Consider the following 547,218-nt stretch of genomic DNA (forward strand, 5'->3'; position numbering starts at 1 on the left):
TTTACCTTTGCCATTATTGACAAAATACTCACACTTACAAAGTAGTAGCTTTTGAACAAGTTGTTTCTTTGTGTGGTTCCCAGTCCCCCTCCACAATGTGGCAAATTAAGAATGTCTGTACGGTAAAAAGGTAAAGGACCTCTGGAGAGTTAAGTCCAGTCAAAGGCGACTATGGGGTTGCGGCGCTCATCTTGCTTTCAGGCCAAGGGAGCCGGCGTTTGTCCACAGACAGCCTTCTGGGTCATGTGGCCAGCAGGACTAAACCGCTTCTGGTGCAAGAGAACACTGTAACAGAAACCAGAGCGCACGGAAATGCCGTTTACTTCCTGCCGCAGCGGTACCTATTTATCTACTCACACTGGCGTGCTTTCAAACTGCTAGGTTGGCAGGAGCAGGGACTGAGCAATGGGAGCTCACCTGTCGCGGGGATTTGAATCTCCAACCTGATCGGCAAGCCCAAGAGGCTCAGTGGGTTAGACCACAGCGCCACCCTGTGCATAAGGTGGAGATCACAGAATTGTAGAGTTGGCAGGGACCACGAGAGTCATCTAGTCCAGCCCCCTGCAATGCATGAATTTTTCACCCAACATGGGGCTTGAACCCACAACTCACTTAAGTGTTATTTGGAAGTATGGGAAGCTGGCTTGAAACACAAACATGAGGTTGGGGGATAGGTCTTGTGAGTTATTCTTGCTTGTATATACCGTATGTGCACATTTTAAGTATTGGGTCTGTCAGAACGTGGCAGATCATTTTTCATTTTTAGCTGGGAGGGCAAAATATCTGCCCCCTTCGGCTTGGTTTTTCTTACTCACTAGAATGCAAAAGTGTTCAATATTGAGAAGCAATTACAGTGGTGCCTCGCTAGACGAAATTAATTCGTTCCATGGGTCAATTCGTGTAATGAATTTTTCGTCTAGCGAGTCCCAGTTTCCCATAGGAATGCATTGAAACTTAATCAATGCGTTCCTATAGGCTCTGGGGGACTGGCAGCGGCATGCAACGGGGCTTCAGAGAAGGTCTCCTAAGCCCTGTCCGATGCCGGCTGTGTGCAAGGCGGCGGCGGGAGAAGCTCTCTTCTCCCAGCCACCGCCTTGCCTGCCTCCCCCGACATGGAGCGCAGCTTCGGAGGTCTCCGAAGTTGCGCTCCGTGCCGGCGAAGCGGCGGTCATAGAAAATTTTTTTTCTAGCGAGTTTTTCGTTGTGCGAGGCATTTGTAAAGCGAGGCACCACTGTATCTATTCCCATTGCAACATTGTGAACCTGTAGTTCACTAAACGAAACAGAACCCTGCTTGCCGTCTCTCATCCCATGCTGCTTAACTGAGCATCTGTTTCTTTAGGATTTCATATCTCGTATTTTAAAAATGATGTGAATTCTGTGCTTCTAAGGTAAAGTGCAACAGACTTGGGCATACTTTCCCGCCTCCCGCCCCCACATACACAAACACCAGAATCCTTGCCTGTGAAATTGTGTTTTGAAGTCAACAACAAACATGTTGCCATGGGTTTTAATAGGATCAAGGTCTCATCCGAAGTGTCTCTGCCTGCTTACCAACACACTCTGCTTTAATACTCAGGAGGGTTAAGGGAGCTTTGCATTGATCCAGTTTATACTCAGTAGTGTTAAACAAGTGCCTAATGAGGTAAACAATGCAGAAATTGAAGGCGTCGATGCAAATGGGCTGGAAGCAAGTTCTAGACAAGCAAAACGAAGTATTCATCCTAAATACCTTGCTAGTGTGGAATTTTACCACTGCAGCTGGATGCATCTGTCCATTTGGGTTCTCCAAGTTTGTTTACCCAAACTTAACTCGAGCTTGCCATTTTTGTTGCGATTTGCAGGCCACGAAAATTTGTCAGCGTTGTAATGCAACATTTCTCCCAATAAACAGTTTTTGTATGCAGTTTTGCCTAACAAAACATTTTTGCAAGCGATTTCCCCAAAGATAATGAATTACTGTGTGTTATTTTCACCGTTACATGCATATTTGAGCACGCTTTCCCTAGTACGCATTTATTGGCTAGAGAGACACGTTGCAAAATCGTACAAATTTCGAGGGATCACTCTTTTGATTTGCGTATTGTTTTGGAAAGTGAGACTTTAGTAAGTTCTCCTTTAAATGCAAACTGATTGGATTTCTCCCCCATGTCTTAAGTACCACAAGATGTAGCAATGGATAATGGCTTGTTGTTGTTGTTCAGTTGTTTAGTCGTTTAGTCGTGTCTGACTCTTCGTGACCCCATGGACCAGAGCACGCCAGGCACTCCTGTCTTGCACTGCCTCCTGCAGTTTGGTCAGACTCATGGTAGCTTCGAGAACACTGTCCAACCATCTCATCCTCTGTCGTCCCCTTCTCCTAGTGCCCTCCATCTTTCCCAACATCAGGGTCTTTTCCAGGGAGTCTTCTCTTCTCATGAGGTGGCTTAGCTAGTTCATAAACTGAAGTACAGGCAACTCCCTGCTTGCGCAGGGCTTGCGTTTCGGGTAATTGTGTGCGTCAGTGGTTATGCATAAGCCTGTGCTGTCTGTTGTGCCCTGTTCCATCTCTGTTCTGCCCTCTCACAGGGCCAAAAGTCCTGCTAATGTCAAGGTTGCAGGTTCGATCCCCTTCCAACTCTGTGATTCTCTGTGTGTCCTCTGTTATAGTGAGAGGTATGGTTGCTCTGTTTAAACCACGGGGGTTCTCTCTGATGGGTGCGAGCATTGTCGTAATTGCACAATGTGGCTTTTCCTTCGCCTCCCTGCCCCCTTTCCCCAGATCTGCTTCGGAGTGTTCCCAAACACTCTGGGGCAGAGTTTGATGTTGCACTACTAGGGGCTTCAGGAGAGAGAAGCAAAAAAAAGGGGGGGAGTTCTGTTGCACAAGTAGAAGTCTGTTGTGTGAGCAGAACAGCTGCACAGGTTGCAACCCAGTGTCATTAGGTCTAAAACTGCATTGATTTAAGTATACATTGGTATATGCATTTTTAAATGCAAATCTGTGTCCTCTTTTATCTTCATTGGGGTTTGTGTGTGCATAAGTGCTCACAATGGTTCCTCTAGAAAGGATAGGGGGGGGGCTTACGCTCATGGTTTTTAATGTTAAGGAAGGGTTAAGGAATGGTTTTGATCATGTAGATGGACACATGATGTGCTACATTTTACGTTCATAGTGTGTTATTTACCTTGTATTTTTTTAAAAATAAATTGCTCTTTTCAAGTTTATACATTTTAATAATTCCATTAATTTTACAATCATTTTGACATTTCAAAACTTCCTTCTCCCTCTTTCTGCAGCTCCTTAAATTTATTTTTAATATCTTCTGCATATCCAAATTAACCTAATTTGCTCTTTTATTCATCTTTAAATATATATTCTTATGAAACTGCAGGTTATTACAATAATCTTGCCAGTGTTTTTATCTGTTTACAATTTGTCTGTAAATATTCAATAAACCATTTCCATTCTTTTATAAAAAAAAAGTTTGTTATCTTGATTTCTTATTCTTCTGGTAAGTTTTACCATTTCTGCATATTCCATAAGTTTTTGTATCCATTCTTCCTTTACTGGGATGACTTCTTCTTTCCATTTTGGGGCAAGTAACATTCTTGCCGCAGTAGTAGCATGCATTAATAAGTTTCTATACAGTTTAGGTATTTCTCTCCCTATAATTCCCAAAATCACCTTGTTATTACCTTGTCTTTTTTATCCCTTCATTTTTAATCATTTTATGCTGCTATATTGGTGAAACACTTCTCATATGTTCCTATGTAGCATTTTAGCTTCTTCTTTTTTACTGCATTCAAACTCCGACCCACATTTAGTGGTATTCAAGGGGGCAGATAACAAAGAACAGGGAGGGAGGGAGAGCAATGAGCGGCCGGCAGCCAGGAGAGAAACAGCACTTTGGAAATTGGTGTGGTTGGGAATGACTTTCATTTGTCGGGGGCGGGGGGGGGGGGGAAACCAAGGTAAAAAGCCTTTTAATTTACAAGTATGCCCTGTGGCGTTTTAGAATGACATATCTAATAGCGTTCTAATGGGAAATAACATTAAACAGGTCAGTGTAGATCAGGCCTGTCCAAAGTCTGTTTTAGGGGCCTAATCCAGCCCAACGGTTGGTTTAATCTGGCCCCTGTGGCAGTCTCTTTCCTGGGGTAAAATCCTTAAAACAAGCAAACAAACAAAAGACACCTCAACAACTTCAATCCTTAAAGAAGCTCAATAACTTAAATCCTAAAAAGTCAGCAGCTTTGGTTGGCCCCCACGACCCTTCACTTCCTCAAATCTGTCCCTCTTCGAAAAAAGTTTGGACAGATCCAGCCCAGGTATGGTGTGTCAAATGTTGCTGAACTACAACTCCCATCAACCCTGGCAGTCATGCCCAATGGTCAGGGATATGGATGAGGGAATATGCCAGTTTGGGTTTCTCTCAATGTCTAATTTTTCCACTTTTAAGTTAAATTCTCCACATTTCTGCATCTGCTTGCATCAGCAAGTGCGTTTTGGAATGCATTTCCCCATAACACACCTTTTCCTAATGCAATGCATATTTTTTTGGGGGGGCGTGACTGTCGCCAATACAAGCATTTATATGCACCTTTTACACTGGTACATGAAATTCCTACGCATTACTTGGTTAGAGAACTGCGTTGCAAAATTCGGTGGCGAGCGGATTCTGAATGGCAGCTGCATGTTGGCTCTCATATTGTTTTGGAAAGTGAGACGTAGGTGAGTTCACTTTTCAATGTGAACTGAATTGAATTTCTCTCCTCTCTCACCCCACCCCCCGCCATCCCTAGTTAGGGATGCTGGGAGTTGTAGTTCAGCAACACCTGGAAGGCCAACGACAGAGGGTTTTTCAAAAACCAAAGGGGCGTCCAGAGGTGTGCATGATCAGGTCCTCAGACGAGAAGGGCCAACGGACTATGTCCTTTGTTCCTAATCCTCCTGCAAGTAATCCTAATCCGTTTCAGTTTGGTGTCTTCCCTTGTCACGTGGGAAGGCTCTTAAGACCTCTCAGAGCAACATCGAGTAAATAAACCAGACGCTTCACATCCAGAGGGCAAAAAAGGGGGGGTTGCCCTTTCTCCCCACAGTGACTGTATCTGGAAGAGAATGCTCATCTTGTTAAACCTCCGGAGATCCATTTATTCAGTCTGGAGTGTAAAAAGCTGTCTTGGAAGCACTTGAGAATTAAAAGCTGTCTTATAAATGCATAAGGCTAGCAGGAAAAACCAACCTCTGAAGTCAAGTAGACGTTCCGTCAAGGCTTCAAAGCCAGAAGCACCCCTCTCTATAGCAGGCATCGGGATTAAGGTATGTCCCCCCCCCCTTCTTAATTATCATGAATTTCTATTTACGTACAGGCATATTGGCCAAAACATCTCCTCTTCAGCCTGTATGTAAGAAGATCACTCAGAAGTCAGTCATGAATGGGCACCGTTTATCATGGTAATTTGTTAGATTTCATGCTCTCTATTCACCATAAGACCCCCAGGGCAGGGTATGTAAGGAAGAGGTACAAAAATCAGTTAAAACAATTTACAATCAGAAGATCAGGATGGGTCCTAAACTTATATACCTTAGGCAAAGAGGTGTATTTCCAGACCCTCCAAGTGCCCCTATTTTCCAGGGACAGTTCCAGATTTACAGAAGCCATCCCAGTTTCTGCTTTGATCCCAGAATGTCCCGTTTTCCCTTAGGGTGTCCCTGTTTTCTTCAGAGAAATGTTGGAGGGTATGGTAGGATGTCCAGTTTTTCGCTGGAGAAATGTTGAAGGGTATGCAATACCTAGAATTATTTGAGAGAAAGAATGTAATTCAAATGTGCCCTAAAGGAATAGTGTGCGTGCAGCCATGGTGGTTTTTACATCCCACAATGGACCTTTCTTCCTCTGGCAGTTTGAAAGTAATGTCACAGCAGTTCAGCCTAGGATGGAGGGAGAGAAGACAAATTTATCCATTTCAATTTCTCATTTTCCCAATCTTAAATTCAATTCTCTATATTTCTGCATCAGCTTTTTGAAGTTCTCACAAACATTCCTAAGCATTTTAGTACAAATTTCTCCTGATATGCACATTTTTGTATGCCATTTCTCCTAACACAATTTTTTCAAAGCAATTTCCCCTCATTTTTATGTTGTTGTCATTAATATATGCATTCTTATGCACACTTCACCCCAGTGCAGTCTTTTTGTCCACATTACCGGAGTCAACCGCATCTCAGAATCTGGAGATATACGTAGTTCAAATTAGGTCAGTACATCTTAATGGAACTGAATCAAATTTCCTCCCCATCCCTAGAGGAGAGCAATTGCTCACAGATTGGGGACCACCGGCATGTAGCCTTTGTACATTTAAGATACTGTGTTTAATTGCAATCCGATAGGTGCGTTGCTCGAAGACTATGGGATGTGGTAGTTCTGCACACAGCACCTTTGTGTGCAAGGCAAACGGAGGTAAGTCATTTATTTCCTGTCTGAAACTTTCAGTGTTGTTTTCTGATGTCCTTTCTGAGTAAAAATCTGTATGTTCCTCTTTTCTCACTAGGCAATGAATCGCCAGATGCATCACATCTCTGTAAGTTAATGTTATATAATCTCTCCAGTAGGAAATTTGGTGGCCTTGTGAAATTTGACAACGCACGGGCAAGGGAGGGGTTTCGTCATATTCAGGGGACACACCAGTCATGCAGAAATGGATTACTTTGTAGATCTGAGTGGCTCATATGGTGTCTGGATGTTGCTAAACTACAACTCCCTGACTGCCTTGGCTACGCTGGCTTGGGCCGATGGGAGATGTAGTTCCAAAAACATCTGCAGAGCTACAGGTTAGCCACCCCTGTTGTTGACAGTCAAATCCTGTTTCTCCCTTTGTTGTTGTTGTCGTCGTTTAGTCATTTAGTCGTGTCCGACTCTTCGTGACCCCATGGACCATAGCACGCCAGGCACTCCTGTCTTCCACTGCCTCCCGCAGTTTGGTCAAGCTCATGTTTGTAGCTTTGAGAACACTGTCCAACCATCTCGTCCTCTGTCGTCCCCTTACTCCCTATAAATTAAAATTGTCATTGATGCAAAATACATTTTCCTGACGGTCAACAATCTAAGCACACACATTATTATACATCATTTCATATCTAATAATTATGCTATATAGATATTGACACAACTTTGTTATTGTATTCAGAAACGTTTAATGGAACATTCTGCATACTGTTGTTTTATTTTTATTTTTTTAGAATAATTTTAATTGATTTTTCCATACAAAAAGCAAAACAAAAACCAAACAGCAGCAAAAATACAAAAATACAGAAAAGATTTAAAAGAAAAAAAGAAGAAAAAAGAAAAAAGAAAAACATCTTATTTATGATCTTAACAATATCATCTTGGACTTCCCCGACTCCCCCCACTCTGGGTCCCTTATAATAACCATATAGGCAATGTTCTCTAACTCTGCTAATTTCCTTTACACATTACAATTTTATCCTTTTTATTACTCCACTATCCATATCTAATCTTACCGATTTTCCTTTATCTTAAATTTCTTCCCTTAGCTTAATATTTTACCAGAAATGCAATTATTATTCAAATCTTAAAATTCTATTCTACTTTCTTGATTATCTATATTTAGAACCATCCCCCCTTTTGCTGGAAACAAATTTCCCAGACATTTCAGCAAATTCCTAATGTCAAGCCAGTTTCAGACCATTTAAATCCATCCAATCCAATATCCCTTTATAAATCACCCCATTCCCACCCTTTCCCACCAAACCCCTCAAATTTGTTTCCCGATCTTCAGCCGTCTCTTCCACTGCATACTGTTGTTTTATTTTATTTTTCAATTATATATTTTTAAGTTTCAACATTTTTAACATAATGCAGTCAAAACACAATTTCATCTTTTATTTTTGTCGACTTCCCACCCCGTTTTCCATGGAGTTTTTGTTTCTGCCCTTTTGCTACATCCTATCTTCTACCCCATCAAATCATAAACACAGTATTATTTACTTTAATTCTCGTTTTATATAACTGTGTATCTTGTATGTCTGAATTTAATAAATCAAAATTATTATTAAACAAGGTCTATGGAAGAGCAGCATGTCAGAAAATTTGAGTGAAGGGAAAAACCAATGAAGGAGCATGTGAAGAATGTTCATTCTCCTGTGGCAAACATGGAAGGAAAGAAGTTCTTCCCTTCCCACTATTGTTGATACTAGCTGGGGTTGGTGGAAACTGGAGTCCAACAATATCAGGAGAGCCACTGGCTCCCCATCTCTTTCGAAAGCACAAACCCTCACTATATGTCAGGCTTCCGGGAAGTGGTTTCTTCCCTCCCTTTGGCCGTGGATAAGCAGAACAAAGCAAAAATAGTTCCTCACCATTTAAAGAGTCTGTAATAATCACAGGAAAAGAACAAAGCATCCATTCTCAGAATGAAGGTGCTCCCAATTAAGGTTTCCACCCACTCCCCCCCGTCACCCCATCACTTCCGCGCCTTGCAACCTGATCTCGCAACCACCGTGCTTTTTGTGTAGCCACCTTATCTGCTCTACATGACCTTGGACTGATAGGCTGGACAGTCTCCAGTGAGAGAGAGTCTGTTAGCTCTCTCTCTTCCCGTTCTTCTTCACCTTGCTGTTCACCCCACAGTTCGCCCCAACTTTTGTCTTCAGAACTATGCCCCTCTGCAAACCACTGTTCCAAATCTATACTGCTCCACTGCTCCTGGGCAGCTTCAGGATCCTGCTCAGGGGAGGGGGAGGCTCCCACCATTCCTCACCAGAGAAGTACTTCTCAGCCTGGTCTCTGACATTATATGACAATTCCGCTGAATTTTCTCTGGCAGGAGAGAAGCTTCAGGTTGGAACTTTACTCCTACTTAAGGTTCTAGCCAATGAGGTCAGGACTTGTTCTTCCTGCTTTGCATCAGATTTTCCCATTGGATGGTTTCAGACAATGAACCCGTCTAGCTCAAAATGGGTTGATTGGCTTGTTTTGGAAGCCAGGAAAAGCCCTAGAACACACTAGCATTCTTGCTGAATCAGTCGTACAGTTGGGAGGGATGGACAAGAAAAAAAGTGGCAAGAGTTTGTGTGAAGAAAAGAAACAACCCGCTAAGCGCTCCCCCTTTTCGGGTGAGTGCCATACCTTCCAGGTGCCCCAATTTTCCAGGGACGGTCCGGGAAATACAGAAGCCATCCTGTCCCGATTTCCCCTGCAAGTGCTATTGGTGTGTGTTTAAGAGGTTTTCTCAGTATGGTGGAATGTGTGTGTGCTATTGTCCCATCGGTGTGGAGGTGGTGCCAGCACTCGCCCTTCTTCTGATATGAAATACTTGGGGGGGGGCAGGCTGGGAAGGAGGAGGTCAGCCGGTGGGGAGTGAGAAATGTCCCCATTTTCATCTGAGAAATGTTGGAGGGTATGGAGTGCTAGGGAGAATGGAAAACACGAGACTGTTGAACATGACGTGTGAACATGTTTATGTGCTGCTACTTCCTTCACCTAGTGCAGCCAAATAGCCTTTGTTGGGGGGCGGTAGAGGGCTTTGAGGTGTGTCAGAGATCGCCCTCATTTGGGCGAGATGAGACTAATCCAATGGCTGGAACTGTTCAACAGTTGAATGGACTACTTCAGAAGGAGGTGGGCTCCCCTTCATTGGGGTTTTATAAACAGAGGTTGGCTAGCCAGAGATTCCTGAATCCTGAATTGTGTTCCCTTGTGGCCCTACAATTCTATGAACAGCAAGAATCTCTCCTACCATATCTTAATTTCTTCAAAGTGCAGCGTTGAATCCCTCTCCCATTTCTCAGTGGCGTAGTGTGGGTTGCCAGTGCCCGGGGCTGTTCCACCCATCTGAGAAGCTCCTAATGTTTCTTTCCTTCCCCAAAGAGCTTCCTGGACAATTGGAAATGACAGTGTTGTGAGCTGCCTTCCATTTTACTTACCCACAATGCCCCAGTGGTGCATTGCTATCGCACAATGGGGGCCATTTAAAATGGCAGGCTGCTTCCTTGGTCCAGTCCCTACTACCAGTTAAGCCCATGGCTGAAGAAAATGGATGGGTGGCAGGGCCAAACTTCTGTGTCATGTGGACTCTGCCATGATACCTGGCCCCAACAGTTGCCCAAGGTTGCTAGCTGCTGATGCCAGCTGTTTAATGGGCTTCATGTTTCTTTACTCCAAAAAGCAAGCCTTTGGTGGGGTTGTGCCAATATAGCAAGAGGCTATATCACACGTCTCTCTTTCTGCACCTCAGCCTTCAGAGGAATTATCCTGATCCAAGCGTGGTATCGACGCTATGTGGCCCGGCTTGAAATGCGCCGAAGATGCACATGGCGCATATTTCAGTCCATAGAGTATGCGGGAGAGCTGGATCATCTCAAGGTATGATGGCAAAGGAGGAAGGCAATCCTTCCTTCGGTCTGTTCTAGTTTTGCTGTTGGTAGCAGTAAACGGAATTTAGCGCTCAGAATTATTCTCCTGATTCTCATCTGCCCCTAACACAGCCCAGACTTGGCTGGAAGTAGGGAGCGTTCCGTTTGGAACCTAAGGGTTAATTCTGTTGATAATTAGTAGGTGGTGCGGGGTGGAGGTGTTGCCTAGCAACCAGTCAGGCTGGCATGATCCATGCTGAGGTAACTTGTGCTGGTGGGCTGGTTAGTTCTAAGGGAGTTTTCCTCTGTACGCATAGCTGAACATTTTTCCTGATATGTACAAAGCCCAAAGTAAGAGAAACAAAATCTTTCCCCCCTCAAATTATACACTGTTTTGGTTCAGTTTTCCACAGTCAAGTGTTAGCAGGGTTTCGTTTCTCCCTGGTCTCCATCTGTGTTAAGTGACTTTGCTAACAGAATCCAGTGATCCAAATGCAATCTAAACCCTCTGCCTAAGTACTTTGATGCAAGCATAACCTCAGTCCGACAGTGGTCTCATTCAGTCTCTGCCATCCTCGTTTTGGGCTGCAACTTCCATTAGTAATATATGTATATGTATGCATGTATGAGGGACAGAGGAGGCAGAGACTCCAAACAAACCCAAATAACACACTGAGCACCCTCGGTGGCTGCCCAATGATGCAGAGTGTGTGTTGGACTTGGAAGAAGAAGCACTGCAAACTCCAAAATTACATGGTATGTGCCAGTTTTGCACATCTTCTGAATCACATGCAGCTCCGTGTGGCAGAGTGACCTAGCGTGGGGGGAGGGCGGCACAGGGTCAGTTGCCCCAGGCACAAAATCGTCAGGGGCACAAAATTTCTTTTCTTTTTTTTGAAATCAATTTTATTTGATTTTTACAAATGCAAGTTAGTTACAATGCCAAAGACACATCCATAAAATGAGATTTCTCTGAATCTCACAACTTCCGCCCCATTCCCTCCATTGTCAACATTTCCAACTGCATATTATTTCATAGTCTGTGTTTTGTATCCATCCATGTTGTCCGTAATATTTGTTACATTACAAGTGGGATTAAAATCCTACTAATGTTTTCATCTGCTCACAGTGGTCTCCTAAATAAATTACAAACTGTCCCCATTCTTTCTTGAATTTCTTGTTTTCTTGGTCTCTGAGTTTCCCAATTCATTATATATCATTTCCCAGAAGGCCTTTATTACCTTACAAGGCCACCACATATGATAAAAGATACCTTCTTTTTCTTTACATTTCCAGCAGGTATTTGTACCTGTTCTGTACATTTTTGCTAATTTACTAGGAGTTAAATACCACTGGTACATCATTTTCATATAGTTTTCTTTCAGCGTACAACATGCCGTGAATTTCAATTTCTTAATCTCTGCGGTTGCGATCTCCTGGGTGACACAGACGCCGATCGGCAACTGAGTGCAAATGTGTACTCTGTCCATTTCTCTCCCTTCCAGCCCAGCCTCTCCACATGGCCCCGGGCTCTGGCAACCCTACGCTACGCCACTGGTGTGGCATGAGAAATGGGAGAGGGAACAGTATGGGAGGGAGAGGCTATGGCAGGGGAAGAGAGTACAAAGATGGCTTAATGATGAAAGTTGACAGCATTCTTCTTGTCTTCTGCAGCTCAACCACTTCTTTGACTATCTTATGACCTACTTCACGCCAAACAACAACAAAGATAGTAAGCTCAAAAATGGGGAACTACAGTTCGTGTTATATGTCTGTCTGTCTGTCTGTCTGTCTGTCTGTCTGTCTGTCTGTCTGTCTGTCTGTCTGTCTGTGTCTCTCTTTCATCAGGGCAACTAAATTTTGTGACCTTGTATGCGTTTTGCTAACCGATCAAATGTGGAAATGTTGGTACCGTGGTACCTCGGTTCTCAAACATCTCTGTTGATGAACGTTTTGGAACCCGAATGCCGAAAACCCAGAAGTAAATGCTTCTGTTTCCAAATGCGCCTTGGAAATCGAACAGCTTCCACTGCGTGATTTTCAGTTTTATCAGTTGAATTTGCAGACAGCCCTTTGTGCCTCAGTTTTCGAACGTTTCGGAACTCGAATGGCCTTCCGGAACTGATGAAGTTCGAGAACCGAGGTACCCCTGTACCTACAAATCCTGGATGAATAGCTCTGGAATATGGGTCAGCAAACTCTTTCAGCAGGTGGCTGGTCCACTGTCCCTCAAACCTTGGGGGGGGGGGCTGGGCTATATTTTGAAGGGGGGGGAGAACAAATTCCTATGCCCCACAAATAACCCAGAGATGCATTTTAAATAAAAGCACACATTCTACTCATGTAAAAACATGCTGATTCCCGGACCACCCACGGGTCGGATTTAGAAGGCGATTGGGCCAGATCCAGCCCCTGGGCCTTAGTTTGCCTACCCATGCTCTGGAGTATACAATCTAGATTTATATTTCGGAAAGCTGCACCCTTTAAGAACCGTTGGGTTTAACCAAATTGTACACAATGTTGAAGAGCAGGCTTTTTTGTCTGTGTTTGGGTACCATCACATCAAGATGGTTGACTGAACCTTTCAAAATGGCACTGACTTGAACCACGGGCTCTGATTGGTTGATTTCTTAGGATTCTTGAGCCAATACAAGGCCAACTACCTTGTAGCTAACTGAACAGCACTCGTGTGTGTTAAAATCCATGGTGTGCTCACCTCTTTAACTGTCAGCAGGTGGTCTTTAGAATTGTTTCATTGCCTTCAGGCTATTCCGATGCTTTCAATTGGCATTACCGTCTGGTTTGTTTCTATTATTCTTGTGTTTTTTTGGCTGTGGCGTTGTTTTTATTTCTCTGGCTTTTACGTGATGCTCATAAGATACCTGCGAGACTGCATGTGAAGGGGGTTGGCAAGAAATGTCATCAAAGAAACCGACACGCTTATATTCCATCATAGAATCTTAAGAGTTGGAAGGGACCCAAAGGTAATCTAGTCCAACCCCCTGCAATGCAGGAATCTCAGCTAAAACCTATGCCGCTGCTGCTGCTGGCCATGGAGAGAAGCAAAGAGCCACATTCTAGGAGCCAACCGTGTTGGTTTTCATTCCACCCTAGGAGATTTCCTTAACCGCATATTGTCAGAACCTGAAATCACTTTTGACCCCAAGCTCGAAAAATCCGTTGAAACTTTTGAAACCATTGTGGTGCCGGACACCTATGTGGGGCCTCACCTTTCCTTCCCGCTCGTACCTGAGGATGCCACTAACTTGCTGGAAGCATACCAACACGAGCAAGTAAGTATCTTCACAGTAGCCGTCTACGTTTACCTCAGTTTTCGCTTCCAGAAGCTCCTGCTAGGTAAAGAATGGAACTGAAGGGGAATTTCTTTAGCTCAGTGATACAGCATTTGTGAGGTCCAGGCTGGGAAAGGCTCATCACCTTAAATCCCTGGAGAACCACTGCCAACCATTGTAGGCCCGGGATGAGGGATTTGTGGTCCGCCACTTGTTTGTGTTCCTTCTGGGATCGTTTCTCCACCTTTGGTCCTATGCTGAAAACGTACTTATTTACCTTGGCCTTTGACACCTGAGCAGGTGCCGTAACTCACCCTAACTTTGCCTGGCGCAAACCATAGGTTGCTATTTGTATAAACCAGGGGTCAGCAAAATTTTTCAGCAGGGGGCTGGTCCACTGTCCCTCAGAACTTGTCGGGGGCCGGGCTATATTTTGGAAAAACGTGAACAAATTCCTATGCCCCACAAATAACCCAGAGATGCACTTTAAATAAAAGCACACATTCTGCTCATATAAAAACACCAGGCAGGCCCCACAAATAACCCAGAGATACATTTTAAATAAAAGCACACATTCTACTCATGTAAAAACATGCTGATTCCCGGACTGTCCGTGGGCTGGATTTAGAAGGCAATTGGGCCGCATCCGGCCCCCGGGCCTTAGTTTGCCTAGCCATGGTATAAATGATAAGCAACCCAACCCCAAAATGCTTTGCTAATTTGGCTTCCCAGTTAGCCAGCTGCAGGGCCATGTGTCTGAAGGCTCTCAGACCCCGGCCTTAGCAATAGCTGCGGGAATAGACTATTCCAGAAAGCGTGATCTGGTTTAGAGAAGGGACATCACTTTCTCTGCCTTTACTGAGGATGTTATAATCATGCCCTGTCTGTGTGAAGTCATGGCTATTGGGAGAAAGACCAACTTTAGCCCTGGGAGCATCTTGGTGACTGTACTCATAGGTGTCCGAAACGGGAGCAGCGAGTTTAGGGACTTCTGCTGTAGTGTTAAAGAAGCACCTGCTCCTAGGCTAAACTTTGATGTTTGCAAACGAATGCAAATGCTGCAAAAAGCCGTAGGCCACCGGAGGACACCAAATCTGGCCGAAGCCCTCTGCCCCAGAAATCTCTCACCATGGGGCTTGCATAACACTGTGTTGTTGTTTTAAATTGTGAACTGCCTAGTTTCTGTAGAAAGGCGGAATACAAATCAGCACAAGTAAACAGTTAATTGTTTCTCCCCGAAGGATCCTGGGAATTGTCGTTTGAGAGGAGCGACAATGCTCTCCTCGATGGCTTTCTGTAATTTCCTCACTTTCTCCCAGTAGCATCTTCACGCTTACTATGTCCTAAGACTCTTGCATGAGACTGAAAAGCATCTTACCCAGCTTCCAAACATCACCTGCATCTCCACCTGCTACGGTGAGGAGATCACTGTATGTGGTAAGTGCTGTTGTTTATCAACGCTGCTGAGGTACCTGCCTCAAGCACCCGCCTCACCCCATGTGGTCTAATCCAGACCCTGAGGTCATTATTTGAGGCGCTTCTTCATGCGCCAGCTCGATGAGAGGTACGGAGGGTGGCAACGCAAACAGGCCTTTTCTGTGGTGGCTCCCCACTTGTGGAATACTCTCCCCAGGGAGGTTCGCCATAATGATATATTTCTAGGCACTAGGCAAAAAGCTTTCACTCTCACCAGGCCTTTTGCCTTTGACTACCCGTGGCTTTTTAGAAGTGGCTGGGATGTGTTTAATGTATTGTTATGGGTTTGTAGGTGCTAGAATTTAATTAAGGCTTGGGGCATCAAAAGCCAATTAGGACAAGCTAGTCTCCTGTGTGAGGTGATGGCTGGACCCATGGGTGTATTTCACCTGTGTATTTCCAAACCCTCTGAAATTAGCATGTGTGAAAAGCTGGTTTTGTTAGGCAAGCTTCCTAAACTGTGTATTAGGCACCTCTAAAGCCTAGGAAATCAGCTTGTGTTAAAAGCTCATTAGCTCAGCCTAATTTCCTTGGAGGTGTTATCCTGTGGGGGTATTGATCCATTAGCACTCTGTGAGATGACAATCTGCCCTAAATCTTCCAACACACAAACAAACTGGAGATAAGAGGGACTGGTGTGTAACTGAAACTGAAAAAAATAATAATGAAACAGATCTGGAGAAGGGAGACAGGTGAGGGAGACAGGTTGAGCATCTACAACAGAGTGCCCTTTGCTAGGATACTAGTACCTGCCCTTTCCCCACTCTTAACATGAAAGAGCAGTGTGCCTCTAAGAATGTACAAAGTGCATTTTCTTCCAAATATTAATGACCAACTGTAGTCTGTACCTTTCTTCCACATTTAAACATAAGGAGCAGGGCTAATGAACATCGTTTCCATTCAGATAAGCTCCAACATCTCTGTCTTTAGAAACCAGGCACTGCCCCTCCCACCTTAAGTAATGCGATTAAAAAAACCCCCAATAGAGCAGAAACAACTCTTCCTGGTCCAGAAAGGAAACCTATGATGGTGTCGTGGACTGCTTGGACTTAGAGGAATGGTGGGAGGAACCAGCTGGGGAATCCCCAAGGGAAGAAGGCTCAGAACCAGGAGAGGCATGATAAGGGCAGAGGAGAGATTGACTATGTGAAGGGGCACAGTCCCCGATTGCTTGGGGGAAAACCTGGAGAGGAATAGGCTTAGGCAGCTGTAGGGAGGCAAGGACCTTCTGTCTCAGCAACTGCTTCATGGGGGCAAGACCTGCCAGAGAAGAAGAAGAAGAGTTTGGATTTGATATCCCGCTTTATCACTGCCCGAAGGAGTCTCAAAGCGGCTCACATTCTCCTTTCCCTTCCTCCCCCACAACAAACACTCTGTGAGGTGAGTGGGGCTGAGAGACTTCAAAGAAGTGTGACTAGCCCAAGGTCACCCAGCAGCTGCAGGTGGAGGAGCGGAGACGCGAACCCGGTTCCCCAGATTACGAGTCTACCGCTCTTAACCACTACACCACACTGGCTCACAGAGACAGGTCGCCGTGCTCATTAGACCCGACACTCCTGTGCAGATCGTGTTTTTGCTAATAAAGAGTTAACTCCAGCTTGCTCAGTGCGATTTACTGCTGGCTCGCTTCTGGCAGATCTCAATGGGGAGAAAAGCCACGATTCCCTGGGAAATATAACCACAGTTCCCAAGTCCAATGGTATGGTCCAAAAGCACATGGCACCACCAGCTTGCTGAAGCTAAGCAGGTTTGGGGCTGGTCAGTGCAGGGAAGGGAGACTACCTGAGAACTACCAAGTAACACATTGGGTTTTGCAGCAGAAGGAATGTGGGATATAGAGCGTGAGAGGGGGGTGGGAATGTGAATAAACCAGCACCATGAACGGAACACACTGCTTGATGTGAAATGCTTATAACTTTAAACCACTTCACAAAGCCAACTTTTTGCCCTCTTCATTAATTAGGAGATTTGCACGGGCAGCTGAGTGACTTGTTCCTCATATTCTACAAGGTACGTATAGAATACATGTTCGCATTACATGTACGGCCGCATGCCAAAATGCAACATTTTGGTTTTTATTTGATTTTACATATATAAATTTATAACAGTCCAAATGCGAATCCATGTATAGAAGTTACTCTGAATTTTGAGACTTTACCCCCCCCCAATCCCCTTCATAGGTCCTATTGTCAACATTTACAATTGCATATTATTCCATAATCCATATTATCCTTAGTATTTGTTGCATTACAAGTGGGATTAAAATCCTGCTAATGTTTTCATCTGCTTACAGTGGTCTCTTCAATAAATTATAATTTTCCCCCACCCATTCTTTTTTTTAAAAAAATTGTTTCGGCATAGTCCATCAGCTTAGTTTGTCATTCCTCTATAATAGGGACTCTTTCTTCTTTCTATCTCTGAGCTAGTAGCATCCGTGCAGCTGTTATCACATACATGAAAAGTCTTTTCTGCTCCTTTGGAATGTTGGTACCTTTAATTCCTAATAGAAAGGCTTCTGGTTGTTTTTTTTAAACAAAAGTTATCTTAAACATTTTTTTCATTTCATTATATATCATCTCCCAGAAAGCTTTTATAACCTTACACAACCACCGCATATGATACCGGTAAAAGTTATCTTCTTTTTCTTTACATTTCCAGCAGGTATTTGTACTTGTTCTACACATTTTTGCTAACTTACTAGGAATCAAATACCACCGGTACATCATTTTCATATAATTTTCTTTCAGTGTACAACATGCTGTGAATTTCAGATCTGTTTTCCATAACCTTTCCCAGTCTGCCTCCCAAAAGCAACATGAATCTGTTCCCAGAGCTCACAAAATGGCAGTGGGGCACGTTGTGGGGCTTTACAGTGCAAAGCTAACCCCCAGGTAGGCTAGCTGGGAGAAGTAACAGGGCATATCTCTGCATCTTCTGGCTGAGCTGGTGTGAAGCAGGCTCTGCGTATCATTCGTTTATTTATTCCATTCATATCCCACCATTTTCCTCTAAGGAGCTCAAGGTGGCGAATGTGGTTTTCACCTTCCTCATTTAATCCCTACAACAACTTTGTGAGGTAGGTTAGGCTGAGAGGCAGTGACTGGCCCCCAGTCTCCCTGTGAGCTTTCATGGCTGAGTGGAGGATTCGAACCTTGGTCTCCAAGAGTGACCAAGTCTGACACTCTAAACCGGGGTTCTCAAACTTTTTTCTCTGGGCCACACTTTCAGAATAAAAATGTGCTTGCACCACACCAACATTTTTATCGATAAGAAATAAATTGGAAGACCAACAACAACAACAACAACAACAACAACAAAAGAATTCCTCACAGAGCTGGATTTATAACACAGCACAACTGCTTTACAATACAATCATGAGATGCCCAGAAAATATAAAACAATTCAGCCGCGTAAGAACAGGCAACATTCCCAACATATAATATTGATTGTTCTTGGACCTTCCCGCCACACTTGGCATCCTCTCCAGTCACACCAATGTAGCGTGCTACACCTCTTGAGAACCGCTGCTCTAAACCACTACACCTTGCCAGCTCAGAGCTTGGAATAACGTCCACTACGAATAATGCAGGTATAACTCAATCTGTCCTATAGGAGTCAATGGAAGGAACAAAAATGAAGGTTTACTTCACCTACCCAGTACCCCCTGGCCAGAACCAGTTAGGATGATGCTTCCCTTACAAAAGAGTGTATCTGCCCCCTGACCTATCTGCCTGGGTAGGATTGCTCTGCCTGTGTTGTTGGGTAAAGGTGTCAGCTTGTCCCCTTGCCTTTAAATTTACAGCTGAATTGGGAGACGAGGCAGGTGTGGTTTCTCCCCTTCTTCCCCTTCTTCTGTGTCCTCCTGTCAAGCCTATTCCCCTCACCTGTGGCTTGTGGAGTTCCTGGTTGGAGACCTTCTCAAAGCATTCCAAAACGTGGTAGAAACATCCAACCATTTTGTCTCCAGATTTAGCATTTGGTAAGCACTTCCTGGATGACTGTTGCTGTTTTTCCATTGCAGAATGGTATTCCCTCTCCACAAAAGGTTTACGTCTTCAACGGTGACTTTGTGGACCGAGGCAAGTCGTCCATAGAAGTCCTGATCATCCTCTTCGTCTTCCTTTTGGTTTACCCGAAGGAGGTCCACCTGAACAGAGGGAACCACGAGGACTATATGATCAACTTACGGTATGGCCACTGAAAACATGTTCCAGGAATTAAGAAATGCATGGGTTCTGTTAATGGGCATCTATTTACAAGTCCTCTCTTCTCTTGATCTCTAGCTATGGTTTCAACAAGGAGGTCATGCGCAAATATAAGGTAAGCTTGTTTGTGGACCTTAGACTCACAGACATTGCCCAAACTCGTCTAGTCCAATCTGCACTGTCAACACAAGAAATCCACTGCTACAATCCTGCTGAGATGTAGCCACCCAGCGCTCTGCTTAAGAACAGAGGACAATCTACCAGTTTCTAATCCCCACCTGATTATGCCATGTTTTAGTTCTTGCTATTTTGGTTAAAGTATCAATTCCTTCCAGTGATTGCTTAGTTTGCAGTTTAAGGTTCCTGAACCTGTGTTGCAAATGTTTATGGTATACTGCCCTCCACTGATGGGTTAATACTCTCAATGCTGCCAAAGAAGCATTTATCGTAACGTATTTGAGAAGGAACATTCAGAATCAATTTGTTGGATGTTGTATCACAGCTGTTTACAGCTGGACTCTTCTCTTGCAAAAGAAGATTGTGTTCTTGGTCCCTGTTCCTCTTGTTTGCCTCTTGCCAGTGTGGTGTAGTGGTTAAGAGCAGTGGACTTGTAATCTGGTGAACCGGGTTCGATTCCCCGCTCCTTCACATGCAGCTGCTGGGTGACCTTGAGCTAGTCACACTTCTCTCAGCCTCACTCACCTCAGAGAGTGTTGTTGTGGGGAGGAAGGGAAAGGAGATTGTTAGCTGCATTGAGACTCCTTAAAGGTAAAGGGATCCCTGACCGTTAGGTCCAGTCGTGACCGAATCTGGGGTTGCGCGCTCATCTCGCATTATTGGCTGAGGGAGCCGGCATACAGCTTCCAGGTCATGTGGCCAGCATGACAAAGCCGCTTCTGGCGAACCAGAGCAGCACACGGAAACACCGTTTACCTTCCCGCTGTAGTGGTCCCTATTTATCTACTTGCACTTTGAGGTGCTTTCGAACTGCTAGGTTGGCAGGAGCTGGGACCGAGCAACGGGAGCTCACCCCATCACGGGGATTCGAACCGCTGACCTTCTGATCAGCAAGCCCTAGGCTCTGTGGTTTGACCCACAGTGCCACCTGTGTTGAGACTCCTTAAGGGGAGTGAAAGGTGGGATATCATGTCCAAACTCCTCTTCTTCTCCTCTTCTTGTTTTGATTCCCTTGTCCCTTGGAATTTTGTTGCTTAAATGAAAGGAATTTTGCTCGTTTGTGGGCTTTGCAAAATTTGGATATACAGTATGCCCTTCTTTGTTACATCTGAAACGAGTAACTCTTTTTGCTGGAGCCTTGGCTTTTCTCTTAGAGTCAGACATATAATGGCTCAAGGCCTCAATACCTCAAGGATCACCCCCCTCTGTATGAACCGACCCAGACCCTGAGATCACTTTCTGAGGCCCTTCTTTGTGTGCCTCCTCCATGAGAGGTCCGGAGTGTGGCAACACAAGAACGGGGCCTTTTCTGTAGTGGCTCCCCATTTGTGGAATGCTCTCCTCAGGGAGGTTCACCTGGCACCTTCATTATACACCTTTAGGCACCAGGCAAAAACTTTCTTCTTTAACCAGGCCTTTGGCTGATTGATATTCTATGGCCTTTAAAATGTGTATTATAGGGGGTATTGTTTTGTACTTATATTGTGTTCTTATGTTGTGACCCACCCTGAGAACTTTAGATGAAGTGTGGTAATATTATTATTATTATTATTATTATTATTATTATTATTATTATTATTAAAGCTCTATCTCCCCAGTGATGTCCTAGTACAGAAAAACAAGCACCGCCTGTATTCTCACACTGTTAAATCGTCTGACACCCTGGTTAAGACTCCCAGCATCTAGTAATTCTGAATATTTAGTAATCTCTGGCATTTGTTAACTCTAGGAATTAAGGGTGCCTTTGCACACACAAACTCTGGGATCCGGATACATACATACATACCCTGGTAATTTCTCTCATTCTCCTTTACTGTTCCTGCCCTCTGCCTAGGAGCACGGCAGCAAAATCCTGAAAGAGCTCAAGACGGTCTTCAGCAGCTTGCCTCTGGCCACCCTGATCGATCAGAAGGTCTTGATTGTACACGGAGGAATCTCGAACATAACTGATTTGGAACGGATAGACATGATCGACCGGTTCAAGGTACAGAGCCCTCCAGATCTGTAGATCTCTCAGGGCAGGTCCTCGGAAGGTTCCCTATGAGCAGTGGCAGAGGAAGGCACTCGGGCACCCGGAGCGGCAAACATGCTGTGCACCCAGGGGTACCCTGCATGCGCCGCACGTAGCGGTGCTGCAGAAGCAACCTACGTAGCGGTTTGTCGGTGGCGTGGTGCCGGGACCCTCTGCTCGCAGCTGCAGCCGCGAACGGAGGATCACCCACATGCAGCTGCTGCGGCGTGATGGCTGCTTGCACCGCAGCGGTGGGGCTCCGCCTTGTCACCCCTGGAGACGTGGCACCGGGGGGCCCCCGCACCCCCCGTTGCGACGCCACTGCCTATGAGCAGAGAAAGCCCACCCATGAGGCATGGGGAGGCAACTGCCTCGAGCGGCAGGATCCACAGGGGCAGCAGACTCCCCTCCAAGGAATACAATGCCTGCTGCCACCCCCGTGGCAGCGACGATAGCTGCGGCTTGCTCCTTGGAGGCTGGACCTGCCAGCACCTCGGCAGCCCCCCAGCCCCAAATTCTTCCTCTGCAGCAGCTTCTTGGCAAATAGGGGGCACTGTTGTTCTCCTCCCACCTATAGAGAGGAAATGGCGGGGGCTGCCTTCTGGGGTTTGAGCTTTGCACTTGCCCAGCGTTTCTCAGAGTGGCCCCCTGCCTTGATTCCCACTTCAACTGTTGTTGGATAAGATTGATTTGATGCCCCCCCCCCGTTGTTCCTGATGTAGATCTTCATTTCTGCTTTCTTCCCTGGCTGGAGGGGGAGGGGTGAGCATTTTGTGGTTGACCCCAGGTGCCAAAATATATTATGCAGGGCCTGCCTATGGAAAGTGGTCCTTGGGATGGGAAAGCTTCCTTATCACTGCTCTCAACCCAGTTTCCCCTCATATCCTCAATAGGATTGGGTGGAGAGTTTGCAGGTCAAATCCCCTCTTCCCCTCCTGCTTCGGCCTATCTGTGGGATGTACAGTGGTACCTTGCAAGACGAATGCCTCGCGCAATGAAAAACTCGTTAGACGAAAGCGTCTTGCGATGTTTTTGGTGACTCGCAAGACGAAGTTTTCAATGGCCGCGCTTCGCAAGACGAAGTTTTCCGGCGTTTTTTACATTTTTGGTGTGTGTTTGGGTTTTTTTTGCCGTGGCAACCCGCGCTTCGCAAGACCAAATTATCGCTAGATGAAGCGACTCGCGGCACAAACTAATTTCGTCTTGCGAGGCACCACTGTAATCCATTGGAGCAGTCAAGTCCAACATTACTTGTTTGCCTAGAGTGGACACAGACAGGGGGGTGTTGGTCCAGCCAGCTGAACTTCCTCTTACACCTGGTCTGGAGCATCCTCCTCCTGCATGTGACCAGGTAGGTGGGTGTGACCCTTGCAGACCCCACAAAAGGTCCAGTCACGCAGCCACCTCCCTATTTTGATGCCATTTCTTCTCTTGGACTGCACTGCCGGCTCTCTGCCAGCAGCACATGGGCCCATCCTTGCAAGGATGTAAGCCACACTGTACCTGTAACTAAATAAAAATAAAAAAATCCTTCCAGTAGCACCTTAGAGACCAACTAAGTACCTGTAACTACAAGCTAAAGCCTGCCTTCAGGGATCCAGCTGTGAACTGGATGTGAGTAAACTTGTTATACTTCTAAAAGAAGACGGTTTTGTCTTTATTCTTATTAGGAGGGAATTAAAGGGGTCTTACCAGGAATATACTCCAATCTAGGCAAGCCAGATCGGATTGCTTAAATAAAGAGATTCAAATGAATCTACAAACTACCGGTAGCTTCCTGCTATATATTGGGGAATGTCGCTCTGCTGCTGACTCACAAGCGTGAGTTAGGAAGGATACTATTAAATCAATCTATCCTCTCCTAGTATCTACAACATTCCCACGTTATCATCAGCCTCCAGAGTGAATCTGGGGGGCGTGGGGTGTGTGTATGATGAAGCAAACCCACCCCTCTGGCCCTGACCCCATCACCTAATCTTGAGTGCAGCTTGAAGCCCATTAACTTGATCTGGGTGATCCAAAAACCGGAATAAATTTTTGTTTGGGCGTGGGGTGGGGGACAGCACCAGTCCCACAGTCCTGTATTCGGAATATCTGACTCCCTGCCTTGCTTTTCTTAGCTTCTCTCTGTATTAACCCAGAAGAGAAAGCTGGCAAGAGTTGGCACCCGTGATTCAAAGGCATCCCGGTGTGGCAGGAGCAGTTTAACAAGCAGGACTCAGTTGCCCCACTCAGTTGTACAGGAGAATGTCCTGGAAGAGCGCCGGACATTCCGCAGGATGGCGGGAATGTCGCTCACCTCTGTGACTACCGGATCCAGCGACTCATCAGTCCTTGAAGCAGAGGATGTTCAGCAGGTGGGTTGATTCGGAAAATGAATGTAGCGGAATAAAAAAACAAAACCCCGATGAACCTTCATTAGTATTATTATTATTTAATTGCAAAGTGTGAATTCTAGACTGGAAAAATGAGAAACGGGGGGAAGATCCATCAATTCATCGTCATTTAGGGTTAGAAGAGCTTGGATTTGATATCCCGCTTTATCACTACCCAAAGGAGTCTGAAAGCGGCTAACATTCTCCTTTCTCTTCCTCCCCCACAACAAACACTCTGTGAGGTGAGTGGGGCTGAGAGACTTCAGAGAAGTGTGACTAGCCCAAGGTCACCCAGCAGCTGCATGTGGAGGAGCGGAGACGCGAACCCGGTTCTCCAGATTATGAGTCTACCGCTCTTAACCACTACACCGCACTAGCTCTCAACAGGTTCCTCAGCTCTGAATTCAAACTTCTCCAGGATTTCAGCACTCTGGTTTCCTTTTTATACAGGTGAAACTCGGAAAATTAGAATATCGTCGAAAAGTGCATTTATTTTTCTTTTAATTTTTACAAATACTTTCTTTTGGAAATTCCACAGCAATAAAACAAATAGTTACAATAATAGAAAAATAAACATCGCTATTACATTTCATTAATTACATTCCATTTATAATTGACCTGCCTAACGACAAATAATTACAATTACAACAAATAAAGGCTTGACATATCTTGCTTTGAATGTCATGTATCTTTCTCATAGATTGGTTTCACCTTTTAAATTGTGTTACTGAAATAAATGCACTTTTCAACGATATTCTAATTTTCCGAGTTTCACCTGTATATATATATATATAAAAAAATATTTGATTTTCAAAAATGAAGGGAAAAGAAAGAAAACCAAAAAAGAAAAAAGAATAAAGTTACATCAAAATGTCATACACATTCACACATCAAGATTACTCTGAATCTCCTGACTCCCCCCCCCCCCCAATCCCATCTATGGGTCTTCTCAATTCTGTTTTCATCTGCATATCAATATGTCTCTAAAATTTTCATCTTCCTAAATTATCTGTAGTTTCTATCACATTGCAAGAGTATTTAAAGTCCTGCTAATGCTTTAACCTGTTTGCAATGATTTTATATACATTATAAACATTTCCCTTAAAAAATAAATAAAAATTCTTGTCTTCCTGGTTCCGGAGCCTCCCAGTTAATTTTGCCATTTCGGCATAGTCAATCAACTTGATCTGCCAATCTTCTTTGGGTCGGGGCTGTCTCTTCCGTCCATCTCTGGGCTAGCAGCATCTGGGTGGCTGTTGTAGCATGATCTTTTGGAATTTCGGTACCTATATAATTCCTACTAAAAAAAGCTTCTGGTTTTCAAAAATAAAAGTTAATTTAAACTTTTTTTTCATTTTTTAAAATCCTTTATAGAAATTCATAGATATAATACAGTATCTTAAATCCACACATACAAATAAAATAAAATAAAATAAATACCCTTACATAAATTTACAGTTAAATATTAAATTACTCTTTCCACATATTTTCTAATATTATTTCTTAATATTTACTTTACACAAGGTTCATTCGAACGCTGCCATAGATGTTATATCACTGTTACATTTTTGTAAATATCTCTTGAACACATCCCATTTTTGAATAAATGTTTGTTTAGTATTACGCCTCAGTTTATTTGTCAATAGAGCCATTTCTGCGTCATCTAATAATTTTTTCATTTCATTTTATATCATTTCCCAGAGTTTTTAAATTACATTACACTTCCACCACATGTGATAAAAGGTACCCTCTTTTTCTTTGCATTTACAGCATATATTGGTACTTGTTCTATACATTTTTGCTAATTCTGCTGGGGTTAAGTACCACTGATACATCATTTTCATACAGTTTTCTTTCAGTGAAGATCAGCACTCTGGTTTCCAAAGCTGCTGCTGATCTGGGTGGGTGCCAAAGCGGTGCTTAACAACTCAGCTCCCCCTCTCTCCATTTTTAGGTGACGGATATATTGTGGAGCGACCCCGTTCCTCAAAATGGCTGCAGAGTGAATCACGACCGAGGAGGAGGCTGCTACTTTGGCCCCGATGTGACGAAGGAGATTCTGGAAAAGTACAACCTGCAGTTCATCATCCGTTCCCACGAGTGCAAGCCGGAAGGTTATGAGTTCTGCCACGACCAAAAGGTAGCTCAGTAGAGCATCAGTAAAGGCTTTGGGCAGAGCTGGGAGTGGGAGGATATGTCTTGATATATTTCCTGATTGCGCTTCATAATACAGGGTGAAGCATCTCTGTAACTTTCCAGCCAGGGGTGCATGCAGGCATCTTTGCAGGAGTCCTCAGTCCCAGATTCACATTACTTCCATCCAGTTGCATTAGTGGGAGTTATAGGGGGAAATGAGAGGTGGTGCGGAGGTTGGAGTAGTGCAAATGAACTGGCAGGGGCACCAGATTGGCTCTGCCAGTGTGTTTGCACTGCGCCAACCTTGCGGGGCCCTCCTTCCCTTCCTTTCTGCCTCCACAGTAAGCAGCGGCCATGTGACTGACCGGAAGAAGCGTTCAATGAATATTTGGCATATGTTAGGGTCTAATTTAATATCTGGCAGAAAATGGAGGTAGAAAAATTAATATGAATGAGAAATACTGCGAACAGACAAAAGGAGAATGTGGCATTTAATGATAATCCAGTGGAACCTCGGTTTTCAAACATAATCCATTCCGGAAGACCCGTTCGACTTCCAGAATGTTCAAAAACCAAGGAACAATGGGCCGGCTGCAAAGTCAATGAGGGAAAATGAGAAACACGCCTCGGAAGCTGTCCGACTTCTGAGGAGTGTTCAAAAATGGAAGCAATTACTTTTTGACATTCGGGTTCCAAATTGTTCGGCTTCCGAGACACTCAAAAACCGAGGTTCCACTGTAGGTTTAAACGGATGAGTTTCTGGGGTCTTAGGCAAGAAAGAGCCTCTCAGAGGACTTTATTATTGGTTTTGAAAATACTGCAATGTGCATTTTGTTGCATGGTAAATGCAGTTTTCGTGGGGAAGGGAGGGCATGGAAATGCTTTTGCAAAGTACCGGTATTTATATCCTGCCCAAACACTCAAGGAGGGGACAGAGTAAGGCTGGGGATGTTGTGTATCTCTGGGAAGGAAAAGTAACCTAGAGAGAGTCCTGAGGGCCAATTAGAAAGGTCTGGAGGGCCACATATGACCTCAGGGCCAGAGGTCATGTTAATGATGAGACTGTATAGCTGGGGAAGAAGGGAATTGACCGTAAAGTAACATGTGCTTCTTATCGATTTGAAATTGCTGGTTTGTTTTTGTTTACTTGCTTAGGTAATCACTGTATTTTCCGCTTCGAACTATTATGCGGTTGGCAGTAACAGGGGTGCCATTCTCAAACTGGGGCCTGACCTGATCCCTCACATCATCCAATATCAAGCCAGCAAGGATGCGCATAAACTGACAATGACTCAAAGGCAAGCATCTCCCTCGTCCTCTTCATCTCTTCCCCTTCCCATCAGTTAGGCCATTGGAGAAAGTTTTGGGACCTATCTTGGCCCATTAGCTTTTATTTACATGCTTGTTTATATCTGCCCCTTCCTGCAGATAACACCATTTCGAAACAAAAGCAAAGCAAAACATTCTAAAACAGATGAAAACATATGGCATAATGGGGGTTGTTCAGCAACAACTGGAGGACTAGAGCAGGCATACCCAAACTGTGGCCCTCCAGATGTTTTGGCCTACAACTCCCATGATCCCTAGTTAACAGGACCAGTGGTTGGGGAAGATGGGAATTGTAGTCCAAAACATCTGGAGGGCCGAAGTTTGGGGATGCCTGGACTAGAGCTTCCCCATGTCCTGATTTAGACAAAAGCCCTATGCAGGTGTGGGATCCAGTTAAGAATGCATAAATTTCTGTTCCCATCTGTACTTGTTAGTTTCATTCATCTGCAGTTCATCTTCTGCCACATACTACATTGCTCATCTCACTGACCACTATTTAACTTAAGTTACATATCTATTCGCGTAACTTAAGGTCATTTTAGTATAAAGGAAATGGCAAAACAATATTTAAAAGGTCATAAATTAGGTATTATTTCCTTTCTGTGGTCCTTTCACCCAAAGCCCAGAAGAGCTCTCTGTTTCTCAGAAGGGGCAGAGACGTGTGTGTGTGTGTGTGTTTTGTATTTTCAACCCTCCTGCATGATGTTACATGGCAGAAATGCTTCTCTAATCCCCTCAGGATCAGCCGGGTGGAGGAATCAGCATACCAGGTTTTAAGGGAGCAATTGTTTGCTCACAGGTCAGAGCTTGCGTCCGCCTTCAGCGAATGTGAACAGACTTCAGGTAAGGTTAAGGGTAAACACCTAACAGAAGGGTATTTAGAATGAATATATATAAGGAATTTATTTAGAAGGAATATAAGTACCTGACAAAAAGGAGAGATTTCTGACAGCCAGCAGTGCAAGCTCCCTGCTGGATATAAGAAAACAAGGTTTGCCCTACAGAGAAGTGCGCCCCCCCCAAAAAAAGTGAACTTGTCTTCGCAGGCTCTGCAAACCATTGCTGCCTCTGCCAATTTTTCATGTGCAATGAATGTTGCTGTTCGTGAACCCAGCATACATCGACCATTGGTAGTGAAACAGGTGCAGGGGCGCCACAGGTAGTGTAGCCTTATTGGCTTAATAAGGGTCCTTAAGTTGCGCCCAGGCAGGGACAGAGACAGTCAATAACGACACTGAGGGTTGAATCCAGAGAAAGAGTTTAATCTCTAATTAGAGAGACTCTTGGTGATCCATATATTTCACGACAAGAGTAAAGAAAGACAAATTTGCAAAGATTCTTCTACAGTTCTTGGGCTCCTTCCCCCCTCCTCAGGAATCCACTCTGTAAGAGTGCGCATGCAAGAGGGTCCTAGGTTACAAATACATATAAGGATCTTCCTGTGTCCTGTCCTTCTCATAAACACATGCTGACTCAACAAAGCCTTCAGCCTTCAGTAAGGCTAGTTTGTGCATCAAGCTAGCAACTTCCAGCGTCAAGCTCATCCGCTGATAAGCCCCTCTATGCCTCTCGTTCTGTCTTCCAGACAAGGCCAGCTATTCGGCCTTGATAGCAAGCTGGGCATCCTGTCTCACTGTTGAATGTTTTCATTACACTTTGACACAGAGGCAAAGAGAAAAGCATTTTAAGGAGGAAAAAGCATCCCAGGAATATGGGGGGGGGGGCCTAAGCCATACAATCAGAATTATACAATGCAAACTATATGATCAGATTTAGCCCAATAATACAATTAGCAAATCTCTCTCCTCCAGTAGCACATCAAGAAAGGGATGGGAAGACCCCCATGCTTGGCTATGACACAGCCAGGTGTGCACTTCTGTCTGCCATTCCCACACTGACTGCCCTATTTGGGTGCTTCCAGATGACCATTCAACCACATCTACACCATATTGTTATGAGTTTGGGGGTGCCGGACCCCACCCCCGCCGCGCTAAATTCCTGTGTCCAGTAGGGGTGATAATTTAATCAATGCTTGGAGTCTTAATCTAGGTGCCAGACAGATTTAGTGTGTGTTAAAAGGTAAGACAGGGCAACTTCTTGTGTTCAGGAGATTGCCTGAGAGATGGGCCATTGAAAGAGGGGAAAAGAAAATGTGATGAGCCATTATTATTTTTAAAAAAGACATTTTATTAAATTTTCCAATTAAACACATTTAAACAATAACAAAACAAACAACAACAAACACAACATAAACATAATAAACACAAAATTTTTCTTCTAAAATTCTTATCAATGATTACAATTTTCTTTGCTCTGCCAAGCTTTGACTTCCCTCCCTCCCTCCCCCCAATCGGTTTTTTCCCCCATCCATCCTGTCTCGCAGTTTCTTTATTCCTTCTATTTAAAGTCAGTTCGTAGGATTTATTTCAATCCTGCAAGTGTCTTTAAACTTCTACAGTTCTTCTCCATATAGTCCACAGATTTACTCCAGTCCTTTTGGAAATTTGACTCTCCCTGGTTTCGGATCCTGCTAGTCAGTCTTGCTAGTTCCGCATAGTCCATCATTTTTGTCTGCCACTCTTCAATCGTCGGTAACTCCTGAGTTTTCCGTTTTTGGGCTAACAAAGTCCTGGCCGCGGTTGTTGCATACATAAACAATACTTGATCTTCTTTCCCAATCTCCTGTCCTATAAGTCCTAATAAAAAAGATTCAGGTTTTTTGGGAAAGGTATATTTAAGAATCTTTTTCAGTTCATTGTATATCATTTCCCAAAATCTTTTAACTTTTTCGCATGTCCACCACATATGATAAAATTCACCATCCTTCTCTTTAAATTTCCAACATGTTTTACTGCTCATCCTATACATCTTAGCTAATTTTACTGGTGTTAAATAACATCTATACATCATCTTCAAGACATTCTCTTTCAGGGCAGTACATGCAGTGAATTTCAATGAAAATGTGATGAGCCATTAAGGGAAATAAAGGAGTTCTAAGTGTTTTGTATGGATTAAACCTTATTCCTTTTTTTATTTCTGCATGGTTGCTGCCTTCCCCCTTTATGTTTCTGATCTATGGTCCTAAATAATCCACACTGGATTTGTGGGAGAGACTCTTTCCCTTGTGTCTCTCTTCTCATCACCCCCCATACTGATTTGAGGAGGTGATCTATGGCTTAGTTTTAGCAGTCATTTCCTGTGTGTTGGTTTTAGGCCTGAGTGTCACATTCCCTGGTGAGCAAACCTTTCCTGGAGGGGTGCATAGAGGTGGGTGGGGCCAAGGGCAAAACCAGGAATGTGACTCTGCACAGTCAGCTAACTCCAGTTACACAAAAGCAATCTTTTTAGGTTTGTGCTCACTGCAATTTTGGCAGCCCATTGTCCTTAAAACACCTTGTGGCTTCCCTTTCCTGATAGGAATGATCACAATAAATGACTGGGCACAGGTGGTGGAGTCCGTTCTCAATCTAGGGTTGCCCTGGAGGATGCTGAGACCACACCTTGTTTCCAACGCTGTCGACGGGATGCTGGATTACAATTTGTGGCTCAAAGACCTTGTGACGGAGCAGTGCCCAGCCTCTCAAGAGGTAACATGGACTTTGTAGTACATTGGTAAATCCGAACTTGAATGCTGCCTCCAGTGGTTATGGGCTGGAGCTGAGATTTCACCTTTTATCTTGTTCCGACGTTTCCTGTAGCAGCAAATGAACTAAGGGGATGTAATAAATTATAGCGCCAGCTCCTATGGGAATAATATTGTTCTCAGGCTCGGTTGGTTGGGGGGCAGCAATTTGACAGGAGCACCTCAACGAAGCCAGAATGACAAATATTTTTAAATATTCAGGAGCCAAGTTGCTAGGCACATACTTCGTTAGGGAGGTTTCTGATGAAATGGCCAGTGGATACATTTTGAATTACTTATTACTCATTACTTATTATTCATGCATGTGCAGAAGTGCCGCTCTGGTTGCGGACTTTTTGGGGTGCCAACAGCACCCCAGAACAGATCGTGTCCACAACCAGAGGTACCACTGTATTATTTATAAAAATAATTCATGTAGTGGTGGTATGCCATTTAAAAAACAAAAACAAAGCTGTTACAGCAATAAAACTTTAAAACAGGCTAGCCATTTTTGTGGTTTTTTAAATCTGTGAGGTTGTTAAGCCGTAGTCTTGCTTCTTTCAGAGCCTGCAGTCAGGTTTGCTGGAAAACATTTACCGAAACTTATCCAACCTGGAGACTCTCTTCAATATTATAGACAGTGATCATTCAGGTAAGTGCATTAATTCCCTATTGTTTTTAGTTTTGACTTTCCGATAGCTCAAGGCCATTGTGCATTGCTTTCAAAGGGATTTTGCTAGTGTTGAAAAAGGAATAAATATCACATAGGAGGGGCAATGGATGCCCCACTTTTTTATATTAAACCCCCCCTGAAAGGAGTAATCAGTAGAGAGAGGAGCACCACACAAATCCAGAGGGGAGTCCCTTAGATGGTTGTATGGCGTCTTGCAGCAACTCCTGCAGCGAAGCTAATACCAAATGTACCGTAAATGTAAAGGACCCCTGGATGGTTAAGTCCAGTCAAAGGCGACTATGGGGTGTGGCGCTCATCTCACTTTTAGACTGAGGGAGCTGGCGTTTGTCCACAGACATCTTTATGGGCCATGCGGCCAGCATGACTAAACCACTTCTGGTGCGACGGAACACCGTGACGGAAACCAGAGCGCACAGAAATGCCGTTTACCTTCCCCTATTTATCTACTTGCACCGGCATGCTTTCAAACTGCTAGGTTGGCAGGAGCTGGGGCAAAGCAACGGGAGCTCATCCCATTGCGGGGATTCAAACCGCCGACCTTCTGATTGGCAAGCTCAAGAGGCTCAGTGGTTTAGACCACAGTGCCACCTGTATTGCTTTCCTTTCCTTTGGATCACATCAGTGAGATTGCCTGGGCAATCTGAGGCCTACATACACACTGCAGTTTGAATGCAGCCCCGGAGGTGCACTTCTCTGCCTCTCGAGACAACAGAGGCCAACGGCAACAACAAAAAGATATCCCGTAAGTAATGTGCACACATGTGGCTGGTAAATCGTGTTCTGTCCTTTTGCAGTTGGTGATTTGGAAGCTTGGTGGCAGAAAGTGGTTTCCCCTAACATTTCTGAAGTTTGCTGTCATCTTTGCTGTTAAAGGCCTGGGGTTGAATTGTGAGAGGGCGAGACAGCAGTCAAGGACTGGGCGGTTATATTCTTAGATCTGCCAGAAGATGAAGGCGACGAACTTGAGACAGCTTTAAGAGGCCTTTGGAAGTTTACCTGTAGTTAGGGGCAAGGAGGGAGGGTCTGTTGTCTTCACGCTTGTTCCGAGAGACATCTGGTGACTGCCAGATGGATGCTTTAGCTGAGATTCTTGCATTGCGGGGGGTGGACTAGATGACCCTTGGGACCCTTCCAACTCTATGATTCTATGCTCTGGCAAGCAGGATGCTGAAATTCCTGTTCCAGAAGAGTAGGAGGGAAATAGAGGGTTCCACTGTGAATAATGAGAATTTGTGAGTTTGAATTGTTATCTGCTATGCATCTCAGAGATGCAGCAGGCTACAAATCAGACATGGGGGAACCAGTGGCCTTCTGGATGTTTCTGAACTGTGACTCCAAGCGTCCCCTTGGCATTAGCCATGCTGGCAGGGGCTTGGGGTCCAATCCCCACCTGTAGGCTCACAGGGGAGCCACCCCTGCTACATTGATTCCCCCTATTTGAGCAAATAAAATGTTTTTCCTCCACCGCCTTCAGGGTTCATTTCTCGCGACGAGTTCTACCAGACCTTCAAATTGTTCAGTGCCCATATGAATATTGAAATATCAGACCAGAGCATGGAGAACCTGATCAACAGCATCGATCTCAACAAAGATGGAAACATAGATTTCAACGAGTTCATCGAGGCCTTCCGCCTTGTCCGACAGACTTCCTCAGGTCAGATTCGCAGCTGGAATTCCCCCGGCATGGATGCCACCAATCCACAGACGGGGTCTTTGTAGTGGCTTCTCAACCCAGGCTCATCTTTCAACCTAAGAACATGTCTCACAACTAAGTGGTAAGACAGTTCCTAGCAACTGTCTCACAACTGATACAGCCATTTTCACATTTCTTTTGTTGAGCGACAGTGGAAAACAGGACATCTGCATCCCCGTTCCATCCCAACGACGGCATCTAATATTAGGGAATTGCTGTAGCTTTTTTTTTTTTTTTTGCTTTTTTTAAAGCATCGGTGAGTCAGTCTTAGCCTGGTATTTAACATTTTCTCCAGTCCAGCTTAAAAATGGACCGAATAAATGTTTATCACCCTTTGTCTCCTTTGACCCTGTTGTCGTCCCCCTAGGCCATGAGGTGGTGGCTTCCAATCCCCACTTGGCTATGAACCATGGCCTCTCAGCCTGGCCTACCTCCCAGGGTTGTTGTGGGGTTTCTTCAGAACAGTGTTATTCCTATGCAGACTCATTTTTTGACTATTTTGTAGCCCATATAGGCCACTATAGGCTATCCTGACAGTTCTTCAAGGCAAGGCAGCTGTGTTAAAGGACTGGTATTTTTTTAAAAAAGTTCCCTTGTCAAATAGGCTTATGTTAGAAACGCCTATTGTGAATACACTGGGAGTTTGCCAGATCTTGCCACTTTGGCCCAAAGCGCCACAATTCTACAATGGGCAAGAAGCCAGGATAAATTTGGCTCTGTGGCTTCCTCAATACTCTGGGCCTGAGAACCCTGAGATGCCTTGCTTGCTCCACTGTCCTGCCCCCGCTGTCCTGCTGTTGCCCTGATCTGCTCACCTCCTGCATATGCTTCAACTTATATTTCTTTTTAGAGCATTTGTACAGGACAGCCATGCATTCCGCATCGTGATTCCCCCACAAATGCTTCTGGACTCTTGTCTTGGAATGGGCAGGAAATCTTGCAGGTGTTGACACCCACAGCTGCTGCATCTAACATGGTTTTTCAAAAGGCATACCTAACTTGCTAACCCTTGTTTACAGAAATGCATTTGCAAGAGATGTGGAGTATTTGCAGGTGGATGGATGTTTTGCTGTTTTTATTACAGTCATACCTTGGTTTAAGTCCGCTGCGGTTTGAGTACTTTCGGTTTAAGTACTCCGCGGACTAGGAAGTATTTACTTACGGGTTATGCGGCACGCGCATCCGCAGAAGCGATCTGCGCGGTTCACACATGCGCAGAAACACTCTATAGGCGCTCGGTTTAAGTACTTTTCAAGGAGAGAATGGCTCCCCGGAACCAATTGAGTACCTAAACCGAGGTACCACTGTAAATCGCAACAGCTTTTCCTGCTGCAATCATTACTTTCAGTTTTTGCTAATTGTTTCTCCCTGCCTCAGGCAGCTCATCCACTGCTATTTTTGAGGAGGGCTTTGTAACAGCACTACCCCCAGACCAGAGTCATGAAGCAAACACTTGGCTTCGTTTCAGTGTCAGATCATACGGGAAAAGTATACTTAATTTCAGCTCGGGGCTGTAGTTCAGTTTTGATCTTCAGCACATAGAAAGTATGTAAGCAAAATGAGAGCTATAGCTTAAACACAGAGAACTCTGTAGCACTGATGTTAATGCAAGAGGAGGGATGCCCTGCTGAGGAATCAACAACAATAGAAAAATCACACTGTTGTGGCTGATAGGAGCACTCTACCAAGAGAGTAACTCTTTAGTTTAGGGCAATTCCTCAAATGCTGCTCAGGAAGAAATTGCATCCACTGCACAAATTTGCAAAACTGGTGTTCCATTACAAACAGCATACAGCAAGATAACAAGGGTAAATATTTGATTTTATTACCTCTTAGAAAGAAGGTTTTGCATATTCTGTTGAATTTAAATGATATAAAAATATAGGCTATAGATACCAATAGTTTTTTTTGTTTTTAAACACCTTCATCCAGTGCTTCTTTTCCATCACCTGTCTCAAAGAAGCACATCAGACACCCAGTTTCCCCCCTGTAATGTAGAAGGTTCAAAGCTTTATTTAGAAGTTTGTTTAAACAGATCGGACAATGTCTTATGGGCACATAAACAACCAGCTGTTATTTTGGGGTGTGTTTGCTGTAAGTAATTAACATTGTATTTCCTCTCAAGTTGTTGACACGGAAGATGTCTTCATAAACCTAACCCACACAGTTGATATTGCCAAAATGCAGGCTTAGATCACAAAGCAGCTTCTGAAGCATCTAAAGTCTGTTCTTGAAACCAACTGCACCTTTAGGAAACCAAACCACTTGATGGCGAAATTGGGGAAAGGACACCAATACCATTGGAACCCTCTCGCCCCATACTAAGATTTATTGATATATATATATATATTAAACCACCTAGTGAGTTTTGGTCATGGAGAGGAAATTATAGGTTCCATAAGCCTCTGGGCAAGGGAAGGGTGTCCATCAACTGAACACCCCTCCTCTGATAGGTAAGCTCTCATTTAATCCATGTTCTATGAGCTTTATATCTTCCAGGTCATCTTTTACGATGCTGATCAGGTGGCTGAGCCCTTCTTGTTGCTGCTTCAGATGCTAAAAGAAAGGGAGGGGGAGAGAGAATAGCCACATAAACACTCCACTTTGACCTTCCCAAGCCTAGCCTGTAAATTTCCTGGCAACGGACAGCCCTTTTGTTTGCAAAATGCTAGGCATCAGTCCTCAACTGAGAGGTCACAACTGCTCCAATCTTTTCTGCTGAGTAACCCCTTTCATACGCATTAACACTGGAATCCAGACCCAGGATTAGGCCACAGCTCTTGTTGCCTTATTCAGCTTATTCTGTTTGGGTGTGTTGTTTTTTAAATGCAAGTTTCTAGCCCTTACGTTTTGGAAGACAAACTTAGTAACATGTAAGTGTTGCCTGGTGGCAAATGGCCAAAAATTAGGGTTGACCAGGGCTTGCAGCGGAGGCTCTGCACCATAGTCCATTCCCCAGGTTTTCTATGCTACCAAACACACATTTCACTGGCCATCCCGCTCCCTCACCTCATGCAACAGAAATATCCAATTATCTGGGAATGGAAATATTAGAAGCACAAAATCCAGGACTTTCTCATGTTATTGTGATGACGGAATTTGCATTCCTGCTGATTGTTACCTGTTTAATTTCCCGCAAGAGGTCTGCATCGATGTAGTACCTCTCTTCCGATCTCACAGCTCCAAAGTGGTTCTGCATTCTGATCTGGGACATCAACTCATTCAGCCGGCCCTGGAAGAAATAAAGGAAGAAATGCTGAATTCAGGGCAGAAAGCATGTTCTTTCCCCCTGCCTGTGGGACAAGTGGCAGACATTTATAAGCAGACCCAGTCCTTAGTATCTTCAACAAGCAAGTATCTCAAGGCCTCTCAGAATGATGTGGCACCCTGCTGGCCTGACTCAGCACTCTTCCTAAGGCTGCTTACTTGAAAGGAAGCATCAATGATCAGGCTGGGAGGCCTGTGAAAATATACCACTTGCAGATTTTACCAGTATAGTTTGAAGGAGCTCGAGGCATTTCAAAGACACTGTCATTGTAAGATTTTTCAAAGAGGAACTCTAAAATGCACACCTATCAGCCCATCACCCATTCCCACCACCCTTCTGAGTAATACCCCTCCCCACCCTCTCACTATATATAAGGGTCTGGTGGCTTCTGTTTCAGTGTACAGTGGTGCCTCGCTTAACGAATGCCCTGCTTAACGAAATTTCTGCTTAACGAAAGCATTTTTCGAGCGGAGGTTGCCTCGCTAGACGAATGCGTTTTACGAAAAATTCGTCTAGCGAATCGCGGTTTCCCATAGGAATGCATTGAAATTCAATTAATGCGTTCCTATGGGCAAAAAAAATCCAAAAAAAAATCAATGCATTCCTATGGGATTCGCTAGACGAATTTTTCGCTATAAGAAAAGACCCGTGGAACGAATTAATTTCGTCTAGCGAGGCACCACTGTATCTGAAGAAGTGTGCATGCACATGAAAGCTCATACCAATGACAAACTTAGTTGGTCTCTAAGGTGCTACTGGAAGGAATTTTTTTTTTGTTTCGACTACGGCAGACCAACACGACTACCTACCTGTATCTAAAATGCATCTAAACATGAGCAAGCAGCATGGCATAGGTCCAAGGCGGACACAGCCTTCCAAGTTAGCATAAAAGACATCTGAAGGGATCCCTGTTTAGGGAAGCTTTTAATGTTTAATAGATTATTGTATTTTAATATTCTGTTGGAGGCCGCCCAGAGTGATTGGGGAAACCCAGCCAGATAGTCGGGGTATAAATAATAAATTATTATTATAAAAGAACTTGGGAGATGTAGGGCAGGCATGAAATGCAAGTGCACAGAAGGAGGAACCACAAAGCACCAGGCAGCTTATTGCCCAGTTTTGTGTTTGGCATGTGAGGTTATGTGTCCTGAGTTGCTGACCTTGAACTGCGTGGGAGCATTGAGTTCACACTGGATCGTATCCAACTGTACGCGAAGCTGCTCCTCATCGGCTTGGATGGCATAGCCGCTTTTCCTCTGGATCTCTTGCTTGATTAACACCTTTGTGAAGAAATTAAGATGCTTTAGAAGGCGACCCCTTACACACACAAAAATTATCTTTTTGGGCAGCACAGCTGAATGTGGAGCACCTGGTCTGTTTTTCCCCAGGTGTCTTGGGGATGCAAAGTATGCCTGGAAATGGGAAGGCCATCCTCAGACACACCTGAGGTCAATTAGGCTGCTCAAGGGAGCGGACAGATGCAGAGTGTCATGACACAGAGCCACAAGAGGGCCTTATTGGTAGTGGCGCCCACCCTGTGGAACACCCTCCCATCAGATGTCAAGGAGTTAGACATTTGAAGGCAGCCCTGTACAGGAAAGTTTTTTTTAAAAGGTTTGAGATCTTACTGTGTTTTAGTGTTTTGTTGGAAGCTACCCAGTTAGGTGGGCAGGGTTCAAATATTATTATTATTATTATTAGATACACATGGAGGTTTACAGAGTAACAGAAGTAAAAAAAAAGAAAGAGGAGCTTATAAACCCATTTTCTCCCTAATTGTGTAATAATTTATTTCTAAGATACAATTGAAAGTTAAAAGACTGTAAAATAAACATGTCCAATGAACACTATTCAGTCCCATAAATCAACAATGTACCATATCAATTGTTGTCTTTTAATTATAAAAAGGGGCCGGGAAAGGGAGTGGAGTGGGGGGTGGGGAATGAGAAAGCAGAACTTAGAAAGGCAAGGGGTAGTGTGTGGCTAAACTGGGATAAAGAGCCAAAGTTTCTTTGACCTCTTATCCAAACAGCAGTTTGAATGGCTTTAAGAGGAGTATGAAGATCTATCTACTGGTGGCTGATTAGCCATGTTGGCAATAGAGGGCCTCAGTGTTCTGGGATGGCATAGGGGTCTGGGAGAAAACACAATGTCAGGGAAAGCACTCTTGCCTTTATGGCCTGGGCATATGGACTTCCCAGAAACATCTGGCTTGCCCCGGATGGAATCAGGATGCAGGAATAGAGGGACCTGGGATCTTCTTTTTATGGTCTTAGCCAGGCATTCCCAACCTTTGGCTCTCCAGATGTTTTGGGCTACAATTCCCATCATCCCTGACCACTGGTCCTGTTAGCTAGGGATCATGGGAGTTGTAGGCTAAAACATCTGGAGGGCCGCAGGTTGGGAATGCCTGGTCTTAGCCATCATCCCCCAAACTGCAGATGGGAGGACTGAGGCGGAGACAACAGGGGTTTGCCTAAGGACCACCTTAGACAACCCTAGTTGAATTGAAACTTGACCTGATTATTTCCTGACCTTCATCTCATGTTCTTAGCTACTACACTTTGCCAACGTTCTTAATCACCACCCATTTTACCACACCAGGGATAAGCAACACCCTACCTGCAATGTTCTGTGCGAAAGATCCATTAGTTTCCTCTTGTACTGAGCTATTTTGGCCATTGTTGTGGTCTGGTTCTTCTGAAGTTCACTTATGTCTTCTGATATTATCTACAGACAGGAAGAGATTGGGTCAACTGTTTAGAAAGAATGCACAGCTTGTGAACAATCAGCCCAGTTTTACACATTTGTGTCCTTTCGTGTATCGAAAGCCTTTTAAATTCTTTGCAGATGCAGCCCACAACCAGCTACAAAATTATGGAACTGGATGGATCTACAGTGACTGCTCTAAAAATCCCCTGAAAATCAAAAACACACACTTCAAAAATCACAACAAGCCAACTGCAGAGAGAGTGAGAAAATGGATGCAATGTACCATGGCAGAAATGCTTTTGGGCGGGGAACACTTTTAACTAACCAAGCCAGCTGGTCCCAGTAAGAATAATAGAACAGATTAAAACAGATTTGATACCACTGAAGTTAGTCCTGCAAGTGAAGAGGTATTAGTGATTTAGCCACTGGACAGATTTAAGACTAAACACAGGAAGCTGCCTTATAGCAACTCAAACAGTTGTACAAGCAGTGATTCAGAGAGTTTTCCCCAACATTACTTTGAGATGTTAATGAGTGTACCTGGGACCTTCTGCACATAACAGAAGCTATGTCCCTCCTCTAAATTAGGGAGGTTAAGACTTCACTTTGAGCATCTCAAGTGTAGCTCCTAATGAAAGTGAAGAGACTGGATTCATATGTGCCCCTGGAACACATAAGCAGTAGAAACACAGTGGAAATATTGTAGAATGTGCTATGCATCTTGACTCCTCAAGTTTGGCATGTCCCACACTCTTTACAACGGACCTGGAAATTGCTAACCCCAGCCTAGGTGGAGCAAGCAACCAATCCCTGGGCCCGAGAGTCCGGAGTGCTTATGGCATTAAGTTTCTGGCACCTGGAACACAGGATCTACAAAGCAAACGGCAACAACTCTTAGCCAGAGCATCCATTGTCAGCCACAAATAATCACAACAGTGGTATTCAGAAGCTGGTGCTCACATCTAATCTGGTTTGATGCTGCTTCGTCATTTGGTCTTGGACTTTCAACCTCCTCAGCAGTTCTTTGAAACCAACCATCGGCACTGGAATCAGCCTAGAGAAGGAAGAGCATTGACATGGTAGAAATTAGGCAACACATAGAAATCAATAGGCTATAGGAGCAAACAAGGCACTCTAACTAGGGAGTCAGGAGGCCTCACCTTAGGGGGGAAAGACAGTTTTTGTCTTTGGTAAATTACCATGGATCTGGTTCAAACACATGCACACACACCCTTGATTGTGCTAACTCTGTTGCCAGCAGCTGGAAGTTCAACAGATTCCACTGAAGACTGTTGGGTTTGACGTCCCAACAAGCTCTTAAGAGTACATATGAGGGATAGCATGCCTGAATATGCACCAACATCTAAAACTTTCTTCAACCTGCAAATTTAGCATAGCTTCTCACCAATGTGGTAGTAACAAAGGAAGATTTTAACACAGGGACACACTCAAGCATGCATTTCCCCACAAGCATTCTTGTGATGGCTCAGTCTTGCATGCTCTTCCTAACTGAAAGCCATCTAGATTTCGGTGTAGCGTTATGATTATTTTCCAGCTATTGCTCTTGGCCCATCCCTTCTCAGAAAGACACATAATTCCCATAACAAATTATCCAAGCAATGTGAAAGCCACCTTGAAAACAACCAGGCTTACTTTTCAGGATCTGGATTGTCTACTTTGGCCTGTTCCCAAATGATTGGATCAACTCCTGGAAAAGGAAAAACAAGTCAAGTCATTGAGGACAGTATCAAGTCATTGAGCCTCAGCCATTGTTTATTAGGATCAGTTGGAGGTGAGATTTATCTTGTTTAAAACACACATCCAGATTTAACACACATATAAATCATAGCCCCCCCCCCCCAAAAAAAACAACAACAACAGGTGAATGACATTTCAGAAGTGACAGTTTTAGGACACTTCAGATATTATCTTCATATCCCATTTCCAATTAATTTGGTGAATTTTTCTCTTGTGAGAACGCACTCCTAAAGAAACATGAATTACTGCTGCAAGTACCTCTTTCTGCTTCTGTCCTGATGTTTTGTCTCATGAGGGAAAAGGGGAAAAAACCAACCCACCACTAGCTGCTATTAGCTGCTGCAAAGGTCTTGGCTAAAAGTAAGAGCCAAGAGCCAAGATGGATTCTAAACAACCCACCGCTGATCTACCGCACAATGAGTGATTTAGAAGATTATTTACTTGTCCTTTAGGTCTCTTTCCAGATTGTTTCTACAAGCCAAGTCCAATTAAAATGCATCCCATATCTAAAGCAAACCCCTTAAATGGCTGGCCAAACACTTATTTTTAAAGAATTCTTTCAGTTTGTATTACAACACAGGACATGCACTTCCATCATCTAACCAAAGTACTTAACTGCCGTACAGATTACCTGCGGGAGGACTCTGGAGCAGCTGCTTGACCTGCGCTGGAGAAAGCTCTGTCCTGGCCATGATGAGGGTGACTCCAAGCTGCTGCAGCTGGTTTTTGACATTTGCTTGTTCAAAGTGTGCATACAGAGTGGTAGACGGGACTCGCCTGGAAGTCCCATTTGGAGATCGCTCAACAACATAGATGACTACTTCAGTCCTAAAACAGCCAATACAAACACTTATATTTTACACGTTCTAAAATGATTTACTGTTGTTACGCTCAAGGCTGATCTCAAAAAACCAAATGGATTCATAGCATCGTAGAATTGCAAGGGACCCTGAGGACCATCTGGTCCAGCCCCCTGTAATGCATGAACATGCAGCTGTCCCATATGGGGATCGAAGCTGCAATCTTGGCATTATCAGCACCATGCTCTAACCAACTGAGATGGTCTGGCCAGCTTCCTCCAATCATTATCTGCCTGGCTGGGCTCCGATGTATGTATGGAGCCTTGCTATGGCATCCATTTCCACCCACCAGTGACTTGGATGGGACACTCTGTACATGCACCTCCAAATGAGAGGCCTCTGGGGTGGCTTCACCGGCTCCTGAGAGGGGTGTCTTCCAGATAAGAGGAAGCACCTCTGCCCAACCTGGCACAGAGAGGAGTAAAGGAGGCGAGATGAAATGGGTCTGCCCACACCTGTTGGCCATCCCTGCATCAATCATGTTACTCTCCTTGGGCATGAAGAGGCCTTTTCTTGCCAGGAAGGGACACACATGATGCACCATGCAATTTACTTACTGATCATCCGGCAGGGTCTTCACCCCTTCCACGTTGACTGAGAGAGTCTGGTTTGAACCTAAGATTTTGTGCAAAGATTCCACAAGCTGCTGCTGCTGGCTTCGAATCTCTGATTCCTTCTTGTTGAAGACCAGTGCTACCAAGCCATCTTCATCCTTGTTGTTGGACATGCAACTATAGCCAACAGCCTGTGAAAAGACAGCAGCCTTTTCAGCCAACAAAAAGATACCCAAACTTTTTTTTTTGCTGCATCAACACAGCACCACAAAGACATGAAAGGTAAGATTCCACAACTCTGTGAAATGTAGCGAAGGAAACCCAACTCTAAATGTCTAGCAGCAATTAAGACTAGCTAGCCAACCAACCGTTTCCAAGAAGGTGGTCTTCAGAAAAACCAGCCATACCTTAAACCTGCAGAACGGGTTTTCCTGTGAGAACTCCACTGGCGCAATGCTGTTGTTGAAATATCCTTTGCCTGTGCCCCAAAATGCCTGCAGCTGGTTCCACTTGGCCAAAATAGCATCTCGCTCATCTCCCAACAGCGTGGGCGCAGAAAGGGCACTTGCTGTGTTTATCAGCTGGTTAGACTGGGCAGGGGCTTGGGCAGGCTGACTGAAGAGGCTTCCTAGTGCTAAAATGAGACAGGAAGATAAATGGCAAATGATACACCCATGCAAGGCTGGCCCACTATCCTCTCCTCAAAGTAGCCCTTTTGTAAAATAAGATGCTGACCAAGGGTTTACATATTTTCTAACCTTATTGGTATTACAGTGAGGGGGGGGAGTATTTGATCCTCTGCTAAATCTGCCCGTTTGCCCTCTGATGAAAAAATTACCAGTCCATAATTTTAATGGTAGGTTTATTGTAGCTGTGAGAACAACAACAGGAACCCCCCCCAACCCCAGAAGACTTCCCCCCCCCTTACTGTATTTTTTTTTTTTGCAATTTAGGCAAATGTATGGATGCCTGAGGGACCCAGGTGGCACTGTGGTTAAACCACTGACCCTAGGGCTTGCTGATCAGAAGGTCGGCGGTTCGAATCCCTGTGACGGGGTGAGCTCCCGTTGCTTGGTCCCAGCTCCTGCCAACCTAGCAGTTCAAAAGCACGTCAAAATGCAAGTAGATAAATAGGAACCGCTACAGCGGGAAGGTAAACGGCGTTTCCGTGTGCTGCTCTGGTTTGCCAGAAGCGGCTTTGTCATGCTGGCCACATGACCTGGAAGCTATACGCCGGCTCCCTCGGCCAATAATGCGAGATGAGCGCGCAACCCCAGAGTCGGTCACGACTGGACCTAATGGTCAGGGGTCCCTTTACCTTTATGGATGCCTGACAAAAGTAATAGCTACAGCAGGCGCCTGAAACACCCAACCAGATTACAGTTCATAGAGTCAATTTCTTTGCCCAACAGGTTGTCACCCAGGTGTCTGATGGAAGGGAGAAAGGAAGGAAGGAAAGAAGGGGCTCCAATATGACATAAAGAGGTTAGATAAAACCCCTGGCACTATTTACCTTAAGGGTACTTACTTGGTTGCTGCTGCTGCTGGGTGCTGAAGGCTCCAAATCCCAAACCAGTTCCCAAACCTGTCCCAAGGCCGGTACCTGTCCCAAAGCCAGTACCAAATCCAAAACCCTTGTTCTGGGTAGCACTAAACAAGCCTTGAAAGAAGAAAAGCAGGACAACACAGTGTGAATAAGCTCCCGTGACACTTTAACTGGAAAGACACACATGTGCAGAGCAATTTATGCACTCTTACCGCCAGCCCCGGTGTTGGTAGGTGCCGAGAAGCTGAACGTAGATCCAGCTGTGGTGTTTGCCGCCCCAAATCCTCCAAAGGCCCCTAGGAAACCAAAATACCCAAGTCAAAAGAAGAAGAAGCCCAGCAGGCTCTTACGAGGCCGCGGTTTTGACAATCACATGCCGGTAGGTTTTTTTTAGGAAGGGAGATGGTGATAAATGAATGCTGCTGAGGAAACAATTCGTATGCACTGCCCTCGTTTAAAGCCAAAGTCATTGTAGAGAAGGGGCTAATGCTAAAGTAACTAACACGCTTTCATCTTTCAGGAAATCGTATCAGATGCACATTTTTGTTGTTATTTTTTTTGGAAAGCCTATCCTGTTACTAGAAGGAAAGAACATTTAAATTCTTTTTTAAAAAAACTAACTAATCAATGCAGTGCCTCTGCTTTAAACTACTCTAGAACATCAGTGCTCCTTATGTGGGCATAAATAGGTCTTCTGAATTCTCCTTGCATTGTAGAAAAACCAGCTGCTCCCAGCACCCTTTGCATGCCTTTCTTTGTGCTAAACAGGCACAACAGAGTTGATTAAATGGCTTTGCTGGAGCTCCCAGAATAGGTTTCAATCAGAACAAGGGTTTCAGCCTGCCATTGACACGTTGGCCCTGCAACAGCTGTGCTGCCTATATGGACCCTGCTCTTCTCCTTGACCAAGCACCAAACAGCACTGTTCCTGCCTGAACTTTTTGGGTGAAAGATGCACCGATTAAACCTAATCAGACTAAATTAGTTGTGCTTTATCCGCACTGAAATCAGTGCTGCCCTGGGCTCCTTTGGAGGAAAGTGCAGGATTATAAATGTATTAAACAAAAGAATAAATAGATAAATAAATCTTAGTTTGAAACCAAGTTTTTATGAATGCATTAGAATTTATGATCCCTGTCTGCACACAAAAGCTTAAAGTTCAATTATATCTACCATCTTAAAACAATTGTTTTAATGTAATAATAGTGAGAATCGTAGCCCAATGGTGAACTCTTTCTCGTGTCCTTCCTTGCACAGAAATTTTCCAAGAAGAGTGTTAAAACTGATTGGAAGTGTGCATGCATTTGTATGAGGTGGGTGGGGGTGGGAGAGAGACTCACACTGTGACAGCCATTCAGACCAATCACGAAGCAAACAATGTAACTGGGATGAACAAATGGTTTCTTTGACAGCTGAGATGAGAGTTACACTGTACAAATAATTGAAACTGTTGCATATTAAAGTACAGAAATGATAGGACTATGGAATGATATAATTTCCTATACGAACAGCCACACGAACTGAAAGTTAACACTAAATGAACGCATTAGAAATACTAAATATTAGAATACTGAATATTAATGTCAGGCACATTCAGGTACAGAGATGGATCAATGCCTGGCTGTTCAAAATCAGCTAATTGAATTATCAACTTGTTGACGGTAAATAGTTGAGAATGTTTAAAAGTCAGGATCTTTTTTGTCAAAGCCAGCATATTTCTCAAAGACCAAAAGTGAGGATTGCTGATTTTTTAGCTGATCGTATAAAATTCGCTTCTCCATTAAGCCTTGATAAAAGTGTGGTGAGTTCATGATGACTGAAATCCAATGAAGAGATGTAGGAAAGGGGGAAAACATAAATGCAGTAGGGTCCAAGAATTTGAGATACAGAAAAATACCTTTTCAAAGTTATTCAACTTTATTTTTATATCCCTGTTTGCAGAATGCACATGACAAATTTGGCCTGCTCTGGCTCATTTTCCTTGGGGGGGGGGGGACCCTTTTAATGACTCAATCTAGATCCACATGGATTCAAGGCTAATTCACACGTTACACCGTTTCATAGGCACACAGTAAACAGGAAAATTGTGAAAGGAAACTGAGAATTCCATACCCTCCCAAGCTGATAGGGCACAAACATGGTGGATGTTTACTATGTTTGCCATGAATTCACCCCATGTTGGGAGAGAGTGTCTCCCCTTCACACTTTACATCACAGCAAGTAGCTAGTCAAGCACTAGTAGTCCCACAATGCTGTGTTTGGTGTGTATTGCCTCTCACATGGATTTCCTGACTGTGCAGACTTCCTCATTTATTGAATAGAGGGACCTGATCAACCATTTCTTTAAGGAATGTATAGACTGCATCCTTCTGTGAAGCTTTATGTTCCCACAAGCAACTGCTGGATCAGAGCAGTCTCTCTTTGCAGCTACTTCAGTGATAAAACAGCTTTGAAAAATTAAGCATTTCAGCCACACATTTAAGGAGTCCGATGCAAACGTTATTTTAAAAGCTACAAGAATAAAAGCAAAAGAGGTATTCTGCTTCTACTCCAGTCCTGGCTGAAAGAGGTCTTTAATGGATTTTAACGGAACAATGCCATGTGAATGAGTTTAGACCCCAGAGGCCTGAAGCAAATTCTTGGACCCTTCCCAGCAACAATGCAATTACAAACACCACTTGTGTGCATTCTCTACCTGCACTGGCCAGACTGTTACCAAAATTGAATGGTGGAGCCGAGGTAGTAGACACACCAAAATTCCCAATATTAAAATTCACTGCAGGATTAGCAGTTAATCCAAAACCCCCAAAATTAAACCCACTGGCAGTAGAGTTTGCTGTTTCAAGCCCACCAAATCCTGATGAGTGGGAAGCAGAAAAGAAAGCAAGGAAGTATTAGTGAGAAACAAAACATGTAAGCAGTAAAACCATTTCTGATTAGCAAAAATGAAAAATTTCATAGAACGCGGGAGAAAAAACATCAGTCCATAGCAAGAAAAAGTACAAGAGAGTTTCTCTTCTGTTATAGGGAAAATGAAGTTTTTACTGCCAAATATTAGTTCTGCACCAAAACATGCAAATAAAAATTGCTCCTCAATATGAGAGCAGGATGTTTTGAATGGTCTACATTTTGAAGGGTTTAGAAGTAATGAGCTGAGCAGTACACTTGGGCGTAACATTTTGTAGATATGAATCCCCAAGTAAAGAACCGTTAACAAACTTGATAGTGGTTCCCTCCCCCAAACCTCCATATTAGAATTATACTCTCCCCATGCTGATTAATACAAATACTTTGCATTTAGACATGGATTTTTCTTCAATGTGCTTCACATACATTATCACAACAGTCCACATCAACATGCAATTAGTGAATTCCCAAGTCAAATGCAGCCTGCCAGCCATATACTAGACAAACATATACGGTACTCCTTGCAGAACCAGGCAGACAACAACAGGCTAGCACAGCAGTTTTCAATTTGCTAAGTACTGTGGACCTCCTGTTTTTCAAAAGCCAAGCCACGGGACTCTACAATCCTATGTATTTTGTAGGAATTAGCACGAAGTATGTTTATTTGTGGTGCTCTGCAACATGGGACTGGCAGCAGCCAGAGACCCAGTTTTGCTAGTGGATGGAAACAGAAGCGTGGCAGTGGGAGAGTCACACTTGGCAGCCCCTTGGCCTTTCTCTACAACCCCCCTGTGATATTAATGAATAATAAGTGTCTCTTTGTGTGTGTGGGGGGGGTCCTCCTTTGGGATATATAGTTACATTTATACATAGATTCTGTGATATTAATAATAATAATAGTAATAAGTGCCTCTTCTCTCTCTCTCTCTCTCTCTCTGTGTGTGTGTGTGTGTGTGTGTGTGTGGTCTTCCTTTGGTATGATAGAGCTACATTTTTATACAGACCCTGTGATATTAATGAAAAATAATAAGTTCCTCTTTTCTCTCTCTCTCTCTCTCTCTCTCTCTCTCTCTCTCTCTCTCTCTGTGTGTGTGTGTGTGGGGGGGGTGTCCTCCTTTGGGATATATATTGCTATATTTTTATACAGACCCTGTTATATTAATAATAATAAGTGCCTCTTTTGTGTGTTGAGGGGGGTCCTCTTTTGGGATATATATAGTTACATTTATATACAGACCCTGTGATATTAATGCATCACCATCATCATAATAAGTGCCTCTTTTGTGTGTGTGGGGGGGGTTCTCTTTGGGGATATATATGTATATACTGTATATGTGTGCGTGCGCAGTTGCATTGCAGGGGTTTGGACTGGAAGACCCTCGGGGGTCGCTTCCTGTTCTAAAACCCTGTGACAAGCGGACATTAAGGCAACCTTAAGGAACATCATTTTGCGCCCTGCTTCTTCACGTCTTCCTCGTGATCGCGTTCATTTGCGCGTGTTGTGCTTGTCGTCCTGACCTATCGCTGGAACAAATAAAACGGACTTCTTCCTTCCCAACCCCAACCCCTCCTCGCCTAATATCGCACTGCGCCTCCGAAGCTGCTGCTGCTGCTGCTGCTGCGCAATAGGCAGCCAGGGATTCAACAGGTGCTGCCCTTCCCCGCCCCCCTCGCTACCTTTTCGGTTGCCGGGGCGACCAGGGCTACGCCCCTCTCCCCGCCCCCCCGAACTCGCCCCCCCAAACTTTCCCTTCTCCGCCCCGCTGTCTTCTCACTCACCCGCAGGGTTTGGGGCGGCTGCAGCGCCGGCGGCTGGCCCGAAGTTGAAAGCCATGAGGGAACCCGAGCGGCGGCGGCGGCAGCAGCACTCTGACTGGGGGAAGGTCCGCTCAGCTCCGTCGTCCGGGTGGAAACTGCAACCCCGACGCAGGAGGCCGCGACCAGGCCATAGAGATAGGAAAAGTGTAGAGTGGAACCCAATATTAGCCGGTCGCGGTTTTCTAGGGACCTGCCGCTCCGCCAGTCGGCCTCCCTTAACTTCGAATCCCGTTTATGCATTTCGCGTCGAAAAATTAGAGCGGGAAACCGCAAACCCGGCGTCCCGGTTTGAAATAGCCGCGCCGCGTCACTCTACTTTCATGAGTCTGTGGAGAAAAAAGGTTCCGCCTCCGCCCGGAGAGCGCCACTCGAGCTGGTTTGTTGCCCTGGCAACGAGCCGCTGTCGTGAAGACACGACGACGACGTAAGAAGCCGTCGGGGATTCCTAGACCGGCCCCTGAAGTGCGACCAATTGGGAGCGAGCTGCGGGAAGGTAGAGGCTCCGCCTTGTGGACTGGAGGGGAAGCGCTACTTTGGTGATTCTCACACCTAATGATGCGAGATATGGCGTGCAAATAGGTTCAAAGGAACTGCAACCTATGACTCAGTGCGTGGGATTTATAGGATGTGTGTTTCAGCCCTCTTGCCAGTTTAGTTCTGTCTCACCCGGTCCCGTTTGTCATTTGTTAGTCCCCCTTATCTGTTTAATTACGCAACCATTGTGTTCTCTTGGAATCTGCTGCGGTGCATGCTTAGCAGGAAGGTTTGCAAGGGACACACTTGAGAATATTGCAAATGAGGTGCACTGGGAGGGCTTTGTAGCCGCTGCACACCTCCAGCTGACCTCCCCCTCTCAGGTGCATCTAGCCAGAATTCTGTTTTCCTTTCATTGGCAGGTAAACACACATGCCTCTCTGTCCAGGAGAGGTGAGGTGAGGTGCACTAAGTATTGAAAATGTATTTTCTACTGCTGCTGCATGGCTATACCTCATTATGATTTCAGTGAATTTGTGGTCTTTTGCTTTAGCTTTTTTGTTTAATCTAGCCGTAATGCCAAGATCCTTTTCAGAGGCAAGGGAAACTGCAGAAAGTATGTTTTAGGCTATACTAATGAGAAATGACTACCCAGTACTCTGGGACAGCTAGAAAGCAGTGTATACAAGGGCAGACTTTGGTATTTCCAATTTCAATGATACCTTGCCCGAGGCCAAAATTCAGTGCCCCTGCCTTCCGTCCTGCTTAGTGGAGTACATCTTCATTGCGATACCCAGGCTCTGTGCCCAGAGCGATGGAAATGGTTGTTGCTGCCCTAAATTCGCCTCTGGTGCAAAGTAGTTAAACTATGGCATTTGCTCCTACAAGAGGTAACAATGTCAATCCATTTTGATAATTTAAAGAGAGAATTAGACAAATTCATGGAGGCTATCATCAGTAACTACTAGATGTTCTACCCTCCACTATCAGAGGCAGCATGTCTCTGAATCTCAGTTGTGGGAATCACCCATGGGCAGAGCGTGGCTGCATTCATTCCTGCTTATGAACTTCCCACAGGCATCTGGTCCAGCAAGGCTCGTCTTACATTCTTACCTGCCAGTTGTCCAGGTGACAAATGCTATCTGCTCACCTGGCCCAAGCATATAAATGGACAGGATTTCCTACTGTCTTCTCTCAGAAGCAGCAGAACTAGAACAGGCCTGGTTGGTTGTTTTTTGTTTGGGGTTTTTTTTTTACATAGAGGGAGATTCGCTAACTAAACAGATGTTCCTTAAGAGAAAAAATATTCAGAAATGCAGGTTACAAGAATAAAGGAGAAAAGGCAATGAAACAAAAAAAAGCCATTTAATGTGATATTCCACATTAACATGACAACAGTTCATTGACATGACAACAGTCCACTTTGTTCATTACTTACAGGGCTGAGTGTAAAGAGTCAGTGTTAGATTCCCCCCACCAAAAAAGGGCATTCTTGCTTTAGAGAAACTACCATGATTGACCTACAAAGAATTGCCCCAAATAACAGCTGAATCTTTTCCAGAGTTTGTCCTGATACTAGATTTCTCTTTTTGCATTAAAAAGTTGTCAACTGTGACATGTCCCTATAGATTTTCTGGCTGCACCACTAAGTATGTTTTAAATATGGAGAAGTATTATTGAACAGATTCGATAGTAGGCTCATTGTCGTGGCCTCGGGGAAAACTTTCTCAAGCTTAGGTCCACATCATATAATATGGGCCTAATACAGGCTTCCTGGCTTACACCATTCTTATAAATATTCTGTACCTGAAGCTCTCCAAGCAATTTAAAAAAGCACTTGCAAACCATCAGTTAAGTCAGCGCAGCCCACACGAGATTGTGCAGCGACTTTCAACTTATGTTCCAGGAAATCCTAAAGTCCCCTAGGAGCTCCTCTGTTGGAAAATCAGTAATGGCAGATGACAAGCTTCCTTGAACATCCACAGCAGCAGGAGACTTTCTTGCAGCAGAACTATCTAACAGGGAAGCAAACCGTCTCCACAACTAGAAAAATAAAAGTGCCCACAAATGTCACCATCACCACCCCTCAAACCAAAATAGGAAAGGATCCTGGAACTTTTTGCTCTTTTGCTAACTGTGTTTTGCTAACACAGTGCACTCACTGTTGTTCACAGCAAGCAGATGGCCCATCCTGTTGTATACATGGTTCTGTCTAAATTTAGAGACACAGGACAGGCAATATTTTCTGAGGGCTGCTCACTATTTTATAAATATTGCGCAGCCCTTGCTTTAGCCACTCGTGATAGTACTGTGCGCAATCTCCCTGCCTTGACCAGACACTATAAACAAGGGAGGAGAGCTTGTGGCCTTGCGGAAGTTGTTGGACTCCAACTCCCATCAGCCCCAGCCAGCATGGCCAAGGATCTGAGTCGTAGTGAAGCAAAACCTGGAGTGTCATCTTTCCCAACTCCCACATAACTTAAGCAGCCTAGGAGGCTTTGCACTCTTAAACACTACTCAACCCCAGAATACTAAGACTGAGAGGCAGCATCCAAGGGGCGATTTCAAGAACTCTGAATTCCTTTTAAAGTATAAGACAACACTGAAAGGTGATCTGAGCCAATGACCTACCTGTAGAGGCACATCTATCAGAAATAATACAACACTAATACTATTCATGGTTCCAAGTTATTTTTTGCTTCTTTTCTTCTTCTTTTCCAGTTATTTTAAGCAATGCTGTGTGCCAACTGCTGGAAGTGTAAATGTTCATGCTATAATTTTGTAAATGTACCGCAGGAAATAATTTGCACAAGCTTCCAAGGAAACAATTAAGGATGCACATCAATCTGCAATGCCTGCAGCTTCCATTGGCCAACCACGGGGCATCAGCTTCCCTCCATTAGATGACTCTCAGGTTCTAGTAATGGGGGAATCATCTCTTTCTCCTACATAGACTTGAGGTCTTTAATGAAATCAGGAGTTGGGCAACATCTGGAAGGCCACTGGTGAAACCACAGCTGGAAATGGAACAGTGGACTAGATGGGTCTTTCGGCTGGTCCAGAAAAAGAATTCTAGCAACACATTCCATGGCTCCCGCACAGGCACAACCAAAATAAAGGAATAACTGTTCTTAGTGAACACTATGAATGGCAAAAAGTTGTGTGTCTTTGACATCCACTCCAAAAACAGATGGGGAAACTGCCTTCTACTGCAGCTTCAGGTAATAATTCCTTTTCCAATGGGAGGGGGAAATGCAATCAACTCAATAATGGGGTGTTTGGATGGGGGAGATATTAAACCATGTTACTTTGAAGAATCAATAAGAGATCTTTAAATATAATAATGGGGCATTTGGTCAGCAGGCAGAATGAGATTTTAGGTAGTGCCAAAAGCAAAGCAATAAGGAAGAAAAAGTGTACAGATCACTTGCCGGTTATGTTGCTTGCTATACCTATCTAAGTATGGGCTGGGCCTCTCAGAAGAGGCTCAGCTGGTCATTAAGTAATGACCTAGTGGTTGGGTGCCCACTCCTTCTCTCCAGCGAAGGTAGCTTGCGATTCAACCCTTCCCTTCTTCTCCGGTATGCACACCTGTGCAAGACAACAGAGCAGCTCTTTTCCCACAGGGTCCTGATTCAGGTGCCTTAAACTCCCCATTAGGCAATGCAGCTCTTTCCTCTTCCAGACCTCACAATGAGAGTTTGCGCCTTTTTACACTCGGGGAGGCTCGAGCTTTTCTTTCTAGATAAGCAGACAGGGAGGGAGGGTTGACACAGCTAGATGCCTCTCACTGAGAGGTCCCTTAAAATGCTGCATGCTACTAGATCCGGGAAACTGGCTTATTCGGAGATTATGTCTAAAGCCATTGCAACTTCAAGCTGGGAGCGGTGGGGCTGAATCAAGCAGCAAAACACTACTGCATACAGAGCCCTCCTGCCACAGCAGAACAGGATGAGAATAAAAGCTACCAGTTGTTGTTAAACCAACTCTAGGCTGGCTTGGGCAAGAGAGATCAGGTCCATTGCCAATAGCTGATCCAGCTAAGGCAGCTCTCCCCGCCCATCCCAAAATGCCTGGGGTTTTGGGGGGGGGCAGTCTAAGGTTGGCTGCTGCCAGCAAGGATACTGTCGATGGTTGCTTCTACCTGCCTGCACTTCCAGCATTTTTGCAGTGATGGAGGGTCCTGCTGGCAGAGCCCAGGGCAAAAGGAAAGCATTGCCATTTCCTTGCCCCTTTGAGGTAGCATGTCAAGGGCTTGGTTTGCTCTGCAGGGAATGCAGCAAACAGAGAATGCAAGAGGAGAGCGTCTTTGACAATTTTAGGCAGCCCGTGGAAAAAGAGCAATCGGTGATCTTTACAGGTGTGCTTATTCAAATGTACTCCCTTAGTGTTCCTTATCAAATATTTGAGAGCCGGCTCTCGGTGAACATTTTCTATCTGCAGACCAGCTTTTAGAAAACATTTGCATGGGAAGACACATCAATTCACCTAAAAGACAGCTGCTGAACTGGACACATTTTTAAAATAGGCCACTGGACCATGTATCTGTGACTCAAGTAGCGATGATGGACCGGCTCCAGGCCACTTTCACATGTATGCATTTTTTTTGGGGGGGGGAGCATTCCAAAACCATGGTACAACAGTGGGCTGTGTTAGTTCTGCAGCCATACCCATGACAAAGGTGCTGGAGGCTCGAGATCTCCCTTTGCACTGTAGGATCAAGATCATGAGCTAGCTAGACCTACAAAACATTCCCACCAGATAAAAAGCCCAGCTGTGCCATGTGAAAATGGACACAAGGGGGAAAGTAAAATGCCTAGTATGTCAGAGAGACTGGCAGTAAGTCAGGTTACTGAAGGACAGGATTGTACCTAGTGATTGTAATAAATAAAAAAGGACCCATTGCAGCTGACGTAAACTCCTATGGCCCGCCAAACAGGCAAACAAAAGGGGCCGATCCACAGACACCTACACTACAACAGTCCCATGGGAATCAATGGGAGAACACCAGTGAAAGTCTCTATAGCCACACAGGGATATTAGAACACTGCTTGGTGCAATCTTGGAAGAAAACGGAAGTTGCCTTTGTTCCAGCTTTTTAGAAAAGGCAATACTGCAACCTCCCCTCGTCAAACAGCAGTCCGCTTTTCACAAAGCAAACCCTTCCTGAACGCCGCAAAACCCGAAACATTACATATATTAGTGTGCTTTGGGAGCTGGGGAGACGGTCGAGACTGTTGTACAGTGCAGTGGTTGCAGTTAAGAGCAGTTTGCATAGTTCAGTCATCACTAAGCTCGTTTCTGAAAAGTGTTGTTGTTCTTCTTGTTGCTGGGGAAATTGAGTCAAGATGTCCGGATGAGCGGAGCTCTCTCGTCTTCAGAAGCCTGCAATTAAGACAGGTAGGAAAGACAAACACAGAACTGAAAGGTGCTATCCTGACAGGTATCACTATTGCAATCCAAGGCTGACGAATACAGCATGCGCTTCCCCTACGCTGCAGAAGTATCTCGGTTTTATACCTGTAAAACTGTCACAGCTTCCCACAAAGAATTCTGGGACTTGTAGTTTAGAGTGGGTGCTGAGTATTAAGAGATCCCCAGGCTCCACTCGCAGAATTACAGTTTGGGGGGCGGGGGGGGGAGAGAATTTCACTAAATTAGTTGAAGTCTGTGTTATGCATATGCCTTAAGAGATCACACAAGCACATATATTTGGAAAATTACAGTAGGGATATTATGTATATGGCTTTTAGGGAAATGATCTTAGATATCTTGTCATGTCAAGGTCAGAGGTTTTCTTTTGAAAAGCCGTGCGTTTTAATGGGGCAGATAAATCACATGGTACCATGTTCTAAAGACTGTGCCATTTCAGACTGGGGGTGTGGTATCACACATTTGAATATCCAGTTACATCAATTATCTCCCTGCTTGTGGAAAATTAGCACACCAGGGACAGGCTTTTAGTCTAGCCTCCTCCCTCATATGTCAGATTTCTACATGCAGGAAGTTTCCATCTCCACCATCAAACCAAGAAATCTGAAAGTAAGTCAAGATCACATGACTCTCCATTGGATGAAGTGCATTGCCCTTGAATGTATCTTGGATCCAAATTCTGGACAAATCTTCCAGCCTCCATGGCCAATTGACAAAATGGGAATTGCACCTCAACATTCCTATGGTAAGAACCAGCTGTTGTCGCCCAACCCTCCAAAAAAACTGGACACATTTTGCATACTGAAAATTCTTACATAAAAGCAATACTGGCAATACTGCTCCCCAAAACCCATCACCATGGCTGCAAGACTTGACCTCCCCTGGTCCACGCAGTCTCTTAGTTAACCCATAAGCACAGTAGGGAAAATTGCTTCCGGGGGGAGCAGAGTGAGAAGGACAGGGAGAAGCAGGGCAGAAGGGGTTCACCTGGTGAAGCAGAATCCCTTCCGCTTTCTGTGAAAGCACTGATTGAGCCAACCCAGGGTTTCCGCTGGCGCACTTACACCATACTGACCTCCCCACGGCTTTCCGCTCTCGCTTCCGGGAAACGGAAGTGATTGCAGCTCCATCCCACTGGGCAATGCTGCTTCTAGGTTCAACTGAGAAACCCATGTCCCGCCAGCAACAGAACAACACCCCTTGCTTGTTTCCTCTCTCGTTTTGGGAAAAATCCGCCACCGTGATGGTCACCCCAAGCAAAGCCGCATGGCGCACACCAACACAGACGCAGGTTTGCTTTCGCGGTTGCAAGAACCTGCTCAGAAACAAAGCCCGCACCACAGGCAAAGTGGGGAAAAGACTCCCGGAGCAGTCTGGTATCCCTCTGCCAACTTTCAAACGAGGGTGGGCTTTGATTTTGTGCGTGCTCCAAAGTACTCAACTTGGACTGGGAAAGCCTAGGTTCACGTTCTCACTTAGCCCATGATGATTGCAAGGAGACTTTGGGCCAATCAGCCTTGCTTGGTTGTTGTGTAGACTTAGACTACTGCAATGTGCTCTGCGTGGGGCTAGGGCGGCTGTCTACCAGCTCCATCTGGTACGCAGGCTGAGACCCTACCTTCCAGAGTGTCTCACCAGAGTGGTGCATGCTCTGGTTATCTCCCGCTTGGACTACTGCAATGCGCTCTACGTGGGGCTACCTTTGAAGGTGACCCGGAAACTGCAATTAATCCAGAATGCGGCAGCTAAGACTAGTGACTGGGAGTGGCCGCCGGGACCACATAGCACTGGTCCTGGGAGATCTGCATTGGCTCCCAGTACATTTCCGAGCACAATTAAAAGTGTTGGTGCTGACCTTTAAAGCCCTAAACGGTCTTGGTCCAGTATACCTGAGGGAGCGTCTTCACCCTCATTGTTCTGCCCGGACACTGAGGTCCAGTGCCGAGGGCCTTCTGGCGGTTTCCTCACTGCAAGAAGCAAAGCTACAGGGAACCAGGCAGAGGGCCTTCTCGGTAGTGGCGCCTGCCCTGTGGAACGCCCTCCCATCAGATGTCAAAGAGAAAAACAGCTACCTGACATTTAGAAGACATCTGAAGGCAGCCTTGTTTAGACAAGTGTTTAAATGTGTGACATTTTAATGTATTTTTAATCTTTGTTGGAAGCCACACAGAGCGACTGGGGAGACCCAGCCAGATGGGCGGGGTACAAATAATTTATTATTATTATTATTATTATTATTATTATTATTATTATTATTATTATTGAAGGAGGAATAGAAGAAAATGTGTATAAAAATAAAAGAAGAAAACAGTAACTAGCACTAGTTACAGATAGGTAGCCGTGTTGGTCTGCTGTAGTCGAAACAAAATAAAAAAATTCCTTCCAGTAGCACCTTAGAGACCAACTAAGTTTGTCATTAGTATGAGCTTTCGTGTGCATGCACACTCGGTATCTGAAGAAGTGTGCATGCACACGAAAGCTCATACGAATGACAAACTTAATTGGTCTCTAAAGTGCTACTGGAAGGAATTTTTTTATTTTGTAGTAACTAGGACTGTTCCTGACTAAAGAAATCTAGCTGAGGTGTTACAGGATTAGGATTATATATCATTTATTTCGGTCAATGGCCAGTAGAACTAGAAGAATTTTAGTCAATGAATTAAATCCATACATGAGGAAAGTTGTATTTCTAGCTTAGGGGGAAAAAGTCCACGCTCACTTTGTTATTCAATAGTGGAATTCAATGGGGCTTACTCCTAGTAAGTGGGGTAAGAACTGCAGCCTAAACGTCCCAACATTGCTTGGGCTGCAGGAGTGAGATTGCCAAGACCTTCAAGCGAGGAGTGTTGATCTTAAGGCTGGTTCACACATGCATGTGTTTGCAGTTCTCGACTCATAAGATGTGTGTTTTAGGGTAAAATGCACATGCATGCAGAGCGAAAAATACACATTTTGTGATAAAGTATTTAAATGTGTATCCAAATGTGATTTTCATACTGATTTTTTTTTTAAGTCAATAAGGGAACAAGATGGGCATTGCAAACTGCCACAGATGGGGTATATATTGACTGATCCATCCATTCCCAGTTTGAGCTGATATTAGGCTATGTGGAAAAAAACACCTTTGGCAATTAATTAGTCATGCAAATGTGCAAGTCATTACAGTCAATGAATGATGATCATCATCATACATGTGCGAAACAGACCTTAAGACTTCACTAGCTAACCGTTTCTCCTTAGCGAATAAGGGTTGCAGCTAGGAAGGGGGACTAGGAAAGAGATATGGACTTTGCTCATCTTACCATGTGTCTCAAGACAGCAGCGGAACGTTTGCGGAAAGGTGCTTACTCTGTGTCTACTAAACCTTCGCTGCCCTAGAACCAGCATTTCGGAAGAAACAAATAAAAGGAAGACACAACAGAGAAAGGAATAAAACAAAAACACAAAATCTTTCGGGTGATTGCATGAAGAAAGTTAAGACAAAACCAAGAGAAAATTTTAAAAAAGGGAAAGGTTTTGATTTTTTATGAAAATGAACAAAATAAGAGAGGTACAGAAAGCAAAGGGGAAAGGTCAGATCCAAGCGCTACCTTACCTCCTCCCTCGCCCGTAAGGGCTTGCAGACAAGCGCAACGAACAGAGCACCAAAAATAACTCCTAGTGCCAAGATGATATAGGGGACACTGGTCATCACCGCAGTTTCAAGAAGAACCGTCTTCAGTTTTGCCACTGACGCTTTGTCCAGCACGACACTCTAGAGGATCAAAAGGGGGCAGGGAGGAGAGAGACACAGATTCATTCTGTTATCCACACGACTCTAGTCAAATATGATTCAGATCAGCCTTTGTCGACGCACTGCCTGCCAGATGTTTTGGGCTTGTTATGCTGCCTGAGTGGGGGCTGATGGGAGATGTAGTCAAAAAAGTTGGGAGGGCAAGCAGATTGTGTCTTAAACGAAAGGCCTCATCCGCATGGGCATTCCGCCGGTTCTTGAAGGCAACCTTCTCATACAAGCATTCCCTCGATCCGAGTCTGCTGTTTTAATCACTGCATTAATGTGTTAATGGGATGGGCTGCACTGAAACTCAAAGTGCATCACTGCCCCATCCCTCCCAGGAGGAAATTCGGCTTGAAAGGCCCGCTGATTGTAGCAAGCAAAATACCTTGTAATTGGTGCAGGCTTGCACATTTTTTTTTCATGGACATAAACATTTTATTGAGATTGATTCACTTTTTTATTTTAATTACGGTGTGTTTCTAATCCATCTGTATTTCAGCCATGTTGTGCAATTGGTTTTTATATTTTGTGATCCACTTAGAAGCTATCTTGGCATTAAACGATATGCAAATTACATAATCATCAAGCTTCTCCTGCTTGTAAATTTGCTCCTGCAACCTAAGCTAAATCTGTAAGCTAATACCCTGAACCCTTTCAGTGTCTTCTGTTCTCAGGACCACACCCAATATATTTTTGCTGTTGCAGGCGAGTGCTCTCTAACTGTATGCTAAATAACATAACAATAACATCAGAGGGAGGTCTTCCTGGAAGTTTGGTAACCCACCGCCACCCTCGTAAAGCTCCACAGGTAGGCAATGCAAATTCCGCACAAAGAGCAACTGAATTCCGCAACCTACGCGCATCGTGCAAGTAGACTAAGTTATATTTATTCCGTTTTTGGCAATCAAGGCAAGGTAGACTAATGACCTATGCACTAAAGCATGGGTAGGCAAACTAAGGCCTGGGGGCCGGATCCAGCCCAATCGCCTTCTAAATCCGGCCCGCGGGTGGTCCGGGAATCAGTGTGTTTTTACATGAGTAGAATGTGCCCTTTTATTTAAAATGCATCTCTGGGTTATTTGTGGGGCGTAGGAATTCGTTCATTTTTTCTTTCTTTCCAAAATATAGTCTGGCCCCCCACAAGGTCTGAGGGACAGTGGACCGGCCCCCTGCTGAAAAAGTTTGCTGACCCCTGCACTAAAGCATTCTCTCCCTTTTCCAGTAAATGTTATTCTGCAGCTTCTCTAGCCTCTGAGATTTCAGAATCCACATTATTTCCCAGCATTTCTCCTTTCAGTATATGCGCCCTCCCCCCACCTCAGTTCCACCAGTCACAACACATTGGGTTAGTGGTAAAGAAGCAGAAGGTGTGTTGCAAAAACGCCTACCTCGTTTATGTAGAACACAGGGAAGAACATGGTTTTGATGTTGCCTGTTTGGCTAAAAGAAGGAGAAAAAGTAGCTTAAAAGAACTGTTGCATACAATATAGACTGCCACTTCACTCTCGGATATTATGAGATCAAAGACTGGCTCTCTTCGCTACCCCCAGCCCCAGGGGATAAAGGCTTTTGGAAAGGCGGTATCTGCCCCGTCCATTGTACTGAGTGCAAGAGGTGCGGGTAAAAATTGACAACACAATGTGCCTTGTCAGAAGCTCGGCTGGCGGGGCAGCACTCCTTACCCAGATGCCAAAATAGGCTGCTCACCTCTCCACACATGCCATTTCTCTCCTACTCGTGGCCACAGGCTGCTTGAAGTGGCTTAGCAAGGTCAGAGGGCGGAAGAGAGAGGAGCACACGAAGAGCAGAAAGGCAGATCTCGTCACCCCTCCCCCCCTTGTACTTATCCCTGGCCAAACCGGCACCAGACCTTTGAAACACTATTATACCACTTTGCAAGAGTCACTGCTCCCTCCAAATAATTCTGGGGACTGCAGTTTGTTAAGGATGCTCACAGCTGTTAGGAGACTCCTATTCCACCCCCTCGCAGAGCTACAATTCCCAGAGCAGTTTAGTACTCAATCCCTGTTCTCAGGGAACATCAAAATGCTAAAGCGATGCAGTTTAAATAATTCAATATCCTAAAAATCTCATTCTTCTTTTCAAGTACCCACTGCGCCTTTTGATTTAACGTCCTTTGTTCTCCTTCTCCTATCCTGCTTTATATACGACTCATTTAAATGGTTTTCTTATACTGAAATTTTTTTTAAATTAAAAAAACCCCAACAGAGTACTTACATAAAATCTGGTAGCTTTTCAACGTAAGCATTGATCTGCATTCGCCGGGCTGCTCTGACTAGCACTCCTGTCAACTGAGGGATAAAGGAATTGTGACTCACTAGGATTTTAGAAATTAGTTATTGATTTGCATTAGTGTGCGCACTTTATTAATTTATTTGCATCTAAGCCTACAATGCGGGTGGCGCTGTGGGTTAAACCACAGAGCCTAGGGCTTGCCGATCAGAAGGTCGGCGGTTCGAATCCCCGCGACAGGGTGAGCTCCTGTTGCTCGGTCCCAGCTCCTGCCAACCTAGCAATTCGAAAGCACGTCAAAGTGCAAGTAGATAAATAGGTACCTCTACAGCGGGAAGGTAAACGGCGTTTCCGTGTGCTGCTCTGGTTCACCAGAAGCGGCTTAGTCATGCTGGCCACATGACCTGGAAGCTGTACGCCGGCTCCCTCGGCCAATAAAGCGAGATGAGCGTCGCAACCCCAGAGTTGGTCACAACTGGATCTAATGGTCAGGGGTCCCTTTACCTTTAAGCCTAGAATAGGGCCTCTGCCATCATCATAAACCGTCCTAAGATGGTGCCCAAAGGAGACATCCCTAAGGAGCAGAGAATAGTCATTGACCTATCTAGCTCAGATTTACCTGCACTGACCGGCAGAGGCTCGCCAGGGTTTTACATCCTCAACCTGGAGATGCTGGGAGGTTAAATCTGGGACCTTTCACATTCAAAGCATGCGCTTCCTCGCCATGCCACGTGGGCTGCAGCAGAAGCAATGGCTCCTGCTGCTTATGGAATCTACCCATATGCATGTTAATTGTTTGCTGAATTTGTTAATCCTGTCTACAGGCAACTCTCCATTTGCGTTCAAGGCACATGTAACCGCAAACCCGGAAGTGGCGCAAAAAGGAGCAAAAACAGCCCTAAAAGAGCTGCGAAAAGGACACAAAAATATAGTGCCTAGCAATACCTACAGGGTTTATGTCCAAATATGTCTCGTGCTCCTCCTTATTCGGGTGCATGCCATCGATGTCCTGGACATACTTATCATCAGATAGGTAAAAGTGTGGGGGTGATAAAAATATTGGTGCACCTGTAAGAACAACAGCTGTCAGAAACTGAACGGGGAAGGTGCACATGTCCCTTTAAAAATTCCCTCCAGGCATACAACCACAGTTCTGTATTGCCTTCAGCCACGAAGCTCACTGTGTGACCTTAGGCCAGCCATTACCTATCCTTCCTCGCAGGGCTGTTGGGAGGATAAAATGAAGAGGGGTAAAGCCATATACACCACCTTCGGGTTGCTGTAGGAAAGGCAGGATATAAATCGAGTCTTGTATCCAAAGTCGGGCTAAGTAAGTGTCCTGATTTTGCTCACCCTTTAAATCTCATGGACTTAACACTATGCTGGATACAAGCATACATAATCATTATAATCAGTAGTACCACTGTTTTAACATCATGAAGATGTAACTTTTGATGTAACTAATCAACCGAAGCTGCTGTAATAATAAGAGCTAGCATTTATATGGCACATTTTAAGTATTCAAAGACCTTTGCTCGGTGAGCCTTGCGACGGAACTATAAAACAGGCTGGTATCATTATCCCCATCCTGCAGAAGCTTCCCTGACAGACCACCAAATGAATTTGAGCCAGAGGTGAGAACGGAACCAGGGACATCCCAGCACACAAAATTCTCACTGGTGCTAAAGCAGCATTTCATAGAATTGCAGAGTTGGAAGGTGGCCAAGGGTCGTCTAGTCCAACCCCCTGCAATGCAAGAATCTTTTGCCTACAGGGGGAAAGTGGTGTCAGGCTTCAGGGACTTGGCTTCCTCCCCCCCACCCCCCTTTGGCCATAGATAAGCAGAACAAAGATAAAGGAGTCTCTTACCAGTTAGAATTTTTAATGATCACAGTGAGAGAACAAAGAATCCCTGTCCTAGGAATGGCGGTGCTCCCAATTAAGGGTTTCAACCACTTCCTCCCTAGTCACCCACATCACTACCGCTTCTTGTAACCTGAGCTTTCTGTGCTGCCACTTATCTGCTCTTCTTGACCTTGGGCTGAGCGGATGAACGCTTTCAAGAGAAACTGAGTCTGTTAACTCTCTCTCCCCCAGTGCTTCTCCTCCTAGCTGTTCCCCATCCAGCATTTCCCAGCTTCTGCCTTCTGAACTATGTCCCTCTGCTAACTACTGTTCCAAATCTATACTGTCCTCCTGCTCCTGGGAAGATTCAAGATCCGGATCCCACCATTCCTCCTCAGTGCAGCCCTCCTCAGCACGGTCCCTGACAAAAAATGCTGCACCATGGGGTGCTCCTGTTCAGGATTCCTTCGAGCCAGTCATACCCTTTCCCAGGATACACCACTGCATGCCCCATGCTCTCCCTGTTTCCATTTCCTGCTCCCTCCAACTGACAGTCGGCATTCCATACCCACCGAGGATGCTCAGTCCTTGCCGGGCTATTTTGGGGGATTCCAGGAGTCAGAGATTACACCCACACCCACCCACACACCCAAACAAATCTGCAAAATGACACAGGGAGGTTTGCAGCCTGTCTAGGACGACAGGAAATGGCAGGGCTGGCAAAGCCTGCTCTGCCCTGGCATCCCTTTTGGCTCACGTACCTTGATTGCAGGCACTGATGTTCAGGACCCCTGCCCCTAGGCAGTTCCCTGCCGGTACACAAAACCCGGCATTGTCTGGATTGACAGAGGAGTTTGCAAAGAGCATCTCGGGAGGCGAAAACCGGTAGGCCGAGATCCCTTCAACCGTCACATACTTCTGAAACGTGAGGTGCATGGACCTGGAAAGGACAAGAGGAGCCTGAAGCCTTCCGCCGCGGGCTTTGATCGGAAACAAAAGACGCACTGTGTGCTCTTCATGACTGCTGCGGTGTGAATGGAGGGCCTGTATCACTGGAAACTCCTGGGGCAAGAATCACAGACCCCATCGAGCTGGAAACTGTTGCCCTACTCAGTGAACCAACAAGCCTGCAGGTTAGAGCATCGCTTGGCTGGCAATGGATTAATGGGCTCCAGCCGGACTTCACCCACCTAGGCTGGCCATTGCACCCCCTCATTAGAAACAACGATAAAAGCTCCCTGTGCGGGGCTGTGTTGCCGCCTGGGCAACAACACGCATTGGCTCTGACTTTGGACTTAAGATCTTCCCAGTTTGTATTCCTGGCTTCCAATTCCTCTGGTTTGTGGCATCTGGTTCTGAGCATAGCTGCCAAGTTTTCACTTTTCTCATGAGGAAGCCTATTCAGCATAAGGAAATTTCCCTTAAAAAAAGGGAGAACTTGGCAGCTATGGTTCTGAGCTCCTGTTGGACAGCTGCTTCCAGCTCAGCTTCTACACCCCATTTTCTCTCTTCCGTCTTCCACACACAGGTGGACCAATGAAGTACAGTGTTTAAGACTGTAGTGTCAAGGCTTGGGAGACTGAAGTTCAAATCCCCTCGAAGCTCTGAAGGTGACCCTGGGCCAGTTGCTGTCTCTCAGCTCCTCTTATCTCACAGGTTTGTTCCAAGGATAGAATGGGAGGAGGCAGGAAAAAAACCACATACATCCCATTAAGCCACTTGGTGGAAAGGCAAGAGATAACTAACTTCACCCATTGTCACCACGCGCCAGTGAGCTTCTTGTTAGTGGACGCTGGAGCATCCATTGGTCGTGGGGACAAGCAGCTTTCCCATCCATTACAACATTCTGCCCAACTCCAAGGTCACAACTTTATATCTTCCCACCCAATACAAGTGAATAGCAGCCTTTCAATTAACTAGGGAAAAGAAAAAGAAAAAGTTCGTGTTTTACGGATACCAATATGGTCGTGTGTAAATATGCCTCTGGTGTCCCCAGATTGCAGGCCATTTTGACATATCCCACAGAACACCAAGAGAGCCATCTATTTATTCTGCGTGTCCCGAACAGAGTTTCATTTCTTGATACAATGCTGGAACGTGACACCTGAGCGAGGATGAACTGAGGAAGTGGCTTTTTATATATATATATCTAGCATGCTCATAGGATACCTGTGACGATTTGCAATTAAAAGAAAGAAACCTAGTTGGGATTCAGGAAAGTCTTTCAGGAACATCTTATCTTTTCATGGGCTTCAATACGGGACTAAAAAGCACTGCACATAATCAGAAAGAGTTTTGAGCTAGTGAGCAAGTAATTTTGCAGGTCTTTCTTTGCAAAACGTACTACTCAGCCTTCTTTTCAATCATCTCAGTTTTCCTCCACGTTATAAATTGCTTGCGTCATTTTATGCAGCCTTTTCCAAAACTCATGAGCGCATCGGTCTCTTTGGCTTAATTTGCAGTGCAGTGGACTTAAATGGACAACAAAAAAGGGAACTGAAATGCCCCAGGTGCTTCTTAAGAGGGCACTAGGGTGGTGCTGTGGGTTAAACCACAGAGCCTAGGGCTTGCTGATCAGAAGGTCGGCGGTTCGAATCCCCGTGATGGGGTGAGCTCCCGTTGCTCGGTCCCAGCTCCTGCCAACCTAGCAGTTCGAAAGCACATCAAAGTGCAAGTAGATAAATAGGTACCGCTACAGCGGGAAGGTAAACGGTGTTTCCGTGTGCTGCTCTGGTTCACCAGAAGCGGCTTGGTCATGCTGGCCACATGACCTGGAAGCTGTACGCCGGCTCCCTCGGCCAATAATGTGAGATGAGCGCGCAACCCCAGAGTCGGTCATGACGGGACCTAATGGTCAGGGGTCCCTTTACCTTTACTATATTACAAGCCTTTTGCTGCCCTGGTTAACACAATTATAACCTTGCAGTTGCAACAGCTGAGGTAGCAAAAATAAAATAAAATAGGGAGGCAGGATGGAATAAGCAGGTGCACAATATGAACAATTTATAAATGTGTTTAGGCAAAATGAAATAACAGGCCACTGAAGCTGCCGGATGTTGGATTTTTGCAAAGCCAAAGCTCATTTGTTCATATCGCAGTGCTTTTCTTACTGTCACAACAACACTTAGGAAGGAGCAGGTTCAGGCAGGCCACAAGGAAAGTTAACTAGTGGATTTCAGTGGGATACTTGGGGCATCCCAAGCCCATAAGTTGCTGGTGCACATTGCTAACGTTGGGTTATACTTTCCGGAATCCAGGGGGACACCTTCCGCCATTCTTACCTACAGAAGTCTGACGAGAAAACGTAGAGGGTTTCACCAGTGTCTATCAATGGGTGGAAAGTATCACCGTTGGTTCCATTGATCATGTTACAAGTTGGTGACGTCCACCAGTCTAGTGAGCTACAGAGGGAAGACATACGGAGGAGGAACAGCTTTTGAGCACGTAGAAAAATCAGTGTTTTTTTTTGCAGCAGCCTCAAATAAAACAGTTTAGGGCTATTATTCCCAAGTCACTTCCCCATGACCCGGAAAGAACCTCATCTCTGTTTCTTCTTATCCCCTTCCATATGCAGAAGAATTTATTTGTCCTCAACTTTAAAGATCTCCACTGCCTTGCTCCCTTCCTTTATTTTTACTTACAGCCCAATATATTTATCTACTGATCCCTGCCTCTCAACTTGGCTCCCACAATCCTGCCACCTTAATAAGACTTCCTGGTCTTTTCAATGAGCTGGCCTATTCTCCCCTGTGTGGAATTATTTCGTAGAGAACCGACCAAAAGCCACCTGTGTTGTTGTTTTTTTTAAAAAACAAGAACTACCTCTTTTTATTTAAACAACAACAACACCACAACCCCTTCCACCAAGCCTTTGAAAGGTCCAGCAATCTCCAACCTGGTGCCCTTATGTTCTCAAGACTCCAACTCCCACCACCCCCAGACAGCATGTCCCATTATGAGGGATGATGGGAGTCGGAGTCCAACAACATCTGGAGAGTATTGGGCTTGGGGACAGATGCTTTAATCCTTGTGCACGACTAAAATGAAGCATATTCATCCCATGTTAGCTTCATTTCCATTTCCCCTGTCTAAATTTACGGCTGCCAGCTCTTGGGGGGGGGGGGCAAATGCCAGCCTTTTGTTTAGTGCAGGGATTGCCAAGGCAGAGCACGTGGGCGCCACAATGCTCATTAAGGTTTCTTTTGCTGCCCTTAGGCAGCACCCCCCCCCGACTCTGAGCTTTTATTTAAATGAAAAAGTAAGACTCTATCCCTCCTAGAAATAAAGTTATGGACCCAAACATGCAGGTACCCTTCTGAGTGATTTCTGCGAACTAAGCCAGCCTGGCTACTCAGTGTTTTAAGCCAATGGGTGAAGTCAGAGCTGCGGCTTATTTGTTTGGACACCTGGCAACAGAAAATCCCGGGGTCCTAATTTTCTGGGGTCCCCCTGCCCTTTAATGCGCGTTTCCCTGCTTCTGTTTCATTTCTGAGGCACAAAGGCAACAAGCTTAAAAGTCTTCTGGTATGGAATTACAATTATGGGGAAAGCTTCCCCAAGACTGTGCTCTCTTTATTGCAGGCATCCCCAAACTGCGGCCCTCCAGATGTTTTGGCCTACAACTCCCATGATCCCTAGCTAACAGGACCAGTGGTCAGGGATGATGGGAATTGTAGTCCAAAACATCTGGAGGGCCAAAGTTTGGGGATGCCTGCTTTATTGTGTCGTGCCATGGCAGTCGTTGTGTGAGGGGCACCCGCAGCACTCTCTCAAAATGTGACCCCCCGTCCCCCGGCTCCCTGGCTTAGCACCCTGATGCTGCTCTATCAAATCATCACCATCATCGCCCAAGAGGTCTTGCTCTGCACATCCTTGACTTTCAAAATTCGAAACGCAAATTATTAACCACGGAGTCCAGTGCTCAAATTAAAAGGAAAAGAAAGAAACATTACTCTTTCCCTCTCCACTTGACGATCCTCGTGAAGTCAAGGTAGTTCTTCTCCCCGCTGAGGACAATGTACTCGCCATCATCGGACCCGTTCATCTAGAAATAAAACACGAGAAGAGCTTTCGCTTTCATGACTGCTTTCGTGATTGGTGGGATGAGGGGACAGGAAAGAACCGACTGATCCTTCACCCTATTGCAGGACTTGGGAAGCTTTTCAGCCCAGACGGCCATATTGATATCACCTGCACCCCTTCCTAAAACGCCAATCTGACTCTCAGCGAGCTAGGAAGTGCGAAATAGGTCGGATGTCCTTGCAGATGCTGGCTGAGTGAAGTTCTCCAACATCCCTGGTTCCAAAGCCTTGTGATGGGTGAGGATTGGGGCACTTCTGGCCTGCAGACTGATTTGGGCCTGCCTAGCCTCTCAATCTGGCCTGCCAGAACATTTCAGCTAAGGCACACTCGGCGGCCCTGCACCTGCCTCAGCCAAAAGGTTGCTGGATCAGCGGTTCTTGCAGAGGAGTCCCTTTCAAAGCACTGTAACAACACTTTGAAAGGGGCTTCTGAAGATGCCTGCGGGCAATAAAAGTTGATCTAACAATAGATGGATGAAGGAAGGAGGGGACCGGGGCAGAGCCAGCTGCATCCAGTCGAGCCCCACGGTGTCCACATAGAACAGCAAACCCTTCTCCCCGATTTTCTCAGCCACCCTACTTGAGATGAGACAGACTATACGCAGTACTCTAAAAGCAAATGCATGGCAGTTTTTCATACTGGGATTGCAAGCTTTGCTGCTGGTCTGAAGCAAAAATCCAAGGTGGATGGGCAGGCCTTATTCCGTTTGACTGGCAGGATGCGGGAGAAAATGTTTGCAATGGCTCCAAACAACAAAGAAAACAGGCAAGACATTGCCTTGTAAGTAACAAAGCAATCTTACCTATAAAATGCTGGCCCAAGTCATCACAGAATTGTAAAGTTGGAAGGGACTTCCAGAGTCATCTAGTCCAACCCCCTGCAATGCAGGAATCTTTTGCCCAATGTGGGGCTCGAACCCACAACCCAGAGATTAAGAGTCTCATGCTGAGCTATCCAAGACATGCCTATTCCAAACTCCATTCAGGAGGAATTTGACTTACACCACCTTCCTCCCAGCTCAGATCCACTGGGTTGCTAGCTCATGAACTGAAAGGGGTTTGGAATATGTGTAAATCGCTCCTTGCCCTGCAGTGCCCCCAACATACCCCTGGAACACCCCTTGGTAGGACGCTGACACCAGCTGACATGCTGCCGGCTAACTTATGCCGGTGTATCTCTTGCCAGCTCCCTTAGGAAACCCTAGAATCCACCAAATCAAAAACTCTCACCCCAGCAGATCCTGGATTCAGATTGTGCAGTCAGAATCGTACCTTTTTTAAATAGCCGAAGTCTGGGTCAATACTGGGGCGGAACTTGTGTAGGGCGCTGAGAAGCTTGTCTGTGTAGCCCCACAGCAGTTCATGGACAGAGCGTGTCGTGAACAAGTTTTCGTCATATAATATGAGCAAGATCTCTGCAGGGAAACGCATGGGCGTTGCTGTAGCCATGTTCATTGCAACCTGATGGAGGAGGAGGAGGAGGAGGAGGAGGAGGAGGAGGAGGAAAGCATGTGAACATGTGGAACTCACAGAGGCCAGCCAGGGGCCTGCAGGAAACCCACAAGCAGGACTCAACCACAAGAGCACTCTCCATGGTTCTGATTCCCAGGGACTGGTAGGAAATGGAATCTAGAGGGGGTGTAGGGCCGGTTCACCTATGGGGTGGGGTGAGGCAGCTGCCTCGGGCAGCCCAAGACGGGGTGCCCCCACATGCTCCCTGCCCACCCCTATCCCATCATCTGGATAAGCAGTGCTGGCAGCGGTGCCACCTTCTGGTAAAATCTTGGATCCTCTGACTTTTGGCACCGTTTTACTGGAGTCAATATACAGTCATACCTCATGTTGCGTCCGCTTCAGGTTTCATATTTTAAGCCTGTGAACGCAGCAAACCCGGAAGTGTTTACTTCCAGGTTTTGCCGCGCGCGCATGCAGAAGCGCTTTATCGCACATATGCAGAAGCGCTCTATCACGTGCGCGCAGAAGAGCCACTCTGGTTGCGGACTTTTTGGGGTGCGAACGGCACTCCGGAACAGATCGTGTCTGCAACCAGAGGTACCACTGTACTGCAATAGCAGACCACCTGAGAGGACAGACAGAGAGTTGGGCAAACCGAAATAGATGAAACTGAACTGAAAATTGGTAACTGATTTTAATAATTGGATCTGCTTTTTTTTTTAAGTATCCTGTGTCTTTTAAGAACTTCCCTCTGCAAGCTGCTTTGAATGTCTTTTATAACGAAAAACAGGGTGTACGTTTTAAAATGAGTAACGTGAGCCCCATTTAAATTTCATGGCGGCCATAAAACTCAAGCAGGCGGCCACAGGCAAGTCATTTTTCTCTCAGAAGCACACAGCGGCACCAACCTAGCTCACAGGGCCATTGCAAAGAATATTAAGGGAATGCATGTTAAGCTTGGGAAATGTGCTACTTAGATATCATTAGGGGAGGCAGAGTTAAGCCATCTTTTGGAAGTGCTGAGTGCAACTCAGCTTGTATTGAAGACTGGCAGATTTGCATGGGGAGAGAGAAGATAGAGAGGGGGGTCCGCCATATTTCTTAGACTGTATTTCTGACCTAACCTGCACTGGCCTTCCTACCTTATCTGTCAACCCTCCCTTTTTTTGCGGGAAACTCCCTTATTCCAAGCCACAGATGTCAACTGGAAATTTTGCTGGAAATTCCCTTATTCCAGCGCCGTTTCCCGCTGCTATCCTGGATTGTTAGATATACCGTAGACTGTCCCCGGGACAGGTGAGGCTGCTGATCCCTTATTTTCAAATCCGAAAGTTGGCAGCTATGCCTTCCTACAATGCCAGACTGACACCCTTAGGGTGGCCGACCTCATTTCCTATTTTGTCCTTAACTTGGGAAAGGAGGCCTATTTGCATGCCTCTCCTGCAGAGATGAAAGAGCAAGCAAGGAAGCCTCTTTGTATCTCCACCTTGGCTACATAGAACTAGGATATTTTCTGTCAAGCATGTATTTCCTTTAACCAACATAGCTTTTTTTATTATCTTACTAAACTCAAGTAAGATAAACTAAGTCTCAGTGTGACTACAGCCAATGGTAAAATGTGCTCCCTCCAAGCAAGGGTTCCGGTTAAGTTCAACTTCTGCTAATGCATTTGAACTCCACAGCTCTTTTTAGGATAAGAAAAATATGTGAGATTCCCATCACCTGCCATGTAATGTGTACTTTGGCCTATGGAATGCCTAAATGCCTGCAGTTCTTCTATCCACCACAAGGTAGAGCCCTGGCCCGTAACACCTTGAATTGCCTTCAAGTCTACAGTTCAGTTCAGAAAGATCTTATTCTAAAGTACTCTATAAACGGCAAGTAGTTGACAACCCCCTTGCTGCTGACACAGAACAATCTGATTTTTGACAAGCAGGCCCAGCCTGTTTCAGGTGAGTCTTCCTCTCTGATAGGAAGCAATTTGCATCAACCAGAGGGCATCAAAATTACCAAAATAAAAAATAGAAATAGAAAGGAAGATCAATTACTCCATGGCAGGCATCCCCAAACTTCGGCCCTCCAGATGTTTTGGACTACAATTCCCAGCATTCCTGACCACTGGTCCTCTTAGCTAGGGATCATGGGAGTTGTAGGCCAAAACATCTGGAGGGCCGCAGTTTGGGGATGCCTGCTCCATGGGCTAACAAGTGTAAAGTCACTGCTGCAACGAAGAAAAGAAACTGCATGGCTAATCACTCCAGAAAAAGGATCCGTTCTTGGAAACTTATTTTTGAGTTTTACAGGTAACAGCCATAAGATTTGTGTGAGCTAGGCTAGACAAGTTTTAAGCCATTTGTCTGAGTAAAGGTACCCCTGACCGTTAAGTCCAGTCGCGGACGACTCTGGGGTTGCGGTGCTCATTTCGCTTTACTGCCTGAGGGAGCAGGCATTTGTCCGCAGACAGTTTTTCCAGGTCAAGTGGCCAGCATGACTAAGCCGCTTCTGGCGAAACCAGAGCAGCGCACGGAAACGCTGTTTACCTTCCCGCTGGAGCGGTACATATTTATCTACTTGCACTTTGAGGTGCTTTCAAACTGCTAGGTTGGCAGGAGCAGGGACCGAGCAACGGGAGCTCACCCCGTCGCAGGGATTCGAACCGCCGACCTTCTGATCAGCAAGCTCTAGGCTCTGTGGTTTAGACCACAGAGCCACCCGCATCCCATTTGTCTGAGTAATTTTGCTATTAAAGGACACACAGGACTGTGATTTCACACTTTTTGGGGTTAGGGAGTATGAACGCCGTTTGCTTTTCACTGCATCTGTTCTGTTTTGTGATGCTTCTTAAGGTTGGTGATACGCCAGATTGCATTTTTTTTTAAAAAAGGAAAGAGACTACTCACCCCTCACCATCAAAGTGTAGGGTGCACAACAGGTTTAAAACTACAGGAACCAACAGCAAGGAGTGACAGGCACCTTCTATGCAGCAGCCGTGGCGAAACTGCGGCCCTTGCTGGCCATGCTGCACTACAACTCCCATTGGCCACCGCAAGCACGAACAATGGTGAGGGATGATGGGAGATGCAGTTCAGCAACACCTGGCATGACAAAGTTCCCCCACCCCTGCTTTACAGGCGTATGGTTCAATCACGGGCGCCTCTGATTAAAGCAGGACGAAAGTGACAATAAAATCCATGCAAGCTTCCCTAAAAGAAACCTCACCAGTGCAGGCATGTTTATAGTCCTGATCAGATGAGCTTCCGGGTCTCCCACGGACATCTCCGGCTCAAAGAAGTAACTCTTTGGATTCAGAGAAGACACTTTGGTGCCGTTGTCTAAAAAGTGAATATCTACGTGGAGCCTGTGTTCCCTGCAGAGAGAGAGAGAGAGAGAGAGAGAGAGAGAGAAGTAGCTTTATCTCAGTTCATCCTAGTGCAGTACATCGACTCTAGTAAAACAGTGCCAAAGGCCAGAGGGCACAAGATCTCGCCAGAAGTTAAATGCCTTCACGCCAGAAGTTAGTGTCGCTGCCAGCACTGCTTCCCCACCTTGGTCATAGCAGTGCCAGCTCAGAACCCCTAACCCCCCCCACGTTGTGCTATGCCACACCCCCATGGCAGCCATTTTCTGACTGGCACCCACAGTGCTTTCTGATTTTTTTTTTTATGTGCCCACTGGTGAAGAAAGGTTGATGACACTGCCTTAAGCTCTCTGAGAAGCCACCAGGTGGCACCTTGGTTGTCGAACGGCTTGGCTCCAGAACAAATCGGCTCCCGAACGCCACAAACCCAGAAGTAAGTGTTCCAGTTTGCGAAGTTTTTTTTGCAAACTGAACACCCGATGCGGCTTCCGATTGAGTGCAGGAAGCTCCTGCAGCCGATCAGAAGCCACGCCTTGGTTTTCAAATGGTTCCGGGAGTCGAAGTTCAACAACCAAAGTACCACTGTATTTCTTATACAATATTATTTCTATATCCATGAGGGCTAGAAACTTATACAGATCCCACCTTCACCCACCAGCTCCTTTCTTACTTGTCCTGACATTTTGACACCCTTGTGATTCCTGCTTTCACCATCATCCCTTGACCCCCGGCAAGAATCTTGTTTTGGGACCCAAAGCACAATCTCTTTATACTGAATGAAGCAAAAATACCTGTAAGTGTACGGTCCAACTTCTCTCACAATGGGAGGTTCACCCTGAACCACTTCCAAAGGATTGGTCAAGTTAAAAAAATAGAACTGCATGTAAACTGGCGGCGGAGGCTCCTCCCACATTTCAAAAAGTTCCGTACCATTTTTTAACACAGTTTCCTGCAAGGAAGAAGAAGAAAGGAAGAACATTATTGATACACTTCCAGAATGTGCACCGAATAAGGGAATTGATCTACATGTGCAGCAGAAACACGTGATATAGCTTTCTGTGGACTGTGGCATGCCCGGAGGTGGTCAGAAAACACTTTAGAAAGATCCAGCAGAGAACTGACAGGGAGGGAGAAGACTTAGAATCTTTCCCCCCTGAGATTCTGATTTTCTACATGCGGGGATTTTCCCTCCTCTGCTCCCAAGAGCTCTCGAAAATGCAATCTCCGACATGCAGGCAGAACGGTAGAGTTCAAAAACAAACTCTGCAGCATTTGATTCTATGTTCTGCATCGATGAAAGTCAATATTCCAGAAGGGTAGCTGTTTTAATCTGCTGCAATGGAACAAGGAAGAGTCTTGAGGCGCTGTAAAGACGAACCAATTTATTATAGCACGAAGTGGTCAAGTCCACTGCATCAGATGCACGAAATGTAACAGGTGTACACACACACACACACACGCACACACACACACACACACACGTATAGAGAAAACCCATCACAAACGGCGGGGTCAAATGACCACAAGGCGCAAAAACTCCAGTATGTAAAAATTCAATTAAAGTTTGAAAAATAACCACAGTGATCACGCACAGAAGGAACTGTGATAACAGAAGTCATGGGCTGTGGCATTACAGTACATTCCTAAACGTGTCAGAAGTGTAGGAGTTGGAAGGGACCTCAAGGGTCACCTAGCACAACCCCTTGCAATGCAAGAATCTCCACACATGGTCCCTCTTCCAATCTGAAACCATACAGGACCCTGCTTAGCTTTGCAAAATGTGCTAGACAAGAGTAACTCACAGCTCAACTAAAGTAGGGCTGCAGCCTTAACTGTGAAGAGTTGTCGGGCGGGAGTTGAGGCTAAAATCCTTTCAATCCTTTTCTATTCTCTTCCCTGCTTTCTATCACGTGTTCTCATGTGCCCATTTGAAGAGTATTGACTGCCTCTTTCTGGAAGAAGATCAATATAAATGTAATTCTTAAAGAATTGTGCAAAGAGTTAGCCGGCAGTAATGAAAATATTGATTTTACGCATGCTTGGTGGCTCTTTTCTTGTGCTAAATCCCCAAGTTGTTTCAAGGGACTCTGGGTAGGTTGTTTTTTATAACAGCGGTGGCAGCAACACCAAGCTTTTGAAGCAGACGAGGTGCAGAGATAATGACTTTTCCAAGGCCAGTTAATCAGCCTTGTGGTGAACAAATATTAGAACCCATCCACTATCCCTGTAAGGGCCCTCAAAATGTAACTTATCACATTTGTAAGTTGTTCTTTCCACAAGGAATTCAGGGTAGAAATACAGGACCCTCTCACATTTTTTCCTGAGTACAGCCCTGTGAGGTAAATTAGACTGACACAATGCCTGGACCAAGACTGAAGGAAAAAAAAATCACATTGGTAGGATTTAAGATCAACAATTGAAACCTATGCATGTCCACTGCGAGTTCAGTGGGTTTTACTCCCAGGTAAGAAGGTATAGAATTGAGGGCGAAATTCTTGAATGGAATCTCTTCCCTTTCTTTCCTCCCTACTGCATTTTAGACTGTACCCTCCCCAGGGCGGGGACCTGTCTTGTTGTGAATGTGCACCTTTACACACATCTACTCAGAGGTAATTCCCAAGTTCTGTGAGAATAAGTCCCATGTAATTGGGTTTTATTTCCCCTCCCAAGCCCCATAATATTATAAAATAAATAATTGGGCATGATGTACTCGTAGGTTAAGCATTTAAAAAAACCCACAGGTTTCAGCGAGAGAGGCTGCTATGCACATAACTCCACTGAAACCATTTAAACTTCAAAACAGAGGTGACTAACCTATGGTCCTCCAGAGGCTGCTGAACTTGTCTGACTGACACCATTTTGACTCTCTCTGACCAGAATCACACACACATTTCCACATGACTATCAACTTGGGAGCCATAATCCTGTAAGGGAGGCTCTGCCAACTGGACATTTCCCCATCAATTGTGCCAGACTACTAGCCATCTCATTCAGAATGGAAGACTCCTCCGAACAAAAGATAGTGATAAACTTTTAGGAAACTGTTAATTTCTCTTTGTGTTTAGGAATTCACACCTGGGAGGGGTGAGAGGAGGACTAGGTAGGAGACTATGTCAAAGGTGCTCAGATTTCTACCTTGAACCCTCCCTTTTTGTGAGGTATTGATTACGTAGCTGTGATGTAGGAATGATGTATTTTGGGGGTGTTTCTTGGTGATGGGAAAACTGATAAAAGTGGAGGTTCTCTTTTGTTCTGGGTTCCTTCCTTGCTCTCCTGTGTGAGGGGAAGGACCCTGTTGCAACAGCAAAAATAAAGGCTTTGCTTCTCAAAATTCTCTGGTTGGCCTCTGTTATATTCTCCGACCAATGGAGAACCCAATGAGGGTATAAGAGCAGATTTTTGCTTATTACAGCAGGATGTGTGGAAGTCCTGGGCTGCACCGAAGACAAGACACCCCTCTCGGCCTCGCTGATGCGGCCCAAAGGAAAGCAGAGCAAGACGTTTGGCACCAGCTTGGCTGAAGGAGTTGTCGGAAGGAGGCACACAAGGCGCCATCCAACCGCCTTAGGGACTCCACTCCAGATTTGTGTAGGGTTTGCTCCTGAGCCTGTTCTTCTCCTGAAGATGTCCCATTTTAGGATCAGAGTTTTTCCTTCTCCTAGATAGCCTACCTTCCCAGGCGCACAAACCCAATCTGCCCTCACTACAGCATGTGTAGAAACCACCTTCTTGACCATCGGATACACTATTAGTTTCATCTGCTCAATTCTATCTTTGCATGCAGGGGAAATCCCTAGCACACTGAGGGTTTGAGACCCATCGGCTACCCTCACCTGGTTTAGCTGGTCAGTCAAAGCTGCTTCCCGGGGTGTGGCCACTGTCACAAGCCGACTGCTTCTAGGAGCTACTGGTGAGAGCCAAGCTCAGGGTGGGAACAAAGGTGGACAAACTACCTCCGAAGGAGCATGATGTGTCCCCAATCAAAGGTACTTTCCCCTCCCCTAACACTCAATATACCCTATTGCTGAACTACAGCTCCCATAATTCCTGATCACTGGCCCTATTAGCTGGGGCCCAAGGGACGGCAGAATCGAAGAGAGAAGCAGGTTGGGAAGATGAAAAGGGAGCTTAGCAGTTGCATAAGGTGAAAGGAGGTGTTATTGGGGTTGGGTGGGGATTGCCAGTGGAGCAAGCTGTGGGGCGGACCTCCACCAGACTTTCCAAAACATTCCAATGATTCTAATATTTAATGCTGTATTGTTTGAATATTCGTTTGGGAGCCGCCCAGAGTGGCTGGGGAGACTCAGCCAGATGGGTGGGGTACAAATAATAACATTATTATTATTATTATTATTATTATTATTATTATTATTATTATTCCAATGCCCCCCTTCATGGATCAATGCCTTGTCGTGGCGAAGGGGCTTGAATAACTTAGAGAAGCTATGAGCTATGCCATGCAGGGCCACCCAAGATGGACAGGTCATAGTGGAGAGTTTTGACTAAACGTGATCCACCTGGAGAAGGAACTGGCAAGCCACTCCAGTATCCCTGCCAAGAAAACTCCATGGACAAAGACAACAGGCATATAAAAGTTATGACGCTGGAAGATGAGCCCCTCAGGTCGGAAGGCGTCCAACATGCTACTGAGGAAGAGCGGAGGACAAGTACAAGTAGATTCAGAGCTGATGAAGCGGCTGGGCCAAAGCCGAAAGGACGCTCAGTTGCGGATATGCCTGGAAGCGAAAGGAAAGTCCGATGCTGTAAAGAAAAATATTGCATAGGAACCTGGAATGTAAGAACCATGAATAGAGGTAAGCTGGATGTGGTCAAAAATGAGATGACAAGAATAAATATCGACATCCTGGGCATCAGTGAACTAAAATGGAAGGGAATGGGTGAATTCAGTTCGGGTGACTATCATATCTACTACTGTGGGCAAGAATCCTGTAGAAGAAATGGAGTGGCCCTCATAGTCAACAAAAGAGTGGCAAAAGCTGTAATGGGATGCAATCTCAAAAATGACAGAATGATCTCGATACGAATCCAAGGCAGACCTTTTAACATCACAGTAATCCAAGTTTATGCACCAACTACCGGTGCTGAAGAAAGTGAAATTGACCAATTCTATGAAGACCTACAACACCTTCTAGAAATGACACCAAAGAAGGATGTTCTTCTCATTACAGGGGATTGGAAGGCTAAAGTAGGGAATCAAGAGATAAAAGGAACAACTGGCAAGTTTGGCCTTGGAGTTCAAAATGAAGCAGGGCAAAGGCTAATAGAGTTCTGTCAAGAGAACAAGCTGGTCATCACAAACACTCTCTTTCAACAACACAAGAGACGACTCTACACATGGATATCACCAAATGGGCAGCATCGAAATCAGATTGATTATATTCTCTGCAGCCAAAGATGGAGAAGCTCTATACAGTCAGCAAAAACAAGACCTGGAGCTGACTGTAACTCAGATCATCAGCTTCTTATAGCAAAATTCCAGCTTAAACTGAAGAAAGTAGGAAAAACCACTGGGCCAGTAAGATACAATCTGAATCAAATCCCTTATGAATACACAGTGGAAGTGAGGAACAGGTTTAAGGATTTAGATTTGGTGGACAGAGTGCCTGAAGAACTATGGATGGAGGCTCGTAACATTATACAGGAGGCAGCAACGAAAACCATCCCAAGGAAAAGGAAATGCAAGAAGGCAAAATGGCTGTCCAACGAGGCCTTACGAATAGCGGAGGAGAGGAGGCAAGCAAAATGCAAGGGAGATAGGGAAAGATACAGGAAACTGAATGCAGATTTCCAAAAAACAGCAAGGAGAGATAAGAGGGTCTTCTTAAATGAGCAATGCAAAGAAATAGAGGAAAACAATAGAATGGGGAAAACCAGAGATCTGTTCAAGAAAATTGGAGATATGAAAGGAACATTTCGTACAAAGATCACCATAATCAAGGACAAAAGTGGTAAGGACCTAACAGAAGCAGAAGACATCAAGAAGAGGTGGCAAGAATACACAGAGGAATTATACCAGAAAGATATGGAGGTCTCGTACACCCCAGGTAGTGTGGTTGCTGACCTTGAGCCAGACATCTTGGAGAGTGAAGTCAAATGGGCCTTAGAAAGCACTGCTAATAACAAAGCCAGTGGAAGTGATGATATTCCAGCTGAACTATTTAACATTTTAAAAGATGATGCTGTTAAGGTGCTACACCCAATATGCCAGCAAGTTTGGAAAACTCAGCAATGGCCAGAGGATTGGAGAAGATCAGTCTACATCCCAATTCCAAAGAAGGGCAGTGCCAAAGAATGCTCCAACTACCGCACAATTGCGCTCATTTCACACGCTAGCAAGGTTATGCTTAAAATTCTACAAGGCAGGCTTAGGCAGTATGTGGACCGAGAACTCCCAGAAGTGCAAGCTGGATTTCGAAAGGGCAGAGGAACCAGAGACCAAATAGCAAACATGCGCTGGATTATGGAGAAAGCTAGAGAGTTCCAGAAAAACGTCTACTTCTGCTTCATTGACTATGCAAAAGCCTTTGACTGTGTCGACCACAGCAAACTATGGCAAGTTCTTAAAGAAATGGGAGTGCCTGATCACCTCATCTGTCTCCTGAGAAATCTCTATGTGGGACAAGAAGCTACAGTTAGAACTGGATATGGAACAACTGATTGGTTCAAAATTGGGAAAGGATTACGACAAGGTTGTATATTGTCTCCCTGCTTATTTAACTTATATGCAGAATTCATCATGCGAAAGGCTGGACTAGATGAATCCCAAGCAGGAATTAAGATTGCCGGAAGAAATATCAACAACCTCAGATATGCAGATGACACAACCTTGATGGCAGAAAGTGAGGAGGAATTAAAGAACCTTTTAATGAGGGTGAAAGAGGAGAGCGCAAAATCAATCAATCAATATACTTTATTCGACCGATAGTCAGAACAAAAACATTTCACAATACAAAGATAAACATATAAAACTGAAGGCATCAGGAGGATACAAAAAGAGAGCGCAAAATATGGTCTGAAGCTCCTTGATCACTGCAGATGGTGACAGCAGTCACGAAATTAAAAGACGCCTGCTTCTTGGGAGAAAAGCAATGACAAACCTAGACAGCATCTTAAAAAGCAGAGACATCACCTTGCCGACAAAGGTCCGTATAGTTAAAGCTATGGTTTTCCCAGTAGTGATGTATGGAAGTGAGAGCTGGACCATAAAGAAGGCTGATCGCCGAAGAATTGATGCTTTTGAATTATGGTGCTGGAGGAGACTCTTGAGAGTCCCATGGACTGCTAGAAGATCAAACCTATCAATTCTTAAGGAAATCAGCCCTGAGTGCTCCCTGGAAGGACAGATCGTGAAGCTGAGGCTCCAATACTTTGGCCACCTCATGAGAAGAGAAGAATCCTTGGAAAAGACCCTGATGTTGGGAAAGATTGAGGGCACTAGGAGAAGGGGACGACAGAGGACAAGATGGTTGGACAGTGTTCTCGAAGCTACGAACATGAGTTTGACCAAACTACGGGAGGCAGTGCAAGACAGGAGTGCCTGGCGTGCTATGGTCCATGGGGTCACGAAGAGTCGGACACGACTAAACGACTAAACAACAACAATTCCAATGCCATTTACTGAGCGAATTCAAAACAAGTGCAGAAACACCTAGCCTCTGCTTATCAGTGCTTCTTCAAAGATGTTGTTGTTGTTTAGTCGTTTAGTCGTGTCCGACTCTTCGTGACCCCATGGACCATAGCACGCCAGGCACTCCTGTCTTGCACTGCCTCCCGTAGTTTGGTCAAACTCATGTTCTAAATGGCATTGGAATTGTTGTTGTTTAGTCGTTTAGTCGTGTCCGACTCTTCGTGACCCCATGGACCATAGCACGCCAGGCACTCCTGTCTTGCACTGCCTCCCGTAGTTTGGTCAAACTCATGTTCGTAGCTTCTTCAAAGATACAACCCCAGAATTGTGCTGTTGGAAGGGAACCTGAGGATCATCTAGTCCAGGCATTCCCAAACTTCAGCCCTCCAGATGTTTTGGACTAAAATTCTCATCTTCCCCAACCACTGGTCCTGTTAGCTAGGGATCATGGGAGTTGTAGGCCAAAACATCTGAAGGGCCGCAGTTTGGGGATGCCTGATCTAGTCCAACCCCCTGAAATGGAGGAATATAATATGCTGGAGGCTCCAATACTTTGGCCACCTCATGAGAAGAGAAGAATCCTTGGAAAAGACCTTGATGTTGGGAAAGATGGAGGGCACTAGGAGAAGGGGACGACAGAGGACGAGATGGTTGGACAGTGTTCTCGAAGCTACGAACATGAGTTTGACCAAACTGCGGGAGGCGGTGGAAGACAGGAGTGCCTGGCGTGCTATCGTCCATGGGGTCATGAAGAGTCGGACACGACTAAACGACTAAACAACAACAACAATATGCTGGAGACTCCCAGAATGTCAGTTATTTTGACTACTATCAAATCTGGCCTTTGGCAAAACCTCTTCTTGATCTACGCCAGGCATCCCCAAACTGCAGCCCTCCAGATGTTTTGGCCTACAACTCCCATGATCCCTAGCTAACAGGACCAGCGGTCGAGGAAGATGGGAAACGTAGTCCAAAACATCTGGAGGGCCGAAGTTTGGAGGTGCCTGATCTATGCTGTTTGGAAGTGAATTACGCAGAAGTGATTCAATTTAAAAGGTTGCCTTTCCCAGCGGAACTTCCCACACTTCCTATTGCATGCCAAATCAGCAGTATGGGAAGCAATCAGGTGGTGCTGGCAACATTCATTTGTGCCTTATTAGTGTACAATGAACTACTCATAACCCAGTGATTAGAACATCTGCTCTGCATGCAGAAGGACCTTGGTTCAATCCCCAGCATCTCCAAGTAGGACATGGAATGTCTCCTGAGAGCACTACCAACCCATATAGAGGAGGGCTGGGGACATTTTCCACCTGGCAGACCATCTCTCTCTCTCTCTCTCTCCCACACACACACACCAACAACCCATTGGCCAACTATGACAGGCAAGAGGGACCACCTCCCTGCCCAAGTTGGCCTGGGGGGGGGGGGGGCTGAGATAGTGACCAAGCAGAACTGAACTCCCTACTCATCAGGTGATAGGTAGGGAGTTCAATCCTGCTTCCTGCAGGGATCAGGTGTGTGCCCAGTCAATCCAGACACATCTCAACCTGCCCCCGTACCTGACATCGCATATAATGCCAGGGCAGGTGAGTGACATTTGGGGAAAACGGCCTGGTAGGACAGATTTCACAGACTCATAGTGTTGGGAGAGACCACAAGAACCCTCAAGTCAAGTGTTTCTCAACCTAGGGTCCCCAGCTGTTTTTGTACTACAACTCCCATCAGCCCCAGCCACTGGTCCTGCTAGCTAAGGATGATGGGAGTTGTAGTCCCAAAACACCTGGAGACCCAAGGTTGAGAAACACTGCTCTAGTTCAACCCCCCACAATGCAAGAACCGTTGGCCCAATGTGAGGCTTGAACCCACAATCCTGAGATTATGAGTCTCATGCTTTGTACCAGAGATAGCCAACTCACAAGAGACTGCGATCTACTTACAGAATTAAAAACTGGCAGTGATCTAACCCCGTTTTTTTTGGTGTTCAGGTCAAAGTTGTTGACTTTTTTTTGGAAGGAAAGCCCCTTTTTGCGGGGTTCAGGTCAAAGTTGTTGAGCATTTTTTAAGGGAGGAGGAAAGCCCAGATTTTAAGGGGGTTTTTTTGGGGGGGGAGGAACAGCCACTCACCAACAAATCGCTGGGGAAACAAACAGCCTCACTCAGTAAACTCTGTCTTTCGTTCTGCAGATTGTGCAACAATGGAGGGCGGCGAGGGGGCAGGGCCGAAAAGGGACCCAGCGATCAACCGCAGCCTACCAAAACCTCCTGGGGATCTACCAGTAGATCGCAATCGACCTGTTGGACATCCCTGCTCTATACTGACTTGAGCTGTGAAAGGTCCATGGGCGAGAGATTTCCCCATCCCTGGCGTACACAACGCTGTGCTAGGTGGACCAATGGTATGACACCACAGAAGGCAGCTTCCAATATTCTCTATGTTGAAGGGTGTGTCTCAATGCAGGAGTCACTGCAACGATGATGAAACTCTATTATGCTTAGTAACTGATGCGATTTTCAAATTTAGGTTTCAAGCGCACATCTTGAGATGTGCTGATTGCCGAACTCTACGCCACTGAATCTGGGCTCGGCTGCATTTAGTGGCTTTAATGAGTTTCATTCATTGTATAATAAAGTATTCTGTGGTGCCTTGTTCTACAAGCACTATTAAGAAACATGACCTGCAGTTCGAAACAGCTTTTTAAAAACACTCCCACTCCAGGAGAGGGACGGTCTAGCTTTTGTCATATACTGAAAGATCACCTTTTTATCTTGGCCGTTAACAACTGAGATAGCCAGGTAGGCAGGCATGAGATGGTCCTCAGCAAACAGCCCCATCTAAGCTAATCAGTCAAACATCCTGCTTGGAATTCTAAGGAATTCCCAAGAAAAAAATAACTTAAACATCAGTCTCTCTCTTCCCCACCCCCTTCACCTTTCCTGTAACCTCTCCCACACTCAAGAAAGCCGTTTGCCATAAAGCCTGATGCTCAATCTTCCCAAGAACAACTCCCTTAACAGAAATGGAGCAAGTTACTACTGTATCTGAAAGCTTTTTACCTATTGCACCAACTACAATTCATCTCCAGTTTTGCAAATATAAAAGACAGCTTCGTTTCTTCTTTTACTTCCATTTTCTGCCTCACAAAGAACCTGTGTATTTTGCTTAGAGATGGGTATGAGCAAATGATGGATTTTATATTCTTTTTTAAAAAATACTAGAGAGTTTGCCACAATTGTTTCTTTCTCTCAATGGCCTTGGTATAATCCTGCTATCACCCAATGTAGGCTAATCTAATTAAGTCTTCAAACCTCCAGGTCTCCATCATGTGACTTCGCATCAGGCTTAAAGTTGAGGGAAATCTGCTAAACCAGCCTGATGAAAGGATTTGAAGAACCTGAAAGTTTGCTTGATATTTTGTGAAATGTTAATTGTTCCTAATAAAGCTACTGTCCTGCGGCAGATTTTCTTTTTCCAATGGACCAAGATGCCTTTTTCTGTTCGCATCCCAGAAGGCTCAGAGAGGCGGCTGCTTCAGAAAAAAAAAACACACAAAGGCCTCTTTTTCTCATCGGACAGAGCAGGAAACGGCAAACAAGTCTGTGCAGATAGCAGCAGAAGTCTGCAAAGGTGGAAGAGGTTACAAATGGGCTCTTCCTCCGCTGACGAATGAACCTGGCACATAAAAGGATGCATTAGGTGCACAGCTTGATTTTGCACAAAGCAGGAACACATGAGACCCAAATAAAGGTGATGGGCAAAAAAGATAAGCAGCAGAGAACCCAGTCTTGCAGCAAGAGGAACGTGTCTGACCAGGTTGGGTTTTGACACTGCTCGCCCACATAAACCACACCTTCACAACGGAACAGCACTGCTAACTGGGAGGCAGTGCCAAAGCACAGGTGAAACTCGGAAAATTAGAATATCATCAAAAAGTGCATTTATTTCAGTAATGCAACTTATTATTTTTTATTTCTCTTTTAATTTCTACAAATGCTTTCTTTTGGAAATTCCACAGTAATAAAACAAGTAGTTACAATAATGCAAAAATAAACATCGCTATTACATTTCATTAATTACATTCCATTTGTAATTGACCCGCCTAAGCACAAATAATTACAATTACAACAAATAAAGGCTTGACATATCTTGCTTTGCATGAGTGTGGTGGAGCCTCCTTCTTTGAAGGTCTTTAAGCAGAGGCTTGACAGGCATATGTCAATAATGCTTTGATGGTGTTTCCTGCTTGGCAGGGGATTGGACTGGATGGCCCTTGTGGTCTCTTCCAACTCTATGATTCTATGTCATGCATCTATCTCATATACCGTGGTACCTCGACATCCGAATGACTCGACTTCCGAACGTTTCGACTTCTGAAGTCGGCAAACCCGGAAGTCTTTTTGCCCCGTGCGTGTTCTGCGCCTGCGCAGAAGCGGCGCGGTCGGCGCAAGCGCAGAAGCACAAAATCGCGCTTCGCGCATGCACAAAACGGACACTTCAGCAACCGAAGAATTTGACTTGCGAAGAGTGCTACGGAATGGATCGCCTTCATAAGTCGAGGTACCACTGTATTGGTTCCACCTTTTAAGTTGCATTACTGAAATAAATGCACTTTTCGATAAATGCACTTTTCTGAGGCCCTCAAACTGCATTTGAGGGCCTCAGAAATCACATGCAGATAAAGTAGATGCCCTTTTGAAGACCCCTCCAGGGGCAGAGCACCTCCTTTGCATGCAGAAGGTCCCAAAAGCACTCCATGGAAGGGCTGGGAGAGACATCTGTTTGAGACTCTAGACCCAGCGGCAGCCAGCCAGCCAGCCAACAGACAGTATTGAGCTAGCTCAGGGGTCAGCAACCTAAGGCCCATGGGCCACAACTGGCCCATGGACCCCCGCCGTCTGCTCGGTCGGCTCTTGCAGCCAATGGGAAGCTGTGCATGCCTCCTCCGCGCCAGAAGGAGCGCCGGAAATAGCGTTTGCACATGCATGCATGCGTGCGCATACACCCCGACCCACCGCAGCGTCTGCAGGACCGTGAACCGGCCCAATCCACAAAAACTTTGCCGACCCCTAAGCTAGCTGGATCAGGGGTCTGACTCTGTATAAGTGCTTATATATCTGAGTTTCTAACACTGCTACAAAGAAAGTTTTTGCATATTATCTCTGAGGCATATTTGCCGAATCCTGTGTCATGGTGATTGTGTGACAAAAGGGCCACATGTCTAGCTTACCCACCTGAGATGGCTACTGTTGAGGCAGCTGCATCACAGCTGCACTTGAGAACGCAAGAAGAGCTATTCTGGATCAGACCAAAGGTTTGTGTGGTCAAAAGGTACCAGTTCCTCTCTGTGCCTCTGGGAAACCCACAAGCAGTACTTGAGGGCAGTAGCCTTCATCTGCCATTGTTTTCCAGCAGTATTAGAAGCTCAAGATGCCCAATGGCTCATAAACCAAGGGTACAGTCGCCAAAACGGAATGTCTAGTTGCCACTTGGGGGCAAGATGGCTCTAAGGTCCTATTTTTCAAATAATGGACTGACTGTGATTGACTCTCAGCTGATTCAGGTGACAACCTTGAGCCAGGTTAAGAGCTTTGAGAACTTAAAGATGAAAAGTCGCTTGATCCAGGGACAGTCCACATATCGGTATCTGTCGGCCTGTTCTGACCTCTTTTTCTTAATGGTGACTCCTCCTGCTCAGGCTGCACAGGAATTTTGGTTCCAGAAATTAATTCCCATTCTTCAGATAAAATACGTATAACAAATAAAATTATTCAGGATGTCTTGCTAGCGTGTGAAGACAGTCCCGATCCAAGGATCCCCAGGTATGCACCTCCAGATGGTGGAGACTTCAGGTGCCATCCTGGCCCCCAGGCATCTTCACTTGGTCACAAGTGGTCGAAAGCCAGGTGCAAAATGCGCCTGGCCCCTGGCTAATTTCAAACAGTGCTTTCTTGTAACATATAGAGAAGGAAAAGGAGGGGAATGAAATTTTCCTCCGGGGGCTCCCACCATTTTCTTTTAGCCACCTCCATTCTCAAAAGGCAACAACCCCACAGTTCCCAAGCACAACCTCTTGCCAAGAGGTAAAATTGTCCACTCGCACACAGGGAGCCTCACACAATCCAGAGATCACAGTGGGCCTTAAGGCTGCCAGGTTATAGAAGTCAGAATTCCTCCCTATTCCCCCTCCTCCATTTATATCTCTCCTTTATTCCCTCATGGAACCTGAGGCAGAGTTTGCTGTTTCAGAAGGTCTCCCATCCAAACACTGACCAGACTCAGACCTGCTTAGCTTCAGTAAGTCAGTGGCCTCATGTTCCTTTGGATCATACCCTGGGACAAGAGATTTGATTTATTAAATTTCTACGCCTCTTTCCATACCAATGAATCCCAAAGTGGCTTGCAAACAATAAACAACAGTAACATGGTGGAACAGGATGGAACATCACAGACACAGCATAAACCATATAGAATAATTCATAGCTCGGCATGGGATTCTTAATTTTTTGCTTTCTCATTCAAGGCTCTCAAATCTCACCCACTCATACCACACCCCTTGTTTCAAGTTTAGGTGCTTGCTCATACTGCTGCTTCGTACACTGGGAGGGGGGGGGGGAGAGAAAGACCTTTCCAGCCCATAGCCTGCATTTCCTCACGAGGAACCTTACAGGGCCTGCTAAAAGGGTCACAGGTAAAAGAGGAGGAGGCTCTTCCATTCGCATAGCAGCCCACATTACAGCCGGGCAAAAATCTAGAGCTCTTACATGTACACACAGGAACCTCTTCATCCATTCATTCAGTAAGCAAGCAAGCAGCATTCTCAAAAGTTCAAGGACTTATGCCTGGCAGAAGCACTCCAGAAGGGTGAGGATCGGGGCTGCTGAAAGGGGTGGCCTGGGGTGAGTTCCAGGGGCCAAACAGAGGACCCCCAGGGGTTCCCAACCCCTGACTACACCAACAGATACATAAACACATGTATTTTGTATAAGAGCTTAGCAACATACACTGACACAAGTTTAATACTTACAGTGGGACCTCGACTTACAAGCTATTTGACATCCGACGTTTTCGAGTTACGAGCGGAAAAAGTGGCCGCGCGCTTATGATTTTTCCGACATCCGAACGGAAAACCCGTTCGCGGCTAGATGTGGTTTCCTTGACTTACGAATTTTTCTGTTTCCAATGCATTCCTATGGGAAACTCGACTTACGAAGTTTTCGACCTACGAGTGTGCATTCGGAACGGATTGAATTCGTAAGTCGAGGTCCCACTGTATCTAGCTCTTGCCCTGCGTGCGCTGCTCTGGTTTGCCAGAAGCGGCTTAGTCATGCTGGCCACATGACCCGGAAGCTGTCTGCAGACAAATGCCGGCTCCTTTGGCCTATACAGCGAGATGAGCACTGCAACCCCAGAGTCGGACATGACTGGACCTAACGGTCAGGGGTACCTTTACCTTTAGCTCTTGCCCTAAGAGTTCAAAGTATTGCTCAGGTATTAGATTACGGACTTTTACAACAACTCTGGAATGGCGAGTTGTTCTTATGGTAAATAAAAGAGGGCCGACAGAAAGTACCTGTCATCCAGGAGTAGCCTCTCATCAGGAGAGAGATGTGCAAGAACATAAGAGACCTGCTGGATCAGGCCAGCGGCCACCTATTCCCGCATCCTGTTCTCAGAGTGGCCAACCAGATGCTTGTGGGAAACCCGTGAGCTGCTTAAAGGCTATTTTGATTAAGCAGTATATAAATCTTGTTGCTTAAACAAACTCTCTCCCTCTAAATATCTGGCCAGTGGCCCCTTTTTTGTCTTTGAAATTACTTAATGTGTTTCCTTCTCAGTATTCTATTTGGCATTTACGATTCCCTTCCCTGACTCCTAGATTAATTACTGTATATATTACCTCTCCTCCCAAACCACTGCTGAGCATTTCCCAGTTCTGTTTATCTCATGCATTTAAGACTGCAAACCTCTATGAGAAACCTCTCTTGTTTCTGTATAATAAACTATGCTACCTCAGTTAACAAATCATGAGACTTTTAATCTCAGGGTCATGGGTTCGAGCCTCATGTTGGGCAAAAGATTCCTGCACTGTAGGGGCTTGGACTAAATGAACCTTGGGGTCCCTTCCACCCCTACGATTCAGTGATTCTTCTCTCATAATGGCGATGAGTTCATGGCCGTGAAGAAAGCTGATCAGGACTCCCCCCCTTCAGAGTTCACACTGGAAACCACCAAACCAGATCTATGGAACAGAACTACAGTATGTTACGTGAACATACTGCCTCTGAGCATGTGCCAACTGCTGTTCGCTCACCGCCAAGTACCCTAACACTCAGGGGCAATTCACACATGTATGTCAATCAACCACAAGGTGGCCATGAGTCATAAAAAGGACGCTATCACAGCTTAACCACCAGGGCCAGGATCAGGCATAGGCAAACTCCAGCCCTCCAGATGTTTGGGACTACAATTCCAATCATCCCTAGCTAACAGGACCAGTGGTCAGGGATGATGGGAAGTGTACTCCCAAACATCTGGAGGGCCGGAGTTTGCCTATGCCTGGCCAAGATCCTTCAACAGCATCTGGCACCGCTTTGAACATAGAACTTTTTCAGTGCCGTGAGTTCACACCATTACCTGCCAGTCATCAAGTGTTGGGCAACTGTGACGAAAAACCAAGGAAGGCACATGTTGTGCAACCCAAGTGGCGTTAGCTTTGAGGAGCAGGGATTCCATCACAGAAATATTGGGTTCCAAGAGCTGACTGATTTAATTTAGGCCATGCATAAGGGGAAGGAGCTGCTGTCGCAACAAAGGGAGACACAATGCTTGTGATGAAAATGCAAAGATCCATTCCCGAGTTGTTTTGGTTTCCTAGCGCCATCGTTTTATACATATTTAATAAGAATTAAGAAGCTTGGGGGGAAAATGTTTAAAAGTACTTTTCCAAAAAAATCCCACCAGGGTCCTTTTTGTTGGGAATAACTCAGATGGAAATTCCCAGGTGTTGGAAAAGGTTATTTATGTATGCCACTACCGCGGCTCGTATTTTGTTAGCCCAAAAACGGAAAACAAGTGAAGTCCCAACTAAAGAAGACTATCAACTTAAACTGATGGAATGTGTGCAGCTTGCGGACCTAACACAGAATAAGAGAACAGGAAGAACACACGTTTAAAGAAGATTGGAAAGTGTTTATTGGATATATGGAGGAAAATTGTGTTTATTTGAAAACATGGGCAGCATTACGATACATTCAACAGTGTAAATAAGTTTTGATGGATATAATAATGGAATACTGAATGGTTTAGTTTAAATAAAATATGCAGGGATTTATGTTGTGCAAAATGAACCATGGAAAGAGAGGAAGGGAAGTCATTGATATTTTAAGGTTGTTTAAGTGACTATTCTAAACTGTAAAACAAATTTAATTTAAAAATTAAACTAAAAAAAGAGAGCAAAGCAACTGCACAACTTGGGGAGGTGTTGATTCCCTGCCCTCTCTTTCCTTCTATTATACAGTGAACTTTTCACTACCACTCAATGAACACCCTGCATCTCTGCAAGTGATAAATACAAACAGCATCCACGTTTAACGGGAAGTCATGTGTTCCCCCATGTATTGTCTTTCCCCATAATTATTGCCTGCAAACAATTAAAAAATGAAATAAAATCCCCTGGGGACGGTGCCGTATGTTTGATGGGAGGTGATGGTGGGAAAAAGTTCTGTCCCAAGAGTGACGAAGTGCACAGAGAGACAAACAGAGGAGGGAAGTTTTAAAGGGCGCGTTTTGTTTTTTTAAAAATACAACAGGTCAAAGCTTATAGAACAATCCCCAGATTGTTCAGACGACCTCCCCGCCGCCGCCTCGCTCGCCCCAGCCACCTGAGCGCAACCCTAAGGCCCCAACCCTCCTTAACCGTAACGTGTGAACAAGAGCAGTTGCGCGCAGAGGCCACCTCGGGCCATGCCCGCTCCTCACCTGTCGGACTTGCAGCTCCACGGCTTTCTGCAAGACGCGGGCCACGAGCAGGGCGACGCTGGCGATGAGCAGGGTCATGGACAGCACGCCCACCGTGCCCAGGCAGAGCTTCCTCATGGCGGCGAGACGGGCGAGAGGGGGGCGAGCGAGCGGCTAGGCCGGGGCGAGGGCGCTGCGTAAATGCGCCGGGCGGAGAAGGCGACCTGGCTCCGCGCCCTTCCCAGTGGGCGCTCCCAGCCGAGGTCCGACCAAGCGCTGCCTCCCGGCGAAGCGCCTCCCTCGTCCCGAGAAGGCGGAGGAAAGGAAGCCGGGTCCTGCGGGGCGGCTGTTTTGGGGCGGAGCGACGCGCTTCGGTTTCGGTTTCCCCCAAAAGGCAACGACACAGCGAGGCGCCCCGGCTCCCCAAGGCGCGCTGGCTCGTGCGCCTGCCCGGGATGAGCTCAGCGCTGGGCGCGGCGGTCAGCTGGTAGGGAAGCAACGAAGCGGCCTGGCTATTCACCGCCGGCCAGGCCCCGTGGCTTGCTTTCCTATCCAAGGAAAGCACTGGCCGGATTAGTCACGCAGGCTCTTCCGCTATCTGCGCTGCCGGCGATGGCCTGCACTTTCCCTTGTGCTTTGTTTCTTTGCAGAGCCCTGATTTTCAATTTTGGCAGATTGATCTTTTGCAGATTCTTCTCTCTTGCTGGCAGTGTCCCAAGTGGGGAGAGACGCTGTTGCGCTCAAGTCCTGCTCGCAGGCTTCCCGAAGGAACACCTGGTTGGCCACTGTGAGAAACAGAGTACTGGACAGTGCCGGATTTACATAGAAGTTAAACAAGCTATAGCTTAGCCCCCCCCCCCGGTTAAAGAAAAAACAACAACAATGTACATTTCCAAAATATAAGATAAAATCTACATACAGCAACAGTGTTTTGTGTTGTGTAGGCTCCTATTTGTTATGTGCAAATGGCTTTAGATACCTATTAGGTCAGGGGTCCCCAGACTACGGCCCCCGGGCCGGATGCGGCCCAATCAGCCTCCCAATCCGGCCCGCAACGACGCCCGCTGCCGCCGCCCGCTCTTACGGCGCGCGGCGCGGAGGCGATCTTCAAAATCGGCAAAAAATCACCGAAAATCCTTTGTGCGCATGCGTATGGGCCTCTCCCGACCCAGAAGAGGTCATTTCCGATGCACTTCCGGGTCGGGGGAGGCCCATACGCATGCGCGCAAGCGATTTTCGACGATTTTTCCGACCGTGCGCGCATGCGCACGGGCGCGCACTCCCCCGCCCTCTGGCCCGCTGCGTGCGCACTCCCCTGCTCTCCGGCCCGCCGCGCAATCGGCGCGGCGGGCACCGGCCCGAAGCCCGGTAAGTCTGGGGACCCCTGTATTAGGTCCATATATTACCATATAGCATATACTCAACACAAAAAACAGTGACAATTTGTTGTTGACAAAAGGACAGCTGGACATATAAAGGGCCCCATTGTCTTCAGTAGCTTAGGGGCTCATCAAACCTAAATCTGGCCCCGGTACTGGACTGTTATTTCATAGAATCACTGCATGATAGGGTTGGAAGGGATCCCAAGGGTCATCTAGTCCTACCCCCTAAAATGCAGGAATCTCAACCTTTGCTTAAAGTTCCACCTGGTATTTGGTTGGAATCTGCTTTCTTGTAACTTGAAGCCATTGGTTCAGGTCCTCCCCTCCAGAGCAGGAGAAAACAAGCTTGTTCCATCTTCCATGTGACAGCCCATAAGATACTTTATTTGAAAATGCAATGTTTAAAAATTATAAATGGTGACCCTGCACCATAGGTTCCCAGGTTGGTTGAAACTAAAGTATTACAATACAGCATTAATATTCAAAAACCATGTTACACAATGTTAAAAGCAGCTTATTCGACATAAAATTAAAAATAAGGTGGGCCTCTGGCCTGATCCAGCAGGAACTTCTTGTATTGTTTATAGAACAGGTATTTGCAGATCTGTCAACACCAGTGGGGCACCAACAAAAAGATCTCACCAGCCGATTGTAGGGTCCAGGATGGTTTGCTTTTGGAGAAGGAACCCTATTAGGCAGTCCTGTGATTATTCCTCTGGGTTTTGAAACATAAACCAAAAGGCAGACATTTGGGAGATGAAAATGTTGGAGGAAGCAGAGGCAAGGGCTTTTTGCTTTCTGACATTTTCCCACTCAGACCCCACCTGACATTAGATGCTTTCCCACTTGTGAGGAAAGTGATACAAGAACAGATCAATATAAGCTTATACGAAAGCATTCACAAGACCCAGGAGAAACATTTGTCTGCCTCTTTGCGTAGCAGAGTGATTTTCCCCCATTGTGAAGAAAAAAAACTGAGCAAGCTCTTTTCTGGAAACCATACAAAATTTCCGCAAATTGCTGTGGCCTTGTCATATCTCCTGTTCAAAGGTTGTCTGTCTTGCCTCACCCCATCTCTTGAACTTCTGTATCAGTATCTGCTATTGTTGCAGATCGCAAACATTCAGGCAAAGAAATGTAAGGCTCCTGTGTCCTCTGCAACCATTAAAATACCCCCAAACAGATGTAAATTGTCTTTTTAGCAGCAGAAATGGAGCCAAATGGCTGAATGCAATGATAGTCCTAGACAGGGGTAAGAGATAATAGAGAGAAAAGACATGGCCTGTCTGTTTAGCGTATATGAGCCATAGCTGATATACAAAAACAGGACAGCCACGACCAATAAAATACCTGTCTGTTGTTTATTGATTAACCATTAATTGTTACAGAGTAAATTTAAAACACGGGACAGAGATGGGGGAGGTAGGAGGAGGAAATAAGTCAAACCATCTTCCTGCTGATTTGTTTTCTATCCATCTCCCTGCTGTTCATTTTCCATCCTGAAAAATAACCATCTTTTAAATCATAGAATAGAATCGTAGAGTTGGAAGAGACCACAAGGGCCATCCAGTCCAACCCCCTGGCGAGCAGGAAACGCCATCAAAGCATTCTTGACATATGCCTGTCAGGCCTCTGCTTAAAGACCTCCAAAGAAGGAGACTCCACCACACTCCTTGGTAGCAAATTCCACTGCCGAACAGCTCTTACTGTCAGGAAGTTCTTCCTAATGTTTAGGTGGAATCTTCTTTCTTGAAGTTTGAATCCATTGCTCCATGTCCGCTTCTCTGGAGCAGCAGAAAACAACCTTTCTCCCTCCTCCATATGACATCCTTTCATATATTTGAACATGGCTATCATATCACCCCTTAACCTTCTCTTCTCCAGGCTAAACATACCCAGCTCCCTAAGCCGTTCCTCATAAGGCATCGTTTCCAGGCCTTTGACCATTTTGGTTGCCCTCCTCTGGACACGTTCCAGCTTGTCAGTATCCTTCTTGAACTGTGGTGCCCAGAACTGGATACAGTACTCCAGGTGAGGTCTGACCAGAGCAGAATACAGTGGTACTATTACTTCCCTAGATATAGATGCTATACTGTACTCCTATTGATGCAGCCCAGAATTGCATTGGCTTTTTTAGCTGCTTAATAGTTTTAGCTGAATAGTTATGTCAGGCCAGAGCTGACTGTTAGCAACCACCCTGCCCTACTGCCCACCTGTCTGGTGATGCCATTTCAGCCTCGGCAGAGGAGGACAACCATGAAGGAAGTGGTGGGTTGTGGGAGAGCAGGACAGAGCAGCCACAACCTGTCGTGACTGTTCTTGTGTGGTGTGCCTGGACACACCTGTCTGTGCCTTCTTCCTCCCCCTCGTAAAAAGAAGAGCTTGTTGGATCAGCGGTTCATCTAGTCCAGCATCCTGTTCTCACCGTGGCCACCCAGATGCCTGTGGGAAACCCACAAGCAGGATTCAAGAACAAGAGCGCTCTCCCCTACTGTGGCTTACAGCAACGGGCATTCAGAAGCATGGCTGCCTCCCGACTGTGGAGGCAGAGCACGGCCGTCATAGCTGCTAGCCATCAATAGTCCTCTCCTCTGTGACCCTCTGGTGCTGCCAACCACGGCTAAGCTCAGTGGAGGGAGAAGCCAGCCAGGTCTAAAATACCGGAAGACACCGAAGACACCTACAGTAGAGGAATGGCAAATGAAAATGTTGGACCATATGGAACTTGCTGAGCTGACCGGAAGACTACGCGACCGGGGAGAGGAGAAGACGGAGGAAGAATGGAAGAAATTTAGAATATATTATTAAAAAAAAATATTGTAAAATTGATATATGAAGAGAAAGATAAGCAATTGTGTATGTTGCAGGTTGAGAATTAAGGGAGATATTTTTAAAATTTAGATTAGAATTATATAATGGATGTTAAAGTGTAAAGAAAGGGAAATAATGGTAATTATGGATATAAAATATGAATAGAACCTGCAAGAAAGGATACGCAATGAATCGCTAAACAGGGGGCACGAGGAAGTCCATGAGTGAAATTGTTAGATTTAATGATTATTCTGATTTGTAGATATTTTTTTCTTTCTTTTTTCTTGTGTGTATGTTTTGAATGTTTGAGTATGGTAAGATATGTTATTGTTTTTCTTCTTTTCTATAAAAAAGTTTTTAATAAATAAATAAATATATATATAAAGAGAAGCCAGCCAAGTCTCAGGGGAGGTACTTGCCTGGAGGCAGAGTCCGTATACAAGGTCCAGTCCTTTTTTATATATATATAATAATTTTTATTGATTTTTAAAGAAACAAAACATACAAAACATACAAAATAAGCTCAGTCCCTTCATTTACCCTCCACCCACAAGACCACTTCTGCCACCAGTGATACCCATGGGCATTGGGAAACAAAGGGGTCCATTTTAAGCTGGGTTTGACCTCCCCCCTCCCTCCTCCCCCCTCCTCCCCCCCCTGCCACTGAGAGGACAGGGGCGGAGGATCTCTGGGGTTTGGTTTGTCCCCCAGCTAATTCTCCAATATAACACTTTAATTAACAACAAGAAGAAAAAAAACAGGAAAAAAGAAAAAGAAAAAAAAATATAAATTCTAAGTCTTATTCTCTTAACAGTTTGCTTGTGGCTTCCCCGGTTCTCTTCCTCCTGGAATTCCTAACTTCTTCAATTTATTATGGCGGGTTTTCTTTTCTAATTCAAAATCTTATTCTTATCATATTAACTTAATCCTCCTCCTTCTTCATGCTGCTCCCCCTCCGAGTCCCCTCCTGCCACTAGGGTGACCCGAGGGGTTCAGCAGTCAAAAGGTTCCATTTTTTTATCTGGGTTTCCTTCCACCCCTCCCCCTCCCCCTCCCCTCCAAACACCCCCTGCCACTGGATGCAAAGAGTAAAGAGAGGGAGACAGGCAGTTCTCTACCCAAACACCTGTCTGATCACTAAAAATATTAAAAATAAACTCTAACATATTTCCTCAGCCATTCTTCTGCTCCCTCCAGAAAACTCTTAACCCTAAACTTTTAAAACTCTCTCCTTCCCCCCTCCCAATGTCCCTTCCCCCATTTGGATCAGCATATCCTTTAACAGGCCAAGATTCAGAAACCGTCATTCATCAACCAAAAAAATAACCTTAAACTAAAGTTTTCACCCCACACCAGTTCTTTCCCACTTCCACTTCCAGTCCTTTGCTCCCCCCTCTTCCTGCCTATCCCCCCCCCACTAACTCCACTCCACATTTCAGTCCCTCCAGGATTTTCATTACAAGGTCCAGTCCTAAGGTCAGGAGTGTCTGAGTTCACGTAGCCAGACGATCCAGGGGTCAAGGAAGCTGAGGGTCCAAGGTCACGAGAACCAAGAAGCAACAAGGTCTGGCCAGGAACGACAAAGGATGTTTTTCCAGCAATTGACCAAAAGCTGGAGCCAGCTGGTTCTCATCAGGAGCAAGAAGGCTGATCAGCAGGAGGTGGAGTCACTTTGCCTTCTGCTCTTTCAGGCTGCTGCTCAGCAGGTGAAGCCAATTCCTGGCCCATGACACTCATGGGAGAAGCTCTGTGGGGCGAGAGGCTTGGTGAGTTCCAATGGGCACTGGGGGCTTTGGTCTTGGCACTCCTTTGCACCTCTGCCATGGGGGGGGGGCAAAGCAAAAGAAAGAGGAGGGCAAAAGGTTGACCGGATCAGCACAGGGCAGGGTTTTCAACCCTCCCCGTGCTTTCAAAGCGATGTTGGGATTTAGGCAACCCACCTGCCAGTCAAGCAACATTGAAGTTATGTCAAATGATAGACCTGTGGGTTGCCCTGCCCGGCTGTCAAGTTTGGCCTATGGGGTGGGAGCCAAAAAGTGTTCCCCACCCCTGGCCTAATGGGCCAGTAGTGTGTGGGGTTTAGCGGGGTGTGACAAGGGATGGGGGGGGTTGCTTTGGGGGCAGGAGTGGTAAGCGATTTGTGCAGGGGTAGCACCCCTGAGTTCAAGAATAGAATTCAATGTGATGTATTATTTTTTTAAGTCTTAAGTAGTGTCTCTGTAGTTGGTGCCTCAGGGGATCCAGAATATTCAGGCAGGGCTGGCAACTCAACAGTGCAAGCATTACGAATCACAGAGTTGGAAGGGATCCCGAGGGTCATCTAGTCCAACCCCCTGCAATGCAGGAATCTCAACTAAATCATCCATGACAGTTGACTAAAAAGGTAAAGGACCCCTGACCATTAAGTCCAGTCACGAACGACTCTTGGGTTGCGGTGCTCATCTCGCTTTACAGGCCGAGGGAGCTGACATTTATCTGCAGACAGTTTTTCCGGGTCATGTGGCCAGCATGACTAAGTCGCTTCTGGCGAACCAGAGCAGCGCATGGAAACACCGTTTACCTTCCCGCTGGAGCGGTACCTATTTATCTATTTGCACTTTGACATGCTTTCGGTTGGCAGGAGCTGGGACCGAGCAACGGGAGCTCACCCTGTCGCGGGGATTCGAACCACCAACCTTCTGATCAGCAAGTCCTAGGCTCTGTTGTTTAGACCACAGCGTCACCCACGTCCCAACAGATGACTATCCAACCTCAAAAAAACTCCAAGGAAGGAGAGTCTACCACCTCCTGAGGGAGTCCAGAAGTCCCAATGCTAGGAAAAGCCCACGTCACCAATGGAGCTGACATTGCCTTCCAATAGAGCACTCAAGAAGGATGAAGGCAGCATGGGATAATTTTATATGTGCATGGCGCACCTGTTCTCAGTTGTCGCCATAAATCCTGTCTGGATATTAATTTTGCTCAACAGAATTGTTCAGCACTAGGATAAGCTCCCCTAATAAATATTCTGAGATTAGCAGAACCAAAACGGCTTATGTCTTGTTTTCTTTTGAAATAAAAGGCCTTTACATTGCCATTTTTTAGCATGTTGCTTCCTGCGCCTAACTCACCCTTGCAACCGGTGTGTGCTGCATGAAATAAGTAGAGCCAGACTCTAGTGCGCATTTTTCATTGGATGTCTGCTCCACTAAGTTTGATGCACCTTGTTGGCAAGTGAACATTTCCAAGCTTGCAGACTTATTTCGTGTTGCAGCCTGGGAGAGTCACTCTTTAATATGTGGGTGAGATTGCTGGCAGCCAGATACCGACATCTGAAGGCGCGACGTTAGAGGTTTTATTCACAAACATGTATCCACATGCCACATCCAGGCTCCAACTGCAGTGTGGAAAGGGTTTGTGCAAGTCTCTTCATTTTTTAAATTGCTGTTTTGATGAGGCAGAGGTACAGATAGAATAGATAATGAGTTCAGCATACATGTGAAGAGACACGAATATAAATCCTCCGCACATTGCATCCCTTATCACAGGAGTGCCTTGTGCTCAGCTCAGTCTCTACTAAACAAGAAAAGCAAACACTGATGTAAAACTTGTAGGTTTCCCATAGGCATCTGGTTGGTCACTATGAGAACAGAATGCTGAACTAGCTAGGCCTTTGGGAGGACCCAGCATGGTTCTTATACAGGCGTTCCCCCCCACCCACTTACGTGCACAACCACATATATGCAGGACGCTGGGAAATCATAAAATAATTTGATTCAAAGCTGGAAATGGCGAGAGAGAGAGAGAGAGAGAGAGAGCGCTGGAGAGTCCTCTTTGTTTGCAAGGAAATCTTCCCCGGAGCCCGAAGAGGATGTCATTGTGGGCGGAGGAAGCCCCAAAGAGACCAGAGGCACACTGGGATTTGTTTACGCTGCTCAGCCTCCCCGCCTAATAGCTGATGTGCAGGGTAGCTCAGCAGCCACTTCCCTGTACATCCTCCAGCCTCCTGCTGGCCCCAGAGCTTCAATTCTAGTTGTGGATATTTTTTGGAGACGGTATTTTTGGTATGAATTGGAGAGTGGCAGAGAGGGCGTTTAAAAGGTGTTTAGAGGGTGCACCCCACTTTATGCAATTTCACTTACGCGTGCGGGCCCGGAATACAGGGGGTGCCTATATTCTCAATATATAATATAGTGCTTAAGACTAGGAGCTATGAAGTACCTAATCCAAATAATATCTCAGCCACTTTTATTAGGTAGTTTTAGACAAGCCCCTCTCTTTGTTGCCTCAGCCTCGCCATCTGCCATGTGTGTCCTGTCCCTTTTAATATTATTGCTGCCAACTACTTCTTATTTATCTACTTACAGAAGTTATACCCCATTGTTTGGACAAAAGATGGCATACAGAAATCGGTATTTAGACGGCCCTTGCTCTCAAGTCTTGCAATCTGAAAAGACGTGACACACAAGGAAAAAGGAATGGGGGGGGGAGGAAAAAGCAAACTCGAGTACACATGCTTAAAGTTACAGTTCTTTTAACACAGTTGAGAGCAGCAATTCTTTGTGGGTGGCAGTGGAACCATTTTCACAAAGGGGAACTTTATTGAGAAGACAAAGGCCTGGCTCAGAGGCTGTTTTCATAGCCACTAACTGACCTCGATGCCTTATGCTAGTCCAAAGGGGGCAAAGAAGACCACAGATAAATCTTAGTCATCTTTACAGTATTCAGAAAAGTTCCAGCTGAGTTTTGTGTGACTTAATTCTGTGTAAGAGTACAGTATGTAATAATGAAGTGCGTTAGATTTAAGAGTCAGGAAACCAGATGTGCAGGGAAAACTCCTTAATGATACTTTCTATAAAAAACTCCTCCCTTTTCACCTATCATTTGCATTATTTCACTGTTAACACCTACAGGCAACTTCTGGTTGCGAAACTGGCAGCTCAAGTATATCAACCTGAGCAGCGTACAATAATACAGAGTAGAAGAACCTGTTAGCAGATGAGATATGGAATTATTTCAGCATCAATTGAAGAGCATACATGCATAATCGGGCCTCTGTGTAGGTTACCATTCTACAGAAACAGAAGAAAACTACAATCCAGAATGTGGTATTGGGCATAGCATCCATCTTCCTGAGAATATACATCGAAGTGCAAAATATGCTTGAAAATATGTGGGTAATGTCTGCTAAGGTCTCAAGACACCACAGGGGTAGTGGAACAAGATTTCCAGTTTTGTCCTGCACAACTCCTTGCATAACTCATTACAAATTGCAGACTACATCATGCAAAGTAAGTGAAATGTCACAAATGTGCATAACTGACAGGAGCAAGCCAGCAGTAAATCACACCAAGCAAGCTGGAGTTAACTCTTTATGAGCAAAACAGGATCTGCACAGTGAGCACAGTGGCTCAGGTCTTGCTTCAGTGAGGCTCCTCCCCAGATTCCTTTCCCAGCAGCCTAAGGCTCCTTTGTCTTGCCTCTCTTTGCTCTGCCCTCTTCGTTTCTCTGTGTTTTCTGGGAGACAAGTAGGGAGGGGAGGAGCTGGTTGCAGCAGGAGGGGAAGACTCCCTGGTTTTTCCAGCAGCCTGCCTCATCTCTGTCTCCTGGTCTGCCTCCTCTCCAGCCTCTGAGTCTGGACTGCTCTCTGGCACAGACGCTTCCTGCTCACTAAACCCTGTTGCCTCTTCAGCTTCTGACACCTCTTCCCCCCAGTCTTCCCCTTCTTTTCCCTCTGACAACTCATCGTCATCCTACCACCAGTTCCCTGGCTCCGAGCTTTCTTTCCCTGGGGGTTCCCTAGCTGGTGCCTCCCACCATTCCTCAGCATCCAGCCAGTCCATAGCTTAGCTGTGTGCTGTGTGAATAAGTGCTTTCTTTTGCCTGCCAACATTAAGCTTAGCGGAATGCCCCCAAGTTCTAGTATTATGAGGGGGGAATACCTTCTATCTCCTTCCTTCATACCGTGCTTAATTTTACACACCTCTACCACGTCCTCCCCACTTGCCACAATATCTAGGGAACGTTTAGCACCAAATTTTGCAGGAGAGAATATGGGGAAGAGGGGAATTAGCTTCAACACTAGCTCAGAGAATGTAAGCCAGAGCCTTTGTGGCAGTTAGTCCGCCAACTGTTGCCACAGCTTGGCCACCACTGTCTCCTGGCAACCAGAGTCTTTCCAGCCCAAGAATGAATGAATGAATGGTTGGCTTTGAACTGGTTGCTGGAAGTTAGAGGCTCACAGCGCTGCTTTGTTCTGCCTTGCCTGGCCAAAGGAGAAGCAGAGGCTTGCAGCTGAGCCCTCATCTCATCCACAATACCAAGAGCCCTTGCATCCATCACCATGAACTTCCCCCCAGGGTGAGCCAAGGAGTGGGTACTCCGCGGAACTGAATGAGATGTGTTTCTGCAGGGATCCAAATGCTTGTATTGTGATGATGAGCAGCTGGCGTGACAAGTTATTCCAGAACAATTTAAGAGATGCTTACTTCCCGACGGTGCTCAGGCATCGGTTCCACTAGTTGGGAAGTTCCCTATTCGATTTATTAAATTTATTTGTATACTGCTATATCGTAAGGACAAATCAAGGTGGTTTACAGCAAGAAAAACAGAAAAGCATACAGTAAAAGCATTTCCAGACAGCAAATCTACAGCTGCCGTTCCTGTGTGCCTCTTTCTCCGGCTCGGGCTGGCAGCAGCCTCAACGTGTAGAGCAGCCCCCGCCTGAGCCCGAGCCCTGAAAAACCAAACATTTCTTTTAAAATGTAAAAATCTGTCTGGATGGGCATGTTTCCCCCTCCAAAAAAGAGGACATGTCCAGGTTTTCCCGGACATATGGCAACCCTACCTTGCACACATGCACATACCCTCTAGCTATAGATAAATGTTGGGCTTAAGCCAAATGGACATGAGTAGAGGATTATATCTTGTTATTTTGTACTGTGCAATATGCCTGAAGAGTTACATTACAATGGTGTTAGGAACAGTGTGTATCATCTTTAAGCTGCTGGTTGGTCTGGTGTAAAATGTTATGACTGCAGGCCTAGCTACACCCCCCCTCTCTCTGTGTGTGTGTGCAATACACACAGAGACTCAACGTTTGATTGCGTTTGATTATGCATAATGTTTGATTGTGACTGGTTTGTTTCTATAACGGAAGCTGCCTTACAAATGTTCGACACTAAAAAGGCCTAAAATATTTTAAATGCTGTTGTACACCACTCCACTCTCCAGGCGTTATGAGATCCCAGGTGTTCCAGATGCTTACCAAGGGTCTGTGTTTCCTTTTGGGAATGAGGCACAGTGGAGACTGTGGTGCCTTTATGATGAATGGTTTATTTACACATATATGCAACCTGAGCCTCTGAGGGAGGGGTTCACAGCATCAACACCCCAAAAAGGTCTTGTTTCTCCCAAAGCCACAGACTTGGATTCAAAGAGGAATCAAGCATTGCTCTCAAAGTTGCTCTGACTCTCTTTCCAGCTTGCTGCTTTACTTCTAGGTCCCTCTCTCTCTGAGTTGGAAGGGTGCCCCATACATTTGCCATCTCACACCGAGCGCCCTTTCCTTTCTCTTAATTGCCCATCACTCAGTTGGTCATCTCAAAACAGGAAGTTAGCCTGCTTTATATCTGCTGGATCGAGGGGTTAGAAGGATCTGGCATACAGCCAGTGCTACCCCTAAACATTTTGTGTTGCCCCGACTAATGGACCGACATGCCAGCTGTCTCTGCAGTAGCAGCGCAGACCGGAGCTCCGTCATTCTCCCTGCTCCTCCTCCTCCTCTTGCCAGGCTAGAGTCAGCTGGTGAGCACTTGTCTCTCCTCGCTCAAGCCAACTCTGCCATCGGCATCGCCAAGGGCCTTCCCGTCCTGGGAAGCGTTGGGGGAAGGAAGGGGACAAGGTGGAGGGGGAGCAGCCAAAATGAGAGTACCCCTAAACATTTTTTAAAGGAAAAAAAGCACTGCATAAAGCCTATTTCCTCCCCGACTATTTACTCACCAGAAATGTGACTTCACAAAGGAGTGTAACGACAGTGATTATTTTGTGAGTGTTTAAGGACAGCAAGAAACATGTTTTTGAGTATTTTCCTGTCCGGAAGGAGTGAAGACAAATTGAACTATCTTATGTCAATACCTCTTTCCACAATGCAGCTCTGATGTCACAAAGTGGGACTCTCATATCCCTGGTTTAACCATGTCAATGAAACTCATAACCTTATGGGTACTAGAGGAACCATGTGAGCTCTGAGATTTTTGTGCTTCGTTGAGCAGCAAACGGGGTTCGGAGCCTGAAGAATTGTGATGCTCCTGAACCTTGTATTTTTGTATTGTTCACATTGGTGGTCTGAACAGAAATTGCAAAAGGGGTTAACTTTTAACTGTTTCTCTTTAAGGGGGCTGGTTTCAGTAAAGAGGAAACAACTTGTGCTTTAACTTAACCAACCATGTATTTGTTAACCTGTTTCTTAATTTCTTTTTATTTTAGCAGGAAAATGTTTAGCCTTAAAAAAAAACAAGACCAGGATAGGGAGACCTAATATTTGTTCAGAAAAGGGTTGATGCCTTTTGTTACTAGATTACTGGCCTATCCAGTAATAATGGCAGCTAATGACTAGGTAAAAGTTGAATATTTCTCTGAAATGTTCTGAGTAGGGTGATTCATTAGTTTGCCGGTATATGACTGAATTCCACCTAGAATTCTGAGCAGAACACAAAATAACTGTGGTGGAATGGCTCAGGTGAATACTGTGGGGAAACCCATAGAATCAAAGAATCATAGAATTGTACAGTTGGAACCCAATGCAATGCAATGCAATGCTGCCCACAGCCATCCCTAGATGGGCTCGAACCACCAACCTTCTGGTTATCAGCCAGACCCAATGACCCACTATGCCACTTGAGAGTCTCCAGTTGATTTCTAGCACAGTCTGGGGCAGGCATCCCCAAACTGCGGCCCTCCAGATGTTTTGGCCTGCAACTCCTATGATCCCTAGCTAACAGGACCAGTGGTCAGGGATGATGGGAATTGTAGTCCAAAACATCTGGAGGGCCAAAGTCTGGGGATGCCTGGTCTGGGGTATCCAGGCTGGGACCGATTTGCTTCAGGTGCTGACCATAATGCTTTGCTTTCAGGTATAAGCAGAGATTGGCTACCAAGTGCTTTCAAGAGCGCGTCACTAACAAAGAGAAGTTTTCCGATGCCCTCAATGGCCAGCGATGGAGGTTTTTGAAAAGTGGCCTGGATGACTTCCGAAATGGCTACCCTCCCCCTTCTGATAACATCATCATCCGAGGCAAAAAGGGGCCCGTGCCAGTAATTCTAGAGTACAAAAAGCCAGGTCCTTCGCAGCTCGTGCCGTATACAGACACAGGACTGCAGACCAGAAGCGACATCGTTTTCTCCAAGCTCAGTGCTTCTCAGAGAGCCAAGAAGGAGTACATTGCACAGACTGAGCAATGCCTGGCCCAACATCCACTTGCCCTTTATCCTCATCTGGAGGAAAGTTTGCCCCCAGAGGTAAAATAATAATAATAATCGACAAGTTTCCACCAATACACATTCAATCACAAGGGGGAGATTCAGGTTCCTTGACTCTTAATTTCACATTTCCCATTCTCGCTTTTTGACCAAAGTATAGCCAAGGAAAGAGTGGGGGGAAATACTTTAACTCTTTGCGTTAAACCGCACCAAACATTTGCTTCAATCACTTTCTGGTATCAAAAAGACTGTGGGAAAGCTTACACAGAAACTCACGGTATTTTTTAAAATGGGTAGATGCATTAAAAGTTGATTTGCCTTTACAACATATGTATCTATTGAGGGAAATAATGTACTCCGGAACTTGAAGGAATGTCTGTTTCTATACCAATGTACCCATATATTCAGGTAATTTCAGAGGCTTTCCTCCAGGTACTCTTGGCATCAGTAACAAGAGTAGTGGCAATCAGAGACGGAGTATTTTTGGCCGTTGCAAACCCTTTTTGTGGAATTCCCTCCTCCAAGAGGCCTGCCAGGCACCAACACTGTTACCTATCGAGGGCCAGGCTAATATGTTTTTATTCCCCCAGGCTCTTTAATGTATTTCAGTTTGCTTTTTAAACATATTTTATTATTGTATTTTATCTTACTTTTATAAGGCACCCTAGAAATGCCACTGAAGAGCAAGTTAGAAATCTTTTAAGCAAACAAATTAATGGTTGGGAGAGGGCTGTAAAGCTATACAAGAGCTATAGGGAGGCAGGGTGCGAATTGATTTTGTTTGCATTTAAAAATGAGCCTACCTAATTGGCACATTCTGAAGCAATTTGCTAAATGAAACACAGCCTTCTTCAGAAAATTGTTCAGATTTTGCAGTAACATGTATATAGCAGTATATTGTGTTCATAAGAAGGCATGTGTAGGAGAAAACATACAAATATGCATTATATTAGGGTGCATTATGTTAGGGAACATTACATCCAAGCATATACGCTATTAGAAAGTCGCACTAAAATCCTGTTATACTTTTAAAAAACAAAAAGGAAACTGATGTGGAAATGTGGCTAAGTGAATTCAAACTTTGGAGAATGAGAAACTGAGAGAAATCGAAATTGACAGATTTGTGCATCCCTAGCAAGGACCAAGACTCAACCCCCAACTGTTCAAAATCATATCCCTGAAGCTGTGAGATTAAATATACACATGATATGTATATGTAATTGCAAGGCCAAGTCTGGGGTTCTGCAGCAACATTTCCGAGGCCTCACCTTCCCTTTGCTTTACCCACAGATTTTCCAGGATGTCGTGAAACTCTTAGACCCTGAAATGCATCTGGCCAGAGGCTCACCTGACTATAGCAAAACGGAAGTGAATCCCCCTACGGTTCAGTATCGGCTGCAGCAGTATGACAAAAAGTCAGAGACAGACTTCAGCCAAGTAACCCCGTGAGTATTGCAGGAGGTGAAATGGGTAATGCGAAAGAATACTCCCCTAAACTGATCTCCTGTTAACTCTGGGGCGACTTTGAAGCTTCTGCTCCTTTGAAATGGACTGTGGTGTGACCAGGGCCATACAGTGAGGGGGGGGAAGTATTTGATCCCCTGCTAAATTTGCCCATTTGCCCTCTGACGAAGAAATGTCCAGTCCATAATTTTAATGGTAGGTTGTAGCTGTGAGAGGCAGAATAACAACAGGGAAAACCCCAGAAACCCAGAAGACAAAAGTCAGAGATCGTTGTGCATTATTGTATAATGAGTGAAAGAAGTATTTGATCCCCTATCAACCAGCCAGATGTCATGCTACCAGGTATATTCAGTGTATGTAACGAGCTGAGATTAGAGGCACCTGCTGTAAGGGAGAGGTTTTTACCTGTAACCCCAGCTCGTTACAGTACCTGTACAAAAGACACCTGTTGACAGAAGCAATCAATCCAGCAGATTCCAAAGTAGCCACCATGACCAAGAAGCTGTTCAAGGATGCCAGGGACAAGATTGTAGATCTGCACAAGGCTGGACTGGGCTACAAGACTATTGCCATTATAATGCACATCAATCTCTGACTTTTGTCTTCTGGGTTTCTGGGTCCCCCCCCCCTGTTGTTATTCTGTCTCTCACAGCTACATTGAAATTATGGACTGGTCATTTCTTTGTCAGAGGGCAAACAGGCAAATTTAGCAGGGAATCATATACTCCCCCCCCCCTCATTGTACCTAGGGGTTGGCTAGGGTGGCCCTCACCAAGGGCACAACCATGGGCATAGCCAGGATTTATTTTAGGAGGGGGCAGGCTTTATGTTAGGGGGCAGATCTGAGTTATCTGTGATGCAATCAGTTAAGTTTTTTTTATTATTTAATTCATGGGGAGGAAGCTGCCCCCCTGCCTACGCTCATAGGCACAGGCCCAGTGGGCATGGAAATCACAGCTTTCCACTCTGGTTCAGGGTGGCCAAGAGGCCGTCTGCCTGTCTGCACACTCAGACAGATGGACTAATAAAAGAGGAGGAGAGGCTGGACAGAGCGGACCCATGGAGGAAAGAGGAAATCACTGGCAGTGTGAGAAAGATGGCAAAAAGCAAACTTTGTGTTTCTGGTGCATGGTCTTTCCCAGCTTTAGAGGCACTGCCAAGCACACAAGGGAGCCTAGGTATGCCTCTGGGTGTGATGAAATTGTTGTTGTTGTTTAGTCGTGTCCGACTCTTCGTGACTCCCATGGACCATAGCACGCCAGGCACTCCTGTCTTCCACTGCCTCCTGCAGTTTGGTCAAACTCATGTTCGTAGCTTCGAGAACACTGTCCAACCATCTCGTCCTCTGTCGTCCCCTTCTCCTAGTGCCCTCAATCTTTCCCAACATCAGGGTCTTTCCCAGGGAGTCTTCTCTTCTCATGAGGTGGCCAAAGTATTGGAGCCTCAGCTTCAGGATCTGTCCTTCCTGTGAGCACTCAGGGCTGATTTCCTTCAGAATGGATAGGTTTTATCTTCTTGCAGTCCATGGGACTCCCAAGAGTCTCCTCCAGCACCATAATTCAAAAGCATCAATTCTTCAGCGATTAGCCTTCTTTATGGTCCAGCTCTCACTTCCATACACCACTACTGGGAAAACCATAGCTTTAACTATATGGACCTTTGTCGGCAAGGTGATGTCTCTGCTTTTTAAGATGATGTCTAGGTTTGTCATTGCTTTTCTCCCGAGAAGCAGGCATCTTTTAATTTCGTGACTGCTGTCACCATCTGCAGTAATCAAGGAGATGAAATACAGAAGTGCATTCGCTTAGAGGTTAACCATTAGAAACAGCTTTATGTCTGTTGGGTTTTCTGCGTGATTAGTCAAGTGTGCCTCAAAACATTCGATTCTGTATGATGCTTCTATGTCTCACTTTAAATGATGACAACGATGATGCAATCTCTCATCTTCTCATAAGGAGCAGAGGAAGGAGATATGGCTTAACAGGGCAGTCTTGTAGCTGAGGGATATGTCAGCTTGCTCCAACCCACCCTACTTAGCCCAGGCTACAAAACAAGCTGCCAAATTCCTGGAAGCTACATATCAAGAATGCTTGTGGTGTTGTCAGCAAAGGTGTTATTCTCCTGGACAGCGACTACCTTCATCCATTCTGGGATCTGGCAATGGTAGCTGGGATTGTCAAGATGCTAAGCGCCTATCCCAGTTTTTGAATCTGCCTTGCAAACCCACATGGAAAGCACAGAGTTTGGTTATTTCCCTGTAATCGGAGAGAGATGCAACAGAGAGATAAACAGAGCAGAGCTTATTTTGACGCCCGTATTTATTTACTCCTTTTGACCTTTATTGGCCACTCATTAAGAGCAGCCTCTGGGAACTTGACACGACCCGTAGAAACTGATCCTATCTCTAAGCAGGCAATGTTGCAAGAGTTTCCCTTCTCTAAAGCTACTGCAAAGGCACAATAAATCTCTAAAAAATCTGCCACTTCTCATTTCGCTCTTCTTGCCTTTCCCCTGACTCTGTGATTCTGATGACTTCTCGCCAACATCTTTCTTTACCATACAGCACTCATAGCATTTCCACATAAGGAAATAAGATAACCCAAATGACTCTGATGACTAATGTGGGAACAAGGTAATTGGCATCCCACGGTCAGGGCCAGATTTAGGTTTGATGAGACCCTAAGTATGTTCAGCTGTCCTTTGTCAACAACAAATTGTTGCTGTTTTTGTGTTGAATATATGCTATATGGTAATTTATCGACCTAATAACTAATCTAAAGCCATTTGCACATAACAAAATATGTATATTTATCAAAGTAACACACCACAAAACACTGTTGCTGTATGTTGTTTTTATTTTATTTGTTTTTTATCTTATATTTTGGAAATATACATCGTTTTTTCCTTTAATTTTTTTTTGGGGGCCCCAAGAGAGTGGGGCCCTAAGCTATACCTTGTTTAGCTTATACGTAAATCTGGCACTGCCCATGGTAGCAGGCAGGACTCAAGCCAGATCATTTACAGTACCAGATCCTGCACAAGAAACTCTGGGAAAGTTTTGCAGGGATTTGTTCTGTGAGCCACCATTAGGGATATAAGAAGGCATAATTTTCCATTATGCTCAATATTCAACACTTGCAGCATTGTTTCTGTTTCGCTGCAGTTGTTCTTCCACCAAAAAGTTACATTATTCCCCTCACTATCCACTGTGGTGAAATCATGTAACATATGTAAATAAAGTTGTCATTATGTTATTCCTTCCCACTCAATTAGATGCAGTGTGGGGGAGGGAAATGTAATCGATTCCATGTGACAGAAACTTGATGATCACAATGTATTTTTCATTTCTCTTTAGGCCGTGGGCGCCTAAAAGCAAGAACCCTTATACATGGTTTAGTAAAAAAGAAGTGAGTGAGAGAGAAAAGGCAGCCCAAATAGCCTACGTTCCTCCCTTGGATGAGAATGTCAAGCGTGCAACGAAGGAGTTCGTTGAGTGGGTCAGCTCAATGGTAAGCTAAGAGAGGTGCAATGGCAGACTTCAGGGCAAAACCATCAAGGGTTCAGCTGATCCAGAGTGGGGGACTTCATGAAAGTCACAGAATCATAGAGTTGGAAAAGACCCTGAGGGTCATCTAGTCCAACCCCTTGCAATGCCGGAATCCTGGATACAGGACAAGCCAGACACACTGACCCATTGCAGAGCTAGCATTCCAAAGCCCCCTCATTCTGACTATTTTGACGACGCCTTATCCGGACACATCTTTGTTTTGGATTGCTCCTTTAGTCCATTGCTTACATGACACTTTACAAACATTTGAACATGACTCTCCTTTCGCCTCTCAATTGCCCCTTCCCTAGGCTAAACATACTCAACTATGAGCTCTTGAGTTTCCTGTAGAGATAGAGCAGGCACAGGCAAACTCGGCCCTCCAGATGTTTTGAGACTACAATTCCCATCATCCCTGACCACTGGTCCTAGGGACGATGGGAGCTGTAGTCCCCAAACATCTGGAGGGCCGAGTTTGCCTATGCCTGAAACAGAGCAACATTCTGAAGTGTGGTGGATGTGGTCTGATTCATATTTGCATTTGTTTTCAGGCTGAAAAATGTGTATTCAGACTACTTCCACAAAACACAGAATATTTGTAGAAAATGGCTATGTGAGGGATTTCCCCCCAGCATCCCACCTGATAGCTGTTTCTGTGTTCATCTTCCATAAATGTAAAGCCCTTTGACCAATCTCTGCGCAGTATTTAAAACTGAGCACAAAATAGGGCACCACCAGCTCACTAAGCATAATGAATATGTTTATTTTAGTGTCCTTGTTGTTGTTGTTGACATCCGTCTGTCTTGAGAGACAATGGAGTTCACCTCTGGGGATGAAGTCAAACCGCTGTGTTTCCAGAAGAGTGTTAATGTGTGATGGGTGCTTCTTACACATGCAATTTTTTGCAGCGTCCCCACAACATCTTTGGCATCAAAATGTCAGTCCATATTTTTCCTCGTTTAATTCAGATTTACTCTTTTGGCATAAAAATCCAGTAACCTTAATATTGGGTGTTAGAACCATTTGTTTGCAATATTAAGCCCCCATTTGGTTTCTGAAAGCACCCTTAGCTATTAATAATATGCTGAATAGAAGGAGAATTGTTCACTCTTTCGGAAATCAGAATACAAGAATACACAGTTAGGGAAACTTTGACACATTTCTTAATCTCTGTTGTGCTGTAGAGTAAAGAGCAAAAGGAAAGAGGAACTGAGAAACTTGTTAATTCAACATCAGTGAAATTCTCCAGTGCGATTCACGTGCATCATGACCTGGTCACTCTTGTGAGGTCCTAAAAATAGCAGCAGGATGTAGAGCTAGTGGTTTCAAGTCTGCACTTCAGCATTAGCGGGGGGAAAACTTACTGCATATAATAGAGCATTGTGTGGAGCCCCCCAAAATGATGTGGTTTTGGAACATCGGTTATCGTATAATTTGTATATTTTAAGGCAATGCAGATCCATAGTGTTCCTGCTACTCAGACACATGTGGGCCTTTGGGCCAGTATAATTTAGCTATTTTCCCACTTGTTTCTTTATTACAGCCGAGCACTTAGATGCGTAAACAATAGCTTACATAACATGAGCCATACAGTTCTGTCGTGTAGTTGTCTGTTTATTTGTTTATTTCACACATGTTCAAAAACTTTAATAAATACTTTAAAAAAAAAGTTAATAGGGGAAAGGATAGAACAAACGTTTTACTTTCAACCAGTTCTGGTATATAATTTAACAGGATCTGATGCTTCCTCCTCCAAATTAATAGAGATAACATTCTGGAACAGTCTCCCAGGGAGAGCTGAGCTTTGTGAAGGGTTATATTCTTATTTCTCTTCTGATGACTTGTTTGTTTGTGGTCTCTCCCCCTCTTTGCATGTGATTTTGAGTGCTCTCTGGAGCAACATAGTTTGGAGGCAGGAAGGTGGGCGACATAGTGTCATCTGATGAAATCTTCGGAGTGACTTCATGTTCAGGTCCCATTAGTCATCTCCTCTAGGGCAGATGACTAGTAGAATCAAGAAGTAAAGTCCCCCCCCCATATTACACCACTTCAGGCTGCATTTTGAATGTTGGGGCAGTGACATAGCATGGGGGGGGGAACAGGGGAGGTTGCCCTAGCACAAAATTGTTAAGGGTGCAAAATTTCAACACTCGCTGCTGCCTCAATACAGCTGTCCCACACTTCCATCACTGGGCACCATTGAAAATGGCTTCTCCATGTGAACCAGACTGGAACAATTCTTGGCTGCTGAAATAACCTGCTGTTGTTTGAGTGCATGTGTGAATGTAGTAAAGGTAAAGGGGCCCCTGACCATCAGGTCAGAGCCGTGTCCGACTCTGGGGTTGCGGCGCTCATCTCGCTCTATAGGCCGAGGGAGCCGGCGTTTGTCCACAGACAAACAGCTTCCGGGTCATGCGGCCAGCATGACAAAGCTGCTTCTGGCGAACCAGAGCAGCACACGGAAATGCCGTTTACCTTCCCGCCGGAGCGGTCCCTATTTATCTACTTGCACTTGATGTGCTTTCGAACTGCTAGGTGGACAGGAGCTGGGACCGAGCAATGGGAGCTCACCCCGTTGCAGGGAATCGAACCGCTGAACTTCTGATCAGCAAGCCCTAGACTCTGTGGTTTAACCCACAGCGTCACCTGGGTCCCTTATATGTGTGAATGTAGAGCACCCTAAAAGACTGCAGTCTTATGCCCACAATTAATCAGTGTGACCTAACAGTGGCGAAACAAAGCTCTAAAAGCTGTGACAATTAGAGCTGGTGATACAACTAGTTTTCCAGGCCCTTGCCCATCTGCTAAAATGTGCAGCTCACCACAATTATCTTCCTTAGAGAGTGTTTGCAATGACTGAAATGGCTGCCTTCTGAAAGTGTTCTTGGGCTTCTAATTCCAGGGAGTTGAAAAGTATAAAATTGATGAAGCCACCATCATGAAATTGTTTGACACGAGCTACGAATCAGAATCCAAGTCAGCCCCCATGAAAATTGTGCAGCTTTACAACGTCCCAGGAGAGCTGAAGGCATGCCAGGGGCGCCGTCCAGACTGGCAAACCATCAGGAGCTCTATGAAGGTAAATTGCAAGAAATTCCCAGTTTCAGTGGGCTGTGAGTTTGAGCAAGTGGGAAGGCAGTGGGATGGGTGGGAAAAGGAGTGTTTGCTTAACTCTTCCCCCTCGGGTCATTATTCCATTTTGCAAAGTGTGGTTGGCACAATGATGGTACACTGGTGGATTTATACTGGAGCTTCCACACATCATTGTGCAGTGTTATTCCTCAGTGTTACCATATTATTGCCATCTGGAGGGGCACTCTTGCACTACAGCACAACAAAAGTGGCACAAAAAAATAAACCAGAACATTTGTGTTACAAAAATAATTTCAACAGGAACTTACAGGATATGCAGTGTTTGGAAAAAAAGCAGTACGACTGCCCTGAAACCTTTGTAGATGCAAAACAGCATTGAAAGCCAGATTGCATATACAGTGGAACCTCAGTTTATGAACACCTCGGCTTACGAATTTTTGGTTTACGAACGCCGCGGACTCATCTGGAACGGATTAATCCACTTTCCATTACTTTCAATGGGAAAGTTTGCTTCAGTTTATGAACGCTTCAGTTTATGAACAGACTTCCGGAACCAATTACACCCATGCTTCGGGTTAAGTACGCTTCAGGTTGAGTACTCCGCGGACCCGTCTGGAACAGATTAATCCACTTTCCATTACTTTCAGTGGGAAAGTTCGCTTCAGTTTATGAACACTTGAGTTTATGAACAGACTTCCGGAACCAATTGTGTTCATAAACTGAGGTACCACTGTAACTGCCCTGATACTGTCATGATCACAAGCCATCATGAATGCACAAGCGAAATTCCAGGGTGATGAATTGTTTGGCATTTCTGCTACTCAGAACAGTGTTCTTTGATTGCCACTTGCTGGGAACTCTGTAGTACTGCATTCGCAGAGATCTGCAGGCTGGTGGCCATTCTCTTCATTAGATACCAGGAAAATGTCCACCCACTGGTGGGAATATGTATGGAAATTTGGCCCTTAAGATGGTCTGCAGTTTTCCCCTGCGTCCTTTCTTGATCCTTAACCTCCAAGCCTGTTGGGCACAAGAATGTTTGCTCCTTGGTTGCTTTTCTAGGCACACAAATAGGTCTGAGGCGAGGGCAAGGATTGGTGCAATCAAGGTTGCGGATATTACAAAAGTGCAGGTGGCTCCCTAATGTTGTGATATTTCCCCTGTGTAAAGGAACATTTGCGGACTGTTCTCTCCTTGGAGAAAAGGGACATATTTCTCCAAAACATTGTATTTCCCTCCCTCTTAGCTTTGCACCAGTATTTTCCCCATCCATACCAGCGAAGGTGGGTAGTGCTCGTTGGGGCTGGTAGAGTGGAAGGCAAGGAGGCAAACAGTAGGCGAAGCCAAGGTCAAGGACAGGCAGAGCCAGAGTCAACAAATTCTAGTTTTGTCCCATCTTCCTCTCTGCTGAGCTCTGCAAGGGCAGCACTAAGACTAAAGAGGAAGAAGTCAATAGGCAAGGCTATCCCACGGGCTGGTTGCAAGTTGGAAGGCAAGCAGGTGGGGGTTGCCTGAGGGCAGAATGATGACATTGGTGGGGCAACCCCTGCACTTGCCCTAATGGACCAGCCTCCGTTGCATGCCAGACCAACAAGACTGCATGAATGGTGAGTAATTTTTTATGCCATCATGGTGAGACGTAAGCACAAAATGAATATTTATGAAATGACATACATGGCAAAAAAACAAAACAAAGCCACAAACACCTAATACCGTGCCCTTGTTCTTTTGCCTATCAGACACCTCCTCTGCCAAAATGGGACAAGATTAAATATGGAGCCTGGTATCTTCCACCCAAGAAATGGAAAAAGAAAAAAGTCAGAGATGAGGAAGAAATCCCTGTATGTCTGCAATCCTTTATGGACTTAAGGAAGAAGAAGCCGCCCCAAAAGGTAATGAAAATGCCCATAAGTGTTCTATGCTGGGCAAGCTGGAAACTGTCTGCGGACAAATGTCGGCTCCCTCGGCCAGTAAAGCGAGATGAGTGCCACAACCCCAGAGTCATCTGTGACTGGACTTAATGGTCAGGGGTCCCTTTACCTTTACCTAGGTACCTGAGTTTTGAATAGACACATGCATTCAAGGAACTCCTTTTGTGTGTGACAAAAGGCAGTTACTGGTGGCCTTTGGGAAGCATGAAAAGTGCTAATTTGAATGCACCTGTGCCATTCACAACTGACATGAGGTGCCATGGATTTTGTCTTTGGGTATGTCAGGATTTCCCTATTTATAGAGGGAGGCAGAGTGGGTTGGAATTTCGCCACTCAGCACAGCTGCAGGGCTCTAGCTGATGTGTTGTCAAGTGATATGAAAGTTCAGTAAGTGGAATTTGATGCACGGCGGCTAAGATTTTCACTCATAGAAACAGTACTTTTTGATGTCGCAGTGAACAAGTATAAGTAAACAGTTCCAAAGTTTCTGAATGAGCAGCAGTTCAGAAACTGACACACAAAATAATATATGTGAATGGAGAATGCACCATAAAATTTGTTTACCTTATTTGTAAGAAAATTACCCAGGTGTGCCGGTGTGCCTCTGGTCCCTAGGGGCAATGATATTATAGGTAAACCTGAATATGTGAAAAATAGAGTCTGAACATTCCTTTCATGTGTGAAATTAGTAAAATCTATTTTTGCAGCTGGAGGAGGGAAGTGGGTTCCATGCAATCTACGCCTTTGAGCAATTTCTCGAAAGGAAAGGCTACAGGAAGCCTCAGGTGAGCAAATCCCATTGTCCGTGATACAACTAGAGATCATTACTGAAGCTGCTGCAGCTTTGTAGAGGCAGCATTTTTATGTGGCTACATCAAACCTTCCCAACCATGTGTGACCTGCCAAGCCTAACTTGACTTACTAGTGCTTGACAACCCTTTGCTTTTGCAGTCAATGCAGCAAAATCAGGCGTCATGCATGGCTGATGGATTGTATAGGTTTGGTCCAGAGCAGGTGTGGGGAACCTCAGGCCAAGGGGCAGATGTGGCCCTCCAGTCCTCTCTGTCTGGCCCTTGAGATTCTACCAAGGCCACACCCCTATCTAACCACACCCTCCTGAGGCCACACCCCTCACCTGCTATGCTTCACACGTTTGAGTATTTTTGCCTAGCTAGAACGTGCCCTTGTGACTGCTGCTTGTCTGGATGGAGGATAGAGGTGTGTGTGTGTGTAGAGTAGCCTATTGTATAAAGGTAAAATTTACATTAATTGCTCTGCCCCCCCCCTTTGCCTCTGGCCCTGGCCACCACTGGTATGTGGCCCCCAGAAGGCTGCCCAGAAGGGAATTAGCCAAATTGGTGGCTTTCACTTTATCACGTGGGAGTTCCATAGCTTAACTATCCACTGTGTGAAGAAATAAGATAATGATTTGAGATGGTATGGGAACTTGCAGCATTTACATAGCACAAGAGTGTTCAACGTGCTTGATATATATTTTCTCAGTGGTTTCCCCATTGACCTTGTAAGGGCAAGGCAGTTTTATTATCCCCTTAATGCTGACTGAGGTGTGCCAATGGCCATCAGATCAATTAATTAATGGTAGAGATTTGAACCAGGGACTTACTGGCTCTTCCTACGCATTACCTTTTGTTTCACTGCTGACCAAACACACTTTGCAGGTTTTCTGAAACAATATACAGTACAAACTATCGCCTAACATAATCCTCTCCCTATTTAAGAGCTGTCATTTATAAGACTATAACAATGTAAGAAAACCCCTACTGGAACAAGTCAAAGGCCCATCTACTCCAGCATCCTGTTCTCACGGAGGCCAACCAGATGCCCAGAGGAAGCTCGCAAGCAGAACCTGAGCGCAACAGTTCCAGTGTGTTTTAGGTGCTTTTGTGTTGTATCGGTTCACTCTTCCCCTGAGTTTTACTCAGAGTACACCCACTGAAATTAGAGGGCCTAACTTAGCTATCTTGATTAATTTATACTATTACTATAGTTACTATCACCCACTCTTCCCTCTAAGTTCCCAGGGCGGGTGACAGCTATTTAAAATGCAATACTGTATTAAAAATAATATTTAAAATTTTGCAGCTACAAACAAAAACACCATCAAAATAATACAAGTCCACACGACTACATACATTTAGATTCCCGGTGTTTATTCAGTGTGTGTACTCTGCATAATGCTCAGTTAAATATAACCCTTTGTGTTTGTTTCGGTGATTAAAAAAAAAAAAGACCAACCATGCATTTCTCAAAAGGATATTAACAGGACACCTGCTGGTATCTGAAGGCATGCAGAATTTGGCAGGGAATAAATTGGAGGGCTGTAATATGGAAACAAAGAGTAGCCTGCCCTACTTGTTACAATGCAGCCACATGTCCCATTAGACAGGAAGCTGCTTCTTTCTTGCAAAGCACCCTCAAAAAGATGTGATTTGCAGGAAAAGGGGCAGGAGGGGAGGCCATTTATCCGAGATGCTGCACACCCCCACCCCACCCCCCTGTGCCACTTCACCTTGCACTCTAGGCTGCAGTTTGCCCCCAAGCAAGGCCGTCAGGTTAGCTCACATGGCTAGAGCCTGCCTGGTGCTGCTGATAATGCCAAAATCGTGAGTTCAATCCCCGTACACGCCAGCTGCATATTCCTGCATTGCAGGGGGTTGGACTAGAGGAACCCTTGGGGTCCCTTCCAACTCTGTGATTCTAAGTGTGCACCTAATGTTGGTACAACGGCCACAAGCACATGCATTGTATGGGTATACTCATAAGGATCAATGAACGGCAACAGTATTCTGCTAAATGTATGTGCGGCGACAAATGTGGGTATGTTGCAACATAATGTGTGAAATGGCCTTAGTGTATACAGTAGTGGAGGGTGGAAACAATTTTGCACGGCTGATCCAAAGAACAACAGGAACTTATCACAGTTCGATTTGGGGACAGCCACTACCTTGGTCAAGCCTATGGATGACCTCTGGCAGGGGATAGATAGCAAAAGCAACATCCCTCCTGGTTTTCCTGGCTCTCTCACCAGCCTTTGATAACACTGATCACACACACACAGTGGGCTGGCATAAGACTCAATCTTCTTGGTAGTGGCACCCGCGTTGGGGTAATTCCTTGATGAAGACAGTTCAGCTATCATGCTTTGTTGGCTTTTAGAAGCAAGGTGGTCCAAGACTGTTTCTCTGAATCGGGATTTTTAAGATGGAGAATGCCTGTATATATTTTATGACACTCTTGTAGAGTAATTTTTTTTTTTACTGTATCGTATTTCATTGTAAACTGCCCATGTTGCTCACTATTAAGCAATAAAACAAGAAAACAATAAAAGTTAAGAATTCATGGCGAGAATAAGAAATATTGCAACAATTAAGAACCATTAACACATTAAAAACACCAACTATCAGTTGCAAATTGAGTTCAGATTAGAAGTATTCAAGAGGTAGCAACCCTGGGTTAAATTTTTGGTTAGAGCTGGGTTTAGCCAACATTTTAGTAGATTGGATCTCCTGATATCTTTTTCTTTGCACTGAAAGCTGTGTATGTGGGGGATGGGGGCAAGTGGGCTGTGGCTGCAGCAGCGAGGGCAGAGGAACTTCAACCTTGGTATTTTAAAATACCTGACCTTTTTATTACCTGCCATGCTGTTTCTGGTTTTAATTATTTTAATTAATTACTTGTGGATTATTGTCTTTTAAATGTTGTTTACACCTAACGCTACTATGTTAAGAGGAAAGGTGGAATATAAATTAGCCATTAAGGGGGGGGGAACCTTCCCCTATCCCTTGCAATACCATTTTTTCTCATGGGAATTGCACCCATTAAGCTGCTTTTACATGGGGTGTTTGTGGAGAGTTTCCTATCTTTTTTCACCTAATTTGGGAAAATCCATGGGGTGTCAGGTTAACTGCCATCCCTGCTGGATTGTAGTGTAACCCAGTGTTTCCCAACCAGTGTGCCTCCAGATGTTTTGGGACTACAACTCCCATCATTCCTGACCACTGGTTTTGCTAACTAGGGATGATGTAGTCCCAAAACATCTGGAGGCACACTGGTTGGGAAACACTGGTGTAACCGACTTACTTTGCCAGCCTTCCCCAGCTTTGTGCCCTCCAGCTGTTTTGGACACATGCTGACTAGGGCTGATGGGAGTTGTAGTCCAAAACACCAGGTTGGGGAAGGCTGCACTATGCTATGCCAGCCGTCATTCTGCTTGTTATGCAGCTCCCAAAGTCACAAAATGCCTGTTTATAAAGGAGTGGAAGCCCTAAGCAGAATAAATTACATTCTCAATCATTTTTGCAAAGCAGACAAAAAACCAACACAAAGAAGAACAAGAAGTCCCTGTGGGCCCCGAAGGCACAATGGGTTGATTTGACACACACACTGCCCTGCCCCTGGCTGTTCCTGAAGACAACATCCCACCCGTCTGCCTCTGCAGCAACAATTGTGCTGCTCCCATAAAGTTAAGGACCCACCAACTGGAATAATTACTCACAATGTTGTGGTAGTGCTTCGTGGCAGGTGGGGGGAAGGCAGGCGAGCAACTTTCCTCTTGGAGATGACACCTGCACACAACACAACAAAGCCCCTTAGTTATTTATCCTTGGAAGACTGTGCCCAGGGCCAATCTGAGGACAAAGAGTGGACAAGGAGGGCTGCGGCCCCTCCTCTGTGGCCAGTTTTGCAGGGCTGCCAAAGTGAGTGGCTTGCAAAACTGGGCTGCAAAATCTAGCAGTGTAAGAGGGCCTCCTGCTCTCGGGCCTCACTAGCAATGTCCATGAGCTGCCTCTCGGTAATGTCCTGGCAGCCGCCCCCCTGCTCAAGGTGAGCTGAGGCACTTTCCTCAGTGGCAGATCTAATTTCTGAGGTGAATGCCACCTCTGCACCTGGCTACCACTCCCACCTCCTCCTCATCCCCACCCATGGGGGGCACTGCAGAGGAAGAGGTGGTGACATTTTCTGTTTTGCCTGAAACAACTAAACATCCTGGGCCAGCCCTGAGCAGAGGGGCAGTCTTGGTAGTTCCTCTGCCCCCAGAGGGAAAACATGGCTCAGGAGAGGGCATTCTCCGTGGCAGCTCCTAAGCTGTGGAACTCCGTCTTTGTCTGGCACCTTGATTATACAGCTTCCAGAGAATGCTGAAGTCTCACCTCTTTATCCTGGCTGTTTACACCTGAAGTGTATATTTTTAGCACCCGCCTTATTTTGTGATTTTAAGATTTAATACTGTGCTTTAATGTTGTAAGTAGCAATGGAACCTTAGGGTGAAGGGCAATCAATCAATCAATCAATCAATCAATCAATCAATAATAAAGACTCAGCTCAACTTAGTACCCACTTCAGCTAAGCCTCAAGGCAAGCACCTAACCTGTCCACCCCACAATATTCTGGTTGTGCCAGAATGTGGGCAGTGATGTGCCTTTCAACATGTATCTCCCTAAAAGAGATAGTTGGCTGCTGCATTTAGATGCTCGTTCAGGTGTTCATTTCTGCCTAACACTCCCTAATCCTGCAAGTGATTCTCTACAGCAGCTTTCTTATGCAGATAAGGTTTCGGGTCTGGTTTCTACATTTTTGGTGTGGATGCTCCACTTCACTTCAGTATGGTAGATATGGTATATGGGTATCTTACCATTAGAAACTAAGGTGGTATGTGATACCAAAAACATCCCCGTTCCTTTCCAAACCTCTCCCCTGTGACCATATTAATGCACATTTATATGTGATAGGGCAAAGCTGTTCGCAAAGCCAAATGCTTTGGCGATCTAACAGGGAAAACTAAGACAAAGAAGACTGGAGAAAAGGACTTGAACAGATCTTCATCCGAGAACCTGAAGGAGCTGCATGAAGCTAAACTAGAGGAGTTCAAGAAAAGTGTTTGCTTTCCTCCCATTTATTTGAAAAGGAAACCTTTCCTCCGTTCCCCCCGACCTGGTATCTACTTGTAACATGAATAAATAATGTTTTAGATCATTCTTGGAAATGTGTGGTATATCCACATACGTTCCCCCCCCTATTGATCCTGTCTCTTTGCACTACTTTCGTTTTTGAGCCTGTTTTTTATACATTCAGCAAAATCAAGTCATAAAGCACATCTTGCACTGTTTGAGGCTGTCACAACTTTTGAATACTCCATGTGAAGGGAGAGAGAGAGAATCTGTAGCGAAGTGGCACGGAAGGGGAAAGGTTTATACCTAACTTGGAACTTAGAGGGGGCTGTTCTCATAGAACCCAGTTAGAAAAATCAGAAATAAGTACCGGTAGTTGTTTGAGAGGAGAAGCATGCTGTGCCCTGATTAAGTCTCCTCATTCCTGACTTTCCACTCAAGTTTATTGTTGCCTCTGAGGTTCTCTAACTGGGCTCCACATGCACAGGGCAGTGGCTGCAAGCTGATCTCCAGCATAAGAGCTACAACGACTCTGAAAAGCACAAGATGTTAAAGAAAACTTCCTAAGTCCCTAAACCAGGCTGGTGCCGTCGAGATGTTTTGGATTAGGACTCACATCAGCTTCAGGTGAAGCTGGCAAAAGTTGTAGTCCGAAACTTGTTGCAGGCACTGGGTTGGCCAAGGCTGCCCTAGACCAACAGAATACTAACTGGACCACACTGGCTTACCCATCCAACCACACACACCGTGAAAGCTGTCTCAGTTGGTTACCAATTTTACTTTAACACAGCAAGTTTGTTCCTTACATTGATGCAACAACTGACGTAGTCATCAGACAATGGCTAATATGCCACAGAAAATACAATTGAGTTGTGATTTACCATGAAAAAGTCACAGTCCCCTATGTAGCTTATTGCCATGGCAACGTGATAATTCTTGTGTTTGTCTGCTTCAGTTCCTTCTGCAGATGTTGGCTGCAATTAATTCTTCCAAGCTATTAGAGGAGGATGACCCTTCCTCAAGAAGATTATCTATGAAGACCATTGAAGAAATGAGATTGCATTCCTCCTCAGTCTTCTAAGTATCCATCCTGGTCAGTGAGTGCCTGTTTTTCCTTACGAAAAACCAAGGCAAAAAGTTACTTGTAAAAAGATCGGCCAAGTTGTCTTAGATTTCTCGCTTCCCTTCATCAGAAACTGCAGAGACAAGCATGATTTGTTACACACATAGATAAATTAACTAAGGAAATGGGTGAGGCCATAAAATTAAAATAAAGATTGGCCACTAAAATGTCTTAATATTACAGGGGTAGCGGAGAGAATTATTCAGAGATTATATATTAGGAGAAACTTAGTACATGTATTATGAGTGTAACTGTTGTTTAACACAGTAATTTACATCCTGCATTTTAAACACTGGCTGTATCTAATAATAAAAAAGCTTTGTCTCTGAGCTTGACCAACATTACTACCTGATTTTGTTCTTCAATGTAGTGTGAATATTATTATTATTATTATTATTATTATTATTATTATTATTATTGGGACAGAAAGCGTATGTTCTGTCCCAACTTCAACCCAGGAAGCTGCAGGATCAGCCAATTAGTTGCAGCACCCTAAAGAACTCTGAATAAGCAGCTTGCTCCCCAAAAGGATAGCTTTGATCCTCTAATTCTGGGGCCAGATCATTCCTGCTAGGCTCCATCCCTTCCCTGAGAAGTCGAGGACCTTAAAGGGACTGTCCTCTGGCTTGGATCCTAGCAGCAGTGGCTGGTGCCTATTGAGACTGATAGGATGGGAGGCAGGGAGACCAAGGCTGTGCTCACACTCCTGTTTACTGCACACTCACTGTGTTTCCAGGTCTGTGTTTCTAATCTATGTTCACATGACATTATCCAAAAGGCATACCGGTATGTATCCTGCACGTCGTTATGAGATACTACTGTTTGATGTGTTGTTTGCTCAACAAGTTTCACATCAACTGGAGTCCTTTGAATGTTCCAAAGTTGTCCTGACCCCACCTGGTATGTACACAAACAGAACCAAATTGAAGCAATGCTGGTGAGAATAAACACCTAGAGGGGGAAAGAGCTGTGAAATACACAGGGTTGGGGGGGGGGACTTCACCACTCTCTAATGTAAACACACGCCAGCAGTAGGTGGAGCCACAGATAGTGACAGCAATGAGCCAAATAATTCTGCTATTGTTCCCATCCTCCTTCCCGAGTTCTGCAAGGGCAACATTAACACTAAGGGGAGGAGGAGGACAGGCAGTGCCACCCCCAGCTCCGGCAGCTGGGGGATGGCTGAGAGCAGATCAACGCTGGCGAGACAGTGCCCCATTTGCCATAATGAAGCAGCGCCCTCCACTGGATCTTGGCATTCGTCCTCCTCCTCCGGGTTAATTCTGTAATAGTCCAGCTGGTTGGTTATATGTTCTTGTCAGGGTTTGTTGTGACTACTCTTGAGTAACGACCGTCCCACATGCTTGTCTTTCAGACGTTTTTATTGGTGCACATTATTTACAGTGAAACGGATTGCTCATTTCATGTCTACCCACTCGAGTCAGATTCCTGCACTAAATCCTTCCGCGTTCTCGACCAGCATAAAAGCCTCGGAACTGAGAAGCGCCTCCCTTTCCTCCTTTTTCTCAGACGGGTCTTCTGTCTGCCCTATTCCTGTCCACTCTTTCCACCTCCCTCTCTTCCTGCCTATGGAGCAGGGGCTCTTTAGTGTTGCCAGAGGCCTGGCACTCCCTCTCCGTTTCCTGACTCACCCCTTCAGACCCCTCACTCTCATGACTGCTTGGAGACGGGCTGCTTCTGATGAGGGGGGGGGGTTCTCTGTAATCCCTCCCCCTTACAGCTCTGAACCAGTTACTGGCCCTTTGCTGGCCTGAACTGGAACCAAATGGTTTGCAGGTCAAGCAAAAACAAAATTAATAGTATCACTCTTTGCTTGGAAGTACACAGCATTGAACTCTGAATATACCATATTTTTCCGTGTACAAGACGCCCCTCCCCCGCGTGCATAAGACGCCCCCTATTTTGGGGGACTCAAAATTAAGAAACTGCACTATGCACTGTCTGTGTATAAGACAACCCCTTATTTTAAACTTCAAAAATTTAGGGAAAAATATAGTCTTATACACGGAAAAATATGGTAGATTTCCAAATACAGGACTGCACAGGTGTTTGGTTTTGGCTGGCCTAAATAAACGGTTCTGCTTGACGTCTAATTGTAGACTTGTTCAGGAACTGTCCTTGAAACCACCCACAGCAGGAGAGCCACCTTTATCTGCACAGGCTTCCTGGAAAGCTGGCTGTGATTTCACTTTTACAATATCAGCAGATTGGTCCTGACAGTCGGTAACAGATGGTTAAGGTGCTAAATGCTTCATAAGATAAATAAACCACAGCACTACTCATTATGAGAGGGTGAGGCCTCTTGTTCCAGGGCTTTTGTGAATCTTTTAAAGAAACCCAAACTAGCACGTCCACCTGTATTTCTTTCAGCACTGCAAGTTCCATTTGGCAATGGTAGGGAGTTACTCTGGACTTGCTCAATCGTTTCTAAGTGGTTTCAGGGAAAAAAAACCATTCGTTTTCTGCTCTTTCTACCCAATAAACCTAGGGTTGGACCTCCAGATGTTGCTGTGCACTCCATCATTCTCAACCACTGACCATGCTGGCTGAAGCTGCTGGGAGTTGGAGTCCAGCAACATATGGAGGGCCACTGCGTAGCTACCCTTGCAGGAAAGTAAGATTTGAATGTGCAATGCTAAGTTAACCGTGGGGATGTCCCAATGGATACGCAGCTTTAAGGACACCCAGTCTATATGTATAAAGGCACAATCCACTGGGAACTTCATCTGCACAAGTCCATGTGAAATGTATGGAAGATGTGCAAGAACACTATTTCCATGGGGCTTACAAAGGACAACTTTCTGATGGATTGTGCCCTCAAATTGATGCTGTACAAATTCAGATAATTGTAAAATGGCAAAAGCTTAACATTATAGCTTATAAAAGAATCTGAAACCTTACAAACATTACTACAGTACTGTTTTCCACTTCTCAAAATTACAAAATGTAATAAACAAGTGGGCCCTGCAGCAAAAATTGTATGTATATCGCTCCTGTTCAAGATACTGTACTCCATTCCACTTCTCCTGTACATTTTAGTATACCCTAACATCATCATCATCTTCTTCTTTGGCGATCACTCATAGCCGAGTAAGATTGCTTCCATAAACACGATTTAACAATGGGTCCGTAAGTGATTGTGGAGGCCAATTCTGGATCCACATGTCCTTCCACAGTGGGGACATTGGTTTCCAGGTGGGAGTTGATCACGGTGGGGATTTGCCAAGCGTGCCTTCCTCTTAGCACGTCTCTCCCTTGCGTCCTGAGATCAAGTTTCTTCAAAGCCCATGACACCTTTGGTAAAGGCTGTTCTCCAACTGGAGCGCTCACAGGCCAGTGTTTCCCAGTTGTCAGTGTTTATACTACATTTTTTAAGATTTGCCTTGAGATAATCTTTAAACCTCTTTTGTTGACCACCAGCATTACGCTTTCCATTTTTAAGTTCGGAATAGAGTAGTTGCTTTGGAAGACGGTCATCAGGCATCCGCACCACATGACCAGTCCAACGAAGTTGATGTTGAAGAATCATAACATATTATACATTTAAAAGTGCATGATGTCCCCACACAAATAATGGGAATTCTAGTTTTTAAAACGGTGATGGGAATTGTAGCCTTGTGAGGTGTGAACTAAAGTTCTTAGGATTATTTGGAGAAACTGCAGGGAGCATGCTTATAGAATCATAGAGTTGGAAAAGACGACAAGGGCCATCCAGTCCAACCCCCTGACAAGCAGGAAGCACCATCAAAGCATTCTTGACATATGCCTGTCAAGCCTCTGCTTAAAGACCTCCAAAGAAGGAGACTCCACCACACTCCTTGGTAGCAAATTCCACTGCTTAGTCCTCGGTGAGTTATTTTTGCCCTCTGCTGACTTCCCTCTTGTATGTGCTGTTTTGGCTGTGCAAAACAATGACACTTACAACCTGAAGTCCAATTTGGAGGGAAGGTTGCTGTGCTTAGCCTATCACAGCAGAAGGAAGGAAGGAAGGAAGGAAGGAAGGAAGGAAGGAAGGAAGGAAGGAAGGAAGGAAGGAAGGAAGGAAACCATAACCACTAACAGCACAATCCTACACATGTTCACTTTGAACTTAGCCACATGGAGATGAAGACATGATTGTTTAGATAAGATAAACTTTATTTCAGCCATAGGCCCATACTGTACTGCAACCAAGAATAAAACAGTATAAAACCGACATACATAAAAACAATCAGACAAATTAAAAACATAAAAGAATCAGAACAATCAGGCAAAATTAGTCCCTCATACAAGGAACTTATGTACAACATTTTTAAAACGTTTCAAGTAGTTTTGTGGGGCTTTTAGCTATGGTTAAAACGTTAGTGCATTGCAGGCCTTCATTTTTCATTACTCAGCTCAGAAGGTTACTTGAATGATGTATCTTGGTGTCAGTAGTCGTAAAGTAAGTTATGCTGTTTTTTGTAAGAGAGAACTGAAATCAAATATCTTGCTACAAGTAATGTTTTGGTCGTATCATCATCTTGCAGCAGGTATGTTAATTGGGTCTCCAGCGGTTTGTCCGTGATTTCCAGAATTAGAGGGTACAAGATTTTAGTCCGAGCGGGCGTATGCAGGGGGCAACAGAACAGTATGTGGTAGAGGGATTCTATTGTTCTGTTGTCACACGTGCATAAAACTGAGATTTGGCCTTTGGAAAACCTGTGCCCCAGGACATTGGATGGGAAAACATTAAATCTTGCTTTGGTGAAGGCGAATCTGTGGGCTGCGACAGAAAGAAAAGACAGGTACGATGGAATCTGATGCGTGGGCTGTATGCCTTGATTCAGCGGGGAACATGTTCCACCTCCCATTATAATATTTTGATGGAAATCATAGTTATCTAGTTTTTGAATTATAGTTCTTTTGGCTGAGGGAAGATCTAATTTCAATAGGTCCGATGGGAACAATCCGTAGGACATAATTTTGGAGTGGATTTTTTTTGCCCAGGGACTAACAAAGTCGTCTCTCCAAAGACATTGAATGAGATGGTGATTGGGCAATCTATGCCACAAGGACAGCCAATAGCAGAAGATATGCTTCCATAAGGAGTTTTCTAACGAGGGAATTTTAAGTTCAAGGCGAATAGCTGCATTGCTCACGCACTGGGGCAATTTCAAAAGGCGTCTCAGAAATTGATTCTGAATTGTTTCTAGGGGCGCCAGATTTACTGATGCTCCCCATAACGGGGCAGCATAAGCCATTGTCGCAACCACTTTAGCTTTAAATACCTTTAAGGCAGATGGTACATGTAAGGCCCCTTCCGAAAAGAAGAAACGCAGTAATGCGTTCGAAAGGGCTTTGGCCTTGTTTTGGAGGTAAGCAATATGCGCTTTCCAGCCCATGTTGTGTTGAAAGTGCACTCCCAGGTATTGAAATTTTTGAACTTGTTCGATAGGTTTCCCATCCAACATCCATTTGTACAACTTCTGACTTCTGGAAAAAATAAGCACTTTTGATTTAGATTGATTTATGGTAAGGAGGTTAGATTTACAGTACAAAGCAAAAATCTTAAGTGCCCTCCTTAAACCGATTCTAGAGAACGAGAGTATCACAGCATCGTCAGCATACAGCAATAAGGGGCAGCGGTAATCCGCAAGGCGAGGAGCGTGGATAGCTAATTGTGACTCGGGTAGAGGTGTTCTCATGTGGCTTATAAATAGATTGAAAAGATAAGGGGCTAAAATGCACCCTTGTTGAACTCCTCTGTTGATGGGTACGGAGTTTGTGAGGTCACCAGTAGGTGTTATTCTCACCCTGGCGGTTGTCCCATCATGGAGTTGGGTTATTAGCCACAATAACCTTCTATCAATGCCCCAATGGGCCAATTTTCCCCATAATAGTTTTCTGGGTATGCTGTCGAACGCGGCCTTCAAATCTATGAAGGCAGCACAGAGTTGGCCCCGCTCAGAAGAAGAGTATTTCGAGCTAAGTGGTATAAAATTACTGCATGGTCCGTGGTTGAACGGTGAGCTCTAAACCCAGCTTGTTCTGGGCCAATGAGATGGAGTTCCTCTGCCCACTGGGTCAGTCTAGTTAACAGAAAACGAGCGTATATTTTCCTGATAATCGACAGGAGACTGATGTTTCGATAGTTTTCCGGATCATCGGGGGGGCCTTTTTTGTGTATTGGGATGATGATGGCCTCCTTCCACGTTCTGGGCACAAGACCAGTAGCATTAATTGCATCAAAAGTTGCGGCAAGTATGTTTGCCCACCAGGCTGGATGTAGCTTTATGGCCTCCGCCGGGATCAGGTCAGGCCCGGGGGCTTTGCCTATTTTTAGTTTCGAGATTAAATCTAGAATTTCATCAGGTTCAGTTTTGGGCCAAATGGGCAGGTGTTCGAAAGAAACATCAGAATGGCAGGTAGAGGTCTCTGTCTGCGAGAAATATTTCCTCAAAAATTGCTCCCAGATCGGGGCGGGGATAACTGACAGGGGGCATTTCTTTGATCTTCTGTTTATCAGGCACCAAAATTCACGGGAGCTACGAGACCTGGAGGCTGCAATTAGAGCCTGCCAGCGATTTTGCTGCCATTCACATTTGGCTCTTTTCTGTGCCTGCTTATATGCAATTTTGGCTTGTAAATAATTAGGGGGCAGTGATAGGGCGCCAGAGGTTTTATACTCATTATATATAGAACAAAGATGGAGTCTAGCTTGTTTGCACTGCAAATTAAACCAAGGAGCTCCAACCTTGAGCTGTACCCGATTAACCAAGTGGGCTGGAACCGTAAAAAAAGACATAAAATCCGTTGAGAGTAGAGAGAACAAGTCCAGAGTCTTATTGTAGTCGGGTGTATCTGCTAATAGGACAATATGAGGTTCGGTTTTCTTTTTTTGGAAGAATGCCGTGTATTTTTGGGCCTGAGTCGCTGACCATTTTATTCCTCTTATTTGGCCCGCAGCATTTAGTCCCATGTGGGTAGGGTGTCTTTTCTCAACTGGTAGCCAATCCAAAGAAAGTTTAGCGACTAAAGGGAGATGGTCACTCAAATGTACATTTTCTATTTTGAAATAAAAGAAATCTGTGAATAGGTCCTTGGAAACTAAAAAATAATCAAGGACACTATTTGAGGATGAACCCAGGTGAGTGAAGTCTCCAGGGATATCAGGAGGGCAGCTGCCATTTAAAATAACTAGATTTAGGTGGATTGCCATTTGGTAGAGTAAGACACCCGCCTCATTCACTCTGTTATCTTTGGATAATCTCAGAGCCAGGGGGGTTAAAGCCGAGTTTTGAAAACTAGGGGGGACCCACCACTTGGCCTTACTTATCATCTCCCAATTTGCAGCTGTACAGGCATTGAAATCGCCACCCATTACTGCGGGAATATTAGGATGTTTAAAATAACAATATAATAAGTGCTCCTCCAAGGCTTCCCATTTGCGCTGTAGGTCTGCTGAAAGACCACCCGGAGGGAGATAAACATTTGTAATTAGTAATTCAAATTTTTCACCGGAAATCAAGCCTGTGATGGCATAAGGAGGTAATGACTGGACAAGCGTAAATTTGGCCTGCAATTTAAGAGAGATGGCGATCAACAGGCCTCCACTAGGGCGTCCGCCTTTAAGGGAGGGGCAGGCTGGGAGAGAAATGAGATTGTAGCCGTTTATATCAATTGCCTCCTCTTCCCAAGTTTCTTGCAGGAGTATTATCTGAAATAAATTTATAAACTTCAAAAAATCAGGATCTGATTTCCCCCCCCCTCCATCCTGCAATGTTCCAACATAAAAATGCCAGGGGGGATTTTCTAGTCTGACCATTTAGCAGTCAATTTGGATGCAAGAAAGGTTCTTTAGTGGGGGGAGTTGCAGATACAAAGAAATCTGTTATTTTCCTTTGGGAGGATGGCAACAGGGGTAGGCGTCCCAAAGTAGTAACCGTATTAGGATGGTTTGGCTGTAAGATAGGCATATTCATTCCGCTAGAGGAGATGGAAGTTAGATCAGCATGGACAGGATCTCTAGTAGAATTGTCATTTGGAATTTGGATAATTTTGTTTATACGGCCCATCGGGTCTTCAATCAGATCCGCTGTCGTATCTTGTACTAAAGGAGTACCTTCCCATAGAGGCTGAGGTTGCCGGGGGTCTGCTGTAGGATCAGATATTATGAAGAGGTTTCTTTGGAGTCTCATTTGCTGGTTGGGTGTTGTTCTATCCGGAGAGGGTGAGGATTCTAAGGCCGGCATAGATGAATGTGTCGAGCCGGAATTTAGCTCTTGCTGAGGGGCCAAGACTTTGTCCTTCGCTGACTCCGTCAGGGTGAGCGGGTCAAAATTTATTAAGGCAGATGTTGAGGGGCCGTCATGCAGGTCAGAGCATAATGTTGTTGTTGCCCGGCATGATAGAGCCTGCTGAAGACATTTGGATTTAGGCACGGGGCTAAATTGAAGGAGGTCCTGTGCTTCTGTCGAGCAAGATGGAATCAGCTTATTTTTGGCCTTTGCTTTATCATGGGCATGTAAGAGCTGCGATTTAAGCGCATCGAGTCTTTGAATTGTTTCTGCTTGTTCACTCAACAGAAGTTCGCCAAAAGAAATGATGAGCGCGCTTTCGTCCAAAGAGGTTTGCAGGATGTCAGGTACAGGTGAAGGTTCATTAAGTGGGCAAGGGGGTGCTGAAATTAGATGGGGAAGTTGTATAGCAGCATCTTTATCTGGTGTGTCAGAGTGGTCTGTACTTTGAGGCGTGCCGTCGGCTGCTCTGCATAATAAGGGCTTAATCAAGTTGTCCATAAACACCCTCGTTGGGATGATATCAGCCTTAATCAGGTCCTTTTTCCGACGTGCAATCATAGAAGGGACCTTTGGGGAATGAAAAGCTAGGATCACCCTGAGGGAACCGTCCTGCTGTAGCAGGGGCAGCACCGCATGTATGTCTATTTGCTGGTTCTTGATCTTTAGGATTTTACTGAGGCACTCTTTAGCCCCTTCTAAGTTGAGCCATTTTGCTGAATTAGCCCGGATAAAAAGGCAGATTTTCTTAGGTTGCAGGACTAGTGCTTGTTTGTTAAGTTGAGGATTAAGGTGATATTTGTGTTTTCCCCCCTCCAATTTGACTGAGAGGGGGTGGAGAGCTGGAGACTTTTTAACAAGGGGTGAGTTTTGGAATGTTTTTGATCCAAATGTTTGTAACTCAGGTTTATCCACTTTCTGTTGGAGATTTGATAATTGGAGAGATATCTCGTCCATTTTTTTGAAAATATAGTGAAGAGTCCGAATAACCAAGTGTAGTTGTTCGCATCTAGGGCAATCCATTAGGTCAGGGGCCGTTCCTCCATTCAGAGGGGTTTGGTTCCCTTTACATGGAGAGTTCAGATGGATCGTTGATTTGGGGGAGCACTGGGCCATCACTGTAGGGTCTTCAAGGTCATCTAGCGGGAGGAAGCGATTGTAGGTTTCCACCTCGGCATGGTGGTCTACTTGGCCACACCCTCTTTTCCCCAGGTGTCGGTCAGTCCTTTTTAATTTTGGTTTTGGGAGCGACAAAGGTTCTTCAAGTTCTCTCAAACGTTTTCCATGACCCATAGCTAGCAAGGGTTAAAAAACCAATTCCTTAAAATAATAATTAAAAACCATCAAAGGGAGGGACCGTGGAACTGTGGCTTACAAGGAGTTATTGATAAACTTGACTTTGAAATAGAAAGGTAACAAATGAGGCAATCTTTCACAGCTTCTGGAACAGTAGCCTCCTGAATTCACAGCCTTCCCTCAGTCCCCGTAAACTTTCCTTCTAAAAGCGTGTTTAATTGCTCAAAAAGCTAAAACGGCGACGTCAATCCACAATTTTTATCAGTGGGGACGTCGTCAGCAATAAAATATATAAAATGCTGCGTGCGGAAATTCTCGCCGAGACGAAATACTAACGACGTCTTCTGTGGGTCTTTTACTCACAGTTACAGACTTACTAGGGAGGGGATACTTCTGCAGCCAGAGTGGGAAACACTCTTTGCTCCTCCAACTCCACCGAACTGTGTCCTCTAGCTTCCCACTTCACAGTTACGCAGCAAAAACATGGGGTAAGATTTTCCAGCTGAAGGATTTCTCTTTCGCTGGGGCAATAGCCTCCTCCTCCCCCTCACACACCATGATTGTTTCATTTCTGACTAAGAGCTGTGGGGAGGCAGGCATTCAAATACTGTATGAGAAGTCTGATGTTGCCACTGTGAAGACTGGACACTTGTGTGTCTATAAATTAAAATGACATTTAATATCCCATCAAGGTAAAAGCTCTGAATGACATGGGAAGATTAAGAACCCTAACTACTGGAAATAGATTCACAGAGACATCCAATTAGCCATTCCCTTTTTTAATGAGATAGCTGGGAATGAGATCTCATTAGTGCGTCTTAGAATTCAAATTATGACCATGATTAAAGAAAGATAAAAATAATGGATTGAAAATAAATATTCTGTTCAGAAGGGATGTGGGTATATTTTCCAGCACTTGAAGCAACAACTAAATTAGTTTCTTGATGCAGAGTCTCTTTACTGACATCTAATTTATCATTTTTGTAGCTCTGCAAAGTCTGTACTGCAAAGCTTCTTGCAGTCAACTTCCTTGGCTGTTGGTTTAATCTTGCACCAGAATAATCTTTTAATCCTGTCCTAAAATCTGACATCACTGCTTCAAGAGTAGCATCAAAATGGGTAATAAAATTGAATTAGCATAATTAGTAAATCTAATTTGTTTTAATAGGATCTGATAGCCCTGACAAGACTTACCCGCCCACTCTTTGCAAAATCCTTCATTTCTTTGGACTTCATCACAAATAAGGAAGGGCAATGTGGTATTAAGAAATCTAATCTAGTTTGTGGAAGCTTTTTTATTTTTATTTTTAAAGAAAAAAGTAATTCCAGAAGAGAAGGGGGGGGGGTTGAACCCAGCACTTAGAAAGCTTAACAATCCTCATGAATATAATAATTCTGCTTGCAATTGTTGGAATTCATCTTCACAGCACCTGATGCTGAGCTCATCATGAGAGGGTGATAGAAGCAATAACTCTTCTATTACATGGGAATAGATATAAACTTGTCACTGTGGCTTATACAAAGGAGCCATGGAGGTGTTTTTTTGTTGTTGTGGGGAGCATTTTGGGCAACCACCCAGGGCCCCACACTTTAGGCTCCCAACCTCTTGTGCAAAATTCTGCCTGCCTCTTTAAACCAGCTGTGTTGCAAGCAAGCAGGTCCATTCCTATAATAACACAGGCTGAAGACCTTTTCCCACTTAACCCATTGACATCAGTATGCTAGTTCATTGAACGACGGCTGTCTGTATGTCTTCCCCTTGCGCATACATGCCCGTTTGCCCAGTTTACTCAGGACATCACAAGAAGGCATTTTGTTTCAGTAAGAGGGGAAAGAGGACTCTCAGCAAAGTAGAGAAGATAATATCTTTCAGTCTTTCACTAGAAGAAGGGGTGGGGAGGTGGCACAAGAAAGTGACTCAGTTATTGGCCAGAATGACTGCTCCCCACATCAAATGGGGGGCGCCTTTTGCATGATCACGTGCAGCCTCCCCCCCCCATCCCAATGCGACTCCTGGTAGTTTGGGCTGGCCTCATCCTCCTCAGGCTGGATACCTGGAGGTCTCCGCCTACCTCAGCCAATCGTCCAATCCCGCCTGGGGAGGCATTGCCAGGGGGTTGGCCAGGTAAGGGGAGAGACCGTCCTGCCCACACAACAGAAGGTGAATCTTACCTGCCAAGTGGCAGTCGGCTACAGAGCTTTTACCACCCTCCTCTCCCCTCCCTCAGTTAAGTCTTCTTTGCAGGTTAACCTCTTCTCCACAGGTACGCAGGCGCTGCTACGTCAAGGTCGCTGTTGAAGGGCCGGAAAGGAATTCTCCTGCATTGGCACGTAGCAAAACATCACAACTTTGGTGGTTTCAGGCCTTGGGCGGAATCCTTTAGTCTATCTTCCTAAAGGGGGGGGGTGAAGCGGCGACCCACGCCCCCTTTGCGGCGGTGATACCAGGTTTCCCTGTTAAAACGGTCTTGGGGGAGGCATTGGCCATAGCTGAGAGGTTGTCATTGCTCTCCCCTCCAACGGCGGCGGCAAAACGGGGGTGGGGCTCTCTGCTTGAACATATGTTCTCCAGAGCCAGCCCAATCCCCACACATTCTGGATAATCCTGAAGTCTCCCAGATCCCCGGCTGGGGACTGGGAAGGATAAACGCCCAATGCCTGAACCAAGGTCTCCCTACATCTGAAACTTAATAAAGTTGTAGCCAATTTTAATCCCATAGCACGTTGTCTTGAGTCATTATTCTGCTCTGGGGTCACCTGGGGTTAGGGGGACTCCGCCTGTCCACGCAATATCTCTAATTATCCCCCTCCCCACCAAATGGCAAATACAAAATGTGTTCCAATCAAGGGAAGTCATGGTATCATGGTCAGAACAACCACACCTGGAATACTGTGTCCAATTGTGAGCACTCCGATTTCAGAAGGATATTGACAAGCTGGAACATGTGCAGATAGGGCAGCCAAGATTATCAAAGGTCTGGAAACCAAGACTTATGAGGAACGGTTGAGGGACCTGGGTATGTTTAGCCTGGAAAAGAGGAGACTGAGAGGAGATATGATAGCCATCTTTAAATATTCCAAGGACTGTCACACGGAAGATGGAGCAAGCTTGTTTTCTCCTGTTCTGGAGGGTAGGCTTCAAGTTACAAGAAAGGAGATTCCGACTCTACATCAGGAATAACTTTCTGATAGTAAGATCTGTTTGACATGGAATGGAGACCCTCAGAAGGTGGGAGACACTCCTTCCTTGGAGGTTTTTAATGGCCATCCATCTTTTATGATATAGTTGAGAATCTTGCATTGCAGGGGGGTTGGACTAGATGACCCTCGGGATCCCTTCCAAGCCTACAATTCTATGAGTCTACGAAAAATATTCAGTAACATTTAAAAAGCCCTGTTACATTATCTCAGTGATTTTGGAAAACAGGAGCCGGTTTTGCTGCTCAGTGCTTCCCCTTTCTCCAATTCTCCAAGAGGTGTATACATTTTATGAAACAGAAAAATGAATAAATAGCAGCATATAGAGAGAGAACACAGAGATGGGGCAAAACATTCGAATAAAAATAAATCAAGTTCTACTTTTTACAGTATTAGCTGTAAAAAAGCCCCGCTGCGTTTCTCCCAGGAGGAGAGTAAGCGAGTGCAAGCGCGGAATGAACGGCTACCTCGGCATCTCGGAGCTGGAGCCGAAGCTAATCCGCTTCGCTTCGCCGCTGCTCCACTTGACACAAGGAGGAGGAGGAGGAGGAGGAGAGTAAGAGGAACGAGCAGGTGCGGCGGCTCCACCCCGAAGGCCCGTCCTGGGCCGCAGCATGCAAGGCTCCTCCCTGGGCCGGGCTCCTGGCTCCTCTCCGGGCCCATATAAGGCTCCCGCCGCGGAAGGGAGACCCCTCCAGCCCTCGCTCGGGCCTGCCGCCGTGCCTCGCCTCACGTCTCCCCGGGCGACTCTCCTCGCTCTCCGGCCATGGCTGCGGCGGGGGCGGGCGAGGAGGGTGGCGGCGGCGGCGGCAGGGCCCAGGCCGACGCCCCGGCGGCGCCTCTTCGCCCCGCTCCTCACCCGCTCGGCGGCGGCGGAGGAGAGCCCGTGGCGGGTCTGTGGCCGGCCTTGCTGGTGGCGCTGGTGGCGGCGCTCCTCGCCTGGCTCTGGTACGGCCGCGGAGACGGCAAGGGGAAGGAGGAGGCCGGGGGGTCCCCTCAGCGGCAGCGCGGAGACCGAGGTACGGCGCCTGGTTCCCTCCCTCCCTGAGGGGAACTCAATAATAATAATAATCATAATAACAACTTTTATTCTTTCTACCCCGCCCACCTGACTGCGTTGCTAAGTTGGTTCCTTAACTTTTCCTGCCTCCCCTAACTGTTCCTCTCCCAACTTCTTCCTTTCCTGCCTCGCTTCGTCCCTGAGGGGGTCTTTGTGGGGGGTTCTCCTCGCTGCCCCATGTCTTGCAGTGACACCCCCACACAAAAAATACCTGGGGTCTTCTCTCTTCTCCCCGCAAAGGACAGCGTGCGTCATGCGCTTTCCACGCCGGCCCCGCTTTCCCTTCACGTGTCCCCGGTGGTCTTGAGAAGGGCGCGCGAGTTAGGTTAGGAAAAAATAATATATGCCCTCCGTGCATTGGAGAGCTTCTAAGTAAACCTGCTCCTTTGGCCATAATCACTCCCGCAAAGTACTCCCTAACCCCTCTGCTTTTGCTTTTTATTTTTTTATTCATTAAATTTGAGTATTGCAAATTCAAGCTAGATGCTTAAAAATAAAATAACACATGCAACTATTGTAAGAGCTGTGCGGCAGGGGAACAGAAAGGCTGTGGACTCTTTCCTTGGAGGTTTCATAGCAGAGGTTGGATGGTCCTCTTTCATGTATGATCTAGTTGAGATTCCTGCAGGGGGTTGGAGTAGGTGACTCTTAGGGTCTCTTCCAGCTCTACAATTCTGTGATTCTACGCTCCTTGGAGAAGCATCCCCCCCAACCCCATCCTGTGATCCTCCAGATGTTTTAGGCTACAGCACCCATTATCCCAGTGCAAAACTAGCACCTGCTTGGGGAAGCCTGCCCTGCAGGGCTGTTGTGCACTGCATGCAAATTCAGGAGATGCCGCTTCTACCCAGGATGGAGTGGTTGGCAGTAATTATTCCTCTTGATTTTCCTCCCATAACATGCCTTATGGTTCCTCATCTGAATGAGGGAATAGGGAGCACCTGCTTCCTTTAATTGCTTGAGGCCCCTATCTGAAAAGCCTGTTCCATGTTTTGTTTTGTTTTGTTTTGCCTTGCCTTGCCTCCTGCTGCTATGTGTGCAAGAAGAAAAGAGTCTTATAGCTGGCGCTTGGTCCTGAGTGAGTCTGACCCACTGCTCCAGACTTGGTGACCTGTGTCAGAGTTCCCCTCTTCTCCTCCTCCTGGAGGAAATGGACCCCCCCCTCTTTTCAGATCTCATGAGCTCAGAGAAACACAGGAAGGTGCTTTATAGAGCCCAAACCATTAACCTATCTAACTTGGCACTGTCAACACTGACTGGCAGTGGCTGCCTAGGATTTCAAACGGGGGACATGCTCAGTCCCACCTTGAGGTGGCAAGGGTTGAACCAGGTACCTTCTTAGGGCAAAGCAAGTGCTGTACCACTGAGCCGCAGCCTTTCATACGTGAGCTACTGCAAAAGCCAACTCTGATCTCCTCCTGCTGCATATGCATCTTGCTTGCTTGCTGATTGTTGCACTGATGATTTACATGTGTGGAAGTGTTGTAGTTGCAAACAGGTTTCATTTTCCACAAATGAAAACAGAAGTGAAAGTAATCATCTAATGGGAAAAGAAGTGATTCATATTCATGTATGAATCAGCCTTTAAAGCTGTTGATGGCATTATCTCCCCGCAGCCTGCTCTCTATGCTTCTGTTTCTGCTTGTTCTCAGTAATAGAAAAGAAGCAGAGATACGATCAGAGCACATAACCTGAAGGAGTGAGCTGGAATTTCTTGGCTTCTTGCTATGCTACTAAGCAACTTTTCAGCATGGCTTCAGCTTCTATGGAAAGGCAGGCAGGAGAAGTATATTGGCAGTTGTGACCTTTTGCATTGCCACACTTCCATCAGGCAGAGCTCTTCTTGTCTTTTAGTTCTGGCTGTCCCGTGGGAATCCTTTCCTAAGAACTTGGGCTGCGCACTAGCCTGATGGACACTTATGGGCAACGCTAATGTAAATCAAGCCATCGGCTATTTTTAGTTCCCGTGTGGGAATAGCATGCTCGTCATTAAGCATATTCACGTGGGAATAGCAGCTCGTCATTAAGCACATTCACGTCAGAGCAGAACAAGAATATTGTAAAATCTAGCAGAGTCCAAAACAATAAAATGCAAGGTTATGGCTGGGGAACCATTTGCTGACCACGAGTTTAAAAATAAACTTCCGTAAGAAAAAAAGAAAGGCAAATGAGTGTCAGTATATTACTGTAATAATGATGGCTTCACACCACTTTCATTCGAGTTGATACTGCTGTTTCCAACTTCTGTCCAATTAGGACAGAAAAAATAAGGGGTGGGATTTAGTGATACATTTGTGGGGAGCCAAATCTGGGCAAAATTCTTTCATTGGGCCATTTCTGTCATTGTGTGGCCAAGCCGTTTTCTGCCATGACTATAGTTGCTCATCTGCCAACTGGCTTCAAGTACAATCTGGCATCTAGCAGCAGATAGTTGGATGTGGTCCAGTAAGTGGTGCATTAGAGCCCTTCCCCAGGGTTGGTTGTCTCTGGCAGTTTTCTTGCTTATATATTTTTAGTTTTGTATAGTGTTTCACTTGCAAAGCTTCAGCCAGATTGGGGTAATGGTTGTGGCTTGCTCACTCATGTGCAGTTAAATTTGCTTCATCCTTGTAGTTTGGAAAAAAAACCTTTCAGCACTCCCATAAGTGCAATGAAAGCATTTAAACAAAAAACCTTGCATACACATTTACAAGGATTCCACAGATAGGTGTGGCTGAAGATGCTGCAGTTGGGAAAGGCAGGAGGAACTTGATGAGGATGGTCTCAAATGGTGGTAGAAGGTGGGAATTAGTAGAAATCTGATGTTCACCAGTTGCTGCTGGGGACAAAAATAATGTTTGTGTGCTAGCGTTAGATTGCAGGGAGACCACAATTTGTGAGGAGTTAAATTACTTTGAGTGGCACTCAGCAAAATTCTACTCAGAGTAAACCTACTGAAATGAATGAACCTGGGACTGGTGTTGGTAGAAATAGCAAATATCATCCCTTGTAAAGAAGCCCAACTTGCTACAGTACATGAATTGAGACATAGACAGGGACTTAGAAATTGTGTTCTTCTTGGCTAACTGACATTCTTTCTGTTTAGAATCCCTTCAGAGAAGCTATGAGCCTGCTGTAACTGAAACAAAGCCAATCAATGTGTCCAGCGCCCAGGAGCCAGTGGGGAACCAGCTGGGTCCTCCAGGAGAACACAGTTCCCCTGATGTTCCTGGAGAGTTTCCTGAAAGAGAGCAACCGGCCGAGGAATCTACGACCCCCTTAATGAACTACAAGGAATATCTAAGGAACGAAGCATTCGGTTACCCAACGACAGCACCTCAACAGAGCCCAGAAGCTGAAGTTCATGAGGCGAGTACTTCAGCAGAAGCAGGTGCCCCTAGTGACAAGCATGAGGAGAGATGTGTGGAACAGAGGCACCATCACTCTGTGGACCATGAGGAATGGGAAATCGTCCCTGAACATTCAGCGTGGAGAGAGGCTACAAGGAAGAGCAGCGTGGACGATGCAAGCAGCAAGGACCCAGAGCAAGCCAAGAGGGTTGCTGCCGTGTCTCCAATGCCTCAGACTGTCCATGTGACGTTTCGAGTACATTACATCACTCACTCGGAAGCCCAGCTGATTGCCATCACAGGTGACCATGAGTGTCTAGGCCAGTGGCACCACTATGTACCACTCAGGTGTGACAAGGATGGGTTCTGGTCAGACTCTGTTGTCTTACCGGTTGATACCAGAGTTGAGTGGAAGTTCATTGTGGTGGAGAATGGGAAAGTCAGACGGTGGGAAGAATGTGACAATCGAACCCTGATGACTGAACATGAGGATCGAGTGGCCCATAAGTGGTGGGGATTTCACTGAATCTGGCCTAGCACAGGGGTTGTTTTTATTCCATTTCACTATAGTGAGTTTTCCTGTTCTTGCCTACCTTAGTATATCTCTCTGCTGCATGTTTTGCCAGAACTGCCTTAGATTAAAGTGTCTCTGCTGCTAGCTTAGGCTTTTAAGATATGAAGGAAGCTCTTCAAACTGAATCAGACCAAAGCCTTCCTAGTGACAGACATGTTAGAGCTGTCTAGCGGGTGGTGTTTCAAAACAGCTCCCTGCATAAAAAAGCTTTAATCCCTAAACTTGAGATTGTACTGTGCAAGGAGATAGGAACATTGAATGTGGACACTGGACTGACAGAGCAGGAGAAGGTGCAGTTAAACTACACTGTAACTGTCTGTTAAAATGTTCTTAACTTATGACTGCAAAAGGAAACAATAAAGATGATTTTTAGACTGGTGACCGTCCTTTATATCTCGAGACCTAAAGTAGAAGTTGTCTCTGCCTTCTAGTCAGTAAGAATTAAACAGAAGCTCCTTTGCCCTTCCCAGGTTGCCCTCATGATTCGACAGTAATCCTTCGTTGCCACTGTTCTCACAATGTACTTTTATGAGAAACAGAGAAATGGTTCCTCCCATTTGAGATGCTCAGCACATGTTTGGGACATGTACTAACTGTCACAGAAGCATGTTGACCATAGTGAAGATCCTAGTTTCCCTGGCTTGTTCCCCCCTGATAGGATTTCAAAATTGCTACTACTTTGCACAGCAGGAATATCTGCGACTACATATCCAGAGGTTGTGGATCTTTCCAATGAAAGGTAATGGTTTCTTTCTAACCATGTCTTTGACAGGGGGTTGTTGAAAGACTTGAAGGAAGTGTAGCCCCCTCTCTCTTAAGAAGGAAACAATGGAGGCAGGTTGAATGTTACTTGTAGATCAGCGATGGGGAACCGCTGGTCTGCAGGGCCTAATGAGGCTGCCCTGTTTGCCCCATGAGGCTCTTTTGGCTAACCATGCACACCTGCTATTAGATATGATGTCAAGTGTAGGGCAGGTAAAGGTGTGGCTGGGGTGAAAGAGGGTTTGCAGCATGCAAAGCGTTGCTAGTCAGATGATAGCCCTTTCAGAGCACTGTGGCTTTGTCCTCATGGGTTGTTTTCAGATTGAGTGGGCAAAGGAAAGAAGCTCAGCTGACATCATTGCAATGTTGAGCAATTGACAGGTCCATAAGGTGTGGGAGAGAAGGATCCACTCAGCCCCAGGCCTAAAGTTACAGGATTTTTTAAAATGTTTCAGTGTTTGTTTCTACACATAATCTGATCCTTACATCAATATTACATTGATGGACTTCAGATTGGGGATAGAAGAGTTCGTTCAGTGCACTTTTTGCAGCAGACACAATTCAGTGGGTCAGAACTTGCTTGTGGATCAGAAAGAAACTCCCAATTGGATTATGCAGTTACCTTGATTTTGCAGTGCAGTTTGGGTGCACAAATGCATATAAAAATACATACAGTATTTCACAGTTAAAATACAAAACACATATTCTATGGGAAAACTTGATTTTGCGGGGGGGGGGGGATGCATACAATTTAAAATGTAAACTTCATGCATTCTTTGTAAAATATCTATACAAAGTAGGATTAAATGGGCCTATGATTGAATGCCAGCAAGAGTGAAATGGGAGGGCTTTCCTGTGCATTCCGATTTGGAATTATGGCAGCTGAGATAAGAGGCACAAAATGTTATTAGGGCTTATTTTTCACCCTCCAAATGGCTAAGTATTGGTATCGGATAAGCCCAGCCCTCTTGTTTGGCTGCAAAGAAGTGAAGATGAAAGTTGTTCAATAAGATGCCTTTATACTTTTCCTGAAGAGCTCAAAATGAACCAGGGGATATTATTAGCACTGACCACAGATCATCTTAAAGTACAGCATTATACCGCAAATGCTTTTGGCACCACATTTAACTTGGCAAGTCTGTCTGGGGAGGGAACCATGGGAATTTGCTTCAGGCTTCCATAAAAGCTTCTGCCATACTTAATGAATTCATTAATCTTTAAAGGTGCCTCAGAGCTGGTTGTTCTCAAGGATTTGCAGAGAGGGTGCAAGAAAACAGCAACAAACATGCTTTGGCCAAAATGTAAAAGTTGCAGTATCATTGGAAGGTCCTGGCCATGGTACCCAACTTTGAAGAAGTCCTAAAGTCAGTGGGATTACCATTAATATGAGGTTTTGTGCCAAAGAAGACAAAATGGTGTAGGTATGGCTTTTAATAATGTAATAGCCATTGTGGGGAGGCAAGCTGATCATTGGGACCTTGGCATGGAACAACTCGGGGGCATTTATTACTGGACAGCGCCATTGTACTCACTGCCTGCTTGCGAGTCTCCCGTACACATCTGCTTGGCCACCATGCAAACAAGATGCTGGGCTACTGGGCCTTTGACTTGATCCAGCAGGACTCTTATGTTCTTAAATCTACTGTGGTCCTAGTCCTGTCCCTTGGCACTTGCTGTGGTGGGTTTTCTCAATCCCCCTTCTAGTTCCTTTGCTCTCAGCATTCAATAGAAAAACATATAATACTCTTTGTCTTGTAATATAGTATCACCACCACCAACGTTTAAGTACAGTATATCAAGACTTTTAAGCATACTTGAGCGGAAGCTTGCCACGCTCTTAAAATACTAAGACAGAAGGGGCTTCCTTGAATGCAAATATTTTTGCTGGTTTTGAGAGCTTTTTGGTTGACTGGCACATTACAAAGGTTAAAGCAGTCTTAACAAGGGCTTTTAAGTTTTGCAAATGGGTTTAAAGACATGTTGGAGGCCTGTCTGAGAGGATTATCTGCATTATTTAGCTGATTCAGATGTTCGCATTTTAAAGCCACTTACCCTTCACTAGAATAGCTCAGTGTCTGTTTCTGGGGAATTTATTCTTGCATGGACAGGAGTTGGGCTTGTAATCTCAATTTGCAAAGCTGTGTTTAGCAGATAGCTTCTGTGCTGCCATTCAGAGTTGATAAAGGAAAATCCACCTGGAACCTGTTTCAGAGTCCAGAGATTCTAAGCAGTACAACTCATTTCCCACAGCATATGTGCATCTTGGACTTTAGTACTGGGTGGTCTGTAGGCTCATGCAGAGCTTGCCTGAGGTCTGGGTCAGCAGTGGAAAGGACTCCCTCCCTTCCTTGGAGGTTTTTAAGCAGAGGTTGGATGGCCATCTGTCATGGATGCTTTACAGTTAAGATTCCTGCATTGCAGGGGGTTGGAATAGATGACCCCTGGAATCCCTTCCAACTCCACAATTCTATTCCATAGAGCCACTACAGGCAACAGGGAGGCCAAAAGACCTGCACTACCACTTTAAAGAAAACTACTGCCTCACTACATGGTCATTCTTTAACCAGAAGGTTTGCAGTGTACTGGTGCTGTAGCAGAGTTCATGAGAGTTTGCTCTCAAAACAGAGAACTGACCTTCCAGATAACTACATTTTAAAGCTGACTAAGTGGTACTTAAGGGATGCAGGTGGTGCTGTGGGTTAAACCACAGAGCCTAGGGCTTGCTGATCAGAAGGTCAGCGGTTCGAATCCCCGCAACGGGGTGAGCTCCCGTTGCTCGGTCCCAGCTCCTGCCCACCTAGCAGTTCGAAAGCACGTCAAAGTGCGGAAAGGTAAACGGCGTTTCCATGCACTGCTTAGTCATGCTGGACACATGACCCGGAAGGTGTATGCCGGCTCCCTCGGCCAGTAAAGCAAGATGAGCGCCGCAACCCCAGTCATCCATGACTGGACCTAACGGTCAGGGGTACCTTTATGTTTAAGAGGTACTTTTAGATCAACTTTTTAACAATTAAATTTAAGACCTGTCTGACCAGGCTAAATGGCGTATATGTAAGATGCCATGGCTTTGCAAATATGCCCCTTTTAGGACTTGTTCATTCCCATTACAGCTGAAGCTGTGGTGTTCATTATAACAGACAGATACAGGGAGGTGCATCTTGTGTAAGGCTGCAGCAGTCCAGCTCAAACCTGTTCTGAATCTGTACCCATCTGAGGTTAGCTGGGGCTTCTGGCTAGCTGTTTAGGAAGACAGTGCTTAGAGCACACTAACAGATTGTCTTTTCTAATACAACAATTAATAAAATTTAGGGGCTGGGCATATAATAGCCTGTTTTTTTTATAATCTAGTACTAATCTAGGACCCAGGTGGCGCTGTGGTTAAACCACTGAGCCTAGGGCTTGCTGATCAGAAGGTCGGCGGTTCGAATCCCTGTGACGGGGTGAGCTCCCGTTGCTTGGTCCCAGCTCCTGCCAACCTAGCAGTTCGAAAGCATGTCAAAATGCAAGTAGATAAATAGGAACCGCTACAGCGGGAAGGTAAACGGCGTTTCCATGTGCTGCTCTGGTTTGCCAGAAGCGGCTTTGTCATGCTGGCCACATGACCTGGAAGCTATACGCCGGCTCCCTCGGCCAATAATGCGAGATGAGCGCGCAACCCCAGAGTCGGTCACGACTGGACCTAATGGTCAGGGGTCCTTTACCTTACTAATCACTAGCTCGGTTTTAGGAAGATCTTAACCTATTCTTAGACTCAAGAGTGGGAATATTCCAGTTTTCTAAAAAAGGTAACACCAGTCATGTTAAAACACACCTAGAAGACAGCAGGGAGAGTGTTCTGTATGCTATATATGTATCTCTGAATGTCTGGCATGCTTGGCATATTAGATTTATTTTTAAACTACTCAAGAACATCAACATGTGTGTTTGAGTAAATGGCAGTCTGAAGTAACGGGTACCATGCAACATTCATTCTTCTTAGTTAACTCTAGATTATACCAACTGTAGGATTTACTCCATTGACTTGGCAGTGGATTAGTAACTTTAAAATTATGCCTGTATTTGAATGCAATCCTTGGAAATGGGCGCTGTTTACTTTGGCTGAGATGTATAAAGGGAACGAAAGAGGAATGTGCTGTGCAACCTTACAAAAGACCAAAGTCTACATAGGAATTGAACATAAACACATATACCGAGGGGGGTGCGGTTTCATGAGGAAGGGGGAACTGATGGCACTCAGCCTGCAGGAGCGATCATATGATGGGTGGGTGGAGAGGCAGCCTTCTAAGCAGAACACAGAATACAGCTAGATGGCACCCATTAATTCACTGCACAGCCACTGCCACCTTGGCAGCAGAGAAAGGAAGTTTGTACATTCATGCAACTCTTACTCAATGCAAACACAAAGTAACAAGATAAATATCTCTGAGCACTGGCATAGATTTCCAACCAGCCCCCCCCCCTCTCCCAACTTTGACTGGAAAATGCCCTGTGCGGGGCAGGGTGTGTGTGTGTGTCCCCAGTTCATTCTGCACAATTGTTCTAAAAAGGAAATGTGGTGTACCGGTATAAATATAAGATATTAATTGAAATCATAGCATTGTAGAGTTGGAAGGGATCACAAGGGTCATCTAGTCCACCCCCTGCATTGCAGGAATCTTTTGCCCAACGTGAGGCTCGAACCCATGGCCCTCAGATTAAGTGTCTCATATTCTACCGACTGAGCTACCACGTTGGGTCTCCTAAAAGTCCTATTTAAATAATAAAGGATAAGATGCAAGTTAAGATGGTATGAACATTTAGGGAGTTGTTTGTAGCTAAGCCCATCCATTTTTACTCGCCATTTGATGAATATGGCCACTGCCTTTTTTATGCCAACAAGAGCCTGGCACTTTGTTTGCCAAACCTGCTTTTTCTATACAGAGAGGCAGATTACAAAACTATGGCCACTTTTATTATTAAACAGTAACGGTAGGCTTTTAGCATTCCATTTAACAGAGCACAATCTACATACATCTGAGCGATTGAGAACCACACCACATTTCATTTGGACAGCTTCTTCTCCTTCTCCTTTGCCTTCTCAATCTTCTTTTCCTGGCATCGGATCATTGTAGACATTGCTGAAGGTAGCATTGAGGGATGGAACATTAATACACAACAAATGAGGGTAGAAAACACAAAACAAAGACGCTCCTGTCCCCCTGCAGGTTGGCTCTTCATGAAACCCAGGCCCGTATTCAACAATGCGCACCAGTGGAAGGGATGAGGTTTGCAAAGAACCCTTTGCATTTACAATCAGAACTTGTTCCTCTTGTCACAAATACCATCCAACCAGCACTGGTAACAGCAGGGTAGTCCCCAGTGCATTGCAAAGGAATGAGGGTGCCTTTCCCCAGCATTCTCCACTCCTGTTTTCTGCTTTGCCTGTGTCAAATGACCCCTCCAGGTAGAGATGTTTCCTTGTACACTCAAACATACTGATGGCACGATATACTTAAACATTCTGTCAGCAAGGGGTGGTTTGAGCTATTGCCCTTCCTCTGCAGGGGTGGTGCCAGAGCAGGTGCAGGGATTGGGGGGGGGAAATGTCTGGAGGCCCTACTAAGCCGAATGAGCAGCCCCCCATTTCCATAGCAGGATCAGCCTACCATGCTTTTGCTGTTTTTATTGTACATCGCCTTGAGATTGATTGTACAGAAGGCGAGTAATAAACTGATGTTTTGAAAAAGTGAAGTAATACACATCACTAAAGGGTGTGTGTCGTCCCCCCCGACTATTAAGTCCAGAGTTTAAAATCACCTAACTGTACCACTGTTTCCTTTCTTGGTGCGTCTACTCAAAAGTTTGTAGCAGCTGCACCAGGAGTCTCAGAATTACTCCTCCCCAAAGTGATGCAGCATACATATTTGCAATGGGCAGTAAAATAATTTGCAAAACAGTTAATTTGACAACTTTTTAGTAAGTGGTACTTCCTGTGTAGAAAGTCTTCTCTTTTTTGTTGGCAGCAACATGTAGGAAGACAAGTCTTATTCCAGGCAAATTACTGAATTGTCAAACAGTGTATGATTTTGTACCTTGGTTTTTCAACTGCAATGTTTCCACTAAGTTTTGCAGACTCTCCATCTTATTCTGTAATTTCCTGCAGGCGTTTCCATTGGCTTCCCCTGCCTGAATAGCTACAGACAAAATATTAAATCACAGTCAGAAATATAAACGCCGTGTTCCTCTGAAAGCAGGCCCGCCATAGTGTTGAAGACCCTGGAACTGGGCCAGGTCACAATTTATTAGTGGTATCACATTAACACTGGCTAATGGTGGTGGTCATGTTGATCTTCTGAAGATCAGCACATTTACACTTGAAATCCTAGTTGTTTAAGGGCCAAAACAGATGCAGTGGGAACGCTGCTAACATTTCTGCCATGCTCACAAAACAGGAATGAAGTATGCTTTACACTTTTCATGAAAAGAAGCGTGTAGAGAAGGGAGATTGTACATGAAACAGGAGCCGATTAAAATCCTGCAGATTCCAGGCCAAGTTCACCATCATCTGTGGGGAAACCCAGCTGGAACTGGCTTAACATGAAGCAATGTGGAGCAATTGCTTGGGGAGAACACATTCCAGAAAGCTGGCCATTTTCCTATCACCAAAATCTGTCTATCAGTAATTAAAACCAAGCTCCATACTCAGGCCTGTGGCCATTAAATAATCTATGGACTGTGAAAGCATAGGGGAGAGGAACGTTACTATTAAAAATATTTTACTATTAGGCTGTCTGTTAGTGTGCTTTTTACTATGTTTTTATCATTGATGTTTTGTAATGTGTTTCTAATGTACACGGCCCTGAGATCTTTTGGTGGTATATAAATTGAAGAAATAAAACAACCACCACCAAGGCAAGGACGAAAAGGAATGTATGAAGTAGGCAGAATTTCTTTTTCTCGATATTTCAGCGAGCTGGGAGACTGCTGATACATTACAGCAGTGGGAGCAGAATTATTTAGTAAGAAACGTTGCAAAATATGTTTAAGTAAAAGTTCACTTACAAGAGGTGGCAAAGGAGATATCTGTTTTGGAAAGAAGAAGGAAAACACCAGTTAAGATAATGTGGTTTTAGATAATGATTCCATGACAATAAAAGGTGCCACTTGACCTTTATTGACACCTGGAGGTTTTGCATGTTTGCACTGACTGGCATGCCAAAAGAGGCCCAACTTCTGCACACGGCATCCTTGGGCACCTGGGAATGGGGTTGCAACACCCTGTTCCCCACCCCCAGCCTAGTAGCTTGAGACCCACCATTTTTAACATGCCATGAGTGCTCCTGAATGACTTGAATGTCAGGGGCCTTGTGGGCGATTTAAAACGCTCACTTTGCTGACACCTTTTGCTACGCTGCTGCTTGGTGAAAACCACAGGGGAGCACTGTGCTGATGGCTTCCTCAGGCCTGTAGCTGGCTCTGGTGCCAAAAAGCTACCATAAATTTGGGCCGAGTCCTCCGTATGCGCCTACATTTTCTGTTCTTTCTCTTTTCCTCGTGGTGTTATCACCAAGCCTGTGGGCAATGTCTTCTCCCTTTAATAATATATAGTTCTTGGCTGTTGAAGCACATTGCCATTCTGCCAGGGGATCCAATAGGGCAAAATGAGGCAATTGCCTCAGTCTGTGTGTGCCTCACAGCCCTTATTTGCTTTGTCACTCAACTGCTGGCCACTCCTGCCGCCACTGCCGCCTATCCATATCTTGCGAGGCTCCACGGTAGAGTCCTTTCCCAGAGCAATACTTTCTGGATAGGGGGACCTGGGAGCGTGGCTGCACTGCAACAGCTGTTCTGTGGTGGCGACTAGAAATTCTTTTTTAAATATTAGTTAAATGTTAAGCTTCCACTTTAACGACATTTAAGAGAGAATTCCAAGCCATTGTAGAAAAGTGATGGCAGGAGCATTTGGCCCAGAACGGCTCACTCTGAGGAAGGACCCCCTTCGACACAGCGAGGCACAGAGCCTGCCAGCACTGCCGCCATATTACCAGCAATGAAACGCTTGAAAATTAAGGGGGAAAGGGGATGGGATGCTCATGGCAGCAATAATAGAATCGCAGAGTAGGAAGGGTCCACAAGGGTCATCTAGTCCAACCCCCTTCAATCCAGGAACCTTTCACCCAACGTGGGTCTTGAACCCATGACCCTGGGATAAAGAATTTCATGCTCTACCGATTGAGCTATCCAGTTGGCTCTCTCCTAAAGAAGCCCCAACTACCCCTTGTTCCAGTGGTTTTATGGCTGGCTTTAGATTATTGCTTGGCACTTACTTCTACAGGCAGAAGAGGATGTAGCTTCCGGGGAGCTGCTCTTCTTCAGACTTGACCGACGTTCTGAACAGGCTGCAGGAGCTACCTTCAGGTCATCCAGCTGAGCCATTAACAGTGAGTGCACGGGAGACCTGTCTTTGTACCTCTCCTCTGGGGACAGTTTATTCGAAGATGTAAAACGAGGAGTGGAACTGAAGATTCCTTTAGACCCTGGATGTGGCAAAGACAGCATTGCGATAATAGAAGATATTTTTTTAAAAAATTAAACAAACCTTATAGAAACAGCACGTTAGGAAACACAACACCAAGGCCTGGAAAACAAAACTTGACTCCATATTCCAAGCCGATACTGTGCCCTACCTGAATATTAGTTCTTTCATTGTTTAATGGAAACTCACCACTGGACGTGAAGGGAAGGGTAGCATCTGAATCTTCGAGGTCTGTAGCATGTAACGTTAAAGGGTCCCTGTGCGCAAACAGAAGAACACAAGAGTAGCCTGACACAAGAGAATCCTGACCAGACAGAAGTACTGTTTTGGGGGGACAGGAGGCGGGCAGGTGTGGAGGACTCCCTGGTCCTGAATGGGGTAACTGTGCCCCTGAAGGACCAGGTGCGCAGCCTAGGAGTCATTTTGGACTCACAGCTGTCCATGGAGGCGCAGGTCAATTCTGTGTCCAGGGCAGCTGTTTACCAGCTCCATCTGGTACGCAGGCTGAGACCCTCCCTGCCTGCATACTGTCTCGCCGGAGTGGTGCATGCTCTAGTTATCGCCCGCTTGGACTACTGCAATGCGCTCTATGTGGGGCTACCTTTAAAGGTGACGCAGAAACTACAACTAATCCAGAATGCAGCAGCTAGACTGGTGACTGGGAGCGGCCGCCGAGACCACATAACACCGGTCTTGAAAGACCTACATTGGCTCCCAGTACGTTTCCGAGCACAATTCAAAGTGTTGGTACTGACCTTTAAAGCCCTGAACGGCCTCGGTCCAGTATACCTGAAGGAGCATCTCCACCCCTATTGTTCTGCCCGGACACTGAGGTCCAGCACCGAGGGCCTTCTGGCGGTTCCCTCGCTGCGAGAAGCCAAGTTACAGGGAACCAGGCAGAGGGCCTTCTTGGTAGTGGCACCCGCCCTGTGGAATGCCCTCCCACTGGATGTCAAAGAGAAAAACATCTCCCAGACTTTTAGAAGACATCTGAAGGCAGCCCTGTTTAGGGAAGCTTTTAATGTTTAACAGACCATTGTATTTTAATATTTTGTTGGAAACCACCCAGAGTGGCTGGGGAAACCCAGCCAAATGGGCTGGGTATAAATAATAAATAATAATTATTATTACCCAGCTGGATCAGGTCCATGGCCCATTTAGTCCAGGGGTCTGTTTTCACAGTGGCCAACCAGATTGCCACGGGAAGCCTGCAAGCAGGACATGAGCGCAACAGCACTCTCTCCTCCAGTGCTGGCATTTGGAAGCACGCTGCCTCTGACCATGGAGGCGGAGTACAGCTTTCTTGGATAGTAGCCTTCAAAAGCCTTATCCTCCGTCCCAAGAAGCAGAGCTACTAGATAAGCAGAGCTGTGCAAGAGCCACACAAGTCCAGAAAGCAGTCATGTTGCTCCAAATAGTACAAGGGGGCAGAAGTACTTTGCAACCACACTGTTTCATACACAAAAACATCATAATAGGGGCTAGGGGGTATGTTTCTGGAAGCAGCCACACCCCTACATTTGCACACACACAAAAAGAATTCATCAATTCTCAATTAAACCTTAGCATTATGGCTGGGTGTATAAAATGGTTGAGATTAAAATATGTCTCTCATATACATAGTCATATAAAAGGTAAAGGTAAAGGGACCCCTGACCATTAGGTCCAGTCGTGACCGACTCTGGGGTTGCGCGCTCATCTCACATTATTGGCCGAGGGAGCCGGCGTACAGCTTCCAGGTCATGTGGCCAGCATGACAAAGCCGCTTCTGGCAAACCAGAGCAGCACATGGAAACGCCGTTTACCTTCCCGCTGTAGCGGTTCCTATTTATCTACTTGCATTTTGACGTGCTTTCGAACTGCTAGGTTGGCACATGAGTTTAAAAGTCTGCTTTTCAAAATATTTGTATTATTATTATATAAAACCACAAAATACATAATAAAAACAAAAACAACCCTAGCCCACATTTTAAAAGAGTATTGGATGTCAAATCAGCCAAAGGCTGTCAGGGACTGGGCAGAGGAGGAATGGTGGAGGAGGAAGAGGAAGACAGTATAGATTTACAACAGCGGTTTGCAGGAGGTCACAGCTCAGAGGCAGATTAGGGGGAAAATTGGGAAATAATGGGAGAGGAGGAGCAGGCAGAACTGGAGCAGCAGCAGCTGGCTGACATGTTGTCGCTAGAAAGCATTCCAGACCCACCATCTCCCAGAACCTGGCAAGCCTTAAAAGTAGGAGAGCAAAGAGCTCAAAGACAGAGGGCATGTAGCAGCATCCGTAGAAGTGACGAATGAGGGAGAGACGCGGTTGGGGGTGGGGGTGGGGGGTTCACTTGGGACAACACCATTATCCAAGAGGTTGGGTACTATAGCCTCTCTCTGGAAAGACTGAAATAAAAAAGGATGGTAAGAAACTTTTCCTTGTCTTTATATTTCCTGGGCAACCAGCCAAGAGCCGCTGACAACATCCTGACAAAGGCCTGGTTAAAGAAGAATGTTTTTGCCTGGTGCCTAAAGGTGTACAATGAAGATGCCAGGAAACCTCCCTGGGGACAGCATTCTACTAATAGAGTTTGTATGATTGTATCCTTTGAAACAACTATTCTTGTTTTGTAGTTTTGATTTATAGCATTTTTAATTGTATTAATTAACAGCTAATTTAGGGTGTTAAAGAAATAGTGTGTAAGAGCACACAGATGGATACAAAAAAGCAATTTTGACAGCTTTCTTGGTGAAAGCTGTCTACTTGTGTGATATAAATCTGGTAAGCCACAATTACTCTTAGAAGTTTTGTATTCTCCGTGCTATGATTTTATGAATTTTTGTATTAATCTCATCTTACGTTTTCATTCTGTGATGAGATTGGTTGTTCTTTTTTACTAGCAATTCAACTTAGCTTAGTCTCAGAAAGTCATTCCTGATATAAAAAATATTTCCGTGTGTCCAATTCTCAGCGGGGAAATTCCGCAGCAGAGACACAGCTGTCCAGGGCAGCCTGCTATGCTCTGTTACCTGCAAGCCTATGGCTTTCTGAATTAAAGGGTAAAGCCTTCATATAAGGCCTGATATGTCACAATGTGTAGAATGGACCAAATGAATGTACAGTGCAACACACCCTTATTTATTCATTGAACTGCAGTGGAAGATTTTTATGTCTAGCTACACTCAGACCCGCGACTGCTGCTGCTGGCAACAGCAAGCTAATACTGTATGCTACAGGAGGTGTGTGTGATCCTCAGGGGCTGCTGTAGAATTTGTTGGGTCTGGTTCAAGGCAAGCAGAGAGGCAGGAGACTTCTGGAAGACCAGCTTAGGTTTCCTGAGCTCTGATAAGGAGCCCCAGTGCATCATGTTGCAACATAAAACTGCCTATCACTTGCCAGAACAACAACAACAACAACAACAAAAAAACATTTACAGAAAGTATGCTAAGAGGATGCTGCCACTGTCTCAGTGGTGAGATTTTTCTCTCTCTCCCTAAAACATTTCTCCTTTGTGTAAAAGGGAGGAGTGACAAATTTGGCATGTCAGAGGACCCAAACCAAAGGCATCATTTCTCACAGGGGTATCTTATCCATAGACATTGGTGGCATGGGGCACCAGATTTTGGAGGGTGCCACAAGCTGAGTGTCCGGGAAGGAGAGTCAGGGCGTGCTCCCTTCCCCACTCTGGGGCAGCCTGCTCCTCTCCTCTCAGCCGCCCATCGGAGTGTGCTGCGTCTGGCTCAGGGAAGCCCCTTTGTGTCCCCTCCCGCTGGGTCTCCCTGGGCGCCCGGCGGGTGCATGCGCAGGGCGGGGGGTGTCTCTCCCACCCCTCTTTGGCTGCGTCGTTGCCTGCGTGCCTCCCTGTGGAGTCTGTGAGCGGAGCAGGGAAGCGCCCTGTGCAATCCCGGGGCCGAGCAAGGATGGGACAGCCGGCGAGCCACCTGATGTGCTTGCTGGCCTTCGAGCTGAAGCAAAGCCCCCCTCCCGCCCAAATAGGTCGACAACTCTGGGAAACCGGGGATATATTTGCACCATGGTGGCGGATATGCTTAAGACGGCCCTGATTTCTCACCTGCTGAAACTATCTTGCCCCATGCTGACATCGGAAGGCATATCTCGGACTGCAGTTTCCCTGTGTTGAGACACAAGACTCCCATTAAAGGGAGAAGTGATGCTGCGCAAAGCAATACTTGAGCCCCTCTGGAGAAATCCTCTTGGTGAAAAAGGAGAACACTCTTTTAAAGGGGGAATAGAAATTTAAAATAAAATTAAGACTCCTCTGAGATGGCACCCACTATGCAGAGAAGGGTGACCAAGATGATCAAGGGTCTGGAAACCAAGACTTATGAGGAACGGTTGAAGGAGCTGGGTATGTTTTGCCTGGGAAAGAGGAGACTGAGAGAAGAGAGGATAGCCATCTTCATAAATCTCTGGGGCTGTCACATGGAGATTGAGCAAGCTTGTTTTCTCCTGCTGTGGAGGGTATGACTCTCGAACCAATGGCTTCAAGTTACAAGAAAGGAGATTCCAACTAAATACCAGGTGGAACTTTCTTACAGTAAGAGCTGTTCAACCGTGGAATGGTCTCCTTTGGGAGGTGGTGGACTCTCTTTCCTTGGAGGTTTTTAAGCAGAGGTTGAGTGGCCACCCATCATTGATGCTTTAGCTGAGATTCTTGCACTGCACAAGGTTGGACTAGATGACTCTCGGGGTCCCTTCCAACTCTACAATTCTATGCTTGTTTTTCTTAACCAGTGCTCTTCCTGAGCAAGTTGCTTGGGTAGCAGTGGTTCATAAGCAAAAGCAGTGCACAAAGAGGTGCTGTTTCCTATCTGAGAAGAAGTGGTTCATTCTTCCATGCTGGATGGAAGTTGCTGGAGAATCAGGAGAGTATTTATATTTTTTCTGCTTGGGCACTCCTCCTCCCTAAGGGAGCTGCTCAGCAGGATGTTACTTTCTGGGCAAGTCCTACCCTGCCTCTAGGCCAGACGCTGACGTCGGCTCCTGCTGTGCTTGAGTCAGCACAAGAAACACCTGTAACTGTGACACGAAGGCAAAAAGGCAGGCTGGAGGGAACTCCATCTGTTGGCTGTCCCTGGAAAAGCTTTTTGAGTGGCCAAGTAAGGCTCATAGATATACAAATATTACAGAAGTGACCAGTAGGTTTTCATGAAACTAAAGAGCAACTTGTACATTAAAAGAAATACAGAACTGTGACAAATGCATCCTTGTTCTTCTACCTGGTTGCACCACAGAAACTTTGATCTTCAAAGGAATTTCAGAGCCTTGGCTGAATTGGCTCACCTGCTGTAAGTTTCATGTGATCTCCTGCCAATGCAGTCTCTGCTTGCAAGGTCCCTGTATAGGAGGAAAATACCGCATTAGAGGTGCTTCTTTAAATTCCTAATCTGCCCCCACCCTGGAGAGTAATAGAATGCTTTGGAACAAATAGGTAAGTACTGTATAGGGTTGCTAAGCCTTTGTCCAAAGGTACTGCCTATCTATAATGTGGCACAGTGGGTTGGTGGGCAGACTTCAGGCCTGCAAGATCTACCTGCATTTTCCTGTGTATAAGACTACTTTTTAACCCAGGAAAATCTTCTCAAAAGTCGGGGGTCGTCTTATACACTGGGTCGTCTTATACGCAGCCGCAGAAGCGATTTCTGGCTTTGTGGACATTTTGGAAATGGGCAGCGCGACACCGGAAATCGCTTCTGCGCATGTCCAGACGTGATTTTTAGCTTCCGGACATGCGCAGAAGCGATTTCTGGCGCTGCAGACATTTTGGATATGGGCAGTGCGGGCATGTCTGGCCCATGGATGATCGTAGGAAGAGGGGTAGTCTTATACGGCAAGTATATCCCAAACTCTATATTTTAACTGGGAAAGTTGGGGTCGTCTTATAGGCTGGAAAATGCGGTACTTTGAGTTGTTGTTTTTACTAGAATCCTGAGATTCAGCAGCAGGGAGGGGAAAGAAATTCAGTTCAGTTTATATTTAAAGCTGAAACCATCACATATGCAGGCTCCAAAACAATATGAGAACGGAAACACAGACATCCTTCGAAATTTACACTTATCCGCACTTAACCAAATGTTACAGCACAATTCTCTAACCAGTGTTTACAAAAAACAACAACCCATGTATTGCTGGAAGTGTGAATTAAATGAATACATAAATGAATGTAACAAAAGTGTGTTATATTAGAAATCGCTTGCAAAAATGTATGTGTTAGACAAAATGGCATATGGAAATTTGTTTATTATGAAAATTCGCACTAAGTGGCTGAATAATTTCCATGAGCATTAAAAAACAAAAACAAAACAACCCCCCCCCCCGGAAATTGCTGCAGAAATGTGGAAGAGTGAACGAAACACAGTCCTTCCATATCAAAACCCAATCTGAGTTACCCCAGGCTTTCTTCAGTAGTATAATTTAAGGTGGGGTGAGAGTGATTTGGTTGCTGCTATTGTTAGTCAGAAATCCTTGCTGATTTACTGCAAATCACCCTGTGATCTCTCAGTAGATCCTGATCTACTTTCTGCCCTCCCTCGATGTAATGTACTTAAAAGATTTTGTGGTGGTGATTAAGCCTCTTGGTGATTGGCTGAGCTGCCCTCCTGAACCCAGAAGGGAATCTGTGGGTGCTAGTGGTTCAGCTGCTGAGATCATAGAAAGGGGCAAGGCTGGCTGAAGAGCCTAGGGAGAACAGGTGTTTGGAGGGGGCCAGAAAAATGCAGGCGAAGACCAGAGAGAGGAGCCTGAGAAGAATAAAGGGGGGGGAGGGAAAGAAGAGGGAGAAATGAGAGGTGTACATGGAGCTGCATGGGTGAGGGACACCAAGTTCCACGTTCATTTGAAATAACTAGCTCAATCTGAATTTCAAAGTTCACCTACTACATCCATCACCATTGACTCCTGCCTGCTGCAAGGCAAAACTAGAGTCCAATTTGAAGCCTATTAGTGGATTAACACAGCATGGGTGATGTATCTGTAAATCAGAGACCACAGTACTTGTCACACATTGTATGAGCAGAAAGTCCCTTTCCTAAGAATCATTCATTTCTGAAACGAATCATTCTTTTCCAAACCCATGGGTAACAAGATTTCACCCATTTCTGAAGGCATGTTAATGGTGTTTCTGCACGTTCTTACAATAAATTGCTTGTGCCTTCCAGAATTGAATCGGGCTCGCTGTCACTTTCTCTTCTGGGGAGAATGGTAGAGGGGATCTCATCGATGGTACACCGCAATTCTTGGAGAAGCTGCTTTAAATCTCGTAATGGGTCGTCCTTGCCAGAGCAGCTGGCCCTGGATGGTATCTGAATGGAAATATGGATTTCAAATACTATGAAAACAGGCCTTCACTTTTCAGAAGCATAACGAAACACCCCCAAATAAATATAGTAAAATTTTTTTTGGCACTAGTTAAAAGCGGGTGGTGCTGTGGAGGGACGCGGGTGGCGCTGTGGTCTAAACCACAGAGCCTGGGGCTTGCCGATCAGAAGGTTGGCGGTTCGAATCCCCGCGACGGAGTGAGCTCCTGTGGCTCGGTCCCAGCTCCTGCCCACCTAGCAGTTCGAAAGTACGTCAAAGTGCAAGTAGATACAATAGGTACTGCTCCGGCAGGAAGGTAAACGGTGTTTCCGTGTGCTGCTCTGGTTAGCCAGAAGTGGCTTGGTCATGCTGGCCACATGACCTGGAAGCTGTACGCTGGCTTCCTCAGCCAGTAAAGCGAGATGAGCACTGCAACCCCAGAGTCATCCGCGACTGGACCATAGCTGCCAAGTTTTCCCTTTTCTTACGAGGAAGCCTATTCTGCATAAGGGAATTTCCCTTAAAAAAAGGGAGAACTTGGCAGCTATGGACTGGACCTAATGGCCAGGGGTCCCTTTACCTTTTAAAAGCAACATCTAGTTTATTTTTTATATTGTCTGACCAGTTATCGAGAATTATTATCCCAGAGGAGGTACGTAGTGATGCCTACTTGGTCCAAATACTACAGATGTCTTTGCTTTTTTCCCCTTTCAAAGAGGAGGGATGTTCCCTAAACTGCACTGCTGTATTAACCAAGTTAATTTATGAAAGTTATCTGTTGCTAAACCTGGCAGGGATATTTTGTGATACTTACGATGTGGCCAGCGAAGGCTTGGGATGCTGGTGCACTAGAAGAGTAGGAATGAGGTAAGGTTGAAAGGCGTGGCCTGGCCAAAGAGGACCCCATCAGGTACCCCGGTCCTTGCAGCTCCTGTGTACAAAAGAGCGTATGAGTAAGCAGAGTAAAAATTATGTTCAGAGGGCTTCAGCTTCAGCAAAGAATCCAGAATGGAAGGTTGCTAGAGAAACATTAGGCGTGTGCCCACTTACAGAGAGCTCCCTAATCTAAAATCTACAACAGCTGCCCAGCATTAAAGATGGGCCAATTAACAGAAATATAAAATATTGGGACTAGGCTCTTCAGCAAACCCAGATGACAACTCCGGTCTGATCATGCATCTCCATCCCCACCCTTGTGTGCAATCCCCACCCACCCCAAAGGTGCTTTTTAGTGCAAACAGCACCTTTAGGGACAAATAACATCTTGTGGGGTTGGGGGGGGGAGTTTGCAGCACGATGAGCAGCACACACTGAACTGGGACTCTGTAGTCACTTTTTCTTCAAAAAAACCCAACAAAAAACCATGACCAGTTCAGGCACATTTTAAAGAAAGCATGTTTCATCCCAGTATGTGCTTTCTCGCCGTATCTACTCAGGAAGAACTATTACAAGAGCTAGTAACATCAGCTGTGCCATCAAAGGCTCATACACCTGCTCATCCCGCAAAGCGATAGATGCCACACTGGCCCGACCCTCCATTAGAGAATAAATGGATGCAGATCCGACATAAAAACTGTTGATATTCAGAAACCGGGAGGAGATGTGCCACTGCTTACCTGTAAGAAGCTTCCATGGTGAAACTGCTGGACCAGACTGATTCTATTCATTTAGGGCTCAGTCAAGAGTGGATTTATCCCCAAGCAACGTTGCAGAAAGGCTCGTACAAGTTTTATTACCAGGCAAATTATGAGGCACCAGCTTTCATTTGTGGACTTAATAGATCCACAATTGGGAGAGCACAAAGCTCTTAATCTCAGGGTTGTGGGTTCAAGCCGCACGTTGGGCAAAAAGATTCCTACATTGTAGGGGTTAGGAGTAGATGACCCCCAGGGTCCCTTCCAACTCTACGATTCTATGACTTTATGATTCTGAGGGAAACATGGGGTGCAGTTTGGAAACCGAAAGCTACCCCCTGCCCCCCCAAATGTATGCTTTGGGACAAAGTGTGCAATAATTAGCTGGTGTGGGCATACATTAAGAATGTTCTGGGGTAAGAGATAAGCTTGGTTTTCAAAAATTAAATTGAGTTGTAAAGGATATGCTCCCAGTGCACCTGTTCAATGAAGCCAAAGACTTACTTTTACATCTAAAGTGTGCTGAAGCTTGAAGCGCATCGCTTCCTGCTCCTGCCGCTGCATGATGCACTGACATTCTGCAAACTGCATAGAAGCCTGTGAGGGAAAACAGTGGAGATTATTTGCCTTCATGAGGGATCTCTGTGTATTATCAGTAACATTTGAGGCCCTTGAAGAGTTTTTCTTGGTAAACTCACACAAGCTTTTCAAAAAACAAAAAAGAAAAACAAAACCCTAAAAGCCACTGGATGGTATTCAGCTAAGTTTTGCTCAGAGAGTAGACCCACTGAAATTAATGGCCCCAATACTCATGGTCATTCGTTTCAATGGGGCTACTCTGAACAAAACTGAATTAAATACCATCCACAGTCCTGTTTGGGGGCTTGGTTGCTAGTATACTGAGTGGTACACACACAAAAAGGAAATAAATCCCAAGAAACTGAACATGTGATTAAAAGAAAAAAAGCTTGGGATCAAACGATGGTTACAAACTGGCATAAATACATATGGAAGGGGAAAAAACACCTTAAAATAACAACTCAAAACAAACAGTATGCCTACTAATACCAGGGACAAAATAATACAAAGTCAGAGAGGCGGGGTACAAAAAATAAAGTATTATTATTATTAATTATTAATAGTAATTATTAATTATTATTACTTTATCCAGAGCTGCCTCCATGGTAGCAAGTTTTTCTCTCAACCGTTTATCCTGTGACTTAAGAACCTCCAGCTCTCCAGCCATTTTGTTGTTTAAAGAAGCCACACAGCTCAATTCCTGGGTTAACTTATTTCTCTCTTCTTTCAGATAATGTTTCTCCTAGATGGACAAAGTTGAACAAAATATGAAGAAAAGGTAAACACAGCACTGTATTTTGATTTCAAAATCTGAATTTCTGATCATTATTTCCTGAAATTTAGTCGGATTGCGATTAAATAGACAAAGACCCTACTTCTATGAGGTAACACATAGAAACTGATCAGAATTCTGTATCTGCATACTAGCTGGTAGGTTAAATATTCTAGCTGCACATGATCATTGGCCCCCAACTCAAAATGTGATATAGCAAATGTACAGAGGGAAATTAAAATAAAAAAATAACTTAACAAATTCAAAACCTCCCTGTAAAAGTTATCATAACATTGACATACTGTTCCATTTCAAATGCCCTATCAGTTTGCCTGATCTTCTGTCCTTTCTATTAGCCAAAGGAAGATGCTTCTATGTGGGTTTCATGTAAACACTCTACATATTTTGACTGAACTCTCCTAGCAATTGCTGCTATATCACAAGTACCTTGAAGGCTCTTTTAATAAACAAAAGGACCAACCCTAAAACCCAAACCCTCAGTGGGATTTGTGAGCTTAGTTAAGTAAATTTGATTTCCCCCCAGTAAGAACCTTTGCTAGTGTAATGTACATATGCTCAAGGCAGATTTACACCGATAACACTCATTTTAGCATGGCCTTGGCATGTTAGAATTTGGTCCAGCCACTCTACTGGGACACATTTCTCTAAATTATGTATCTTAGCAGTTTTGACCTTGGTTGCGTTGGTCATTGCTTCCTCCAGGAACTTAATCTTGCTCTGCAAAGCATCTATCTGTCCGCGCTTGGCTGTGATTTGCTTTTGCATCCCCATTGCAACTTTCATTGCTATAAAAGACAAGATTTCCAAAACATTAGCGGCATCGTGCTTGTGGGTAATATACTGAAACGCCTTGTGGGTAATATACTGAGCTTTTGGTAGAGGCAGGGCCTAAGGCTTCTTGTCCTGGGCAAAAATAACATTATTTTACTATGTCTGAAAAGAGAGGGATACAGTGTGCATAATTAAAGTATATTTATACTATAACGACTAATGATCTAACCCAAATGTTCTCAAATGGTAGGCAGGACGCACAAATAGCTTGAAGGTGTTTAAGATTGATAAGGCTGGCAGTAGGGAATGGCAGTGTAGAATGTAGGTCTAATTTTACTTACCGGTAGAATGTAATCTAGATTCTGGGATTGATCCATGGCCCCCCCAAAAGCAAAACAATTCCATTGCTGAGCTCTTATGTAAACAGAAGGATCTACACTACAAATCTACCCCCACCTCTAAAACCTGGGAATTGTAGTTTGCTTAGAACACTAAGAATTCTTTGTTAAGAGATTTCTACCCCACCCTTTTCAGTTTTCTCTGGAGAGGGGGAAAGATTGTTAAAATGTGGGAAACAGGTTGAGGATTAAATCTGTAGATGTAGATCTAAACCCCCTATCCCAAATATGTGGGAGAAATACAAAAAGAAAAGCTGGGTGAAGACTTTTCAGCAGATTAAAACACATAAATTTTGCAGCCAATTAAAGCTTAGGAATTAGGCAATTACACCTTTTTATCTCTTCTATTTGTGGTCGGTTGACTTCTCTTCACCATCATTGCAGAGAATGAACCACATTTTTGTTTGGTAAGATAAATGGAAAAAGGGGTTTACTTACATTTCAATGCAAGCAACATATACAGCAAAGCAGTGTGCAGAAAAATACTTCTAAGAGTTGATAGTCTTAGCTAATATGGCTAAAACCAGGAGCCTTAATCACCAATGTGTGATCATCTTGAAGGCATGGTGGAAAGAGAGAGTCTCCTCACAGGAAGAAGGAAATGTACAGTAAAGAATTGTCTCCTTCGTTATAGAGTTCCCACCCAGAGGAAACAAAGGAAGTGACCATACACAGAGGGTTCTCTCTAGGAAGATCAAGAACTCTCTGTGTACTACCCCTGTGCTTGTCTAGTAAAACATGCATCTGTGATTTTGACAGCAAACCCCTCATACATACCTGCCAAGTTCCGGCCTGAGAAATAAGGGACTGGACCGGAAGTAGCAGACCGGAAGTAGCGCTGCCGCCATTTTGGAACTGGACGGAGCATGCTCAGAAGCGACTTTTGATGCTGCTTTGCCCTGTTCCAAAATGGCCGCCGCACCAGAAGTCGCGCTGCAGCCATTTTGGAACTAGGCAAAGCAGCATCAAAAGTCGCTTCTGAGCATGCTCCGCCCAGTTCCAAAATGGCCGCCGCGCCAGAATAAACTGGGGAAAAACAAAAAAATTCTTTTTTTCAGCTGGGAACAGCTGGGGAAACGGGGGTTTCCCAGGGAATACGGGAGACTTGGCAGCTATGCCCGCATAAGCCCCACATAAGCTTGTTCACAATTTGGGAACCACTAATTTTGATCATCTCTAGCTGCAAGATTCATCAGTTCCATGGCTTTATAAATCTACACTGAACACTCCGTTTTGATTAAGTGTTGTCCACGGCATTTTTCCCATCTGAAAATTTGTATTAGAAATACCAAATGAAGAAATAAAACAGGTTTACAAATTCTGCCTGAAAGCAAACGATCTTACAAAAGAAAATGAAATAACACTTCCACGATTACCGTGGCCATCAGATCCCTCCATAGTCTTTACAGTGGCCCTGGTTTGCTCCAGTTCAATCTGAGCGGACTTCAGTTGCACTCTCAGCTTGCCCACAGTGGTTTCCAACTCTTCGCTTTTATCTCGGTAGCTGCTCTTCATACTTTCCAGTTCATCTGCAAGGCACAAGTCACAACGAAATCACAGCGTTGCGTATCTCCAAACACACGTGAACGAAATGAACACAAAATCAACATACGTATCTCAGGGACCAGTTGGAGGAACAGTATTCAAGGTTTTACATGGCAGCACCAAGTATATGACAGAACTGGGTCGAGGGTGGAATCAGAAATGGATCAGTTACAGAGCAAATTGTAAGTGAGGATCCAGGGCAGACAGGTAGGAAGCAAGGAGGAAGAAGGAAGCATCTGAAGCATGTAGCACAGAACTGGGAAGCCTCAGTTTTAGGGACCAAATCATAGAATTGCAGAGTTGGAAGGGACCACGAGGGTCATCTAGTCCAACCTTTTGCGACACAGGAATATTTTGCCCAACATGGGGCTTGAACCCACAACCCTGAGATTAAGAGTCTCATGCTCTACCAACTGAGCTATGCTGCATGGTCCTCAGGAATCACTTCAGGCCAGAGGACAACAAACATGTTTACACCATGTGAATACACAAAGTAGGCATTGCTATATAGAATCAGCTACAAAAACAGAGTCCTGTTTATACTGGAAATAAAATGCCTGCATCAAATGAAGGAGATAGTGAAGCTGACATACAAAGCACTTTGTATTTATCCCTTCCTATAATGTTGAAGGAAAATGTAACCAATTCACTTTAAATTATTTGATTGCAATGGTTCAGCAGCCAGCAATTTTTAGAGGAACACGTGGAGTGTGTAAAAATCGAGCCTTCTACTGCAAGCCTCCACAGGTCTACTAAAAAGTAAGTCCCACTGAATTCAATGGAGCTTACTCCCCAAGTAGCTAGGTAAACGTCGTGCAATCCTAAACATTTCCTAAGCAATTCTAAGAAGCTTGCCCCAGAAAGGAAGATCTGTAACTGGGCTATTATTATTCAGAACTTCATGGTCTAATTTTTAAGTACAGATCTCCACCGGGGCCGCTTCAGAGCAAGAAAAGTACCCCCAAGAGGGATGAATGGATTGGAGAAATCAGTTAAAAATGATGGTATCTGCAGAACTCCATGATTTATAAAAGAAATATAGATATCTTTCCCCTCCTCTTCCTGGTCTATAAAGTAAACTGAAAATAACATAGTATAACACAGTAGGGGAGTAGCCAGTGCAAGACCTCAAAATAGGGTATTACAGGTGTGTAGCAGGGCTGGTACAAAGCTGGCTATGGGGCCACTGAATTTTAAGTCAATATATTCCCGGAGGGGAAAGATTCAGGCCTATTAACTGCATTAGCCTGGAGTTGGCACTGTCAAGAACCAGTGCCCCAAGACTGGGGACACCCCTGCCTCATTGTTTGTTCAGCAGAGCAGCGGAACTTTGACAGGCACGTGAATTCCAACAAGACACAGAATGTGGGGAAAGTCTTTAGTAGAGGTTTATTAAGGCATAAATCGTATCTTTCGTTGCCAGATCCCTAGCGAGGCAAAATTTAGTTCATGTAGAGCAGGGGACCCCAAACTAAGGCCCGGGGGCCAGATGCGGCCCAATCACCTTCTAAATCCGGCCCCCAGACGGTCTGGGAATCAGCATGTTTTTACATGAGTAGAATGTGTCCTTTTATTTAATAGCATCTCTGGGCTATTTGTGGGACCTGCCTGGTGTTTTTAGGAGTAGAATGTGTCCTTTTATTTAAAATGCATCTCTGGGTTATTTGTGGGGCATAGGAATTCGTTCATATTTTTTTTCAAAATATAGTCCGGCCCCCCCACAAGGTCTGAGGGACAGTGGACCGGCCCCCTGCTGAAAAAGTTTGCTGACCCCTGATGTAGAGCAAATTCAGTTTCAGCAGGGGGGAAAACACACCACACAAATATAAATGCAAAGATACAAGTAAAAACCGAATAGCAGTAGGAGAGAGAGAAAGAAAGAGAGTAACGGAGCAATTCTCCTTGAAGAATTGAGATAGTACAATAGGAAAGCAACATCAGCGCTTTCTCTGCCTTCGAGAAGGCAGGTCCTCTAGCACCTGAATAAACCAAGTCACTTCATTGCAAGCTGCAAAAGCCACTGGTGCAGCTCCCCAGCTGGAGTTTGGATGCAGTAGGGGATACCGTGGTGGGGCTGTGTTACAATCTGATCTACCTCCGGAGAGGTAGCACGGTGCAAATGCACCGGCAGGGCCAATCTGGCCCTCCTGCTGGTGCGTACTGTTTGGTTGTAAAGACAACCCAAAGAAAGATGAAGCAGGTGAATAACATTCTGTCTGGTGGTCCGTACCTGCGAGCGTAGCGAGCTCAATACGGCTGCTTTTTACTTCACTCATAAGCTCTTCTTTTTCCATGCTTACGTCTTTCAGTGCCCGGAGCCTCTCAGAGCTGGCGTTCATCAGTTTCACCTTCTCCAGCTCCATCTCGCTCAGCCTGGCCTCCAGCTCACGAACCTGGATGTCTTTCTTGTCCAGCAAAATCTAGATAAAGCAAGCTAATTCTCCTTTATGCTCCTTGACTGAAGTGTTTTATGGCAGAAATAAAACTGGTGGCCTTGCAAATAGAGTCCACAAAACGTGCTAGCCCATTTGACCTTCACAGGGCTAGCCTAAATAAGGGGTGGGGGTGGGGAGACACACAACTTCTGCAAAACTTCCCTCCATAGCTGGTCATCTGGAAAGCAATTCTTACTTGCCACAGGTGACTAGAAAATGGTAATTTATAAGCTTGAGAACAGAATGGGAAAAGACACACCACTTTGACAGCAGGGTGCTGATAGCACAGTCTTTGTCCGAATGACAAGTTGCTCAAGACAGAGACGACAGATCAGAGTTAGAGTCTTTGTATGGCCAGGGCTATACCCATGGGCCTACTGTATTAGCTGACCACTGATGACCTAGTAGTTGCAATAGCATCCTCAGGCCATCTGCAGTGATGGTGCCCAAGGGCAGCAGAGAGCTGGCCAGCAGTTCCTTCTGAGAAACTGCCACAGCGGTGCAAAGAGTAAGCTGCTTGAATCTGGGCCCCTGATTCAAGACTCCCTCAACCCTTGCGGACAATGGATTCATCCAGATACACAACTATCTTTTTAGATGATTGAAATGAGCAAAATCAGCTGTGGAAGGGGCCTGTTTGACCCATACACTAAGGCAGCATTCGTCAACCTGCTGGCCTCTAAATGTTTTGCACTACAAGTGACACCTGCCCCGGCCACCACAGCAGTGCTGGCTGGGGCTGATGGGCAACTCCCAAAACATTTGGAGGGCGCCATGTTGGTGAAGGCTGCACTAAAGACATGTCATACGAACGGCCTTCCCAGACCAGAGCAATGTGCATTTAGTCAAGCATTCTGTTTAAAGCTAGCTCTTCTGGTCTAGTTTTCTGACTGAGAATCCCCATGACCAAAAGAAAAGCTTTATCTTTTTTTTAAAAAACAAGTGCCAACACTTCCCCCCCCCACTCCCGCACACAGCAAAGCATGCACACCTTAAGCTCTTGAAGTTCCATTTTCTTGTCGTTGACTTCTTTCGCGAGCTGGCATTTTTCCATCTCCATCGACCCAGCCGTCCGACTATGCTGGCCCACGATCTGAGTCATGTTCTCGACTTGCTTCCGCAGGATCTCGATCACCTTCTCCTTCTCCACCACCTGCAGCTTCAGGGAATCACAATCCGAGCGCACGCTCCGCATGTGGTCGCTCTCGCTCTTCAGCACCTGGAGCTCCTGCAGCTTCCCGTCCACGCGCCCGCGGAGCTTCTGGATTTCCTCATTGGTCGCCTCGATCACCCTCTCCTTCTCCTGCAGGCACAAGGTCAGCTCTGCCACGTGCTTCTCTGCGGCGTCCAAGCTCACCTTCTTCTCCGTCAGCTCCTCGACGGCTTTGCGGAGCATCTCTTTGGTGGACTCTTGCTGGGAGGCCATGGAGGCCATCCTCTCGATGCTTTCATTCTTTTCCTTAATTGCAGACATCTGGGGTGGGGGTGGGGGTGGGACAAAGGTTCCAGATGCTTTCATCGTATCAAGGGAGGTTATTACAATTTTGACTCCTAGGGTGGGATTGGGGAGGTACGGGGGCTGAAGTGTATGCGGGGTTGTCAGTAGCCTCCCCCTCCCCCATAGAGCCTCAGATCAGAGGGGTGGGCTTAATGCTTTTATCCACTTTCTCCTCCAGTGAACCTTTCACCTAGGCGCCTGTGCAGGATTTTCTCATCACCCTGTCATGCCCGCCATCTCTTTCTTGCTTGCCTATTCTCAACCACTTCTTCCCTTTTCATAAGACAGTGTCTAGCAAGTTTTGGATATCTGGTAGCCACATCCATTCTCTACGGCAAAGCATGGTTTCCTGGATGGAAACCATGTTTGGGAAAAATTTATATCTTGTGATACTTCTAGAGCAGGCATCCCCAAACTGTGGCTTTCCAGATGTTTTGGCCTACAACTTCCATGATCTCTAGCTAACAGAACCATTGGTCAGGGAAGATGGGAATTGTAGTTCAAAACATCTGGAGGGCCAAGGTTTGGGGATGCCTGTTCTAGAGGGCCAGAAGCTCCCTCTCCTTGCCACCTCTGTGGCATTTAACACCCACCAAGCTGTCTGCTCTGAGCCACCCCTCTTGCCAAATGCCTGAAAGACCTTCCCTCACAGCAACGCATGAAATACTACGTTAGGCCTCACAGAATTCAAACAAGGCTGTAATCTGACTGAACAGATTCAAAACCTGTTCAGCTTCAGGCAGACACTGAAAGACGAAAAGGGGTAATGTTGCTAGAACGTAAATACATGCAAGCTTCTAAAAGAGAGGAAGCTCTCTTTAACACTGCATCAGCATCTCAGAGAGATCAACGGGGCCAAAACGAGCTTTGTGGGGATTTGAACCTGCCTATCTCCTCGATCCTAGTCAGTCATCATGCTGGCCATTGCATTCACAACACACTTGGATGGCATCATTCAGGCTGGGTTAAGCAGATGCTGCCCCACTGCTATTTATCATAACTTTTCATTACAAGCATTAAAATAAATTATTTCATCCGAGCACAAAAGTGAGATGTCCAGGGCCGTGATACTTACAGTACTGCCTGGTACAACTGCTCAGTGCCTCAATTTTTCCTGCGGTTGCAACCCCACCTCTGCCTTTGCAATCATGCCACCTGCAGGCCAGTTGAAGAAATACCCATAGATTGCCCCCAACTAAAACCTGTGCAGTCATAAAAGTGAAGCACACCTCCAGCTTTAATTGCAGGTGCCGAAGAATTGATGCTTTTGAATTATGGTGCTGGAAGAGACTCTTGAGAGTCCCATGGACTGCAAGAAGATCAAACCTATCCATTTGATTATTTGACACCAGGCTCTCCATGGATTACGATCCACTTAAGGAGGCGAGGGCGATGCAGAGAGAGGAGATAGGGGTGGGGCTGTCGGGCCGGCATGCTGATATGACGCCCTCAAGCTCATCAATTGTTCCCACTCTCACATACCAAAGAAACAAGGAGATTCCACCTTCTTTTAATCCAATTCACCCAGCTATGCATGCAAGAGAGTCCTGGCTTGTAATCTGTTCTCCAGCATACATTTTAACCCAGAACACCATTGGATCTGTTGAGTGAGGGATGAAGTTCTGAAACAAGGACTGCACCTACTTTTTTTTGAAACAAGCTGAACACCACTCCAATCCTCCATCTCCCAACTACTGCTCTTCACTAACCCACACTTGCAGACTACCGCGCTACTGTGAAATGTGCAAAACTTAAACTGAGCCCTTCAAGATATACAAAGCAACCCGCCTCAGAAGGGAAGCAGAGCTTATATGCAACACAAAAGGAAAAGGAAACATAAGCGACTTTCTCCTCCAACACTGTAAAAACTTTGGAAGCCACAACTTTAAACAAAGACAGTGTAACAGAATAGGGATGTGTGTATGTATGTGTATGACTGTAATTGTGTTTTTGTTTTGTTTTTAAGGGAGGGCATTCAATTTCGTTGTACTATTTAAAGTACAATGACAATAAAGTATCTATCTATCTATCTATCTATCTATCTATCTATCTATCTATCTATCTATCTAAATCAGCCCTGAGTGCTCACTGGAAGGACAGATCCTGAAGCTGAGGCTCCAATACTTTGGCCACCTCACAGGGGCGTACCCAGGATCAAAATTAGGGGGGGGCAAGGGGCGGGGGCAAGGGGCGGGAGGGGAGGGGCCACAGTGGGAATGTGGGCGGGGCTACGTGGCCTGCGTCCTCCCAGCTCTTCTGAGGAGGCAGCCCCAGGCTCTTGTTCCTGGCGCGAAGCTCCAGAGGCGCGCGGGGAACGCAAGCCTGGGGCTGCCTCATCCGCGCCTCCCAGGTCTTCTGAGGAGGCGGCCCCAAGCTCCCGTTCCCGGCGCGAAGCTCCAGAGGTGCGCGGGGAACGCAAGCCTGTGGCTGCCTCCTCCACTTACACTCCCCGCTCCCGCTTAGCGCTCCTCCGCTTACGCTCCCCTCGCGCCTCTGGAGCTTTGCGCTGGGAGCCGGAGCCTGGGGCTGCCACGCTGCGCCCCTTAGCCTTTTGCTTCTAGGGGGGGGCAATTTCCCCCTCCTGCCCCCCTGCCCACGGCACTGGTCGCCCCTCTGGGCAGCTCGCCCCATCCCCGGGTGCGCTGTTTCTGCCCCAAGCGCAGACGGCTCAGCCTCCTCCTCCTCTGCTTCTCCAGCTGGCTTCTAGAGTAGGGCAGCTGCCCTAACTTGCCCCGTGGTGGGTACGCCCTTGCCACCTCATGAGAAGAGAAGACTCCCTGGAAAAGACCCTGATGTTGGGAAAGATGGAGGCCACAAGGAGAAGGGGACGACAGGGGATGAGATGGTTGGACAGTGTTCTCAAAGCTACTAACATGAGTTTGACCAAACTGCGGGAGGCAGTGGAAGACAGGAGTGCCTGGCATGCTCTGGTCCATGGTGTCATGAAGAGTCGGACACAACTAAATGACTAAACAACAACAACAACAAGAAGCAGCATCACTTGGCTATCAGGAACTTGCGAAACGCTGCTATACAATCTGCAGTATGGATGTTTCCCTTTGGCTTGAGGGCGTTTGCATTGTTCCCGGCTTTGGCCATCTTTCCTGACCTGACGTTCCATTTGCCCCTGGGACTCCATCTTCATGGACGACACGATGGCCTCCATGCGCTGCAGTTCCATGTTTTTGTTGTCCAGTTCCCTCCGCAAGTGGTCGATGGTGATGCTGCTGCCAGTGTCCCGATCCCAGAGCCGCTTGTTCTGCTCTTTTTCCAGATTCAGCTCCATATCTTTCTTATGAAGCTCACTCTGAAAGGCAAGGTGTTTTCCAAGCATTAAATAAAGCTTTAAGAAGTATTCCATGGTTCTAATGAGCAGCCATGACAATAGGCTGTAGAAGAGGAGAGGAGGGATGGGGCATCACAATTAGTGCTGCTGGGAAATCACGCTCCTCCTCCCCTCCCTCCATCTGGCAGCAGCCTTTCCAGCAGGGTGCAGCAGAAGAGGGAGGAGAAGGGATGCCAGATCACTCCATCTAGGGTTGCCATACATCTGGAATATTTTGGACATAGCCGGGATTCCAGGATTCGGCTGTCAGAAACAGGTGGAAATGGCAACCCCGCCCCCCAAGAAACCTTTGTGTCCAGATTTTCACTTTTTGAAATATGGCAACCCTAAGTCTCCATCGACACAGCTGGTCCTTATGAGAATTCATAACCAAGATCAGAGTTTGTTTAGTTACTTATTTATTAACAACCATTTCTTCCTCCCACCCAACCCATTTTCCTTTTTTGTTGTGTCTTCTTAGGTTATAAAACTCTGAGGACCAGAACTGCTTTTGCTTGTTTGTTTCAATTATTTGTAAGTCACTTTTGGAGACCTTTCTGAATGAAGAGCAGGATAATCATTATTTCTAATCATGTTTTCTTTAAATTGAGAAAAATAATAATAAATGACTAATCCTGCAGGGTAGACCTAGGTGACTCATTTGTGTTAGCTAAATGGACAATGAACTCCAGCTCAAATTAAACATAGGGTATGATGTCCAGTGTTTACAATATCCAAAGTATCAGGAGAGAGAGAGAGAGAGAGAGAGAGAGAGAGAGAGAGAGAGAGAGAGAGAGAGAGAACACATGCAAAAGGTACATTGGCGCCTGGCAGGCAGACATCGGCTAGCTATTAACTCCTGAAATGTCATCCTTGATTTGGGCTAAAGGCCCAAAAGGTTTCTCCACCCCTAAAGTAAGGCTGTAATCTTATGACTGATGCACCCAACTCCCAATGAAATTATTCCTGTCCTAAATGATGCTAACAATTCAGACTTCTCATTAATCCTATTACATATGTGAGCATTGCGGCAATAGTCAACAGCATTCCTTGGACTATGTTGTGTGATGTTCTTTTACATGCAGCTAAAGAACCCTCCCCAGCACCATTTTCCAAGTCCTGAATGATCTGTGCTAACTGTTCAACTTTCTCAGAGAATTTTCCAATGTGTGTTTTCCTTGCTTTGTGTAGTGGAGGGTTTATGTAGCATGCAGATGAAAACTGGCTCTTCATTATAAGCTCTGGTGTCCCCCCCCCCCCCCCGTTTCACACAAAGGGTTGGAATTTGATCTACTTACGTAGCTGGACCATTAATAAAGTGATTTACAAAAAGCAAACTTTATGGAGGTGATTCAGTCTCTGATGCCTACCGCCAACTGCTGAACCTGATCGTCCAAGTTTCCAGTTTCCTGGCTATAATGGTCCCTTTCATGTTGAGCCTCGGCCATCTCGGAATGAACCAAATGAAGCTGTTTCTCCAGGTCTTCTATCTAAGATATTAACACAAAGACACACACACACACACACAAAATGGTCTTACAGCAGATTTCTACGAGGAAGAAAGGGGTAGCATGTCTGCTGTGATCCAATTTCTGCAACAGGACAAACGTGGTACCACAGAATGAGGTACTAGGACCAGAACTCAGCTTCCTGGGAACCTTAGCTCTCCTTTCTGTTTCAACAAAACCTTTTTCTAGCCTGCAGTTTTGAAGGCACATTTGACAGTATATGGAATATGCCTCCTGAATGGTCAGGAATCCAAAAAGTGCCTGGGTGGATAGTGCTTGGGGGCAGGCATTCAGGATCATTGCATTGCAGAGCAACTAGCTGCTTCTGATTAGCAAAAACTAGAATTGTGCAAAGTACTGGTATTTAAAACTGTCCAACCAATAGTGCAAAGCAAGACATAACGCAAGTCTGCTTGGTTTGCAAAGTTGACACTGCTTTCAGGATTCTCTTTTTCCCCTCATAATTTGGATTGCCTGCTTGAATCTTTTTGGTTGATTGAACACCCTCTTAGTTGGTGGAGGTAGAAAGCAAGTCCTGTTATTAGTTTTCACTATGGCTGCTAAAAACAGCATCCGATACTAATCTGGAAGTGGACTGGGCTGTTAAGACATTAACGGAATACTTCCAAATATTTGTTTGGAAAACTGGCACAATTCACAGACCAATCAAATCTCAGTATAGCTTCATCTGTGGTCTTGACCAACGCCCATTCATTGCAAGGGTGCACAAGAATACATGTGCTTAGTGATTAACTTCCATGATCAATACATGAAAAAGTAAATGAAAGGTATGTGGGACCCAATAAAGCATGTACTGCATCACTTTACCAAAACAAACAAACAAACAAACAAAACCTAAAAACTTTTTATATCCACTGCCATGTCACCTTGATCAGCCTACCTGTTATTTGATTTCTTGGACTTTTCTATATAAGAGAAAACATCATTCATTTGTAACTTGGAAGAAGAAACCTGCCCAGCCCAATGTGGCTTAATGCCTCAAAATTTTAAAAGACAAAAAGTACAGTGGTACCTTTTTTCTCGAACTTAATCCATTCCAGGAGCCCATTCAAAAACCAAGGCGCGGCTTCTGATTGGCTGCAGGAGCTTCCTGCACTCAATCGGAAGCCATGGAAGCCACGTCGGACGTTCAGCTTCCAAAAAACATTCACAAACCGGAACACTTACTTCCGGTTTTGTGGTGTTCGGGAGCCGATTTGTTCGACATCTAGGGCGTTCGGGAACCAAGGTACCATTGTATAACCTTGCTCTAAGCAATCATTGTCTAAGGCCCTTCTTTGTGTTCCTCCACTGTGAGAAGTCTGGAGAGCAGAAACATGAGGAGAAATCTTTTATGTGGTGGTTCACTGCTTGTGAAATGATCTCCCAAAGGATATTCACCTGGTGCCTTTGTTATGTATCTTTAGGATCCAGGCAAAATGTTCCTCTTCATCCAGGGCTTTGATTAATTAAATAATCCATGGCCTTTTAAACTGGGGGAGGTTTATTTATTTATTATTATTACTATGTTACGTATTTTTTTATTTTTACAATCAAAAGCATGTCAAAGGGGCCTTAAAAACCACTCTGTTGCTGGGTAACACCTTTTAAAAAAACCTGATACTGCATTGCTACTGATTTTTATTTCCTCCTCTTCACTACCCTAAAATACTACTACTACTACTACTACTACTACTACTATTTATACCCCGCTCATCTGGCTGGGTTTCCCCAGCCATTCTGGGTAGCTTACAACATATCTAAAAACATAATAAAAACATCAATCCTTAAAAAACTTCCTGAAACAGGACTGCCTTCAGATGTCTTCTAAAAGTCAAATAGTTATTTATTTCCTTGAGATCTGAAGGGAGGGCATTCCACAGGGCGGGCGCCACTATCGAGAAGGCCCTCTGCCTGGTTCCCTGTAACTTTGCTTCTCGCAGTAAGGGCACCAGCAGAAGACCCACCAGCAGGACCTCAGTGTCCAGGCTGAGCGATTGGGGTGGAGACGCTCCTTCAGGTATACTGGGCCGAGGCCATTTAGGGCTTTAAAGGCCAGCACCAAAACTTTTAATTGTGCTCGGAAACGTACTGGGAGCCAGTGAAGATCCTTTAGGACCGGTGTTATATTGTCCCGGCGGATAATACTAAATGCATTACATTCACGATCACAGAATTTAATTGCAGGTGTCTTGCCAACATCATTTTGCAACCCACCTTGTCCTGAGACATCCTCCTTGATTCTCGGAGCTCAGAACGCAGTGAGGACACAGTGCTTTCCAGCTGACTGATCTGTCGCATGTACAATGAGTTCTGGTTTTGTGCTTGTTCTCTAAAAACATATAGTAGAAGGAAGAGAGAACGTGAACCACCTGAAACCAATGTGAAAGTGCAACATGTACAGAGATGCTGGTGCAGACATAAAGCCACGACCCTGAGATTAAGAGCCCCATGCTCTACCAAGTGAGCTATCCCAGCTCCCAAGCCCTTCAGATAGGGCATGCCAGAAATGGAATACATAAAACAGACTTATTACTACAGTACACCTGCAATGCCTTACTACTGGGCGATAAAATATTTCAGATTCCTAATATTCCAAATACTTTAATTGTACCGTTCACATTTATATTGTGCAGGGAGTGCAGGATGGGGCTCAATCGCACTTTCACTTGACTCATATTTTGATCATATTGTGTACTGCTTTTAATATTTGATGAATTATTGTATTTTAATATTTTGCTGGAAGCCACCCAGAGTGGCTGGGGAAACCCAGCCAGATGGGCGGGGTATAAATAATAAATATATTATTATTATTATTATTATTATTATTATTATTATTATTATTATTATCATCACTGATTAATTATCCCATTTCCAATAGCTTTTATTGTTATTCTGCAAGCTGTGCCTTCCAAAAATATGATATTGCACACTGAATTGGATCCTCACAGATTTGTGAAAAATCCCGAAGAGAGGTTTTGCTTAACTGAGGTTCAATTCATTGGGTAAGATCAGTTTTTGGAATGGCACAACCCCAGAACAATGAAAGAAGTTCTCAGACCTGGGGAAAATTAATTGATACACAATACTATACATTCAAAATACGGGTCAAGCAAAAATGTCAATGAGCCCTAAGTTTGCTCCAGCTATAGTCTTCTATAGATTCTTACTGTGTCACTAGAATTTCTCTTCTACTTAAATTTATACTGCATTACACTGGGAAAGCAGGAGGACAGGGGTCCTAACCAGCTTTCTTCCACCCCAGAATTCTCACCCTAAAAGGTTTAATGAATCCTAAGAGAAATCTAGTAAATCAGTGTCCTGCATTGGTATAATCAAGGGTTTCTGTGTATTCAGCAGACAGTGTTTGCTTGCAATACTTTTCAGTGATGTACTTGCCGAACAGCATTACTGAGACACTTACTGGATGATCTCCAGCTGGCTTTCGATGTTGCTTGCATGGGTGCGAGAGCTGTTCAGCTTTTCGTTCAGAGCTTCCAATTCCTTTTCATGTGCACTTATCAGTCTCTCAACACTGTTATTAAAAATAAAAACAACAGAGATGCAATAGTAAGACATCAGTGTTCTATCTGTAGAGAAGGCAGTGGCAAAAATAGAGGGCTTATCCACACTTCACTTTGTCTGCTTTAGAGTGATAAACTGCTTTACAGTGATAAACAACCTAGGATGAAGCAATGCAGATAGCAGGTGGCTTGATTCCTAATGTCTCTGGGATCGTACATTCTTGTAGGAAAAAGTAAAGCTCTGTGTTCGGGGACAATCTAGGCTGGGTACACACCTCACATATTTTCCCCAAATAATCCTGGGAACTGAAGTTTGTTAAGTGGTATGGGGATTGCAGCTCTGTGAGGGGTAAACTACAGTTCCCAAGATTCTGCACACAGCCCAGTCCCCATGGGAGGAAAGTCTTTCATTTATCTCTGATGGGAGTTCAGCTATCATGTTTCGCTAGACAAGCACAGGGCTAGTACAGAGAGGGTTCTTAAACTTCCAAAGAGGACCCTCTGTGTGCCCGCTTCCCCTGACTCCTCTGGGCAGGAATTACCGGTATGTAGCAAAGGAGATAACATTTCATACTTCCTCCTCCTTCTGAGTTACTCTCTTCCATCATGTTTCCAAGCTAGGCAAACATGTTTGGTGGAAGCTCATGGTTTCAGCCAAGTTACTGAGACTACCAACTTTTATTTTACTGTAACTTGGAAGTAGTTTTCTGCATACTGTTTTGCTGTATTTCCTGCCTGCACTGAAATGCATATAAACCTTTTTTGATTTGTTTTATCTTACTAAAAACATGTGGTTCATTCTCTGCAACAGGGGTGAAGAGAGGAGGTCAGCAGACCACAAATAAAAGGGATTAAAAGGTGCAATAGCCTAATTCCTAAGCTTTAGTAAGTTGCAAAAACATAGAAGTGTTTCCTAAAAAGACTTCTCAGCCTGCTGACTTTTTGTATTTCTCCTACACACAGGATAGGAGGTTTAAATTTTAATCTACAGATTCAATCCTCAATTCATCTCCTACAAGGGGGAAACATAGAAGGCTGGAAGTTTCCATCCCTGCTGCTCACCTTTCCATTTATTAGATTTCTATGTCACCATTCTTCCAAGAGTTCAAGGTAGCAGCATGTTTTGACAAATGGAGTCGTTTTTTGTTCTTTGTTCTAAATTTTATTCTTATGAATTAATTTCTAAACAAACATAAAGGAAGAAAAGAGCACAGTGTACCTCTCTTGTTGCTGTTGAAGCAAAGCTTCAGTTTTGCACTGTGATTCTCTCCTCACCATGTCCACTTGCTCTTCCATCTGTTATTAATAAACAGTCATGATTCACAACCATGCGAGCAATTAGTCTTACCTAAACGTATCTCACAAAGGACCTTACAGCGGCCTATTTACGGAACACAAGCATTAAGGGGGATAGCGAAGTTTGTTGATTCAGCACTCCTATGTTTGGACTGATAAGGATCACATGGTGGTTTATCATTAACATACAATAAGTGCTGACTGTGTATTCTGAAGACCTCCAGCTGCATCTGTGCGGGAGGGGGTGGGAGGTGTATGGGGTGGGCTAGTACCTCTGCTGGGGGACACATTGTGCTCCTTCTGGGGTAGTCTGTCCACCTTTGGTCCCCACCCGGCACTTAACTCTCATCTGTGGCTCCTAGAAGCTGTCACCATGCAAAAGCAGCCACACCCCAGGGAATAGCTTAGATTGGCCGGCTAAACCAGGTGAGGGTAGCTGATGGGTCTCAAACCCTCAGCAAGATAGGGACTTCTCCTGCATGCGAAGACAGACTCTGGTGGATTGAGCAGATGAGACCAATAATAGGTACAACAGTGGAGAAGGTGGTTTCTGCATATGCTGTAGAGCAGGGGTCAGCAAACTTTTTCAGCAGGGAGCCCGTCCACTGTCCCTCAGACCTTGTGGGGGGCCAGAAAATAATGAACGAAATCCTATGCCACACAAATAACCCAGAGATGCATTTTAAATAAAAGGACACATTCTACTCATGCTGATTCCTGGACCGTCTGCGGGTCAGATTTAGAAGGTGATTGGGCTGGATTTGGCCCCTGGGCCTTAGTTTGCCTACCCATGCTGTAGTGTAGAGGGAAGTGGGGGCATATGGGGCTTGTCAGCCTCTGCTGCCTGGCAGGATATCTTTGGGAGAAGACAAGGCTAATGAATAAACCCTACACAAATCCAGAGTGGAGTCCCTAAGACAGTTGGATGGAGTCTTGTATGCCTCTTTCCGCTAACTCCTGCAGTCAAGCTGGCGCCAAACGTATTGTTCTGCTTTCCTTTGAACCACATCAGCAAGGTGGGGGGTGGCCTTGTTGACTGGTCAGCCCAGGACCTCCATACACACTGCCCAAGCTTGCACCGTGGGGAGGTGCTGCTAACTTTACCCTCAGAGTCGCACTCTATTGTCTCTCGAGGCAGAAGGATGCAAACAACAACATCTGCACAAGATAAGCTTGTGGTTCTTGCTCCCATCATTGCTTATTCCAAGATACTTGCCAGAGCCTAGCAGCTGAAAGAAGAAAATGCCTCTACTTGGCTCTTTCTCCATCTGACACAGGCTTCAAAAACTGCCCTGTATGTGCTCCACAATTCACAACAGTGTCATCTTAATTGGCAGGCCCGTGTCTACAGGAAGGGGAAGAGATTGCTGTGGTTCAGAGGCTTCAACACTCATCCTATGGAAGTATGAGATTGGCTGCAGCCTTTCACAGCTGTGTGCTTTCCAGATGTTTTGGTGAACAACTCCTACCAGTCCCAGCCAGCATGGCCAATGGCCTGGAATGAACTGTAGTCCAAAGCATGTGGATGTTTTGGACCAGAGATTAGGGAAGGCTGCAGTAAGCAGCGTAACACCGTGAGTATGAACGAGCCTAGTTTACTCCTCATAGAGGCAATGGGACTTCCAAGGTCTCAGGCTCTTTCCCAGCTCTGCTACCCAAGATTCTCCAAATGGAGATGCTAGTGATTGAAACTGGGACCTTTTGTATGCTGGGCTGGAAAAAACTGTCCTGATCCTGACCCCCTTCGGGTGAGACATGTTTCTGTATAGTTTGAAACCAGACTGCTAAGGCATAGGTTCATTGATCAGCTGATTGGCAGCACCTGCAACCCACCTTTCAGCAAGGAGGCATGACTATACCTGTCCTACACCTGATGTCACTTTGTCTTAAGAGACTGATGCTCTTTGGACTGGGGGTGTTCTGCAGCCATTTGCCATCTGGGCCAAAATGTATTCTCATACCCTACTGAACTATTAATTATAGTAATGAGAGTTTCCCATGGCCTTTGGATCCCAATAAACCAGGATGAGGCATTCGGACTGGAAAGTGGATAATGTTGGAGGCACTCCAACCAAAGCAAATGAAGCTGGCTGCAGACAGGGAAAGAAGGAGCACCCTAGGAGGATGAACAAAACTCCAGCAGAAGAAAAGGAAGAGGTTCAAGGTCTCCGTTTACTTTTAAAAAAACTCCTTATTGGTGCCATCTGAATTATTTGTTGTAAGCTGCTATTTTTCTTGGGTCTGTGACAAAGAAATACATGGCTAAAAACACCCCTATTCCACCATGCCATAGTCCTGGTCCACAATGGACTCACTCTGGCTATTTAAAATAAATAAACGCACAAGGTCAAACTATCAATGCATTTAACTTAATTGGAGTTTGGTGGAGTCTCTCTGAGGAAAAAGTGGTTCCACATAAATAAGAGAATAATAATAGTTGCGGTTATTAACAATAATCATGTTAGGGCTTTAACACCCATTAAAATCTTAGTTGATTGTTCTGCCTTCATCAAATCCCAGCAAGAAAATAATAATGACAGGAGGTAAGAATTCATTCTGGGCAGAGGTGGGTGAGATTTGGCAGGAGTTCAATGCCCCCTCCCACCTGCCTTTGCTGCCCTTTGAATCTCCCCGCCCAGCTCCAAACTCCAGCCTTATGAGGAGTGAGAGGCGACCCAGGTTTTGACACATGGAATGGACGTTTTCACACCAGGTCTGGCCCAGAGCCCAATCAGAGGTGCAATCCAGTTATCTGCATTTAAGCCTCAGTGTTTTCAAAGGGACCAGAGCGTGCATGGCTGTGCACCAGAAATGTGGCCGATGACACTGGCCAACAAAGAGATACCACTGTGGTTACATCCAAAATGGTTACTTAATTCTATCCTGTGAAATAGGATAACAAAGTGTAAAAATGACCACAGGATGTGAGCTGAACTTGTGCTCCCGTAACCTGGTTACAATCCAGCTGTCAATATGACCTTGGTTATGCCACTAGATTCCCTCCTGTCTTGAATACACAGTGATCTAACGCTTAAATTTCATTCAGAATGAGTTGAAGGGCACTTACTGGAGTAAGCCTCGCTTTGAGCAGGGACATCTCCGTATCTAGATCTCGCAGGACTTTACTGAAAGCCCTGGGAAGGTTGCAGACGTGAAGGTTTGTGATGCTCTCCTGATCAAAGATCTTCTTTCCCGAACTTTCTTCATAGCCCAGTAGGACATTGCGAAGTTCCTGGAGGATGTCTTCATGGCCCTGTACCATCTTCTTCAGATGTTCTGTTTGGTTGTTGGCTTCCTTCAGCATCTCCTCCTGAAGGTGATTGGCTGTTTGCAGCTCATTGATTGTAGCGTTCAGCTTGCAATTGAGATCCTCTTGGGTTTGAGACTCTTTTCGCCTATTTATCAGAAAAGGAAGCATCCAATGCAAATTCAAACACCCCACAACTGTGTTTTGTGGTTTCTTTTGCAGTCTCAAACAGGTGTACAGCTTCAGTCTTTTAGTGCTATTCTGGGTGCACTTCTATGCTGACCTAGACTGTAGTACAAAGGTAAAATTTACATAGGTGTCCCCACCCACTTTTGCTTTTGGCCCCACCCACCAATGGCACGTGGCCTTTGGCAGGTTGCCCATAAAGGAATGTGGCTCTTGGGCTGTAAAAGCTTTCTGCCCCTGATCCCCCCAAACCCGCAACAATATGAAAAAGAAACCACTGTTAAACTTCTGATATGCCATCGCCACAAGACAACTGACCATGTAGCAATTGACTCTGGAACTTCCCACTACCTGGGAAAATGGGAGGTCTGCAAAACAATACCAGCTACCTGAGTTGCACAGGGCATGGGGCCATTCCCAAGATGCTTTCTTTGATCCCAAGTCATAAATTTAGAGCCTAGCTGGGAAGCTGCAACTGGAATATACAAATGGTCTTAGAACTGTGGCCTTCTGACAGGAGTGAGCCAGCAGTAAATCACACTGAGCAAGCTGGAGTTAACTCCTTAAAAGCAAAACAGGATCTGCCCAGGAGTGGGAGGCCTAATGAGCACAGCAACTCACGTTCTGCCCCCCCAAGCAACTGGAGACTGTGCCCGCTTGTCTGTATTTGTTCCTCTCACTTCATGCCTCTTCTGGTTCTGGGAGACCGGGGGGAGGGGGAGGGGAGCTTGTTACTGCAGGAGGCGGAGACACCCATGCTTCTTCACAGGCCTGACCTATCGCTGCCACAGACTCTCCAAGCTCACTAAGCCCTGTTACCTCTTCAGCATCTAACACCTCCTCCTCCCAGTCTTCTCCCTCTGACCACTCATCACCACTCCCTGGGCTCTGAGCCTTTTTCAATTGGGGGTTCCCCAGCTGGTTTCTCCCACCATTCCTCTGTGTTGAACCAGTCCATGACACCCACTCTAGTTTGTACCATGGGGGTGCTCACCTGAGATCAGTTAAAGACTCTTTTTCCCTCGTTACCTCCCGAAGGTTTGTCTGCAACTCAATTATTGTCTGTCTTAAAGTTAATTTCTGTTGCTCATGTTGTTCTGTAGCCTGCGGGAAGCAAAATAAGATCATGAAACAGTATTAACAGTAGACAAAATGCAATTTGGGAAATGGAGCAAGGCAAATATTGGCGGCACTGCTCTAGGACAGATCTTCAGAGTTGCAGAAGTCAGATAATTGTAATTAAGAGAAGGCCTGCTGCAGTTTTCCATGATGAATAATCTGGCTCTGGCTGTTTTGCTAATCTGATGAGTGCAAGAGGTATCATTTAGACATGGCAGACAATTTTCATTTAACAGAACCAGCCATAAAAGGGAGTCTGATCTATCCCTAGCCTTCAACAACACCCCCCTCGTTCACACAAACATGCACCACACGAAGGCATGCAGTTGCAGATTAAAATCCAGGCTCTAAAAGCATACCTGCTGAATAAAAACTAAACTACGGTAGCTACACTGGGTTCGTGAACTGAGATGAAGAGAGGCTTCCTTAATCTTAACAAACAGTTCCCAACATTTTGGTAGTGCAACCAATATCAATGTATGCATTTATTTATTAAAATGTTTCTATTAAAACTTCCTAAAAGTTGACTATGAAATTTTGAAAACTATATAATTAATTATAAAACCCTTCCTGTATGATCCCAATCTGCTGCATTCAGATTTTCTTGGTGCATAACTTTTGATTCTCCCACCACCACCTTTAGTGCAGGGAATACACTGCCGTGGTTGTGATATCCAACCCCCCCCCCCCGCAGTTAAATGACAACCAGTACACTGAGAGCCTTTCTGCCAAGCTGGAAACTCACTTCATTTAGCTTCTTCTGCAGATCTCTGACTTGCTGAGAATATTCTTCCAAGATGGACTCAATGGACTCTTTCCCTTTCCCTGGACATTTCTTGGGCCTTTTACTGGTCTCCATGTCAATGTCCAATTCATATTTAGTGTATACAATTTTGGGAGGGCTGCTGGTGGCGGCAGCAGCAGCAGCAGCAGCAGGGGCTGTACTACAGGTAGAACTCGTGGAGCCCTCCGCCAGTGTGCCAAGCCTGGAAGATGGTGCATTTAGGTTGCTCCTATATGGAGAAGTAGCGCCTATGGGAAACAACAAAGACGTTCAGGGCGGCTGAAGAAAGTGAAACAGTAGCAATAGCGGTGCAAGTACAGTGAAAGTGACTGGCTGCTTGCCTAAGGCCCATATGGGGGTCATTTAACCGGCCCATGAGCCGCTCCTGAACCAAGCTGCCCGCTTGGTGAGTCCTTGTGGTGCTAAACCGCCGCAGCGTGGCGTGGGGACTCGCTTCAGCAGCGACGGAAATCGCATCAGCGCATGCGCAGATGCCGGAAATCGTGGGCACGCGGACGCCAAATAACACATCTAAGCAGGCGCCGGAAATCGCGGGCGCAATCCGGCCCATGGAGGGATCTCCGCTGGAGTGAACCGGCCCCAGCGAGGTAAACCTTGCCAACCCCTGTATTAGAGCCATGTACACAGAGTAGAAGATGGCAGGATTCCCAAGGATGAGCATTACGGGGAGCTAGCTTCAGCCACCAGACTCGTTGACAGAGCAATTCTGTGCTACAAAGATGTGTGCAAACGTGACGTGAAGGCTGGCAAACATCAAGCCTGCCGTGTGGGAATCCCTTGCAGATGACCGCAGTGCTTGGAGGCAGGCAGGTAGGTCAGTGACCAGAGGAGGAATGACCACTGTGAGGACCACAGAGAGATGAAACACGACGTTGCATCTGCAGCAGCACAACCGGACGCCTTCATCTGCCCCGGCTGCAACAAAATATGTCTCTCCCATATTGGTCACTACAGCCACAGCAGGTGCTGTAACTCTCCAACAGTTGGACTCCCCCCCCCCGGTGGCACACTCTTCCGCTAACTATCAAGGCAGGCAGCAAGAGACTATATCCTTGTGGAAGTTGTAGTGTTTGTCTGAACTGCAGCAATATATGGGCTGCATTCTGAGAACTGTAGTTTGTTAAAGGTGCTGGAAACTGTATCTCTGTGAGAGATAAACCCTATGATGAATTAATCCTAGGAATAAGAAGGAATATATGATTAAGGACTTTTATACATACGGCACTGAAGGAGCGATCGGTATAGGGAAGTGCTTTTGCTCATTACTGCATGAAGGCATGTCAACCCCCCAAAAAAACTACACCTCCTATCTGTGAGCACAGAAGTTGCACTGTAACTAGTAGACTTCAAAGTCCATAGGCCAAACAATATTTGAACACAAACTTGCAGGAAAGATTCTGAAATTGTGGTGTGTAGAGCATACACAAGCTTCAGGAAAAGAACTATTCAAACAGTTAAAGAAAAGGATGTATTGGGCCCACAGATAAGGGTAATGCTATTGCCTAACGGGCTTGATGAGGGTATCAACTGGATGACAGCTACAGATGTGATGGGAAACGCAGACTCTTAACCTTCCTGTGTTTTATATAAACGTTTTCTATTTTCCATTTGTATTGGGTTTTACTATAACACTTTAATGCTGTTGCAATATAGAATAATATTGTAGAATAATGCAGAATAAGCGTTGGCAGGATAGTTTTAAAGAGTGAATCGGGTATATGAAAATTTAACCAGGATGCTTATTACACTTGATTACCTTATTGGGTCAGGTATCTAATTTCTTGGAATGGTATAAAAATCCCAACCTTTTGAGCATAGACCTAGATCAGTTTGAGGATATTTATTGTCTGAATGAAGAACTGGTTCAAGTATGTAACATATTTGAAGTGAGTTTTGCTCCATTGTTTTTAATAAAAAAAACCATTTTAAGTCTCTCGCTAAACTGATCTAACCAACTCACTTTTTTGTAGGGTTTTAGCCAGGGCTGCCTGTTTGAAATTTAAGAGGCTTAACCTTTTCATCCATCTTTTGAATGCAACTAGTAGCTCTGAAATCACCTTGTTGCCTCTATGGTCAGCTGCAAGGCATTCTCCATTTTTACACTTGATGTACATGCAGGTTGCACATACCTGAACTTGTCAAGAGGTTTGAAGGAGAGGAACACCCTTGACGTGTGAGGGATTCCACTGAGAATTTGGTTGCTTCTTCCTGAAGTTTCAAGGTCTCTTGGGTTTGCCTTTGCAGCGCTTCCCTGTGGAGTCAAAAGGCTGCATATGAGTAGAGACTATGCTGGATGGAAAGCGAAACACCCATGGACAACAAAAGAGGTTTAAAGACGCCCTCAAGGCAAATCTTTTTTTTAAATGCAGTATAAGCACGGAAGATTGGGAAACACTGGCCTGTGAGTGCTCCAATTGGAGAACAGCCTTTACCAAAGGTGTTGTGGGTTTTGAAGATGCTCAAACTCAGGGCAAAAAGGAGAAACGAGCAAAGAGGAAGGCATGTGTGGCAAACCCTCACCGTGATCAACTCCTGCCCGGAAACCTATGTCCTCACATAGGTTTGGAAGGATGTGTGGGTCCAGAATTGGCCTCCACAGTCACTTACGGACACACCGTTAAGACCATGTTAATGGGAGACAATCTTACTCAGCCACGAGTGATCGCCAAACTACACCACCTACTGGTGACTTGCACCTTACAGGAAAAGACACTGTGGAAAGAGCTTTCTGAGCCCTCTTCCTTGCTCCCAGAGCCTGCTAAGCAAGGCGGTGGGCAAGGCCCACTCCAGACAAATGCACTGTCTGCTGGACCTTTCTGAGAAATGATAGTGTCAACTAACAGATAAATACTTTACTACTAAATTCTCCCAAGAATCTATTAATTATCAAGGACATTCCTGTGCTCAAATTGTCAACTGCAGATTATTGACAACTCTGTAACATGGTAAAAGCAAGCAGGCACTACCTTAGTTCTTTGATATTCTTGCTCATTTTTGCAAAACCTGCAAACAACAACAATTATTTCAGAAGAAATCAATTTCAGAAAACCTTTGTGATAAAATATACAAATGAATGCAAGAGCATTACAAGTATACATGGGATACATTTATTTTGGAATCCATGCATGGTTCTTAAATGTTACATATTTTAACAAACTGATTACGTATTTTTAAAATCACGTGCCGTATTTTCCGGCGTATAAGACTACTGGGCGTATAAGACGGCCCCCAACTTTTCCAGTTAAAATATAGAGTTTGGGATATACTCGCCGTATAAGAAATACGACCTGGCATATAAGACGACCCCTGACTTTTGAGAAGATTTTCCTGGGTTAAAAAGTAGTCTTATACGCAGGAAAATACAGTATTTTTGCTCTTTTCCATTTCAAAACAAACAAAAAGTTTAAGAAAAGCTCCTTTCATGAGAAAGCTTCTTTACTATAACTTTTTTAAATGAATACCTTGCCTTGTACTATTGAACAGGTGAGCAACCTGAAAAACAGGGACCAACCACATTTTATGTGGTCTCCCAAGCCTCATGAAACTGACCTAACTTTCCATCCCATCATGATTCATTTCTATCTGTTCATTTTATCCTTATTGTTCCTTGCCTTTTCAGGCTTTCTAAGTAGTGTCTGAATAGTTGGAAGGGAACAGTATTTTACTGAATGAAAATAAGTGTATGGCTTTTAAATAAAAGTGTTTTTCCTGGTTGTATCGATTTGGGGAAATAAATATATTTATTTGAGACCATCCCCATTATACCCAGTGGTTACACCCACAACATACATTTAAAGTGGATGGCTTCCCTCAAAGAATTCTGGAACTGCAGGGCAATTCAAATAAATGCACACGCCCCCTTACTCAGCCAGTGCCAGATAACAGCAATAAAAATCTGATCTACCACCAAAATATTTATACCTCAAAAGGTGTTTGTCCTCTCCAAGAACCGCAAAAGGATTTCCCGACAAACCTAAATAGATATAAACTTTATCAGCATTCAAAAGTCACACATCGTTTTTAGACGGCAGAACCTTTAGAAAAGCAAGATAAGAGATTGCACATTTTCAGGATACAGCTTCCAATTTCAAGTTTAAAAGATGTAGTATAAATTTGCTCAGCTCTTTGCTTATGCAGATGTGACACAAGAGGATGCAGACTGAAGCCAGATACATTTGACTGCTTTGCCTTTTTCATTTTTGGTCAGATCGCCAACCAGCGCATCATGCTCAATATATATATATTAAGAAACTTAGACTGTCAGCCCAGCCTACACATGAAAAACTTAAATATTGTCCACTCCAAACAGTCAGAAAAATATTGTTTCTATTCTATTCACTGAACTTCTTGAAACTTAGCACTGAAGGGGTTGATTCTGTATTCATAGGTTTGTAGAACAATAGGTTTAAGGTCTTTTTCTCAACTCTGTTCACGTTATAACATTTTTGCTGTGAAGAAGAGGCATGTGATCTCTGCTGAGTCAAATTCAGTTTTGAGAACTGCAAAAGTAAACCAAGCATCTGTGATAATATCTTGTAGGCAGAGAAATTGCCCAATAATCTTACAAAAACCTCTGGAAGAGCATGACATTGTGAATGGATTAATAGAATTTATTTACCAAAAAAATTAAACATATACTGTACTGTACAACCTTATTCCACATAATTAAAAAACTAATCTTTATTTCATGATGGAATAACCTTTGGATGGTAATATATTTTCTTCAAAAAGCATTTTATTTTAAAAAATCTGATTTAAATAAAAAAAATCTGTTTTTTTTTTAAATAAAAAAATCATTGATTTTTATCCACCCTGCACATGGCCACTCGCTGCAGCCAAGAGGAGGAATACTAGTTCTATATAGATCAGAGGGGGAGTGTTGGAATTGTCAGTGGATAATAAAACTTAAGCTGACTTTGGATATATAGGCCTGCCTATTACCTTTGAGATGGAAAGACTCCCTGTTTGTAATCCTGGAGAGCAGCTGCCAGTCAATGACAACAGCACTGGACCAGATGGAGCAGTTTGATCAGTGAAGGAAAATATATTAGTCTTACTCAGGGTGGGCTCGCTGAAATCAAAGGTCAGGACTAACTTAAGTCCATTAATTTCAGAGACTCTACTCCAAGTAGAACTTAGTTGGGCACCACCAATCTCTGTATCCACTTTCAAAAGAAAGAAAAAGAGATGCAGCCATAAATGGAAGACGAAAAGTCTCAGGCTACTGCATTATCTTTGGATATCCCTCATGACCATGGCTTCAGAATGACGAAGGCTGCATGCAGTCCTAACGCTACTGGGAATAAGCCTCGTTATATTCAATGGGACTTAATTTCTGAGTAGACATGGCTAGGATTGTGCTGCAAGGCTGCACTTCTATATGTATACCTGGGAGTTAACTCCATTGAACTCAGCATAACTTACTTTCGAGCAGACATGTATAGAATTGCACTATAAGTGCAAGGCAGTTACCTTGCAGAGTAGGCAAAGAATAATTCACATTATTCTCTGATAGGAGTGTCTAATGCTTACAAAGCGAAAAAGCCATAGGTGGGTCCTGCATCCATGATTTGGTTTGAATAATTACAATTTATTATTGCAATTATTCCCATCATATGCTGTCTGCTTAGTATTGCACAAAGAATCTCACTGTCTCTGTTGCCTGTATCACGCTTGAGAGTGCTGAGTCAGATCCTTCAAAGAACAATTAAATGGATTGTAATGTTCTTTCTACAAGTTTGCCTTAATGCTGTCTCTCCTGGTATGCCCCGCAGAGGACCTTAAGGTCCACAAACAACAATACTTTGGAGATCCCGAGCCATAAAGTGGCTAGATTGGCCTCTACTAGAGCCAGGGCCTTTTCAGTATTGGCCCCAACTTGGTGGAACGCTCTTTCCCAGGAGACCAGGGCCCTGCGGGATTTGTCATCTTTCCGCAGGGCCTGCAAGACAGAGCTGTTCCGCCTGGCCTTTGGGTTGGGCTTAGCCTGACCCCTGTGTTTTCCTCCCTCATGGCCTGGATTTATGGACTACTTGAAATGAGGCTGCATTTTAAATTTTAATACTGTATTTTAATCTGTATTCTAATTAATTGTTTTTATGTTTTATTGTGGTTTTGTTGGTGTGAGCCGCCCTGAGCCCGGTTTTTGACTGGGGAGGGCGGGGTATAAATAAAAAGTTGTTGTTGTTGTTGTTGTTGTTGTTGTTGTTGTTGTTATTATTATTATTATTATTATTATTATTATTATTATGGAGCATAGTTAAACTCCACTGACTGCAGAGATCTGTAGTTCACATGATGGAATGGCTTTCTTTTCAAACTGAAGTCTGGTATAGGAATGGGAGCGAAATTCAATCTAGTTCGTATTTATAGGTGAATCAATCCAATTTGTACTTTCTAAAACAATTTGTGAACAGAAACACAGCCATCCTTTGAACTCTGCGCTTCTCCAACTTTTGCTATGCAGTTATCCAGCCAGGTAATGTGTGCAAAGATGCATATGTTAGTGGGGAAACATACAAAATGTGTTGTATTAGGGAAAGCTGCTTTGCAAAAATTGGGTACAGTGCAGCAACTTTGCTGGCTCACAGAGTCTCAAAGATGCACATGCAAGTCAGGAGGACTTTAGATGTTTCAACGAAGAGCTGCGAACAATGGTGATGTGGAATTTGCCCAAGGGGCTAGATGCAGAAGACAAGGAGAGTAGGACTAATTTTGTGCTAATGTTGTGCTGGACTGGCAGGTGCCTAAAAGTTCTTGAAAATAATACAATTGTTTCTTGGAGCCTGCATGTTCTGATGGATAATAATATTTAATTAAAAATGAGGGATGTCAAAAAGCACTTGCATTGATGAAAATAAGATGCTAATATCTTGCCTTTGCACTGTCCAGAAAAACATCAGGGGAAGATTCTCAGGGGACCCTCCCACTATCATCCAACAGGGAAAAGGGAGGCTTTGCTGATTCTCTAAAAGGCACAATCCAGTTAACACAGAGGAAAATATTTTGGCTACGTTGTAGACATTTAACCATTTTATATAAATAAATTACATTTTTGTGCCTGGGCAACCACAAATGAATGGGAGAGCTTGCAAAAATAAATAAGCCTGGATGAACTTTGATGCTCTGGAACAAAGTGAACACTTATTAGGGGTCATTGTCTAGAATAATCTAGCTACTGTATATTCATGTAAGGAAAGGAAAGGAAATAAATCCCCAAGTATGTACAAGAGTATTGTATTTAAACACTCACCTTGTTGCCATTGGCAACCCGGAATTCCATGCAGCTAAGTGTGTGGAATTCTCTCCAGGAGAGTTAGCAGGTTTCACCTTCATCATCCTGCTCAACTTCCCCACTGGGTATGGAGGAAGATAAAACAGGCTGGTGAAGAAGAAACTGCATGGACAGCTACAAAAGTATGGAATTTATACTAACCTTAACTCAGATAACAAAGAAATCTAGACACTCAAGGACAGGTGGCAGGGGAAGAATTGGGAGGAAGGGTGCAGTTTAACTTTTATTTCTTTACATAACACTGTATTCTTGAAAATCAATAAATATAAGGGGGGGGGGAGCCTGTGTGTTCTGTCCTTCCTTTGGTAGTCTGCTGTGCTTTCAGTTGCATCAAAAAAGGCAAGTATTTTTTATATTGCAGCCTACTACTGGGGAGGGGGGCTTATTTACAAGGCTGAAATATCTGAGGAAGTGTGCATGCACATGAAAGCTCATACCAATGACAAACTTAGTTGGTCTCTAAGGTGCTACTGGAAGGATTTTTTTTTTTACATATACCAGTACTTATTTCTTTTTGAAATGGTTTTATTCCCCTTCCCCTGTATCAAGCTTTGAGGGGTACCTAAGAAAAGCTGACAACTGAGCTCAATAACAGGCGAAGAGGAGCAATAGAAGTGTTTAAAAATATGTTTTTATAGTAACAAGGTCTCTCTGTGCCATGTCAAATACATTCTTCTTTCATTTATTAATATGGTAGTGTAGAGTACTATAAGATGATTGGCACCTGCCTTTCTTGACTCTCTTTTAAAATGCAACATACAGTATAAGGCTAATGCATAGGAGAAAAGAAAGTGAATGAATGAAGCTGGCTGAAATGGTGAAAAAGAAGAGAACACCAAGAGGACCACTCAAGATTTGGGAGGGGAGAAGGAATCCTTTAAAACCAGGATATCAGAATTTTCTGTATTTGTGACATATTCACCTTGTTGGTGGTGCTACCCCTGGGGTGGGGAGACCGCCCGGTTGGTACTGACCTGTAACAGAACCTTTGCACTTCGCGTGTTGTGAAATGCTCTCCCTGGTGAGGTGTGCCTGTCTCCCTCATTCATGATTCAGGAATTTTTAAAGAAATCCTTTACCTAGGCATTAGATGGCTGAAAGACACTTCCTGGCAACCCTGAGCTCACTGGTTGAGATAATGTTTTAAAACACTTAATGTTTTATGAACACTTTAGAAAAAAAAACCCATGTTATTATTGATGCCGTTTGCTCTTTCAGGAGAAAAGGTGGGATATAAATAAAATAAGTTAATATGGGGAAACAGCTGGCAAGGCGGCTTGCCAGGCTGACATAGGCAGGTCCCAGGCCTTTCGGACCCTCTTGAGCAAAACAGCAGATTTAAGAGCTCAACAACCAAGAAATCCATACTCTGGCATCCAAACCCACAATCCACTAGCAGTTACCCAGGGACCCGAGGACTGGGCCGTGCTGACAAAGTCTGCACGCTCTGGGTCCTGCGAGGAAGGGGTGAAACTGTTGTATTGTAACTCTCAGAGAAAACACACCAGTGCCAGATCTAGGGCAGTGTGGGCAATTCCCGTGCCAAGCCGAAGGGGGCACAAAACTGAGAAGATTCATAACGGAGGAGATCCGTTTGGGGGCACCGGATTTTGGCCTCATTCAGGGCACCATAGGATGAAAGATTGCCAAAATCCGCCCCAGACTACGCATTCCTCAGAAACAGGAAAGCTAAGGGTAAACCCACCCCCCCACCCCGAAAAAGGTATCCTGGGCGGGCAAGCTGCCTCCCTGCCTTTCAAGTCCCAACACTCTCCTCTGCTAAATATGAAAACATGTGTCCAGCTGCTCCAAAAGCCTTGCCCGGCTGCTTGAACACCCTGCCAGGCCTGGGGTGGGCCAAAAATTGAGCAGCCAGGTAAAAACCAACCCCCAACCCCCCCAAAACGTAGCTCTGAGATTGTGGCGGTCACTTGACTACGCATTGGGCGAAGATTCTCCAAATCTTTAAAAGCTTAGAACCGCAAGGTCAGTAAGGGTTATTTGGGGAGGGGCGGTAGAGTAGGGGGTGGCTGGCCCCCTGGCCTACGTTGAAACGCCATCTTCTCCTAGGCCCAAGGCCTGCGTCCCACCTGCTACGTATTGTCCTCTTCCCACTCCTCGCCTGAAAGAGGATCCAAGTAGGGAAAGGAAGTGGAGTTGACACACCTGGGGCAGGTGAACTAGGAGCCCACAGCAGCCCCTGCTGGTGGGAGGTGGAACTGCAGAGGCTTCCCTTAGGCCTAGGCCCTCCCTGCACCACCATACAGTATATATACTGTATATATATTATATATACACACACATATAAATATATACCCCTTGAGGCCTAGTTAGGGGCAGAGGCATATGTTTACTTATTTTACTACTACAACAACAACAAAAGACCTGAATGCGGGTTTAACAAAAGGTAGAAAAGCAATAGAATTGGGGACTTTGGGGGGGGGTGTAGACAGTGTTGTGCTTTAAAAAAAAAGATTGCGCTTTATTTATGTCATAACACACCGCTTGATTGCCAAAAACCACCAAAGAAAACCCCTCAAAGCAACAGAAGCAATTAGATCATAATATTGTGGTGATGATTTGATAGATAGGAGATTGGGTGTAGCAGAAGGGGAGAAACAGCAACGGAATAAAAGAGTGGGAAGTCGACAAAAAATCAGAGAAAAGACGAAATGTTGGTCTGCCTGTATGTGCTAAAAATGTTGAGACTTAATAAAATATAATTGTAAAACAAAACCACACGCCTCAAAGCAGGTTTACAAAAAGGTAAAAAAACAAACAAACAACACCAATAAAATCAAAGGGGGGGGAGCTTTAAAAAAGATTATTTATTTCATAATACACCACTTGATTGAAACCAAACAACCAACCCTCAAAGTGGGTTTACAGAAAAGTAACAAAAAGAATAAAATCGAGGGGGGAAAGCAGCCACACTGTAATGTTTGTGACAATGTGCAGGTGTCAGGTACATTAAGCGTTCAATCTGGAGCTTTTAGGGTTGTCCCCCAAAATAATCTGCAATAGAAATTCACCCAGACTCTGATAACAGTCTATCTCTGCACACTGTGCTTCATGAGAAAGGAACCAAGGCCGTAAAAAGCCACTGTGTGAGAATCCAAGAAGGGGGAGGATATCAGGCGGAAAAATCCCGCTGCAGTGCTAGCAGGAGATATGTTAAAAAGTGCAGAGAGAGAAAGAAGTTTCCAAACAACCAAGTCCCATCCTGGGACTTGTTGCATTGCACCTACCTCTGAGAGCGACACCTGCGGGGTTTGTGCCTTGCGGTCTTTTGCAGTTGTGAAAACGTTTGTTAGGCCAGGCGTTGTGCTGAACTGTCTTGTGCGATGATGACCTGGCTCTGCACACACAAGGGGAGAAGGGACCACATTGCTTCTCCCCGAGGGTTGCTCTGCAGTTCATGCTTCCCTCCTTCTTTTGCACACGACACATGGGCCGCAGTTGAATGCCAAACAGGACTCCTGAAGTGCAGAACCGTTGAGTCGGCAGCCCTCCCTCCGGCTGGCGGTGTATGGGATAACCTAGGCAACAAACTCCACCTCTGATTGTAGCTGCTGTGTGCATGTGTGGGAACCAATGAATGCCACTTCTGGTGTTTGGTTTCTCCAGAAGGTGGCTTTTGTTCATGCATCTCAGTAATTGCTGCAGAAGGAAACTGAATACTGCCATGCTACAGCGCTTGCTGATGCTTCTCTGCTGCTGGTCTGCAAAAGCCCCTATGCACTTGGGGGGTGGGGGGATTATAGAACCTCCTATCAGAATAACACATGTTTGTAACCTACGCAACAAAAAACCTGCGCGCATATTCCTGTGTACTCCGCATCCAACACGCAGGATGCAGAGTACACAGGTGAACACACTGGGTGAGTCACATCCCATATTTATCCTGTATCTACCCCAACATGCTGTGTTTTGATGGCTCCCAAACCGAGAAAATGACCTGGCCGTGCTTTGAAGTGGTAATGTGTACCCAGGCACACTTCCTTGCTGTGAAACGCTGGACATTTCATAAGTTCTGCTTACAAGGCCAGAATCTCTTGATTAAGACTGGGCTTTCACAGCCAACCTACACATTACACAGAAACCTAAGTATTAGAATCAGCTGTTGTTTCTAGTTGAAGCTGCTTTGGGGAAGGGAGAATTTTGGCAGAGAAGAGAAAGGTGCTTTATTACCACCAGGTTTGCTGCTTTTATGTCATGACTCCCTCCCCTAGCTGTGGGGGCTTGTAATGCAGCAGGAAACCTTTACGGCACATTTCTGACGATTTGTGGTCCTGATGCTATCAAGGCAGTCACATGCTTTCAATGCTGTTTGCACCTGTAAAGGTTTTGGGGCGGTCACACAGCTTCATTACCAATCAGAGAGAGAGAGAGAGAGAGCATGGTATAGTGGTTAGTGCATTGGATTTCAGCTGTATAGCTCAGTTGGTTAAAGCATGGTGCGGATAACGCCAAGGTTGCAGGTACAATCCCCATATGGGACAGCTGCATATTCCTGCATTGCAGGGGGTTGGACTAGATGATCCTCAGGGTTCCTTTCAACTTTACAGTTCTGTGACTGAAACAAGGGTTGGAATCCCCACTCAGCAATGAAGTACACTGGGAAACTGGTTGGCCACTCTGAGAAGAAGAGTGCTGGACTGGTTAGGCTTTTGGCCTAATCCAGCAGGCTCATTCCAATCATACTCTATCCCCCACCTCCTTCTCCCGTTGTACAATATCTTCTCCATCCAATTCCTCACTTATGCTTACCCTCTGCCATGCTGTATAAAAATATAAGGCAATGAAGAAAGAGAATAGAAAGGCAGGAGGGATGTTTCGTAGTGTCGTCAAAGGTCAGGCTATAGGCTCATTATCACAGGGGCGTAGCCAGGATCAAAACTAGGGGGGGGCAAGCCATGGTCGTTCAGGGGCGGGGCCAAGGCACGGGAGGGGCCACGAAGTGGGAATGTGGGCGGGGCTACAGGGCCAACGGGCCCGATGACATTGTGGCGGCGGCGGCAGCGGCCACCTTGTGCTTCTGGGGCTGGCAGCGTGGGCAGCTACCCTGCTTGGCTGGAGAGGATGGGAGGGTCGGGCAGGCGAGAGGGGGTGGCAGGGCGGGCGAGGGCGAGGCAAGGCATGGCCGCAGCCACAACGGCTCCGAGGCGTTGCTGCATATCAGCATAATATTTCAACCATGGTTCAAGCCCCACCTTAGGAAAAAATTCCTGCATTGCAGGGGGTTGGACTAGATGACCCTTGTGGTCCCTTCCAACTACAATTCTATGATTCTATTGATATATTACCATAGCATATGCATCATTCTGCTTTCTTGAATTGTCCTACTCCTAGACATAGCAGCCAACTCCTAGAGGGCTAGGTGCCTCTCCCCCCCCCCAATTACTGGTAAATACCGTATTTGAAAGAGTCATCCCCCCATGTTGATGGGCTTTCTATGTGGGGCTTATCTGGCCCCCCCCCCCCGATTTTATTAAGGATGGAAGAGGGAGGGAAGGAAGGAAGAAATAGAGAGTGGGATAACTCATATTTGTGGGTGCCTCTGGGTGACACTGTGATGCTGGAACTCTGCATGTACAGGAGCCTTGTAAGCAGCTTTCTCTCTGCTTGATTTACAGCAGGCACGTCCAACAGGTAGATTGTGATCTACCAGTAGATCACTGGATGTCTGTGGTAGATCACTGGTAGGTCACTGGCACCCCTAAAAAAAGCTCACCCAAAATTTTCCTCCTCCCTAAAAAAAGTTGAACTATGACCTGAAGCCCTAAACAAAAATGGGCCTCCCTCCCTCCTAAAAGAAGCTCAACAAGTTTGACCTAAACCCCCCAAAAACAGGGCTTCCCTTCCTTAAAAAAACTCAACAGCTTTGACCTGAACCCCCCAAAAGGGGGTAGATCACCCCCAGTTTTAAACTCTGTGAGTAGATCAGAGTCTCTTGGGAGGTGGCCACCCCTGATTTACAGTAGATGCAGGAGGAGGGGCAGACTGGAACACCAATGCTTTTTATAAACATCACTGTGTCTGTCAAAGCTACAGCCTCCCCCCTTTCTTATTCACTTCCTTTTAGCCTTGCAGAGCCACCTTAGTCAAATTGAATCCTCTGAGTCTGCACCCTCATTAAATCGCTCCTGAATGCTCATTAACAACTCCCACTTAAGAACAATAGGGTGAAATGGTCAGCTATCGAATCTTGCCTGGGGATATATGCTCCATTGTCTTAACTGCTTAACTACTGGTAGCCACTTTGCTTTATTTATTTGATGTGTTTTTGTTACAGCTGTGTGTCCCCTCCCCAGCAAGCGGAGACTTAGCTGCTCTTGCTAAAGCAAAGCCCTTTCCACTTCAGTTTTTGGAGGGGAAAAGTGCTGGTTATGGTCTGTAAAATACATTAATTTTTTGCTTCTAGGGGGGGCAACTGCCCCCTCCTGCCCCCCCTTGCCTACGCCCATGCATTATCAAATTCCTGAATTAGGGAACTTTCCCCCCCTCAGAGAGATTTTCAAGCTTTTCAAGAGTTCACCACCTGTTGCATTTCACATTCATCCAATTTACTTAATGTATGGGGGACATTTAGATTTCCAATGTTGCAAAACCAAGCACTTCAGCTCAAGTACTTGAGTGAAAAGAAGCGAAAAGCACTTGTACCTATTTTGCTTCTAGAGTGGTCCCATATAATTCATATGCAGATTTTGGGTCTCCATGACACAAAATTAGGTCTTACACTTTAGAAAGTGGCAAGAGGATTATGAAGGAGGCCCTTGTCTCATATTGAAAAGGAATGTTGCACAGTATTTCCAGTATTCAGAACGTGCATTTTGAAGAATCCATCGTGCAATGTACTGAGACCCACAGCGCTACTCTCCTTCAGTTAACCTGGTGCAGTGTTGGAGCCAGACCTGAGAGGTGAATTAAGAAAAATCCCAAGCCCTCTTTTGAGAATTAGGAACATGAGGAAGTTTGTTGTGTTTGTCATTGGGTTAATGTAATTCTTTCGGAAATTCAAAATACGGAACGTTTGTTTTATATTATATTTAGTGACTGCCGGAGTCATCATCTTGAGACACTGGTATTAGGCAAGGACCTCTCTTTTATCCTCCCTCTGCCCTCCTTCACCTCAACAAATATATTAAGAAAGACTACCTTCTTTGGATCACAGCTCATGTGTTTTAGCTGGATGTCTACTTTCCAATTAACAGATCTGATTCATTCAGAACTTGCTGTAAACCATTTGACAGAAGAGAAGACAACGGCTGTCTTCAGCATATATAAGCGGATATCAAGAACACACACCATCACTTTAACAAGCCAACTAAAAATTTGATGGAAATAACGTTTATTATTACCGATGCAATTCATACAAAAATTCATTAGTACTTAGGCCCCTCCAGACATCATTTCTTATTGCACACATTCACAATAATTTGTGCTTGCAATGCCAGTGAGGTGTAATGGTTGCAGTGTCAGTCTACTGTAGATAGAACCTGGGTTCAAATCCCCGCTTGGCCGTGGAGCTCACAGGATGGCTTTGCACCAGCTACTGCCTCTCAGCCCAACCTACCTCACAAGGCTGTTGTGGGAATTAATTGGGGAGGGGGGAAACCATGTACCACCTTCAGCTCCTTGGAGAAAAAGGTGGGACATCCATACAATAAATAAAATGAATAAAAAATTGGGTGCAACTTTCAATATTGTTTCCACCTGCAAAGGTTTTGGGGCGATCTTGCTGCTTTGTTTCCCAATCAGTGCATATCCTGCAATGTCCTGCTAAAATCCCATCACCTTTTATGCCACAAATGTTCTGGTTTATTTTTGTCCCGCTTTGGCTGTGCTGGGGGAGGGACCAAAGCTGAGGGGCAGAAGGTCTGCCTTGCAAGCAGAAGGTCCCAGTTTCGATCCCCCGCATCTCCAGGTAGGGGCTGGGAGAGACTCGTGCCTGAAATGCTAGGACGGCTGAATGTTGTGCTCCTCAAATTCTTATTATATTAATTCAAGTATGATCTAAATTGGGTGCTTTCTTGCCGAGTGTGTCTAAATTGAGGGCAAACTCCTCTTAGGTGCAACACAAGCCAAATGAAGCCGGTCAGCATTCTGACTTCTTTTTCATTTGGATGCAGATATAGCCAACTTGAACTTGATGAGATATTTGTTCAGTAAATACAGGCTCTATTTGTTCAATAAATACAAGGGAAGATGCATGTACAGGGTTCCACCCGTTTATGTGTGTTCAATCTACACGCAGCTCTGGAAACCTGGACGTGGGGGGGGGGGAGACCTAATGAGCCTCAGCAAAGTCTGCTGTGTCTCAGTCTCACGAGGAGACCCTCCCCAGAGCCCAAAGGGGACATCCTCTTTGGGCTCTGGGGAGGGTCTCCTCACAAGCCAGAGGCACAGAAGGGCTTTGCTGAGGCTCTCAGCTGACGTGCAGGAAAGTGGTGGTTCATGGGACACGTGACTCCCCATTTTATGCAATTTCCCTGATGGGTGCATGGGTTCAAAATGTAACCCCGCATAAATGGGGGAGTTGCTTGTATTAGCAAAACGTAAGACTGTATCATTAACCAGGCAGAGGGCCTTCTCGGTAGCGGCACCAGCCCTGTGGAACGCCTTCCCATCAGATGTCAATGAAATAAACAACTATCTGACTTTTAGAAGACATCTGAAGGTTTTAATGTTTTATCACAGTTTTAACATTCTGTTGGGAGCCGCTCAGAGCGGCTGGGGAAACCCAGCCAGATGGGCAGGTTATTATTATTATTATTATTATTATTATTATTATTATTATTATTATTAATATCTACTCCTTCTCCACAATCACTTTCAGCACTGATTGAGAAGAGTGCTCCATCAAGACTGCCCACCTCTTCCTTGTCCATGTTATGTTGTCAACCACCCCGTGATCTCCTGATGAAAGGTTGTCTATAAATTTAACAAATAATGATAACAGATAGCACCGAGCTAGATGGATCAATGGTGTGATTCTGTTTAAGGCAGCTTCTTATGCTCCTATTGCTCCTCTGGAGATCAATAACGTAGTGTTAGGGAAGCATCGCAGAACAACTAATAAAGCACAACGCACCCACCATTAATGCACTAGTAATGCGCCAAGAAAATGATGCAGAATATCCCTGCAATAAAAAAAAACCAGTCTGGAGGGGCCCTAGATCCTATGTTACCCATGAAAACTGGCACAGTGTCGCTCCTTGCTATAATATCAGGGCAATAACTTGAGAGGTCAACACTGTACTTTTACTGTATGCCAGGAACCAGCACCCCCCACCCCTGGAAAGCTGGGCTTCTCCCACATGATCTTCTGCAGGGGTTTCTCTTGTAGGAAGAAGCATCTCTACTATGGGTCCCATCATGCCACCGGCACCACATGGGAAGCTCATCTTGATAGAAACCTTATTCTTCGTGAAATTACTATTTCGGACTACAGCAGCCAACGCGTAACAGTAAATACTCTTTCATTTGTTGTTCCTACATATGCCATCCTTAACATTAGGACTGGGGAACTGCCAGCCCTCGAGACGTTGCTGGACTCCAACTCTTACCACTTGGTGTGAGGATGGTAAGAGGACGCTCGTTGGTGTGATGGTCCCTTGGCAGTGCCACTCTGCAATAGGGGTCATGGGCAGCAAAAAAAGAGGCGCCGATATCTTGCCTCTCCTCCTGTCCCCATCTACAGCTGCTAACAGATGCGTGCTCCAGAAAGAGGAGGGAGCTGTCTGGGTTTGTGATTCACAGCAACCACCCACATTGGGGGTGCCTGCCCCCCAAAACTCATGGGTCCACAGGTTTACCACGTTTGAAAGACATAATCTTATGGGAAGCTGCCATACCTCCCTAGGTAATGCATGACTTGGAAGGAGAGAAATACTTAACACCTAGCAAACACCTATAATACTGTAATACCAGGTTATCAAAATTGTTCTTATTTGCTTATTTCAAGGAAGTCAGCTTCTTCACAGTAGGACGGATTTCAAACAGCCCCAGCCCAGGTCGTGTTTGGTAATTATAAAAGGCCTTGGCCTCTAAATTGGGAGTAGGCGCTGCACTTTCTGGCCGTGTCACTGAAAAGGGGCTTTGAAACCCTTTGGCTCTGCAGTCTGGAGGAAGAATTAAAATGTCAGGAAAATGGTCTGTGGAAGGGAATGCAAGTGATCGCTTCACCCGGTAATGAGAGTCACTTCCATTTCCCAATATTCATGTTCTCTAGTAATAATAATAATAATAATAATAATAATAATAATATTTCACACATTTAAAAGTGCTGCAAGATGTTAGAATGAACACCAACTGAGAACTTTTTCCTTCATGAAATCAAGAAACACAGCTCTAGGCAACCTATATAATAAAAAGGTTCTGGGTCTCTTTCCAAACACTAAACCATTAAATATGCATTAAGGAAATTTAAATTACCCACAAAATCCTTGTGGGAAGCAAAACATTATTTTCATGTACATTAAAAAATACTTACCCAACTGAACATAAAATTAAAAAGGAAAGCAGCTGAACACAGTAATAAAAAGTCCTTTAGGGCATCTTGCAAGATGGAAACACTGAGAGTGCCTCCTTTGGGGAGGAGGAGCCTGCAGGAACACACAGAATCCAGTCTTTGGGCTTATTTTCAGTCACTAACTTGCCTTTCTGCAGAAGTCGCAATGTATTCCTCCACTGAGGTCTCTTACAATTCTCTCTTTTATCAGCTTCTGAAGAAATTTTGCTTCTGTAGTCACATTGTGCATTGTCTGGCCATTCATCGCAGCCATGCAAAGATTGTCAAAATAATGCAGTGGGGTGTTGGGTTGACTCAGATTGTATCCAAATCCAGCTATACTCACTTCGTCACATAAATGTGAGGCCAGGACCACTGCCATCACACCGATTGTAGGCACATTCTAAAGGGGAGGAAATTACATTCCCAAATTAGAGTATGCTTGTTATATTAGGGTGACAATGCCATATTACACACTACTGCTGAAAATCAACTAATCTAAATATATATAAATGTAAACTGACCATGTCCATTAGTACTGTATCCATGACTCGCCTGGGTGGGGGTTGGGGGGAGGAGGGGACGGGATAGGTCAGGACACAGTGGGACCAGTCGCAGGGATGAGCCGGGGGGGGAGGGGGCATGATACGTCATGGGACGGGACAGGTTGGGGGGAATCACAGGGAAAAGCTGGGGACTGGGGGGAGGAGGGGGCGGGATACGTCATGGATTGCCACAGGGTGGGGGGAATCACATGGATGAGCCACAGCAATGCGTGGCAGGGCCAGCTAGTTACTAATAAATATAGTAAAGGAATCAATTAATAGATCATCATCTTGTCCAAACACTGGCAACCACAAGATTCCCTAGACTTAAGCCATGCCTGATATTCTTTGCTTGGTTTAAAAATGAATAAAATCATGGAGAATGTGCATGCAATTATTATTTGTCTGAAGGAACATGAGATACTTTCTTGGCTGCTGCAATATTCTATTTTATTTGACCGTTTTTTGTTTTTGTTTTGAAACTGCAGTTTTACTGCGAAATTGTGATCTATCGTTATTTATTGAATTTCTTTAGTTATCTAATGCCAAAGGCAACAGGTGACATCAATAAAAATTAGTTAAAGCCACCCAATGCAGTCAATGGCAACTAGTAAAGAAAGGAACAAAACCAACCACAGCAAACAAAGAAAACTAAAAACAATACTACCAGACTAACAATCACACTTTGATCAAGAATAAAAGTAAATGATGTTAAAGGTATTAGCTGATCATAGATTTGTAGAGCTGGAAGATGGCCAAAAGCTGCAAAATTGATTTGTCTTTCAGGTGTGACAAGACTCTTGCTTGTTTTTGTTGCGCAAAACTATCAGGGCCACACCTCTGGAAATTTATCAGCTTCGACAGGGAACACCCAGAGGAAGGAGCTGGTATGTAAATATTGTCAATAGATGAGAAATGTGTGTCTGTTGCGTGTTACATAAAAAAGTGCTTCCACCTCTATGTCTAATGGAACTTGTGCAAATTAAACAAATTGCAGTGGAATGGAAAATACCAGGTGAAAGTGTGAATGCAGGGTTCCCCAAACCTGGGTCTTCAACTGTTTCTGGACTACAATTCCCATCATCCCTAACCTCTGGTCCTGCTAGCTAGGGAGCTGTAGTCCTAAAACAGCTGGAGACCCAAGTTTGGGGAACCCTGGATTAAGGCATTTTCATGTATCCTTAACAATGACTGAACCGCAGCGGTAAAATGCCAGCATCTTCTTTCATCTGCAAAACATACACGCACCTTATCCCACCCCCATAACTTTGCTCGAGGTTCAGGGTACTCCAGAATATCCAAAGCCGTCTCTTTGACTATTAACGGGTTTAAGATGCGAATGTGTTTAGGTGGCACTGGTATTTTCTCGGCTACCTCCTTCCAAAAAAACAGCCGCACCCAGAGTGGCTACAAGAAAAAGAATATTAAAATGATTACAAAGTTTGGAATCCATAATATCCGCATGACACACACTTCCCAGGATTATGAGTCCTAATACAGTCTAATTTTCATTAGACCACTGTCTTCCCACTGCCTCTTAAGCAAACAGTGCAATACGTTCCATGAAACGGGATAGACATTTTCAGATTACGCAAACTTCCAAGAATTTTGAGCAGTAAGCATGAAAACCATATTGATTCTGGCAGTCCTGAGGTTTTAAAAAAAGCATCTCAATGTTATTTACATAGGTAATATCAGGGCTCTTTTTCAGCCAGAACTCAGTTCTGGCACCCCTTTTTCTGGAAAGATAGCACTGGGTAACAGGAAACTCAAAAGTTGATAAGGTGTTTATATGGATATTACTTACAAGTGTTTCATTTTTCACCATTGCTTGAATCCAGTCAAAATCAACACTTTTAAACAAAACAGCAACAAATAAGCCATTTGGATAATACTCATGTTCAGATAAGGGGGCACCTTCTGGATATGTCATCCTTATGGTAGTTTTATTACCAACATCATCTGTGTATCCCTGAACTGGTGCATTATTTAACCTGTAAAGTAAAATAGATCACATGAATGAGTGCCCATCTTAATGAGTTTTGTAAAGACAAACTTAAAAGATCCCTCTGTAGTTCCTGCTTAACTACAATTTTAGATTCATTTTGAAACGGAAAAGCATAGTGACAATCACATTTTAAACGGTCGTAACTGGAAAACTACCGATCACAAACTGAGCACAGGAAGCACAAATCTAACAGAGGCTGGCGTTTTTTCAGCAAAGATTCTGAATTGCATTCACAGCTCTATGTTTCATTCAAAACCTTTAAGACAAAAGAGAGAGAGAGAGAGAGCGCAATATATACCTTATAACAATATCAAATTGGTTCAGGGCGTAGCCCAACTCCAGTCCATTAAGAACCCCTCCACTCCCAATGACAACACAGCGCTTACAAGCCTTCGATTGCAAGCTTTCCGGCAGGTCATATTCGGGTAAAAGTTCCAACAGGTCTTGAAGTTTTTCAGAAAACTTGTGAAATCCAAAGGGTGGTTCGTATTTGAAGATGGCTTCTTGCGAATTTATGTCTCTTCTTACAAATGGAAACGCATTCACACTGTACTTTTCCATAAATAATCTGCCCATCCCTTTCTTCACAAAAGATGGTCGGCACTCAGCTTGAACAACTCGCTCCGCATACTTTTGTGCTCTCTAGAAGAAGAAGACACAGAAGTTAAGCTGTACAGTGGTACCTCAGTTTACGAACTTAATCCGTTCCGGAAGTCCGTTCTTAAACCGAAACCGTTCTTAAACCGAGGCGCACTTTCCCTAATAACGCCTCCCGCCGTCGATGGCCTTCCACCGTTTGGATTCCGTTCTTAGACCGAGGTAAAGTTCTCAAACCAAGACACTATTTCCGGTTTTGCGGAGTTTGTAAACCAAATCGTTCTTAAACCGGACTGTTCTTAAACCGAGGTACACGCAGTCTTAGAAACTCAGGCATCTAAGCTAGGGGCCAGATGGCTCCTTAAAGCAGGGTTTAAAGTTGCATTTTTCAGTATGACATAATAACTAACCTTTGCGTGCTCAGGGTTGACATAATGAATTCTTGCCATGTCACATTCTTTGGAATGCAAGCTTAATTTGACCATGTAGACAAAGCAAAGGCCAATCACAACTAGGATGACATGCCTAAAAATAAAAGGGAGAAATTTTGTTATTTCTCTACAAGCATAATAGCACTAAAAGGTGTCCCATAAATGCGAGTAATACCGTGTTTCTCATATTATAAGACATGTCTTATATTTATTTTTTCCTAAAAAAAAAACACTATGGCTTATTTTCAAGGGATGTCTTATTTTTTTCCTCCTCCTCCTGCCGCGGCCGGCATTGCTGCTGTGCCTATCACTATGTCTTATTTTCGGGGTATGGCTTATATTCCTTGAATGCTTAAAAATCCTGCTATGGCTTATTTTATGGGTATGTCTTAAAATATGAGAAACAGGGTATTTATTCGCAATTCAACACTAAGACGAAAATTACACATACTAATTAAATCAAGAAAGGCTTTCTTTCATTGTATATTTTTGTGTGTGCAATTTTCTAGAAATGGAAACTGGGCAACTTGAGAACAGTCCAAGAACAGTCAGAGTTGGCACACCAACTGAAGCTGGAAATGACCACTCCAAGCCACTGATGCCACCTGGGCCTCTAGCAACAGCAATGCACCTAGAAGCCCCCAAAACTATGCACCTGCTCGTTCAGGGAAAATCCAACTCCACTCAGAGCTGGTACACAAACCAATTCCCAGACTTGAGAACTGCTTGTCCATAGGGTCCCCCTATTCACCAACTTGCTTCCCTCTCCTGAGCATAGTAAAATTCACATCTAATATTAAGACTCCAGCTCTTGACACAAAAAACAGACCCAAACAGCAATCCAATGCACAATTACTGGGGATTAAGTCCCAATGAAATAAGCAGGACTTGAGTAAAAATGCAAAAGACTGTGCTATCAAAACCATTTGATTTACATTATGGACAACATACCGTATTTTTCCATGTGTAAGACGATGCTTTTTGCTTAAAATAACAGGCAAAAATTGGGTGTCATCTTATACACTTATAGTGAATGCAGAGGGGGGGACGTGCGGTTAATGGCAGCAGCAAGCAGGAGACTGGCAGTGGCAATTGGGCGGGTGATTGGTGGCTGCGGCAAGGCCTGCTGGTGATTGGCTGTGGCTGTGGCGATTGGGCAGGTAATTGGCAGCTGCGGCAAGTGGGCGGGTGGGCTGTTGGTGGTGGCGAGTGGGCAGACAATTGGCGGCTGCGGCGAGGTGTGCGATCGCCAGTGGCTTTGGCAAGCGATCGGCAGTGGCGGGCAGGCAGGTGAGCGATTGGCGGAAGTGACCTCCTCCACCCCACAAAAAAGCTAAACAACTTAATTTCTTAATTTTGGGTTAAAAAAAATAGGGGTTGTCTTATACATGGGGGCGTCTTATACACGGAAAAATATGGTAATCTGCCACTGGATTAAGGGCTTGTTCACAGTTCTGCTTGTCCAAGTGGTTTCCCCCTTGCCCCTCTCTTTTCCAAAGGAAAACCCGCTCTTTAGCGATAGATCAGAACAAATAGCAATTGGGACAAACCTGAATTGCCATTTTCTCCGACTGAGCGCTAAAGAGAGGTTTTCCCCCAGAGGAATGCAGTGGAAGAAGAGGAAGTGCAGATAAACCCTGAGTCTGAAAATAGTATTCAGAAAGCAGTGGAATAAATCAGAATCTTTTCGTAAGCAAAGCGCCACTTCTTTTTCCTTGTGCTTCCACTGAACCAAACATGGGTGGTGGTTTGTTTGTTTTTGAAACTTTCCAGGATTTAGTGGCAAATATAACTTTTAAAACAAATCCAGTAGTCAGGCTTTAACACCCTACCCCGTAAGGAGAAATAATAAACGAGATGTTAAGCAAGAATTTATGGTCGGTATCATAGACAGAGTCACTTACTTGAAAGTACCTTTTAAAAACCCACTTGGCCTTATCATCTTCATGTGCAGGTACCTTAGAGCATGGCGCAGAAGACAAGCATTCCCTTTTCAGGTTAATAGTGTGATCTTCACTCTGCATTGCTGCAAAGAGAAATCCCGTTAACAAGGTATTTATGTGCATTGCACTTTAAAAGAAAACACCCACCCACAGTAATTGACGGTTTCCTTCATGCAAGCAGTACCTCTTGCATTAGCTAAAAAACATGGCAGTAACATGGGGAAAGCTTAATTACAATTTTAGCTCAAAACACACCCTTTGATCATGAGGTTCTTACACTGCTGCAACATGCAAGAGGGCGCTGACCGAACAGGACTCAAGTCTCAGAGAAGATAAAATCCGTTAGAAAGTATTTAAAGACATCAGCAGAAGACCAGTGAATGAGACCAACTAGGTTTGTAGCCCAGTAGCACCTTAGAGACCAACTAGGTTTTTATGAAATATTATAATAATAGCAAACAGAAATCAACACCACATTATACATGAATGGATTCTGGAGAAGAAATAAGGAACAACATATACAACTAATGATTATATGGAAAACAAAATAAAATATGAATATTTTAACTATCAAGCTTAACTCAAAAGAGCAAAATTAACTATGCCTTAACCATTGCTGAATTCTACATTATCCTGCCTATCTCACCTACAGTGGTACCTCGGGTTGCGGACCCAATCTGTTCCGGGGTGCTGTCCGCACCCCGAAAAGTCCACAACCCGAGCGGCACTTCTGCGCATGCGCAAAGCATGCAGATGCTTCTGCCCATGCACATGCGGCGAAACCTGGAAGCAAACACTTCTGGGTCCGCCGCGTTTGTAACTTGGAAAAACGCAACATGAGGTATGACTGTACATGACTTTTGGTTTAATAGAAATACTTTATTGTCACTGTACCACTTGTTTACTGTGTAAACAAGCACCACAATTCAAAAGCATCCATTCTTCGGCGATCAGCCTTCTTTATGTTCCAGCTCTCACTTCCATACATCACTACTGGGAAAACCACAGCTTTAACTATACGGACCTTTGTCGGCAAGGTGATGTCTCTGCTTTTTAAGATGCTGTCTAGGTTTGTCATTGCTTTTCTCCCAAGAAGCAGGCGTCTTTTAATTTCGTGACTGCTGTCACCATCTGCAGTGATCAAGGAGCCCAAGAAAGTAAAATCTCTCACTGCCTCCATTTCTTCCCCTTCTATTTTCCAGGAGGTGATGGGACCAGTGGCCATGATCTTGGTTTTCCCGAGTAAAGACGCTCCAGTCCGTTGCGTCTTTAAAGATTTTATTGTGCATACTATTTACAGTGCAGAGATAGCAGAAAACATGACCGCTTAGTCACTCTCAGAACCCGGCAATGGCGCCCATCGGCTTCGGGGCCAGCATAATAACTGGGGCACCCCGAAACGCCGCCCCTTCACCCTGCGTTTGGGCGCACGGCTCAATTCGGGCGTCAGAAGGAGCGGTGTCCCTTCTTCCCCACTCTGGCTGGGACGGTGCCTGGGCTCCAGCGCCTCCCTGAGCCGTCCCTCCTCCCCTAGATGGTCAGAGTGGTGCAGGGGCTCCAATACATCGCTGAGCCCTTCTTCCACCATCTGGTCTCCAGAGCATTGCCAGGGCTCTGATGCCTCGCTGAGCCTTCCCTCCTCCATTCTGCTTCCCCCTGACCCGCTGCTAGCGCTGTCGCTGGGCGAAGTGCTGGTCAGGATGATGGGGGGAGGCTCCCTGTAGGGAGTCCCCCTGACATTTATATATCTGAGTTTCTCAGTCAGTAGGTGATTAACTCTTTAAAGGGGTTGACTGCGCACAGTACGAAACTTCCCTCGTCCTCCAGACAGTTAGCTATGTTTTTCCCTTAACACATTTCCCAGCAACTTCTGGGCTTTGAAGAGATCCACTTATGATTCCACTTTGCTGCTTTCCCCCTTTCTTAAAAAAAAAAAGGGGGGGGGTATTTTCATTCTCTATGACTGCATTGCATCATACCCTCCACCTACTTTAAAGAGGTCAAGTGAGGGCTTCCGGTCCAGCGCCAGCGCCGATCGGCGGGGTCTTTGTCTCGCTCCGAGACAGCCCGTCTTTGCTAGAGGAGGGAGGGCAGCGAGAGCAACGCTGCATCCCATAGAACCCCGGGTCGGGCGTCCCGGGGGCAAAACTGCTCGGCAGAGCCCAAAACCGGACTCCCCAACCGTCCGGCTGCCCTGGTAAGAGCGCTGGAGTGAGAAGGGTCGAAGTCGCGGGGGCCATTTTGAGCACCATCGTCGCTCTAGCGGGGAGAAGCTCCGAGCCGGAGGCGGAGAGCGCTGGATTCTTCCAAAAGAAAGAATTAGAAATCAAGACTGTAAGTAAGTTCTCAAATTTGGATTGTTTTGAATATTAATCTGGACTAATTTGGATTTGGGAGAGAGGGAAATAAAACGGAAGCCACCCCCTCCCACCGGTAGCTAAGGAACAGTAAAATAAATACCCGAAGCCACGAACTGAATGTCTAAAAGGTATCCTCAAAAGACATAAAAGGTCCTCCCCTGGATGCAGGGTAAAAGGGGAGAAGGACGATTCTCTGCAGAACGATGAAAAAGAAAGAGGAAAACCTTTTGTTTCCCCGGGAGCCGGCAGCCCAGACAACCCAGCGAGCTGACGAGGATTTATAAATGAGTTTTACTCTATTTAGACTCTCAAGAAGCTAGAAGTATATGCTTTTGAAATGTTTGAATTGTGAAATGTTGGTTTGGACCTTTGTGAATCTGGAATTGGAAAATGCAACTACTTTGCTGAGACTGGGAAAATAAGCAGCGACCATTTTCCACTCCACACGATAAGCAGTGACCTTGACAAGACGGAACTATGTCAACAAAAAGCTACTCGCCTGAGTTCCAGCGGATTGTTTTGACAGCCATGTGGGAACTAAAAATAGGACTATGCCGAGATGAGATTCAACAGCAAGAACTAAAGCAGCAATTTCAGATGGTGATTGCTGAATATGATTTCTCAGATGATGAAGATATTGAAATGGAAATGGAGGAGGAAGATAGTGACAATGATAGCGACAGCAATTTGGATGATCTGGTCAATGAGGTGGACTCTGACGTGGAGCATGAAGAGAACAACGATGATGACTGGGACAATACAACACAAAATGAAGCACACCACAAGGAAAAAGTTGATATTGCTTTACAAAAAGAGAAGCGGAGTACCCCTCCTTTGAGGAGGGAACGACAGGAACCAATGGAATTACAGATTTCCCACAAGGAGAAGGACATGAATAATTTAAGAAGGGGAGAAACTCAGGGGGGCCCCATGGATATCTGGGGGACAAAACATTGGAAAAAGGGGGTGGGATGAAGGAAAAATGGGAGTGTAATTATTAGGACGGATTATCAAGCGCAAATTAGGATTGTTGATTACGGAACTTGCTGGATTGGAGGGAGGTAGTCGGAATTTGGGGAAGAAAGGTTATATTGGGATTTTTTAGAGTGTAAGAGTTAATTATGGGAAAAGTTAAAATAAAAGAAGTTTAGGGATTTAAAATTTTAAGAAGTCTATTGAGGGGGGGGAAAATTAGGCAAGGGAAGAGAAATTGGATAATGAATTATAAGGACTAAGAGATTCAGTGAAAATGGTATTAGCTAAATTTAAAAATTTTATGAAGAGGAAAAGTAAGTTGTTTATAGATATGGAAACTGTTAAAGAGGATAGTAAAGGGATGAAAACTGGGAAAGGGGGGAGGTAGGGGAAGCCCACAAAATATGGTTTATCAATGTAAATTTGAAAAAGATTGTTTTTATTATTGTTTTTTGACTTTTTTCTTTTTTATTATTCTTTTTTTTTTGAATTTTTTTCTCTTTTTTCTTTTAGTGTAGCTTTTTTTCTTTTTTGATTGCTGGGTGGTTGTCTCTCTGCTTTCTGCACCTGGAGTTCTCTGGTGGCAGGGGGGGACTCTGGGGGGGGTGGGGGAGGGGGGGACATAAACTCATCTACAAAATGGAACATCTTCAACTGCCTGCCTGCATGGGATACTCCTGTGGCAGGGGAGAGCCCATGGGAGGGGGGGTGGAAAGAAGGTGGAAAATTTGATTATGAAAGTGTTTCTTTTATATATGTTTCTTTTTGTAACCTGTAAAATCAATAAAAATTATATTAAAAAAAAATAAAGAGGTCAAGTGAATTTCACTGTGTGTTGTAAAGCTATCCAAGATCACTGACTAATAAAGGACCTAGAGAAATAAAATATCAATTGTCATAATGACAGGGGGCTATGTCTTCACCATTTCTTCTCAACCTACTATAACTGGGAGAGAAGATGGGGCACAAGCAACTTTCTATTAAGCCACCACCCGTTCATATGTGATGTCTTTGCACTTCTTTAAATTGCCCTTAAAGCAGCACTTCATCTGGGTGTGAGCTGCATATAACTCTCAGTTAAGGGTTTTGTCTCTCCTGTGAGCCTGTAACTGCAAACACCCCCTGGAGGGTGTGCGTTCATAAGTCCCTGCATTCTGTGCATGAAATATACTGAAAACTTCCTCCTAGAAGAAAACCACCTAGTCAGGAGTGAAGTTCATGTTTTATCCTCACTACAACAATATTGTCAAGAGATAACAGCAACTCCTCCTGTATAAGGAAGAACGAAAAGCTGTGTGTTCAGGACACAAGTTGACTCATTCAGGACCCAATGACTTCAACCGCTGAGAATCAAGCCTGCTTCTGCCTCCATAATCTTATCTCAGGTTCTGTTTCTTGAGCAGCTGGCTATTAAATTGTGCAGCCATGCCATGACCCTTATTTCATACCACCACCCACATTTGCCTGCTATCTCCACATCTTCACACTATTCCAGCACAAGGAAAACTATGCATTGCAGTTTATTTATTTTTTTAACAAGAGAGGCATCTGTGCAGCCTCACAGCTCACCCAAGAATTAACAGCGCCCAGACACCAGAGTATGCTACATTTTGAAAGGCAGTTATAAAAATGTCTGCCAGGTTCTCAAGTTCTGTTTTCCTTAAAGTATTTTTAAATATATATTAGGCACGCATCGTGCTTGCATTATTTGCAGAGTACTTCTAACTGCTGTTGTTTGAGCATGAATTAATATTTGCAACATGATACAGCTCTGTCGCTATTCTAGAAGCCTTCGGCTTTTTCAAAGGACGATCTCTAAGTGTTTTAGCATAAATGCATTTTATATTTATCTATGAAATGTTTCCAAAGTTTGAAAGCAAATGCTAATAGGACAGTAATAAATTAAGAATGGAAAGGAAGCAATGGCAACTTCCTCATTAGAGGTGCCAAAATTCTGTTAACCCACCCAGTGCAAGCAAATACTTACCACTGTTCCATCTGTTTTTAAAAACCAGGGTTAAAGGTAAAGGGACCCCTGAACATTAGGTCCAGTCGTGACCGACTCTGGGGTTGCGGCGCTCATCTCCCGTTATTGGCCGAGGGAGCCGGCGTACAGCATGACCAAGCCGCCTCTGGTGAACCAGAGCAGCACATGGAAACACCGTTTACCTTCCCGCTGTAGTGGAACTTATTTATCTACTTGTACTTTGTACTTTGACGTGCTTTAGAACTGCTAAGTTGGCAATGTTAGCAGTACAGTATGTACTATGGTCCATGCTATGGTCCATGGGGTCACGAAGAGTCAGACACGACTAAACGACTAAACAACAACAAATGTTATAAACATGATGTACAGATGTATTTCAACACCAGGATGCCAAAACCTTGACAATGGCTGTGTACACACTACCAGCTTAAAGGTCAGCGAGGTCATTTATTTTCACTGTATTTTAAATGCATTTGCACCCTGTTGTACACCCTGTTGTATCTACATCACTCACTGCATGTGAATGGCATGCAGAGATCAGCCAGGAATGCCTTTACCTAATGAGTAGTTCTCAATTCAAATCAAAGCTGATTGGGGTGGTGGGAATGTATCAAAATGCAGTATTTCACAAGAAACTTCAGGATAGATATGGATTGTGGCTGACGTCGTGTATACAAGCTTTTCTAAGACAGCAGTGGGAGAACATAGGATGCAGAGTAAACAGAAATGTGTAGACAAGCAGTGTTAGAAATTCAAATATATAAGCTAGGAACCAAATGACCCCCTTAAACCAGGATGGAATCCCTAGTTGCCATTTTTGGGCCAGGTGACTCAAAAGTTCTATTTTCCACCAGAGGTCAGAGAGATAAACTACCACCTGACATTTAGAAAATACCTAAAGGCAGCCCTGTTTAGGGAAGTTTTTAATCTGTGATATTTTAATGTATTTTAATGTGTGTTGGAAGCCGCCCAGAGTGGCGGGGGAGACCCGGCCAGATGGGCAGGGGTACAAATAATAAATTATTATTATCATCATTCCGATTGTGCATATGAAATATAACGGATAGAATTCTACAGGATGTGAAAACAGTCCGGATCCAAGGATCCCCCAGGCATCCACCTCCAGATGGTGGAGAGGGCAGGCACCATCCTGGCTCCCGGGCATCTTCACATGGTCGCAAGTCGCCAATAGCCAGTTGCAAGAGACACCTGGCGCCTGGCAAATTTTGAATGCTGTACACGGCCTCAGACACTGAGCTGATCCACGCATCATGGTAAGCCATGGTTTATGATAATAATAATTTATTATTTGTACTCCGCCCATCTGGCTGAGTCTCCCCAATCGAGTGTTAAAACAATACAGCTTTAAATATTAAATACCGTATCTTCCGGCGTATAAGACGACTGGGCATATAAGACGACCCCCCCCCCCCACTTTTCCAGTTAAAATATAGAATCTGGGATATACTCACCTTGTAAGAAATACGAAAGACGACCCCCGACTTTTGAGAAAATTTTCCTGGGTTAAAAAGTAGTCTTATACGCAGGAATATACAGCACTTGCTTAAACAGGGCTGCCTTCAGATGTCTTTTAAAAATAGGATAGCTGCTTATTTCTTTGACATCTGATGGAAGGGTGTTCCACTAGTACCTTCTTGATACTAAATCACTCCCATTCTGCTCCACCCTGTCTGCAGCCAGGCGCAACGAACCAAGAGCCTTGGCTTAGCTTTACATGTGAACCAGCACTTCCAGTTTTGTTGTACTCCAGACCATGAGCTACTCATTCGCAATAAACCACAATGCACAAACCAGTTCAGTTATCATTTCTATTTTAGAACCAAGCAGTGTATAAATTTTATGAAATAAAGAAATAAATAAAATTAATATTCCCGCTTGGCAGTGCCTGGCAGAATGCTCCAAAATGGGGTGTTCTTAGGGTGAGGCTGAGCTGGGCATAATCTGCCTGCTCACCTTCTGCAGTAGCCGGACTGCAGAAGTGCGATAGCTCTGTTGTTCCACCAAAATGTTGCAGTGAGCAGTCTTTGCTGCTGCTGCTACTGACTAACAAAGCAAGAAACGAGCAAATACGACTTGAGGGTTTCCTCAAATGTGCAAGATCTGTATCAGATAATGTGGTCTCTGCCCCTCAAAGCTTTACACCACAATACTGTATGGTAAGGCATTTAGCCTGAATGCTCTAAGACTGTTTCTTCTCCAATGATTTTTGTCTCACCGTTATGCTTGTGGTTACATCAAACACCACCAGTTTTGGAGACACCCATTATTTATTATTTATTTTATCTACATGTCTAACAATACTTTTAATGTGCACAATCACCACTTTCCTTGAAAATGTGAACTTTTTTAGATCTGACGTGCATTTCTTCAGAACAGAATGGTGGAAGAATACCATTCTATAAAACGAAAAAGGACTTGTACTTCAAAAGAACTAAATACACACACAGAGCAACCATTTAATTGCAGGTTTTACTCACACAAAAAGCGGCTATGAAGAGTGAAATGCTCACCGTGTGTTTCAGATATATCTTTATCAAGGAGGAAATAAATAAATAAGTAAATAAATAATTTATTATTTGTACCCTGCCCATCTGACTAAGTCTCCCCAGCCACTCTAGGCAGCTCCCAATCGAGTGTTAAAACAATACAGCATTAAATATTAAAAAACTTCCCTAAACAGGGCTTCCTTCAGATGTCTTTTAAAAATAGGATAGCTGCTTATTTCCTTGACATCTGATGGAAGGGTGTTCCACAGGGCGGGTGCCACTACCGAGATATTTATTCCTTCATGAAAACTTCAGAACTTAGAAGCTCTGTTTTTGTTTGTTTGTTTGTTCTACTGTTATTTTAATAGCTGTCTTTGGTGTGTGTTCCCCCGCCCCCTTTTTGCTGAATTCAGAGGCCAGGCTGCTCACGGTTTGAGCATATACCTATCCTGGCCCAACTGCACTCACTGCCAATTAGCTTCTGGGCCCAATTCAAAGTACTGGATTTGACCTATAAAGCCTTAAACGGCTCAGGACTGCAATTCCTCAAGTACCACCTCTCTCCATATAAACCGTCCTGGACAGATAATAATCGGAGGCCCTCCTTTGTGTGCCTCCTTCGCGAGAGGTCCGGATGGCAGAAACATGAGAACGGGCCTTTTCTGTCGCGGCTCCCCGTTTGTGGAATGCTCTCCCCAGGGAGGTTCGCCTGGCACCTTCATTATACCGTATATACCTTTAGGTATCAGGCAAAAACGTTCCTCTTCAACCAGGCTGAATAACATCCTATATCCTTTTACATGCATTTGGTGGGACGGGGAATATTGTTTTGTTCTTGTTCTTGTTTTTATTATGTATTTTGTGGGTTTTTCCTTGTATTTTTAAGCTGAGATCTACAGATGAAGGAGAGTATACAAACGTAATTAATTCTGGAATCATAGAATCATAGAGTTGGAAGAGACCACAAGGGCCATCCAGTCCAACCCCCTGCAGAGCAGGAAACACCATCAAAGCATTCTTGACATATGAGGCCTGTCAAGCCTCTGCTTAAAGACCTCCAAAGAAGGAGACTCCACCACACTCCTTGGCAGCAAATTCCACTGCCAAACAGCTCTTACAGTCAGGAAGTTCTTCCTAATGTTTAGGTGGAATCTTCTTTCTTGTAGTTTGAATCCATTGCTCCGTGTCCGCTTCTCTGGAGCAGCAGAAAACAATCTTTCTCCCTCCTCTATATGACATCCTTTCATATATTTGAACATGGCTATCATATCACCCCTTAACCTTCTCTTCTCCAGGCTAAACATACCCAGCTCCCTAAGCCGTTCCTCATAAGGCATCGTTTCCAGGGCTTTGACCACTTTGGTTGCCCTCTTCTGGACACGTTCCAGCTTGTCAGTATCCTTCTTGAACTGTGGTGCCCAGAACTGGACACAGTACTCCAGGTGAGGTCTGACCAGAGCAGAATACAGTGGTACTATTACTTCCCTTGATCTAGATGGTACAGTATACTCCTATTGATGCAGCCCAGAATTGCATTGGCTTTTTTTAGCTGCTGCATCACACTGCTGACTCATGTCAAGTTTGTGGTCTACCAAGACTCCTAGATCCTTTTCACATGTACTGCTCTCAAGCCAGGTGTCACCCATCCTGTATTTGTGCCTTTCATTATTTTTGCCCAAGTGTAGTACTTTACATTTCTCCTTGTTAAAATTCATCTTGTTTGCTTTGGCCCAGTTGTCTAATCTGTTAAGGTCATTTTGAAGTGTGATCCTGTCCTCTGGGGTATTAGCCACCCCTCCCAATTTGGTGTCATCTGCAAACTTGCTCAGGATGCCCTCAAGCCCATCATCCAAGTCATTGATAAAGATGTTGAATAAGACTGGGCCCAAGACAGAACCCTGTGGCACCCCACTAGTCACTACTCTCCAGGATGAAGAGGAGCCATTGGGTTCTGTCAGTCAGCCAGTTACAAATCCACTGAATGGTAGCATTGCCTAGCCCGCATTTTACCAGCTTCTTTACAAGAATATCATGGGGCACCTTGTCAAAGGCCTTGCTGAAATCAAGATAGGCTACATCCACAGCGTTCCCTTCATCTACCAGGCTTGTAACTCTGTCAAAAAATGAGATCAGATTAGTCTGACATGACTTATTTTTCAGAAACCCATGCTGACTTTTAGTGATCACAGCGTTTCCTTCTAGGTGTCAAGTTTGCTTAATGATCTGCTCTAGAATCTTTCCTGGTATTGATGTCAGGCTGACTGGGCGGTAATTAATCATTATAATAATAATGGCTAGGTGCCCTAACCTACTTAAAGCATTTTTTACCCAGTAGAGGCTGGTCCACCAGAGTGAATGGGCCACTACCTCACCCATCTCAGCCTGCCCTCTGCCTGCCTATACCTGCCTTCCTTCTTACACCCAAGTCCAGGGGGTAGCACTGCCTATCGGTTTTCTCTTCCTCTGCCTCAGCGCTGCCCTCAAAGAACTTCAACGGAGAGAAAGATGGGGAGAAAACTGAAATGAGTTGACTCTGCCTTGAGTTCTAATGGGCTTTATTAGAAAAAGCTCCCTGAGTGGCGTACGAAAGCCACAATTCAGTTCTTGTCTTCAGCCTTAAAGGTAAAGGGACCCCTGACCCTTAGGTCCAGTTGCGGATGACTCTGGGGTTGCAGCGCTCATCTCACTTTACTGGCCGAGGGAGCCAGCGTACAGCTTCCGGGTCACGTGGCCAGCATGACTAAGCCGCTTCTGGCGAAACCAGACCAGCGCACAGAAATGTCGTTTACCTTCCCACCGGAGCGGTACCTATTTATCTACTTGCACTTTGACGTGCTTTTGAACTGCTAGGTTGGCAGGACCTGGGACTGAGCAACGGGAGCTCACCCCATTGTGGGGATTCGAACCGCCGACCTTCTGATCGGCAAGCCCTAGGCTCAGTGGTTTAACCCACAGCGCAGCCTTAGGAATCTAAAAAACAGAAGACACATGAAAATGGGGTAGGGGTGAGGGAGGAAGAAAGAGGCAAGCTCAGGCACCAGTTCTTAAAGGTTCCAGTTCGTTTATTTGCACATTTATAGTGCATGTATAATGAAAGGGTTGGTGCTGTGTTGTTTTTACTGTAATTATTTGTATGGTTTTAATAGATATATTGTTCTACCATTGTTAAGACTGTGACTGTCAGCACTTTCAATATGTACAGTACACTTCTCTTCTGCAGCTTTAAAAAACTCACTTGGTGGTAGAAATTGGCATATGAGGCTTGTATGCAAGGCCAATTTTTTCCTGAACCCTGTTCCACAATGCCAATCCAGTCACCATCTTGAGCAAATGCAATACTCCACTCATATGCAACTGTTCTTTTAATTAATAAAATGGGTGTTATAAAGGTCACAAGGCCTGCGGGTGGAATTTATGCTTTTCATTCTGAACCAGGGCAAAGTGTAGGTTGAGTGTATTCTGAAAGGGGCTGGATGGCCATCTAATTTATCATGGATACTTTAGATGACATTCCGGCATTGCAGGGGTTGGACTTGAGAGTCCCTCCCAACTCTGTGATTCTAATAAAGAGTTTTAATTTAATTGGATTTTAATTATTGCTCCCCCCCTATGTTTTTAACTGTTCTTATTTTTATCTGCAAGCCACCTTATTTTCCTGTATAATAATAATAATAATAAATTTTTATTTATACCCCGCCCTCCCCAGTCAAAAACTGGGCTCAGGGTGGCTGACACCAACAGAATCACAATAAAACATAAAAACAATTAATTAAAATACAGATTAAAATACAGTGTTAAAATTTAAAGTGCAGCCTCATTTCAAGTAGTCCATAAGTCCAAGCCACGAGGGAGGAAACACAGGGGTCAGGCTGAGTCTAACCCAAAGGCCAGGCGGAACAGCTCTGTCTTGCAGGCCCTGCGGAAAGATGACAAATCCCGCAGGGCCCTGGTCTCCTGGGAAAGAGCGTTCCACCAGGTTGGGGCCAGTACTGAAAAGGCCCTGGCTCTAGTAGAGGCCAATCTAGCCATCTTATGACTCGGGATCTCCAGAATATTATTGTTTGTGGACCTTAAGGTCCTCCGTGGGGCATACCAGGAGAGGCGGTCCCGTAGGTACGAGGGTCCCAAGTCGCATAGGGCTTTAAAGGTCAAAACCAGCACCTTAAACCTGATCCTGTACTCCACCGGGAGCCAGTGCAGCTGGTAAAGCACTGGATGAATGTGATCCCGTGGCCGGGACCCTGTAAGGAGCCTCGCCGCGGCATTCTGCACCCGCTGGAGTTTCTGGGTCAGCTTTAAGGGCAGCCCCGCGTAGAGCGAGTTACAATAGTCAAGCCTGGAGGTGATCTTCGCATGGATCACTGGGAAAAAGGTAGATTACAAAGGAGGAGGAGGCGGAGAACCACCAGAACGGCTTACAGTAGGCAAAAAACTTTTTTTTTTTTTTGAAAAACAGTACGTATAGGAGAGACAGGGCCAGAATTCTAAAAATTCTAACAACTGGCTGGGATAGAAACAATTCATGTAGCCTGATGCAATGACTGCAGCTTGAAAGAATGACAGCTTATATGCAACCAAAGAGAGATGGAATAGTGCTGCTTATTTTTTCTACCTCATGATTTCTGGTGGAAGAGGAGATCTGTAACCCCACTCTCCTCTCAAACTTCTCACCCCCCCTAGAATCTGGAAGAGGGGCCAAAAATATTGTATATAAATACAGTACAGAAGTTCAGAAAGCCTGATTTAGTCTCCGACTATACCGAAACTATTATCCAACTCACACAAACCTGTTAAAATTCTCCGGAGCAAAACACTGAATAGTAAAACTGCATTCACTAAGCCGCACCTTCTGATTCTGGGATTTTATTTTCATGAACCATCACCGTCATTAAGATAGTGCTTTGCCGATGTAATTTCATAAAAAATACTGAAATTGCTGATCGTGCATATTTTTTGGGGGGGGGGGAATAGTTGCAAAGCAAGTGAGGGAAAGGGTCAGCAGATTAGAATGAAAAAAAGACAGATGCCAGATGGGCATGAAAGGAGATCACAGATCTATATCACTGGCCACATGCCAGCCAAATACAGTACAGGAGAGGGTCAGGGTAAAACGCGGATCCAGATGATTTTAAACGGATCCTCATGAATTCATATGATTTTTTCATTCAAATAAAAAAACAACACCATGATATTGTAGAGTATGTCTTAGTCTGTAGGCAGCACCAAAAAAATCATGCATCCACTGTTTCGTGCGGCCACAATGACACAAAAACGTGGTTAAAAACCACGGATCCTCATGGATCCTCATGATTTCTGCATTGGGCCACCGCGAACTCACTGTCAAATCACATATCATGCCCAGGGGCACAGCCTGCACCACAAAAATCAAGGATCCACAGCTTCCTGGCGACACCGTGGCCCAAAAACGTGGTTTTGAAGCACGGATCCTCACGAATCTTCACCTTTTTGCATGCCCCCCCCCAAATTCACCCTCAAATCACATATCATGACCAGGGGTACAGCCTGCACCACAAAAAATCAAGGTTCCACAGCTTCCTGGCGACACCGTGGCTCAAAAACGTGGTTTTGAAGCACGGATCCTCACGGATACTAACCTTTTTGCATGCCCCCCCAAATTCACCCTCAAATCACATATCATGGCCAGGGGTACAGCCTGCACCACAAAAATCAAGGATCCACAGCTTCCTGGCGACACCGTGGCCCAAAAACGTGGTTTTGAAGCACGGATCCTCACGAATCTTCACCTTTTTGCATGGGTCCCCCCCCAATTCACCCTCAAATCACATATCATGGCCAGGGGTACAGCCTGCACCACAAAAATCAAGGATCCACAGCTTCCTGGCGACACCGTGGCCCAAAAACGTGGTTTTGAAGCACGGATCCTCGCGAATCTTCACCAATTTGCATGGAGCCCCCCCAAATTCACCCTCAAATCACATATCATGGCCAGGGGTACAGCCTGCACCACAAAAATCAAGGATCCACAACTTCCCGGCGACACCGTGGCCCAAAAACGTGGCTTTGAAGCACGGATCCTCACGGATCCTCGCGAATCTTCACGTATTTGCATGGAGCCCCCCCAAATTCACCCTCAAATCACATATCATGCCCAGGGGTACAGCCTGCACCACAAAAATCAAGGATCCACAGCTTCCCGGCGACACCGTGGCCCAAAAACGTGGTTTGGAAGCACGGATCCTTGCGAATCTTCACCTATTTGCATGGGACCCGCCCAAATTCACCCTCAAATAACATATCATGGCCAGGGGTACAGCCTGCACCACAAAAATCAAGGATCCACAGCTTCCTGGCGACACCGTGGCCCAAAAACGTGGTTTTGAAGCACGGATCCTCGCGAATCTTCACCAATTTGCATGGAGCCCCCCCAAATTCACCCTCAAATCACATATCATGGCCAGGGGTACAGCCTGCACCACAAAAATCAAGGATCCACAACTTCCCGGCGACACCGTGGCCCAAAAACGTGGCTTTGAAGCACGGATCCTCACGGATCCTCGCGAATCTTCACGTATTTGCATGGAGCCCCCCCAAATTCACCCTCAAATCACATATCATGCCCAGGGGTACAGCCTGCACCACAAAAATCAAGGATCCACAGCTTCCTGGCGACACCGTGGCCCAAAAAAGGGGTTTTGAAGCACGGATCCTCACGAATCTTCACCTTTTTGCATGGGGCCCCCCCAAATTCACCCTCAAATCACATATCATGGCCAGGGGTACAGCCTGCACCACAAAAATCAAGGTTCCACAGCTTCCTGGCGACACCGTGGCTCAAAAACGTGGTTTGGAAGCACGGATCCTCACGGATACTAACCTTTTTGCATGCCCCCCCCCAAATTCACCCTCAAATCACATATCATGCCCAGGGGTACAGCCTGCACCACAAAAATCAAGGTTCCACAGCTTCCTGGTGACACCGTGGCCCAAAAACGTGGTTTGGAAGCACGGATCCTCGCGAATCTTCACCTATTTGCATGGAGCCCCCCCAAATTCACCCTCAAATCACATATCATGCCCAGGGGTACAGCCTGCACCACAAAAATCAAGGATCCACAGCTTCCCGGCGACACCGTGGCCCAAAAACGTGGTTTTAAAGCACGGATCCTTGCGAATCTTCACCTATTTGCATGGGACCCGCCCAAATTCACCCTCAAATCACATATCATGCCCAGGGGTACAGCCTGCACCACAAAAATCAAGGATCCACAGCTTCCTGGTGACACCGTGGCCCAAAAACGTGGTTTGGAAGCACGGATCCTCGCGAATCTTCACCTATTTGCATGGAGCCCCCCCAAATTCACCCTCAAATCACATATCATGCCCAGGGGTACAGCCTGCACCACAAAAATCAAGGATCCACAGCTTCCCGGCGACACCGTGGCCCAAAAACGTGGTTTTAAAGCACGGATCCTTGCAAATCTTCACCTATTTGCATGGGACCCGCCCAAATTCACCCTCAAATCACATATCATGCCCAGGGGTACAGCCTGCACCACAAAAATCAAGGATCCACAACTTCCCGGCGACACCGTGGCCCAAAAACTTGGTTTTGAAGCACGGATCCTCACGGATCCTCGCGAATCTTCACCTATTTGCATGGAGCCCCCCCAAATACATCCTCAAATCACATATCATGCCCAGGGGTACAGCCAGCACCACAAAAACCCAAGGATTCACAGCGTCCTGGCGACACCGTGGCCCAAAAACGTGGCTTTGAAGCACGGATCCTCAAGAATCTTCACCTTTTTGCATGGCCCCCACCCCAAATCTCCCTCAAATAACATATCATGCCCAGGGGTACAGCCTGCACCACAAAAATCAAGGATCCACAGCGTCCTGGTGACACTGTGGCCGAAAAACGTGGTTTTGAAGCACGGATCCTTGCGAATCTTCACCTATTTGCATGGGACCCGCCCAAATTCACCCTCAAATCACATATCATGCCCAGGGGTACAGCCTGCACCACAAAAATCAAGGATCCACAGCGTCCTGGCGACACCGTGGCCCAAAAACATGGTTTTGAAGCACGGATCCTTGCGAATCTTCACCTATTTGCATGGGACCCGCCCAAATTCACCCTCAAATCACATATCATGCCCAGGGGTACAGCCTACACCACAAAAATCAGGGATCCACAGCATCCTGGCGACACCGTGGCCCAAAAACGTGGGTGTGAAGCACGGATCCTCACGAATCTTAACCTATTTGCATGGGGGCCCCCCAAATTCAGCCTCAAATCTCATATCATGCCCAGGGCACAGCCTGCAACACAAAAATCAAGGATCCACAGCTTCCTGGCGACACTGTGGCCCAAAAACATGGTTTGGAAGCACGGATCCTCGCGAATCTTCACCTATTTGCATGGAGCCCCCCCAAATTCACCCTCAAATCACATATCATGGCCAGGGGTACAGCCTGCACCACAAAAATCAAGGATCCACAGCTTCCCGGCGACACCGTGGCCCAAAAACATGGTTTGGAAGCACGGATCCTTGCGAATCTTCACCTATTTGCATGGGACCCGCCCAAATTCACCCTCAAATCACATATCATGGCCAGGGGTACAGCCTGCACCACAAAAATCAAGAGTCCACAGCTTCCTGGCGACACCGTGGCCCAAAAACGTGGTTTGGAAGCACGGATCCTTGCGAATCTTCACCTATTTGCATGGAGCCCCCCCAAATCCACCCTCAAATCACATATCATGGCCAGGGGTACAACCTGCACCACAAAAATCAAGGATCCACAGCTTCCTGGCGACACCGTGGCCCAAAAACGTGGTTTGGAAGCACGGATCCTCGCGAATCTTCACCTATTTGCATGGAGCCCCCCCAAATTCACCCTCAAATCACATATCATGCCCAGGGGTACAGCCTGCACCACAAAAATCAAGGATCCACAGCTTCCCGGCGACACCGTGGCCCAAAAACGTGGTTTGGAAGCACGGATCCTTGCGAATCTTCACCTATTTGCATGGGACCCGCCCAAATTCACCCTCAAATAACATATCATGCCCAGGGGTACAGCCTGCACCACAGAAATCAAGGATTCACAGCGTCCTGGCGACACCGTGGCCCAAAAATGTGGCTTTGAAGCACGGATCCTCACGGATCCTCGCGAATCTTCACCTTTTTGCATGAGGCCCCCCCAAATTCACCCTCAAATCACATATCATGCCCAGGGGCACAGCCTGCACCACAAAAATCAAGGATCCACAGCTTTCTGGCGACACCAAGGTTAAAAAACGTGAACGGCAGAAGATGAAAATATTGACAGATTAAGTACCGTGTTTCTCACATTTTAAGACACTGCCTTAAATTTATTTTACTGAAGAAAATAAGCCTATGGCTTATTTTTGGGGTGTCTTATTTTAAAAAATTACCTCCTCTTCCTCCTGCGGCTTGGCGCCCGGAACTTGCTGCTGTTGCTGCTGCAGCTGCACTGCTGGGTGCTTTGTTGGCGCTTCAGCAGGGCACGCTGCTGGGTCCTGCTGGGTCGAGGCTCCAAGTGGTACACGCTGTGGCTTTTGCCAGGTCCCGCCCCCGGGGTCGGGGCGCGGCGCGTGCTGCAGCTCTTGCCACGTCCCGCCACCGGGTTGGAGCTCGGCAAAGCATGCACTGCTGCCTTTGCAGGCTCCCGCTCCGTCGGGGCTCGGCAAAGCGCTTGCTGCTGCCTTTGCTGGCTCTCGCTCCATCGGCTCCTGACCCAGCGGGACCTGGCAAGGGTAGCAGCGCGCGCAGCGCTGCGCCCCGACCCAGCAGGAGCCGGCAGAAACAGCAGCACGCGCTTTGCCGGCTCCCACTCAGTCGGGGCTCGGCAAAGCGCGTGCTGCTGCTCTTGCCGGGTCCCGCTGGGTCAGGATTTGGCGTGGGGCACGCTGCGGGTCACGCAGGGTCCTGCTGGGTCGGGGCTCAGCGCGGGGCGTGCTGCAGCTTCTGCCGGCTCCCGCTGCATCTGAGCACGCGGCGCACGTTGCACATCCGCTTCCGGCAAGGACTGGCAAGACTTTCTTCACCGCCTCTATTACACCTGCAGAAAACAGCAGCAGGAGACTTTTTCAGGTGGTTCGCAGTTTAGTGGAACCACCTGCTCCATCGGGGCCCAGTACGGGCCCCATGATCTCCTGCACTGGACTGTCTAGTCCAGTTGCGTGGGATCAATTCCATTCTGTTACCTCCGAGGATGTGGACAGGCTGCTTGGACGAGTGAAACCAACCACCTGTTTCCTTGATCCTTGCCCATCCTGGCTTATAAAAGCTAGCTGGGAAGGGCTGGGTGATGGGCTTTGCGGGTTGGTGAATGCTTTTCTCTGTGAGGCAGCCTTCCCAGACCCGCTGAAAGAGGCGGTTATTAAACCGCTTCTTTAAAAACCATCTTTAGATGCGGCCAATATGGCCAACTATCGCCCAGTCTCAAATCTTCCATTCTTGGGCAAGGTGATTGAGCGAGTGGTTGCTGAACAATTCCAGGCACACCTGGAAGAAGCGGACCATTTGGATCCCTTCCAGTCGGGATTCAGGCCTCATCATGGGACTGAAACTGCCTTGGTCGCACTGGTTGATGATCTCCAGCGGGCTGGGGACAAAGGTGAGAGCTGTTTCCTAGTTCTGCTGGATCTCTCAGTGGCTTTTGACACCATCAACCATAACATCCTTCTGGACTGTCTAGAGGGGTTGGGAGCTGGGGGCACTGTCATACAGTGGTTCCGCTCCTTCCTCCTGGGCCGTGTTCAGAGAGTGGTGGTGGGGGATGAGTGTTTGGACCCCTGGGCTCTCACTTGTGGGGTCCCTCAGGGCTCTGTCCTCTCCCCCATGCTTTTTAACATCTACATGCAGCCGCTGGGAGAGATCATCAGGGGGTTTGGGCTGGGTGTTCATCAGTATGCGAATGATACCCAGCTCTACCTCTCTTTCAAATCAGAACCAGTGAAGGCGGTGAAGGTCCTGTGTGAGTGCCTGGAGGCGGTTGGAGGATGGATGGCGGCTAACAGATTGAGGTTGAATCCTGACAACACAGAAGTACTGGTTGTGGGGGACAGGAGGCGGGCAGGTGTGGAGGACTCCCTGGTCCTGAATGGGGTAATCGTTCTGCCCGGACACTGAGGTCCAGTACCGAAGGCCTTCTGGCGGTTCCCTCGTTGCAAGAAGCCAAGTTGCAGGGAACCAGGCAGAGGGCCTTCTCGGTGGTGGCGCCCACCCTGTGGAACGCCCCCCCATCAGATGTCAAAGAGAAAAACAGCTACCAGAAGACATCTGAAGGAGGCCCTGTTTAGGGAGGCTTTTAATGTTTAATTGATTGTTTTATTTCATTTTTCTGTTGGAAGCCGCCTAGAGTGGCTGGGGAAACCCAGCCAGATAGGCGGGGTATAAATAATAAATTATTATTATTATTATTATTATTATTATTATTATTATTATTATTATTTTAAGTACAGTGGTACCTCGCAAGACAAATGCCTCGTGCAGCAAAAAACTCGCAAGACGAAATTTTTTTGCTTTGCACGAGGGACTCGCAAGACAACGAGGTTTTCTATGAACGCCGCTTCATCTTGCGAAGCGCAGCCATAGAAAGACAAAGCGGCGGCGAGTGGCAAAAAAAGGGGAACCAGCTGTAGCGCAGGAAGAAGGCAAAGGAAGATCAGCTGTCAGCGCGGGAAGCTGATCTTCCTTTGCCTTCTATCTGCGCTACAGCTGGTTCTCCTTTGTGTTCTGCTGGTCTCTGCCAGTTGCCACAAGCGGTGAGCAGCAACCGGCGGAGACCAGCGTAACGCAAAGGGGAACCAGCTGTAGCACGACAAAAAGGCTGACAGCTGATCTTCTTTGCCTTTTTTTTTTGCCGCGCTACAGCTGTCAAATCACTTATAATGCCCAGGGGCACAGCCAATGTAGGTCTTTCAAGACCGGTGGTCCATGGTCTCAATGGCCACTCCCAGTCACCAGTTTAGCCAGGGCTGTCTTAAGCATATCCAGCTCTGTAGTGCAAAGATCCCTCCAGCCCCCCACCCCCTCTGTTTCCCAGAGTTGTCGACCCAGCAAGGTCAGGTGGTACCCGGTGCGGATTTTTTTGGTCACACCCCCCATTGAAATTATTAAAATAAGGAAAAATAAGATACTTACAGTTGCAAGTGTTATTTTCTTTTTCTTTTTCTTTACATTGTGAGCCTGAGCACTTAAAACCCCCTTTTCCTAAAATCAAGATGCATATATTTTTAAGTTCTACTTATTATGAACATGTAAGAAATGGTGCTGAATTTCTAAAGCGACCTCTTTCGGTTTAAGCGCACCTATACATGCCTCTCCCAAAAGCCGTTCCCTTTCAGCTCAGATGTGCAGAGGCTGGTTGTAGCCGTGCAGCACTCTGTCCATGCACAAAGAAACTCTCATTCCTCATTCCTTCACATGTCCCAGGGTCAAACCCTGACACTGAAAAAAATGGTTCTGGCTGAGTTCTGAAGTCACATTAAATCCCAGTTCAAAGCCATGCCATTTGTCCATAGGCGAGCACGTCCGTTTTGCCTTCCTCTTGATTATCAGCCAATATTTAGTGTATGAATCGAGTTACCAAAGGACAAACCTGCATGTGGATTTTCAATGATTTGTCAGGAGTTGGTGTCAGTTGAAGGAAAGCTGGACAGAGATGGAGGGGTAGGTATAAATCCCATCCATAGGGCCAGAACTTGAGAAAGAGCTGCTGTCCCTTGACGATGGACATGGAAGAAGCCAGGCCATTAGGTGTACAGTGGAACCTCGGTTTACGAATTTTCAGTTTACGAATGCCGCAGACCCATCTGGAACCGATTGATTCACTTTCCATTACTTTCGATGGGAAAGTTTGCTTCAGTTTATGAACAGACTTCCGGAACCAATTGTGTTCATAAACCGAGGTACCACTGTAACTTCTTCCATGAGTATAGCACTCTTCTGGGAAAAGTCTCACGTATCCCAGAAAAAGAAAACTTCCTTCCATAGAACTCTTAAAAGGGCAAGAACACTCTCAAGGACTGACAAGGTAGTCAAGGGATCAAAGAACAGCAAGCAAGAGAAAACCCCACAAGGACACCCCTTAATAAAATGATGAAATCCATCAAGAACATCCCTGAACTCAGGTATGGGGAACTTCCTCATGTTACTGCACTACAACTCCCATCATCCCGTCATCCCTGGTCGCTGGCTCTGCTTGCTGGGGCTGATGGTAGTTGTGGTTCATCAATGTCTGGCGGGCTAAAGGTTCACCACATTGGTGCTAACAAAATGGTTCCTTGACAGCCGAGCGCCAATGTCACAATAAATAAATGTTGTTATTTTGGTTTGGTGGGTGCCTTGCTGCTGAGGGCATTGTCTTCATTATAATGACCAGATTCACACAAACAGTGCTGGCCTCCCTTCAAGTACAGCTTTCCTCAACCTCGTTGCCTTCCAGATGTTTGGGATTGCAACTCCCACCATCCCTGAACTTTGGGAAGAAGATGGGAGCTGGAGTCTGGAGGGCACCAAGTTGGGGGAAACTGACATAGGTAATCAAGACTGATGGACTGCCAGCTCCAAAATTACAGCCTCTGTTGCTGGATAGCTCAGTTGGTAGAGCATGAGACCCTTAATCTCAGGGTCATGGGTTCGAGCCTCATGTTGGGCAAGATTCCGGGTTGGATTAGATGACTCTAATAGTCCCCTCCAATTCTATGTTTCGAAACAGAGACCACCGTGCCTTCCGACTCATCTCTGCTCAATGGCCCAGTTGGGCAACCCTTGAAAATGGCGGCCCCCATAGGCAAAGTTAGGGAAGTGAAGGATGCGGGCAGGTTGTGCTTTGCACAGTGGATATTTCTCCCCCATATTTTTCTATATCACATGATTCATTTTCTTGCATACAAGGGCTGCGGGTGGATGGGTATGTCCTCGACACCCAGGCAAACCAATGGCATATGACACTGGCTCTGACAGGCGGGCCCTGACCAGAACATGCTGTGGTCCATAGTCTTGGTTTTCCCAGGCTGGTGGGTGGGTGGGTGGGTGGTTGTCCCTGCCTCGCAGGGGCATTTGGAAAAGTGGAGCCTCACTTTGAGAGAACGGTTTAAAATGAAAATGCTGCAATTGACGTGTCCTTGCGAATCAAGTGGCATTCCGACAGAGCGTTACCAAATAAACCTTTTGCCATTTCACCTTCCAAAGCCTGCCTCGTGTGGAGTTGCTTCTCTGTTTATGGTACTTTCTTTTTAAACAACAGCCTTACTGCGTCTGCCAAAGTTGATCGATCAGGCCTGAGACACGCAGTGCAGGATCTTTTCTTTGCATGAGCGATGTACCAGAATTTTAAAAAAACAGACCAAAAACTATGGTTCCAGGTGCCCCTCCCCGCCTTCGAGGTGGCTTTGTCGGAGGCACGGAAATCTGCACCCCAAGGAGCACGCAGAGTCGGGCAGCTGGGCTGGGCTGAGCAGGTGGGGGCACAGCCCCTTGACGGAGGCAGCTCCACCACCGCCACCGGGAAAGGAGCGAAGTGGGGGAAGCGGACAAACGGGGGGTTCCGTGTGCCTCCTAAATGCGCCCCTGCTGGGCAGGCAACATGGCCCAGGGTGCCACTCAGCCCAAGGGGAAAGACGCCCCTGAGTCTAGCTGCCACATTCTGGATTAGTTGTAGTTTCCGGGTCACCTTCAAAGGTAGCCCCACATAGAGTGCATTGCAGTATTCCAAGCGAGAGATAACTAGAGCATGCACCACTCTGGTGAGGCAGTCTGCAGGCAGGTAGGGTCTCAGCCTGCGTACCAGATGGAGCTGGTAGACAGCTGCCCTGGACACAGAATTAACCTGAGCCTCCATGGACAGCTGTGGGTCCAAAATGATTCCCAGACTGCGCCCCTGGTCCTTCAGGGGCACAGTTGCCCCATTCAGGACCAGGGAGTCCTCCACACCTGCCCGCCTCCTGTCCCCCCAACACAGTACTTCTGTCTTGTCAGGATTCAACCTCAATCTGTTAGCCACCATCCATCCTCCAACTGCCTCCAAGCACTCACACAGGACCTTCACCGCCTTCACTGGTTCTGATTTGAAAGAAAGGTAGAGCTGGGTATCATCTGCATACTCATGCTCTGGTCAGACCTCACCTGGAGAACTGTGTCCAGTTCTGGGCACCACAGTTCAAGAAGGATACTGACAAGCTGGAACATGTCCAGAGGAGGGCAACCAAAAATGGTCAAAGGCCTGGAAACGATGCCTTATGAGGAACGGCTTAGGGAGCTGGGTATGTTTAGCCTGGAGAAGAGAAGGTTAAGGGGTGATTTGATAGCCATGTCCAAATAAATAAAAGGATGTCATATAGAGGAGGGAGAAAGGTTGTTTTCTGCTGCTCTAGAGAAGCGGACATGGAGCAATGGATTCAAACTACAAGAAAGAAGATTCCACCTAAACATTAGGAAGAACTTCCTGACAGTAAGAGCTGTTCGGCAGTGGAATTTGCTGCCAAGGAGTGTGGTGGAGTCTCCTTCTTTGGAGGTCTTTAAGCAGAGGCTTGACAGCCATCTGTCAGGAATGCTTTGATGGTGTTTCCTGCTTGGCAGGAGGTTGGACTGGATGGCCCTTGTGGTCTCTTCCAACTCTATGATTCTATGATGAACACCCAGCCCAAACCCCCTGATGATCTCTCCCAGCAGCTTCATGTAGATGTTGAAAAGCATGGGGGAGAGGCTTTTCGCTGAATCACCACTGATTCCTGTAATGTTCATGATACATGACAGCAGGCGAGAGGACAATCACAGGAGATTTTTTGAAACCTTTCAAAACAGTGTCCATTGCTCAATTCAGATAAAGTTGTCATAGTGTCTGACAGAGAAAAAGGAATTTAAAATGCTTTGGAGCATCTTTCGCTCAAGAGCCACAGAGCGGTATGCTGGAATGACATCCGCAGAGACATCATGTTTTGGTTGAAAAAAACATGGGGCCAGTTCAGAAGATACCAAGCTATACCTTGCTGACTTTTTTGATCTTCTCAGGTCAAATTCTGAGCAAGACTACAGATTCAAATTTGATAAACTCAGTACAAATTGGAGCAAAGCGTGCTGGGGCCTGGATTCTAAAGAGACTGGACATATATAATGAAAAAAGTGGAATTACCACAAATGTCTCTGAGAGTTTTCATGCAGTTCTAAAAAGACTTTGACAATGGAAAGAATTGACGGTGGAAGCAATGGTGTTATCCTTACATGCAATGCAAAAATTTTACTGGAGAGAAACTTTGCGTGGACTGTGTAACACTGGAAACTTTCATTTGCGGTCTCAGTTTTTCAGACACTCAAGATCACCCAGGGCAGTCTCGAGCAGGTCAGGTGCCCTGGCACTGAGTAGCGGAGATCGCTCCAGCGCTCCCGCCCTCGCAGGGCGCAGCATGGTTTCCGCGCAGCTTCGTCGCGCACAGCCCCACCTACCAGCCCGGCACCCTGGCACACCGCACCACCGGGAGTCTACCTAGAGCCGGCCCTGAAATAACCAGAAGATACAGTCTTTCCTCATATAGCTTGTGATCCATCACAAATCATGGATAACTTCTGTGGCCTCAGAAAGATGAAAGCTATGAGAAGGCACCATCAGTTTGTCAAATGGTACCATGATCCTTCATGGTAATGAACAATTTAATAGGTGTTTGTCCACAGCTTGGTGTATTTGTGGTAAGGGTTAGTAAAGAAAAGCATTATGTTGTCTGCCTTTTCCCCAAAGAGAACTGCTCTTGCCCATCATCCAGGACTTGCTACCATATTATAGCTGCCAAAAAAATCTATTGGCATGCCACCAGAACCAGGGAAGCCTCACCGGTTGCAGCTCACACAGTTGAAGCGAAATAAAAGGCAGAAGAGTAGATCGGGAAGAAAGTTCCTCAGACTGAAGGAAAATATAACAGTAGCTCCAGCATCTGATTCAGTGCAGGCTGCTGAGAAGTTGGACTCCTAAAAAACAGATCACCAACGGACTATGAGACAGGGAAGGTAAATGGTGTTTCCATGTGCTGCTCTGGTTTGCCAGAAGCGGCTTAGTCATCAGGGGCGTAGCCAGGATGAAAATTAGGGGGGCAAGGGGCGGTGCCAAGGGGCAGGGCCAAGGGGAGGGGGAGGGGCCACAGTGGGGCAAGGAAAGCTCCCTTCTCCCTTGCTGGCTGTGGTGCGGGCGGAGGGAAAGCCAGGCAACCGCTTTGCGCGGCTCTGGGGCTGTCCCTCCACCCGCCCTACAGCCAGACAGGGAGAAGGGATGTCTCCCTTCTCCCTTGCTGGCTGTGGGGCGGGTGGAGGGAAAGCCAGGTTTCCCTCCACCCGCCCCGGCGATCGCGGAGGGGGAGGAGGGGATCAGAGCAGCCCGATTTCGGGTTGCTCCGACCCCCTCCTCCCCCTCCTCGACCAGCAAGGGCGAGGGGGCGCCAGGATCAGCCCGAAATCGGGCTGCTCCGACTCCCTCCTCCCCCTCCGTGATCGGCAGGGGTGAGGGGGCACCGGGGCGGGTGGAGGGGAAGCCCCAGAACCGCGCAAAGCGGTTGCCTGGCTTTCCCTCCGCCCGCCCCACAGCCAGCCGGCTAGAAGGGACGTCTCCCTTCTCCCTGGCTGGCTGTGGGGCGGGCGGAGGGAAAGCCAGGCAACCGCTTTGTGCGGTTTGCTAGAAGGGACGTCTCCCTTCTCCCTGGCTGGCTGTGGGGCGGGCAGAGGGAAAGCCAGGCAACCGCTTTGCGCGGCTGTGGGGCTTTTCCTCCACCCGCCCCACAGCCAGCCAGGGAGAAGGGAGATGGCACTGGGCGGGCAGCGGGGCAGGCTGGCCAGCGGCCCTGCTTCTAGGGGGGGCAACTGCCCCCTCCTGCCCCCTGCCTACGCCCATGTTAGTCATGCTGGCCACATGACCAGGAAGCTGTCCAGACAAACGCAGGCTCTCTCAGCCTATAGAGCGAGATGAGAGTGCAACCCCAGAGTTGTCCACGACTGGACCTAACTGTCAGGGGTACCTTTGTTGTTGTTTAGTCGTTTAGTCGTGTCCGACTCTTCGTGACCCCATGGACCAGAGCACGCCAGGCACTCCTGTCTTGCACTGCCTCCCGCAGTTTGGTCAAACTCATGTTCGTAGCTTCGAGAACACTGTCCAACCATCTCGTCCTCTGTCGTCCCCTTCTCCTAGTGCCCTCAGTCTTTCCCAACATCAGGGTCTTTTCCAAGGATTATTCTCTTCTCATGAGGTGGCCAAAGTATTGGAGCCTCAGCTTCACAATCTGTCCTTCCAGTGAGCACTGACGGCTGACTTCCTTCAGAATGGATAGGTTTGATCTTCTTGCAGCCCATGGGACTCTCAAGAGTCTCCTCCAGCACCATAATTCAAAAGCATCAATTCTTTGGCGATCAGCCTTCTTTATGGTTCAGCTCTCACTTCCATACATCACTACTGGGAAAACCATAGCTTTAACTATACGGACCTGTCACAGGCAATGGGTTGCGACTACTCTAGAGTACTGACTCTCCAGTCCTTTGCCTTTTCATGCTTTTATTAATTGCAGGCTATTTACAGTGCTAGAGCTATACAGGATACATCCACTCAGTCTGACCCAGAACCCTGGAATGGCGCACTCCGCGTCCTCTTCCAACATAAGAGTCGGGGCACCCCATATCTCCTCCCACGTTTCCTTCTGCGTAAGTCCGTAACCGGAGGGGAAAAGGGTCTATTTTCCATGTTTTCCTTCTCCCCCTCTTCCCCCTCTCTCTCTTCCTGTCCCATGTGCAGCAGGGGCTCTCCTATGCTGCTAGAGCCCCGTCTCCTCCTTCCTCCTTCCTCACTGGACTCTTCCCCCTCCCCGCTGACGCTACTGCTGGTGGAAGAGCTACTCCTCAGGATGGGGGGGGGGGACCTCTGTACCCTTTCCCCCTCACAGGACCTTTGTAGGCAAGGTGATGTCTCTGCTTTATAAGATGCTGTCTAGGTTTGTCATTGCTTTTCTCCCAAGAAGCAGACGTCTTTTAATATCGTGAGTGCTGTCACCATCTGCAGTGATTAAGGAGCCCAAGAAAGTAAAATCTCTCACTGCCTCCATTTCTTCCCCTTTTATTTGCCAGGAGGTGATGGGACCAGTGGCCATGATCTTGGTTTTTTTGATGTTGAGCTTCAGACCATATTTTGCGATCTCCTCTTTCACCCTCATTAAAAGGTTCTTTAATTCTTCCTCACTTTCTGCCATCAAGGTTGTGTCATCTGCATATCTAAGGTTGTTGATATTTCTTCTGGCAATCTTAATTCCGGCTTGGGATTCATCTAGTCCAGCCTTTCGCATGATGAATTCTGCATATAAGTTAAATAAGCAGGGAGACAATATACAACCTTGTCGTACTCCTTTCCCAATTTTGAACCAATCAGTTGTTCCATATCCAGTTCTAACTGTAGCTTCTTGTCCCACATAGAGATTTCTCAGGAGACAGATGAGGTGATCAGGCACTCCCATTTCTTTAAGAACTTGCCATAGTTTGCTGTGGTCGACACAGTCAAAGGCTTTTGCATAGTCAATGAAGCAGAAGTAGACGTTTTTCTGGAACTCTCTAGCTTTCTCCATAATCCAGTGCATGTTTGCTATTTGGTCTCTGGTTCCTCTGCCCTTTCGAAATCCAGCTTGCACTTCTGGGAGTTCTCAGTCCACATACTGCTTAAGCCTGCCTTGTAGAATTTTAAGCATAACCTTGCTAGCGTGTGAAATGAGCGCAATTGTGCGGTAGTTGGAGCATTCTTTGGCACTGCCCTTCTTTGGAATTGGGGTGTAGACTGATCTTCTCCAATCCTCTGGCCATTGCTGAGTTTTCCAAACTTGCTGGCATATTGGGTGTAGCACCTTAACAGCATCATCTTTTAAAATTTTAAATAGTTCAGCTGGAATATCATCACTTCCACTGGCCTTGTTATTAGCAGTGCTTTCTAAGGCCCATTTGACTTCACTCTCCAAGATGTCTGGCTCAAGATCAGCAACCACACTACCTGGGGTGTACGAGATCTCCATATCTTTCTGGTATAATTCCTCTGTGTATTCTTGCCACCTCTTCTTGTTGTCTTCTGCTTCTGTTAGGTCCTTACCACTTTTGTCCTTTATTATGGTAATCTTTGTACGAAATGTTCCTTTCATATCTCCAAATTTCTTGAACAGATCTCTGGTTTTCCCCATTCTATTGTTTTCCTCTATTTCTTTGCATTGCTCGTTTAAGAAGACCCTCTTGTCTCTCCTTGCTATTTTTTTGGAAATCTGCATTCAGTTTCCCGTATCTTTCCCTATCTCCCTTGCATTTTGCTTGCCTCCTCTCCTCCACTATTTGTAAGGCCTCGTTGGACAGCCATTTTGCTTTCTTGCATTTCCTTTTCCTTGGGATGGTTTTCGTTGCTGCCTCCTGTATAATGTTATGAGCCTCCATCCATAGTTCTTCAGGCACTCTGTCCACCAAATCTACATCCTTAAACCTGTTCCTCACTTCCACTGTGTATTCATAAGGGATTTGATTCAGATTGTATCTTACTGACCCAGTGGTTTTTCCTACTTTCTTCAGTTTAAGCTGGAATTTTGCTATAAGAAGCTGATGATCTGAGTTACAGTCAGCTCCAGGTCTTGTTTTCGCTGACTGTATAGAGCTTCTCCATCTTTGGCTGCAGAGAATATAATCAATCTGATTTTGATGCTGCCCATTTGGTGATATCCATGTGTAGAGTCGTCCCTTCATGGATCAATGCCTTGTTGTGACGAAGGGGCTTGAATAACTCAGAGAAGCTATGAGCTATGCCATGCAGGGCCACCCAAGATGGCCAGGTCATAGTGGATAGTTTTGACTAAACGTGATCCACCTGGAGAAGGAACTGGCAAGCCACTCCAGTATCCCTGCCAAGAAAACTCCATGGACAAAGACAACAGGCATATTAAAGTTATGACGCTGGAAGTTGAGCCCCTCAGGTCGGAAGGCGTCCAACATGCTACTGAGGAAGAGCGGAGGACAAGTACAAGTAGATTCAGAGCTGATGAAGCGGCTGGGCCAAAGCCGAAAGGTCGCTCAGTTGCGGATATGCCTGGAAGCGAAAGGAAAGTCTGATGCTGTAAAGAAAAATATTGCATAGGAACCTGGAATGTAAGAACCATGGATAATGGTAAGCTGGATGTGGTCAAAAATGAGATGGCAAGAATAAATATCGACATCCTGGGCATCAGTGAACTAAAATGGAAGGGAATGGGCGAATTCAGTTCGGATGACTATCATATCTACTACTGTGGGCAAGAATCCCGTAGAAGAAATGGAGTGGCCCTCATAGTCAACAAAAGAGTGGCAAAAGCTGTAATGGGATGCAATCTCAAAAATGACAGAATGATCTCGATACGAATCCAAGGCAGACCTTTTAATATCACAGTAATCCATGTTTATGCACCAACTACTGGTGCTGAAGAAAGTGAAATTGACCAATTCTATGAAGACTTACAACACCTTCTAGAAATGACACCAAAGAAGGATGTTCTTCTCATTACAGAAGATTGGAATGCTAAAGTAGGGAATCAAGAGATAAAAGGAACAACTGGCAAGTTTGGCCTTGGAGTTCAAAATGAAGCAGGGCAAAGGCTAATAGAGTTCTGTCAAGAGAACAGGCTGGTCATCACAAACACTCTTTTCCAACAACACAAGAGATGACTCTACACATGGATATCACCAAATGGGCATTCATACACTAGTTATTCATACACTAAATATTGGCTGATAATCAAGAGGAAGGCAAAACGGACTTGCTCGCCTCTTGACTGTTAGGACTTTAAACCTAAGACGCTGGCAAATTAGCAAGGTCATGTGATTTAAGTTGTTAAGTCGTTAAGTTGTTAAGATGCTCAGTATATATAGAGTGTTTGTTTTGTTTGCTTGTGGGGTGTGGAGCAGTCATGTCTGAAAGCTCTGGAGATGTTTCTGTTATCTGTCTGCAATAAAACTGTCTTTGAAAGTTGGGCTTCCGTGGGTCGTTTCTGCTGCAAAGCTGCAAGGATTTTACAGCAACAAGAATCCAGCCGCTGTGCTTAATGCTCTGCAAAGAGAACTGTTTCTGGTCTGTGCAGCGCAGCAGAAGCGTATTACTGGACCAGTACGGGAAAACCTCTTATGGACAAATGACATTGCTTTGAACTGGGATTTAATGTGACTTCAGGACTCAGCCAGAACCATTTTTTTCAGTGTCAGGGTTTGACCCTGGGACATGTGAAGGAATGAGGAATGAGAGTTTCTTTGTGCATGGACAGAGTGCTGCACGGCTACAACCAGCCTCTGCACATCTGAGCTGAAAGGGAACGGCTTTTGGGAGAGGCATGTATAGGTGCGCTTAAACCGAAAGAGGTCGCTTTAGAAATTCAGCACCATTTCTTACATGTTCATAATAAGTAGAACTTAAAAATATATGCATCTTGATTTTAGGAAAAGGGGGTTTTAAGTGCTCAGGCTCACAATGTAAAGAAAAAGAAAAAGAAAATAACACTTGCAACTGTAAGTATCTTATTTTTCCTTATTTTAATAATTTCAATGGGGGGTGTGACCAAAAAAATCCGCACCGGGTACCACCTGACCTTGCTGGGTCGACAACTCTGGGAAACAGAGGGGGTGGGGGGCTGGAGGGATCTTTGCACTACAGAGCTGGATATGCTTAAGACAGCCCTGGCTAAACTGGTGACTGGGAGTGGCCATTGAGACCATGGACCACCGGTCTTGAAAGACCTACATTGGCTGTGCCCCTGGGCATTATAAGTGATTTGACAGCTGTAGCGCGGCAAAAAAAAAAGGCAAAGAAGATCAGCTGTCAGCCTTTTTGTCGTGCTACAGCTGGTTCCCCTTTGCGTTACGCTGGTCTCCGCCGGTTGCTGCTCACCGCTTGTGGCAACTGGCAGAGACCAGCAGAACACAAAGGAGAACCAGCTGTAGCGCAGATAGAAGGCAAAGGAAGATCAGCTTCCCGCGCTGACAGCTGATCTTCCTTTGCCTTCTTCCTGCGCTACAGCTGGTTCCCCTTTTTTTGCCACTCGCCGCCGCTTTGTCTTTCTATGGCTGCGCTTCGCAAGATGAAGCGGCGGTCATAGAAAACCTCGTTGTCTTGCGAGTCCCTCGTGCAAAGACACTTTCGTCTTGCGGGTTTTTTGTTGCGCGAGGCATTCGTCTTGTGAGGTACCACTGTAAATATTAATAATAATAATAATAATAATAATAATATTATAATAATAATTTATTATTTATTATTTATACCCCGCCCATCTGGCTGGGTTTCCCCAGCCACTCTGGGCGGCTTCCAACAGAAAAATGAAATAAAACAATCAATTAAACATTAAAAGCCTCCCTAAACAGGGCTGCCTTCAGATGTCTTCTGGTAGCTGTTTTTCTCTTTGACATCTGATGGGAGGGCGTTCCACAGGGTGGGCGCCACCACCGAGAAGGCCCTCTGCCTGGTTCCCTGCACCTTGGCTTCTTGCAACGAGGGAACTGCCAGAAGGCCCTCGGTACTGGACCTCAAAGTCTGGGCAGAACCATGGGGGTGGAGACACTCCTTCAGGTATACTGGACCGAGGCAATTTAGGGCTTAAAAAGTCAGCACCAACACTTTGAATTGTGCTCGGGAATGTACTGGGAGCCAATGTAGATCTATCAAGACCAGTGTTATGTGGTCTCAGCGGCCGCTCCCAGTCACCAGTCTAGCTGCCGCATTCTGGATTAGTTGTAGTTTCTGGGTCACCTTCATAGGTAGCCCCACGTAGAGCGCATTGCAGTAGTCCAAGCGGGAGATAACTAGAGCATGTACCACTCTGGCGAGACAGTCTGCAGGCAGGTAGGGTTTCAGCCTGCGTACCAGATGGAGCTGATAGACAGCTGCCCTGGACACAGAATTGACCTGTGCCTCCATGGACAGCTGTGAGTCCAAAATGACTCCCAGGCTGCGCACCTGGTCCTTCAGGGGCACAGTTACCCCATTCAGGACCAGGGAGTCCTCCACACCTGCCCACCTCCTGTCCCCCACAAACAGTACTTCTGTCTTGTCAGGATTCAACCTCAATCTGTTAGCCACCATCCATCCTCCAACCGCCTCCAGGCACTCACACAGGACCTTCACCGCCTTCACTGGTTCTGATTTGAAAGAGAGGTAGAGCTGGGTATCATCCGCATACTGATGAACACCCAGCCCAAACCCCCTGATGATCTCTCCCAGCGCCTGCATGTAGATGCTAAAAAGCATGGGGGAGAGGACAGAGCCCTGAGGCACCCCTCAAGTGAGAGCCCAGGGGTCCAAACACTCATTCCCCACCCCCACTCTCTGAACACGGCCCAGGAGGAAGGAGCGGAACCACTGTATGACAGTGCCCCCAGCTCCCAACCCCTCTAGACGGTCCAGAAGTATGTTATGGTCGATGCTGTCAAAAGCCACTGAGAGATCCAGCAGAAATAGGAAACAGCTCTCACCTTTGTCCCTAGCCCGCTGGAGATCATCAACCAGTGCAACCAAGGCAGTTTCAGTCCCATGATGAGGCCTGAATCCCGACCGGAAGGGAACCAAATGGTCCGCTTCTTCCAGGTGTGCCTGGAATTGTTCAGCAACCACTCGCTCAATCGCCTTGCCCAAGAATGGAAGATTTGAGACTGGGCGATAGTTGGCCATATTGGCCGCATCTAAAGATGGTTTTTTAAGAAGCGGTTTAATAACCGCCTCTTTCAGCGGGTCTCGGAAGGCTGCCTCACAGAGAGAAGCATTCACCAACCCACAAAGCTTTTATAAGCCAGGATGGGCAAGGATCAAGGAGACAGGTGGCTGGTTTCACTCGTCCAAGCAGCCTGTCCACATCCTTGGAGGTAAGAGATTGGAATTGATCCCACGCAACTGGACTAGACAGACCTCCAGCGCTCCCCCGCCCCGGTCCTGCTCCCACAGTGGAGTTTACCTCTTCCTGAATCTGAGCGACTTTATCTGCAAAAAAACTTTGCAAAATCATTGCAGGAGATCATGGGGCCCGTACTGGGCCCCGATGGAGCAGGTGGTTTCACTAAACTGCGAACCACCTGAAAAAGTCTCCTGCTGCTGTTTTCCGCAGATGCAATAGAGGCGGTGAAGAAAGTCTTCTTCGCGGTCGCTACCGCCACTTGGTAGGCTTGACATTGAGCTCTAACCCATGTCTGGTCAGCTTCAGAATGAGTTATCCGCCACCGGCGCTCTAGCCATCTCAACGATTGTTTCATTGCCCTCAGATCCATGGAGAACCACGGGGCTGTCCAGGCTCCATGCAATTGTAGAGGGCGCTTCGGAGCCAAACAGTCAACAGCCCTGGTCAACTCGACATTCCAGCGGGCCACCAGGGAATCGGCTGTTGAGATTAATAGCCCGTAATTGGCTAATTATCGATAACACAGCTTTGTGAGAAAGAAAGATAGCAGAGAAATCTATCTGCCTACGAACAAATTCTTAGCTGCGTTGCAGACGTACAAAAAATACTTGCCCAGTATGCTCCGTCAAAAATGCCCAGCCTCTGTTTCTAAAAACCGCAGAAACATAACCCCCAAGTCCGAATTGGTCCCACCTCCCTGGAGAGGGGAAGAGTCGTGGAGAAGTCAAGTTGCACCAGGTAGTGATCTGACCATGGCACATCTTTCGGTTCGCTTTTACTTAGTGTCAGATCACCAACATCCATACTTGATCTGTCAATATTTTCATCTTCTGCCGTTCATGTTTTTGCGCCCTGGTATCACCAGGAAGCTGTGGATCCTTGATTTTTGTGTTGCAGGCTGTGCCCTGGGCATGATATGAGATTTGAGGCTGAATTTGGGGGGCCCCCATGCAAATAGGTTAAGATTCGTGAGGATCCGTGCTTCACACCCACGTTTTTGGGCCACGGTGTCGCCAGGATGCTGTGGATCCCTGATTTTTGTGGTGTAGGCTGTACCCCTGGGCATGATATGTGATTTGAGGGTGAATTTGGGCGGGTCCCATGCAAATAGGTGAAGATTCGCAAGGATCCGTGCTTCAAAACCATGTTTTTGGGCCACGGTGTCGCCAGGACGCTGTGGATCCTTGATTTTTGTGGTGCAGGCTGTACCCCTGGGCATGATATGTGATTTGAGGGTGAATTTGGGCGGGTCCCATGCAAATAGGTGAAGATTCGCAAGGATCCGTGCTTCAAAACCACGTTTTTCGGCCACAGTGTCACCAGGACGCTGTGGATCCTTGATTTTTGTGGTGCAGGCTGTACCCCTGGGCATGATATGTTATTTGAGGGAGATTTGGGGTGGGGGCCATGCAAAAAGGTGAAGATTCTTGAGGATCCGTGCTTCAAAGCCACGTTTTTGGGCCACGGTGTCGCCAGGACGCTGTGAATCCTTGGGTTTTTGTGGTGCTGGCTGTACCCCTGGGCATGATATGTGATTTGAGGATGTATTTGGGGGGGCTCCATGCAAATAGGTGAAGATTCGCGAGGATCCGTGAGGATCCGTGCTTCAAAACCAAGTTTTTGGGCCACGGTGTCGCCGGGAAGTTGTGGATCCTTGATTTTTGTGGTGCAGGCTGTACCCCTGGGCATGATATGTGATTTGAGGGTGAATTTGGGCGGGTCCCATGCAAATAGGTGAAGATTCGCAAGGATCCGTGCTTCAAAACCACGTTTTTCGGCCACAGTGTTGCCAGGACGCTGTGGATCCTTGATTTTTGAGTTGCAGGCTGTACCCCTGGGCATGATATGTTATTTGAGGGAGATTTGGGGGTGGGGGCCATGCAAATAGGTGAAGATTCGCGAGGATCCGTGAGGATCCGTGCTTCAAAACCACGTTTTTGGGCCACGGTGTCGCCAGGACGCTGTGAATCCTTGGTTTTTTTGTGTGGTGCAGGCTGTACCCCTGGGCATGATATGTGATTTGAGGGTGAATTTGGGGGGGCTCCATGCAAATAGGTGAAGATTCGCGAGGATCTGTGAGGATCCGTGCTTCAAAGCCACGTTTTTGGGCCACGGTGTCGCCGGGAAGTTGTGGATCCTTGATTTTTGTGGTGCAGGCTGTACCCCTGGGCATGATATGTGATTTGAGGGTGAATTTGGGCGGGTCCCATGCAAATAGGTGAAGATTCGCAAGGATCCGTGCTTCAAAACCACGTTTTTCGGCCACAGTGTCGCCAGGACGCTGTGGATCCTTGATTTTTGTGTTGCAGGCTGTACCCCTGGGCATGATATGTTATTTGAGGGAGATTTGGGGGGGGCATGCAAAAAGGTGAAGATTCTTGAGGATCCGTGCTTCAAAGCCACGTTTTTGGGCCACAGTGTCGCCAGGACGCTGTGAATCCTTGGTTTTTTGTGGTGCTGGCTGTACCCCTGGGCATGATATGTGATTTGAGGGTGTATTTGGGGGGGCTCCATGCAAATAGGTGAAGATTCGCGAGGATCCGTGAGGATCCGTGCTTCAAAACCAGGTTTTTGGGCCACGGTGTCGCCGGGAAGTTGTGGATCCTTGATTTTTGTGGTGCAGGCTGTACCCCTGGGCATGATATGTGATTTGAGGGTGAATTTGGGCGGGTCCCATGCAAATAGGTGAAGATTCTTGAGGATCCGTGCTTCAAAACCACGTTTTTCGGCCACAGTGTCGCCAGGACGCTGTGGATCCTTGATTTTTGTGTTGCTGGCTGTACCCCTGGGCATGATATGTTATTTGATGGAGATTTGGGGGGGGGCATGCAAAAAGGTGAAGATTCTTGAGGATCCGTGCTTCAAAACCACGTTTTTGGGCCACGGTGTCGCCAGGACGCTGTGAATCCTTGTTTTCTGTGGTGCAGGCTGTATCCCTGGGCATGATATGTGATTTGAGGGTGAAATTGGGGGGGCTCCATGCAAATAGGTGAAGATTCGCGAGGATCCGTGAGGATCCGTGCTTCAAAGCCACGTTTTTGGGCCACGGTGTCGCCGGGAAGTTGTGGATCCTTGATTTTTGTGGTGCAGACTGTACCCCTGGGCAGGATATGTGATTTGAGGGTGAATTTGGGCGGGTCCCATGCAAATAGGTGAAGATTCGCAAGGATCCGTGCTTCAAAACCACGTTTTTGGGCCATGGTGTCGCCAGGAAGCTGTGGATCCTTGCTTTTTGTGGTGCAGGCTGTACCCCTGGCCATGATATGTGATTTGAGGGTGAATTAGGGGGGGTCCCATGCAAAAAGCGTGGGGTTCCATGAGGATCCGTGCTTCAAAACCACGTTTTTGTGCCATTGAGACCACACGAAACAGTGGGTGCGTGATTTTTTTGGTGGTGCCTATAGACTAAGATGTGGTCTAGAGTATCATGGTGGTTTTATTTTGTTTCTATATAAAAATCATATGAATTCATGAGGATCCGTGCCTCGGAACCACGTTTTTGTGGTGCTGCAGGGCAGCAAAGTTTTGGATCCACGTTTTTTATAGTCCAGTCGGTAGTCGTGGCTTCCAGATGTGATATGACACTGGATTTGTTGGAGTTGTTTTTTAAAAAGTGGAGGATCCATGAGGATCCGTGTAGATCCGCGTTTTACCTTCTTCCTACAGGAGACTGTAAGCAACACCAGCCCTACTCAGAGTACACTTACTGAAGTTCACAGACATGGCTAATTTAGGTCCATTAATTGCAAATGGATCTACTTCAAGCAGAACCTAAGAGCGGCGCAGTTTGGGGGCATCAGGATGAGCAGGAGACGGAGTGCCTGACCCACAACAATGAGGACACAACGCACCAGGAAGCCTTATAGAAGTGAACAGGAATTTTCCTTTTCTTGCGAGGAGAGTCGGTGTCACAAAGGCTAGGACCTGGGAGACCAGGGTTCAAATCCCTGCTCCTCCACATGAAACTCATTGGTTTGACCTTGGGCCTCTCAGCCTAACCCACCTCGCAGGGTTGCGGGGGATTAAATGAGGGGGAGCAGCTGGGTAGTTAGGGAGAGAACGGTGAGAACCACCTGAGCACCGTAGAGAAAATGCAACGAAATGCAATAAATAAATAAACGCACTAAAATGCAATAAATAAACAAATGCCTTAAAATGCAATACATAAATGCAGTACATAAACAAATGCAATAAATAACCCAATCAACCAACCAAATAATCAATCAATAACCCAAGAAAATGCCAATAAGGCTTTGCTCGGGAGAACTTACCCGGGTGAGGGCCGTAGCCCAGCGGGTAAGAGCGCCTGCTCCGCATGCAGAAGGTCCCTGGTTCGATCCCGAAACGCTGCGCCTCCCACCCGAGAAAACACTGCAGTGCCCACCTGCCAGACAGTGCAGACAATGCTGACCCAGGCGGGCCAATGACCCGCCTCAGCCTAACACAGCTGCCGATGCTGTTCTCCCTCTCCGAACCAGGGTGCCCTCCCGTTACTTGGCGACCGCGCAGGCCCGCCTCCGCAGCAATGCGGGCCAATCACCGCAGCCTATACCTGCCCGTTACCTCTGCACAGCCGGGCGACGACTCCGCGCTTTACCTGCGGAGGGATCCGCTGTGTCTGCGAACCGAACCCGGGCCTGCTCCCTCCGCGCTGGGCCTCGTGAGCGAGAAAGTCCCATGGGCGAAAGAGGCACACAGGGCGAAAGCGGGGGCGCTGGTGCGCACCGGGCAGCTGGATGGTGGACAGCCGGGCCCGTCGCCGAGCACGTGGCCCAGGGCCAGCCAATAGCCGGCAGCGAAAGAGAGGGGATTGGTGACCAAGAAGCAGCTCACAGAGCTAGGAATGAATCAGAGCGACACGCGTGTCGTAGTTTCACTACAGCGGGCTTGCTCGAGCCCTTTCTGAAGGAGCTTTTTTTATTTATTCATTGGAATTCCCCCCTTCTTATTCAGGTAGGACCTATTTAAAAAAAATAATTGTCCCCCACCACAGATGGGAAAATAATAAAAGACAAAAAACAAACAAAACCCAACTGCCACTAGGGCTGCCTTGTCGAAACATCATTCTCTGAGAGGATTTCCCCCTCTCTTCACTGTTGAACAAGTATAGCCAGTGCTATTTTGCTATTTTCCCTAGAAATCACCTCATCACCTCCCTTGTTCTTTCTTCTTCTTCTTCTTCTTCTTCTTCTTCTTCTTCTTCGGCAATCACTCATAGCTGAGTAAGATTGTCTTCCATAAACATGGTTTTAACAATGAGTCAGTAAATGACTGCGGAGGCCAATTCTGGATCCACACATCTTTCCACAGTGGGGACATTGGTTCCAGGGTGGGAGTTTATCACAGTGTGGATTTGCCAAGCGTGCCTTCCTCTTAGCATGTTTCTCCCTTGCGTTCTGAGTTTGAGTGTCTTCAAAGCCCATAAAACCCTTGGTAAAGGCTGTTCTCCAACTGGAGCACTCGCAGGCCAGTGTCAGTGTTTATACTACATTTTTAAAGATTTGCCTTGAGACAGTCTTTAAACCTCTTTAGTTGACCACCGGCATTACGCTTTCCATTTTTAAGTTCGGAATAGAGTAGTTGCTTTGGAAGACGATCATCAGGCATCCGCACAACATGACCAGTCCAACGAAGTTGATGTTGAAGAATCGTTGCTTTAACACTGGTGATCTTTGCTTCTTCCACTACACTGGCATCAGTTCGCCTGTCTTCCCAAGTGATGTGCAAAATTTTTCAGAGACACCATTGATGGAATCTTTTGAGGAGTTGGAAATGGCATGTATAAGTGGTGCATGTTTCGCAAGCATACAGTAAAGTTGGTAGTACAATAGCTTTGTAAACAAGCATTTTGGTTTCCCTGCGAATGCCCCTGTCCTCAAGCACTCTGCTCTTCAATCGAGAGAAAGCTGCACTCGCAGAGCTCTTACAATGTACGTTTCCGAGCACAATTCAAAGTGTTGGTGCTGACCTTTAAAGCCCTAAACGGCCTCAGCCCAGTATACCTGAAGGAGCATCTCCACCCCCATCGTTCTGCCCGGACACTGAGATCCAGCGCCGAGGGCCTTCTGGCGGTTCCCTCATTGCGAGAAGCAAAGCTACAGGGAACCAGGCAGAGGGTCTTCTTGGTAGTGGTACCCACCCTGTGGAAAGTCCTCCCATCAGATGTCAAAGGAAAAAACAACTACTTGACATTTAGAAAAAATCTGAAGGCAGCCCTGTTTAGGCAAGTTTTTAATGTGTGACATTTTAATGTATTTTAATCTATGTTGGAAGCTGCCCAGAGTGGCTTGGGAAACCCAGCCAGATGGGTGGGGTACAAATAAATTCTTATTCTTATTCTTCTTATTATTATGGCAATGGTGCCCACCTGAGAGTTCTTGTGAGATCTGTCTGGTGGGAACCAGACATAAAGCGTAATAAAGCAAAACAGGAATAAATAAACCACACACATGCAAATGTGTGGAAGGCAGCAGCTTAGAACATGGACACAATACAGGTTGGGGGTGAGGCTGAGACTAAGAGCTCCTTGCAACACCCCTGTGTTGCAGTCCACTGCTAACATGGGAGGTCAGAGGCGGTGTTGAGGCTGGCTTGGATTTCCACCCTCAAAGATCTGTGAATCACAACAACAACTCTCGGTTGCAGGCAGCAGAGGTTATTTTGAATTATGCGCCTTACACTTCATCCCAGCCTGAACTCAGCGCTCAGTGGTCAGCTGTGTTGTGCTTTTCAATGCCAAGGGGAGACCATGAGAAGTTGAGCAAAGGCAAGCGAGTACCAGTAAGTATTATTTGTCATGGATTTCTACTCAATATTGATCCAGATAGAATCCCAACGTTTACTTAGCAGAGTGAAAGCTTAAACACGTTGCCGGATTCCCCAAAAATACATCAGAGGCAATTGTATTTCATCTAGCAGAGCTTTACTGCTATTGAAGGCAAATGAGCATAATGGTCACGTATCCAATACATTCAGGATTGGCACTGTCCATAAGAAATCCAGTTGCAGCAGACTTAACTTTAACTTACAATAAGTAAGTCCAAACCTTTAATAATAATAATAATAATAATAATAATAATAATAATAATAATAATATATTTATATTCCCCAGCCACTCTGGGCGGCTTCTAACAAAATATTAAAATACTGTAATCTATCAAACATTAAAAGCTTCCCTAAACAGGGCTACCTTCAGATGTCTCCTAAAAATCTGTAGTTGTTGTTCTCTAAGCAGAACAGAACACCATACAGCAAGGAAGAGAGATAGACAGAGAAAGTGAAACCCAGGCTCCTTTTGGCCTTTTATAGTCAGTATGACCTTGGCAGAAAAGATGACAGAACCAGTTTAAACCAGCTGTATTCAGCTTCTCTGAAGGAATAACCCAAACATCATGAACCTTCTGCTTGTTTCTTTCACACAGAGAAGCTTTCAGAACCCGCTTGAATTAAGTAGAATAGGAAAGATCTCTACACATCAGATCAATACTTCCTGCACTAAGAAATGCAAAGGCAAATAAGAAAAGTGCCTCGGCTGCTTATAAACCAACATGTTCAGGATGGCATTGAAGTAAAACAGTCAGATAGTAGATAGCTCCCAACTTAGTACTCCAGCAAGGAAAATATCCATGAATAGGAAGAGAACTACCAAGCTGATCTGAAGAGGTGGAGTACTAATTTGTAAACTGCATACTCTCCAATGTTACTTAGATGAAAGTAAGGACATTTCTTACCCCCACCCCCCACCCCCGGTGAGATATAAATGCTGGTCCCCAGGACTTAGGTCCCGGACCCCTTTGAAATAATAAAGTCTGGGCAAAGTTGATGAAGTTCACACCTATTGCGTCCGCCTATTTCAATGTAAAATCCAAACCCCCACTCCCTCTGACACCCCTTCCAGAACCTTTCTTTAGGAGGCTTTTCATGGGGGCCCCTGCAATTTTGACTCCTTCCAGGTTTTGATCAGGATCCATTCTCTCAATTGGGTTTTATAGGCAGTAAAGTCCAGAGGAAATGGGATGCTCCCTTGCAGCCACCACAGCTCGGGACAAGCTCTGGCTCAACCTCCTCCCCAAGCTTGGTGGTGGCAGCACTGGCAGGGGAAATAAGGACATTCCAGGTTCAAATCAGAAGCTGGGGTGACTTTCGTAATTCCAGGAATGTCCCTGGGAAATCCAGAGTTTGCATCATGTTATAAGCCTCTCGCAGGCACATCCAACAGGTAGATCGTGATCTACCGGTAGATCACTGGACCTCTGTGGTAAATCACCAGTAGATCACTGGTTCCCCTCAAAGAAGCTCAACAACTTTGTGACAATTGGAGACCTGCAGCTAATCTTGCACCAAAGAGTTGCCCCATTGTATCAGGAGACTTTCTGTCCTCAAGGTACCAGGAACGGCCTTACTCGCTATCTTCTTATGTATGTGCATAATTCAGAAGAGGCCCACATGCTGCATGAAGGTGCTCAGAGAGTCCTTTGCTTGCTTGCTTGCTTAATTAATATGCAATTAACCAGAGTCCTTACATGGAATCATAGTAGGGCGTTATCCCAAATGATTGGAAGGTACTCCATGCATATGTATAGTCTTAACTGATAAGGGAAAAGTATATTAGGAAGCCCCCTTCTTCGAGAGGGTGCGCAGTCCTTTTGGATGTTAATCCACTGAGCCTGTCTGTCTGGCTAGCAAAGACAATAAACGTTCCTTTGTTCTTCTCATGCAACAGCCTGGTATTTTCTTCTCAGCCAAATATTTGCAACAACTTTTGCTTCCCTAAAAAAAAAGCTCTACATTTACCCTGCACACCCCCAAAAGGGGGCTTTTCTCCCTATAAAAAGCTCAACAACCTTGACCTGAACCCCCCAAAAGGTAGATCACTGCCAGTTTTTAACTCTGTGAGTAGATTGCAGTCTCTTGGAAGTTGGACACCCCTGGAGGATTCTGAATTTATTGCTGAAGCATCTACAGTAGCAAGGAACCTCAGGCCTAAGTGTCAAATCTCACCCTCCAAGCTTTTCTGTTTCATTTTCAGGACTCCGCATAGGCTATTTCCTCTCCCCAAGCAATGTCCTTCATCAACCCACCTCAATCATTTTTGCCTGGCTAGGATATGTCTTTGACTGTGATAATCTTTCTTGGTTGCCTGGATAGAGAAGTGCAGCTCTGTGTGTAGAAACCTTTTGGAATGTAGCCTATGATGCAAATGCCGGAGTTCATTGCACGCCCATTTTTGCTTCTGCCATCCTGTTTTCACAGTGGCCAACCAGATGCCAATGGAAAACTCGCAAGCACAAAACCCACACGGATGAAATTACTAGATATAAATAACTGTCAGCTACAAGAATTTGGTCAGTAAAGACTTTTCAACAAAATTGGACAGTTTGATTTGCATTAGGATTAGTACCGGTATCAAACAGACGGATTGGTAACAACTTACAAGAGTTGATGTGCGTAGCTCTCAGAAGCGCATCCTTGGTCTGATTTAAATCATGAGGATCATCACATTGTTCAAGCTTAGTCACAGCAGAGGAAGCTGTGGTAAACCACTCCTGCTATGAAAATGAATTTAACAGTCATTTAGAAGTCAGCCAGCATATCACTTAGGTCCAGTAAATCCTGCAAATTAAGCCAGTAATAGAAATAAGGTTTGTTTTAGAAGAAGGACTGAATTACAGGAAAATCACAAAGAAGAAACAAATATATTTGCATAATAAATTTCCAATAAGACTCTTTTTTTCTTTTACAACCTACCTAACATCCATAATGGGAATAAATGCATCCTTCTCCCAGACATCAGGGTACAATTTCATTCTTTAGCATTTTTTCTACGTTTGTGGATTAACTTTGTAAGCCATTTGTTCCTTTGATTCCCTCTTACACACGAGGTTTCATGGACTATAAATAAGAGTAACATAATAGAAGCGGATGATAGTGACACTCTTGAGAGTCCCATGGACTGCAAGAAGATCAAACCTATCCATTCTTAAGGAAATCAGACCTGAGTGCTCATTGGAAGGACAGATCGTGAAGCTGAGGCTCCAATACTTTGGCCACCTCATGAGAAGAGAAGAATCCTTGGAAAAGACCCTGATGTTGGGAAAGATTGAGGGCACTAGGAGAAGGGGACGTCAGAGGACAAGATGGTTGGACAGTGTTCTCGAAGCTACGAACATGAGTTTGACCAAACTGCGGGAGGCAGTGCAAGACAGGAGTGCCTGGCATGCTATGGTCCATGGGGTCACGAAGAGTCGGACACGACTAAACGACTTAACAACAACAACAACAACAACTCTATACTAGTATTACCTCATGACTCTACATCAGGCGCCCCCAAACTACGGCCCGGGGGCCGGATGCGGCCCAATTGGCCTGCCAATCCGGCCCGCGACAACCCCCGCCGCCCGCTCTTACGGCGCGCAGCACGGCAGCGCTCTTCCGGGTCGGGAAAAGAGCGCCGAAAATCCTTTGTGTGCATGCGTATGGGCCTCTCCCGACCCGGAAGAGATCATTTCTGGTGCACTTCCGGGTTGGGGGAGGCCCATACGCATGCGCACAACGGATTTTCGGCGCTTTTTCCACCCTGGAAGCGCGCCGCCGCGCCAGTAAGCGCCCGTGCGCATGCGCACCGGCGCGCACTCCCCCGCCCGACGGCCCGCACAGGCGCGCGCTCCCCCGTCCTCTGGCCCGCCGCGCGATCGGCGCGGTGGGAACCGGCCCAAACGCCGGTAAGTCTGGGGACCCCTGCTCTACATCCTAGGAAGGAAACAAGAAAGACATCCTGCAACCCACTTTTTCCCCTCTTGGTGACAGAAATAGTTTTGTACAGGTACAGGAACTATTTATTGTTCGACAAAAGGGGTGGGGAGCAAAATGAAGAAAAAGGTGTAGCCGTTGGGTGTAGCCTCTGGCTGTAGTGATGCTCAATTTATAAATGGAATACATATGAAAAGAGAATTGTTCATTCTTTGAAGAATCCATTTGTAACGTGATCTGGTATATACCGTATTGGCCTAAATATAAGCCTCACTTTCCTCCCAAATTCCAACCTTGAAAAGTTAAAGTGCGGCTTATATTCACAACCTTATAGTATGCAGCCAGGAGCATGGGGCAAAGCAGCGCCAGCCCCATGCGTAGTCTCCCATCCTCTCCCCCAAGGCCGGGGAGGGAGAGAGCAAGGAAGGGGAAAGGCCACCGGCAATGCAATGTGGCTCCCTCCCCACTATTCAGCCAGGAGCAGCGAGGAATGGAGCGGCTTATATTCGGGCCTTTTTTCTCTCTTCCCTCCCCTTCCAATTTTAAAGGTGCGGCTTATATTTGGGTGCGGCTTATATTCGGGCCAATATGGTATATTACAGTTGGAGGGGAGAAGCAAGAGTTTTGGGGATAATTTTTGAGTGGATTAATTCCAAAGCTACTAATATCCACTTTGATATATGTCAGAATTACAATAATTTTTGGTTGATTTTTTTTAATTGCTTATTAAACAAATTTAATAACCCCAACCCAGCCTCACCCCTTTCCTGGAGGGAGGGGAGCAGGCAGGGAGGCACAGCTGTTGGCCTGGCTGGCTGGGGTGGGGGCTCTCCCGTTCCTCCTGGCCGCCGCCGCTCACCTGGCCTCAGGGCTGCTCCGTCCTGCCCATCACAGCAGCCAGCCAGCCAGCTAGCTGGGGAGCATGCCCAGCGGGAGGGGGGAAGAGGGAGGGAGATGGCAAGAACTACCAACGCTCAAAAACGTTGGGGTACGATAAATAAGTGGGTTTTGGTTTGCAGTTTGGGCACTCGGTCTCTAAAAGGTTCGCACCACTGATCTATAGAAAGTCCATGGATGGAAATACCTACTGTAATAGATCTTAGCCAATACTTTTGCATAAATATTGGACCCTCGGTGCATCCCTTACCTATTAGAAGCAGACCCCACAGTCCTTGAAGGAGACACTTGAGAATTGCTTTCCTATCTTTCATAGGAAGCAGTCTGCAAATGGAAAGGAAAGGAAATAAATAAATATTGGAATTTGATCCTCTACTGACATCTGGTGGCTTTTATTTTTAACTACTTTCTAGGTATTACTACTTCTAATTGAGGGATACAGTATAGCATGGGTAGGCAAACTAAGGTCTGGGGGCCGGATCCGGCCCAATTGCCATCTAACTCCAGCCCACGGATAGTCCAGGGATCAGTGTGTTTTTACATGAGTAGAACATGTGCTTTTATTTAAAATGCATCTCTGGGTTATTTGTGGGGCATAGGAATTGGTTCATTCCCCCCCCAAATATAGTCCCCCCCCCAAGGTCTGAGGGACAGTGGACAGGCCCCCTGCTGAAAAAAATTGGTGACCCCTTCAGTATAGGAATCTGTGGCATTTGATATTGCTGGACTATGCCTCCCATTGTCCATACACCATACCATCTAAGACTGATCACAATTGGCATCAAACCACATTTGAAGGCTCATAGATTTTTCATGTTTATGGTTGGGGAGAGCTACTCTATCAAGCATGCAGCCAAGCATTAATTGTAGCAGTCTTGATGCTTTGCTTGTATTTCACCTACTGTAACAGAAACTGATCGTATTCAGTCTACAACTAAGAGGGATATTTTTCAGATCCTGAAAGTGCAGCGACAGAGGGAGCAAAATACAGTTAGATTAGTGTTATGTACTGAGCTGAATCCTAGAACAATAGGATTCAGAATCAGCAGTCTGATTGGTCCTCAGGAGCTACCCAATCCAACTCCAGGTGGAAGTGAATCCGTAACCTGATTGGCCTGCAGGAGCAGCCAATCAGGCGGCTGGCAGAAGTGAATCTGCAACCTGATTGGCCTGTAGGAGCAGCCAATCAGGCTGCAGGCAGAAGTCAATCCACAACCTGATTGGCCCACAGGTGTAGCCCTGAAGTAGCCAATCACGCAAGGCCCATTGTGTAAATAATGTATATAAGCAGATGGTTTTGGGAAAAGAGCCATTCTTCTTCTCTTCTTCTCCTTGATGACTATGAGCTGTATAAAGAGCATGAAATTCACTCTTGACTCCGCGTATATTTCACTGGCGACGAAGGTGGGATCCTGTTGAGCTGACCGCCACCACGCACTGCACCGCAGCACCGCCACCTGCCGCACCGCTGCATCGCACCGTGCATCCAGGCTTCAGTTCCAGGACCCAAGGAACCCAGAATGGCAACCGACAGCAGCTTCTCGCCATTCAAACCAGCATCAGGAGACTGGGAAGGGTACACCGCCCGTTTCAACTTCCTCCTGCAAGCGAAAGAAGTCACCAACGATGCCATGAAGAGGGTGACATTCTTCAGCGTCTGTGGAGAGGAGACGTTCGAAATCGCCTGGGCTCTCCTTGCACCTAGAGATGTCGCTACCGTCTCTTACAAAACAATAATGGAACGGCTGAAGGAGCACTTCTCACCCCAGCCCTCGGTGGTATCTTGCCGAAATGCCTTCTACGCAAAGCCGCAAGCCCCGGGGGAAACCATAACTGGGTTTGTGACCTCCCTCCGCCAAGCCGCCCGGTTATGCAACTTCTCAGAGTTGGAGAACATGCTTCGTGACCGCCTCGTCGGTGGCCTGAGGGACGAGATGTTGCAACGATGACTCTACGCCAAAAAAGACCTCACGTTCCAGATTGCTCTGGAGGAAGCCCTGGCAACCGAAGCCGCTGAGAGGTCAACGCAAGAGGCACGACCGGCCCCGCCATACCAACCGAAGACCTCACCGACGAATCCGAATCTGACAGGAAGTACACCGAGTGCAGCGGCGCACTCAAGCAGCACACACACCACAGCAGCCTCAACGAGAAGGAGGGAACTGCAAGCTGCGGGGAGAACCATGAGAGGAGGACCTGCCGTTTCCGCAACGCAGAGTGCAGGCAGTGCAGAAAATTGGGACACATCGCCCGGGTGTGTCGGACTCGACTCACCCGTCAACAAGCATCAGGTGACCGACCCAGGAGCCCCAGGTCACACGGCACCATGCACCAAGGCAACTCGACGGAGATCACGGATTACCAGGTATTCCAGTTGCCCCATCCCAACACAGAGAAAATTTATGTAGAGGTACAGATAGAGGGAGCCCCATGCCGCATGGAGCTGGACACGGGTTCAACTCTATCCATAATCTCGGCCCGAACATTAAGGGAACTGTGCCCTAATGGAGGGCCCAAACTAAGGCCGGCCCCATTCACCCCCGGGACTTCCAGAAATGTAAGGTCCCTACAATGGGGGTGGGGACCTTCAGGGTGCAATATCGAGGGCGAAAGCAACAATTGGACTTGCTGGTAGTTAAGGGCCCCTACGTTAGCTTACTGGGACTGGCATGGTTTGGACCTCTGGGGCTAGCCGTTACCGGGGTGAACCGCACTAGCTTACAAGTGGACGTGGACGCCATATGCAAAGAGTTTCCAGGGGTTTTCGATGGGGCATTGGGACGATATACAGGACCCCCCATTGCCCTACAGCTAGACCCCGCTGTACGACCCATCAGGCACAAGGCCCGCCGGGTCCCGTTCACCTTGAAACCCCGCATAGACGAGGAATTGGACTGGCTCGTGGAGCAAGGAATGCTGGTGCCAGTGCCCAATGCCCCCTGGGAAACCCCGATTGTCACACCCGTCAAGCCTAACGGTTCGGTCCGCATCTGTGCAGACTACAAATGCACCATAAACAAGGCTCTCACAGCCCATGCATACCCAGTGCCAGTGGTCAGCCGTGTCCTCGCCACCCTGGCTGGGTCAAAAATCTTTGGCAAACTGGACTTGGCCCAAGCCTATCAACAGTTGCCTGTGGACGAAGCCACAGCAGAGGCTCAGACGATCATGACGCACAGAGGGGCATTCAGAGTAAAGCGGCTGCAATTTGGCGTTAGCGTGGCACCAGGCATATTCCAGAATCTAATGGACTCGCTCCTTAAAGGGATTCCTGGCGTCACCCCCTTCTTCGATGATGTGCTGATCGCCGGGCCCACACCAGAGGAATTTGAGGACTGCCTCCGCTCCGTCCTGCACCGTTTCCAGACGGCGGGCCTCAAGGTGAAGCGGGAAAAGTGTTTACTAGGAGTGCTGCAGGTGGACTTTCTGGGATTTAAGGTGGATGCAGGAGGGGTCCATCCAACCGGTGACAAGGTACGGGCCATTTGTGAGGCCCCAGCGCCCAAGAGCAAGCCCGAACTTCAGTCATTCTTGGGACTATTGAACTTTTACCATGCCTTCCTTCCCCATAAGGCAGCGGTAGCGGAGCCCCTACACAGACTCCTAGACAAAAGGGCCCCTTGGGTGTGGGGCCAGTGACAAAGGCAGCGGTAGCGGAGCCCCTACACAGACTCCTAGATAAAAGGGCCCCTTGGGTGTGGGGCCAGCGACAAAGGGCCGCATTCCAGGCAGTCAAGGACTTGCTCGTCTCGAACTCGGTCTTAGCACACTTCGACGAGAGGCTGCCAGTGGTGCTGGCATGCGACGCCTCTCCCTATGGCATCAGCGCTGTCCTGGGACACCAACTCCTGGATGGAAGAGAGGTGCCGGTGGCATACTTCTCCCAGACGCTTGCTGCAGCCGAACGAAACTACTCACAGATTGACAAGGAGGGCCTGGCAATCCTGAAGGGCGTAAAAAAATTCCATGATTTCTTGTACGGGCGGCCCTTTACCATAGTGACTGACCACAAGCCGTTGCTTGGCCTGTTTGCCCCCGAGAAGCAGACCCCCCAAGTGTTGTCTCCCCGTGTCCTCAGGTGGTCAATTTTCCTTGCCGGCTACCAGTACGCACTAATCCACCGCCCTGGGAAGGCGATGGGCCACGCAGACGCCCTCAGCAGGCTACCACTACCAGAAACAGGCCCCGACCCAGCGCCTGCGCAAGAGGTTATGACCCTGGAGCTGCTTCCCAACCGACCCATTCAGGCACAAGAAGTTGCGCACCATTCCACAAAAGATAGGGTCATCTCCCGGGTCCTGGACTGGGTGTGGTGAGGATGGCCCAGCAGCAGCCCCGGGCCAGAATTCGCTGGCTACACAACCCGCAAACATGAACTGTCGGCCCACAAGGGGTGCCTGTTATGGGGAAGCAGGGTCGTTGTTCCCCAGCCCCTCCGCAAAAGGGTCCTCACAGCCCTACACGAGAAACACCCAGGGGTAGTGAGGATGAAGGCCCTTGCCAGGAGTTGTGTGGTGGCCGGGGATTGACGGAGAGATAGAGGCCTGGGTCCAACACTGCCAGACCTGCCAAGAATCCCGCCCGGATCCCCCAAGGGCCCCAGTCCAGCCCTGGGAGTCCGCCCGAGATCCATGGCCACGCTTGCACGTGGACTTCGCTGGCCCCTTCCGGGGAAAAACATTCTTCATAGTGGTGGATTCCTACACCAAATGGCTGGAGGTCGCACTGGTACCGTTCACTTCTACAGCGGCAGCCATCCGGGCACTACGTAAGCTGTTTGCAACCCACGGGCTTCCTGACACCCTCGTCTCAGACAATGGAACCGCATTTACGTCAGAGGAGTTCCAGACCTTCACAGCGCAGAACGCCATCCGCCACATCCGCTCAGCACCATTCCACCCTGCCACCAATGGCCAAGCGGAGCGCATGGTGCCGACCACCAAGGACAGCTTCCGCCGCATGACACAAGGGGACTGGGAATACCGCCTTGCCGCATTCCTTCTAGCACAGCACAGCACCCCCAGCACAACGACGGGCCGGAGCCCAGCTGAACTACTAATGGGCCTAAAGAGCATGAACTAGACAGGACCGACTTCACCACGACAGAGCTCAGGATGAGGTAGTGGTGGGGAAAGGCAGGAACCCCCGGACATTCGTGGCCCAGGACCCAGTGTACGCAAAGAATTTTGGGGCAGGCCCAGCATGGGTACCCGCCACAGTCACCAAGGTGACCGGTCCCATGTCGTACGAGGTACTAACTGAAGGGGGGCAATGTTGGCGCCGCCACTGCTACCAGCTACGGCGACGATTCCCAGGAGAAACCTGGGAGGAGAGCGGGACAGAGGGGTCCCAAGGGGACAGAAGGGCAGTGAGGACTGTAGAGCGAGAGGGGTGGGCAGGGGAAGCAGAAGCAGTAGGCACAGAGGGGCGCCCCGAGGCTGGAAGGACACTGGAACCAGAGCCACAACCTAGTGGGTCAGTGGCGCCTAACCAGACAGCCCCGGCACAGCCAGCAGCCTCGGAACACGAGCCAGAACCAGAACCCCTGACCAAGGAACACCCCAGGCCACAACGCACACGGAGGCGGCCAGCAGACCTTGGGGACTACGAATGCAACTTCCCGGGCAGGACTGGAACTTAGAGGGGAGGGGTGTTATGTACTGAGCTGAATCCTAGAACAATAGGATTCAGAATCAGCAGTCTGATTGGTCCGCAGGAGCTACGCAATCCAACTCCAGGTGGAAGTGAATCCGCAACCTGATTGGCCTGCAGGAGCAGCCAATCAGGCGGCTGGCAGAAGTGAATCTGCAACCTGATTGGCCTGTAGGAGCAGCCAATCAGGCTGCAGGCAGAAGTCAATCCACAACCTGATTGGCCCACAGGTGTAGCCCTGAAGTAGCCAATCACGCAAGGCCCATTGTGTAAATAATGTATATAAGCAGATGGTTTTGGGAAAAGAGCCATTCTTCTTCTCTTCTTCTCCTTGATGACTATGAGCTGAATAAAGAGCATGAAATTCACTCTCGACTCTGAGTATATTTCAATTAGGTAATTGTGTTAATTTGAATAGCAGGAATAAGGTGCTTATATACAGTATATGCTTGAAACCCCTTAAGGAAGAGTTTTGTTATATCATCTTCAATCATGTTGCATGGGAAGCTGAAATGAGGAAGCGGCTGCAAATATTGTCACCACTTCTTACTTTTTGAACATCTCAAGTGTTACATAGCCTACTGTTCTCTGAAAAAGGAACTTATTTTACAAGCTTGCTTTTTGGCTTATGGATTTGCTGGCATTAAAAAAATATCTTGTCGCTCTTTGCTGAAGAAGCGCATCACTTTCTTGCATTTTATGGAACTGGGGAAAACTTTGACGATACACAATCTTAAACTGAAATAAGGTGGGCAGGTGTGGCGGGCAGGCGTGGAGGACTCCCTGGTCCTGAATGGGGTAACTGTGCCCCTGAAGGACCAGGTGCGCAGCCTGGGAGTCATTTTGGACTCACAGCTGTCCATGGAGGCGCAGGTCAATTCTGTGTCCAGGGCAGCTGTTTATCAGCTCCATCTGCTACACAGGCTGAGACCCTACCTGCCCGCGGACTGTCTTGCCAGAGTGGTACATGCTCTAGTTATCGCCCGCTTGGACTACTGCAATGCGCTCTATGTGGGGCTACCTTTGAAGGTGATCCGGAAACTACAACTAATCCAGAATGTGGCAGCTACCCGTGTTTCTCCAAAAATAAGACACCGTCTTATATTTATTTTCCCCAAAAAAACCACACTCTGGCTTATTTTCAGGGGATGCCTTATTTTTTCCCCTCCTCCTCCTGCCACGGCCGGCATTGCTGCTGTGCCTATCGCTATGTCTTATTGAATGCTTTAAAATCCTGCTATGGCTTATTTTATGGCTATGTCTTATTTTCGGAGAAACAGGGTAGACTGGTGACTGGGAGTGGCCGCCGGGATCATATAATACCAGTCTTGAAAGAACTACATTGGCTCCCAGTACGTTTCTGGGCAGAATTCAAAGTGTTGGTGCTGACCTTTAAAGTCCTGACCTTTAAAGTGTTGGTGCTGACCTTTAAACAGCCTTGGTCCCATATACCTGAAGGGGCGTTTCCACCCCCATCGCTCTGCCAGGACACTGAGGTCCTGCGCCGAGGGCCTTCTGGTGGTTCCCTCACTGCGAGAAGCGAAGTTACAGGGAACCAGGCAGAGGGCCTTCTCGGTAGAGGCGCCCGCCCTGAGGAACACCCTCCCACCAGGGAAGCTTTAGTCTGAAGGACTATTGTATTTTTAATATTTTTTTGGAAGCCACCCAGAGTGGCTGAGGAAACCCAGTCAGTTGGGTGGGGTATAAATAAATAAATTATTATTATTATTATTACCAAAGATATAAGCATGTTCCATGGTTTAGCAGTACAAGAGCATGATAAGAATTTTATAAAATAAATCGCATCCACCCCTTTCCAGAGAGAAACAAGAAGGTATTACTATGATTTAAAATGCAATAAAAAGACATAGAAACATTTTTTTAAAACAACAACAACAATCTATTCACATTTTAAAACAACAACCAGAGCACATGTAAAAAAAATAAAATCCAATACAGAAACCAGCTGGTGCTTGATAATAAAATGTATTTACAATTAATAATATTAAATATTAATGATTATAAAATAGAAGGAAAATCATGCAATATGCCCTCCAAAAGGCTTGCAACCCCAAAGGCTCCATGCAAAAGGAGTTAGATGTTTGGGTATGGACGTGTCAAGGCACATTCAAAAAAGGAGATAGGGAGACAAAAAAAAAACCCCTTCCTCCAGGTGAAAAAATACGGGGAAAGCAAAATGTCACTTAGAGAAGGATCTGAAATATTCTCCTTGAACCTTGATTTTTTAAAACAAATTCTGGATTTGATGCTTTAATGTGTTGTAAATCGCTTTGAGATTTTTTTCTTTAAAATATAGAACATTATAGAAATGAAATGATGATGATGAAGAAGAATAAATTTCACTGTTAAGAAAAAATAAAAGATCACTAGACATTCCATTGTGGTGTGTTTGATCCAAGTTACGTAATAGTGGCAACTGTAACCTAGGTTTGTTGATCAGCTTATAGATCTAAGTTTCTAACACTGGACCAGATCCATTGGCAGTAGCCTCCACTCCTGAAACACGCCTGGTTCAGTGGGGACCTCCATAGCAGCGGAAGCCTCCTGATGGCAGAGCCAGGCAGAAAAAGGGCACCTCTTTCACATCCTAACTGCGGTGGGTTAGGATTGTTCTGCCCAAAATTGACAACAAGGGGCCTTGTTGTCCATTCATATTGAAGTTGGGAGCTGCTGCTTTGATTTTTCATTGAATTGTAGAGTTGAAAGAGATCCTATGGTTCTTCTAGACCAACCCCCTGTAAGAATCTCAGGATATAGATTCCCTGAAGTGGTATTTGCTGGTGTATGTTGAGTTTTCTTTTTCAGTGTCAGTAATATGTTAATGTGATGCTTCATGTGATGCTGGGGTAGAGCATGAGACTTTTAAACTCGCAGTTGTGGGTTCGAACCCCACATTGGGCAAAAGATTTCTGCATTGCAGGGGGTTGGACTAGATCATCGTGGTCCATTCTAACTCAACGATTCTATGATTCTAAAAAAAAGAAAGAAAGGCATTTTCTGGTCCCTTCCAACTCTGCAGTTCTATGATGCTATGAATCGATGATATCAATGGAGCGTTTTGGGGCGGGATCTCCCATAAATCACCCGGTGCCTAACACATAATCATATTTGTGGCCAACAAATACTGAGTGGATATTCTAAAGCATTTTTCAACAAATAATTAGCAAAGTGACGTTTTCCCCAGAAGGCAGAAGAAACGCCATGACAGCAGCAACCTCTGGGGTCCTTATAAATATGGAAGCCTCAGTTATGAGATGCCACACAGTTTTTTGGCATGCAGTGGCAAAAACAGACAAGTTTTCTTCTCTCTCCCTCCTTCTCCCAGTTGAACACTCATTTAGCAGCAGGCATGACAACACGGGCAAGCGAGTGCAGTGAGAAAGTGCTGAAAAGAGCTAAGCTATCTCCTTAACATTTTTCCAAGGGATTAATTTCACCTGCCTTTCCTGTTTTCCTGGCACGCTCTCTTTCCCCCTTTATAAAATCAGCTGGGAAACTATTTCAAGTCCCCAGCTCGAGGGAACAAGTTGTTTAAGGTCCGGGTTTTTACTCCCTTCCCCCTGCTACTTTTGACAAGTCACAAAATTGTGAAGTTAGCAGAAAAGCGAGCTGGCAGACAGGGGGTGGGAGATGCTTTCATTCTTTAGATGCAATGAACTGAGGAAAAAACGGCCATTGTAATGGTAAATTGCTCACAGAAGGGGGAGAGAGGGCTGATAATCAATATAAAAAAATAATAATGAAGCGCTGGTGTGCATTTGAGGAGCTTGCTACCCAAAGCATTTAAATGTCTTTTTTTTCTTTTTTATGCTGAAAAGCCACCGATTGGAAATGTTAAGGGAAAGAATGAAGAGATGAAAGGAAGGATTTTACACGGGACAAATGTTTGCACGGGGAGAAAAGCTTCGTGTTCAAAAAGCTGCATCCAAAAAGTTGGAAGTTCTGAGATAGAAATGATGTGTAGATTGAGCTTCGCCCTCTGGACTTCTGCTGAGAAGGAAAACATAACCTCCCGGCAATCCTAGCAGCCTGCGATCCTGCAAACTATGAGACAATTCATCATGGACGTGAAGGATTTTAATCTTCTACTCTCTCCTCCTCCCCAGACTCTTCCAGTCACTGCTTTTGACTTCAGTGAGTGCTTGAGAATATAAACATGAGGATGCTGGACAATATAAACAGAACTATTATTTCTTCTTCAGAAGCAAACTTAACCCATAAAGGAAGATACATTTATTTGGAGGTTTTGCTACAAGGAGGTGCTCCATGGGGATTTACTTTGAAAGGTGGACTGGAGCATGGGGAACCATTAATCATCTCTAAGGTAACCTTGTTTACTTGAACTAAAGATGCGTTCAGCTGCAGATTGGGCCAAAATTGTGGTTAAAATGTAATCCAGGTGGAGAGTGGTTTGGTTTTTTTAAAGTCCAGGATGTGCTTGCTCTGAACTCTTTGATTCACTGAGTGGTTAATTCAGTACTTTGGTATACTGTGAAGTAATAGGACATTTGGTACAAACACAAGGAACTTCTTTTGCATACACCCCATTAAAATAAATGGGAATTGTGCAAAAATCGAGTTCCAAAGCAGCTTGTGCAGAAGAGGATACGTCCTGCACTCAAATTACTTTTCTGTATTCAAGGGAAATCTCTCATAACGCTAACCTAATTTACAATGAAAATAAGCTGGCATACTTGGACTTAAGCTGATTTAGTCTGATTCATGTCGAGGAGATCAAAATGGCTTAAATCAATGAAGTTCGGTTTAGCAGATCAAGCAGCATGCATCGGTTTTGTGAGAAAGAGAAAGAAGAAATGTTATTTGTTATTAGTGTTTTGGTTCTTGGTTTTTAAATTCAGGTAGCTGGTTTGTGTGAAAGGTTAGCTGTAACTACAGGATGTTGCTGTGTTGTTGGTTCTAGAGAGAGTAACAGAGGGAAGCCTTGAAATGGACTCTTTAATCAATAATGTGCAAGCTGTGGGGTTTCACTGAATTCTTTTTCAAGCAGTGCAAGAGCTATTTGGGAGACCACAAACCAGTATAATCTTACAGACAAAAGTTGTTCCAAGAAAACAATGATTTAAGGGCAAGGATGCAGAGTCTAAGAGTCACTGCAGTCTGAGACATTTGTTTTCAGGGCAGAAAATATACCATCACATTTGCAGTATCTGACTGTCTCTACCTTTTAGTTAGCTTTGCAAAGCATAGGCCATAGGTTGCACATTGAAAAATATGATTAAGTGAGTGATCAGATCAGCTTCTTAAATATCAGAGTACAAAATCAGGTCAAGAGTTGTCTCTTTCTCTTTGAAGAGAAAAAGTGTCCTGCTTGCCTGCCCAATATGGAGGCTGTAATCTGTGTATAGCCTTGCCCCCAACTCTCGCCTTGAGATCTTGTGAGGGAACCATAAGCTTGCCCTATGTGAGATCTCAGCACCAGCCACACTGAAGACACTGGGACCCTGCACTGCCTCCCCGGGCCGCCACATCTATCATGCTTCCCTCATTGATGGCTGCTGCTAATCGACACAATTGACCGGGTAAATGCTGGTGACCTGAATAACAACAGCTTGTATATACTGTATCCCAAAGGAATACATTTTTTTTTTTGCATACTTCCAACTGTACATAAATATACATGTCATTTTCAATGCTATACGTGTCATGTTCAATGCTATATAAGTCACTTACATTTATAATCATATTGTACTACTTTGGCTATGTGTTTAATAAAATATTTAATTCTTGCATTGTGAAAAACGAATATTCAGGCGAAAAGTGAAAAACATGAATTGCAAAAACCCTAGAGTTTACAGAACAAAACCGACTTCAGATATGAAATCAGCTTTGAAAAAACATATAAGAACAGTTGAAAAATCTCATGCAACAGAAAATGAAAAATTTTTTGGTTCCCCAGTGATTCTTTTCATGCAGGATGTAAGCATGAGGCTCCCAGATTGCTAGTGTCTGACACGAAGATGGGCAGGTTTTCCAAATGTGACAAAGCAAAAGGGGGAGGCAATATGGGTATCTCACAGAGGCACCCTCTTGGTAATGGAGATGGTGATGATGACAGTGGCAAGGCAAACCTGGAAAAAGCCTGGATGCCAATGATTGGATCTAACATGTGGGTTCCAAAGACACAGAGCGATACACCCAGGTAAGTGAGGCACTGGGTTTTGGGAAGGAGACACGAGGGCTCTGACAGAGTGCATTGACACCGAAAGTTGAGAAAAAGGGAAATCACAATCCTCAGTCCACTCCTGATCTCCTCATTCTATTTTAAATTTAAGCAAAATCCTCTCCTGTGAGAACAATATGAAATGCAAGTCATTTAGCACTGAGAGGTGAAACAAGGTATTCCCCCTCTTTTGGCTTAGAGGGAAGAGTGTCTTGTTGTATAATAAGTGTGATATGCTCAGCTCATAGTTTTTAAAACAACAAGAGGGATGGATGGTGCTTACTGCTGAAAATTAATGAGTCTATGGGACTTGGTTTCTACAACAACCAACTCCCTTAATGTCAAACATGCCTGGGGTGTGCATGATACCACTGGGAGCTTAGTCTCTTTGTTCCTGTTCCTTAAAACGTCTGTTTTTTCTTTTTAAAAGTTACTTATTGAAAGCGGTTGTGCTTGTGGCAATGTGGCATTCTATTTACGTGCTTGTAGGGTCTGAGTTTCCTGACTCAATGTTTTGAGTTTGCACATACAGTAACTGGAATCCACAGCTAGAACTGATTTGTAAACCAACTTCAAAGCATTATTTCAGAACCTGGTTGCTACCCCCCCCATTAAATCCCTGGTTGGTAGGCAGGTTTGGGTATGAACGTCGAAAACAAATTACGATTTAGCTAGCCCATGGTTTCATGTTAAGACCAATACCTGAATTATTATTTAGGGCCTCAGTAGAGGCCTGGTGTCCAAATAGCTTCCTCCGGATATGAACCCATTATCTGCCAGGGACTGGCTGGATGACACCAGCCGGGGAACTGCCAAGGGGAAGCCCAGAGAAGGAAAGCTCAAAGCTCAGGGGTTGGTGGTGGGACACCAAGAAGAGGTCAGGGAGAGAAGAGTGGGAGGAGATGCGGGATGCCAAAGGGGCAACAGGGTTTTGTGAGCAGGAAGAGCCTGTGACAGGGAGCAGTTCAGACTCTGACACTGGCGGAGCTTCATGCTCCGGGGACGGGGACGGAGCTGGCATGCATTCTGGGGGCGTGGCATGTTGCCCGTAGGGACGTGGTGTGCGTTCTGGGTGTGGTCACCGCCCGTAGGGACGTGACACACGTTCTGGGGGCGGGGCGGGCCACCCATAGGGCTGTGGTGCGCGTTCTGGGGGCGGGGCGCCCAGCACGGGCGGGGGGGGGCAGCTGCCATGGCACCCTTGGGATCACACTGCCCAGGGCAGAGCGCCCCCATCGCCCCTCCCTTCCTACACCCCTGGACTCTGAGGCTGAAACAGAGGAGGGAGGTCAATGGACTATTGAAGAATCCAGAGAGTTCCCCTCTCCTGGTCTCCAAGAACACACAGGATAAGGAGGACAGCAGAACAGAAACCAGAGGTGCACAGATGCAGTTTGAGACTGCTTGGGAAACATCTGGGAGAGGAGGAGCTTTAGAGAGGGTAGAAGGTGGGGGCCATCAGTCCTGGCAACTGCTGTATAGGGCAAGACCTACTGAGAATGTTGCTGAGTAGATGCTTGTTGCCTTAAATAAAAAGTTAACTTCACTGACAACTTTAGGGCACAGGTTGGGAAACGCTGCCACAGAACAACAGCTTCCCAGTTTTCTACCTTCTGGGAACTTTCTTCACATTGGTTTATCTGATGAGGACCCTTGTATGCTGTAAAAGATTCTCTAAAGTAGGAGTAGCAAATGTGAACCCCAACTCCCACCAGCCTTATCTAATAGGGCAAGTGGTCAGGGTGTGATGGGAGTTGTAGTCCGGCAACATCTGGAGGGCCCACATCAGTTCTATTGAATGGTGGGAACAGCAAGAGGGCACCAGAACTCACCTAAGGGCTCTGTGTTGCAGTGGTGATAGGCAGGCTGTCTTTCAGAGAAGCTTGCCTGCTTTGATTGATCTTCTCATGAAACAACCTGTAGAAAATTCCCAAGGAATCCCAGGATTGCCCATCTGAAAACCACTGCCCTTGGTCTTCTTGATCTCTTCTAGGTTGAGTACAGTAGTACACACTCCTTGTGGATCATAGAATCATAGAATCATAGAGTTGGAAGAGACCACAAGGGCCATCCAGTCCAACCCCCTGGCGAGCAGGAAACACCATCAAAGCATTCTTGACATATGCCTGTCAAGCCTCTGCTTAAAGACCTCCAAAGAAGGAGACTCCACCACACTCCTTGGTAGCAAATTCCACGGCCGAACAGCTCCTACTGTCAGGAAGTTCTTCCTAATGTTTAGGTGGAATCTTCTTTCTTGTAGTTTGAATCCATTGCTCCATGTCTGCTTCTCTGGAGCAGCAGAAAACAACCTTTCTCCCTCCTCTATATGACATCCTTTTATATATTTGAACATGGCTATCATATCACCCCTTAACCTTCTCTTCTCCAGGCTAAACATACCCAGCTCCCTAAGCCGTTCCTCATAAGGCATTGTTTCCAGGCCTTTGACCAATTTGGTTGCCCTCTTCTGGACACGTTCCAGCTTGTCAGTATCCTTCTTGAACTGCGGTGCCCAGAACTGGACACACTACTCCAGGTGATGTCTGACCAGAGCAGAATACAGTGGTACTATTACTTCTCTTGATCTAGATGCTATACTCCTATTGATGCAGCCCAGAATTGCATTGGCTTTTTTAGCTGCTGCATCACACTGCTGACTCATGTCAAGTTTGTGGTCTACCAAGACTCCTAGATCCTTTTCACATGTACTGCTCTCAAGCCAGGTGTCTCCCATCCTGTAATTGTGCCTTTCATTTATTTTTGCCCAAGTGTAGTACTTTACATTTCTCCTTGTTAAAATTCATCTTGTTTGCTTTGGCCCAGTTGTCTAATCTGTTAAGGTCATTTTGAAGTGTGATTCTGTCCTCTGGGGTATTAGCCACCCCTCCCAGTTTGGTGTCACCTGCAAACTTGCTCAGGATGCCCTCAAGCCCATCATCCAAGTCATTGATAAAGATGTTGAATAAGACTGGGCCCAAGACAGAACCCTGTGGCACCCCACTAGTCACTACTCTCCAGGATGAGAAGGAACCCTTTGGGTTCGGTCAGCCAGCCAGTTACAAATCCACTGAATGGTAGCATTGACTAGCCCACATTTTACCAACTTCTTTACAAGAATATCATGGGGCACCTTGTCAAAGGCCTTGCTGAAATCAAGATAGGCTACATCCACAGCGTTCCCTTCATCTACCAGGCTTGTAATTCTGTCAAAAAATGAGATCAGATTAGTCTGACATGACTTATTTTTCAGAAACCCATGCTGACTTTTAGCGATCACAGCGTTCCTTTCTAGGTGCTCACAGACCGTTTGCTTAATGATCTGCTCTAGAATCTTTCCTGGTATTGATGTCAGGCTGACTGGGCGGTAATTGTTTGGGTCCTCCCTTTCCCCCTTTTTGAAAATAGGGACAACATTTGCCCTCCTCCAGTCTGCTGGAACTTCGCCTGTTCTCCAGGAATTTTCAAAGATTATTGCTAGTGGTTCTGAAATCACCTCTGCCAGTTCTTTTAATACTCTTGGATGTAGTTCATCCGGCCCTGGAGACTTGAATACATCTAAACTAGCCAAGTATTCTTGTACTACCTCCTTACTTATTCTGGGATGTGTTTCCCCTGCTGAATCATCTGCTCCATATTCTTCAGGTCGGGCATTGTTTTCTTTTTTGGAGAAGACTGAGGCAAAGAAGGCATTGAGGAGTTCTGCCCTTTCTCTGTCCCCTGTTCGCATTTCACTATCTTCTCCTCTAAGTGACCCTGTCCCTTAGCCGCTTTAGAGCTGGATCTGTGTGCAGGTTTTCTGTGCAGCCTCAATTGCAATCTTCACCTGGCTTGACCTCCTCCCAAACGGTTGCAGCACAGTCCTTGCCAGAGCTGCGTCTCTCTGTGTTCTAGGATTGTGCCACTCTGGTAGCAGACATTTAATTTCTCCAAAATTTCTACAGGTGTTTGTTTCTTTATATAGTAGCAAGCAGAACAGTTGCTCAATGTTTAGAGAATCTCCAGCTCACCAAGATCCTTTTATCTGCTCATTCAGTGGTTACGGCTCAGGCGTTTTGGGACAGCTTAACATGCCACAGGGCTTCTCTGAAATGCCCGTTCTAATCTTAAATTCAACAGCCACATAATTAACAAGAGAGCAAATTCTTGTCCTAGGAACAGAGACCTCAACTGCATTCTTGCCTGGGTTGCAGCAATACGGGAATGCTGTTACCTGCTGTGCCATTGCCCATTCATCTCCTTAAGCATCCAGCTACTCTGGTAGCTGCAAGAAGCAAGCGAAGAAGAATACTGTAAAATATTTTCCTGCCGGTAGGGTAATAGCAAGTGATAAAACTTGCTCTGGCTATCTAAGTCTTTGGGTGCCAGGTGGAGATATTCCTCCTCACCCTGCGTGACATTTCGCTCTCAGCTAGTGTTCGTCTTTTAGTTGGGTGGGGTAGAATGTGCCCTTTTTATGTTATTGCGGGATGAGCGCTTTTCCATAATATTCCACAATGTATTTGGTAATGTATGCTTAAAAAAACAAAAACACAACAACAGCCTGTCAGCTGCTTTGAGACAACTTTTTCTGTGGTAAGCACTAAGCAGCAAATAAACTTATTAAAAATAAATAACTAAAACTGTAATATTAGTAAAATATATGTTGGAGGGAGCCTGAAGTATAATCCCAAATATTAGCTAGAACTTTTTAAAATTTAGGGTTGCCATATTTCAAAAAGGAAAACACCAGCAAAGTAGTTTAGCTTTTTCTAGGAAGACCATAAAATTGTTCAGTTTTTTTTAAAAGGAAACCTAACCCCAAAACAGTGATTTTAAGCTTTTTGATCTGTTTCCGCTCCTTTTTCCATCGCATTGCCATGCACCTGGGTTTTTCCTGATAAGCCCCCTGCCCCCCCCCGGGGGGTGCCATTTTTACACCTGAAAACCAGGACATGTCAGGAATTTTCCTGCAGTATGGCAAGTCTATCTTTATTTATTTTTGTAGTTCATGACTGAATTAAGGCTGGAGCTACACATACCGATACTCTGCATGTTTACATTACAAAACACAAGCCAAGCTGAAATCTGTGCACTGCCAAAGGGATTTTAAAAAGAGGCTAAATTGTGTGACCTGGTAAACTTTGCATATTGCTCATTTTGTGTCACGTGTTCTCCTAGTCATGGAGGGGCAAGGCAGTGTGCTTGCCCCTTAAACCCCCTTAACTATGGGTCCTCCTCCCATAGCCATCCTTCTGCTGAATGGATTCTATTGCCATCATCACATGGAAAATATTCCACTTCAGGTTTCTGCAGCAGGTGAAACCTTTTCCCCAGCTGTGGGGGAAGTGGGGGAGGGGAGGGCGTTGGACTGGGCATTTGCATTGAATGCCTGTCTCTGCTGCTGCTTTTAATTGTAAATTAATAAGGATTGTGTTTTAATCTCATTGTTTAATTTTGGTTTAGACAGTGTATTCTTCCGCCCAGGGTGGATTACCGGTACAGTACATCCTTCAGAGCAGAAAGGAATTTAGCCACCACATCAGCTGCTTATGAGGGCTAAGCCAATGTATACATCTGTTTATACTGTTTTATAAAATTTACAGGGCTCTAAAAACATTTTTGTTTTGTGTTTGGAGAGAGGCACAGTATTAAATAAACAGCTTTATTTTATTTTTTAAAAATATATTTTTATTGGTTTTATAACAGATACAAAAAATATAGAAAAATATAGGTAAAAGAAAAAGAAAAAGAAAAAATATGAAAAAAAGAAAACATTTCCTTAACAATATAATATTTCAATATACTTTCTTACTCTGTGGACTTCCTCCTTCCCTCCCTTCCACGTTTCTGTTTATAACTAATATAGCACTCTCTACTTCTTAAATCATTTCTTAGTCTAAAATACTCATTATAAGTATTATTCTTGATCCGTTTTAACCACAAATTTCCAATATATCAAAATATCGTTTGGATCTAGAAATCATGATAATTAATTCACATTTGGTCTTAATTCCTCCTTACTATGTCTAATTGCTTCTTCAGCCTCTTTGTACTTCCACTTCCCTTATTGTCCATTTTTAATTTTATATTTCTTCTCTAAATAAATCTTAAATTTCTTCCAATCTTCTTCCACCGTCTCCTCTCCCCGATCTCTGATTCTCCCAGTCAGTTCAGACAGTTCCATGAATTCTATCAGCTTTAGTGGCCTGCATTGTCACAGCGATGTATGAATTTGTTGGCATGCGAAACGGCAAGGACCACCTTGAAGACAGTGGAGACCCATTTGGTCTGAGGTGCCAGCATCCCCTTACTTTTAGGGACAACAGGAATCCTGGGAACCACTCATGAGAAAGGATTTGCTTTCCTGAATCGGATCATATGGCCACAATTTGGACTCCCAAGCAGATGTCTTCATGCTCTGCTTGTGATCTTCCCAGGGGATGCTGCACTCATTTGGGGGATGTTCCTGCCTTATGGTAATCTCAGGAATATAATTCCCATCATCCCTGACCATTGGCTATGCTGACTGGGGCTGATGACAATTGGCAGTCCAACAATAACTGGAGGATACCAAGTTGAGGAAGGTTGTATCTTGTTGTTGTTTAGTCGTCTCCGACTCTTCATGACCCCCTGGACCATAGCACGCCAGGCACTCCTGTCTTCCACTGCCTCCCGCAGTTTGGTCAAACTCATGTTCGTAGCTTCGTGAACACTGTCCAACCATCTCGTCCTCTGTTGTCCCCTTTTCCTAGTGCCCTCAATCTTTCCCAACATCAGGGTCTTTTCCAGAGAGTCTTCTCTTCTCATGAGGTGGCCAAAGTATTGGAGCCTCAGCTTCACGATCTGTCCTTCCAGTGAGCACTCAGGGCTGATTTCCTTAAGAATGGATAGGTTTGATCTTCTTGCAGTCCATGGGACTCTCAAGAGTCTCCTCCAGCACCATAATTCTAAAGCATCAATTATTCGGCGATCAGCCTTCTTGATGGTCCAGCTCTCACTTCCATACATCACTACTGGGAAAACCATAGCTTTAACCATACGGACCTTTGTCGGCAAGGTGATGTCTCTGCCTTTTAAGATGCTGTCTAGGTTTGTCATTGCTTTTCTCCCAAGAAGTAGGCGTCTTTTAATTTCGTGACTGCTGTCACCATCTGCAGTGATCAAGGAGCCCAAGAAAGTAAAATCTCTCAATGCCTCCATTTCTTCCCCTTCTATTTGCCAGGAGGTGATGGGACCAGTGGCCATGATCTTGGTTCTTGGTTTTTTTGATGTTGAGCTTCAGACCATATTTTGTGCTCTCCTCTTTCATCCTCATTATAAGGTTCTTTAATTCCTCCTCACTTTCTGCCATCAAGGTTGTGTCATCTGCATATCTGAGGTTGTTGATATTTCTTCCGGCAATCTTAATTCCGGTTTGGGATTCATCTAGTCCAACCTTTCTCATGATGAATTCTGCATATAAGTTAAATAAGCAGGGAGACAATATACAACCTTGTCGTACTCTTTCCCAATTTTGAACCAATCAGTTGTTCCATATCCAGTTCTAACTGTAGCTTCTTGTCCCTCATAGAGATTTCTCAGGAGACAGGTGACGTGTTCAGGCACTCCCATTTCTTTAAGAACTTGCCATACTGTAGTTTGCTGTGGTTGACACAGTCAAAGGCTTTTGCATAGTCAATGAAGCAGAAGTAGACGTTTTTCTGGAACTCTCTAGCTTTCTCCATAATCCAGTGCATGTTTGCTATTAGGTCTCTGGTTCCTCTGCCCCTTCGAAATCCAGTTTGCACTTCTGGGAGTTCTCGGTCCACATACTGCCTAAGCCTGCCTTGTAGAATTTTAAGCATAACCTTGCTAGCGTGTGAAATGAGCGCAATTGTGCGGTAGTTGGAGCATTCTTTGGCACTGCCCTTCTTTGGAATTGGGATGTAGACTGATCTTCTCCAATCCTCTGGCCATTGCTGAGTTTCCCAAACTTGCTGGCATATTGGGTTGTATCTACTGTGGCCCATAACCATTGATAGAGGATAAATCTAATTCATTTAGAGCCATTTAGCCTATCTTCTGGCAATGAAAGCGTGAGTTAACCATGTATTGCACAAAGAAATAATTCTTTTTGTGTGAACTTGTTGCTGATTTATTGGATGATCACGAGTCCTCGTGTTTATGAGAGGGGGAAATTCTCTTTAAAAGCTCTGTGGGTACTTTTGTAATTTTCCACTTTTCAGTCTCATTTGTCTTTCCCCTCTGCTAAAGCACCCATCCCATACACTCCAGGGTTCCCCCCTTTTTTGCTTTTCTTGTTTAGATATGCAGAAGGTGCAAAAGCAGGTGAAGAATGCCACCTGGAGAGGGAGAGAGATAACAATTGCAAAATGGATACTACCAACAGAAAAATGGGAAATTAAACGGGACAAAAACCAAAGTGCAGTTTTTTGTCTCCTAAATCCTACACAGGCTGAGTAGAGGAACACCTCAAAATTCCCAGAGGATAATGCTGATGGTGTCCCACCTTGTACAAGCTCTTGGGTAAAAGATACCTTATCTTTTCTTAGATCAATAGGTTGTGTGCAGTTAAAAGGACCCTTTTGTTACCCATATCTATTCGGCTGTCAATCCTCCTTTAGCACAAAAGGCTTCCTGTTTCCTTCTGTTGCACACACTGGTTGATCATGTTTGGGCTGAGGTGTGAGAAGCTGCTCTTTGGAGTTGAAGCCTAAACAGCAGGCAGGGACCATGGGTTACTGAGTGAGTGCAGCACAGGCAGTGTTTTATAGGACAGTGTCCTGCCACAGTCATGTAGCCAGGTGCACAAGAGAATAATGTTGCTTCTGCAGCTTTAAGAGGGGTGCCATTTGTCAAATGTAAATATAATAGGGTAAGAACGATGGGTAACTGAATCCATCCTGATTATTGGAGCACCTAAGTCTGTCATTAACACACAGCACACAATTTCCTTTTGGTTCTAATAGTTCAAGTAACTAATTAGAACACAATTTATTGAAGCCCTGAGAAAGGCAATCAGTTTGGTAATGAATTTTAATTCTGAAGTCCAAATCCTGATGTCGAATTACACTCCAAATTTCTTCAGGTTAAAAATGAGTGCATCTTCATTCTTCATAGTTACTCAGTGGCTCTACAGACATATGCATAGCTGCCAAGTTATCCCTTTTTTAAAGGGATTTTCCCTTATGCTGAATAGGCTTCCTCGCGAGAAAAGGGAAAACTTGGCAGCTATGGACATATGGCTGGATCTGGGCTGCTTTTATTGCACTTAGTTCCCACTGAAGTCAATGGGTCTTGAGTCATGACTAACTTTCCTCCTTGGTTTCACTGAGAACTATATGTGGGCCCTGAGCAGATCCACAGCATGCATTTAAAACACACTCAATGCACATTTAAACCACATGGCTTTCCCCAGAGTCCTGGGAACTGTGGTTTCTTCAGGGATGCTCTGAATTGCAGCTCTGTGAGGAGGAAACTACATTTCCCAAGATCCTTTGAGGGGGAGGTGCAATGTGCTTTAAATGTACGTTGGATGGGCTTTGAGAGTATGGTGTGGGCTTTGAGAGTATGGAGGAAAGGAAGAGTAATTTGTTACAAGAAATTAGAAAGAAGGAGAAAAAATTAATTTCTAAGGGAAACGAATCCATAAAATATGAGTTAAAAGTTCTAAAATCGGAATATGAGAAATTAATTGATTACGAATTGGAACAAAATTTACAATTTTGGAAATACAAAAATTTTAAATGGGCAAATAAGCCAAGCAAATTATTAACATGGCAACTAAAGAAAAGACAAAAAGAGAAAATCATTAATAAGATTGTATTCGAAGATAGAACCCTTGAAAGGCCAAAAGAGATCTTAAAAGCTTTCCAAAAACATTACGAATTAGTGTACCAGAAAGAGGGCACGAACATGCAGAGAATAGAAGATTATATTAAAAAACATAAATTGCCACCTATACCGTCAGACAAATTAAAAGCGTTGAACAAAGAAATATCAGTAGAGGAAATAAAGGAAACCCTGAAAACGATGAAAAATGGAAAAGCTCCTGGTACTGATGGTCTCCCAACTGAATTTTACAAAACACTGGAAGAGATAATGTTGGTCCCCCTGAAGGACTTATTTAATACAACTCTAGAAAAAGGTATTATTCCGCATTCTTGGGAAGAGGCACAAATCATATTAATTCCAAAATCGAAAGCAGAAGTGGTAACACCAAACGATTTTAGACCAATCTCACTTCTAAATAGTGATTATAAAATATTTGCAAAATTGCTAGCGAACAGGTTGTCCACTATACTTGAAGACATAATACAGAAAGATCAAGTCGGTTTTGTGAAAGGTAGATTTGCAAAAGATAACATAAGAAATGTTATTAATATTATTGAATATCTAGAGAATAGAAGAGATAAACAAGCTGCAATCCTATCTGTGGATGCGGAAAAGGCCTTTGATAGGGTGGCCTGGGACTTCATGTTAAAACTGTTAGAAGATTTGAATTTGGGGGAAAGATTAGAAAAAGCAATAAAGGCCATCTATAAATCACAGAATGCTAGATTAATCATAAACGGAAGATTTACCAACAAAATTAACATTTTGAGGGGAACAAGACAAGGATGCCCCTTGTCCCCTATCCTTTTTATTATTACACTTGAAATATTATTAAACACAATAAGGAAAAAGGAGGAAATCAAAGGGATTGTGGTCGGTAATAAAAGACATAAAGTAAAGGCCTTTGCCGACGATATCATAATAACCTCAGAAGACCCAATTATAAGTATTCCCAGTGCCATCCAGACAATAGAAGAATATGGGGAATTGGCCGGCTTAAAAATAAATTATAATAAGACAAAAATATTAGTTAAAAACCTCGAGAAAAAAGAAGAAAAAGTATTACAAGAGAATACAAATCTCAAAATTAGTAAGAAAATGAGATATTTAGGAATAGAGATATCAACTAAATCAATTGACTTAATCCAGGACAATTATTTGGAAATTTGGAAACAAATTAGAAAGAAATTTGAAGTATGGAGGAAATTAAAATTATCATTTATGGGTAGAATATCAGCTATTAAGATGTGTGTGGTTCCCAAGATGAATTTTCTTTTCCAAAATCTCCCATTGTTGGGAACGGAGAAATGCTTTAAAGACTGGAAGAGAGACATAGCAGAATTTATATGGAACGGGAAAAAACCCCGGATAAAATATAAGATATTAATTGACCACAAGGAAAGAGGGGGATATGGTCTCCCAGATTTGGAAATCTATCACGACTCAGCGGCACTAGTTTGGATCAAAGACTGGATAGAATTAAGGAATTTTGATTTATTAGATCTAGAAGGTGATGGGCTAGGATTTGGCTGGCATCATTATATGATGAAAGATAGAGTAGACTAGAGAAATATTTTCATGCTCAATATAATTAGGAAATCACTATTCAAAGTTTGGATAAAATATAGGAGATTCTTTGAAGCAAAAACCCCCTGGTGGCTCTCCCCTGCTGAGTTATTGGCAGTGAGGAGGCGTAATATGGAGGGCATTTGGCCTACATATCGCGTACTCCTGGAAGAAAAAGAAGGAGTATTGAAACTAAAAGAATACACAGAAATCAAAAATTATCTAAATGCGTGGCTAGATTATTTCCAAATCAATCAGAGATTTCAATTAGACAAAAATGTGGGATTTGAAAAAGATAAATTAAAACTGGAAGAAATTTTAATCGATAATGAAGGTAAATATATATCCAATTTGTATCAATTATTGCTAAAATGGGAAACGGAGGAGGAGCTAACAAAAAATTATATGATCAAATGGAGCCAGGATTTGGGTAAAATAATTAATTTACAGAAATGGGAACAATTATGGAAAAGAGACTCGAAATTTACTCCAAATTACGATTTGTTAGAGAATTTATTTAAAATGCAAAATCAATGGCATTTAACGCCGGCCAAACTAGCTAAAATGTATCCTAGTGCCAATAATATCTGCTGGAGATGTTGCAAAGAAATAGGCACATATATTCATGTTTGGTGGAATTGTGATCGCATCAAGGAATTTTGGGAATTAGTTTATAATGAGTTGAAAAAAAATTCTGAAATATTCTTTTAGAAAACAACCAGAAATCTTCCTATTAGGAATGCTGGGAGAGGATATAAAACCTAAAGATATATGTGTAGTGAGCTATGCGACTGCCTCAGCAAGACTACTAGTCGCAAGAGCATGGAAATCACAAGTAATCCCGAGAAAGGAGGAATGGTTAGAAAAATTAATTTTATATTATAACTTGGCAAGAAAACACGAAATATTGAAAGAAACAAATCTGGAGGACAACGTAGGGAAATGGGAGTCACTTACCGTTTATCTGAGCACTTATGTAGATAAATCGTCTCTCCTCTCTGATGTAGCAGGACTCTAGAAATAAAAAGAGAGTAAATTAGTTATATGAATGTTATTGACATTGTAATAATCATAATTTTCTTTGTGAACTTAGTAGTTATAAAAATTAAGTACTTACCGTGTAACAACGTGTGTGACCGGAAATAAGTATGGTATAGATAAGTCTAAGTTAGGTTGTGAAGGAACAGGGATAGGGGTAGGGGTAGGACTCAGGGTGGGGGTGGGGGATTTTTTTTGTATCTGATAATGTGCTGAATTGTTTTGTTATGTTTTTGTTTTTATTGTTGTATTTGTTTAAATTATCAATAAAAACTCTTTTAAAAAATAATAATAATAAAAAAGAGAGTATGGTGTGGATCTGCCCATGGAAGTAAGAAATATCGGATGAAGCGTTGGAGTGTAAGAACTGCTGATAAGGACATTGCTATTCAGCATGATTGAAAATTCAGTTTGAAGCAGGCTGCAGGGTACATTTCAAAGTGTTGGCTTGGAAATAAGCTCCAAAATCCCATTAAGAAATAACAGGATTTATGTACATTCCTCCTGCCTCCTTAGCTTCTCCCCCTGGAAACACGTAGCATTGGGCTGGTGCCATTGCCAGGCCAATGCAAATTCATTTCACTCCTACAATCCTTTCTTGGTGATCAACTGGCCTGAAATCCAATTCCAACTTCCAGTGGCGAGAGATACTTTTCTTCTCATGGAATCAACTTCTATGTATTCTCTTGTGCATCTCTCTCTCTCTCTCTCTGTTTGTGTGTGTCTAGTTTTGCAGGGTTTTGTAAGTCTTCAAAAACCTCCCAAACTTGTTGGACCAGAAATGAAAGTGAGGCAAAGTAAATCAGTGTGCAAGCCATGGAAAGCAGAGCCTATTTTAAAAATTATCTGTTTTCAACCTTAGATCATAAAGGCCTCCCGTTCCACCGGAGGTAAGTTTAGGAAGCCTCGGGGGTTGCCACAACTATGTGGCCGGATGGAAGACCAGAGGTGGAGGGCCCCCCAAATTTTGGCGTCACTGCACCATCAGTTCCACCAAATGTCCATATAGTTTTACAATATATTTTCACACATCTTACATAACTCAGTCCGGTAGAGCATGAGACTCTTAATTTCAGGGTTGTGGGTTTGAGCCCTATATTGGGCAAAATATTCCTGCATTGCAGGGGGTTGGACTAGATTGCCCTCATGGTCCATTCTAACTCAACGATTCTATGATTCTAAAAAAATGCACTTTCTGGAACAACTCAATCCTACAGTGAGAATAGGGGCCCCAGGACTTAGAACTGTAGAACCATAGAATTATGGTATAGGTTTAGAAGCGATCTTGGAGATCTAGACAAACGCTTTCTCAATTCAAGGTCTGTAATGTGGGGTACAAGTACGATAGGGCTATCTAGGCCTTGCTTAGGGCTTTTTTTCAGCCAGAACATAGTTCCAGCACTTCTGAGAGCCATTGCCATCCTAAGAGAATGAGAGAGGTGTTCCTGGTAAGTTCCAGAACCTCTTTCCCCAGAAAAATAGCACCCGCTCTGTTTAATATGCCCAATGACGGTGAATCTACCACCTTCAAAGCTGTGAAATGGCTCTTATTATGTGTTTGCCTGAGCTTGAGTCTGGACTAAGGATTCTGAGCTCCTGTGTTCTGATTCGATACATGATGTCCAATCACAGAACATTTCAGGTTTTGGGCCATTGGCCTTTGAACCATGAGTTGTGATTCGCAGCTTGGAAGTTTAGACAGCCAATCACGTTGGCAGTGGGAGTGGCCCAGGCATTCAGGAATGTATATAAGCAGTTGCTTTCCCCCTGTTTCCCAGTTATGGAGTTCAGTAAAGGTTCTTGCTGTTATCGCTGTGTCTTGCCTTGTGGGAACCCACTTACACTTCATGTGTAAGCAAGGTTCAGATTTATGTGGTGGAATGTGTGCATGGGTTTCTACACAACAGTCTCTTTTAGACAACCTGTGTTTTGAGCATTCATTCTGATTTGTTTGGGGGAAGGCTATACCGACCATTTGTAATCCAGCACCTTCCAGTGAATCTCCTGCATTGTTTTCCTTACTAGAAAAAAGTCAAATTTTGGGGGTGGGTGGGAAGGAGGTTTGTTGCACAAGAGCTGCAAACCAGCTTCAATTGCACAACCTAAATTTGCCAGTATGTGATTGAATAGATAAACTGGAAGCTGAGCAGGCGGTTATCTTGTTTTGGAATGATTTATTTTCTCCTGAACTTTTGGTAGCACTTAGTTATAATAGAGACCAAAATTAGAAAAAACACCAACACCAAATGACTATTTTAGGTCAAGAGTCTGAGCTGTATCTCCTTTCTAAACTTCTTGCCATGCTGTGTTCAATTTTGCAAGTAGGCTTGGAGGCACCCAACGTTTCTCAACCAAGTCTCATAGTAACTGAGAAATTAGCTGCTGGAATTTGGGCCAAGGTCTGGCACTGTTCCAGGAATGTATGTCTGGCAAGATGCTAGTCTCATCTCAAAAGAGGATGTAGTGTAGAAACGTTACGAAGATGGAAGGGCATCTTTTCTAGATCCCACCATGTTTGTGTAATGTGTTTGCCGATGTTTAATGAATAGCATCCACTCATAAGAGATGCAGCTAGTGACCTCCATATAAGGCGACAGCAAAAAGGTTAGGAGAATTAGTCATGTAGAGCAGACTGGTTTAATAGGTGTATTGTGGCACCCTTTGGCACACAATCAATAATTAAGTTGCTGGCATGTATGCCTTGGTTAAATTGCTGATGAGATGTGCCCCCAACCCCCTAGTTCAATGACTGCAAGACTTTTCAGGGGAGGCAAAATGCAAGCTTTCAAGTTACTGTGGAAATGTCTCATTCTAGGTCAGCTAAGAGGATTTTGCATTGTTCCATATCAAGAATTAGCCTTTGGAGATGCATGCAGCTAGAGAACTAAAAACAGAAGGTTACTTCTGTACCAGTGAAGTAGCTCCACCTTGGTCCAAAATGGGCATTTTGAAAGCTCATTTTGTGATGTGTGAATTCCTTCAGTGTTGGGAAATGTGTTAGTCAGGTTGAAATTTTGAGGAATTAATCTATGGGTAGGCAAACTAAGGCCCAGGGGACGGATCCAGCCCAATCGCCTTCTAAATCCGGCCCGCAGATGGTCCGGGAATCAGCGTGTTTTTACATGAGTAGAATGTGTTCTTTTATTTAAAATGCATCACTGGGTTCAGAATTCTTTCATTTTATTTTCATTTTCCAAATATAGTCCGGCCCCCCACAAGGTCTGAGGGACAGTGGACCGGCCCCCTGCTGAAAAAGCTTGCTGACCCCTGAAAAAAAAATCCAATCCTCAGCTGAACTATGTCTATCCAATCCTCAGCTGAACTGCCTCTCCCTGTATGAACTGATCTGAAACCTCTGACCATAATCTGAGGCCCTTCTTTGCATGCTTCTTCCATGAGATATCTGGAGGGTGGCAACATGAGAATGGGCCTTTTCTGCAGTCGCTCCCCGTTTGTGGAATGCCCTCCCTAGGGAGACTTGCCTGGCACCTTCATTACTTGTATTTAGGCACCAAGCAAAAGCATTCCTCTTCAACCAGTCCTTTGGCTAATTAAACAATCTATGGCCTTTTAAACTGGTGTATGTGTGTGTTATCGTTCTGTTTATGTTACGTATTTTTTTGTGCTTTGACATTGTAAACTGCTCTGTGACCCTGGAATGAAAAGCTGTATAGAAATCTAATAATAATGATAATTGTTCAACAAGTATCCAGACTGGCAGGCTAGACTACAGCTAAAAAGAACAGCATTGTCCTTGTTCAGGTATATACGGCAGAAGTTTTGTGACTATGTTAGGAGTTTCTCGGTTAAGGATGTTTTGCAAATGAGTTCTCTGCTTCAGAATTTCCCAGTGAAGACTGCAGTGAAAAGAAAAGTGCCATATTATGCTCAAGTTATCAAACAGGCAGGGTGGCGGGGGCGGAGGAAAGTGCAGGGCTTTCCTTTTCACTCTGTCCAATTATACTGCGATAATACCCTTGCCAGCCCTGTCTATCACTTGCAAGCTCAGGTCAGAGAGAAACTCTGACCCAGGCAGCTGGGTGACAGAAACCAAACAATGATGAATTCGCTTTTGGGTTGATCTTGCATGAAGGGTCTCAGAGTTGCCCGTCAAGCAACTCGTAAGAATAAGAGAGGTTCCCCACCCCCCACAATAAAAAAAAACCTAAACCCCCCCCCCGCTCCACACATTGGATGGGGGGGAATTGAGAGTGATATATGAAAGGTTGTTTTTTTAATGCAATCTTTCATTGTCAGACATGATTCTTCTATCTTTCTACCTGAGTTTCTTTCTGCTTGCTGCATCTTCATTTGTGTGTTAAGCATTGTAAAAACTTTGCATGCCTTTTAGAATCATAGAAGATAAGAGATAAGCAACTGTACAGTCTTTAGAAGGCATCTGAAGGCAGCCCTGTATAGGAAGATTTTTAATGTTTAATGTTTTATTATGTTTTTGTATATGCTGGAAACGGCCCAGAGTGGCTGGGACAGCCCAGTTAGATGGGTGAGGTACAAAACAACAACAGCAACAACAGAAGAGATGGAAGGTACACCAATGGTCATCTAGTCTACCCCTTGCAATGCAGGAATCTTAAATCAGGGAAGGGAAACCTGTTGGACTCAAAATCCCACCAGCCCCCACCAGCATGGCCAGTGCTCAGAGATGATGGAAGGTGTAGTGTAGCAAGATCTGGCAGACCCCCACCCCTGATTTATGTGGAGGGATGTCCAGATGTTTTCTACATAATAGTATATTTTTATAATTATTTGCACTTATAGCCAATGGCCTCAAGGTGGGTTACATAAATGCCACAGTTTTTCAAACTTGGGTCCCCGGCTCTTGTTGGACTACAACTACCATTATCCCTGACCACTGGTCTTGCTAGCTAGGGATGATGGGAGTAGTAGCCCAACAAGAGCCGGGGACCCAAGTTTGAGAAACACCAGACTTTAAAGCAGGTAGAACTGCCACTGAAAGCGTAGAATAAAGCCACAAAGCAATTGCAAAGCAGCAAAACGGGGGCACAGAACTGCAATGCAGCCGGGAAGGTGGCCATTCAACCAAATGCCCCTCTAGAGAGGTGTGTCTCTTGATCCATCAAAAATGATGGAGCAAGAAGATGTACCTTGGAAGGAAGGTAATTCCATTTTAAAACAGGGAAAAGGTAAAGGATTCATGAATGATAAGGCTAGCAACAATGGCTATGCTATCCCTCTGCTTTTGGGGGCAAGGCAAGATGCCTCTGAATACCAGTTGCTGGAAACCACATGAGTAGTAATAATAATAATTTATCATTGGTACCCTGCCCATCTGGCTGGGTTTCCCCAGCCACTCTGGGCGGCTTCCAACAAAGATTAAAAATACATTAAAATGTCACACATTAAAAACTTCCCTGAACAGGGCTGCCTTCAGATGTCTTCTAAACATCAGGTAGTTATTTATCTCTTTGACATCTGATGGGAGGGCGTTCCACAGGGCGGGCGCCACTACCAAAAAGGCCCTCTGCCTGGTTCCCTGCAACTTGGCTTCTCGCAGCAAGGGAACTGCCAGAAGGCCCTTGGAGCTGGACCTCAGTGTCCGGGCAGAATGATGAGAGTGGAGACACTCCTTCAGGTATACTGGGCCGAGGCCGTTTAGGGCTTTAAAGGTCAATGCCAACACTTTGAATTCGGAAACGTACTGGGAGCCAATGTAGGTCTTTCAGGACCAGTGTTATCTGGAGAGATTTGCTATTGTGCTTGGGTCCTGCTTATGGGTTTCCCACAGGCATCTGTGTGGCCACTGTGAGAGGTAAAAGGTAAAGGACCCCTGGATGGTTAAAGTCCAGTCAAAGGCGACTATGGGGTGCAGCGCTCATCTTGCTTTCAGGCCAAGGGAGCCGGCGTTTCTCCACAGACAGTTTTCCGGGTCAGGTGGCCAGCAGGACTAAACTGCTTCTGGTAAAACGGGACACCACGATGAGTGCCAGAGCACACCAAAACGCCGTTTCCCTTCCTACCACAGCGGTACCTATTTATCTACTTGCACTGGTGTGCTTTTGAACTACTAGGTTGACAGGAGCTAGGACAGAGCAATGGGAGCTCCCCCCGTCGTGGGGATTTGAACTGCCGACCTTCCGATCAAAAAGCTCAAGAGGCTCAGTGTCACTACTATAACTTTATCAGTAGGGAAATCTTGGTCCTTTAGGCTGAGCTATCTATTGTCTTGCTGCATAACTAGCGGTACAAGATCTCAGAAGCCCACACGACAATAACTTGCAACAAGGCTTTTAGTGTGACTTCCCTTGTTCTGTGAAACAACATCCTTGTTGAGATGTGTGAGGTACCCGCTACTTGAAGTTCCCGGAAGCAATCGGAGGCATTTCTGTTCAGAAAAGCCTTCAACTGGACTGAAATCTTTATTGCTAAAATCTATAAGCCGTCACAATCAGTCAGAAGGTGTAAAATACAATTAATTAATTTAAAACTGAATGGCGACAACAGCAAAGCAAACAGAAAAATGCAAAAATCACACCTGCATAAGTTAAGCACTCTACTTCTCACACTCCCCCTTGTGATACAGTACTTGTCTTGGTGCCTAGCTCTCAACTTGCTTGCAGCCAAGGCAAATTTTGCAACCTGCGCAGTAATAAATGCGTTATTGCCAGCCAGCAAAATAGAGATTTGCTCAAGGGGAGGTCGGTCGGAGAGAGAGAGCAAAGGATATAATTGAGGGATTTTTGTCTAGGGGATGTATATAAAGGGCATCGTAACAAATAGTGTTGGATGTCCTCCACATCTCCTGACTCACAGATGCAGTCCTTGGTACACGGTGTGTGTGTGTGTGTGTTATTAAATCTTCCCATTAGATATGTGGAGGGCACAAACTGAAAACACCGAGCTGTAAATGCTTTTCTAAGTGGTGCCAGCATGAGATTATTACTCCAGCGTAAAATATGCTTTCTATATTGGATACCAGAATGAGTATGCCATTTGGGAAAGTGAATGAAGTTCCCTCCATTTAGAGTCCAAATACCGCATTTTCCCATCTATAAGACGCCCCATGTATAAGACACCCCCTAATTTTTTGGGGGGGAACTCAGATTTAAGAAAATGGGGGGAGATGGCCCCTTGTATAAGACGCCCCCTAATTTTTGACATTATTTTCAAAGGAAAAAACCTAGTCTTATACACGGAAAAATACGGCAATTTTTTTCTGTGATGAGTTGTTTGACTCTGTTAGCGGCAAAATTTGGTAGGGAGTCCACATTAATCCCATAATAATGGAGAATCTTACTGGCTGAGTTTGCCCAAGAGCTTCGGGGCATAGATTACAATTGCTCTAGCAAGCACTTTTTTACGGAGCCTAAAAAAGGCTAGCGCTAGATGCATACTGGTTTGTAAGGAAATTAGCCCTGTTTCAGCTCTTAAAAAGGGGGCGGGTGAACATTTGGGGACAATCAACAGTGATTTCAGAAAAGAGTTCTGCACTACTTCTAACGGGAGGACATTACTATATCCCCAAATCTCTGCACCGTACAATAATTGCGGCACAATATTCTTTTGAAATACCTCAACTGTGGGGGCAACTAAACTCCCCCCCCCTGAACTCTGGAAAACCATAATAAAGAGTGAATTTAGCGAGAAGGTTTAAATTTAGCTGTGGTCCTTCAATTCTGGAGGAATAGGTCTCTACCATTGTATTTTCTGCATGGTCTTAAATGGTTTCTATTGCATTCCGAGACGGTACAGTGGGGTCCGGTTTGGCGCAGGACAAGCCAAGTTCCCCACCCACTCCCTGGGGTTTTCTGGGCTTCACCAGGAGAATAATTCCTCTTGCTTGCTAGTTCTGAACTGGAGCAACTGCTTGAAATTCCTTCACTTCAGATTCACTTCTAAGGGTGCAATCATGTCTTCCAGACAGTGCTGCTAACGTCAGAGACAGAGGCAAACTGGGGGGGACATGCCACACCTAAGTAACACTGACAGCGCTGAGGTTAGCTTAGGACAAGGGCATCGTGGCTGTAGCTTTCCCTTGTTCTGCTGTGGCTCAGTGCTTCTCTTTCCCACCCCACCCTCTCCACATGAGAGGCACCATCACAATTGGAATAGTATGTGAAGGGACAATGGCAAGCTTTGCTTTCCACACCAGGATTTGTGCGCGAGCGTGCTAATGAGGCGAGCCAGCTATCTCAGACCATTAAAATTGCACATGGGTGCAGCAAAAATGCACAAGCTATTCAGCAAGAACAAGGTTGTTGTTGTTTTTTTGATAACCACATGTGTTCTGATAAACAATTCAGCTATTTAAAGCGCATGGCATCTGACCTGGGGGGTGGGGTAGGATGGGATGGAGAGAAAAAAAGTGTATTTAAGAGGGGAAATGTACATTCATTGCTCCCTGATCCTCCTAAGGAGGTCATGTGGTTGTGTGGTTGGTTTTGGGATTTATTACGATGGTGATGATGTCATTTGTTGGTCCTGGAGGGAGGATTTTCTTTTAAGGATTAATCTATTGGAAGTCCTGGCGTTGTCACGCGATGCATAAAACCAATGAACCTGATATTTTACATGAGGGCATGGAGACTCCTTTGCCACAATTTCTGGCATTGATTCTGCATTGCACATGGCAGCAGCCATGCTGACTCAGGAAGGTTCATAAGGAAGGCACAATGGTAATATTCCCCAGCATCTGGATAATTAGATATATAATGTCTCTGAAAATTTACATCTCTATGATGGTCTTCAGCTCAGTGAGGGAGCGCATACTTTGAATACAGAAGCCTTCAGGTTTAGTCTGTTATATCTCCAGGAAAGAATAGGAAATACTCCAGGCTTTACACTGCCAGATAGTGTAAAGACAATACTGAGCCCAGTGATCTTGAACGGATTGTCCCCAAACCCCAAATAATTTGTTATTGAGTCTTTTTCATAATAAAGGTAAAGGGACCCCTGACCATTAGGTCCAGTCGTGACCGACTTTGGGGTTGCGTGCTCATCTCGCATTATTGGCCGAGGGAGCTGGCGTACAGCTTCCGGATCATGTGACCAGCATGAAGAGAACCAGAGCAGCGCAAGGAAATGCCGTTTACCTTACCGCCGGAGCGGTACCTATTTATCTACCTGCACCTTGAGGTGCTTTCAAACTCCTAGGTTGGCAGGAGCTGGGACCGAGCAACGGGAGCTCACCCCGTCGTGGGGATTCGAACCGCCGACCTTCTGATTGGCAAGCTCTAGGCTCTGTGGTTTAACCCACAGCGCCACCCGCGTCCCATTTTATTACAATGCAATAAAAAGCAGATGAACCTAAATGAAAATGAAAACAGAAAGTGGGTGGTGGGTGGTGTAGAATGCAAAGTCCTCTCTCAAAGGTAGATCCGAACCCTTGTCTCACAAAAAGGTGTGGCCCCTCCAAGCTCTCACCTGGGAGCTTCCCCTTCTTCTCCCAGTCTCCCACCCCGGGGCATCTTCCCTACCCTGATTCTCACACAGGGTCCTTCACCAACCAACCATCACCTTCATGTGCATATAATCCCCATGAAGTTGAATGGTTTGGACACAGACCATGTACCCCTTGCACCTGTAACTGTCATAACCATAAGTAGGGTCTTGTGGAATGATGGGTTACATTTCCTTTAGAAGTCTTGATGGAGAATCTTTGTGTTCTCTTGCTTACCTACACACACACGCATGCACACACACACTGATTAATCTCCAAAACTCGCATCCTCTTCCCTGATTGAAAGGCTAACTCATACCTGCAGATTCATCACCTGACGGTCGTGTTATCAGATTGTAAATCTCACATGTGAATAATCCACTTCAGACTTAGCTTTGGTGGGTACTGGTGAGAGCTGGATGCTGAGCTAAATGGGCCATTGGCCTGATCCAGCAGGCTCTTATGTTCTTATGTTCACACAGCCAACTGGGAGCCATCAAGCGTTAAGGAAATGAGCCATGAACATGCATGTGTGAACCTGCTCTGTAAAGAAGGACAACTTTTTTTTACCTTAAAAGAGATAATGTAATAGCAGCAGAGTGTTCCGTAGGTGGATCATGCAAGGGGAGACTCTGCATACTATATGTCTGTCCATGCAAAGAGACCTGTTTTTTTTTATTGCCATATCCTTGCATGAGCAAATATTGTGTGTGAACCAGTTCTGTCATCCTGGTAACTGGAAAAAGCAGTTGGGGAACTGCTGCTGGCTAGGTCCATTATTGCTTCACCCACACATTAAATGTATCTCGCCCCCCCCCCCCCGCATTTATGAGGTTAGGTGGATACCTATAAGGAACACAGCCTTCCTGGCTATGGTGCTGTCCCTTCTGCAATTATCTACCTATGCACATTCTGTCTTTTGAGCCTACTTCTTTCTCCAGTTTTGTTTGCCTCTCCAATTGTTGTCTTGTTTTAAAACTGGATATATATATTTTTAAAAAAACCAACAACGCAACTATGTTTTTATATTGCAGGTTGCACCTTAATTCCATTGCTATGCTGGTGTCAGGGACTGGCAGGACTTTGACGAATGTACACTGGGAGAAGGGGGGCAGGAGTCTGACTCGGGAGAGGGTGGCCAGTGATTTGTGGGGACCTGTACCAGCCAGAAGGTGAGTTGGAGGCAAAGGAAGCTTCAGAGCTGGAGGGTAGAACATGGGTTGGAAGAAGAGGCAGGCCAGGTAAATGAAGGGCCGGGTGCTTTTCCTGCACTGCTGTCTCCCAGAACCAGGAGCGAATTGAAAAAGGAGGAGCAGAAGTAGCTTCCACACAGGCATAGTCTCCATGCGTCTAGCCAGGTGGTGGAAGGTATGTATACTGGTGGAGGGGAAGTTACTGCCCGTTGCTGCAGGTGCTCCATAGAAACGACTGTAAGTGTCCACTTTTGACAATACAGAGGTAACTATGTGCCTTGAGCGTTCCTTTGGATGGGGAGCACCTGTGATAGATGGCTGGGCCTGATCAGAGTTTTACAGTCCAAAGCATCTGGACGGTGCCAAATCGGAGAAGGCAGTGGTACGCAGTGTTAGGGCGAGATGGGTCCATGGCCTGACTTGGGAGAAGGCCATTTCCCTGGAGCTCTTCGGTTGTAAGAAGGGACTAATAGTCATTGTGGGGAGGCGGAATGGGGAAAGGACCAAATAGTTTAGCAGCAGAACAAAAAAATCATGCTTCCCTAAGGCTAGAACATTCTGTTATACCGAACTGTAATGAGCTTTCCATGTTAGTCTTATTATGGTTGTTCTGAAATCTGGGTTGAGGCACAGCAACAACTCCATAGCACAAATAATAAAGCAACAAAGGAATTGCATAACAGGAAGGCGCCAGCAGGATGGGAGGGGGGAAGCAACAACCCACATCAAATATATTAGCAAGCCTTTTTCCAAGACTGAGACGAATCTCAAATGAAATGCATCTTTTCACCTTTGAGCCACCCTGGTTTCCCTAGCAAATGTTTGTGTCTTGCCTACTAGACCTCAAAGAGCCTTGCTCAACTTGATGCTTTCTAGATGTTTTTGGACTACAACTTCCAGTAGTCAAAGCGGCTCACAAAAACGAGTTTGTGAGGATACATTTGCACTAAAATGCTAAATAATGTTCACGAGGAGTAATCTGTTATGATGATATTGCTACAGAAATGTGGGGAGCAGAATTTAAGATTGGAAAAACAAGAAACGGGGGGGGGGAGAGAGAGAGAGAGAGAGAGAGAGAGAAATGGACGGAGCTTTCCATCCCTTTTGAGAGTAGAACCATTGAAATTCATGGACTTGTGGTTGAGCTCTCGTCTCACTAACCATGAGCTGCAGCTAAGAACAAACTTTGGCTAGAGCCCATGGTCAGAGCTGGATCTACGGCAGCGTTTCTCAACCGCTGTTCCGCGGCACACTAGTGTGCCGCGAGAGGCTGGCTGGTGTGCCGTGATGTGCGGCGACGAGAAGGGCGATTTTGCAGCTGCAAACTCCACCTCCCTGGGCGTCCTATTTCTTCGCCCCTTCTAGTTTCCACAGACCAGGGGTCGGCAACCCGCAGCTCCGGAGCCGCATGTGGCTCTTTTGCACCTTTGCCGCGGCTCCGGGCAACTGGCCATGGGCCAACAAGGCTCCGCCCCTTGTCCACCGGGTGCGCTCCGGCCGTTCTGCGTGAGAAAGCGTGCGCACGCACTGTCGCCGGGCGACCTCCACTGCCGCGCGCCGTCAACGGCATTTTGAAGAGGCGCGCGCGCTTTTCCCAGCCGGCGTTCTAACGGCACAGAGCGAGCGAGTGAGAGCCGAGAGAAAGCCCGTCGTGCTTTCCGAGGTTCCCTGGCACTGACGTGGCCGCCGGGAGCGGCGGGAAAGAGAAGGGAGGGAAAGAGAAGGGAGGGAAAAAGGAGGAAGAAAGAAGGAAGGCGGGGAGGAGGGGGGAAGAAAAAGAGAAAAAAGAGAGAGGAGAAAAACGCAGGGAAGGAGCAGTCGCGGTTTCAAAGCAGCGAGGCAGACCGAGACGCCACCCGGTATGCAGCACTACCCTCAACACTTTGCCCCGCTTTGCTTTTTTAGGCTGAGGGCGGGCGGGGAAGCGGCAAGAGGCCGGGCCAGGCGGGCGGTGCTTACGGGACGGCGGGGTCGGGTGGGGTGGATCAGAAACCCGGATATTTTGAACTCGGCAGCGCTGACCCGCCGGAAAGCAATATTTGGCAAGTGTTTCTTACAGTCATAATTATAATATAGGGCGGCACAGAGTTAATTTTTTGGCCTTGCACAGGGTACAGCTGAAATTAGAAAATTTCCCCCTCCCCCTTATGCGGAGGTTATGTTCTGGGCTCATGTGTACATAAGTGGAAATGCATAAACTGGGGAGCAGCCTCTAAATGCCCCCTCTGCTGCTCTCTCTCCAATGTAGACAAAAAAAATATTGTATCCAAAAATATCCATAACTAGCGTTGAAGCTCTGGTGGAGTCTGGAGGACGTGCAGGGAAGCAGCTGCTGCTGCCACCTTCTACTCCACACACCAGCTGTTAGACGGGGGGGGGGCTGGGCAGCCTAAACAAAGCCCCACTGTGCCTCCAGTCTCTTCAGGGCTTCATCCGCCCTCACCGACGTCCTCTTCGGGCTCCGGGAAGGGTCTACTCGCAAGCCACAAGGACTCTCCAGCTCTCTCCCGCCATTTCTGGATTTGAATTGAATTATTTAGTTATATATGCTATCACACCTAAATAGGGGGGACGCCTGCCGCCGCTGCCAATTCTAGGTTGTCTGTGAGATCCATATGGCAGAAGCACAGGACAGCCCAATTAATGTGCATTTATTTGCTCCAGATACACCACCTTCGTTCTACTAGGAACTAAGCAAAGCATCTGTAAGCATTGAATTGCTGCAGCCAAAGATGTGGGGGTGGCAGGTATCCAGCTGTTTTTGGAGGGCAGGGGTCATGGAGGGGCTGCCACGCCAAGTGGTCATTAATGGAGCCAATTTGGTCCAAAGGGTGTGTCGGCTGTTGCCAGGCACCTAGAGAAAGCCACTTCTGGATCCAGTTTATGGAAAGAAGTGGCTCTGAATGTTCTTATGGATGACAAGGCAGCCAGAGGAGCAGCTGTCCCTGTTCCAAGATTGCCATTGCCTGTCTCAAAGCATTCCTTCCCTGTGTTCCTCAAATGGCCTTATTCTGCATGGGCACACAGCCTGCAAAGCTGCTTGGCAACTCAGAGACTCAATTAGGGATCCAATGGTAGGCAAAAAAGGTCTGCATTGTGGTAATTAGCCAAAGAGTAGGTGCTGTTTTTCCTGCTCTCTTTTTAACAATGTGTCCAGGACAAAATACATAATATTTGAGGCACTTTTGAATCAGGTTTATTGTGTCTCCCTCAGTACTGCCAAAATCCTTTTGAATGCTACGTCTGCAAAGTATTGTCTTTTGCATAAGTTGCAACAACGCCTGATGGGCTTTAGCAAATGCAAGGGAAGCAAGATAGCGAAGGTGATCTGAAGTGATCTGAAGCATGTTATTCCTTGAAGGAGAACTACTTGAAAATGATTTACAGTGGTACTTAACTCAGATGTATAAGACTGAATCAGATAAGTGCTAGAGATGCAATGTGGTTGAGAGTACGTTCTTGTGGGAATGTTCAGGGTGGCAGGAGAGGATATATTGTTTATTAATATCCTTCCTAACTTGCGCTACAAGTTCCTTTACTTAGCATAGTGCATTCCCCTTTACACAGCAGAAAACAAGTTGCAAACTCTTGTGAGTTTCTTAAGACAATGCGCAATTCAACCTGGCTTGAATCCCTCCTAAAAGAATAAAGACACCACAGTCTTACTCATAAGGAACAAAAAGAAAGTTTACTCACGATCAGGCAGAGCACAGTGTGATCCCTGAAGGCAGGCATTAGGCTTAAAGTTACAAACTTATACCAGCAGGTTTATCCCATAAGGAAGATGACCTGTGAGAATGCTTGCTGGCAGCCAGCAGTTCATTCCAGGATGTTCGCAGGACGAAAAGAAGATGGAAAAGAGAGAGAGTGGCAGCATGCCAGGTCTGGAAAGGTCACGCCCACCCACTAGTCACATGCAAGAGGAAGGATGCTCCAGGCCAGGAGGAACAGGAAGTTTTTTTTAAAAAAATTTAAATTTATTTTAAAAGCAATCAAATCATACAAATCATACATAAACAATAATCAAAATAAATTACAATCGAATAAACACAAATAAACCTAAATAATAATAATAATAGGAAAAAAGAAAACCCTGATTACCCTTCACCCCCCAATGTTTCCCCCCCCCATAGATTTCCCTCCGCTGTTTCCTCAACTTTTGTTTCCAATTTTACTTCAGTTCTGCAAGTATACGGTAATTAATTACTTATTCCTCTGTATATGTTCTTTGCATGCATTCTGTTTTTATATATTTTCCTATCCCCCTATCTTCCTTATCTCCACTTTTTATCTTTTATCAAACTTCATACCTTTTTATTCTAAGCATGAGAGCATATCCTCTCTTACATAATATTTCTTTATGTATTCATCAAAACATTCCCACTCGCTTCTTAATTTTTGTTTCGACTGATTTCTCAAAGCTGCTGTCAATTTGGCCATTAATAAGTACTCGCTGAATTTACTAATCCACTCCTCCTTTGCAGGTATTTTAGATGTCTTCCAATATGTAGCGATTAAAATCCTGGCTGCTGTACACGCATATAAGCACACTTTCTTGTTTTTTGGGGGAATCTCTTCATTTAATAATCCTAATAGGTACATCTCTGGTTTTTTCTTTATTGATTTTTTCATGATTTTCTTTAATTCTTCATGTATCATTGACCAAAACTTTTTTATTTCTTGGCACGTCCACCACATATGTATAAATGTGCCAGGTTCAGGAGGAACAGGAAGTTTTGACTGGCTGGACCAAACATTCCTTTGCATCTCCACTCTTAGAAAACAAGGAATGTTGTACTTAACTGCTCTCAGTGGATTACAGTTCTTTCATTTGTGGTAGACCTGTAAAAGAATATTGGGAAATAATTTATAATGAATTGAAAAAAAATGTTTAAAAGCACCCCCCCAAAAAAAAAACAGAGTCCTTTTTGTTGGGGATAATTCAGAGGGAAATTCCCAGGTGTCAAAAAAGGCTATTTATGTTTGCCACTACTGCGGCCTGTGTTTCGTTAGCCCAAAAATGGAAAACGGGCGAGGTCCCAGCTAAAGAAGAATGGCAACTTCAGCTGATGGAATATGCCCAGCTTGCAGATCTTACATGCAGAATAATAGAACAAGAAGAGCATACGTTTAAAGAAGATTGGAAAATGTTTATTGAATATATTGGGGGGGGGAATTGTGTACACTTGAAAATGTTGGCAGCATTAAGATAAATTCAACAGTGTAAATAAGTTTCGATGGATGTAATAATGGAATACTGAATGGTTTAGTTTATGTAAAATATGCAGGGATGTATGTTGTCCAAAATGAACCATGGAAAGAGAGGAAGGGAAGTCACTGATATTTTAAGGTTGTTTAAGTGAATATTCTAAAATGTAAAACAGAAAAATTAAGAAAAAATTATATATTAAATAAATAAATAAATAAATAGTGATATAAAGGGCAAATCCAAATCTGTCATCATCTATTGAAATTACGGCACAAAGGGGTCGAGAGAAAGGGGTGTATGCCTTGATAGTTGACAAAGGGTGTAGCTCAGTGATAGTTTGGCATGTAGATGTTCCTGGGTTCATTCCCCAGCATCTCTAGGTAGGGCTAAGAGATGAAATACGGAAGAGATGCTGCAGGTCAGTGTATCAAAACCCAGCTAGATGGAGCAATGGTGTGACTCAGTCCTAGGCAGCTCCCTACATTCCTATAGAACAGGCATCCCCAGACTTCGGCCCTCCAGGTGTTTTGGCCTACAACTCCCATGATCCCTAGCTAACAGGACCAGTGGTCGGGGAAGATGGGAATTGTAGTCCAAAACATCTGGAGGGCCGAAGTCTGGGGATGCCTGCTATAGAAGGACACAGTCTGTTTATAATACCACTCAGAACCTTATCTGCCAAGTTGCTGTCAGAGAAATAAGGGACCGGGCTGGAAATAGCAGACCAGAAGTAGCGCTGCCGCCATTTTGGAACTGGGCGGAGCACGCTCAGAAGTGACTTTTGATGCTGCTTTGTCCAGTTCCAAAATGGCCGCCGTGCCAGAGGTCGCACTGCAGCCATTTTGGAACTGGGCAGAGCAGCATCAAAAGTCGCTTCTGAGCATGCTCCGCCCAGTTCCAAAATGGCCGCCGCGCCAGAATAAACCGGGAAAACCCCCAAAAATCCGTTTTTTCAGCTAGGAACAGCTGGAAAAACGGGGATTTCCCGGGGAAAATGGGAGACTTGGCAGCTATGCTCAGAATTTCCTTAAAAATCTATGGTCCATGTCCCTTCTGTGATTTATTGCAGTTATGGAAAAGAGCAATGTCCCCATTGAAGCCTGCTGCCCTCTCTTGGCCAGCTTTCAATTGGACACTTCAGTTGGGCTTACCTGGCTATAAGAAAAATTGGCTGGAGCACAAGAGACAGAAGCGAGTAGTAACAATAGCAAAGTGAATTTGCTCCTTCTGGTGACTTCCCTGCCAAGCTCCAAGCCTGGTGCTTCTTGAAATTCCTGACCTTGATTTCTGTTGGGACTCCCAATCTCCAGTGACCTGATCCTAACCGGACTCCCGTGGTGGCTGACAGTGTTATAAAATCAGAATGGTGAGGTCATAAAAGCTAACTGGCCCTCTCCTTTCTGTGGGAACAGCATATGCATTCAGAATTTTGTCCAACAGAGCTCCAACTCTGGACATAAGGTGGCAGTAAAGGACAATGTTTTAACCTGTTTTGTCTTTTTTTAAAAAAATGCTTTTACGGGATTTTTCCTTTTCATTTCCACTCAAAATATCTGATGGAGAAGGAAGGTTTTCCACAGGTGCCAAAAAAGGGGTAGCTTCTAAAGGACTGGTTCCTCTTTATTCCTGTTTGCCTGTCTGCAGCAACACATGCCATACAAATGTCAGCATGGGAGGAAGCAGACCAGAGAGACAGCAAAGAGACATATGGCACAGGGCTCTGGGTGCCCCCTGGTGAGCTGATTTTCCGGCAGGGAAGGCTTCCCACCTACTGTGCTTGACACAACAAGCAAATGCTATTTATCCATAGGAACGTTGCCATAGGAAACGGCCAGAGACCTTTAACCTTCCTATGCTAGCAAAATGCACTTCTAGCCAATATATATGCAGATCAAAGAGACCCTGATTTAGCTATAACTTGGGGTGCAGAAGATAATTATTTTACAAATAAACTGCAAAATGTTGCAGCATGAAGCATACCCTCCAAGTGCCCCCATTTTCCAGGGACAATCACAGATTTAGAGAAGCTGTCCAGGTTTCTGATTTGATCCCAGAATGTCCCGCTTTTCCTTAGGACGTCCTTATTTTCATTAGAGAAATGTTGGAGGGTATGGAGTTATTCGACCCCCCAAACCATCTGAAGGCATCCCTCTATAGGGAAGGTTTTTTAAAAAAATGTTTAATGTTCCATTATGTTTTTATACAGTGGTACCTCTGGTTACGAACTTAATTTGTTCTGGAGGTCCGTTCTTAACCTGAAACTGTTCTTAACCTGAGGTACCACTTTAGCTAATGGGGCCTCCCACTGCCGTCATACCGCCACCACACAATTTCTGTTCTCATCCTGAAGCAAAGTTCTTAACCCGAGGGACTTTTTCTGGGTTAGTGGAGTCTGTAACCTGAAGTGTCTGTAACCCGAGGTGGTACTGTATATGTTAGAAGCTACCCAGAGTGGCTGGGGCAACCCAGTCAAATGGGTGCGGTATAAATAATAATAATTATTATTTATGGAATAGGATGTCCCTATTTTCATCAGAGAAATGTTGGAGGGTATGATGAAACACTCCTGTTCAGGGTTCCAGGCAGCCAGCATGCCCTTTTTTAAAAAATACTTCATTATATCCCGCCCCAAATCAGCTGCTTACAAGCTTCCTAAGATCCCAGCGAAAAATGAAAATGGAAGTGCAAAGTATTGTGCTTAGTTCCTCCCCCACCCTTCTCCAAGTCTGGTGTCTCCAGTAGTGGCCTGACCTGCATGATCTCTGGACCTACCCATTGTTCCCAAGCATAATTCTTATCCATGGGAAGCATTATATTGATATGCCTTCTGTTCCCTTTGGCAAATACTTTTTGGCAATTACGCTGCAGAGCAAATGTTAACACATTGATAAGCGTTGTTGGCAGAGTTGTACGCTTTGGGGAAGGAGGTTGCTGAGGGACGATTAAGAGATAGTAGCTGCCGCAGAGTTAACGAAATCCTATGGCTTTGCATCACCATGATAACCACCAGAACCCAAAAGGGATCGAGTTTGCATCACCTGGCGATGTGTCAGAATGGAATTTGTGGAATGAACTTCAGGTGAAGCCAATAATTGAGGAGGGTGACATAATCTCCTGCATGGAAATTATCTATGCATAGAATAAACTTAAGCTTTCATGAAGCCAAGGGGCCCTTAATGGGATTCTCCTCCTCCTTGAAACCACCTGCTGCCTCTTGGGAAGCCTACAGACCAAAGTCTAGCCGCGTGTTGCAGGAGCAAACAGGATTGAAGATCGTCCCGAATGATTCACCGATCCATTAGCTAGCAACGACCATCTCTCAAGAAGTTTGGATACATATTATTTTATTTTGAAAAACGGCCAGTTGTCATTTGGGTTGTAAACTGGAAGGTAGGTAATTTTGCCCACCATGTTTGGCATCAGCTGGAATCACCTGGCAAATTACTGAGGTCTGGGGGCACCGTAAAAATCTCTGTGTTTTTTCTATTTGTTAAAATAAGTAAGCAGACGGCAAATCCACTGCTGCCAATACGTGTTCTGAACAGGTCCTAGTTTTTGAAATATTGAGATAAGAAATGCAAGATACTACATTGGAAAGGAAGGCTAGATGAGCAACAATATTTCAGATCTGTACTAAACTGTGCAATAATGTATATTGTGAGCAATTATCTGTGTGTGGATCACAAATGACAATGACTTGGGTTTGGAAAAACCAGATTTTTCCTATGTTCTTATCCAACTTGTGTGGGCTCACGTTACCATACCAATTGATGTGGAAATATATGGTTACAATAAAAGACATGCATGGGGGGGGGGTTTAGTTCTTTAAACTGTTTTCTATCAAGGTCCACTGTTGCAGTTTGCTGATTTTTTGTGTGCGAATTGCCACATTTCCTTATGCGGCGGCCACCAAGTGGGTGAATTGAATGTCTAGAATGTAACGTGTGAAAGGCAATAATTGAAACGGGCACGTGGATGTATTACAAGGTAAACAAGCATGCAGATATAAAATGTATTTTGGGGGCTTGGGAGAGAGAGACCTGGTTTTGCAAGCCGAATACCATAGGTTCAATTGCTGGCATCGCCACATAGGCACTTCAGGTGGCAGGTGGTAGTAACGAGCTCTACCTGAGATGCTGGGAAGCAGCTGTCAATCAGAGGGGACAATGTTGGGCTAGATGGGCAAATAGTTTGACCGCTTACATGGCAACTTCTTCTGTCCCTAAGGCCACACCTGCACCATACATTTAAAGCAATACTATACCACTTTAGCAGTCATGGCTTCCCCTAAAGCACCATGGGTACTGTAGCTTGATCTCCTAATCCCTGCACAGAACTACAGTTCACAGGGTGATTTAACCATCAATCCCTCTTCCTAGGGAATTTGGGGAATTGTAGCCCTGGGAGGAGAACAGGGGTCTCCTAGCAACTCTCAGCAGCACCCTTAGCAATCTACAGTGCTATGGATTCTTTGGGGAGGGGGAAACCATGACTGATAAAGTGGTACAATGGTTCTTTAAATATCTTGCACAGATGAGTTCTAAAGGTAACAAAACAGAGCCCACTAAAAGAAAAAATATGAATTCAGTGAGCTCACCAGCTATGGCCCTGTTTGCAAAGTTCTGCGTGTTACTTCTCCATAAGTCAGTGGACATTCAGAATAATCAGAGGTGCTTTGCCATTAGCATTGCTGTGTGGTTTTACAACCTGGCCGAGTGGCTTGTGCGCTCCTTATGGGTACACACTGCTGATATAAGATGGACAAAAGGAGACAATTTCCGGGGTTTATTTGGCAGATTTTACAAAGCCAAAGCTCCTGTGTTTGCGGCCATACGTCTGCCCCATTCCATGTCCCGTGAATTCCCATTGATGCTAAAAGGCCACGTGTGTGCCTCATAAAAGGCAAGCATTTTATGGACAGCATCATATGGGTGACAGTGATGGTCATTGGCATTAAAGCATCATTTTAGGACTGAAAGGGCTGGTGGCAATGACCTTTGCCACCAAGCAGCGTTTATGAGGCTGACACAGTTAGGTTGAGGTCCTGCTTTGAATGGGGACACTGAAAGTTTATTACCTCTTTGTTCACATTCTTTCTAAGGCTTTGCCAAAGTGGCACTTGATCCTATGCATGCTTGCTGAGAAATAAGCCCCATTGAGATTAAGGAGGCTTACTCTCAAGTAAGTGTGCAAGAGGATTGCACCTTGGTAGTGCATCTGTTCTTTATATACCGTGTTTCCCCCTTTTTAAGACACCGTCTTATAACTTTTTTTCCTCAAAAAAGCACAAGGTGTCTTATTTTCAGGGGATGTCTTAATTTTTCATTAGGTTTTTATTTTATTTTATTATGGTACCTTCTGTTGCTCGTTGGTCTTATAAGGCAGGCAGGAAGGGTGGAATTTGCAGAGACTGGCTCTTGGAATACAGGAAGGGAGGAAAGTCTATCCGCTGCTGGGTGCTCCGCGGGCGCCGAGGCCATGCAGCCCACAACATTCCGGTGGGGCGGAAGGGGGCCAGCAGCGCTCCCGCCGCTGTCCGTTCAGTGCCGAAGCCGCGGCCTGAACCTGCGCACGCGGGAACCGGGCAGGTTCCACGCCGGGGGAGCTTGGTGCTCGCCGTGAGCGGGCGTGTGAAGCGATGGCGCGAGGCTCCCCCAGCTCCAGCCTAGGCAGGGATTTTGCTAAGGCAAAGCCTTCAAGGAGCCAGGCTTGGGCGGCTGGCTGGCTGGCTGGCTGGCGGGGGTTAGGTCGCACAGCGGCTGAGGAGGCAGGGCGGGAGTGGGGCGGAATCTGAAATGGCCCACTCGTGGGTGGCAAGGCGGATTGGGAGCGGGGCGAGACGTTGCCGGGCTGCTCCGGCACAACATGGCTTTAAGGGAGGGGCGTGAGGGCTTCTGCGGGGGTCAGCGGGGCCCTCGGCAGCTGCGCTTCTCATGCTTCCTCTGTGTGGGAGGTGGTGCTACAGAGCCCAAGGCGGAAGCCGGGAGAGCCTCTCTGAAGAACTGTTCTCCCGGCACGCGCTTAAACAGAAAGAGCCCAGGCGGACCAAACCAAAGGTCCCTCCAGTCCAGCGCCTTGTTTTTAAAAGCGATTAGAAAAAAAGCCGTCCGTCGCCCCGGCAGCGCGAAAGGGCCCACAGGCCTCCCGTCACTGTTCAGCCTTGGGCCATGCAGCCCACGACGCTCCAGAGGCGCGGGAGGGGCCAGCTGCGCTCTCACCGCCACCCATCGCCCCGGCAGCGCGGAAGGGCCCGCAGGCCTCCCGTTGCCGCTCAGCCTTGGGCCATGCAGCCCATGACGCTCCAGAGGCGCGGAAGGGGCCAGCAGCGCTCCCGCCGCCACCCATCGCCCCGGCGGCGCGGAAGGGCCCGCAGGCCTCCCGTTGCCGCTCACCCTTGGGCCATGCAGCCCACGACGCTCTAAAGGTGTGGAAGGGGCCAGCAGCGCTCCCGCCGCCGTCCGTTGCCCTGGCAGCGCGAAAAGGGCCAGCAGCGCTCCTGACGCGGGGGGGTTTCCCTGTCCGGGCGCTCGGCCCGAGTGGAAAAAAGTCCTGGGAAGAGCGGGGAGGCTCCCAGCGCGGCTCGCCTGGCAACGCGCTCAATTCATGCACCCCCTCCCACATGGTCTCAAGCCTCTCCGAGGTATGTCTTATTTTCGGGGTATGTCTTACGTTTCGCAAATGCCTAGAAATCCTGCCATGGCTTACTTTATGACTACGTATTAAAAAAGGGGAAACACGGTAATATCTTGCCCTGTGGACTTTTGTGGTATGGAATGCATTGCCTCCTCCCCCAGAACGCCCAGATCTGTTAAGAGATGGAGGAGAAATTTAACTGAGTTCAAATTCAAAGGTGACCCTGCCCTAATTCACACTTTCTGAAACAATGCGAGAACCAAAACACAGCCAACCATCGAAATACACTCTTCTCTGAATCTTGTGATTCTCTGTTTCTCCAACCAAGCAATGTGTACAAAGATGCAAATGTACTAAGGTTAAATGTGCATTTATTACTGAAAATAACGTGCATTATTTTCAGGGGAAATTGCTTTGCAAAAAATATGTATATGTGAATATTAGGAGGGAAATGCTTTAAAATGCTGACGAATCTTTGTGTGTGTGTTTTTTTTATTCACTGGATGTGGGTATGTGGATACCTGAACTTAAGGCTGGAAAGAAATGGGAATTGATTCACCACCCCATGTGCTATATACTCCATTGCCCGGTAAAGGGGAACTTTGGCTGGGGTCCGAAGTGCTTCTTGAGCAGACCGCATGAATTTTGTTCTCTCCTTGCCATAACACAACCGGATTCTCTTCCCCTTTGAAAGGAGCTTGTGGGTCAAAAGTTTCCCCTTTCCTTGCCCTTCCTCCTGTGCCTTTTAAGAACAGTCCTGATACTGCATGCAAGTAAACGGTGGTGGGGAAATTTTCATGCTACTGAATTGACTCAAAAAGCTGATAAAAGCTGGGGTGGAGAGGGGAGCGGCAGCCCTTTATATCTATGCAGGGGATGGGAATGAGGAGAGGCAGGACTGGTCTTTGAGAAATGCAAGCCCAAAGGCCTCTTGAGTTTGTGGAAACAGAAGTATTGCCCGTTGGAAGATGGCCTCTGTTTGTTTTGAGAAGGGACATGTAATGCACACACCCAAATACAGGAGATGTCAAGAACAGAACTAGCACACCTGAGTTGTGGTTGGCCTTACAACCTACAGTGAGGTTGGGTCCAGGGTTTCTGTCCTTATATAACACACAGTCCCTACTTTCTCTCCTTGCTTGGTTCCTAGTTTGTCGTTTGTACAGATTCTAGGGATTCCCCTTTTCTAAAAATGGCTCAGCTAGTGGGGCAGAGCCTCCTAGCTCTCTGGCAGGGGAGTTTATACATCCTGATCAAGTTTGCAGATGCCACCAAATTGGGAGGGGTGGCTAATACCCCAGAGGACAGGATCACACTTCAAGATGACCTTAACAGATTAGACAACTGGGCCAAAGCAAACAAGATAAATTTTAACAGGGAGAAATGTAAAGTACTACACTTGGGCAAAATAAAATAAAATATGAAAGGCACAAATACAGGATGGGAGACACCTGGCTTGAGAGCAGTACATGTGAAAAGGATCTAGGAGTCTTGGTAGACCACAAACTTGACATGAGTCAACAGTGTGATGGAGCAGCTAAAAAAGCCAATGCAATTCTGGGCTGCATCAATAGGAGTATAGCATCTAGATCAAGGGAAGTAATAGTACCACTATATTCTGCTCTGGTCAGACTTCACCTGGAATCCAGTTCTGGGCACCACAGTTCAAGAAGGATACTGACAAGCTGGAACGTGTCTAGAGGAAGGAGGGCAACCAAAATGGTCAAGGGCCTGGAAATGATGCCTTATGAGGAACGGCTTAGAGAGCTGGGTATGTTTAGCCTGGAGAAGAGAAGGTTAAGGGGTGATTTTGATAGCCATGTTCAAATATATAAAAGGATGTCATTTAGAGGAGGGAGAAAGGTTGTATTCTGCTGCTCCAGAGAAGCGGACACGGAGCAATGGATTCAAACTACAAGAAAGAAGATTCCACCTAAACATTAGGAAGAACTTCCTGACAGTAAGAGCTGTTTGGCAGTGGAATTTGCTACCAAGGAGTGTGGTGGAGTCTCCTTCTTTGGAGGTCTTTAAGCAGAAGCTTGACAGGCATATGTCAAAAATGCTTTGATGGTGTTTCCTGCTTGGCAGCGGGTTGGACTGGATGGCCCTTGTGGTCTCTTCCAACTCTATGATTCTATACCTCTTAATGGGAAGGAGATGAAGCATCAGGGAGGTTAATGTGGGTGCCCTGGCAGAGCCAATCTGCTCCCTCTGCTGGTGTTTGTGGACTTCCCTTCACCTCTTGCATTAAGCAGCAGTGATATTGCTCCCGGGAAGCTAAGCACAGCGGCTGTGTCCCCACCAAGCAGGCTCCTTCTACCATTTTAAATATGTTTTGTTGTTAACTGTGTCAATCTGCTTTTTTCTATATTTCGGTGACGGTGCCCAAACTGCCTATCCAAGCAGCAACTGTTGCGGAATGCTGTTGAGCTGCAGCTATTCTATAAAAAGTACAACCAGATCCATTTATCAGATTAAGGATTCAATTAAACCCCCGCAAATGTTTGCACAGTGTACCCGCTGGGGCCATTTTGCTAATGCGGCTGCTTTAGAAGTCGGTGGGAGGCAGACTGTTGCAGAGTAGATGAAGAAGGCTGGCAGAGGGCAAAGAAGAACTTTCAGCAATAGAACTGAACCTTCCATTAGGCAGGGTGGCTCAGGCAGTGGCTCTTGGGGAGGGGCCAGGGAGCCCTAGTGGCAGGGTGTAACGAAGTAACCCTAGGATGATATATTTGGTCACAGCCTGGATGTATAAGGGTTAATGCATCTCCTACCCTGAGTTACATCACATGCTTGTGGGGGCGGGGTTACGAACATTCTATGAGGAGAAAACGGCAGTTAGTGACAGTTGACAGTTGGGAGAGAGAGGGAGATGAAGCAGGAGAGTGTGAGCTTGGGTGATGGTAGAATAGCTTTATAGAGTAGTGTTAGGTGAGGAATTGGTGAGGTTTGAAGTTATATGTTTAACAAGAACAGTTCCCTTTGGAACCACATGCTTGTACACATGAACCTTGAATGCAACCGTTAAGTTCATAAGACATTAAATGTAAAATTAAAGTTCCATCCGTACCATCGTCTGTGTGATCTTTCCAGCAGAGGTATCTATTGCTCATCTGGTGGGGATACTCATTAAAAGGACAAAACCCCTTATCTAAGGCAGGAAGGATAGGTTGTTGTCCCTTGAGTGCACCGAGAGGAGGAGGAAGAGGGAGACTGGTTCAAGGGTGACACAGAGTTTCCTCGGGAGGGAAGAAAGCTTTGCAGTGGGGAAAGCTCAAGAGAGGAGAACCCCTTACTGGTGTGTACACTAGGAATAGTGTCATATCCACCTCAGAGCTTAAAAAGATACCTGGCTACGTTTTGGGCTGGAAGAGTACTTTCATTTTATCTTTAAACCCCAAGCGTTGTGAGGGGGTTTACAAGGAGAATAACTGGGGTAGTGGGAGGTGAACTTTGCCCCAGGACATCCCCATTAAATCCTTTCATAATCTGAGAAGTAGGTTGTACAATAAAGACGGAAAGTAGAGGACTTTCGTCACCCAGGGCCGCTAGCTGCCCCTCTCTGCTGGAGGGCAGAGCTGTATGTGCCACTCAACCGCTTGGTGCCCCCTAAGCTAGCTTGCTGCTCTCAGGCATGGTGGAGGAAGCTGTCCCTCAATGCCAGTGCTGACGGAAGATCTGAGCCCCAGGCTGGTTGGCTGACCAACCCTGATGTGCTTATCTGGGGTGGGATTAATTCAGGCAACTTGCTGAAGTGTAGGTAGGTTCCCACGAGGCAAGACACAGTGATAACAGCAAGAACCTTTATTGAACTAACAGAACTAGACAAGAAGGCAAAGCAACTGCTTATATACATTTCTGAAGGCCTGGGCCACTCCCACTCCCAACGTGATTGGCTGTCTAAACTTCCAAGCTGCAAATCATAACTCAGAGTTCAAGGGCCAGTGGCAGAGGCCCAAATCCTGAAATGTTCTGTGATTGGATATCATGTATCAAATCAGAACACAGGGGCTTAGAATCCTTAGTCCAAACTCAAGCTCTGGCAAAAACAGACCACTGAATACATAACACTTGCTATCATAAGATGTGGTGATGGCTGTTAGGCAAATTCACAGGGGACGTGTTGGCTAATCCTGATGGCTGTAGGTTTTTGATGGATCTAGGCCAGATGGTTGGCTGGGGTGTGAAAACGTTCAGGACAACTGGGAGGGAAGGGAAACCGTTGCAGCAAGCAAAGTCCCAACTATCCCATCTGTTGCCTTCTTTTTTTCAAATCTGCATTGCAAGGTAGTCACCAAGAGACCTTGTGTGCCATCTGAGGTGTTTGGAGACAATGGAAGAGAATACAGCCGTGGCATTGCCACCTTAAAGAGTCTTTTTAAAAAATGTATTTATTGAAGCTTTTTTTTTTAACAAACAACAAAAACATACAGAAATACAAAACACAAAAAATACAAAAAGCACAAAAATACAAAAAACCCAAAATTTTTATCTTATATCCCTTATTTCTAATCTACTGACTTCCTCATTCCACCTCCTTCTGCGTTTCTTTACAGATCATCCTTAGTAAACTCTAAATCTTATATAAACTCTAATTTTTACTTTAATATTACCTCATTTCTCTATCTTTTATATCTTACCCTTTTACACTCTATATCTTTCCTCTTAATTGAATTATAACTATCTTCTAACAATACTAATTTCACACCATTGTATTATCTACAACCTCTTTGTATCTCCCTCACTTCCATTGATTCTAATCTATTATATGCTTGTTCTTTAAATAAATTTTGAATTTCTTCCAATCTTCTTCCACTGCTACTTCTTTTTGCCCAAGGCTACAGTCCCTGAACTCAGTCAGCCCTCATTGACATTCTCCAGGCCTGACACAATGGCAGACCTTGAGGTTTCAATTTTCAGCAGCACCCTGTGTGACACCCAAATTTGGTGCTCCCCGCCTTCCATTCTAGCTAATAGTTGCAGAGCCCCCTGTGGCACCCCGAGACTCCGCACCCAGTGCAGCTGAACCTGTCACGCTTCTCTAAACCCGCCTCTTCCTAGAATTGCATTCTCTTCCGCTGTGTCCAAACACCTTGACTGGGACTATGTCTTTTCAAAGGCCAGGCAAAAATTGGTGCTGATAGCAGATGCCACCAGGCCAGATTTCTGGTGGGGAAATTTAATGCCCTATAGAGCCATTTGCTGCTCCTTGTGACTAGCAGGAGCAAAACATATTCAAATATATTTAATTTCATATCAATTACTAAATATAGAATTTGTGTTATGCTGCTGCGGCAGTTTGATTGTCTTAGCAGAGTTAATATATATACAGGTATTACCTTCCCTGGTCATTGAGCAGGAAATGCTGCTTCAACATTTGATGCTTTCCTCTTTTTTTCATATTTATAGCTCAATCTTTGTTTAGTAAGGAGATGAAGAGAAGGAGCTTCTCTTTGCTTCCTAAATAGAAATCTCTTGTGGAGCCAGGAATGACTCTGCTCATGCAGGTGGAAAATCAACTTAAGGGCTAAGCCTTCTTTCTGCTATTGGATTAAGAATTCAGAGTTGCCACAAGAAGTCAGATAAGTAAGCACAATCCCGTCTACACCTTTGATGCCGGCAGCAAATTTTGTTTTCTAGCAGGTTTCTAGTTGTTGTTGTTTTTATCATGGTGAGAGAAACTCAAATATAAACCTGCAACTTTTTCATGCAACCACACAAGTCACTCTCTCATTATCTTGGTTTAAATTTTATTTTTTTAAAAAGCTATTTCCTGCAGATAGTGTATTATCAGCACCAGCAGTTCATTTGTGCTGGTTGTTTTGCCACAATTATCTTGGAGAAGAGCAGGGCAGTTGATGTGGCCCTCAGTACTCCTTCTTCCTTCCAGATCAAATTTCCTTTCAAAATTTCAAGGTATGCAGAAATTATAGGTTGCCTTTCCCATTTTGTTGCATTTATGAGACTGTTACTCATAACACACAGCATCGGCCTGGCATGTAGAAGGTTCCCCCGGTCTAAACCCTGGCATCTCCAGGTAGGACCTAGAGCAGGCACCCCCAAACTTCGGCCCTCTAGATGTTTTGGACTACAATTCCCATCATCCCTGACCACTGGTCCTGTTAGCTATGGATCATGGGAGTTGTAGGCCAAAACATCTGGAGGGCCGCAGTTTGGGGGTGCCTGACCTGGAGTGTCCCTTCTCTGAAATCCTGGGGAGCTGCTGCTAGTCCAAGTAGACAGTACTGAATTAGATGGACGAATGGTCCAAATCCTTATAAAGTAGCTTCCTGTGATTGCTATATAATACTTAACAAAAAAATCCAATTAGGTAATATCTAATTTGCACATTTGTATATATATTAGCTAAATTGTTTTATGTAACTGTCCCCTTATCTTGCCACACACCACAGTGTATCTGCAGAAAACACAATGCAGACAACTGTTATCAGATATTACCGTATCCACATTCGGGATTAATGGAAACTTTTGGTTCAGAATTTTGTTTTAGCATCTAGTGGTACTCCAGATGTTCTGAGGCCTCCTTCCAGTGCGCCAATATCACCACCTCCTTTGCAGTGTGGGCTTCAAAAGATGTCTACTGAGCTATTTCCTTCAGCTTGCTATCTCTGCGCTTGCCCAGAGCGGACTCAGTCAACTCTGTAGTTCTTGTTGAAAACAATGAATGCTCTTATAGTTAAACTATGGAACTTGTTCCCACCAGTGCTTTTTTTCCAAGAAAAATAGGTGCCAGAACTCACTATAAAGTTGAGTTGCTGTGCTCACCAGGCCTGAGCTGTTTGTTTATTTGAATAAAGAATTAACTTCATGGACACCTTATGAGTTATTGCAGACCTGTACCCAACACCTGACACTGAGTAGGAATTTAAATTTGCATCTCTTTCACATCTGGTGATCAGTTCTAGATGCTGCCCTGGATTAATTCCTTGGGTGCTCAGGAGCCTGTGGGATTCACAGGTTTTTAGGCTAATGTTCACCTAGATCCCAAAGCCTAGAATAGACTTCCTTCTCTTGACCACTTGGACAGTATCCCCAGTCTTGCTATCCTGAGATCAAAAGACCAATCTTGACTCTTTACTTTTCTTTCCTGGCAAGGTCTCATGTTGGCATGCTGCGTTTCATGTTTCCTGGTTTCACTGTTTTCCAGTCTGTCTGTTGAAACAGGTGCTTGATGAAATAGGTGGTGTCTCCCACTGGGCTTTTGTTTGCCCTTGCAATCCTGGTGACGTTGGCTGAAGGTAGAGTTGTGTGGCATATGACATCACTTGCCGAATCTGAGCACTGCTGTTGTCTTGGGGTTGACACCACACCCTAAGTGCAAATACTTCTTCCAGGTTTATTTTCAGAATATGGCCCTGTTTAAATTGCAGTGCACTGGAAGCTCAAATAAGCTGTCAAAAACCCTGGGGGTTATCTAATTTTGAGTGAACTCACTTCAGCTCAGCTTCAGCCCTAGCCCTTGGTGATCTTTAACATGACAGACCCCTTAGGATATCTATAGGTCACTGCAGTCAGCAGGAGGGTTTCTCCTTAAAGTCCCCAAAATACCAGAAACCTTTACTATTTTTTAAACTCTTTTTAGCTGATTTTACGTTTGTTATTTGCCTTGAGACATCACTAAAAAGCTGATTGATTGATTGATTGTTAATAATAAAAAGCACAGGAGCAGATCATCCAACTTGACAAGGTAGCTTCAACTTTATTATATATTTTTATCCAGGTGGATAAAGACAACTGGTTTATACAGTATACACATAGGAGCCAAACTGAAGCGATATATTGATGCTCAGCTTTCTTATGTAATGTGTGGAACTTGTCAAGCTCCCTGTTTGCCTCCTAAACATATGAACCAACCTGCACCCTGTGATCATCGTCTGAGGCCCTTCTTCATGTGCTTCCTCTGCAATAAATCCAGAGGGTGGCAACATGAAAATGGGTCTTTCTGTAGTGGCTCCCCATTTGTGGAATGCTCTCCCCAGGTGGCGCTGTGGGTTAAACCACAAAGCCTAGGGCTTGCCAATCAGAAGGTCGGCGGTTCGAATCCCCACAACGGAGTGAGTTCCTGTTGTTCGGTCCCAGCTCCTGCCCAACCTAGCAGTTTGAAAGCACGTCCAAGTGCAAGTAGATAAATAGGTACCGCTCCGGCGAGAAGGAAAACGGCGTCTGGTTCACCAGAAGCGGCTTAGTCATGCTGGCCACATGACCCGGAAGCTATATGCTGGCTCCCTTGGCCAGTAGAGTGAGATGAGTGCCGCAACCCCAGAGTCGTCCGCGACCTAATGGTAAGGGGTCCCTTTACTTTTACCCTTTACCTCCCAGGGAGGTTCGCCTGGCACCTTCATTATACACCCTTAGGCACCAGGTGAGAATGTTCCTCTTCAACCAGGGCTTTGACTGACTGACATCCTTTACCCTTTTAAGTATGTGTGTGTATTTTTTGGGGGGAGGGGTTTATTAATTTGTTTTGTTCTTGCTCTTGTTTCTATTATGTATTTTGTATTATGTATTATGTAAATGGCCTTGGTCCAGTATACCTGAAGGAGCGTCTCCACCTCCATCATTCTGCTCGGACACTGAGGTCCAGCACCGAGGGCCTACTGGCGGTTCCCTCGTTGCAAGAAGCCAAGTTGCAGGGAACTAGGCAGAGGGCCTTCTCGGTGGTGGCGCCTGCCCTGTGGAACGCCCTCCCAACAGATGTCAAAGAGGAAAACAACTACCAGACTTTTAGAAGACATCTGAAGGCAGCCCTGTTCAGGGAGGCTTTTAATGTTTAACAGATTACTGTGTTTTATTTTTCTGTTGGAAGCCGCCCAGAGTGGCTGGGGAAACCCAGCCCGATGGGTGGGGTATAAATAAATTATTATTATTATTATTATTATTATTATTATTATTATTATTATGTCTTTTTATTTTGTCTTTTTATTTTGCCTTTTTATGCTGTAAACCACCCTAAGATCTTCAGATGAAGGGCAGTATACAAATTTAATAAAATCAAATAAGTGTTATCAAAAAGTGCTTTTGGACCGTTACAATTTTCTGGTGCAATTCAGTCACATACCAGCAAATTCAGACTGCATAATTATAGTCGATTGGGAAGCCTTACTCAACAAACCCACTGTCTCTCAGAAGACGGGACTTTTTGCAATAAGTAAAGTGATGTCAAAATGCAATGGAAGACGGGGGATAATGCCTGCTTGATGCAATGTCACTTAATCTGCCCACAGAGTTCTCCTTGCAGTTTTCCCCACCTGCAGTTTGAATCACAGCCCAACAAAAGTGGAACCAAGCTGTACGATCACAAGTCATGTGGTACGACTTGTGACCGTACAGCTTGGTTCTAAAATACCAGCCACAGTCTAACAGGCCCCATCACATATGTTTCAGGAAGTTTTGTTCCACTTCAGGCCAGAAGCGCCAAGCTGAGGAGTCCTGGCACATTCTGATTTCTGGGTCTTGTTGACTTTTGGTTTCAAGGTTCAGGCTGTTTCCTTGCAAACAAATGGTTCTGAGAAAGAAAGAAAGAAAGAAAGAAAGAAAGAAAGAAAGAAAGAAAGAAAGAAAGAAAGAAAGAAAGAAAAGAAAATGGTTAAACTGGAGAGAACAATTCAACTTGCCAGATACATTGTACCATCTCTTGATATTTCCTAAGTACTGAAACAAATTAAGCACAACAGAAACCCAACAATATTAGGATCTGGTGACAGAATTCCCTGTGAGATTTGTGCTTCCTAACAGAAGGAACAATTGAGCATTGGTGGGGGACGGGACCTGCTAAAGGAGACTGTGAAATATTGTTTCTGGAAACCTTGCAAGAGCTTTGGGGCGGAGAACTGAGTAAACTTTCAGCATGGCTGAGAAAAGCAACTTTATATTCATGCGGCACGTAGAAAGAAGTTTGAAAATCCACAACAATTTCATTAATTTCTCTAGGGTGGGAGGAAGGAGAGCATGGCAAAAATCAATCCTGTTGAAACCATTGTTCTGTTTCTCTCCTTGTGCCCCCCCGCCCCCCTTATCCAGATTGAAGAAGGAGGGAAAGCAGATTTATTGAACTCTCAGCTGCAGCCTGGAGATGAAGTGGTGAACATCAATGAGGTGGAGCTCAGCAGTTCCAGGCAGAAAGCCATCTCCTTAGTGAAAGGCTCGTGCAAGAAATTGAAACTGCTTGTCCGCAGGTAGGTAAGCGTAAGCCACGATGAAGGTGCAAAGGATTGTTGCATGCCATGCCTTTGCAATTCTGTCACAGTTCTTGTGGTGCTTGCTAAAATTATGTGGCTATCAAATACCTAGGGATCGTTGTTGCTCACCCACCTTCTTGTTTCATAAATGTAATCCAGATAGCTGCGAATGAGTCTAAACACATAATGGCAGTGATTCCAACACTTGTTTTTCTATGGACCACTTGAAAATTGCTCAGGGTCTTGGCAGGCAGGCTATACAGCAGGCAGAAATACCATGTGCTGTACTGGCTTTGCCCCTCCTTACCTGGTGTCTCTCAACAATACTGCTCGTATTGAGAAGGTCCAAGCTGTTGGGGAGGAGCATTAAAAGAAGAATCCAGCAGCTGATCCTATGCATATTTACTCAGACATAAGCCTCACCAAATCCATGGTAGATGTGCATAGGACTGCTAGGGTTGCCAGACTCAATAGTGGACAGGACTTCTGTGCCTTTAATTGCCCTGCTCTCTTTTGAGTCTGGAAACCTTAAAGAGAAACCAGCAGACCCTTTGTTTGGAAATTAAACAAATGGTCTGCTGGTTTCTCTTTAAGGTTTCCAGACTCAAAAGAGAGCAGGGCAATTAAAGGCACAGAAGTCCTGTCCTCTATTGAGTCTGGCAACCCTAAGGACTGCAGCCTTAGAAGCTTGATCTCATGCAGCTTTTCTCGAAAGGAAGCCTCTGTTCTGTATGTCACTTACTTACGAGTAAGCTTTGTGGTTCACAGACTGAAAATCTTGAAACAAAATTTTAAAAAATCCTTCCAGTAGCACCTTAGAGACCAACTAAGTTTGTCATTGGTATGAGCTTTCATGTGTATGCACACTTCTTCAGATACACTGAAACAGAAGTAACCAGACCCTTATATATAGTGAGAGGGTGGGGAGGGGTATTACTCAGAAGGGTGGTGGGAATGGGTGATTGGCTATAGGTGTGGTAAACCTCTTCACGACTGTTAACAACTGCAATGGTCTTACAGGAAAAAGCAAGGGGGTGAGAGGACTAAAAATAGCTTTACCATGTATAATGAGATAAGAATCCAATATCTCTATTCAGACCAGGTCTCTCCATGGTTTTAAGCTTGATAATAAGTTGCAATTCAGCAACTTCTCTTTCCAGTCTATTTCTGAAATTCTTTTGTAATAACACAACTACTTTGAGATTTTTTATAGAATGACCTGGGAGATTGAAGTGTTCTCCTACTGGTTTCTTTGTCTTGTGATTCCTGATGTCAGATTTATGTCCATTTTTCCTTTGGTGTAGGGTTTGGCTTGTTTGTCCAATATAGAGAGCTGAAGGGCACTGTTGGCATTTGATGGCATACACAATGTTAGAAGATGAGCAATTAAAGAGTCCTGAGATGGTATGTTTGATGTTGTTGGGGCCAGTAATGGTGTTGTGCGGGTGTTGTTGTTGTTGTTTAGTCGTTTAGTCGTGTCCGACTCTTCGTGACCCCATGGACCAGAGCATGCCAGGCACTCCTGACTTCCACTGCCTCCCGCAGCTTGGTCAAATTCATGTTAGTAGCTTTGAGAACACTGTCCAACCAACTCGTCCTCTGTCGTCCCTTTCTCCTTGTGCCCTCCATCTTTCCCAACATCAGGGTCTTTTCCAGGGAGTCTTCTCTTCTCATGAGGTGGCCAAAGTATTGGAGCCTCAGCTTCACGATCTGTCCTTCCAGTGAGCACTCAGGGCTGATTTCCTTAAGAATGGATAGGTTTGATCTTCATGCAGTCCATGGGACTCTCAAGAGTCTCCTCCAGCACCATAATTCAAAAGCATCAATTCTTTGGTGATCAGCCTTCTTTATGGTCCAGCTCTCACTGCAGCAAAGTTGGCATCTGGGTTTATTGCAGGCTCTGGTACCAGTGTCCATGTTAAGTCTGGTGGTTGTATTATTGTGGGTGAGGAGTAGTTTAAGATTGGAAGGCTGTCTGTAGGCAATGAAAGGTCTTCCTCCCAGAGCTTGAGAAAGAGAACTGTCATTGTCTAGGAGAGGTTGTAGATCTCTCATGATGCGTTGAACTGTTTTAACTTGGGAGCTGTATGTGATTACTAGTGCTGTTCTGTTATTTTCTTTTTTGGGTCTGCTTTGCAGCAAGTTCTCTCTGGGTATCAGTCTGGCTCTGTTGATCTGTTGTTTAACTTCATCGGGCGGATATTTTAGTTCTAAAAAGGTTTGCTGTAGACCTCTTAGGCGAGAGTCTCTGTCTGTAGAGTTGGAAGAGATGCGGCTGTAACGTAGGGCCTGGCTATATACAATGGATTGTTTGGTATCATTCATATTGAGGAAGAAAAGGCAGGGCTCTCAGAGTTCTTGAGGCTGAAACCTTTATTACGGTATTTCGTTATAAACCTCAGCCTCCCAAGGAAGCATATATTTGAAATGAATTCCTTGATACTTAATTCACAACATCCCTTCTGTGGAGGTTTTTAAGAAGAGGTTGGATGGCCATCTGTCATGTATGATCTAGTTGAGATTCCTGCATTGCAGGGGTTTGACTAGGTGACCCCTGGCAGTGCTGTAGCTATGGGGGGGGGGAACACTAGCCAGGGTATATATTTTTGCCCCAACTGAAGCCTCCAGAGGGGTGCCATTGAGGCTCCCAGCCAGTATGTGTGTGTGCATATCTAAATGCATGTGGGGGGCAGTGGCATAGTGTGGGTTGCCTGTGCCCGGGGTGGGGCCTCCTGATGGACTGGGCAGCTGGGGTGGGTGCACCACGGGGGGCGCACATGGAGGCCTTGTGGAATATGAATGAAACCCACTTCCAATAGGCTCCTCGCCCTCTGCCTCCATCCACCTGCCCACTAGACCAACCTGCTTGCTGCTGCTGCTGCACCTCAGCTGGCAGGGCCCCATGCCTGCCATGGGGTCACCTGATTGTGCCCCCTCAAAAATGTGTGCCTGAGGCCATGGCACCCCAACTCTATGCCCCCTGGGGGTTCCAAACTGGGTCATTGACCCGGGTGAAATAAAGCCTAATTTCTCCCCTGCCCTTGGGGTCTCTTCCAGCTCTACCATTCTATGGTTCTGTGATTGTGTGACATCCGTTGCTCCTCTCTCTGTGCATCCTCATGTTCTTCCATTTACAGAAAAAGAGATCCCCGCCCCGCCCAGTCCACACCCCGATTCTAATGACCCGATCACCGGCGGTTAGCAGTCCATGAGAAAGATGCCGTGCGTGGGCCTCAGTCCTCCCCCTCCCTTTCCCCCTTTTAATTTGGTCTATTTTTAGTTCTAAGTTCCCTTTCCCCGCCCACACTTTATAGCAAGAGTTTTGCAGGTGGAGGCAGAGCAGCTCACCTTGCCGAGCACGCTGTGATTCCAGAATGGCTTATCTGAGTCAGAATCGGGTCAAAAAACAAAACAGAATCCATGCAGTTTCAGTGTCAATGTTAGCCAAGCCCAAGTGGTTTGCTGACTCCTTTCAGTGAGAACAATCAGCCCGCATTCCATCAACATCACCTGAGCAGCGCGGCCATTTCCAGGGCCCGGGACACCTTCCAGATTCTCTTTTAGCCCTGTTAACTGGTTTGTGGCCTCTCCTCTAAAAGAAGAAGCCTTTGCTTATTTGTTTTCATCGCTCAATTGTGCCACCCCTGCACTTCCTGGATCAGCTTTACTCTTCCCATACTGATTTATAAATAAAAGCACTATCATACCACTCTGACAGTCCTGGAGGATCCTGGGAGTTGTTTGTTCAGAGAGCTGGGAACTGTGACTCTGTGATGTCAGCAAACTGCAGGTCCCAGGATTCTGCTTGACAATCAAAGGGGCTTGATTGTGCTTTAAACACATGGGGTGGATGTGACCTGAGAAGTTATTGCTAGTTATATTCAAGACTGTGTTTATGGTGAGATCCCATAAAAGTACAAGAGCACTATAAAGTTAACTCTTTTTTAGCAAAAACAGGATCTGCTCAGGCTTAATGAGCCCAGCAACTCATCTGTGGCAGGTCTTGTCCCATGAATCAAGTTGCTGAGACTGAAGGTCCCCACTTCCCCAAAGGCATCTAAGTCCCCTCCTTTTCAGGGTTTTCCACAAGCAATCTGATACTAGGGAGGGGAGCTTGTTGCAACAGGAGGGGGAGACACTTGTGACTCTTCACCAGCCTGACTCATCTCTGCCTCTTGGCCTCCTCCTCTCTTGCTTCAGCTTCTGCCTCTGATTCTGGACTGCTCTCTGCCACAGACTCTACCTGCTCACTAAGCCCTGTTACATCTTCAGCTTCTGACACCTCCCCCCAGTCTACTGCGTCTTCTCCCTGTGACCACTCGTCATCCCACCACCACTCCCCAGGCTCTGAGCCGTCTTCACTTGGGAGTTCCCCAGCTGGTTCCTCCCACCATTCCTCGGTGTCCCGTCAGTCCATGACAACCAAACAGAGGACTGCATTTGGCCCCTGCCCTGAATGATATACTAACCCATGTTACGATGTCACCATACTGGGTGTTTTCCCACCCATGCTCCATATTATTGGCTGCTACTGGTACAGATGATCATATAGAAGAGGTTATGACCTCACAATATGGGTTGGTGCCTACAGATTATCCAAGAAAGGGGTGGTAATTAGACATGAGGCTGCCATTTTAGACAGTAGCCTCATGTCTTGCATGTGAGATTCTTCCCTGCTGCATGTTGGGAAAAGGATGTTTGCAAGAATAGCTTATAAAGCTCTCTGGAGCAAGGATTGCCTGGGGGGGGGGAGGCTTGCATTGTTTTATAAGAGTAAAGTATCCTATACATTGACAAAGAACAGCAAAGCACCTCTCCTACATTCAATATGTTCTGGCTATGATCCATAAAAGAACAGTTGGTTTAATAAGCCCTTAACTCGCTTGAACTTCTCTTCTCGCAGAAGATACTTTGGCCAGGATGTGATGAGATTCATTTGTTCCTTCCTCGCATTTGACTGTTCAGACAGAAGCAATAAAGCGGAAGTGTGTTTTGCGGGTTTGGGAGTTGCCTCTAGACAGATAAACCTCCGTGTATAAACAAAAATGCTTGGGTCATGTTCACTGAGTAGTGCGATAAGTAGACCATGGATGCTGGATTGATCACTAGTAAAAGCTAGGGAGGGTCCAATCTGTCAATCTTGGTTTCTTTCAGTTCGCCATATTCCAATCAGTTTGCATTAAAATTAAGTCTTCATGAAAATTCACCAGCATATATAATCTGGCAAACATAGGGGAGAAATTCACAGAGGGGGTTGAATTCTAGTAAAGTTAAAGGTAAAGGACGCCTGAACGATTAAGTCGAGTCAAAGGCGACTATGGGGTTGCGGTGGTCATCTTGCTTTCAGGCCAAGGAAGACGGCGTTTGTCCACACACAGCTTTCTCGGTCATGTGGTCAGCATGACTAAACCACTTTTGGCTCAACAGAACACCATGACGGAAACCAGAGCAGTGCACGGAAACGCTGTTTACCTTCCCGCTGCAGCAGTACCTATTTATCTACTTGCACTGGCGTGCTTTTGAACTGCTAGGTTGGTAGGAGCTGGGACAGAGCAATGGGAGCTCACCCCGTCGTGGGGATTCAAACCACCGATCTTCTGATTGGCACGCCCAAGAGGCTCAGTGGTTTAGACCACAGCGCCAACCGCATCCCCTGAATTCTAGGAAGGAGCTCTGGTTTGATGAGCAGTTTACTTATCTCAGTGCTGCTCACTGATACTGTTTAGGAAACGGCTGTGAAAAAATAAGCACCTCTTAGTAAGTCTGCCTATGATCCTCATACACTTAAAATCCCAGTGGCCTGACTTTTCTTTCAAATTGCTCTGCCTTCTACCCTTCAGTGCATTCATTATACTGTTTTACATCTACTGATTTAATTTATTGCCGTACAGTTCACTTGGCCTCCACCATGCATTTTATGATAGGGGAACATGAACTTCCTGCAATATAGCTGACAAGTCACTCTCAGACCTCGGTTTCTGTCGAAGGGGGAAACCAAAGCTGGCTCAGGTGAGTTCTCAGCTCACCATAAGTGCATAACAGTTATTGGAAGGCATGCAAAGAAAACGGTAGATAAAAACGAACGGGGGCAAAGGCTGACGTCCATTTGATGGATGGGATAAATATATATAAGGTCCACAAGCAGTAATCTGCATGCAGCTTCCCAGCCCCCACTCCCCTCCGGTGCTGATCATGTTGCCACCGCGAAGCGATGTTGTAATCTGCAACTCGTGAGGGAGAACAGATTTTTATCATGTTTCAGCAGTCATACAAAGCAGGGCGAGTGGGAATCTTGATGGACTTTGAATGAAAGACCATTTCCCAAGCAGTAACTTAACAAAGCGGGTGTAAGGTAAAGATAAAGGACCCCTGGACAGTGAATTCCAGTAAAAGGCGGCTATGGGATTGCAGTGCTCATCTCGCTTTCAGGCTGAGGGAGCCGACGTTTATCCGCAGACAGCTTTCCGGGTCAAGTGGCCAGCAGGACTAAACCGCTTCTGGTGCAATGGAACAGCCATGGGCTGGTCCACCATCCCTCAGACCATGTGGTGGGCTGGATTATACTTTTTTCGGCGGGGGGGGGGGGCAATGAACAAATTCCTATGCCCCACAAGTAACCCAGAGATGCATTTTAAATAAAAGAAAACATTCTACTCGTGTAAAAACACGCTGATTCCCAGACCGTCCGCGTGCCGGATTTAGAAGGCGATTGGGCCGCATCCGGCCCCTGGGCCTTAGTTTGCCTACCCCTGATATAGGAGTTAAAGGAGGAAAAGGAATTTTAACATCCAGAGTCCCTCTGAATCAAAGGAAAGATTCCTGCCACTTTTTAGCATTCTTCAGTCAGGTATAGCATTTTTTCTTTCATTACCAGGAGTTAATGGATTATGCCTCAAGAGTATCTGGCATTTTTACAAAAAAAGCAAGATGCCAGAATAATAGTTCACAAACCATGTTAACCTAATCTCCCCCCCCCTTTAATTTGGCTGTGGCATTAATGTCTCTTCATGTGAGCTTTGGCACAGAGTGCCAAGAAAGTAAATCAACTAAATCCCACTTTTGTGAATGAAATCAATTAGCAGATGGATTTGGTTCCAGTGATTATGAATCCAATCGTAGCTTTGTAGGGCTTGCCGTAGCAGCGGATGCTAATGTTCTGCTCGAGTTAGTTTTCTGCAGTTTTAATCACCTTCTTTTTCTTTGTTCCCCACCCTTTGGGTGGTGCTGCAGATACATTTCATCAGACCGGAAGTTTTAAAGGTGAACTTTTAAAGGTGAACTTTAAAGGTGAACTTTTAGATGCATTGGCTTCACATTGTTGGGTCTGGTTTGAACCATTTACTGGTATAATACTTCTGTCACAAAGGCCATGGTACATAGAATCTCAAAGCCTTTGGCTAGTCTAAAGACAAAAAGTCTTCATTCAGAAGATCCTTGGGTAAACATATAAAGCTGCCAAATGGGAAGTGTGCACACGATCACTTTCCTATAACTGGGTTTTGAAAACCCACAACGTACCGTAAATCTGGTGGCAGTTGTGTGCAATGACTGATATAATGGTGTCCACACCATATTTCTGTATTAGAACAGTGGTACCTTGGTTCTCAAACGCCTTGATTCTAAAACGCCGAAACCCTGGAAGTAAGTGTTCCAGTTTTCAAACGTTTTTCAGCTATTGTTTCCGGGGCGCCTGCACCAATCAGAAGCTGTGCCTTCGTTTTCAAACATTTCGGAAGTCTTATGGATTAAGTTTGGAGCTTTTGTTTTTGCTATTTATTGTGTGTTTCTGTTTTTGAGGCTTTTTCGGTTAATTTGTTTTTGTGACTGTGTGGAACCCAGTTTAGCGAGCGATTGATTGATTGTGTGACTGCGGAAATGGATTAAAAAAACCCATCCAAACAATGATTATCATCAGTGCAGGTAAGAAAAAAAATTAATTTAAATTGTTATAATCTACAATACTGTCTTACTTATTTTATAGTACAGTACATTGATGATTGCTTTCATTTTATGGATCAATGGTATCGTTAGATAGTATAATTCATGTCAAATTGTTGTTTTAGGGATTGTTTTTAAAAGTCTGGAATGGATTGATCCATTTTGCATTACTGTACTTTCTACGGGAAAGTGTGCCTTGGTTTTGGAACGCTTTGGTTTTGGAACGGACTTCCGGAACAGATTAAGTTTCAGAACCAAGGTACCACTGTAAGTCTAGATTTCATTTTGCCGACATATATAAAATATTTTCTGGCACAAAGCCATCCTGTGAGCAACATGGCCACAGGTCCCCCAAGATCCCACTCTGGCACTCTAACCACTATGCCGCACTGTCTAGGCTTTCCCTTTGCTTGTGTGCTCTAAGTTCCTGATGGCCACTGCTTGCAAAACAGCTCATATTTACACTTTGTGTGTGTCTGTGGGTGTCTCCAACACACGTGCATCAGATTTCACCTTTCTAAGTGTATTTGCACCATATTTCACGATCTCCACGTTTGCAGGGCAGAGACATACAGGTGACCCGTTCCCAGACTTTCCTAGTGATTGGGATCTCTTGAAGGGTTGCACTCTTGGGTGCTTAATTCCCAAGTGCCTTTACAGAGAGATTTGGGGTGGCGGTGGCTACCATGTAATAAATCGCGGCACTGCATTTCTCTGGCGTGTTTGCTTGTTCGGGATTTACTTCTGTTCCAGCCTCTCTCCTGTCTTTGTGTGTGGCATAATTGCATTCCCCAAAACTCCTGGCAAAAGCTGACTCACACTCCCTCGCCACTTCCCGTTTTCCCCCCATCTGCTCCAGCCCTTGTCTGCAGCCCGGCCTGCTGGCAATTGGCAGGTAGAACAGTAATCTACGGTAAGAGCGCCGGCAGGCAACAGACAGAATCCACCTGCCTCGTTGCCTTGATACTGATTTGCAGTTCCCTTATGTACCAGCAACAGCCTGCTCAGTCCTCCTTCCTTCCTTTCCTGTAAACGTGTTTGAGATGATCACTGCTTTGCCGCCACTCTTTCAGCACCTCTCCGAAGAAGCATGGCTGTCGACAAGACTCTCCTCCGGATTCTGTAAGGTAAAGCAATCTTTGCTTAACTCAGCGCTGAGAAGAAGGGAGAGTTGAAATTTGGAACCTGCATATATCCTATGTCTTGGCAGGGCTCGGGAGGAGGGAGGTGGAAATCTCAGGAATCCAGGTGGGCGGCTGCAATGGTTCTTTAGGGCTCATAAAGTCGACAAACAAGTATCCCGGTGATGACAGCAGGAGAAATAGTCCAGGCTCTCTGTGACAAGTTTGCCACAAATAGAGACTTTGCCCACACTTTGCCGGAGTTTTGAAACCTTGGCTGGGGAGGTAAGGAAGTTCTGTTAAGAGATGTCGTTTCAAAGTTGAGGCCTTAAGATTAAAAATTAAGAAAGGCCGCCTGGAGTATGAAAAGAGTTTTGGCTTAAAGCCCTACGCATGATGTGGGATGTGTGCGATTTAAATCTCATAGTATGTTCTGACTCCCACAAATGATTCACCTGCTGTCTCGGGGCTTTTCTAGTGAAACTTGAAAATGTAGAGGCTGTTCTGTGAGAAGGGTGGCCATTTCTCTCTCTCTCTCTCTCTCTCTCTCTCTCTCTCTCTCTCTCTCTCTCTCTCTCTGTGTGTGTGTGTGTGTGTGTGTGTGTGTGTTCCCACCCCCCTGGCCAGGCAGTCTCTTTAACAGATGTGTGACTGGGAGAAATTCAACAGGTGAAGCTTCTGCTGACATAGAGAAGCAGTGGTGGGGAATCTGCTGAACTGACTTCTACTTAGGGGCAGATGAGGTGGCTGATTTTAACATCAATATGGTGTGTGTGCATGAGGGCTACAGAGCCCTTCCGCATTTTACCTACCTGCCTGTTGTCAGTTGATTCAGCTCCTTAGTTTTGCTGCTTCACGGGAAGTGAGCTGGGCTGGGAGAAAAGTGATGGATTACAAGGAGGTGATTTAACAGGGCTCAAGGTTACTTGGAGTTGTTCTTTCAAACCAGGAAGCTCTGTCCCAAATTCCTGCGAGTTTCAGTTGATGGTTGTAATTATTTGCAAATGAGAAGAAACCACTCTGCACATGCTTAGAGACACTCTTGTATTCGATGCTTCTCAGGATCCGGAGGGAAGCCTGGCACGGAAAACTACCTAAGCCCTACCTAAAAAATCCTGATTGTGTATAATAATAGGATAGCTGAAAGAGGGTTATGAAATTAACCTGCGCAAATTGAAGGTGTCTGCAGTGAAGCAGTCAGGCTAAAAATTGTCTTTAACACAGTTTAGTGAAATAGATTGGTATAAGAGGCCCAGAGATGTAAATGTGACTTGTTGAGGCCAGTATGTTTAAGTTGAAGAGATGTCTGCAAAGGTTGCTTTGGAGTTTGGGTGCTGTTGCAGGGCGAGGGGGTACAGTTTTAACAGTTCAGTCCTGCAATGAAAATGTGTTAAATAGCAATCTAAAGATGACTCACCACTTAACGACTCAGAGGCCAAGCTGATCCAGAAAACTATGTTGCAGTTTGGTGGAAATTTATGTTACATATGAACAAACACCTTTTTTGAGTTTTTGTTCTAGTCCCCTCTATGTATGAATCGATTTGGTGGAGTGTGTAATATTTTATTTAACCTCAGTCCTTCTGAATGGTGTAACCCAGCGTTTCTCAACCGCTGTTCCGCGGCACACTAGTGCCGTGGCGTGCGGCGACGAGAAGGGCAATTTGCATTGTCACGTGCCTGGCGGCCGCCAATAGTCGACACTGACCCGCCTGAAAGTAATATTTCTCTCCTCTTTCCCAAAGCTCAGTGCCAACGAGCCTGGCGGCCGCCAATACACAGCACTAACCCACCGGAAAGCAATATTTGGCTAGTGTTTCTTACAGTCATAATTATAATATAGGGCGGCACAGAGTTAAATTTTTTAACCTTTTTAATGGTGGTGTGCCTCGTGATTTTTTTCATGGAACAAGTGTGCCGTGGCCCAAAAAAGGTTGAGAAACACTGGTGTAACCTTCCATCGTCAACAGATCTTGGGGAAGTCCCTTTAGTTTATTACGTACCTTTATGGAAAAACATGGGCTTGCTGCTTTACATTGTTGTGTTGTTGAGCACTTTGTGTATTGTTTGTATATTGTTTTATTATTTATTGAATAATAAATAATTTTTAGAAGGCATCTGAAGAAGACATTTGAATTTTTAGAAGACATCTGAAGGCAGCCCTGTATTGTGAAGTTTTTAATGTTTAACGTTTTATTATGTTTTTATATGTGCTGGAAGCCGCCAGAGTGGCTGGGGAAACTCAGCCAGATGGGTGGGGTATAAATAATAACATTATTATTATTATTATTATTATTATTATTATTATTATTATTATTAATTTAATTATTAAATTTGTATACTGCCCTTCACCTGCAGATCTCAGGGCAGTTCACAACATAAAAATACATTATAAATGCACAAAATACATGATAAAAACGGGGGGGGGGGACCACTAACAACACCCTACCACAAATACATTAAAATATTAAAAGGAGGTATCAGCTGTTAATCAGCCAAAGGCCTGGTTATAGGTGGGTGTTTTCACCTGTTCTTTGACCGACTACAGTGCCTGGGCTAGGGTGCAGCCGGCCTTTATAGGCTGGAGGTGGACCAGAGTGAAGCCTGTTCCGCTTCAGTCTGCTCCCAAGCCCCACCCACTCATCCTGGCCGGATTGGCCAGGATTCAAATGGCGGGAAAGCCCACTAAACGAGTGGCCGGCCCGGGGATTCCCTCAACTGCTGGCCGCCAATCCTCAGCTTTGCTCCCTGGGGATCTGAGCCTGCTGTGACGGGTAAGCAGTCATTTTGCAGTGTTTATTCTGCGTAGCCCAACCTGATGCCCTCTGGATATTTTGGGCTACAACTCCCATGTGGCTGGTGCTGGCTGTGGCTGATGGGAGTTGTAGTTCAAAACATCTGGAGGGTTCCACATTGGCAACACACAGCCTTGGATGCAAAACCCAAGAAGAAGTTTCAGTGCACAGGGATTCTATAAACTCAGATCGTGTATTACTCATTTTTGCATCTTTCAAAGTGGTGTGTGCATGCTCCCCCCCCCATCATTTTGTCCTTGCAGCAACTTTGTGAGAAGGTAAGACTGATCCATGGAAGGTGATCCTCTGGGCAGTAGAATTGAGCCCATGCCATGAATGAATGAATGAATGAATGAATCTTTATTTGCGTCAGCCATCGGCCATAGCAATAAAACAACAATACGATATACAAAGAATAGACATAAAAAGTCAATTATATAATATACATTTTGGGGTTTCGAATCAATAGTCAAATAGTGGATCTGATTCCGATTGCCCCAGCTAAAAACCTTGCAACCTTTGCTGTCACCTGCTCATCTTGATCTGCCAAGAGAAAGGACACTGTGGCAGTGGTTGGGCGACCCGGAATGGACAATAAAAGAGGGATGATAATCTCATTCTTCAAGTCTTTATAAAGAGTGCAAGCCAGAAGGGCGTGCGCCACTGATTCGTTACGGCCATCTCCACAGGGACATAAGCATTTTTCATATGGAATCTGTTGGAATCATCCCACGAGTACAGCCGAGGGCAATACATTTATCCTGGAATAAATAAGTAAAAAATTTAAAATTTAAAAAAGTGTGCATGCACACTTCTTCAGATACTCCTGCATACACACGAAAGCTTGTACCCAGAACAAACTTAGTTGGTCTCTAAGGTGCTATTGGACAATTTATTTATTTATTTCGACTGCGTCAGACCAACACGGCTACCTACCTGAACCTTATCCTGGAATGATGCTGTAAATGAACTGTTTTGTACTTTGAATACAGAGCCAGCAGTGCCAACAATTTAAAATTATTTAATCGGTGTTAAAATACTTTGATCTTTGTGGTGCAAATGATGGATGTTAAGTGGGGAAGAGAGCATAGCTTCTTCTTCTTCTTCCCTAGGGCTCTATATGTTTTTTAAGGACCTGGGTAGACTTAATCCTGATTTAGGTGTGCAGTTCCACAATGGTGCCACCCTAGTTTGCACTGGGTGAGACTATGCCCAATAACATACGCAACTTTATCAGATGTCTTATCAAACTATGATGTGATGGACTTTGAATCATGACTAAATTTACTTGCTAGGTTTTCAGTTCCCATAGTGAAAAGATAATCCTAGACCTGAGTGCAATGTGCATCATTCGATCTACACTGCTGCTACTTTTTCCAGTAGTTTTGCTGTTTGGCTGTGATATGTGAGATTCTTAGCGAAGCATCACCTACCTTTTCAAAGTTGGAGGCCAGATCCTGAGAGACAAAATGATTTTGTGGTGCATATAAGTGAAACTTGAACCTATCCACCTGTAGAAAATTGTGAACGTTTGAGGTGTGTGGTGTGTGGGGAGAGAAACCCGCTGCCCAGTAGTTGAAGACATTCCTTGAACCTACTGTTGTAGTCTGGTGTCTAGTTAAACTGTGGAACTCCCTGCCACAGGAAGCAGTGGTGGCTACCAATTGTTGTTGTTGTTTAGTTGTTCAGTCATGTCTGACTCTTGGTGACTCCATGGACCAGAGCACGCCAGGCACTCCTGTCTTCCACTGCCTCCCGCAATTTGGTCAAACTCATGTTCGTAGCTTCGAGAACACTGTCCAACCATCTCGTCCTCTGTCTTCCCCTTCTCCTTGTGCCCTCCATCTTTCCCAGCATCAGGGTCTTTTCCAGTGAGTCTTCTCTTCTCATGAGGTGGCCAAAGTATTGGAGCCTCAGCTTCACGATCTGTCCTTCCAGTGAGCACTCGGGGCTGATTTCCTTCAGAATGGATAGGTTTGATCTTCTTGCAGCCCATGGGACTCTCAAGAGTCTCCTCCAGCACCATAATTCAAAAGCATCCATTCTTCGGCGATCAGCCTTCTTTATGGTCCAGCTCTCACCAATTAGGATGGCTTTAAAAGAAGATTAGACAAATTCCATTGGTGGCTACTGTCCAAGAAGGTTATGCTTTACCTATACTGTCAGAGGCAGTAACTCTTCTGAATATCAGTTGCTGGAAACGGCAGGAGGGGAGAGCGCTCTTGTGTTCGAATCCTGCTTGTGGGTTTCCTGCAAGCATCTGATTGGCCCTTGTGAGTACAGGATGCTGGATTAGATTGGCCATTGGCTTGGTCCAGCAGGCTCTTTTTATATTCTTAAAATCTTTTGCAAGCCAAGTCTCTGTTACAAGGGATTTTTCTTTTTCCTTTTGTTTCTTGCTGTCCTTCATTGTTCTTTACAGATTGTTGAGCGTCTGTCAGGATAAAGGCAGTTTAAAGTGCTGACAATGTATGTGAGGATTTAAAGGCAAATCAGAAACTGATGCAGAAATGTGAACTGACTTTACGCTGGGCAAAATGAGAAACTCGAATTTGCAGATTTGTCCATCGAAGATCACCTGGATTGTTGCTTTTTTTGTTTTTAAAGGTTATGGAAACCCTGGCCGGCACACTTTGTAGCCCTGCCATTGTGTAGAGCTGCCAATTAAGTTAAAAAAAAAAAAAGAGGAAGGGAGAGAAAAAGAAACTTGGGGCTCCCAAGTTATACCTTGCTTCTAATTCAGCCTGGATAATACAGTGCTGTGGTAAAGAGACTGAACTGTGAACTCCCTGATTCAGATTTCAAATGGGAGGCCTTGGGCAAGTCTCTGTCCCTCAGTCTCCCATCTGTAAAATGGGGACAATAAAACATGCCTGTGTTACAGGGTTGTGAAGTAATATATACCAAGGGCTTTTAAAAAATGAGATTTAAGTGCAATATACTGTTTTAATTTTCATACTCTTCTGATGTGACATATTGGTTTTTACTTCATCTGCAAAATCCTGCCATTTGGTTCATTGTTCAATTATTTTTACAAACTGGAGCTCCCAGAGACAACATAGCAATTACTTAAGGTAAGTTGCCTTCTGAGAGCAGACTCCTGAAGCAGGGCCCTTTTACTCTATAGAAGTAACAACAGTGATTTCATTCATCACTACGGTACTTTAAAAAACAACAACACACCCTCAAAAAAATATAGAGATTAAAGAATGAGGGAGCCACCTGGAACTTTTCATTCTTCCTTTATGCTCAAGTTAAGCTCATAAATACCAAATCGCAACTATTGTGTGTGGAAAAATTCTTGCATGCCAGCAATCCCAGCCTGTGTTAATTCCCCACCAGTCATTGTCTCATATTACAAAGGTGTTACCGGTAAATGATCCAGATTCGAAAGCACGCTATTGAGTAATGCAGGGCAAGGTGGGGAGATGAAAAGGAATCCTTTGTAAGACAACTATTTCAAATATTCTACTTTTAGACAACTTTTTAGAAAACATCTGAAGGCAGCCGTGTTCAGTGAAGTTTTTAATGTTTGACGTTTTATTATTTTTTATATTTTTCTGGAAGCTGCCCAGGGTGGCTGGGGAAATCCAGCCAGATGGGCGAGATATAAAAAACAAAATTACTACTACTACTACTACTACTACTACTACTACTACTACTACTACTACTAATTTCAATGAACTCTGTGTATGTCCATGCCATGATACCTCCAGTTGTCTGTTGTGACGCATTGCCCCAGTGTGATGGGGCCTTCTCGGTAGTGGCGCCCGCCCTGTGGAACGCCCTCCCATCAAATGTCAAAGAGAAAAACAACTACCAGACTTTTAGAAGACATCTGAAGGCAGCCCTGTTTAGGGAGGCTTTTAATGTTTAATCCATTATTGTATTTTATTTTTCTGTTGGAAGCCGCCCAGAGTGGCTGGGGAAACCCAGCCAGATGGGCGGGGTATAAATAAATAAATAAATTATTATTATTATTATTATTATTATTATTATTATTATTATTATGGAGGCTTTCCCTCAGGAAATGTAGTCACTTATTTTATTTACCGATCATATGTATAAATCGCCTTCTACTGGAAGACAACAGGGTGAAAACACATAAAATTAAAGTCAACGTTAAGCAATAATATGAAAACAAGCCAACATAAATTCTGTACAGGTAACCCCAGGACCACTTTATTGTGTTCTGAGATGCCTGGGCTCGACCTTGGAGTTAATTATTTCAGATCAGATTAAAGTGCTCCTGAGCAAGTGCAGAGGTCATTTCTGTCACCATAATTGTTACAGAGAATTCGCACACATACACATCAATGGCTACTAGCCACAATACCTGTGCTCTGCCTCCATCACTTCTGCTACTGCTACTACAAGTAATAACAACAACATGCTATTATTATTATTATTATTATTATTATTATTATTAACATTATTAACATTATTATCAGTAGTGGTGGTGGTGCTTCTGGGCTGTCATCTGACTAAGGAATATTTAGTTGTTGTAAAGGAATATTTAGTTGATATTAAGTTACCTTACATAGTAACTTTTTTAAAAATGCATATACTACCCAAACCAAAATGTAGCTTTTTCAGCAGTTGCGCAGTAACAATGCGGCTGCTGCGATTATGCCACACTTGCATTTGATACCTCAAAAAGCAACAACTATATTGACGTTTTTGGCGATTTGCAGATTCATTGACTCAGGTAAGAGCTAAGCTCAGTATTCCCGAATTGGAGGACGAGCCCTAAAACACGGTGTCAGGGTTGTTGTGACTACTCCTGAGTAACGACCTTCCACATGCTTGTCTTTCAGAAGTCTTTATTAGTGCACATTATTTACAGTGTAGCGAGCTGTTGGTTTCATGTCTCCTCATTCCGAATCAGAATCTGGCACTGCCTCCTTCTGCGATTTGGACCAACATAAAAGCCTCAGGACAGTGAATCTCCTCCCTTTTCTCCTCCTCCTCAATTCCGGTGTCGGAGGGAAGGGTCTACGTTCTGCCTGATTCCTCTCCTCTCTTTCCCTCTCCCTCTCTTCCTGCCTGTGGAGCAGGGGCTCTTGGATGCTGCCAGAGGTCTGGCACTCCCTTTCCGTCTCCGGACTTTCCTCATCCGCCCCTTCGCTTTCATGACTGCTTGGAGATGGGCTGCTTCTGATGGGGGGGGGGCTGTTCTCTATAAGCCCTTCCCCTTACACACGGATACAAACTAATGAGCCCTCTAGTTCATAAGACCTTTGCACCGCGTCCCACGGTACTGAATTATTTTGCCTGCCCTCCTCCGCCCCGCCTCAAATCTTTATTCCCCCCCCCATGCCACCTGATGGGTGAACCAGAAGCAGGGGACAATGGCCTTTCCTCCTGCAGCATCCCCAGACTAACCGGGGAAGAGTCCCATGTCTGGAGACAGGCAAGCAGCTGCCTGCCTGGGGTTTGTCTAGAGGGCAGCGTCTGCCCTGAACTGAAGCTGCAAAGGCCGCAGGAATGTGAAGAACGCCAGAGGCATGCTTGAGTGCGCAGCTTTAGAGCCCGGCACTGAGGACAGAGGCTCTCAATGCCGTCCGTCTTGAGCGGCAGCTTGCCATAGCAACAGCTTCTCAAGGCTGATTTTTTTTTATTATCATTAAGAACTCTCACGCAGTCTGGGATAAACAGGGCAGAGGTTTAGGGCCCAGTCTAGCTTATAGGGGCAGTGCAGATTTCCCTAGACGGTATCGCTTCAGGCTGTGGGTAATGAGTTGCACAAATCCAAGGCTCCTCTCCCCTCTCCTGCAACACTCCAAGCTCCCTGCATGCAGAAGCCTAGCTTATCAGGGGGAAAGCCCAGCCTTTCCCCTGAATTGCTGCTTTACTATATGCAGGGAGGCTCTGGCCCTGTGTAAGAATATCCAAAACCGCCCTGCTACCTATGATTTGACTACTGAAGAAAGCATTTTGCTGACTGAGTAGTTGTGGATAACTGTGTTTTAGTTAGTTTGTTTAGTTAGTTAGTTTAGTTTAGTTAGTTTGTGTTTTAGTTAGTCACTACCCAACCCTCCCCTGCATGCACCTATGGTTTTATTTTATGGGCTTCCTCATTTTTTGCAGAATCCCCTAAGTGTGATTATTATAGGAATATAATGTGGGACAGATATTTTAGAATCAATAAATTAAATGAGATTTATTTTTTTATATTTAATTTGTGAAAACCCTTTATACCTACCCTTGCATTCCTCTAAAGCAGTGTTTATCAACCAGTGTGCCTCCAGATGTTTTGGGACTACAACTCCCATCATTCCTGACCACTGGTCTTGCTAGCTAGGGATGATGGGAGTTGTAGTCCCAAAACATCTGGAGGCACACTGGTTGAGAAACACTGCTCTAAAGAGACCCCTGAGTGACTCGCTTTTTTAAAAAAAGGTTCTATCAATTCCAGTTCTCCTGGTTTCTAATTTTTCTAAACTTAGAATCAGCTCTCCACATCTTGCTGCAATTTACAATTTTTGTTTTCATCTTCATGAAAGTTTGCCAGCAATTTAGCGCTAATTTCTCCTAGCAAGCACATTTTTTCAGTGTAATGTGCACTTTTGTAAGCAGTTTAATATGATGCATTTCTGGATGCTGTTTTCACTGGTATATTCCGTTTTAGCCATATTTACCCGTAATATGGCAAGGGACCCAGCAAGGGACCCAGGTGGTGCTGTGGGTTAAACCACAGAGTCTAGGGTTTGCTGATCAGAAGGTCGGTGGTTCGAATCCCTGCAATGGGGTGAGCTCCCATTGCTCAGTCCCAGCTCCTGCCCACCTAGCAGTTCGAAAGCACCTCAAAGTGCAAGTAGATTACCAGCGGGAAGGTAAACAGTGTTTCCGTGTTCGCCAGAAGCAGCTTTGTCATGCTGGCCACATTACCCGGAAGCTGTCTGTGGACAAACGCTGGCTCCCTCGGCCTATAGAGTGAGATGAGTGTCGCAACCCCAGAGTCGGACACGACTGGACCTAATGGTCAGGGGCCCCTTTACCTTTACCCGTAATATATGCATTTTTGTAAACATTGGTTGGAGAACTGTGCTGCAAAATTCAGATAGGTGCAAATTGTGAAGGAGGGCTGTATTTGAGTTCACATACTGTTTCAGAAAGTGGGGATTTGAAAGATTTGCCTTGAAGTGCCAAGTTTTCCCTCCATCTCTTTCCAGTCAGGCATAAAGAATTAAGGAAGATACAGAAGTAGACAGGAGTGAGGAGGTCTGCAGAGAATCCTGAGGGTTGGATAAAAAGAGGTCTGGAGGGGCCACATTAAGACCCCAGGCCTGAGGTTCAACATATAACTTGGTTCCTCTGCAGGGCCACTAGGTGAGCAGCTTTTTAAACATCCAGAAATCTGGGAGGTCTGGGAGCCTGCTTCATTTCAAGAAACAGCTTGAACCAAGATGCCCTTTCCTAGGCAGTTTCCACAAGAATTTGCTGAGTAACTTGCCTCTCAAAAGGGATGGTTCGAGACCGAGATAATAAATGAATCAACATACACCTTTTGCCCAGTAAGTATTTCAAAGGACTTCCTTGTTCTTCTCCTTTTAAACACATATTTGATACAAGGGTGGTGGAAAACCCTTGAGATAATGTTTTGCTGCAGGAAATCCTTGCTAAGGACCACTTCAGACACAAGCTTCAAACTTAAATACAAGCTTGGTACCACATAACAGGGCATGGCAAACTGTAGCCTGCTGCCTCTAAGGGTACCCTTGTCCAAATACAGTGGTACCTTGGTTTTCAAACACCTTGGTACTCAAACCACTTGGAACCCAAACACTGCAAACCTGGAAGTAAGTGTTCCGGGTTGCGAACTTTTTTTGGAAGCAGAACGTGCTCTGTTTTGAGTGTTTTGATTCAGACTTGAGTGCCACACTTCCGTTTTGAGTGTTACGCTTCCAATTTGAGTGTTACTCTTCCAATTTGAGTGTTACACTGAGGTATGTCTGGTTTTGCTATTTATTTTGCATTTTTGTTTATGTGGCTCTTTTTTGTGTGGAACCCAGTTCAGCTACTGATTGATTGATTGATTGATTGTGTGACTGCCGTACATTGTTTATTGTTTTCATTTTATGGATCAATGGTCTCATTAGATAGCAAAATTCATGTTCAATTGCTGTTTTAGGGGTTGTTTTTTTAAAAGTCTGGAACTGATTAATCCATTTTGCATTGCTTTCCATGGGAAAGCGCACCTTGGTTTTGGAACGCTTTGGTTTTGGAACGGACTTCCGGAATGGATTAAGTTTGAGAACCAAGGTACCACTGTATGGTTTTAGGCCACTTATTATTTTGTGTATTACATTTCTATTCCCGAAGCAGAGGTGGTTCCCTGCTTGCTCATTTTATCCTAGTTTGTCAAGGTTGCCGAGGGGAGACCCCTATTCCTTTCACAGAGCTAAAATTACCAAAGTTCTCTGGGAGGAAGGCTTGACCATTAAACCATTCTGGGAACTGTAGCTTTGTGAGAGGAATAGGGGTTTCCCAATAGCTCTCATGACGCTTAACAGTTCCCATGAGTCTTTGGAGGAAGTCGTGATTGTCAAATGTACAGTCAAGTACTTGCACGATGCGGCTGTGACCTTTGGAAGGGTAAAAACAGTTTTTTTGGATTCTAGGTTTCATATTATTGTAATGTAGGGCTGGCATAGCTGAGATTCGTCTGCCGAAAATGGTGTCCGGGTGAAAATTCGTCAACATGTTCTTAAAAAGTGCTTTGAAACTTCAAAAACTCCCCTCCCCCCAAAAGAAAAGCTTAACAACTTTGCTTTAAAAAGCTTGACATCTTTTGTTTCTGGATTTTCACTTTTTGAAATATGACAACCCTATAAATGAGAGTCCCATGGACTGCAAGAAGATCAGACCTATCCATTCTGAAGGAAATCAGCCCTGAGTGCTCAATGGAAGGACAGATCCTGAAGCTGAGGCTCCAATAATTTGGCTACCTCATGAGAAGAGAAGACTCCCTGGAAAAGACCCTGATGCTGGGAAAGTTTGAGGGCACAAGGAGATGGTTGGACAGTGTTGTCAAAGCTACGAACATGAGTTTGACCAAACTGCGGGAGGCAGTGGAAGACAGGAGTGCCTGGCATGCTCTGGTCCATGGGGTCACGAAGAGTCGGACACGACTAAACGACTAAACAACAACAACAACATAAATAACAACAAAATAACAACACTGAGCTCATACCAATGACAAACTTAGTTGGTCTCTAAGGTGCTGGTGCAAGGAATTTTTTTATTTTGTTTCAACAAAATAAATGTTTCGTTCCTGTTGTTCAGCACACCAAACTTTCCAAGGCAGCTAACAAGCAATGTCGTAATTAAATCACACCAAATAATATAAAAACATGGTGAGTACTGTAATCATTATGAGTAATCATTTGGCCCTTGGGCATGAAGTCCCCTATCCTTGTTTTAAATCGTTACTTCAACTTCCATCTTACTGTCAGCCCTGGGGGGTGGGGGTGGAATCAGATTTCTTACTCTGATGAATTCTGATTCAAAGCATGCCTTGTCCAAATGTATAAATGCTGGATTATAGTTTATTCAGAAACAGGCAGGGAAAGAAATATGTTATGAGAACACTACTGGGAATTTTTCTCCATGCCTTTGTTTGACCTCTGAAATATCTCTTGCGTTTAGAGGATAGGAAGCCCCCAGGTCAGGCTACAAGCATCATGGAAATATTTGAAATTCAGCATCTAGAACAAAAATGTGCCTTGATCATCCGAAAGCACAGATAATTTTTGTGCAAGATGATAGTGCTATAAGCAATATATTGGAGATACTCTCTCTAATCAACAGGTGATCATTATCACCCGATGGCTGTCAGTTTGCAGAAGGCAAATTGCTCCTGTTCTCAGGTTTCTGAGAATTATTTGCCCTGCACACTGGGTGGAAAGTAAAGGAAATCAGTTGACGCTTTCAACTTGCAGGTATCATTTGACTGTCATGAGCCGAAAGCCAAAGAATGTCATCATTACAGGGAGACTGACATGAGATCCTGCTCCTCTGCCCCGACTGACAAAAGAGTGACAATTTGGTAATTTCCTTTTATTGAAAGAAAATATTCTGTAAAGAAAGTGTCTGCCAGTCTACAGGTTTTCGCCATTATAAAAGGGGCATTTCATCTAGGAGCAAAAATGACGATTGACTCTGAAATGCTGGTTTACTCCCCGACTCTTGCATCTCCAACAGAGGCATAAAGCTCCTGTTCCAATTCATCCTTCTGTTCCCACCCAAACTCTTTTGACGAACCTTGTGGGGAATTTCACTTGCATGACGGTAGCATATTTGTTCATGAACGTCAGAGAAACAGACCCTTGAAAATGTTCCAGTTGGCTTCAAAGGACTTAGTGTGTGCCTAGATGTTAAATAATGGTGGCTGGTGATGCCTTAAAAATATCTGCAGGAAGGTGGGATGTCCTGCTTTTCCTTAGGGCAGGCATCCCCAAACTGCGGCCCTCCAGATGTTTTGGCCTACAACTCCCATGATCCCTAGCTAACAGGACCAGTGGTCAGGGATGATGGGAATTGTAGTCCAAAACATCTGGAGGGCCGAAGTTTGGGAATGCCTGCCTTAGGGCATCCCTAAGGAGTAAATGTTGGATAAATGTTGGAGGGTATGGAGTTATGCAACCCCCAAGCCTAGGAGATAACCATGCAACCTTTAGAAGGTATCTGAAAGCAGTCCTGTATCAAGAAGCTTTTTCATGTTTCATGTTTCATTGTGGTTTTATATATGCTGGAAGCCGCCCAGAGCAGCTTGGGCAACCCAGTGAGATGGGCAGGGAATAAATAATAAAACTTAATCGGACATCCCTATTTTCACTGAAGAGATGTTGGAGGGTATTTAGGAGTGGGTTGACTGGATGGGTCCGGGGAGTGATTAATGCCTCATTATGGGAGGGAGTATTGAAGAGGACATCTCTGGATCCTTGCGTGGTCAAGGTGATTGAGGACATAGTCACCAGCCCAACCGCAGATATCCCTGGAGAAAGCAGATTATCTAGACCCATTTCAACCTGGCTTCTACTGAGCTAGATGAACAAATGATGTGGTTCAATACCTTCCACCGCAGCGAGCAAGCGGTCGAGAGCAACTTCCAGGCAGCAGCCCCGAAAGAAGGAAGGCACGCCATTTCAATTGATTTATTTATTGGCAACCTGTGTAAAAGTGGCCGCGCGTGAGTAGAATGCACATAAGGGGGGTGCCTAAATAATAATAATAATTTTAAAATTTATATCCCACCCATCTGATTAGGTTTCCCCTATATAAAAACACAACAAAACATCAAACATTTTAAATAAAAAAATCCTATACAAGCAACACACAAGCCAATAAACCAATAGAAACCAACAACAACAACAATAACAATGACAACAATAAAAGGTTACAGTTATACCCAAATGAAAATAACTGCCAACCCCAACCAAACATTTAACCAACCCCAACCCGACAAAAACAAAACAGAGGAACCAAAATTAGAACCATTTAAAACGTTTCAAAACATTTTAGCCAGTTGCCCCAACCCAAGAATTGTTCCAGCAATGTCCCTCTGGCCTCCCAGGAGCCTCTTTTGGCTGTTCAAGGTGAGTCTGGGCCCCGCCCCCTAGGCCATGTGGAAATGGACCTTGCAGCTGGGAGCAGGTCTTCCTTCCTGCACTCACGGCAGCAGCAAATGATAGGTGAAAGTGCAGCTTCTCTGCATCCTAACTCAGGCTTCCTCAACCTCGGCCCTCCAGATGTTTTGGGACTACAATTCCCATCATCCCTGACCACTGGTCCTGCTAGCTAGGGATCATGGGAGTTGTAGGCCAAAAACAGCTGGAGGGCCGAGGTTGAGGAAGCCTGTCCTAACTCCTTCGCCTACGCACAAGAGATGGCTGCACCTTCATGTACACTTGTGCTCATGTGTTCTGTATCTTCAAAATTCAATCTCAGAATTGCCCTTCCACCTCTCTTAGCTCATTACCAAAAACACCACCTCCACCTTTCCGCAGGTGTTCCTGAGGTCTCTTGAATTTGGGGTTGCTTAGTTCTAGGCCTCCCTCTTTTTCTAGGCAAATGCTGTGCCTTTGAAAGGCCCTCACTGTGTTATGAATGAGCCAGGCTGGAAAAACATGTTGTTTTCTTAAAGGCCGTCTTATCTGATGGTCCACATTCCTGGCTACCTCTTTCTCCCTTGCTAAGGCTGATGGGGGGGTGGGGCGGCAGCGTAGAGCGGACAGCTTTCTGAGTCAAAATTTGTTGACTTTTTTGCATTTTGCAGCTGAAGAGGCCTTCCATATGCTCGAGACCAGACGCACATTGCAACCCTTCAGACATGCATTATCAAGTTACACACACTTTTGGATCCCTCTGATTGATAAGAGCTTCTTTTAAAAGTCACTGTCTCGAGCAAAAGGGAAGAAGCTATACTTGCCGTCCAAAGCTGCAAATACTAATGACCTCACTTTTTACTCATTTTATCAGACATAAACACAAAGCAGAATGAGGTAATGATTGCGGTAGATCAGTAGTGCCCAAACTTCTTTCTCCCATTACATTTCTAGAAAATGTGCTGGGTGATTTTTAATTTTACTAACACGCCACAGACCACTCAGCTGAAGCTCATCCACAGACCACAGCTTGGGAACCCCAGCCACAGATCTACTTTCCAAAATGCAAAGTTAACACACGCACCAAATAAAGTGTACAAAACACACCGTGAAACAAAGGGAAGGTCCGTGTTCTGCAGATCAAATCTGCATCTGCTCTGAAAATAGCCCTGTGCCAAGATGTGGCAAGCAAATCACTTTTCCTCCTCTAAGCAGTCATTTATTTTATCATTAGGTTGTTCCTCAGTTACAAGCTCTGCATATGAATGATAATTACAAATCTTGTTATGGGTGGAATTTGGGGGGTGTTATGGACACACACCTGTGTGGGTATACAGGTAGATGTTGCCTCTGTGAGGCAAGCATCTGTTTGGATGTCAGAGAATGATCATATTCTGCATTAGTAGTTCATGGAAGAGGAACCCTCACAGCAGCTCAGAATAGTTGCACATCTAGCCCAGTACTGTCCGCTCAGAGTAGCAGCAGCTCACCGGAGTCTCGGGCAGACAGAGATCTTCCACGTCAACTTTTACCTTATACTTTGAATTGGATATTGTTTGGGTTGAACCGAGACACTCCTTGGGCAAGCCATGTATTCAATCACTGAGCTATGTGCCATTTCCCTAAACAAGGGGTAGAGAGCCTCAAGCCTGGGAAGCAAATGTTGTGGGAATGTTCAGGGTAGCAGGAGAGGATATATTGTTTCTTAATATCCTTCCTAACGTGCGCTAGCAAGTTCCTTTACTTAGCAGAGTGCATTCCCCTTTACACAGCAGAAAACTAGTTGCAAACTCGTGTGAGTTTCTTAAGACAATACGCAATTCAACCTGGCTTGTCCAGATTGAAATGTGTTCTAATATTTTCCTGGTGAGACCCCTTGAAGAATAAAGACACCACAGTCTTATTCATAAGCAATGAAAAGAAACTTTACTCACAATCAGGCAGAGCAAAGTGTGAGCCCTGAAGGCAGGCTTAAGGCTTAAAGTTACAAGCATACTGTATACAAACAGGTTTACCCCATACTGTATGTGGGTTAGAATCATAGAATCATAGAGTTGGAAGAGACCACAAGGGCCATCCAGTCCAACCCCCTGACAAGCAGGAAACACCATCAAAGCATTCCTGACAGATGGCTGTCAAGCCTCTGCTTAAAGACCTCCAAAGAAGGAGACTCCACCACACTCCTTGGCAGCAAGTTCCACTGCCGAACAGCTCTTACTGTCAGGAAGTTCTTCCTAATGTTTAGGTGGAATCTCCTTTCTTGTAGTTTGAATCCATTGCTCCGTGTCCGCTTCTCTGGAGTGGCAGAAAACAACATTCCACCCTCTTCTATATGACATCCTTTTATATATTTGAACATGGCTATCATATCACCCCTTAACCTTCTCTTCTCCAGGCTAAACATACCCAGCTCCCTAAGCCATTCCTCATAAAGGCATTGTTTCCAGGCCTTTGACCATTTTGGTTGCCCTCTTCTGGACACATTCCAGCTCATCAGTATCCTTCTTGAACTGTGGTGCCCAGAACTGGACACAGTACTCCAGGTGAGGTCTGACCAGAGTGGAATACAGTGATACTATTACTTTCCTTGATCTAGATGCTATACTCCTATTGATGCAGCCCAGAATTGCATTGGCTTTTTTAGCTGCTGCATCACACTGTTGACACATGTCAAGACTCCCAGATCCTTTTCACATGTACTGCTCTCAAGCCAGGTGTCACCCATCCTGTATTTGTGCCTTTCTCTTTTTTTGCCCAAGTGTAGTACTTTACATTTCTCCCTGTTAAAATTCATCTTGTTTGCTTTGGCCCAGTTGTCTAATCTGTTAAGGTCATTTTGAAGTGTGATCCTGTCCTCTGGGGTATGACCTAGTGACTGCAGTTAGCAGTCCGGGAAGTTTGCAGGACGAAAGGAAGATGGAAAAGAGAGAGAGAGAGTAGCAGCATGCCTTGTTCTTTTACCAGGTCTGGAAAGGTCATGTCCACCCACATGCAAGGAAGGATGCTCCAGGCCAGAAGGAACAGGAAGTCTCGACTGGCTGGACCAAACATTCCCTTGCGTGTCCACTCTAGCAAAACAAGGAATGTTGTATTTGACTGCTCCCAGTGGATTACATCCCACAAATGTGGCCCTCAGTGTTTCCCTGGTCTACGCCCCTCAATGGCTTTGCTCCACACCTTCCTTGAGTGTTTTTGCCTGACTAGAATGTGTCCTCGAGTTCATAATGCTGCTTGCTTTCCCAGGATGGAGGACAGAGAGGGCTGTGTGGGTGGGTGGGTGCGTGTGTGTAGAAACTACCCTATTGTACAAAGGTGAACTTCACATCCTTTGTCCTGCCCAATTTTGCCTCTAGCCCTGCCCACCCCGGCATAGAATCATAGACTAGGAAGGGACCCCAAGGAACAGCTGCTCCAACTTCCTACAATGCAGGAATCACAGCATAAGCTTCCGTGGCAGGTGGCAGGTGGCCCCCAAAAGGTTGCCCAAGAGATAACGTGGCCCTTGAGCTACAAAAGAGTCCTTGACTCTGCCCTGAACTGAAGGTTGGGGGAAGGAGGATGATACTGACGAGTTCCACTCCAGGTGGAATAATCTGATAGGACGGCTTTGAAATCTCGATTCCTCTAGGCTGCCACTCATGTAACATAATACAGTCATTTAAGGAGAGCTGCGTTTACAAATGGTGTTTGAAGTTGCAAATAAATCACAATCCGCTGGGTCACGGACTAGTTTTTCAGTCCAGATATGTGAGCGTGTTGTCATGAAGCAATCTAAAGCGTGGGGGAAAGCCTTGTTTGTTCCTTATGCTAACGGCTGGACAGATTTGTGTCTCTGGTTGGGCAAAGAATCAGAGAAGAGCAAAAAGGGAGTTTGCTTGCTTTTATCTGCCCCAGATTAATGCTCTTCATTTTTCCAAGAGGGCAGAATGTTATTTGTAAGTGGGTTGGAACAGTGTGCTTGACTGGAAGTTGTTTAAAGAACGATCATGCAGTGACCTCTCTCTCTTTTATATAATTATTACCTACTCACAGTTAAAGAAGCATAGCTGACTAATTAACTTAAGGTGTACCACATTGAATGGAGTTTATAGAATCACAGAACCGTAGAACTGGAAGGGATCCCAAGGGCCATCCAGTATAACCCTTGGCAATGCAAGAATCAATTTTTCTGCGTTTATTAAACTAGTGGGTTGATGTGGTTAGTAGAATCATTTGTATGTGGCTGAGAATTTATTCCATTTTGTTATGGCTCAATAGGCTTCTAAGAAAAAGGGATTTATGTATCTCTCAGTGGCATGATAATATCATATAAGTGCAGAATTTGGTACTGAGCATAGAATTTATCATCATCATCATCATCATTTATTACTTATACCGCGCCCATCTGGCTGGGTTTCCCCAGCCACTCTGGGTGGCTTCCAACAGAATATTAAAATACAATAATCTATTAAACATTAAAAGCTTCCCTAGTGAATGATAAGATTCATTCACTTAAAAAAAAAAGATTTCTAGCCCTTATGATGGCAAAAACAAACTTTAAAAGTAGGAGGTGAAATCTCATAAAGCATTTGAGCAGTTTTGCAGAAGTGGGGAACCTCGGGCCTCGTCCCTCCAGGTCTCTTTGTTCAACCCTTGAGACTTCCTATGCACTTTTCAATTTTATTTAAGATGGGGTTCTTATCACGCCATTTTTATTGAGGCTTCAAGACTGGTTCTGAGACTTCAGTGTGGTCAGAAGCTGCAGGGAGAATGAGTGATGGAGGCACCTTTACAACAATCTGCAGTCCAGCTAGAGGTGGAGAATCGCTGCTTATAAAATGGTTCTAATGTTTGTAGTTCTCGTAAATTGCAGCTAGGTGTCACTATTGTGGTATTTGCACAACAAACGACATTGCAGCAGGACATACTGGAAAATGAAACATTACCATGCAGAACATGCTAACCAGGATTGGTTGGCTGGTTGGCAACTGTCTGTCGTGGGAGACAATGGAGGAGTGCACCTTTGGAGGTGAAGTCAAACTGTTGGAAGGTTGCAGAGGCCAATGCGGGAGAGACAAGTTTTGTTGCAGCTGAGGCAGACGAAGGCGTCCGGTTGTGCTGCTGCAGGTGCACCACGGCACTTCTTGTCTCTGTGCTCCTCCCAGCGGTCATTCCTCCTCTGGTCACTGCTGTGGACACATGACCAGACTGCCTGTCTCCAGGCACTGTGGTCATCTGCAAGGGATTTCTACAGGGCAGGGTTGATGTTGCCAGCTTTCATGTCATGTTTGCAGACATCTTTGTAGCATAGAGTTGGTCTGCCAACGGGCCTGGTGCCAGAAGCCAGTTCCCCGTAGAGAACGTCCTTGGGGATCTTGCCATCTTCCATTCTGGGGACATGTCCAAGCCAGTGTAGATGTCACTGAGACTTCAGACAACCTGTACATTTATTCTTGTTGGCACAGAAAGAGAATCTATTCTGGTTCTGTTGACTTGAGAAGACTATGGAGAAGGGAAGCAAACCTACGTGGCTCTTTGATACTTATATAACTTGTATAACTCACCTGCTGATCCAGGCACTTGTAACAGAAACACCTCTTTCCCAGCCCTAGTCCTTAAGCTTAGATTTGGTCCACCTTCCCCTATGTGTTCTGCCTGCCTCTCTAATGTTGGGGTGGCATTGGTTGTTGTTGTTGTGGGTTTTTTTTGCTAAGCTATTCTTAGGCATTTTAACCTTTGTGACTGTATACAAGCCCTGGAGTGAACGGTGTCCTATTCTCCACCTCCCTTTTGTCCTAGGAGAAGCCTGTAAAAGGTAGCAAAACAAGACGGAGTGACCTGACTCGTGGCTGTTTGGTTGCTGTTGACGAAGCAAATAAGGAGCAACTATTAGGACTGTTTAAATACATTTTATAGTATGATGAATTTCCGATCAGGATTCGAACTATGAACATCAGAAGGAATTAGAGATGGTTGTATTATTGTCATGATATAAGAGAGAGAAGATAAGGTGCAGAGGAGGGGGGAAAAAACACCATGGAAAAATGGGATGGGAAGTTGACAAAACAAAACAAAACCTATTACGGTATGTATAGGAATGTATATGTGAATTTTTTGGAAATGTATAAAACATAACGGAAAAAAGAGCAACTATTAGGATACATATTTCAGATGCTTTTCAGGCCCTTTGCTCCTTTGCGGAAAGGTATTCCTTTGTTTTTTCCCTATTGGAAACCAAGGCTCAAAGAATACGTTAACTTATTGGAAAGCCACCGTCCATTTACCTGGACCAATGAAACTGCTTGGGAAGCCTCCACCTGAGGCAGGCTATTTGTGTAATCAAAATTATCCATAGGTTACTGAGGCAGCCTGAGAAAAAGTCACGTGGGAATAGCTTTGGACTGTAGCTGTAGTTGAGCAGGTCCTCTGGGAACATGTCAAACCACTTATACTGTACAAGGTTTGCCAAAACCTTTTTAAAGAGCCAACCATCCATTATTGGCTACACCTTAAGTAAAAACCATGCTGAACTCCCTGTAAAAAAGTCTTGCAAGAGCGTTCTCTCCCTCCCTCTCTTTGCAACAAGTAATTAGTCCGTATAAAATGAGAGATAGTATGATACACTGAATTTGGATTATGCAGCCTGACCTTTGGCAAAGCTTTTCATTCTCTGAGCCCGTATGCTAACTTTCTCCATCTTTTGTCAATTCGGACTCATGTTTGTTCTTTGGGGCAGGGATTGGCTCTTTGCATATGTACACAATCAACTTTTTGTCATAAGAGGTTTCTAGTGACTGTCGTGACTCTTAGTGCAATTGTGTTGCACACACAGGGCTGGGGCTGGCTATCCGGCCAAGACTAGAGGCTGGAAAAGGGGTGTGTCAGCCCCTTTGGAAAATCAGATCAATGTTGTTAGATTGAGATCAAGACTCCTGGCAGGCGAGGCTCATCTCAGGCTCAAAGCATCCAGCCACAGCAAAGAATTTACAAGTCCAAAGGCAGCCAAATGTTCCCTTCCAAAGCAGGGAACAGGTTGAACCACAGAACAACAGGAACTGGTTTACAGGCTCTTCCTGCTTCCTAATTTAGGGCTGCTGGGAAACTGGGACCAAGTCAGACCGGTAGCAGCTTGCTTGGTCTATTTTTCCAGAAAGACTGACCCAGCAGAGGTGTGGCGGAGCAGGACGGTGAGGGGAGCCCGAACAAACAAGGCGCAATGTGCAAAGAGCAAAGTTTGCTGAAGTGAACAGGGCTGGTGGAAGCACACAGGAAGGCTTTAGTGCTGCTTCTGTTCATTTCAGGGACACTGAGGTCCAGCTCAGAGGGCTTTCTGGCGGTTCCCTCACTGTGAGAAGTGAGGTTACAGGGAACCAGGCAGAGGGCCTTTTCGGTGACGGCCCCTGCTTTGTGGAACGCCCTCCCGTCAGATGTCAAAGAAATAAACAACTCTCTGAAATTTAGAAGGCATCTGAAGGCAGCACTGTATAGGGAAGTTTTTAATGTTTGATGTTTTTCTGTGTTTAATGTGTTGGAAGCTGCCCAGAGTGTCTGGGGCAACCCAGTCAGATGGGTGGCATAATCATAATAATCATCCCAGAATGATACATCATAACCTCCATCACTTGGACACTTGTCCGCAACTAAAAAGCAAAGCTATATTGTATCAGAAGCAGTTCTGTTCTTCAGGATTTATCCAAAGGCAGGAGGGAAGGAGAAAAAAAAGATAATTAAAATATATAAAATATATGTTTTCATTCTGCCATATGCCTAATTGTTTGTATAATCTATAAACTCCCCCCCAGACTGCATAAAAGTTATCCTATTTCCCCTGGCCTCTTGCTGTCTTCAGTTTCCATGTACGTTTTTCCAGTAATGCTACCTGGTAGATTGCACTATACCAGGGGTGGCCGACTCCCAAGAGACTGCGATCTACTCGCAGAGTTAAAAACTGGCAGTGATCTACTCCCTTTTTTGGTTAAAGTTGTTGAGTTGGTTTTTTTAGGAAGGAAAGCCCTGTTTTGGGGGGATCCGGGTAAAAGTTGTAGAGCTTTTTTTAGGGGAACAAAGTTTGTTGAACTTCTTCGAGGCGAGCCAGCAGTCTACCAGTGATCTACCACAGACATCCAGTGATCTACCTGTTGGACACGCCTGCACTATACCACTGGTCTATGGACATTAATTGCAGTGATCTCCGTGTCCTGCCAATGGTCATTCTTGCTGCGGTTAACATATGAATTATGTGTTTCTAATTCGCGATGTAACATGACTCATTTGTAATTATATTGTGGGAATGATTCATTCTTTTATGTAGTTGGATTATGTTATGATTTCTGGATGTCCCATGATCATATTATAAAGTAGTTGTATTATATGTTAAAAATCAAGCGCTACTAGAAGTTGCCAAAAATATGTTGTGGTGTAAGCAAATTCTTATTCTGGAAGTGGGTTCCAGAGAAAAAAGTTTGAGAACCACTGGTGTAGACAGTTCTGAACTAGATAGAGCAATAGTCTAACTTGGGACTCAGCTACATTAAAAAAAAATCACATTGTATGCATTTCTATACATTCTAACACTGTGGCACCAGATGGCGCTGTGGAGTTCCGTTTTTGCTCACCCGGTTTCTCATACAGAGTTTGCAACGTGTTTAACTGAAACGCTTTTTTGATGCGTCTAGATCCAGCCTTGGTATGTCCCCTCAATTACTGCTATCTGAATGAAAGCACTAGGCTGTTGTTCCCATATAGCTCCCTGAATGTATACGTAGCTTGTAATGAGTGTAAAAAGACTCAGAGATAATACTGATAAACATTTCAGATTTCCTTTACTGGACAAGTGTCAGTCACCTTCTGGAAAACTTACCAGGTAGGTTTCCTTAAAGAAACAAGGGCAGCTCTCATTTTTCCTCTACCAGTCATTAACGTGATTCCCCCCCCCTTTTTTTACATTTTAAACTTGTAATGAAACAGAAAGGTATGCAAGATTCCCCCTCTCTCTGTGTGTCTGATTGTTAAAGAAAACAATAAATGGTCTGAGGGACTGAGGGGTATTAACTTCTATAAGCTACCTAAGCATCCTGGACGATCTTATCTTTTTAATGAAAATTATTCTGCTCCAGCCCCTTCCCAGACCTTGTAAGCAGCCTGTCTACATTTTTATTTCCCTGCTCCGGTATTTGCTCTCGGTGATTAACTTTTGGGATGGATTTCCACCTGCCCTTTCCCCAAAAAGCCCTAACTGTATTAGACTCTATTGTACCTGTGTGTCCCCATTCCCCCATGTATTCCGCCTCCCTGGATGAGAGATATTAAATGCCCCCTGTTTTGTGTCAGTATGCTTTTTCCCATGGGGCAAATAGTGGTAGGAGGGAATTTAATGTGGGGAAAATGGGGGGGGGGGGTTAAAAACTCCTTCCCCAGAAGCACTGATCCAGCAAAGGGGGGGGGAGATGCTGCTGGTTCAAACTGGGAGAAGAAAAAATACACTATATATGATTACAGGCCTCCCAGTATTCCATCCAGTTTGACTCTTATTTGATCATGCTTAAACTATAGAAGGTGAGCAGAGCACAAGATTCTTAACCTCGGCATTGTGGGTTTGAGGCCCACATTGGGCAACAGAGTCCTGCATTGCAGGGGGTTGGACTAGATGACCCTTGGGGTCCCTTCCAACTCTGTGATTCTATGCCTGAGTGTAAAGCAATATTTATATAAGGGCTCTTCAAAAGAACAGGCAGGAAACAAAACAGAAAGGGAGCTCTTTCAAACATTTTTTTTAATGCAGAAGCGGAATAATAAGGCATGTATTAACTTCAATCTTTTTAAAAAGTATATTGAGGAATTTTGACAAAGACATGACTCTGTTTGCATTTGAAGGGTTCCAGGTTTTCTGCCTAAAGTCCCATGCTTCTTTTCCAGGCGGACCAGTGTAATTTCCCTTCTCCCTGTCTTTATAACCTGAGTTCCTAATCCCTTTGTTCAGGACACATACTTGCAGCAGGTTTTGCCCTTTAAAGAAGAGATTTCTTGCATCTGTTCTGAGAAAGGAGATGCAATGCAACTGGGGAAAGGTATGTTCTACTCCCAAGCCAGCTTTTATACACATGTAAGGTGTGCAAGAGGGATGCGGGTGGCACTGTGGTCTAAACCACTGAGCCTCTTGGGCTTGCCAATCAGAAGGTCGGCGGTTCAAATCCCCGCGACGGGGTGAGCTCCCGTTGCTCAGTCCCTGCTCCTCCCAACCTAGCAGTTGGAAAGCACGTCAAAGTGCAAGTAGATAAATAGGTACCGCTCCGGCGGGAAAGTAAATGGCGTTTCCGTGCGCTGCTCTGGTTTTGGTGTTCTGTTGCGCCAGAAGTGGCTTAGTCATACTGGCCACATGACCCGGAATAACTGTGTGCGGACAAACGCCGGCTCCCTCGGCCTGTAAAGCGAGATGAGCACCGCAACCTCAGAATCGCCTGCAACTGGACTTAACTGTCAGGGGTCCTTTTACCTTTACCTTTAAGGTGTGCAAAATCACTTCAAAAACCTGTTAAGAAGGAGAGAGTCTGATTCTGAGCATGTTGACTTGGAAACAAGGCCCACAGAGCTTACTGGGACTTACTTCCCAGTAAGCATGCATGGGATTGTGGCCCTAGCAGCATAGGACCAGATGACCTAAGGGACTGCACCACCCCATATATCTCTGCCTGGCTACTTCACCACATGCCCTAGAGGTGCACTTAGTTTGTCCTAGAAACTGGGTGGGCTTTTAGTGTTGTGGCTCCAGCCCTCTGGAATCCGTTGCTAACCTAATTTGGACTGGCGTCCAAAGTCATGCTATTTTGCCGCCTACTGAAGATCTTTTTCTTTAAGAAGGCTTTCCCTGAGGAGTGATGTAATTATTAATGAAGCAATCGCTGTGGATTTTTTTAATTTAAAAAATGGTGTTCAAATGTGTAAGAACGCCTTTAAGAATTTTCCCATTTTATTTTAAGCTTAGTGCACACCGCTTGGATGGCTTTGGGCAGTGAAGTCGTTCACACATTTGCGAAATAAATAAACGAAGGGATCCTTAAATTGCCTTGGGTGGTACAAAAGCAGGAAGATATCCCATGTCTGGCTAGGCCAGATTGCTTGTTCTCTCTCTGTGTGTGTGTCTTTGTGTTTTTCTTTCTTCAAAACTCAGCCACCTGCTTGCAAGAGGCATTTAGATGGTTTTTTGAGTGCCTTTCTTTCAGGGCATCTCGTATCTGTGTGCGTGTGTGCGTGTGTGTACGCCTGCGTGCGCGCACATTTGTACGTGTGTGCCCTTGGTCCTGTGGCTTTGACACTGGGGCCTTGTTGTCTGCGAGGGAGACAGTAGGTTACCGCTCGCCAGCTCTGTCCCTGCTCCGTGCTTCGCGCCTGCGACTTCATTCTTGGAAGGTTTCTGAGTTACCCGGGAGATAGAACACGAGCAACATTTGCTCTGGCCTGAATAACTTCTGAAGCCATTCAGGCTGGTTTTGTTACGAAGGTTACCAAGGGACAGGAGGGGAGCATGAGAATCGTCTGCGGCCGCTGCACTCCCTAAAAACGAGCGCCAAAAGAGAGTGCTGGAGAGATTTGATGTGTACGATTTACCGACGTTTATGGACCAGTTTTGCTGTGGTTCGTGTGTTGGGAGCTGCCTTGATATGCTTACATAAAACTATTTAAAATTATAAATAAATTTTTAAAATGAGAGCTTTGCATAGGCAGAAAAACCAGCCAAAAAGGAAGGAGGCACCACAATTATTCTTAAAAAAAGGTAAAGGACCCCTGACCGTTAAGTCCAGTCGCGAACTACTCTGGGGTTGTGGCGCTCATCTCGCTTTACTGGCCGAGGGAGCCGATGTTTGTCTGCAGACAGTTTTTCCAGGTCATGTGGCCAGCATGACTAAGCCGCTTCTGGCGAAACCAGAGCAGCGCACGGAAATGCCATTTACCTTCCCGCCGGAGTGATACCTATTTATCTACTTGCACTTTGACGTGGTCTGAGGGACGGTGGACCAGCCCACAGTTGAAAAAGGTTGCTGACCCCTGAACTAGGGAACATTAACAGCTGCAGTGCAAAGCAGGGATGGGATGGTTTGTACTGGAAAAGTAGCAGATGGGAGGGTGGGATTTAACCCTTTCCCCTGCCTTCTGTTCTTCGCTTACGGCCCCCTCCCCAGAGCAGTTGCTCCTCAGGATGCAGCAAACAGAACTATAGGTGGCAAGAATGTGGCAACGGCAACGGGAGAGGTTGCCAGGGGAAAGAGGAGCCAGGAAAAGGGTTAAGCATCCTTCCCACCTACAGTTTTTCCACTGCAAATTGCAACCTTCCTCTGGAAAACATCCAGCTTCCCAGAGCTGGGTCTGCTGCCAAACTTATAGTTCATCCTTCACCTCTTCTTTAGTGGAATATTGATTTTCCTAGAGTCTTGGAAGTGGATCCCTAGTCAGAGACAAAAGTCATGATGATTTGCAGATAACTGCTATATCATACCCTCTGACATTTCTCTAATGAAAATAGAGATATCCTATTTAATAATAATAATAATAATAATAATAATAATAATAATAATAATACTTTTATTTATACCCTGCCCATCTGACTGGGTTGCCCCAGTTACTCTGGGCAGCTTACAACATACGGTATATCGAAACATAATAAAACTGGGGAAAGATAAAATTGTGCCAAGTATAAATTACGCAAGTAAAGCATTTCCCTAGTTTTGCATAATTTATTCTGCTTTAGGTAACCAACAAGAAAAGAAATGAGCTATAAAGTCTCCTTCACCACCTGACAACCCTGGGAAATGTGAAGCCTCTCTTCACAGCCATAAAGGCCAGAAACATTATTTTTTAAAAATTAATAATGAAATAGTGCTGTCAAAATGGTTAGGTGATTCTGATTTTTCAGTAGGCAGGAAATAAATTTCTTTAGCTGTTGGCTGTGGAGCTTTTCCCTTACGTTGCTTAAAAATGTCTCTGAATGGGTTCATTCCCGTATGAATTCTTAGAAATGTAGGAATCTACCTTACACTGAGTCAGACCACTGGTCCATCTTGCTCAATATTGGACTCATCTAGACTTCCCTTTGTGCTTTGTTTCTAGACAGAGGGCTGCTCTTTAAAGCTCTATGTTCAAGCGCCTTTCCCCGCCCAGCACTTTCCTTGCAAAAACCCACTCTTTACTGTTGAATCGGAGCAAACTTCAACCCGCAGAAAACTCATATTGCTATTTGTTCCAATTCAGTGTTAAAGGGCAGGGTTTTCCTAGGCCGGGGGGGGGGGGGAGCGCTTAGACATGGAGCTTGGGGCAAACAATAAGTGTGGATGAGGCCATCCTCAACACTGATGGGCATTGTCCTGGGCCAAATTTAGGTTTGATGAGGCCCTAAGCTACTGAAGGTAATGGGGCCCTTTTTATGTCCAGCTGCCCTTTGTCAACAACAAATTGTTGCTGTTTTTTTGTGTTGAATGTGTGCTGTATGGTAATTTATGGACCTAATAGGTATCCAAAGCCATTTGCACATGTTGCCATGCAACTAGTCCATGCAGAATGTAGGCACTCTATATATAGAAATGAGCAAACCAGTGATATTTTAGGGAGCAGGCTAGCAGGCGGGGCCGATTACTTACACAATAGGAGCCTACACAACTCAAAACACTGTTGCTGTATGTAGGTTTTTTATTTAAAAAATCTTATATTTGGGAAATGTACATCCAGGTTTTTTTCCTTTAATTTTTTTGGGGGCCCCCAAGAGAGTGGGGCCCCTAAGCTATAGCTTGTTTAGCTTATACAGTGGTACCTCTACTTACGAATTTAATGCGTTCCGAACGCACATTTGTAAGTCGGAAAAATTCCCATAGGAATGCATTGGGAGAAAACATTCGTAAGTTGAAGCAACCCTATCTAAAAATTCGTAAGTAGAAAAAATCCTATCTAACCCACATCCAAGATGGCGGATGGAGCTCCATTTTTAAGTAGAAAAAATCGTAAGTAGAGTTATTCGTAAGTAGAGGTACCACTGTACATAAATCTGGCACTGGCAGAGACTCCCAAACCCTGCAGCACTTTGAAGCCCAAATCTGGGAAGCCATTTTCCTGTTCTTTACCGCGAGAGCATGGCGGCCATTTTAGTTGCCATGATCTTTTGTGATGCAGCTTCCGCACCCCCCCAAAACCCCACTTTTTCCAGTATGGTGCCAAAAAACATGCATTTCGGGGCACCACACAAGATCGTGGGGCCCCCAAAAGCGCTTTTTCAGGGGGGAACCATGCCATGAAATTGCATGTGATCCTGACAACCAAAATGGCCCCTGTTCTCTTGCGATAAAAACAGGATGTCCTGGTTTTTCCAGGATAGTTGTGGGGTACGGATTTGCTATTGCAGTTCATGGGTGCTAACATGCCTTCCTGGTTATGTCCCCCCCCCTACTTCCCCCTACTTCTGTTTTCTAAGCCTATAGACCTGAGACTGATTCCCACATCTGTAGAAATCCTGCAAGACATGCAGTGGGCAAATTGCCCCCTATAAGTACTTAGGGTCACGCTGCTGCCGTGGCCCTTTCCCGGTGGGTAGCCCCTCTTCTTCTTCCACGTTTCAAAAACTTTCATGTTTCCAAAACCAATTTGGCTCTGCGGGTTTGACTTCGTACCTTTTGAAGCCAGGTGGTATTTGGGGGCGTGACGTTCGCAAATCCTCAAGATCAAGGTAGGAAAGTGTTTGCTTGTGGATTAACCAGCTCCTGAGTGATGGCAAGAGATACATTAAACCCAACCGGCTGGCTAATCCCTTGGGAATGCTTTTGCCATGTGGCGAAACGTTATTGCTTTAATAAGTGGAAGGGGGGTGGGGTGAAAAAGAGTTCTGTGTCAATATATTTCCAGCAAATTAATGCCCTGCACTTCGGCAGCTGGGGGGTGCCTTTGATCACGTTCACACATTCCAATCAGCATTGAAGGTATAATGCACTTCTAAGCTCTTTCCTCGCGCACATGGCAAGGCTATAGACGAATTCAAAATATGTCTGATATAGGCAAACCTCTTAGGGCACAGCCTAGGTTATGTTCCGCTCCCAAGGTCCAAATTCCAGTTGGAACCTGTGGCCAAATCAGAATTTTAAAAATAATAATAATAATAATAATAATAATAATAATAATAATAATAATACTTTATTTATTCCCCACCCATCTGGCTGGGATTCCCCTGCCACTCTGGGCGGCTCCCAACAGAATATTAAAAACACGATAAAACATCAAACATTAAAAACTTCCCGAAACAGGGCTGCCTTCAGATGTCTTCTAAAAGTCAGATAGTTGTTTATCTCCTTGATTTTGGACGGGAGGACGTTCCACAGGGCGTGCACTACTACCAAGATAGCCCTCTGCCTGGTTCCCTGTAACCTCACTTCTCGCAGTGAGGGAAGTGCCAGAAAGCCCCCGGAGCTGGACCTCAGTGTCCAGGCTGAATGCTGGGGATGGAGACACTCCTTCAGTTATACTGGACCGAGGCCGTTTGAAATCCTGTCCTGCACACCAAGCTCACTGGCTGCCACCGAATCAGTCAGTATCTCCCAGCTAAATATACCCTGCAGGTTTGTTGTTCAGGATAAAATGTGTCTGGCGATGGGGAGGTGCGTTGAGTTCCTTGGAGGATATAATTAAATGATATAAGGAATGGTGTGGCTTAATGTATAGAGATTCTACATTCCTGCATTGCAGAGGGTTGGAACAGATGACCCTTGGAGTATCTTCCAAGTCTACGATTCTATGATTACTCCCAAGATGCCGACCTTGGCCATTCTCAGACTAAGGTGTCCTGCTTCGAAAGAGAGGTTGTGTTCAATAGTACAGTAATACTTTATGTGCATATAGCATGCTGGCCTGCCATCCTATGCATGCTTTCTTGCTGTGGGCAAGCCCTACTGAACCCTTTGAGACTGCTTCTGAGTAAACATGTGTTGGATTGCAGAGTGTGTGTTCAGAGTGGATCATAGACTTTGCCTTGTGGCAGCCCTTATAGCAATTCTGCATGCCAGTGCAGATGCAAAGCTGAGGCTGAGAGAGAGAATGGCTTCTCTGCGGTTGGCACCCCTGATGGCAGAGATGATGTCTGAACTCAGCGCTCCCTGATTTTTGGTGGGTTCAAGGACATGGGAAGAAAAGTAAGTTTGAGCGATTAAAGTGGATTGAAGCACTCTCTTGCTGTGGTGTAAAACGAATGCACCGTAGAAAAGAAATGGAGGTGCAGTACATATTGTTTCGGGAGTGGGAGAATTTCTGTGGAAGAAGCAAACAGTACTAGTTTTTCTATAGTACCAGGGCTGTCCAACAGGTAGATCGCGATCTACTGGTAGATCATGGGGACACCCCCCCCCCCCCGGAATGTTGACTTCCTAAAAAAAGCTCAACAACTTTGGAAGATCACTGCCAGTTTTTTTTTATAGTGGGAGTAGATCTCCGTCTCTTGAAAGTTGGACATGCCTGGAATCTATACAAAGAGGGTGTTCTCTCGCTATGGTTAATCCAGGCATGAGATTCTTACTTGGGTTTTATGCCATGCCACAATAAAAGCTGTGCATGAGGAATTAACCGCATTTACTGCATAATGCAATAAGCACGGGCAACACACTCAGAAAAGAAGTGGTCACTACATCTAAAGCGGCATTTTGGTTTTACTGCCATGTGAAACAATTATCCTTCTTTGAATTCATTACAGATCCATTGTTTGGCCCAACACCCTTGCTCCTTGTTTATCCCAGTTTTATATGGTAATAAACGGCGTCTGTGCTGATCGCTCTTAGTTGGTTACATTTTTGTGGTCTCATAATGCTGTGGTCACGTCTACTGGGATGTCTTTATTTGCTCCTTGGAGTTTGCCTGAGCATGTGGCATGAGGCAATGTATGCCCTTCTCTGTCAGTTTGGGGAGAGGAAAGAAGATGTCTGTTTTAGATATGACAGAAATGCAGAGGAAAAGGAAGTGTGAAGGGATTTGCGCTTCCTTCCTCATCCGCATCAGGACCAAATATGCTCTGCAATTGTGTGAAATCGTGCTGATATGGAAATAAGTTCATTGATGATCTGAGACATCGTCATTATCGATTTTGTAAATAGAGATAACAACAACAATTAAAAACAAATAAAATAAATTGGTTTTTTCCCCTCCAGAATGTATTCTGAAACAAATTTTCTCTCCAAATGCACAATTTTAAACACAAACTCATAGCTGCCAAGTTTTCCCTTTTCTCGCGAGGAAGCCTATTCAGCATAAGGGAAAATCCCTTTAAAAAAGGGATAACTTGGCAGCTATGCACAAACTCCATTGCAAACTCTGCCGGATAGCTAATTTCAAAACTACACATTAGTTCTGAGAGGTGAGGAAGTCTGTTTGGCTATCAACATTTGCAAACATCAACATTCCTCAAGCATCTTCCTCTTTGATGGGGAAGTCACATTATACGGTCTTTCCCAACCTGTCACCCTCCAGATGTTTGGACTTCAGTTTCCCATCAGCCCCCAGCTAAAACATCTGGAGGAAGCCAGGTTAGGAAAGGGTACATTATAGAGCTTAAGCCTGGCCTGATTCTGAGCTGAAATTATTATCTACGATTCATTGCTCCGGAAATTAAAAGGAGTAAATCACCTGTTTCTAACGCGGCATTGCATGGAAAGTCACAGCTAGGGTGTAGCTGTGGTTTCTAGAGAAGCAGCAACAGAGCTGGCCATTACAGAACTAGTTCTACAAAGCTGCATCAGCCATGCGGTGTAATTAAAATCCTTCCCTCTTTCTTGCAACTGCAATACCTTCCAAGGATCTAATTATAGCTGCTGAGCCTCCGGATGTTTTCTTTTTTGGACTTGATTTGCTGCACGGAGAGAGTGGGGCCTTGCCGGCAGGGACCACTCCTTGTTCAATGGCAGCTGTGGTGTTTGCTATGTTGTCACAATCAATCAGGCTGCGAGGAGGCAGGTAGAAAGGAGCAACTAACTCTTATCAACCAAACAATGAAAAGACTGGGTCAAAAATGGCAAGCATACATATTTGGGCTTGGGAGCACTTTTTGGAGGCCACAGAAGCCACCTGGGTAGAGCCAGGAAGTTTGCCTATTTTCCATGGTCAGGTGACATGTGAAGGGTTTGGCGGTGAGCCTTAGAAGACTCAGTTGGCGGTTAGGCTTTGGGTAAGCCTAGGCTTAGTTCGATGGGAGGCTGTAGCCTCTCCCTGCTCCTCCTTGGTTAAGGGTATCCCAGTGACGAGATCTGTGAGGAGCTGCTTCTTTCTGGTGCCTAGGCAAGAGCTAGGACCATAGCACTCCTCCAACGGGACCCCTCATTGATGTAGGTAATTAGGGAAGCTGTACGCCGGCTCCCTTGGCCAATAACGCAAGATGAGCGCTGCAACCCCAGAGTTGGTCACGACTGGACCTAATGGTCAGGGGTCCCTTTACCTTTACCTTTAGAGGTGGTTTATCCTTAGACGTGTTCCCAGCAGATGGGCTGGGGAGGGGGAATGGCTTGACCTGATGCCTCAGCCAAACCATTCATACCTGTAAGCGATCAAGTTGTGGCCTAATTGAACCCAGTCTATATCTGCTGTCTTGTCTGGTTATTTCAAACTTAGGGAGCAACGGGATCTTGGCGCACAACTTTTGGACTGCGCCTTTCAGTGCTTCCAGACAACCTATTTTGTGTTTGACTTAATTCCTGGGGCCTGTTTCCAGCAGTAACTCACATTACCCCTGAGCCGAATATTCCTACTGAGATCATAATTAGAGAAATTGAGTGAAAGATTATGAATTGTGGAGGGTGTGTGTATATTAGTCTTTTGGCTGCTGTTTGGTTAATGTTTTTAATATTGTTTCATAGATTATAAACACCCGTATCGATTTGTTTAATCGTGACTTTTGTTTCAATTGTGACGTTTAGCTTGTTTTTTTAGTTGTTGCTGAGCTAACTGTGTGTTACAGATTGCAACTGTTTCACGCATGATCTGTAAATTATTCTACACAACTCACGCTGTATTTGTGACGCTCTATTATGTTCTATCGTCTTATTGCTATTTGCTGTTTGTAAGCCGCTTTGCGATTCCCCTGAATGAAAAGCGGCATAGAAATATAATCCAAATCAAATTAAAATATATAAAATTATAGAGAGAGCTATGTACGTGTTCTGATTTTGAATACCCAGCAAGTTCTCACTGAAGCACAAATCATCACAAGTTTTCACAAGGCTTCTTTCCCTCCCCTCTCTTACTCACTGTGGCCTCATAGTGCCTGGAGTAATGCTGAGGACTGCAGTGTCTGTACACGTATAGTAGTAGTAAGACCAGGATCATCATTAGTCGGGCATGCCAGCCAAAGGCGCAACCTGGGATCTGTTCTCGTCTTTGCTCTGGAGCAGCTTCCTGACCAGGGGTTCGTCTCTTTGTGACTAAGCCGCATGCACTGATGCTCACACATAGGATTGCAACTTGCGCTTCCGTGGGGACGACTTGCCATGCCTTCCAATCTGCACTGTGTTCTGAAGTTCCTGGCTTGCTGGATGCCCAAATCAAGGTCTGTAAATTAACTTGCAGGTGTTGATATCCAATGCCTGTGGCTGGCTTAGAATGCTTAGCATGCCTATGCCATAAGACAAACTGTCCAAAACAGGCTTATTATTGAGTAATCTTATTGCTGTCCCGTTGAGTTCGCTGAGATTCCAGTGGGTTTCGCAAGGTTAGTGTTTATCGAGGTGCTGTTTTCAGATTGTGTTTATCGAGGTGCTGTTTTCAGCTGTGTTCCTAAGTCACAGGGTCCTTGTGGACAGAAATGTATGCTTGAGTGCGATATAATTAATTTACTTATTCACCAGTTGTGTGTGTGCAAATATTTGAATTTATACCCTGCTTCTCCACCCAAATAAACAAATAAAATAATATGTAGGATTTGTTATTATTTTTTAAAAGAACAATTAACATACATACACTTGGCTTATAAGTTGTGGGTTGCAAGTCTTTTTAGGTTTTGTGGAAAAAGGAGAGTTAACCAGAGAAGTCTGGGGAGAAAAAAAACAAAACGTTTTGGTCCGTATATTGGAAATAAGTGCATTGAGTTTCAGAATACAACAAAGGAATAAGTGGCAACCTTTAAAGCCTAACAAATGTATTACGGTAAAGAGACCATAAAAGCTTTTAAGTGAGGCTTGATGCTGAATTGTTTTGATTGCAAGAGACTTAACATGGCTACCCCTCTGGAAATTGCATTCCTTGGGAAATCTGAAGCACACGTGCGTGTCAGAGAGAGAGAGAGAAATCTCTGGCCATTTCCAAATGTCCTTTAGGGTTCTTCCAGGTGGTGTAATTATTATTTTATATATTCACATCCCTTCCTCCCAGGGAAGCCTACAGGACAGACTGCACATATAGGAGCCCAGAGCGGATTAAACATCCTTCCTGCTTTGCTTGCCTAAACTTGGGGGGGTGTGTGTGTGTTTAGATTGTATCAGACCTTTATTGAGCATCCATTCAGATTTGCTTTGGCGGGGATTATATAATAATGAGCATCCCTTCTGATTTCCTTGTGGGGGTGTTAATACATATTCCTATTAGTCATTTGTTCATCCCACACTTTTCAGTGCCTTTTCCTACCACTTTCCCATCCTCAAAAAAGTTTGTTTTAAAAGCGGCTCACTTGTCCTAGAGTGACAAAGTAGAAAGTTAATGCACACATATGAGCTTGAATCTCGCCTGTGAAATACAGTCAGCTGTATATCTCATTTAATTGCTTTCTTGGCTTTAGAGTTTGCTGGATTTTGTTAGGAGTTTTGCTGTTTTTAGAACATGTGTTTCTGTGTTTTGCTGTTTTTGCTCTGTATACTTCAGTGCTGTGAAGTGGTCTATAAATGTGTTCATTAATGTATTTTTAATCTTTTGTTGGAAGCCGCCCAGAGTGGCTGGGAAAACCCAGCCAGATGGACAGGGTATAAATAATAAATAATCATCATCATATTAGGATAAATAATAATACAGATTATGTTATGAACCATCACATGCAAATCAGAGACAGATCAGGGATAACTAATTTGGCAATCATAAAATTCTTCCATTGCAATACCACTTAATTTTGTTGTTTTTCATTGCTCCCCTCATCCTGGCCTTATAGGGCTGCCATACACCTGGAATTTCCCGGACATAGCTGGGATTCATCTGTCAAAAATGGCGTTCATGCGAAATTTCTGATAACCAGTTTAAATGTACAGAATACTGTACATATCAGAAGTGTTTTATTTTTGTGAATTTCTGGGGGGGGGGCAAAAACCTCTTGAAATATGGCAACCCTAAAGGTAAAGGTAAAGGGACCCCTGACCATTAGGTCCAGTCATGACTGACTTTGGGGTTGCGGCGCTCATCTCACGTTATTGGCCGAGGGAGCTGGCATACAGCTTCCAGGTCATGTGGCCAGCATGACAAAGCCGGTTCTGGCGAACCAGAGCAGCGCACGGAAACGCCGTTTACCTTCCCGCTTGGATAGGATGAATCATAGGATGAATCAGAAATTAGTGCGCAGAAATGTTTCTCCTCGGCAATCTACCAAAACATCCATCCACCAAGCAAAAAACTCTGATCAATAAGGAAGGGGAGCCACTCAAGGAGAGCAAAACCAATTTCCTTACATTAGCATGATTGGAGTCAGCTGGTAGCTGGTTTAGGACTGTTCCCCCCCCCAAAAAAAAGTGGGCAAGCTGTTACTGAAAATGGCCTACCACAAACATCCCCAACATGGAGGCCACCAGATGTTTTAGACACTTGTTCTTGTTATTATTATTTGAGCATACCAGTCTCTTAGGATGAAAGAGTCTTGCGAGGGAGCCCTCCTTTAAAAGTTGGCAGGAGGGCGACCACTTGGCAAGACATCTTTGCAGCTTTTATCCAGTCTTGGAGCCCTGATGCCGTTCTCAAACTCTCCAGTCGTGCCTTTGGTGATTGTTCCTGTAGCTTGACATGTGCCATGGCAAGTCTCGAATAAGTATTTCTTTCTTAGACATGGGATAGGAACCTCTGTCATATTGTTTGGGGGGTCCTGGCAGATGGACTTGATAAAGCTCTTGTACTGACCCTGCAGGGCTCCACTTACGTTCTTAAAAAATTAAAAGAGGAAATAATAAAAATGAAAAGACTTCCTTTCCTTCAGGGATGAGAATGAAGGGTTAACAGCCACTCACTGGGAGGGCCCCTCTTTGCAATTCCCAATGAAATCAATGGGAGCCATCCTAAAAGCGCTATAAAGCTTTTGCATCTCCTCTTAGCTGCAGTAGGATTTGCTCCAGAAGACCTCCCAGTGCATAGGATTGCCAGCAACCTAGACCATTGTTTTTTGTTTAAATCAACCAATGCGGCTAGCAAGGCGGGACAGCTGGTAGGACTCTGCCACCAGGTCTGGGCAGCAACCAGAAGGGAGGGGAGCCCCACAGCCTCAATAGCTGGCGTCGGAAATCGGCGTCGGAGGCTGGGTCAGCACTATGCATGGCGAGTTTTGCACCCAACCCCCTTCCCGCCTGCTTCCTTTGAATCCCATGTTTAAATATAAAACTTTAAAGGCTTTTGCTTCCAGCGAGGCAGTCAGCTGAGACAGTCTGAAGAATGGGCATATCAAAAAGATGAGTGATGTTTTAATTGGCTCGTTGAAAGGCGCTTGGCAATATCCTTCATGAAACTTTATAAGCTCTTTAAAAGATTAATCCTTTGTGATTGCGGCTCCTTCCCTGGCAATTGCACCCGGCGGATCCCCCACAGTCTCATTGGTGGTTCCAGTCCCCAGGGAATCGTCACACAAATGTACGAAGGGGAGGAGGGTAGAACGTAAAATAGGAGAGAACTTCTTCCACAGTAGAAGCTAAGCAGTAAAAATAATCTCCAGCACCTGTTGGACTCTCACAAGCAGGTTTCAGCTACTTGAAAGGATATCACGGGAACAAAGCAATTTTCAGATGCACCTAACCAACTATTGCAGCAAGGATTTTTCAGAGTGAAAAACTTCAGAGGTCTTCTTTTGGGAAATCAATACCGTTTCTCCTAAAATAAGACATACCCATAAAATAAGCCATAGCAGGATTTCTAAGCATTTGAGCAATATAAGCCATACCCCGAAAATAAGACATAGTGATGGGCGCAGTTCTGGAGGGCACCAAGGAAGAGGCGAGGCTGGACATGCAATAAAAATAAGACATCCCCTGAAAATAAGCCACCGTATTTGTTTGTTTTTGAGGAAAAATAAATATAAGACAGTGTCTTATTTTCGGTATGTAGAATTGCTTTTGTCTTGAGTGGCAGTAAGGTTACACTGCAAATGTATGTGTGTGTGGTCCAGTCTGACTCTTTGTGGTATAAAATATCTGCCTTTAAGGTTGGTTAACACAATAAGATCCCTGCTACTACCAATGGTAATGCTCTCAAAGGCATCAATGATTGTGGGCTCCTTCAGGCTCCTCCAGGCAACCTGTTTATCTAGCATTCATCTTGATTTGCTTGCAGGAAGTTTACAGAAATATTTCCGCTCTTTATTGACCATTTGCTCTGATATGTTTGCAAGGAGGTTATAGGACAATGAGCATTCACCCTGATTTGCTTGTGTGTTGGCTGCCTGTCTTCCTGTTTAATAACTGTTTATCTGACACTTTTCAGTGCATATCCTCATCACTTTCCTAACAGCAAAAGTCCATTTTCAAAATTACAAAAAATGCGCACGCACACACACACACTGTGGATTGTTTGAAGTAGGGTAACAGAGCACTTTTTATTACGCATACGTACAGGAATATCTCTTGTGCAAAATACTGACAATCTGGAGGAGACCACAGAAGTTAATTCTAGCCATGATATACCATTAGGGCTGGGTGGTACCCGTTTTTCAACATTGTGGTATATCACCAGCTAAACATCACAATATACTGATATATCACGATGTCTGAAATAAGGATGGAGCTATGTAGAGGCATTGGCTGGCTTCACGGTTTTTCCCACATTGTGATTTTTGCATCACACACGCACACACACACCATGATTTGCGATACATTGTGTGAGGGGCAAGGGGTATCGCGAAGCCCCTCCCCTCCTGAGTTCCAGCCCAGCCCAGAGCACGACTGAGAGCAGGGAGAGCTCCAGCTCCAGTGGGGAAACAGGAAGTGGGATCCAAGGCTCTGGCAGGGTAGAAGAGCCAGCGTCCCAGGTGGGACAGGAAGGAGGAAAGAGGGGGGGGGCAGACCCATCCCCCCAACTCCGGAACTTCGCAGAAAGCGTCGGGGAAAGAGGATGGGGCTCCCCAAGTTGTTATGCTGGCGCAAGACGCGCCAAAAGCCATTCGGAGGTTCTGATGAAAGCTGAAAAGATGTGTCTCTGTAAATAGCTCTACCTTTAGCACTGTAAATACGCAGCACCAATAAAAAGATAAAATGCAGAGCGGTGGAGAGTCGTTACTCTGAAGTAGTCCCATCCGACCACTGTGACACATTGCCAGGTCAAAAATTATGAAACCGATATCATGATATGGACTTCAAACAGGTTTTGGATGATATATCAATATATTGCCCAGCCCTATACGCCATGACTTGTAATTTGCTAGGTACATAATGCCATTCCATTTGCTTATTGCCAATGGTTATGCAAGGATCAAAGTCCACGCACCACAGCAATTTTACCTACTGTTAATAAGTGCTATTATAAAGTTTGGCTTTACATACTCCCAGCCAAAGATAACATTACCAGTATCATGCCATCTATGTTTATAATGGCACTGCAAAAGCATGGACTTTGATCTTTGGTTTAGAATACAGCACCTGAAAAATCAAGGCTTTGTGTTTCTGTCTGTCCTCGCTGCCCTTTTTTAAAAGAAGAAAGTACCTCTCCACTCTGGCTGCAGAAATAAGCTTAAATAAGTATATGAGCACAAGGACAGTCTCAGTAATCCTTTAAAACAGTCAATATTATTATCCACATATTGCAACATCTGAGAAAGGGTTGGTTTTAGCCTCCAGGTTACATTACACAAGCATCACTCTCTCTCTCCCTCTCCCCCACCCCTTTCTCTGTAGGGTTTTTGTTTTCTTGCAGAGAAGTCTGACCATTAAAACCAGTGTGCCCCATTCGCAACGGGCAAAACCAGGTTTCTGTTTTGCTATGTAAGCTCAGGTCCTTTTTGCACCTGAGTTCAAAATATGAAGCCTGAACCAGCTCTGATTTTTATATGGGGCATCAAGAGGGCGAAAGGGCTTGTGGGGCCAACGTGTTATCTCAGCAAATATGCCTGGTTGCAAGTTGCCTTGAGTTTCCTTGGGCAAGAAAAAGCAACCGACTAGTGTGATAAATAATAATAGTTCCCTGCATGCAGCTGCTGGATGGCCAATGGCGAGGAGTTGCAGAGGAGATTTGGGGGGGGGGGCTGGACTGCTGGACTCTTTCCCCAATCACTCGTTCTCTTACATACCTTCCATCTTTCCCCCCTCCTTTGCATATGAGCGCTTCCAGGGGATCTGTTTATTGAGCATTCATCCCAATTTGTTTGCAGGAAAGCTGGACGACGTGCATCAAAGCAAGTGTTATATCCAACACTTCACAGTGGATTTTCCCATCACTTTCCTTGTCCGATCTTTTGGGGAACCGTTTCTGTTTCACAACAGAATTGCTAAATCCACTTTAATTGCACAACCTGAACTTGCACGTGTGTGTGTGTGTGAATCCCCCTCCACCCCGAAAATAATGACGGTCTGGAAAATCCCCATATCTCCCCAGAATTCATTTTACAGTAGCTGCAGATATGGGTTTGGGAACTATTTCTTCGTTTCAGAATGTCTCTTTTTTATCGTGCATTCATGATTATTTGTACTCGTCATGGTACTGGGGTAGTTATACGCAATCCTGCTTTCAATTTGTATCAGCAAAAAATTTCGGGGCGGATATGTTACATCGTTTCCAAACAGTGCAGGTCCCATTGGTTTCTATAGAAATCCTAACGTTTCATACCACAAATGTTCCGGGGGACTTTTGCGTCCCACTTTTGTTGCACTATAGAACAAGAATGCTTCTCCAGATGGCAGGTAAAGGTAAAGGACGGCTGAACGGTTAAGTCCAGTTGAATTCAACTGTGGGATGCTGTGCTCATCTCTGCTCTCAGGCTGAGGGAGCTGGCGCTTGTCTGCAGATAGCTTTTCGTTAAAAACCCCCAAAACATTTTTATTGACTTTCTTTTCTATTTAAACAAACATCTCATATCAATAACATACATATTACAGATCTTCGCCCCTTCCTTCCCGGGCTTCCCCCAACTCTGGTTTGTTTCCCCTTTATCAAATACTGCTGTTTCAACCAATCCACCATATCATTTCTTCTTTGTTTTAAATGTTGTGTGTGTGTGTGTGTGTGTGTGTGTGTGTGTGTATGTTTGTTTAAGTCATGCCATCAAGTCCATATTCTTATTTTGTTTCTGCAAATATATTATAAAATGTTCCCACTCTTTTTCGAAGTCTCTGTTGTCCTTTTCCCGTAATCTGTCCGCCAATTTTGCCATCTCTGCATAGTTCATCAATTTCACTTGCCATTGTTCTTTTGTTGGAATTTCTCCAGTCTTCCAGTTTTGTGCTACCAAAATTCTTGCCTCCGTAGTAGCATACATAAATAATGTCCTCTTCTCTTTTGGCAGATCTTGACCTAGAATTCCTAACAGGAAGGCTTCTGCTTGTTTAACAAATGATATTTTCAACGTTTTTTTTCCAATTCATTGTATATAATTTCCCAATATGTTTTTACTTTTTTACATTCCCACCACATATGGTAAAAAGTACCTTCACCCTCACATCTCCAACACTTCTTCTGTTCATTTTTGCCAGTTTAAGCGTTGATACATACCATCTGTACATCATCTTCATGTAGTTCTCCCTCAACAGTATGCAATCCATAAATTTCAAATTTATTTTCCATAATTTTATCCAATCTTTGAATTGTATATTATGACCTATATCTTGTGGCCATTTTATCATCACTGACTTTACTTCTTCATCCTCAGTTTCCCACTCCAAAAGGATGTTATATGTCTTCTTTAACAATTTGGAATTTCCTTCTATCACTTCCCTTTGAAATTTGGAAACAGAGTAGGAAAAGCCTTTTTTATTATCCTCTTTAAAAACATCCTTTAACTGTCTGTGGTGCAACCAGCTTTGGAGGGGCACTTTAATTTCTTTGTATTCTTTCATTTTAAGTTTCCCTTCCTGTTCTACCAATAGTTCTCTGTATGTTGGCCATTGTCCCTTTTCCCTCAATGTTTTAAGTGATAATGCCTCAATAGGTCATAACCACCAGGGTGGCAGACAGCTTTTCCTGGTCATGTGGAGAGCATGAATAAACTGCTTCTGGAACACGGAGCACTGTGACGAATGCCAGAGCTCACAGAAACGCCCTTTACTTTCCCGCTGCAATGGTACCTATTTATCTACTCACACTGGTATGCTTTCGAACTGCTAAGTAGGCAGGAGCTGGGACAGAGTAACGGGAGCTCACCCCGTCACACGGATTCGAACTGCCCACCTTATGATCGGCAAGCCCAACGGGCTCAGTGGTTTAGACCACAGCGCCACCTGCGAATGCAGTGCCATTGGGGAAGCTATGTGCAGAGCAACTGATGAAGTGGAACAACGTACAGTATGTATAAATCCACCATTAATGCACTATAATTGCAGCAACGACATATTGCAAGGTACACATGCAAACAAAACAGAACCCCAGCAGTCTAGAGGGGCCTTAAATCTGCCCTGAATTATCAGGCAGTCAGTTGATTGGAGCAGGGTGTGGATTTCTGAGGATGGTCGATGTGTTGTGAACATTACCAAAGCCTTCCACTGCTGGCTCTTCCCACAAGAAATGCAAAGCCAGGGACCACATGCTCAGCTCTGCAACAGCCAAAAGCTGCTCTGGATGCAAATGGCAGCCTGATAAGAATCTGCTTTCCCTTTTACAGCTGGCTTGTTTATGGGAGGTGGAAGCTGTGATGCTGAGTGAAAAGAAAGAAAAAAGCCTGAAGAGATATGCTCAACCAGCATAGCAAGCAGCAGCCAGGACAAACATCAGAAAGCATCATGCACGTGGAGGTCATTAATGTGTGTTTGAGTTGTTAACAAGGTTGCGGGAGAGATTTGATTCGTTTCGCATTGAAAGGTCAACCTGCCCAAGTTGCTCTTCCTGAAACAATATCAAACTGAATCACGGCCATCCTTCGAAATTTGTGCTTCTCTGAATTTTGCAATGCGGTTCTCTAGCTAAGTGATGTCTACCAGATTGCACACTGTAGGGTGAAGCGTGCATTTAACTGCACAGATTAGAAATTGCATTATATTAAGGGAAATTGCTTCACAAAAATGCGTATATCGTGCAGAACTGAAGGCAAAAATGCATATATTAGGGGGAAATCTGTATTAAAGTGCATGTGAATTTTCTCACAAGATGATGTGGAAATGTAGAGAGCTGTTTTCCTTTGTTTTTAAATTCCCTTACCAGGCATCTAGACTGAGAAAGCCTTATGTGTAAGCTTGAAACCTTGCATACTGTATTGAGATTTATACTGATCCTAGTTCTCTTATTGAGAACACCCTAACAGGAATAGGAATATCAAGTTAGCGTTTATATAGCACATAGGAGCATTCGGGCTGCTTCACATACACTCTCCCCCTAATAATTAAACAACCCTGTTGTTCACTACCCTTTTATGCTCACATTAAAGGTAAAGGTAAAGGGACCCCTGACCATTAGGTCCAGTCGTGACCGACTCTGAGGTTGCGCGCTCATCTTGCATTATTGGCCGAGGGAGCCGGCGTATAGCTTCCAGGTCATGTGGCCAGCATGACAAAGCCGCTTCTGGCAAACCAGAGCAGCACATGGAAACGCCGTTTACCTTCCCACTGTAGCGGTTCCTATTTATCTACTTCCATTTTGACATGCTTTCGAACTGCTAGGTTGGCAGGAGCTGGGACCAAGCAACGGGAGCTCACCCCGTCACAGGGATTCGAACCGCCGACCTTCTGATCAGCAAGCCCTAGGCTCAGTGGTTTAACCCACAGCGCCACCTGGGTCCCTCACATTATCCCAGCCATAATTAAGACAGAGACATTAAAATCTGAAATATGTGTCATTTCTTATGGGAAAATCAGTAGTGACTCCCCAAAAGTCCATTCATCCATCCAGGCTGCCCAGACCTACACCTCCAAGATTCTCCCTGGCTCAAGATTCTCCCCCCGATACTGATATCATTATCATCCATAAGTCAGCAGGAATGCATGTGTTCTGGAAATAGCTCTTCCCTAAGCCACTGGGATTGTAGGCCTGGTTGCACATTTCGAAAAGATGAGGGCGTTACTTGTTAAACAGAATTATGAGCAGATTCTGAAATGAAAACAGCTATTCTTCTTCAAAGTATAGGCATCAGGTGCTAAGAACTCAGTGACTTTAGAATATGCACAGGCATTTGACCTTGACAGACGTTTCTGCATGGCTCTGGAAACGATGCCTTATGGGGAACGGCTTAGGGAGCTGGGTATGTTTAGCCTGGAGAAGAGAAGGTTAAGGGGTGATATGATATCCATGTTCAAATATATAAAAGGATGCCATATAGAGGAGGGAGAAAGGTTGTTTTCTGCTGCTCCAGAGAAGCGGACACGGAGCAATGGATTCAAACTACAAGAAAGAAGATTCCACCTAAACGTTAGGAAGAACTTCCTGACAGCAAGAGCTGTTCGACAGTGGAATTTGCTGCCAAGGAGTGTGGTGGAGTCTCCTTCTTTGGAGGTCTTTAAGCAGAGGCTTGACAGGCATATGTCAAGAATGCTTTGATGGTGTTTCCTGCTTGGCAGGGGGTTGGACTGGATGGCCCTCGTGGTCTCTTCCAACTCTATGATTCTAGGATTCTAAATCACAGGTTGAAACCCCACAAAGAAACATAGATCCCCACCTAGTAAGGAAGGCTAGCTAGCAGCAACAGCCCTGGAAATGTTTGACCCTCACTGCTCCCATAGTTCCCAGAAGACCTAAGCACCTGTCAGTGCATTTTATTTTTATTTTTGGTAGTAAACAGCAGTTCAAAGAGGACAAAGCAATTTTGCAAAACTAGCACTGCTGGAATTGGTTTCTCTCTCTCTCTCTCCCCCCTTCCCCTCTCTCTTACGATTTGCACAGCAAATATGCCTCATTTGGTAGTAAAACCATTTTCCTAGCTGCAGGACCAGTAACCTCACCCTTCATTCTGAGAGCTGAGCAGTGTTCTCATCATGCAAAGGTCTTATTTGATAGCCTCATGAAGGCTCTGCTATAAAAAAAATCTCCATCCTTGAGGGAAACCGTCAAACACCTAGCCAGTCACATGGTGGGTCCATCTCGCAGTGTTTCCCACACTGACAAGAAGTGGCTCCTTGGGGTTTCAGGAAGGAGAGTATTCCCAGACCCACATGGAGACCCACCTGGGAAATCCCTGCATGCTGTCGTGTTCAGGGTGCTAGCTAGAGTGGGATTCAACCGGAATTGTTTTGTTTGCTTGGGGAGCTTCCTTTCCCTCTGTTTCTGGGCCTTGGGAAGAACAGCAAAGTACATTTTTCTCTAAGAGGAGTTGGATATTATAGCAACGCAGGGGCAGAACATGCATTGATCTGTGGGAGGAACATGTATCCCCTACTCTGATTGTGACCTGGAAGCAGGGAGAGAAGAAGTTCCCATGCTTTCCCCACCCCTCTCCACGTTTTTGTCTGAAGGCGCACTTCGCAAATGGAGTTTGCTGACGATCTGAATCTTATGGACTGCTATATATGCGGATTCAGGAAGGAATTTTGCAGCTCCTCATTCAGGTCGGTGGATGTTATGAGAGATGTGGTGATGTGCAACAAGCCTTTTCTGCCATTCCATCCCACGTAGGTCCACGAAGCCAACTCCTCACACTCTTTCATTTCCACTCTGTCAGAGGGATTTCTCCTAATCCTTTCCTCCCCCACCCCCCTCAGCTGCTTCAGCCAAAGCATTTTGTCAAATGTGATTTTGTGCTTTGTGCATGCGCAGATCATGCGCACCACTTATGCGCATGCGCAGACTATGCGCGTGGCGAAAATACTTCCGGGGTTGTCGACTTCGTAAGTCGAAGCATTCGTATGTCGAGGTGCCACTGTATAAGCTAAACAAGCTATAGCTTAGGGCCCTACTCTCTTGGGGCTCCCCCCAAAATTATGATTCTTTGTAAATTGTGTTTCTAAAGGAATTTTTGTTATTGCCAAATGCCAATGTGTTTGCATTATTAAGTTTGTTATGAAGAATCATTTAAAGTTAGAGCTTAATAATTCTTCTTAACTCTATTTCACTATTAATATACTTCTTCTTAACTGTATTTCAGTTCAACAATTACTTTGATAAAATACGTATTTTGTTAAATGGCTTTAGATACCTATTAGGTCTATAAATTACCATATAGCATGTATTCAACACAAAAAACAGCTGAACATATAAAGGGCCCCATTACCTTCAGTAGCTTAGGGCCTCATCGAACCTAAATCTGGCCCTGCATATGATTCAGAAGCCAGAGTATGTCCTCTCTTGCTCATATGCTATTTTTCTTCCTTAACCTCAGTTGTCTCTTGCTGGTGTTGCTGCTATGATATACTAATCTTTTGTTCCAAGAAAGGAAGTATTTTTTTAAAAAAATCATTTTCTTTCTTTCTTTCTTTCTCTCTGTCACATATTCCTGTATTACACTTATCACAGAGTTTTACAGAGCAGCTATTCAGAGTTTTATTAATATGCAGGTGTCAAGCAGCATAATCAACCCTCATTAACTGCTGGAATTTCTGCAACCTGATTACTCATCCAGACTGAGTCCAGTTCCCCCCTTTTTCCCCTCATTCCCGTAGTATTTGATTTCGCAGGGAGTGGCTGTTTGTTGGTTGCCACAACTTCCTTGTCTATGATATTGTAGTTTCATGCAGAGAGTTGTGAATGCCTTGTGTGTCCCAGGAAACGAGAGCCACAAAGACGCAGTGAGAATTCTTTCTTGGGCAGCTTCCGTAATTTTGGATCCTTCGCCTGCAGGTTGCACAGAAGTCTTTGTCAGGGAAATGTAGCAAAGAAAAAGGAAGACATTTTGATCAAGGCAATGAAGGGAGAGGGTTCAGGGTTGTGGACGAAAGCTGCAGTGCTGTAGATACTAACCTGAGAGTATTCCCCATTGAACTAAATGAAGCTTTCTTCTGATTAGCCATATTGCACTGTCAATTGATTTCAATGAAGCACGGCTGACATTCTGGATAGAGTCTAATATCAATTACAATCCAGAAAACATCCTAACATACATGCATGTATACATCAATGAAGCGGGCAATGACCAGTATATTTTACTATAGCTTATGTGAAGCTGATGGTGTTCGTAACCGGCTGTAATTTATGAACGAACATTATACTAAGGCAGCGGTTCTCAGAGGGTACGGCAGGAGAGGATGGCGAGTGTGGTAGGAAGAGTCAAGGACTAGCAAAGAAAGCTTTAAACCTTTAAGTGTAGCATTGTTGTTGTTTAGTCGTTTAGTCGTGTCCGACTCTTTGTGACCCCATGGACCAGAGCACGCCAGGCACTCCTGTCTTCCACTGCCTCCCGCAGTTTGGTCAAACTCATGTTCGTAGCTTCGAGAAGACTGTCCAACCATCTCGTCCTCTGTCGTCCCCTTCTCCTTGTGCCCTCCATCTTTCCCAACATCAAGGTCTTTTCCAAGGATTCTTCTCTTCTCATGAGGTGGCCAAAGTATTGGAGCATCAGCTTCAGGATCTGTCCTTCCAGTGAGCACTCAGGGCTGATTTCCTTCAGAATGGATAGGTTTGATCTTCTTGCTGTCCATGGGACTCTCAAGAGTTTCCTCCAGCACCATAATTCAAAAGCATCAATTCTTCGGCGATCAGCCATCTTCATGATCCAGCTCTCACTTCCATACATCACTACTGGGAAAACCATAGCTTTAACTATACGGACCTTTGTCGGCAAGGTGATGTCTCTGCTTTTTAAGATGCTGTCTAGGTTTGTCATTGCTTTTCTCCCAAGAAGCAGGCATCTTTTAATTTCGTGACTGCTGTCAGCATCTACAGTGATCAAGGAGCCCAAGAAAGTAAAATCTCTCACTGCCTCCATTTCTTCCCCTTCTATTTGCCAGGAGGTGATGGGACCAGTGGCCATGATCTTGGTTTTTTTGATGTTGAGCTTCAGACCATATTTTGCGCTCTCCTCTTTCACTCTCATTAAAAGGTTCTTTAATTCCTCCTCACTTTCTGCCATCAAGGTTGTGTCATCTGCATACCTGAGGTGGTTGATATTTCTTCCAGCAATCTTAATTCCGGCTTGGGATTCATCTAGTCCAGCCTTTCGCATGATGAATTCTGCATATAAGTTAAATAAGCAGGGAGACAATATACAACCTTGTTGTACTCCTACTAACCTTGCCGTACTCCTACTAAGTGTAGCATAGTACAGTGTAATATATTTCAACTGACAAATATGAAAGATCAAAAAAGAGAGTGACTTCTTTGTGTTGATGAGAAGAGTTTTGTTGTGTCAAATTAGACCTAATATAAATGAGATTACCCAGCGAAAGCCTCTTCTTGGCTGCGTCTGCCTCCAGGAGGAACTGGAAGTGGGTGGCGTATCCTTCCCAGTCTCCTGAGGCTGGGCTGAATGGCATGAAGCTGTTGTCTGCCGCCATTCTAGGTCCTTGGGTCCTGGAGCTGTAGCATGGATGTGTGGTACAATGCTGTGTTGCTTGTGGTGGCTGTGTGCAGCGGACAGCTCAGCAAGATCCCACCTTCGTCGCCAGTGAAATATACTCGGAGTCCTGTAGTGACTTCATGCTCTTTATTGCAGCTTGTAAAACAGTGAATGAAATGCCCCCCAAACCTCAGGCTTTTATATACTTTATTTACACAATGAATCCCGTCTGATTGGCTGATTCTGCTTCCCTCCTGGAGCCTGATTGGTCTTTTCCTGCAGGCCAATCAGTTGTTGCATTCTACGAACCTACCAGCCTAATAGGCTGATTAACTTCTTCCTGGAGCCTGATTGGTATTCTCCTGCAAGCCAATCAGTTGTTGCATTCTAGGATCCTACTTAGTACATCTAAGTAGTACTTAGTAGGATCCAAGCTTAGTACATAACAAATTTATATGCCTCTTTTACGCTAAAACAGCTTCTAAGCGGTTTGCAACCATAAAATCCACCCATGGGGGGGGGGGGGAGAAACCATAGCTGTCAAGTTCTCCCATTTTTTAAGGGAAATTGCTGCCTTAGAACATCCTTAATTAAAATATGCAATTAAACAAACAATTTAAAAGCGTAGCAATTAAAGCAGTTAAAACAATGAAGCATTAAAAATACTGTGCCTGCTGTACAAGTCTGGCCAGTCTGTGAGAAAGACAACCGCTTGCATTTCATATCACTTCAATCAAATTTAATCATAAGGCACAAAATGTGTTCATTGTGTACAGGGCACAATAATGAAAACCATTAGCCATAAATGAACACACAAATACACGAGAATAAAGAATGTACTACAAGACACCTGTATTTGCCTATCTTAAGACTGTATTGTAATTTACGGCAGTTAATAAATGCAGCTCAATATATCTCAATAGCGTCCTTCTTTTGTCTTTTTGCCTCCTGCAATTGGATTAGTTTTGCCATTCGTCAATCCTTAGGTAATCCAAACTGAGGGAGTTATCATCGTCTGCCATTTGAAAGCATACCCTTTTCTGCTGCTTTTTAAAAGATTCCAAATTAAAGATTTGATGTTCTTTTCTATCTGAATTACCAGTGCAGCCCAAGGAAATATTGCCTGACTTGGCTGCAGAAACAACCCCCCACCCAAACAGATATATCTTCAAGCATTTCCTCTGTATATGAAAAAAGCAACTCCATATACCATCTTGCCTGTCATTTTCTCCCGTTTTGTCTTTATTTCCCAACTGGCTTCCTAGTTCTGTCCGAGTGACATTTTATATAGCATTCCTTTTGTTGATTTATTGTTCATAACAGGAATTCGAAATGTTGTCATAGTAGCCTTCAAGGCCCCATTTCTTATATTGGTTGTGATACGATTCCTTAATTGAAAATATTGGAGCTGTTGGCATCCATACTCGATCTTGAATTTTTTTGGCTGGCACAAAGTACTTGACTGTAGAATATGTTTCAGTCTGAAATATACTCTGAGTCCTGTAGTGATTTCATGCTCTTTATTGCAGCTGGTAAAACAGTGAATGAAACTTTCCCCCAAACGTCTGCTATATATACATTATTTACACAATGGGCCCTGCGTGATTGGCTAATTCCGGGCTGCTCCTGTAGGCCAGTCAGGTTGCGGATTCACTTCCTCCAGAAGCCTGATTGGCTGCTCCTGCAGGCCAATCAGGTTGCTGAGTCACTTCATCTAGGAGCCTGATTGGCTGCTCCTGTAGGCCAGTCAGGTTGCGGATTCACTTCCTCCAGAAGCCTGATTGGCTACTCCTGCAGGCCAATCAGGTCGCTGATTCACTTCATCTAGGAGCCTGATTGGCTGCTCCTGCAGGCCAATCAGGTCACTGATTCACTTCCACCTGGAGCTGGATTGATTCACTTCCACCTGTAGACCAATCAGACTGCTGCATTCTGGATCCTATTGTTCTAGGATTCAGCTCAGTACATAACAGAGTCCATATGTATGGCAGTACTTGATGCTAAGCTCATTGTGCCGTTTTCACCCTCCGTGACTGAAAATATAATTTGGTTCCATATTTTTCAAGGGCCTGTAGACTATTTTACACATGCAAATATGGAGTATTTTATTTTTCACATCTCTTTCGCTTCCTCTGAAACTTAGATGGCAAGGTGCTCATGTCGGAAATCAGGATATGGTTTGCATGCAAAAGATCCCAGGTCCAATCTCTGGGGTCTTCAGGAAAAAGCCTTCTGCCTGAAACCCTGGAGAGATCACAATCTGTCCAGACTTGGTGTAGTCTTAGGCCTAATGAGCACAAAAGCTCATCCCTGGTAGGTCTTGCTCCAGGGATCAGTTTTAGAGACTGAAAGTCCCTGCCTCCCCACAACCATGTTAGTCCCCTCCTCTCAGGGCCAGATTTAGGTTTGATGAGGCCCTAAGCTACTGAAGCTAATGGGGCCCTTTATATGTCCAGCTGTCCTTTGTCAACAACAATTTGTCGCTGTTTTTTGTGTTGAATGTATGCTATATGGTAATTTATGACCTAATAGGTATCTAAAGCCATTTGCACATGCAGAATGTAGGCACCCTATATATAGAAATGAGCAAACCAGTAATATTTTAGGGAGCAGGCTAGCAGGCCCATCACTTGGTTTTCCCAAAGCAATAGGAGACTGTGCCTGTGTGAAGCTAACTTTTCCTCTGCCCTTTTCATTCCTCTTCTGGTTCTGGGAGACCAGCAAAAAGGGGAGCTGGTCTCAGCAGGAAGGGTAGACCAGGCATCCCCAAACTGCGGCCCTCCAGATGTTTTGGCCTACAACTCCCATGATCCCTAGCTAACAGTGGTCAGGGGTGATGGGAATTGTAGTCCAAAACATCTGGAGGGCAGATGTTTGGGGGTGCCTGGGGTAGACTCTTCACTCATCTCTGCCTCTTGGCCTCCCTCATCAGCTTCTGCCTCTGATTCTGGACTTCTGTCTGCCACAGACTCGCCCTGCTCACTAAGCCCTACCTCTTCAGCTTCCACCACCTCCTCCCAGGAGCGGTGCTAGGGCTTTTTGCGCCCTAGACAAAAACACCTTCTGGCGCCCCCCGGGCACATGCGTCATGATGCATGCGTCATGACACACGCACGCACACCGCTGATGCCCCTGCGTCCCCTCCATTGGCAGGAGGAGCGCGGGCCAAGGGGGGAGCTCGACACCCTCCCGCCTGTGGAGAGGACGCTTTGAGCTCCTCAGCGGCGGCGGCTTCAGCGAGCGAGTGGTGGCTGCAGCTGCTGGGGAGCTCACGGTGTCCCCTCCGTGGGCGGGAGGGCGCTGAGCCTGTGGAGGGGACGCTGTGAGCTCCTCGGCGAGCAAGTGGGTGGGCGGCGGCGGCAGCAGCGGCCATAGCTGAAGGCTTCGGCTGTGGGCGCTTGCTGCCACTACCGCCGCCGCTCGCTCGCTGCAGCCGCCGCCGCTGGGGAGCTCTCGGCCTCCCCTCCATAGGCGGGAGGGCACTGAGCTCTCCTTTTGGCTCGCGCTCCTCCTGCCTGTGGAGGGGACGCTGTGAGCTCCTCGGCGAGCGAGTGGGTGGGCGGCGGCGGTGGCAGCGCCCATAGCTGAAGGCTTCGGCTGCGGGCGCTTGCCGCCACTACCGCCGCCGCTCGCTCGCAGCGGCCGCTCCCGCTGGTGAGCTCTCGGTGTCCCCTCCATAGGCGGGAGGAGCGCAAGCACGCACCTTGGGAGGGCGGCGGTGGTTTTGCGGGGCAGGCTTGGCAGCGCCCCCTCCATTTTCGCACCCTAGGCAATGGCCTAGTCCGCCTAAATAGACTCACCGGCCCTGCCTCCTCCCCCCAGTCTTCTCCCTCTGAACACTCATCATAGTCCCACCACCAATACCCAGGCTCTGAGGTTTCTTCCCTTGGATGTTTCCCAGCTGGTTCCTCCCACCATTCCTCTGCATCCAACCAGCACATGACACTGAACGAAGGTGTGATGCAGGGCCAGTAAGGGGTGTGACCTGGGGAGGTGGGGTGGGCCCGGGGAGAACCCCCAGTGTCCGCTGGTTCCCACCCAACCCCCACACAGATTGAGGCTCTTACTTGTGCGTAAGAAAGAGACCTTTAAAGTTTACGCAGGCAATTAATGCTACATGTTCAGTAGCAGACACAGAGCTCTGGAGTCACAATTCAGGAGTTCAGTAGCAAGGCAAGAAGCCAGCTAGAAAGGACAAACATGTCCAAATGAGTTTCCTCAACCAACCCCTCCCACTCATCTTTTAGAGATGAGCCTTGCAGGAATGTTGAGACTGCACCTTCTTGTTCAGGTCCCTCCGTCCTTTCAGTTCATCAAAACCCTCTCCAGCCTCCACTGAGGCTTTCCGCTCTGCAGGAAGCTTGGAGGGGAGATCCTGCCACCCTGCTCCCCCTTCCAAAGTGACTGAAGTTGGAGTGGAAAGGGGAGATCCCTCTTAATCTCCAACCCAGGCTCCCATTATTCAATCTTCCCCCATTTCTTCCGTAAGAGCCCTCCCAGCCCAACCCTAATCCCAACAGCGCTGCGGAGCTCATGATGAATTGTGAGAGCAGTGTTTCCCAAACTTGGGTCTCCAGCTGTTTTTTTGGACTACATTTCCCATCATCCCTGATCACTGGTCCTGCTAGATAGGCATGATGGGAGTTGTAGTCAAAAAACAGCTGGACACCCAAGTTTGGGAAACACTGGGTCCGATAGAGAGGCCAGGGGGTGGGTGGGTTGCATATGGCTCCCAGGCTGGACGGCACCAGGTTGGGAAAGGCTGGTGCAGGTTGTGCCATTATATAATAATAATAATAATAATAATAATAATAATAATAATAATAAATAAATAAATAATAATTTATTATTTATACCCCACCCAACTGGCTGGGTTTCCCCAGCCACTCTGGGCGGCTTCCAACAGAAGTACTGTATTAAAATACAATAATCTAATAAACATTAAAAGCTTCCCTAAACAAACTCTGGCCCCTGCATTGCAGCCGTTGAACCTATGAAGGTGCCATTCTGAGCCGAATTATGATTACAAGTAAAGGTAAAGGTAAAGGGACCCCTGACCATTAGGTCCAGTCGTGACCGACTCTGGGGTTGCGTGCTCATCTCGCATTATTGGCTGAGGGAGCCGGCGTATAGCTTCCAGGTCATGTGGCTAGCATGACAAAGCCGCTTCTGGCAAACCAGAGCAGCACATGGAAACGCCGTTTACCTTCCCGCTGTAGCGGTTCCTATTCATCTACTTGCATTTTGACGTGCTTTTGAACTGCTAGGTTGGCAGGAGCTGGGACCAAGCAACGGGAGCTCACCCCGTCACAGGGATTCGAACCGCCGACCTTCTGATCAGCAAGCCCTAGGCTCAGTGGTTTAACCACAGCGCCACCTGTAGTGGAGTATAATCTGGGGGTGTCCCCTGCCCAGCCATCTAAAATCCTTTTAACTGGTGATTCCGGGGATTGATCCTGAGACTCTTAGCATGCAGAGCATGTGCTCTGCTACTGAGCTATGGCCTCTCTCTCTCCTGGCACGAGGTGTAAATTTAATGGAATAAATTTAAAGTACGCAGGAGGACGTGCAGTTTCCCTGTCCCCACACATGCCGCATTGAAATAAATCAAGGGAGCCGTGCGAAAGCAGCCTCGCTTTCTGGGTTGCTGCAGCCAAAGGTGTGCAAATCATCTCCCGGAATGGTCCTGCACTGGCAACGAGAGCAGGAGATCCAGGGGGGTATATATTTTGTCTTCCGAGTGTTGTCGTTTATCACAAGAGGAAGACGGGTTATGTTCAGTTCACAGCGATGAAGCAACCAAAAAGCAAAGCAAAACAAGATTCCATTGGTTTTATACAGGACAATGGCAAACCCTTGTGAAAGGAGAGCTGCCTTGCAGGGGTTTATTTATATCTGTTGGCTTTCGTGCTGGCGAAGCTGCCTGACTCCTGTAAATCCACAGCCAGGCCGTGTAAAACAGCGCTTGGCAGCGAATGTGAGATTCAAAGGCTGCCTGGCGCTGGGGCAGACATGGCTTGAGAAGGGGAAAGAGGAAATTGCTTTTGGAATAAGATAGAAGCTGCTTTAATCAGGATGGTTTCTTTTTTGGGGGGCGGTTTCTAACCTCTGCCACTGGGCTCAGCACAAAAGGCAATTGGGGTTTTGGGGGCGGGGGGGAGAAAGGAGTCGGGTTGTAAAATGCCAAGGAAACCTACCAAAGGCTCGAAGAATTGAAGGGTAGGTTTGACGAAGCGAACAAGTGCCTAAAAAGCACAGGCCCATTCAGACTGGCCCCAGTGCTAGCTTCTCTGTAGTAGAAGCACATCCAAGGCCAAGTCAACATCTCCTGGCCACATCCCCAAGGCACAGCCCCCCTAATGCAGGGATTTGCGAGCTATAGAGCAGGCACCTTGAATGATGGGTGTGCATTAAATTTCAAGGGAGGGACAGGCAAGTGAAGCCTTCCACCAGCCAAGACCTTAATGGGTTGAGTGATGCCTGGAAGGTGATCTTCACTGGTCCCTATCCGATTTGTGGGGGTGGCTGCACCCTTATTACCCGTTCGCCCCAATGTGATGTGGCTGAAAGGGCTGCTGCTGTGTTCTTCAGGATCAGAGATATGCTGCTCCACGAGCCCCTCTAGACTGGTTTTTCAGTGGGTTTATTCTGCAACATGTCATGGGTGCATTAATAGCGCTTTAGTGGTGGATTTGGGGAAAGGGCCACCGCTCATTGGTAGAGCATCTGCCTTGTATTACAGAAGGTTGTGGGTTCAATCCCAAGCATCTCTAGATTGAGCTGGGAAAGATCCCCTATCTGAAGCCTTGGGGCAGTTGGTGCTGAGACGGGTGCACCAATTATTTGAGTTGATGGTTTCTGTAATGGATAGATTGACACGGTTTTGAAATATTTATTCCTACCTGGCTGGGAAAGAGTTAATCCACCTCCAGCCTGACTGACATAACATTCTGGTGGGGGCGGGACTGTTCCCAGTTTAAAAGGAGGGAGCAGAGGTTTTGTGAGTTGAGGAGAGGGAGTGGGTAGGTGTGAAGAAGTTGAGAGGCCGGGATAGTGGGATTCTAAATGATGTTAAATGTTTGACAGAGATTATCTACAACCAAAACGTAGCTTATAAACACATGAAACATTAAGGAAAGAACTATGTTCTAAGGTTAATAAAATTCTTCTCTTTTGTGCCAAGAAGTATCGTCATTATTTTTCCAGCAAGGTACCGGGACTCACAGAAGTGGTAACTCATTAGAGGACAAAACGTACCTCAGGAAAAGAGGCGAAAGTTTGTGTCTTAGAGTAACACTGAGGAGGCTTAGAAAGATAACCTGGTCCGGGGTGTCAACAAGTTGCCAGCGTGGAAAGGGCAAACTTTTGCAGTAGGGGGAATCAAGCTGAGTAAGACCCTTTACTGGTGGCAGGAGGTTATTCTATCAAACAGCCTAGAGTTGTTGTTGTTGTTTTTTTGATACCAGGCCACATGAGCTGGAAGTCTCTTTACTTATAAACCCACAAGAATAAAGGGGTTTATTTGAAGGTGGCGGGAGAAGAGTGTGGGTGGCTTCACCTCTGGATTCTTGTGTCGCATTTTAGTAATAGAGAGGGGGACATTCATAGCAGTTTCCAATGGGCAGCTTCCTATGTTTCTACACTGGACCATCCACACATCACTCTGCTTTATGAACAGCTTCATTCCACGATGATTCTCCAATGTTATCACTGTCTGGAGCGGCACTCAGGCACTTAGAATCATAGAATCATAGAGTTGGAAGAGACCACAAGGGCCATCCAGTCCAACTCCCTGCCAAGCAGGAAACACCATCAAAGCATTCTTGACATATGCCTGTCAAGCCTCTGCTTAAAGATCTCCAAAGAAGGAGACTCCACCACACTCCTTGGCAGCAAATTCCACTGTCAAACAGCTCTTACTGTCAGGAAGTTCTTCCTAATGTTTAGGTGGAATCTTCTTTCTTGTAGTTTGAATCCATTGCTCCGTGTCCGCTTCTCTGGAGCAGCAGAAAACAATCTTTCTCCCTCCTCTATATGACATCCTTTTATATATTTGAACATGGCTATCATATCACCCCTTAACCTTCTCTTCTCCAGGCTAAATAGGGCCGTCTTAAGCGCCCCTGGCGCCGTGGTACACCGGATCCCTCCAGCGCCCCCCGCCCCGTTTCCCAGCACGGTGGGCGGGCGCAGCGCGGCTGCCACAGGCGCTGCTGCATGGCGGGCAGGCACAGCGCGGTTGCAATGGGTGCAGCTGCGAGGCAGACCGGCGGACCGGCCGGCCAGCAGGCGGGCACAGCTCGCGGCGCCCACCTGGTGGGCTGGCGCCGTGGTGCCCTGCGCCACCCAGCCTGGCCGTAGGGCCGGCCCTGAGGCTAAACATACCCAGCTCCCTAAGCCATTCCTCATAAGGCATCGTTTCCAGGCCTTTGACCATTTTGGTTGCCCTCCTCTTGTTCCAGCTTGTCACTATCCTTCTTGAACTGTGGTGCCCAGAACTGGACACAGTACTCCAGATGAGGTCTGACCAGAGCAGAATACAGTGGTACTATTACTTCCCTTCATCTAGATGCTATACTCCTATTGATGCAGCCCAGAATGGCATTGGCTTTTTTAGCTCCTGCATCACACTGTTGACTCATGTCAAGTTTCTGGTCTACCAAGACTCCTAGATCCTTATCACATGTACTGCTCTCAAGCCAGGTGTCACCCATCCTGTATTTGTGCCTTTCATTTTTTTTTTTTTTTGCCCAATGCAGTACTTTACATTTCTCCTTGTTAAAATTCATCTTGTTTGCTTTGGCCCAGTTGTCTAATCAGTTAAGTGTGATCTTGTCCTCTGGGCTATTAGCCACCCCTCCCAATTTGGTGTCATCTGCAAACTTGCTCAGGATGCCGTCAAGCCCACTTGTTATGGTTGGCATCCGTCTGTCTCAAAAGACAATGGAGCGAGCCTCCGGGGGCAGCAGCGTAGCTAGCCGCTCAGGTGCCCAGTGCTGCATGTCCTGCAGCCGGGGATGGGACGAGCCACCCAAGGGGATGGGGCGTGCTGTGTGGAGCCTCTCTGCTGCCTCCCCCTCAGCTGTAGGGCAGCTGAGGGAGAGGTGGAGGGCAGGCGCAAGCCCCACGCTGCAGTTTTAGGCAGCGTGGAGCCTGCAGGCACCCAAGCCACCACGTCACTCCCAGGAGAGACACGTGGCTCGGACGTGCTGCAGGCCCTGCGGTAAGTGCCGTCCTCTGAGGTGTGGCGCCCAGTGCCAGCCGCGTTTCGTTACGTTTGTTGGCTGAACTAAAAAGTTTCATGAGCCCATTTAAAAACCAACTCATATTTTTGTCATTTTACTACACCCCACCCTCAGTGATGACCCCCAGGGGGCCCGCACCCCCCGCACCCCTCTTCCTCCACCACTGCCTGGGGGTGAAGTCAAAGCAGCACCTAAGTGACCTCCCAGGACGCAAGCCCAGGCAGTGTGTATGGGGGTCCTGGGCTGCCAAAATGACAAGGACCCCCCCCTCTTGGCCTTGCTGATGTGGTCCAAAGGAAAGCAGAGCAAGATGTTGGAGAGCAGCTGGGCTGCAGGAGTCTCCAGAAGGAGGCATACAAGGCACCATCCAACTGTCTTAGGGACTCCACTCTGGATTTTTGTAGGGTTTATTCCTTAGCCTTTCCTTCTCCTGAAGATATCCTGCAAGGCAGTGGAGGTTTAGGTTTTAAACCAGGCATCCCCAAACTGCAGCCCTCCAGATGTTTTGGCCTACAACTCCCATGATCCCTAGCCAACAGGACCAGTGGTTGGTGAAGATGGGAATTGTAGTCCAAAACATCTGGAGGGCCGAAGTCTGGGGATGCCTGGTTTAAGCCCCTCAGCCCACCCCAACAGTGTGTCTGCTTTGAACCTCCTTTCCTTTTTGCCACCTTCCCCAAAATTGGTAGGGTCCCTTGCGGCCAGAAACATTGGATTAGAGGTCTGGATTGAGCCTCTGGGCTGATGAGCAGCTTCCTTCCTGAGGGGCCTGAGGAACCCAGAAGGTAAAATGGCAGAATACTGAAATGAGAATATGATCCTATTTTTCTCTTCCCAGAGAGAGAGAGAGATTATTATTTTTATTTAAAAACCCTGAACTTTTCATACTCAAAATAGTACAAACACTATGTAAGGTAGACTCTGTGGCGTGTGCTTAACTCTTCAACTGAAATCATTGTGACTTCAAGGCCCTCTGTTGTGAACTTCATTTGTACAACAAAGAAGGGAAGCAGGCAAGTTTCTAAGTCCTAATTGATGGCATCAGAGAAGTTTAAAACTTACCACGATGGGTGCATGGAACTTCAACAATGGAAGAAAATAGCAAACCGGGCCACCATTTTTCAATAGGCAACATCCCTCCCAAGAAAGGAAAAAACCAAACACCTCAGAAATGTTCGGGGCTGAGAAACGTAGAGTTCTGTCTTTCCCCATAAATTTAATTTATAGGACTGTTTGTGGCCCTTTTGTTTTTTGTCCTAAATGTTGTTTGTTAATTCAGTCTACCAACAACAAAGTTCTCTCTTCATTGATGCTTCCTTTTCAGGTTTCAAGGTTAGGGGTCCGGGTGAGGTGTGGGAGGGGTGCAGGGCTTTTTTTTAATGAGAGTTAATGAGGCAGAATAGCTTCTCTGGATGGGAAAATATATTTTCTCACCAAATTAAAGCCTGTGCAAAAAAAGAAAAAGAAAAAAGCATGAGATGAATGTGGTGCTCTCTTTTTTTTTCCTGGAAAGAACAGAAGAAACTTCTCATACATTGGGAACTGGCCTTATCTCAGGACTCTGAGAACAATGACCTCGCCAGATAATAAGTTTTTATTGGCTTTAATTCTCTTGCTTACCTGCTGTTGCAGCAAAGCTTCTCCTTTCCTGGGGGGGGGGGGGGAGCCCCGTGAATAAAAACCAAGGCTTGGAGATTTATTAAGAGCCCTTCCTTAGAGAACAGTGCAAGAAAAGACAGCACCCAGCCACAACTTTGCCTGGGTAGGTCCCCTGATTGAGAGCTATGCATCAAGCCATGTGGACAGGTGTTTTTTTTTATAAAATAAATAAAAAATGGCACTTTTCTGGACCCACCCCGAGGGAGGACTGGAACCTGAAGAATGACAACACTAGCAACTCATTCTTCAGAGTTGGCACCTGTCTGTCTCGGGAGACAATGGAGTGTGCCTCCAGGGGTGAAGTTATTAGCATTATTATTAGCACCGAATTGACCTTGCCGAGGCGCACGCCCAGGCAGTGGGTATGGAGATCCTGGGCTGCCCAAACGACAAGACCCCCTTCTCGGCCTCGCTGATGTGGACCAAAGGAAAGCAGAGCAAGGCGTTTGGCACCAGCCTGGCAGAAGGAGGAACCGTTTTAGGGACTCCACTCCAGTTTGCTCCTTAACCTTCTCTTCTCCCAAAGATATCTTGCAAGGCATTTGAGGTTTAGGGTCAGAGTTCTCCTCCTCGATGGGCTACGTTCCCAGGTTGTTGAGCATCAACTGCCCCTCACTTCCCTCTACACGTTTCCCAAAGTTGGGTCTCAAGCTGTTTTCGGACTACAATTCTCATCATCCCTGACCACTGGTCTTTCTAGCTAGGGATGATGGGAGTTGTAGTCCAAAAGCAGCTGGAGACCCAACTTTAGGAAACACTGCTCTACAGCATGTGCAGAAACTGTCTTCTTGACCATTGGACCCACTGATTCTTGTCCGCTCAATCTGCCAGAGCTTGACTTGGCACGCAGGGGACGTCCCCAAGCCATCAAGGGTTTGAGTCCCAAAACATTAAAACACATCCCCCAAACCACTCAGAAAGCCAGGGGTAGCCAGACAAGAGTACTGGCTGGTGCCAGAAAATAAGGAATGTTTTCAGTAAGTCGGAAGCTTTAGATAATTTGAGATGTTGGGGATTAGACCTGGAATTATCACACATGCTGAGCAGAAGCAGCCCCTTCTCAGGACTGATTTCAAGGCACAGGAGCCTTTTTAGAAAAGAGTTGGCAACCCTATCGGGATGCGAAGGCATATCTAGTAAACATTTCGCATTTAGATCATGGGAAAGATTGGAGTTCAGCAGTAATACCTCCGGCAAATTATTTCTGTAATAACTGGCCTTTTCACCCCAAGTGGTAGACAAATACCTCTCTGAAGCATTTCACTTAGACGGTTTGTCATTTGACTTCAGGCAAGCATGCCAGAATGCTACATAAGGTTACCAGATATATTTTTTTTCAAAGAATCCGGGGACACTTTTTCTTCTTCTTTATTTTTGAAAAGAGAAAAAAAGTTATTAAAAGAAAAGTCATTTTAAAAAATAATTAAGAAGTAATATCCTTTTCTTCTGTGGTCTCCTCTGTCGCGCAGTCTTCCTCTGGGCCCTGGCCTGCTCTCTTGAAGCGCCAGCCACCGTGGAGTAGGCTCGGGTTGGGCCTGGGCTCGGCCACATGTCCTTGCCCTCCCGGTGCTCTCCTACCTATCTTCAGTGGTGGTGGCGGCGGCGGCGGCACAGCAAGGTCAGGCTCCCCTCTTTTTTTCTCCTTCCTCTTTCTCTGCCTTCCTTCTCCTTCTCTCGTCCTTCTCCCTGCGTTGGCTCTGGGGTTTTCCTGGCCGCGGAGCGCTGCCGGGCAGTTGGCCAGGTGGCTGGGTGCTTTCGCTCCCGGCTCAATTTGGGTCACGGGGTGGGGGTGGGGTGTCAGCGGTTCCCCCAGTTGACGCACCGGGCATCCCCGGTTCCCCCTCGGCTGTGGCAGTGGCAGCAGCAGTCTCAGCAGCCCGGAGCCAGCCTGGTAGCGCAGTTGGCTCTGGCTGGCTTCAGGAGCTGATCGCTGCCATGGCACCTGCCATTTTGCCTAGCCCAGGGGTTCCCAACAAAATTTTCTTGAGGACCCCTCATCGAGCCGCTATTGTGACAAGGACCCCCATTAATTCCTAATCCTAAAATTAAAAAGTGAGAGCCAAATTAAGAGTCTTTTTATATTTTATATTGTACTGTATTTTATATTTATACCTCGCCTCTTCTCCCTTTAGTGGCGGTGGTCCTTCAGCAGGGCTTCTAGTCCAGGGTGCGACGGTGGGGACGGTAGGACCGAGGCACCTCGCCTCAGCTGTTCCTTTCTCTCTCTTCTCCCTTCGTCTCAGTGGGGGAGAGGGCGGCTGCAGCAGCGGCAGCGCACCTGGGGGCTCTCCTTCTCCACCGGTACGTTCTTTCTCTCCCTCCTCCCTACGTCCCAGTGGGGGAGAGGGTGGCAGCGGCAGCGCGTTCGGGGGCCCTCCACCGGAGCGTCGGCGCTCCGCGATGTAGCCTGCCCCAAGCCCCAAGGCCACGGAGCTTCGCTCAGCCGGTGGCCGGGCGTCCTCGGCACCAATCTGGCGTGGTCGCTGGGGAGGGGTTCAGCGGCTCCCCGGGCGGTCCACTGGGCTCCCACGCAGCAGCGCCTGCGGTTTGGGTGGCTTTTTGCTGTTTGGGGGCTGATTTGGCGGCGCTGGCACATTGGTCGACTTTAGGAGCTCCGCGCCAGCGTGCCCACCGCCATCTTGCCTCGCCGGAAGTCCCAGTAGCGCACAAATGAAGCCGTCGCGCACAAAGCATCTTGGGGAGGTGAGTGTTAGTAGAATGCGCACGCTGCCTCTTTGCGAGCAGAAGCGGCCAAAACAAAAAATCTGTTATCATACGAAATATATTTAATATATTTTTTATTCCAATAGCATCTTGTGGACCCCTCTGGCATAGCTCGCGGACCCCTGGGGATCCGCGGACCACCTGTTGGGAACCACTGGCCTAGCCGGAAGTCCCCATATGATGTGTCTTGTGCCGTTGAACCAATCACGCAACATTCATTCCCTACTAATAAATCTACAACACTTAAAATATAAATCCAGGGACATTAAATGAAATCCGGGGACATTCCGGGGATGGATTTTGTCCGGGGACAGGTTTGTAAATCCGGGGACTGTCCCCGGAAAGCGGGGACATCTGGTAACCATATGCAACAAGGGCAGAGGAAAGACCAGCTCCAGTTTCTTCACATTCTATTTTGATGTTATGTCAAGGAACGTTTTCAAAGGCATGGCCTAAACAGGGTTGGCAGAGAAGCCTGAAGCTGAGGTCCCCCCGCCCTGCAGTTGACTACTGGCAGTACACCAAAAAACGTGTTGTTGTTGTTGTTTAGTCGTTTAGTCGTGTCCGACTCTTCGTGACTCCATGGACCATAGCACGCCAGGCACTCCTGTCTTGCACTGCCTCCCGCAGTTTGGTCAAACTCATGTTCGTAGCTTCGAGAACACTGTCCAACCATCTCGTCCTCTGTCGTCCCCTTCTCCTTATGCCCTCCATCTTTCCCAACATCAAGGTCTTTTCCAAGGATTCTTCTCTTCTCATGAGGTGGCCAAAGTATTGGAGCCTCAGCTTCACGATCTGTCCTTCCAGTGAGCACTCAGGGCTGATTTCTTTAAGAATGGATAGATTTGATCTTCTTGCAGTCCATGGGACTCTCAAGAGTCTCCTCCAGCACCATAATTCAAAAGCATCCATTCTTCGGCGATCAGCCTTCTTTATGGTCCAGCTCTCACTTCCATACATCACTACTGGGAAAACCATAGCTTTAACTATACGGACCTTTGTAGGCAAGGTGATGTCTCTGCTTTTTAAGATGCTGTCTAGGTTTGTCATTGCTTTTCTCCCAAGAAGCAGGCGTCTTTTAATTTCGTGACTGCTGTCACCACCTGCAGTGATCAAGGAGCCCAAGAAAGAAAAATCTCTCACTGCCTCCATTTCTTCCCCTTCTATTTGCCAGGAGGTGATGGGAATGGGACCAGTGGCCATGGGACCAGTGGTTTTTTTGATGTTGAGCTTCAGACCATATTTTGCGCTCTCCTCTTTCACCCTCGTTAAAAGGTTCTTTAATTCCTCCTCACTTTCTGCCATCAAGGTTGTGTCATCTGCATATCTGAGGTTGTTGATATTACTTCCGGCAATCTTAATTCCGGTTTGGGATTCATCTAGTCCAGCCTTTCGCATGATGAAACAACGTGTTAGTAGGGTCTAGATCCAATGCTTGGCTTTCAAGGATCAGGGCTACATACCTGCAGCCCTAATACGTAAGTAGATTGGGCTTGGAACCATGAACACAAGCCATTTACACAAGTGTTGTAAAAGCATGTGCAGATATCCTTTCCCCCAAAGCAACTGCTGTTCACTACTGCACACTTATAATCAGAACAGAGCTTTCTTGTTTGAGCTCCAGCCTGTTAAGCGTGAAACAACACTAGCCTGAAGCAGCAAATGACGAGCACCACTTCTTCCTCATGCAACACTGGGGAATAACTCCAAACAACTGTTTTTTATGATCTTTACTGGATATTTCTGGATGGGAAGAGCCAAGGCGATGCTTGCTCTTTGTTCCTTATTTTGTCACTGCTAGAATATGCTTAAATAAATACCTGCCGGTTTAAGGCAGTTTTACAGGCTAGGTGGCATTTGTTAGACTTCATCACACAACAACAACAACGATACCTGGCTGCTTGCGTCTCTGCACTAGGCAGGGATGTTGTTGAGGCCAGCACTGATTGATCCAATCAGGATCCCCCTTTGTTTTCAGGGAGGAGCCATCAAACCAGGATGGCACCAGCTAACAACTGGAAGTTTCGGACAAGTTTCCTCTGGCAGTCAGTGGAACATGGGCGTACCCAGGATCAAAACTAGGGGGGGGCAAGGGGAGGGGCCAAGGCACGGAAGGGGAGGGGCCACAAAGTGGGCGGGAACGGTGAACTCGCGCTCCGCCGGGCTGTGCCCCTCCCTAGCAGCAGGGCTGGTAGGCGGAGGCGGAGCCCAGCCCAGCGGAGCGTTCCCGCCCGCCGCGCCGCGCTCTCTGGTTCCCCGCCGCGCTTGGCCTTGCCAGAGGGCGCGACGGGGAGCTGGAGGGAGGGCGCAGCGCGGCGGGCGGGAACGGCGAACTCGCGCTCCGCCGGGCTGTGCCCCTCCCTAGCAGCAGGGCTGGTAGGCGGAGGCGGAGCTCAGCCCAGCGGAGCGTTCCCGCCCGCCGCGCCGCGCTCTCTGGTTCCCCGCCCCGCTTGGCCTTGCCTGAGGGCGCGCCGGGGAGCTGGAGGGAGGGTGCGGCGCGGTGCGGCGGGAATGGCGAACTCGCGCTCCGCCGGGCTGTGCTCCGCCTCTGCCCACCAGCCCTGCTTCTAGAGTAGGGCAGCTGCCCTAACTTGCCGCATGGTGGGTACGCTCTTGCAGTGGAATATTCTTGGAATGGTAATAGATGCTGTCCAGTTTTACAGTGGGACACACCCTATAAAATGCAAGCTGTGCTTTACTCATTTCCTAAAACGAGAAGACACCTGGCCTGTTAGGTGGCGATGGGGGAAACACGATATGCAGATCAGTATTGCAAACTGCAGCTGCCTTGGCCAACAAGTATTACAAATTTGCATGAAAGGGCAGCTGGTGAAGTGGAGTGATGAAGGCTGAACTGGTTCGATTTTAGCCTCAACAATCCAGACATACCCCTTCCCTCCCTCAGCTCCCTTTTCTCATCTGCAGTGTGTTGATAATCATGCTGCCTGACCCCACAGGGCTGTTGTTGGGATTAAAGGTAAAGGTAAAGGTGCCCCTGACCATCAGGTCCAGTCGTGTCCGACTCTGGGGTTGCGGCGCTCATCTCGCTCTATAGGCCAAGGGAGCCGGTGTTTGTCCGCAGACAGCTTCCGGGTCATGTGGCCAGCATAACAATGCTGCTTCTGGCGAACCAGAGCAGCGCACGGAAACGCCGTTTACCTTCCCGCCGGAGTGGTCCCTATTTATCTACTCGCACTTTGATGTGCTTTCAAACTGCTAGGTGGGCAGGAGCTGGGACCGAGCAACGGGAGCTCACCCCGTTGCAGGGATTCGAACCACTGACCTTCTGATCAGCAAGCCCTAGACTCTGTGGTTTAACCCACAGCGCCACCTGGGTCCTGTTGTTGGGATTATTGAGCTAATTTAGGCGAAATGCTAAGTGTTATTTAAAAAATGCTGCTACGTATTATTAAGCAACATAGAGATGAGCCAAGCAGAGTGAAGTTGTTGGTTGGGTGGGCAGAATGCAAGCAGGGGTCAGTGGTGAGTTTTATTCATCCCTGCACCCTAATTTATGTCAATAATGACCTGAGCCTCGATTGAAGTTTTGCATCCCTCCTTTCTCACTTGGGAAAAGCTGGTGGGTAGATTTGCTCACGATCAAGAAGAGAACACTTGACCAATGTAGTTTGCAGTTAGGAAGCAGTTTTCTTCAGTTAGCTATGCACATCTTTTGCCATCCCTAAGTGCTATGTAGCTTTGTGTTTGAAGCCAGTTCAATTTCTTCCCTTCCCAATTGCTGCGAATTGTTCCCTAGGGATTCTCCATCCTTCTAGTGAGCCATGGTCCCCTGGGTCTAAAAGTCAGAGGTCATGGCTGTTGAAATTTGAGGAATCTGGAATTTTCTGCTGTGCACATAACATAGCTTTTACCTGTGATTCACTTATAGCGTACTGTATTCAGGTCAAGCATTGGATTTCTGTTCCATCCACTTTCCCAATAATTCCACACTATTCTCACCTGCATGTTACCAAATGAATATTAATCCCTCCCTTCCTTGGTGGTTCACTGTCCTTGGTCAAAAGGAAACAGTTATGAGATGTTAAAGGTTTCCTTAACCCAGGCTATGGATTCTGCATGCATGTTCTAATGGACAACAGAAAATATGGAATACAATTTTGACTGCCTTGAGGCATGATGATAAACCATGGTTTACTGTGATGCTAATGAGCCTTGAGGAACCTTGGACTTTCTCACTCCCCCATTCCCCCTTTTGGGAAGCTTGCCTTTCCACATTTAATTAACCATAGCTTGTCATTTCATCCAAACATGGCAAACTGTACAGTAATTAGTCTCAACTATGGTCTGTTTGAAACAATCCAACATCAAACCATGGTTTATGAAGCTGGCTTGTTTCCACAAACCATAACTAACATGAACCACAATTTGGGGTTCAAAAACACTAAACTGCAGTCAATCAAAAAAGGAGGTAGAAACTTCTGATATCCTCCTTGTGACAGTTCTGGAGGGCAGAGGGGGTTGTGTGAGCCCAAGCCTCACACAGGCTCATTTCCTGCATGATAAACCATCATGATGTCTAAATAGAACCTTGGCCTGTGAAATGGCATTCGGCATTCAAGGACTCTCTTGGGAGGGGAGACCGAAAATGAAGAAACCCAACATACTGAGTGAGTCTCTTAAAAGATGCAATGGAAACTTAGGTAAGCAAGACAGGATGTGAGCTCTCACATGCTTTCTGAACTGTAGTCAACAATTCAATTGACAGCTCACTAACAGTACTTCACTGAAATACATAGAAAATAGTTATTGCATCTTACGATTTTTCCATATTCTTGAATAACATCCAGAAAGAAGAGTCCTTGTTTAGAAAGTGAGCTGGAAATGGGTGGGTGATCCTTCCTAGGAGATGCCCATATATAAATACGGTAACACCCTGCTTCCTGTGCTCTAAGGCCTTTCCCCTACAAAGCTGGGATCCTGATTCCATTTAATCATCCAGCCTGTTTTGCTATTTACGAGAGGAGACTCCCCCCCCCCCCCCGTAACATCTTGAGGACCCCACGGAATTAAGACACCAGCTCTGCCGCTGGTACCTTGGGAGCTGAGCGCTTACAGCGAAACCAGATAACGAAAGCAAATCAATAGCGAAAAGAGCACCAGCAATCACAACAGCTGTAAATTAAACCCCTTGAAGCAAATGGAAGCAGCCAAACGAGGATTCAAATGGGGGTTGAACTTCATGACCCCAGAAAGCCTTTGGTAGCCCCGTGATTAATCATGAAAATAGCAAGGGCACTGCTTGAAGTCTCTACAAGGGAGTACAATGGAAAGACCTGTAAATTGAGTCCAGAGTAGTAGGAAGAGCTGAGCCTTCTTTGGAGGACATCTTGCATTTACTCAAGGCATTGCTTAGCCTCTAACTTGACGTGCTTAACTACACGCCAGCTGCCTTATTGGGCTCTGGGGCTAAGCTTTGGGCTGCGCCGATTCCAATTCTTATTCATTTCACATTTGGGCAATCTTCTTGCCGGAACAATTTACAGAAAGGTTGCAACAAGTACAAATTCAAGGACTAAGGGCCCCTCCAGACATTTTTTATATTGCACATTCATGTGATTTGTGCTCATGATGCTATCAGTGTGGTCACATTCGATCCTGCTTTCCACACTGTCTGAGTCTGCAAATGTTTTGGGGTGGTTATTTCCTGTCAGTGCATATAACATGGCTTCCTGCTGAAATCCTGTAATCTTTCAAATGTTCTGGAAATTTATTTTAGGTTTTGTCCTGCGCTGCAAAGGGACCCAGGTGGCGCTGTGGGTTAAACCACAGAGTCTAGGGCTTGCTGATCAGAAGGTCGGCAGTTCGAATCCCTGCGACGGGGTGAGCTCCCGTTGCTCGGTCCCAGCTCCTGCCAACCTAGCAGTTCGAAATCACATCAAAGTGCAAGTAGATAAATAGGGACTGCTCCGGCGGGAAGGTAAACGGCGTTTCCGTGCGCTGCTCTGGTTCGCCAGAAGCAGCTTTGTCATGCTGGCCACATGACCCGGAAGCTGTCTGCGGACAAACGCCGGCTCCCTCGGCCTATAGAGCGAGATGAGCGCCGCAACCCCAGAGTCGGACACGACTGGACCTGATGGTCAGGGGCCCCTTTACCTTTACCTGCGCTGCAATCCCTCCAGACAGCAATAATGCGATAGCATCGAGGAAGTGCATTGCTCTGCTTTCCTTTGGACCACATCAGTGAGGCTGAGAGGAGGCTCTTATTGTCTGGGCAGCCCAGAACCTCCACGCACACTGCCGAGGCAGGGCCGTCTTAACCGTTGACTCTAGTGGTGCACGGCGCCAGAGCGCTGGGCTCCCAGGGGCGCCAAGCATTGGAGTCCAGAGTCGAGCGTTGGAGTCCGGCAAAGAGCTGACAAGCAGAGCAGAGCCCGTCCGAGCTGCAGCTCTGCATGAGTTCGGGGCCAAGCAAGGTGCTAAGGTAGCTACCTGGCTCCTCCCTACGCGCCTGGGCTTGGTGTAGGGCTGTCAAGGGGGCGCCCAGTGGCTTCCGTCGTTGTTGGCACCGTGCTGAGAGAGACTTTCTCCGGCTTCTAGCGAGGCTCCGAGTCCCCGCCCTGCCCCAAAAGGAGGAGAAGGTGGCTGCGGGCGTGGGGAGCCAAGGACTGAGTCCCTCCCAGCCCCATGTCCCCTTTTGCTGCCTCCTTGGCAGCTCCTGTTGCCTGGGTGGGGATCGCCACTGATCGCACCCCCTGCCGCGCTGCGCATGCCGTCCCTGTGGGTGATGTGGGCATGCCCCACTCTATGGGCGCTGCCGAGAGGCTTCCTCTGCCGCTGCGCCTGCCCCCCCCATGCGCCACTTGGCAAGAGGGAGTTTTAATAGTCAGGTATGTGGTGGGGTATGATTTCTATTGAGTGCGGCTAATAAGGGTCCCCTCCTCTCTCCCCCCCCCACGGAATTAAAAGGGGAGGGGGCAGGGGAGCCATTTCTGTGATGTGGGCTGGATGAAGCATTGGTAGTTTGTGCATCACTAGCTATCTGTCTCCACCCTTTAGCCCTTGTCTACCACTTTTATATTTCTGATCTTGCAACGCAGCCTTGCGATTTCATTTTGCAAAGGCCCCCTTCCTGGGGCAGGTGATAATTAAAAGCAATATAAAGGTATAATTCCTGCAGCAATGATAATGCTATTTAAATGCACCTGAGAGTAAGCCCCTCAGTTTTACTTCTGAGTAGTGCTGTAGGAAGGCATAGGATATGGGAGGGGATGTCTGTCTCTCTTCTCTCACTGCTACCTCTCCCCCCCCCCCCACTTCCAGTTTTTTCTATTTATGCTAGTTGAAAGATAGCTGGTGCAAAACATTCCAGTGTAAAGGGACAAAAAGGGGCATGTGGATTGTGAGAAGTGGGATGATGATGATGATAATTATATACCGCCCTATACCCCAAGGTCTCGGGGCGCTTCACTGAATAAAATCAAAATATAAAACCACAAAATACATAAACAAAATAAAAACAACAACCCTAATAACCCCCCACTCCCAAAACCCACATTTTAAAAGGGCATAGGATCATCACAACATTTAAAGTAAGACAATTAACGAAGCCCCTCGTTGGAAAGACCATGATCTCAGAAATGTCTGCAGGAATATTCATTGGCAACCAAATTGGCCGGGTGCCTTTCTGATACAGTTAACCTGCACCCTAACTGTTTACTGTTTCTTTGTTTATGTTTCCTGCTTTCTTTTCCCAAGCAGAGATAATGTGTAAGTGTGATGTCAGCTCCCTAAAAAAAGTCAACAACTCTGGGGAATCTTTCCTAAAAAAAGGTCAACAGCTTGGGGTCTCCCCCCCCTTAAAAAAGGTTGACAACTCTGGGAAATTGTGGGGGGGGGCACCAGAGGGATCCTTGCACACGGCGCGGGATATTCTTTTTTAAAAAAATTATTTAATCATTTTTTCAATACAAACAACAACCGCAAAAGACACATACAACAAAAACCATAATAACAATAATAACACAGTTTGACAATTCAGATTTGTATACACTGATATACCTATGACTACATCTTTTAAACAATATTTCCCCACCTCTCTCTCCTTCCCCTGCTTCCCATCACTCTATGCCTTATCACTTGAAATCTCCCACGTTTCCGGAATATAATTTAGAATTAAATTCAGTTCCCCTAAATAGCAATTTCTTTTTATTACTCTTGCTATAAAAATGGCGCCAGGTATCCTTAAGACGGCCCTGTGCCCAGGCTTGTGCCCCAGGGAGGTCACTTTGGTGCTGCTAACACAGGGGTTTGAGTTTACCCCTGGAGGTGCACTCCATTGCCTCTTGAGACAGACGGATGCCAACAATATTTGCCATAATATGTTGAAAAGGGAGAGCAAGGAGGACACAGTGGTGGATCTTGAGCATGTACGACATGAATTCTACCTAGCTCAGGGCTGGATCTGCCATTAGGCGGAAGAAGGCAGCTCCCTCAAGCAGTGAATGCTGCTGGTTAGCAAACAGTAGCAAGGTATTAGAGAAGAGAGCTGTGTGTACCAAGGATCCTGTCCTCTACCCACTGCTGCAGCTGCTGAAGATTTGGACACCAGCCTGGCTGGCTTCTGTGTTGGTTCCCCATCATGTCCTTTGCCTCAGGCAGTGAAATATCTTAGACTGATCCCGAGCATCCTCTATCGACCCAGGGAAGCCGAGCCTATGCATGACCTCAGAGAGATACCACCAGCCAGAAGACAAGAGCTCAAGAGTGGGGGCCCTTTATCAGCCCTGCCCTGTGTTTTGTTTGTTCTTTGGGGGAAAGATGCACCTAGACACTCCTATTTCCAATCAACCATTTGGTTGCTGCACAAGAGGAATGGCTTTCGGGTGCCGGGCTTTGCCATTTGCTTGTTATTATTAGAGCAAGGCAAAGAGGGAAGATGATAATTCCCCATTTGCTGCAACATGAGCTTTTTACGAGCGGTGAACTTTTTACCTCCAATAATCAATGCTCCAGTTGACCTGCTGGGTTGTGTCTGTGTGGCCGTGGCAGGCTTGGAAGATAGGCATAAAGATTTACATGCACACCCACCCACACACCCCAGATTTCAAAGGATACCTTTCAGATGTCGGAAAAGTAACCGAAGTTTCTCTTTCCCCTCGCCAAATTCAGAGCTAACACAGAAGCATGTAGCCTTTTGGGAAAACCTGAGGACTGAAGCTTCTACATTAGGGGTGGGAAACCAATGGCCCACCAGTTGCTTCCAACTCTAACTCCCATCAGCCCCAGCCAGCAGGGCCAGTGGTTGGGGACAATGGGAGCTGGATTCCAGCAACATCTGGAGCGACACAGGTTCTTCCTGCTCTGTGTGTTTTGGGATTGCGGCTTACTCTACATCCTGGAGAACTCTGGACACTCAATAACACTTGGAGCTCAACTTGTGCAGGAGAATTCAGGGGACAAATTGCTGTACCAAAAGGTAAAACTCACCAACATATTATAGCAAGTTTGTTTTCCACTATTCAGTGAAAATTAAGGCAGGCAGACAAATTGCTTTTTGTTTTGCTGCTGAAAAAAGCTTTTTTTCTGACTTGCATACATTACACATTGCTTTTTTATTTTTATAGTACTTACTTTATAATAATGATAATAATTTATTATTTATATGCCTGAGATTAAGAGTATTCTGCTCTACCTACTGAGCTACCCCAGCACTCCTCATACTTACTATAGTAAGCTGGTGTAATGCTGTGACTAAAATGGTAAAGGGTGTGATCCGGGCAAAGTTGAGCAGTAAAGAACCACTAAGTATATAAAATGAATGGTGTTTAAAAGTGTTGGATTGCAGCCAAAGTGTTTTGTGGAGCATTAAAAAGATGCATATTTATTGGGGTAGGAACTTTTGGGGGTGGTAATCAGACGGTAGTGACGGTAGCGTGTTGGGCTCCGCTCCTCGCAGGGCATTTCTGGCGCGCCCCCGATCCTCCCCCAACACACCCACCACCAACCCTGACCCACGTGGCGGAGGATCGGCGCGCTTTGCGCAGCGCGCGACGCAGCCGCGCTTCTCCTCCCCCTCTACCCGGACTCCCGATCCCTTCGCCAACTTGGAGGGCGAGCGGGGGCGGGGGGCATTGACATGCAAATCCGGCCGGCGGGAGCCAATCGGGACGGGATTACCGCCCGAGGAGGGATTACCTGGGAAGGAGGAGGAGGAGAGGGAGGGAGGACTGGCTGGCTGGCTGGCGGAGCAGCCGAGCAGCTGTGCGCTCGAGTTGCCTCCGCTTCCCACAGACCCGGCGGGGGCGCGAGCCGAGGTCCGCCCTCCTTTCCCTCCGTCCCTCCCCGGGGGCAAGGCCTGGCTCTGCGGCGTAGAGCCCCTCCGCCTCCTGCTGCGAAGCCCCCTCCCCTTTCCGCGGCTCCTGCTGCCGCTGCAGCCCAGGCAGAAGCGATGCGGCGGCGGCGTCTGCTGCGCGCTCCGAGGGCGCGCCAACCCGGGAGCTGCTGAGGCGCTGCGCCGCCGCGGGCTATTGTTGCAGCCGCCGGGAGCTTCTCTCTCTCCCTCCCTCCCTCCTGGCGGGATGATGCCGGGGAAGCCGTTGAACTTGGGCGGCTGCTGACAGGAGGCGGCCCATGTGCAGCCCTCGGGGCCAGCGGGGTTGGGCACGCCGTCGGGCCGCGGCCGGCAGGAGCGGTAAGTAGCGCCGCCGCCGGGGCTGGGCTGGTTAAGGACGCGGCTCCCGCGCTGCCCTCACGCTGGAGCTCGAGGAGGGGAGGGAGAAGCGGAGAGGAGGAGGAAAAAGCCGCTTCCCTCTCTCCATTGCTCCTCCTTTCCCTTCGCGCGGGTCCCTTCCTCCTTCACTCTTCTTCTCCCTCGCTTCTTCACCTTCTCGCCCATCTTTTCTGCCTCCCCCCCTTCACGCTCCCCCCATTTCTCCCCCCCTCTCTCAGCGCAGTTTCTTCCTTCCCTCCTTTTCAACTTTCGGTTTTCCTCCATTCTTCCCGCATTTCTTTCATTTTTCTAAAAAAATGGGGGGCGGGCGCCCCTCTCTCATTTGAACAGGATTTGAATTCAATGGGTGGCAAAGGGAATGATTTGGGGCGCATTTTAGTTAAGGGGCAGTTGTGTTTGTGCGCACGTGTACGTTTTGCGTTGGGGGGGGTTAAATCTCTGGTACTTTCTAAGAAACACTTTTCCTTTCGCTACAGTGAGCGAGGGAGAGGAATGCACCTTGCTAGGCTGAGCGATTCATCATACCCAAAGAGTCTTGCGGGCATGGCTTCTTTCCTTTCATGTGCAGGGATAATAAATCAGACATATAAACCTGTAGAAGTCCTTAGAGTTTCCAGCGCCGGTGAATTGCTAGCAGATGAGAATGAAATTCTATCGGATTTCTATGGGAGGCTTCATCAAAGCACTTTTTTTTTTTTTGCGGGGAGGGGGAAGCAAATCAAACTGCCCACCCTGGTAATGTAAATGTGGGTCAAGTTGACAAATGACCTTTTAATTATTGGTTTTTAAAGGTGTATATTTAATTAGAGGACACAGATTGAATGTATGACGTACCCCCCCTTTTTTTGCAGAGCATTTGCAACTGATGCAATAATGACAGCTTAAAAAAAAAGAATGCATTTAATTAGCCAAGGGTAGTCGTGCTGCTGCTGCTGCTGCTGCTGCTAAAAGGGCAATGAGGCTTCATTTCTGCAAGAGAGGCCAGGAGATCATTTTCTAGGGGTGAGGGATGTAGGTTGGGAAGGCGTTTTGTTAGTGATGCAGTGCCTAGCATGCCTGCAGCAAGTGGCAGAGGCAGTGCATACGGTAGAACTGTAGAGGTCGAAAGGGATCCTGTGGGTCATCTAGTCCAACCCTCATGTTTGGGGGAGGGCCTGGCTAATAGGAGGGGTGTGTGGGACTGACCATAACACAGAGTGAGGTCTGTGGTGTTTCTTCCTAGATCACTGTAGGGGAAATGGCAGGAAAGCACAAGGAGACTGTAAAAGACAAAAAAGGAGAGCTACCACACTCTCACTTAGAGTGGTGGGCTTTGATGTGGGAGACTAGTTGAAATCTCAGTTCATTTATGTCATGAGGTATGGGAATAGCAGTAGATCTCAGCCTGGTCTACCTCGCAAGGCTATCCAGGGGATGAAGAATCCCAACCCAGGCAAAGTGAGGCACTTATAAATCACAACGATTCAGATAAGAAAGAGCTATGCTGCAATCCAAACTCCACGTTCCTAGGAGCAAGCCCCATTGAATTAAATGTAGTTTATTCATGAAGAGACATTATTAGAATTGCAGCAGCAAGTACAGTGCCACCTCCCCCAACTCACTGAACCCCTTGAGGTTTGCTAAAATGTACATATTGCTGAAATGCTTTATTAGCTGATTTTGTCCATTCCTTGAGATAGGTCACTGTTAACATTTTACAGGTGGGAAACTGAGGCTCTGTTTTGGCCAAAACCCATCTAGCGAATTTGTGGCTGAGTAATTAATATGAAGTCTGATCTCCCCAGTTCCAAGTTCAACGGTCTGACAATTTGTAATGGGAGCGTATCAAAGTGTTTTGGGATTGATTTCAAAGGATTTCTTCCTGGTAGGAAGTTCTATGTTGTTTTTACTGTCCATGTTAGAACATCTCTCTGCTTCCGCCACCCCCTTTCCTGCTCCCCACCCCACCCTTGCCATCAACTTCAAATAGCCCGAACACAGCATACAGCCTTCAGCCTGCAGGTTGTCCACCTCTGAATTAAGCCTAAGAACATCAAACTCTGCATGATTAGACAATTCAGTTTCCAACAAAATAGTCTGAGATTTCACTCGTTTGTTAGCATTTGGCAATCAATGCAAATAATGCTGCTTCTGAGTTGTAAGCAATGTGTCATCTGCCTACTGAAAGCTTTACAGCAGGTGTTGGGGGGCAACCCAAGAACTGGGATCTGAATGTGGCCCTCCATGCCTCTCTGCCTGGCCCTTGGAACATTCCCTTAGGCCACACCGTGCTCTGGTTTGCTTTGCAGCCCATGTATCTGGCTGGATTCTATGATTCCATGTGTCCTTGAAGTTATAATGCCTCTTGCTTGCTTGTCTGGATGAAGGCTAGAGACAGGTGTGTGTGTGTGTGTGTGTGTGTGTGTGTGTGTGTGTGTGTGTGTGTAGAAACTAGCCTGCTGGACAAAGTTACCGTAGTTTATATTAGTTGCTGTGCCCACTTTTGCCAATGGGCTTGCCCGCTTCGGAAACTCATTGAGAAGGGGATGTGGCTCTAGGGCCAAACGAGTTTCTCCAACCCTGGTTTACAAGCTTGTCCAAGCTGTTTATGCCGTTCTCTTTTCTGATCTTCCATGTTTGTCAGAGTTGAAAATCTCTGTTCACAACAATACACAGTGGTACCTCAGTTCTCAAACATAATCCCTTCTGGAAGACTGTTCAACTTCCAAAATGTCTGAAAACCAAAAACTCAATACGGAAGCCTCAAAATGTATGGAAAACTCAAACAGGAAGCCACCTCAGAAGTTCAACTTCCAAGGCACGTTCGAAAACAGAAGCATTTACTTCTGGGTTTTTGGCATTCAAAAACCGAAATGTTCGGCTCAAAAACCGAGGTACCACTGTATCATGGAGAACTGCAGAAGAATAGCCAATGCTCTTGAAGAGAAGTGTGGATACTGTTTCTGGTTGCATATATACATTATTTTGGCACTGTGTTTGAGACTAAACATTATTTTGGTGCAACACTTTACTGAAATGTTTAAAGGTTCCTTTGATTGTTGTTTAATCTTCCTGCCACCCTTGCCATGCTCTCCTGCCACTTCCTTTGAGAGCCACTGCTTTTAAGGTCTCTGGCAGCCATCTTTGCCATCAGCTGCTACTTGACATCCATTTATCTGGCAGCATTGGGGAGCCAGCCCAAGACCCTTCTAAATGCAGAGCATGTGGTCCGCCACTGAGTTCCTGCACCCTTCCTTTCTTGCTTCTTGCCAAATATTCTGATTTTCCACAAACTCCAGCCTGGCTAGCAGAGCAAATTAATGCAATTTAGGCAAATTAGTTTAATTTAAATAAATGTAAACATAGGTTTTGGATTTCCTTGGCGCACACTGCGTTCGCGCACACACAATGTGCACACAACGGCCTGCAATTGTTTTAACAAGGGCTGTGCGGGAGAAGAATGTCAAGATTAAGCTTTTAATTAAAATACTTTCCAGTGAATTTGCACATGAAAGGGTGGCTAATGAGATACAGTTTTGCTCAGATGTGATTGAATACCTTTCCTTTTGTTTCCCCTGACATTTCCTCCTTTTGATTCATTTAGATGACTCTGTTAGTTGCAAATGTCTATGTCGTGATTACAGTAAGCACTTGTCATAATCTACAAATTTTCTAATATTTCAACCAACTGGGGAGAGGGGGGGAGTGTGTTTGTGTGCAAGTGTGAAATGAGGGAGTTGCCACTCTAATCTGTTTGGACTGATGGGATGTTTGTCCCAAGAACCAAACCTTCAGAGGGTGCCAAGCGGCTAGCTAGCTGCCGGGGGGGGGGGAGCATTTTTTTGGGGGGGGGTGGAGGAGATCATGGAATACAACATGGACCTGGGAGCACAAAGAGGAGGCTGCAGCTAATGTTTTGGGCAGGGACAGGAGGTGGGAAGGTGCCTAGGAAGGAGAAGCTGCTTCAACAGGTTAGGAAGGAAGGCAGGAAAGAGTTCCCAAATGCCGAGTGTGTGCATTATATTTTTTGTCTGCATTTGTAAATTTGTAAAACAGCCTCTTGTGCAGAGCAATCCTCTACACCCGTGGTTCCCAACTAACACGCCCCACGGGGGGGCAATTTGATTTTTAAGAGGGGCAATTTGAAATTGAGTTATTAACAGTGAATTTTTTTTGCATTTCCTATGGTTCAAGGGGGTTCATATACAGTGTATATAAATATACATTGATCCTTTATTTTTTTTCTTTCTTTCATGGATGCCATGCTCTTTGGAAACTTGTTTAGACCAAGTTAATGGCCTTAAGGCTTCCTCCACGTGAATAGGAGTTCGTTTTTTGAATAATAATTATATGTCACAGAGGGGGTACATCAGGATTTTAGAGAAGCTTAGGTGGGGCATGGCCAAAAAAAGGTTGGGAACCACTGCTCTACACATATACAGTCATACCTTGGAAGCCGAATGCCTTGAGAGTTCCATCGCTTCTGATTGAGTGCAGGAAACCCCTGCAGCCAATCGGAAGCTGTGCCTTGGTTGTCGAACGTCTTCAGAAGTCGAACAGATTCCGTTTGACAGCCAAGGTATGACTGTACTGGGAAGCATGTCCCAATGCAGGCGATGGAACTCAGTTAGATTGCATATATACTGTATAGGATTCAGCCTTCCTTATTGTAGGTTGATGAAACTTGAACATAACCTGCTGCCTGAAGTTATTGAGGGCCTTTGTGTATCATTATAAAGACCTGAAGGGTATTGTGCTCATAAATGCTACAATTGGCTTTTCAATAGGATAAGGAGAAGTAGCAATTTTTGTTTCGGCAACTTTGTCTTTCCATGATTGTCATGGTGCTTGCTGCCCTGGGTTCCTTCGGGAGGAAGGACGGGATATGAATTTAATAGACAAACACCCCAAAAGCAACACATTACTGTATATGCCTTCCCTTCCCTGCTCTATTTTAACTAGAGCTGTCAACTTGCAAGTTTTTAGTTTATTATTTTATGTCTGTGTACCCCAGCTTCAGGGTGACTGACAATAAAGCTGAACAAACGCCAAAGAAAAGCCCACGAGAATTTTTTTAAGAAACCAGCATTATAAAAGACCTTTAAAATCTTCCTTCAGACTAATTTATCAATTATCTACTAGGTTAAATCGAAATAATCTGGATGATTCCAAAAGGTTCCCTTTTGAGAAACTGCTTCATTGCTCCAGTTTCTTTTTGCCTCTGGTCCTGCCTACCCCTTGCATGTGGTCCCTGGAAAGGTAGCCTTGAGAAAGGAATGTGCCCCCCACGGCTGAAAAGGGATCCCCACCATTGTGATAAACACAAGCTTCTGCTCATGCACCTGCTTTGCGCAATACTGCCAGTAAGGCAAACCATGGCTTTGTAGCATGACGCTGCGATTTTCACTCCTTGGTTGATGCAGCTTAGTCATGGTTTGGGGAACCCAGGCCAACGCCTTAGGCCTGTGTGTTCCTGTTTGCTCCTTTGAGCTTTCCTGCCCTGCTCACGATGCATTGCTCTGCTGGGATTTTGGCTTATGCCTCAGGCTTGTTTCCCCAGGTTGTTTGCTCCTGCTAGTTGAGACGTTTTGTACTACCTCAATATTTTGGGACTTTTGACCCTCGGCCTGCCTGGACCCACCCCGTGTCCTGAACTGGTTATCTGGGTTTGGTGGAGTCTTATCCCATCCCCCTGGAGCTCTGATCTAGCAAAATGAATAAATAAAACCCGGATCCAGCCTGCAGAGCAGCCCAGGTAGTTTACAAAGAGCTTCAGCATCTTAAGTAGCTTAATGGAGTTTAGGGTCTTGTTCCTATCAGTGTTTCACGGGGCAGGTGCTAATTAATAAGTCCTGGTCATCTTCCTCGTGTCCACCCTGCTTCTCTCCTCTCACTGCAGGCTTTGCCTCTCACTTTATTAAGAAACTGGCCTTGCTCTTTTACTAGAAATAAACACTGACCGTGATGGGTGCTTAATAGGATTTGGCTGGCAGGTTGCAATGAGGGGGGATGGTTTTAAGTGTTGTTGGCAGCTATGAGGGATGAGAAAGTTTGAAAAGAAGCCAAACGAGAACTGTGATCTTTCTCTCCCCCCTGTCCTCGACTACCACACCCAACTTACTTTGCAGGCGTATTCCCCACAACAAGGGAAGACTAGCTGAAGGGTGGGCGCCTTATATACAGAGCCGTCTTTCCCATTGATCTTAGTGGTTCGTTGCGCCAGGGCGCCGGCTGCTCAAGGGCGTCCTAGCGAGTGGGGGAGCTGCGTGGCTTTGTTGGCAGCCTCCCCTTTCCCTGCGCGCCTGCCAGCTGCGCCCCGCCAACTATATGGCTGGCAGGTGTGCAGCTTCCCTCCCAAGCCTCTGCATCTGTTACAGACAGCCCTGCTCCTCCTGCTTCCTGGCAAAAGGCGGCATGCAGCCTTCCTGGGCTGCCTTCTCAGGCACCCTAATGCCGAAGAGCGTGTCCGCCAGCATGTTTTCCTGCTTGATTGCTGCCGCCACGCTGGGGGTCGGGGTGGTGGGGGAGGCAGAGGACATTTTCCACTGCCCCCTCCCTTGTTTTGGAATTGCCGGGGGGCACGCCAGAGCATTCTTTGCACCACGGCACAAGATATGCTTAAGACGGCCCTGCTTATATATCTGCACCTTAACATTTAGCATAAGAATTTAAGTAAAGCTTGCTGAATCAGGCCAGCAGCCCATCTTGTCATACCTGCCAAGTTGCTGTCAGAGAAATAAGGGACCGGGCTGGAAATAGCAGACCGGAAGTATCGCTGCCGCCATTTTGGAACTGGGCGGAGCATGCTCAGAAGTGACTTTTGATGCTGCTTTGCCCAGTTCCAAAATGGCCACCACGCCAGAAGTCACACTGCAGCCATTTTGGAACTGGGCAGAGCAGCATCAAAAGTCGCTTCTGAGTATGCTCCGCCCAGTTCCAAAATGGCCGCCGCACCAGAATAAACCGGGGAAAAACAAAAAAATCCATTTTTTCAGCTAGGAACAGCTGGAAAAACGGGGATTTCCCGGGGGAAACGGGAGACTTGGCAGCTATGCATCTTTTCCAGCATCCTGTTCTCACTGTGGCTAACCAGATGCCTGTGGGAAACCAGCAAGCGGGATTTGAGCACCAGTGGTCTCTCCCCTCCAGTGGTTTCCAGCAGATGGTATTCAGAAGCAGTGCTTCTGTGGAGGCAAAGCATAGCCCTCGTGGCTAGTAGCCTTTGATAGCCTCCTGCTGCCCTGTGAATCTGTCTAATCCTCTTTTAAAGCCCTCCGAGTTGGTGGCCATCACTGCCTCCCATGGTGGTGAGTTCCAAAGTTTAGTTATGCAGAAGTCCTTGCTTTTATCTGTTCTGAATCTTCCAGTATGGTGTAGTGGGTTAAGAACGGTAGATTTGTAACCTGGTGAACCGGGTTTGCGTCTCTGCTCCTCCACATGCAGCTGCTGGGTGACCTTGGGCTAGTCACACTTCTTTGAAGTCTCTCAGCCCCACTCACCTCACAGAGTGTTTGTTGTGGAGGAGGAAGGGAAAGGAGAATGTTAGCCACTTTGAGACTGCTTCAGGTAGTGATAAAGGGGGACATCAAATCCAAATTCTTCTTCTTCTTCTTCTTCTTCTTCTTCTTCTTCTTCTTCTTCTTCTTCTTCTTCTTCTTCTTCTTCTTCTTCTTCTTCTTCTTCTTCTTCTTCCAACATTCAGCTTCACTGAATGTCCATGGCATCCTTGTAACATGGACAGGGATCTGGTTTGCAAGCAGCTTCTAATCATGCCCCCCCCCCCCAAATTGTTGCTATTTGACCCTGCTTGGGCGATAGCTGGTAACATCCTGGCAACAGTTCTTTCAGGGACAGGTAATTCCGTTCCTAACAATTTCTGAAGCTTGCTGATGTGTGAGTGCATTGCAAGTACCGTGTTTCTCATATTATAAGTCATGTCTTATATTTTTTTTTACTCAAGAAAATAAGCCTATGGCTTATTTTCGGGGGCGTCTTATTTTTTGCCGAGCCCCGACTGAGCGGGAGCTGGCAAAGGCAGCAGCCCGCCGCCGGCTTGGAGCACGAGCCGGCAAAGGCAGCAGTGGCGCTTTGCCGAGCTCCACCGAATCAGGTGAGAATTGCGTTCGTACCCCTGCCTTGCAGCCTCCGACCCTTCACCCAGGGCGTTCACACGTGCATCCCCACCCCCGACCCGCGTCCTCGTCTACCGGTACCTGAAAGCTGCGCACGCGGCATTCCAGCACAAAGCCGCCGGCCAGCGTCGGAAGAGGAGAAGGAGGTGCCGCCGAGAAACCCAGAAAGGGGAGGCGCAGCGGGAAGGAGGAGGAGACCGGCGGGGAGGGATCCGGAAAGTTGCGAGCGACTTCCTGCTCCCCCCCCCAACGGAGTGAAAACCAGCAAAGGCAGCAGCCCGCCGCCGGCTTGGAGCTCGGCAAAGCGCCGCTGCTGCCTTTGCCGGCTCGAGCTCCAAGCCAGCGGCGCACTGCTGCCCTTGCTGGGTCCCGCTGGGTCGGGACTTGGCGCGGCGTGCCCTGCCATACCGTACCAGCATGTCTTATTTTCGGGGTATGCCTTATATTTCACCAGGTCTGGAAAATCCTGCCATGCCTTATTTTTTAGGGATGCCTTAAAATATGAGAAACACGGTATATGTTCTGCAAAGATGCCACATTGTACAACATGATTTGTAGAGAGCCATCAGCACACATGATGCCTTGTGGGGTTCTCAGCAGAGTTCCTACCCTCGAGGACAGTAGGAGGAAGGGGAGACAAACATGGGTGTGTGATGAATGTGTGAAAATGTGATTACCACCTCCCTGACTGCAGCTTTCTGACAATGGGGAATCAAAGCCAAATGGGGGAGTTTTTCACCTTTATGACCTGTGGTGGTTCTGAAGAGTTGCGCTTCTTTGTCCCATTGCTGAGATTTCTGCTAATTTTTCTTCCAAGACTTTCCACTTTGCTGGAACTTAGTGGAAATTAGAACCAGTAGCTCCTGCCCCCTCCTCCTGTCCCTTCTAAAATTAGCTCCTTGATTTGAATTCCTATAGTTACAACAACCACCTTCCTGGTAGTAAAAGGAACATGAAATCCTGCCCAACAAACCCACCTGGCTCAAGCCATTCATGCCCTGCTAGACCAGAAGGCTAAACTGTAATTCATTACTTGTGAAGGGGAGTAAAGGGACAGGGCAAATTCTTCGGCTTTTCAACCTGGCAGAACAAAATTTGGAGTTTGAGCTCCTCCTTTTGAGAGAGGGGTTCCTGCATCATGGCAGCAGTAGGTGAGAAGTACTGAGCAATTTCCCCCCTGCAATCTGCAGAAGTCTAATTTCTTAGTATTTTTTCCTGTGTTTTGCAAATGACACTTAGGCATTTAGTATGGAAAGACAAAAGGTGTCCTGTTTGTTGAGCATTGACCCCGATTTGTTTGCACAACGTTTGTGAAGAGGTTAGATGATGTGGGCATTCATCCTGATCATTTTCAGGGAGATTAGACACAATTGCATCAAGCAACTGCTATCCCACACTCTCAAGTGTGCTTTCTTTATTACCAACTGTACAATTTGGCAGGTGGGTGGCAGGTTCGTTGCGTATGAGCCTAGAGGTTTTGATGATGAAGCAACAGCATATGAACCCTGTTAAATATGAAATGTCCTGATACCCATTCATGCCCTGATGCCCTGATACAAGAAATGTAATGTGTTTTGCACATGCTGGTATCCAACCCCCAGATCGGGTCATCCAATCCCCTGCAATGCATGTTTTGCTCAAATCCATGACCCTGAGATGCTCTTCAGTCAAATGAAGAAGTTGGAGATGGTATTAAACACTGACATCAGGTAAAGGTAAAGGTAAAGGGACCCCTGACCATTAGGTCCAGTCGTGACCGACTCTGGGGTTGTGGTGCTCATCTCGCGTTATTGGCCGAGGAAGCCGGCGTATAGCTTCCAGGTCACGTGGCCAGCATGACAAAGCCGCTTCTGGCGAACCAGAGCAGCACACGGAAATGCTGTTTACCTTCCCGCTGTAGCGGTACCTATTTATCTACTTGCACTTTGATGTACGTACTTTCTAACTGCTAGGTGGGCAGGAGCAGGGACCGAGCAACGGGAGCTCACCCCGTCGCGGGGATTCGAACCGCCAACCTTCTGATCGGCAAGCCCTAGGCTCTGTGGTTTAACTCACAGCGCCATCCAGTATTAAACACTGACATCAGTTAAATATTGATGTTTAAAAAGAATATGTTTAAAAAGAAATAGAAGGAGTGGAGAAGGGACAGGCAAGGCATTTGCAGTGCAGTGGAACCTTGGTTGTCGAACGTAATCTGTTCCAGAAGACCGTTCGACTTCCAAAACGTTCAACAGGTAAAGGTAAAGGGGCCCCTGACCATCAGATCCAGTCATGTCCGACTCTGGGGTTGCGGCGCTCATCTCACTCTATAGGCCGAGGGAGACGGCGTTTGTCCACAGACAGCTTCCGCGTCATGTAAAACGTTCAACAACTGAGGCACAATTGCTGGTCAGCAAAATCCATTGACAGAATGGAGAAACGCGCCTCAGAAGCCATTCGACTTCCGAGGCGCATTTGAAAATGGAAGCATTCATTTTGGGTTGTTGGCGTTCGAAAGCTGAAATGTTCTGCTTCTGTCCCACCAGTTCCAATGGTTGCCAGTCACCACTGATAACTGTAGTCCTATATAGCAATTATAGGAACACTTCATCCTTGATTTGTTTTTTTATTATATTATTATCTCAGTATTTTTTTATGGCAGCCCTGCAAGTTGAGGTTGCACGTTGCAAATGGGGTGGCGGGGAGGGCTAGGAGAATAATGGATTGCCTGTAGTTGCCAGATACTGGTGGTGGGTTTTCCTCATCTGTTACATATGCAGGATACATGCACTTCTTGTACCGTCGTACCTTGGATCCCAAATACCTTGTGACTTGAATGTTCTGGCTCCTGAACGCCACAAACCCAGAAGTGAGTGTTCCGGTTCACAAACATTTTTTGGAAGTCAAATAGACTTCCAGAATGGATTCCGTTCAATAATCGGATTCCGTCCAATTGTGGACCACAATCCCCATTGCACAAAAAATTGTGTATCTATGCAGGGTTTTCTCTTTCATTCCCCCATAGCGACCCCTCACCACCATGCAGTATTTTTTTAATTAAACTTGCTCATAAAATAATAATAATTGTAATGTTGCAAGACAAAAAAAATAGACAAACACAGATTTCTAAAGCTGTCAAACAGTTAACCCAAGACATCCTTCTATAATGAGGCATGAATCTCTGGTTGACTCCAGTTGCTGTGTTCTTCTCAGACTCTGTAATGGCAGAGGATCCTTTGAATTTTTGCTGTTTTGGAGAATACACAACATAGCAAAGTGTGTTTTAGCATGCATTTAAGCTAAAAATGGTGAGAGTCAGTGAGTTGTTTTTGAATGAGGATTTCAGTAGTTGTCTCAAAAATATGTGGGTGGGGGATTAGAATTAGCATGGGTTGAGATTCCTTTTGCAACCCAGAATTTAGCAGTTGCCCGGGAGGAGATGGGTTAGGGGCCATTAACTTCAGGCAGCTGATAAATATCCCCTCCTCCACACCCACCCTCACTTAACCCCACACCAATAAAACACTCATCACCTCCAGTTTTACTGTAATTAGAGATTATGCATATACGTGAGAACTCTTGAAGAAGAGTTGCAGAGGAAAGAGTTAGATGACATCAAAGTAAAATCACCACCAACACCACAGGAATGAGTTATATTATGTACATAACATTTGAGCTTAACTCTGTGATCAGTTTGCAGACAAAGGGTTCCCTAGCCTAAAAAGAGAGAGAAGGTTCCATGCCATCATTTAAAACTTTAAAAATAATGCCTAACATTGAAGCATCAGCTGCCTGATGCATTAGTGCTTGGCACATACCCCATCCCAACTTCCTTTTTTTAGACTCAAGCTTGGCAGGGGAGCACATTGAGTCACCTTGGCAAACAATTTTAATCGCTCTTCGGTTTTGTTTTTCTTAATGCAAAGTATTTCCTCTCCTATGTTCTGCATCTCACTAAGTTTAAGGCTTGGAATATTTGCCTGGCCATTTTTAATTCCTGCACCAGCGGCCTGCAAATACATTGACCCACTACTCCAAAAGTGTCTATATGTTTGGAACTCTGGGCACAGTCTTCTTTAGGGGAGGGAAGTCTCCTCAGCCCCTATTCATCCTTCTTGACCTCTACATTCCTATTGCTTTGAGCATCCTCCTCACACATCTGTCACCTGCCTATGAGCACCCGCTTCTCTGCCCCTCTCCTGCCACAAGAGTCTGGGAAGGAAGGCACAAGGAGCACATAAACAGGCATGCTAACTAGCGCCTGTCCACCTCTGCCTCTCCTGCCTACATCCTGCCTACATCCTAGGCTTTTGGAATGGTGGTTTTCCCCCAGTTTCCCACTTTCCTCTGCATTTTGCTCTTCTACCAACCAAGCACACCATGTGGCGAGTGACCTTGTGTGCACAACACACATCTGTTCAGCTGCATGCAAGGAAGAGATATTCAGTGTGTGTGTGTGTGTGTGTGTGTGTGTTTTAGGAGTGCCTTCCTCTAAACCTTTGCCGCATCTTTCCATCCAACCCAACCACACTTCTTTTCATGCTTGCAGCATGTCCAGCTTGGGAGGGGAAGCAAGACTGGCTGAGACCGACCCTGATGTTGGGCGAGTGGCTGGCACTGCCAGCTTTCCTGGAGGGTCTAGAGCAGGGGTGAGCAGGGCTTTCAGGACTGGTGGCTGTGAAGCAGTTTACAAGTACTTTTAATAAAGAGATCCATGTCTCCTTTGTGCCCACCCCTGGGGTTCTGCTGGGTCTTTGAACTTGGATATGTCACCCATTCCACTTCATGCTGCTTGGTACGTTGCCACAAGCAGGAAGAGTAGAAAAGGGGGAGGAAAGAACCAGGGAGTAAACAGGTGTTGGGAGGCAAAGGAGGTTGGTGAGCTAGTTTAGAAGTCAATATGTTTGGGGTGTATTTGACCTTAAGGCGGTTGGTTGCTGACCTCCCAATTTATGGCTGGCGGGCTAATTTCAGGGCTCATGTGCAGACACCTGGAAAGTAAAGATGCACCCACAGTTGTGACTGTGTGTTCTGATCGAGGAGCCAGAGGTTGCAGCGGGACAGTGATGCACTCAGACAGAGCAAAAAGAGGGGAGGATGGAGGGGGGAACGCAACATAATACTGGAAGCAAATGTAGAGCCTTCATTGCAAACAGAATTAAACAAAAAACCCAAACCAGCAATTCAGAGCACTTTAAAAGGGTGAAAAGCTTAGGGTAGAAGGTCTGTGGCTGCATTTAAATGCCTTGGAATGCCTATTCACTCCCAGCGAAAGAGCAGAATGAAGCCTGGCTCCTGTGGACACAAAACACGCTTGGCACAGGCTAAAAATGTGCATGTGAGTGTCTCTCTAAGTACCCGATAATCCCCCAGTGCAGAGGAAGGATTATTAGGTCTCCTGCAAAAACAGAGTTCATTTCTCAAAGATCTCTCTGCTGGTGCCAAATTAGTGGAGAACAGAATCCCCTCCCACTCACGTACTCTCCGACCCACCCCACAATTAAGAGAGATTCCACGGTTTCGGTTCTCTTCTTGAATTCGCACAGGGGCAAAGCAGCAACTCTACGTAGCTGCCCCGTGTGAGGAATTGAGGTCAGATATAATCAAACAGAGAGGCCACGTAAAATACACACCCACATGCAGAGCTAGAAGAAGATTGCGGGATTAGTTTGATATGCTTCTGTGCATGTGTATTTGGCAAGGCAGGATTTTGGCTTCTCCTCTGCCCCATCTTTTCTTGCTGTACCTGGTGAAGCAGAAACAGATCCTGTGCTAATGATAACTATGTATCCCGCACTAACTGCATGCCCTATGGCCTATATGCAGTTCTTTCTAAGGAAGGAGGGATCTTTATTACAGTAAAAAAGGCAAAATGCTGCGTTTTCTGAAATATTTTTTTAAAAATATCCCTCCCACAAAGCTATCTTAGAAGAGCTGTATGTATCACAAACACCCAGAGGATTGGACTGCATTTGTGGAATTTGGAAACCAATGGGATTCCTTATCCTGGGAATATATTTTAAAATAGCAGCAACTAAAAATCCAGGGTGCTTCCAGACTGTTGCTGTTTTTGGGTGGGCTTCAGTCACATACTGGCAAATTCAAGACTGCACAATAAAAAAATTATTCGAAGGTTTTGTGCAGCAAACCTGATTTCCTGTAAGGTAAGACTTTTTGCCATAAAAAAGTGTTAGAAGGAAACACACTGTAAACTGTGTGATCACATTTGCTTGACGCAACCATTGTCTCACCTTCCCACAACCAGATCAGGATGAATGCGCCATAAACAGGTTGTCTGGAAGCACTTCTAAGTTTCTAGGCGGAGGTGGCTGCATTTGATGGAGCCCTAGCTCAGGGGTAGAGCAGAAAGTTTGTGTGCAGAAAGTCCTGGGTTTCATTCCCGGCATCTCCAGTTTTAAAGGAGCAGGCAAGAAGCCTTAGGTTAAGGATGCAGAACTCTTGACTTTCCAGATTTTGCTGAACTAAAACTCCCACCATCCCTGGCCATTGGCCATGCTTGCTGGGGCTGATGGGAGTTGTAGTTCATCAACACCTGGAGGACCAAAAGTTCCCCACTCCTGTCTCATATGGAGGCATTGGCAGGAGACACCCCCTCCCATATTCCTTTGGTCCAAGGGAACTGCTTAGCATGCTTAGCTTGGGGGATTATGCTCTCATCTTCTTACTAAATCTTGTGTTACTTCCTCCTCCTTTCTTGTCCCCCCCCCCTTTTCCCTTAGCGCACTCCTTCTTTCAGATTCCCTGCCTCTGGAAATCCATGCTGCTCCTCCTTTTTATCCCTGGATTTTCCAGGTTTGTGTTTCTTTTGCTGGGCGTCACTTTTAATATCTCATTCTCACTTCTTCGGCTTCTTCTGTTGCCTAAGCTTAGTAGATTGTAAACCTTTGGGCAAGGATCTTGTTTCTCTTTTCGTAATTTCTTTTTTAAATTGATGAATCATAGTCCTCAAAGGTGTTGAACTGAATTTACTAAAGGGGAAAGAAGGGGAGGAAGAAAGAAAAAGTAAAAGAAATTGTGATAAGTTGCACAATTTTTTTTTTAATAAAATCATTGTCTCTTCTTACAAGCATTTATTGGGATGGTATTGCCAGTCCACAGGGACCGTACCACTGCAGTGTTAGAAACTGAGATATGAAAGCCTAGAAGCTAAATGGCACCTTTAACCTAGGTCAGGCACCCCCAAACTTCAGATGTTTTGGACTACAACTCCCATGATCCCTAACTAAGAGGACCAGTGGTCAGGGATGATGGGAATTGCAGTCCAAAACATCTGGAGGGCCAAAGTTTGGGGATGCCTGGTCTAGGTGCACTTTTTTATATCAAGAATACAAAGCTGAAAATGAATGAATTGCAGCTAAAATTCATGTTCATTTTTCACATGGTCTAGTCCTTCCCCTGCCCATCCTCCTAATATTCTTAAGAGGGTCTCTTTTCCAGTCTTCAGAGAGTAGCTGGAAGTGGGGGGGGGCAGGAAAAGGTCCTCCTTTCCTTCCATTCTGCAGTTTTAATCTGAAATCTTAGGCACAGTACTGGGCCCAGGGCTCAGAAACTACTCACCCTAATGAAATTCCCTGTTGCAAAATGCGCCTAGAACAATGGGAGTTTCGAACACTGTGCACCAGGTCAGTTTCAGACCAGGAAGCTGCTTTAGACAAAAAAGGCAGACTTTTACCATCCTAGACAAAAAAAGCAGTGCTGAGGATTCCCAGTTACAGTATTTTGTTTTTCTCCCTTGCCTGCCAGGCAGCAGTAAGGCTTGCTGCTATGTAGCAGTCATGTAGCTTGCTGACAAGGTTTACAAAGCCATGCAGAAAAGCTTCACACCTGCTTAATGGCTTTAATGTCTGGCAGGTTGGTGTTTCAAGGGAACAGGGTCTTGGCTATTATAAACAACTGCAATTGCAGCCCAGTGAGACTGAAAGGCCCATTGCATTTTTCTAGAGGTTTTCCTGCAAGCTAATCTCATGGCTATGATCAAATTTTGTATTTCCCTTGTTCGGTTCCCATTTGCGTAACACTTTGCCTGACCAAGGCTTCTGCAGAACTCAAAAGCTTGCCACGCACTGAATGAAATTTGAGTTGGTCCAATAAATATATTGTTCTAAGATTCCTTTGTTTTTTACATTTGTTTGCTCTTTCAGTCTGTTCTGCCGCAGACATAGCCAAGGTCATTTGCAAAAATTGCTAATGTCACAGATGCTTTAGTTGAGATGTTTGCATTGCTGGATGTCGCCTGCCCCCCCCTCTTCCAACTCCTGTGATTCTAATTCCCCCTTGTGTGTGTGTGTGTGTGGGGAAAATTACCATTCACTTTCCTGCTGTGTCACAAAATGCTCCTCCCTTGTCCTTCAGAAAAAGTAGACCGGAGAAAGCAGTCCTTGCACCATCTGTCCCCCTGTCCCTTTAAGAGCCTGCCTTAACCTTGAGGCATGAGGATAGAGAGAGTTAACAGCAAAGTGCTCTATCCTTAGCTCACTTGCTTGAACCCAGACCTGATTGGGCACAGATATTAGGACAGTGATTGACATTGTATAACACAAACCCCTGCAAGAGTAGGGTTAGGGTATCATTTCCCATAAAAACAACAATTCCTTTTTTGTACCCCACCCATCTGACTGGGTTGCCCCAGCCTCTGTGGGTGGCTTGCGACAAATACGCAAAGACACAACAGAATTTCACACAATATAAAAATGTCCTGATACAGAGCTGCCTTTAGATGTCTACTGTTGTTTGTATAGCTATTTATCTCTTTGACATCTGACGGGAGGGTGTTCCACAGGGCAGAACCCTTCCAGGTATAAAAATATTTGCCATCTCTTAAGGGGTGTCTTATCACCTGTTTGTGTTTATGTGGTGTGCACTGTGGTCTAAAACCACTGAGCCTAGGACTTGCCGATTGGAAGGTCGACAGTTCAAATCCCCGCAATGGGGTGAGCTCCAGTTGCTCGGTCCCAGCTCCTGCCAACCTAGCAGTTTGAAAGCATGTCAAGGTGTAAATAGGTTACCGCTCTGGTGGGAAGGTAAACAGCATTTCTGTGTGCTGCTCTGGTTTTGCCAGAAGCGGCTTAGTCATGCTGGCCACATGACCCGGAAAAACTGCCTGCGGACAAACGTCGGCTCCCTCGGCCAGTAAAGTGATATGAGCGCCACAACCCCAGAGTCATTCATGACTGGACTTAACTGTCAGAGGTCCTTTACCTTTTTAACCATTTATATGAATGGCAGCACGTGGGTTCTCCGAGAAAAATCTCTATTGGATGTAAAAGAGATACACTGCATGATTTTACGCGGGCTCAGATGCAACTGATAGCAGTAGGTGAGCCTTTGAACTACACATGTTGGAGGACACAGCACTTAATTCTCAGCTAGGTAACAGCCCGTCTGTGCTGCAAAGGCCTCTCTTGACCTCCATCTCAGAGTGTTGCTTGGGCCATTGCTGCATGATGCAGGCCGCATACCTGCAGATTGCTGGGAGCTAGTAGATGCCAGTGAAAGAAACTTGGGTCTAGCTCCGGGTCCTGCTAGCCACTGCAGTAGACTCTTATTTCACCATGCAGCTATGGTTCACTCTGTGTTGCGTCTGCCAAGCAACAGTTGCTAAGAATAGCACGGTCCTATCTCAGTATCGCTAGTAATTTAGACATGCAGGACAAGAAGTGGACTATTAGTTCCCCTGCCTCCACTCTAGCCACTGAAGAGTGTTGTATAGTTCAGCCGAGCATCGGCTCAGGGTTCGATACCCAATTGCTCCTGGCAGGGTTGGGAGACAGATTCTATGCAACCCCAGAGAGCCATTGCAAGTCAGTGTAGGCCAGTTGTTCTCAAAGGGAATGGCATAAGAGGGTGGCAAGTGTGGCAGGAAGATTCAAGGACAATCAAAGAAACACTTAAGCATTTCAGTGTGGTGTAGTACAGCATAGTACTGTATAAAAACAAATTATCTGTAGGATAGGGACAGATTCCTTTTCAAAACAGCATCATGTAAGAGCTGTTGGACAGTGGAGCGGTCTCCCTCGGGAGGTGGTGGACTCTCCTTCCTTGGAGGTTTTTAAGCAGAGGTTGGATGGCCACCTGTCATGGATGCTTCAGTTTAGATTCCTGCATTGCAAGGGGTTGGAATAGATGATCCTTGGGGTCCCTTCCAACTCTGCAATTCTCTGATTCTATGCAATACAAGGACAATCCTAGTTGTTGTTTATTTTAGGAATCATTCATGCTCTTATTTAGCTGCATTGTTTTATACTTTCTGAATGCTCCATGATAATATTATAGTTGTATTCTGTGTTATAAATCAAGCTCTGCTAGGAGTTGTTTCTTTTTGTCTTCCAATGTTTTTCTTAGCAATAAAAAAATTGGTGTGTGGCGAGCAGATTTCTATTCTGAAATGTGGCCCAGAGGGGAAAAAAGGTTGAGAACCACTGTCAGCCTGGAGAGCTCAGTTGGCTGGAGCATGGTGCTGATAATGCCAAGGTTGCAGGTTCGATCCCCATATGGGACAGCTGCATGTTCCTGCATTGCAGGGGTTGGACTAGATCAGGCATCCCCAAACTGCGGCCCTCCAGATGTTTTGGCCTACAACTCCCATGATCCCTAGCTAACAGGACCAGTGGTTGGGGGATATGGGAACTGTAGTCCAAAACATCTGGAGGGCCGAAGTTTGGGGATGCCTGGACTAGATGATCCTCTGGGTCCTTTCCAGTTCTATAACCCTGTGATTCTAGACAGTAGTGAATTAGATGGAGCCATGTTCTGCCTTGTTGTTGTTTAGTCGTTTAGTCGTGTCCGCCTCTTCGTGACCCCATGGACCGGAGCACGCCAGGCACTCCTCTGTCTTCCACTGCCTCCCACAGTTTGGTCAGACTCATGTTCGTAGCTTCGAGAACACTGTCCAACCATCTCGTCCTCTGTCGTCCCCTTCTCCTAGTGCCCTCCATCTTTCCCAACATCAGGGTCTTTTCCAGGGAGTCTTCTCTTCTCATGAGGTGGCCAAAGTATTGGACCCTCAGCTTCACGATCTGTCCTTCCAGTGAGTGCTCAGGGCTGATTTCCTTCAGAATGGATAGGTTTGATCTTCTAGCAGTCCGTGGGACTCTCAAGAGTCTCCTTCAGCACCATAATTCAAAAGCATCAATTCTTCTGCCTTGCCATAAGGCAAAGGGCAAAGGATGCCCTCCTAGTTGGCAGCAGTAGTATAGTGCGTTCAGCAGTCTCCCACAACCATCTGTCCCAGGAAGTTAAGGGGTAAACAGCAGCGGCAGAATAGTGAAGTAGGATTGCTATTCCCCATTCCCCTCTCTGCCTTTTTACAGCTGCCGGGCACATAGACATTCAGCAGCCGTTCCTGGCATGGAAATAAATGCTGGGAAGAACTTTGGCTGCTTAATAGTTCAGTCTGCTATTAAAGGCGCAGGAGCACGGCCAGTTTCTTTCAAAAAAAACTGGCAAGGCTCTTTGTGGGAAGAATCTGCAGCTCCACAGTGAAACAGTGACCTGTGAATGACTCTCAATAGCAAGGTTGAAATGCCTTGCTTGTGCAGACGGCGGCGGTTATCGCAGAACAGCAACTTGTGAGAGAACCAGCTCCGGATTTGGGTTGTGCAAATCAGTGCTTGGAACAAGGATGGGGACCCTGTGGTTCTTCCATTTTTTTGCCGGGCTACAGTTTCCATCATCCCTGGTTCTTTGGCTGTGCTGACTGGGGCTGTTGGGAGTTGGAGTCCAGCAATAGATGGAGAGCAACAGGTACCCAATTTAGAGGTTACCATGGACCAGAATTATTCAGACAGCAGAGGTTTTATTGTTGAAGACGAATGTGTTTGTGTCTGTCAATGGGGGCTGTCATTCACAACCATGGGTGATGTTCTGCTTGATCCGTGATGCACTATTTTCACTGGGCATCATCAAGGCCTTATCAGTCTGTCTTTTTAATGGAACGAGGACAGCTTTGCAGGTTGAAGAACACCTCTGGAATATGCCCGTCCTTTCCCAAGTGGCAAGGTTCCAAGTGTTGAGCATTATGTTTCTCTTGGATCAGAGAGCACTGGAGACTTGGCATGTCTTTGTAATCTTTGTTGGTCCGTTTTCAAGTAGGGCATAATGGAGGCAAGTAGACACCCTGCACCAGGTCTCCAAAGAGGGGTGACTAACCTGCAGGGCTCCATATGGCTTTGGATTTCAGTTCCCACCATTGCTAGCTGTTGGGTGTGCTAGGCCAACCCCCTGCAATGCAGGAATCTTGCCCGCAGCCGTCCGTAGGTGGGCTCGAATCACCAACCTTCTGGTTAACAGCCAGACGCACTGAACCCCTGGACTATTCTTTAGTTTTGGAAACAAGGGGCAGATCCAGTCCCATACACACATAAAGCACATGGCTTCCTCCAAAGAATCCTGGGAACTGTAGTTTGCTAGGGGTGTTGGGATTTGTAGCTCTGTTAGGGATAAACTACAGTTCCCAGGATTCTTTGGAGGAAGTTGTGCACTTGAATGCATTTTATGGTGTGCAGATCTGCCCATGCTCTCCCAGCTACCTCGAGCCACCTGCCAGCCCTCTGCATCAGGGATGGGAGTGAGGAGAAAACTCCTTTTTGCATTTAATTTTTAGCAGTGAAAAAAGAATGGCCTTCCTGTTAAGCAACCATGTAAGAGGGGCTGCGGTCAGTTAGAATTTTGATTGATGAGAAACATGGATAGCCTCATTCATGGGCTTTTAACATTAATGAATGAAATGCAGTGGACACAAACTGAAAAATTGTCAGTTGCCTTTGCAGTTACCTGCAGTCTCATTAGTCTTCTGGCAGCGGGCTTTGAAGTGAACGCAGATCAGGATGCAGCCACATATGGATTTGATACATAGACCCTTTGATCTTTTTGAAATGTTGGAGATATATATATATTGCAATGTTTTAAGTGCACTCAGGGATGGAGGCATGGACACATTAGCATCTAGATTTTGGACCAATGCCAAGTAATCGATGCACACAATATAGTTTTTCTTGCTACTTTCCTCCTCCCAGGAGTTGCCATCGACAGAACCTGTCTGGAAAGAGCTCCTTCTTGCTTTCATATTTTGTCCAGGAGGGACTCCCCCCTTTGAAGGGCTATCCATATTATTGCCAGATGTGGTGCCAGTGAAAATAATGCCTTTGCTGATGAGATTTGTCTAGCCATTTTGTTGGAAAGATATGGTTGAATCGTTTTTTCCCATGAAGATGGGAGCTATGCATAGCTGCCAAGTTATCCCTTTTTTAAAGGGATTTTCCCTTATGCTGAATAGGCTTCCTCGCGAGAAAAGGGAAAACTTGGCAGCTATGGAGCTATGCGGTTTTACTCCGAGAGGCTTCCCGCTCCATCTGGGGCTGTGGTTAGAGAGTAGGCCTCCTTGATGATTTGCAAACATTCAGAGGCACATGACATACCACCTGCAAAATGCAGCTGGTAGCTAGAAATGCGCCGTTTTCACAGTAGCACATGGCACTAATAAAGAATCTTTTAATGCATAGTGGGGTGGGATATGTTAGTAAAGTATCAGACGGAAATGCCGTTTCGTTTGTACACATATGTTTTTAACTGGGTGAAATTTGCAAGAGAGAATTTTGAACCCTCTAAAGTTTGCCATTGTAACAGAGCTCATGTCCCTCGTATGATCTTTTTAACTCTATGTATTTGCACTTGGATATCCTGTGCCATCGTTCTGCATAAGGTGAATAAAACCCAAAACAATAAAATAGCAACAAATTGCAGGCAATAAATTATAATGATGATGATAATAATAATAATAATAATAATAATAATAATAATAATAATAATAATTTATTAGGTAAATTTAGATGGCCAGGGGCTCCTGACCATCAGGTCCAGTCGTGTCCGACTCTGGGGTTGCGGCGCTCATCTCGCTCTATAGGCCGAGGGAGCCGGCGTTTGTCCGCAGACAGCTTCCGGGTCATGTGGCCAGCATGACAAAGCTGCTTCTGGTGAACCAGAGCAGTGCACGGAAACGCCGTTTACCTTCGCGCTGGAGTGGTCCCTATTTATCTACTTGCACTTTGATGTGCTTTTGAACTGCTAGGTGGGCAGGAGCTGGGACCGAGCAACGGGAGCTCACCCCGTTGCAGGGATTCGAACCGCCGACCTTCTGATCAGCAAGCCCTAGGCTCTGTGGTTTAAGCAACGATAAATAAAAATGGGGAAAAGGAAAGTTGTCCCAAATGTAACGGTGAACTGATTCTGGCCTGTAAGTAAGCAAGCAAGTGTTCAAGGATGTCGAAAAGCCACCTGAGGAAGGGTTGAAGCAAGTGGTGTGCGTTGCCACTGGTGCATAAAAATGCATCAAGTTTGTATGTTCTCTTATACCAGCAACATTCTAAACCAAATGTTCTTTTATTTTATTTTTACATTTATCAGTATATACTGATGTTTTGAGACTTTAGGGGGTCTCCAAAAGAGTTTAAAAGTTGCCATGACTACCACAACAAATATCTTCTTCTAAGAAAGGGATTATATGCATTTGTTTTGTGGCTGAGCTAGTGCTATGCAAAGAGCTGAAAATCTACAGTTGCAACCTGGAGAAAGTAAAGCTTTATCTACAGCTGCAACCCCTTGCATAGTTACTTGGGAGTCAGCACTGTGGAACTTGCAGGGATTTACCCATGAGTAAACATGCATAGCTTTGGACTGCGGGACCCACAGAAACCAGTGGGGCACAAGCGCTTAACTGAATTCAATAGGATTTAGGCTAACCTTCCCTGGATGCCATCCCATACAGTTAAGCCCAAGAAAGCATTTACAGAATGTGTTTGTACAGTAAATGTGTGTGGCATGAAATTCCAAAGGCACAATGGGAGCAGCTGGTATAAATAACAGTGAACAGCTAGAAGTGATCTCTGTAGAGAGAGAAAACATTTCAAATGCTGTTGCCAACATTGAGGGGGACGAGATGGGTCAGTAGGATATAACTCAGTCTGAAATAGCTCCTGAAAGCCCTTATTTCGTGTGTTCAAAGGCAGGACAAATGCTCGCCTGTTCTTTTCAGGGATGAACACTTGCAATCGTTGCTATGAATAGGGCTGTTCGTATCTGGCCATGCGCCATGAATGCACGGAACCCGGCGCAAAGGTTGGAATCCTGAGAACGCCAGCTTTAGTTTATTTTTAATAAAAACTCATCTCGGGCTTTTTTGGGCTCAGTTTAAAAAAATAAATAAATTCAAACACTGGGCACAATGCACTGAGCGTAACTCATCAGGATACCCAACTGTAATAAACAGGGATTGACCCAAGACCACGTCTTGCTCACATTAGTCCTGTCCACTGAGAGCCAGGCTAACCCAGTAGGCACCAGAAACAGCTGCCTAGGGTAGCAGAATTCAAGGAGCCTACAGGCCAGTGTAGCTACTTTCCTCCGCATTCCATGAAAGTGACCTGAATGAAAATCCCTCTTCATTCTAATGGAACAAAGAGAAAGGGCTGCCATTGGCCTGGTTTGCACATAACCCGGTTTGTTTTAATCAAAGTGTGGTCTGTGTTAACTTCATATTGCAGGTGGGTGGGGACTAGGGTGGCCAGTTCCGAGAAAGAACAGGACTTCTGCACCTTTAGTAGTTGCGTAGATGAGGGAATATCATCAGTAAATGTAAGGGACCCCTGACCATTAGGTCCAGTCGTGACCGACTCTGGGGTTGCGGTGCTCATCTTGCTTTATTGGCCGAGGGAGCCGGCGTACAGCTTCCAGGTCATGTGACCAGCATGACAAAGCCGCTTCTGGCGAACCAGAGCAGCACACAGAAACGGCATTTACCTTCCCGCTGGAGTGGTACCTATTTATCTACTTGCACTTTGACGTGCTTTCAAACTGGCAGGAGCCGGGACCAAGCAATGGGAGCTCACCCCGTTGCGGGGATTCGAACCACCGACCTTCTGATCGGCAAGCCCTTGGCTCTGTGGTTTAACCCACAGCGCCACCCATGTCATCATCATCATCAGTAGGTGTACTTATATCATAATGTGGGAACCCAGGGTCTTTGGATGAAAGGGAATGTTGGACGATTCAAGAGAGGCAAAATGAGATACGCACAGTGCATAGTTAAAACTATGGAGTTTCGTACCACAGGATGCAATGATGGCCACCAGTGTGGCTGGTTTTAAAAGAGGATTAGGCAAATTGATGACCTTAAGCCACAAGGACTATGTCCTCCCTCCATGGTCGGAGGCAGTATGTCTCTCAGTTGTTGGCATTTGTTGTTGCTTGCGAGTGCTGTTGCTTGCGATCTCTCTGTTGGCATCTGGTTGCCACCTATGAGAACAGAACCCTGACCTAAATGGGCATTTGGCACAATCCAGCAGGGCTTTTTTATATTCTGATGTAAAAGTGCAGGAGCTGTGCCCCTCCTCGCATTTGGTGAGCTGGAGGCAGGGAAGGCAGGCTGAGTTGTATAGAGAATGCCTTGCCTAGGTCCCCTTCGTAAGTTCATGCATGAGGTGGTAGTTGATCCCTGCTTTTTAGGACTCACTGCCTTTGTGTTACATTCTGTCTGTCTGTCTGTCTGTCTGTCTGTCTGTCTGTCTGATAGGTCTCCCAATACATTTCTAGGTATGCTGTCTCCCCATCATGGGGTCATTAATACATTTGAAAACCCTCCACAGCCACATGTGAAGCAGAGCAATACTTCCATGTTTTGGTGAAGGATTCCCCCCCCCAAAAAAAAACACGGGAGGAGACAATCCCACATTCACCTCTCTAGGCTCACTTCCACCTCTTTATCCTACAGGAAAAACAGTGGATGAGTGGAGTCTGGCAGTAGTTGCAAATCAGGGTAGAACTGAGCTACCTGACAGGAGGAATTGAGTAACATTACCTTAGGATGTCATGTGACATTCCATTTGTGGTACATTCCAGGGACGGCTCTGAAATGGTTCTCCCTCCATCTTTAAGTTGCTAAGAATGCAACCTCTAATTACCTGTTCTCTAATCGCACTTAATATTGTTCCAATTACTTATAATCGTTACTGTTCAGCATTCCATCTAATTTTCTAATGCCCAGATGAAGGACATGACTAGGTTTTTTTTTTAAAAAAAAAATGTGTCAGACGATTAAAAGGGCTCATTTCCAGTGCTCCTTATCAAGAACATCAGCAGTCCTAAATCTTGCTCAACAACTCAGGGATGATCTCTTGGCTGTGTGAGTGAGGTAAACAAAACAACTGTGTGTTTTGGAAAGAGCAAGTTCTTTATTCTACTGTGATGCTTCTTATATTCCCACACCGGGTTACATTTGGATTGAGTTTTGGCTGTGGCAAAGAGAGCCAATATGGTCACGTAGGAACACTGGGCCAGCCATGAAGACCTGTGCTCCAATTTGGGTTCTGCTTCCTGGGTGACCTTGGACCAATCACTACCACCACTACTACTACTACTACTTCTTCTTCTTCTTCTTCTTCTTCTTCTTCTTCTTCTTCTTCTTCTTCTTCTTCTTCTTCTTCTTCTTCTTCTGTCGTTTAGTCATGTCCGACTCTTCATGACCCCATAGACCAGAGCACGCCAGGCACTCCTGTCTTCCACTGCCTCCCACAGTTTGGTCAGACTCATGTTTGTAGCTTCGAGAACACTGTCCAACCATCTCATCCTCTGTCGTCCCCTTCTCCTTGTGCCCTCAATCTTTCCCAGCATCAGGGTCTTTTCCAGGGAGTCTTCTCTTCTCATGAGGTGGCCAAAGTATTGGAGCTTCAGTTTCAGGACCTGTCCTTCCAGTGAGCACTCAGGGCTGATTTCCTTCAGAATGGATAGGTTTGATCTTCTCGCAGTCCATAGGACTCTCAAGAGTCTCCTCCAGCACCACAATTCAAAAGCATCAATTATTTGGCGATCAGCCTTCTTTATGGTCCACCTGGAGTAGGAACTGGCAAACCACTCCAGTATCCCTGCTAAGAAAACTTCATGGACAAAGACAACAGGCACTACCACTTAGCCTACCGTAAAGGAATGTTGTCAGGGCCGTCTTAAGCACCTCTGGCGCCCTGGCGCCGTGGTGCGATGGATCCGTGGTGCGCGTTTCCCAGCGCAATGGGCAGACACAGCGCGGCTGCCGAGGGTGCTGCTGCGTGACAGGCGGGTGGGCTCAGCACGCAGTGCTACTGCCGAGGGCACTGCTGCGCGGAAGAGCGGCCGGAGGGCAGGCGCAGCTACGATGCGCCCCCTGGCAAGCTGGTGCATGGCGCCCTGCGCCACCCAGCCTGGCTGTAGGGCCGGCCGTGGATGTTGTGGGCATAAAAGTAGGGTGTGTGCCAAGGAGATAGTCAGAGATGTTAGGTTATTTGGGCCTGCCCCCAAAAGCATTTTAGGGGGTGGACGGGAAGAAGTAATAACTAAAATTGAATAAATAACTGGACATAGGCTAGCTATGGTTCCCTTAATTCAGTTATTTGGTTATATAAAATAGATGAATTTTAATAATAATAATAATTGTATTAGAGGATGGGAGAGCTAATGCAGCTTTTAGTGATACCTGCAAGATTGATTCCCTATAGCAACTAGATGGAAATAAAAAGACACCGTCATAAAAGACGGGGTCATTAAAATCTGGGACATTCTCTGGTTCTCTTTACCATATATAACCTCTTTGTAGAAAAATGGAGCCTCTTTATAGGTTTTCAGACGACCCCCTATTTCCCAAACAGAGCTATGATTCGCAGAGTCCACTGGGAAGAGGGACTGACGGTTGAACTACTCTGGAAATTGTAGCTGCATGAGGGGAATTGGGGGTGCGTGTCTCCTATCAATTCTCAGCACCCGTAATGAGCCACAGCTCCCAGAATTCTTTGGGATAAGCCCTGACTGTCTAAAGTGGAATAAGAGTGCTTTAAATGTACGGCAGGGGGAAGGCCTAGGATATGCAGATCCCAGGTCAGGTAGGGTTACTTCATGTAACATCGTCACTCTTAATCCTTGACAACAGCCCTGTAAACTAGGCTAGCCTTGCCATCCCAGCATTACAGACTGGACCTGACAGGTGCATTGTTTTGTGTATCCTACCCTTCCTCTCAGGGCAGCATATGAAGGATTATCCTATTTTATCCTCATAACAGCCCTGCAGGGCAGATTAAAGTGGCAGGAAGCAACTTGCTCATGGCCACTCTCAGCTCAGCAGGGATTCATTCATACACAAGTCTTCTTCCTTGGTTCAGCCCAATGCGTTCTTCCTCCCATCACAGTTGGCTCTTGTGAGGTAAAATTTGAAAGTGGGCGTGTGACCTCACGGCAAACATAGCAAGCCAGACCCTTCTCTTAACTGCTCCGTGACCCCTGGTCTGCTACCTAGTTGTTTTGCTGATGGGGGAAAGGCAGCTCGCTTGCTCACGCCAGGTGACCACCTCAAGTGATTTTTCACCACCGTGCACCCTCGGTCACGAACGCGCCAAAGGGCCCTTCCTGGCTTATGCGGAGAAGCAGCGCATGCCGAGCGAGGAAGCTTAAGCGGGCTGGGATTTAGAGGAGAGGCCAAGAGCGCTGAGCAGCTGAAGGCGGATTTGAACCGCAGCCATGACATACGGCAACAGGCTTGCGCCCGGGCGCTGGAAATCTCCCGTCTAGTGGGTGAAAGTCTTGCAGGCGCTGCCACTTTCCTGGCTCTAACGGACGGTGTGGCGGCTTAAAATTCCTGGCCTGGCACGTGTGGAGAGGGGTGAGGGTGAGGGGAGGGTTTGGGTTGCCTCAAAGAAGGCTGCTCTTTCTTTTCCCTCACTGCAATGGAATCTCAGCTATCCGAAGCGTCCCCAAGCCTCGCAGGATGGCATGTGGCTTGAGCCATAAGCCCCCTAAACATAGAACAGCCATGCCAGTACCCTCGTCAGCAGCCCTCTTTTCTTCTTTTATTGATGGGGAGGAAAAGACAGAATGTCTCCTTCTCACGCAGCTTTCTGTTGCGCTGTTTCTCTTCCCTGTTCTTTTACATCCCAGTCTTGAAGATCAGGAGCTTTGGTTCTTCAGCGTAGCATCCTTTTGCTGCGGAAGGTACAGGGAGCAGCCATAGCTCCGTGGCAGAGCATTGCTTTGTGCGCTGTAACGGATTAGCCCCAGGATGGAAGATTTATTACACCCTGGATTAGAAAGAGTTAATCCACCTCCAGCTTAACTGACAGCGCATCGTTTTGGCAGTTGGAAGAGGAAGAGTGGGAGTGTGGTGGCGAAGAGGGAAGAAGAATGGTGTGGGGCCAGGATAGTGGTGGTTTAGGTTAGGCTTGTGGTAACTTGAAGTTAAAGTCTGACAGAGTTAATGTATAATTGTAACTAAGCTTGTAAACTTATGCATCGTTAAGAAAAGAAAAACCTATGTTCTCAAGAAAATAAAATTCATCTTCTTTTTGTGCCAAAGAGTATCGTCTTGGTTATTCCAGCAGCGTATTAAAACTCACAGAGGTGGAGACCCAGAAAAGGGCAAAACTTACCTAAGGAAAAGGGGGTAGTTTGTGTCCTAGAGTCACACAGGAAGGGCAGTATGGTGAAAACCTAGAGTGCCACAAGTTTGCCAGGGTGATATGGCAGACTGATACAGTGGGGATCTGAGTTGAGGGAGCCCCTGTTCTGTAGGCAAGAGCCCTGAGTTCAAATAGCCCTGAGTGTTTGTGAGATCAGGCCACGAAAGCTGGAATTAGAATCTCTTTACTGAGAAGCCCGAAATTGAGTGGTGTATTTTAAGGCGTAAGGAAGTGAGTGGGGGTGCTTTACCCCTGTACCCTTTCGTCTCATAATTTATCGGCAACGTCAGCGAGGGGGTTCGTCGCAAGCCCTGCTTGAAGTCCTGGAGAGCTGCCATCCAACCTTTGCTTAAAAAAAAAAAAGCTCAACAATTTTGGGGCTTAACAACTGTCCGGATTTTTACTTCTCGAAATATGGCAACCCTATTTGCTTTTAGTAATTTTCTCTCTCCAACCCACAATTCCACCTGGTATTTAGCCTCTTTCTGAGGATATAATGGCAGCCACATGTAGCCACAGATAACAGGCCCCCTCCTAGCATCCTTTTTATTTTGCATTCATGATGATTTTGTGTTTGTGGTGTTATTGGGGCAGTTACATGCAGTTTCACTTTCAATACAATGGACGCTCAGGTTGCGAACGTGATCCGTGCAGGAGGCACGTTCGCAACCCGCAGCGTTCACAACCTGTTTGGGTACTTCCGGGTTCGGCGCGGGACACAACCTGAAAAGACGCAACCTGAAGCGTCTGTAACCCGAGGTATGACTGTACTGTTAATACGTGCAAAGGTTGTGGGGCAAACATACAGTCATACCTCGGGTTACAGACGCTTCAGGTTGCAACTTTTCAGGTTGCGTCCCGCACCGAACCCGGAAGTACCCAAACGGGTTACTTCCAGGTTTTGGTGCTCGCGCATGTGCAGAACCACTAAAGCGCGCTTTGTGCAGAAGCGCTGAATTGTGCATGCGCAGACACGGCACTGCGGGTTGCGAACGTGCCTCCTGCACGGATCACGTTCGCAACCCGAGCGTCCACTTTACTGTGCATGTTTCAAGTCTGTGCATGTCTGGTAACTTCATTCTGAGCTCCTGTACCACAAATGTTCTGGTTTGTGGTGGTGGTGTTTTTTTGTCCCGCTTTCATTGCTCTATAGTGCACTGCAACTCCTCCAAACGGCAATAGCGCAGTAACACTGGAGAAGCATTGCAGAATAGCTATGTGGGTGGTCTGATGTAAACCCACCACTAATGCACTATTATTGCACCAGTGAGATGTTGCAGAATAATTCACCTGTGCAAGACAAAACAAAACCCACCCAATCTGGAGGGGTGCAGTCTTTCTGCACTTTGGGGTAAAGTTAGGATACATTATCAATAGTTCTGAAAATACTAAATTGGTATGTGTCTGTTGCAGATTGAGGTTGGTGCAGTATATGTGTGAGCAACCAGGATTGGAATAAGAGAGGGTTGCTGTGTTTTGTTTTGAACTCCCATTCTACTACTGTATTAAGTTCGTGGAAATAACAAACCTCTATCTCAGTTGACCGAGAGTTATAGCAACTGTGGCATAGGACAAGGAAGTAGCATTCAGCTCTATTCACAGCACCCATCTTTAAACTGCAATCCAAACACTCTGCTCCTTCTACTAATGGGTTCAGTTATGGGAGCCATAACTGCCTGAAAACTCTCTCCTTTGACCGCTTTCTTTTTCCTTTTGCACATTTATTATCATTATTGTATTGTTAACACCTCTGTGGTCTTCATACTGGAAGGTGGGATAGAAATACTCAAATAAATATTGGCATCAAGTACGGTATATGCACCTGTGGTCTCTAATGCATTATATTAAAAAGAGAGGCATTATTTCATCCTTGCTGAAGTGTGATTGCACCATCCTCAAGCTCCCTCTCTTTGGTTTGTTTCTTTCCCCAGGGATACCTTTGCAGCAAAAGGACATACTGAGATTACAGCTTCCCGTTCCCTCAGCTCAGAGTGTCTCAGGTCTGACTTGCAATACAGCAAAACACCATGGCCTGCTGGACATAAACTGCGCTTAAGGAACAGGTGAGGAGTGGAACATTTCTGCCAATGTTGCTGCACTTCTGATTCTTTCTTCTATACTTCAGGCCGGGCAAGGGGAACCTCTGGTGCCATGTGTGGTTGTGGGGCAGTTAAAAGATGCAGCTGCAAAGGAACCACCGGGAACATTAAAGTGTGCCCCAGATTGTGCTTCTGCGAGCCTTGGGTGCACTTTAAAATTAGCAGCAAATCCAAGGCCCACTGGAATCAGCTCCTCTTTCCCCCCCTTAGCATCCTGGCTTCAACTCCACCTGGTCTGGAAGGAAGGAATAAAGTAGGGAGCATACAGTACTCTTAAGTTTGCACTCACAAATATTTCCTTTGAAGCTAAGTTACCTGACTTCTTACTGACACCAGGCGTAGACATTTACTTGTCAAAGTGGTGTGGGGGGCTCAAGAAATTAAGTTCCACCTCAAGAAATTTAGTTCCACCTGCTCCCCAGCCTTGCTTTAGAGCCACTTGCCCTATACAAGATAATTTTGGCCATTCTTTTTGTCTGTGCTTGGTAGTATCTAGCATACTTTGATAACTTTGGGAGTCTTTAAAAGAAATCCCAAATGAGGGTGTAGATTAGAAGGCTTCCGTTGTGCAGATTGAACTTGTCGGTCCCTTCCCCCGCCAGAAGTATGTCAGAGGGAACAACACATGCTCTTCCTCTGTCTACTCCTGCTTTCTGCCTTTCTTGTTCTCCTGCGCCATATCAGTGGGTGCTAAAAGCAACTTTTCATATTGCACATTGGAGCCCGAGGCACACAATGTATGCAAGATATATGCTTTGTATGGACAGCTGCTTTGGGCAACTCTACATGGCGGTTAAGTTACGCACTGGCCACATATTCAGGGTGACTTTCCACTCCAGCCTTCTATTACTTAACAGTGGCTGTCACACGGCTCCTTTCTGCTGCATGGAGAGTTTCCTGGCTGGCACCAGCTGCCCTTTGGGGAAGCCCAAGGCTGGTAAGGAAACACTTCACACAATAGCAGGGCATTGCTAGCTAATTAGTAATGTGGCCTTTCTGGTTTTCCATTTCGGATGGGAAGATTTTACAGTTTCCAGGGCAAATTAGGTACGTAGTACGATGAGTACCTGTTGCCATTGTTTCCCAACTTTATCCCCGATACATCTTATCTTCCACATGCGGCTGACACAATATCCTCGGAAAGAAAATGCTTACACAGGATAGGTTGTGGGCTGGAGCACGGAGAAAATTGTTAAAAGCCATTAGATTTATTTCCGTTTTTTTTTCCAGAAGAGAAGACATATGCACTCCACTATAACAAATGAAAATTTGCTCTCTCTTTAGGGAAAGAGGCCATTAGGGTAATTTGCATCAGGAAATTTTCACTTTGCATGGGAAATTTTTCTGCTGTCCGAGAGAGAGAGAGAGAGAGAGAGAGAGAGAGAGAGAGAGATCTCATTTAACTAGCATTTATCTTAATTGTATTTAGGAAACACAGCTTTTTCAAAAAGTACCCTATGATTATTATTATTATTGTCATACTACACCACAGAGATTGGGACTAATGTACTTCAACTTTGAAACAGCCAGGCTTGCCCAATACAGTGGAACCTCGGTTTATGAACACCTCGGTTTACGAATTTTCGGTTTACGAACGCCGCGGACCCATCTGGAACGGATTAATTCACTTTCCATTACTTTCAATGGGAAAGTTCGCTTCAGTTTATGAATGCTTCAGTTTATGAACAGACTTCCGGAACCAATTACACCCATGCTTCGGGTTAAGTACGCTTCAGGTTGAGTACTCCGTGGACCCGTCTGGAATGGATTAATCCACTTTCCATTACTTTTGTGAGGGACAAGGGATATCGGGAGGTCCCTCCCATCTTGAGTTCCAGCCCATCTCCGAGAGCTGGGGAAAGCAGGGAGAGTTCCGACTCAAGTGGAGAAGCAGGAAGTGGTGTCCGAGGCTCAGGCAAGGTAGCAGAGCCATTGCCCAAGGTGGGACAGGAAGGGGGGAGCAAGGGGGGAAGGCCAATCCCACCGACTCCGGAATTGCACAAGAAACGTCGGGGGAAGAGGCTGGGTCTCCCCAAGCTTTTATGCTGGAGAAGAACGCGCCAAACTCCATTCGGAGGTACTGAAGAAAACGGATAAGATGTATCTCTGTAAATAGCACTGCCTTTAGCACTGTAAATACACAGCACCAATAAAAGGATAAAATGCAGAGCTGTGTGGAGTCGTTACTCTGAAGTAGCCCACCCAGGCCACTGTGACAACTTTCAATGGGAGAGTTCGCTTCAGTTTATGAACGCTTCAGTTTAAGTACTCCACGGACCATCTGGAACAGATTAATCCACTTTCCATTACTTTAATGGGAAAGTTCGCTTCAGTTTATGAACACTTCAGTTTATGAACAGACTTCCGGAACCAATTGTGCTCATAAACCGAGGTACCACTGTATTGCATTTGCAACTGGAATTGCATTCATTGTTACTAATGAGTTTATGAAATTTGAAAATTTTCCATGGGAAAAACAAAGCACTGGGAAAAAATTTCCCAGACAATGTTCTTCCCAAACATTGCTGATGCCAATCAGTACTAGATACGTAAGCCACCATGGAGGAAGTGGCCAGGGTTGCAAATAAGCTAACCTATAGAGTCATTGTACAACATCGTCCAGGTGGTTCTTCGGCTGATGAGGGGGCAATGACTTGCCTTCCATCCTATTGACCAGTATTTCCCAAACTTGGGTCTCCAGCTGTTTCCAGACTACAATTCCCATCATCCCTGACCCCTGGTCTTCCTACCTAGGGACAATAGGAGCTGTAGTCCAAAAACAGCTGGAGACCCAAGTTTGGGAAACCCTGCTATCAACTGTTTAACTGCAACAGTGTATGTGAGTGTTCCTGGGTTCCATAAACTCTTGTTACTGAATGCTCTGCAATATGGCTCCTTCCACTTTCTGGATTTTATGACATCTCCTAAGGATACTGAGCACTGAACAGAAGCAAGACTGAAACATCCCTGAGGTTCAGAACATGGGGGCTGTTCCCTTACTGCATGACAGAGCAGAAACATCGAAGGGTGGGGAGAAAAATCTGAATTACTAGATGAAAAAATAGATGCCTTTCCCCTCTGTGCCCGCACACATGCGGAACCAGCTCAGCCTTATTGAAGTGGAGGATGCAGTGCTATGTAGTTGGAGGTGTGGGCCAAATACTCTTCTTGTAAACCACCCAAGTCTCACCTTTTCTGGAGGAGGAACGGATAATCAGCAAGACACTGATTAGATCATGGCAATTACCCCACTTCCTCCAAGGTCCTTCCCAGCTACCTGTTACTCCTCCAGCACAGGGCTGGAGAGAGGAGACAGTGCAAAAGTCAAGTCTTGTGTTGTGGGCAAAGCTCAGCTTCTGGGCATTGGTGATGGGTCTTTTCAGCTGCCTTGGTAGAAGAGCGGTTGGGAAGAGAGATCTCGAGATCCTGGTTGCTGATGTTCCTCAGAAAGGTTTGGCTAATAGAAGAAGTTTCAGGTGTGGCTTGGTTGTTTTCCAGTTCCATCTCCGCTTGTTTTCTACTTCTCTTACTCTTTTACCTCTTCTGTTTCCCCTGCACTCCCCTTTCCCTATGGAGAAAATTTTTTAATTGTATAATCTGAACAATGTAGTTTAAGGTGATGAGTAGAGTTGGGAATGCAAGATTCTGTACAGTCATACCTCTAGATACGAATGCTGTGGGTTGCATACAACACGGGTTATGTATGCGCCAAACCCGGAAGTAACGGAATGGGTTATTTCTGGGTTTGGTGATTTGCGCATGCGCAGACGCACCAAATGACACCATGTGCATGCGCAGAAGTGCCAAATTATGCGGGGAGCATGCACAGATTCGGCGCTTCAGGGTAAGCACTGCTCTGGATGCGTACGGGGCTCCAGAACGGATCCCGTTCATATCCAGAGGTAATAATAATAATAATAATAATAATTTATTACTTATACCCCGCCCATCTGGCTGGGTTTCCCCAGCCACTCTGGGCAGCTTCCAGAAGGATATTAAAATACAATAATCTATTAAACCTTAAAAGCTTCCCTAAACAGGGCTGCCTTCAGGGCTGTATTCTTAAGAACAGGATAGCTCAGTTGGTTGGAGTTTGATGCTGATAACAGCAAGGTTGCAAGTTTGATCCCCGTATGGGACAGCTGCATATTCCTGCCTTGCAAGGGGCTGGACAAACTTGGTCCTCCAGCTGTTTTGGGACTACAACTCCCATCATCCCTAGCTAACAGGACCAGTGGTCAGGGATGATGGGAATTGTAGTCCCAAAACTGGACTAGATGATCCTCAAGGTGCCTTCCAGCCCTACAATTCTAGGATTTTATTATAAGAAGGGCCATGTTGGATTAGGACAAATGCCCATCTAGCCCAGCATGCTGTTCTCACGGCAACCAACCGGATGCCCCCAATGGGAAACCCAGAAGCAGGTCTTGAGTGTAGCAGTCCTCTCCTCACTTGTGGTCCCCAGCAACTGCTGGCGATTCATCAAGAATCTAGCTACTACATGATGCTCAGGTCCCTTGGAGCCCTATAAATTAAAGCCCGCTACCCAAAGAAGGATTTCATGTGTCAATGTTATAAACTCAGATATACAGTGGTACCTCGTGTTATGGATGGGATCCATTTCGGAGGCCCGTCTGTAACCTGAAAAGCCCGCAACTCAAAGCGCCTTGTCTGCGATTTGGCGCTTTTGCAGGTTGCCGCGGGACACAAGATGAAAACACGCAACCTGAAGCGGACGTAACATGAGGTATGACTGTATAAGCTTAGTGCCAAATGGCTCCTTCCTTAAACCAGGGTTGCAGTTGCCAAAACAGAATGTCTAGTTGCCATTCGGGGGCCAGATGGCTCAAAAGTTGTATTCTTCCATACGACTTTTTGGTTCCTGACATTCGTTCTGATTGTGCAGATAAAATATTGCAGATAGATTCCTTCAGGATGTGTTGTTAGTGTGTGAAAACAGGCAAGATCCAAGGATCCCCGGGCATGCACCTCCAGATGGTGGAGACATCAGGCACCATCCTGGCACCTGGGCATCTTCACTTGGTCACAAGTGGCCAATAGCCAGATGCAAAATGTGCCTGGCGCCTGGCTAATTTCAAACGCTGTGATGCATCCGTTTCCCAAGCTCCCTGTGACATTTTCTTTTTAAACTGGACAGCACCTTGCCTCTTTGGCAGTGGGAACAGCAGAGAACTTCTGCCTGCCATGCGTGAATTATTATTTTTAGGTGGCAACTTATGTTCCCTGTATTCTTATTAGTGTGGACATTTGCCTTCTGTTGGTTGCATTCAGTATGTGGTATAAGGTTCTTAGAAGATGGGTGAGACAAAGGAAGAAATGTGAGTCCTTTATATTGTAGCAGTATAGTCGATAAGAGAGCTTTAAAGCCATAAGGTAAATAAAAGGAATCGCCTTACCAACTTTGTCCCCCAAGCCTCCTTCCCACTGCAGGATATCCTGGTTCTGTCTTTGTGTGCCTGTTTTCTTTCTTGTCCTCCTCCACACTTTCTTTCCTTGTGTCTAAATGTGTTGGCAGATGCTGGCATTACTTGGCTGCAGGAATGTGTGGGTGGCGTTTGCTTGGCTGCCACACCCCAGAACTACGCTCACATATTTTAAAAAGCAGGGCACTACAATAGCATGAGCATGAAAAGAAAAACAGAAAAAGAATTCTGTGGTGCAGTCGCTGTAAATGTCCGTAAACTTTGTTCCCAATACAAAACACATGTTTGCTTTTTCTTGTACAGTAAGTGTCTTTGAAAATATGATCATTGGATATGTGTGTGGATTGAGGTGGGGCAGGGAAGAAATGGCTGTTGAGTCATAGAATTGTACAGTTGTGTACGTCTGTCTGTCTGTCTCTTGTCTCTCTCTATATATATCTATACAGTAGAATCTCGGCTTATGTTACCCTCGGGTTGCGAAAGCGGCAAACCCAGAAGTATTTTTTCCAGGTTTCACCGCATGCACAGAAGTGCTCTATCGCGCCATGTGCAGAAGCAACACCTCCGGTTGCGGAAACCTTGGGATCCGACTGGAGCTCTGGAATGGATCCTGTCCGCAACCGGAGGTACCACTGCATTCTTTCTCGGTTGGTCGGTCTTTCTCTCTCTAGATCAGAGCTTTCCAAACTCTGTCGCGACACGTTAGTGTGTCGGCTGCAGTGTGTAGGTGTGTCGTGCAAATGCTCTTATAATGGGCTAGTTTAACCTCTGGTTTGCTAGTAAAACTAAATTACTGTGTCACGAAATGATTCATGTCTGAAAAGTGTGTCACCAACATGAAAAGTTTGAAAAGCTCTAGATACACACATACACTCTAGTCACCTGGGTCTGTACTGCTAGAGTATAATATCTTCTTTTGCAGGCAAAAGCACTGAGCATAAGGCACTTGCATCAGAGACGGTTAAAACATCAGCAGAAAGAAAAGGCCAGGTTTTGCAAATGGCCATTCTTTGATGATTTTAATGCAGTATGACACAGGTCAGATTCACATATTGGGTGCTTTAAATGCGCATGGAAGCACAATGATTAGCTAAAGCTAATGTGTCAAGACTTTTCAGCAAATGGAAAATTGTTGCTTTTTCTGTGTGCAGATTTGGCCTTTGAGGACACAAGGTTTCACTCAGAAAAAAAGTGGCCTTTTGGTTTTGGTTTTCTTTTGGCCTTAACTTTACTTCTTTTTATGTTGATGACAAATCCTACACATTTATAGCAGTTCTGAGCTTCTCTTAAACTCAGAAGTACAGGCAATCCTTGTTTTGTGCAGAGGTTACATTCTGGACCCCTGCGCGCGTTGACAGGATCCGCATAAAGCATTTTGCCCCTGTTTCAACCCACCCTACCCTTTTAGTGGCATTTTAGTGATGTTTTTTGGTCACTTCTGGGTTCGGTGCCGTGCGCGCATGCACAATTGTGTGTCAATGGGACGCGCACAAATCAGTTGTTGCCTGTATCTGCCTGTAACGTGTGTGTGTGTGTGTGTGTGTGTGTGTGTGTGTGTGTGTGTGTGTTGAGAGAGAGAAGGAAGGAGAGAGGGAGAGTTTGAATTGACAACAGCTCAAAAATCAATAACAGTTGAATATCCTGAACAATATTAAAACAAAGTGGGAGTTTAAAACACCTGCCAGTTTTGATTTTCGCTTTTAAGTGTGCTTGTCAGAACGCAATCCAAGGGCCAAATTGGATATGACAGGAAAGTCTTATCCAATTGTGAAACGCCCAGGGCATTTTAATGGAAACCTTCCATAGGGGCAGAACAATTTGAGTATCCTAGGTGAGATGTAACCTTACTAGAAATGCTCAATAAGTTGCATTCTTGTGCTCTTTCGGAGGGTTTCCATTGGAACTCATTGGACATGCAGTTATTTTATTAAGGTTCTAAGTATACAGAATTCATTCGGGATTATTTGATGCTGCTTTTTTACGCTTCGATAGATAGATAGATAGATGATGGATCAATCCGTCCGTCCATATGCCCTACTCTGGCTTACCTAAGTAGCTCTCTTGTTTGTGCCCTTGGAAGGCACCTTTCTGAAATCCACCCTGTGTTGCAGTGTGGATGGAGAGTATACATTTGTTCAGTGCTTGCAAACAGGAAACAGCTCCACTGGAGAAGAATGTTTGAGTAGGAGGGAATTCCAGGCTTTGCCTCTGTAGCCTTGGCCATTGCCACTGACTGCAGACATGCCTCTCATTTACTTGTGTAAACACAGAAAGATTAATGAGATGGCATAGCAATGTGTGAAATTGCAGAAAGGATAAAATAGCTGTTTTTAGTCTTCTGGGAAACTTGGGGGCTTTGTGGCCTATGACCTGGCAACATCCAGCATGGTTCTGTTTAACTTCACGTTCACTGCCTCGGTTCCTGTCTTGGTGCTGCAAGATACCCCAAGGAGAATTTTGTTTTTAGATCAAAAGGAAAGAGGCAGGGATGCTCTAGCAAGGCATGGCCAACGCAGCTTAGTTGTTATTAATATTTATTAATTGAGATGCTACTCATTTATTTATTTTAAAAATTATTTTATGCACAAAACTCCAACATGCCTCTGTACACTAGGGACACTTCAGGAGGAAAAAAAAATAAGACAATGCACTCCTTTTTTAGACCTTCAAATACGTGGGGTACTTTCAGTATGCAAAGCAGTAGATAGCCATATTTAATTTAAGCAATAATTGGAAATTATTACACTGTACTTAATTTGGATGGTGGCACTGATGTGCATGCTTGCACTTTGTGGCAAGCTAGGCGTAATGCTGGTAGTCCCATCAATTGTTGTCAAATCCCTACAAAGCAGAGCACATGTGCAGTAGAGCATGAGTTGTTTGGAGGAAAGTGCCAAGCTGCTCCCCATCTATTTTTCTCTCTCTACCAGTGAGCCTCTCTAAAAGCAGAAGAAATCCCTGCCAAGAGAAAAATGACTGGGGGAAAATAGTTTCAGGGAGAAGGGCTGTAGCTCATGACACACATCTGCATGAACTTTGCAGGTGCTAATATTTATGTATAGATGAATTCAGATGGACTTTCAGAAGGCCACCCTGTAAGCAAAGTTTTAAAATGGGGGGAGGAAAACTTAAGGCCTGGGGCAAAATACCTAGGTCTCAGGGCTTGGGAAGACAGGTGAACTAATACCAGTGTAGTATAAGAAGCAAAGATCACCAGTGTTGAAGCAACGATTCTTCAACATCAACTTCGTCGGACTGGTCATGTTGTTCGGATGCCTGATGATCGTCTTCCAAAGCAACTACTCTATTCCGAACTTAAAAATGGAAAGTGTAATGCTGGTGGTCAACAAAATAGGTTTAAAGGCTGTCTCAAGACAAATCTAAAAAAAATGTACTGTAGCATAAACACCAACAATTGGAAAACACTTGCCTGCGAGCGCTCCAGTTGGAGAACAGCCTTTACCAAAGGTGTCATGGGCTTTGAAGACACTCGAACTCAGGACGCAAGGGAGAAATGTTCTAAGAGGAAGGCACGCTTGGCAAATCCACACAATGATCAACTCCCGCCCGGAGACCGATGTCCCCACTGTGGAAGGACGTATGGTTCCAGAATTGGCCTCCACAGTCACTTACAGACTCATTGTTAAAACCGTGCTTATGGAAAAGAATCTTACTAGGCTACGAGTGGTCGCAGAAGAAGAAGAAGAAGAAGAAGAAGAAGAAGAAGAAGAAGAAGAAGAAGAAGAAGAAGAAGAAGAAGAAGAAGAAGAAGAAGAAGAAGAAGAAGAAGAAGTGGAGCACCCCTGTTCCTCAGAAGCAAACCACCAGGCTCTTTGAACGAGCCACTGGTTTTAACCACTGAATGACTTGCTTTAAAGCACTAAATGAGGGTTAGACATACCTGCTAAAGGCAAAGATACCTTTGCATTAAATAAAGAGTTGGCTGGCTTGTATCAATGACAACTTTGCTAATATTGCATTGCTTTTTTGCAGTTTAATTTTGCATATAAGCAAGAGCTGGCCTTTCAACATTGCTGTACAGTGGACGCTCGGGTTGCAAACATGATCCGTGCGGGAGGCATGTTCGCAACCCACAGCGCCATGTCTGCGCACACGCGAGTCGTGATTCGGCACTTCTGCACATGCGCAAAGCACGATTTAGCTTTTCTGTGCATGCGCGAGCACCAAAACCCAAAAGTAACCCGTTCCGGTACTTCCAGGTTCGGCGCGGTGCACAACCTGAAAACGCGCAACCTGAAGTGTCTGTAATCCGAGGTATGACTGTATTCTCCACTCAAAAACCCAACTGTTTCCCACCTCCTTAAATGTGAAAGAGCACCTCTGGAAGTGGTGCTACTTTGGTGGAATAATGCTGTGCTTATCACATTTCCCTTCCAACCCAGCCTTGGCACATGATAACAGAGTTCTAGGAACCTAAAAAGACAGGCTTAGGATGGAGGAATCAAGCTGCATTAGCTTGGCCTAATTCCCAGCATGCTATTGTCAGCAATGTGGCTTCATCTTGATTGCAACCAACAATTTTTTTTATAGAGGATTGTGGCTTTGTGCAACTGAAATCCTAATAAGCTTCTAAGTGCTTTAGTTTTTACTATCCTCTCTGCAAACCTTTGGTGTGGTGTTGGCAGAATTATGTAAAGGCAAACTTTATGTGGTGGCCTAAATCAACATTCCCCTTCTGTGCTATCCCCACTCTAGATGGTTCCAGGTTCAATCCCCAACGCCTCCAGCTAAGGCTGGGACAGACCCGTTTTTTAATTGCGTTTTTATTTCTTAATTGTTTTTTGTTGCATTGCAGTTTGAATTCGGTAGAATTCAAATTGCAGTAGAATAAAATACAGTATAAGAAATCAAAGGAGCGATACAAATACAATGGGGGAAAATGCAGCATCTAGTAAAGTGAGCTACAATTGCTACAACAGGCAGAAAAGTCATTAGCAAATTTCACATGGTCCATGGGGCAAAAGGTTTGGGAATCACTGGAGCAGACCCATTGAAATGAGTGGGCATAAGTTAGTAACATTCAAGAATTTCAATGGATCTGCTTTGAGTATGACTAACTTTGGATACACCTTTATAAAAGCTAAAATAGTGTAAAATCCAGGATTCCTTAAGGAGGAAGGAGCATGGGCTACTTTCAAGCCATTTATCCAAATAATGACTTTCCCTTTTCTGTTTTGCTTACATTGAGTTGAACAGCTTATTCCTATTTTATTTATATACTGTATTTCCTCTCAAGGAGCAAAGGACATGTTTAATACTATGCTAAAAATAACTAAAATAGCAGCAGAGTCACAATATCAACACAGCAGGGCATTTATGACGGTTCTGGAGAATGAACTATTGAAATCTTACTTTGAGCAAAGATGCATCATTTGAAAAGGAAATGCCTGATGTTTATGTAGGCTGTTTTGCAGGAGCCTCTAGGGGTGCAGCATTTTGTCAGTTAATTGGTTAGATGTGTCAACTAAAAGTCCTTTGATTGCCTAAGAAGATGCCCTTAGTTAATTGAGCAGAATGCTTTCCAAGGGTGTTAATGGTTTTTTTTTCCATATAACTTACATGTAACAGCTGTAGATACGACTGGCTCCCTTAGAAGAGGCATTTCCCCTTTTTATGTGCAAGAGGAATGAACACCTATTTAGGCGTTGGCTGCAACACAGTGATCTGGTTTGCTCAACACTGTAAGGCAGATGATGGCTTAGCAAGACCATGCAGATAGGCAGGCTCCCAGAGAGAAGCTCACAGCCGCTTTCCTCCTCTCCTCCCTGGCCATTTTTACTGCTGTGCTAAGTCAAGGTTTGGCTTAGGATCTTGTCCGAACCGAGGCTCACAGTTAAGCCAACTACAAGCCTTAACCTTGATTAACACTCTTGGTTAGCAAAACTTAACCATGAGCTTTGCTTTGTACAACATGCGAAACCAAACCTTGGTGTGGCAGTAAAAAGGACCAGGAAGAAGCAAAGCAGCTGCAAACGCCTCTCTAATAACCTTCATATTTGCGTGGACTTCCTAAACCATAGCTTGTTTTACCGTGTTGTGTGAATCATCTTACTCTCCTTATCCATCACAGATCAGGACCCTGGACAAGACTGGAGGTGCTGATCCAGAGGCTGGCTAAATCTCAGAACCTTGGCCAGCAATCCTTTGGTTAAGAAGACTTAGCAATGCCCTGGAGCAACTACCCGGGTTTTACGGTCCAACAAAGAAAGTCAGTCTGAAGGTTCTACTCCCCTGAAGGCTGCAACTTAGGTACAGAATGGTCCTGAGGAGTCTGAAGCCTGGGGACAGGATCTGGGGAGGTCCTACTTGGTATTTGGAGCTGCTGTTTGTGGACTCCACCTCCAAAGCCTCTTGGTCTGGGGCCATGACACTTACACGTGTGTAATATAAAGACAAAGCAGCTGTCCTTTGTAGAGCCCCCCATTCAAATTTATGTGCAAATGTATGCAAATTTAATCAACTCAGTACAATTAATGAACTAAGCTTTCTTTAATTGGAAGGCAGTCTTAATAAACTCGCATGCTCCCCACTACTTTATAACATCACAACCAGTGTGATTTTATTGCATTTGACTCCAACATAACTTTTGTGAACAGAAAATTGGGTTGATGTGTATCCTTTTACCCCCAACACAAGCCTGACCAATGCTTGTGGTTGCTGAACTTGACCAAGCCTGACCAATGCTTGTGGAAAATGCTTGTGGTTGCTGAACTGCTGGATTCACAGGACTACTTTGGCAGCCCACATTTTACTGGATCAGTTCCACTTTGACTCACTAGGAGTTAATTCCAGTTGGCTTTCAACAGTTGCACATGTTAAACTGAAAAATAAGTTGTGGCTCTACCATGTTAACCCCTCTCCCCCACTTTAGAAAGAAACCATGGCAAGTGGCTTATAGGGAAACATACAACATGCAAAATTTAAAACATAGCTTAAAGCATCAGAAAATAGAAACATTAGGGCAGGCATAGGCAACCTTGGCTCTCCAGATGTTTTGGAACTACAACTCCCATGATCCCTGACCACAGGCCCTGTTAGCTAGGGATCATGGGAGTTGTAGTTCCAAAACATTTGGAGAGCCAAGGTTGCCTATGCCTGCATTAGGGCATTGCTTGTGGTGCAAAGGCCTTCTGAAATAAAACCATTTTAACCTGGCTTCTTAAGAGGGATGGTAGCTGTGTGATTCTAATAGGAAGGAGTTCCGTGGAGTTGGGCCCACTACACTGAGTACATTACTCCTTGTTGACATGAGATGCGCTTCTGGTCCATGGGGGAGCACAAATAAGCTGCTGTTTTCCCAGATGGTCTCAGTGATCAGCTTGGGACATACAGGGTGAGGCAATCCTTAATGTATCCTGGGCTAAGTGAGCGCCACAACCCCAGAGTCGTCTGCGACTGGACTTAACGGTCAGGGGTCCCTTTACCTTTACAGTAATTCAGTAACCTTGAACCTGGCCCAAAAGGAAACAGGAAGCCAATGCAGGCTGAAATTGATGAACTTAAGGAACATACATGCCTAATTTTCTCCCATTGAGATCAATGGGGACTTTGATTGGTTTCTCCCCCCCCCTCTCGTTCTTTCTCAGTGACTGTTTTCTCAAATGGTATTTTCTTGCTAATGAAAAACAGCAGGGAAAAATGTATTCTAAGTATTTGTAGTGAACTTTCGCAGATTTGCAGTGATTTTTCTGTTCAGAGGAGAGACTTTAGTTATAGCTTGCAAGACCATCTCAAAGGAGACTAGTAGAATTGTAGAGTTGGGGGGGCCACAGGGGTCATCTAGCCCAACCCCCCTGTGATGCAGGAATATTTTGCCCAATGTGGGGCTTGGACCCACGACCCTGAGATTAAGGGTCTTGTGCTCTACTGACTGGAGAATTGTTGTTTAATCAGCTGTGGTTCTCTGTTCTCCATTCAGCTGTGGTTCTCTGTTTCCTCCCGCTCCCATTGCATTTCATTTTCTTCTTCTGCACTCTTAAGGGTCAGACATGAGCTAATTCCTTGCAGGGGTGGGTGTGTTTTTCCATGCATCAAATGCCTACCTCCAGACCTCTCAGATGTGATGGGTTAGGGAAACTGAGGTTTTGTGTCTCAAAGTGACGCAAGAACTGGAGTTTCTAGGAAGCTTTGCTATTGAGTATGCTAATCCAAGAAAAAGCAAGATAAGAAGCAAGGAACAGGAGGAAACAGCCTAGGGCCAAATACCAAGCTCATTTGATATTGCTTTGGCCAGAGTTTTGCTGTCAAAAGTGTTGATGAATGTCACAAGGCAACTTCATATCTGCCAACATTTGCAATCCAGAACAGGGAGACTTGGGTGAAAATATGCCTGCTCCATGAATTCATTTACTCAGGAGGAAGCCTGCTGATCTCAGAAGGACTTACTCCCCCAACCTTGCCACAGTTCTGAGTGAACACAGTTACAGATTAGGATGTAAGGTCAGTTTCACACAAGATGCTTAAATGGGGTTGCTTTTTTACTCTGCATTTGCAAATGGAATGTAATTGCTGCCTTGGCTAGATGTTACCCATTGGATTTAAATACGGCAGAATCTGCTTTCTGCTCTGCATTTAGCCAAACATATTGCAAAAGCATGCAAACCAGTATGAGAAACAGCAGCATCTTAAGTGTGAAAAATGGTCTTGGGTACATACACCCCTTCCACCTTTGACCTTGAAGTCTTCACCCCAGGTCCCAACACCTTAATCCGGGGATATAGCATTAACAGAGGCCTCTGAGGTGTCCTCCCAGTTCATGCTGAGAGGAACAGCTGCCAGATCAGAAATGTCGCTTTGCATGCAACTTCCTTGAGTGAAGTTGCTCAGAAGCAATACTAGCCATTTTATAAATTAAAGTTGCGGTGGGCAAAAGATAGATCAGGATGTGTACCTTAGGGTGATTTTCGGTAATCAGCACAGGTATCTGAATATTTCTTTAGAGAGAAAGAGAAAGACTGTCTGTGTGTGTACACACACACACACACACACACACACACACACACACACACACACACTAACTGATGTGGCTGAAGCAAAACAACTCAGCTGGAGTGTGTTGATTAACTTGGCCCAGAGTCTGTGTTTGCTATTGTTGATGTGGCTCTACAGGAAGGTACATTCTGTTACAGCATAGAATCTACTTAATAAACATAGGTTGTCTTCGGTTTAGCTTTCCTTCCACTTCTGTTAATTTACATCAACCACTTCGTGCAGGAGAAAAGAATGAAATTTCACGGCATAGTTGTTTATATTGCTGCTGGTTTTCTTAACATGAAAAGGAAGAAGAAAAAGAGTAATTGTGGCAGATTAGTTGGTGCTGCTCCATCTGTGTGCATCACAGAGGCCCTGGGACGCAGACTTGTGCTCTGGTCACTTCTGTTCCGTGATTCAGTTGCTCACTTTATGCACCAGCATTTGATTCAGTTTTACCACCAGTTTTGCCATGGCACTGACACATAGTTCACACTCTGAAATCCATACTAGGGCAATGCCATTATTAGGCCATTCAAAATGCCCCCAAATAGCCACAGCAAGCTTTCAAGTTCTCTAAAGTTCTTCACTTGGTTGGGTACCAAGCAAAATGGCGCATAGTACTGTAGGCAGAACAAATAAAGCTGCTGTGGTATTAAGGAAATGAAGTCCAGACTGGTCTTGGTCATAAGATGGAGACTGTGCACACACATCTTACATTTATTTATATTATTATTATTATTATTATTTAATTAATTAAATTTCCACACCGCCCTTCTCTGAGGGTCAGAAGGCAGTTTACAATATAAATTTGAAGCACATGGCTCCCCCCCCCCGAATTCAGGAATTAAGGGTGCTGGGAATTGGAACTGTGAGGGGTAAACTACAGTTCCCATGATTCCTTTATGGTCAAGTCATGTTCTTTAAATGTATGTGTATGCAGCCGGGATGTGGAAAGCACTAGCAGACTTAATAGGTTAGTTTCTCCTAAGTGCCGGGCAGGTTTTAGGTTACATCTAGGAATGCTGGGGTGAAGAAACACACAACAGCCAATTGCCCATTTTTGAAAATATTAAATCCGGCAGTTCTATAGAGCTGATATCTAGATCAAGGGTGAGGAAACTGCAGCCCACAAACGTGTTGTTAACTCTCCAGTCCTGTTCAGCCCCAACCAGCATGGCCAACGGACAGGGATGGTGGAGTGGCAGCCTCAACAACACCTGAAGAGCCACAGGTTCCCCACCTCAGATCTAGATTCTCAGTTCAGATTATGCTCTGTTCTAAACCATAGTTAGATTTCAGCAGAAGAGCCAAAGCGAGCCTCGGCCTTCTGTGCTTCCCTTCCCCTTTCCTCATTTGCGGTGGTGAGGAGGACCATGAATGTTTCCAGTTCCACGTTGGACTAAACCACAGTTTCCTGTTGCATACAGATTGGCAGGACTGTGGTTTATTCTAATCCTTAAAACCAAACAGGATCAAACTTTGGTTTGCTAACTGATACGCCCCAGACATAGGGACCCAGGTGGCGCTGTGGTTAAACCACTGAACCTAGGGCTTGCTGATCAGAAGGTCGGCGGTTCGAATCCCTGTGACGGGGTGAGCTCCCGTTGCTTGGTCCCAGCTCCTGCCAATCTAACAGTTCGAAAGCACGTCAAAATGCAAGTAGATAAATAGGAACCGCTACAGCAGGAAGGTAAACAGCATTTCCATGTGCTGCTCTGATTTGCCAGAAGCGGCTTTGTCATGCTGGCCACATGACCTGGAAGCTATACGCCGGCTCCCTCGGCCAATAATGCGAGATGAGCACGCAACCCCAGAGTCGGTTACGACTGGACCTAATGGTCAGGGGTCCCTTTACCTTTACCTTTACCTTATGCCCCAGACATAAGGACCTGTTATTCTGAGAGCATCATTTTACTTTCCTCTTTCTCCCATTTACCCTTCACCTCAATTCCATAGCTGCCAAGTTATCCCTTTTTTAAAGGGATTTTCCCTTATGCTGAATAGGCTTCCTCGCGAGAAAAGGGAAAACTTGGCAGCTATGCTCAATTCTGCTTATCCAGTTGAAGGGCAATAGCTGAGGTCTGGTTACGTGCAGATCTGCCATTTTGAAGTCAATGAGAGATTTCTGTTGACTGCCAAGTAGAACTGCCTACATCTTCCTCCTCCCCAATCCACCGAAGTCCAAACGACGCCACACCTATTCAGACAAACACAGTTCAAACCTTTGCAACAGGAGGAAGTTCTGGCCTATTTGGAAATCGCAGCACTCATCGCATGACACTTAATCCACATTTTCCAAACAGAGGTAGGCTATAGACACAATGCAAAGCTTTGCCCCACAGCTATTTATACTTGTCTTTTGGTTCAGGTCCACAGCTTAATTATTTACTGGATTACTTTGTTCTGGGGCTGTTTGGCTGAAGAGCTTTAAAAATATTGCAGGTTTTTAAAAATAAAATAAAACCAAACCCTGGCAAGGCAGCTCTCAGAAGCCAGTTGCTGGCTGCTTCGAGGGGGAGGGTGCTTTATTTCTGTCAGACAATGTGCTTTCTCAAGCAAGAAATGAGAATGTCCTAGGTTTTGATTCGACCAGAACTACAAAGAAATCTTTAAATCCCTCTGGCCTCTCTGTGTGCTGCGTGGAGACATCTTGAGGGTCTCTCTGAAGATCAGGCTGTGAATTGCTGAGTTAAATCCCATTCTGTCTGCCTCCTAGCCTACAGCATTCAGTTTCCTTGTTTTCTTGGCAAAGGAGGCTACAAGGGGCCTCTGTCTGAAAGGCACCTATATATGATACAGTGGTACCTCAGGTTAAGAACTTAATTCGTTCTGGAGGTCCGTTCTTAACCTGAAACTGTTCTTGACCTGAGGTACCACTTTAGCTAATGGGGCCTCCCCTGCCGCTGCGCCGCCGCCACACGATTTCTGTTCTCATCCTGAAGCAAAGTTCTTAATCTGAGGTACTATTTCTGGATTAGTGGAGTCTGTAACCTGAAGCGTCTGCAACCTGAGGTACCACTATATTTAATTTGTGCAGCTCCTTTTAGGGACCTTCACCCCTTACTAATATGATTCTGTCAACAGAGGCGGGTGGTAAGAGAATCTCATTCTTTTGGTGGTATTCAAAAAGGCTCATGAAACCCAAAGACCTGGGCTCTGTTTCCTAGCTAGAAGGCATGTTTACTATGCCAAGTATTTATATCCTCGCTCTCAATCTCTGCAATTCTTTCTGGACATGGATAACAATAGTTTGGATGGAAAATGAAACAGATAAAAGCTGTTGCTGCATCCTTCTCATTCTTATAACTGAAACAGGTGACACTTGGAGTGTCTTAAGAGTAAGAGCTACCTACCTTCAGAAAAATAAAACAGTCACTGAGTTTCTGCACGAGTCAGTGCACTGTGTCTGTTGCCTCTGGGAGGAGGCAACTGTGGTGTTTCTTCTTTGGGAGTGAATGTACGATCCTTCATGCAGAGCAGTTACCCACACCCAGTAGAGGCTGGCTGGACAAATAATCAGATAACCCAGATTAGTAAATCACTCAGAGATGCAACAGGCACCCTCTTTTATGCTCATTGTATGAATGCAATTCTCTCACAACCCACACTGTTTAGGAAGCACACTGCAACAACAGTGAGTTAAGAAACTGAGCAGGGTTAGAAGCCACCAGTAGAGGCAGTGAAAACGCTTCCCCTTCCTAGTCTGCAACATTTTCAGGCCCAACCTGCAAAAATGAAAGCCACTTCAAGTTCGTTTAGTTTTTACCATATATATGCAGCTTCCCCCTCCTCTTGGTGAGCAGGTGCAGAGGCAGACAAGGGCTTGTGTCCCACTAACCACAGCAGAGAATGTGGACATGCGTAGCTTGCCCCGTGTCATGATGAGAAAAGATGCATTTGCTAGAATTCTAATGCAGGTTGTCGAAAGAAGCATTATCAGAAACTATATACGCCTGGCTAGTTTTCCACATGAATTAGGTTAATGGACTGGTTTTCCATCAAGACCTTGAAATTTTGCAGTGTAATGATAGCAACCAGTTCAGAGTTCTACTGCCTTATTTGCATCTTCCCTGTTCTGTCAGATAGGCAGGGTACAAATTATTATTATTTCATGTGCTTTATTGTGCTTCAATATACCCAGGCTTTCCTTTATTCTTTAACCCGGTTGTTTGGGTATTCAATTCCTCCGTGTGATTAGAATCACGTTGGGGAGAGCAGGACATGCTAGCTTGCCCTTCTCCCTCCATTGCATGTCTGTGCCCATTAGACAGCTGTACTCATGGAGTCTCCCAACACCAACAGGGTTCTTAATCCCATGGAGAGCAGATTCCCTGTTGCAGATGTTCGCTCTCCAATGCACAGAGGGTGGAGGGCTGAGCGCATGGGTGTAACAATGGTTAGTGAGGATATCCCTGCTGCCTTTTGGGGTTCTACTCGCATGGGGGGAACAAACAACCCCCAAAGGATTGTGTCTCCTGTGTATCTGGCCACCCTCTCCTGTGATCTTTCCCTTCCCCTGTTTTTAAATGAAACTTAAGCCAAACACAATGTTGATAGTGTCATTTGCATTGTCAACATTAGTCTGAAGCGGAGGTGGGGAGCTTCGGGTTCAGAGACCAAATGTGACCCTCCAAGCCTGCCTGGCTGGCTCTTGGGACCCTCCCTCCCCAGGCCATGCACACACACACACACACACACCAGCCACACTGTCATGGACTTGTTGGATGCAGAGGAATGGTGGGAGGAACCAGCTGGGGAACCAGCAAGGGAAGAAGAATCAGACCCCAGGGAGTGGTGGTGGGACGACGACGATGATGATGATGATGATGATGAGTGGCAGAGGCGTAGCAAGCCCAGATGGTACCCGGTGCGGAATTTTTTTGTCACACACCCCCACGCGGCTCTGGCGAATAATAATAATAATAATAATAATAATAATAATAATAATAATATTTATACCCCGCCCATCTGGCCGGGTTCCCCCAGCCACTCTGGGCGGCTTCCAACATAACACTAAAATACAGAAATCCATCAAACATTAAAAGCTTCCCTAAACAGGGCTGCCTTGAGATGCCTTCTAAAGGTCTGGTAATTGTTGTTCTCTTTGACCTCTAGTGGGAGGGCATTCCACAGGGTGGGTGCCACTACTGAGAAGGCCCTCTGCCTGGTTCCCTGTAACTTGGCTTCTCGTAGCGAGGGAACCGCCAGAAGGCCCTCGGAGCTGGACCTCAGTGCCCGGGCAGAATGATGGGGGTGGAGACGCTCCTTCAGGTATACCGGACTGAGGCCGTTTAGGGCTTTAAAGGTCAACACCAACACTTTGGTGAAAAGTGAAAAACATGAATTGCAAAAAAACTAGAGCTTACAGAACAAAACTGACTTCAGATATGAAATCAGCATTGGAAGAACATATAAGAACAGTTGAAAAATCTCATGCAACAGAAAAAAAAGTTCCCCATTGGCGGTGCCGAGTATCACCCCCCCTCCAGGGTGGCACCCGGGGCGACTCGCCCCCATCACCCCCCCTTGCTACTCCACTGATGAGTGGTCAGAGGGAGAAGACTGGGAAAAGGAAGTGTTGGAAGCTGAAGGGGAAACGGCTTAGTGAGCTGGGAAAGTCGGTGGCAGGGGGAGGTCAAGAGGCAGAGAGGAGCCACTGGTGTCTCCCTCTCCTGCTGTGACAAGCTCCCCTCCCATCTCTCCGAGCCAGGAGAGGCATGAAAAGGGCAGAGGAGACATTGGTCACACGCAGGCACAGTCTCCAATTGCTTGGGAAATGCCATGGAGAGGAGGAGGCGACATGACAGCTGTGGGGAGGTGGGGACTTTTAGTCTCGGCAACTGATTTCCCCCACAGGGAATGAGCTCCTGTATGCATTAGGGCTGACTCAGGCCTGTATGTGGAGAGCGTGTTTTTGCAAATAATGAGTTACACTCCCAACTTTGGACTGCGTGATTTACCGACCAGCACACTCCCTACTGCCCCTTCTTTGTACCCTCTGTGAGACTGTTTTTACCTGGCTGTAATGTGCTATCAACTCTGATAAGTCCTCTTGCTTCCCTGGATGAAGAGAAGGGTGTGAGAGCATGTGCAGAAAGAAACTAGCCTACTTCACAAAGGCAAAATTTGCACTTGTTCCTCTGCCCACAACTTGCACGTGGCCCCCAGAAGGTTGCGCAGGATTGAATGCAGCCCTCAGAGTGAAACAGATTCTGTACCCTTGGTTGAAGCAAGGCTCTCTAGTAGGTTCCAAGCCACATTCCTCTCTTAAGGTTGCCACCAAAGCCTCAGGATTAACCTTATGACATTTTTGACATTTAGGGTATCCTCTTGCACCAGGCCCAATGAAATGGTTAGTGTGTTTTTCAACAGGATGGTCTCAGTGGAACACACTGATGCATAGCACCAGAGCAGAATGTAATAAACATTAGGGAGCAGAGACCGCGACGTGTTTGTATTCTTGACAGGGTCACGCTGCTGGCACAGAATAAATACTAAATAATCATATTGCTCTTGATCCACCTGTCAGGGTATCTGAGTGAGTTCCTGTCTCTAATTATTTTACCCCTTTTTGTTATTTTCCCAGACGAAGCGACCCTGTGGGCCGACCGCACTCCTGGCATTCTGCCAAGTTCATAGAGAACCAGCCCGATCTCAGTATGATGCAAATATCTCCTGGCATGATTGGCACTCCTTGGCATCAAGCCTACCATTCCAGGTAAGCATCACAGCATTTTGGCAAAAAACAACAACCCTGTATCCAAGGATTGGTTTGTTGTATGCTTTCCATTCCAGGAAGAGAACAATTTATGCTCCACCCTGAAAGGAACCTTTCCTCTTTCTCTTTCTGAGCAGTAATCTGCACTCACCTCTTTTAAAAGCTGCTGAGCTTCCGCTGCCAGGTGCTGCGCTACCTTCATGGATCACCTGAAACAATGGTGTATCAGGTTGAACAGGCAGGTACCCTCGGCCATTTTTGCAAAAGCTGTGCAGCCACGGTGGTGGAGCGGGGGCATTATCAAGCAGCGAACTTCGCCCAAATTTCCCTGCTGATGGTGGAATTCTACAGGCTCTGCACTAAAAAAAGAAAAGAGCCGATGAATCAAAATTCTGAATTCTATAGCCTTTACACATTATTCAGATTCCATGCATTTGCTTCTTTTGCATCATATTTTCTGCTTGCTCTATCCCTTGCAAGTTTGTTCCACTTGCAGAATACATACAGGTTTCAGAATCCAGCTTTTCTTGGCACAGGAATTTTTTTTTTTAAAGGAGCTGATCATATAAGAGCTTCTGCCTGTTCCCTACAATGTGTTTCCCCTTTTCTGTCTGTGTTCTGAAAGATGGAACATAACACAACTGGAAAGTTCTTAGTGGTGTTTCTTTTTCTGCGTATAGACAAATCCCCCCCCCCCGGTCTTTCAATCTCCTTGAACATCTTTGTAGCAGATTCCGAATCTCAGCATCAGAACAGTGGCTTTTCCTCCTCCCCAACTCAGCCGCTGGAATTTCAAGACCTCTGTGAAACCTAAATACTGGCACCAATAGTAATTTATTGAGATCAAAGGAAGCATGGGATGGGAAAGCAGGAAGAAACTCTAGGATTACAAAAAGAAACGAAAAAAAGAAACCAGTCCAACAGAGATGTGTGTTCTCTTTCTCTCCTTGACACCCAACACAAATCATCAGGCAACGGCATTCATTCCATCCCAGGGAGCTGTTTTTTTGTAAATTATTATTGTTTGCTATGGCCTAGTTCATAGAGTTCCAAGCCCCAGATTTCGGCCGCCTCTGTTGTCGCATCTCTGCTGGCATAGAAGCCATCGCTCCAGGTGTTTTAACACTGAAGAACGCCAGTGGCATCTAGTGGTCGGATTGCCAGGCTCCTTCTGTCACTATCTGATGGTAATAGAAACAAAATAAAAAAAATCCTTCCAGTAGCACCTTAGAGACCAACTAAGTTTGTTATTGGTATGAGCTTTCATGTGCATGCACGCTTCTTCAGTTTATTCCTTAATTTTGTTTTGACTAGAGCAGACCAACACGGCTACCTACCTGTTGGCAATAGGTGGAGGGCCAGAGTGGTCAAATTGGGAGATCATTTGTTTAAAAAGGAAAGCAAATGGCACAACCGGCTGAGGAAATGAAACCAGAAAAATGGCCAGTTCTGTTGAAACCATTCCTCCTCCTCCTCCTCATTCTCTGTGATCTGGTTTCTTTCTCATTCTCCATACTTCTTCTTCACTTGGCAAACAGCTCAGTCCCTAGATAGTTGTTTTGCCTAGATAGTTTCCTTTTGCCTTTATGTTTTTGCTTCCATGTGGTGGGGATATTGTCCTTAGGCTAGGAGGTACCATGAGGAAAGATATTGCCGAGCAGGAGAACAACACAAACCAGGCAACAGTTGGGCCTTGGGAAACTAAAGGGTCATCCACACTTACCCTTTGCACTGTTCTTTCTTGGCACATGCTTTAAAACTCTCATGTCCAAGCACTTTTGTCCTCCCCCCCCCCCCAGGCGCATTTCCCATGGAAACCCACTCTTTACCACCGAATTAGAGCAAACAGCAATTCGTGAATGAGACCTTGGTTCCCCAAGGCCCTGCCATTGTCACAGCAGGAGATACGACAGATAGGCTTATAAGGAAATTGAGGGGTTTTCAGGGTGGGCTTGGCCAGAGCAACTTGGCTTGAGGAGGCCAAGTTTATGCTGTCATGGGGCTGAGGGGAAATTGACTGTGCCAGAGCCAGGCTGGGGCTGTGGGTTGCCATATTTGAATGAATTTCAAACGCCCAGCTCTGTTAACCAAGCCCACTGCTGGTTGAGTGTGGGTATCATTCAGAAGAGAACCATTTTTTTATTTCCCCCTCCTCGCCCACAGTTTGCCCATGTCCTCCCTGCCACCCCATTTCTTAACCGAAAGGATGAGGTGGCAATCATAGGCCTCAGGCTTGAGGTCTCAGCTCCACTGCTGGCACTTGCAGCAGCATTCAGGCGCTCTGGGAAATGTAGTTCCCAAGCAGGGCCATCTTAAGCATATCTGGCGCCCTGGCACCGTGGTGCGAACTATCCCTCTGGCGCGCACCCCGTTTCCGAGCGTGCGGCTGTCTGGCGGGCACAGTGCGGCTTTTGCGGATGCTGCAGCATGATGCCCCCCTGCGCTGCCCAGCCTTGCCTTAGGGCCAGCCCTGTTCCCAAGCTTCCTGGTGTCAATGTGAAGGATTCACCTTCCTCTGAGGTAAATAATGTATTATCCCATTTTGCCAATGTTGAGTAGTAATGACTCAACATGGATCCCTTGAGCCACTGGGTATCCGAGTAATAATGACAGTGAACCAGGCTGGTTTCAAGGCCTACACATCTTCGTCAGCTTGTACGAGGGGAAATAATGCCAAGGAATCAACCTAACCAGCTTCCTCCCCTCCAAATAGTAGCAACAACAACTGGAGGGTTCATGCCTGCAACTGAGCCTCCTTGACAAATAGCTGTGTCTGGAGCAGCCTTTGACTTTTCATCAAATTGGTCCGTGATGAAAATCTCTTGCCATGGACTTACTGAAGCTGTTGTGGTTCCCCTGTTCCCTGTCCCATCTCCACCCCATCCCTCATTGCTTCCTTTCCTGTCATGTCTGTTTAGTTTTCTCACAGCAAACAAAATGTCTCCAGTTCAGTTGGAGATTCCAGGAACACTGCCAGCATATAGCCTTCACCTCCATAAAAAGAAAAGAAGCGAAAAAAGAAAGAGAGAGAGAGGCATGGAGGAGGGGGCAAATTCCTCTCTGTCCTCAAGCTTCTCTTACGCTCTTGTTCTTCCTTTCACCCTCTTTCTCTTTCTCTCTCTCTCTCACTCGTGGATGTCTGGGTATTTTGGTGACCTTTAGGGTGCTTTTGATGGATTGCGAGGGTGGAGTAGACATGCTTGGACTTCCCTGCAAAGCCTCCCCTGCTTGCGACCTGCCTCCCATCTATTTTTTCCCCTCCCTTCCTAGTGATAAATAAGAGACATGTGTTGCAATGTCAAGCGGTTCTTCCGAGCAAACCAGGATGACTGCAGACTAAGAACAGAACAAGGCCCAAATATGGGTTTTCGTCTCTTCCTCTAAAAAACTAAACATATCCCTCAGAGTCCCTTTATAAGCCAGTACAACTCTCTCTTGCTCTCATGTTAACAAGTTTTCGCTTCTCTCTCTCTCTTGCTCCTACCTCCAGTTCCTCCACAAGCGATCTCTCCAGCTATGAGCATGGCTATTTAAGAAGAAGTCCTGACCAGTACAGCTCTAGGGGAAGCATGGAGAGTTTGGACCATACCCCTGCGGGGTATACCCATCACCCCTGCCACCTTTCGCCAGCCAAATCCACCAATAGTATTGACCAGCTTGCCCATCTCCACAACAAGAGGGATTCCGCATACAGCTCTTTCTCAACCAGCTCCAGCATTCCCGAATATCTGGCGCCCACATTCTGCAAGGAGAGGTCCTATTCCATGGAGAACGTACATTCCCGGGGCAGACCGCAAGAAGGGGGAATGAGGCAGGCCGACATCAGGTACATTAAAACTGTCTACAATGCCCAGCGAGGCGTTTCGGAGGAATACGAAGTGAAGTCCTCTGCTCTTTCGCCAAACTTTGAGTCTCAGGCTAAAGGATACGGCTATAGCAGGTTGCATGGCTACAACAAGGGTCTACCGACTCGGAGCTCGTCTGACAGCGATAGCCACTATATGAAGGGGGCCCCTATGCCACCGACCCGTAGTGACAGTTACGCAGCAACCAGGCACCACGAGAGGCCCAGCTCCTGGTCTAGCCTTGAACACAGGAAGTCCTGTAGGACTCACCCCAAAAGTGCTTGGCCTCACCTAGGCCAGGGCACCCCTCCTCCAGGGCATCTCCAGAAACCTGCATTCCTAGAAGGACAGCTCCACACTGTGATGGAGAAGAGCCCAGAGAGCAGTCCCACCATGAAGCCCAAACAAGTTTACTCGCAGGCAGCTCAGCCAGGGCAGCCTTTGCTTCCTACTGGTGTTTACCCTGTCCCTTCTCCTGAGCCCCACTTTGCCCAGGTTCCTCACCCTTCCACAAGCAACAGCGGGATGCTTTACCCAGCGCTTGCCAAAGAGAGTGGGTACGCACACGCCCCTGCGTCTTCTCCATCCTCGTACGAAAACGTTGCAGCCTGCAGGCAGCATGCTGGCTTAGATGAGAACGGAAACCAAAGCCCGCCGAACAAGGCTTCCATATTCTACCAGCCTGAGTACGTGCCAGGGAAGAAGCAGGAAGTGGAAGACGCAGCTCCAAAGTTCATCTTGTACAGGATGCACCCTGAAGCCTACCCTGCATCTCCCAGGCAGGATGAGTTGGCACCGCCGTATATGACAACAGCTTTGATCCAGGAAAGTGCCAGAAACGCACAGCACTCGAACCACAGCTCTCAGGCACGCCTGCCTCATCCGAGGGATACGATTGACAGCAAAGCCCTCTGCCATTCAAAGGGGTATGGGGCAGGAGAGCAGAAGGAAGATAAGAACGCAAACCTGCAGAGAGATCCCACAGCTCAAAACCAGTGGAACCCCAGTAAGGCCAAACAGCATGCTTTTTCCTCCTTGCAAAACATCCCGGAGAGCAGCAAGCTGCAGAACAGCTCAGATCTGAAGGAGGTACCACAGTGCAAGAGCTACTCCGGTGCCAAGTGGCATTTTGTGAATTACAGCAGCCAAGCGGAGAATGTATGTCAGGGGCAGATCCCTGGGCACTGGCAGGATGGCGAGTGGCACAGCTTAGATGGGTACCAGGACACCATTGCCAGCGCAGAGGATTTCCATGGGGTGGAGCCAAAGTACAAGGAGCCCTCTCCACCAATGGCCCCTAAGATGTCAGACTTAAATATTCACCAGCTGGGTTCTAGCAACCTCCAGAACACTCAGTATGGGCAACTGCACTCTCGGAAGGCCCGATGCTCTGTCCTGGAGAAGGTCAGCAAGATAGAGCAACGTGAACAAGGCTGCCAGTGGCTGCAGAGACTCAGCCCAAACAGTTTCAGCCAGAATTTCAGCTCAGCCAAGCCCAACCTCAACCATGTTGAGGACATCCGAAAGAGGCGGAACTCTCAAGAGCATCTTCACTTGCTTGGAGATCATAGCCGCCTGGCCAGCGCAAGGAGCTCAGACCCAGCCGCATATATGCAGCGCCCAAGCAAGAGTGGGGCTGGCAGACCAGAGAGGGCTAATTGGCACGGTGCAGAGCAGCAGATGGAGGCAGCAAGTGCTGCTGTGGTGATGCCAGGATGGCACAGCATCTATAATCAGGCCGGGAGCTCTGATAGCGAGCCACCGAAACCGGCTGCGCAGCTGCCGCAAAGCAGAAGTGCTTTCCAGTTGTCGGAGGAGCGTGAGAGAGAAATGTTGTGGAAGGGCAGCGCCCAGGACTCGAACGGCTCGCAGCTGGACCTCCCCTTTAGCAGGGCTTATAGGAACAGCATCAAAGATGCCCAGTCAAAGGTTCTGAGGGCCACCTCCTTCAGCCGCAAGGACCTCAACATCAGCCCTCAGTGTGGGAAGGAGCCCAGAAGGAGTGTGCAAAGGCCAACATCAGCACATGTTGGGATGAGGAGCATGGCAGCGTCTCCCCATACCCCAAAGGAGAGGCATAGCATCACACCAACAGAGACCAAGCTGGATTATCCCAACAAAGAGAGTCTTTCTGCACCTCTGCACGTGGCACGCATTGGGGGCAGGAGGCGCCTGAACCCCGACCAGAAAAAGAAGTCTTACTCCGAGCCGGAGAAGATGAATGAAGTGGGTGTGTCTGACAGTGAGCTGTCGCCCTTCTCCCACCAGCAGAAAGCCCTCCAGTTTGTTTTCCCAGAGAGTACGGTGGCTGACCGTCGCAAGATATTTGAGAGGGAGAACAAGGCGTGCTCCACCATCAATCTTTCCAAGCCGGAGCTGAAGCAGCTGCAGCAAAACGCGCTGGCAGATTACATTGAGCGCAAAACTGGGAAGCGGCCCTCTTCTGCATCCCAAGACTCCAGCTTCCTGCAGGAGGGCTCTCAGTCCTCTTGCACGCAAACAGGTCCCCAAGAGGGGCAGTCTCTTTCATCCTCATCCAGCATGAATTCTCTCCAGGACCACAGTCTTTGCCATCGCCGGGAGTCCCTGGAGCCGGTCTCTAGAGCAGGGCGTGGCTTTGCCACTCTTCCTCCTGGGCTTACGGGCTGCTTCGATCCCAGCGGACCTGAGGGCAGGAAGGTGACCAGCCCAAATAACGGCAGCAGGAGCAGCTCCTTTCCCAGTTGGCTAAAAGCAGACCAGCGTCAGGATTGCAGAGCTGACCCAGAGCTCACCAAAAGCACCCAGACAGATCTTGACGTGTGCACCAAGCCTTGCCATGTTAATAACCAAGTTCTGGAGAAGAGGTCGGCACCCACCAAGAAGCCCGGGAAGTCGGCCTCTGCAGAGGACCTGCTGGAGAGATCAGAAAACCAGGCAGTCGCTGTGCACATCCGATCCAGGTCGTCTCCCACAGCGGATAAAATGTGCCAGGTATGTGAAAGATATGGAGGCATTAATTCTAGTGGGTCTATTATTAGCATAGCTTAGTTGGGTTCAATCCATTATTGCGAAAGTTCTAGTGAGCAGTGGAATTTGGTGGATATAAAAGCCATTATGACCCCTACATTCTATGAGAATCTTCACATTTGCATGGAGGTTTCCCTCCCCATCTCTCCATAGAATCATAGAATTGTAGAGTTGGAGGGGAGCCCAAGGGCCATCTAGTCCAACCCTCCCTGCAATACAGGAATCCTGCCCACAGCAGTCCCTGGGTGGGCTCGAACCACCAACCGGCTGATTCACAGCCAGGTGCACTGACCCATTGCACCACACACAGAGCTGGAAGCCCCTGGGTGCATGGAGCTCTGGATCCTGGGGCATAATGGACCTGATCCACAGTGAAAATTTCCAGCACAAACCCTGTCTAAATGAGAGTCAATTGTAAAGAAGCATTCTTATTACACAGCTCTATTCATTTACATGGGACCGGAGAAGGAAAGGTGGGTTGTACAATGTTTGGCTGGTAGTATATCCTATCTTTGCTGAAACATAGTGTTTTTTTATTATTCACATGCATCCTGCTTTTCCCTTTGAGGGTTCATGAAGACTCAGAACTGCATCTTGCAATTCTATTTACATAAGGACAGCATTGGATGTGTCCCATGCATTTTGGCTACCTGGGAATCTGACCCTGGGTCTCCCCGTTTCAAAGCCAATGCTATAATACCCCCCCCTACACCGCAAACTGACTGCCATATTGTTTTATTGGTGACAATGGAATATAAATTGGCTTTGGGCAAACGTTTTTAGTTTTAGCTTTGCATCCAGCTGCTGGTGCAAAGCACTCTTTGGAAGCCTTCTGCCTGCTGAGGATTTTTAGAGAGACAAAACACTGGGTTTCTGGAGGAAATAAACCACACAAACACAGAAAAACCATTTCTCCTCCTCTTATTACTACCACCACTGCCACCAGGTATTTTATAAGGCAATCTGGAAAACCATTTGCTCTGAGATTTCTCTTTGTAAAGCCCAAGAGACCTGCCAGATTGCGAAATGCTTGGTCTGAGGCCTTTTGTTGTTTTCTTTCTCCTGCTGGCTTCTCTGTGCTCTTGTGCTGGGTGTATCAGGTTGTCTGTAAGGCCACCACCAGACCTACCAAGCGTGTGTTTTCAAAACAGGACAGAATAAATAGCAAAGCAAAATAGTGAAGGAGGCAAAATGCTTAAGCAGCTGCTGACCACCAACTTTCTTGTGTGCCCCTGGTTTGTAAGGAGATATTCTAGCTGTGCCATGTTGCCTAGCTAACATCCTTGGTGTCCAGCGTGCATTCTGGCTCTTTTAAATTAGCTCTGTGGGACTGTGTTGGCGACGAGAGCCACTGCAGTCCTTATGAGCACATCTGGCTTTAAGCTTAACTAGCTGGCATTTTAAGGAGCCAATGTAGTGTAGTGGTTAGAGTGTTGGACTAGGACCTGGGAGACCAGGGTTCAAGTCCCTGCTTGCCTGTGAAGCTCACTGGGAGACTGGGGGCCAGTCACTGCCTCTCAGCCTAACCTACCTGGGGATGAATTGAGGAGAGGGAGAACCATGTATGCCACCTTGAGCTCCTTGGGAGAAAAATGTGGAATATAAATGGAATCAAATGGGGGTTTTTAAGCAGAGCCTGGATGGCCATCTGTCATGTATGAGATTCCTGCATTGCTCAGGGTCTGCTCTACAATTCTTTGATTCTATAATTTGCAAGTATATGGGGTTTAACCATATAGATATTGGAACAGAGCGACACCACTTTACATGTCAATATCTCATTTATTCATTTATGGTATCTCTGACCCATCTTTCATCCAGCCGGTCCCAAGGTCAGAATCCAATGATTAAACAAGTCAATAAATGAATAACCATAGGGACATCATGATCAAAGCAGAAAACATCCTCAGATCAATGAGCAACAGCACTATAGTTCTCATCCCAAAGACCTGGATGAAGAGGTAGCCAACTGCAAAAAGGTCAACAGTGTCAGCCGTAGACACACCGATGCACTAGATTGGGGATGTCCAACAGGTCAATCGGGATTGACTGGTCGATCCCATGGAGGTTGCATTTGATCATGGTCGATCACAGGCTCCTTTTCCTTCCGGCCCCACCCCCTCGCCCTGTGCTTCATTTGCGCATGAGCGCTAGAACAGGAGGCGGAATTGTCGCTGCAAGGCTGTTTCTTCTCCTCTTTCTCATTCCCTCTCCCTTAACAAAGCTCAACCTCTTTGACCTGGAAACCCACCCACCCCCCAAAAAAGGGTGTAGATCACTGCCAGTTTTTTATTCTGTGAGTAGATCGCAGTCTCTTGGGAGTTGGACGTCTAAGGGGGAAGTCATTCTGGAGGTAGGGTGTCACTTCAGAGAAGGCCCTTTCATGCTTCACCTACTGGTGGGGCCACATGTAGGGTAACTTCTGCAGATTTTCACCCACTAGAAGGATGGTATGGGGGCAGTGTTTGCAAGTCATTTAGGGCTTACTATCAGCACCTTGAATTGAGCTTGGGAAATGAAAAGACAATCATTGCATAGCCAAAGTGCATCCCAAGCCGGAACAGGGCATCTCACTGGTTCCCAAGACCTGTGAGTCCATCCTAGCCACTCTGTCTTGCTGATTCAGTTTCAGGATTGGAGGGAAGCCAAAGTTTGGTGTAGATGTGACCAAACAGGGAGGAACTAAGTCGAGTTGGAGGGTATCAAAGCCTCTGTGGCCACACAGGTTCTCCAAGGCCCGGTCAATTTAGTTGCAGCCAGCCTGTGGTTTGAATGTGAATGTTTTCCTTCAAACCCCAAACATGTTTTTAGAAGGGGACGAGAGAAGGACAGAGAAAGAGTAGCTGTTAAAACACCCCACCCCTTCCCTGTTTCTTTTTTTTATATAAAAAAAAACAGGTTTGCCAAAGCCTTTTTATCTGTTGCAGCAGCAGACATGCCTCAGCTTTTGGCTTGCTATATATTTTAAAAAGGGATATATACTGTTCCCTGCAGACGGACTATAAATTACACTGCAGTGTCACTGAAGGAATTTGTTTAAAGATCTGAGGAAATTGATAGCTATGCGGAATTGCTGGCCCATCTGTCTTCAACCACACATTCTCCATCTTCTTCTGCGTCTCCTCTTTTAGCTTGTCTCAGCCTGCGTGCCGGATAAATCTCCGGCTTATAAATTTGGTCAAGCACTTAAAACTCCCCACCCCACCCTGTCCTGGCTACCGCCTTTGCATCTAACAACAAAGCAAGGCAAACTTTGGGGTTTTTTTGGGGGGGGGGCAATCTTTGTAGTGGAGAATTATAGATCGAGTTGTGAGCTCCTTGATCTCAAAACATGCATCTCTTCACATATGGCAACTCTTTTAAGTCTATATTTGTGTGCAAATTCCCGGGCTCTTTTGTCTTGTTCTGGAATTGGGTTTTTCCTGATTTAAAAACTATTCACTATATAGGTTAATAGGTAAGAATGTAATTGTGCAGGTGAATTTAAATTGGCAGCAAAGTCTCTTTGGTCTTGGACGTCAGGTGTTTTGGATGCCAGATGCTGATTTAGTCCAACATCCTTCCTGTTCCATGGTGGCCAAGCAGATGCCTGTGGAAAGCTCACAAGCAGGATCTGAGCGTGACAGCACTTTCCCCTCCTGTGACTTCCAGAAGCTTTTTGTTGTTTAGTCGTTAAGTCGTGTCCGACTCTTTGTGACCCCATGGACCATAGCACGCCAGGCACTCCTGTCTTCCACTGCCTCCCGCAGTTTGGTCAGACTCATGTTCGTAGCTTTGAGAACACTGTCCAACCATCTCGTCCTCTGTCGTCCCCTTCTCCTAGTGCCCTCAATGTTTCCCAACATCAGGGTCTTTTCCAAGGATTCTTCTCTTCTCATGAGGTGGCCAAAGTATTGGAGCCTCAGCTTCAGGATGTGTCCTTCCAGTGAGCACTCAGGGCTGATTTCCTTCAGAATGGATAGGTTTGATCTTCTTGCAGTCCATGGGACTCTCAAGAGTCTCCTCCAGCAGCTGGTATTCCATAGAACCATAAAATGGTAGGGTTGGAAGGGACACCGAGAGAGCCATTTAGTCCAACCCCCTGCAATGCAGGAATCTCAACATGCGGTAAAACTTAAAGTTAAATACCACCTGTGGTTATTTAATTACAGAATGTGGCATGATGGATTGTGTTAGAAGGTGGAATATAAATATTTGAACAAATAAATGCACGTATTAATTACCATCCCATACTTCTAAAGCAGTATTTTTCCGAATGTTCAGTTTTCTGTTTGCTTTTAACTTTGCTTCTCTTTCTCCTTAAGGACATCCTGGTGGGAGAAGGTAGTGAGTTCAGCCATTTTGTGAAAGATCCTTTCTATGTAGTGGCTGCTGGCACCAGGTAGGTACTTATTCATTCTCTCTCTCTCTCTCTCTCTCTCTCTCTCTCTCTCTCTCTCTCTCTCTCATATATTACCAAATGACGACAGAGCAGTTTCTGTAAGAATAAGTAAACTACACCATTAAAAACCACAGCACACAATGAAACTAATAGTAAAATATTCGTAGCGTCTTAATAATAGCATAATGAATGTTCAATGAAAGGGTTCTGATCACCTTGTATAGGGAGGAAAATGCATTAAAAAATAGTAGGTGAGCTTGCCCCGTATATAGCTGGGGGGGGGGAAGCTTGCACACATCTTCATCATCAAGAGAATCAGTTTTTAAAAAAAATCACAATTGCCTTTGGAACAAAAACAAACCCCCGTTTCAATGTGTACTCCGAAGCAGTAAGGGAATCGAATATATCTTAAAAGATTGGCAAAGGCACAGAAACTAACCAAAAACTTTAAAAACAAATTCAAAGGTATGTTTTCCCTGTGAACTGCATTCTTGCTCAGACAACAAATGATTATTGGTTTTTCTGTGCCCACTCATAGTGCAATATCCATGCATACTTTACCTTGAACCATGGTTACTGCTGCCGCCTCCATGATTGCTCCAAAGCAGCTCTGGATAACGCGTGTACACCTCCCACCACGCTGCTAGCACACATCATGTGGTTATGTGCATCATTGGTGTGATACATAACCACACGGCCATTCTTAACCGTTTGATGGGAAATGTTCACATTATCAGGAGAGGCACAGGGGTCACAGTGAAGGAGGTGCAAGCTCACGATGTATTCTGAGTCAGCTGGTTCAGACTCTGCTTTCTTTTGATGCACCACAAATAGTCTCTTATCACTTGGGGCAGCCTTCGCCAACCTGGTGCCCTCCTGATGTTTTGAACTAAAACTGCCATCAGCTCCAGCCAGCATGGCTGTGCTCCCCAGTGCTCATGGGAGCTGTAGTCTGGAGGGCACCAGGATTGCAAATGCTGATGTATGGCTTTGAATACAAAGAGTTTTAGAGAACAGTGATTAACTTGGGAATTGCAACAGCTAAGCCAGCCTTGGCGTCGGTGCCTAGTTTCTAGGAAAGTATTATGAAGCCAGAGGAGCCAAGACTTTTGCCCCGTGGGAATCTAGCAAACAGTTTTCAAATAGCTTTTAGTGGTCTTTGCGTGAAAGCAACCCTGGCTGTCGTCTCATCCTTCCCAATTAATCAGTGTTTCGAGACTCTTTTTATGAGTTGGCTTCTGCATGCAGCTTCTTAAGTAACGAGATTGACACTTGCAGAGAAACGAGCCAACGGGAGCAGGATATGGGCTATTAAGTAATATGCCTTGCTGCCAAGGCTGACATTCCTAAGTGCTTATTACCGTCTTAAAGTCTTCGGAATGCTCTTGCTGCATCAGCAATGTATGTGTTACATTAACCACATTCCGCTGGCGGAAAGCTTTTTTTTTGTGTTCAGGAACTGTTTTACAGTTCTCTCTCCCACCCCCGCTCAAAAGAAGGGAACCGGTTGAGTTGGAAAAGCAATAGTGCACAGCAGACTAGCCAAAATATGCAAATGAGCCCTGGGCATTATTGAAGATGAGTCAAGGTGGGCCTCATGAAACGAAAGCCTAGCTCACGGCTCTGCCAGAATTCTGAAGGTATCAATAAGCCAGAGAGAATTCTTCACCATCCATAAGGAAGTGAAGGTTTGTGGGCTTCCAGGAATAAAGTCTCCATCACTGGCTTTTCATAAAACTGAATAGTTATGGTATAAGTTGAAATATCTTTTCAGGGAGCGACAACTGGAAGAAAGAGAGACAGTGAATGTTAGGCTAAAGCAGGCATCCCCAAACTCGGCCCTCCAGATGTTTTGGGACTACAACTCCCAGCATCCCTAGCTAACAGGACCAGTGGTCAGGGATGATGGGAATTGTAGTCCCAAAACATCTGGAGGGCCGCGTTTGGGGGTGCCTGGGCTAAAGCAAAAGGAACTACTTCATGAGAAAGACAAAAACAGGCATTATTATCTGAAAAAAGAAGGGATAGAAATGTGCAATAGGAATGAATATCAGATAGCAATCATGGTGCCATATGGAGACTGTGAGGTGTACACACATTTAAAAAGAAGAATAAGCAATCTTCCAGTCCTTAACATGAGGGAGAAAATTGCTGGTAAGCATAAGGAACATAGGGTGGAGGCTCAGAGATGTTGTTCTTGGCACAGAAGACTTCTACCTTTGCTTCATGCACCCAAACCTTCCCCTCCCACACAGCATGTTTTCAGTCTGCCTCCTCCACTGCCTGAGTTCTTGATAAAAGAAACAACACGTTCAGCAAGAACACAGATAATTGCAGAATAATGAGAATATTGGGTGCATGCAAAGGTTCTTCAGTTGTGCAGATTTTATTTTCATTGCTGATTTTTTTTTTTGCAGCATTTGAACTTGGGGTATTATTATTATTTTATTGCAAAAGGCTGGAGGAGCCCGCATTGATATAAAATTGATGCATCAGCTTGATTGATTGCCTTTTTTTTTTGTAAACTCACTAGTTTTATATACCCTGTCCTAGATCATTTGGCAGCAAAGATAGAAGTCAAAAGGAGAAATCGGCGTTCACACAATATCGTCCCCACACTCGCCATAGCAATGAGAGTGTCAGCACCTCGTTCATACCGAATGAGAGGCAGAAAGCTCCAGATCTCCTCAGGCACCTCAGCAGGACCTCAGCATTTACATCACCTTCAGCAGATACGAAGGGCCATCCTCCTGAACCTAAGCCAGGCCCCAGGCTCGTTACCCCTTCCAGATTTGGTTGGTCGTCATCTAGCGGTGCTAACCCCATGCCAGCTCCCTCAGAGTTCCAGGTTGCTGGTGAAAACCTAGTAACAAGATGGCACCCCAGACCTGAGAGGGATGACATTGTCCAGGGCCAGGTTCCGGAAAGTTCCAACGGCCCACCCAAAGAGCCAGTGGAAGAAATTACCTGGAGATGGAAGTCAACCCTGCCTCTGAGGCACCTCCCGCCTACAACTAAACGGATCAAAGAGGACAGCCCCTCCAGGAGTGCCATGCCTTTTCAGACAACTGGGCAGAAAGCCTCCCAGAGGTGGCAAAGCCTTCCATCTCAAAACAGCTCCTCTTCTGAGCCAGAGACTCCTTCTGGCCAAAGCAGGCTCTCCCTCCGCATCTCAGAGTCCTGCCTGCAGGTGTCTCCTCAGGAAGAGGGCGATGACGACGTTTTCTTCCAGCCTCGTGTTTTGGATGCCACCTATGAGCTTTCACCCCTTCCGCCTCCACTCCCTGCTCAGAGCCCCAACGCCGCTGAAAACACCATGGAACAATTCCCTCCTCCTCCTGCTGGCATGCTGGAAGAGGACAAGACAGCAGTCGGAAACGCTGCCAGCCTTGGAGAGGAGGGGTCTGCACCCAGGTAAGGCGCTTCTTCCACGCCCTTCCCTGCTCTTACTTTGCAAGCAATCATTCTTCATGTTTGGTTTCTTGGGGTTCCAGCAACAGTAACGGTAAAGGGTGCATAGAGCCTCAATTTTTATTGGGTCTGTTTGTTCCAAACTAACCATGTATTTGCTCCCAAAAGTTCTGCTTTACAGCTGTTGAGGTCAACTGTTTTTGAATAATAATTGCCCAGTGCCCACTAAGTTTTTGAAGCTTTGGCATGTAACCTCTGATCTCGGTAGATGTTCAATGGCAGTTAATATCCAGGCAGTATTTAATTCTATTTCAGTGGTTCCCAAATTGCGAGGGGGGGGGATGCCCTGCTCCCTTGGTTCCATAAAGTCATCCCCGTTGTTCAAATTAAAACTATTTAGTTTAACTAATTCAACAAAATTGATGAACTTCATCCAGTGATGCCAGCTTTTCCAAGTCTGATAGTCATTTATATCCCCTGTTGACCTCTTGCCTCTTAGCACCCTCCACCCGGTAGATCCTTTCCCCCCACCCAAGGACGGTACCACTCACTCTGGGAACCACTGTTCTTTTTTTTTCAATAGTTGGCATATTCATATTAGTTGGCATGCATTTAGTGACTGGCCTTGATTGATAGTTACTGCACATGTCCGAGAGGCTCAAATGATTTTGTCCTTGCCTTGGGGGAGGCGTGTTGGCACAGAGTTTCAGAAACCCTGGTTTAAAATAGCTCTTCCCCCTGCTTATCGGCAGAACCCTCAAAAGGATTCCCAGGAACTTTGGCGAGAGAGAGGAAATGGGACCAAACTCTGCCTCCACTGCCAACACCAAGAGCAGCCGGGCTGCTTCACCGCCCCCTGCCGGAACCTCAGGACCCAAAGCGAATGGCGTCCCACCTTCCTCGGAAGCACAACAGCCGCCTCTGCCCATTCAAGGGCCGCCTGGCGAAGCTCCTGCCAGTCAGCCTCTCATGCCTGTCATCACCAGCAGGGAGCCCGAAAGCAGTGACCTCATCCCCGAGAGTAACCCAGGGAGGGTGAAGACCCCGGAGGACATCAAGGACGAGGCTTTGGCAAAGGAGATCATCCACAAGGACAAGTCGCTGGCTGACATCCTGGATCCCGACTCCAAGATGAAGACCACCATGGACTTGATGGAAGGGATATTTCCCAGCGGGGCCAGGATGCTTCGAGAGAACTCGAAGAGGAAAATGATGCAGAAAAGGGCCAACAGCTCTGGCAGTGGGTCTGTCCTGCCCAGTGATAGCAGGTAAGTGCCATTTTCTTAAGGTTTTTGCACCCCATAGAGCAGATTTTTTTTTACACTCCACTTACACGATGGGGCATGTGTTAAGCTTCTTTTGACTGGTGAGAGAAGACAAATCCCTGGGCTCTCCCATCTGCCTGTTTATCAGGCACCCATCCTGATGTGCCTGCACAAAATTTGTGCAGAGGTTATACGACGTTACCTGCACATTGAACATTCATCGCAAGCGCAGCAGCATCAGCATCATTATTATTGCAAGGTTATACAATGTCGCCATCTGGTGCTTGTTATCCTGCACCTTCCAGTGCAGTTTCCCATCGCTTCTGTCATACTTGCATTAAGAAAAGTGTTGGGAAATTGCATGGAGTCAAAACCACTAGATGGCAATGTTGCATAACCTCCAGGCAAATCTTGTGCAAGAAAACCAGGATCAATGCTCCATAAACAAGCCCATCTAGAAGCACCCCTGGGTGTTAAAATCTCCCTTCTCTCTTTCTCCCTGACACCCCTTAGTACAGAGAGGATCAAAAGAAGATTCTTAGCTTGTTCGAGTGTGGGATCCCACCACAAGAGATAAAAATTCCTTAAGACAGGGGTGGGGAACCTCCAGACAACCAACCAAATGAGGCCCAGCATGTGGACTCCAGTTTGCCCAATGGGGATGTTTCCCCCAAAGCACGCCCACAACTGATGTCAACTGTTACATCAGGTGGGTGGAGATGCAGCTGCCAAATAATGATCAGAAGCCTTAAAGTGCATTCCCAGTTGTGCATTGGCAAGGAAAGCTTGACCAGTGCTGACTGCATTGTGGAGTTCTCTGTCAGGAACCAGCATAGGGTTCCCTTGACCCATCAGGACCTCCATAGGGCAGCTCCTGCCTGCCTCAAACAGGCTTCCCGTGAGTTCAAATATTCCTTTTTTTTTTTAAAAAAAAAAGATTTTTATTGAAGTACGAGAATTTTTACATACATTATATTCTCTCCTTCCAATGTTTAATTTCCCATACCATTTTTCCTTTCCCTTCCCACCCCCTCCCTCACCCATAATCCATTGGAAGGGTTCAAACAGTTGTCCTCAGCCACGGGCACAATGTCTTTAATTTCCACTGAATGTCTTCTGGTCCAGTAGTTGTTTTCCATTGAAGATAGGGGTTCCATCTGGTCCTTATCACAGTAGACTTGGCCTTCCATGTTATTTCCTGTGACATTACTGCCACAATGTCTGACTGAATAAATTCAAACAGATAATTAGTCCAGACCTCTACTGTCCATTTTTCTCTATCTTTCCAACCTAAAGCTATTGTTGCCTTTCCTGCTAGTATCATTGCTTTGAAGGTGTGCTGGTCACCTTTCTCTATGGCCGTGTTTCCTAGTATACCCATTGTCATAAGATTGAAGTCTATAGGTAGCTTCACTTTAAAAACTTCATTAATAACCTTAAGGATTTTATTCCAAAATCCCCCTACCTCTGGGCATTCCCAATACATATGGGAGAACCATCCCTTGGCTTGTTCACAGTGCCAGCAGTTAGGGTTCAATCCTGGTATCATATTAGCTAGCTGGGCCGGAGTTCTATACCATTTAAGAAAGAATTTTAGTTCGAGCTCCCTAAATTTGCTTACTTTAATCTCATCTATTCCTTTCATTATCCTTTCGACCTTTGATTCGCTAATTTGTTCTTCCTTACTCCACATCCTCCACTTACTCCTCCATAGGGCAGCTCCTGCCTGCCCCAAACAGGCTTCCTGTGAGTTCAAATATTCCTTTGCATCGCTGGCTCGAATCGAAGCGCAAGTGGGCTGTACGAAACATTGGTGTTCTTGTTACTTTTTATTAATGGCTCCTATGATCCCAGAGTTATGAACTGCCAGAAGGCTTGTTGTGTGTCCTCCACCAGCCACAGCCAGCACATAATTAGTAATAGCAGTACAGTGGTACCTTGGTTTACGAACTTAATCCGTTCTGGGAGTCCATTCTAAAATCCAAGCGTGCTTTCCCATAGCAGCAGGGGACTCAGTTTACAAATGGAACACACTCAACAGGAAGCGGAACATGTTCTTATTCCAAGGCAAAGTTCACAAACCAAAACACCTACTTCCTGGTTTGCAACGTTCTTAATCCAAGTTGTTCATAAACTAAGCTGTTCTTAAACCACTGTAGTAGCATAACACAAAACACATAATAAAAACAACAATGACAACAAATAACCCCCCCCCCCGGCCACAACAAATTTAAAAGGACACTGGGTGTCAGTCAGCCCAAGGCCCAGTTGAAGAGAAATGTTTTCGCCTGGCGCCCAAAGGTGTACAATGAAAGCACCAGACGAGACTCGCTGGGGAGAGCATCCCACAAGCGGGAGCCCAGCAGAAGTTGGTGAAGCCTGACCTAAGGAGTCCAAAGGCAAAACAGACCATTCCCCATTGGATTATTCTTTTTTATATTTGTACAACACCGAGATGAAAATTGCACGGTTCATAAATAAATAAAATTTGGCAGTGTTGCCATTGTCAGGCTTTTTGCAAAATGACTCTTTTTTGGGGGGGGGGGAGCGATACTCATGTTACAACATTACTACTATTGTCATTTGGCAGCTGTGCCATCCCTGCTGGCATCCCTTTTTTTCTCTCCTTTTTTTTGCGAAGCATCCAAAGAGCTACTCCAGGCTCCTACCTGCTTCCCTGAAAAGGGACACAGCTTGATTTTTGCTTGTCTGTGTTAATGGTGCGAGGGTAGGATGTCACATAATCTCTGCAGGGACTTTCTTTTGAAAGAAAGCACACGCTATCTAAGAATCGATCCGTCCTGCAGCTTGAGAGGAATGTGCAGAATGAATAGCACCTCTTTATTCTGGTGGCTCTCGAGTTCGGTTCAGGGAACAGTTATAATTTCTCAGAAACTTATCGGAGTTCCTGCAATGAGAGGTTCAGAAATAGCAGATACGTTTCTCCGAAAGATGTTTTTCCCCCTCAGCAACATGCAGCCTTGAGGGTTTGTTCCAGTGCAGGGGGTGGGGAGCCTCCAGTCCAGGGTGTGTGTGGATTTGGTCCTCCAAGTCATTCTGTCTGGCCCCTGGGGCTCTCCCAACACCACACGCCCTCGCCAGCCACACACCAACTCTTCCCAGGCCACTGCCTTTAACAATCCCGCTTCACAATCTCCTGGAGTGCTCTTGCCTGGCTGGAATATGTCCTTAAACTCTGATTGGACCTTTTGCTTTCCTGAAGCAAGGCCAGTGAGAGGCATGGCCTGGGAGGGTGTGTGGCCTGGAGGGGGCCGCCTTTGGGCATTTGATGCAGACTGTCAGTAGCCCATGCACATTCAGGTGGTCCATGGCATGTTGATGAAGAACACTTGCGATCGCAGGTCTTCTGAATTTAAATTGCAATGCAATAAAATTACATTGTAAGAACCAAAATAGCAGTAAAAATGAAATTGCAAATCATGCACCATCTAGCATAGCCCATTACACAACAGGAAGAAAAATCATTAAGTGGTCTGCCAAGACTCTCGGTAGTTTTTAGCGGGAGGGGGCGGTTTAGGCAGTCTTGTGCTATATGCCTGGAGATGTTGATTAAGCACGAACCGTTTTTTAAAATAGTTAAACTTGCGCCATCTTTTGGCAATCCCCAATTAAATTCACTTACTTGTGGGGAAAGTACTGTACCGAAAAGTACCAGAGAAGCCATGGGTTTGGGATCTCAAAGCAAGGCACGAGGGCAGAGTTCAAAATTCCTCCTGCAGTTTGTGTATGCGTCTTTCTTCATTGGTACAAGAATGGCAGCCATGTGTGTCCCAGACTCCTACATACATATCTGTTCTCTTGCCATGGTTTAGGAAAGATGAGAAAGAAGCTTCTGCCTCAACGCTGGCCACATGCTCAGCTTACTACAACATATCAGTACCCAAAGCCGAACTCCTGAACAAAATCAAGGATTTGCCAGAGGAAACAGGTGGCAAAGAAGAGCAGGTGGCAATCAATGAGAAAAAGGTGAGTTATGAGCACCTCTCAGCACAGAAGGAACCACGGTCAGCCATGATCATAACCAGAGCTCTGTCAATCCCTGGGATCTATAATTGCACTGTGCAAGGAGCAGAATTAAACAAGAAAAATCATGCTTCTAACACCTAAGACTAATTAATGGCAGTTATGTTCATGCACAAAATCCAAGTGGTTTGTGCTCTGCTGGTGTTCTCTTAGCTGAAATTCGACAAGTCCCCACCTTTTGAAACATAAAAGATTTCTGAAGATCTGCGGTCTATTGTTGACAACAGAAACAGTTTCATTTCTGGCTCAAGTCAGCTATTTGTAGTAAACCTGCTTCCATTGGTCAGCTTAATTCCTCAACTCAGTGTGTACCTATGAGCTCCCGTTGGTTCGTGCTATGCAAGCAAAAAGAGTCTGGGTGGCTTTTTATTTTCATTTTAAAAAGAATTCTCTTAATGCAATGACTCCGTGGTGCCAGAAGAAGACACCCGGCGCAATGTATTTTCTCTTTATTTATGCAAAGGCAAAGGGTGAAATTCTCCAACTTGCCTTCTAGTTCTCTAGCAAAAGAAGCCTATACTGTACTCCTGAGAACATCATAGCACAGCATCGTCCCTTAGAAGGTCAAACAACTGTGAATTGTTTATCACAATAGCATCCATAATGGAACTCTTATTCTTGATTAGTTTCTTTGTATACATAGCTTTTTAAATTATTATTAATTGTAATTTTCAGTACCTTATGCATAACTTTTATTGGCTGGAGGAATTCATAAGGAATCTTCAGACACATGCTTTAAAACAGGTATAGGGTGCCTGGGGCTCTCCAGATGCTGCTGGACTACAACTCCCATCATCTTAGACATCGTTGACTGTGGCTGATGGGAATTGGAGGCCAATTAGAATATCTGGAGGGCCACACCAACTTTTGGCAGCTGCCTGACATAATATCAGAGGATGATTTTTGCTTAATTCTGTCCTACCAGGCTGAACTCATTGAGAGCTTGTCCCACAAACTGGAGACCCTGAAAGAAGCCAAGGAAAGCCTGCTGGCAGACATCAAGCTCAACAATGCCTTGGGAGAGGAAGTCGAAGCTTTAATCAGTGGTCTATGCAAGCCCAATGAGTTTGAAAAATACAGAATGTTCATCGGAGACCTGGATAAGGTGGTCAATCTCTTGCTTTCACTCTCAGGACGCCTCGCTCGGGTGGAGAATGTTCTCAGCAGCCTCAGTGAGGATGCGGATAATCAAGAACGGGTAGGTAGATTCAGAAAACTAGTGTGCAAATGTTAACTCTTGCCTGCGCACAAGTGGCTCTTCCCTACAGCAGCATCTATTATTATTATTATTATTATTATTATTATTATTATTATTATTTGCCACTTTTTCCCAGGATCAGCTAAAGTTGGCTTTATCTAACACAGGGCAGCCCAACTTTTCATACCAAGTGGGTTGCAAGAATACTTAGAACGTGCGGGCCGCACACCGCCTTGTTATGCAGGGTGAGGGAGCGAGGACAAAATTGGAGCCCCCGCCCCAATCCTTGCTCTACCTTCCCAAAGCTGGCTAAGTGAGGCTCTGGGCTCTGGCCAGGAAGTATGAGGAGTCAAACCTCCTTCCCAAAGCCCAGCACCTCACTTACCTGGCTTGGGGAAGGCAGTGTGGGCCATCAAATGTTGCTGAGGGCCAGCCAAAAACGGCCTTGAGGGCCACACGTTAGATTGCCCTGATATAACACATTCTTGGGAGAATCTCTCTCCCCCCTCTCTCTGAGGCCGCAGCCCTGATCCCATTCACTTGGCAGTGACTTCCATTTCACTTTTGAAGTCTGCTTAGAGAAAGGAAGAGGGACAATAAGGGTCTTCAGTGTGGTCCATTCTGTGCATCCCGTGTGGGGGGGGCTGCCGGAACAGAACAGTTTCTATTCTTGGAAGCATGAAAGGAATAGGTTGCAGACATTCGTGTGAATTGCCCTGTGGAGTTTAATAAGCCCTGCTACTAAGCGGATGTAGTTAGGAATGCACTGCGAAAGTGGGGAAGGGAAGAGACAGGGGGCGAATTATAGCCAGAAGAGCTGTGGCACTAAACCTCTCCCTTTTCCTTCCCTCCCGCCCCATGTGGGACAGAGCTCTCTGAACGAGAAGCGGAAGATGCTGGCTGGCCAGCACGAAGACGCCCGCGAGCTGAAGGAGAACCTGGACCGGCGAGAGCACGTGGTCTGGGACATCCTATGCAATTACCTCTCGGGGGAACAGCTCCGAGACTACCAGCATTTCGTGAAGATGAAATCTGGGCTGCTCATAGAACAGCGTGAGCTGGACGACAAGATCAAGCTAGGGCAGGAACAGCTCAAGTGCCTTCTGGAGAGCCTCCCCACAGACTTCGCGCTTAGCAGCAGAAAGGGAGCAGAGCCTCTAACAGCCACTGGGACAAGCCAACCTCCAGCTCCAGCATCTTCGCTCTGACCTTTCAGACACGGCTGCGTCAAACCTTTTATTCTCAGATTTATTTAATCAGAAACCTCTTTTAACTTTTTTTTAAAAAAGATTTGAAGGAGGGTTTAATTATTATTTTTTAATTAACGTGGCGGCGGGGAGGGGAATAAACAGCACGGAAAGATTTCTTTTTCTTCTTTGTCTTCTCCTGGAGATCACGACTTAAATCTGTTTGGAATACATTGAGAAGGGACTGGATTCTTGCGGCCAAGCAAGATGCAGAAGAGACCGGCAGCACGTTCTACGAGGGAGGTCATTAGCTAATTATAAATAAACTCAAGCTGTCCCTACTGAAGGAGTCTTGCCCCCCCCTTCTGAGCACCTGACGGTCGTTAAAATAATGAAGGATATACAATAATGAAGCCTTAATTAAAATATTAATGAGAGACCTGCTGTCTTGAACAATATCCATATTTATATTTTTTAAAGCTACAAGATAGAATTCTGTAAAGATTTTGTACATACGCTAACCAGTTATCAATTCTACTTCAACATGTACGTAGGGGGGAAATGGTTAAATATTTTTTTTTGTACTTAACATGGGAAAAGAAAAGAGGAACACCCTCGTCCCCACCCAAAAAACAACAACAACACCCCATAGTCACACACCATATCTAAATAAAGGACTAGCAGGAAAAGCTACAGGCCAGGATCTAAGGATGTTTGCATGCAGAAAGATGTACTTGGTGAATGTAAGCCCAGGTGTTGGATGTGGGTACAGTTTGGCATCTGGAGCAGGAGGCAGGTGGAAAGTGCAGCCTTGTTTTCCCTGGGCAAGGTTCCCCAGTCAGAGTGCTATGGCTCTGTCATTTTTCCTCTCTGCCCTGCATGGTAGGATCCAGTGCAGGTCCGCGAGCAGGGTCCCCACCTGTGTACCATCAAGGCGGTCACTGGATTGCAGTTTTTATCTCTTTCAGTGCCCAGTGAATGTTGCCAGTAAGTGACCTTTCCACGAAAGCGTTGCACAGCAAAATCCCGTCTTCCAGATCTGCAGTGCGAAGCAGCAGCCGTTGGAACAAGCACTTGTGTGAACCAAACAACTCAGGAGTCAACGTTTAACTGAAGCAAAGACAAACTTCCTCCTTGAGACTCTCTCTTGGGCTCTGTGATATTATTATTATTATTATTTTTAAAAAAAGAAAGAAAGAAAAACAGTAACAAGAGAAAGCATGGAACTGCATGCAGCCTGCAAACTTATTTGAATTACTTCTTGAGGTGGTTCATTGAATGTCCTTATTTATGGATTGCTTTAAATGGAAACGGAAATGAAATCCTTAGCCTTGGTTGTTTCTTTTAAATGTAGTGGTGCTTTGCTCAAACCCCATTGGAACTGGCCATCCCCCAAAGCCATCTTTACCCAAAACTGAGGTGGGAAGTGCAAAAGTTGTGCAGGTAGAGTTGCTCACCCCACAGTCTCTTCAATGTCTCTCTGCTAAAAGCACTCCCCTTTGTTTAGATGGGAGACTATGCAAAAGCCAGGTTCCGATATACACATCTCCCCCATCTTCCAAATGATCCATAATCCTAGTTCAAGGACACTTTCCAGCCAGGCGGAAGCCCTTGTGGAGGAAACAGTCGTTTAGGGGCTTAGCCTAGTGCAGGCATAGGCAAACTTTGCCCTCCAGATGTTTTGAGACTACAATTCCCATCATCCCTGTCTTGTTGGCTAAGGCTGATGGGAGTTGTAGTCCCAAAACATCTGGAGGGCCGAATTTGCCTATGCCTGGCCTAGTGGATAAGAGGCAAAGACTGAAAAAGAATCCTTGGGGGTCAGAAGGGCCTAGAGGGTGACAATTGGCTCTTGGAGGTTCATCTATGATTTTGATGAAACAGAATACTGCCTCCATGTGCTCTGCTCCATTTCTTTTAAGACTTACTAAGGCAGCGAGAGAGAGAGAGTCCTTCCTGTTTATGCTGAGTGACCAGCATTCAGCAAAGACCTGGCTGCTTCTAGATGCATTGAGAGGTAGAACTACATAGGAAAGTCATGGTCGGCAGGTGTGGGTGGGCAATGTGTCAGGATAGAGCCAGTCAGCAGGAGAAAGCCTGTAGATGCCCTCCTCCCACCTGCCAACTTTCCCTTGCTACCTACCCCACTCGTGGTGAGCATTGTGGTAGAAACACAAAGCCTGCCTTTCACTCGTAATGCACAGCTCTGCCCAGAGTTTAATGACAAGGAACAGGAGTGCTATTTTAAAGAGCATTTCTTCCTATAGGTTTTCATTTTCGTAGCTTGCCCTAACTTTTGCAGCATTGCCAGCGAGGCAAACAGCCGACCTCTCTTTCCAAACAAAGGGATTTTGTTATGTTTAAAAGAAATGCATGCCTAGCAAGCACACGGGTTCACTTAATCGTTGATTGAAGTGGCCCAATCTGACTGCCGAAGGTGTCCCAGGGAATTGGCTGAAAAGCAGAGGTGTTGTTGAGACTCCGCTCACCTGCAGCTTGTATGCTAAAGCCCAGTGTGGTTGCTTAGCTCGGGTTATAGACCAGTTGCATCACCTTTGATGTGGCTGGCCAAACTTTGGCTACCTCTGATTTGATGTTGCCGCTCCTGCAACCTGGAATGGATCCCCTTCTGTCCCTCCACATGTTTCCACTAAGCTGGGATGGGGAATCTGTGGTCCTGGAGATGTTGCTGAACACCCATCAGCCCCAGCCAAGATGGCAAGATGGCTAATTGTCCGACATCTGGAAGGCTGCAGGACACTTATCCTTGCACTAAGCTTCTGTGGCAGCTTTTTCCTAATATGCAAGGCCTGTTCATTTTCACGGTGACTCTCTAACAAGCAAGGCAGTCTCATAACCCCTCTTGCTTACAAACATGAGCCAAGGCTGGAAAAATGGTGAGTTAAACCAGCCAGGCACTCATCATACAGATAGGACTATTTATTTAGCCAAGACTGGCTCTTCTCTACTCACCTTCATGCAGTGCCAGCCCTATCATTAGGTAGAATGCTATGGCAACCTTCTAGCTGTTCCCTTCTGTTGGAGGATACAGCTGCTTATGGCACCCTGCCTGTCCTTAGTTCACATGATCTGGCACACTGACTCAGGTGCAACGGAGGAAGTTGTCTCATCGCTAGTGTTGAAGCAAGAGTCTGCTGCCACTCTGGTTGGCTTCCATATGTGGAATAGTGGGGAGAGAGGAATACCATCATCTCCGCCTAGGGCAAGATTTGCCCTGCAAGCTGCATCACTTCCAGATGTTTTCCAAGGTTTGAAAGTTTTATATGTTGCCCTGCAGAAGGGCAAGTCTACCGAATGCTTATCATGTGCGTACTCTGGCTCAGAGCATATGCTGCCCGTGGGAAAGCTCCCTAGCCGAACTGCGAAGCCCAAATCTCTTACAGTGGTGATTTTGTTTTGCCTGTGTGAAAGGCATTTCTTCCAACAATCGAGGAGGTATTTGGTTCATCTCCGTTCAATGGGGGTTTGTCCTCAACACTCTGCTATCTGGTTGTTGATTGGCTCCAAGCAGCTTCTCTGGCTCTGATCCTTTATCTTGCCGGATAAAGTTTGTTCCAAAGAAACCATGTTGAGTACTTTCCCTTTTGCTCTTTTTAGAGAAGCAAGCACAAAAGTCTAAAATGCATCTTTTAGCAGCAACTCGGCCTCAGATCCATAGTATCCTATTGAGCACTGTGCGGAATCTCAACCCTTCACAATTTAGGCTCCGCTGCAGTTCTAAGATTCGGAATCAGACCAATTTTGCAGTGTAGGTGCTTTTTTTATGACCCAAGGCATAAATTGTAATACTGTTTGCTTTTGATCAATTGCCCTGTTGCTCTGGCTAGGATGTTTCTTGGTTTCAGTATAATTGTGCTTAATGACATCAGTGAAGCTCTGGGAGGATTTTGGACCAGTAGAACAGGGGTGGCCAACATGGTGCCCTCCAGAAGCTGTAGGCCGACAACTCCCATCATCCATGACCTTTGGCCTTTGCTGGCTTGTGCTGATAGGAATTGTAGTCTGATATTGTCTGAAGGGCACCATGTTGGCTAAGCCTACCTTAGAGCAGGGGGGATCTTGGCATCCTTTTCCTCTGTGGAAAAGTCTTGGTCCTAGTATCTCCTTAGGCTGTATTGTAAGGCTCCTGTTTACACCGCATCCTGTGAGTTTCCCCCACTGGTTTGGGAAGCGGTGCATACAATCCAAAACTATCCTGTTTCTATCCTGTCATCCATGAAATACTGTGTTTTGAGACGGTAAGCTGTACAGACCCGATAAGTTACAGGAGGTGGGATAATGGTGTCGCTATCACTGAAAGATGGAGAGCCCATTTCTGGCTAAGTGCTAAGCTGGTTGTCATAGGGCATTTCTGGATGGCAGGTTCAGTAGACCAACTGGGCTTGCTGCTGGTCCAAAGAGCACAGAGTCCAACATGGGATAGTACAGAGCAACCTTGTATTTCTTGAGGTAACTCCAACCACAAGCAGCCTCCTTTGGTGATGCAGTCCTGAGTGCCGAGTGGTGTGCCGTTGAATATTTACAATGTCACCTGAGTGAGGACCAAGATCCCAGGGCAAACTCGCATCAGCTTTGCCAGTGAGACGCAGCCAGAATTCTCTTTCTGCTAATGCAAGAGATCTTGTGCTAGCAGATGGGTAAGCTTTAATGTTATGCAACTGAGAGATCCTAAGCAAAAGTCGCATTAGCAGAAATCCTTCGTGCAACAGGCTGCTCCACCTATTATGCAACAAAAGTTACCAGCAATTTGCTTATGCATTCTCTTGCCCAACAATGCTTCACTGGTGCAAAACTTTTCTCCAGTGGAGCGCTATACCACTAAATGACTTTAAGGCAGCATTGCATTGAATACACTCCAATATGCCCATAATCACTACTAGCCCCTTAAAAATGTCCTAGCCCGCTTGCCTACACAGCCCTCTGTTGGGGTTTTGTGGCATACAGAGAGCATAGAGAGAAAACCCACCAACTCATCGAATTTATATAAGCTTCCCAAGCTGGTGGCCTAGAAATTATTCTTGCATGCCCTCAAGCAAATGGGCCAGACTGGCTATAATACAATAATGTGGTTCTGGTGGCCTTAAAAATCCTTGTCTGTTTTGTGGCAGGCAAAGGGACTCTGGTTGTGTGCATGTGTAGACAAGACACCAGGGCCGCGTCAAGACATTTTGGCATCTGAGGTGAGCCACAAAATGGCACCCCTCTTCCCTGCCAGGAAGTCTGGACAAGTGAAGATCTACATCAACAACAAGGGGGAATGAAGACCTACATTGGGTTCTGCTGTCCCTGTTGATTCTGCCGCCTGAGGTAGTCACCTCACCTTGCCTCATGGGTTGGCCGGCCCTGCATAGCACTCTTTTGTTCCTGCTCTGTGTGGGTTGTTGGTTGGTTAAAGAAAAGGGTTTGTTTTGTTTTTGCACTGCCTCATCTAAAGATTGTCATGATTCTCTGGGTTGTTTTTTATGAATGATCAACATTGGTAGAGGATGGCGATGTGTACTTGGAAACAATTAAAGGTTAATAGTTCACTGTGCAATTGTTTCTTCCTGCCTTGAGTGTGACTTCTGATCCTTTCAAAGTAAAATAAAAAAAATTCCTTCAGTAGCACCTTAAAGACCAACTAAGTTTTTATTTTGGTATGAGCTTTCGTGTGCATGCACACTTCTTCAGATACAGTGAAATGGAAGTTTCCAGGCACTTATGTAGAGAAGGGGTGGGGAGGGGTGGGGATGGGGAGGGGGGATCACTCAGAAGGGTGGTGGAAATGGGTGATTGACTGACTGATAGCTGTTGATGACCGCAAACGACTGCAAATGGTTTTGCATGAAAAAGCAAGGGTTGAGATGGCTGAAGATCGCTTATCATGTATAATGAGATAAGAACCCGATATCTCTGTTCAAACCAGGTCCCTCCATGGTTTTGAGCTTGGTGATAAGTTGCAATTCAGCAACTTCTCTTTCCAGTCTATACCCATTTCCACCACCCTTCTGAGTGATCCCCCCTCCCCATCCCCACCCCTCCCCACCCCTTCTCTACATAAGTGCCTGGAAACTTCCATTTCACTGTATCTGAAGAAGTGTGCATGCACACGAAAGCTCATACCAAAATAAAAACTTAGTTGGTCTTTAAGGTGCTACTGAAGGAATTTTTTTATTTTACTTCGATCCAGACCAACACGGCTACCTACCTGTATTCTGATCCTTTCGTTTCCTTTCTGGCTGAGCTCCACTGGCCTTTATCAAGAGTGTTGCTCTTTGCGGGTGGGATTCAATTGCACACGGGCAAATTGAGGTTGCCCAATGGTAGTTTATTGGGAGGTCCCGTCCAACAAACCTGCTTCCCCAAAAGAGAGGACTTTTACAATAAGGAAGGTGAAAGAAAAATGAACTGGAAAGTGTTGGATAATGCTTCCTTTGACACAGCATCATCAAACCTTCCTGCAACCAAATGAGGATATATGCTCATTGAGCAGCCAACATAATCTGAACTCCTTGCAAACAAAATCAGGATGAATTCTCAATAAGCAGGTCATCTCGGTGTGCCTTTGGGAGCAAATCCTTCTTCCCTATCTTTTCTCTTTACTAAAAGATCACATGGTGGTGTATTGGTAGCCGAACTTCCAGTTGCTCCAGCAGCAACCTGACTTGATCCATTTCTGCCTGTAAACCCATCCCACATACTCAACAAACCACATCCCCTTCCTCTGCTCTCCCTACCTCCCATCCCAACATGGAATGACAGAATTGTAGAGTTGGAAGGGAGCCCTGAGGATGCTCTAGCCCAAACCCCTGCAGGAATCTCAACTAAAGCATCCATGGCAGATGGCCACCCAGTATTTTGCATTGTCATGACTGGTATCCATAACAAGTCCCTAAAACCTTAGCTGTGTCAGCAGTCTGCATGGTCAGGCATTTGCCAGACCTCCACCCTGGCTCCTCACCCACCTCTCTGCTAGAGCACCCATGGGGGCTATGATCAGCTCTTCAGTGTGCTACTTTTCTGTTGTAGCTCATCCTGCGTTTACAAGAGTCTTGGTGTCCTTGTCTCCTTGTGAAGTAGCCAAATCTGAAACAGTCACATCTGTGCCCAACCTTTGACCAGTTCACCCAATGGAATGTTCCTATGTATACAACTAACATTCACTGCATATAGAACCTCTCTCTGATGCGCCTGGTGTCTGTGTGTGCAAGCCTTTGTTAAACATGGGAGGAACATTTCAACTACGGCCCCCCAATTGGTTCAGTAAACTATGCTCTTCATTGACTACTGGCAGCAATGTGGGGTTTTAAACAGGAGTCTTCCCAACCCTACCAGGAGATGCCAAGAATTTAACCTGTATGAAAACCACCACTCGAACAGCTCCCCTCCACCTCATCAGAAAGTTACCCAGGATTCTTGCAGGCCTGTCTCAGGTGGTTGTTTCCACCACAGGCAGTCCTGGAATAGCACCGCACAGCAGACAAAGCTGCAGGTGCCCTGCCTTGTCTCCATAGCAAATGTGCACACCTGTAGATGCACCCCAAATCACCTGGCCATTAGGCAAAGTGTACATGAGTGTCTCAGCAACCCTATGACCCCCACAGCAAGGTGCAGAGCCATCTCCTACCTCTCTGGAAGAGCAGGAACCCTTTCCCATTCTACAAGGGTTGGAAGAAGACCCATCTGTCTGTGGATGGATATGCAGATTGCCTTGAGTAGGTAGGTTTCCCAAGGGACACCTGCATGAGTAACAAATGCAAGCTTGCAACAGTCGCTGCAGATCGTTGCGGCTGATACTGCTAAAGTCCACTGACAAGCTCTTACATGATATAAATGAATGAAGCATTTCAGAGACAGCGCTTAGCTGTTTGGTGCTAGGATTCTGGTTGTTTGTGCTTGCAAAACAGGCGGGGAGGGGGAAGAAGGTGCCAGAAATGGGTGGTGGTGTTTCTTCTTCCCACCTGTGAGACTCAAAGCTTCCATGGAGAGAAGGCAACGTTCTCCCTGCACTTGGCCAGCTGAAATGTTTCTTTAGCAATACCAGCGACTGTACAGAGCAGGAACCAGAGTTCTCAAAAGCCAGTTGGTATGTCAATATAGAGAAGGAAAAGGTTGGCAAGTTAGTATAGGAGAAATTATGTAGAGCATAGTGTGGCAAAGAATCACTGCTGCAGAAAAGATGCGGGTTAATTTTGCAGGATTTGGGTTATCAATACTTAGTGGTTGCTCTAAGCTAGATGTTTCTAGGACACCTGACCCTATTACATGCCCTCCATCAGGGCTAGTAAAATCTAGTAGGGGGAGATTGCACCGTGCATTGTTTCACCCATGGTAAGGTACAAAGAGTTCCCAGGTAACAGTGACATTAAAAGGAAGTAAGTTTTAAAAATTGTCAAGTAGCACCTTAAAAAGATTAAGGTAAAGGACTCCTGACAGTTAAGTCCAGTCGCAGATGACTTTGGGGTTGCGGCCATGGGCGTAGGCAGGGGGGCAGGAGGGGGCAGTTTCCCCCCCCCTAGAAGCAGGGCCGCTGGTGGCCAGCCTGCCCCGTTGCCCGCCACCGCCTGGTGCCGTCTCCCTTCTCCCTTGCTGGCTGTGGAGCGGGTGGAGGGAAAGCTGGCTTTCCCTCCACCCGCTCCAGCGATCGCAGAGGGGGAGGGGCTCAGAACAGCCCGATTTCGGGCTGATCCTGGTGCCCCCTCGCCCCTGCCGATCGCGGAGGGGGAGGAGGGGGAAGGAGCAGCCCATTTTCGGGCTGATCCTGGCGCCCCCTCGCCCCTGCCGATCGCGGAGGGGGAGGAGGGGGTCGGAGCAGCCCATTTTCGGGCTGATCCTGGCGCCCCCTCACCCCTGCCGATCGCGGAGGGGGAGGAGGGGGTCGGAGCAGCCCATTTTCGGGCTGATCCTGGTGCCCCCTCACCCCTGCCGATCATGGCTTTCCTTGCCCCACTGTGGCCCCTCCCCCATGCCTTGGCTCCGCCCCTTGCCCCTTGCCCCACTTAATTTTGATCCTGACTACGTCCCTGGTTGCAGCACTTATCTCGCTTTACAGACCGAGGGAGCTGGCGTTTGTCCTCAGACAGTTTTTCTGGGTCATGTGGCCAGCATGACTAAGCCACTTCTGGTGCAATGGAACAGCGAAACCAGAGCACGGAAATGCCATTTACCTTTCCGCGGGAGCAGTACCTATTAACCTACTTGCACTTTTTTGCATGCTTTCAAACTGTTAGGTTGGCAGGAGTTGGGACCGAGCAACGGGAGCTCACCCCGTCGCGGGGATTCGAACCGCCGACCTTCTGATTGGCAAGCCCAAGAGGCTCAGTGGTTTAGACCACAGTGCCACCCGCGTCCCTTCTTCGGAAGAAGTGTGCATGCACACAAACGCTTATACCCAGAACAAACTTAGTTGGTCTCTAAGGTGCTACTGGGCAATTTTTTTATTTATTTCAACTGTGTCAGACCAACACAGCTACCTAAACGTAAATGGCCACCGCGTACCTGAATTTAAAAAGGAAAGCAACTCTTGTACTATGTAGCCAATGCACAGCTATTGCAACCCTGTAGATAAATAAAAGAGTGAAACTCTTTCCTGTGTTCCCACTCTGATCATCTGCTACTTTTAGATTCCTTGGCCAGAGAGAGAACGTTCCCAGCTGTTTCCACTGATCAGGATTTGTGAAAACCAAGAAGGGTGGAGCAGTTACATTCCTCTTGCTCCTGGGCTCATCACTCAAACAAGCACAAGTGTTCAAAAACCTTTTGAGTCCAAGAAAGCCTCATTTTACTGTCTACATGGATGAAGCGGGGGACAGGTTGGGAAGACGGCAACTCTCACGGTTGCTCCCCTCAGCTTTTGTGTTCACATATAGAAAATTTTGCCTTACTCCATAGCTGACAAGTTTTCCCTTTTCTCGCAAGGAAGCCTATTCAGCATAAGGGAAAATCCCTGTAAAAAAGGGATAACTTGGCAGCTATGCTTACACAGAGATCATCTAGCTCAGTAATGTCCACAATGACTGGCAGCTGCTTTCTAAGGTTTCGTGCCTCTCACTTCCGAGCCTCACCTAGAGCCAGCACCTTAAGGTGATTCTGAGCTAACTCTGCTCTGTCCTGAAGTCCACCCTCCACTAGCTGTTACCAAAGTGGTGCTCTCTGAATATTTTGGTCTGAAACTCCCTTCAGCCCCAGCCAGGATTTTACTATCTTACAACACTCTGGCCATCTGAGAGTGGAAGAATGGGATATCTTACACAATTGACTGTCCCAAAATTTATTCATCTTTTACCATGAAGATGTTTTTCGAGATGCACTGGGAGGTCGCCCAGGAGGGAATGCACAACTCTTTGGGTGAAAAAGGTTCCCCCATCCAAGTTATAAAATAGAACCATGTTAAGCGGCCTACTTTTTTTTTGGAAGAACACAACTGAGTTTTGTTCAACAAGGCGACGGGGACGGAGCGCTAGATTAGCAAAATTTGAGGACTCGGATCTTGAAGTCTCCTTCCACTGCAATGTACTCGATGGTCTTCAGGCCCAGCCGGTTGAGGAAGGAGATTTCGTGGCCCTCTGCCAGAAGCACCTTGATCTCACCTGGAAGGAAGGTGAAGGAAAGCTGCAAGAAGCATAAGAAAGAATCATGACCAGTGTGGGAAGCGCTTTTGTTTTGTTTTGTTTTTACATGTCCCAAAGGGAAATGGCAGCCATTATGTAGACAGTGTGAGTGGCAGTCCAGAGTGTGTCTACTGACATCTTCATCACCTCAACATACTGCCTTCCTGCATGATTAGGGAAGTTTAGGATGTTGGATGTTTTATTGTGTTTTTAACATTCTGTTGGAAGCCGCCCAAAGTGGCTGAGGAAACCCAGCCAGACTGGGGGGGAGGGGTAATAATAAATAAATATATTATTATTATTATTATTATTATTATTATTATTATTATTATTGAGCCAGGAATCCCAGGGAAGCCACCTGCCTGCCTGTTCCACTCGCCTCCATTGGAGTGGATGAGCAGGTTTTATTTATATTCCGCTTTTCATTCAAATGAATCTCAAACGATAAATAGCAATGACATAATAAAATATAATAGAACATCACAAACACAGCATTGATCGTATAAAATAATTAACAAATTATCAGTCAAATGATTATCATCTATAAAACAATTACAGTCTATAAAACACTAACAACAAAACAGCAACTAAAAAAAATAAGCTGAAGATCACCAATATATGCATTTTCCTGCACATCTTCAGTAAATGCATAAACTGCTAGACCCTCACCTGAACTTTGCCGTCCTGCTCAAAAGGAAAGTCGGCTTCTCTCTGCTCTTCTCCCCATTCCCCATTTTCCATCGAGTTGCAGACGATGGTGTTCACATCCCCCTTGCAGTCAAAGCGTGGGTTGAAGTGAAGGGCGATATTGTCGCAGTCTTGGCCCAGATTCACAACAAATCTTGGAGAGGATGGCAGACAGAACTGATGCTGTATGTGTCTGAATTCACATGCGTGTCCAGCACTCACATGTGTCCACACCCCAACAAGAGCTTTGGGATCTTTTGCTAGCGCTATAACATGTGTCCATTTACGAATATGTGTTTGCCTCTATTCCTGCCTAAATAAAAACCCCTGACATCTAATAAAGTTGTTTTATTCTGGGCTGGCAATCCTAAAGGCCCCTGAAATGCCAGGCAGGTCACCCAGTAATTTTTAGAGAGAGAGAATCCAATAGCTTTACCCTTAAGATGGTTGAGAGGGGAAATCAACAAAGAAAGCTTAGTTTATTGCACAAAGTGAAAATGACAGAATCCATGCATGCCGTTTCAGATGGTAAAATTACAATTTTAGCAGACAGCAAATCTCACCACATATCTACACCTTGATCTGGAGAGGGAGAGAACCCCTGATTACTTTCAAAGCCTATAGAACATGGGCCTGACAATTTTGCCAGAGAACCCACACTAATAGCCATAGCTGTCAAGTTTTCCCTTTTCTCGTGAGGAAGCCTATTCAGCATAAGGGAATTTCCCTTAAAAAAGGGAGAACTTGACAGCCATGCTAATAGCAAGTTAAGACATTGAGGTGTGTGGGAGGGGGGAGAGAGAGAATAGATCTGTCCTTAATGTGTTTGCTGATTCCTTGGGAGCTAGGAGAGCCCACCAACTGTTCTGAACTTGGTGTATTTCTAATATTTCTTGCTAATACATCTTAGTGGGGAATGGAGGCAGGGCCGGCTCGCCCATTGACTCTAGTGGCGCGGGGCACCGGGGCGCTGAGGGGCACCCCAGCCAGTGGAGGAGCTGTGCAGCGGCCTCCCTTTTCCCTCCGCCAGCCGCGCCGCTCAGGGTCTCCACTCAGGGAGGTAAGCGAGCGGAGCAGGGGCACTAGGACCCTGTTCCGCTCTGCAGTGCCAGAGTCATCACTCACCCCGGTGCTGCGTTTCATTGGTAGAGGCGATGCCACATGGCAGCAGCTCTACCAATGAAACACAGTGCCAGGGTCATCCTTGTTGGCGGGAAGGCTCGGATGCCTTCCCACAGTCTGGGACTCTCCCCGCAGCCCGCTGGCTCCATGGTGCCCATCTGGCCTCCGCTGCCGTCTGGAGGGCTCCGGACTGCAGGAGCGGGGATCTCCCTGCTGGCTCTGCGGGGCCAGGACGCCGGGCCTCTCCGCAGGCCGCGCTCTCCCCTTCCTGGCCCTGCCGCCTCTCGGCTCAGCCGAGGCGGAGCCCTGAGGCCTTCCAGCTCGGGGGAGACAGCGAGCTTCTCCAGGGAAGGTAAGAGCTTTCCTTTAAAAAAGAAATGGAGGGGAAGAGCTGGAGGTCCAGGGCGCCCGATGAGCTTAAGACGGCCCTGAATGGAGGGGTGCTTGAGATGAGCAATTCCAGTAGCTCTTGTTGTCTTTCTCCCAGAGTTCCCACCCAGCTCAACCAGGAAAAGACCCTGATGTTGGGAAAGATGGAGGGCACAAGGAGAAGGGGATGACAGAGGACGAGATGGTTGGACAATGTTCTCGAAACTACCAACATGAATTTGACAGAACTGCGGGAGGCAGTGGAAGACAGGAGTGCCTGGCATGCTATGGTCCATGGGGAAACGAAGAGTCGGGCACGACTAAACAACAAGAAGATCTCCTCTTGTTTGTCTGCTTACTGGCTGCCACTGGGGGAGGGATCGGATTCCCTGAAGCCTGGCAGATGAGGTGAAATGATGGCACCTAAATCATGCTTCCCCATGACACGATACATAACTCATGCCAGTGTCCCAGCTCCACATCCCCCCTTCAATAAGCCACAACAACCTTCTTAGGTAGGGCTGTGTTCTCTTCTGGGCAGACTTCTGAGGACCATATGTCAGAGGTGTGGGAGGGCCCCATTTGGCTCCTAAGGTTCCTCAGCCCACCACAAGCAGGAGTAAAAACACCACAAGTCCCAGTATTACTTGGAGACACTTTCCCCCCCTTCTCAACTTACTCTTTGCAATCGGACAAGATCTTCCCCTTCACCTCAACCGTCTCTCCATGCTGAAGTTTCAGATGAGTAGCAACCAATCCCTGCAGCAAGAGGGGAAAGACTTATTTGAGATTCAGGAGAGAAAAGCAGGGCTGTCTTAAGCATATGCGGCGCCGGGGTGCAAAGATCCACCCAGCACCCTACCCCCCCCAGGTTGTCCAGACTCAGGCACACAGGAGGGAAGAGCTGGCTGGCTGCTTCAGGATCTCACTGGCTCGGTCGCCCCTGAACTCACAGCAGGAGAGCCCCCCGCCGTGCTCCAACTGATGGACGGGCTCTTCCCCGGACTCAACTCTCGGGCCCTGGACTCGCGGCCTGGCGCCCCTGAGAGCCTGGCGCCCGGGTGCCCCGCACCCCTAGCACCTATGGGTAAGACGGCCCTGGAGAAAGGGGAGTGGAAATTAAACCAAGAAAACCAAACTGAAAGTATGGATCATGGAGGAGCAGACTTCCCAGTTGCTACAAGACAGGACAAAAGGAAGCAAACCAGCAATAAATAAATAGGCAATAAATAGGAACCTCTTTAAGCTTGGGGGCCACATTTACTTCTTGGTAACTTTTCAGGGGCCACATGCAAGTGGTGGGTGGGGGCAGAGGCCGAAGTCATAATTTTCACAGTGCCATAGTGGGGTACACACCCTTCTCTGTCCTCCAAGCCAGCTAACCACTGTCAGAACTTAAGAACACACCCCATAAATGCATAATTTTATTTGTATGCCACCTTTCCATAGTTAAAGCCATGAGAAAGATGGCTTACAACCTGGGGGGGGGGCATAATTACAGTAGTCATAAACAATAAATAAAACTTCAAAATACACAACAAAAATAAACACTTTCCACATAGAACCATAGAATCATAGAAATGTTGAGTTGGAATGGACCCCCAGGTGCCTCTATTATTGGGTTGCCATATTACAAAAAGTGAAAATTCGGACACTAAGTTGTTGAGTTTTATCTCAAAAGTAGTAGTAGTTTTTGAGCTGCTTTTAATGAAATTCACCAAAATCTACACTTCCAACATGGATTGCCAAATGTCTGGATTTTCCCGGAGATTTCAGCGATTTCCACCCTGGCACTATTTTCTGTTCCAACCCTCTGCAGTCCAGGAATCCCTCCCGCAGCTGGTATCAAAAACCAGAAACAACCTCACCCCCCCAAAAAACCCACTAAGCCCTCAGATTTTGCAGCTGGAGTCAGTCCGGGGCATCCCAGGCCAGGTGGGCAAAGGCCTCCAGGGGTTCTTGTCTAACGGGTCTCTGCAAACCAGGATGGCTTTTGCTGCCTGCAACTGGATCAATCCTCTTTTGTCCAGCTATCTCTAACAACAAGCCTCTATCCCTGCTAACGCTAAGGGAGTGATCGCCATGGCAGTTACAATTTGTGCTCAGATTCTGCAGCCAGCCCCTCTTGAGTAAGCTACCAATGTGTGAGTCTGGGTGCAGTCCTGGGAAAATGGAGATTAGAATACAGGACCAAGGAAGCAGCAACAGCTAAGCAGCTGTCTAAGAAATAGACAGGGCTTGTTCACACTTTGGCTTGCCCCATGCCTAGAAAGCACAGATCCAAGCCGTTTTGCCTTTGCGCCTCCATTATCCCCTATAAAACCCGCTCTTTGGTGATAAATTGGAACAAACAGCAATCTGCAGGAAAGCATAACGGCCATTTCATAGGAATCATAGGATCAGAGTTGGAAGGGACCCTGGGGGTCATCTAGTTCAACCCCCTGCAATGCAGGAATATGCACCAGTCCTGAATGGGGATCAAACCTGAGACCTTGGCATTATCAGCACCATGCTCTAACTGACGGAGCTATCCAGCATTTGTTCCAATTCAGCACTAAGCTGCGAGTTTTCCCAGCACCACTCCTTCAGTCCAAATCAGAGCCCTAAATGCATTTAGAGTAGGCATCCCCAAACTTCGGCCCTCCAGATGTTTTGGACTACAATTCCCATCTTCCCCGACCACTGGTCCTGTTAGCTAGGGATCATGGGAGTTGTAGGCCAAAACATCTGGAGGGCCGCAGTTTGGGGATGGCTGATTTAGAGCAAGATATCCTGTGAGGAGGAAGCCACCAGATCCACTGTGAAATTAAAATGCTAAAGAGCATCATTCAGTATGGTCAGTTTACACCCTGGGCTTTAGAAATCCCATCTTTTCTGTGAGGTCCTTACTTAAAACCTCGGCTCACATCCCCTTTGAGCATGCAAAATGTTTTTTTGGCATGCTTGCATTCATTCATCCCTTCAGTTACGTTTCCGAGCACAGTTCAAAGTGTTGGTGCTGACCTTTAAAGCCCTAAATGGCCTCGTTCCAGTATACCTGAAGGAGCGTCTCCACCCCCATCGTTCTGCCCAGACACTGAGGTCCAGTACTGAGGGCCTTCTGGCGGTTCCCTCGTTGCGAGAAGCCAAGTTGCAGGGAACCAGGCAGAGGGCCTTCTCGGTGGTGGCGCCTGTCCTGTGGAACGCCCTCCCATCAGATGTCAAAGAGAAAAACAGCTACCAGATTTTTAGAAGACATCTGAAGGCAGCCCTGTTTAGGGAGGCTTTTAATGTTTAATTGTTTTATTTCATTTTTCTGTTGTAAGCCGCCCAGAGTGGCTGGGGAATGAATGAATGAATAAATAAATAAATAAACAAATAAATAAATAATTCAGTTACCCTTGTCTCTCCTGCAACAACAAACAACAACAACAACAACAACAATTTTTTATTTATACCCCGCCCATCGGGCTGGGTTTCCCCAGCCACTCTGGGCAGCTTCCAACAAAATATTAAAATACAATCGTCTGTTAAACATTAAAAGCGGCAAGACACCAATCTTTTTAGAAAGAGCTCTCTCTCTCTCTCTCTCTCTCTCTCTCTCTCTCTCTCTCTCTCTCTCTCTCTCTCTCTGTGTGTGTGTGTGTGTGTGTGTGTGTGTGTTATCAATAGCACAGCATCATCAACAGAGATCAGTCCCACTGACAAAGCACCAAGAATGTTTACTAAGAGACCAGAAACAAGAAGAAATGCAAGTTGCACACAACAGTTATCAGGAAACAGGCAAATGTTTCTCCAAAGAGAACAACCCAAGAACATGAGAAGAACCTGTTGGATGAGGCCAATGACCCATCTAGTCTACCATCCTTTTCTCACAGTGGCCAACCAGATGCCCGTGGCAAATGTGCAAGCAGGACCTGAGCACAAGAGCCCTCTCCCTTCTTGCAGTTTCCAATAACTAGTATTCAGAAGCATTACTGCTGGCTACTTATTAATACCCCTCAGTTCTCCAGCCCTGATCAGTTACAGCAGCGCGTCTTGCAACCTCAGCAGCAACCTCAGCAGCAACCGTCTGCTGTCCTAACAGCAACAGCATAGAATCCAGGACTCACACACTCCATTGTGCCGTCTTGCTCGGGTCCAGCCAGTGAATGAAGGCAGCAAGGCTCTCTTCCCTTCTATTCTCAGCTCTGTGACTCAGTGAAAGAATTCAAGACAGCTGCCTTTTTAAAGGACTCAGCCAGGAAGACCCCCCAGCTGCTTTTAAATAGCTGGGCCAACTGTACCGCATGACTGAAAGTGTGTGTTGTGAGTGGAGGGTCTGCTCAGATATCCAGAAATTCAAGCTGGGGGAGATCAGAGTCAATGGGCAAAAAACAAAAAAAACCTAACCTGCTTCAGATGAATGGGAACATTGATAACAAACACAAGCGGCTGACACTATTTCTGCATGCAATCGATGCCAGCAACCTCCTGGCTGGCATTCGCTGAAACATTTGTTCATTGTTTGATCTGTGTTTTGGATGCCAGCAGAAGACCAGGCAGCAGAAGACACTGGAAAGACTTAGATGTAAATCACTTTCATTGGCTTTCAGTGAGCAAGGGCAGGACCTAAAAGTAGCATTGCAGGGTCAACACTTCTGGTTCACAAAGCTGAAGCTGATTTCTGCCAAGGTTGGAAGCACAGCTTAACCAGAAAGCTTTAAAAAGTCTATAAACTGGTACCTCGGTTTACGAACTTAATCTGTTCCGGAAGTCTGTTCTTAAAGCAAACTGTTCTTAAACCAAGGCGTGCTTTCCCTTAGAAAGTAATGGAAAATGGATTAATCCATTCCAGACAATGAAAAACAACCCCTAAAACAGCAATTTAACATGGATTTTCCTATCTAACGAGACCATTGATCCATAAAATGAAGGCAGTAATCAATGTACTGTACTATAAAATAAATAAGACAGTATTGTAGATGATAAAAATTAAAATTACATTTCCCCCCTTATTTGCACTGATGATAGTCATTTTTGGATGGGGGGCTTTTATCCATTTCTGCAGTCACACAATCAACCAGTAGCTGAACTGGGTTTGCGCACAGTCACAAAAAACAAGTCACAAGCCACAGTCACAAGTCAGTCCCATAAAACAAAGAGCAAGTCACAGTCAAAAAAAGGAAAAAGCCACACAAACAAAGAAGAAGAAGAAAAGCTCCAAATGTCAGCTCTGTGTTGTGTGGGTGCTCAGGACTCAACAGCCAACAGACTCAACAGGAAGCCTCTGATTATCAACGGGGGACTCAATTCACAAAAAGAACACACTCAACAGGAAGCGGAACATGTTCTTCTGCTTCCAAGGCAAAGTTCACAAACTAAAACACCTACTTCTGGGTTTGCAGCGTTCTTAATCCAAGTTGTTCATAAACTAAGCTGTTCTTCAACCAAGGTACCCCTGTATGTTTCTGAACTTCAAAGTTCAGGTATGCTCTGGTATACCCCATACTGGAGGTCTCTGTGGCTGGAGGTCTGTCCCTCTGGAGACAAGCAAAGGGGGTTGTTGCTTTATTTGTAACCCATCTGATTGGGTTGCCCCAAGCCACTCTGGGTGGTAAATTAGATTCTACCTAATTCTCACTTCTCAAACTAATACATGAACTGAAACACAAGAATCCTTCAAGCTTTGCATTTCTCCAAATTTTGTGACGCAGTTCTCCAGCCAATGTGGTACAGAAATGCATATACAGTATTGTGACCGTAACATAAAAATGCATTATATTAGGGAAACCTTCATGCAAAAATCTGTATATTAAAAATCTGTATACAAAAGTGTGTATATTGTGAGAAATTCACACTAACATATGGTTGAATTTTTTTAACATAGTTCGCTCTGAAAACTGGACACTGTAAAAATGAGAGAAACCAAACCTTACTGGACCAACATTCTTCTCTGATCGAGGTTATTGTGCTTGTGCAACGCTTGTGAAGAACCTCAAATGATAATAACAACTAAGAAAATCAGGAAAATCAAATTAGCTCTGGGACACCATAAATCATACACCCATTGCATCCAAGAGAGGATTATCTGAAGGAATGGGTTGTTGATTTTCAACTCTATCTGCAAGGCACTGAAAAGGGCATGTAAGTACATCCCCAATATCTAAAATAAGTTTAAAAATAGTAACTGTGGGTGCCCATGCCCAAATTTGGCCCAAATGAGGGCAAATTGTAAGCAAGCACAATTCATTGCATTGCACAACATCATTGCTGATCACAAGACACATCTGTTAAGGCACAGAGGTCTGAGCTTCCAGATTTCCAGCTTCGCGGAACTTGAGCCAACATGCTGTTGCCTTCTTATCTTAAACCGGCAGGCTTTTCGATAATTGAATTAATAAACATCCCTTTAATGATCCCTCCAGAGATTCTGAAAAAATGGCAAAAATGGCAAACTGATCTTTTAACGGTCCCGGAAAAGCAAGCATAACTGGGCAGAGTCAAAGAAGCAGTTGTTTGTGGAATAAAATACCTTGCAGCAACAAAGCACCTTCAGAGAAGGAACGGGTTGTTTCCCCAGGAAGAGTTCTCTCCTCTGCCCTACCTTTGCTGGAATCTTTTGGCAATCTTTGGAACATTATCACCCCCTTGGGAATTCAACAAACAGGAAAAGGAATGCACTTGCAAGCTTACGTCCATTTAACCGCTCTGCTTGGAGCCAGTCTTGCAGCTCTCTCTTATACCCTCCCCAGCACCTCAAAGATGAAAAGGTTGCAACACCAAGGAGTATTGCCTGTCCCCAGGGCCAGCCCACCCATCAGGTAAGGGGAGGCAATTGCTTGCCTCAGGTGGCAAAATCTACAGGGGCAGCAGATCCAGACTCCAAGGAATGCTGCTTCTGCCCAGGGGGGCAGTGAGAGGTGGCATGGAGGGCAGTGAGAGGTGGCATGGACTGGAGCACACATCCAGTCCCCCTTCATGCCACCTCTACAGCAACCTCTATGAGAATAGAAGGCACTGCAGGCAGGCGCGGTGCTAGGGCTTTTTGCGCCCTAAGCAAAACACTTTCTGGCGCCCCCCCCCGGGCGCATGCGTCATGACGCACACACGCCCCAGCACGCCTGCGGAGCTTTGCGTGGGGAGTGGGAGGCTGAGGCCGCCTCAACTGAACAGCTGAGAGGTGTAGCGAGGTGGCCCCAGGCTCACACTCCCCCTGCGTGCCTCCGGAGCTTCACGCCCGGAGCGGGAGCTTGGGGCCGCCTCGCCGCACCTCTCAGCTGTTCAGTTGAGGCGGCCCCAGGCTGCTGCTCCCTGCGCGAAGCTCCAGAGGTGCGCGGGGATCGCTGGGAGCGCGAGCCTGGGGGCGGGCCTGCCTCCTCCCGCTCTCTTCTCCGCTGCAGCTTGCAAGACCCTGCTGATCATGCTGGCTGGCGGGCCCCGCTCGCCCTTCTGCCGCTGCCGCTTCTCTGCCGCTTCCCGCGCACTTCCGGAACTTCTCGCAGGGAGCGCGAGCCTGGGGCCGCCTCGCCCGCCTTTCAGCTGTTCAGAGGAGGCGGCTCCAGGCCCGCGCTCCCTGCGCGCCTCCAGATAGCGGCCTGAGGCAGCACCGGCGGGCGGCGGGCGGCCTGGTCAGCGCCCCCTCCATTTGGGCGCCCTAGGCCGTGGCCTTAATGGAAGCGCCGGGGCTTGCAGGTCTCTTCTCAGCCTTGTTCCCCATGTAACCATCATTTCACCCCTTGTTCCTGATGCAGACAGGCGAACTAATGCCAGGGTGCTGGACGGAGCAAAGATCACCAGTGCTGAAGCAACGATTCTTCAACATCCACGTCGTTGGACTGGTCATGTTTTGCGGATGCCCGATTCTTGTCTTCCAAAACAACTACTCTCTTTCGAACTTAAAAATGGAAAGCGTAATGCTGGTGGTCAACAGAAGAGGTTTAAAGACTCTCTCAAGGCAGTTCTTAAAAAATGTAGTATAAACACCAACAACTAGGAAACTGGCCTGCGAGCGTCCCACTTGGAGAACAGCCTTTACCAAAGCTGTCATGGGCTTTGAAGACGCTCGAACTCAGGACGAAAGGGAGGAACATGCTAAGAGGAAGGCACGTTTGCCAACTCCACACCGTGATCAACTCCCGCCCGGAAACCAATGTCCCCACTGTGGAAGGACGTGTGGATCCAGAATTGGCCTCCACAGTCCCTTACAGAATCACTGTTAAGACCGTTAACAGGTAGGTAGCCGTGTTGGTCTGGCCTAGGTGAAAACCTATTTCAGAAATAGATTGGAAAGAGAAGTTGCTGAACTGCAACTTATCACCAAACTTAAAACCATGGAGAGACCTGGTCTGAATAAAGACACTGGATTCTTATCTCATTATACATGATAAACCTATCTTTAGCCATCTCACCCCTTGCTTTTTCCTGGAAGATCAATTGCAGTCGTTAACAGTCATCAACGGGTTTTCACACCTATCAGCCAATCACCCCTTCCCACCACCCTTCTGAGTAATACCCCTCCCCACCCTCTCACTATATATAAGGGTCTGGTGACTTCTGTTTCAGTGTATCTGAAGAAGTGTGCATGCACACGAAAGCTCATACCAATGACAAACTTAGTTGGGTCTCTAAGGTGCTACTGGAACGAATTTTTTTATTTTGTTAAGACCGTGTTTATGGAAGACAATCTTACTCCTTGGAGGCTGGAACTGGCACCTCCTTGGCAGACCCCCTCCCATGCCACGTCTACAGCAACCTCTTGGCGAATAGGAGGCACTGCATGTCTCTTCTCACCCTTGTTCCCCATGTAATTATCATTTCCCCCCCTTGTTCCTGATGTAGATCTTCACTCACCCCCTTCTTCCCTGGCAGGACAGGGGGGTGCCAGTTTATAATTCCCCTCAGGTACCAAAATGCCCCAGGACAGCTCTGCCTGTCTCTTATTCCACAGTGCAGATGGCGGCTCTTTTCCACCACGTGTAACATTATTTTATATGCCCTATTCTCTGTCCTGCACTCACTTCTAAAGCCCAGCCTGTCAGCTCACCGTACCGAGGGACGTTTCTTAGCATTTTCATCTGACAGTAGATCCAGTGACCTCCGCTTTGCAGAATATCTGCCTCTAAACACATTTAGCAACATTTATACGAGGAGAGACTTGTGCCCTAGATGCATATAGAGAGTGAGCTGTCAGGAGGGCACGAGACTCTCGATCTCAGGGTTGTGGGTTCGAGCCCCACGTTGGGAAAAAGATCCCTGCATTGCAGGGGGTTGGACTTGATGACACTCAGGATTCCTTCCAACAATTCTACAATGTTAAGTTTTTTATAGGCTGGAAGCTGCCCAGAGTGGCTGGGGCAACCCAGTCAGGTGGGCGGCCTATATTATTATTGGTAAGCCTTCAAATGAACTCCTCCCCACTGCTTTATTTTTACTTAAAAACTCCCCAGGGAGATGGTGCTGGAGGAGAGGGGTGTTTAGCTCTCCCACATCAACTGCTTTCCAGATCCAAATAGCACCCCATCTCCGAAGCCACTGGGGAAAGGCCATAGGTAGACCTGAAGCAAAAATAGAAAACAAAGTCCTTTAATAAGACCTGTAACTTGCTTCAGCCAATAGGTGGCACAGTCAGCATTACTTATTAGCAGTTATGTTTCAGAAAACAAGAATGCACCTTGTAAACTGCAATTTAGGGAGGCAGGAGGAACTAATAGTAGGCTTCTTTGACTCTAGATTAGAGAAAAGAGAAAGCAGCAGCAGGATCTTGGCCTTGCTTCTCTTAAAAACATAGCAATGCATTTATAAAACCAAATTGAATTATATTTAAGATAGGTAAAGGTAAAGGGACCCCTGACCATTAGGTCCAGTCGTGACCAACTCTGGGGTTGCGGCACTCATCTCACATTATTGGCCGAGGGAGCCGGCGTACAGCTTCCAGGTCATGTGGCCAGCATGACAAAGCCGCTTCTGGCGAACCAGAGCAGCACACGGAAACGCCATTTACCTTCCTGCTGTAGCGGTACCTATTTATCTACTTTCACTTTGACGCACTTTCAAACTGCTAGGTTGGCAGGAGCTGGGACCGAACAACGGGAGCTCATCCCGTTGCAGGGATTCGAACCACCGACCTTCTGATCAGCAAGCCCTAAGCAATGTCCCATTTATACCGAACTGCCCAAGATTCAAGCAGAAAGTAACAGAAGAACATCTCAGTTTGCATGTACCATCACGTGCAAGCCTTAGCTAACTGAAGAGGACAAAAAAAAATAATCCCAAAAAACTAAGGCTGAATCCCGTTTTGTATGTTTGATGCAGTTTTGCACAGTAAACACACCACCCCTCCCACTTCAGAGGAGGACAACCTTTGTTGCTGCTTAATAGATGCCAAGCCGAGAGAGAGAAATGTTTGAGGTCAATGACTCAGGAAACCCCAACAGAGGGCATCGTGGCTTCCTCTTTGCTGTCAACCAAAAGCGGAAGAGCATAATCCAAAAGACGTTATAAAATACAGGTGGGGACCCTCAGGCCAGGGAGCCAAATGTGGCCCCCAGGACCCTCTTACCTGAGCCACAACCCTCACCCACCCTGCTCTGTATTCCTGGAGTTTTGCCTGGCTGCAATGTGTCCTTGAAATCTGGCCATTCCTCTTGGTGGCCAGAGAAGGCTGTCTGAGTATGCCAAGAAACTTGAAAGGTGACATTCATATGCGTTGCGTGTTGGCCTCTGACCCAATCAACTGCTCCCACATGGCGGCCCTCTGCAGGTTGTCTAGGACAGAAAGAGGCCCTCGAGCTGAAAAACGGTTCACCATTCCCATTCTAAAATCAAAACATGCGATGCGGCCTTTCTTTGAATAACGCAATTGAATTTATTCGTCCACACGGCGAGGGGGGGCAAGTTTGAGGACTCTGAGGTTAATGTCTCCTTGCACTGCTATGTAGCTGATGACATCCAGGTCCAGCCGGTTGGGGAAGGTAAATTCGTGGCCCTCTGCCAAGACTTTTATCTCCGAAGTAAGAAAGGTGAAGGAGATCTGAAAGAAGCAGGAGGAGGAATCACAACCGGCGTTGGACAATAAACGCTTTTTACAAAGCCCGATGGTGTTTGAAAACTTCTAGCAGAATGGCACTCATTCTACAGACATGGCGACTTGACCATTCAGTGTCCAGGTCTTGTGCAAGAGGATCATGAGCTGCTTCGACCCCAGAGCTCTTCATGGTGGCTGAGTTTGTGCCCTTCCAAAGCCCAAGAGCCAGACTTGGCTTAACTCTACATGTTAACACCACCCATTAAAAGACTGTACAGCCGTACCTTGGATCTCAAACGCCTTGACTCCCAAACAAATCAGCTCCCAAACGATCAAAACCCAGAAGCGAGTGTTCCAGTTTCCGAACGATTTTCGGAAGCCAAACGTCCGGCGCAGCTTCCGATTGGCTGCAGGATGCCCCTGCAGCCAATCAGAAGCCGCGTCTTGCTTTTCTAACGTTTCCAGGAGTCAAACGGACTCCCAGAACGCATTCTGTTTGAGAACCAAGGTACGACTGTACTGAGGCCATATTTCAACCGTTATCCACACAGAACCAAAGATAGGCTCTTAATCCAGAATAACAGGGTGGGGGGGCAGGTATCCCTATATGAATGTGAAGCTGGTTAGTAGCTTGTTACAAAAAAGGGGGTCTCCAGGGGTCTTAAGTATGTTTAATTATCATGAGCACAGGCAAAAAGTACAATATGATAAAACGTTAGATTCAATAAAATTTGCAAAGCAGTCCTGTACTCCAACTAAAGATGGGGACATAAAGGTAAAGGTTTCACCTGGACCCCACAAGATATCAGATAAGGCCTTTGAATATCAGAGACATAACTGAAAAAAGAGAGCTATAAGGGTCCAGGTAAGTTCTGTGTTGCAATTCTAGCTAGATTGTTGTTGTTGTTTAGTCGTCTTAGTTGTGTTCGACTCTCCGTGACCCCATGAACCAGAGCGTGCCTTGGAAACACTTTCTTCTCAAAGCTTCTCCTCCTTTATGTCCATGGAGTTTTCTTGGCAAAATACTGGAATGGATTGCAGGTTCCTTCTCCAGGTGGATCACATTTAGTCTAAACTCTCAGCTATTATAAATTATAAATGTATATTATAAATGCATTATAAATGGGAACCATTTATAATATACTTGCAGAAACAAAGGACGACTATTGACTTGATGGCAGGATTTAAATAAATACTCACGCCTTTATCAACACAAATATGTAGAAAATAAAGAAATAATATAGTGGATTTTTTTTTTAAGAAACAGCAGTGTGTAATAGGTAGAAAATAAATCAGAGGTGGAAGTTGGGAGAAGCCCAGGAGGGGTGGGAAGAGGTAATGTAATATGGATGTGTGATGTTTGTAATTGAAAAAGAAAAGTGAATAAAAATTTAATACAAAAAATAAACTCTCGGCTATGACCTGTCCGTCTTGGGTGGCCCTGCACGGCATAGCTCATAGCTTCTTGGAGTTATTCAAGCCATGAAGGGGTTAGCTAGATAAGGGGACCATAATAGCCAAAGTATTGTTAGGGCAGCTGGCAGGATAGCCTAGGAGGGTTGGTTGACTCAGGGTGAACTTGTGATTCCCATGATTCCTAGCTAAAAGGACCAGTGGTCGGGGAAGATGGGAATTGTAGTCCAAAACATCTGGAGGGCTGAAGTTTGGGGGTGCCTGGTCTACACCAACCTCATCTTCCGGGTGACAAGTCCCATCAGCCTGAGACAACACATCTGGAAGGTACCAGCTTGGCTAAGAAACAGCTGGGAAGGTGAGATCTTAGAAGACGATACACAGTGGGGTTCCAGTTGTCCTGTACATAGGGACTCTACGTGTTGTTGGACTGCTGGCCCCATTGTGCCTGACCACTGGGCAAGCTGGCTGGGGCTGATGGGAGTTCGGAGTGCAATGTCACCTGGAGGACCCACAGAGTACCTCCACCATAAAGGAACCAGGACTTGCAGAGAAACCACCCACCCCACTTCTGCCAAGTCCTCACCTTGACTTTGCCACCTTGCTCAAAAGGGAAGACGTTCAGTCTCTCCTCTGCTCCCCACTTCCCCAACTTCTTGAAATTGCAGACAATGGCGTTCACATCCTTCTGGTAGTTAAAGCGGGTGTTGAAGTGAAGGATGACGTTTTCACAGTCTTGGCCCAGATTCACAACAAAGCTTGGCGAGGATAACAGATACGAAGCAAGGATACAGAGTGAAACCAGCAGAGCAACTAATACAGCCAGCCCCTCAGTACCAGGCAATGACATATGGGCTGTGCAGGTAGGATGTCTTCAGCCCAAAGATTTAGGTTTCGTGAGAACTCTTAACTATAAAGCAAGGTTCTAGATTGCAGAGAACCATGAAGTCTTTTGTGTTGATGCTGACCTTTAAAGCCCTAAATGGCCTCGGTCCAGTATACCTGAAGGAGTGTCTCCACCTCCGTCATTCTGCCCGGACACTGAGGTCCAGCACCGAAGGCCTTCTGGCGGTTCCCTCGTTGTGAGAAGCCAAGTTGCAGGGAACTAGGCAGAGGGCCTTCTCGGTGGTGGCGCCTGCCCTGTGGAACACCCTCCCAACAGATGTCAAAGAGGAAAACAACAACCAGACTTTTAGAAGACATCTGAAGGCAGCCCTGTTCAGGGAGGCTTTTAATGTTTAATAGATTACTGTGTTTTATTTTTCTGTTGGAAGCCGCCCAGAGTGGCTGGGGGAACCCAGCCAGATGGGCGGGGTATAAATAATAAATTATTATTAATTATTATTATTATTATTTGTCTGCCTGGAGCTGAATGTATATCGATGGGGTGGCAAGACAGAGCCCACTCTCTGCTTGCTGTGCCTTCCTTCTGAGTAGCTCTTAAGTTACTTAACTCATGCGAACCCCCCCAACCCCACATTCACCCTTAAATAGCTTCTTATAGAATTGTAGAGTTGGGAAGGGACCCAAGGGACATCTAGTCCAACGCCCCTGCAATGCAGGAACTTACAACAACCTTGCAATGTAGGCTGGCATTCTTATCCCTCTACTGCAGATGTAAGCAAAGCCTAGAGAATATACGGTCAGGGAGGCTATGTGCTCCCCATCTGCACATGTTTTGAAGGATTGGCAGATCAGCAGACCCAACTGTATTTTGTTGGTTAAAGAGCAGCTTTCCGCAACCTGGCGCCCTTCAGATGTTTGGGACAAGCCCCGCCCCAGCCATCATACCCAGCAGTCAGGGGTGATGGGATTTCAGTTCTGTTGGGCACCAGGTTGGGGAAGCCTGATCCAAAGAGTAGGAACGAAACCAATGAGTTCAGATTGCAACTTGGAGGAGGATTTCAAGTGCAATGAACCTTTTCCAGGTCAATGCAACATGCCAGAGGCAAAAGTTGGTTGTAATTTTTACCTTTCTATGGTAAGATAATTTCTGTACACATTGTCACACCTCTCTCCATCCAAGCAAGAGGCATATTGGACACATTCCAGCCAGGCCAAAATACTTAGAAAGGGTGTGGAGCAGGGCCAGGGAAATATGCAGTCTGAGACAGTTCTGAGGGCCAGAGACTGAGAGATGGACAGCTGCATTCTGCCCCAAGGCTGAGGTTCCTCACCACTGCAGTTCTGATAGCAAGAGCCGACTGCCAGTGGTGTGTCCTGGGAACACTCTTCCCGACTTCTCAGCTTACCCTTTGGCATCTTGCCGGCACCTCCCAATCACTAGAATCGTGTCTCCGTGTTGAAGTTGAAGGTGGGTAGCAATCAGCTTCTACGGCAGGAGAAACCGGACAGATTTTCAACCACAGCGATAGCATGGTGAGATTTAGGAGAGACGGAGAGAGGAGAGGGGAAATTAGTGCTGTTGCAATCTTTGGGCCAGGAAACAAATTGAGCCCGTGGGTCATGGATGGAGAAGACTTTCTAATTGCTACAAGACAGGACCAAAAGATGCAGCCAGCAACAAACAAAAAGACAAGAGCATAGGTAATATCTCATTTGTCATAGGAGGGGAGAACAGGGTAAACTACATTAAAGGTTCCTACAATCAAGCAGTATATAAGTTTTATGAAATAATTTCTTTTAAAAAAATGACTCCACTCACTGTCTAAAAACACTGCTAGGCAGCAGGAGCCAGGCTAACATTACATCACAGAACTTGCTTAGAAGGGTACCTGCACCTTTTGCTCTATAACTTTCCTTCTAGTGGGCTAGAGATTTCTATTTTTTAAAATAGAAGCTTAAAGTCTGGACCCCCTTGCAGGTACCTACCTTGGGCAGTTTGAGCATGAAAAACTACTTTTGCACACCCCATCCCCTAAAATCACATTATACTTCAGTGATGGCGAACCTATTCCCCCCCCATTTGTTCCCCCACTCCTCCTACAGCTTGTCTTTACTAGAGCTTGTCTCTGCTGTTAAAACCTGCTGTTGTTGCTGCTGGTAGCCAGAGATTGGTTTTTTTAACCCTTTCTGTGCTGGTTTTTTTGGGCGCTTTGGCAGGCTATGTCGGTGCTGCGTGTTAGTTCCATCAAATGTATTATTCATCATTTATTTCTGTTCTCTTTCCCCCCCAAAAAATGTGCAGCAGTTTTGGGGGATCCCCCCCCAAAGCAAAGCAACTTTTGCACCTCCCAAAAAATCCTCCAAAACTTTGGTCAGCATCTCCCCCCAAAAAGCTCAACAACTCTGGGCACTTTGTGATAAATAATGGGTTTTTGGTTTGGTTTGGTTAAATAATTAGTTTTTTGTTTATTAAATACAGTTATATATTACAATTATACATTTTTTATTATTTAAACTATAAATATCACAAAATTATGGTTTTTTTTCCTCAAAGTGACACACCACCCGAGTTATGCTCGGTTTTTTGGCGAATTTTGACACACCAAGCTCAAAAGGGTGCCCATCACTGTTATACTTGCTTCTCCCACAGGTAAACCTTTGTTTGTAAGTTTGGTGGGACCCATCTTTTCATTTATGCTGGAAATCGCCATGCATATTGATAATACGGCCTCGTCATTAACAGAGGAAAGTCCCACCGACAAAACACACACAAAAGAATTTAGTAAGAAACCAGAAACAGCGAGACAGGGGAGGCTAGAAGTGCCACGCATACTGGTACAGATTGTTTCCGAAAGGATAACTTAAACTCATTCCCAAGCTGATCTGTTTCCAGCCCTGTTCAGTGCCTGTTGCTTGTATTACCACCTCAATACCAACAGTCTCCTAGTCTTACAGCAGCAAGAGAGAACGCAGGACTCACCGTCTCCATGATACAATCTCACTAGAGTCCTGCAAGTAAGCAATACTTTCTTCTCTCTGAGATTCAACAAATCGAGCCACTTCCAGCTGCTTTTTAAAAGGTTTCAGCCAAGATTCCCCAGCTGCCCTTAAATATCTGGGGAAACTGCATCACGTGACAAAAAGGTTATCCTCTGAGTGAAGGGTCTGCTCAGACCTGCAAAAATGCAAGGAGAGGGAAAAAGCCAGTCGATGGGCTGGGAAGCTAGCAGCCTTCAAATGAATGGAAACCCTAATAGTAAACTCAAACAGCTGGTGCTACTTCTTAATGTGCAATTGATCTCAGTAGCCTCCTGGCTTGGGCTCCTTGAAATATTTGGTCCTTGCTTCTTTTATTTTATTTGGATTTTGGAAAGCAGCACAACCAGCAAGGCCGGCCGGCCAATTAAATTAAATTTAGATGTGAATTTAATAGGCCTGCAGCAGCGAAGTGCTCCTGATGGGTGGGGCTGGAAGCTGGTTCTCTGCTGTAAACGTTTAATTTCAGCAGGCGTTTCTGGGACACAGCAGAAAGAAGCAGGAAAGCTTAAAGAGAAAGCAAAGCACAAAATGTAGGAGGGCCACTTCGTTTTCTGTTCTTAGGTTCAATTACTGTTTCGTGGCTGATATTCTCTCAGGGGGACCCAGGTGGCGCTGTGGGTTAAACCACAGAGTCTAGGGCTTGCTGATCAGAAGGTCGGTGGTTCGAATCCCTGCAATGGAGTGAGCTCCCATTGCTCGGTCCCAGCTCCTGCCCACCTAGCAGTTCGAAAGCACATCAAAGTGCAAGTAGATAAATAGGGACCGCTCCGGTGGGAAGGTAAATGGCGTTTCCGTGCGCTGCTCTGGTTCGCCAGAAGCAGCTTTGTCATGCTGGCCACATGACCCGGAAGCTGTCTGCGGACAAACGCTGGCTCCCTCGGCCTATAGAGCGAGATGAGCGCCGCAACCCCAGAGTCGGACACGACTGGACCTGATGGTCAGGGGCCCCTTTACCTTTATTCTCTCAGCACAGTGGACATTCCAGTCTGCTGCTTATTCCAACAAACTTTACGGGCCCGCAAAAACACTATTTTAAACACTGGGAGCTGCCTTACCTAACTTAGTATTGTCTACATACCCTCCAACATTTCTCTGATGAAAATAGGGACATCCTCTTCTCCCTCAAGAACCCCAGCCAGATGGGTGGGGTATGAATTATTATTATTATTATTATTACTCCTGCATTTGATCTCGCCAAACACATAAATAGAATACACACCTACAGTGGTCACCTTGAGCCAATTACAAGCTCTCCCGGGAACCTGCCTCGCAGGATTGTTGTAAAGAATAAATGTGCAAGGGGAGGGATCATATGCTACAGCTTCTGCAGATAAATGGAATGAAATAAAATTTTAGCTGAAAGCTGCCTTGAGTCACTGTCTGGGAGAAAGGTGGAATATAATAACAGTAATAATGAAAATGATGGAAACTGAGAATGCTCAGGAACAGACCAAAGAGTAAATCCTATTGAACTCAGTGGGAATTAGTTCTGAGTAAAAATGCTTAGGATTGCAGTATAAGGCTACCCAGTCTTTACCCAGTTACCTGGGAGCAAGCTCCATTGATTACTGTGGGACTTACTTCTGAGTAGACAGTGCACGACTCCATTTACAGTAAAGGAATCAACACTCCCTGCATTTCCTAAGAAACGGCTGGCTCCTGGAGCATTGCAGTTAAAGAATTTAGAGTGGATTGGTGACCTTTTCCTCCAAAGGGCTTCGTATGCCAGTGCCACCATTCTTTTCATTGGGTGCAGGTATTTTATTTTCGGGATAAACGGGGCTCCGTTTTTGCACCCACACACGCCCACTTTTAATTGTTCCAACTTGCGTGTTCAGACCCAGAGACCTCCCCCCTAAATAAATTCACACATGGCTCAAATTTTAGTTTGGTTTTTGGCAGAATTCAGGCCACAACTTTATTGATTACAGAAGGTGAGTGGTTGCATAGGCTCTGGTTCGACTAGCTCCCTGCATCCTTGCAGGTAGCACTGACCCAGGGCACCATAGGTCATGCCAAGGGTGAACACTGGGATAGGCAAAAAGACTATGTCTGTCACCCAGATGTCCCCCTGGACTCAGGCATGAGCACAACCCCCTCTCAGGGGTTGACCAAACCATTTGAGTCCCTGGATTCCTTTAACAGAATACCCTTCACATAGGGATGGCGAGAGCGTTCTCCCATCCCTATCACCTGAACCAGTGCCTACCCACCACATGAGCACCCGTGCTCGCTGCCAACCACTCACACCTGTAACTAATCCCTTAACTCCACGGACACGGCGGTGAGCCATAAATCATGCCCAATCACAGACAGATGAACCCCATCAAGCCTGTAAAGGGACGCATCACAGAAGGTAATGCCCGGGTGTCGGATCGCTGACCGCCCCAAGGCCAGAACCTTCTTTGCCACTGTGCTCTGGACGTACCTCCTGGCCCTCTCGTTGGCAGCTGGGCGTCAGCTACCTCGCCGCACACATTGCTGCAACAGCTGCAACCAAAAAATTTTGAGTCCAGGAAGAGCTGCCTTGAACTCTTCCAAGCCCTCCTGCATGCGGGTCCGCAGGCTCAAGCTTCCAGCAGAGTACTTAAACTGAAAATACTCAAACCAAGGCATACTTAAACCGAGGTATGACTGTAATCCACTTTCCATTACTTTCAATGGGAAAGTTCGCTTCAGGTTAAGTAGGCTTCAGTTTAAGTACTCCACGGACTGTCTGGAACGGATTAATCCACTTTCTATTACTTTCAATGGGAAAGTTCGCTTCAGGTTAAGTACAGACTTCCGGAACCAATTGTATTTGTAAACCGAGGTACCACTGTAATAATTAACAAAGGAGGGGAAGAAAACAATTGGAGGGAATTGGGGGAAAGAAGGGATAACGGAAAGTACTCACCAGGACGATCCGTCGAAGGTAAATCTCTCTCGGCTGCACAGAGGACACGCTGTTAGCTTGTTCCGAATGCATGCACTGAAAGAGGAAGCTCTGGGTCACATGCATGGGTCCCTCGATCCATTTGGACTGCGCCCCATTGGCCAGATTGAACCCAACATCGAGGGACCTACCAATCGGGTGTTGTGGCTGACCAATCTTACCCACCCGCAACACAGGAGGTCAGTCTCCAGGTCTCACCGCAACATGTGCCCTCTTTTAGGGAGGACACGATATGTGGAGGGAGGGAAAAGGGAAAACTGGGACATTCCAGGATCAAATCAGAAACTGGGACAGCGTCCGTAATGCAGAGGCTGGGTCTAGAAAATCAGGACACTTGGAGAGTCTGCACTGACTGGCAGTGGCTGTCCAAGGTTTTGGATGAGGGACATTCCTAGCCCTACCCAGAGATGCCAGGAATTGGACCGGGGACCTTGTGCATGCAAAGCAGACATTCCATGTCTAAGCTACAGCCTGACCCCAGTCGCTTTGGGGTAGGGTCTACTGCGGCAGAGTGCTCTGCCTGTGTGTTCGTCCCTCAACCCGTTTTGGTCCTCAACCCCAACCCACCAGTGGAATGTGGCCCTCAAAGGCTTCCCCCCCCTCTCCAACCCCCCCCCACAGTCCCATTTTTCTTTCACATGTATGTTTTGATCTCTGAAGACATAAATTCAGGATAGGTAAAGGTGAGGATAAATGAAGGTTGATCCAGAGAGGTGACAGACCCAAGAGAAAGGGAGCTGTTTGAGAGTATGCAGATTGAAAATTAAGAAACAAGTGTGATAGAAGGCGATTTTATCTATCTGCCTTTGTGTTTTATTATACTGTATTATTTATTTCTTTTCTCTCTTTCTTTCCTCCTTTGCTCCTTTATCCTTCTTTTTCTGGGTTGTTTTTTTAAAACTAGTTGGGTTTTCATTGCATCAGATGTTGAAAACTCTTAACAGTATTTTAAATGTTTGACATTTTATTATGTTTTTATATTTGCTGGAAGCCACCCGGAGGGGCTTGGGAAACCCAGTCAGATAGGCAGGGTGGGTGGGTAAACAAACAAACAAACAAAACAAACAAATGAATGCAGCTCCTGATCTGAAAATTGCCCCCTTACTCCCTGTTACAAAATAAAACCATGTGAAATGACATGTTCTGAAGAGCACAAGCTGTGTTTATTCAGACGTAACAAAACAGTGACCCGGGACTAGCATAATCTGAGAAATCGGAGGGCTTCAATCTTGACGTTTCCTTCCACCGCAATGTACTTGATGTTCTTCATGTCCAGCCATTTAGGGAAGATTGTGTTGGGGTTGTCAGCCAGCTGCACCAGGATCTCATAAGGGGAAAAAGTGCAGGAAAACTGCAAGAAATAAAAGGAATCATCATGACCAGCGGGGGGATACCGCACACTTTAAAAACAAAACGCACGTCCCGGGCAGCATTTGAAAGCTTTTAAAGGAATGGTTCCAGGCTGCTCTGACGCCAAGTGTTGCAGCCTATGGCACATCAGAATTGCCTTGCACCTCCATTTTCACTCTTATCTACAGAGAGTTCAATAAATGCCATTCATCCAGGTTAACTTGTTGGTATGGGTTGATTTTCTGCTAGTGATGCATTACTTGTTTGTGCCAGAAGCTACGCATTAGATATTAGGGACCCAAATTCTGAGGAAGTCCTCCCCCCCCCAACAGAGATTAGATTTACAAGCTAGATTTCCATAGGCAACAACAAGTTGGTTTTTAACACACAGTTTAAAAAATCCACACAAGTACTGCTCACAGGGGCGTCGCAATGGGGGGCGATGGGGGCAGTACGCCCCGGGTTCCACTTGGCACCCCCACCCCTGCGGCTCCCAAGCCGAGCCTCCAGCCTCCCGGTAAAAAGTCTGTGCCAAGCGGACTTTTAACCGGGAGGCTGGAGGCTCGGCTTGGGGGTCGTGGGGGTGGGGGGGCAAGTGGCCCCTCCCCCGCACCACGTGAATTGGAGTCGCATGGGGGCGGCGATACCCCGCTAAGTAACACGCATGCGCAGAAGGATGCTGCGCATGAGTGTTACGTAGCGGGGTATTGCCGCCCCGCCGCGCCTCCAAAGCCGCGCGCCTCCAGCTACAAAACTCCAGGTACAAAACCTGCGCGGCTTTGGAGGTGCAGGGGGGCAGTGATACCCCGCCATGTAACAACGCATGCATCGTTACGTAGCGACGACGCCCCCCCCGTGCATGGCAATTTGCCGCCCCAGGTGTCGCGGCGCCTTGCTATGCCCCTGACTGCTCACCCATGCCAGGCCCCCAAACGTTGTTCTGCACACATAAACTGAACCCTGCCATGTTACAAGGAAGTACCCCCCTGTTCACAGGGGAACCTGGAGTTCACCAGATGATGTTGGACTATTGGTTTCGTTGTGTCTGACTACCGGTCATGCTAGCTGGGGCTTATGGGAGTTGGGAGTGCCATTTCATCTGGAGGGTTGCAGGTTCAGCACCCCCAAAATACTCCCTCCACAGGGGAAACCCCACAGAAGCCACACACTTGCCTGCTCCATTCACACACACCCTTTGATATCGCTGATCTAGTGCAGTTCCGGGGGCCACAATTTAAGGAGGATGTTGACAAAAGCTGGGATGTGTGCAGAGGGGGGCAACCAAGATGATCAAGGGTCATGAAATCAAGCCTTATGAGGAATGGCTGAAGGAGCTGGGTATGTTTAGCATGGGAAAGAGGAGACTGAGAGGAGATAGGGTAGCCATCTTCAAATATCAAAAGGGCTGTCATGTAGAGGATGGAGCAAGCTTGTGTTCTCCTGCTCTGGAGGGAAGGTTATGGCAGTGTTTCTCAACCTTTTTTGGGCCACAGCACACTTGTTCCGTGAAAAAAATCACGAGGCACACCCCCATTTAAAAAGTTAAAGAATTTAACTCTGTGCCGCCCTATATTGACTATATAATTATGACTGTAAGAAACACTTGCCAATTGCTGTGTTGGTTGCAATCTCCTGTAATAAGGCTTCACAAGCCATCCGGTGGGTCAGCGTTGTGCATTGGCGGCCGCCAGGCTCGTTTGCACTGAGCTTTGGGAAAGAGGAGGAGAAATATTGCTTTCCGGCGGGTCAGTGTTTCCTATTGGCAGCCGCCAGGCACGTGACAATGCAAATCGCCCTTCTCGTCGCCGCACGTCGCGGCACACCAGCCAGCGTCTCGCGGCACACTAGTGTGCTGCGGAACAGCGGTTGAGAAACGCTGGGTTATGGACTCTCCTTCCTTGGAGGTTCTTATGCAGAGGTTGGGTGGCCATCTGCCATGGAGGTTTTAGCTAAGATTCCTGAATTGCAAGGGGTTGGACTAGATGACCCTTGGGCCCCTTCCAACTCTAAGTTTCTATGATACCTCTACAGCCAAGTGCTCACCTTAAGTTTGCGACTTTGATTAAAAGGGAAGTCTGTTATCCTCTCTTCTTTCTCCCACACCCCATCTCGTTTGGACATGCAGATAATGGTGCTTGTGTCTTTGTGGTTGTCAAAGCGCGAGTTGAAGCGAAGGACGAGATTGTCAGAGTCTTCACCCAGATTCACGCAAAACCTTTAAGAGGATGACCAATTGGGGGGGGGGGGACATGAACTCAGGATGAAAGGTTTACTGGTTACTGCATTGCAGGGGGGTGGACTAGAATGACTAAGGTCCCTTCCAACTCTAAGATTCTATGTTAATCTATGATGACTTCAGTAGTATTAACCAGCCATTCATTCAATTTACATCCTGCCGTTCCTCTTGAAGCGTACCAGTAGCAGCAGCATCTATGCTGCCCCCTATACAAGCAGAAATAAGCTCCCGGTGGCACAGGGCATCAGTGCAATTGGCTGTTAATCAGAATCTTGGTGGTTCAAGCCCACCCAGGGGCAACAGTGGGCAGGATTCCTGAATTGCAGGGGGTTGAGCTAGGTGACCCTCAGGGTTCCTTCCAACTCTACAATTTTTGGATTCGAACTCAGGACTGAAGGGCCACATTCACACCATACGTTTAGAAACAGCAAGAGCTGGAACAAACCGCCTCGGAGGGCATGGGCCATAGAGCTAACTTAACAGTAGAAATTGTAGAAAGATTTTGACAGGTTTTTCTGAACACCTGGGGTCAAAAGAAAGTCATTTAAAAGAACAGTTGTTGAGGCATTTCATTCGAAATCTTCTAGACAGAGCCAGACAGAGGATGATGACATGTGGGGGCCCTGCCCCCCCCACAAATCCTGACTACGCCCATGTTGGAAGATGGCCTCTGAAAAGGAGCCACTGCTTAAAAAGTTCGTCAATAATAATAATAATAATAATAATAATAATTTATTATTTATACCCCGCCCATCTGGCCGGGTTGCCCCAGCCACTCTGGGCAGCTTCCAACAAAATATTAAAATACAGAAATCCATCAAACATTAAAAGCTTCCCTAAACAGGGCTGCCTTAAGATGCCTTCTAAAGGTCTGGTAATTACTATTCTCTTTGACCTCTGGTGGGAGGGCATTCCACAGGGTGGGTGCCACTACCGAGAAGGCCCTCTGCCTGGTTCCCTGTAACTTAGTTTCTCGTAGCGAGGGAACTGCCAGAAGGCCCTCGGCGCTGGACCTCAGTGTCCGGGCAGAGCGATGGAGGTGGAGATGCTCCTTCAGGTATTCTGGACCGAGGCCGTTTAGGGCTTTAAAGGTCAGCACCAACACTTTGAATTGTGCTCAGAAACGTACTGGGAGCCAATGTAGGTCTTTCAGGACCGGTGTTTTGTGGTCTTGGCGGCCACTCCCAGTCACCAGTCTAGCTGCCGCATTCTGGATTAGTTGTAGTTTCCGGGTCACCTTTAAAGGTAGCCCCCACCTAGAGCGCATTACAGTAGTCCAAGCAAGAGATAACTAGAGCATGCACCACTCTGGTGAGACAGTCCACAGGCAGGTAGGGTCTCAGCCTGCGTACCAGATGGAGCTGATAGACAGCTGCCCTGGACACAGAATTGACCTGCGCCTCCATGGACAGTTGTGAGTCCAAAATGACTCCCAGGCTGCGCACCTGGCCCTTCAGGGGCACAGTTACCCCATTCAGGACCAGGGAGTCCTCCACACCTGCCCGCCTCCTGTCCCCCACAAACAGTACTTCTGTCTTGTCAGGATTCAATCTCAATCTCAATGCTCAATGCTCTAGGTGGGAATACTCTTCTCAGGCTTAAAATGCAGCTAGGTCATTCTGTTTCTGAATTTGGATCCAAGATGGTTCATGGGAAAACACATCCAAACAAGAGGAATGACAGGATAGAGACAGATGCTGCCGATTCTTTATTCCTTACCCACCTTTCACCCTAAGGGCAGATGGCAGCATTAAGAACACAACCTTAAATGTTCTATTCATAGAATATATAGAAATGGGAAGACTGACAAACAGAAGAAGAGAATGGGGGTGGGGAGTATTTGAAGATTGGAAATATTTTATAGATTATTTGGAAATGTATCTGTAAACCCATCAAAAAGTTAACAGCAACAAAATCCATTCAGCAGTAAGAGATATTGAGATATAAAGTTGAGAAAGAATAAGATAGAGGGGGGAAATTAGAATATGCGGTGGAACAAGAAAGTAACAAATTGAAGAATGGAAGGGGTGGAAGCAGAGTATTAATTGTGGTTTGTTTTTGCTTTTAAAAAGTGAAGTATTGTTATTGTTTCATGCGCAAAAATGAAAACGATAAATTGGGGGGGAGGAGAGGGAAATAAGAACAGAGTGCTATAGAAATGGATGGATGGATGAATAGATACAGATTGTGGCTAACACAAGTGTAAATGCTATTTCCCAAATCAGCAGTGGGAGCACATTGGATGTGGAGTAAATGGGGGAGCTTGTGCAGCCTTACTCGTTGGGATACGGCAAGGTCTTCCCTCTCACTTGAATGGTGTCTCCGTGGTCAAGTTCAAATTCAGTGACAGTCAATTTCTGCAGAAAGGGAAATTAGACACACATTGAGCTGCAGTGGTGGCATGGTGGGATTCAGCAAAGAAAGGGGAATTGGGGAGGGGGTTTCGATTCTCTTACGGTCCTCAGATTGGAGCAAGACTCATCCCGCCGTGCATCAGGGTTCAGACACGAATCCTACAATACAGAAGGAAAGTAAGCAGCTGGCTATGAGTCCATAAACGAGAAGCACATGCATAACATACAAGAAAGAAGATTCCACCTAAACATTAGGAAGAACTTCCTGACAGTAAGAGCTGTTCAGCAGTGGAATTTGCTGCCAAGGAGTGTGGTGGAGTCTCCTTCTTTGGAGGTCTTTAAGCAGAGGCTTGACAGGCATATGTCAAGAATGCTTTGATGGTGTTTCCTGCTTGGCAGGGGATTGGACTGGATGGCCCTTGTGGTCTCTTCCAACTCTATGATTCTATGATTCTATGATCTCATTTGTTAGAGCAGGGGGAGGAAAGCTTTTCAGGAACTGACTCAGGAGTTCTTAGCTGCTTAGGATCAGAAGCCTGAACTCCACTGCACCTCCAAAGTTTTCCTCCCTCTGCCCCCCATTTTATTCCTTATTCATTTAAAAAGACAGCATTGGTTCGAAGAACTCTGTCACTGGGCAACGTAAAAATACTGTGAATAAATTCACTCAAATATGCATTCTGCCAAACCCACATTTTCTGTGACGTCCTTACTTCAAACCAATCCCCTTTGAGCACACTGTTATAAGAATTTTAAGGTCTCAAATATAGAATGAATATTCATAAATGCACACATATCTAAATATATGAATCATGTGTCTGAAATACTATGGGAGAGCAATCCTGAAGTCATTTTGACTCTCCCAATGACCTCAAATATTCCTCTGCTGTAAGGGAGGCAAATGGGGAAAGCCTTCCTATTGTCTTTTTGCTTGCAAATCCTGTCTTAAGCAAGTAAATGATGTGTTTTCTAAAGATAAAAAAGTAGGTTTTGAAGGGAAAAGGTCTAAATTTCAGACAGAATTGTTGGAAGGCAGAGTGAAATTGTTGTCAAAAATGTATAATTTTTTGTTAGAATGGTATACTAAAGATGAAATGACTAAGGAGGTGATGATAAAATGGGCAAAAGATTTTGGGCATAATATTGAATATGATGCGTGGTTGAAACTTTGGAATGAAACAATGAAATTTACTGCATGCACCGCCTTGAAAGAAAATGTTATGAAAATGATGTATAGATGGTATTTAACACCAGTAAAATTAGCTAAGATGTATAGGACAAGTAGTAAAGTATGCTGGAAATGTAAAGCAAAAGATGGACAATTTTATCATATATGGTGGACATGCAAGACAGTAAAAAGATTTTGGGAAAATTTGTATAACGAGTTGAAAAAGATATTTAAGTATACTTTCACCAAAAAAAACTGAAGCGTTCTTATTGGGACTAATGGGCGATGAGATTGCTAAGGGGGATCAGAGACTATTTATGTATGCCACAACCGCGGTGAGAACTTTCCAAAAGTGGAAAACGCAGGATGTACCAACTATTGGGGAGTGGCAGACAAAAATGATGGACTATGCTGAACTGGCAAAGTTGACCTGTGGGATCCGAAACCAGGGAGAGACAAAGTTCCAGAGAGAATGGAGTAAATTCATTGACTGTATGGAGAAAAACTGTACAACTTTAAAGACACTTGCAGTACTGAAATAAATCCTACGAAATTGGACTGAGTTTGCAAAAAAAAAAAAAAAAAACCTGCGAGATTAGAGTGAAATAACAAAGCCATATGAAGGGAGGGAGGGAAGTTACAGCTCGGCAGAGTGAAAGGAGATTAGATGAGGAATATATGATGTAATCAATGAGTTTTATTTTTGTGTATGTGTGTTTTATGTTTTGTCTAATTTGAAAATTGAATAAAAATTACTTAAGAAACAAAAAACAAATCCTGTCTTAAGGCCACATTTGTGTATTGAATAGGGTGAGCCTGTGACCTGGATTCAGGTACAAAAGTATTTACCATCACAAAAGAATGGCCAGGCTGCCCACGTAGAGCAATCAGTGACCATTATCAGGTATCCTGGCAGACAGGATTTCTGCTATAGACCGCCTCCTAAGCTGTAGACCACCTCCTTGTGTGATGTATGTACCGTATGACGTTTTAGTGGCATGGTCTTGGGCTAAAGTGTGGGCAATTTTAAAAAGTCTATATTAGGGTTTGTGAACCATTGTTCAGGGTTCTCCTCCCTCCTGCATGTGATGAGTGGGGACCCTGTTGCAACAGTTCCTTTAATAAAGATCAGGCTTACTAGCTCGCTTTGCTTCTCAATATTCTCTGGTTGGCCTCTGTTATTTTCTCCCTACCAATAGGGAACCCACCTAAGGACTCTATATGGGCTCCGGAATACCCCATAAGGGAAAGGGAGCAGTTTTTCTTATAATACAAAACTACATTTATGCACCCACTTCCCATTAAATTACACTGTACTTGCCTTTCCCATGGGCAGATTTTTGGATTGCAAGCTGCTAGGGACAGAGACCAGTCTTTTTTTAAGCTCCAGAAAGCTTTGTGTGTATTGATGGTATTGCATTAACAGGACTCACACACACACACCCCGACAAAGCACAAACAACATTTAGCAAGGAACTAGAAGCAAGATACAAAAGGACTAACAACACTTGTCATCTAGGAAACATGCCAACTCTTCTCCTGCAATAACAAGCTACCTATTAACCCTTTCAGTTTTCTAGAACTGCTCAGTCCCAGCAGCTTATACTGCAGCCTCCGTGTGAACAATCTCCTATGCTAACAACCAGAGAACCGCTGAAACTCACACAATCCATGGGATACTCTTGCAGGAGTCCGACCAACAAGTAAGCAACTTTCTCTTCTGCCTCAGTTCTGCAGTTCTAGCAGAACAAGCCCCAGCTGCTTTAAATAGCTGGGGAAACAGCATCACCTGACAAAAAGGGTCTGCTGTGAGTGGGTGGTCTGTTCAGGTACCCAGAAATGCAAGGCAGAGAAAATCTGGGTTGATTAGCAAAAATCACTGATATGTTTAAACAGCTGTTGCTAGTTTGCTTTGCCGGCCCTCACCAACCTTTTGCTTTCCAGGTGTTTCGGACTACAGCTCCCATCAGCCTGAGCCCTCACCTGTGCTAGATGGGCTGATGGGATCTGTAGTCCAAAACACCTGGAAAGCACAAGGTTGGCAAAGCCCGCTTTATGCAATTGATTATCAGCAGCTTCCCAGCTGGCACTCATTGGAACATTTGCCCATTCTATTTTTTTACTTTGATCTGGGTTTTGAGTGCCAGCAGACCAAAAAAGGCAGGTCAGCAAACAACTGCGCCAAGGAAGTAAATGGTCTTCAGTGGAATAAGGTGATTGGTTCATGGACGAGTGAGGATTTGTACCAGGTCTTGCCTGTTGTAGTCTGGAATGGCTCTAACCACTACACCACACTGGCTTCCTACCAGCTGCTGTTACTATAGAACTGAGTACTTGCTAGTCTAGGCCAATGCAGAAGTGTCCCTTCCCACATCTTCTGGAATCTGGAGAAGCCTCAGCTGTGGACACAGCAAATGTCAGAGGGGTAGCCATGCTAATTTGCTGCAACAAAGGGAGAGAGTCACTTAACAGGCCCTGTCAGCCAGTGGCATAGCGTAGGTTGCCAGCACCCGGGGCTGTGCAGAGGGCAGAGTACACATGCACATTCAACTTCAACTGCCTAACGGCATCTGCGTCGCCCAGGAGATCGTAGATAAGCAAAGAATAGTTTTTCCGTTGTCTTGAGAGGTCACTTCCTGGTTCGCATGGAGAAGCCATTTTAAAGAGAGTCCAGCAACGGAAGCATGCAGCTGTATTGAGGCAGGGGTGTTAAAATTTTGCACCCGGGGCAGCTGTCCCTATGGCCCCCACCCACTCTATGCCACTGTCTTCAGTGGCTGTGCAAAAGGACTTTCACCACCACTATGTACCACCCAAATTGGCTCGGTGAGAGTCAGGAGAACCCCCAAAAGAGTGTGATGGAGAAGGAAGGGATTGTTCCATCTGACAAGCTGTAAAGTTTGTGCAGATGAAGCATTTGTCAGAGTGACATGCTGAATTCCACCCAAAGTATCTTGTGACTAGGGAGAATTTTGATCGAGTTCACATTTAAAGGTTAACCCACCCATCCAGTTCCCAATTTCCAAAGCAGTAAAAAGTGTGTCTCTTTTAAAAAAATAAAAAATCTCATATTACAGAATGTTGTTGTTTAGTCGTTTAGTCGTGTCCGACTCTTCGTGACCCCATGGGCCATAGCACGCCAGGCACTCCTGTCTTCCACTGCCTCCCACAGTTTGGTCAAACTCATGTTCGTAGCTTCGAGAACACTGTCCAACCATCTTGTCTTCTGATGTCCCCTTCTCCTAGTGCCCTCAATCTTTCCCAACATCAGGGTCTTTTCCAAGGATTCTTCTCTTCTCAATATTACAGAATAAACAGTATTAAAATGGATAGCTCAGTTGGTTAGAGCATGGTGCTGATAATGCCAAGGTTGCAGGTTCGATCCCTGTATGGGGCAGCTTCATATTCTTGCTTTGTGTGGGGGTTGGACTAAATGACCCTCAGAGTCCTTTCCAGTTCTACAGTTCTATGATTCTATGAAAATAAAAAAAACCATCTACCCTTTCCAAGACATGAGGTCAGATTCTTACATCCTTTAGTTATATTTAATAATAATTTTAATAATAATTTTATTATTTATACCACACCCATCTGGCTGGGTTTCCCCACTCTGGGCGGCTTCCATTTGTGAGACAATTCCAGTTACCACATGCAAACATAGCAACCCAAACATTTTGTAATTAGTGGAGGAGGTCCCACTAATTTTTCCGTACATGATAAAAGTACACCAACCCACAAACTGTCTCTTTGACCAAGGAAAATATTGTGGTCTAAGGTTTCACTATAAAAATATCACCAGGGTTTGGTTTCGGTTTTGAGAAATAATTTGGAGTTGTAGCCAACATTAGTCCTACTCTGAGGTATTAATAGACTTGGTAAACTTAAGCCCATTAATTTCACTGGGTCTTCTCTGAGTAGAACCTAGTTGCACACAATCCTTTACCGGTGTCCAACGCAAGAGGTAGCAAAAAGGTGAACCCACTGGTCTTGCATCAGTGCGATTTACATCTTCAATCCACAGTTGAACATCTGTTGCAGCAGGTGTTGCAAATTGTGGAGTTGCCAAATTTCGCACTCCGGTTCTGCAGCTGTGCCTTTAACAGTAGCTTTTACATGCAGCAATTGGCAGGTGAGAATTGCTAAGCTCCCTGCTGTGAAAAGCTCATACAGTCCAGAGGTGCTATTAAAGGCACATTCTGATGGTTTCCTAAAAATAGAGCCATCTGAAGGTTGTTCAATGCCTGGGTGGGTTGCAGGGATGTTGGGGAGAGAGAAGTGAGAAGAGAAATGAGAGGGAGTGAGTGAGTGAAACAGAGAGTTTAGTAGAAATGATAGCTAAAGTAGAGTGTGTGCTAAAAAGAGGAAACAGGAGTGGGTTGGCAGGAACTGGGCTTTGCCCGCATTGGCAGAGTGCGAATAAAGGCCACATTTTCCACTGAGAAAGGAAGCAATATTTCTGTCTGGGCTGCACCACCTCAGCTTGGTCAGATGACAGAATTCACCTGCATACAAAAGATTCCCTCTGCAGACTCAGAAGAGGACAGGATTTCTGTGCCTTTAATTGCCCTGCTCTCTTTTGAGTCTGGAAACCTTAAAGAGAAACCAGCAGATGCTTTATTTAATTTCCAAGCAAAGGGTCTGCTGGTTTCTCTTTAAGGTTTCCAGACTCAAAAGAGAGCAGGGCAATTAAAGGCACAGAAGTCCTGTCCTCTATTGAGTCTGGCAACCCTATTGAAGACTAACGTGTTGCAATGATGGCCAAGCTACAACCTCTCTCATTGCCTGCTGGCATGTTAAGTCTCTTGGCTGGGAGGGATTTTAAAAATAATAACAAACAGAGAAGCCTGAAGTAATTACTGTACTACCTGCGGTCTGAAGTGGTGCAGCCTAGATTTATGGCCTTGTGGAAAACTAAACCTAAGATGCACATACAAAAAAGGAATGCAAAACAATTAGTTGGGTAGCCATAAGACCTTTTACTTCCTGAGGCAATTGTGAGCGCATACCGGTACTTGCACAGGGATAATCGGTAGTTCATGCAATCAATGTTAACCTCATGACTAGGTCTGCAAGGAAGGATTTTGTATTGTGCTTTATCACTAGTTTTATCCTGTGTATTTTTATATATTCTTGTTCCTGGCTTATATATTTTATATTAAGTTTAGAAATTCATTTAATAAATGAATTAAAACACAGACCCCTACAGCTTACACCTAGTTGTCTCTCTCTGAACTCTAACAATGCCTCTTGGTTGTCTGGATGAGGACCAGGGGGAGGTCTGTGAACGCACCTAGAAACTACCGTACTGTTCAAAAGCAAGATTTATATTTGTTTCTCTGCCCACTTTTGCCCTGACTCCACCCACTATGGACATGTAGCCCTCACAAAGTTGCCTCATCCCACAGGGAATGCATAGCTGCCAAGTCTCCCGTTTCCCCCGGGAAACCCCCGTTTTTACTTACCTTTTCCCGGTGGTCCCCTGTATCACTTCGTCTCCCGTTTTTCTCTGTTATTTTCTCCTGCCAGCGGCCATTTTTTTCCTTTCCGATTTGCCCTTCTATGGGCACAAAAAATGGCCGCTGCCGGCTCCAAAAGTCGCATCTACGACTTCTGGTGTCGGCGGCGGCCATTTTGGTGCCCATAGATGGGTGGGGCGACACCGGAAGTTGCGTCGACGCACTTCCAGTCATGCGAAGAAGCTACTTTTGAAGCCGGCGGTGGCCATTTTTGGTGCCAATAGAAGGGCAAAGTGACACCGGAAGTTACGTCGACGCAACTTCCGTTGTCACACAGCTGCCGGTCCCGGATTCTGCAGTCCGGGACTTGGAAGGTAAGGGAATGCAATGTTCGGACTGAAAAAGTGCCACCCGCCACCTGATATAAAATAAAACCATGTTACACTGCCCATTTCAAATAGCCAAGTTGAATTTATTCGGACATGTTACAGGACTGCAGGAAATCAAGAGCCGAAGAATTTGAGGCCTCTGATTCTGAAGCCTCCTTCCACCGCTATGTATTCAAGGACCCTCAGGCCCAGCCGGTTGGGAAAGGAGATCTCGTGGTCGTCATCCAGGAGCACCTTGATCTCAGAATTAAGGAATGTGAAGGAAAGCTGCAAGGAGCAGAGAGGGAGCCATCAACACAGGACACTGAACAGTTTTTTAAATGACCTGGCAACATTTTAACTTCTTAAATTGGAACCATCTCCTTCGGGAGGTGGTGGACTCTCCTTCCTTGGAGGTTTTTAAGCAGAGGTTGGACGGCCATCTGTCATGCATGCTTTAAGTTAATGCATACAGACTGCGCATGTGCAGCATCCGGGGTGCCGCCCCCGTTACCAGCTGGGCTAGGTACACCCCTGTCTTGGGGTCCCTTTCAACTCTACAATTCTACGATTCTAAGGGAATGGCAGACACTGTTGTCAACAGTGCAAGCTAGTGTGGTGTAGTGGTTAAAAGCGGTAGACTTGTAATCTGGGGAACCGGGTTCGCGTCCCTGCTCCTCCACATGCAGCTGCTGGGTGACCTTGGGCTAGGCACACTTCTCTGAAGTCTCTCAGCCAGGTGTCTGTTGTGGGGGAGGAGGGGAAAGGAGATGGTTAGCCGCTTTGAGACTCCTTCGGGTAGTGATAAAGCGGGATATCAAATCCAAACTCTTCTTCTTCTCTTCTTCTTCTTCTTCTTCTTCTTCTTCTTCTTCTTCTTCTTCTTCTTCTTCTTCTTCTTCTTCTTCTTCTTCTTCTTCTTCTTCTAGCCATTCTGGGTTTCACTTTCCTGACAACAGCACCAAAGGCTGCTTTGACCCCCAAGGCCTTTCCACTGCTGATGAGTCTGTAGTACATCAAAGCCCAAGGACCAGAAGAGCAGCATTTTTATGCCTATCCGCATACCGTAGAGCCACTCATACCAAAAGTGTGTCCACCTGACTTGCAATATGTGTGTGTGTGTGTGTGTGTGTGTGTGTAAGTGCATAAGCATTGTAATAAAAAACACATGGAATTCATAAACATCCACAAAACAAAGGCAACGATCATTTCATTTGTGTGCCCTTGTAATTAAAAACGGGACACAATTGTTGTTCAGACAGGCCAGGTCCCCCAACACTGGCATTCCAGTTGTTCTGCACATATAAAAGGAACCCTCCTATGAAACATGGAGGCGTCCCACTTTCCCATGTGCCAGGGAAAGTAAACTTGTCCCCCCTCCAGATGTTGTTGGCCTGTTGGTTCCATCATGCCTCACCATCAGCCATGCTAGCCGAGGCTGATGGGATTATAATGTCATCTGGAAGGCTACAAATGCTTCTCCCTCGGAACAGGGAACTCCAGGAGAAGCTGCCTGCCTGCCTCCATTTGATCTACTGCTCAGACCTCACCTGAACTCTGCCGCCTTGCTGAAAAGGGAACTTGGAGATGCTCTCCTCCTCTTTCCCCCACACCCCATTTTCCTTGGAGTTGCACACAATGGTGTTCGGACACTTCTGGCGGTGAAAGCGCGGATTGAAGTAAAGAACGAGGTTATCAGGGTCTTGGCCCAGTTTCACAACAAATCTTGAAGAGGTTTGAAAGTTATGAAAGAAACAAGAATAACAAACGTGAGAGGCTTACTGGACTTCAGCTGCAACAACAACAGGGCCCCTCTCCTAGGGGTTCACATGCTTGCCATGCCGTAAGAATATTGAGAACATTCTTACATGCCACTTCAATCTCTGACGGGTGTGAGACTCCAGGGGTTTCAAGCGCTTACCAAGGGTTCGCGTTTCCTTCAGAATGAGGTGCAGCAGAGACTGAGGTTCACAGCATTAACACCCCCTTTGCTTCCCCCTTAGATGCAGCCTTGGATTCAAGCAGAAATCAGGCATGGCTCTGGCTTCCCTGGCTTCCCAGCTTCTAGCTTCTAGGTCACATAACTCAACTCTCTCTCCCAGTCTTTGTCTTTGTAACTACCAGTGAGTTGAGTGGGGGGGGGGGAGCACCCATTTGACCTCTGGCACTGAGCCACTTCCTTTGCTACCTGAATGACCCATACTTTGGGCCATTAGGAATAAGCAGGAATCTCGCCTGGCTAGTCTAGGAATTGTATCCATGCTGGATCCAAGAAGTGGAACGCCCTCCCATCAGATGTCAAAGAGAAAAACAGCTACCAGATTTTTAGAAGACATCTGAAGGCAGCCCTGTTTAGGGAGGCTTTTAATGTTTAATAGATTATTTTATTTCATTTCTCTGTTGGAAGCCACCCAGAGTGGCTGGGGTATAAATAATATATTATTATTATTATTATTATTAATTATTATTATTATTATTAGGGGACCCAGGCATATAGCCTAAAAAACCCACCTCAAATTCATATATTGTGCTGGATTTGGGCTTCATGAAAACACTTTAAAAATTAAAAATAAAGCAAGGTTGTAGTCCTCATGGTTGCAGAGATTCAGGAATTATCTACCTGGAGCTTGATATAGACCAATGATGTCTATATCAAGGATGGAGCCCAAGATCTGCATAATGTGTCTGCCAATCCCTGTGACTCTTAAATTACTTAACTCACAACAATATCCCACATTCCCCATTACGTAATTTACAACAGCCTTGTAAGGAAGGCCAACATCCCCCTGCTGAAGATGAGGGGGCTACGGGAAGGCAACTTGGTTCATGGGACCAAGTAAGATACTGTATGCAGGTTCTAGACAAGGATGCTATAGGAAAGGCATCTTCAAATGTTTTGAAGGGCTTGCCATACTGATGGAGCAAGTTTATTTTGTTGCTGGCTACTGCATTCCGTAACCTGGTACCCTCCAGATGTTTTGGAAACTCCCTTCGGCCCCAGCCAGCTGGTAGGAACAAAGCCAAGGAAGAGGATTTCACCTACACATTAGCACAGGGGGTGGGGCACCTGTTTAAGCCCAGTGGGGAGGTGCTTTGCATTCCTTTCTAGGTAACATGGCAGTCGCAAGCAGTGCCAGAGGCAGAAGAGGGTAGGCAAATACATTTTACTTTTGTACAATAGGGCATTTTCTCCATACACAGCCCTCTTGCAATCTCTCTCCTAATTTACTCTCCATTTTAAGGGTGTGGGCTGTAGTAGGAAATCAGGTAAAAAAAATGAGAGGATCTGTGTCCTACATCCTGCCTTGTTTAGAACATGATTCGCCCTTCCATGCCCTATTTTAATAAATCCGGTGCTTCGGCATTCAGCTTAAGATCTTGGTACAGGTTTTAATTGCTATGTCCTGGACGCATGACCTGGGCAGAGCTTGCCCGGCATACGCAAGAGATTCTCCGTTCTCAGAAACACGTTTAAGGGCTATGTACACAGTGTGCCTACACCCGAGTTCCCGGAGACATGTGATATTCCCCCCCTTCCCTACTCACTCTTTGGCATCTGGCAGGATCCTCCCTTTCACCTGGACCATGTCTCCATGCAGGGCTTGGAAATCAGTGGCAACCACTCCCTAGGGGAAGGGGAAACAAGAGACATTTTTTCAGCCGCAGTGTTGGCAGGATGAGATTCAGGAGGGGAAGGGGAAGGGAAATTAATGTGCTTACCGTTTTTGTCCTGGAAATAAGGTGAGCCCAGGGACCACTGAGCAGACTTGGCGGTTTCTGCAAAAGGAGGACAGAGGGAAGCCGTCGACAGAGACAGACACACAGACAGACAGACAGACAGACAGACAGACAGACAGACAGACAGACAGACAGACAGACAGAGACAGACAAGAGCACAGATAACATTGGTTAGTGCAGTGCTAGGGAACCTGTGCAGCAATTTCAACACTCAGGTTAATAGAATGAGCTGCTTCCAGGAACTCTGCTTTAGGGCAGCCTACAAATACAGTGGTGCCTCGCAAGACGAATTTAATTCGTTCCGCGAGTCAATTCGTTTTGCAAAAAAATCCGTCTTGCGAATCGCGGTTACCCATAGGAATGCATTGAAAGTTCTTTTTTTGCCCATAGGAACACATTAATTAAATTTCAATGCAATCCTATGGGACACCGTGATTCGCCAGACGAATTTTTCGCAAAACGAATTCGTCTTGCGAGTCACCATCAGATCGCAAGACGCATTCGTCTTGCAAAAAAATCGTCTTGCAGGGCATTCGTCTTGCGAGGTACCACCATACTGTAAGTGAACCATAGAATAGATGACTTAGCCACATTCACTCAAATACAGATGTTTTCAAGCCCTTCTCAGATCCCACATTTTCCTGCTAGGTCCTTTATTTATATAATTTCTATCTTGCCCCAGTGAGCAGCTGACCTCCTGCATTTTGCAGTAGCTGCTGCTTCTGGACCTACCTTAGAAGCAGTATAATGAAATTTGGAACATATTCACAAACATATGGTTATAAATAACCCTACATGTATTTGGATAACAACGACATTTATATGCCTGTATTCTAGAGAAGCACTTGTGGAATTGTAGTTGATTGCATACATAGTGATATAATACACCTTCTTTTTCTCTTTATGACTTTTTATTTTTACTTTATTTTGCTCAATTGAAATGCTCTCGATACAAAATTAAAATAAAAGAACCCAGAAGCAGCAAGAGAAACAGAGGCAAGAAGTCAGAGATACTGTATAAGAGTTAGCAGCTGAGATACAATCATGCTCCTCCCTAGAGAGAACAAGCCTCCTATTAACCCTTCTAATTTTCCAGCCTAGTTTTATTGCACTTGGTGGTATTACAGCTTCAATAGCAACTGCCTCCTATACTAACAACCACAAAAATGGACATACAAGACTCACGGACTGCATAATGATCTCTTCCAAGGGTGCAGCCAAAGAACCAAAACTTTATTTCTTCCAACCTCTGCGAATGAAGCCCCACTTAAATAGCTGAGGCTTGTTTTCAAGGTCCTTTTAAACCGCATCACGTGATAAAAAGGGTTTGCAGTGAGTGGAGGGTCTGCTCCTCTCTCTAGCATTGCAAGGTGGAGAAAATCAGAGTCAATAGGCTAAACAGCTGGCCTGTTTCTGACGACTGGGAACCGGTGCCGGATTTACGTATAAGCTAAACAAGCTATAGCTTAGGGCCCCACTCTCTTTGGGGGGGGGGGGGCAAACAATTTAAAGGGGGAAAAACTGGGTGTACATTTCCAAAATATAAGAAAAAAACAAATAAAATGGCTTTAGATACCTATTAGGTCCAGTGATTGCCGAAGAAGAAGAAGAAGAAGAAGAAGAAGAAGAAGAAGAAGAAGAAGAAGAAGAAGAAGAAGAAGAAGAAGAAGAAGAAGAAGAAGAAGAAGAAGAAGAAGAATATAGCTTATATTCAACAGAAAAACCAGCAACAATTTGTTGTTGACATATAAAGCTGGACATATAAAGGGCTCCATTACCTTCAGTAGCTTAGGGCCTAAATCTGACCCTGACCCTAAATCTGACCCTGCTGGGAACACACCTGATAAGCTCAAACAACTGGTGCTGTTTCTTTACGCCAGCCTAGTACCTCCAGATCAGGCACCCCAAAACTTCGGCCCTCCAGATGTTTTGGACTACAATTCCCATCTTCCCTGACCACTGGTCCTGTTAGCTAGGGATCATGGGCAGGGCCGGTGCTAGGGCTTTTTGCACCCTAGGCAAAACACCTTTTGGCGCCCCCGGCACATGAGTCAGGACGCGTGCGTCGTGCGTCATGACGCATTGCTGACGCCCCTGCGTTCCCTCCATAGGCAGGAGGAGCGCAAGCCAAAAGAAGAGTGAGCGGTGGAGGTAGCAGCAGCGCCCATAGCTGAAGGCTCAAGGGCGTAGCCAGGATCAAAACTAGGGGGGGGGGCAAGCCATGATCATTTAGGGGCGGGGCCACAAAGTGGGAACGTGGGCGGGGCTACAGGGCCAGCTGGCCTGACGACATCGTGGTGGTGGCAGCGGCGGCAGCGGCCACCTTGTGCTTCTGGGGCTGGCAACGGCGGCGGCTACCCTGCTTGGCTGGAGAGGACGGGAGGGTCGGGCAGGCAAGAGGGGGTGACAGGGTGGGCGAGGGCAAGGCAAGGCACGGCCGCAGTCATGACGGCTCCAAGGCGTTGCTGCATATCAGCATAATATTTCAACCATGTTGTGGGTTCAAGCCCCACCTTAGGAAAAAATTCCTGCATTGCAGGGGGTTGGACTAGATGACCCTTGTGGTCCCTTCCGACTACAATTCTATGATTCTATTGATATATTGCCATAGCATATGCATCATTCTGCTTTCTTGAATTGTCCTACTCCTAGGCATAGCAGCCAACTCCTAGAGGCCTAGGTGCCTCCCCCCCCCCAATTACTAGTAAATACCGTATGTGAAAGAGTCATCCCCCCATGTTGATGGGCTTTCTATGTGGGGCTTATCTGCCCCCCCCCCATATTTTATTAAGAATGGAAGAGGGAGGGAAGGAAGGAAGAAATAGAGAGAGGGGTAACTCATATTTGTGGGTGCCTCTGGGTGACGCTGTGATGCTGGAACTCTGCAGCAAGAGGACGGGAGGGTCGGGCAGGCGAGAGGGGGTGGCAGGGCAGATGAGGGCGAGGGAAGGCACGGCCGCAGTCACGACAGCTCCGAGGCGTTGCTGCATATCAGCATAATATTTCAACCATGTTGTGGGTTCAAGCCCCACCTTAGGAAAAAATTCCTGCATTGCAGGGGGTTGGACTAGATGACCCTTGTGGTCCCTTCCGACAACAATTCTATGATTCCATTGATATATTACCATAGCATATGCATCATTCTGCTTTCTTGAATTGTCCTACTCCTAGGCATAGCAGCCAAATCCTAGAGGCCTAGGTGCCTCTCCCCCCCCCCAATTACTGGTAAATACCGTATTTGAAAGAGTCACCCCCCCCATTTTGATGGGCTTTCTATGTGGGGCTTATCTGCCCCCCCCAGTATTTTATTAAGGATGGAAGAGGGAGGGAAGGAAGGAATAATAGAGAGAGGGATACCTCATATTTGTGGGTGTCTCTGGGTGATGCTGTGAAGCTGGAACTCTGCAGCAAGAGGATGGGAGGGTCGGGCAGGGGAGAGGGGGTGGCAGGGCAGGCGAGGGCGAGGCAAGACAGGGCCGCAGTCTTGATGGCTCCGAGGCGTTGCTGCATATCAGCATAATATTTCAACCATGTTGTGGGTTCAAGCCCCACATTGGGGAAAAATTCCTGCATTGCAGGGGGTTGGACTAGATGACCCTTGTGGTCCCTTCCGACTACAATTCCATGATTCTATTGATATATTACCATAGCATATGCATGATTCTGCTTTCTTGAATTGTCCTAGGCATAGCAGCCAACTCCTAGAGGCCTAGGTGCCTTCCCCCCCAAAAAAGAAATTACTGGTAAATACTGTATTTTAAAGAGTCCTCCCCCCCCCATTTTGATGGGCTTTCTATGTGGGGCTTATCTGCCCCCCCCCCCCAGTATTTTATTGAGGATGGAAGAGGGAGGAAAGGAAGGAAGAAATAGAGAGAGGGATAACTCACATTTGTGGGTGCCTCTGGGTGACGCTGTGATGCTAGAACTCTGCAGCAAGAGGAAGATACCGGTACACCTGTACAGGAGCCTTGTAAGCAGCTTTCTCTCTGCTTGATTTACAGCAGGCACGTCCAACAGGTAGATTGTGATCTACCAGTAGATCACTGGATGTCTGTGGTAGATCACTGCTAGATCACTGGCACCCCTAAAAAAAGCTCACCCAAATTTTTCCTCCTCCCTAAAAAAAGCTGAACTATGACCTGAAGCCCTAAACAATAATGGGCCTGCCTCCCTCCTAAAAGAAGCTCAACAAGTTTGACCTAAACCCCCCAAAACAGGGCTTCCCTTCCTTAAAGAAACTCAACAGCTTTGACCTGAACCCCCCAAAAGGGGGTAGATCACTCCCAGTTTTTAACTCTGTGAGTAGATCAGAGTCTCTTGGGAGGTGGCCACCCCTGATTTACAGTATACAGATGCAGGAGGAGGGGCAGACTGGAACACCAATGCTTTTTATAAACATCACTGTGTCTATCAAAGGTCCAGCCCCCCCCCCCTTCTTATTCACTTCCTTTTAGCCTTGCAGGGCCACCTTAGTCAAATTGAATCCTCTGCACCCTCATTAAATCGCCAATAGAACTGTTAATGCGATCCCTGAATGCCCATTAACAACTCCCACTGAATAACAATAGGGTGAATAGGGTGGACCTTGCCTGAAGGGATATTCTGCTCCATTGTCTTAACTGCTTAAGTACTGGTAGCCACTTTGCTTTATTTATTTGATGTGTTTTTGTTACAGCTGTGTTCCCGCCCCCAGCAAGTGGAGAGCTGCTCTTGCTAAAGCAAAGCCCTTTCCACTTCAGTTTTTGGAGGGGCAAAGTATTGGTTATGGTCTGTAAAATACAATAATTTTTTGCTTCTAGGGGGGGCAGCTGCCCCCTCCTGCCCCCCCTGTCTACACCCATGTGAAGGCTTCAGCTACGGGCGCTGCCGCCACCACCACTCACTCGCTGCAGCACTCAGGAGCTCACAGCGTCCCTTCCATAGGTGGGAGGAGCGCGAGCGAGCGCTGTGGGAGGGCGGTGGTGGTGTGGGGGTTTTGCGGGGCAGGCTGCCCAACGCCCCCTCCATTTATGCACTCTAGGCGATTGCCTAGTTTGCCTAAATGGACGCACCGGCCTTGATCATGGGAGTTGTAGGCCAAAACATCTGGAGGGCCACAGTTTGGGATGCCTGCTCCAGATGTTTGAGAATACGGCTTCCATCAGCCTGAGACCTCACCTGTGCTCAGGTGAGGTTGATGGGAGTTGGATTCTGAAACCAATGGAGGGCACACTGTTGGCCAACAGCGCCTTATGCAATTTAAATCAACAGCCTCCTGGCTGGTAACCATTCAGACATTTGTTCATTCTCCCTCCCTGCCTTTGATCTGGATTTTGGATGCCACACAAGCAGAAAAGCAGGCCAGCCGACAACTGAGCCAATGATAGGAAAGAGCTGAGATGCCCATTGCTTTGATTGGTCTTCAGTGTGGAAGGGATGGAGCACGGGACTGCTTCGTGGCTGAGTGAGGATTTGAACCCAGGGCCCTCCTGTTCTAGCGCTGGCACTGTTGTGAGTTTGTGAGGGGCCAGATCCCCCCTAAATTCCTGGGTCTGATAAAAGCTAGAATGAATCAGTGCTTGTCGGGTTAAGCTGAAAGTTAGACCCAGCTTTCCGTGTCCACCTGGGAGAGGAGCCATCAGGAAGAACCATCAAGGGGTCATTACTGAAGTGGCCAAGTCATGGACCTAGTGAAACAGAGAGAGAAGCCGTCAGCAAGGCTATGTGCTCTGAGTAGTTAGCAAAACACAATGCCAGAGCAGAGAGAGAGAAGTCCCAGGTTGGCAGTTTGGATAGCAAACGGGAGTAAAGTGTCCTTTTTGCAAGCTGGGTTGGGGGGCAGGGAGAAGGGGGACTGTCTGTTTTGTGCTGCACAGAGGGTCAGACACAATGTTTGGGGTCTCTTGGAATCTGAGACGGCAGCACTGGAAGGAACAGGACCCTCCTGGGATGCGAATGCCATCTAGACCAATCTCGCCATCTAGACCCAGGTTGTATACAGTGATACCTTGGTTTACAACCATAATCCGTTCTGGAGGTCCAGTTGTAAACCAAAACAGGTTGTAACCCAAGGCGTGCTTTCACCAATGGGGCCTCCAAAAATAATAATGGTTGTAATAAAAAAAATGGGTTGTAATCCAAAAAAAGGGACACACACCTCAGGGTTTGACGCGGTTGTAATCCAAAACGGTTGTAATCCAAAATGGTTGCAAGCAAACCATTTTGCACGGTACACAGTGGTACCTTGGTTTAAGAACAGCGCTGTTTACGGACTATTCAGTTTACGAACTCCGCAGACTATTCAGTTTGCGAACTTTACCTTGGTCTAAGAATGGAAGCCAAACGGTGGAATGGCACTGGTGGCACGGGAGGCCTCATTAGGGAAAGCATGCCTTGGTTTAAGAACAGTTTTGGTTTAAGAAAGGACTTCTGGAACGGATTAAGTTCATAAACCGAGGCACCACTGTTTGTGTAAATAAACCGTATAACATAAAGACACCACAGTCTCCGCTGAGCCTCCTGGTCCAAAAGGAAACACAGACCCCCCCCCTGGATCGCACAAGGCTTGGAGATCGAGGTGGTGAGTGGGTGGGTGGGGAACAATATTTAAAGGCACCATGCAGTAGACTTTTCCTACGTTGCTTTGTATCCATTTGGATGGTGGTAGATCAGTTCTGGGATAACCATACAGGAAGGCGGATATATTTGCTGTATTTCATTTTTAAAAAAAATAGATTTAAAGCTACTTGTGCTTTTGGCATCTCCAGTGAACTAATGTGCTTTGCCTGGAGTCTATTTTCAACCATCCACCCTTCCACTATTTTGTTATTATAAATAATTACATTCTGGCCCACTCTCCTTCCAAGAAACTCAGGGTGGCAGGCATGGCTCCCCCTCATAGTCTCATGACAGCCCTGGCAGCTCAGCTCAGCTGAGGAATTGTGACTGGCGATGCATGTCTAGGGCTTGGAACTGGGGTCTCGCTAGTTCTAGTCTGACACTACTCTAACCACTACACTGCACTAACTTCCTGCCAACGTTGCTGTTCCCACAGAGCTGAGCACTGGGAAGATTTGGAAATGTCTCCTCCCACACCAGCTGGGGGAAGCCGCATGCAAGAAGGATACTGACAAGCTGGAACATGTCCAGAAGAGGGCAACCAAAATGGTCAAAGGCCTGGAAACGATGCCTTATGAGGAACGGCTTAGGGAGCTGGGTATGTTAGCCTGGAGAAGAGAAGGTTAAGGGGTGATATGATAGCCATGTTCAAATATATGAAAGGATGTCATATAGAGGAGGGAGAAAGGTTGTTTTCTGTTGCTCCAGAGAAGCGGACACGGAGCAATGGATTCAAACTACAAGAAAGAAGATTCCACCTAAACATTAGGAAGAACTTCCTGACAGTAAGAGCTGTTCGGCAGTGGAATTTGCTACCAAGGAGTGTGGTGGAGTCGTCTCCTTTGCAGGTGTTTAAGCAGAGGCTTGACAGCCATATGTCAAGAATGCTTTGATGGTGTTTCCTGCTCAGCAGAAGGTTGGACTGGATGGCCCTTGTGGTCTCTTCCAACTCTACAATTCTATGATTTTATGATTCTATGATTCTATGCAGACAGGCTGCTTGCACAAGTAGAACCGACAGCCTGTCTTCTCAGCCCTTGTCCATCCTGGCTCATAAAAGCGAGCTGGGCAGAGCTGGGCAATGGGCTCCGTGGGGTGGCGAATGCTTCCCTCTGTGAGGGAGTCTTCCTGGAACCTCTTAAAGAAGCAGTTATTAAACCACCTTTGGACCCGGCCACTATGGCTAACTATTGCCCAGTCTCCAATATTCCATTCCTGGGCAACGCAGTCAAGCAGAGTGTCGTGGAACAACTCCAGGCATGTCTGGAGGATGCAGACCATTTAGACCTCTTCCATTCAAGTTTCAGGCCCCAAAGTGTCTGTTTTGGGTGATGTCACATTACCTCATATAGCATCCTCTCACTCATGCCCACAGCTACTGTGTCATTGGGGCAGGGGTCGCGAGGCGGCGCACATAATGTGGCTTCTGAATATACCGTACTTTCCTTCCCCACCTCCCAGGAGATCTTCCTCAGTGGCCTTTCCTGGTAAGTGGTTGCTTATTATTTTGTCCGTCTAGATTACTTGTTGTTTAGTCGTTTATAGTCCTGTCCGACTTTTCGTGAACCCATGGACCAGCACTTACCTGCCCAAAATGTGCAAAGAATTACCATGATCTTGCTTCAAAACATTGACCTGTGCATCATGCCTTTGAGACTGCAACCCTTTTGTGGGCGGACACCTCCCCTGTACTGTTTTAATCCTGTGATTTAAACTGCCAGCCAGGACAACCCATCAGAATAGGTACCAAACAAAAGAGGCTTTCATATCATTTTGACACAGGCAACTGTAGAAGAGGACACCAGAATTTCCCCTTTTGCATGTTTAGACCTTTAAACCTCCCCCTATAAATAAATTCAGACAAAACTCAAATTTTGGTTTGGTTTTTGGCAGAATTTAGGCCACAACTTTATTGATTACATCGGGTGAGTGGTTGCACCTGATGTAATCAATAAAGGGCACCAGCCTAGGTCAGGCTAGGGTGAACACCTGGAATGGCGGAAAGCTGGGAACAGGCTATGTCCACCACCCAGATGTCCCCCTGGACTCGGGCATGGGACCAAACCATTGAGTCCCTGGATTCCTTTAACGGAATACCCTTCACATAGGGATGGCGAGAGCGTTCCCCCATCCCTTTCACCTGAACCAGAGCCCATTCACAACCTTACAAGTTGCATAGCTGCCAAGTCTCCCGTTTTCCCCGGGAAATCCCCGTTTTTCCAGCTGTTTTTTCCCTGGTTTATTCTGGCACGGCGGCCATTTTGGTACTGGGCGGAGCATGCTCAGAAGCGACTTTTGATGCTGCTCTGCCCAGTTCCAAAATGGCTGCAGTGCGACTTCTGGCGCAGCGGCCATTTTGGAACTAGGCAAAGCAGCATCAAAAGTCACTTCTGAGCATGCTCCGCCCAGTTCCAAAATGGCAGCAGCGCTACTTCCGGCCTGCTATTTCCAGCCCGGTCCCTTATTTCTCTGACAGCAACTTGGCAGGTATGACAAGTTGTGACGATTTGCTACGCAGCAGGCGAAACCCAAGTGGCACCAGCCAATCAGCCAAGTGGGGAAAATTCCTGCTGTGCCCCTGTGCCAATGACAGACGACACACGACGGCATAGCAAGGTCAAGCGCGCAAGCCCTAGAAGTAGGGAGAGGTGGGCAGGTGTTCCGATGCACTGACCAGAAAAGGAAGCTCTGAGTAACATGCATGGGCATATATAGGTCCCTTGATTGGTTTGGCTAGCGTCCCATTGGCCTGATTAACCCAGCATCAAGGGACCTACCAATAGGGTGTTGTGGCTATCCAATCGTACCCACCCACAACACAGGGTTCGGTTGCCAGGTTGCACCGCAACATGTGCCCTCTTTGAGGACATGATTTCCCCACAGCAAATGCAGGACAGCAGGATGTACCAATTTTTATAAAATACAGGTGGGGAACCTCAGTCCAGTGACCCAAATGTGGTCCCCAAGCCTCCTTTGTCTGGCCCTCCATATGTTTCCTAGCCACACACCCCTATTTCACATCTTCAAGTGTTCTTGCCCAATGCCTCCTGCTTGTCTAGAGCAGAGGATTTCAACCTTTGAGTCCACGGCTCCCTTGACCAACTACATTCTTTCTGTGGCACCCCTGTGGGGCTCGGAAATTGGGCGGCGCTGGGACCCAAAATGGAGCCTCCCTGGCAGGTAGGAAATCTGGGGGGTTTACGGGATTCTTTCCAATCCGGGCTGCCAGCGGGAAACAGTTTAAAATACAGGGGTTTCCCGCGAAAAACGGGAGACTTGACAGCTATGGTCTAGATCAGGCACCCCCAAACTGCGGCCCTCCAGATGTTTTGGCCTACAACTCCCATGATCCCTAGCTAAGAGGATCAGTGGTCAGGGGTGATGGGAATTGTAGTCCCAAACATCTGGAGGGCCGAAGTTTGGGGGTGCCTGGTCTAGACCAGCCTTTTTTAACCTTGGCTTAGTTCCCATCACCCTTGGTTCTGCTAGCTAGGGATGATGGGATTTGTAGCCCAATAACAGCCGGGGACCCAAGGTTGAGAGAGGCTGGTCTAGAGGGAGATGTGAGTGGGGCCTTTGAGTGTGCCTAGAATATACCCTACTGTTCAAATGCAATATTTCTATTTGTTGCCCTGCCTCTGGCTCCACCCACCATGGTCATGTGAGCCTCAGAAGGCTCCCCAGCAGGTAATGAGGTTCCCGGACTCAAAAATATTTCCCCTCACCGTTATAAACTAAAACCACGCAGGCAGTTTTTGAAGAACAGATGAGTTTATTCAGACTTGTTGCAGGACTGCAGGGACACAGAACGAAACTAGAGAAATTTGAGGGTTCTGATTCTGAAGTCTCCTTCCACCCTGATATAGCCGATGGTCTTCAGGCCCAGCTGGTTGGGAAAGGTGAACTCATGACCCTCTGCCAGCTTCACCTTGATCTCCGCAGAAAGAAAAGTGAAGGAAAGCTGCAAGAAGCAGGAGGAGGAGGAGTCATGAGAAAACCAGGACACTAAACGCTTTACATGCCCTGAAAGACTAAAAGGAATGGCAACTACTGCCTAGACATTGGGAGTTCAGCATTTCCATTTCCTGTCTGAGGCTACTTCTACCCAAGTGCTTACATTTCAGCTGATCAGGAGGCACTTCAGAGCCAGGGGCGTAGCAAGGCGCCGCAACACCCGGGGCGGCATATTGCCATGTTCCGGGGGCGCGCGCAGCGTCGCTATGTAACGACACATGCTACTTCTAAACAGAGTGCCCAGGCTCCAGGTAGATAACCCACTGGCGTGGCACGCCCACCACACCAGTGGGCTATCTGCCTGGAGCCTGGGTGCTCCGTTTAGGCTCCATTTTGAAGTCACGGGGGTGCAGTACCCTCTCTGTTGTACGCATGCACAGCATCCCGCTGCACACGCATGCTAGGTAGAGGAGGATCGCGCGCCTCCCGCGACTTCTAAACAGAGCGCCCAGGCTCAGGCAAGGTGCCGATCCCGGGGTGGGGGCGCGGCCCCGAGTGACACCCCCTCCAGGGCAGTACCCAGGGTGGACCGCCCCCCCACCCGCTTGCCCCGCCCCTGTTCAGAGCCCAAGGACCAGAGTTGTCTTAATCCATGGGTAGGCAAACTTAGGCCTGGGGGCAGGATCCAGCCCAATTGCCTTCTAAACCCAGCCCACAGATGGTCCGGGAATGAGCGTGTTTTTACATGAGTAGAATGTGTTCTTTTATCTAAAATGCATCTCTGGGTTATTTTGGGAGCACAGGAATTCGTTCATTTTCCCCCCAAAATATAGTCTGGCCCCCCACAAGGTCTGAGGGACAGTGGGCCGGCCCCCTGCTGAAAAAGTTTGCTGACCCCCTGGACTTAATCCCTCATGTTAAAAGCAGGATAAGATGCGGAGAAGGGTGTACATGCTAGTTTTCTGTAGGCAAAGGTGAACTGGCCTGTGCACTTATTTTTTTTTTTTTAAAGCACAGAAGTCTTATTCAGTCAAGCCACTCTCCAAACACCTGCATTCCAGTTCTATACATATAAATTTAATTTTTTTGAAAGAAGGAAGGTCCTCCTTCCACACCCTCTAAGGCAGCCATCCCCAAACTCAGCCCTCCAGATGTTTTGGGACTACAACTCCCATCTTCCCTGACCACTGGTCCTGTTAGCTAGGGATGATGGGAGTTGTAGTCCCAAAACATCTGGAGGGCCGAGTTTGGGGGTGCCTGCTCTAAGGGAAAGATACCTGGGGTCTTCCAGATGGTCAGGTATTGCTCCCATGGCTGACCATTGGCCATACTGGCTGGGGTCGATAGGAGTACAAGCATTGCATGACCTCTGCAGAGAAGCCACTCCCCTACCTCCTCCATTCGCACACAGACCTTCGATAAGACTGCCACACCCTCACCTGAACTTTGGCACCTTGCTCAAAAGGGAAATCGGTGATTCTCTGTTCTTTCCCCCATACGCCGTTCTGCAAGGAGTTGCACACGATGGTGTTCAAAATGGTGTTGTCGTCCGTCTGGTAGTCAAAGCGGGGGTTGAAGTGAAGGACGAGGTTGTCGCGATCCTGGCCCAGATTCACGACAAAACTTGAAGAGGATGGAAGTTATGGAAAACAAAGAGCGTGGAGGTTAAGGCTTCCTGGACCTCTGTATAAACAAACAACAACTACGCAGCCCCCCTCTTGGGCATCTACCTGTATGCCAAACAGTGAGAGCATTTAGTGCTATATTTGGGCTTCATCATCATCATCAATTATTTATACCCCGCCCATCTGGCTGGGTTTCCCCAGCCACTCTGGGCGGCTTCCAACAAAATATTAAAATACAATAATGTATTAAACATTAAAAGCTTCCCTAAACAGGGCTGCCTTCATGAGAACAGTAGCTTTAAAAATAAATAAAATAATAAAATTAAAATAAAGCACGGTTCTAGCGCTCATGGTTGCAAGAGTATCACACGGGAACTAGCAACCTAGAGCAGCATATAGACCAGGGTTTCCCAAACTTGCGTCTCCAGCTGTTTTTGGACTACAGTTATCATCCATGACCATAGGGTCCTGCTAGTTAGGGACGATGGGAGTTGTAGTCCAAAAACAGCTGGAGACCCAAATTTTGGAAACCATGATATAGACCAGGCATGTCAAACCTGCGGCCCTCCAGATGTTTTGGACTACAATTCCCATCTTCCCCAACCACTGGTCCTGCTAGCTAGGGATCATGGGAGTTGTAGGCCAAAACATCTGGAGGGCTGCAGGTTTGACATGCCTGATATAGACTGTTGGGGGGGCAGGATGTACCCCAACATTTCCCCTTCCCCCCATGGGTCATTTGAGAATCACCGCAGGTCCACATAGAGAACTTGGTGATTTTCCTCTGCCTGTTGTACTGCAACAGGTGCTGTAGGATTTTGAATTACGTTTTTACAGACAGGCTATAGGCCAACCGAATGAAGCTCACAGATCAGAGTTTGGAGAGCCCTGTCGTGCAACAGGAGTCACAAAGTGTGCAACATAGGATTCTCCACACTCCATCCTAGCTAGCATGAAAAATTAAGAGTTCAATGGAACATTCCAACCAGGCAAGAACACTCTGCAGGCATCAGGGCCAGTGAGGGATTCAGCCTGGGGAGAGGGCCAAGGGCCAAAGAACGGTGTGGAGGGCCACTTCTCATCCTCACCCCCGCATTAGCAAAACTATCCAAGGCTGCATTTGCGCTCCTGTCGACTCCTGCTGGAGCTTTAAATCTGCATCCGCATGATGTCATCTAGAGTAACTGCATTATTTTGAGAACCAGTGGGGAGTAGTGGTTAGAGCGCTGGACTTGCACCTCGGAGACCCAGGTTCAAATCCCTGCTCAGCTATGAAACTCTATGGGGCATCCCCCCTCCCCCGCTGTCACTCAGCCTAACCTACCTTGCAGGGTTGTTGGAAGGATAAAAAATGGGTGGTTGTTTTTTTTTAAAAAAATTCCTTCCAGTAGCACCTTAAAGGTAAAGGTAAAGGGACCCCTGACCATTACGTCCAGTCGTGACCGACTCTGGGGTTGCACGCTCATCTCGCATTATTAGCAGAGGGAGCCGGCGTACAGCTTCCAGGTCATGTGGCCAGCATGACAAAGCCGCTTCTGACAAACCAGAGCAGCGCATGGAAACGCCGTTTACCTTCCCACTGTAGCGGTTCCTATTTATCTACTTGCATTTTGACATGCTTTCGAACTGCTAGGTTGGCAGGAGCTGGGACCAAGCAATGGGAGCTCACCCCGTCACAGGGATTCAAACCGTTGACCTTCTGATCAGCAAGCCCTAGGCTCAGTGGTTTAACCCACAGCGCCACCTGGGTCCCCCCAGTAGCACCTTAGAGACCAACTAAGTTTGTCATTGGTATGAGGTTTCGTGTGCATGCCTCGTGTGTGTATCTGAAGAAGTGTGCATGCACACGAAAGCTCATACCAATGACAAACTTAGTTGGTCTCTAAGGTGCTACTGGAAGGAATTTTTTTATTTTGTTTCGACTACGGCAGACCAACACGGCTACCTACCTGTAACTAAAATGGGGAAAGTGTGCATGCCACCTTTCACTCTCTGGAGGAAAGGTGGGATAGAAATATAATAAATTACAAACGGGTATCCTGTGTAACAGGCAACAGTTTGGTGCAGTTTTATAAAGACTGGAGTCCTTAAGGTGTTCCCAACTCATCTCTAGCCAAGCTACGAACACCTTTGCATAGGAATTAGACATTTCTGCCCCATAAGTGCTCTCTGGTGTGTATACTAACTAACTGAAGCCATGCGGAAATGAACAGCTTCGGGGCCAAGCTGGGGAGATAGCAACTTCTCTGTACTCCAAAGCAGTAATATGAATGCACAAGAGTCTCAATACGCTTTCCTCCTTCCCAGCTTACTCTTTGGCATCCGACGGGATCCTCCCTTTCAGTTGGACAGTCTCTCCATGCAGAAGGAGAAAATCCGTCGCAACCAGCCCCTAGAGAGGAGGGAAACACATCTTCAACTGCGGTGGTGGAATGGTGAGATTTAGGAGGGAAAGGGGCAAGAAAGTGAATGCTCTTACTTTCATTGGGTTGGAGTGAACCCGGGTCCATGGATCAATGAGGGCACTTCCTAATACCTGTGGGACGGGACAAGAGGAAGGAGTCACCAATAAATCAATAGGCAGAAGCACTGAGCATTTCATTTGCTACAGCCAGTGTTGGGAATCCAAGGGTTGTCAGATCTTTAGGACTAGCAGCCTGCTAGTCCCATATAGCAAGCAATTACTTCTCCCTCCTGCCATGTTATTCCCAGTAGCAACCTCCAATTAAAAGTGCTGCATTCACTGACTCTTATAGGGAAGCCTAAAGACACTGCAAATAAATCGTTGTTGTTGTTTGCATACTCATGTTTCCAAGCCCTCTTCAAATCTTGCCTTTTCTGTGAAACCTCAACACCCATCCCTTCTACAAAGACTTTTTGAGTATGAACTGCATTGGCACACATTCGCCTCTTAAGTTACATTACACTCATCTCTCCCACGGGCAGACCTTTGATTGTAAGCTCTGCAGGGCAGAGACCATTCCCTCCCACCTTTATACTAGAAAGCACAACTGTATGGATAGCACATCATTATTAACAGAGGACAGCCCTACTAACAATGCACCAAGAATAGGTTATCAAGAACCCCAAAGCAAGGGAAAGATAGAATGCAATAGTGACACATACAAAATGTGCTTGTTTCCTAGCTGATACACCGCTTCCCCAAGAAACCTATTGATGCTTATAAGTTTCCGGCCTTGTTTAGGTCTTGCTGCTTGTAAAACAATCTCAATCTCAGTAACCAAGGAGCAGCAATAAAGAGGACTCACGGGATCCATGACACAATCTTGCTCAGGTCCAGCAATGCCTTCTCCCTTCCAATCTCAGTTCTGTGCCTCAGCAAAAGAAGTACCAGCCAGCTACCTTGAAAAAAGAAAGTCCTCCCTGGTGCCTTTAAGTAGCTGGGGGGAAATGGACCACATGACAAAAAGGGTCTGCTGTCACTGGAGCTCTGTAGAAATGCAAGGAGGAGGAAAATCAGGGTCAACAAGCAACACAGCTGGCCTGTTTTGAATGCAGGAGAACAGTGATTATTAACTCAAACAGCTGGTGCTATTTCTCCCCACTGCCCTTCACTCACCTGGTACCCTCCAGGTGCTTTGGCGGCTGCAGCTCCCATCAGCATTAGAGCCCTCACCTGTGCAGGTTGGGGGTGATGATAGTTGTAGTCCAAAACATCTGGAGAGGACATCCTTGGCCCCACTCTTCCTCCAAGAAACCCAGGATGGCATACATGGTTTCCTCTCATTCACATCACAGCATTAAGCCAGCAGGCAACTGATCCAATAGAAAACAAGGAATTCAGAGCAGGGTCTCCCAAACTTGGGCCTCCAGCTGTTTTTGGACTACAACTCCCATCATCCCTAGCTAGCAGGACCAATGGTTAGGGATGATGGGAATTGGACTCCGAAAACAGCTGGAGACCCAAGTTTGGGAAACACCCCGTTAAAACATTTTTATTCGTCTTCAGTGTGGAAGGGCTGGAGCAGGGGTCAGCAAACTTTTTCAGCAGGGGGCCGGTCCACTGTCCCTCAGACCTTGTGGGGGGCCAGGCTATTGGGGAGGGGGGGTAGAACGAATTCCTATGTTCCACAAATAACCCAGAGATGCATTTTAAATAAAAGGACACATTCTACTCATGTAAAAACACGCTGATTCCCGGACTGTCCGCAGGCCGGATTTAGAAGCTGACTGGGTCAGATCTGGCCCCGGGGCCTCAGTTTACCTACCCATGGGCTGGAGAATAGAGCCTGGAATGTGGCTGAGTCCTGGGGGATTTGAACCCAGGACTCACCTGTCCCAGCCTGACATGACTCTAACCACTACCCCACATTGGTTTCCAACGAACAAATATATTGTGACATAAAATTTTATAAATATAAAGATCATAAATACAAACATTTCTATGTATACAGATTTTTTTGGGGAAAGGATAATATTGGGTTGCATCAAATGTTAGTCCAATGCTTAGGGTGGGGGGTGAATTGAAATTAATCGACATTGTTGACAGGTCCATTAAGTTCTCCTCGTAGTTGGAGACAGACTCTCTACATAGACCCCGTGCAAGAGGCAGCAGCAAAAAAAAAGTGTCAGCAGCAATCTTGCAGCAATGTGAATCAGCTTGAAAGGCATCTCCAAAGATTCGCAGAGACCATTAAAAATCCCTCCGCCCTCGTGGGGTGCTGTTGCATCAGCTGTTGCAGATTCTGGAGCTGCCAATTTTTCCAATCAGGTTCTGCGGCTGTGCCTTTAACAGAAGCGGTTAAATGCAGCAACTGGGAGGTCAAAATTGCTTATCTCCCTGCAGTGGAAAGCTTCACCTACTCATTCATATAGTTCAAGGCATTTTTAAAGACACGTTTCCCAAAACAGTAGTAGAGTCACAAGTATCCTTTCCTAGTAAACATTTGTTTGCAATTTTGTTGCTTGCATATGCATTCACAAAGAAACTAACTGTCCCAATTCTGCAAAGGAGAAAATCATTCCTATCCTCTTCCCTCAAAGATGGACAGGTGAATTATTACTTTAGATTAGCCCTTTCAGGGACAGACACCTCCCCTGCACAACTTTGGTTACCTATAATGCTCTACTGAAACAGGGACAGGTGCAGATCAAACTCAAGAGCTGTGTTTTTGTATTTTTAGCTGTAAGCTGTCTGAAAGAAAAGGCAGGATAGAAATGATATTATGGTTATTACGATTATATATATATCAATAAAAGCTCTGCAGAGTTCTGCAGAACTTCCTTTGACTTTCTGGGATCTAATTGCACAGACCAAATCCCTTCTGTTTATTCATTTAAAAGTTTGTCCCTGTTATTAATTGTGCGAGCAGCTGAAGGGAACGAAGAGATGCTTATGGCAGAATGAAGACCCTTGTTTCCATCTGAGGCTGGTGGCATCACATTAGGTGACGGTAAAGGTAAAGGGACCCCTGACCATTAGGTCCAGTTGCGGACGACTCTGGGGTTGTGGTGCTCATCTTGCTTTACTGGCTAAGGGAGCCGGCATACAGCTTCCGGGTCATGTGGCCAGCATGACTAAGCCACTTCTTCCCGCTTCGGGTGAATCAGAGCAGCGCATGGAAACGCCGTTTACCTTCCCGCCGGAGCGGTACCTATTTATCAACTTGCACTTTGACGTCCTTTCGAACTGCTAGGTTGGCAGGAGCTGGGACCGAGCAACGGGAGCTCACCCCGTCGCAGGGATTCAAACCGCCAACCTTCTGATCAGCAAGTCCTAGGCTCTGTGGTTTAAGCCACAGTGCCACCCGCGACTGTACTGAAATAAGAATCACTGAAGTCAGGGGAGGATTTACTTCCAGGAAAGACTGAGAATAAGTGGATGCTGTCAGACTATTGGTCCATCTAGCTCAGTACTGTCTACACCAGGCATCCCCAAACTTCGGCCCTCCAGATGTTTTGGACTACAATTCCCATCTCCCCCGACTGGTCCTGTTAGCTAGGGATCATGGGAGTTGTAGGCCAAAACATCTGGAGGGCCGCAGTTTGGGGATGCCTGGTCTACACTGACTCTCCAGAGTTTCAGACAGGGGAAACTCCCAGCCCTGGGAGGCAGAGGATTGCTGGACATTCCACATTCCCCACATTCAGTCTAAGTAAGCTTTATGGCAAATGGATGGAAAATGTGTCCAAAATAGTGGCTGCAAGGAGTTTCGTTATGTAGCTCCATTTATTGAGTTGAGGCTTTCCACTGAAATACATTTACCAATCCAAAAGTTGTTTCATTTTTGGTCACCTATCATTTAGCAGTACCTTAAATTTATAAAGGCCTTGAACATTTCATACCTGCGTTTTTCTCACATCCACCCTGCGTCATGGGTGTGTTGGTTTGTTTTTGTCTCAAGGCTGTATTAATTAACAGTCTCATACATGCACCTCCTAGTTCTAAGTATTTCAGGGATTACAAGGTTAAAGTGTCATGGGAATGCACACAGCCCGGCCCCTGAGTGCACTTATTTTGCTCATAGAAATGATTTAAAGTGGCTTAGAATGAAAGAAAATGCGAGTTGAACGCAAATACTGTAAGAATACGTAATACTAATGCTTGCGAGAATGACTCACTCAGCAAAGACGTGGTAGATTAGGAATAGCTAGCAGAATTTTCAGATCAGAACTAAGACGCTTGCAATTTGCAATACTGCATTCTCTCCAAACTCTGCATTTTTATTTTTATTTTCTTTAAAAAGGATGTTGGTGGCACATCGTCTATAAACCAGCCCTTACAAAGGTTTATTTGGGGTCAGCCTTTCTCAAGTTGGTGTCATCCAGATGTTCCGGACTTGTGCTGGTTCGAGCTGATAGGAGTTACAGCCCGCCCCAAACATCTGGAGGGCACCAGGTTGGAGGGGGGTGTACTGGACCACGGAAAATGTCTGGCAGCCTCTTGCAACATGGTGCTAGGGGATGGAGTTTTTTTTTATTTAAAGGCTGTTGCAAAGCAGTGGGTGGAAAATAGCAGGAGCCAAAAGGAACTAGGAAATTGAAAGAACATGTGATTCCTGTCATCAGACAGGCCGCTCTGTCTGAAACACTTTGAAGGAAATGTCTCCTGGGTGCTATCTGATACCTGCTGCAGACTCCCAGTTTCTCAATGCATCCTTCTGTCTTTTGCTCACTAATAACATTTATCCCAAGCACAGTTGTTCCAATGAGCGCATGTTTGGATTGCAGCATGCCAATCTCCATGAGGTAAGCCACCACATCCTTCCCTCTTTCTGCTCGGCGATTTCTTTACTTTAGTGCAGGCATCCCCAAACTTGGGCCCTCCAGCTGTTTTGGGAGTACAACTCCCAGCATCCCTAGCTAACAGGTCAGGGATGATGGGAATTGTAGTCCCAAAACAGCTGGAGGGCCGAGTTTGAGGGTGCCTGCTTTAGTGCTAAAGTATGCAGTGATGGGATGTGGGTGGCACTGTGGGTTAGGACCTAGGGCTTGCCGATCAGAGGGTCGGCGGTTCGAATCCCCGCGACGGGGTCAGCTCCCGTTGCTCGGTCCCTGCTCCTGCCAACCTAGCAGTTCGAAAGCACTTCAAAGTGCAAGTAGATAAATAGGTACTGCTACAGCAGGAAGGTAAACGGCGTTTCCGTGTGCTGCTCTGGTTCGCCAGAAGCGGCTTTGTCATGCTGGCCACATGACCTGGAAGCTGTATGCCAGCTCCCTCGGCCAATAACGCGAGATGAGCGCCGCAACCCCAAAGTCGGTCACGACTGGACCTAATAGTCAGGGGTCCCTTTACCTTTAAGGATACTTTGTTGTAAAGGTAAAGGGACCCCAGTGATGATACTTTATTATAAAGAGCCTTCGAACCTAGAAGGGTTTGTGACGATTTGATGCATTTTGCCACAATGGAGGAGGGAAGAATGTAGCTTTAACAAAATTATGAATGAATGAAGTTGGGTGACCCGAATAAAGCAATTTGGCAGGGGTGGGGCCCCTCAGAGTCTGGGAGTGAATGTGGACCTCCAGACCTCTTTAAATGGCCCTCTAAATTCTGCCCAGGCCATTCATTTCCAAATGTTGGAAATGTAAAGAGAAAGAAGGTTCTTTTTATCATATGTGGTGGTCTTGTAGTAAGGTTAAAGCTTACTGGGAAATGATATGTAATAAATTGAAAAGGATGTTCAAAATGACTTTTATTTTATTTATTTTTTAAAAAAACAAAACCAGAAGCTGTTCTTTTGGGAATTATAGGGACAGAACTACCTAAATTGTATAGAAATTTATTCTTGTATGCTACTACAGCAGCAAGAATGTTAATAAATAATAATAATAATAATAATTTTTATTTATACCCAACCCTTCCCAATTTGAAAACCGGGCTCAGGGCTGCCAACAGCAAATATGAAACATTAATTAAAAGCGACTTTAAAAACAGCTTAAAAACAGCATAAAATACAACATAAGTATACCATCCATTTCAATAAAATTCAGGGTCATTTTTTGGGGGGGAAACCCAGTTTAGTAAACGTCAAGTAATCGCCAGGGCTAACTGGCCAATTTTGGTCCTGCTAGCGCCAGCAAGGAGACCAGGGAAGAGTTTAAATGTGGGGTCCCAAAAGAGTTTCTTCATAGAAAAAGGAACGGGAAAAGGGAATGGAGGATCAGGCTAATTAAAATTGAAGGCCAGGCGGAATAGCTCTGTCTTACAGGCCTTGCGGAAGGAGATCAAGTCCTGCAGGGCCCTAGTCTCGTGGGACAGAGCATTCCACCAGGTCGGAGCCATCACTGAAAAGGCCCTGGCCCTGGTGGAGGATAGTCTGGCTTCTTTAGGGCCTGGGACCCTTAAGCTATTATTATTCATGTCCCAAAATGAAATGAAGCAGAAGTCCCAGTAAAGGAAGAATGGATACAAAACCTTGATGGAATATTCAGAAAAAATAAGAAATCAAGATAACAAACTTTTTTATGAAGGAATGGAAATGGTTTATTGACTATTTACAGACAAATTGTAAACAGATAAAAGCATTAGCAGGCTTGTTGTAATAACCTGCAGTTTTATAAGAGTATATATTTACAGTAGATAGTTAAATGAGCAAGTTAAATGAATTTGGATATGCAGAAGATATGAAAAAATAAATCTAAGGAACTGCAGAAAGAGGGGGAAGGAAGTCAAATTTTGAAATGTTAAATGGATTGTAAAATTAATGAAATGTATAAATTTGAAAAGTATTTTTTTAAAAACAACACCTCTTGCTTTAGCTGAGATTCCTGCATTTCAGGGGTTAGATGAAATGACCCTCTGGGTCCCTTCGAACTCTACAATTTTACTATTCTATTATTGTCTGGATGGAGGGCGGAGAGGACTGCCTGAATGCAGGTAAAAAGTAGCCTACTGAACAAAGGTAAAATTCACATTTGTGGCTCCGCCCACTTTTGCCTCTGGCCCCGCCTACCAGCAGCAGGAGGTCTTGGAAGGTTGCTCAGCCTGTGTTCCTCAGTCGGAAAAAGGTTTCCATCCCTGCAATTGCGGGAGAGGAAGAGAGGTACCCATTCCCGTTGCTGCTTTCCTTGGTGGTAGTTTGTTTTCATTGTGATGTCATTGGCCACATCAGCACTAACCCTGAGCTGTCCAAGTCCTCATGTGAGAGGGTGGTTGCTTTCTATATACAGTGGTATGTTGGTTCTCAAACTTAATCCGTTCCGGAAGTCCATTCCAAAACCAAAGCGTTCCAAAACCAAGGCACGCTTTCCCATAGGAAGTAATGCAAAACGGATTACAGTCGTACCTCGATTTACGACCCGCTCAGTTTGCGAACACTTCGGGTTACGAACTCTGTAAACCCGGAAGTGTTTTCGGCATGCGCGCCCCCCGCGCATGCGCAGAAGCGCGCACTCGGTTTGTGACCTTTTCGGGTTACGAACCGTGATCCGGAACGGATCGTGTTCGTAACCCGAGGTACTACTGTAATCCGTTCCAGACTTTTAAAAACAACCCCTAAAACAGCAATTTAACATGAATTTTACTATCTAACGAGAGCATGGATCCATAAAATGAAAGCAATAAAGCAATGTACTGCAGTCACACGATCAATCAATCAGTAGCTGAACTGGGCAGTGGTGGAGCTTCATGCTCTGACACCGGGGGCGGGGCTGGCGCCCATTCTGGAGGTGGGGCGCGCCTCCCTGAGGGGCAGGGCGTGCATTCTGGGGGCGGGGCGCACCTCCCAGAGGGGCGTGGTGCACATTTCGGGGGTGGGGTGGGCCTCCCGGAGGGCCGTGGCGCGCACAGGGTCTCAGCCTGCGTACCAGATGGAGCTGCCCTGGACACAGAATTGACCTGCGCCTCCATGGACAGCTGTGAGTCCAAAACTTCATATCCTCCAACATTTCTCCAATGAAAATAGGGATGTCCTAAGTGGCGCTGTGGGTTAAACCACTGAGCCTAGGGCTTGCCGATCAAAAGGTCGGCGGTTCAAATCCCCGCGATGGGGTGAGCTCCCGTTGCTTGGTCCCTGCTCCTGCCAACCTAGCAGCTTGAAAGCATGTCAAAGTGCAAGTAAATAAATAGGTACCGCTACAGCGGGAAGGTAAATGGTGTTTCCATGTGCTGCTCTGGTTCGCCAGAAGCGGCTTTGTCATGCTGGCCACATGACCTGGAAGCTGTACGCTGGCTCCCTTGGCCAATAACGCGAGATGAGCACCGCAACCCCAGAGTCGGTCACGACTGAATTGTCAAGGGTCCCATTACCTTTACCTAAGTGAAAGTGGGACATTCCGTGATCAAATCGGAAACCAAAATGTCTTCTGTAAATCCGGGACTGTCCCTGGAAAATAGGGGCACTTGGAGGGTCTGGATTCCTGCATGCTCTTTTGGACTCACGTCTTTGTCCAAATGCTTTGGGAAGATTGGCCCCTTTGGGAATGAAGACGAGAAATAAATACGAGTCTCCTTCTTGACTTGTGTTCCCTCTCTCTGACTATTAATGTTCTATAGGTGGCTGCTGGGAACTATTAATCCATCTCCACTAGTCAGCAGAGGAGGCATTTCCCTCAATTTGGTCCCATTTTATTGATTACTTGGTGTGCACTTAAGTGCTGCTGAAAGGTGATAAGAGCTGACAGGTCTGGAGAGCAAAGAGCTGTCTCCTCGCAGCTTCCTCCTTGCCCTGATAAACTGACAGAGGAGCTCAAATTCCTGAGGCCTGAGGATTCCTGTCCTTTGCGCCCTGATGGGATTGTTGAGACAATCTCCCCGCTCTGTGGGGGGGACAGGGGGTGGGCTCTCCTCAAATTAGCTTTTTACTTTGAAGCGTGCCAGTTCCACCAAGTGTGCGTGATGATGCCTGCCGAACCCAATCGCCCTGGGGTGCGTTTGAAGGAACAAACATAGACCTCTTATATCCAAGATCTGTGATAAAATAGGTACATCTGTCTTGAGGAGAGCTATGAGTCAATCTAGAATTCTTCCTCTTCTACATCCTCTTTTCCATTTGGCATTTTTTAAACGTGGCACAGATGGGCCAGAGGCAAAAAAATAAATAAATCTTATTTTGCACATGTTCCTTAAGCATGTGCTGCATGCTTGGTTGTAGAACAGCTGTATGAAAGTTACTGGTTCTTTCTTATTCTCAGAATAACATTCGGTTTTGAATGGTCCTATGGGTTTTTTTTTATAAAAAAAACCTTTCCACCAAGACAAATGGGTTCAATAAAGGTCATCCATTCACCTGCCTTCTGCTTATAGGTTTTTTAAAAACACATTTATTAATTACCTTTCCAATAACAGAGCTAGTGAGGCACAGTGGTTGGACTAGGAATGAGAAGACCCGGGTTCAAATCCCCACTCAACAATGAAGCTCACCAGCCAGAATCCAGTCACATCTTTCAGCCTGCCCGCCTCACAAGGCTGTTGTTGGTTGAGGCGGGGACCAGGTCACACCTGTAGTTTGTTTGCTTCCAGACCTTTATATATTGAAGTTTAACCTAGTATTTGCATTAACGCTTGGAGTCAACACTTGGAGTTCCAGTTAGTATCTTATCTATGAATGCGATCTAAGTATGTTTTTGTAAGTGCATTGTTGTCCTTTTTTTTAATGGTATAAGAACTGATGACATATTCCTTTATAATAGACAGCATTCTACTCACTGAAGAAGCCAGTTCCAGCAAAACAAGGTATATAACCTGGGTAACCTTGTCTCGTCTTTTTTGTCACCATCCATTGTTGCTTCTCATTTTCATTTGGATACTCCATTGCCACCGTCATTTTTTTTACCACAATTGGGTGCTCCGTTGTTACCTAGATCCTTATTCATCTACAGTACTTGAAAACATCTTGGAACCTTTTCATATCCCATATGGATGCCCTATATAAGCTGTATTTAAGACTTGATACTTTTTGGGCTGTTATTTGGACTGAATCTCATCATACGTTTTTCTATGATGTTTGAATGTTACATATTCTTGTGTGTATGATTTTCTCATTTTGTGTTATAAGTCTATAAATTGGTGACTGAGAATATCGGCCGGTTACACACACATACATACACAACCCAAACCTTAAGTCTTTAAGATGATATACAACACGTTAAAAACCAATCCGTCACAGCAAGAAAACACTATTTGGCAGCAGGAAAGACGCTTATTAACCTGCTCTCACAAATGCTTTCGAAAGAAAAGATTTTCTGATAGCAGCCACCTTCACGCAATTAGAATTTCCAGATTTCCTTGGCTGAAAAAAACATAAAAGGTCTGAAACAGGTTTAGCAGAGGAGAAACTGGTTTGTCTGGGCACAGAAGTCATCAGTTAACTCCAGATGCAAGGCGCATAATGAGTTGTTAGCTGCAGATTTATGACGTATCTGCAAATAAAAATATGCAGTTTACATGGCAGTCTTCATTCTTAACTATGTTTTAGGACATACACTGTGAACTACAGCCAATTAATTCACTTATTAAATGTATATTTGTTTCCTGTGTCACAGCAAGAAATAGGACTTGTCCCATAAATTAGCCCCAGTCAGACGAGTCTATATCTTCAGATCCCGAAATCTTCCTTCTGGCTTTGGCGAAGATCAAATGTCATTTACAGACAAAAAAGAATCTGTATACTGACAATCGGTTGGTTGGCTCTCTCTCTCTCTCTCTCTCTCTCTCTCTCTCTCTCTCTCTCTCTCTCTCTCTCTCTTAAGCTCCAAGCGAGCGAGTACATTTTTATTACCCCAAAGCTTTCAGTTTAAAGGTGGTTTAAAGGTGTTTCCTTGTTTTACTGGTGAGTGGTTTTAACCATGCTGCCTGGTTTCACTATTATGAATTCAATTTCAGCATTTAAACTGCTTTTATTGTAATTTAAAAATATATTTTTGCAAGCCGCTTGGAGTGGGGCATACATTTTGGGGTAAATAAATACAACATTGCAAACTTGCTGGAGATAAGCAGGTCTGGCTCTAGCTGAGGGGTTGCCTAGGAACTTAATTAGTTCTTGCATTTTTACCCCTTTCCTTCAGGGCCCTGAAGGTAGCGTGCATAATTCTCCTCTCCGTATTTAATCTTCACAACAACCCTGTGAGGTGGGTTTGGGGGGAAACAGGGACACCCAGTGAGCTTCATGGCTGTATGAGGATTTGAACCTGCATACCTGAAGGAGCGTCTCCACCCCCATCGCTCAGTCCTGACACTGAGGTCTTCCTCCAAGGGTCTTCTGGTGGTTCCCTCACTGCGAGAAGTGAGGTTACAGGGAACCAGGCAGAGGGCCTTCTAGGTAGTGGCTCCTTCCCTGTGAAACGCCCTCCCATCAGATGTCAAGGAAATAAACAACTATCTGACTTTTAGAAGACATCTGAAGGCAGCCCTGCATAGGGAACTTTTTAATGTTTGGTGTTTTGCTGTGCTTGATGTTTTAATTTGTTGGAACCCACCCACTGTGGCTGGGACAACCCAATTGGATGTGCAGCATATAAATGAATGGATGAATTAATTAATACTATTATTAACCCTAAGACTCAGCTATACAGCTGCAAATATAACGTTTTAAGTGTACTTTAAGTGCATTATACTAGTGTGACACTAGATGGCGATGGTGAGCTCATGGTAAAGTCAATATATTTTTCAAAACTTTTTTTAAAGCTTTTTTTAGGGTGTCTAGATTCCACCACAGGCCCACGGGGGTCGTTTCAACAGCCCACGAGCCACCCCCAAACTGAGCGGCCTGCTTGGCGAGTCCCCATGCGCTGCACTAAACCGGCACAGTGCAGAGCGGGGACTCACTTATGCAGTGCTGGAAATCATGTCTGCGCATGCGCAGATGCCAGAAATCGCATCTGCGTGGACGCCGGAAATCATGTCTGCACAGGCGCGATCCGGCCCACGGAGCGATCTCCGTGGGAGGGAACCAGCCCAGGAGAGGTAAACCTTGCCAACCCCTGCTCTAACCATTACTCCAAGTATTCCTTGAGTTCCATGCTGGAAGATGTGTGGGCTGTATAATCAGTGATGTAGTTGGACAGCAAGGATAAGGTCCCATGAGGGATGGAGGAGGAATCCCGCAGTTTAGATTCCAGAGCAGACTCACCTGGGCCAGAACAAGTGGCTCATGACCCAGATCAGCTCAGACCCCGAGATTCCGGCATTGCAGGGGGTTGGACTAGATGACCCCCAGGTTCCCTTCCAACCCTACAGTTCTATGATTCTAAACAGTGCTGGCTGGTGTCTACTACTGGGGCTGGTATGGTAGAAAGCAGGCACACCAACACAGGCGGAGCCACCCCCTCCTGACTTACTGTAAGCAAGAAGGCAGGCAGGTGGGGGCTGGCTGAGGGTGGCCTCCCCTGCTCCTAAAAAGATGCTACTCAGCAAAAGTCAATGGAAAGTGTTCCTTCCACGGCATCAGGGTGTGAATTGCATCAGACTCAAGAGAATCTCGTTGTCTGTCACGGGAGCTGCCTTTAATCCAAATATTGGGTGAAACGCCCCGCAAACCAGGACTGTTCTGTGTCTGGTTTGATTTTCCTGGAGGTCAGCTGCTGCCAAGTCTTGCTGTTCTCATCCATTTCCTCGCTCTAAGCTCCCAGTCCCAAGACGATCAATGGAGGAGGCTAAGCAACAATCAATCAACAAGCCATGGCCCTCATGTCACCGAGAACATCTTACGTTTATGCATAGTGAAAGGGCGTCTCAGAAGAATGTTATGCCTTTTGACTCTTTGGTTTTACATCTCAGGCCAGCTTGAGTGATAAGATCTGATCGGCTGCTGTTCATTCTGTTTAGGATCAGAATCAAAGCGGCTTCTCAAGCTTAGGAATTTCTAGCTGCCTCCCACCTTGCTATGTTGGCGTGCAGGTTAGGTGGGTGCCAAATAAAATTTAGGACCAAAGTTTACGCGACATTTCAGGACTCCTTAACACGACCCGTGTTTTCAGCCTGAGAGAGGGAGGAGACAATTGGATCAGGGCTTCCGTGTCGGGGAAGTGTGGGCTAGCCTGTCCCACCCATCCCTCCTTCACTGGGCCCCTGATCCAAGTGCACTGGTTTCTGTGGCTATTAGCCATGGAAGGGAAAATATTCAGTCACAATTGTTATGGGCATGTGGTTTCCCCTCCACTCCTAATAACAGATCCGAGGAAGCCATTTGGCTGTGGTGCACTGTAAACTACAGCCAATTTTTTACTGGGGGGAGGAGGAGGAACCTGCTTCAAATGTGCTTTAAAGTAGCTGTCTTATTACAAAAGAATTTCAGAAATAGACTGGAAAGATAAGTTGCTGAATTGCAACTTATTACCATGCTTAAAACCATGGAGAGACCCGGTTTGAATAGAGACATTGGATTCTTATCTCATTATACAGTCATACCTCGGGTTACAGACGCTTTGGGTTGCGCATTTTCGGCTTGCGCACCCTGCTGAACCCGGAAGTACCGGAACAGGTTACTTCCAGGTTCCGGCGCTCGCACATGCGCAGAAGCACTAGATCGCGCTTTGTGCATGTGCAGAAGCGCCGAATCACGACCCGCGCATGCGCAGATGCGGCGCTGCAGATTGTGAATGCTGCGGGTTGCGAACATGCCTCCCGCACGGATCATGTTCGCATCCCGAGCATCCACTGTACATGATAAAGCTATTTTTAGTCATCTCACCCCTTTCTTTTTCCTGTAAGACCAATTGCAGTCATTAAGAGTCATCAACAGGTTTACCACACCTATCAGCCAATCACCCCTTCCCACCACCCTTCTGAGTAATACCCCTCCCCACCCTCTCACTATATATAAGGGTCTGGTGACTTCTGTTTCAGTGTATCTGAAGAAGTGTGCATGCACACGAAAGCTCATACCAATGACAAACTTAGTTGGTCTCTAGAAGGTGCTACTGGAAGGATTTTTTTTTTTATTACAGTAAGTTTTAGATATCGAAAGTAATCCACATCTCAGGGTGGCTCCAAACATTTGTTTTTCCTAACGTGAACAACACTAGCTTGGCTTGTGCTTCCCATGGGTTTCTGCCTAGGAAAATGGGTGTGCACTGAAGTTGCATCTGGTGCAACCCCCATGCAATGCAGGAATATGTTGCTGTCCCATATGGGGGACTCGAACCTGCAACCTTGGCATTATCAGCACCATGCTCTCACCAACTGCCATATCCAGGCTGATACTTTGCAAAGGGCTCTCATGAAGGGATTGTTAGAGGACAATTCTCTAACTGAAGGAATCCTCTATTTGAAAGGTTGTCGGGGACCAGGTCTGGTTTAAAGATTGATTGAAACCTTAAGAAGGGAGAGCAGGTGCACTGAATTTGCCCATCTACAATGATCACCTGGCTGTCAGACTGTGCAGGTATACAAATTGCCTGGTCACGGTCTTCCCCACTGCAGCGAGATGTATGCATTTCTATTTAAATCAATTTATACACCACCCTATACCTGGAGGTCTCCAGATTTTCACCTTTATGTATAAATTAACACGTGCCAATTTTATGCAAACCCATGTTTTCTGGGGGGGGGGAGTAATGTGTTTCTTTTTTGCAGGTGATACCTAAGAGACTGTTAAAGTAAAGGTAAAGGACCCCTTACAGTTAAGTCCAGTTGCGAATGACTCTGGGGTTGTGGCGCTCATCTCGCTTTACTGGCCAGGGGAGCCAACATTTGTACACAGACAGTGTTTCCAGGTCATGTGGCCAGCATGACTAAGCCACTTCTGGCGAAACCAGAACAGCACACGGAAACACAGTTTCTGTTCCCGCCGGAGTGGTACCTATTTATCTACTTGCACTTTGAAGTGCTTTCTAACTGCTAGGTTGGCAGGAGCTGGGACCAAGCAATGGGAGCTCACCCTGTTGCAGGGATTTGAACCGCCGACCTTCTGATCAGCAAGCCCTAGGCTCTGTGGTTTAGACCACAGCACCACCCGTGTCCCGTGACCCCTAAACAGCAGGGTCTCCTCTTTGAAAGATTTGCACCCAGACCTTGCTGGTCCAAAACGGTTGCGCCGCCTTAGCAAGGGAGAAAAGCTGAAAGAATTAATCCAAGCCCAGCAATTGCAGCAAACAGATGGAGAGGATGAAGGAGAGATCAGATGGCAGTCACAAATGAGCATGTGCTGCTGTTTTGCTAGATGAAGCATCTATTTGTGTACCCCTCCAGCACATGCAAAGCCATTCTGCCAGTTTCTGCCCTTGGCAGCCTGGGTGCCTCCGGAGAAAAGCTTGTTTCAAAAAGTGCAAGGGGGGGGGACGGAGGACTGCATTGCCCTCGCTCTGCATATCAAAATCCTCTGTGATTCAAGAAAGCCATTATGTAAAAGTACCCTCTGAATGATAACCTTTGTAATAATGGCTCGTAAAACCCAAGCACTTTGAAGTTTTCTCTAGGCACCTGAAAAGGAAGCCAAGGAAAACAGGTCCACATTTAAGTGCGACAAAGAGTTTGTCCTGTCACTGGCACCTGTCTCTGGGCATCCAGAAGTGAAACTCTGTGGCTGTGTTTATTCTGCAATCATCCACTGGTGCAGAATGCAGAACCGAGTCGCCTGCATAACCCAAGTTTTCTTTTTTATTAAAAAAAACGAAACAAAAACAAATCCACAAGTTTCCTATGCCTTGCTGCCGTGCAGCCGTGAGATTGCTTATAAATCGTGCTGTCATTTTGACTTTGCTGCTGCTGTCCTTACTGTTGCGGTCTGAGTACCTTAGAAGTCAACCCTGTACTTTCCGTATCTCTTGTTAATCTACCACCTTGGAAGGCCTCAGAAAGGCAGAATACAATGCAATGAGGTCGAGGGTACGTTCTTTCATATGTGGTGGACCTGTAAAGGGGTAGAAGGAGTATTGGGAAATAATTTATAATGAATTGAAAAAAAATATGTTTAAATTCATTTTTCAAAAAACAACAACCAGAGTCCTTTTTGTTGGGGATAATTTAGAGGGAAATTCCCAGGTGTCAAAAAAGGTTAATTATGTATGCCACTACTGCGGGCTGTGTTTTGTTAGCCCAAAAATGGAAAACAAGCGTGGTCCCAACTAAAGAAGAATGGCAGCTTAAACTGATGGAATATGTGCAGCTTGCGGGCCTAACACACAGAATAAGAGAACAAGGAGAACATATGTTTAAAGAAGATTGGAAAATGATTATTGAATATGTGGGGGGAAATTGTGTACACTTGAAAATGTTGGCAGCGTTAAGATAAATTCAACAGTATAAATAAGTTTTGATGGCTGTAATAATGGAAATATAATGTTATGTAAAATGAACCATGGGAAGAGAAGAAGGGAAGTCATTGATATTTTTAAGGTTGTTTAAATGAATGTTCTAAATTGTAAAACAGAAAAATTAATAAAAATTATAAAAAAGAATTAAAAAAAGAAACGCAGACTACAGATAGATGCTCCAAAAGCTGGAGGAGGAAGCCAGCATTACATAAAAGCCTGCTGGATCAGGCCAGTGGCCCATAGAGCCCAGCTTCCTGTTCTCACAGTGGGTCAACCTGAGAGAAATGTGGAAGCAGGATCCGAGGACCAGAGCCCTCTCCCTCCTCTGGTTTCCAGCAACTGGTATTCAGAAGGATTACTGCCTCTGGTCCTGGAGGCAGAGCCTAGCCATGGTGTCTAGTCTTATCCTCCATGAATTTTAAAGCCATCACTGCCACATCTGGACATTTCTGGGTGCCAGGTTGGCGACTGCTGTTTACAAACCTCTGCCTTACTCGATAGTTAATACCATTTCAATTTGCCCTGTGGATGTTTCTCTTTCTTGGGACAAGTGAATTGTTGTAAGAGCAAGCAAAGAAGTTGAGATCATAGAATCGTAGCATTGGAAGGGACCCCGGGGGTCTTGTCTAGTCCAAACCCCTGGCAAACAGACATTCCATTGTGGTGGCCTAGCATTTGGCACCTAGCTTATATACCCAAGTTTCTAACACTGCCTGGGTAAGTGTCTGCAACCCCTGGAATCTCACAGCACTAGGTGTGAAACACTATATCTACTCTGCAGAGTTCAAGGAACTGCACAGACCCTTAAAGGTAAAGGGACCCCTGACCATTAGGTCCAGTCGTGACCGACTCTGGGGTTGCGCGCTCATCTCACATTATTGGCCGAGGGAGCCAGCGTATAGCTTCCAGGTCATGTGGCCAGCATGACAAAGCCGCTTCTGACAAACCAGAGCAGCACATGGAAACGCCGTTTACCTTCCCACTGTAGCGGTTCCTATTTATCTACTTGCATTTTGACGTGCTTTCGAACTGCTAGGTTGGCAGGAGCTGGGACCGAGCAATGGGAGCTCACCCCGTCACAGGGATTCAAACCGCCGACCTTCTGATCAGCAAGCCCTAGGCTCAGTGGTTTAGACCACAGCGCCACCTGGGTCCCTGCACAGACCCTTAACCCTGGGCAAATCCCTCCCTGTAATTTTTAGAGTCCTCCCCCCCACTCAAGTATGCTCTGCACTGTGTCAGAAGAACTGCTAACTTTCAGAGCTTTGTGCTTGAAAAAATGTGCAAGTAAAGCCTGCCAGGGGGAAATTCCATCCGCCTTTCAGCCCAATGTCCCATTCCCTCTAATTTGGATTTTCTTGACAGGTGTAGGCTTCAGAATGTGCGGCTCCACCCTGGCTCCCAGTCATCGTGTGTGCAGCCTGAACCTTCAGGTGATTCAAACATTGTCCCTCTTTTTTTTTAAAAAAAGGTACCCGACTTCAAAACGCATAGCAGCTTATCTGGCACAAATTCCTATACAAAGAAGGCAACACCTGCGAGGATAAGGCTGGCAGGAGACTTCCTATGGCAATAGGCTGCTTGATTCTGCATGCTGTGCTCATCACAAGATGTTCACTCTTCTGCAGCCTCATCGTCTGTGCACGAAAAGAACAAGGCTGCATACGCTGGAGAAATATTTCCTTCATCCCAAAAGAGCAGAACGAGTGAAACTGAACAGCACTCAGCAATCGAGCAGGGCTGCAGTTGCATGCGCCAGGAGGGGTGTGTGTGTCTTGCTTAAGTAAGGAGAGCTCTGTGGGTTCGGATCAGTGGCCCATTTAGTTCAGCATCCTGTTCTCACAGTGGCCAAACAGGTGCCAATAGCTGGATCCATGTGCAACAGCATTCTCCCTACTTGTGATAGGCGGGGGGAGGGGTACCTAGGTACCAGATTGGACCCCGCCAAAGACCCAGGCCAAAATCGGACCTCAGCAACCTGGCTCGAAGTGGCTAGGAGGCCACCTGCCCATACACACACACACACACAACCGGCTGCTCTTCTGCTGCTCTGGGTAGCCGCGATGCCAAGGGCGCAAGGGAGCTTAGGTATTCCTCTGATTGCAATTCTCAGAAACTGGCATTCAGAGCAGTGTTCGAAATTAGCCAGGCACATTTTGCACCTGGCTATCGGCCCCTTGCAACCAAGTGAAGGTGCCCGGGGTGCCAGGATGGCACCTGACAGCTCCACCATCTGCAGGTGGGATCCTTGGATCTGGACTGTTTTCACACACTAACACCCTATCCGTGATATTTCATCTGCACTATCAGAATGAATTTGAGGGAAAAAATGCTTCATCTGTACAGCCTGCGCAGGAGCAGCGAACAACGCGGTAGTTAACTGTTGCAGCTTGTCTTCACTTACCCCAACCCACTGCACTGTGAAGAATATTCCTACATTATGAATGGCCCAAGTCACCATTAAGAAAAAGAGGTCAAAATAGGCCTATATATTTGTGGACCGTCGCTGGACCAAGTGACTTTTCTTCTTTGAGTTCTCAAAGCTCTGAACCTAGCTCAAGGCGGTCATCTGAACTAGCCAGAGGCTTATCTGATAATCACAGTCAGTCCATCATTTGAAAAATAAGACTTTAGAGCCACCTGGCCCCAAAATGGCAACTAGACATTCAGTTTTGGCAAATGTAACCTTGGTTTATGGTGACATTTGGCCCCTAGCTTATGTATCTGAGTTTCTAACACCGGTTCAGAGGCATGCTGCGTCCAACTGTAGAGGTGAAGCAACCATGCCTAGTAACGATAGAAGGCCTTCTCCTCCGTGAATTTATCTCATGCTTTTTTAAAGGTGGACGCGGGTGGCACTGTGGGTTAAACCACGGAGCCTAGGGCTTGCCGATCAGAAGGTCGGCGGTTCAAATCCCCATGACGGGGTGAGCTCCTGTTGCTTGGTCCCTACTCCTGCCAACCTAGCAGTTTGAAAGCATGTCAAAGTGCAAGTAAATAAATAGGTACCGCTACAGCGGGAAGGTAAATGGTGTTTCCATGTGCTGCTCTGGTTCGCCAGAAGCGGATTAGTCATGCTGGCCACATGACCAGGAAGCTGTACGCCGGCTCCCTCGGCCAGTAAAGTGAGATGAGCACCGACACCCCAGAGTCGTTCATGACTGGATCTAACGGTCAGGGGTCACTTTACCTTTACCTATTTTAAAGGCACCCAAGTTGGTACCCATCACTACCGCTTTGGGAAACAAATTCTGTATGCACTGTGTGAAGACATATACTTACAGCTGCTTTAGACAGAGTTAAAACTATATTGCACCATCCATGATGTCGTCCAATATTGTGAGGACAACACAATAAGCTCAAAGCTGCCTTAGCAAGACCCATGTGGGACTTGAAGACACTGTGCATCTCCCCGGTTCTTTTTGCTGCTGTCTCACACTGAGTTAAACCAAGGTATGACTTAGCACGCTGCCCAAAACAAGTTAAGCTCACAGGTAATTTCTTTCCCTCGCTTGCCATGAGCTGTAACCGAGGTTTGTTCAACAAAAAAGTGGATTAAAAAAAGGAAGCCCACTGCCACCCAGCATTCCAGCAACATTGACATAAACAATATGTCTAACACAGGCCAAATGATATTGAATATATGTCAAGGAGCAAAGGAAAATAAAATAAATTTATTAACAGGTTTTTAAAAATAACATAGTAAAATAAATTCCGAGGTTTTGTTGATTGTTTTCTTTTCAGCTCTGTGCTTTGGGGTGGCCATAGAGGGAAAGGATTTCATTTCATTAACCCAGTATTTGAGATAACACTTCAACCCCACTCCACAATTTTGTTGTCATTGTTTTCCTTAGGTTTAAATTCCTCCACAAGGTGATCCCAGCTTAATTAAAAAGGAGTCCCCAGTCTGTCTGTCTCATTCACAACCTATTCCTGAAGGCAAACAATTAATTGCGGCTGTTGCAGGGCAAATGACACCCCAGTTCAAAAGCCTGGCCACCTTCACCCCAAGTGGCATCCTGAATACTGTTATTATGGTGGTTTCGGCTAAAATCCCACCAGCCCCAGTTCCCCAAGCGCCTACATATTAAAAGCTCTCCTGCATACAAAAAAGCTCTCTTTGGAGGGGGAGTTAAAAATGGGTTTGAGATTCTTAGCTGCTTGGTTCACCCTTCCATACAAGCATTCTTAAGAGGCCTAAGCTGTCCCCACCAGCATCCAAACAGAGTACATTCTCCCACGCCCGACTCTAAAGATGGAGCACTAATAAGAACATGGTTAAAAACATAGTTTCTCTGCGATGGGGCACAGAGCAACAAAACTGGAAGTAGTGGATACTGCAAGACTTCTCCATCAATTGACCCCGGCAGAAGCACCTACCTGCCTAGGATAACTGGAAAAAATAAAATCAATTAAAATAAATATGGATAAAGTGCTCAATTGTGCTCTCCTCTTGTCCCTTGCCAAATCCAACCACATTGCAGGCAAAACCCTTGGGAATCTGTCCTGTGACACCCTCTCCAGTGGTGTTTAGCAGAGAGCATCCCCCCCGTGGTCCTCAGTCGCTGTATTCCTCCTCCCTCTCCTGCAGCAGGTGGAACCTGCTCCCCATTTTCCACTTGATATGCTGAGGTTTCAAGTACGCTGCCAAGGAAGTCTTCCTGCTGACTTTCCTGCCCAGCTCTGGGCTCTTGCCCTTTTTTGCACCGAGCGAGGTGAAGCTCCTGGCTATGGGGTGGGCCGGGAAGATGGTCTTGCCCTGAGGAGCCTCCAGGAGCTGCCACACCTCCCCCGAGGTGGCGCTGCTCAGGTACTGCCAGGGCCTCTTGCCGCTGCTGTCGCGCACCTGCGTGCTGCACCGCAGCTTCTGCACCAGCAGCTTGACGACCAGCTGGTGGCCGTGCATGGCAGCCAGGTGCAGAGGGGTGTACCCGCAGCCGGACTTGGCGTCCACGTCAAGGTCCACGCCGGCTTTCCTGGCGCCGGCGACAAAGTCCTGCATCACTTGCACGTTCCCATGCTTGGCCAGCCAGTGGAGCACAGTGTAGCCCATGATGAAATCTTTGCGGGTGGCCAGGTGGGGGTCTTCCAGGAAGAGCGCCCTGGCCTGCATCCATGAACCGGTGGCTACTTTCACCAGCCAGGCATGCTCTCGGGGTTCCAAGGGCACAGAGGAAGACCTGCCTTCGCTCTGAGCATCCGCATCTGGGCCCAGCCCTTGCAGGTCAGGAGAAGTGGCTGAGCATCCTTGCCTCTGGACTAGGCGTGGGCTCAGGGGGGTCTCCAGGGGAGAGGGAGACAGCCTGGTCACTTTCCAGGGGTTGGGTGGCTCTTTGCCAGGTTTCTGGGAGTCTGCGTCCCACAGCTTGTCCCAGGAGGCAGCTCTGCTCACCACCCGGTTCAGCAAGGCGAGGTGATCTGGCAGGGCGCCATCCTTGGCCAAGTCATTTCCGTGGGGTCTGTAGCAGATGCTTTCTGGCGAGGCCCGGGTTGTCCCTGTTGAATTACCGCCGTGTCCGTTCTGCCTCGCAGGGAAGGGCTGGTGAAGGACGCCGGCGCGCCCTTCAGGCCGGTAGGAGTCGCTGCCTCCGCTGGCGCTGCTGCCGTCTTCGCTCGCCGAGCTCGCCTTCTCGATAAAGTCCTCCAGGTCCTGCAGGGAGAGCTGGCACCGGATGCTCCGGAAGACGGGCGCAGGGTCCCGCCGGGCACCCAGCCCGGGCAAGGAATCCTGAGAAAGGCAGGCGCTCCGCACCGAGCTGGGGGGCGACGGCCGGGTTGGCCAGGAGGACCCTTCTTCACGCTGCAGAAGGGGGTCAGGCAGGGCGGACTGGTGCGTAACAGCATGCGCCCTCTCCACCCACTCGCGGATCCTTTGCTGGGGGCTGGCGGCACTTGGAGGCGCGACCATTTTCCCGACGGGTAAATAGGGGCCATTTGTCTGCGGCGCCCCGCCTAGCAGGAGCGGAGGGTCTCCCCGAAGAGCCTGACGGGGCTCCCTTTGGCTGTGCTGCTCCGTTCCAAGCAGGGCGCACGGCTCCGAGGGGCTTCTCCGGCCGCCTAGCGCGGTGTTTGGCGGAAACAGCGCCCCCGTTCGCCCTCCCAGCCCCCCCGGGGGGCACCTGCGAGGCTCCGGGAAAGTCCTGAGCTGGTGGGCCGAACCTGGGCCGGCGCGCTCCTCTTCCACCTGGCGCCGGGGAGGCTCCTCGCCGTGCGCCCTGCGCGCGCGCTGCGCCCCGGCCTGGCCCTGCAGCGCCCCCCGGCCGATTTCTACTTCCAGATGCGGTGGCGGCGGCTTGGCGGCTTGGCTGTGGGCGGCATCGTCGGCAGGTGCCCTGGGTTCCTCTCCCACCAGCTCTCGGTAGCGTTTCCTGAGCACCACGTACTTGGCGGCGCCCGGCGGCTCGTCCTGCTTCACGGTGGCCACGGAGTTGACGAAGCCCTTGAAGAGCTCTCGGCGGCGCTGCAGCTGAGCCGGAGACGCGTCGGGGTCCCGCAAGAAGAGCCTGAAGTGGCTCAGCAAGGCGGCGTTGGCCACGGTCCCCCCGGCCTGGCAGAGGAAGTCCAGCACCTCGGCTTGGCTCAGCTCTTTGGCCATGATGACCTCGAAATCCCGGGCGCACGGATCACCTCCGCGGGCCCAGCGCGCACGGCTCTCGCTGCTGCTGCTGCCGCTGCTTCCTCCTCCATCCGGCCATGCTCCACCTCGCCAAGCTTATCTCCTCCCCAGCCCCGCCGCGGCTCCGCACGCCCGAGGCATTCGGGAACAGAAACCGCCGCACACGCGCGCTCTCCCCGGGGCGGCGCCCAGGATGAAACTTCTTCCCGGAGTCAGTTTCACCTGGGCTCCGTAGCCCCGCCCACGTCCCCACCTCGTGGCTCCTCCCCTCCCGTGCCTTGGCCCCGCCCCTTCTGCTCTTTCCCCCCATCCTTGGCAACTAAACTTCTTCCTCTTGCTTTCTTTGCAAATCAGCCTGACCTGTTTTGGAGATATTCCCAAGCGGAGGTCAAGGAAAGTGTGTCTGCGGAGGTGAGGCCCAGGAAGAGTTCCAAGAGAGAACTGTTAGTATCTTACCCTCAGGTGCATTACGTTACCATGGGGGGGGCACACCTTACAGCTTCACTTTCGTATTGTATTTGTGGGCGGCTGTGGAAGTGTGTGTGTTCAGAAATTGCATTACTTTTTCCTTAGTGAAGTGCATTAAGGAAAAAACAACACTGCATACACCAGCAGCCCCCGCCCCCAGAGCACCCCATCTTTAAGGTTAAAAGGAACAGGAAAGATGAAGCTGTTTCTAAAGTTTCACAAGCTTTTGCTATCTCTCCCTGCAGTCTTTCAGAAATTGCAGGTGGCAGGGGACGAATGCGGGACAAAAGTCCCCGTTTAAAGTTTACAGAGGAGTTATACATTAACAGCACCGTCCCAGAGGTGTGATTTCCTAGGAAGTGCTACTCAGTTCCATGGTTTTTACCCTTAGGTAAGCGTGTGTGCAGGATTGCAGCCGGATCTGAGGCACATTCCTTCACTTACTCTACTCTATTGCGGGGGGTGAGGGGGGGCTCAGACTGGGGAAGCGAAAATAGCATTTCTATCTGGCCCTCAGAACCCTCCCCAGGAGAAAGTGATTTGTTTCCTGGATGCCTCTGGGCGGCTTTTGAA

The 547,218-nt window shown here is 46.0% G+C and overlaps 14 protein-coding genes across 34 annotated transcripts; 4 read left to right on the forward strand and 10 right to left on the reverse strand.

Moving 5' to 3' along the window:
- Positions 1–5,271: 5,271 nt before the first annotated feature.
- On the forward strand, positions 5,272–34,463 carry PPEF2 (protein phosphatase with EF-hand domain 2). The gene is made up of 17 exons (XM_035103074.2): positions 5,272–6,443; positions 6,535–6,564; positions 10,240–10,367; positions 12,032–12,089; positions 13,472–13,650; positions 14,973–15,087; positions 17,090–17,136; positions 19,148–19,314; positions 19,410–19,446; positions 21,343–21,492; positions 23,640–23,876; positions 25,849–26,034; positions 27,186–27,328; positions 28,099–28,202; positions 30,777–30,946; positions 31,546–31,633; positions 33,150–34,463. The coding sequence occupies exons 1-17, from the start codon at positions 6,392–6,394 to the stop codon at positions 33,392–33,394; spliced, it is 2,136 nt and encodes a 711-aa protein (XP_034958965.2). The 5' UTR covers positions 5,272–6,391; the 3' UTR covers positions 33,395–34,463.
- Positions 34,464–34,524: 61 nt separating this feature from the next.
- NUP54 (nucleoporin 54) lies at positions 34,525–48,871 on the reverse strand. 2 transcript variants are annotated; one of them, XM_035103104.2, is made up of 13 exons: positions 48,753–48,869; positions 46,762–46,923; positions 44,279–44,362; positions 44,049–44,180; positions 42,928–43,154; positions 42,524–42,711; positions 41,738–41,934; positions 41,002–41,056; positions 40,309–40,402; positions 39,259–39,366; positions 37,797–37,916; positions 36,490–36,600; positions 34,525–35,924 (listed from the first exon to the last, which is right to left on the reverse strand). In XM_035103104.2, the coding sequence occupies exons 1-13, from the start codon at positions 48,805–48,807 to the stop codon at positions 35,796–35,798; spliced, it is 1,662 nt and encodes a 553-aa protein (XP_034958995.2). In that variant the 5' UTR covers positions 48,808–48,869; the 3' UTR covers positions 34,525–35,795. The 2 variants fall into 2 exon arrangements, with proteins under 2 accessions (XP_034958995.2, XP_034958994.2); XM_035103103.2 differs by lacking the exon at positions 46,762–46,923 and having other exon boundaries at positions 34,527–35,924; positions 48,753–48,871.
- Positions 48,872–50,611: 1,740 nt separating this feature from the next.
- On the reverse strand, positions 50,612–90,542 carry SCARB2 (scavenger receptor class B member 2). Of its 2 annotated transcripts, XM_060278371.1 has the most exons (13): positions 90,096–90,542; positions 73,260–73,417; positions 72,330–72,477; positions 68,928–69,116; positions 67,527–67,618; positions 65,856–65,975; positions 63,336–63,514; positions 61,679–61,797; positions 60,715–60,788; positions 59,865–59,916; positions 58,294–58,452; positions 58,001–58,072; positions 50,612–54,650 (listed from the first exon to the last, which is right to left on the reverse strand). In XM_060278371.1, exons 1-12 carry the CDS (start codon positions 90,210–90,212, stop codon positions 58,043–58,045), a joined length of 1,437 nt encoding a protein of 478 aa, XP_060134354.1. In that variant the 5' UTR covers positions 90,213–90,542; the 3' UTR covers positions 50,612–54,650; positions 58,001–58,042. The 2 variants fall into 2 exon arrangements, with proteins under 2 accessions (XP_060134354.1, XP_034958948.1); XM_035103057.2 differs by lacking the exon at positions 58,001–58,072 and having other exon boundaries at positions 90,096–90,541.
- Positions 90,543–101,952: 11,410 nt separating this feature from the next.
- On the forward strand, positions 101,953–121,173 carry FAM47E (family with sequence similarity 47 member E). The gene is made up of 8 exons (XM_060279122.1): positions 101,953–102,149; positions 103,381–103,765; positions 105,017–105,171; positions 108,546–108,699; positions 111,640–111,816; positions 113,570–113,722; positions 114,469–114,546; positions 120,626–121,173. The coding sequence occupies exons 1-8, from the start codon at positions 101,953–101,955 to the stop codon at positions 120,749–120,751; spliced, it is 1,425 nt and encodes a 474-aa protein (XP_060135105.1). The 3' UTR covers positions 120,752–121,173.
- A 13,071-nt stretch (positions 121,174–134,244) lies between these two features.
- Positions 134,245–138,908, forward strand: STBD1 (starch binding domain 1). Its single transcript, XM_035103108.2, has 2 exons — positions 134,245–134,585; positions 137,712–138,908. The coding sequence occupies exons 1-2, from the start codon at positions 134,333–134,335 to the stop codon at positions 138,479–138,481; spliced, it is 1,023 nt and encodes a 340-aa protein (XP_034958999.2). The 5' UTR covers positions 134,245–134,332; the 3' UTR covers positions 138,482–138,908.
- Positions 138,909–144,037: 5,129 nt separating this feature from the next.
- Positions 144,038–191,933, reverse strand: CCDC158 (coiled-coil domain containing 158). 4 transcript variants are annotated; one of them, XM_035103076.2, is made up of 27 exons: positions 190,312–191,933; positions 183,691–183,742; positions 182,736–182,772; positions 181,899–182,020; positions 179,710–179,996; positions 178,840–178,949; positions 177,480–177,807; positions 174,336–174,412; positions 173,017–173,127; positions 171,810–171,924; positions 169,455–169,574; positions 167,869–168,066; positions 164,253–164,735; positions 163,057–163,246; positions 160,658–160,810; positions 158,785–158,897; positions 157,903–158,061; positions 157,245–157,337; positions 155,921–156,037; positions 154,945–155,111; positions 153,094–153,147; positions 151,862–151,921; positions 147,996–148,063; positions 147,598–147,807; positions 146,333–146,353; positions 145,363–145,464; positions 144,038–144,408 (listed from the first exon to the last, which is right to left on the reverse strand). In XM_035103076.2, exons 3-27 carry the CDS (start codon positions 182,759–182,761, stop codon positions 144,332–144,334), a joined length of 3,561 nt encoding a protein of 1,186 aa, XP_034958967.2. In that variant the 5' UTR covers positions 182,762–182,772; positions 183,691–183,742; positions 190,312–191,933; the 3' UTR covers positions 144,038–144,331. The 4 variants fall into 4 exon arrangements, with proteins under 4 accessions (XP_034958967.2, XP_060134355.1, XP_060134357.1 ...); XM_060278372.1 differs by having other exon boundaries at positions 160,652–160,810; XM_060278374.1 differs by lacking the exon at positions 169,455–169,574 and having other exon boundaries at positions 160,652–160,810.
- A 3,532-nt stretch (positions 191,934–195,465) lies between these two features.
- ST3GAL5 (ST3 beta-galactoside alpha-2,3-sialyltransferase 5) lies at positions 195,466–240,519 on the reverse strand. Of its 8 annotated transcripts, none has more exons than XM_060278381.1 (8): positions 208,423–212,091; positions 204,125–204,231; positions 203,072–203,183; positions 201,137–201,251; positions 200,428–200,771; positions 199,929–200,115; positions 199,370–199,528; positions 195,466–197,979 (listed from the first exon to the last, which is right to left on the reverse strand). In XM_060278381.1, the coding sequence occupies exons 3-8, from the start codon at positions 203,179–203,181 to the stop codon at positions 197,716–197,718; spliced, it is 1,179 nt and encodes a 392-aa protein (XP_060134364.1). In that variant the 5' UTR covers positions 203,182–203,183; positions 204,125–204,231; positions 208,423–212,091; the 3' UTR covers positions 195,466–197,715. The 8 variants fall into 8 exon arrangements, with proteins under 8 accessions (XP_060134364.1, XP_060134366.1, XP_060134369.1 ...); XM_060278383.1 differs by having other exon boundaries at positions 203,062–203,183; positions 208,423–209,858; XM_060278386.1 differs by lacking the exons at positions 204,125–204,231; positions 208,423–212,091 and adding an exon at positions 240,397–240,519.
- SHROOM3 (shroom family member 3) lies at positions 232,907–465,648 on the forward strand. 9 transcript variants are annotated; one of them, XM_060278375.1, is made up of 12 exons: positions 232,907–233,461; positions 256,971–257,476; positions 304,245–304,399; positions 416,396–416,527; positions 437,588–437,719; positions 441,210–444,537; positions 448,878–448,954; positions 451,508–452,368; positions 453,118–453,633; positions 457,464–457,617; positions 458,600–458,872; positions 459,742–465,648. In XM_060278375.1, the coding sequence occupies exons 2-12, from the start codon at positions 257,309–257,311 to the stop codon at positions 460,078–460,080; spliced, it is 6,135 nt and encodes a 2,044-aa protein (XP_060134358.1). In that variant the 5' UTR covers positions 232,907–233,461; positions 256,971–257,308; the 3' UTR covers positions 460,081–465,648. The 9 variants fall into 9 exon arrangements, with proteins under 9 accessions (XP_060134358.1, XP_060134359.1, XP_060134360.1 ...); XM_060278376.1 differs by lacking the exon at positions 416,396–416,527; XM_060278377.1 differs by lacking the exons at positions 232,907–233,461; positions 256,971–257,476; positions 304,245–304,399 and adding an exon at positions 313,263–313,746.
- A 4,665-nt stretch (positions 465,649–470,313) lies between these two features.
- LOC118083701 (16 kDa beta-galactoside-binding lectin) lies at positions 470,314–477,033 on the reverse strand. Its single transcript, XM_035112432.1, has 4 exons — positions 476,939–477,033; positions 473,527–473,606; positions 471,339–471,510; positions 470,314–470,670 (listed from the first exon to the last, which is right to left on the reverse strand). The coding sequence occupies exons 1-4, from the start codon at positions 476,945–476,947 to the stop codon at positions 470,524–470,526; spliced, it is 408 nt and encodes a 135-aa protein (XP_034968323.1). The 5' UTR covers positions 476,948–477,033; the 3' UTR covers positions 470,314–470,523.
- A 6,639-nt stretch (positions 477,034–483,672) lies between these two features.
- Positions 483,673–489,079, reverse strand: LOC118083483 (16 kDa beta-galactoside-binding lectin-like). The gene is made up of 4 exons (XM_035111964.2): positions 489,071–489,079; positions 487,497–487,576; positions 485,831–486,002; positions 483,673–483,837 (listed from the first exon to the last, which is right to left on the reverse strand). Exons 1-4 carry the CDS (start codon positions 489,077–489,079, stop codon positions 483,673–483,675), a joined length of 426 nt encoding a protein of 141 aa, XP_034967855.1.
- Positions 489,080–493,259: 4,180 nt separating this feature from the next.
- LOC118083484 (16 kDa beta-galactoside-binding lectin-like) lies at positions 493,260–500,845 on the reverse strand. Its single transcript, XM_035111965.1, has 4 exons — positions 500,837–500,845; positions 497,928–498,007; positions 495,458–495,629; positions 493,260–493,415 (listed from the first exon to the last, which is right to left on the reverse strand). The coding sequence occupies exons 1-4, from the start codon at positions 500,843–500,845 to the stop codon at positions 493,260–493,262; spliced, it is 417 nt and encodes a 138-aa protein (XP_034967856.1).
- Positions 500,846–505,131: 4,286 nt separating this feature from the next.
- On the reverse strand, positions 505,132–509,928 carry LOC118083485 (16 kDa beta-galactoside-binding lectin-like). The gene is made up of 5 exons (XM_035111966.2): positions 509,920–509,928; positions 508,717–508,773; positions 508,543–508,622; positions 506,547–506,721; positions 505,132–505,284 (listed from the first exon to the last, which is right to left on the reverse strand). The coding sequence occupies exons 1-5, from the start codon at positions 509,926–509,928 to the stop codon at positions 505,132–505,134; spliced, it is 474 nt and encodes a 157-aa protein (XP_034967857.2).
- Positions 509,929–519,145: 9,217 nt separating this feature from the next.
- Positions 519,146–524,188, reverse strand: LOC118083486 (16 kDa beta-galactoside-binding lectin-like). Its single transcript, XM_060279124.1, has 5 exons — positions 524,180–524,188; positions 523,390–523,446; positions 523,223–523,302; positions 520,725–520,908; positions 519,146–519,292 (listed from the first exon to the last, which is right to left on the reverse strand). Exons 1-5 carry the CDS (start codon positions 524,186–524,188, stop codon positions 519,146–519,148), a joined length of 477 nt encoding a protein of 158 aa, XP_060135107.1.
- An 18,582-nt stretch (positions 524,189–542,770) lies between these two features.
- SOWAHB (sosondowah ankyrin repeat domain family member B) lies at positions 542,771–546,358 on the reverse strand. Its single transcript, XM_035111969.2, has one exon. It carries the CDS (start codon positions 546,154–546,156, stop codon positions 544,120–544,122), a length of 2,037 nt encoding a protein of 678 aa, XP_034967860.2. The 5' UTR covers positions 546,157–546,358; the 3' UTR covers positions 542,771–544,119.
- Between the last annotated feature and the right edge of the window lie 860 nt (positions 546,359–547,218).

The sequence above is a fragment of the Zootoca vivipara genome, chromosome 9, assembly GCF_963506605.1.
Source record: "Zootoca vivipara chromosome 9, rZooViv1.1, whole genome shotgun sequence".
NCBI lineage: Eukaryota > Metazoa > Chordata > Lepidosauria > Squamata > Lacertidae > Zootoca > Zootoca vivipara.

What these genes read in the sequence shown, in the direction of transcription:
- PPEF2 (XM_035103074.2), top strand. Translation starts at nt 6,392, where the DNA reads ATGGGATGTGGTAGTTCTGCACACAGCACCTTTGTGTGCAAGGCAAAC. An exon ending in TGTGTGCAAGGCAAACGGAG is followed by an intron (nt 6,444 to 6,534) that starts GTAAGTCATTTA and finishes TTTTCTCACTAG; the next exon opens with GCAATGAATCGCCAGATGCA. An exon ending in AAGCAGAGGATGTTCAGCAG is followed by an intron (nt 23,877 to 25,848) that starts GTGGGTTGATTC and finishes CTCCATTTTTAG; the next exon opens with GTGACGGATATATTGTGGAG.
- NUP54 (XM_035103104.2), bottom strand. Translation starts at nt 48,807, where the DNA reads ATGGCTTTCAACTTCGGGCCAGCCGCCGGCGCTGCAGCCGCCCCAAAC. An exon ending in TACCAACACCGGGGCTGGCG is followed by an intron (nt 44,181 to 44,278) that starts GTAAGAGTGCAT and finishes TCTTCTTTCAAG; the next exon opens with GCTTGTTTAGTGCTACCCAG. An exon ending in TCTTGCGGGAAATTAAACAG is followed by an intron (nt 35,925 to 36,489) that starts GTAACAATCAGC and finishes CCTTTCTTTTAG; the next exon opens with CATCTGAAGCAGCAACAAGA.
- SCARB2 (XM_035103057.2), bottom strand. Translation starts at nt 90,212, where the DNA reads ATGAGGAAGCTCTGCCTGGGCACGGTGGGCGTGCTGTCCATGACCCTG. An exon ending in ACTTCGGCTATTTAAAAAAG is followed by an intron (nt 67,619 to 68,927) that starts GTACGATTCTGA and finishes TTTTATTTCTAG; the next exon opens with ATGAACGGGTCCGATGATGG. An exon ending in CATCAGTGCCTGCAATCAAG is followed by an intron (nt 61,798 to 63,335) that starts GTACGTGAGCCA and finishes TTGTTCTTACAG; the next exon opens with GTGCACCAATATTTTTATCA.
- FAM47E (XM_060279122.1), top strand. Translation starts at nt 101,953, where the DNA reads ATGGACCGACATGCCAGCTGTCTCTGCAGTAGCAGCGCAGACCGGAGC. An exon ending in TTGAGTGGGTCAGCTCAATG is followed by an intron (nt 108,700 to 111,639) that starts GTAAGCTAAGAG and finishes TTCTAATTCCAG; the next exon opens with GGAGTTGAAAAGTATAAAAT. An exon ending in AAGGCTACAGGAAGCCTCAG is followed by an intron (nt 114,547 to 120,625) that starts GTGAGCAAATCC and finishes TGTCTGCTTCAG; the next exon opens with TTCCTTCTGCAGATGTTGGC.
- STBD1 (XM_035103108.2), top strand. Translation starts at nt 134,333, where the DNA reads ATGGCTGCGGCGGGGGCGGGCGAGGAGGGTGGCGGCGGCGGCGGCAGG. An exon ending in GCGGCAGCGCGGAGACCGAG is followed by an intron (nt 134,586 to 137,711) that starts GTACGGCGCCTG and finishes CTTTCTGTTTAG; the next exon opens with AATCCCTTCAGAGAAGCTAT.
- CCDC158 (XM_060278372.1), bottom strand. Translation starts at nt 182,761, where the DNA reads ATGAGCAAGAATATCAAAGAACTAAG. An exon ending in AAGCCTTCGCTGGCCACATC is followed by an intron (nt 155,112 to 155,920) that starts GTAAGTATCACA and finishes ATTTCCATTCAG; the next exon opens with ATACCATCCAGGGCCAGCTG. An exon ending in ATCCTCTTCTGCCTGTAGAA is followed by an intron (nt 146,354 to 147,597) that starts GTAAGTGCCAAG and finishes TTTCCAAAACAG; the next exon opens with ATATCTCCTTTGCCACCTCT.
- ST3GAL5 (XM_060278385.1), bottom strand. Translation starts at nt 240,150, where the DNA reads ATGCGGAGCAGGCGCTCTTACCCGCTGGGCTACGGCCCTCACCCGG. An exon ending in GGGCTACGGCCCTCACCCGG is followed by an intron (nt 203,184 to 240,104) that starts GTAAGTTCTCCC and finishes TTCTCTTTGCAG; the next exon opens with CAATGCAGAGTGAAGATCAC. An exon ending in TCAACCCTGAGCACGCAAAG is followed by an intron (nt 200,772 to 201,136) that starts GTTAGTTATTAT and finishes TTCTTCTTCTAG; the next exon opens with AGAGCACAAAAGTATGCGGA.
- SHROOM3 (XM_060278375.1), top strand. Translation starts at nt 257,309, where the DNA reads ATGAGGATGCTGGACAATATAAACAGAACTATTATTTCTTCTTCAGAA. An exon ending in AACCATTAATCATCTCTAAG is followed by an intron (nt 257,477 to 304,244) that starts GTAACCTTGTTT and finishes CCCCTTATCCAG; the next exon opens with ATTGAAGAAGGAGGGAAAGC. An exon ending in GAGGAGGGGTCTGCACCCAG is followed by an intron (nt 452,369 to 453,117) that starts GTAAGGCGCTTC and finishes GCTTATCGGCAG; the next exon opens with AACCCTCAAAAGGATTCCCA.
- LOC118083701 (XM_035112432.1), bottom strand. An exon ending in ATCTTGTCCGATTGCAAAGA is followed by an intron (nt 471,511 to 473,526) that starts GTAAGTTGAGAA and finishes ATCCTCTCCAAG; the next exon opens with ATTTGTTGTGAATCTGGGCC. An exon ending in AGCAGGACGGCAAAGTTCAG is followed by an intron (nt 470,671 to 471,338) that starts GTGAGGGTCTAG and finishes TGCTTCTTGCAG; the next exon opens with CTTTCCTTCACCTTCCTTCC.
- LOC118083483 (XM_035111964.2), bottom strand. An exon ending in TGCCGGCAAGATGCCAAAGG is followed by an intron (nt 486,003 to 487,496) that starts GTAAGCTGAGAA and finishes ATCCTCGCCAAG; the next exon opens with CTTTGTTGTGAATCTGGGCC. An exon ending in AGCAAGGTGGCAAAGTCAAG is followed by an intron (nt 483,838 to 485,830) that starts GTGAGGACTTGG and finishes TGCTTCTTTCAG; the next exon opens with ATCTCCTTCACCTTTCTTAC.
- LOC118083484 (XM_035111965.1), bottom strand. An exon ending in ACCTTGCCGTATCCCAACGA is followed by an intron (nt 495,630 to 497,927) that starts GTAAGGCTGCAC and finishes ATCCTCTTAAAG; the next exon opens with GTTTTGCGTGAATCTGGGTG. An exon ending in ATCAAAGTCGCAAACTTAAG is followed by an intron (nt 493,416 to 495,457) that starts GTGAGCACTTGG and finishes TATTTCTTGCAG; the next exon opens with TTTTCCTGCACTTTTTCCCC.
- LOC118083485 (XM_035111966.2), bottom strand. An exon ending in TTATTTCCAGGACAAAAACG is followed by an intron (nt 508,623 to 508,716) that starts GTAAGCACATTA and finishes CCCTTCCCCTAG; the next exon opens with GGAGTGGTTGCCACTGATTT. An exon ending in ATCCTGCCAGATGCCAAAGA is followed by an intron (nt 506,722 to 508,542) that starts GTGAGTAGGGAA and finishes AACCTCTTCAAG; the next exon opens with ATTTGTTGTGAAACTGGGCC.
- LOC118083486 (XM_060279124.1), bottom strand. An exon ending in ATCCCGTCGGATGCCAAAGA is followed by an intron (nt 520,909 to 523,222) that starts GTAAGCTGGGAA and finishes ATCCTCTTCAAG; the next exon opens with TTTTGTCGTGAATCTGGGCC. An exon ending in AGCAAGGTGCCAAAGTTCAG is followed by an intron (nt 519,293 to 520,724) that starts GTGAGGGTGTGG and finishes TGCTTCTTGCAG; the next exon opens with CTTTCCTTCACTTTTCTTTC.
- SOWAHB (XM_035111969.2), bottom strand. Translation starts at nt 546,156, where the DNA reads ATGGCCAAAGAGCTGAGCCAAGCCGAGGTGCTGGACTTCCTCTGCCAG.